Source organism: Schistocerca gregaria, chromosome 1 (genome assembly GCF_023897955.1).
Source record: "Schistocerca gregaria isolate iqSchGreg1 chromosome 1, iqSchGreg1.2, whole genome shotgun sequence".
NCBI classification, from domain to species: Eukaryota; Metazoa; Arthropoda; class Insecta; order Orthoptera; family Acrididae; genus Schistocerca; species Schistocerca gregaria.
Window position 1 is genome coordinate 572820494 of NC_064920.1, and position 531677 is coordinate 573352170.

The following is a 531677-nucleotide window of genomic DNA, read 5'->3' on the forward strand; positions in this document are numbered from 1 at the left end:
TGTTTTGAACCTCTAAGGGTGATGTTCAAAATGGCATACTAATTTTTAATTTGTATTTCACAGCCGACATGGGCAACGTAAAACTGTGTAAATATAATTCTGTATTACACCGATATTTCTGAAGTAAAAATGAATAAACAGTTTAACATCAAATAATTTGTGTCATCATGAATTCATTATTTCATACATGCTTTTCCCAAGTCATTTTATGCTATCCCATTATCTGATGGGACAAGATGACAAATCGTTTCTCTTAGCAAAGATATTTCTTTCTCTACTATTAAATTATTAGCATAAATATGCGACAAATAATATCTGTATTATGAGTTGAAACTTTGACCCTAACAAAGTAAAAATGTTTATTAATAAAATTTTAGGTATATTATAAAATTATTTCCAGGGATATGGAAACTGACAACTCATATTTAAAATTTCACCAGCAATCAAGTTGTATGTTGTCCAGTCGTTTCGACAATTCTGTTTCTGTGGTCTTTCACTTGACCTACGGCTTGTTGCCATTTTGACTCAACATCACATTCTGTACAGGAAATGTTCTCAGAAACACTTACTCCCGAGGTACATGTACCACTATGTTAGCATTGCTGACCATGTGTCTGAGTGTAATGTACCATCAGTCCATAAATATGCCCCCTATGCCTATCTAACAACTCATTTAGCTGCCTGAACAGACACACACTCTATTCAGACTGTTATGGGCGTTAGACACTGTTTTTTAAATTTAATTCCGTCGCCATTATAAAAAATATACTGATTGGGACAGCGTGATACTACTTCAAATAAATACGTTATGGTACTATCCACGCCAACGAGGCTGTTGCCCTGCTTTGATATATTCATTTCATAAACTCACTTCGCAGACAGAATTCTTGTAAGCCTTTTTTGCAGGTGCCAAAAGGCATAAGAAGAAACCTCACAGCTCGCAATACTGTTGCCAGCTTTCAACTGTGAATCGCAAACGGCTACAGGCGACTCAGTTATAGTCGTGTCGATCGGTGCTACTGCTTCTTCTAAAAAAGTTGTCATACCGCCCAAGACTTGCGGGAAGGCCGTCAAGAATGTCGATGAGGCGCAGAATGTTTCCAAGGACGACGAGAAGAGGAAGTGCAAAAAGAAGGCGAACTATGCCATCTAACTTTACAGGTTGCTGCAGCATGTGCATTCTGTTGCTGGCATCTCGTCCAGCTCGATGAGCATCATGAGGTGCTTCGTGAACGACATTTTCGAGTACATCGTAGGCGAGGCTTTGTGAGAGGCACACTACAAACGCACGGCCTCCACACCCTGAGATGTCCAGAACTGCAGTGGTGTTACTGCTGCGTGGCAAAACTGTAACCTTCTTGCAGAAGTAGCACAGTCCTGTACAGTCACGACACACTCTAAGTTGCTACCGTTTGACAGCTGGAGACGAGCGTTCCAAGTGGTGAGAAAGCAGATAGTCACATTCGTCTGAAGGATAATGCTTGCTTTTAATTGTTTTGTACTTAATTAACGGCATAGTTCTTATATTTTTGCGTTCCATGCGTTAGTAAGTACCAAGAAACATGACTTATCTTGAAATACGTGTAAAAACAGACATATCACACTGATTCAATGACATAACCTACAGTTCGTTCATGAAGAAATACCTCCAAATATTTCTAGATTTACAGCTTATTTCACTGAAAGCAAGAGAATATAAACACATATCATGCATGAGAAGCATGTATCTCTTTTGTTGTTTACTATCACATGCAGTTTCCTTAACACTTAAAACATTTTGTGGAGTCCAATGATTTGCCCTTTCTTACACTTCATTCGGCTTTCCAATGGACGAATATTTTTGTAAAGGTAGTTTATTTTGCTTCAAAAGCGATTCTTGCCGTTTGTGGCTCAGATATATCCAACAGTTGGTGAATTGGTTTTTTATGTGTTGGAATAGTTTTATTGCTTTGATGATTTACTATCACGTCTGTGTGGTTTTTCACTTGAGCTACAATTGTGGTGGCTAATTTGATACATTAAATAATATAGGAATTACATTCCATACAGGTTTCAAACGTTACACATTCACTGATGTGGCTGACAGTATAACGAACAAAACTCTGCTTTTTTGTGTGGAGATATGTCGTCTTCCTGCAAAATGTCAGGTCTTCTGGTGTTTACCAACATTTTTTTGTTCCTAAACAAAAGCGACCTTATTCAGTAAATGCCTGTACATTAGAGACATTTTCCGTTTCGTATCTTACAGAATGCTTAAGACACTAAACAGTCACAAATGTGGTGCAATTTTTTAGTTCTTGCCTATTTTTATGGCATTGCATACACTCGCTACTCTATTGTAAAAACTATGTTATAGATCAATATAAACGTTAGTATTCGCACTTATCCTATATCGTATTTAGAAGTGTCCCTTGCTGGCCGCTTGGGGCGCTGCTATCACTGTGGGTAACAAAAACGAGACGGAGTGTCGCGACTGCTATGTTAGACTATGGTAGTAGAGACGCAGAGAGAAAATCTCTGATAGCTGGTAGCGCTGTTGCCAGCTTTCAACTGCATAGTTCCAGCTGGTGCAGGCGGAAAAAGTTGTCACTTGTTGAGCTGGGATAACACAGTGGCGCTGGCATAAGAATGTATGCGACACCGCGCTACATAATTGGTTGAGGTTGAAGCGCGCAGCAGTTGTACTAAGCCCACTGCAACTGATCTTCATGGGGTGATTTACCGCCTCCTTTTAGCGTACAACAAGAGTCCAACGTACTGCAGAGATCGCCTTAACTCATTACAGCCACCCAGCTGCTGCATATTGCACAGAACCGAAAGCAAGTCTATATATTCGTGTGTCAAGGACACGTATTATATTACACGGATCATGCCGCTAGGAACCGAAGCGTTCGCCCACACATTGCTTCCAAGTGATTAAGACGTCTGCAGCTGCGCATTTCACAGCTCCTACAAAGTGATTTCGAGGAGAAAGATGGCCGAACGTAGTAAATTGATGAAAACAACACGTTACTGTATTAATCGAACAGTATGAACCGAAGCTGTGCCTTTTCGTCATCAGAAGTAAAGTTACCACAACGGGAACAAACATAAACAGCACTAAACGAAATGTACTGTACGTGCTGTGCGTTACAAGAGCGTAGGCCGCAGACAACAGTGAATGAAATTAAAACAAGGAAAAGTTATGTGTTTACAGCACTGCCGAGAAAGACATGTCACTGACACTTGGAAGAAAAGTGGTGCTGGCACTGAGGATGTCTATGAACTGAAATTATAGTTTTTTAACAGTCGTCGGTTCAGCAGTGGGATGGAATCTAAGAGTGGCTGATCAAGTGTCGGAAGGAATAATTGTTTTTCTCATCATCGTGTCTGCTTTGTTAATTTATGTTGTACAAGGTTCAATAGTACACGATCATTAACGTCGTTCATTCTCAGTTAATCTCCGAAACGAGTAATCGCACTCAAAAATAAGTTATTTCCCAAAAAATGTACCGAGTGAGGTAGCGCAGTGGTTAGCACATTAGACTTGCATTCGGGAGGACGAAGGTGTAAACCCGCGTCCGGCCATCCACATTTAGGTTTTCCGTGATTTCCCTAAATTGCTCCAGGCAAATGCCGGGATGGTTCCTTTGAAAGGGTATCGCCGATTTCCTTCCCAATCCTCGACAATATTTGAGCTTGCGCTCCGTCTCTAATGACCTCGACGTCGACGGGACGTTAAACCCAATGTTCCTTCCTTCCAACAAATGTCAAGCTTCCTGTCTTCATTCATCTGCTCATCCATTTTTTCCGCCTGTAATGACTGTTTTCTTCTTTTCGCATTGTACATTGCCACGGAATACAATGAAGCGGCCTCAGAGAAAGTAAGAACTGGTGATTTCCTTGCGCGCTTGACACTACGAAAGCTTGATCCCTGCATGCTGCAGTAATATCGTGCGCTTTGTGGTGCGTCTAATTACACGCAACGTCCTCCTAGGTAGCTGTGTGGACATCATGCCAATAGCCGCGTGGACATCATGGCAATTACTAACCGACGGGGTCCGGGTTCGATTTCTGGGCGGCTCGGAGATTTTTTTCGCGCGCGATTACTGGGTGTTGTCTTCATCTTCGTACTATCATAACTGACACGAAAATCGCCTGAATGGCGTCACATGACAAGTCCAAGCATATATAACTTCGTACCAGTGTACGGTTTGGCCCTAACGAATGTTCTGAGTAGTCGGAACACATTGTCGCATCATCCACTGTTGAGATGGCTCTAAGGGCACCAACTAAAAAAAAGAAGAAAAAAAGGCACCCAACTTTTCCCGTTCACTGTAGCATGCACTTTGTACCGTGCTTTAAGGAACGTGTAAATGAACACTTAGTGGCGCAAGGGAAAGTTTCGTTTGAGAAAGATCCGTGTACACAACCCTCACTGAACCTCTACATCAAACAGTCCCTTCCAGTTACTGGTCTGTGCCAGCTTACACGCTCTCGGTCACCAAGCTATTTATGAATAAAATAAACAAATATGTGACTTTGACTTGTAAATTATAGATTGCAGCGATCAGGCCTCTTTTTTAAATTTTATTGTGCAGATCTAGATTTCGGCTGTGCACTATTATTTTCGCTCAGTGCATGTATTGCCTATTGGTCGGGCTTCATCCACAGTTCATTCAATACTAGTAGTGGATTGAGAATGGCTAGCTTCTAGCCGAAATCTAGATCTGCACAATAAAATTTAAAAAGGACGACTGATCGCTGCAATCTACAATTTACAAGTCAATATAACAGTCGCAGAATGCAACAGCTTTCTGCATGAAAGTTAACCTGAGGAAATATGTGACTTTTGTTATCGGTATTGAGGCGATCACACGAATGATATACACTGATCACTGAAAACTGTCTTTATTTGGCACTGCCTTGTTAGGATCATACAGGGTGTCAGTGGGGAATGGCCAATATTTGGTGATGTGACAGGGACTATCATCTGAAGCAAAAACGTCTAGTAAATATGGACTCTAAAATGCATACCTTAAGAGCTATGAGCATTTCTTCTCCTTAGATACTGTGACACAACTTTCTTCCACTGCAAGCTGTTTGCTTTCCTTATTTTGATAGGCGGTAGTACGAGGCAAAATAAGAAAAAAAATCCAGTAAACATGAGCTCTAAAGCGCACTCCTTAAGAGCTATGAGTACATGTTCACGTTCTCTTCTGTGCCACAATCTCTTGTACTGAAGAAGCGCTCATAGGTCTTATGGTGTACAATTTAGAGCCCCTATTTACAGAACAGTTTGTTATTGTTTTGGTTCATACTACATCCTCCCAAAATACGGAAACCAAAGAGCTTGCAATAGAAAAGATGTGTTTTACGGTATCGAAAATGACGTAGTGCTCATAACTCTGAAGGTGTGTATTTTACAGCCAATATTTACCAGACTTTTTTTTACTTTGATCTATCGTTCCTGTCATATCCTTGAATATTGACCATTTCTCATAGGACATTCTGTATATCCTCAAATTTCACAATTCTTTTTTTTTAAGTTCACATTTTCCTGGGAGTAAAGGCATATTTCTGATTGCGTTGTGTTCGTAATTTGATTTTAACGAGTCGAGAGTTATGAGTTATAGTTCGTAGCATCCATGTGATGTGTACGTGTCGATGTATGTCTTGGCACCTTATGCCATTAGTTTTTGTTTACGATACGATATTCGAGATTAGGTTAATTAGTCAGGCTGGGGCTTTTGACTGAGTTAAAGTTTCAGTGTGAAAGAACGTTTTCAAAGTTGTATCATTAAATCAATTTCCAGACTTATGTGTTTTCATTATCTGCGTTCGTATAAGAAACGAGAAAGTAAACCGACAACTGACTGTTCAAATTACATCCTCCATTGTCCTCATCATCGTCCGAACCTAATATAAAAACTCGCAGTATTATTAAAGGAATATAATTATATACAGCAAAATAAAAAATATTGTCTACAGTTTGAGAAAGGATAAGATACTGTTGGAACAGGATAAGAGAAGAGGATTAGCGTGACATTGCCATTTTAGTGGTGGTTTCACAACATACTGTGCAAGTGTCTGGGTAAACTTTACGTAGAGCTCCCAGGCTGAAATAGCGAAGAAGGTATACAGCTGAGACCTGTTATTAGTGGTACTGATTCGTCCACCTACAGAGCAGCCAAATATCTAACCAGGTTACTGATTCCCATAGTTGGCTGCCACGAACAGTACATTAAAAATTCTTCGATGTTCATAGACAAAATGAGGCACATCACGAGTGATGAAAAAAATATTTTTGTCAGACTGAATGCATTTTCTCTGTTTACAAAATTTTCTGTGGAGAGCGCGACCAGAGTTCGGCCTGAGACAGCGAGGTGTGCACTTCACTGCCGCTGCGCGCTACGCTTTCTCGGCCGAGGAGATCTCTTGAAAAAGTTTTGTGTTGTGGGTGCCGCGAGAAGCAAATCGTCGTGTGTAGTTTTCACAACGCCAACACATTCTCGTGTTCGGCGTCCCACAGCATGGGAAAGAAGAACTCGCAGAAGAAACCTGCTGCCACGTGGGGGTCTTCGGTTGTGCGACTCACTGAGTCTGCCGACCAAGCAAGGAAGACCCGAGAAGACGAGTCGCAGCCTGTCTCCCCTTTGTACGTCAAGTGCAGAGGCGGGTGGACACCCCTGTTCTACTTGATGACGACCTGCGCCAAGAACGAGGTGGTCTACGAGTCTGTCGACACAGACTCGCTGATCTGCAAACCTGGCTGGTCGCAGGGCGATCAAGAGCGCTGTGGCCTACCACATGGTAGCCGCCCCGCCGTCGCGTGAGAAGACGCCTTCCGCTGGAAAGAAGAAGACGACCAAGGCACTCCTAAGGGGGCTGCCTTGGTACTGTGACGAGGCTGAGGGGCTGCTGCGAGCAGGGTTCGGTAATGCAACAGCAAGGCTGCACAACAGGACCAACAAGAAGAGGCCGCCACTCTATGGCGTAACCGTGCTGACGGCCGACAGCGAGGGCGACATATTCGGCTTGTGGAAGCTGCTTGGCTTCCCGGTTACGACGGAAGCTCTCCCGTCCGCCATGGACCCCCAGCCCCAGTGCTTCAGATGCGAGGGCGAGGGCCATGTCGCTAATTATTGCCTCAACATGATGCGGTGTGTCAAGTGCTCCGGCGAGCACGACAGCCGCGCCTGCGACCACGGCAGAGTAGCTTTGCCGACTTGCGCCCGGTGTGGCGGCCCCCACGTCGCCAGTTGGCGGGGCTGCCCGGCTTTTTCAAGCCACAGTCGTGACGAAGGCGGCCGCGGCCGCACCGATGCAGCGGAAGAAACGACAACGTCGGCGGGCGCACACGAGCCCGGCCCAGCAGAGGGACAGCTCAGTAGCAGCTCCCCCCCCCCCCCCCCCCCCCCCCCCCCCGCCAGGAGCGGGGACGACAGCCCAGAGGCGGACGGACGGGTTACAGCTCGCACCCTCGAGAAGAGCAGCGTTGACTTCAACACTGCCGTGGAGGAAGCCAAGACAGCCCTCAAAGCGCATGCGCCAGAGAACGGCCTGCAGCTCGCCAATGGATCTGCGGTGCAGTACGCCGGCAAGCAGAGCTGCTCCAGGAGAAACTGCGGCAGAGCTGCTCCAACAGCGAGCTGCCGCTGTTCACCACCAGCCTAATGAAGCTGTGCCAAGTCACTGACGACAGGTCACAGCAAAGGGCGTAAGTAACGCACAGGACTCCTTTATAATACGACCAATGGCACTGACATGGTATCTTCTTGCACGGTACCCGCTATTGACAACTTCCCTTGCATGACCTGTCGCAGTCAGCAAGACATCCGCTACTGCTCTTACTACCCGACCTAACTATCACAGAGGTTTCTTTCCCTTGGCACTTGCTTTGGAACTTTTTCCCTCTGCCCTTAAACCGCTACCGTTCGTTCGACTTTCGACCCAATCTATCCCCAGATGAACGCCTATTAATGGTTAACCTTAACCAGACATACGCAAACATCGCAGTACCCACATCATGCGACACCACACTTCAGTGAAAACTAACCCTCATTCAGAGATCGCAGTAGACATTTTCAGCTGGCCATCATGCCAGTGTGGGCGTGGAGGGGATCCACGTATAAAAAAAAATGTGGAGAGCACATTGAAGCTGTTGGCAGACCATTTGCCTCTTGAAACTATGAGGTTGTTCCAGTATATTTTGATGACTAACTACTTCTTGTACAGTGGCAGATTTCAGGAAATGACGGATGGAATGACGATCGGTTCTTCATTCTCTCTAGCAGTGACCAAATTCTTTATGGAGCATATCAAGGAATGCACCATAAATATGGCCCCATTTAGATCACCTTCGTTTATCTACACTACTGGCCGTTAAAATTGCTACACCAAGAAGAAATGCAGATGATAAACGGGTATTCAGTGGACAAATATATTATACTAGAACTGACATGTGATTGCATTTTCACGCAATTTGGGTGCATAGATCCTGAGAAATCATTACCCAGAACAACCACCTCTGGCCATAATAACGGCCTTGATACCCCTGGGCATTGAGTCAAACAGAGCTTGGATGGCGTGCACAGGTACAGCTGCCCATGCAGCTTCAACACAATACCACAGTTCATCAAGAGTAGTGACTGGCGTATTTTGAAGAGCCAGTTGCTCGGCCACCATTGACCAGACGTTTTTAATTGGAGAGAGATCTGGAGAATGTGCTGTTCAGGGCAGCAGTCGAACATTTTCTGTATCCAGAAAGGCCCGTGCAGGACCTGCAACATGCGGTCGTGCATTATCCTGCTGAAATGTAGGGTTTCGCAGGGATCGAATGAAGGGTAGAGCCACGGGTCGAAACACATCTGAAATGTAACGTCCACTGTTCAAAGTGCCATCAATGAGGACAAAAGGTGACCGAGACGTGTAACCAGTGGCACCCCATACCATCACGCCGGGTGATACGCTAGTATGGGGATGACGAATACACGCTTCCAATGTGCGTTCACCGCGATGTCGCCAAACACGGATGCGACCATCATGATGCTGGAAACAGAACCTGGATCCATCCGAAAAAATGACTTTTTGCCATTCGTGCACCCAGGTTCGTCGTTGAGTACACCATCGCAGGCGCTCCTGTCTGTGATGCAGCGTCAAGGGTAACGGCAGCCATGGTCTCCGATCTGATAGTCCATGCTGCTACAAACGTCGTCGAACTGTTCTTGCAGATGGTTGTTGTCTTGCAAACGTTCCCAACTGTTGACTCAGGGATCGAGACGTGGCTGCACGATCCGTTACAGGCATGCGAATAAGTTGCCTGTCATCTCGACTGCTAGTGACACGAGGCCGTTGGGATCCAGCACAGCGTTCCATATTACTCTCCTGAACCCACCGATTCGATATTCTGCTAACAGTCATCGAACTTCGACCAACGCGAGCAGCAACGCCGCGATGCGATAAACCGCTATCGCGATAGGGTGCAATCCGACCTTTAACAAAGTCGGGAACGTGATGGTACGCATTTCTCCTCCTTACACGAGGCATCACAACAGCGTTTCACCAGCAACGCCGGTCAACTGCTGCTGTTTGTGTATGAGAAATCGGTTGGAAACTTTCCTCATGTCAGCACGTTGTAGGTGTCGCCATCGGCGCCAACCTTGTTGAATGCTCTGAAAAGCTAATCATTTGCATACGACAGCATCTTCTTCCTGTCGGTTAAATTTCTCTTCAGTAGCACATCATCTTCGTGGTGTAGCAATTTTAATGGCCAGTAGTATATATTATTATGGCACGTTTATGTTCCGACAACATGGTGATGAACCTCTCGAGCAGTTTCTTGGTCGCTTGGAAAGTATGCAGTCAAACATCCTGCTCATTGCCAAGAGAGAGAGAGAGAGATAGAGATAGAGAGAGAGAAAGGAATCAAGAAAGAAAGAAAAGTAAAGTTATATTTTTAGATGTTTTGGTACTATGAAAGTTGGAACGGAGGTACGGCCACTCTGTACAGAGCAAATCGTACACTCTGTGTTATATCACATCAAGCAGAGGTTTCACCATACAACTCAGAAGAAAGCCGTTTGAGATGTATTCATATACAGAGCTACAGCTGTTTCTGACAAGAAACACGAGGGTTCCGAGATTAAACATCTGAAGTACGTACGTTTTTTGAGCGAATGACTTTTGGGGCGCAAGATATAAAGTTGCCATTGTCCAAGAAACGAGAAGGCGAAAACCATCACGTGACGATCGACCTACTGTGCTCCTTCCTTCTTGCCGATTAAGGACAATCTTGGCCTCAAGATCCACGGTATTCACAAGACTCCTACTGATGCGACCACTCTGCAGAACACCAACAGCATGTAACAAATTGGGAACATAAAAAATCAGCAGTTGCGGAGCAAAGGCTCCAAGTAACCACATGATAATGTTTCATGAAACTTAAATCTTGTCTTACGCTCCTACGTACTGAGATTATCTTACTAAAGAGGCTGCAGGAATTAAAATGTGCGAGAACAAGTTCAGATAGGACAGCAGATATAATCTGATCGGTGCGAGGAAGCGAGCTGTCTGTACTAAGAGGATATGTAGAAATACGCCACATTATTTATGCCCCTACTGGAACAGTGGCGCTAGTAGTCAGACGCTGACATAAGGATGACTTAATGATGAAGTATACCGAGCAATCACAACACGTCTATTGGCCGACCAATCATAACACGTCTATTGGCTATAAATGGTAGCCGTAACAACGGTTACGACAGTCAATTGCCCCTGACGAAGTCGACGGTGGTGATCGTCGGAAAACTGAGGTTTTACCACCATTTGACGCGGCAAGAATATTGATGCTTGCTCTCTCCACCCCACTCCCTCTCTTTCTTTCTCTACAGCCTTAATCACTTATCAATTGTACACTGTTCTGCAGTTGGTCTGAGTATTGACTAATTCGGACCATTCGTTCTAGTTACTGTAGTTTTCAGAAAGATTAGTGCAACTAAATTAAACGAAAAGTTTTGCAGTATTGAGCTACTGAGCGAAATAGCGCAGTGGTAAGCACACTGGACGACGATTCAATTTCCCGTCCTGCCCTCCAGATTTAAGTTTTCCGTAATTTTCCTGAATCGCTCCAGGCAAATGCCAAGATACTTAATTTGAAAAGGGTATGGCCCGTTCCATTCCCCATCCTTCCCTAATCCGATCTTGTGCTCCGTCTCTTTCATGACTGGGCACTCGGCGTAACGTTAAACACTAATCTTCCTTCCTACGTCTACGTCTTCCTTCCTACGTCCTACGTCTACGTTCATCATACTTCCCAAAGCACGTTAATAAAATGAAAACAAGAAGTCTCAGTAAAATATGAAAGAAACGCTGTTTTCAGTAACATATTCTGATAATAAGCGTCTCATTCATTTTTTTTTTTTTTTTTGGTAGAGAAATATGTTACACAGTAACAAAGATAAAAAAGGGTTCAAACCTATTAAGGTATGCACTTTAAAGCAAAGTTTTACTGGATGTATTTTTCTTGTTTTGACCCATACCACCTCATCCCTAAACATGGAAAGCAAAGATTCTGCAGCAGAAGAGGTCCAATGTCAGAGCTACCAGAACGATTTTCGCTTATAACTTTCGACTCAGCCGTTTCCATAGCAGGATCCCTTACCTCAAATTGATACATTTAACTTTTGCCATTATTCCCGAAAGTTTGTTGCATTATGAGCTGAGGCTCACTAAGTTAGGATAAAATTAGGTTTTCCTTACTGAGATGAGACATTACCATCAGGCTAAAACTAGGTTTTTCTTGTTTGGATTAGACATTACTGCAGTATTTGAAAGTGCAAAGCTAGTTTCAAAAAATGCTGAAATGCTTTTGATGGACTTTCCTTTGATGCAGGTGGTCAGCGACAGCAGGTGGCAGCGAGGCGGTTTACGAGCTTCTTGTGTGGTGCCATTCTGGGGTTAGGTGAGTGTTCGATTTTGCTCCATGTCCCGTGAAAAGACAAACATTGCACGTTATTGTTTCTGACGGACATCTCTTTAGTAAGGGAATCCACCAAACACCTGGAACAATTACTTCTCAGCCAGTTACTTCGAAACGTACATTTTTGAAACGGCATAATTACATGTGCTAGGAGAAATCTGCACTTAGCCAGCTAGGGCACACATCACACCACCGAGGAAATACACTCTTTAAACGATGAATGGATCATCACATTGTCACCAACGAATGGAAGATAAAGACGTAATGCACTAGCTCTGTTGTAGATATGGTCTCTTCTATTGACGATACAGGCAACTTCTTTTTATTGCGAATATCATTGTGTCATGCTTTGTCCTCTGAAGAAGAACACATTAAAAACGTTTCAGTCCGTGACAAGTTAGAGTGACGCGTAATGTCCGCACCTGATAGATACTTTTGCACTGCGTGGGTGTGTTCATTATGGTCTAACTTGATGACGTTGCAGACTTACATATCAGATTCCATAGTCCGGTATAAGTCACTGCCAACTCCTTGAAGGAACACCATCTTTAAAGCAGTGAATCACAAACTTTCGAGAAGACTGGACGTGTTGTGTCTTAAGGTCCGATATACATCATGAACTGCGTTAGGGACTACACTATTAATGTAATCAAGTAATCTAGAGAGTGCTCCTCAAATAATGACTCTTTTATTTCACAATATGTATGTCTTTTCAAATAAGTAGTCTACACTATCTCTCTTTTATCTGTTGTCGTAGGGAGTATGACTGAAAATGAGATGTGAATGACGGCTACATGAATGGTGTGGTTTTATGAAAGTAAGGGGGTTATGTCTGTTCCAGGACAGGCTGCATTACAGTCGGATCTCCACCATGTCAGAATGATGTATAACCCCTCTTCCCTCTCAGAATCCTCTAGACCAGTTTCATTGCATATAAATGGTGGGAAGTTTCAAATCAGAGACAGGCTGCTGCCCTATTGGTTGGGGATAGTGCCATAGCCTGCACTGTTGTCAGATTTTCCTAAGATGTCGATTCAGGATGGTGGAGCTATGAAGTTGGCGATCCAAGATGGTGGCACTAGCTCACTTGTCCTTGATGCTTCTGAAGGATCCCCCAGGATCTCCCACAGTCCGAATTCTCCTCCTCAACTTCCAGGTCAAGTGGATGCACAGGTCCTTGTACACACATACGACTGACACTATGATTTATTATTACGTGATACAGTAGGAGGGGTAGCAATAGTGAACCTCATTTTAAAAAATGAACCCTCCACCTCAACAGCGTAATTGTTACTTAACAAGAGTGTACTTTGTTTTTAAAAAAAAGTCTCTCACGGATACCGCAGGATTATATTTGTCATATTGTTTACGTTTTTTCAAGTAATAACTCATCTCGGACACCCCACAGATATGGTGGACATCCCCCCCTCCCCTTAATTTATCCTGTAATAAATCACAGCGTTAGGTGTAGGTATGTGTGAATGAGTGTCCTCTTCACTTTGATCTTGACGAGAGTGATCTCGTTGGGGGAGGGAGAGAGGAGGGGGGAAGGGGCTAATCCTTCAGAACCATCAAGGGCAAATTTGTCATGATGGCTCGCCATCTTAAATTATGACAGCATAGTTCCACTGCCTTGGATCACCGTCTTGGGAAATCTGACAACCATGTAGGCTGTCTCAATGTCTTCAACCAACATCTCTGATTTTAAATTTACCACCATTTATTCATACATCAGTTTGGCTAGAGGATTTTGAGAGAGGATGGGTAAGGGGCGATATGAAGGGGATTCATAAATCTTTCTGACAGGAGGAATATCTGACAACAATGCAGTCTATACCAGATTTGTCATATTCCACTTACTTAGAAATAAGGTAAAATGGCAAGCAAGCAAACTGACATTACACAGGTAATTTTTTTCTAACTAGCCAATATTGCCTACAACAAATGCCATGATGGAACATATGTACAGGAAGGAAGAGTTAGGTTTTTGAGACACCTGAATAATGACATGCAAGATGTTTGTGAACTAACACCTCAGAACAGTTTGAGCATCTATTCCTTTCCTGGGATAAAATACTTTTGGTGAGTGCACAGAGTTTCCCCAAAATATAACAGCGTAGGAGATAATAGGGTGAAAGTAAGTAAAGTAAACAAGCCGTCACGTTCCAGTGTAAGACAGAGGAGACCGTCTTTATAGCTAAGACAGTAGTATACAGTTTCTGCATGAGATATTGAACGTAATACTGGTTACGTTTCATAACAATCAACTGCCTAATGATGTTCTTGATAAAGAAATATTTCTACACAAAAACAGGAGAAGGTGTTAAACCCTGTTGGAGAAGGTAAGCACTATTCAACTTGCCCCCAGAATATAAAGCAGACAACGCCGATGGGGCAACAGTTACACTGCTATCAAAAAGCACGTGTAAGCAGTGAACCCAGAACTGAGATCTGTTAAGGGATTATCGAACGCCGTATTGCAGTACAAAAAAAAAAAAAAGGTTCAAATGGTTCTGAGCACTATGGGACTTAACATCTGTGGTCATCAGTCCCGTAGAACTTAGAACTACTTAAATCTAACTAACCTAAGGACTTCACACAACACCCAGCCATCAGGAGGCAGAGAAAATCCCTGACCCCGCCGGGAATAGAACCCGGGAACCCGGGCGTGGGAAGCGAGAACGCTACCGCACGACCACGAGATGCGAGCTATTACAGTACCGAACTTTGTGCAGTTTATATTGTTCACAGATGAGGTATCTTTCAACAGTGATGGGGATTTTTAAAAATGGTTCAAATGGCTCTGAGCACTATGGGACTTAACAGCTCTGGTCATCAGTCCCCTAGAATTTAGAACTACTTAAACCTAACTAACCTAAGGACGTCACACACATCCATGCCCGAGGCAGGATTCGAACCTGCGTCTGTAGCAGTCGCACGGTTCCGGACTGCGCGCCTAGAACCGCGAGACCACCGCGGCCGGCGATGGGGTTTTTAAGTGCAGCAATTGCTATGTCTGAAGTGATGGAACTTCATACGCTACTTTGATCTCAGATCACGAGCAGTTATCCTCTATCAAGTCGTTCGCTAAGTGTATTCAGGAGTAACTAACAGGGTACTACTTGCCAACACCCATTTTGGATATTGGGCGTAACCTGTTGTTCATTCGAGACAGGTGACACAGTTGCTGAAGACTGTACGGCTTGTTTGTCCACGAGAGGATGAGGTTTCAACATGGCGGAAAAGTTTATATATTCTTTACGATTAAAGCAATTATCTGGAACGCTGACGCAGCCCATACAACGGATATTTTTGTGTGTAATAAAAAGTGTATGTAACAATTATTCTAAAGTGATACAAACATTACGAAGAAAAACAACAATGCTATAAAAAACCTAATACTACAACACAGAAACAAGAAAATATAAAAGAACTGCTTTCTACCACTACAGAGCTTCTATTAAGCACTTGACCAGTGACCCAGTTGCTAATATTACTGTTTGACTACAGATTCTATTAGTAAAAGTGTTATATTTGTGTTCTAGTCATTCTGCACGGTACATCTTACTATAGAAGACTGTTTCCGCCACTGTTTCCGCCTTCAAACTATCCTGGTCAACAGCCATTGTCTGCTGGATACCTTGAGCATAGGGCAGCACGTCAGGAGCGTTTCCATTATGACAATCTATTCCACTATTCACCGTAGCTTGTTAGAATCCACATATTACCGTAATTACTTGCACCAACGCGATGGACAGTCTTGAAAACTGTTCCACTCAGTGGTCGACAACCTCAGCCGCCTTCTCTCACCTATACGGAATGTTGTCTTGCCGGGATAGTAGCACGTAAATGCTTCCTGAAGTCCTCCTAGGCCGTCCTGGATACTGCGGCTCCACGACCGCCCAAGATGCGCCATGTTGACACGTCCTCAGTGTTGCTTTGTGATCCAGTGCCCTTAATGCCTGACGAACATTACCAGTTACATCTTCGTAGAGTACTGAATCCTACAACGACTGCTCCGAAGTACCCACACTGCTGTAATTGCAGCTATCATTGATCTGTCTTCTTGGCTTTGACCATATACGCAGCATGTGGACTATTGTGGGTCAGGTAAAGTAATCAGCTTGTTCGATGGGTGAAGAAATCTCATTTTTAGTTCTCCCTGATATTAGCGTGAGATTAATGTTCTTTTCTCCGTGTCTGAAGTGTTCTATTGATCTTGCTACAGCTGTAATAAGCGACCTTGTGTTAACGTTTTCGTTTTGGCTTAAGTTATCAATATCCTCCGTACATCTGTTTGAATGACCTTCTTTAACCAAAACAGAAGTCAATTTTTTCTTGATTTCTAAGACTAATGGGCACATTCCTAGGGATACCAACAATGCGCCATTCAATGTCATACACTAGACTCCCGTTAATCTCAGTAGCACACTTCGTTTAACTTTTATTATTAATTAAATTAGTTTCACAACATGTAATCTTTGAGACACAACAACTGTGCACAACAACGGACGGCAATACAGGTTGGTGATATGACCAGATTCTTGTCAAGATAAGTTCAAGTTGTCTGTTACCACATCTGTACTGTCCTGCCTGCCCCCTTTATATGATAATGAAATTACGAAGTTCTTCGATAAATACTGTTAGATATCTCGTTTCTATACTTCTTGTAATCGTTACATCGTTGTTTCTATTTTCGGATTTCTATTTAGGTACCCTCTCAGCAGGAGCTACATAGTTTTTTGAAGTGCTATTAACAATTTGACGCTTCTGCATATGGTATATACACCTCCTCCATCTAGTCAATGACTTCCTACTTTAGGTTCTTGGCGGCTTTTCTCAGTTCTCCGATTTCCCAAGGCGTTTTACTTCCATTATCTGCAAGGATTTTCAGCGTTTGTAGTTACTCCATTGATATTATGATAGGGCTATCCATCTTCCTCTTCACCGCTAATTAAAATTAAACCACACTGTCATAGTCCTCGACTATAATTGTTCCATACCAAGACGTAGAAAACTGTCAACAACAGAAGATTCCAACCGTGATGAGTTGCAAGTGCTGCTGTGTTCACTGTTCTATGCTGATACGTCATCCTCCTCGCCCGTATACGTTGTTGCATTCCACCATTCGTCTCTGTTGACGTCGTCAGAAAAGACTCCGTCACTCTCCATCGTGGTCCGACATGAGATCTCCGTCGCCATGAGCGTACTTTGTGTTGCCAGTCATTAGAAATGGAGAAAGTTTCACGACAGCTCATGTAATTAAACATTCAGTTCCAGGCGTCTGCGACTATGGCCGATTGCCTCAGGCTCAAAATTGTTACATGGCTACAAACACACACACACACACACACACACACACACACACACACACACACACACACACACACACACACACACACAGAGAGAGAGAGAGAGAGAGAGAGAGAGAGAGAGAGAGAGAGAGAGAGAGAGAGAGAGAGAGAGAGATCAGCAAAAGAGAATAGATTATAACCATACTGTCCTATTAATTCATCACACGAACAGCATTACGACAGCATGTAACAGACGTCAAACTGACATGAAGAACCAGGTGTTTCAAAAAGAATAAACGTATTACAGAGTATTTTGTTTGGAAAACTATCGATCACTGCCCCACGGCCCGGTTATTGGAGGGACGAATACAGTGTCTAGTTTATGTTCATAACCTCTCGATGTCGATTGTATTATGTATGCTTCGTTACCATCACACGTTGCACAATGGTTACTCCGCGGTGGAAATCATTCTCTGTTCTCGAGTTTGCGAAGTGTAATTTCGTGATTACAGTGCGGAGACGTTTCAGGTTGAGCTACAGATTGATCCCCCAAATTCGTACGAATTCAAGTCGCTTTCCGACGTAGTCCTACAAGATCAACTCATAGTGACAGTCAGAAGTTACAACCACCTACAACAACAATTTGCAATATTTCGAGATGTCAACTGGCTATGAAGCCCTACAAATTAAAAGTAAGTTCATTTGAACTAAACATTCTAAATGTGACTAAGTCGCTACGAATGAAAATTTAGTAGCTGTAATCTGTTCATACGAATTTACTGATTTTTGTTCTCTAGCTGTTACATGTGAAATTCGCATATTGAAACTAGTACTGCAAATTTGGTAACTATTTTCTCGTTACCTGAAACTTTATTTCTCCTTAGTTGGTAACATATGAAAAACTGGTACTAACTGTAGCCTCTGCCTGCAAAGACAACACAATTTTGCATTTTATATCAACTTTAGTGAATCTAGAAAATAAATAACCATTTAAAATATTCATGAAATATTAATATCAATATTTTTCACGTATTTACATCATATATTGCAATACAGTATACAAAAATTACAAAATTAAGTATTAGTTTTTCACATGTAATACTTTAAAAGGGTTGATATTTGTAACGCAAAAGTCACAAAATTAAATGTTAGTGTTTCAAATGAAATACACTGGCGGAAAAAAATCACAGCACCACGAAAGATGATGATGATGATGTTCAGATGTGTGTGAAATCTTATGGGACTTAACTTCTAAGGTCATCAGTCCCTAAGCTTAAACACTGCTTAACCTAAATTATCCTAAGGACAAACACACACACCCATGCCAGAGGGAGGACTCGAACCTCCGCCGGGACCAGCCGCACAGTCCACGACTGCAGCGCCTTAGACCACGAGAGAGCTGTGCTACATAAACAAAAGATGACAGGTATGTTTCTACATCTGAAAGATGATGTCCATTAAAACTTCGTGCCAGTCGCATGAGAGTGACGTTAGTAGCGCCACTATGAGGATGCAAATCACGTTTGCTTTAAATACGCGCTGTAACGGTCGGGAGCTTTAGTTACCTATCAGACTGGACGTGGTGAGCTGATGTTGTTGTTATTGTGGTCTTCAGTCCTGAGACTGGTTTGATGCAGCTCTCCATGCTACTCTATGCTGTGCAAGCTGCTTCATCTTCCAGTACCTACTGCAACCTACATCCTTCTGAATCTGCTTAGTGTATTCATCTCTTGGTCTCCCTCTACGATTTTTACCCTCCACGCTGCCCTCCAATATTAAATTGGTGATCCCTTGATGCCTCAGAACATGTCCTACCAACCGATCCCTTCTTCTGGTCAAGTTGTGCCACAAACTTCTCTTCTCCCCAATCCTATTCAATACTTCCTCATTATTTATGTGATATACCCATCTAATCTTCAGCATTCTTCTGTAGCACCACATTTCGAAAGCTTCTATTCTCTTCCTGTCCAAACTATTTGTCGTCCATGTTTCACTTCCATACATGGCTAAGCTGATTTAATTCGCCTTCATTCCATTATCCTCGTTTTGCCTTTTTTGATGTTCATCTTATATCCTCCTTTCAAGACACTGTGCAATCCATTCAACTGCTCTTCCAAGTCCTTTGCTGTCTCTGACAGAATTACAATGTCATCGGCGAACCTCGAAGTTTTCATTTTTTCTCCATGGATTTTAATACCTACTCCGAATTTTTCTTTTGTTTCCTTTACTGCTTGCTCAATATACAGATTGAATAATATCGGGCAGAGGCTACAACCATCTCTTACTCCATTCCCAACCACTGCTTCCCTTTCATGTCCCTCTACTCTTATAACTGCCATCTGGTTTCTGTACAAATTGTAAATAGCCTTTCTCTCCCTGTATTTTACCCCCGCCACCTTTAGAATTTGAAAGAGAGTATTCCAGTCAACATTGTCAAAAGCTTTCTGTAAGTTTACAAATGCTAGAAACGTAAGTTTGCCTTTCCTTAATCTTTCTTCTAAGATAAGTCGTACAGCCAGTATTGCCTCACGTGTTCCAGTATTTCTACTGAATCCAAACTGATCTGCCCCGAGGTCGGCTTCTACTAGTTTTTCCATTCGTCTGTAAAGAATTCGTGTTAGTATTTTGCAGCTGTGGCTTATTAAACTGATTGTTCGGTAATTTTCACATCTGTAAATACCTGCTTTCTTTGGGATTGGAATTATTATATTCTTCTTGAAGACTGAGGATATTTCGTCTGTTTCATATATCTTGCTCACCTGGTGGTAGAGTTTTGTCAGGACTGGCTCTCCCAAGGCCGTCAGTAGTTCCAATGGAATGTTGCCAACTCCGGAGGCCTTGTGAGCTGATATTAGTCAAGAATGCCTTTAAGGGGACAAAGACGCCATTATCAGCGCCTCACTGAGTTTCAACCAGGTCTTGTAATACGGCCATAAAAAACTGGATGTTCCTTCTACGATATCGCAGAAAGACTTGGCTGGAATGTAGCTCAGTACATGACTGCTGGCAGCGGTGGTTACGAGAATGTATTGTCTGAAGAAGACCGGGCTCTGGACGGCCAATTGGCACAACAGAGAGAAAGACCAGTTTTTTCGGCATATAACTGTGGCGCATCGTACTTCTTCTATAGCACCAATCTGAGCAGCATTTGGTGTCACAGTGACACAACGAACTGTTACACATCGATTACTTCAGGATAACTCCGAGCCAGACACTCTGACCTAACCGCCACCGTTTGCGACGTCAGTGGTGTCAAGTAAGAGCTCATCGGAGAAAATAGTGGAGGTCTACTGTGTTTTCTGATGAAAGGTGGTTCTGCCTCACTGCCAGTGATGACCGTGTGTTGGGTAGAAGGAGGCCAATTGGGCCTTCAACCAACCTGTCTGCATGCTGGACGCACTGGTCCTACACCTGGAGTTATGGTCAGGGGTACGATATCGTATGATAGCAGCAGTACCTGTCTTGATTACAGCAAAACTGTACGTAAATCTGCTGAGTCGACCTGTTGTGCTGCCGTTCATTAACAGCCTTCCGCGGGGTGTTTTGTAAATGGATAACGCTCGGGCACATACCGCTGTTGTAGCCTAACACGCTATATAGAATACCGTCGTGTTACCTTTGCCTCGCCGATCACCAAATCTGTCTCAAATTTAGCACATATTGGGCATTATCGGACGACAAATCCAGTGTCAACCACAACCAGCATAACTGTCCCTGTATTACCTGTATTGACTGACCATGTGTAACAGGGATGGAACTCCGTCCCACAAACTGACTCCCAGGTCCTGCACAACACAATGCATGCACGTTTGCAATCTTGCATTCAACATTATATCGGTTACACCGATCATTAAAGTACGAGCATTTAACATTTGTAATGGTTTATCTCGCACTTACATTAGCCTCTAATCTTGCAATGTTAATCACTTAAAATTGTTACCTAGACAAATGTATTCCCAAAATTGCATTACGCTGCAATAATTAGTTTTCAATGTTGCGATTATTTTCCGTCAGTGTAGTTTCTAAAGTTGACATGTGTTTTCTCAGATACCTTGATATAGAGCCACACAAGGAAAAAATTACATATTTGCTGCGCACATTACACCTATTTTCGTGGAGCACTGTAAGTAATTGCATTTATCAAATGTCACACTCTTGTTTACTGTCATTCTGTTGAGTGTGTAGGGACAATAACCACAGTTCCTTCTCCTTTCCAGCTTTTGGCAACTTTCAGTTTTGTTGGATCATCATCTCTTTGTTCTTCACCCAAAATATTTGATATTGTTTTCCAGAGGTCATTGGTTAAGTTTGGAATCTCGAGGACAGCTGCACTATTCTTTTGCTTCATTGTGACACATGAACTATCTCTCAGCTGGTAGCTGTATATAAACAACGAGATATATGAAAAGTAAGGAGTATAACACAAAAACGTACTCGTTTCAAGTAATATCTGTCTATCATACGGAGGGAAGATATTATCATTACCCTAACATTCCTCTGTGAGACAATGTAGCTGACGATTATGGGCAAATAAAACAATACTATCGCGGAAATGAAACGTTGATGCAAAGGTCAAGTCTCGGTCCGGCACACAGTTTTAATCTGGTTCAAATGGCTCTGAGCGCTATGGGACCCAACATCTATGGTCACCAGTCCCCTAGAACTTAGAACTACTTAAACCTAACTAACCTAACGACATCACACACACCATGCCCGAGGCAGGATTCGAACCTGCGACCGTAGCAGTCGCGCGGTTCCGGACTGAGCGCCTAGAACCGCGAGACCACCGCGGCCAGGAAGTTTTTGAAACGTTGATGTCCGCACTGTAACAAGTTCAGTTCACAAACGAAGTATAACTGAAATATCAGAAAAAATTAACTAAGCACTTGGCCAAGCTAAACGTTAAGAAAATTTGAACCCGCCCATAAGATGGATGTCATTAACTACTGGCATTTTAAACTGAAAACGATTATTAACAATCTTTCTTGGCTTTAATAGTTACCGATCACTCATAAGAAGTTATTACTGGTAAATACATTACTCAATAACTTGCGTTCTGGGCGCTACAGTCTGGAACTGCGCGACCGCTACGGTCGCAGGTTCGAATCCTGCCTCGGGCATGGGTGTGTGTGTTGTCCTTAGGTTAGTTAGGTTTAAGTAGTTCTATGGGACTGATGGCCTCAGAAGTTAAGTCCTATAGTGCTCAGTGCTCCATAAACTCACCAATGAACTATTAGGCATGGCACAGAAATCAGAGATTAACTGAGCGATCAGAAATCTGCTCTGCTCTGAAACAATACCTGAAATAAATTAGGTTGCTGTGGAGCTGCTTGTGTAGAGCTCTGCTATGCAATGACTATTAAATAAGTCACGCTAACGTACAATTGGGTTTTGCATGCTAATGAAACAAATGCCCTGACTGTGCAGTGAGTGTAAAGATAGTTCTGCTAAGAATTTTTTTATTTGCCAAAAGGAAATATTGAAGTTCGAGATAAAATGAATCAAAACCAAAATTATGCTTATATTTTAACTAAGAAAATAGCAACCATTAATGAAATAAAATTTGCATGAAAATCCATGCCTCTCTTAAACAGCATTTTCGTTAACCATCACCTTGACACAACCATGGAAACAAATTACTGTTTCTCTATGTTGGCTAAATTTTCTTAAGGAATGAACATGTGATGCATTTCATATTCCTGTCTGACTGTTTGTTGAACACATGTGTGGCAATTGTCAGACAGCTCCTACGACAAATATTACCTAATCAAGAATATAGTGCTTACATAATGAATCACAATATGAATAATCTACTCTATGCATGTTACGCTAATATTAGTGATCGGAGAAAATGCAAAATAATTGACGCATATTACCTCATTTAGCATGTTCAGAAATGTAGGACAGTGTCACAAAAACCAGTCTGCACATGCTATAACTGCCACCAGTACAATGTAATGAGCTTAGCCATTTAGAAGCAAGTCATGTCATCTACTAGTAACATAAACACTGGTTGCCAAAGAAGAGACTGGCCATCGAGAAGCAAATGATGTCACCTTCTAGCAACATAAATTCCGGTTGTCAAAGAGGTCTAATCCATTCACGTACTAGGGTACAAGATCATAAAAAATACAGCCACCTGTCTTCACAAGAACACTTTCAAAATCAGTCATCTTTTCAGAAGAGTCCCAGTCATGTGTACGTCATCACAATTAGCGTATCCGTGAGTGAAGTCTGAGAAGAGCAAACGTTGACGGATGGCATTAGTCAACATCATGCGAGCCAAGCACCTGGTGTGATGAAATGGGATTCATTGGGAACGCAATACGGTTACTTCTGCTTCCCCTAGTCGATAATTTGGACAGCACGGTTACATTTCGGACGTGTTATGGCTGTTGGCTGTGCACTATCTTCGAGATCTCTATGACGTTCATCTTCCAGCAAGATAACTCCACACCGCATGCAGTCCGTGTTGTCCTGACCTTCCTCGATTCAGATGGGGTTTGGCTCTTGGCTTTACCAGTGCATTCTCCACATGTCTCATTCACTGAAAACATGTGATCATGAGCCAGTGAGAGACTGGCACACCACGTCTCGCCATCTCTTACAGCTGATGAACTCTGGTATACAACTGAAGCAGGATCGAATAATATATACGTATCTGTCACGCAAGCTGAATTAGACTAGAAGCCAATCCGGGTTAGAGCCGTTGTTTGTTGAAGAGATGTCAGCTCTGTGTACGAAATTTCGCAACCTCTTTGTATCCTCCCCTGTCTGCATATCACTTACAAATTTAACCATTAATTTACTGTCCTTCCTGTTGACTGAATTTTAGTGGCCAGCAGTGCATTTGCTTATAGAAGGGTCTTATGTTTTCCAGCACTTTTAAAAGGTAGCCGCCGTGCAGAAGGATTTCTTTTTTAGCTGTCGAGAGGATGTAAACAACTAGTACAAAATGCGAGCTGTCAGACACTGAAGAAAGATGTCTAATATCTCGCACAATTGCTAATAGAAAAATCCAAGAACTGAGACTGTAGCTACACATATCCATAATTCCCAAACATACTCTCTTTGTCAGAAAAATTTCATTACCAGTTTTTTTTATTTCTGCATTGCAATATTAAAAAGGATAAATGTTGTTTTAATGTTATCTGGTATGTGTGTGTCCTTGAAATGACCTTGGCCATGTTTCCGCGCAACTCACTAGGTGACAGGGCTATGCTTAGCAACACACTGTTTGGCTTCTTAGCACATTAGTGACGGTGGAACAATGGATGCTGATTGTGAGCAAAGAGTGAACATTAATTTCTGCGTTAAGCTCGGGAAAAGCCCTAGTGAAACGTGGACAATGATTAAGCAAGCATATTTAGGCCAGACACTTTCAAAAAGTCATGTTTTCGAGTGGAAAAAAAGGTTTCGTGAGGGCAGAGATCGAGTGCAAGACGATCTCAGAGCTGGTCCTCCATTTACAGCATATACTGATGCATACGTCGAGCGGCTAAAGCAGTCATTGAAAGAAGACAGTCATGTAATTGTGTGTGTGATATCAAAAGAATTTACTTTAAATTGTGGTGGGTATCACAAGATTTTACACGAAGACCAAGGGAAACGGAAACTTAATGCAAAACCTATCCCTCACACACTAACAGACGAACAGAAAAAGGAAAGACGAAGAATTTCAGCTAACCTACTGAAAGAGTCAGACGTGATCCCATATTACTGTCAGAGATTATTGCTGGGAAAGAAAGTTGGTCCTACCGGTATGACCCTCACACGAAGTGTCAAAGTGATGAACGGCGGAATCCTGGATCACCAGTCTTGAAAAACGACAACCTTGAGAACAAAGACAATGTTGGTCGCATTCTTTAATAGTAAAGGGTTTTTACACCGTGAGTATGTTTGTCCAGGTCAAACAATGAACCAACATCTTTACATCGAAGTCTTGAAATGCTTGCGCCAATCTATTCACCATAACCACCCTGATTTGTGGAATTCTCAGGACTGGTTCTTACTGAATGACGACCTCGTACTGCTTTATCTGTTAGCGAGTATGTGACCAGGCATTCCGTCTTTGCCATCCCAGATCCGCCATATTGGCCCGACCTCTCGCCTTGCAATTTTTTCTTGTTTCCGCGAATGTAAAGGCGACTGAAAGGAAAGCTTCATCAAGATATCATGGACATCCAGCGGGCTGTGAGAAATGACCTTACAAAATCTCAGTCGAAAATTTTCCTGCTTGCTTCTAAGACCTCTAGAAACGTTAGCAACTGTGCGTAGATAGCAAACGGGACTACTTTGATAGGAGCTAGGATGCTTACATGGTAAGTGTAACGTTTTATTTTCTTAAAAAAAAAGTCTCCTGGAACTTTTCTGACGCAGGGAGTATAACATCAGTGCACCCCATAAATATACTGAAACTAATAAAAACTTGTACATCACCTCTGCAAAGACGTCTGTCAAGAATTTTGTTATAGCGAACTTTCTACTGTAGAGAAAACTTTTCAGAATTCAATATATTTCGATATTTCTGTTCAGTAACCATTCCGGCTTGGCAGATATGGTAGTGATGAGTTTTCTGCCGAATGGGTTGCGTTTTGCCACAGGTCTGTGGTACCTGACGGTGAGCGACTTGGGCGGCGGTGGAGGAGTTGCAGGCGCGACTGCTGCTAGTGTGATGATGGGTGTCGCCGCAGCTGTCTCCAGGCAGGTAATGCCTCCTTTACAGTAGCAGCCGCTACACCCACCGCACAAGTATTTCACAAAGAAAGTGACGTTATGACAACACGTGCATTAGAGAACTGTAATTTACAGTAAATGGCGTGTTTTAAAGTCTTTGCATCAAATTAGTAGGGGTGATAGATCGCGTCATGTGAAACAAGTATTTTAGAGACATAATGTTTACTGATGCTTTGTGGCGAAGCTAGGCATCATTTTTTGTTAGTTATGCCCCTGAGAGGGGCACTGCGTTGGCACTCTAATGTGAGTATGCAATGCATGTTGCCTATAGTCAACTACTATTAAAACCCCTGGTTCAGTTCCAAAATGCGTTTCTCCACTTAGAGACACTCATTCTTAATGTTTTCTAGTTGAAAATCACTATCTCAGTTTCCTAGGGTAGGCAGCATGCAGCGCACCTAGTTAGTAGATCCTGGTAGCTAGGTGAAATCTCTCATCGTCCAAGGCTGGTGAATATTAAAGGACGCTTAGTGTCGCGGGAAAGCATCAGCAAACATTTTGTCTATAACAACAGTTGTTCCTCGTGGCGTAATCTATTATCCTCAGACCTTTCATGCAAAGGCTTTGAAACAACCTGTATATCCCACTGATCAGTTTACTCCTATGCTAATTACGATAAAACTGAAGTATGCAAAAACAACATGCTCAAAAAACATTTTGCACCACCTGCACATATGCTAATGTGTGTGGGTTTAAATTCGAAGGGAGAAAGGAAAGAATGTACAAATCGCATGAAAGTGAAAAGCAGTCTTAAGGCGAAATGGAAGCACAACAATAACCTAAGTAAATGTAATTTGTTCGAATTTGCACACCCACGAAATCAAAATCTACTGTGGGTAGCATTCAATATCGTGCTGCTTCACCCTCTGCATTATTGCATGCTTGGATCTTCCTTGGCACACTGTCCACTGCCCATTAGCAAGACCTTGCTGTTCACACCTTTCCCACTTTTCGACGGCGGCCCTCTCAATGTCACCTACTGTGTGTATCGATGTGGGGGAGGGGGGGATTCAGAGATCTGCAATGACGCATTGCGTATTTCATCTGGTCCCATTCATCTTGTATCAATTTCGTGCCAGCCAGTATCGCAGGTCAATCCATTCGGTTGATTTCTATCTCCTGGAAGGAAGTCTTAACGAGTGGGTGCGATGAACTAGTGAATTATCTTTTTGAGAAACAATCCCACTGTCGAAATGTTGACAGTAGTGTTGGACAGTAGACTGGAGAATTCTGCAGCGATATTTCGCACTCCTTAAATTATTCTCGAAAGTGAGTTGCTTGATGTATGTACATGGTACCAACTCAAAACATGATTGACCCAACTCCTTGTTGGAACCTTGGAACTGTATGCCGAGGCCTTCATTGCTACTCTGGCCGCCTCCGCACTACCTTACAATGATCACCAGGCGTCAGACAAATGCCACTGAATAGAGCCTGATCTAGGGGTTCAAATGGTTCAAATGGCTCCGAGCACTATGGGACTTAACTTCTGAGGTGAACAGTTCCCTAGAACTTAGAACTAATTAAACCTAACTAACCTAAGGACATCACACACATCCATGCCCGAGGCAGGATTCGAACCTGTGACTGTGCCGGTCGCGCGGTTCCAGACTGTAGCGCCTAGAACCGCTCGGTCACTCAGGCCGGCTCTGGAGGTTCCCTTGCTCAGTTCCTTCGCGTACCACCCTACTCAAGGAGCTTGTTTATCTGGCCCTCATTAATCCGCATTTCCGATTTACCGGGGTTACTTTTTTTTACGCGAAAATGCGCGACTTACTGTTCCTACGGTACAATATATGTACAGTTGTTATAGTGGCACTGCAGGCAGCGTCGATATGGCCGGTCCCATGCTTCCAGCTACCGTTACTAAGGTCAGTGTGGATCTGTTCCTTACAGAGTTAAGAAGCTGTACCGGTAAGGATCTTCTGTTCCGGTGTTTTGAGTATTCGTACGCGAAATGGCTTTGAAGCGAAAGAAAGTAGCTGCGTAGATAAAAGTGGAAAGTGCTAAACGGTACAGACAAAGGAGAACGGCTGAAGAACGTAGCTGCAGAATACGAGATAGAGACATAAATTGCATCAGACAGGAAAAAGAACTGTAAAGAAATTGAAGGCTTCCGCGTCAAAATGATGACTAAAAACAGTTTGCAGAACTGCAGTACAATAAAGAAGCAAGAAGTGAAATACTGCATGAATCATTGCTCGTTTGGTTCAGTAAATATCAAACATGTGATTTTTATGGTTGCATCCTCTTGGGATCAAGTTACTGAACTATCGATTCTGAACTCATGGAAACCAGTATGACCTCCTATTTGTGATTCCACCACTGAAGATTCTGAAGTTTTCAACACCTCTGAAATTCTTGAAATGTTAGCAAAAAGAAAGACAATGATGATGAAGCGGACAACGAAAGTGGCGATTGAGGGGAAGAAATAATGCCTCATGCGTGGGCATCGCCCAACTGGATAAAGTCATGATTTATCTAGAACGTTGGCTGGAAGCAACTTCGGCCAAACTGATGTTAGTGAAATGTCTACGCGATCATGCTGCCCTCAAACGCCACACAAATTTGAAACAAAAGAAACTTACTATTTTAGTAAACAATCGTAAGTTGAATACAGTAACTACAGACCTTAAGTGGCTAAAAGGTGTTTTCTGTTAGTGCATGAATTAAAGATTTTTATAGTTTATTACATATCAGAGTTTTCTGAATTTAATATGATCCTGAAATGTGGATACTTAAAAGAAAGATTAAGACTGGAGGCTTTTGAAATGCGACATGGCGGAGTATGAAAAGAATAAGTAGGACGGATAGAGTGAAAAATGAAGAGGTATCGAAACGATTGGGAGGGCATAGATAAATATTGGATGTAATAAAAAGAAGAGAAGATAATTGCACTAGGCATATATTAAGAGAGAAGGAGGGGCTTATAACACCAGTCTTAGAAGGGATGTTGAAGGAAAGAGGAGGTAAGGGAAGTAGAGATTTCAGAGCGTGGATCATGTGATGGACAGCTGCACATACAGTAACATTCAGAAGAAGCAGTGGATCTGGAAATGCAAACGCAAAGGATCTGCTAAAACAGAAAAAAACTGATGATGACGATAATGATGATGATGGTACTTTCGTATTTTCGGTGATCGGTCCCACCTAGTCCCGATAAACGATATTCTCGTGTATTGTGGAAATTTGTACTGCTGGTGGTAATGACAGCACGCAGTTCCGTTGACTCTTCTTCAGGGTACCTACGTGCCATAATACACTCCTGGAAATGGAAAAAAGAACACATTGACACCGGTGTGTCAGACCCACCATATTTGCTCCGGACACTGCGAGAGGGCTGTACAAGCAATGATCACACGCACGGCACAGCGGACACACCAGGAACCGCGGTGTTGGCCGTCGAATGGCGCTAGCTGCGCAGCATTTGTGCACCGCCGCCGTCAGTGTCAGCCAGTTTGCCGTGGCATACGGAGCTCCATCGCAGTCTTTAACACTGGTAGCATTCCGCGACAGCGTGGACGTGAACCGTATGTGCAGTTGACGGACTTTGAGCGAGGGCGTATAGTGGGCATGCGGGAGGCCGGGTGGACGCACCGCCGAATTGCTCAACACGTGGGGCGTGAGGTCTCCACAGTACATCGATGTTGTCGCCAGTGGTCGGCGGAAAGTGCACGTGCCCGTCGACCTGGGACCGGACCGCAGCGACGCACGGATGACCGCCAAGACCGTAGGATCCTACGCAGTGCCGTACGGGACCGCACCGCCACTTCCCAGCAAATTAGGGACACTGTTTCTCCTGGGGTATCGGGAGGACCATTCGCAACTGTCTCCATGAAGCTGGGCTACGGTTCCGCACACCGTTAGGCCGTCTTCCGCTCACGCCCCAACATCGTGCAGCCCGCCTCCAGTGGTGTCGCGACAGGCGTGAATGGAGGGACGAATGGAGACGTGTCGTCTTCAGCGATGAGAGTCGCTTCTGCCTTGGTGCCAATGATGGTCGTATGCGTGTTTGGCGCCGTGCAGGTGAGCGCCACAATCAGGACTGCATACGACCGAGGCACACAGGGCCAACACCCGGCATCATGGTGTGGGGAGCGATCTCCTACACTGGCCGTACACCTCTGGTGATCGTCGAGGGGACACTGAATAGTGCACGGTACATCCAAACCGTCATCGAACCCATCGTTCTACCATTCCTAGACCGGCAAGGGAACTTGCTGATCCAACAGGACAATGCACGTCCGCATGTATCCCGTGCCACCCAACGTGCTCTAGAAGGTGTAAGTCAACTACCCTGGCCAGCAAGATCTCCGGATCTGTCCCCCATTGAGCATGTTTGGGACTGGATGAAGCGTCGTCTCACGCGGTCTGCACGTCCAGCACGAACGCTGGTCCAACTGAGGCGCCAGGTGGAAATGGCATGGCAAGCCGTTCCACAGGACTACATCCAGCATCTCTACGATCGTCTCCATGGGAGAATAGCAGCCTGCATTGCTGCGAAAGGTGGATATACACTGTACTAGTGCCGACATTGTGCATGCTCTGTTGCCTGTGTCTATGTGCCTGTGGTTCTGTCAGTGTGATCATGTGATGTATCTGACCCCAGGAATGTGTTAATAAAGTTTCCCCTTCCTGGGACAATGAATTCACGGTGTTCTTATTTCAATTTCCAGGATTGTATGTTGGTGGCGGTAACTACGAGGAAGATGTTCACTTTTTCGTGCTCCACAATAGCGGTTAAATCAGAGATAGAGTATACATAGAGAATCTGTGGTAAGCTATTTAGCGCACCTCTTGGTGCCACGCTGTGCTTTGAAGCGCCATATTTTCAGAACTCATTCTGTGGTTGTTTGAAAAGCGAAATGGTACGTGTGCGAAATTGTAAGATAAGCTAGTGCCGAATTTCTTTCCGAAATAATGCCTAACAATTTCACAGAGATTAAGTGCACGCACAAAAGCAATAAAACTATGAGTATGTTATTTCGGTTGAGTACTATTTAAAAATATTACCTGTTAGTGGTTTTCTAGATTTGTGTTATACTCCAGCATAGAAAGAACTTTCACGTGTTTAATTTTACGTGAATATGTGAACTTATTATTTTTCCCAAGATTTCGTAATTTCCTTACGTACTATTACGGACGATGCTTCCTTGTTTTGACTTCCGAAAACATGACGGAGGATGGCGTGAAATGTTGAAATTACGTCCCTTTAGTGTACGCTAATTCGGCTGGCAACTTCCTGTTTTGGAAACCGTTCTACATCTACGTCATTTACATCTTACGGCGTGTGGCGAAGGGTACTTACGTACCAGTGCCACTTCCTCCTTTTTACTAGTGTGTTCCAGTCGTATGCGTGTGCTTCGCGGGGTCTACGATTGCTCGTACGCTTCCGCGTGGGTTCGTATGTCTCTGATGTTATCTTGAAGGTCTTTTCGCTAGATATACGTAGGAGGAAGCAATGTATTGGGTAACTCTAACAGTAAACATCATCACGATGCATAACGCCTGTCTTGTACCGCCTACCATTGAAGTTAGCTAAGAAGCTCCGTGATAGTACCGCGCTTACCAAATGCACCTGTAACGCAAGATGCTGCTCTTCTTTGGATTTTCTCTATTTCCTCTGGAAATCTTATCTGGTACGGATCGCAGACTGACGAGCAATATTCTGTTACTGGCCAAATGAATGTTTTGTAATCTACTTTCTTTGTTGATGGCCTATATTTCCTGAGTATTCTTCCAATAAAACTCAGTTTGGCATCTGCTTACCACGAATAATTTTATGTGGTTGTTCCACTTCGAATCGCTTCATACGGATACTCCTAGATATTATATGGAAGTAACTGCTTCCAGTGATTGTTTTACAATCTTGTGATCTCACAGTAATGCATCATACTGTCTATTTACAAGCTATATGTTTATGCTGTGAATCAACTGCCACTCCCTGCACTAAGCGTCGATCCTCTGCAAGTTTTGCATTTCGTACAATTTTCTTGCGTTGCGACTTTTCTGTATACATTTTTATCATCTGATAAATGCGTCATGGAATATCCGACATTATCTACTAGGTCATTCATATATAATATGGGAAGTAATGGTTCTAAAACATTCCCTTTGGGCACGCCCAAAGTAGTTTTGCCTTTGAAGACTACTATTTGCCTCTAAAGACTCCTCTCAGTTGAGAATGACATGCTGTGTTGTGTATCCTAGAAACTCTCCCGTCAAATCATTTAGTTGGTCTCATATTCCACACGCTGTTCTTGAATAAGTTACAATACGCGAATGGTGTAAGCCTGAAATGATCCTTGGATGTTCGCTGCCATAGTGAACAGAATACACAAGTCGTGCTGTTCCGTTCACGACAGAGGCACAGCGCGCTCTTCTGAAATACGCAGGGAATCGACGCGTTATTTTTACCTCCGTTACACACATATATGCAATCAGAGACTTCCTGTGGTTAAAAGAATTTTAATTAAGAGTGTTTCGGTAAAAAAATCATGAACTGTTAATGTCGTGAGGGTGGTAATTTACTTCTCCATTAGCAGACGCAATTGTACGCTTGTTTTTATGAATGCTTCTCGATGCTTCTTATAGGATACACAGAAAGAATTAAGAAAAATTGTTGCCCGTTCAGCTTTTCACACAGTTGTCCACAACGCCAGTCACTTTGTGTGCTAGAAATAACACTAAAATGCTATAAACACGTATTTATTCCTAAGAATAAAGTGCTGGAACATCCATACATATACAAACGTAGCACTAAGATCCCAACATATACTGAGCAATAAAATCTTCGCAGATGCTTAAAGTGCTTTGTATATTTTGCTTGCCTTTCTACAGTCACCATCACATGAAAGGAAGAAACACAAGATTAGAGTTTGAGACACGTCCATAGGTGATATCTCACCATGTTTTGCTAAAATTCCCTGAGATTTGAGAGAGACTTCCCTGGCTATTCAGCACTGAAATTAAGTACTGGAGCGTGCAATATTACGCGAAGTTTGAGTAGTTTCACCTCTGATGAACTGGGACCAGTGATGTAATCACTTCCTTAATTACCACCCTAGCAGGATAGCCTTTTCACCAAGAGTTTCGATGCTTCATATTTACTGAGGAGCCCTCTGGAGCCACTATACTGTCATTGTCCTACTAGGGAGAACTGGGGAAAACTGTTCGTTTTTTCCCAAACAATAACGTCAAAACGCTCTTTTCCTACGACCGCCGGGACGACCAGACGTGAACATAAGAGACTGCCGTTTGAAAGATACTCCGTTCAGCCAGAACATTATGACCGCCGACCTACTGTCATATAAACCCGGCCAGGCGATAACAGCGTCACCTAGCGAGGAATTGCTGCTAGTCAGACTCACGCACGGTGTATGCAGTCTCACTGAGTGTGCTGTCCTTGTGTACAATGGGGAAGGCGTGCGATCTGTCTGAGTTTGACCGAGGGCAGATCGTGATGGCTCGGACGCTTGCCACGAGCATTTCGGAAACTGCACGACTTGTCGGGGTGTTCGAGTTCTGTGATGAGTGTCTTCTACCCGTGGCGAAACCAGCGTGAAACCAAGTCCAGATGTCGTCGGGTTGGGCGGCCACCCCTCATTACAGCTGTCGTACGTAGTAAGCTGGGCAGACTGGTAAAGCAGGACAGACGGCGAACCGTGGTAGAACTAACATCAGACTTTATTGCTGGGTAGAGTACAAGTGTAAAAAACAATGGCTCTGAGCGCTATGAGACTTAACAGCGGAGGTCATCAGTCCCCTAGAACTTAGAACTAATTAAACCTAACTAACCTAAGGACATCACACACATCAATGCCCGAGGTAGAGCGTTGTATGGTCTGGCGAATCCTGCTATCTTCTTCATCATGTCAATGGGAGGGCGCGAATCCGTCATCTTCTAGGGGAACAGCTCCTTGACACCTGTGCTGCGGCACGGAGACAAGCTGGTGACGGCTTAATTATCCACTGGGAACCTCTCACAAGGGCCAAAGATCTGGAGGAAAATGGTTTCTGTCTTGAAGAACGCTGGAAAGTGGAATGGGAAGAATCAGCACCACCACAAATAAACACCTTACTGAAACCGTCGACAGACCTCCAGGCTTTGGCTTACCACGTAAAACCTCGACCATCCTCAACAGGATCAGGACGGGCCACGGTCGATGTGCGGACTCTCTACACAAATGGGGAAGAGCACCATCCCCAAAGTGCGACTGCGGCGGTGAGAAGCAGACGATCTGGCACATCATTGCAGAGTGCCCTCTGAGAGCCTACTCAGGTCAAACAACGGACTTCCTGGATGCGACTCGAAGTGCAGTTCTATATATTAAAAACCTAAATGTTAATTTGAAATTATATATATGTTGTTCATGACATAACTGTATTTAATTCTTTATGTCTTATTTTTAATGCCAAAGTTATAAAGTTATTGCAGCAGCTTATTTCTCTATAAACGTGATGTGTACTTGCCATACGCTAAATAGATAAATATCCACTGGGAAAAATTTACGTGTGCACTTTCGCAATTATGGACGACTACGGAGACAGCATGGCGCACTATTTCAGCAAGAGTCTTCCAACAGCGCGTTGAGTACACGCCACGTCGAGTTGCTATACTACCTATGGTAGTTTTACTGACAGTGAATGAACAGGCTTGCATAGCATAGAGTAGCGTTGACTGACGCATCAGAGCAGTCTTTGGACAGAAGTGTTCTTCTGTTGCAGTGTTAACTACAACACATATGAGAGAAGCTTTGTGTGGAGTTTCGGGATGGCCGAGCGGTTCCAAGCGCTATAGTCTGAAACCGTGTGACCGCTACGGTTGTAGGTTCGAATCCTGCCTCGGGCATGGATGTGTGTGATGTCCTTAGATTAGTTAGGTTTAAGTAGTTCTAAGTTCTAGGGGACTGATGACCTCAGAAGGTAAGTTCAATAGTGTTCAAAGCCATTTGAACCATTGTGTCTGGAGTCTGTGAGTCGGTTGTTATTGTTGGAGTAAATGACGGCTGTCCAAAGCTCCATACTGAGAGACCCGTCTTCGGCAGATGCGATGCGTGTGCGCGCTTTGCCTGCCTGGCGCGTGTGGGAGGGCGGGCTTGGACGTCCTGCGCGTGGCGCTGCTGTGCTGGGCCGTGGAGGGCCCGCTGCAGGGGATGGCCTACTCGGCGGGAGAGCTGGCGCGCACCTTCTCCTGCTCGGCCGCGCTCGCCTACAACCTCACCAGCACGCGCGTCCACCTCATGGTGGCGCCCTTCCAGCAGGCGCTCCTCTCCACCAAGGTCAGCGCCGCCTCCATCACTCTCTGTGTTGTGACCTCACGAAACTACTGTCATCCGATACAACTGTGGGTTCTTTGATTGTGCTGAGAGATGGCGCAGTGCAACTGCATCGTACAAAATATTATTTCACTATATTACAAGAATGAAAAAAATATTTACTTAACGTTATGCAGACCGTTTCCAAAGGGATGTGCAAAATTTATGTTGTGTTATGTCCGCACTATAACACAACAAATATTCCGCGTTAACCAAATTTATTTGACCTTCTGTCACTCAAAACAAAACTTAAGTTCTACTACACAACACTTCGCTGCCTGTAGCGCCAAGGAGAAATCAGAGTCACTAGGAGAGGATACAAGTCCAAACCACTGCAAACCAGTCGATACCGACGGGTCGCAAGTTTCCAGCCATGGAGGCCACAGTATGGTTCGGTCGTCGTGAATCCAGCAGCCAGGTAGTAACACAGTAATCGGCAAAGGTTGAAGTGGTTTAACGGGCTCAGGGAGCTCGCTTAAATCCGCAGGTCCGGCCAATCAGAGTGCTGGTAGATGGCGCCCTTATACGGTTGCTCACTCTGGTGGCAAGGGCAGCGCCGTCAGGGTAATCCGTATCCATAGTGGTGTGTACGCTGCCGCTAACCCCACGACGACGCGTTCACTTGCGCCAGTTGTTGACATCGTGTGCGGCGCCAGCGGTACTCGCTGTATGCCGCGCGTGTTGTAGCACGCCTCGCCGAGTTGACGGCTGCTGTGCGGCGGCCGATACAAACGCATCCCTTGATAAACACGAATTTCTTCTCTTGAAGTATAAAGATCACAAAGTTCTGAAATATAGTTCTTTTTAAGACATGAGTAACACATGTATACTATTATGCGATTTTGCCTGCTGGATATGAGGTCATGAACTGAGCTTAGCAATTCCATGATTTGCTGTATGGGCCTCCTTGCAGTGGCGCTTTGACGCTGGGATGGGGGTGTGGTTCCGCTAGCACCTCACATTCGGCGGTGCAGATCGCTGGAGATATCAGTAACTTCTGTGGTACTGATGCGAGTTGTCGACTTTGGTATCACACTGCGATCTTAGGACGATACCACACTCTGCATCTGGACGAGTTACTTCAGGTTGATTCATCCTATTTCATACGACCATACCGTCTACAGCAGCCTATTTCAGCTTGACATTCCCACCTCAGGTAGCCGGGCAGCTACGGGCAATGAGTGTGGAGGTTTTTTTTTGGGGGGGGGGGGGGTGATAGAAAGCTGGTGGACAGGCATGTCCCATGCATGCAACAGTCGCATTGGCTGAGTGCCTGCAGGCAGGGTTCACTCAGTGCCTCGTAAGTGCACAGAATGCATGCTAATGGGCCAGGCCACCGGGAGAGTAGCCTATACGAAGTGCACCTACCTGTGGTTGAGCTGAGGGGAATCCATTAAAATCTGCAACCTATGTGGCAGCGTTCGAATTGCCTCTTCTACGAGAATGAAGACACAAACTTAGGGTGCGTTTTAACTCATGCGTACCACTATCCATAGGTACAGATCCAAAAGGGCAAAGAGGTGTAATGGAGGTCACGATATTCTGTTTCTATACGTATTAATTCCCAAAATTTTCATCTATCAGAGAGTAAAGTAGCAATTAGCAAAGAGTCTCAAAAATCGTAAAAGTTCTAAAAAATTGCGAGTTACGGTTAACTCATGATACATTTCAGTTGCTTTTCTGAAGATTGGCTCTTTTGCATTGTTCTGAGGTATGACTGCAGAAAATACATCGATAGAAAAAAAATCTCAGCACCAATAAGGGGGTGTGCGACATAAATTAAAATTGGTAGGCATATTTCTACATCTTAAAGGTAATGTTTACTAAAATTTTGCGCCAGTTGCATAAGAGTGACGCTGCTAGTGCCACTTTAAGGACACGAATCAGGTTTGCTTCAAACACACATTGTAAGGGTCATGAGCGTTAGTTACCTTTGCGATTGGACGTGGTGAGTTGATGTTACTCTAGAATGCCTTTAAGGCGACAAAGAGGCAATTGTCAACAAGTTTGAACGACGTGGAGTAACAGGGCTACGAGAATCTCGATGTTCCTTCTGCGATTTGCAGAAAGACTTGTCAAGAATGTATCCGCTATACGTGACCGCTAGCAGTGGTGATCACCAGAATGTATGGTCTCAAGAATACCGGGCTTCAGATGGCCACTTGACACTGCCCAGAGGGAAAACCATCACGTTCGGCGTAAGACCCTGGCGCATTGTACTGCATCTGCAGCGGGAACCTGAGCAGTAGTTGGCACCACAGCGACACAACGAACTGTTACATATTAGTTGCTTCAAGGACAGCAACGAGCCAGACGCCCTGTAGCCAGCTTTCCACTGACCCCAATCCACTGCCATTTGCGACTTTCCTGGTGTCAAGCGAGGACTCATTTGAGGGCAGCTAGATGTCTGTTGTGTTTTGGCTTGTTCAAATGGCTCTGAGCACTATGGGACTTAACATCGGTGCTCATCAGTCCCCTAGAACTTAGAACTACTTAAACCTAACTAACCTAAGGACATGACACACATCCACGCCCAAGGCAGGATTCGAACCTGCGAAAAGTTGATTCTGCCTCGATGCCAGTGAAGGTCTTGTATTGGTTAGAAGAGGCCAGTTGAGGACCTGCACCCAACCCGTCTGCATGTTGGACACATTGGACATCATGATCTGTTGTCCGATTTCGCATGACAGGAGGAGCACTATCGTGGTTCTCCCACGCACCTTGACCGCAAGTTTGTCCACCAGTCTGCTGATTCGACTTCTTGTGCTGTCATTCATAAACAACATTCCAACAGATGTCTCCCATCAGGATAATGCTCGCCCACAGACTGCTGTTGTAACCCAACATGTTGTACAAAGTGTCGACTTGTTGCCTTGGCCTGCTCGATCACTAGATCTGCATCCAATCGAGCACATACGGGACATATCGGACTATAACTCCAACGTCATCCACAAAACACCATTAACCGTCCCTGTATTGACCGCTCAAGTGCAAAAGACGTTTAACTCCGTCCCATAAGCTGACATCTGGCACCTATAGTAAACAATGAATGCACGTCTGCACATTTGCATTCAACATACTTGCGGCTACATTGGTTATTAATGTAATAACAATTCACGTTTGCAATGACTTTTGCCACGCTGTTCCTATGATCTCGCAATGCCAATGACTTACATATGTTAGCTAGACAAATGTGTTCTGGAAATTTCATTCCGCTCCATTAATTATTTTTTGGTGTTGCGATTTTTTCCGCCAGCAAAAGACGTCCAGTCAGCAAAAAACGTTCATTCACAAGATGGCCATATCTGCTGCTAACAACAAATCTGCCACAGTTTATGACGCCATATGTGGAACCAACAAACCACTGGAAGTTGCGTAAGGCAAGAGCGAAGCAGACACACTCCAAAAAGAAGTAAGAAAAAAATATCAATGATATTGAATTCCTGAAAGTGGATAGAAATGCATGAAACAGCATTGCCCTTTGATTATGGTCGAAATAGAGAGGATATAAAATGTAGACTGGCAATGGCAAGGAAAGCGTTTCTGAAGAACAGAAATTTGTTAACATCGAGTATACTAGATTTAAGTGTCAGGAAGGCGTTTCTGAAAGTATTTGTATGGAGTGTAGCCATTTATGGAAGTGAAACATGGACGATAACTGGTTTGGACAAGAAGCGAATATAAGCTTTCGTAATGTGGTGCTACAGAAGAATGCTGAAGATTAGATGGGTAGATCATATAACTAATGAGGATGTACTGAATAGGATTGGGGAGAAGAGAAGTTTGTGGCACAACTTGGCTAGAAGAAGGGATCGGTTGGTAGGACATGTTCTGAGGCATCAAGGGATCACCAATTTAGTATTGGAGGGCAGCGTGGAGGGTAAAAATCATAGAGGGAGACCAAGAGATGAATACACTAAGCAGATTCAGAAGGATGTAGGTTGCAGTAGGTACTGGGAGATGAAGAAGTTTGCACAGGATAGAGTAGCATGGAGAGCTGCATCAAACCAGTCTCAGGACTGAAGACCACAACAGCAACATATGCCCGCATAGCAGTAGTCTCCATACTTCTGTTTACGATCTTAGTACTAAGTGAAACAGCATGTAAATTATGATGTTGTCAAGTCTGCGATAGTTTGTTTGTCACACAGTTCTTAAATCGACTGTATGGCATAGGTACTTCTCAAATTGTGAACAAAAGTCTTTCAAATGATGTAAACCCTCTGATAAATAAAGTGAAGCACCAAGAAGACATGGTTGAATGTCAGTGCAGCTCTGAGCACGTACCCACCATAGACGAGTATATAAATCATTAAAATTGCAGTTCTACGTCAGAGATAGAACGTGTGCCAGCGTGCATTAGTGATGTTTAGGTTTGTCATCGTTGATAGGCCTGGTAGGATATGTGATGGGCGTGAAAAGTATCAGATGTTGCGTGAAGGGCAGGCAATGGCTGCATATTCGTATGAGACGATGTTATCAGCACCTGACCCAGTTTGAAAAGTCGCCATTTAGGCAGCTGTTCGAATCGTGTTATATCCTGATTCGCGGGGCAGCGACATGTGACAGTGACCCAATGTTGGCCTCCACGGCAACATGAGGGCAGGCATACTCGTTGTCAAAGTTGACAACAAGTGGTATCGCCATACTGTACGTGAGCATATCGTACCCTCTCACGTGTGCACTTGCCATCTAAATACAAGTAATGATCTCTTTGTAACATTCTGTGTCATCTTCCACCATGGGTCGGAGACTAGCAGCAGCCGGACTGGGGAATAGCTGACCCCTGTGTAAGCTGTTGTTAACACCACTACACAAAGATCTGCGTTTGGGGTGGCACCATGACCGAGAAGCATCGTCTGCTCACGAAAGGCGCCTCTTTATGATCAACGATGAATTGCGGTTCTGCTCGACCCCAGATGACCACTTTCAGCGATATGGGGGCGACCTGGGAATAGATGTCATTCTTCCAATGTTTTGGAGAGGCACAGCAATATTACTCGTGGTATCATGGTGTGAAAAGCCAACGGTTATGACTTCAGGTCACAGCTGGTTGCAGTTAAGGGAGTATTGCAGTTTTCAACATTACATGCTGGTTCACTCATGGCACGTTATGAACTGTCTGTGTGATATTGAGGAACTTCCGTGGCTAGCAAGATCCCCAGATCTGACCCCGACAGAATATGTAGTGGGACCAGCTCCAACGTGAACTTCGTCCAAGTGCCGGCATCCAATATGTTACAACAGTTGTGGGCCAGCTTATCTCACGAGGAGATGCAACAGCTTTATAACACCCATTCTAACCGAATCAAAATGGTTCAAATGGCTCTGAGCACTATGTGACTTAACTTCGGAGGTCATCAGTCGCCTAGAACTTAGAACTAATTAAACCTAACTAACCTAAGGACATCCAACACATCCATGCCCGAGGCAGGATTCGAACCTGCGACCGTATCGGTCTCTCGGTACCAGACTGTAGCGCCCAGAACCGCACGGCCAATCCGACCGGCCTAAACGGATCAGTACACGGGTCTAGACAACAGAAGGTGCAACATCATACAGACGAGTGGGCTCATACTTACACGTTCTTTGCACATCCTACTCGGTTTTGTAATGACTAAAATAACAACACATACCCTCTCAACCCGTGAAGTTTCACGTCGTTTCCCCCTCCCCTTCTTAGTGCTTTACATTCCTTGTCAGGTACTGTATTTCTCTAAGTTACAGTTCCTTCGAAGTTTGCTAAAGCGAAATACTGAAGTGCTAATTTAAACATTGTGTTATTACTTTATTATTAATATTATTATTATACTCTTATTGTGTTATTTTACTGTCATTAATCTTAAACTCTTCGGCATTTGTGATTCGTTAAAAGTAGGGGTGTCAGTACATTATATTGGACTGGACGGGTAGCGACAAGCTGTGACCCCCTCCGGAACCGAATAATGGATCTACTCCCAGAACAAAATTTTTATTTTAAAAATACTATCCGATTTTACAAAGGTATATCTTTTATGTGCTCTCACATAGAATCTTGGGTTACATTTTATAACTTCGTTTTGTATCTACGTCTAGACGCATCATACTTCCTATTTTGTGTGTAGCAGAGGGAAAAATGATTGTCGATAAGCCCCCGTATGAACTCTTTAGTTCGCTGATTTTTCCCGTCGTGGGAATTTCGCGATGCGTCTGTGGGGGGAAGTGATATGTTGTAAGACCGTTCTTCGAACTAAGACCTCTCCGTGATGCGCAACGAAGATCTTCAGTGTCTGTCGATAGACTTCGTTGAGCATCACAGTGACACTCTCGCACCGACTAAACAATCCCTCGATGATTCGCAGTGCTCCTCGTTGGTCCTTCACTATACCTTCTGTTAATCTAAACCGGCGAGGATCCCAGACTGTTGAGCAGCACTCAGAAATTGATCGTACAAATGTTTCGCAATCCACTTCTTCCGTGGATGAAATTCCTTTTTGTAAGACTGTTTCAATGAGTTTCAATCTGGAATCTGATGTTTCTACAATGGTCATTTCACTTTAAGTCGCTCCAGATGGTTATTTGTAGATATTTTATGGTAGTTACTATTTCCAGTGTTTTGTCGCTAATAATGAATCCGAAAAACAGAGGATTAAAGAGTAAAGGATCAAAGTTTTTATTTACATTACATTCATGTTCAATGCGGCTTCCACCAGATGCGTGGCGAACAACATGGCGTAGTCAGCCTCGCCCCATTTTTTTGGCAGCCTATTTGGAGTTACCGCAATCAGTGCTGTTGGTATGCGCCGTCGCAGTTCCCCCAAAATTGTTGGAAAGGAAGGCAAATTGTTTTTCACAAACCTCACAAGAAATCACTTACTTTAAGGTCAGCTGACCTGACAAATGGTGCAATGCGAGGTCTATATGCACCTTAAGGACGATCCAGTGTTGAGGGAGCTTCTTTTTAAGATATGCTCCTACAAAAGTACACTTCTGGCCATTAAAATTGCTACACCAAGAAGATGACGTGCTACAGACGCTAAATTTAACCAAGAGGAATACGATACTGTGATATGGAAATGATTAGCTTTTCAGAGCATTCACACAAGGTTGGCGCTGGTGGCGACACCTACGTCGTGCTGACATGAGGAAAGTTTCCAACCGATTTCTTATACACAAACAGCAGTTGACCGGCGTTGCCTGGTGAAACGTTGTTGTGATGCCTTGTGTAAGGGGGAGAATTGCGTACCATCACGTTTCCGACTTTGATAAAGGTCGGATTGCAGCCTATCGCGATTGCGGTTTATCATATCGCGACATTGGTGCTTGCGTTGGTCGAGATCCAATGACTGTTAGCAGAATATGGAATCGGTGGGTTCAGGAGGGTAATACGGAATGCCGTGCTGGATCCCAACGGCCTCTTATCACTAGCAGTCGAGATGACAGGCATCTTATCCGCATGCCTGTAACGGATCGTGCAGCCACGTCTCGATCCCTGAGTCAACAGATGGGGACGTTTGCAAGACAACAACCATCTGTACGAACAGTTCGACGACGTTTGCAGCAGCATGGACTATCAGTTCGGAGACCGTGGCTGCGGTTACCCTTGACGCTGCATCACAGGTAGGAGTGCCTGCGATGGTGTACTCAACGACTAACCTGGGTGCACGAATGGCAAAACGTCATTTTTTCGGATGAATCCAGGTTCTGTTTACAGCATCATGATGGTCGCATCCGTGTTTGGCGACATCGCGGTGAACGCACATTGGAATCGTGTATTCGTCATCGTCATACTGGCGCATCACGCGGTGTGATGGTATGGAGTGCCACGTCTCGGTCACCTCTTTTTCGCATTGACGGCACTTTGAACAGTGGAGTTATATTTCAGATTTTTTACGACCCGTGGCTCTACCCTTCATTCGATCCCTGCGGAACACTATATTTCAGCAGGATAATGCACGACCGCATGTTGCAGGTCCTGTACGGGCCTTTCTGGATACAGAAAATGTTTGACTGCTGCCCTGACCCGCACATTCTCCAGATCTCTCACCAATTGAAAACGTCTGGTCAATGGTGGCCGAGCAACTGGTTCGTCACAATACGCCAGTCACTACTCTTGATGAACTGTGATATCGTGTTGAAGCTGCATGGGCAGCTATACCTGTACACGCCATCCAAGATCTGTTTGAGTCAATGCCCAGACGTATCGAGGCTTTCATTGCTGCCAGAGGCGGTTGTTCTGGGTACTGATTTCTCAGGCTCTATGCACCCAAATTGCGTGAAAATGTAATCACGTGTCCGTTCTAGTATAATATATCTGTCCAATGAATACCCGTTTATCATCTTCATTTCTTCTTGGTGTAGCAATTTTAATGGCCAGTAGTGTATTATTCGTTATTTCCCAAAATATCATTACATAAAAAGACAGTTCAATTACAGACTTAACCTACTCGAAATCTGATCAAGGCAGAGCAGCGAATTTAATGTGTCCAGGCCTTCGAAAGGCTACCCGAACTTTGTTTATTAATTATTATTTCTACCTATACTGAATTAAAATATACGCAAATTGCGATCGAAATTTGCTAATCCTCCTTTAAAAAATCAGAAAATATTGTTTGTTTACAATGTGCTGACTTGTCTGAAATGAGGACTGGAGTGTTGCAGAGCCTGTGTTGCGGCAGGTGGACACTAGCGAGGCGCGGCGCGCCCTGGGATCTGTGCGGGGCGTCGTGGAGCCACTGCGCGCAGAGCTGGAGGGCGGCGTCGTTCCTCTGGAGCACAACGACTACCTGGACGAGCTGCAGGTAACCTCACCCCTCTTTCCCAGACAGGCTATAGTGGGCAGCCAACCGCGAATTTACTTTCAAAACTTTCTCTTAAGAATTTACTTTATTTACTAGCGATTCATCAAAAATATTGACTCATTTAACCACACTATGTGAGCGAGGAAGTCGTTGCCAGGAGTAACTGATGAAATCAAAATGAAATTGCTTTTAACAAATGGGAATTTTATTCCTAAAACTTGTTAAATAAAACAGATTTAAAATTATAACCAGAAAGTACCCTCGAAATATCAAGTTACAATTTATTCAGAGGCAGAAAGAAACAAATATTTGACTGTATGAACTTTCGGGCTGAGAACCTTGCCGCTCCCTTTTGAATTCGACGCAGTCACGACCGCTCATAACAACCTCTGAAAGACTATACAGGTGCAAAACTGCAACACACCAGATTATGTTAAGTAAAAGTTTTTAACAATTCACACAAGCACACAAACTATTCTCCCCCTAGGAGGGATGGAAATGGTACAAAACACTAAAATTAAAAGATTAACTTGCCACCGAAGGTACAACTTGATTTTAACTTCTAAGAAAAGTCTTACGGTGAAACGGTGGTAACTTAATATACTAAAATGACCATTTAAATAAAAGCGCATGAAATGCAATCTTATATAAAATTGTACACGGTTGGCCAAACAAGTTCAGATGCTCTACAGTACGCATATATCGCCTCTCAAGATGATAGGCAAGTGAAAAACATATTTCAGGAATTAGGCCGTTACACTCCAAGCAATAAATTCGTTAACACACCGAATCCGAGAGACAGGACAGAGGCAGCTCCGTACGGCAGGCAGACACTAATTGCCAAACAAAAGCGGAAGAGAGACAGACGAGAAAACTGGGGACGAGAGACTGACCAAGAAGACAAGTAAAATTTAACAAGAGTAAATCACACAACATATCACCATTTCTGGAGATCTGACGTAGCACCCCCCAAATCACTCTCCCGAACCATCCGCTGCCAGCCGCTTCTACGGACGCAGGAAGGCGCGCCGATCTCCTTTCTCACGGCGTCGCAGCTCGCACCGGCCAGACTGATGTCGTGGGTTTACTCGTGTTGCTCTCGTGTCGACCGCTAAGTCACTAATACCCGCTATACGCCGCGGCCCACTGGATTCACTTGGTGATCTCACATGCGCCGACGCTCAAGACGGACAAGTAATCGCGTGTCTCAGTGCGCGACCGACCAACCGACCGATCCAACCGCCAATGACCGTTGCCCGAACAACTCGAGCAGACTGGCGGCCTAACGCGCAGACTCAGATGCATGAACTAAGCCTATACCGGACTACCACTCGCTGAGTTCTCTTACTGGCGGAGTGGAAAGACTCTCGTTTTGCCGGCTTTAAAGATTGATCCGAACGAAAGGCATACTAGCACTCCGGACGACAAACAGACACTAACTGCCTCACAAATTCGGACGAGAGACAGACTAGCAAGCTGGGGACGAGAGACTGACCCAGACTGACCGGCGAGCTCATAGCGCCCCTTAAATGCACGTGAACAGGCAACCTTCTCCTCTCTTCCACCAGAGGGAGACACCAAAGCTGCGATTTCCACAGCGGCGCCACCGCCAGAAACGGAGGGCGACTGCTTCACACTACACTCTTCAAAACAGCAATTTTTACTACGGCTCAGGCAGAAATGCAGATATTTCTATTGGCAATTGAGAATAGTGTACTGAACACATTACGTTAATATTCACTTCATTTGCTGATTAGTGATTAGAGATGTTAGGAGTAGTACGTTTTTGGGTTGATTAGTATCTCCAAGTGCATGTGGCAAGACCAAAACATTAATGCTTATTTTCCCTTGGGCACTTGGGCAGCAGGGCTGGTGTTAAAGTGTGGACAGATGGACGCAAAACGGTTAGTCTATACTGACAGGCGTAGTCCACTTAGTGGTGTCGTTATGGTCACGCAGAAAACTTCAGGTCATAAAATATGTGATGTGTATGCGGAAAGACTGTTCGACACAGAGAAAACAACGAACACACTTACTTATGTACATATTAGGATACCACATATAAAAAATATGCGCTTATACCCATCACACTCTGTATATATAATTGACTCTCGGTAATTTGATACTCGATAATTTGAAGGCTTAATAATTTGAATTTTTTTCCTAGTCCCTTGAAAAATACTCAATGAATTCAAAAACTCAATGTGTTTTGGTCCTCTCAGTAATTTGATTTTGTAGGGGTGAGCGCATTCCGCCAACACTTGATAATTTGAAATCAGGGTTCCCAGAATCTCCAGAGTCTCTTCGTCAAATGTCTAGAGGTGATAGATCATGCCATGGAGAACAACTTTTTTTAGAAACAAAATGTTCACTGACGCTTCCCAGCAGAATCTCCAGAGACTCTGCGTCAAATGTCTAAGGTTTATAGGTCATGCCATGGGGAGCAACGTTTTTTAGAAACAAAATGTTCACTAACGCTTCCCAGCGATTCTCGATTTAATATTCACCAGCCCACGAAATTTCACCGAACCACGACCTGATCTAACACTTATATGCAGAGGTGCGATCAAGAAATTTCCGTTTGAGGGCGTTGTTGCAGCGTATGCGCATATGTGCAACATAGCGTGACTCCGACATGTAGGCAGGTGATAGGTGTGGCGTTCGTGTCTTTCCGAGGTGCGTAAACCGAAAACGAGACCTATGGGGCCGTTTTTACCAAATTCGTCCTAACGGGACCAACGTGCTGTTATTCTTTTCTTGGTTGTCGAAGGACGAACGACTGTAAACATGCATCTGAGAACGTAGACTGTGTATGGGGCAGCACGTCTGTCGAAAACCACAGTTGTGGGGTGATGCGCCAAGTTCCGTGCTGGTCGCGATTCGACACAGAACGCCAGTCGATGTTGGAGAGGTCAGAATCTACTCCAATTCAAGTGGGAAACACCACCCTATAGTCTTTATCTTTCTCCATGTGATTATCACGCCTTCGGTCCTTTAACACAGGCCTAGAAGCGTCAGCGATTGCTTGAGGACTAGGATGTGCAGCAGACAGTTCGGAATTGTTCATGCAGCACAACACCGTGTTTTACAAAACGGATATCTTCAACCCGTTGCGTCGGTGGGATGATTGCCTCAATCCCTGCCTGCCTGCCTGATGGCATACCGATTCTGGACTGCAAGGCCTTCGAACGGAAACTTTTTGATCGCCCCTTACGTATTAAACCTACAAGGGAGGTAGAGGACGGAGATCCTCAATAAAATGTTTACTTTGCCGACAATACGTAATTGCATAGGAGAAGCGGAATCGTAATCCAGGCCACAGGGATGATAGCCTTAAGTCTTTTCTTCTTCGACTCACGAACGCTAGGAACATTTAATATGTAGTACACCACTGCTGTCCTCTCAGTATGAACCAATTCATACGGCAAGCTTTTATAAGATGGAAATTATAATGCCGTGAACCGAGACACTCAGCTAGCCCCAAAAATAGACAATAGAGACAGGACTCATATCTGTCTAGACACAGGAAGATAGTCGCCAGAAGCCAAGAAAGACATTAAAGTGGACTCTCGGAATTATGTATAAGGTACTCCGTGATGCACGTCTCTCTCCTGTAACGTTCTCCACTTCTTTCTGTTGAACATTTCCGTGCAACTCTCTTACTGATTAAAGAACGGTTCGTAGCCGCGTGGTCTAACGCGCTGCTTCCCGAGTGGATTAGTGTCGAGGTCCGGAGTGCTGGCCAGCCTGTGTATGGGTTTTATGGCAGTTTTCCATGTACCTCGGCGAATGTGGACTGGTTCCCCTAATTCCGCCTCAGTTACACTGTCGGCGATGGCTGTGGATACACCGTTTTCACATGCGTGTACACCATAATTATTCTGCCGCACAAACATTTGGGGTTACACTCGTCTGGTATGAGACTTTCCCGTGAGGGGGGTCCACTGGGGCCGAACCGCAAAATAACCCTGAATTCGGTGTGGGGTGGCGGTGGGGTGGGTGGACCACTGAAGCATACAGCGGGACGAAGCCTCCCCCTTCGGGCATGGATGTGTGTGATGTCCTTAGGTTAGTTAGGTTTAAGTAGTTCTAAGTTTTAGGGTACTGATGATCATAGCAGTTAAGTCACATAGTGCTCAGGGCCATTGGAACCATTTGAAGCCTCCCCGTCGTTAATACACAATACACAAAAGAAGTGTGTCTTGTTTGTCTAGCGTTCAAGTACCAGTCCGCCACACTGAATCTGCTGGGTAATTTCAGATCAGAAGCCTAGTATCAATACTATTAAGAATGCTCAATTAGAGGGTTACAAAATCCGTCCTAAAAGTTGCAAGACTGATGTTATTCATGGCCCACAAGCGACGTCAGAGCATTAACTACGGTCGCAGCTTGAACTAACTACTATAAACAAAAGACATGCATTCGACTAATCATTTGTAAGTAGGCAGTGAGAAGTAGTGGAAGCGTGTCCGTAGCGTGTCATCGTTGTTGTGTCACAAATCACAATGCAGTAATATCTCTAAATCAAGTGTTTAACACTTTCTCCAGAATGTTTTGAAGAACTGCAAAATGTTTGTGCAAAATTTGTTCTGCACACATGGACTGCCGAACAGAAACAACGACGTATAGACACCTGCCGCGACTTGACTGAAGTGAAAATATGGACATTTCTTTTTTGGAAAAAACTCTCACGAGTGGCGAGACTTGCTGTAATCAACATGAACTTATCACAAAACGACAAAGTTCTGAATGGGTCACTGATGCTTCGACAAGACCAAAGGATGTGCGAATGTGAAGCGCGAGTTGAAGAACATCCCAAAGAAGGACTTTTATGACAGTTTCATGTGGTTGTAAAAACGTTCTGTGCATTGAACTCAAATGGGGGAAACGATGCACGACACCTGAAGCATTACAACTACCACCTTAACTTTTCACTATCTTTATTAATATACTCTCCAGTCTTTCTGGGCTGAGGAGGATACTGTGTTGTATCTTGCGCATTAGACGAGTAATAATTTAGAGTTCCTCTTCGTGTAGTAAATGTCACAGAATATATTTGCCTTTTTATTCTAATAATTCGCATGTGCATATCGGAATGCAAAGGAGGCACAATTTGTGAAAATATATTACTTGTGTGATTTTCATTTTTCTGTAGCATCTTTTTCTTACCTCTGTATCGTTGAAGTAAGACGTATTTCTTCATGGTTGAGAATAATTCGTGAAATACATGAATTCTAGTTCGAAAGGATATTTGTTTCAATACATCGGCCAATTCTAGGAAACGAATAACGTGGAGACGACTTCCGATATAACAACAGAAAATTATATTTGAAGAAAGTATCTGTTAAATGCGACTGTAGGTGTTTACCTTAAGCAGGTGACAAATAACTTATGACAATCTATTTCACTGGTCTTCTCAGCATAAAAAGTGTCTTTATATCTTTTGATAATGATGAAGTCCCATACTCCGTGGCGGAGCATAGGGGAACGATCCGGGAGACCCGCACCGCTGTACTAGGCAAGGTCCTAGTGGAGGTGGTTTGCCGTTGCCTTCCCCCGACCGTAGTGGGGATGAGTGATGATGATGATGACGACGACACAACAACACCCAGTTTATATCTTTTATGAAACTAAATATGTGCCGTTGACACCTAGGATTTTCCTTAGCAGCCGTCGCTTATGGTGTTATTCGGGAGTGACACATTCAAGAAACAGTTTTGCATTCATCCTTTTCCATTCATAGCCCGTGTAACAGTTCAGTATTCGTAAGACTCTCCAGGATTAAAGAATACAGCTGCACGAAAACTACAAGGCATACAGAAAGTAGACAAACATCAATGAATACAGAATCAATCCATGTTTTTAAGGTACACTACAAGTGTTCAATATGCACACAGTTTGTAACGCACCAAAGGTAAATACGTGTACACGCTTCGTTCAAGTCGCTGACACGAATTGCCTGGTAATGCGCGATAGCGGCCAACTTCAGAAATTTGTTCATTGGGTTGTCCAGCTGCAGGCGCGCTTTAATTCGATGCGAGAGTATGGCACACCTAATGCCACTACATCACTGCGCGTATTACCAACGAAACTTGGAGAGATACTTGATCCACTGATACTTGTCACTTTTCTGTGTGTCTTGTATGTTCCTGCAATAATATTCTGAAACGTCGTAGGTGTTTGCGGATAACCCATACTTTTCGTGGAAGCACAGCTGTATTCAATGAACCACTATGGTAAACAGGTTCGTTTGCCCCCTAGTTTAGTTATGTGATAAACATTTCCATTAAAGCACATTAACTTAGTCTTCAGACACTTTCAAGCAGGCGCAGCTCGTAGTTAAAGCGAAGACGCCCCAATATGGAAATGGAAAAAAGAACACATTGACACCGGTGTGTCAGACCCACCATACTTGCTCCGGACACTGCGAGAGGGCTGTACAAGCAATGATCACACGCACGGCACAGCGGACACACCAGGAACCGCGGTGTTGGCGGTCGAATGGCGCTAGCTGCGCAGCATTTGTGCACCGACGCCGTCAATGTCAGCCAGTTTGCCGTGGCATACGGAGCTCCATCGCAGTCTTTAACACTGGTAGCATGCCGCGACAGCGTGCACGTGAACCGTATGTGCAGTTGACGGACTTTGAGCGAGGGCGTATAGTGGGCATGCGGGAGGCCGGGTGGACATACCGCCGAATTGCTCAACACGTAGGGCGTGAGGTCTCCACAGTATATCGATGTTGTCGCCAGTGGTCGGCGGAAGGTGCACGTGCCCGTCGACCTGGGACCGGACCGCAGCGACGCACGGATGCACGCCAAGACCGTAGGATCCTACGCAGTGCCGTAGGGGACCGCACCGCCACTTCCCAGCAAATTAGGGACACTGTTGCTCCTGGGGTATCGGCGAGGACCATTCGCAACCGTCTCCATGAAGCTGGGCTACGGTCCCGCACACCGTTAGGCCGTCTTCCGCTCACGCCCCAACACCGTGTAGCCCGCCTCCAGTGGTGTCGCGACAGGCGTGAATGGAGGGGCGAATGGAGACGTGTCGTCTTCAGCGATGAGAGTCGCTTCTGCCTTGGTGCCCATGATGGTCGTATGCGTGTTTGGCGCCGTGCAGGTGAGCGCCACAATTAGGACTGCATACGACCGAGGCACACAGGGCCAACACCCGGCATCATGGTGTGGGGAGCGATCTCCTACACTGACTGTACACCTCTGGTGATCGTCGAGGGGACACTGAATAGTGCACGGTATATCCAAACCGTCATCGAACCCATCGTTCTACCATTCCTAGACCGGCAAGGGAACTTGCTGTTCCAACAGGACAATGCACGTCCGCATGTATCCCGTGCCACCCAACGTGCTCTAGAAGGTGTAAGTCAACTACCCTGGCCAGCAAGATCTCCGGATCTGTCCCCCATTGAGCATGTTTGGGACTGGATGAAGCGTCGTCTCACGAGGTCTGCACATCCAGCACGAACGCTGGTCCAACTGAGGCGCCAGGTGGAAATGGCATGGCAAGCCGTTCCACAGGACTACATCCAGCATCTCTATGATCGTCTCCATAGGAGAATAGCAGCCTGCATTGCTGCGAAATCTGGATATACACTGTACTAGTGCCGACATTGTGCATGCTCTGTTGCCTGTGTCTATGTGCCTGTGGTTCCGTCAGTGTGATCATGTGATGTATCTGACCCCAGGAATGTGTCAATAAAGTTTCCCCTTCCTGGGACAATGAATTCACTGTGTTCTTATTTCAATTTCCAGGAGTGTATATATATATATATATATATATATATATATATATATATATTAGTAAAGTATTACAGTATTTAAATTATCAGACGGATTTAAAATAATTCTCACACGAATAATAACAGTCGACGTCTTTAGAACGGTTAATATCGAATAATATTTTTAACAGTTAGTAGCCTAGTATTAAGGCCAAGTCTTAAGCAGAGACTTGGTACCGTGGTTTCTGGAGAATACATCACTTATTGGCCTCCCGAAGGATATACTATCACAAACCTATAACGCCTCAAGTTTAGACTTGACAACACGAAAAACATCAAGCATGTAGCGAAGAAAATATGCACTGCATTATAGATCTCTCTCAAAGACTTGCCTTTTAGTACGATTTGTTGTGAAAAAATGACGGGAAATGTGACGTCATCATATAAATATTCTAGATTTTGTCATGGAATTAGCTTTCGGCGTCATTTAGTATTTGATTATGAAACGGAACGGAGTACAGGATGTAAGCCTGTGGCTGGAGTGTGATATTTTGGCCCACTGAAATCTGAGTTATGGTGGCAGACTGATCTGCAGCGTAGCTAGAGCTCTAGATTTGTTCAGATCATCGCAGCACTCCCCAGAATGGAAACCACGAGCTGTGCCTGCTTTGGTCTTTCATATCAGATATAAATGGCATGTGGAGCTCAGCAGTTTCCACTTCTACTATTCACTATCGAACCATTAAACCACTAGAAATACATTCCCATCACTGTAATAGTGAACCGTTCACAAACTACACTATTTCAGGGACATTCGCCCGATCCCTTCCATCCGTCCCCCCTCAACCTGAATAACGGTGATCCCTCTGATCCCTACTCGAATAAATCCCTTCCGTTACGCTCTAGAGCATTGAGCTAAAACCGTAGAGAAAGGCTATACATAAACGTTCGCTCCCTGTATTTTGCAACTGCTACGTTCGTATTTTCATAGAGTGTATTTCAATCAACATTGTCAACAACTTGCTCTAAATACACTTCCGGGGAAAAATTAGTACAGCTGAAAAACAACGCCAGTTTTGATCCGATAACGGCATATGCTAATTGGAGGAGAGTAGATGTACTGATAATCGTTTCAGCGTCGTCTGTCAACGACTACACGCAGGAAGCGGCTACAAGGGTAGCGGAGTACGTGTGGAGTGCATATGTGGGTTTTTTAGGTTAGAGAATTCCCTCCCTAGGCCCGACAAGACGTCTCCTGAGACGCGGCAAGGTAGGAGCAGGCAAAATGCAACAGGGAATAACAAGATTAATGTGCTAATAGTAAACTGTAGGAGCGTCTATAAAAATGTCCCGGAACTGCTCTCATTAATAAACGGTCACAATGCCCACATAGAACTAAGGACAGAAAGTTGGCTGAAACCAGATGTAAACAGTAATGAAATTCTAAACTCAGATTGGAATGTATCCTGCAGAGACAGGTTGGACAGTGAAGGGGGAGGCGTGTTAATAGCGATAAGAAGTGCAATAGTATCGAAGGAAATTGATGGAGATCCGAAATATGAAATAATTTGAATGAAGGTCACGGTTAAAGCAGGCTCGGACATGGTAATTGGATGTCTCTATAGGCCCACTGGCTCAGCAGCTGTTGTGGCTGAGCACCTGAAGGATAATTTGGAAAATATTTCGAGTAGTTTTCCCCACCATGTTATAGTTCTGGATGGAGATTTTAATTTGCCGGATATAGACTGGGAGACTCAGACTTTCATAACGGGTGGCAGGGACAAAGAATCCAGTGAAATTTTTTTAAAGTGCTTTTTCTGAAAACTACCTTGAGCATTAAACAGAGAACCGACTCGTGGCGATAACATATTAGACCTTTTGGTGACAAACAGACCCGAACTATTTGAAACAGTTAACGCAGAACAGGGAATCAGAGATCATAAAGCGGTTACTGCATCGATGATTTCAGCCGTAAATAGAAATATTAACAAAGGTAGGAAGATTTTTCTGTTTAGCAAAAGTGACAAAAAGCTGATTTCAGAGTACCTGACGGCTCCACACAAAAGTTTTGTTTCAAGTACAGGTAGTGTTGAGGATCAATGGAAAAAGTTCAAAACCATCGTACAATATACGTTAGATGAGTATGTGCCAAGCAAGATCGTAAGAGATGGGAAAGAGCCACCGTGGTACAACAACCGAGTTAGAAAACTGCTGCGGAAGCAAAGGGAACTTCACAGCAAACATAAACATAGCCAAAGCCTTGCAGACAAACAAAAATTACGCGAAGCGAAATGTAGTGTGAGGAGGGCTATGCGAGAGGCGTTCAATGAATTCGAAAGTAAAGTTCTAATAATCTTAAGAAATTTTGGTCTTATGTCAAAGCGGTAGGTGGATAAAAACAAAATGTCCAGACACTCTGTGACCAAAATGGTACTGAAGCAGAGGATGACAGACTAAAGGCCGAAATATTAGGTCTTTTTCCAAAGCTGTTTCACAGAGGGAGACTGAACTGTAGTTCCTTCTCTACATTGTCGCACAGATGACAAAATGGTAGATATCGAAATAGACGACAGAGGGATAGAAAAACAATTAAAATCGCTCAAAAGAGGAAAGGCCGCTGGACCTGATGGGATACCAGTTCGATTTTACACAGAGTACGCGAAGGAACTTACCCCCTTTTTGCAGCGGTGTACCGTAGGTGTCTAGAAGGGCGTAGCGTTCCAAAGGATTGGAAAAGGGCACAGGTCATCCCCGTTTTCAAGAAGGGACGTCGAACAGATATGCAGAACTATAGACCTATATCTCTAACGTCGATCAGTTGTAGAATTTCGGAATACGTATTATGTTCGAGTATAATGACTTTTCTGGAGACTAGAAATCTACTCTGTAGGAATCAGCATGGGTTTCGAAAAAGACGATCAAGTGAAACCCAGCTCGCGCTATTCGTCCACGAGACTCAGAGGGCCATAGACACGGGTTCCCAAGTAGATGCCGTGTTTCTTGACTTCCGCAAGGCGTTAGATACAGTTCCCCACAGTCGTTTAATGAACAAAGTAAGAGCATATGGACTACCAGATCAATTGTGTGATTGGATTGAAGAGTTCCTAGTTAACAGAACGCAGCATGTCATTCTCAATGGAGAGAAGTCTTCCGAAGTAAGAGTGATTTCAGGTGTGCCGCAGGGGAGTGTCATAGGACCGTTGCTGTTCACAATATGCATAAATGACCTTGTGGTTTGACATCGAAAGTTCATTGAGGCTTTTTGCAGATGATGCTGTGGTATATCGAGAGGTTGTAACAATGGAAAATTGTACTGAAATGAAGGAGGATCTGCAGCGAATTGACGCATGGTGCAGGGAACGGCAATTGAATCTCAATGTAGACAAGTGTAATGTGCTTCGAATACATTGAAAGAAAGATGCCTTACCATTTAGCTACAATATAGAATGTCAGCAACTGGAAGCAGTTAATTCCATAAATTATCTGGGAGTAGGCATTAGGAGTGATTTAAAATGGAATGACCATATAAAGTTGATCGTCGGTAAAGCAGATGCCAGACTGAGATTCATTGGGAGAATCCTAAGGAAATGCAGTCCGAAAACAAAGGAAGTAGGTTACAGTACACTTGTTCGCCCACTGCTTGAATACTACTCACCGGTGTGGTATTCGTACTAGATACGGTTGATAGAAGAGATAGAAAAGATCCAACGGAGAGCAGCGCGCTTCATTACAGGATCATTTAGTAATCGCGAAAGCGTTACGGAGATGATAGATAAACTCCAGCGTAAGACTCTGCAGGAGAGACGCTCAGTAGCTAGATACTGGCTTTTGTTGAAGTTTCGAGAACATACCTTCACCGAGGAGTCAAGCAGTATATCGCTCCCTCCTACGTATATCTCGCGAAGAGACCATGAGGATAAAATCAGAGATATTAGGGCCCACACAGAAGCATACCGACAGTCTTTCTTTCCACGAACAATACGAGACTGGAATAGAAGAGAGAACCTATAGAGGTACTCAAGGTACCCTCCGCCACACACCGTCAGGTGGCTTGCGGAGTATGGATGTAGACGTAGATGTAGATGTATATGTAGATAGTGTACTGGCATAGCTACCAGAGAGCCATCTGTACCCACCTTGTAATAGGGATTGCTCAGGGCTAGAAGGCTCAATGTGGTGCGGACGTGTGAAGAAGCTAGCAGGCAACAATGCCACGGAGATGAGCTCGTGTTTCCTACAGCCAACTGACCCAGTTTTAAAGGGGTCAAATTGTGGCCTTACGAGTGATGGCATGGTGCTTTCGGAGAATTTCCACGCAAGCTGAGTGCCTCGTCAGTTGTGCATGAAGCTGTTATAAGTGGTTGCGTGAAAAATCTTACACCGGTAGACAAGATTCTGGGCGTTCACGCAACACAGACGCCCTCTAGGATCGTCGTATTGTAAGGGCAGCAGCGGTAGATTATACAGCTACCACCACACATATAAGAGGGTTTGTGAGTCCAGACATGTCAACACGAACTGTTGTGAACGAGCGATTAGCAGTGGGACTACGGGCACGCACGACTCTAGCCAATCTTCCACTCACCCAGCAGTATCGACCTGCACAGCTCGACTGCTGTCGTCAGAGAATCGCTTGGTAGATGGAATGGTGCGTTGTGGTCTTCAGCGATGGAAGCAGATTCTGCCTTCACGCAAGTGATGGTCGCTTGCAGGTACGAAATAGACCTAGTGAGCACTGTTTTGTAGAGTGCATTCGTCCAAGAAACACTGGACAACACTCATTCAGCTTTGGTATTTCTACAGGAGACGCTAACCAGCGCCCAGTATGTGTAGAAGGTTGTTCGACCCTTTCTTTTGCCGTTATTGCCACAGGAATGCGATGTGTTGCTACAACAAGATAAAGCTCGCCCACACATTCTCCGTGAAACTCAGCGAGTTCTGCAAGATGTGCAGAAACTTCCCTGACTACCGTGAAGTCTGGACTCGTCTCCAGTCAAACACGTGTGGGATGTGATGAGAAGAGAAGTGACTCGTGCAACTCGTCAACCGACAATTCTTACAGAACTACGTGAACACGTCGAGCAGGCGTGGCATATCGTTTCCCAGGTCAGTATTAACCATTCGAACGATCAACTGGATTCCAGACTCAGCACCTGCATTGTCGCCTGTGGAGGCTACACCACAAGGGTGTTTCAACATGGGTCGATACCTGGTGCGCCAGAACCGCTTGTGCTATAGGTCCGTAAATGTGATTATTTCATGTACTCCGTAAGCAATGCTGCTACAACAGATCTTGAGTAAATTGGAAATATTTAAAAGGGTGTACTACTTTTTTCCGGCTGCGCATATCCGCTGTAGATACCACGTGCAAGAGGTAGTGATATGAGTGGGACTCGACAGTGACTAGTAGTAAGCAGCACTGTGCTTTCAGAAGAGACCGAAGCGGTCCGCGGATTCTGGGGAGAGTCCACACGACGCTGGCACCAGCGTCGAGACCAAGTATGCGGAGCGGCTGGCGGGGCGCTGCCGACAGCAGCTGGAGCGCGGCGCGGACCGCTGTCGCGGCATGTTCCAGGGCGCCTACGATCGCTGCTACCGCACCGTCTCCTGGATCGCCGCCTGGCTGCTCTGCTGGCCCATGAAGCTCACCTTCTTCTGCAACATCGCGCAGGGTAAGCAGCCCTCCGGCCACATTTCTAATATTGAGAAAACACTGAGCAACTATCGGACTCTATTGTATTCGTACTGGTACCTATGATTTTTCGGTTCCTTAATTCATTCGGTAAAAACCCAGCCCTTATAGGATCATTTTGTTGTCCATCTGTATATCCGTCTATTCAGACCCCTTTTTCTGCTGATCAAGTAGAAGCATCAAGTTGACATTTATACACTACTGGCCATTAAAATTGCTACACCAAGAAGAAATACAGATGATAAACGGGCATTCATTGAACAAATATATTATACTAGAACTGACATGTGATTACATTTTCACGCAATTTGGAAGCATAGATCCTGAGAAATCGGTACCAAGAATAACCAACTGTGGCCGTAATAACGGCCTCGATACGCCTGGGCATTGAGTCAAACAAAGCTTGGATGGCGTGTACAGGTACAGCTGCCCATGCAGCTTCAACACGATACCACAGTACATAAAGAGTAGTGACTGGCGTATTGTGACGAACCAGTTGCTCGGCCACCATTGACCAGACGTTTTCAATTGGTGAGAGATCTGGAGAATGTGCGGGTCAGGGCAGCAGTCAAACATTTTCTGTATCCAGAAAGGCCCGTACAGGACCTGCAACATGCGGTCGTGCATTATCCTGCTGAAATATAGTGTTCCGCAGGGATCGAATGAAGGGTAGAGCCACGGGTCGTAAAAAATCTGAAATATAACTCCACTGTTCAAAGTGCCGTCAATGCGAAAAAGAGGTGACCGAGACGTGGCACTCCATACCATCACACCGCGTGATGCGCCAGTATGACGATGACGAATACACGATTCCAATGTGCGTTCACCGCGATGTCGCCAAACACGGATGCGACCATCATGATGCTGTAAACAGAATCTGGATTCATCCGAAAAAATGACGTTTCGCCATTCGTGCACCCAGGTTCGTCGTTGAGTACACCATCGCAGGCGCTCCTGTCTGCGATGTAGCGTCAAGGGTAACCGCAGCCATGGTCTCCGAGCTTGATAGTCCATGCTGCTGCAAACGTCGTCGAACTGTTCGTGCAGATGGTTGTTGTCTTGCAAACGTGCCCATCTGTTGACTCAGGGATCGAGACGTGGCTGCACGATCCGTTACAGCTATGCGGATAAGATGCCTGTCATCTCGACTGCTAGTGCTACGAGGCCCTTGGGATCCAGCACGGCGTCCCGTATTACCCTCCTGAACCCACCGATTCCATATTCTTCTAACGGGTCATTGGACCTCGACCAACGCGAGCAGCAATGTCGCGATACGATAAACCGCAATCGCGATAGGCTACAATTGGACCTTTATCAAAGTCGGAAACGTGATGGTACGCATTCCTCCTTCTTACACGAGGCATCACAACAACGTTTCACCAGGCAACGCCGGTCAACTGCTGTTTGTGTATGAGAAATCGGTTGAAAACTTTCCTCGTGTCAGCACGTTGTAGGTGTCGCCACCGGCGCCAACCTTGCGTGAATGCTCTGAAAAGCTAATCATTTCCATATCACAGCATCGTCTTCCTCTTGGTTAAATTTAGCGTCTGTAGCACGTCGTCTTCTTGGTGTAGCAATTTTAATGGCCAGTAGTGTACTAAGGTCCGCAGTCCCTTGTGGGTGTAAAAACTTCTAAGCATCTAAGTCGATGCTATCGAAAGACAGGGCCATTTTCGTCCCATAATGCTTGATTCAAAAAGAAAGGCCAGATTTCAGTTGTTTATTACAGAGAAGCTATGAAAGTTAGGCCGGCCGATGTGGTCGAGCGGTTCTAGGCGCTTCAGTCCGGAACCGCGCTGCTGCTACGGTCGCAGGTTCGAATCCTGCCTCGGGCATGGGTGTGTGTGATGTCCGTATGTTAGTTAGGTTTAAGTAGTTCTAAGTCTAGGGGACTGATGACCTCAGATGTTAAGTCCTATAGTGCTTAGAGCCATTTTAACCATGAAAGTTAGAAAAACATTGCGCTTGTCACTGGATAGAGGAAGGTTCGAAGTTTCATGTTCGCACAGACACTATACCGTACACTCAAGTTGGGCACCATACGTTTCTCGAGGAACATCGAGACCGTTACCATTTCATTCCATACATTAATCAACAGTTCCCTGTTTATTGTATCGACAGCTTCAAAAATTCGATTTCTCACCTCTCGGAGAGCTGCCGTAGATATGACAAAGACTTTGTGTTTTATGTACTCCCGTAGAAAAGGTGTGAGGTGTGGTGACGTGGGAGGCCAAAAGGAATGGACAAGATATTGTTGTCCGCCTCTTCCAATCCAACGTTTTCGGATGGTGTTGTTAAGATAACGCCGCAGCTCAAGATGAAAGTGAGGCGTGGCGCCATCGCGCTTAAAAGTTAAAACATTGGAATCTTCGTGGAGGAAACAACCAGTTTCGCAGCATGTCAAGATAACACATTCCTGTCACTGTTTCCTTAGCAAAAAAAGAAAGGTCTATAAACTTTGGGAACTGAACCATCACAAAACACATTCATTTCGGTGAGTCCCTTTCATGTTCGACGGCGACGCAAGGATTTTGTGACCCCTAAATTCTTAAATTATGGAGGTTTGCTTTACCCGATAAATGAAATGTCAGTTAGTCCAAAAAGATGACTCATATCCTGGAGAACTGAAATGCAAAATTCGTACTTCTGTTATGGTTGCTGGGACGCAATTCCTGCAACAACTGCCACTTCTAAGGCTTCATATGCAGGCCTCGTTTCAGAACACGCCACACCGTTGTTTGACAAGAGTGAAGCTCCTGGCCTGTCCGTCTTATGGACTTTCGAGAGTCCCGTGTGGACGCATCTCGTACGCTCTGCATCTTCATCAGACCTGACCTTTGCATATGCGACCAACTTCCAAGAATGCTATATGCCAGTCATAAATGTGCTTGTATAGTGACAGCTTCTTGATGAATAGACGGCGAAATGCACGTTGCACTTGAACAATGACTGACTTCGTGCAAATTCCAGCACAGAAAATGATTTCTCTTGTGGTGTAGTCATCATCTTGCTACAGACAAACAATAGCGCAGCTGTGTCAACACTTTGAACCTTCCCCTATCTAGTGACACGGACAATGTGTTTGTTCTTTATAGTTTGTCTGTAATAAACAGTTGAAACCTGTTCTTTCGCTTTGAATCACTTGGTATTTTGATACTCACAACTCACTCATCCAAACTTATATATGAACTATCTATACACGGTGGTCAAAAGAGTCTGAAAATGTGGTAAGGGTGTTGCAGGGTAGGTTGTCCTGAGAAATAACTGTTAAGAAATCAAATTGGATGTTTTGCCCCGTTTCCAAGTTAATTAGCACTGAAGTTAGGCTATCAGACCGGTGCACGTTCAGATTCTAGCAGCCCACCGGAGACGGTGACGCCAAACATCTTCTTGTTTGGTTTCGTACAACCGAACAAGAGTGGAATGCAAAAATTGGACATGGAACGATTATAAGAATCTAACCCGAGCCAAAGGCTGAGCAGTTTCGTGCACTGTCATCTATGCTATGAGAACAACTGACACTAACTGCATTGTATAAACTCAGAAACGGCGCAAAATATCGGATTTTGTTCTTAACAATTATTTCTCAGCACAACCTACCCTGCAACACCCTTGCAAGCTATTCAAACTTTTACGACCACCCTGTATATACAGGATGAAGAAAGAATGCAGCATTTCACGGCTGGGATGCGATTCCTCATCCTAATTCAAGACAAAACTGTATCTAGGAAAACCTACTCCCACCAATAGCTTTAATAAAAAAAGCGATTTAAAAAGGAAGGCTCTGACAATTCTCAGTATGTTGTAACTGCATGCAGCGTGGCCAAGGAAAGGTAGCATGAACACTGAACGGATATGCAGACTCGCCGACGTTCGAGTCGCTCTCGCGCAAAACTTTTTTTTCAGTTATGGAATCAAATTGTATCCAGTTTAGATTCCACAATGCCGTATCTTGTGTATTTCTTTTTGTTGCTTTTACCTTCATCGAAAACATTAAGACACAACAAGAACTTCTTACATACGTAAACGACCATATCTTTCCGTCCATAACACACATAAAGCCAATAGAAAACAATAGCGAATATAGTAACTTCAGACGTATCCAGTGAGGTACAAAAAAACACAATAGGCAGGGTACACTAGATTGCACATTGTGCTACGCACAGTAATTCGATTCTGTACGTTTAACGTCCAGGTTTATCTTCGCACAACCGGTACGTACATGTACGAGCAGCTTTCACTTTGGAGATGTTCAAAGCGATCATCTTGCATTTATAAACACTTCGTCACTCGCTGGATCATATTTTGCTTGATCCTACACAACACACTTGCATCCACCATTGCCTAAGCGGTATGCATGCGAGGTATTAGGTCGTGTACTTCCATCGGTGGAGTACCAGAAACTTATTGCTTTTAGTGTCCCCACAAATAACGGTCTTGTGGATTAAGATCCGGAGAACGTTGAGGCCAGAACATAGGACCTCCACGACCAATCAGTTTCCTGGAGAAGCTTCATTTAAGTAGTTACACAAATTCATTCAGGAGTGAGGCGATGCACCATCCAGCCGAAACTGTAGCTGTCTCCTAACACCAAGTGGAACTTTTACAACGCCTCAGGCAAAGTATTGCAAAGAAACATACGATACAGGAGTGCATTGAACTTGTCTGGCATTACGTCAAGGCCCAAAAGCCCTCCTCCCACGATTCCAGTCCACAGGTTTATGCCAAAGCATGGCTGAAAGTCGCGTTCACGAGCGATATGTGGGTTGTGTTCCGACAAATAATGGCTCTTGTGGATGTTGAAAATACTTTCACGAGTGAAGCTAGCTTCATCAGTCCATAACACGTTATTTATAAAGTGTTATTATCTTCCAATTGGTGCGAAAGGCATTCACAAAACTTTAATTGTCGAATGCGGTCCTCTGGCCGTTGGTGTTGAGTTAACGTGTAATAATGTGGACGCACTTCTTCGTCATACAACACTTCAACAACCAGTCTTCCGAGATATTTAGAACTGTCTTAGAATATCAAGGGCACTTCTCCGAGATGACTGGGGAATGGTTTCCAGAATCGCGCCCTCTGTTTGTGGAGTACGTCTAGTCCATTGCTTGTGGACGAAGATTACCGATTTCTCGAAGGCGTTGCTCAAGGTGACGAAAAACATTCTTATTGGAATGACACCTTTGAGAATACCTGGCACCATACGCACGAGCAGCAGCAGCTGATTGGTAATCGGATGTATAGTGCACCAGAAGGATATCGACATATTCATCGTTTGTTGACTCCATCGGGAAGCCGCCCTACATGAACTTGACAGGACCAGTTACGGTAGTGCACTGCGTGGATAGTAGACGCATGCATGCAGTTTAAATGATCTCACTGCCATATGACTATTGTCATGTGACAAAGCGATGTCCTGCTTATAAACGACGAGAGCTACGGAACAGACGTCTAAAAAATAAAAACGGAACCTGACGAGGATTCGAGCCACACCTTCATTGATGGATGTGGACTTGACGTGCCGGCCGGAGTGGCCGAGCCGTTCTAGGCGCTACAGTCTGGAACCGCGTGACCGCTACGGTCGCAGGTTCGAATCCTGCCTCGGGCATGGATATCTGTGATGTCCTTAGGTTAGTAAGGTTCCTAAGTTCTAGGAGACTGGTGACCACAACAGTTAAGTCCCATAGTGCTGAGAACCATTTGAACCATTTTTTTGACTTGACGTCCCAGCAGTCTACTCAGTGAACTACGACGGCTGGTACGGTAGTGTGGGATGATATATACATGCCCCTCTACATTTCGATGCGCCGCACAACGTGACAGTGTAGCCAGATCATCTTTTTCATGCATATGTTTTCAAAATGTACCCGATCTGACTTTGCTAGATAGACTTCTGTCTTGAATCTGAATGAGGAATCGCATGCCGATCTTTAAGTGTGGCATTTTTTTTTCGTCCTGTACACACTGCCCAGTGACATTAATGTGACCATATTTTAGAAGCCTGAATAACCACCTTTTGCAGCGCAGACTTCCGCGAGACGTGGCGGAAGTTAGGCAGTCAATTTTGGTAAGGTACCGATTGGGATATGGAGCCAATCCGACTCCAGTGCAGTGGGCAGCTGCTCTAGCTTTCTCGGCCGTAAACCTATGGCGCAAACAGCCCTATCGAGGTGCTCCCACAGTTCTCGAATAGGTATGGTGGCCAGAGGAGTACGGTAAATTCATCTTGTGCTTTTCGAACTAAGCATATAAACTCTGAGCTGTGTGACATCTTGCATTGTTCTGCTGAAAGATGACATCATGCAGAGGAAAAACAAACTGCATGTTGGGGAGGACATGGTCCCAAAGGATAGATGCATACTCGTGTTGTTCCATTATGCCTACTAAAAAGACCAGATCACCCAGGAACTGGCACGAAAACATTCCCCAGGCGATAATGAACCCTCATCCGGCCTGGACCCTTTCGACGATTGTTGCAGATTGTACGCTTCCAGACGTTTCACGCCGTACACGCCAATGGGGATTTGGCCAATGGCACATAAAACTTGATTATGTGAAAAGACCACCTGTCGGCGTTCAGTGGGCGTCCAAGAGCGGTTGTCGCCACTGAACTGCATTCATCATGGGTGCATGTACCAAGTGCCTGCTGTGGAGGCCAATGTGCAGCAACATTTGCTGAATGGTCATTGAGGAAACATAGTTGGTATCCCCTTCGTTCATGTTGGCGATCAACTGCTCAGCAGTTGCATGTCTGTTCGCTCGTACACATCTCTGTAGCTGTTATTGACCACTGTCATGTGGTGGTGCACCACAATAACCTCAATGGCAGTTTTGGATAGCATCATTCTGCCATGCACGGTGTATTTTACAGCAGCAACGAGCAAACACTTTACAAACTTCGCCGTTTCGGATATGCTGCCACCCTTGGCTCGACACCTGCTGAGCATGCCCTTTTGGACATAGATAACTCGCACGGTGTGTGTATTAGAACGATGACAGCACTATTATCATCGTCTTTTCTTTTATTTATTGTAATTTCATTCCCCTACCCCATATGGGTAGACGAGGGCTGGTAGCGGCACAGTCCACAACTCTTCAGCCAGCTGGCTTTATAAAATTACAGAAGGGTGATTGCATAAAAAAGGGGGTAAAAAGTGGGACATAAAAAACACAGTAAATGGAGATAATGGGAATTAAAATATAGACTAAGATGGAGACATGCACTGGAGGACAGTTAAAAAGTCGACATAAAGTTAAAATAACACAGCTGGCAAATCAAAGTGCACTTAAAAAACATTGGAGGCAAATACAAGTTAAAAGTGGGCCACAGGATAAAAATCACAGAGCAAGACACTTAAAAAATCCACTGGAAACGATGGAGCACTCATGAAGAATAAAAAAAACCTCATAAGGACCTGCCTAGAGACTGGAGATTGGAGAGGAGGGATAAAGAGGGGAGGATGGTGCATTGGGAGGGTGGGGGCTGGGGGGTGGGTGGAAGGAAGAGGATAAAAGGGGGACAGGAGTCGCACCAAGGCGCAGGAGATGGACAGGGCGGGAGATGGAGAGGGAAGACAAGGTAGGAGGAGTGCAGAGACACTGAAAGGGAGCACAGGAGAGGGAGGAGGTGTAGGAGGGGGAAGGCCACTCAGGAGAAGGGAAGGGGAAGAGAGGGTGCCCTGAGAAGGAGGCAGTAGGAAGATGGGGTTAGAGTTGGTAGGAGTATCGGCGTCTCCCCAAACACTTTATAATACCCTCCACTGCTAGTTCTGCTACCTGCCATCTGTGTTTATGGTCTATAAATATTATCAATGTATATAGTATCGAAATATACATGTAATATACAAACGCGAAACTTTTTTGCCAGATGTCTGAAAAATTTTTGATCGATTTGCTTCAAATGTTTTGAGGAAAAAGGTCCTATGAACATGTTTCTGGAAATGTATCGTTGACGTGGTAGATGGTGCTGACGAATGAAAGTTGCTCTGACCAAGTGTCGTGTGTTCCTTGTGTGGTGCATGCTCTGTGATGGACGCAGCATACTGTATTCATGTCGGGAAGAAGCCGAGATTGCGTTTGTGTACAGCCAAGCAGATGGAAACGGTCGAGAGGCAACACGACTATACCAAAACAAGTACCCTCACAGACACTAACCACAACACACAACATTTCAAGCCCTTCTTGGGCGTTTGTGTGATCGTGGGTCCCTTCATGCAGACAAACTTGTAGGGAGGGGGCAGACTATGCATACGCCAGACTTGGAGGACCGTGTTCTACAGGATATCGATTCGATTCGTACTATAGGCTCGAGGCAAGTGGCCCGCCAACATGGTGTAAGCCAGAGTACGATTATTTATTTTTTTCTTTATTGGATTTCAATTCCACTCACCCCCCCTACCCCCCCCCCCCCTCCCGAGAGGGGAGGGCGTTCTGGCAGCAGCACTATAAGCCTCTCTGCAGCCTACAGAAAAGTTAAAAACAGGATTAGGAAATATGAGAACAATAAAAGCAGGCGATCAAATGAGGACCGTTAAAAACTAAAACATGGAGAAAAAGATGGGAGGAAAATATAAAAACAAATGGTCAGTGAAGCTGATTAAAACACATAGTAAATAGGCAGGCACAATTAAAAAACACAGAGACAGTCTGGTTTCTGTTTGCACGAGATAAAAAACACAACTAGCAACAAGATGGTGGCTGTTCGCAACACTGACAAGGGACGCACAACACTGAACACTCACTTAAAACAATACTATTGTAAGGTTCTACGGGTTGCACACAGCCGTTGGGTACTTAACACGCGCTTGCCAATCGACTGATCTGGAACGCTGACAATTTGCTTGGTTAGTACACGTGCGTCCGGAGCAGTGCGACGCAGGGAGTAAGCGACTAGCCGCTATCCACAGCGCGCCGTATTAACTAGCGTGGCCTCGGGCGCGAGTATGTCTCTTTTCTTAGCTCATCATGGAGCCACCGTAATTAGGATGTCAGACACAGTCATGATGTGTGGGCGTAGTGTGTATGTTTTATAATCAGCATTTGTTGTTAAAACTGTTTAAACTTACTTCTCAGTGTTCGCGTATTACCATACCTCAAGGACCCACTGCTTACAAATCCTGACAAACATTTTGTCTAATTATCATCAAGGGCTACAACACAAATAACCTGTTACACTATAGATCGAACACGGCGGTAAATGGGAAGGGGAGGACTCTGACTGATGAGGGGGGAGGAGGGGAAAGGAAAAAAGGGAGCTGCCAATGGAGGGAGGGGACATACACTCCTGGAAATGGAAAAAAGAACACATTGACACCGGTGTGTCAGACCCACCATACTTGCTCCGGACACTGCGAGAGGGCTGTACAAGCAATGATCACACGCACGGCACAGCGGACACACCAGGAACCGCGGTGTTGGCCGTCGAATGGCACTAGTTGTGCAGCATTTGTGCACCGCCGCCGTCAGTGTCAGCCAGTTTGCCGTGGCATACGGAGCTCCATTGCAGTGCTTAACACTGGTAGCATGCCGCGACAGCGTGGACGTGAACCGTATGTGCAGTTGACGGACTTTGAGCGAGGGCGTATAGTGGGCTTGCGGGAGGCCGGGTGGACGTACCGCCGAATTGCTCAACACGTGGGGCGTGAGGTCTCCACAGTACATCGATGTTGTCGCCAGTGGTCGGCGGAAGGTGCACGTGCCCGTCGACCTGGGACCGGACCGCAGCGACGCACGGATGCACGCCAAGACCATAGGATCCTACGCAGTGCCGTAAGGGGACCGCCCACCACTTCCCAGCAAATTAGAGACACTGTTGCTCCTGGGGTATCGGCGAGGACCATTCGCAACCGTCTCCATGAAGCTGGGCTACGGTCCCGCACACCGTTAGGCCGTCTTCCGCTCACGCCCCAACATCGTGCAGCCCGCCTCCAGTGGTGTCGCGACAGGCGTGAATGGAGGGACGAATGGAGACGTGTCGTCTTCAGCGATGAGAGTCGCTTCTGCCTTGGTGCCCATGATGGTCGTATGCGTGTTTGGCGCCGTGCAGGTGAGCGCCACAATCAGGACTGCATACGACCAAGGCACACAGGGCCAACACCCGGCATCATGGTGTGGAGAGCGATCTCCTACACTGGCCGTACACCTCTGGTGATCGTCAAGGGGACACTGAATAGTGCACGGTACATCCAAACCGTCATCGAACCCATCGTTCTACCATTCCTAGACCGGCAAGGGAACTTGCTGTTCCAACAAGACAATGCACGTCCTCATGTATCCCGTGCCACCCAACATGCTCTAGAAGGTGTAAATCAACTACCCTGGCCAGCAAGATCTCCAGATCTGTCCCCATTGAGCATGTTTGGGACTGGATGAAGCGTCATCTTACGCGGTCTGCACGTCCAGCACGAACGCTGGTCCAACTGAGGCGCCACGTGGAAATGGAATGGCAAGCCGTTCCACAGGACTAAATCCAGCATCTCTACGATCGTCTCCATGGGAGAATAGCAGCCTGCATTGCTGCGAAAGGTGGGTGTACACTGTACTAGTGCCGACATTGTGCATGCTCTGTTGCCTGTGTCTATGTGCCTGTGGTTCTGTCAGTGTGATCATGTGATGTATCTGACCCCAGGAATGTGTCAATAAAGTTTCCCCTTCCTGGGACAATGAATTCACGGTGTTCTTATTTCAATTTCCAGGAGTGTAGAAAAGGTGTGGGGGGGGGGGGGGGGGGCTTGGCAGATGCGAGGTGAGGGAAAGGCAGTGGAGAGGAGAGCAAAAGGACTTGGGGAGAGAAGGGAGGCAGGGGGAGAGTAGAGAAAAAACAGGATGGAAGGAAGGAGAGAGGGAGCCCGAGTAAAGGTCAGAGGAAGGAAGAGGGCGGTGAGGATCAGAGTTGATAGGAGGGATAAATGGAGGGAGAGAGTGCGTCATCTGGGAGGGGGGTCGATGGAAGCCACCTTGGGAAAGGAGCTGAAGAGTGTAGACGTAGAGGGAAGGGGAGGGACAACAGTGAAGGCACAGCAGAGGGCGGGGGTTGGAGAGGAGTGGAGCAACCAGGGGATGAGGGAGATCAAGTCGGCAGGAGGTGTAGAGGACATAGATATGTTCGAGGAAAAGGAGCAGATGGGGGAAAGGAATCAGGTCGTAGAGGATCTGCGTGAGGGATGGGAGGCAAGGCGGAGTGCATGGTGCTCGGGGATGTGGAGGGACTTATAGAATTTGGGGAGGGCGAATATCCAGGCACGCCTGGCGTAACTGTGGATGGGACAGATTAAGGATTTGTAGGTGTGGAGGATGGTAGAGGGGTTCAACCCCCATGTCCGGTCAGAGAGGAGTTTAATCAAGCAGCCAGAAGGAGTGAGTGGTACGACCTATGATGATTGCCTGGGTCTTGGAAGGGTTGGGACCATTGAAGGGTAGGAGCGATGGCAAGGAAGGCAGTGTCATTGGCATATTGCAGGAGGTGTACTGGAGGGGTGGGGGGTGGGGCATGTCTGCCATGTACAGGAGGTAGAGGGGAGGGGAGAGGACAGAGCCCTGGGGCACACCTGCAGAGGGGTAGAAGGTGCATGAATCAGCGTTATGGATAGTAACAATGGTGGGGTGATGGTAGAGGAAGGCGGCAATCAGATGGACATAGTTGATAGGCAGGGCATACATCTGGAGTTTAAACAGGAGACCGGGATGCCAGATATGGTCAAAGGCCTTTTTAAGGTCGAGGGAGACAAAAATGGCAGAGCAATGGGAGTTAACCTGGAGGGAGAGGAGATGAGGCATAGGAGTTAGTCACTGGCAGAGAAGGAAGGTATAAAGCCACCATTGAGTGTTGGGGAGGAGGTGATGTCAGTGGAGGTGTGATGGATGCGCTGGGTAAGGATGGATTCCAAGAGCTTGCTGAACACTGAGGTGAGACATATATTGCGATAGGAAGAAGCATCACATGGAGGCTTGTTGGGTTTGGAGAACATCAGGATATGGGAGGCTTTCCACAGGTCGGGGTAGAAGCTGGTGGCAAGGATTACGTTGTAGTGGGCGGCAAGTACTGCAAGGAAGGAGGGAGAGCAGTGTTTGAGATGGTCGTGGGTAATGCGGTCATGGCCGGGAGTGGTGTTGCGTTTAGTGCAGAGTGTGATTCTGATGTCCTGTGTAGTGACGGGAGTGTTAAGTTCAGATGGTGGTGTGTAGTCGAAGTAATGGAAGCTAGGAACAAGGAGAAGAACAGAGGTATCCGTATGGTCGATGACGTCAGGAAAGAGGGAATAATCAAATTGGGGATCATCTGGAATGGAAAAGATATTGGATATGTGGGAGGCAAAGTGGTAGACCTTACAGAGGTTATCAGGGAAGGGAGGGTCATCAAGGAGGAGAGGGTACTGTGAGGGAGGGCGGTTACCAGTAAGGTGGTGGAAAGCAGACCAATACTTGGAAGAGTTGATTGGGAGCGTGGCGTTGAGTTGTGTGCATGTCTGTCGCCAAGCACGGCGTTTCTTTGCATTAAGCATGTTGCGGATGTGTCGTTGTAATTGCCGGTGGCGGGTTAGTGTGTCCCAGTCACGAGTGTGGAGAAAAGGGCGGTAGAGGCGACGGGATTCACGAAGGAGAAGGACATGCTGTGGGGGCAGGGCTGGGCAGTGAGGGTGGATAGCTTTGGTAGGGATATGGGTGGCAACAGCCTCAGACAAGGTCTGGTGCAGGAAGGCAGCGGTGTGGAATATGTCATCAGGGGATTGGAGAATGAGGTCGTGGCGTTCGACCTGGGTGTGTGTGGAGTCCTAGTAGGCATCCCAGTTGGCAATGAGTAAACTTGGACAAAGTTTAGGAGGGATGTCAGGGCGAGGAGTGGGGCGGGGATGGCGACCATCAGAGATAGTGAGGAGAACAGGAACATGGTCACTGCCAATGAGATCAAGAACATCCGCAGTGATGCGCCCAAGGAGTTTGGGAGAGGTTATATCACGTCGGGAGTGGTGTTTGATTCAGGTCAGGTGTGATGGGAACCAGGTCTCCCTGGAGGAGTACGATTATGTATATCCTGTATGACAAACGTTACTCTCCCTATCACCTGGAAAGGTTATCAGCAGTGGTTTTCCCTCTACGAGAAGGATTTTGTCGATAGTTTTTGGACTAGGCCATCACAATTTCTCTCATCAGTCCTCTTTACAGATGAAGCAATCTTTACCAGAACTGGTATCCTCAATCTGCGTTATCGTCATCTGTGGGCTACAGAGGAACTTCGATTCGTCTGCGCCATATACCGTGGCAACAATGCATTTCCGGCTAAATGTTCTTAGGACCTCTTTTCCTCCATTTCCTTTCAGGAACCTGTCAATGCAGTTTGTCTGTTCTTTGCTGCAAAAATGTGCGTTTTTCTTTCCTTCTTCACCACCAGTCTTAACTACGATAGCGGGAATTTAAGCTATTAGACAAGTTGTTCCTCCCCTGAATATTCTTTCTGTTTACATTTTTTTTTAAATATAAAATGTATACATAGCAATGTGCCGTTTTGTTTCCTTCTTCGCAGATGGCTTTCACACCAACAGGAAATCTGTATTTCTGGTTTAACGGTTTATGATTAAAATATTGCTACTGAATCTACAGTAACCACAAAGAAGGCTCAATGTCAGAGAAGGTGAGGAAGAAGAAGAAATGGACAGAGTGGTTGGAGGAAACGGCGATAAACAGTGCAAAGGAGGAGATGGAGAGAGAAAGAGAGAGGCGGGAGGAGGAGACGGACAGAGAAAGGGTGGAGAAGGTGATGAACTGAGAGTGGGAATGGCGGAGGAGGAGATGGAGACGAGGAGACGACAGAGACTGGGGCAGAAGGAAATTATGGCGTACATCGCATTCCCATGTATGTTAGAAACGTGTGCTTTCTCTTTTCTTTCTTCTCCATTCAACCAGACGGAGCCAAAGTAACGCGTAGCCGGGTACACTAGGCAACTTGCACATTTTCGTCCCTTTCATTTATTGTTAGAGACGATACATTTGCTTTAACGCACGCTTCCTCATTTATAGACGAATAGGATACGGGATTTTTCGCACATGGGAAATTTCCGAAAACGTAATTCTGCTGAATTCCATAGTCACTCAGCTTACCTATGCAGAAAGGTGACCAAACTACAATGAGCCAGTAGATGGAGGCCTCACTGACGACTAAATGATGTCGTTCCCAGCATGCACGACTTCCTGTCCTGATGCTGCGCCTGCGCTGTTGCGCGAATATGCAGATTTAGAAATAACTTGTCGAAAGAAGCATCCTGGCAGATTAAAACTGTGTGCCCGACCGAGACTCGAACTAAGGACCTTTGCCTTTCGCGGGCAAGTGCTCTACCATCTGAGCTACCGAAGCACGACTCACGCCCGGTACTCACAGCTTTACTTCTGCTAATATCTCGTCTCCTACCTTCCAAACTTTACAGAAGCTCTCCTGCGAACCTTGCAGAACTAGCACTCCTGAAAGAAAGGATACTGCGGAGGCATGGCTTAGCCACAGCCTGGGGGATGTTTCCAGAATGAGATCTTCACTCTGCAGCGGAGTGTGCGCTGATATGAAACTTCCTGGCAGATTAAAACTGTGTGCCCGAATGAGACTCGAACTCGGAACCTTTGTCTTTCGCGAGCAAGTGCTCTACCATCTGAGTTACCGAAGCACGACTCACGTCCGGTACTCACAGCTTTACTTCTGCCAGTATCTCGTCTCCTACCTTCCAAACTTTACAGAAGCTCTCCTGCGAACCTTGCAGAACTAGCTCTCCTGAAAGAAAGGATACTGCGGAGACATGGTTTAGCCACAGCCTGGGGGATGTTTCCATAATGAGATTTTCACTCTGCAGCGGAGTGTGCGCTGATATGAAACTTCCTGGCAGATTAAAACTGTGTACCCGAATGAGACTCGAACTCGGAACCTTTGTCTTTCGCGAGCAAGTGCTCTACCATCTGAGCTACCGAAGCACGACTCGCGCCCCGCAGAAGAGCTTCTGTAAAGTTTGGAAGGTAGGAGACGAGATACTGGCAGAAGTAAAGCTGTGAGTAGCGGGCGTGAGTCGTGCTTCGGTAGCTCAGATGGTAGAGCACTTGCCCGCGAAAGGCAAAGGTCCCGAGTTCGAGTCTCGGTCGGGCACACAGTTTTAATCTGCCAGGAAGTTTTACAACAATACAGTTCTTTCTCAGGAATTACCTTGGAAGCACTGGAATACGAGGGTGGTTTGAAAATGTCTCGCAATGGAATAGAAAAAAAAGTACTTACATCACTGCCGGCGAGCGGTTCTAGGCGCTTCAGTCCGGAACCGCGCGACTGCTACGGTCACAGGTTCGAATCCTGCCGCGGGCATGGATGTGTTTGATGTCCTTAGGTTAGTTAGGTTTAAGTAGTTCTAAGTTCTTGAGGACTGATGACTTCAGATTTTAAGTCCCATAGTGCTCAAAGCCATTTGAACCGGCGCGCGCGTCGAGAGTCGCGGCACCCATCTTGCAGATAATTTTTTCATTCCTAATTCTTCAGTTAAAATGTGATATACCCTTTCAGATGACATATGGCAAGCGTGATCAATTTCACACACTTTCAATCGGCGATCCTCCATCACCATTTTGTACACTTTTGCAATGAGTTCTGGAGTAGTGACTCATCGTGGCCGACCACTGCGCAGATCTTCATCTAAGCTCTCCCGACCAGATTTTAATTCATTTGTCCTCTTGGCAACAGCTGAGTATGTAGGAGCAGAGTCCCTCAGTGTATTCTGGAAATCGGCATGAACGTCCTTTGCTTTCATACTCTTTTTTTTACGAAATACTTAATCACTGCCCGAATCTCGATCTTCGCAAATTACTATACGGGAAGAACAGAACCATGTCACCGCCACAGCTGTCTCCCAAGAGCACTGGCGTGGCACGTGTTTGCAGGCAACAGTCCAATGATTATCACATGAACAACTCGTTGCTCTAGCGCTGACCTCTCGTGGTGATTCCGAGAACTTTTCAAACTATTCTCGTAAGATTAGGCAATTTATTTGTTTTACAGCGTATTACGAAACCCTCTCTGTTACTTCAAAAAAATCTAATCGTTGCTCAACTGCACTTTTTTTAGGAATGGTAATACTAAGTCAGAGCAGGCATTTTAAGTGAGAGGGAAGTTCAAAATAATCATTGAAACAAAGTACTATTCTTGTTTTTGCAGCTTTTCGTCGAAAATGTTGCTTGTTGAAAACATAGTAGGCTGAAAACAATACTTTTGTCTAGGCGGCGTGGTCAGGTTCTTACAAGTTTGACAATTTGGACACAGCATGATCAAATATTTTCGTCATTCCTTTTAATTTCACCATGTCTTATTTCAGTACAGTTTTGCATATCGGTCTCCATCCTGACACAAGCCATTCATTTCAATATGACAACAACATAACCTCTTCATAATTACTTCTCGCGCCAAGTGCATAAGAACTACTTGCGCTGTAATAGTCCAATTACTGATGACTCGAAGAAGAACAGAAATACAAGACGTCACATTTCAGCGGCCTTATAATAAATCGATATTTTACAGAGGAAGAATTTCATACATCGTTATATTTCTTTCACAAATATTTTGAAATTATTAGAGAATGACAATGAGACGATTGAACATGATTACAATTTCGAATTAAATTTGAAGTATGAGAAAATAATTAAGTTTCCTGTAAAGTAAACCTCATGTTAATTTCATGTTTTATTTATGATTATGAAAAATATAATATTAATACGATATTACAGGGAGTGTGTTATTCCGAATTACGACGCAAAGTTCCTTCGGACATGCATGCATGTAAGAAAGAACAGACACTGCGGCGTCTACAGCCGTTATGAAACAAGACGTAAAGTTCCTTAGGACACACATGCCTTTACATCGTAATTCGGAAAACACCGGCACTGCAGTATCGTATTTATCCACCGACACCGGGAAAGCAACTTTCAAGTAAAATTTCCTCCCCCCCCCCCCCTCCCGCCACACAGGGATATATGTAATGGATGTACATGCACGAAATGTAGAGATGTGGTTGATGACAATAGGAAGTTTGAGTCTGGCCACGAGTTGCACTCGGATAGCCAAATGATAAGGCGACCGCTCGTGATAAGAAGGAAATGCTCGTTCGAGTTCCGTTCCGGTAAAAATAAAAAGCAAATATTTTCCACAACCACGATTTTTGAGCTTAAGAAAGTGCAAATAATGTGTGAGACAGGAGGGGGGGGGGGGGGCTGAGGCACGGTGGGCAAGTGATATGCCGCTTGTGTGGGAAAATGTTTTCGAAGAGGCCATGGAACGTGGGCTGCAGCAGCCCGTGAGTCTCGGTTCCGTGCATCCCTCGTGTACGTGATACAGTGTAGCATTGTTTCAGGTCCGTCCTTTTGCTATTGATATCAAATTAGAAGACTACAATAATAAAGTGGCTCAGCCGTGTACAAGCAGAGTTGGCGGCACGTGTGCAGCGCTGGGTGGAGACAGGTGCGCCGAGGCGAGCTCCGTGGTGCCTGCCGGCCTGGGAGACGGCTACAGCGCGCTGCAGCGGTCGGGCCGCGCGCTCACCTCGGGCGCTGGGGATGTCAAGGTCACCTACAGCGTGCGGGCCATCCCTGAAGAGGTGACACGATCTCTTCCATTCTATGATAACAACCTTGCTACGACATCCAACAGTCGATGTCGCTAAGCAAATTCACGTCACCGGACAAAATGCTACCCACCCTCTTAAAAAAGAGTTATGCTAAGCGCTTTGTAGCGCTGTAGTTTGTGTAGAGTTGACACCAGGTGGCCACGTGACGGACAGAAGTCAGCAGAAACGTCGGGTGAAATGCGAAGTGGTGAATAGGAAAATTTGGAAATTTGTGGTAAGTTCTTTGGGATCAAACTGCTGAAGTCATCGGTCCCTAGGCTTACACACTATTAATCTAACTTAAATTAACTTACGCTAAGGACAACACACACTGTGGTGTGCGTACTGCAAGACCTTCGCTACACACACCATCAGATTATTTGACTTGTCGCTCTAACGAACTAGGCGAGTGTCAGCAATATGTCTCGTGGTCTTATCGTGGCGTGTTTATCTTCTGCCGTTAGGTCAGACGATAGAAATGCCACTTGCACGCTTAGAGTAGCAGATTGACGGTGACCAACTTTAAACAGAACTTGATTAATTTTCACACACATTTATTAAAATAATAAAAAGCAATAAATTTACTTAACTTGGTTCTGGATACTATTTAAAATTGACAATCTGAAGTTCCTTTGGAATTGGTACGTTAATCTTATTCTCACATATCTCTGATACTTGACAAAGTGTCTATTCATATATCTTCATGGGTACAGGAATATGGTAATCTTATTAGGCGCAGACTGAAACTTGACTACAGACTGGTACAGAAAAATGTAGAACTCGTACAGACTGGTGCAGACTAATGCAGACTGGTACAGACTGGTGCAGACAAATGCAGACTGACTAATTGAAGGTCATACACTCGTTATAATACCTCGCACGTTCACCTATCGCTGCGCTAGTGTGATCAATGAGGATAAAAGGCTCTATGTTAGCAGTAATCTCATTGGCTGCGTTGTATATTAATATGCGGATCGGCGGAAGCAGAATTTGGTCCGTCTCTAAGGCAGCGCCATCTCGTAGTGTGGAGATGGACGAGCGCTGCGCCTACGCTGTTGTGCTTAGCAGGGCGCGCTCTAGTGGGAAAGTTGTGTATGCGCTGACTACGCAGAACTATGTACACAACACGCACCCATGCCTGAGGGGGGATTCGAACCTCCGATGGGGAAGCCACGCGAATCGTGACGAGAGGCCTGAGACTGTGCGGCTGCCTCTCGCCTCAGTGAATAGGACTGTGGCTTTTCACAACATTTATATCTATGTCTACATCTAAATCTACATGACTACACTACTATTCACAATTGAGAATCTGGCAGAGGATTCATCGAACCACCTTCAAATTATTTCCCTACTGCCCCGCTATCGAGCGGCGTGCGGGAAAAACGAGCGCTTTAATCTTTCCACGTGAGTTCTCATATTTTCTTGTTTTATTACAGTGATCATTTCTCCTTATGAAGACGGATGTCACCGAAATATTTTCGTATTCGGAGGAGAAATTTCACGAGAAGATCCAGCCGTAACGAAAAACCTCTTTTCTTCAATGTTTGCCACCTCATTTGTTTGCATAATAAAAGGCTTTTTGGCTGCTGTGCACCCCTATAAGTCTTGTTCACGAAGACGTCGTTGCGCTGTCGAGACAGAGGCTTCAGCTGCTCACATACTGTTTACTTCCTTAGTATTTCATGTGCAGTAGGAGTCCTGTGACATTTACTCTGTACACACATGAACTGATCCTCTCTGTATGATGTTACTGGGAGTCATACAGAGAGGATTACTGGGAGTCTAGGTGTAAACTAGTTCACATACGTAGTGGAATACTACACGTGCACCCCGGGTAACGCTAAATGAGCTAGAACAAATAGGCAGCCAGACGAGTTATTGGATTTGCTGCCTACAAACATGCAGACAAACCAAAATCAAAAAGCTTTAAAAAGTAGACCTTTCCGGGACCAACTGATTAAAAGACTTTGCCCTTCAACCCGAGTATACTATTTAAACATAGAAGATATTAGCTAAGCTAAAAGTGTGTAATTTTCTAGACTCCTTGTAGACAATGATATTGACGTAGTTCTAATCCAGGAAATACATGCTCAAACTATGGAAGACCTGCGCAGAAGAGGTAGGATCCATGGCTACGATTTTATGGGTGCTACATATCACAGTGTGTATGGTGGTGCCACCTACGTAAGGGACAATATGGAGCATGCTCGTCTCATTGCGACAGATACAGAACATGAGATCCATTATGTCTCTATGCAAGTGGAGGAGATCTTTATAAATAATATTTACAAGCCACCAAATGTGCCATGGCCACTGGATGTTCTGCCAATTACTGCCCACCCATCGATTTATGCTGGAGATTTTAATAGTCACCACAGTCAATGGAACTATGGTATTGCACTCAACGACTGGGCTAAAAATGAAATTCTATACCTTCACATCATGCCAAGGATTTGGAAACTTTCAGATCGGCCGCTTGGCGAAGAGATTACAACCTGGTCTCTGCTTTGTGTCCCGGGATTGCAGAGGGCACCCAGTGCCTGTAACCAGAGGGGTCATACCTACTTTCCCACGTAGCCAGTACAGGCCAGTAATCCTCGATATGTGGCCCTCTGCCCCAGTAGCGAGGTCTGTACCACGACCCAGATGGGATTTCCGCAGAGCTGATTGGCGGATTTTAGCTGACCACCTACATAAATATATCTGGTTTTTTTTTCACCAGAACCTAAAAACTACCCTCGATTCGCCGGGGCTGTTCTTACTGCTGCCAAGAAGTTTATCCCTCGTGGGTACAGAAAGGAATATATACCAGGCTGGAATGAATATTTTAAACAGCTTTATGAACAGTATAGCGAAACTGTCGACAGCGATATTGCAGACCATCTCCTCCAAAGACTTGACACTGGTAGAAGAGTACGATGGTGGAGATGGTAGAAAATGTAAACTTCAGACATTCAAGTAGAAAGGCATGGAGCCTTCTGCGTAAGCTTGGTGGAGCCTCCAGTAAACCTGGGCAGAAACCTGGTATTTCTGGTAAACAAATCGCTAACCATATAGTTGAAATAACCAGATCATCCCGTGACAACATAATCCTAAAATAAAACAAAAACTCACCTCTTTAAAAACTCAGTGCCCAAACAAATCCAGTTTCTCTTCACCATTTACACTGACTGAATTGGATGAGGCCTTGAAACAATCTGAACATGGTAAAGCACGTGGTCTGGACAATATACACCCCAAATTTCTGATAAACGTGGGTAATGGTGAAAAAAATGGCTGGTCTGCTTCTTCTCCAACATCCTAGATAGTAGTTCACTGCCAAACAAACTAAAGAGAACAAAAATAGTGGCAATTTTGAAACCAGGTAAACCAGCGGACCACCAGTTTCAGACCAATTTCCATTTTGAGTTGTACTTATTAACTGTTGGAGAGCCTCATCTATAACGGAATTGGCTGCTTCATCCTGGAACATATCCCAGCTAAGTAACGGGTTTCAGGCCACAGAGAAGTTGCTGCGACCAGGTACTGGCCCTAACAACTTTCATAGAGGCTGGTTTCCAAGAAAATGTGAAGACATCTGTCGCGTTCGTAGACCTAACCGCGGCAAATGACATAGTCTGGAGAGAAGGGGTGGGATACAAGTTACTAAAAACAAAAAACTAAAAACTGCAACTCTCATCAACACCATGATAAACAATAGATATTTCCGTGTTTACTTGGGAGAAAATGTGAACAAAGAGAGGAAATTAAGTACTGGTCTACCACAGGGCTCCGCCTTAGCCCTTCTATTATTCAACCTATACAGGGTGTTACAAAAAGACACGGCCAAACTTTCAGGAAACATTCCTCACACACAAATAAAGAAAAGATGTTATGTGGACATGTGTCCGGAAACGATTAATTTCCATGTTAGAGCTCATTTTAGTTTCGTCTGTATGTACTGTACTTCCTCAATTCACCGCCAGTTGGCCCGATTGAAGGAAAGTAATGTTGACTTCGGTGCTTGTGTTGACATGCGACACATTACTCTACAGTACTAGCATCAAGCACATCAGTACGTAGCATCAACAGGTTAGTGTTGATCACGAACGTGGTTTTGCAGTCAGTGCAATGTTTACAAATGCGGAGTTGGCAGATGCCCATTTGATATATGGATTAGCACGGGGCAGTAAAAAAAATGGTTCAAATGGCTCTGAGCACTATGGGACTTAACATCTGTGATCATCAGTCCCCTAGAACTTAGAACTAATTAAACCTAACGAACCTAAGGACATCACACACATCCATGCCCGAGGCAGGATTCGAACCTGCGACCGTAGCGGTCACGCGGTTCCAGACTGAAGCGCCTAGAATCGCACGGCCACACCGGCAGGCACGGGGCAATAGCCGTGGCGCGGTACGTTTGTATCGAGACGGATTTCCAGAACGAAGGTGTCCCGACAGGAAGACGTTCGAAGCAATTGATCGCCGTCTTAGGGAGCACGGAACATGACTCGCAACTGGGGAAGACGTAGAACGACGAGGACACCTGCAATGGACGAGGCAATTCTTCGTCCAGTTGACGATAACCCTAATGTCAGTGTCAAAGAAGTTGCTGCTGTACAAGGTGATGTTGACCACGTCACTGTATGGAGAGTGCTACGGGAGAACCAGTTGTTTCCGTACCATGTACAGCGTGTGCAGGCACTATCAGCAGCTGATTGGCCTCCACGGGTACACTTCTGCGAATGGTTCATGCGATAATGTGTCAATCATCATTTCAGTGCAAATGTTCTCTTTACGGATGAGGCTTCATTCCAACGTGATCAAATTGTAAATTTTCACAATCAACATGTGTGGGCTGACGAGAATCCGTACGCAATTGTGCAATCACGTCATCAACACAGATTTTCTGTGAACGTTTGGGCAGGCATTGCTGGTGATGTCTTGATTGGGCCCCGTGTTCTTCCACCTACGCTCAATGGAGCACGTTATCATGATTTCATACGGGACACTCTACCTGTGCTGCTAGAACATGTGCCTTCACAAGTACGACACAACATGTAGTTCATGCACGATGGAGCTCCTGCACATTTCAGTCGAAGTGATCGAGATTCGGTGACCGATGGATTGGTAGAGGCGGACCAATTCCATGGCCTCCACGCTCTCCTGATCTCAACCCTCTTGACTTTCATTTATGGGGGCATTTGAAATCTCTTGTCTAAGCAACCCCGGTTAGAGACACTTCGTGCTCGTATTGTGGACGGCTGTGATACAATACGCCATTCTCCAGAGCTGCATCAGCGTATCAGGGGATTCCATGCGACGGAGGGTGGATGCATGTATCCTCGCTAACGGAGGACATTTTAAACATTTCCTGTAACAAAGTGTTTGAAGTCACGCTGGTACGTTCTGTTGCTGTGTGTTTCCATTCGATGATGAATGTGATTTGAAGAGAAGTAATAAAATGAGCTCTACTGCTGCCAAGATAAAAACTCATAATAATATTATTCAAAAATTGTGTGAAATGACATGGGAAGCTTCAGCAAATACCTAGCGCACATCATCTTTTGCACTGATCTGCTCTGCAGCCGAGTATTGTGCCCCAGTGTGGCTAAATAGCTGCCACACCAACTTGACGGACGTCTAGTTGAACCACGCTATGCGTTCAATAACTGGGCAATCCGACCAACACCGATTTAGTGGCTTCCTCTACTGATCAACATCTATCCACCCGCAATCTGCCTATCCACCCGCCTTCCGCAGAAGCGTGGCCTTGCTTAGGGAATACCGCAAGCTACAGAACCTGGAATTACCCATACAGGGAAACTTACCAAGTTTACGACGAAATCGACTCCGTTCAAGAAGCCCACCATAACGGCAGGCTGAAGATCTAGATGCCAGTAATAATGTGGTGAGAGACGTGTGGAACCAAAGCTGTCTACTTATTGAAAATCCCGAAGAGCGTGAGTGGTTCCAAAAATATAATTGTGATACTGCTGCCATAGAACTCGAAAGGAAACTGTGGGTCAAATTGGACAGTGTTCTCACAGGGCATGGACGATGCGCAGACTCTCATTATAAATGAGGTGCTACAGAGTCTACGGTTTGTGACAGTGGGGCTCCGAAACAGACAATAAAGCACATGAGCGATGAATTCCTCTTGTTCTCCTACCAGGGAGTTGGAGCGACCTCATGAAACCTGTTGATATAGTTATATGGATTAGAAATCTAGATATTGACATTTAGTTAGTTTTATATGTAGTTTTTTAATTTTATTTTGTATTCATGTTATATAAGGTATTATTAATGTTACATACCTGTAATTTTAAACTGCATGTGAGCCATACGAATAAATAAATAAACTGGGAGTCTACCAGATGGCAAAACATTTGCATTGCAAACATTTGCTTGAATCACTGCAATGTATACACCACTGTAGATTTGGCTACGCCAATGTTTGTTCCTATTGTCATGTTACAACAACGTCCGCAGCTCGTGGTCGTGCGGTAGAGTTCTCGCTTCCCACGCCCGGGTTCCCGGGTTCGATTCCCGGCGGGGTCAGGGATTTTCTCTGCCTCGTGATGACTGGGTGTTGTGTGATGTCCTTAGGTTAGTTAGGTTTAAGTAGTTCTAGGAGACTGATGACCATAGATGTTAAGTCCCACAGTGCTCAGAGCCATTTGAACCATTTGTTACAACAACCTTCCTGATGGAGACTTACGATTACAGCACGATTTTCAGTTCGAGTCTGCTGCTTCCGTCCCATAATGATGTAATATGGAATGAACCGATGCACACAGTGTACTGTAAACTAATGCGAACTGATTGCTACAGAGACAGCTGAAGAAAAGAGGCATTTTCGAATGGAACCATCTTACGTAACGGCACATCAGTGTTGTTGCAACAGAGACGCTTGGTCTTTACATATTTGTGAGCTACTTGTGTTATTATGAAAGCAGGAATATGATAGAATATTCGAAACGAAAACCCTGTTTAACCATAATTTCATAGTTGTGACAGGTGACTTGCAACTTTTAACCTATAGTGTGTCCGTAATTATTTGGAACAGTGGGCGGTATCGGCGCTAGAGGGAGCTGAAAAGCAGCTATTTTTTGGCCCTTCTGGGGAAACGTCAATAACACCCATTTCCACCCACTACAACTAAAAAAAACATACATGTTATTAATTCGACTCCCACAACACGTAAAATTACATTAAATTTCCCACAAGATACGTCTGTAACATTCATTTCTCTCATAAAAAGGGAGAGTTTAGCGAAAATTGCGTAACATTTCTGTGCTACACTTTCGGTGTATTACGCTAAAAAAGGGTTATTTTGAATCATCTGAATGGGAACGTATGGTTGGTGAAAACATTAACAAGTTATGTTTGCAACGTATTAGGTACATGACATTAAATAGAAAGATCAGTATGTAATCTATATGAAGTAATGTACATGTATCATGAAATGAGTGAATGTCGAGACCAGGATTGGATAATAACTTCGAGAAGATTCTCTGTCTGGAAAAGAAAGAAGGCATTTAGTTACAGAATATGGATACAAACAGATGAGTTGTGTAATGAACTGTCGATGTATCAAGAAATTCCTGCACTGATGTCACGTGTGCATTATTTTTACTCGTTTTCATTTGTTATTGATGGTCCAGGCAATGTTTCTTGGGCACTAGAAGGTCCAGTTAAAGGGTCTTTGGCCAACAGACTGACGTACAAATTCGCAATCAAGATGCGTAAGATAACCTTGAGAGCGCTCCTGCTGTCATACAAAATCGCCATCCAGATCATAACTCCATATGTGGATTCAGTGTGTCTAGCACGCAGACACGTTGGTTCCAGGCCATCTATTGGCCTCCATCTAATCAACACACGGCCATCATTGGCACCTAGATAGAACGAGCTTTGAAACTTCCTGCCAGATTAAAACTGTGTGCCCAACCGAGACTCGAACTAGGGACCTTTGCCTTTCGCTAGCAAGTGCTCTACCATCTGAGCTACCGAAGCACGACTTACGCCCGGTCCTCAGAGCTTTACTTCTGCCAGTATCTCGTCTCCTACCTTCCAAACTTTACAGAAGCTCTCCTGCGAACCTTGCAGAACTAGCACTCCTGAAAGAAAGGATACTGCGGACGCATGGCTTAGCCACAGCCTGGGTAAAAGTAAAGCTGTGAGGACCGGGCGTGAGTCATGTTTCGGTAGCTCAGATGGTAGAGCACTTCCCGCGACAGGCAAAGGTCCCGAGTTCGAGTCTCGGTCTGGTAGACAGTTTTAAACTATCATGAAGTTTCATATCAGCGCACACTCCGCTGCAGAGTGAAAATCTCATTCTGAAAACATCCCCCAGGCTGTGGCTAAGCCATGTCTCCGCAGTATCCTTTCTTTCAGGAGTGCTAGTTCTGCAAGGTTCGCAGGAGAGCTTCTGTAAAGTTTGGAAGGTAGAAGACGAGATACTGGCAGAAGTAGAGCTGTGAGGACCTGGCGTGAGTCGTGCTTCGGTAGCTCAGATGATAGAGCACTTGCCCGTGAAAGGCAAAGGTCCCGAGTTCTAGTATCGGTCGGGCACACAGTTTTAATCTGCCAGGAAATTTCATATCAGCTCACACTCCACTGCAGAGTGAAAATCTCAAACTGGAGAACGAGCTTTCATCAGAAAACGCAACAGGCGCCCACCCTTCTCTCGCTTGACACGACTGAAGTCGCAAATGGAGGTGGTTTGGAGTCAATGGAATGCACGCTACAGGGCGTCTGACTCGGAGCTGTCCTGGAAGTAACCGATTTGAAACAGTTCGTTGTGTATCCAATGGCGACTACATCCGTTATGAAATAAATTAAATATATTCGCAGTTGGGAATGTGGATAACGATTAGCTGTATAATGGAATGACGACAATGGAAATTTGTGCCGGACCGGGATTCGAAACCGGATTTTCTGCTTATCGAGAGCGATCTCCTTACCGTTTGGCTTTGCATCGTAATTTGGAATAACACAGGCATTGCAATATCGTATTTACCCGCCGACAAAGGACAAGCGACTTTCAAGCAAAGTGTCGTCCTCTGTTCGGAAATATGCATAATGGATGTACGAGTACAGGTTGTTGACACATAGTTGACAACATATGAAAGTTGTGGTCTGGCTGTGGGTCGTGCTCGGATAGCGAAATGGCAAGGCGACTGCTAGCGAGAGTGGGAAATCCGGTTTCGAGACCCCGTTCTGCACAAATTTTCACTATCGTCATTCCATTATACAGTGGATCGTTGTTCATACCCTCAACTACGAATACATTTCATGTAGTTCGTTGCCTCACTGTTGTGCCAACTGCTGCTCGAATTGCTGCTACAGATGCAGTATGACGCGCCAGAGTCAAACACCGAACGCGATGGTCTTCCATCTCAATAGTGCCACGTGGTCGTCCGGGGCCTGATCTTCTTGCCACCGTACATTCTCGTAACAACCGCTGTCAGCATTCACGTACAGTGGCTACAATCCTGCCGAACCTTTCTGCAATATGTCGCAGAATGAAAACTGAGCTTCTCGTAGCCCTATTACACGACCTCGTTTAAACTCAGTGAGGTATTGATAATGGCATTTCTGTCACCTTAAAGGCATTTCTGATAATATCAAGTCACCATATCCAGTCTTAAAGGTAACTAACGCTCACGTTCGTTACAAAGTGTATGTAAGGCAAATCTGTTTTGCATCCTCGTCGCTGCACTATTAGTGCAACACTTATGCGACTGACGCGAAATTTGAACAAATGTCTTTCAGATGTAGAAACAGGCATACCAACTTTCGATTATGTCACGCAACTCCTTCCTGGCGTTGCGATTTTTGAGCCTTTAATTTATGTAGTCCTATGTTTGAAAACTGAAAATATCCAGTAATGTGGAATGTACATTGAGATTCAGTTTTTCCATTCATCAACCATCGACGGTGATTGGTTGATTTGGGAGGAGAGGACCAAACAGCGAGGTCATCGTTTCCCATCGATGATGCTGAGCTATGTTTGGTCACGTGACACTTCTGGGCGTCTCACCCCAGTACCTGTGGAAGATGAGAACGATACCGGAAGAGGCTTTATCAATTTGAAAAAGCTGTGTTGACAAATACTGCTTGCATTTCCGGTCCTGATGAGCTACGATGATGCGAAGAGTGAGACTCCACAACGCGTGCAGGCAACACCGACTCAAAGGAAGGCCTGGGCGCTTGTTCGTGACGTCACGTCAGATAGGCACTGCGAATGCCAGGTTTGTTGCAGGCATACTCATAATAGTGGTGTCTCCCTCTCTGACACAGGAAAATGTGAAACTATTGGCGGTAGTTGACCAACACACATGGTTCTGAGAGATTTCTGCAATCAATTAATTGTGCAATTCATTACACTTCTTAACAAATAGTGTACTCCTGAACTTAAATTACCACCTGTTTTAAGGATTGACATACAAAAACAACTTCATGGTCCAGCGGCAACAGAGTTCGTGCTTCTTTACCTTATTTGTAAGTCTGAGGAAGTTACGTTTGTACTGGGTTGCTTTTACAGGAAACTATGAACATATTGGTGCTCTTCTTTAGGTATCTTGGTTGACTGTGGGGTGAGGAGCACTGAATGTTAATGAAATATCTTGCGATTGTACACGTTGGGGGATGGGGTGGGGTACAGAAGAAGAGGTAAAAGAGAGATACTTGTTTTATCAAATAATTTTTTTTATCTTATAAAGTTTCTCCTTTCAGTTGAAAGAGGGGAATATTTATCTTTTCTAATGTGCATGTTTAAAAAAGTTTAAGCTCAGCAGTATTTTCGATGTACGAAGCTATTTTGTTTTCTCTTTAGAATTCATTTCGTTGAAAACGACTGCAATGTAGTGACTGGCAACATTTACGCATGTAAATTAGTTCACATTTCCAGTGACGATGTCAAATGAAAATAAATAAATAAATAAATAAATAAAAGAAACGAGTTATTTATAAGGGGGTTCGGGTAAGTTTCGATAGCAAAATGTATCAAGTAAATGTAGTTACTTGAATGTAAAATTTCCGAAGCTTGCAATGGGGCAAAGCATCTTCTCATATTGATCTACGTTTGTTTCGACAGGATTCAGTAATACAGAACTATGATCTTCATTTGTAGCTTTACGATAGTAAGAAAATCTTTCATCTAAATAAAACTGCAGAATCCAAAACAATACCAAACATTTTGTCCAAAAATAAGAGGTTTATAGTGATAAGCACGCCCAGGCCTGCAACAGACCTGGCGTTCGCCGTGCCTAGCTGACGTGACGTCACCAACAAGCGCCGAGGCCTTCCGTTGAGTCGGTGTTGGTGCAGGACGGAAGAACAGAAATAGAAATAGTAGTGACATCCGCTTCAGGTCCATGAATCATCATTTTTTAAGACATTTCACCTGTGATAGACTGACACCCTTTTCAGAACGAAGGTAGAAAATCGTTGTTGTACTGACACACAGGGTGAGTTACGATCGAGCAGATGCACTGTCAGCAAACGGAAAACAGAGAAAATAAATGAATGTTTAGTGTGTTACTGTGATAATACAGGACCTCAAGTGGATAAAACAAGGTGCGTGTTTTGGAAGAAGTAGCTCCAAGAGACTACAACTGAAGAAGAAAACATGGAGAATTATTATGATAATAAGAAATGGAAAAAAAGAGGTAGGAGTGCTAATATATTATGCTCAGATTAATTTATTGCCTTTTATGATATTTATGTTTCAAATGAAGTTTACATCGTAAATATTCTGTTGGTTATTGTGATATACTTAAATCTACCATTTTACCCTGGTGTTGGCGTAAAATGGCAAAAGAACAGGAAGGGAGAAACATCATACTTAGAAACACACTAAATGAAACTTTACTTTCTATGCTGAAATCCTCTTTCTAAATAGCTCCCTAAATACGAACCTTAGTTATGTATGTAGCGTCTGTTCTTCTAGGCACGTCCGAAGGAACAGACACTATTATGATCCTGTAGCCACTAAGAATCAAGACACAAATGAATTAATGACTTTAGCTGCCAGTGGGCACTGATTTGCATCAATGGCGAAAGTTGAAAGTTTGTAGCGGACCGGGATTCGAAATGGGGTCTGGTGCTTACTAGGAACATGTGCTGACCTCTTTGCCATCTGGACACAGTGGCCACCGCAGCTGCACGGACTAACCTAGCACGCCTACCGTCAGACACAAATTATCAACTTATCCACACACTGTTGATGTAGTGCCCCTCGGTAGAGTGTGGGTAAGTTGCCAATCTGAGTCTGACGAGACGCGTGCTAGGTTAGTTCGCGCATTTGCGGTGACCACTGTGACCAGATGCCACAGTGGTCAAGCATCTGCCTCGTAAGCGGGACACCCTAATTTTAATCCCGGTCCGGCACAAATTTTGAACTTCCCCATTGATGTAAATGAATGTCCACTGACAGCTATGTCATTAATTCATTTGTGTCTTGAAAATATGAACCTTCTGTTGGAAACACAAAAATATATTAATTTTAGCGAAATTTCGATAAAGATAAACAGTAAAGCTTCCTACTATCTATTCTAAGTCTAGGGTGATACTACGCAGTCTTATCGTAATGTCTCCTGGTGGTGCTTAATTTTTGGGCCAGCGTGCTTACTATCACGTCTCTCTGTGTGACAGTTCAATTTTTCTACCACACTAACACGTTTTCGTAGTACGTGTCGTTTGTGTCGTTCATACTCGAAGTGCAAACAACAAATTAAGATACTCTTGCAGTCTAAATAAATCGTTAGAAGGGTGGGGAGCTGAACTTTGCTGAAATTGTCAGGCACTATGATGACGTCGCGAGCCAGGGAGCACGGGGCATGAGTAGTGGAGTACTGTGTGGCCATCATATGGCAATGAGACAATGATGTCAGAATTCCAGGAGCGGTGAAGTTATGTCCACGATGCACATGTCTAAAAAGCAATGGTGTCAGAATTCCTGAAATGGGGTCGAGATTATCTTGTAACTCCACTGACCCTCTACTTTTAGGAGGTCAATGTGTCTCACTCAACTTTCTGCTGTTTGTCGAGCTCTACCCGTAAACTCATGGACATTGTCAGATTTATTGTTTGCATCAAACATGGTGAGCCTGTGAACGAGTATCTCAACCCACCTGGAATGATGTTTGCAGGCTCTCAGTCTGCAAGTCTGCCCATGTGGTCAGGTGCCATATGCAAACAACTGAAAAGCACACTGCGTTAAACGTAGCCTGTAATTTGTAGAATTCCGTGCCATTTTATAGACTCATAGTTTCCAACCAGTTTTATTCTCTGAAAATTAGCCGACAAAATTGGAAATTGATGTATCTAAACACATAAACATTGCAGTAAAATATATGCTGTGGGTGCCCTTAAAACACCTTAACAAGGGCCACTTCCCCGTCTACTGGATATGCCCCTGCTTTTGTGACCAATGGTGGAATGCGTGATCGGTATACTACTTACACTTTAGGAGGTTCAGTGCCGTACTCTCGACGAAAAGCACACCACACAACTATAACTGAATTGCACCTGTTCAAACCAAGAATGCAAAACCCATATCCGACATTGTGACCGAGCGGTTCTGGGCGCTTCAGTCCGGAACCGCGCTGCTGCTACGGTCGCAGGTTCGAATCCTGCCTCGAGCATGGATGTGTGTGATGTGCTTAGGTTAGTTAAGTTTAAGTAGTTCTAAGTCTAGGGGACTGATGACCACAGATGTTACACTACTGGCCACTAAAATTGCTACACCAAGAAGATGACGTGCTACAGACGCGAAATTTAACCGACAGGAAGAAGATGCTGTGATATGCAAATGATTAGCTTTTCAGAGCATTTACACAAGGTTGGCGCCGGTGGCGACACCTACAACGTGCTGACATGAGGAAAGTTTCCAACCGATTTCTCATACACAAACAGCAGTTGACCGGCGTTGCCTCGTGAAACGTTGTAATGCCTTGTGTAAGGTGGAGATATGCGTACCTTCACGTTTCCGACTTTGATAAAGGTCGGATTGCAGCCTATCGCGATTGCGGTTTATCGTATCGCGACATTGCTGCTCGCGTTGGTCGAGATCCAATGACTGATAGCAGAATATGGAATTGGTGTGTTAAGGAGGGTAATACGGAACGCCGTGCTGGATCCCAGCGGCTTCGTATCACCAGCAGTCGAGATGACAGGCATCTTATCCGCATGGCTGTAACGCATCGTGCAGCCACGTCTCGATCCCTGAGTCAACAGATGGGGACGTTGGCAAGACAGCAACCATCTGCACGAACAGTTCGACGACGTTTGCAGCAGCATGGACTATCAGCTCGGAAACCGTGGCTGCGGTTACTCTTGTCGCGAAACCCTAATTTCAGCAGGATAATGCACGACTGCATGTTGCAGGTCCTGTACAGGCCTTTCTGGATACAGAAAATGTTCGACTGCTGCCCTGGTCAGCACATTCTCCAGATCTCTCACCAATTGAAAACGTCTGGTCAATGGTGGCCGAGCAACTGGCTCGTCACAATACACCAGCCACTACTCTTGATGAACTGTGGTATCGTGATGAAGCTGCATGGGCAGCTGTACCTGTACACCCCATCCAAGCTCTGTTTGACTCAATTCCCAGGCGTATCAAGGCCGTTATTACGGCCATAGGTAGTTGTTCTGGGTACTGATTTCTCAAGACCTATGCACCTAAATTGCGTGAAAATGTAATGACATGTCAGCTCTAGTATAATATATTTGTCCGATGAATACCCGTTTATCATCTGTGTTTCCTCTTGGTGCAGCAATTTTAATGGTCAATAGTGTAAGTCCCATGCTGCTTGGAGCCAGAACCGCAAATCCCATTTTGTTGCTGTGTTTTCCCATCTCGACCTGATGGTCAGTGGGTAGTGTACGAATAGGTTAAATGCACCTAGGCAGCAACTACATTACCAACTTTCAGCTTGCTGCCACGGAAACTTATAGTTTCACTGCCTGAGTTAAAATTCACTCTCACTGTCAATATTAATTTTTTAGGTTAATTTGTCATCTCTGTAATTATCATAGACATTTCCTTAAACCGTGAGAAAATCTCCGATTCCTTAATCAAGCCTAGAAAGTTCTTGTGTCGTAACTGATAGACTCTCCCTATACCCGGTTTAATTTACCACTAGTAAGAGCATTTAGCTGCGTCGCCGGAAGCCCCGAGTATGTGAGTGACGGAAGGCGTGCGCAGGTCCGCGAGGAGGCGGCGGCGGCGGCGCGGGGGGCGGCGGACGCCGCTCAGGACGCGGCCCAGGAGGCGCGCAGGAGCCGCTCCTTCCTGCAGCAGCTGACGCACGCCGCGCGCCTCGTCGCCCGGCTGCTGCTGCTGCGCGTCCTCACCAGGTGAAGACGCTACACGGCCTTGGTGGACCTCCTTCAGGCCATTAAGGCGAAGTTCACCACTTTTCATTCGCCTTCGGATATGTCACATTCCAGTGACGCTTCTCTTCCTGCTCTGCCAAGAAAATCCTCTGATGTGTAGTCCTTGTGCCGTCCAAGTTTCAGTACACCAGATTTTAAACGATGGTTTCTTATATTTGGGCAACAGGGCAGTATTGTATTGTATGTAAACCGGGGACCTAGAAACGACGGAGAGGCTCCGTCCCCGCCGCAGCCGCAGTGGTCCACAACCCCATGACGACTACCGCAGTCCACTTCACCCCTCCACCACCCCACACCGAACCCAGGGTTATTGTTCGGTTCGGCCCCCGGTAGACCCCCCAGGGAACGTCTCACACCAGACGAGTGTAACTCCTATGTTTGCGTGGTAGAGTAATGGCGGTGTACGCGTACGTGGAGAACTTAATTACGCAGCAATCGCCGACATAGCGTAACTGAGGAGGGATAAGGGGAACCAGCCCGCATTCGCCGAGGCAGATGGAAAACCGCCTAAAAACCATCCACAGACTGGCCGGTTCACCGAACCTCGACACAGATCCACCGGGCGGATTCGTGCCGGGGACCAGGCGCTCCTTCCCGCCCGGAAAGCCGTGCGCTAGATCGCACGGCCAACCGGACAGGCTAACAGGGCAATAACTGTTTTACCACCTGACATGTTTATTTTTTCAGACAGTGCGATCAATGTGGTATGACTTTTACGATTTTGTGATGCAGTGAGGTGACAAAATTCACTGGAATCTCTCTTTGCCTAGTGTAGAGCAGCATCTCGCTGTGGCATGGCCGGCCGGCGTGGCCGAGCGGTTTTAGGCGCTACAGTCTGGAACTACACGACCGCTACGGTCGCAGGTTCGAATCCTGCCTCGGGCATGGATGGGTGTGATGTCCTTAGGTTAGTTAAGTTTTAAGTAGTTCTAGGTTCTAGGGGACTGATGACCTCAGAAGTTAAGTCCCATAGTGCTCAGAGCCATTAGAACCATTTGATGTGGCATGGGTTCAACAAGTTTTTAGAAATATTGAACGATGCTGCCTCTACATTCATCCACAATAGCGAAAGTGTAGCCAGTGTAGGATTTTGTGCACGGACTGTCCTCTCGATTATGTCCCGTATATGTTCGATAGGATTCATGTCGAGCGATCTGGGGGGAGGGTGGGGGTGCAAATCATTCGATCGAATTGTCCAAAATGTTTTTCAAACCAATCTCCACACAGCTGTGGCCCGCTGACATGGCACATTGTCATCCGTAATAATTCTATCGTTCTTTGGAAACTTGAAGTCCCTGAGTGGCTTCAAATGGTCTCTAACTAGCCGAACGTAACCAGGTTCAGATGGACCAGAAGACCCAGTCCATTCCATGCAAACAGAGCCCACACCATTATGAAGCCACCACCACCTTGCACAGTACCTTGTCACAACTTGTGTCCGTGGCTTCGTGGGTTTGCGCCACACTCGAACCTTACCATTAGCTCTGACCAACTGAAATCGCTATTCATCTGACCAGGACACAGTTTTCCAGTCGTCTGTGATCCAGTCGATATGGTCACGAGCTCAGGAGAAGAGCTGTAGGTGATGTGGTGCTGTTAGCAAAGGCACTCGCGTCGGTCGTCTGCTGCCATAGCCCATTAAAGCCAAATTACTCCACACTGCCCTAATGGATACAGTAGTCGTACATCCCACATTGAGGTCTGCAGTTATTTCACGCAGTGTTCGTCTGTTAGCACCGACAGCTTTACGCAAACGCCAGTGCTCTCTGTCGTTAAGGGAAGCGCGTCGGCCACTGCGTTGTCCTTGGTGATAGGTAATTCCTGAACTCTGGTAGCCGCGACATACTCTTGACATTGTGGATCTCGGAATATTGAATTACCTAACGATTTCCGAAATGGAATGTCCCATGCATCTAGCTCCAGCTACCATTCTGCGTTCAAAGTCTGTTAACTCCCATCGCACAGCCATAATCACTTGTACCTGATTACAAGTGACACTCCGCTAATTTACTGTCATTTTATACGATGTGCACACGATACCACCACCATCTGTATATGTGTCTATCGCTATCCCACAACTTTTCACATCTCACTGTATGTCTAACTTGTTTCGAAAACTATAAGAGGGAAGATTATATTCTGTTGTCAGGGTGACTGCCATTTTTTCTTCTTTTTATTAATTTTTTTAAAAATAGTTTAGCAGTCTCTCTTTCCTGAGTTATTTAATCATCTTCATAGGACTTAGAACTGTAGCTTTGTCTGTTGTAGTGTTGTACAATTTCGGTCTTACAAAGGGGCGACATGACAACTGTATTCTTCACTCAACTGATCCCATGCCAATGAACAAGTTTCTGCTAGGCAAGAGGTTTCATCTCCAGTTTTTTTTTAATTTTATTTTATTTTCCAAGTTCAAACATCTCTCCCTTTCTGCCAACCAGTGCTATGGATTCAGCTTAATCGACTTACGCCTCAGTTGTAGTACCTGCCCCCCTTCCCCCCCCCCCCCCCCCCCCCACCTACCCACTGATTCTGCCCTACTCCTTTGATTGCAATATGTTGGTTGTTTCAAAAATATTCATCAATGTCACAAGACTATTTCTTGTACATGAATCACACAGAAACTGGGGTAAATTGTAACATTCAAGTAGGACTGCAAAGTATTATTTTGAAAACAATCATTCGATTTTACAAAGATATAATTCTTAGATCTTATACATTCTTGGGTTACTTTTTACAGTTACGTTCATGATCAAAGTTTTCATTTAGCTTTCACAAATGTTCAATTTGCCCTCCAGTGAAAGCACAGCAGAAAATCCAAATTATAGCCAAACTCGTCTCATAATTTTGCGAACATGTCCTGAGTTAACTGCATTCACTGCTTCTGCTTTGTGACGCTGTGGAAGCAGAGGCACATAGGAGTCTATCAAAAACCAATAATTATACACTAATCGTCATCAAAACAGCTGCACCCAGATCGACCAGGCGCTACAGTCTGGAACCGCGCGACCGCTACGGTCGCAGGTTCGAATCCTGCCTCGGGCATGGATGCGTGTGATGTCATTAGGTTGGTTAGGTTTAAGTAGCTCTAAGTTCTAGGGGACTGATGATCTCAGAATTTAAGTCCCATAGTGCTCAGAACCATTTGAACCAGAGCGACCAGGCAGATTTCGATCATTGTTGGCAGGCAGTTACATGGTACACACATATGGTACACACATATGAAATGTTTAGACTTTTAACTTTGAAGGACCACCTTTTACTGCACTACACGGCCACGAAATGAACATGTTTGCATAGCGCCAGGCTCTCATGGTTGTGAATGCAAGCGTGCAGATGTAGCGCCACGGAGTTTTATAAGTATCGGATGTATTCCTGTGATATTCCATCCCACCCCGCTTGCACTTTAGTGTTCAGCTGCCACAGACTGATGGGTGTAGATGGGGTCCTCATGACACGCTCTATGCCACCCCACATGATAGGGGCGAGATCTGTCGACGCAGCTGGCAATGCCACTGTATCCATAGCTGCAAGGCACGCTCCGGATGTGGCAGCGGTATGAGGATGGCCGTAGTCCTGTTGAATTGGGGCGTGGGCGTAGTTGTCCACAAACAGCAGAATCTTCGGTTGCAAGACCTCCACCACGTACTATGCTGTTTCTCATTACACTGTCTGATCCCCTCAGTACAGATCAGAGGCCTCGAATGCAATCAACAGCACGAGACTGATAAATAATATAAGTACTTTTGGGCACTAAATTAATTATAGGCGTTGTCTTGACGTTACGCTGGTATGTTTTGCACACGAGACAGCGGCATTACATCGACGTTATGCATGTATGACGTATGTTGTGCCGGTGTTATGCCAGCGTATCCAGTTTACCAATTATACGCCAATAAAAACAATATACAGATTTGGCATCCTACCAGTTTGTCTACTCTACAAACGACTCAACTAATATCTTGCAGACTATGTTATGATGTCATTATGTTGCATTAACAAGGCATCTTATCACGCCATTTCTTCTTTTAATCTCTACCCCCAGGGGCTCAGCATTCACTTGCTGAGTACGGGCTTGGCGACCCCGGGGTCCTGAGCTGGGGACTGGTCTGCGCCGCCAGTGTCCTGTCACCGTAACCCCCGAACATGCTTCAGCGACCACCGTACGGCGCGGCGGTGAAATGTTGTGTGCTGCGGGGAATGGTAATCTTGGCTTGACCGCCTGGATTGCGAGGAAGGCCAACCTCTATAAAAACCCCTCAATCTTTCGGTGTGCTCCGCGCCTAGAAGATGCATGGCTGTTGGGGTTGAACAGTCGCAAGCGGGCAACCTCTGGGGCACCTGCCGCACCCCAGTTGTATGAGGCTTACTCAGGCACGCGGGGCTCTGTCTGAGCGGACTTTTAGTTCCCTAGCTGCTCGTGGGACCGCAATGGACCCTTCGACCTCTACATTTCCCCCTACCAGTGGCTTGGGTGGGCCGCTGGTAGGAAAACACACCCAATCGAAAAAGCGGCTACGCGCTGCGAGTCCTCCAGCGCCTGGTGTTGCTAGAGATTTAACAGAATGTAGTAACGGAGCACATGCTGATAACCAGAATGTGTTTTTGATTATTAAAAGGAAGGAGGGTAGCTTTGAGAGGGTTTCTCCCTTTTACATCCACAAGGGTCTTGATGGAATTGCAGGAACACTGAAATCTGTAAAGCGACTGCGCAATGGGACTCTGTTAGTTGAAACTTCTAGTTCCCGTCAAGTCGCTGCCCTTCGGAAAGCAAATTGTCTAGGAGAGTACGCTGTCGAGACCGAGCTCCACTCCACTTTGAATTATAGTAAGGGTGTTGTGACGTGTAGGGACTTGGTGGATATCCCCATAGACGTGCTAAAATCTGAGTGGGCTGACGAAGGAATTGTTGACGTGCAGCACATTATGAAACGAGTCAATGGGGACCTCGTCAAATCTGACTCTTTTATTCTCACATTCAGTTGCCCGAGACTCCCGGAGCATGTTAAAGCGGGGTTCTTACGTTTGCCCGTACGGCCATATTTCCCCAACCCAATGCGCTGTTTTAAATGTCAGCGCTTTGGGCATACTACGTTGGGGTGCAATGGAATAGCCACGTGTGGTAAATGTGGTCAGCCTGCCCATGACGGAGCCGATTGTTCATCGCCTGTGAAGTGCGTGAATTGCTCTGGGAGTCACCCTGTCTGGAGCCGGATCTGCCCCATCTATCTCGAAGAGCGGAAGGTACAGGAGATTAAAACATCTAAGCGCATCCCCTATGGTGAGGCCAAGAAGATCTTTAAGGCCATGCAACCTCCTGTGTTTTCAACATCTTTCGCTTCCGCTCTCAAAAAACCGGTACAACTGGCCACTGTTGCTACACAAACGGAGGTTGCTAGTGTTAGCACTAAAACCTGCGCTTGCCAGTGCCCTTGTGCTGCTGCGGTTGTTTTGCAATATGCGGCTCTCCCCGCTACATCGGACAAGGCCGTGGTTGCTGACATTGAGGTACTTCCAGCCTCCCCCCATATGGCGCCTTCTGCCCAGGCGAGTCAACCTCCAACTGTTGACAAGGCTCTGCATTCCAAGCCCCCCAAGACAAAGCCTCAGAAGATGAAGGTTCTGCCACCTGAGGAGACTAGTCAGCGTCGGTCCGATGACGAGGCCATCGTACTGTCTGACATCTCCCGTAGGTCGTCATCGGAGCTTATGGACATTGATGTCGACCGGGGGCGATCTTCTCGCCCCAGGAATAAATCTCCGGCCAGTACGGTCTCTCCTCCAAAGCACAGAGGCAGGGTGAAAGTTCAGCCACCCTGATCACTGGCTCCCATATTACAGTGGAACCTGAATGGGTTCAGGACGCATGTGGCCGAATTACAACTCCTTATACGAGAGTTCCCCTTGTGCTTATGTCTCCAAGAGACACATTTTCGGGCCACTGATTCTCCTTCTTTACGGGGCTATACCGTATATCGAAAAGATGATCTGACGGGGCAAAGGGCAAAGGGTGGTGTTGCGGTTTTTGTCCGTGACGTGCACCCCTCATCTGAGCTCCCTCTCGTCACCGACTTGCAAGCAGTTGCAGTTGACATTCTTATGGGTCGGAGGCTCACAGTCTGTTCTGTTTATTTACCACCTCCGGATGCGATAGACTCTGAGGCTCTCACGGACCTTATTAGCCAACTCCCTCGCCCATTTCTTCTTCTGGGGGACTTCAACGCTCATAATGTCTTATGGGGCTCTCCGACTACTTGCCCCAGGGGTCGCATTCTGGAAAGCGTCATGATGTCTGAAGAACTGTGCCTCCTCAACTCTGGTGCTCCCACTCATTTCTGTACTGCTTCCGGATCGTCATCGGCTATTGACCTTTCCTTTTGCTCTCCAGCACTCGCGGATTCTGCTCTGTGGGAGGCTGCAGCTGACCTCCATTCTAGTGACCACTTCCCCCTCTGGATTCGCCTCCTGGATGAGGCTGTGGCATTACCAGTGCCGTCCCGGTGGCACCTTTGCAGAGCTGACTGGACACTTTTCAGCCAACTGGCTGTTTTGGAACACCGTGCCAGCGTCCACGAATGGGTAGACCATGTTGCAGCCGTGATCTCTCATGCTGCTGAATTGTCAATCCCACGGTCATCCGGTCATCCCAAGAGGCGTCCTGTCCCTTGGTGGACCACTGAGTGCCACTCAGCCTACCGCGCCCGCCGTGCAGCACTGCGCCGCTTCAAGTGCCGTCCCTCAGCTGACAATCTTGCGGCCTTTCGGGTGGCAAGGGCCAGAGCGCGGCGAGTGATTAAAGAGAGCAAACGACGGTCATGGCAATCGTTCTTGAATTCCATCTCTCGCTCCACTAGTTCTACGAAAGTATGGGAAGCCATCAGGAGGATTTCCGGGAAACTCAGCCAGCTACCTGTCACGGCATTGCTGCATCAGGGATGTCTCCTCACGGCGCCGAGAGACATTGCCCAGACACTGGCCATGCATTTTGCGGAATCTACCGCCACTATTAACTGTGATCCAGATTTCTGCCGCTACCGCACTGCCGTCGAAAGGGGTCACTTGGACTTCCGGTCTCTAAATTCTGAACCCTATAACTGCCCCTTCACAATGTGGGAACTGGATTCTGCGCTGTCTGTGGCTCATGATACTGCGCCTGGTCATGATCAAATCCGGTACAGCATGCTGCGGCACCTGTTGCTGCCATCCAAGGAAGTTCTCCTGAACTGTTTCAATATGATATGGTTATCTGGCACGTACCCTGACTCGTGGAGGGAGGCAATTTTGATTCCCCTCCTCAAACCAGGGAAGGACCGAACGCATCCCAGTAGTTATCGGAGTATTGCCTTGACGAGCTGTGTTGGGAAGACGTTGGAACGCATGGTCAACCGCCGCCTGGTTTGGCTGCTCGAGACCAGGCAGCTCCTTAGCCCCTCTCAGTGTGGCTTTCGGAGATGTCGTTCCACTATAGACAACTTGACCCTGCTTGAGGCCTCCATCCAGCAGGCCTTTCTACGTAACCAGCATTGTTTAGGGGTCTTCTTTGACATCAATAAGGCGTATGACACTACTTGGCGCCGCCTTATCCTCAATCAACTCCATGAGTGGGGCTTTCGTGGCCGTCTCCCCATCTTCATTCGGTCCTTTCTTTCTCACCACCTCTTTCGGTATCGGGTTGGTAATGTGCTATCGGATTTGTACGTGCAGGAGAATGGTGTTCCTCAGGGCAGCGTTTTAAGTGTCACCGTCTTTGTCGTTGCTATTAACAGTATCACGTCCACTATCCGGAGTCCTGCCCAATGCTCCTTGTTTGTGGACGATTTTGCTGTTTTCTGTTCTTCCTCCAGTCTTGTCAGTGCTAGTCGGCAGTTACAGCTTACGATAAAGCGCTTAGAGGCATGGACTGCAAAGACGGGTTTTACCTTTTCTGCAGACAAATCTGTGTGTGTTCATTTTAATCGTTCTCGGCGTCTTTTTACCTCCCCTGAATTGCGTCTGAGGGACACCGTTCTTCCTTTTAGAGACACTGTGAGGTTCCTGGGCCTCACTTTTGATTCCAAGTTGTCGTGGTTGCCTCACCTTAAAGACCTCAAGGTGCGGGCCCTGAAGGCACTGAATATTTTGAAGTGTCTGAGCCATCGGTCCTGGGGAGCAGATCGGCGCGTCTGCTGCAGTTTTATAGGGCTTTCGTCCGATCGCGTCTTGACTATGCTTGCACCGTGTATGGGTCAGCAAGGCCTTCGTATCTGAAGATCCTTGACGCAGTACACCATGAGGGTATCAGGCTGGCCACTGGTGCCTTCCGTACCAGTCCCATCCCCAGCCTGTGTGCTGAGGCAGGGGAACCGCCGCTCGCCATCCGGCGGAAACTCCTCATGGTGCGACGGGTGTGTCATTTCCTTGCCTGTCCTACCTCCCCTGCGTACCCTACCGTTGCCCGACCGCCTATGGAACGTCTCTTTTCCAGTCGTCCCAGGGCAACAAAACCATTTGGGATTCGTGCCAAACATTTGCTTGAGTCCCTTGGTGTGGAGCGTGTGGCCCCCCCAACGACAAGGTTTTACTCGCCTGCCTCCCTGGTTGCTCCAGAGGCCCAGCATCCTTTTAGACTTGTCGGAGAACCGGAGGAACTGCACTCCGGCGTTTGTTTTTACCTCCTTATTTTACGATATTTTAAACCAGCATCCGGACCATGTACCTGTATTCACAGATGGCTCTAAACAGGGGGACACTGTTGGTTGTGCTGTTGTTTTCCCTGATCGAGTCGTCAAGTTACGGCTTCCTGCGGCGTTTACCATCCTCGATGCCGAATTGTTTGCAATCTTGCGGGCATTGGAGCAGATGAGATGTGTTATCAGTCTTAAGTTCCTCATCTTTTCTGACTCCCTGAGTGCCCTTCAGACCTTGCAACACTTGTACCCAGCGGATACGGTCGTCCAGAACATCCATGATGCCCTACTCCACCTGCAACGGCAGGGGAAGGAGGTTTCTTTCTGCTGGGTGCCGGGGCACGTGGGTATTAGGGGAAACGAACTGGCGGATGTGGCTGCCAAAGATGCATGTTCCCTCCCTCACGTTGTTGAATGTGCCGTCCCCCTCCATGCTGTAACCTCCCTTTTGCGTTTTCGTGTTATGCATCAATGGGAAGAGGAGTGGTTGGCAGTTTCTGACAATAAGCTGCGTCTGGTAAAGGCCACTACGCGACCATGGCGTACGTCCTACCAGTCATACAGGCGGGATGAGGTTCTCCTCACGCGCCTCCGCATTGGACACAGTCCCTTCACGCATGGTTTTTTACTCCGGCGGGAGGACCCCCCAATCTGCAGTGCTTGTGGCGTCCAGATTACTGTCCGCCACATTTTACTTGACTGTCTTTTATTCTCTGACCAGAGGGCGGTGGTTTCCTTGCCACCGGATTTGCCCTCTATTTTGCAAGACGACGCAGCGACTGTGGTTAAGGTCTTACGTTTTTGTGTCCTGTCCAATCTGTTGCCTCGGATTTTAGGGAGAAGGTTTTAATGTGCTGCTGGGTGACTGGCTCACCCAGGTTTTAGGTAAGAGGTCCGCCAGTCACGATTACCTCCTTGTTTCCCTTCGGTATCTGTTCTCTTTTCCTTGTGTTTCCTTTCCTTTTTTAGTGTGTTTCTTCTCCTCTTGTTTTGCCTCTGTATGTGCGCATATGGAACTGCGTCAGGCCTGTGTCTTTTAGCCGTTCTCCTTGTTCGGCGTCCGTCTTCGTCCCTTCATCGTTTGTGTTCCTGTTTCTATGCGTTTGGGCGCTGATGACCACGCTGTTTAGCGCCCGTAAACCTCAAACACACACACACACACTTTTAATCTCTGCTTCTCACTATGGTGCATATGGATGCTAGCGGTTCGGCAGTCATTAATGCGGAGCACTCAAACATTTAATGCAAATGCACATCGACAAGAATGGATTTATTTATGCATCTGCCAACTGTTTTTTTGGCTGGTACATCTGCATTTTTGGTCTTTCTACTAATTTCACCAATTTCCGGTTTGGCAACCTACCAAACTGACAAATTTGCCAATTTACAGATTTGGTCTCACTTGACTTACATTTTATACAGTATATGTCATGATGTTTTTATATTTATACTGACATATCTTACTGCAGTGTATGAACAGTGTATACATGGTGTATTAGTGGTAGAATTGTAGCGTAATTTTGGTGTAACTGCGGCTCTCTGACGCAAATTTATTAATTATGAAGACCGTTACCAAATTCTAGATTTGACATCCTTCCAAATTGCCCGTTAATTTTACCAGTTTGCCTGTTGTACAGCCAATACAACCTATTTGTATATTTGCTGCCACTTGACTAAGATTTTGCAGACTATGTTTTGATGTCACTATGACATTATTTTGTACTGTCAAAGTATCTTACCCCACTATTTTTTTTTTTTTTTACTCTGGTTATGACTGCAGCGGCTGATCCCCTCACTACAGAGCAGAGGTCTTCAACAGACAGCAACAGTGCGTGACTGATAAATAATGCAAGCACTTTTGAGCACTAAATTAATTATGTGTGTTGATGTGACATTACGTCAGTGAGTGTGAAATGCAAGTTGCTGACGTTACACTGCCGTGACACTTTTGTGACGCATGTGCGTAACACGTGTATGACATCGTCAGATCGTTTGGATACTTTTGGGCAAAAAAAAAAATCGTTATAACTAATACTCGAGCTCTGAGCTACAATGGAAAGAATATTGCTCTGAATTAATGGGGATTGTTCATCCTCGAAGTGCCGGCCGAAGTGGCCGAGCGGTTCTTGGCGCTACAGTCTGGAACCGCGCGACCGCTTCAGTCGCAGGTTCGAATCCTGCCTCTGGCATGGATGTGTGTGATGTCCTTAGGTTAGTTAGGTTTAAGTAGTTCTAAGGGACTGATGACCTAAGAAGTTAAGTCCCATAGTGCTCAGAGCCATTTGAACCATCCTCGAGGTACAGACAGCAACTGACTACATTCTTGCAATAGAATTAAAATTGTTTGATGGTTATGGAGCTGAACTTGGTTGCAGTTATCAGAGAGCATGATGACGTCGACGAGAAAGGGACCAAGGGGCATAGGTGGTGGGGACACTAGAGGGGGGGGGGGAGCAGATGTGGGGGTGGGGGATGGTGTGGCCTTCACATGGCAGTGAGACGATGATATAAGAATTCCAGAAACAATGATGTCATGACCTTGTTGCACGTGTCCAGAATTTCGGGAATGACATCTACGTCGGGGTCGAGATTATGTTGTATGTCTACTGACCCTCTACTTTTAGGCGGTCAATGTGTCTCAGTCAACTTTCTGTGGTTTGTCAGCTCTACCTGTGAACTCACGAAGACTGTCAGATTTATTGTCTGCAGCAGCTATGGTGAGCCTGTGAATGAGTACCTCAAATCACCTGGCATGTTGTTTTCAGGCTGTCAGTCCGCAAGTCCATCCATGTGAACAGGGGCCTAACGCAAATGACTGAAAAGTATCCTGTGTTAAACATAGGTTGTAAGTTATAGAATTCCTTGCCATTATAGAGACTCATTGTTTCCAACCTATTTTATTCTCTGAATATTAGCTGCCAGAACAGGAAATTGATGTATGTTGAAAAATAAACGCTTCCAGTAAAATTTTCGCTGCTGGCGCTCTTATGACAGCTCCCACGGGGCACTTCCCTGCCCACTGGATATGGCTCCTACCTAGGTGAGCAGTGGTGGTATACAAGAGTAGTAGAGTTCTTACACTTTAGGAGGCTCAGTGCCATACTCTCGACGAAAATCACGGTGCACAGTTGTAACTGAATTGCACATGTTGAAACTGAGAATGTGAAACTCATTTTGTTGCCATGTTTTCGCCATCTCGACTCAGTGCATGCTGGATCGTATATGAATGGGTTAACTGCGTGTAGCAGGCCCTCTCTAGCAACCACATTACCGGGAACCTTAAACTACCTCCCACGTAAACTTTTATTTTCCGTGCCTGGTCAAAATTTATCCGCAGTGTCAGTCTTCTTACTATTAGGGTAATTTGTCATCTTTGTAACTATCACAGCAGGCCGGGGTGGCCGAGCGGTTCTAGGCGCTACAGTCTGGAACCGCGCGACCGCTACGGTCGCAGGTTCGAATCCTGCCTCGGGCATGGATATATGTGATGTCCTTAGGTTAGTTAGGTTTAAGTAGTTCTACGTTCTAGGGGACTGATGACCTCAGAAGTTAAGTCCCATAGTTCTCAGAGCCATTTGAACCAAGCCAATTATCACAGAAATTTCCTAACACCTTAAGAAAATCTCCAGTCCTTTAAGCAGTACCAGAAAGTTCTTGTGAAAATACTGTGTCAAAACTCATAATCTCTCTCAACAGCTGAAACACATTTTCGTTTGGAAGCGCCACACCAAACCAAGTCTAATTTATGCGTACAATTGAGATCATCCTCACCACACTATCCATCGAGAATATCTGCCTCTCGATTCCATGACGAGTACAATTGCTTCTCAACTATGGTGGCCTCGTGCATCGCACTTAATATAAGTAAAACCAGTGACTAAATTAGAATCTGTACACAATAAGTTGCTACTATGAAAAATCACCTCATATGAAATCGGAAAAGGTTCCTTAAAAATGGTAGTAGTTCAACATTCTCGTTTATGCCCCAGAGATGTTGGCATGAATTTGCAGTGCACAGAACTACCATGAGCGTTACTTGGCTGACGTGCGCTGGGACAACTGGCGGGTGACACCCTACTTCCGGTTGGTGGACGCACGCCGGCGTGCCAAGGGGCGCCAGCCGCTGCTGCCTCTGCGGCCCGTGGAGAAGACACGCATGCACCCTCGCTCCAGTCCACAGCTTGTAAGCATGAGTACAGAACAGTTTGTTTGAACCATGACTTTGTAAGATACTGATGGACGTTGGGCCTGTACTACCTGAATAAGGAATTCTGCAGTAGTCTTTACTGAATGCTTTGTATACTCCATTTCGCTTTGTGTTGCATATTGCTGATTATTTTCTTCTTTTATTTTGGAATTAGTGAAGATACGAATCCTGGTCTACCACAGAGTTCGACTCCCACGACATCGCAAAGGATTCGAATCCATATGATATTCAAAGTCCTACATCAAATTACGAATTTCATGGATTGAGTACAAAATGTAGACAGTAATGTCAAATAATATTACGCTACAGTATGGGAGGGTGATGGTACAACATATCTACACTATAATAAATATATAAAACTAAAATGTTCCCTCATCCGTAGTCTATAAAGATATACAACAGAACTTGATAGTGGCAAACTACTGAGATGACATAATCGTGCATTAAAAATGCATCGGCTGAAACTATTATGGACAGAAACCGCTCATCTACAAATTGTTAACATTCCAGTATGAGATGGAGCTTGAATCAGTGTTTTTTTCTGGAATACACTCTAGAGTAACGCTTTTTTGCTGCTCCTGCCTTAATTTAAGCTTCTTCAGAGATGTTTCACTCATTATTAAATGATGTGCTACTCCAGTCATTATACTAAAAATTCAAAGGAACGTCAAGAAAGACTCATATCTAATGATAAGTGTAAAACTGTTGGCGACAAATTTTCAGATTTACCACACTATATAGTCAAAGATTCACTTCACTCAGAGATCATTTATCATGTATTCTGTAATCTTGCTGCTAAGGAACACTAAGGGAGATATTTTAATACACGTTTTTAACACCAGCCTCTTGCAGTGAGGGGGAGAGTCCATGACACGTGTGGATGTCAAAGGGTAGGATTTCCGATAAGATATGAAACAGGTGTTTGAAATTATAAGGAAAAAATCAGCAAATTTTTGTCGAAACCAGTTGCTTCGTGCTGAAAGCAATGAATTTCGTATCGAAATCGATTCGTATAATAGATTATTTCAAGATATCTGATAGTATTATCGCTTACTGAGAAGAAAATAAAATTGTAGCAATTTACACCGCACATGGCTCAGCAAAATTATAATAAACTACTCTGCAATTGACATTTACTTGGTTGGCACAGGATGATTCGCCGACTATTTCTCAACTATTTCACTCTTGAATAGCACATGGGCAAAAATTTAACAAAGAGTGTATTAAAATACCTAACCCGTTCTGTGTGAGTTGGTTACAACAGTAGATTTCACTCACATATGATAGTCCCACCTGCTTACAAGCTGCTGAATCCAGTCGGAAATCTCACCCAAAGCGCATCGTTTTGTTTGCTAAATGACCCAGTACAATCAAGCAAATCGTTTACTGAATACTATGTAAGTCACAAAAATGTTTTACGTTGTTATACTGATTTTCACCCCATTATACTTGCCCCCAGTATGTACAGATGCTGTTTATATACAGCCAGGTTTCTTATCATAATACAGAAATATGATTGCAGATTTCTGATCGTAAACAAAAAGTTCATTTGATCTTTGTACTAGGGTAAACAACGATATTTCCACATGGAAACTGTCTATGTTGATTCGTCAAAAAACTTCTCTTAGTTCTGCTAAAACCAATATCGAAGTAGTTCGTATATTATAGTGATCTTTCAGGCTAAAAGGACTTCCAGTGTTAAAAACTGGTTAGAATCATTGTTCATAAATATACACCACGAAATTTCCTCCATCAGTGTGCGTTTTGATGCGTAGAGTAACACTACACACACAAAAAACGCACACATGTTGCCTGTTCTAATACACATGCATGATTACCGAACGCTGATTGTGGATCGTAGTCATCAAAAGTGTCACAAATAGATTGGGTTTTTGCAGTGTATATCGCTTTATCACACAATGATTCAATGTGGCTGTGGAGCAACTATTTAAGTGATGTCGCTTTAATAAACACACATCACAATATTTCCTTCGTAAGTAATTGTTTGGGTGTTGAAAATAACAGTATGTGTACAAAAAGCAGGCAGATTACTTTCATAATACGCAAGTATGATTACAGGACTCTGATCACAAACGAAAAAAATTTAGTCTTGTGTCAAACTAAAATTGTAATATTATTTATCAAAATTCATAGTATTTCGAGTACAAAACACACGGCATTGCTGTTGTAGCTTAATTGTACTATAACAGCATAAAAACGACAGATAATTGGCACTACCGATAATACTCGTATCACGATATGTGGTTGACTGATTGTGGCATGTCTTTGAAGTAGCCACACCAATATATGTACTATGAAGCGCGAAAGAAACTGGTACAGGCACACGTATTCAAATACAGAGATATGTAAACAGGCAGAATACGGCGCTGTGGGTGGCAACGCCTATATAAGACAACAAGTGGCTGGCGCAGTTGTTATATCTGTTACTGACGCTACAATGGTAGGTTATCAAGACTGAAATGAGTTTGAACGTGGTGTTATAGTCGGCGCACGAGAGATGCGACACACTACCTTCGAGGTAGCGACGAAGTGGGGATTTTCCCGTACGACCGTTTCACGAGTATACCGTGAATGTCGCTGGGGCCGGAAAAAGAGCCTGCAGAAACGGGACCAACGGCGACTGAAGAGAATCGTTCAGCGTAACAGAAGTACTATCCCTCCGCAAATTGCTGCAGATTTCAGTGCTGGACCATTAACAAGTGTCAGAGTGCGAACCATTCAACGAAACATCATGGATATGGGGTTTCGTAGCCGAAGGCCCACTCGTATACCCTCGATGACTGCGCGACACAAAGCTTTACGTCTCGCCTGGGCACGTCAACGCCGACATTGGGCTGTTGATGACTTGCAATACGTCGACTGGTCGGACAAGTCTCGTTTCAGTTTCTGTCGAGCGGATGGACGTGTACGGGTATGGAGACAACCTCATGAATCCTTAGACTCTGCATGTCAGAGGGGGGGCTATTCAAGCTGATGGAGGCTCTGTAATGATGTGGGGCGTGTGCAGTTGGAGTTATATGGGACCCCTGATACGTCTAGATGCGACTCTGTCATGGTACACTTACGTAAGCATCCTGTCTGATCACCTGTACACATTAATTTTCATTGTGCATTCCGACGGACTTGAACAATTTCAGAAGGACAATGCGACACCCTACACGTCCAGAATTGCTACAAGGGGGCTCCAGGAACACTCTTCTGCGTTTAAATACTTCCGCTGGCCACCAAACTCCCGAGACATGAGCATTATTGACCGTATCTGGGATGCCTTGCAACGTGCTGTTCAGAAGAGATCTGCACCCTCTCGCACTCTTACGGATTTATGGACAGCTTGCAGGATTCACGGTGTCAGTTCCCTTCAGCACTACTGCAGACGTTAGTCCAGTCCATGCCAAGTCGTGTTGCGGCACTTCTGCCTGCTCGCGGAGGCCCTGCACGATATTAGGCAGGTGTACCAATCTCTTTGGTTCTTCAGTTTAGATGAAAGTGGATAACGTCGGAAGCTCCATGAGGATGGTCGCATATGATGTTGTCTTTAAGAAGACAGCAGTACGACAAGACTGTAGTGAACTGTAGGAAGACCTGCAGAGGATCGATGATTGCTCCAGGGACTGGGAGTTGACAATGAATGTAAGCAAATGTAATATAGTGTGCATAAATAGTCGCAAAAATCCAGTACTGTACAGTCATACTGTTGATGACAAATGCTTAGAAACAGTAATAATCGTAAAATACCTAGATGTAACTATTAAGAGCGGCCAAACAGTAAAATCAACACATTAAATAAAGGATAAGGGAAAGCAGATGCCAGGTTCAGATTCATTGGAGGAAACTTAGGAAAACGTAGTTCATCCTTGAAAGAAGTGGGTAACAAAATAATTGTTCAAGCCATTTTTGAGTATTTCTCACCAGTCTTGAACCCTTACCAGGTTACTTTAATGGCTGAGATAGACAAGATCCAACACAGATCGTCATATAAGTGATTATTAAGTCGGCGCAAGAATGTTATGGAAATGCTCAACAGACTCCAGTGGTCTGCATCACGAACAGGGTTACTATTGAAAATCTAAGCTAGATTAAGTTCTGGGAAGAGTTGTGCAAATTATTACTTCCTCCCAAATACGTCTGACGAAATGACCGCAATGAGAAAACCTGGGAAATTAGAGCTAATATAGAGGTTTACCAAAAGCAATTCTTTCTATGGGCCATACGTGGTGGAACAGGGAGAGGAGTTAAATGATGGAGGGACCAGAAGTACTTTCCACCATCACGTGGCATGCGGATTTTTAGTACAGTTTTCATACAGACAATAACATCATCTCGGAAAAACTTTAGAGAGCATACAATGTTATCTGTTTTAAACAGTAAAGGGAGTACAAGTACAGACTGAGTAATGACGTGGAGGTAAATCGGTCATGGTCATTTGTAAGGAACTATCAATCCTATCTGGTAAGAATTTAAGAATTCCATATCACGCTGCAATAATCTAAAAGACGACTGATAGGTATAGTGTAAGAAATCCACTGTAGTAGATTTTCTGCATCTTCTAAGTACACTCCTGGAAATGGAAAAAAGAACACATTGACACCGGTGTGTCAGACCCACCATACTTGCTCCGGACACTGCGAGAGGGCTGTACAAGCAATGATCACACGCACGGCACAGCGGACACACCAGAAACCGCGGTGTTGGCGGTCGAATGGCGCTAGCTGCGCAGCATTTGTGCACCGCCGCCGTCAATGTCAGCCAGTTTGCCTTGGCATACGGAGCTCCACCGCAGTCTTTAACACTGGTAGCATACCGCGACAGCGTGGACGTGAACCGTATGTGCAGTTGACGGACTTTGAGCGAGGGCATATAGTGGGCATGCGGGAGGCCGGGTGGACGTACCGCCGAATTGCTCAACACGTGGGGCGTGAGGTGTCCACAGTACATCGATGTTGTCACCAGTGGTCGGCGGAAGGTGCACGTGCCCGTCGACCTGGGACCGGACCGCAGCGACGCACGGATGCACGCCAAGACCGTAGGATCCTACGCAGTGCCGTTGGGGACCGCACCGCCACTTCCCAGCAAATTAGGGACACTGTTGCTCCTGGGGTATTGGCGAGGACCATTCGCAACCGTCTCCATGAAGCTGGGCTACGGTCCCGCACACCGTTAGGCCGTCTTCCGCTCACGCCCCAACATCGTGCAGCCCGCCTCCAGTGGTGTCGCGACAGGCGTGAATGGAGGGACGAATGGAGACGTGTCGTCTTCAGCGATGAGAGTCGCTTCTGCCTTGGTGCCAATGATGGTCGTATGCGTGTTTGGCGCCGTGCAGGTGAGCGCCACAATCAGGACTGCATACGACCGAGGCACACAGGGCCAACACCCGGCATCATGGTGTGGGGAGCGATCTCCTACACTGGCCGTACACCTCTGGTGATCGTCGAGGGGACACTGAATAGTGCACGGTACATCCAAACCGTCATCGAACCCATCGTTCTAACATTCCTAGACCGGCAAGGGAACTTGCTGTTCCAACAGGACAATGCACGTCCGCATGTATCCCGTGCCACCCAACGTGCTCTAGAAGGTGTAAGTCAACTACCCTGGCCAGCAAGATCTCCGGATCTGTCCCCCATTGAGCATGTTTGGGACTGGATGAAGCGTCGTCTCACGCGGTCTGCACGTCCAGCACGAACGCTGGTCCAACTGAGGCGCCAGGTGGAAATGGCAAGGCAAGCCGTTCCACAGGACTACATCCAGCATCTCTACGATCGTCTCCATGGGAGAATAGCAGCCTGCATTGCTGCGAAAGGTGGATATACACTGTACTAGTGCCGACATTGTGCATGCTCTGTTGCCTGTGTCTATGTGCCTGTGGTTCTGTCAGTGTGATCATGTGATGTATCTGACCCCAGGAATGTGTCAATAAAGTTTCCCCTTCCTGGGACAATGAATTCACGGTGTTCTTATTTCAATTTCCAGGAGTGTATTCTAGCAGTGAACACTGTTCTAGAAGGCAATCACGTTACTTCGCCCCATTTCTGTGTACGTACAGATTTTATGTACAACACGAAGCACACTAAGCGATGCTTAATTATTACTAACATAGACCAGTGAAATTATTATACAATGCACTATTGGCAAAAGGACATCCTTAATCGAATCTGTGAAAGCTGTACTATGCATCTGATTTTCGATACAACTTTTGTGTGGATAATAGTATCGTCTGGGAAAGCCGTATAGGTCACAGTAAGGTACAGCACACTACAAGCAACTAAGAAGGGGGAAGTCCACACAGGCACACTGCCAAAGCGACAGGAAGTATATGTGTATTAAACATCTAAATGTTTTCACACTCTTGAAGTAGCAGTGCGTTGTACTGCTGTCTCTTAGGAAGATGTTGTATGAAGTAATTTGCCTATGGTACTAAGCAATGTATAAGTATTACTAACTTACATGATGGATGTTGCTATACAATTAGCAATTGGCAACAGGACATACTCTTAATGGAATGAAAGAAATCTGTATTATGCATCCAATCCCATTTACTACCTCACTGCCGATGTCAGCTGGTGAATTCGACAAAAAAATTATATTATTACAGCTGAAAAATCTGTCTGCATTTGGACATACAAAAATGAGGTAAAATTGATGCTCTGTTTATGCTACTTATAATATCTAAACTTGTATGACAACTGATATAGACTGTAATGTGTTTAAATAAAGAGTAGACATAGCACCCGTTCTCTTTATGAGCAAGCTCACTATAACAAGACAGGGTGACTCACAGACTGGCATGGCGGTATACACATCACAGTGTATTACTGCCTGCATTTGGTCCACACCTCTTAGGTCCCCCAAGCTGATAGCGTGGTGGCTCACAAATACTAGCTATTCCTCAATGTTTCCACATTCCACATGCACCAGTGTATGACCTTAAATGCATCAAATGTGTGCTGAGACCACGCCTTACTGATGAATCAGGAAAATGAATTTTTAGAATGATTTTTTGGACAAAAGAAAATTCAGCATCTGTGGACTGAGCTGTTCCAAGGCCCCTGAGATGTTCCTTGGCTTATGGAGGCAAGAAAAGAGCTACTGGTATGGGGTGCTGAGTGGGATGGGGATCACTGAGTGAGATAATGCAGCTACCAGCTACCTGCCCTCGAGCAGGGAATGTCCAGTCAATGAGCAGTGTGCCCCTGGCTGCATAATACCTAATCACTTTAGTGTCCCTTGCACAGCGAGCTATAATTAAATACTGCATAGCCAGGAGGGGCAGCAGTACTTTTTAAACGTAGAACTAGGGGAGTTATCAGTTAATTTATTTAAAAACGGATCCTGCACCTCCACAGTGTAATTGTATGTAGCGCAAGTGTACTTTGTTTTAAAAAAAAACCAACACCTCCACAGTGTAACTGTTGTCTGAAAAAAGTCTCTCAACCAAATAACTGGACTAGATTCACCACCTTGTTTATCCTTGTTGAAAAAAAACTGTAGATATTAATTGTAATAATATTATATCATCTAGGATACCCACGTATGCGCTAGACAAACATTTCATTTCGTGCAAGGCACACCCAGAAAGTAAGTTTCCTTTTTTAAAAAAAGAAAACAAAAACAAGGATAACATACCTATATCAAACACTTTATTGGCAGCAGGTACAACAATGTTTGAGTTATTTTGCGACATAGTCGCAAAAGAACTGAGATACCTGTCATATCGTGGGATTAACTTTTGTATTCCTGTATCGTAGAAGTCTGCTGCCTGTGAATGGAACCAGCATGTGACACTCACCTTCAGCTCTTCGTCAGCTCTTCCTCTGGGCAGGAAGTTAATGAGCAGAATGCCCTTCCTGTCGCAGAACACTGTCCACATCACTCTCTGCACCAACACAGTCTCGTCATCATGATACTGAAGCAGAAATGTCAGTGCTGCTGCATATCGTTTCATTTGTTCTCGGGTGTCAGATTTTTCAGTACCCACCTGGCAAACAATTACTTGAACAGCAGCTGCTTAGTGACAATTTCATGCAACAAGGCTCGCCATATTTGCGGAAAATGGCTGCTGAGCTCAGCAAACGTCAAGCGACGGTTCTCCGAGATGCGCCACCGCACCAGCTCAACCAGGTGATCATTGATGAGGTGTTGCCCACTGCGCTTTTCATCGTGGACACTGTGACTACCTTTGGAAATAAACCAACACGTGCGTCTCACCATCTCTTTGCACATGATGCTCTTCGCGTAGACGTGACAGAGCTGAGGATGAATTTCGATGAGTGCTATGTTTTGTGTATTGAGGAACCTTACCACTAGACGAACCTCGGAGGCGGCGGAAGAACAATTAAAAAACGCCATTTCGGGGCACTGCTGCCGCGGTACTAGCACTAAGTGGGATCTGTCCTGCCGGCACTTGATTGTGACGTCAAAGATCTGTTGCGCATGCGCAATTTTCCCGGTTAAACACGTCTACTTTAAAGGAAACTGCATCAGGAAACTTACTTTCTGGATGCGCTTCGTATCATGTAACAATATTAATAAATCATGCGGCAGTAATAAAATACTCCTACATACATCTGGAGGGAATCAATAAATATTGATAAATATTTACATAAATAGACAAGTTATTTTTATTTCCTATGACGTAACACTGGCTTATATCCACTCTGACATCACAGGGGCAGGGGACTAATTCTTTAAGATGTCCTGGAGGGCACACTAATATTACAAATTATTTAGCCTCCGTCTTGATGATCCTTTGGCATTCTGCAGTCCTGGAACGCCATGTTTGATTTTAGCAGCCATACTGAACATCATCTTGAGTCATAAGTTATACTATTTGGGTAATACTTTGAGTCCTACATAAACACCCTCCATTCAGGCTGCCGAACGAACCGGAGGGAATAGAGAGGAGGGGAGGGAAGATAGAGATTACCTTGATGGCGACAGATGGGGAGAGGAATGATAAATCGTTGTGTTCATATGCCTATAGTCCGTTTATTGTCGTGGCCAAGTGCCTGTCATGCGCCGACAGTATATGCTGCTCCTGGTGAGTGATTGCCCCCAGATGCATGAACGTCTCTGGTGTTGTGGCATCGATATTGTTATCAGACACTGGACACTGCCACTGTGTAGATAGATGGTAAAGATTTACGATACACAGTAGACCTCAGCGGCATATGCAAAGGCACTATTGAAGGCACTGTCATCTTCAGTCAGTCGTTGCCAACGATAGAAGTGGCACAGGCCTCATCTGAGTGTAGAAAACCTGCATTTACTGGACAAACGACCGTACATATCCGTCATGAAGCACATAGAATGTGTTCAGTGGTAAGAGACGATCACTATGCAGTCCATCTGGTGACAGGAGACGAGTCTTCTTGTTCTGTACAAACTGCTTCATACCTCATTAATGTTTTGGGCCAAGAAGTTAGTTCACTATTTCACGAGAACTTAACACAGTGCACAGTATCGGTCGTAAGCTCAAGAGTCCATGTGGTGCATTCCACTGTTTCAAATGGTCAGCAGGATGGCAATCGTTTAATGAGCGTCTTTATTACAACTGACACCTGCGGACTGTAATGAGAAAATGAAGGACATATTACTCTATTTCTCTCGTATTCTGACTGGGAACTACAGAAGTCGAATGGATAATCGAGCTAGTTGTAGACCAAGATGCATCATCAATGATGACATGTTTCTGGGCAGAAGATGTAAACATTGAGCAGATTCTGGAATTAGTCAGTCACAACAGTGCTGGCAGTGCTAACCTAATAGTAATGTGTGCATCAGTTGAACACAGCATAGAAGATGCAACATGAGTTGAATATAATGCCACGACACTGTATTATTCAACCAGCCTCACTCATCTGTGACCACATATCAGTGCAGCCAACAGCTCCTACAGGCCTCCATAACAGTCCATGTTGTTAATGATAGAACGTTGGTCTACTGTTCTCAGCTTCGTTTACAATAGTCTAAATCCCAACTACGACCCTAAACATGCCTAAATTCCCTCCAGTACAATGAGAACTTCGCCCATAAATACTCCAACCTGTTCCTACTGTAAACATTAGCGCCTCCATTGCTCAATCTAAAATCCCCACCCATTCACAGCATTTGAAACTGCCTCCACCCCATACATTCCCATAAATGCAAAGCAAAACTATCACGCATTAAACTTGAATTTACAGCAGTATTCATTCCATAATCTCAATCTTTCATCTCAGTAACTGCTTGTGACCCACCCAGGCAGTCAAAGACATTATTTCTTCCTTTACAACTGTCTTTCAGAAGAGCCACTCCTTCAAATGTCCACATATCCTCCAACAGACAACTTTGACAGGCAAGTCTCCCTTCCACGTTAATGTCCAACTCACCTACTCCGAAAATGAATCTCACGTTCTCTTCAGCCTTGATTTTGGCCTGATGTTCATATAACTCTTAACTGGGGTGAATTTGCCCTCATTTACCTCTTGTTAAATTTGCCAGTGCACATTACACTATTTCCCCTTCGTGTGCAAATTTCTGTACTATTTCAGATCTGAAGATGGCTAACTATTTAGCCGAAACCACTAATCAATCATTACTAAAATACAGTATTGCGATCTGGACTATTAAAGAATTGTATGCAGAGAAATTACTAAAATTTTCATAGATCAGTTGTCTCGATCCTGACCATGTCAGGAAATAATCCAAAGAGTACCAGTCTCATCAGGCCCTTTATATTTCCATACTCTTCATTTACAGACTATATCATCGCTGCTTGATATCGTGTTTAACTTTCTACAGATAACTGAATCTCGTAGCAATTCTACGTCCAGTTTCTTGTTATCTAGCAATGAAAATCCATATCAGTATCTTTTCTTTCTCAGTGCAACCAAACTGACATAACAACTAAAAGGCAGTTGCCTCATAGTTATTGGATCAGCTGATGAACATATACTCTTACTAATGCCAGACAGGTAATTAATATAAAGCAACGTTATAAGATACACTCCTATTTTAACTAACAGCTCTTCCATTTCTCAGAATGGATGTTCATCACTTCACCATGCTCATTCGACATGTAGTAATTATTAATTTCTGTTACGCATTTAGTGTTATCTCACCTTTGTCAGGTAAATGAATTAACTTTCTAAAGTAACTCAGCCTTGGGTAGCCATAGCTCTTAGTTGAATTCTACTTAATTCAAGTAAGACACGTAGAGTGACTACTTAATCTAAGTTAAGCTAACCTCCCCTACCAAATTCTGTACCAATCCAACCATGAAGTTGAACCAAACGTAAAAGGTATAAATATTCCTAGCACAAAAGTTTTCCTTTTTCGCACTGCCACGAAACCAAAGGGGTTGCATTTTTAAGACTAGTAACAATCTTCCGCTGCCTTTCATATTATAATCCTTTAGTGTTTGCTGACTGCGTTGTGTACAGCAAAGAAAACTCGGACACTCACGTCCGTATCACACATGTATTATACAATAGAAAACAGAGAACAGAACTCAGGTAGGTTCATCTACTCTGCAAAACTTGGATTAAGCCTCAAAATCAACGTTGCACTGCTTCCATAATAAACCATCAAGTACACCTGCCTCTGCAGCAGAGTATTTCCCGAACAACCATTAATTTTCACAGCAATAGTGGCCAACTCCCCTTTGGGTGTGGGTCATCCGGTTTTTGATACACCCATCCAAATAATTACACAAATTTATATATCATTTAAGTACTGTTACAACATATCTCCATCTACATTTCTTACCGATATACTATGCTGCTGTAGTTCCGAACATCCTTACTTAGATTTTATCGTAGCCTCAGTGCTGCTATACACGTATGGATACCTCCCCACTTCTTCCTCATTTAACGTGACATCGCTAATAGCCGGCATTCATTTAGATGGATAAAAAAAGTTATACATTCATTCCTTGGTTTTGTAGAAGTGTACTATGCACCATTTTTGGTTAGATGATACTTTCTGTCGAATTTTTAGGCCCTTATGCCCACAAAGTAATTGAGTAATGCTCAAAAGAGAGTGATGTTCATTACATTTTCATCTGTATCTTATTCAATAAATGTACGACATCGTAGTGGGCGGGTCTGTTAGTAAAGCCTACGAGCATGGGGGTAGCGGCTGTCTTGTTACTGTTACACTACATGAAGTGTCATAAAGTTACAATAATGAAGCTCCACACACGTTCAGATGACAAACAGAGGCTTCGTTACTAAAGGCATAAATATGAGGGTAAAGCCTACGAGAGTGGCGATAGCGGCTGTCTTGCTACTGTCACACTACATGAAGCTTCATGAAGTTATAATAATGAAGCTCCACACACGTTCAGATAACAAACACAAGCTAAATGGCGTAAATATGGTGGTGTGCGATACATCGGGTAACCCTATGGGTAATTACAACTGGTTAGCACTTATTTGCGTGTATTGTTCTCAGGAGTGGCCGGTAAGAGAATGAGAGAGACAGTAATGGTGGTATTGCTACCGTATCATTCTCTTGCGTTTTATCACTTTAGTTATGAATATGATATTTTTGATACATTTTGACACCTTAACACAGCTGTGTGCCAGACAGATGCAGAGAGAATAGCCACTCCTGATTTCCACAAAAAAAACGTTGTAGTTACTAGTACTAAGTTCTATCATGTCTCAGTAAGAACTTTCTCACAGTGTATAGTGGAAGGAGCTGTAATTCATAGAAAACAAGATATTAGGAGAGCGAGAAACTGTTATACAGAAATCGAAATAGTAAGTGATATAAGAGCTAACTATGAGCCCTTCAATCGTCATCCCACACAGTCCATAAATAATACAGACTCTCGTGGGACAAAGGTATCTAACTTTCATTCCTGTGAGCCTGTGGCGTCGAAGAGGATACCCAAAATGCTATCCCGGGCATCTCCGTTGTAAAAAAATTAATCTGTTGTGATAACACAAAATTCCAATTAATCCTTGTATCGCCGTCACTATTTAAAATCATTGCTGTAATTTCGTTCTTCAAGTTAAAAAATAATTGGAGCACATATAGCCTCCACCCTATCACCTTTCTTCTTCCATCCGCATTCGTGTAAGGAAGTATTTCTTTCTTCCCTATAATTTTGCGAATAATAATTACAGTATTTCAGTTCATTTATACATTTATTTCGTAGTAATCTGGTAAAAGTACTTTCACTAATGATATGTTCAGAATTTGTGTCTGTTTCAGTTTTTTTATAACGTTGGGAAGTGATTTGTTTGGGGATGTGTCGATTTCGCGCCGTCTACGCGGCATTGTACATACATATACATTTTTCGTAATTAACTACAACAACTTACAGTCTTCGACATAAAACCTGACTGCCGGCCGGCCGCCGCAGAGACTAAGTCCGAGTCGTTCACTTAACGTGGCCCATAAAACTGACCTAAGTTCGGCCATCTGCACAATCTTGCAACACTGTAAGACGCGGAAGTGTTAGGAGGAACTGATGTCTACTTCCGAGATGATGTGAGGTTGTGTGAGCCCGTGGTCTGGTGGTAATCGTCGTGCATTCTGAACTTATAGTCGTGTGTTCGCGTCCAACTATATTATTATAGTTTTAATCTGTCAGGGAGTTTCATATCAGCGCACACTCCGCTGCAGAGTGAAAATCTCATTCTGGAAACATCCCCCAGGCTGTGGCTAAGCCATGTCTCCGCAATATCCTTTCTTTCCGGAGTGCTAGTTCTGCAAGTTTTGCAGGAGAGCTTCTGTAAAGTTTGGAATGTAGGAGACGAGATACAGGCAGAAGTAAAGCTGTGAGTACCGGGTGTGAGTCGTGCTTCGGTAGCTCAGATGGTAGAGCACTTGGCCGCGACAGGTAAAGGTCCCGAGTACGAGTCTCGGTCGGGCACACAGTTTTAATCTGCCAGGAAGTTTTATATTATTATTATTATTATTATTTTACAACATTTCGGCCCTCGTCTACAGTTATGAGTCTGATTGAACATCGAAGATAATTCGCTTCACATTCTGCCCACCACCAATAACAAGTACTTCCAGAAACAATTCCGCAGGGCAGCTCGTGGCTGCGTCGCGACCATAACAGCTTACGCTCGAGTTTTTCCTCGTGCTGCAGCGGCTAACGGCCACCGGCCAGAAGCCACCCGCCGCCTGAATTCCGGCACCGCCCATGTGAAAACAGCGCGACGCTGTCAGTGTATGTATCAACTGTCATTTTCGAATTTGAAGCGCAAGTTATCATCTTACATTTAAGCATTGGATTTTGCATACTTGAAAATCATGAACTACGGTTAAGCACTGTAAAATTGAATCGCAAGTGGAAATAGGTGTAACATCAGCAACACGATAGTTAGTTTTGGTATAACAGAGGAGTGAATGCAGATGAGGCAGCTAGAAAGATTTGAACTGTGTGTGGAGGGAGTGCTTTTGGGAAAAATACGCCAGAGCGTTCTGGCATGAATGATTTTATACATTAAGGAAGTCTCGACTGCTGATATATGTGATGGATTACCATTTAACCATCATGCGACATTTGCATTCAACAGGCAAAGTGCTCATTGGGCATTCCTATGCAGTACTGTTACTGGTGACGTATTATGATGCCTTTATCGTTAACTTTCTATGAAGAAATGAAAGGCTGGGCCCCACCAAAAGAGGTTAACTCGAGCAAAGAGTAGTAGAGTTATAGCTCCAAAAGTGTGTTTTGGGCTAAGAATTCTGTCTCAAGGGGTGTCTGCATCACAGCTGGAATTTGTTGCCAACAGCTGAGACACCTTTCGGTCGCAGTGTAAGAAAATCGAGCAACAAAACTACATCACTTGTGCTACTGCATGATAACGCACTCTGTTGATTTGAGAAACAAAACTATCCAGGAGATCGATAGGAAAGTGTATTGATAGGGAAGTCCTCTCTCAAGCATACTCTTAAAACTCCACCGGTTTTATGACATTGTTAGAACCAATAGGTTTCTACGTGCGTAGAATTTGTAAACTACTTCAGCATTGTCAGATTGCTTTAGATATCGTAAAAGAAAATTCTGCTGCTGATTAATTTCTCCTTGATGATTACTGCTGCGTTCAGTAAACTAATGGAAAATTCAATTAAAATATTCGCTATACTAATACAAATCAAATTCAGCTTACTACAGACACCTCACGACGGCAGTCTATCTTAATAAAGCTTTTAGTGTCTATAAGACGACTGAACCGGCCGAGCGGTTCTAGGCGCTACAGTCTGGAACCTCGCGACCTTTACAGTCACAGGTTCTAATCCTGCCTCGGGCATGGATCTGTGTGATGTCCTTAGGTTAGTTAGGTTTAAGTAGTTCTACGTTCTAGAGGACTGATGACCTCAGATGTTAAGTCCCACAGTGCTTATAGCCATTTGTAAGATGACTGAGCCTATTTTAACACGAATTAGTAGTATATTACCGACTTTTGACTTCGAAGAGTTCTGTGTTCACTTCATTTCCTGTATCATTCGTAAGTTTTATGAAAATGTGGCAGACCATAGATATCCGGCCGCGGTGGTCTAGCGGTTCTAGGCGCTCAGTCCGGAACCGTATGACTGCTACGGTCGCAGGTTCGAATCCAGCCTCAGGCATGGATGTGTGTGATGCCCTTAAGTTAGTTAGGTTTAAGTAGTTCTAAGTTATAGGGGACTGATGACCACAGATGTTAAGTCCCATAGTGCTCAAAGCCATTTAGATCATAGATAAAATTACGTATTAACATCAACATCAAAATATGTCGGCAGAAAACAAAAGTGGCTTTATGAATTTCGCAGTATTGTAAGGTTTTCGCTTCGACACTAAAGGTTACTAAAAGTAGTAACACAACTTTTTCTCGAACGTTGTCTACGATTCCCTTACTGAGTTTGTATCTGCCTGCTTGTAACTCTGTCACAAAAGAATTGAAAATCTAGCACTCAGCAAGTCTCGAAAGGCGAACAACCACAGCGCGCACTTGACAGGGAAGAACGTTATCTAGGAGCTAGCGAACAGGTGCGGTGTCTTTGGCGTACTTATTGGCTCAGTAGTCGCTATGGCAGATAAATCGCAACATAAGAGATGAGAGTAGTTGTATTTCACATGTGAAATGACTTTCGTTGAATCAAAGGCACAAAGGCATTAACTGATATCTTTATGTCACATCTCAAGAGAAAATCACTCACAATATTCAATTGAAATGACACGATAATATCAAGGGAATTATCAGGATAGTTCTGTGCCATCAAGGAACTAACTCGTTGGTCACAGAGTTGCCAAACATATTCTGCGCTGTTGCCAAGTTTCAGTTATAGTGCCAGGTAGGATACCAGCTGATGTGTTCTGTGAGTGATCTCGGAAGTGACTATAGCTGCATCTCAAAGTTGCGAGTGGCAAAGGCTGCTAGATTCTTATTATATTTCAGTGAGTATTATTCGCATTTTTGTAACTAGGTTTAGGGGCTAGAGTGCAACTACTTGTAATACACCGATGCACTGAATGCAAACTAAATGTCATAAATTAAAAACTGCGACCATTGTTTGTGTTTTACTGTCTTAATCGGACCGAAACCTTGAAAGCGTATTCACCAGACGCGATTCACAATATTGGAGCTTCTCCAGTGGTTGAATTAGCAATGTATCTTTGCTTTACAATATTGTTATTGTCCTCCCCCCATGAACCATGGAACTTGCCGTTGGTGGGGAGGCTTGCGTGCCTCAGCGACACAGATAGCCTTACCGTAGGTGCAACCACAACGTAGGGGTATCTGTTGAGAGGCCAGACAAACGTGTGGTTCCTGAAAAGGGGCAGCAGCCTTTTCAGTAGTTGCAAGGGCAACAGTCTGGATGATTGACTGATCTGGCCTTGTAACAATAACCAAAACGGCCTTGCTGTGCTGGTACTGCGAACGGCTGAAAGCAAGGAGAAACTACGGCCGTAATTTTTCGCGAGGGCATGCAGCTTTACTGTATGATTAAATGATGATGGCGTCCTCTTGGGTAAAAATATACCGGAGGTAAAATAGTCCCCCATTCGGATCTCCGGGCGGGGACTACTCAAGAGGATGTCGTTATCAGGAGAAAGAAAACTGGCGTTCTACGGATCGGAGCATGGAATGTCAGATCCCTTAATCGGGCAGGTAGGTTAGGAAATTTAGAAATGGAAATGGATAGGTTAAAGTTAGATATAGTGGGAATTAGTGAAGTTCGGTGGCAGGAGGAACAAGACTTCTGGTCAGGTAACTACAGGGTTATAAACACAAAATCAAATAGGGGTAACGCACGAGTAGGTTTAATAATGAATAGGAAAATAGGAATGCGGGTAAGCTACTACAAACAGCATAGTGAACGCATTATTGTGGCCAAGATAGATACGAAGCTCACACCTACTACAGTAGTACAAGTTTATATGCCAACTAGCTCTGTAGGTGACGAAGAAATTGAAGAAATGTATGATCAAATAAAAGAAATTATTCAGATAGTGAAGGGAGACGAAAATTTAATAGTCATGGGTGACTGGAACTCGGTAGTAGGAAAAGGGAGAGAAGGAAGCGTAATAGGTGAATATGGACTGGGGCAAAGAAATGAAAGAGGAAGCCGCCTGGTAGAATTTTGCACAGAGCACAACTTAATCATAGGTAACACTTGGTTCAAGAATCATAAAAGAAGGTTGTATACATGGAAGAAGCCTGGAGATACTAAAAGGTATCAGATAGATAATAAAATGGTAAGACAGAGATTTAGGAATCAGGTTTTAAATTGTAAGACATTTCCAGGGGCAGATGTGGACTCTGACCACAATCTATTGTTTATGAACTGTAGATTAAAACTGAAGAAACTGCAAAAAGGTGGGAATTTAAGGAGATGGAACATGGATAAACTAAAAGAACCAGAGGTTGTACAGAGTTTCAGGGAGAGCATAAGGGAGCAATTGACAGGAATGGGGGAAAGAAATACAATAGAAGAAGAATGGGTAGCTTTGAGGAATGAAGTAGTGAAGGCAGCAGAGGATCAAGTAGGTAAAAAGACGAGGGCTAGTAGAAATCCTTGGGTAACAGAAGAAATATTGAATTTAATTGATGAAAGGAGAAAATATAAAAATGCAATAAATGAAGCAGGCAAAAAGGAATACAAACGTCTCGAAAATGAGATCGACAGGAAGTGCAAAATGGCTAAGCAGGCATGGCTAGAGGACAAATGTAAGGATGTAGAGGCTTATCTCACTAGGGGTAAGATAGATACTGCCTACAGGAAAATTAAAGAGACCTTTGGAGATAAGAGAACCACTTGTATGAACATCAAGAGCTCAGATGAAAACCCAGTTCTAAGCAAAGAAGAGAAAGCAGGAAGGTGGAAGGAGTATATAGAAGGTCTATACAAGGACGATGTACTTGAGGACAATATTATGGAATTGGAAGAGGGTGTAGATGAAGATGAAATGGGAGATACGATACTGCGTGTAGAGTTTGACAGAGCACTGAAAGACTTGAGTCGAAACAATGCCCCCGGAGTAGACAACATTCCATTGGAACTCTGACGGCCTTGGGAGAGCCAGTCCTGACAAAACTCTACCACCAAGTGAGCAAGATATATGAAACAGGCGAAATACCCTCAGACTTCAAGAAGAATATAACAATTCCAATCCCAAAGAAAGCAGGTGTTGACAGATGTGAAAATTACCGAACTATCAGATTAATAAGTCACAGCTGCAAAATACTAACACGAATTCTTTACAGACGAATGGAAAAACTAATAGAAGCCGACCTCGGGGAAGATCAGTTTGGATTCTGTAGAAATGTTGGAACACGTGAGGCAATACTGACCCTACGACTTATCTTAGAAGCTAGATTATAGAAGGGCGAACCTACGTTTCTAGCATTTGTAGACTTAGAGAAAGCTTTTGGCAATGTTGACTGGAATACTCTTTTTCAAATTCTGAAGGTGGCGGGGGTAAAATACAGGGAGCGTAAGGCTATTTACAATTTGTACAGAAACCAGATGGCAGTTATAAGAGTCGAGGGACATGAAAGGGAAACAGTCGTTGGGAAGGGAGTGAGACAGGGTTGTAGTCTCTCCCCGATGTTATTCAGTCTGTATATTGAGCAAGCAGTAAAGGAAACAAAAGAAAAATTCGGAGTAGGTATTAAAATCCATGGAGAAGAAATAAAAACTTTGAGGTTCGCCGATGACATTGTAATTCTGTCAGAGACAGCAAAGGACTTGGAAGTGCAGTTGAACGGAATGGATAGTGTCTTGAAAGGAGGATATAAAATGAACATCAACAAAAGCAAAACGAGGATAATGGAATGTAGTCGAATTAAGTCGGGTGATGCTGAAGGAATTAGATTAGGAAATGAGACACTTAAAGTGGTGAAGGAGTTTTGCTACTTGGGGAGCAAAATAATTGATGATGGTCGAAGTAGGGAGGATATAAAATGTAGACTGGCAACGGCAAGGAAAGCGTTTCTGAAGAAGAGAAGTCTGTTAACATCGAGTATAGATTTAAGTGTCAGGAAGTCTTTTCTGAAAGTATTTGTATGGAGCTTAGCCATGTATGGAAGTGAAACATGGACGATAAATAGTTTGGACAGGAAGAGAATAGAAGCTTTCGAAATGTGGTGCTACAGAAGAATGCTGAAGGTTAGATGGGTATATCACATAAATAATGAGGAAGTATTGAATAGGATTGGGGAGAAGAGAAGTTTGTGGCACAACTTGACCAGAAGAAGGGATCGGTTGATAGGACATGTTCTGAGGCATCAAGGGATCACCAATTTAGTATTGGAGGGCAGCGTAGAGGGTAAAAATCGTAGAGGGAGACCAAGAGATGAATACACTAAGCAGATTCAGAAGAATGTGGGTTGCAGTGGGTACTGGGAGATGAAGCAGCTTGCACAGGATAGAGTAGCATGGAGAGCTGCATCAAACCAGTCTCAGGACTGAAGACCAGAACAACAACAACATTGTTATTGAGATCGCTGTCATTGGCACATCGGCCAGAAGACACGCATGGCCTGGCTTATTGTTGTCAGCTTTTCTGACGGATATTCTGCCTTTGCTCGAAACGTGAAGACTTAAGGTGAATTCGAAAATTCCATATGGCGAAAATTTGATGTTTCTATTTTTCCAGCTCTAACATTCAAAAAACAGTTACAATAAGCTGCAAAAAACGCCCGTGAACAAACAATTAATAATGCAGTCATAATTAGTGAAATCTGACAAATTCCATCTGTCATCTGATAATTGTGAAAAACTACTTTTTTCATCTGCACGTCACTGCAGTATGAACTCAAGGGTTTCATAGGATTCCTATGCTTAATTTCGTTGTGATCGTTTTCAATGACAGTAGGGGAGGACCAAAACCATCTGACTTGAAACATACTTTCCAGCAGGATTTGAATGTTTGGCTACATTTGCAGTAGCACGTCCAGTGAGGTATTAAGAATTTGAGCAATCACTAATTGCTATAGCATAGGCTAGGGCAGAAAGAAGCAGGTTTATAACAAAGTAAACGATGAGAGACACTGTCGCTGTCAGTTATTGAACAGGAATTGTTCAGAAAATTACGAGTATATCTAGTGAAATGAGTAGGTGTCTGCAGCTCCAGTCGGGCACTATCACATTTTCCGAATAGCACTTAAGATAAAAATATGTGTGTGTGTGTTTGTGTGTGTGTGTGTGTGTGTGTGTGTGTGTGTGTGTGTGTTTGTTCTTTCCGAAAGAACAGACACTACGAATCGAAATAGACAGTCTTGTTAATCAATTAAATATCGAAGGACAGATGTCCAGGCTGTTGTGGGCGTTAAAATATCACAACGGCGTCAGATGAAAATTTGTACCTGACCAGGTTCGAACCCGGATTTGTAGTTTCTATTCTTTCAGACATGTCAGAAAGAACAGACACCACACATATATCCATATTCAGGATGATTCAGCAGGGATAGTACAGACGAACTGCATTAAAAAATCCATATAGACGCGTCCAATTTTAATTGAGTACAGAGATACAGCTGTTAGTACGAAACCCTAACAAACTCAAAGCAAAGGCAAATGAGGACGTTCAAAGTTGATTTTCAAAAATTCCTCCACCAACTTCAATGCACATTTGACTTCTCTTGATAACACCATGAGTAGCTCTTCTGAGGTCGTCTTTGCGTTCTTTTATGAGGGTTGCATTATTCATAATCCGAACGATCAAATCGGCCCTTGGGTTTACTTTTTCTTTGTAGACTTGGCCTTTAACCATCCCCTCAGGCAAAAATCCAAAGAGACAAGGTCTGGGGACCTTGAAGGCCAAGAAAAGTGCCCGTATCTACTTATCCATCTTCAGGGAAATGTTAGGTTTGTATGATGTGTCACCTGACGACTAGAATGTGCAGGAGCCCCGTCACGCTGGAGGAACATACGCATTCTTGTAGCCAAATAAATCTCTTCCAATGACGCTGGAAGCTCATTTTCAAGGGAGTCTAGACAACTGGGTCCTGTAAGGACCAACACACGAAACAAAAATGCGTTGAATCCGGCTTTACATACGCAATAAACATTGGACATATGTTATATGGCATTTTTTCTGCAATTTGTCTATACTGCCACCTCCTACAATATTTACTATTCTTCCTAAAACATCCTGTATGATCATTCGGGTCTCGATGGGTCATCGAAAGTTTTCAGTGCTAGACGCACGTCATCATCCGAACTCTCGCGGGAATACAGTGTGGCCGCGAACGAGTGGAATAATGGACGACGACGCATGTGTGTGTGTGGGGAGGGGGGGGGGGGGGGGGGGGAGAGGTACCACGCATGTGGTATGCGGCAAAGATGGGGATTTCGCGTCTGATGGGGAGCGTGTTGTGTATATAGGTGCTACAGAGAGGCTGGCTCCTGTGTCCCGACAGTGCTCACCGTCGGAGGTTCGAGTTCTCCCTCCGGCATGGATGTGTATGTTGTCCATAGCGTAAGTTAGTTTAAGTTAGATTAAGTAGTGTGTAAGCTTAGGGACCGATGACCTGATCATCTTGGTCCCATAAGATCTTACCACAAATTTACAAAATTTTAAATCCAAAATACTGCATCTCGGTTCTTATAATAGTGCAATAGGTGCGCACTGGTTACGTGTAACTGAAGAGAGACTCCAACTCGGATTGTGGTTAAGGGCGAATCCCAAGCGCTTGGCTACGAACAATTGGGCTCGGAAACTTAGTCATCGAAACCTTGTTGAAGGACCACGACATGAGATCGTTGGACCGACTGCAGAAAGTTCCGTTTATAAATACATACATACTTAGCAAAATATATCATGTCGCAGCAGTCTTACGAAATCGCAGGTCACCGCATACAAAATACTAGCTGTAGCGTCTTAGTATGTGTGGAAACAAAATATCTGCCAAGTGTCCTTCCACACGGCGACTTTGCAGAGGCAAAAAGGACGTGGAATTAAGGACGTGCTTTTAAACTAATACATGCCACTAAGACGGGCACCACGGAACTTCTGTTTCTGTCGTTAGATCCTGGGAACATGAAGGCTCCTGCAGCACATATAGATGCCAGCCTAGATTACGTCCGAAAGTGCTACGCCGATTGGAGCTGTATAAGACTTCCACCAGCACAAACCAACAACAGAAACGTTTATGATTATATTACCAGACATCGTCTTCACAACCTAATTCCGGTAAATTAACCTATTAAAAAATGGATGAACGTCTGTAAAACTATCAACAATAAAATTCTACCAACTAGAGTCAGTGCCGTATGGTACGACGTTGTAAACGAAACCATACCCAAAGCGGAACGATTATGGAAAATCAAATTGAGACCATCTCCATACTGCGACAAATGTCGACTTGTAGAAACCGTAGCGCACATCTTCTTATGTGAAAATAGAATCAGAATTTGGAACTGGACTAGGAAGAAATTAGCACTATCAACAGAACCGCAGAAAGTCATATACCGATAGCTGAAGCTCTACAACCTGACTGGAAATGTTACCCGACCGCAAAGAATAACAGTTATTCGTGGCATCTGGGACAGTTTGTGTTTTACGTCTTCATAAAAAAAACTTCGAACTTAAAAGAGTACATGTTTTATATTGCAGAAGAACATTTTAAGCTGAAAACGAATAACAAATATAAGGAATGGATTCAAATTTTTTTTATCTATTGCTTTATGTGGGCTACAAAGAGGTGGGCAGTTTTATTGATTAGAAATAGAATACTATTCATTTACTTTTTTTATTCCTGAAATCTTCTTTTTATGTTGGCTCTAAAATCAGAACTGTTCTAATTTGGCAAAACCCTTCCGGCTCCAAAATTTCTTTCATTTGTTGAAAAATATATGGCTTCCTTACGGACCTCATATGCATCCAGTGCATAATAACTTAAATTGTGAATATATTTTTGAATGAATGTTTTTATATACTTTTCCGTCACCCTTTTCACTGTTATAAGTTATGTTCTACAAGGAACGCACGCCATTGGAGGCGGCAATCTGTAATTTATTTTACCTTAATTACTACTTCAATTTCGTTCTACAATTTAAGGCATATATGGGAACAAACATGGAATACATGGGAATAATGCAGCTACTTAGTGACAAGCATGGGGGAGGCACTGTGGCCAGGCCTCGGATTTTCGACCCCTGCCCTCTTTGCCTCCGCCTACCTGGTGGGTCAGCACGTCTGTCTAGTAAGCAGGAGGTCCAGGTTGAAGCCCAGTCGCTCACAAATTTTCATGCGCCGTTGTTGTTGTTTTTCAACGCGCTGTGACAGTGTGGACGTCGGTCCTTCGATAGTTAAGATGCAACTGTTTTTGGCGCAATAGAGGTGATTTGCGAACATTTGTTTTGCCATCAATTAACGGGAATTCAACAACATACAGCCCTTAGTCATTGCTTTGTGACGGCGCTAACCCAATCAGATTGATCAAATTGTAGTGCATATTTATTCAAATACGGAATGGTCAGTATACAAGTATTTACGAGCAGTAGAAGCAGGATTGCAGCGAACCAGTCACTTAACCAAGCGCGACATAGAGTACCTGTGTAATGAGTCATTCCAGCTGCATAGATGAGGGTAGTATTTGTTAAGCAATTCACTGCAGAATTAATGTAATTCCCGCACGATGATCTCTGTAGTCATACTGTATCATTAGCAGCTCGCGAATGGAGTACTATGTTTATTAAATCGGATTACTCAAGCTGATGCCAAATAAAGAGAAGCGACGACGCCGCAACACTGTCTTTTCTTAAGTAGGTAGTCAGGGCTAAATTATGTGCGCCACTATTAACGTTACCGTAAGAAGTATGACAACAACAACAACAACACAACTAGTGACAACCTGTGCCATTATCATCACACTGTTGTAACTCGTAGTGATTACAAGTTGCTGATGTTTGTCAAGAATAGCGGAAAGCGCCTCATGAATGTGAAGTTCCATTTGCATTGCGCCAAGGACGGAGAGAATCCTAAATAACAGAAATAGGTCACGTATTGTCTCACGTTCTTGCAGTTTGATATTAATGCAATTCCCGATGGTTTCACACTAATGGGTTCTTTTGGCTATCGGAATACTCATATGGGAATTATCAAAGTGTGATTGCTAGAACGCTCAACTACCTTAATAACATCTCTTTCTGGATTGAATACGACTCGGAAAGCGACGTTAATTTGACGTTTCCGTCCATCTCCTGACGTCTTACTGAATGAAGTCTGAAGTACACGCACAGTTGTGTTGCCTGCCGCATGGTTTCTGTGAAGTGTTATGGCAGCTGGCAGTCTTTGTTGAATACAGACATGTGCAAATATCTCACTGCTCTAGGGGAATTCGTCTTTGTTGCATTTTTTCCATGCCGTAATTCGCACAATAACATAAAGCTTATTCTGCTGAAGAATTTGATGCCCACAAGTCCTTAAATAAGAGTCTCCAAGCGGGAGCAATGCATGAAAGGGAACAGGCTGTTGGACAAAAGAGTGGACAGCTCCCTGCTTTTTGCGTTTCCGATAGCGCCTACGATAAGAATCTGGTGTCATGTTATGCTTCAGAACCCTAAACTGTTTATTCTTTTACTTTATACTAAAACAAAAGCTATGATATGAGAAGAGGAAATGACGTATCCTTCTCAGGAACTTTAGTTTTTCGTGTTTATTTTCTCTCTTCATACTAAAACAAGGACGTTGACATGAGAAAAGGAAATGAAATATACGCCTCCAAGACATAACATTTCCTTGTGTGCTACTACTGCGTACATGAAAGCCCTGCACTCAATTTTTGCATGTTGGATAAATTTTGATATCACCTCACATTCCTTTATGAGATGGTTCCTATTTTCTTGGGATTCAGCTAGGGTGGACATTTCGTCAGTGGTTAATATTCTGATGACTAATGACATGATACCCGTTGCAATTGCTCCATGGCACCACTGGACTCGCATTCGGGAGGACGACGGTTCAATCCCGCGTCCGGCCATCCTGCTTTAGGTTTTCCGTGATTTCCCTAAATCACTCCAGGCAAATGCCGGGATGGTTCCTTTGAAAAGGCACGGCCGACTTCCTTCTCCGTTCTTCCCTAATCCGATTAGGCCGATGACCTCGCTGTTTGGTCTCTTCCCCCCAAACCAACCAACAATCCATGGCACCGGAAAGTAGAGTCTCACGTTGGTTAGTGTAAGAACACGCAGGCAGTGATGTCCGCTCACTGCAGTCAGAGCCAAGCTGATTTCTTTCTGTTTATGGCGAAGCGTCTGCTGCAGTGTCCACGCTCAGCCAACACAAACAAATCGCGGCGGCATTGGGCACTGTTAATCGCTGCACTTGTCGCGAGCCTCGACAATAAGTGCGCACTGTCTCTGCTAACGATACTATGGAGTTAATACATCTTACTTACTCAACGTGATATGCAGGACGTGGGTTGGATAAAAATTCATTTTGTAACTTCCCATCGCATTAAAACACTTTACAGTCATATTTGATGCAATATTTATTGTTGGTTGTCTCTCTAATGTTAATAGTGTTGATACAGATTGTGCTTGAACACGGAAACACACACACACACACACACACACACACACACACACACACACACACACACACACACAGTCATTGATTCCAGTGAGGGTGACGGCTACTGTGTGTTGAACAACACATGCACCAATCAAGTCCTCAGTTGGCGTCGAGTGGATGAGATTTTTCAGTACTTTGCATTGCAAGAATTGTAAGGAGGAGACTGAAAGTAAATGGAGTTGTATGCTAAAGAGGTGCTACAAAGCAAAGCTTGACCGATTATCAGATAATTGTCCACATTGGTTTGTAGATGAGTATACTTTTAGTAACCAACCCACCCACCATCATTACGTAAGATTTCTCGAGGCCGTAGGGGCATTGATTTCATTAAGTCGTCGATAGTGTAGCGTGATGGTTTACTTCCCACTATACGTTTTCTATATTCATCCAAAGATCGCTTGCATTTATATGTCCACATGGCAATGACATTGTTACCTATGCCCACATAATCTCTCTGGTTTATGTTCCGTGTTCATGGAACAAACGGCAACAGCTTTATCCTCTCTTGGCCCTGAAACCAATCTCGCACTGGTCTGCTATAATGGATTCGCCTCTGCTCCTGTAAATAAACTGTTATCTCGTTACTTCATATATTTATATGTGTAGTAAGCGCATTGTATTATTATTTTCCATAGTGTTTAAGAATTCAGACCCTGTCATAGTTAAGTGATCTAGATTCAACAGTCCGATTAAGAATGTGGTTTACCCAGTCTATGATATGATGAGAGCCGTAGTCGGATATCCACATTAAGACTGACTGGCTGAGTCAATTAGAACGATCTGGTATCGAAATGAAATTACAGAAATCGGATAATTTGAACGTCTGTATTGCAACGATGCTGCGCTCGTAAAATTCGTTTGATGGAGTAACAGGTAGCAACTGTCAAAGAAAAAGTGAGAAATATGTCTACTAGCACCAATGTAACGTAATTATAACCCGTATTTATGTAATGGAAATACTGAGTCGAACAATGCACATCTATTTCAGTGGTGGGAAGATGCACCATATCGGACCTGCTGATGACAGAATCATTAGAATAATAATAATAATAATAATAATCCCATGTGGCGGATAGGGGAAAGCCTCCACCATATGAGTGGTACCCAGGAAATAAAATACTTTGGGTGAACCAAATACTAGCACAATACTGAACGGTTACTCAATCTGTTGAACCCAAAATCCAGACACGTCTGAGTGAAAATCACCACTACTCTGGTCACCGTCTGTTAGCTCAATGAGCTCGGCTGAAAATATTTGCTTCCAGTGGCTTCAACACCCTCTGGTCCTGTCCGGTCCAGGTATCACCCAGGCCAAACCAATGAAACACAAGCAAACATGAACTGTGCAAGCAAAGTCAACTTTACCCCAGGTGGTACACAACCCACCGACAGGCGGCAGCTGGATTTTCAGATTCTGGGGAGTCCAGGCTAGCACGGGAGAGAATATCGATGATCTCTGGTAAATTTCCCTACAAGTAGAAAACACGCATTTGAAAACTAAACATCATACATTGATCCAAGCACGAAAACTAAATAATCTCACATAAGAAATCGATCGACAAAAAATTCTCATCCTTGCTCTTCAAGAACCACTACTATCTGACAATGAAACCTTGCATTACGGAAACCACAGCATCTTCAATAGCAAAATACAACAAAAGGTAGCAAAAGGCGCATCAATCTTCGTCACGTCATTTCTCGAATAGAAACTGCTACGGTCGCAGGTTCGAATCCTGCATCGGGCATGGATGTGTGTGATGTCCTTAGGTTAGTTAGGTTTAAGTAGTTCTAAGTTCTAGGGGACTGATGACCACATATGTTAAGTCCCATAGTGCTCAGAGCCATTTGAACCATTTTTTCTCGAACACAGATCTATCATCAACTCTGTCAAAGAAATCACACTCATCAACAATCGACTTCTGACTATGCCCATTCAGAGCCCCAGTAAAAAATATACACTGATCAATGCACATGCCCCCACCAACATCGAAAATAAGAAAAACACAGAAAATGTCGAAAAATTCTGGAACACACTCGAAAAAACTATGAGCAAAATTCACCAAGATGACGTTAAAATACTAATGGGAGACTTCAACTCTCTATTTGGGACAGAAAAAACCTATAGAAAAATTTTACTTACACGAACGGCACACGTCTGACTGACATTTGCCAACAATTCAACCTCAAAAGGACGTCTACCCACTTTAGAAAAAGACCAGTTCCCAGGTAAGATGCTTGGCTACCAGGTACAAGCTGCTTTTGTTCGCCTTTCGAGACTCGCTGAAAGCCGGATATTTAATTATTTTGTAGCAGAGCTACAAGCAGGCAGATACAAACTCAGTAAGGGAATCTTAAGAAAACACTGGAGCAAAATTCGTCTTGCTACTTTCAGTAACCCTTAGTGTCAGAGCGAAAACCTTACGGTACTGCCAAATTCATAATGCCACTTTTGTTTTCTGCCGACATAAATGGCTCAAATGGCTCTGAGCACTTTGGGACTTAACATCTGAGGTCATCAGTCCCCTAGAACTTAGAACTACTTAAACCTAACTAACCTAAGGACATCACACACATCCATGCCCGAGACAGGATTCGAAACTGCGACCGTAGTGGTCACGCGGTTCCAGACTGAAGCACCTAGAACCGCTCGGGCACTCTAGCCGCCGCTCTGCCGACATATTTTTTGTTGTTGTGAATACATACTTTTATCTATGAACTGCCACTTTTTCATAATACTTGCGAATGATACAGGAAATGAAATAAATACAGACCTTCCTAAGTCAAAAGTCGGTAATATCCTACTAATTCGTGTTAAAGTAGGCAATATTTTAATTGAATATTTCATTAGTTTTCTGAAAGCAACAGTAATCATCAAGGAGAAATTAATCAGCAGCAGAAATTTCTTTCACGATATTTAAAACAATCTGACAGTGCTAAAGTAGTGTACAAATTCTACACGCGAAGGAACATATTGGTTCTAAAGATGTCATGAAACCAGTGTAGTTTTAATAGTATTTTCATCTAGAAATGAATTGCCTTGACGGTTGATCGATCAAGAGCGGGAAAGGTAAAATTTTACGAGTATATGACGAGAGGGACAAGTGCTTGAGAGAGGACTTCCCTATCAATACAAGTACCTGAGAGACGACTTTCGCTATCAATCTCCTAGATAGTTTTGTTTCTTAAATCAACAGACTGCGTTATCATGCAGTAGCACAGGTGATGTAGTTTTGTTGCTCGATTTTCTTACACTGCGACCGAAAGGTGTCTCAGCTGTTGGTAACAAATTCCAGCAGTGATGCACACACCCCTTGAGACAGAATTCTTAGCCCGAAACACACTTTTGGAGCTATAACTCTACTACTCTTTGCTCGAGTTAACCTCTTTTGGTGGGGCCCAGCCTTTCATTTCTTCATAGAAAGTTAACGATAAAGGCATCATAATACGTCACCAGTAACAGTACTGCATAGGAATGCCCAATGAGCACTTTGCCTGTTGAATGCAAATGTCGCATGATGGTTAAATGGTAATCCATCACATATATCAGCAGTCGAGACTTCCTTAATGTATAAAATCATTCATGCCAGAACGCTCTGGCGTATTTTTCCCAAAAGCACTCCCTCCACACACAGTTCAAATCTTTCTAGCTGCCTCATCTGCATTCACTCCTCTGTTATACAAAAATTAACTATTATGTTGCTGATGTTACACCTATTTCTGCTTGCGAATCAAATTTTACAATGCTTAACCGTAGTTCACGATTTTCAAGTATACAAAGTCCAATGCTTAACTGCACGATGATAACTAGCGCTTCAAATTCGAAAATGACAGTTGATACATATACTGACAACGTTGCGCTGCTTTCACATGGGTGGCGCCGGATTTCAGGCGGCGGGTGGCTTCTGGCCGGTGGCCGTTAGCCACTGCAGCGCGAGGAAACGCTTGAGCGTAAGCTGTTATGGTCGCGACGCAGCCACGAGCTGCCCTGCGGAATTGTTTCTGGAAGTACTTGTTATTGCTGGTGGGCAGAATGTGAAGCGAATTATCTTCGATGTTCAGTCAGACTCATAACTGTAGACGAGGGCCGAAAAGTTGTAAAAAAAATAATAATATAGTTGGACGCGAACACGCGACTATAAGTTCTTTTTTTTTTTTTGTTCGCTTTTGTTCGTTGCACCTGCTCGAGGCGGACGTCGTATGACATCCATTTATGTTCGTTGTTGATCGATTGACTCAGATTTTTTATTACAGAGGGCACGTAACCCTCTGACCGAACACGCTGAGCTACCGTGCCGGCTAAGTTCAGAATGCACGTACCAGTCTCTGTGGCGGCCGATCGGCGATCAGTTTTTATGTCTAAGACTGTACTTGAAACATTATTTGCACAATTTAATTTGAAGGAAGACTCTCCACTGATTTCGCAAATACTTTGAAGTTTGATTCTTGTAGTCGAGAAGCGCAATATTGACTTTAAATTGTCATTTTTCTAATGCTTCATATTTTTTTGTTCATTACGGAAAAAAATCCCTTCACATACATAAATTGATCCAAAGAGGCTAACTAATGTTAATGCATTATTTAGCAGCTTATAATTGTTTCTGTCGACACAGCGATTGCAGTGGTTCTGATGCACTTTGTGGTAAAACGGCAAAAAAATTACTAACAAGGGAACCTCCCAATCGCACCTCCCTCAGATTTAGTTATAAGTTGGCGCAGTGGATAGGCCTTGAAAAACTGAACACAGATCAATCGAGAAAACAGGAAGAAGTTGTGTAAACTATGAAAAAATAAGCAAAATATAGAAACTGAGTAGTCCATGTGGAAGATAGGCAACATCAAGGAGGGTATGAGGCTCCGCAGCGCCGTGGTCCCGTGGTTAGCGTGAGCAGCAGCTGCTGCCTGAGAGGTCCTTGGTTCGAGTATTCCCTCGAGTGAAAAGTTTGCTTTCTTCATTTTAGCAAAGTTATGATGTGTCCGTTCGTTCATTGACGTCTCTGTTCACTGTAATTAGGTTGGTGTCTGTGTTTTGCGACTGCACCGCAAAACCGTGCGATTACTAGACGAAAGGTCGTGCCTCTCCAATGGGAACCAAAAACATTTGATCGCAAGGTCATGGGTCAACCGATTCCTCCACAGGAAAACACGTCTGATATATTCTATACGACACTAGTGACGGCATGTGCGTCACATGACAGGAATATGTGAAACGTCCCCTTAGAAAAATTTATACAAGACTGTGCTTAAACTGACACACAATATCTTTAGCGCAACGCAATCTGACTTCCAAAAATCCCTACGAAAGAATGGCCCTGACTAGCATTAACCTATACGTTTCACAAATCACTTACCTCACAAAAATCTTCGTTACTCAAGCTACTGCAATACAGCGAGCACTACTACTGCCAGCTAACTAAAAGATTCAAACTACGGAAGTCACTAACTAATTATAGGCACAGTTAGCAAATGAAAGATTTTAATAGAGAACAAACAATGTATTTACCTTTATAGTCATAATATATATATCAGTTCATGACATCCAGTCTTACAAATTACAAAACTCCGCCATCTCTCTCCCCACGTCCACCAATGCTGGTGGCTCACCACCAACTGTGCAACGCTACGCGCTGTTAGCATCCAACTGCCGCTGCTCAACACTACAATGGCAGACAACAATGCAAACTAAACACAGACTGCGCACGACACAGCCAGTGATTTTTATACAGAGCGCTACGTGGCGGCGGCGTTACCAATAAAAAAACCTAAACAGCTTACTTACATAGCCCAATGCTCCCCACAAAAAAATTTACAAATTGTTTTGGGCAGTGGCCAATACAGATTTGAAAAATGTTTTCATAATTACAATGACAAAGAAATGAAATGCACACACTTATCGATACAATGTTGGTCAAGAGCTAAAATTTTCTCACAGTCCATAAAGACAGTCCTGATCATTCATCAAAGTAAAATTGCAGTGTTTTTCTCAAGGTCTGAGTAGTAAAAGAAATTGCACTTGGAAATAGTGGATTTCTAAGCAATCTTGAAGAAGTAGTGTTGTCCTTCCAATGGAAAGACAGTGCCGACTCTTGACATGCAGACAGGTAATGGGCCACAACAGAGCAAACCCACAGCAGAAAAAATAGTACACTAAAGACAACAACGCAGATAAGGGAAATATATATTCACATCTTAATGTCTATATAATTAAAGTGGTGCACCACAACTTATTCTATGAAATAAATTACCAAGTACTTGAAAAGAAAATTATGTATGCAGTTCCTGTGAAGGGAAATATCTTTTTGTGCACCCTCATTTTTTGGAAGTATATCACATTATTATTATATACTGGATCTGTAGACAGAAAATATTTATATTAGTACATCTATAAAATTTTATTTTAACCAATGCTGCAGTGCAGCTAGAAACTAGATATTCAACAAAATAGGCAAAGCAAGCGTGAAACGTCATTCAGAATACTAGCAAGTGATCTTTCAAAGAACACAAATTCTGGTCATATGTAAAGGCTGTTAGTGGCACCACAATTAGTGTTCAGTCCATAATGAATGAGAAAGGAACTTAAATTGAAGGGATCAAAGCAAAAGCTGAAACGTCATTCGCTAGCCATAAGGCATTTCATAATGCAGTAAACAATCCTCCAACTAGCAAGACAATAGACGTGAAATGTTTCTCATCATTTCATTTCAGTAAATATCATAAATTAATAGCTCCACAGTGTAATCATATGTTTTCAAGTTTGGGCGTGTCGTATTTGGGATGCTTTCTGCAAAAGAATGAATGTCAATAGCGAGGATAATGGCCTCGCTTTTTTTTTTTACCTGTGTCTCTGAAAGGCACACACTAATGGCTTTCTTTTTGTCAGGTGGTTGTTGCACAGCTGGGTGCCCACGACGCATTACGTGCAGGTGGTCACTTAACTGTCTTATCGAAATATTTACGACACCAGTTTCCGCTACAGTGGCAGTCTCATATAAAAATTTCACAGGTCGAGAATTTGCGTTTCAAATCTGTAGAAACAAAATCCTGTAAATATAACAGTGTACAAACAATTTTCGTCGGCAGTGTAATACATTCAAGCATTTACATACATTTCATAACTCTTAAAGTACGATTCTTGGTTTTCAACAATCTTTTTCACAAACCAGAGTCCCTAACCACTACTCATTATTACTTGCTTTATTACACATATACATATTTGTCGACACTTCTTTAATATTTAATCATAAGAAATACATAGCATAATCAAATTCCTAACATAACATCAGCTTAAACATACCTCAGCAGCATAATTCACATCGTCGTCATAATAATAACATCATAACACCTCAGTCAAATCTCAAAAACGTCATAGCTTTCAGCAATAATTTCAAAACCTAAAAAAAATTCTCTGCTCATGTCAAAAGTGTCACCTACCTCAAACGTACTTTAAAAATCATGATTCCATACCAAATACGTCATTCAAAGCTCTCATAGTATCACAATGGTTCTGGAAAAATATGAACAGTTCACAAAGTACAGAAAAGAATACAATTTCGTAAGAGTGAAGTTATCCAACTGTGTAATTACGTAAACATCTGTCACTGATGTAGTATAATAAATGTTTGTTTCTCTCAGTTAAATGATCAGATAGCTGTGTAATTTATGTGTTAGATAAATATGGTACTGATGTGTAGAGTTGTATAAGCAAATACCGTATTAGCTAGGGCTCCTTGTGCTTGCCAAACACATGGTACAAAAAGTAAGCGTGTACCCCCTGAGGATTAATGTATTTATACCCTCAGGTGTTACAGATTATAGCAATGGAATGAAATATATCAGGAAAAACCTTTGTATCATTGTAATTCAAAAATCTTTAAAAATAAATGTTTTAAGTACAAAATTAATCACTCAAATGCGTGTCCTGTAGCACTAAACTGTGCGACTTGTTGTAAGATAATCTCTGTAGAAGTGTGTAGTTATCGTCCTCCGAAAGCTAAGTTCTGCAGAAGTCAATATATGTACCTCATGATAAACAAAAGTGAAATGCTTTGCTTACAGATATCTTACTTCTAACGCTTATTGCCGTGATGAAGAAAGTACTGTTCTGTCACGTATTGTTGTGCTACGGAAAAGGCTGTCTCATTGTAGCTATACCACAAAAGTTACTACTAAAACATGTTTTACTTTCCAGAAAAATTCAGAAAAACTGTGCAGATATAAAACAGAAGCAACATTGTAAATTGTCACTCATTAGTAGCGTCGTGATAAAATCGTGTAGCTGTCACATAAACTAACCACTGTATCATCTGGTATCTCACAGAAAGTACTTTAAATCCAGACTGTATTTTCAAGTAAACCAAAATGTTGCATTAAAATCTCATTAGCAATACTGGTAAATGTTCTAAGTATGTGAGCCTTATAGTCGTTACGTAATCGTGCAACTAACAAGCAAGAATGTACACACACAATAACACTGTGATGTCTGTTCACTATAACAATGCATTCGTAATTTCTGTTTAAAAATGTTCCCCAGGTTCTAGACTGGATAGTGAACTTCAAAACATTGTTGCATGTTAACAGTTTCTAAGTCTGACAAAGCATTCTAGAAATGTGAAGTGAAATGTTTTATGGCAAAGACAAAGTTAAAAAGCAGATTATCTCTTAATAAACGGTTTTACATGTAAAATGTGGTGTAAACCTTTACTCTTCCTAGTACGCAGACTGTCAACTGAAAAGCAATTATCATGCAGTTACGTCGGTAAGGAACACTGGAATTTTGCTCAAGGTTAGCTTATGTTATTTTTCTCTGAGCCAGCCGGCGCACGCGGCTGCCTGCGGTGCGAGTCATTGTCTGTTTCTTTGTTGGCGCGTGTCGTTATTGGGATTAGGAGACCTAACTTCTACAAATTCACATTGCCGAGAGGGCCCTGTTCTGTTTGAATCCCGCCAGTTCTGATGCAATTCAGGTCTGTCGTTACGATCATATCGTCTGTCATGTCGATAATTTCTGTAATTAATTTCTTGTCGGTCATGTGGTGGAGAATTTCTCCCTGAATCGTAACTGCGCGCTGGACCGTTGCGTCTGAAGTTATTCCGTCTCCCTTGATGATAATTATTTTGGTTCCCGTATTGTCTGTTTCTCTGATTGTCTCTGTGATATTCATTACTATGGAAATACAATCTTTCTCTGTAACTATTACTCTGCCAGTGGTTGTCATACGGGTGGTGTCTGTTTTGGTCACGATTTGCGTTGTAAGAATAGCCTTGTCGTGTCCAGTTATTATTTCGTTCATCGCGGAATTGCGACGGATGTGACCTGTAGTGATTGTTTTCCTGTTTTCGCATCCCGCGACTGTCTGTGTCAATTTCTAATTCTTGTAAGAGTCCCTGAAAAGCTTCAGTGTCGTCTTTGCAACGCCCTGCCAAAATAATATTCCTTAAATGTTCCGGCAATTTCATTAAGCAAATGCGGATCAGTCCTGAAGGGCTGTATGGGTTTGAAAGATATTGATTCTTATGCAACATGTCTTCAAAATATTTGACAAGACTGGAAAATTCAGATTGTTCAAAGTGTTTCATCATCATTATGCTATGTTTTACTCGGTCTTGTGTAGCTTGAGACCAATATGCTGAGAGGAAAGCATGATAAAATTCTCCTTCACTGTGACAATCGTGAATGACCGATAGCATTCTTACAGCTGGTTCATTCTCCAAGTAGCCACACATAAATTCTAATCTGTGTTCTAATGACCAGTTGGGAGGAAAACAATGAGAGAATTGATGGAGCCACGCTTGTGGATGAATGTCGTTGCCAGAATTCTTAAATGTTTTGAATTTACGTGCAGTAATGAACAGCTTATAGTCAAAATCATCGTGTCGGCGGGTAGCATATCGGTCATTGTTACGTCGTATCGGCGGTTCCATCTCAAAATTCGGTGCACCTTGCCAATTTCTTTCATGATTTCCGAAATGCCCTGTGTTATTATTTTGTGGTTGTTCTGTATTGCTATTTCCCTCTTCCCATACTGAGGCGCGAGTGTCCTCTGAAATATGTAATTCTTGTATTACTTGAGCCAATTGATCTTGTACTTCCCGCATTTCTCTTTTGTACTGTGTGTTGATTCGATTTTGATTCTGTTTGAATTTTCTAATTTGTTCATACTCTTCAGTGTCAGTGAAGGCTACAGGTTTTGTGTCATTCAGATCATCATCTACCTTCGTAGATAAGTTAGTGAACTGATCTGAAAGTTCGGCTACTTTATCCGACAGTGAAATTATTTCCTCTGTGTGTCTTTCTGAACCAATGTTCAGAGTATCTACTGTGTCCTTTAACTTCGCTTGAGTTTTTGCAAGTTGCGTAACCGAATCGGTAGATGCAACTGAGTCAATTTTAGCTTGCAAGGTCTCATGATTTTCATGAACAATAGTTTGCAGTTCTTTTATGGCTGCTTCGTGATTCTGTAATGCATTTTCATGCCGCGAAAAAATAGGTTGGAAATGCTCACAAATTTGTGTTTTTACGTCATTACAGACTTTTTGACATTTCGATTCGATGTTATGTAACTCATTAGTTAAATCTTCACGTGTTTGTTCAAGTGTGGTGTCTAACTTTTGAAGCTTTTGTTCCATTGTGTCTAACGTTTGAAGCTTTTGCTGTGTTTGTCTCTGATTTTGTTCCATTGTGTCTAACTTTTGAAGATTCTGTCCCATTTGTTTCTGATTTTGTTCAAGCGTTGTGTCTAACTTTTGAAGATTTTGTTCCATTGTGTCTAACTTTTGAAGATTATGTTCCATTGTGTCCAACTGTTGCTGTGTTTGTCTCTGATTTTGTTCCATTGTGTCTAACTTTTGAAGCTTTTGTCCCATTTGTTGCATTAATTGTAATAACAGTGCACTGGTGTCTGAAACATGTTCCTTAGTGCTATTCGGCAATGCATTTGAACCGCCAATATTCGCAGTTTGAAAAACAGAAAATGTGTCCTGATTTATTTGAGAAAACGGTGAGGACGCAAAATATGAATCTACAGTATTTGCAAGATTGTGTCCTGTCATTTCGGAATCGTGAGGCGAGCTGTTGCCGACCGATCGATCGATAATGCTTCCCTGTTCACTAATTGTTTCACTGCCTACACCATTATTTGCAGCCCGCTCCATTTCCCTATGCGCTATTACCAAATTACTACTTTGAACGTTAGTGAATTCATTACATGGTGACGCTAACACACTGCTTTCGTCTTCACTGTCATTTCTCAGTTTACTTTGGAGCCTAGTGTTACGTTTTTCACACGCCATTATTGTCACAATTTTTCACACGACAACACAGAAAAACACAATTTGAAGAACAAAAATAAGAGAACACATTAACATAGCACTGAAAATAATATCTAGTTAATTGCAAGCGCAGCTGCGAAATACTTCGTGCAAAACTACATGCATGCCACAACTATTTTACTGTACAACAATGAAAGACTGCAACTACAAAGGAAATTCTCTCTATGATTACGCGCTAGCAATAAACAAAGGCTACACTAACTACACAAACTACAAGAAAAAATCAGAAGATTCCAGTGAGGTATCCTTGGCTAAGGGTCGACATATGAAACGTCCCCTTAGAAAAATTTATACATGACTGTGCTTAAACTGACACACAATATCTTTAGCGCAACGCAATCTGACTTCCAAAAATCCCTACGAAAGAATGGCCCTGACTAGCATTAACCTATACGTTTCACAAATCACTTACCTCACAAAAATCTTCGTTACTCAAGCTACTGCAATACAGCGAGCGCCACTACTGCCAGCTAACTAAAAGATTCAAACTACGGAAGTCACTAACTAATGATAGGCACAGTTAGCAAATGAAAGATTTTAATAGAGAACAAACAATGTATTTACCTTTATAGTCATAATATATATATCAGTTCATGACATCCAGTCTTACAAATTACAAAACTCCGCCATCTCTCTCCCCACGTCCACCACTGCTGGCGGCTCACCTCCAACTGCGCAACGCTACGCGCTGTTAGCATCCAGCTGCCGCTGCTCAACACTACAATGGCAGACAACAATGCAAACTAAACACAGACTGCGCACGGCACAGCCAGTGATTTTTATACAGAGCGCTACGTGGTGGCGGCGTTACCAATAAAAAAACCTAAACAGCTTACTTACATACGTTATCGACCCACCTAACATGTACACTTGGCGAATGGGTTAAAAGATTCTTCTACCTTACCCGATTTAGGTTTTCTTGTGGATGTGATAATCACTCCCAAAAAAGTGATGAAAACTTACGAGTTTGTTACATAAACTGCAACAAATGAATGCAACAGTTTCACAGTCGCACAGTTTTCCCTGTGCTCTGTCAAAACATATGTTTTTAACGTTTTCAAATTTTTCCGTGTGTAGACCGTAAAATCCTGCATATGTCCAAGAAAATCTGAACATGTCGTGGAATTTTGGAGAGCGAAGTTGATTATGTGTGAGTGCCTAAACTTTGATAATTGTCTGAAAATAAAAAATCAAACTTTTCGTTCGAGGGAAAACTTGAACTAAGGACCTCTCGTTCCGCAGTTGCTCACGCTAACCACGGCATTCCGGAGCTTTTACTTTCCTTGATGTTGCGTATCTTGCCCATGGACTACTTGCTAATTTTTTTCATAGTTCCACAAAACTTCTTCCTCTTTTCTCGATTGATCTGTGTTCAGTTTTTCAAGGCCTATCCACTGTGCCAACTTATAACTAAATCTGAGGGGGGTGCGTTGGTGAAGTTCCCTTGTAAGTAAGGCTAGCAATGGCTTTATCTTGTGAAAATCGGTGAAACGAGGCTTAAAGGCTGATATCAGGTTACCAACTTTTTCGTCACTATTAACATCTATATTCCGCTGTGTGTGGCGGAAGACCTTTCTGTACCACTTTCAAACCCCTTTTTCCTGTTTCAGTCGCAAATATTTCGTGGGAAGAACGATTCCCGGTAAACCTCCGTGTAGGCTGGGATCTCCCTAATTTTAACTTAATGGTATTTTCGCAAGATACACGTAAGTTGAAGTAATATATTTTTGTTGACTCTGCTAGGAGCGTACGCAGTAAACAACACCGTGACCCGGAACGCCTATCTCGCTGCGTCTGTCGCCCAGGGAAGTTGAATACCATCTTTGTGTCCACCCCACCTCCGTAGCGTAGTGGAAGCGTTACCGCCTACCACGTAGGGGGGCACGGGTTAGATTCCCGGCAGGGGACTTGGTGTTGTGTGTCATCGTCTCGGTGACTCTTTTCGCCCTTACTAAAATAACCTGTAATGAAATGTGCTGCCCTGGTTCTTCTTTATTTCCCGTTAGAATCCTATCTGGTAAGCATCCCATACTGATGAGCAAGATGCAACGTTTTATTAACTACCTCGTCTGTTGATGGAGGGTTCTCCCAGTGAAACTCAGTCTGGCATATGCCTTTCCTGCGATTAATTTTATGTGGCCAATCCATTTTAAATCGTCCTTCACGCATTGCTTGATATTTTATGGAAATTACTGCTTCCAGTGATTATTCTGCAATTGCTTATCAAATAATAAAGTGTCTTTCTATCTAAGTAAACACAGTGCGTAACATTTGTTCATGACGAGGGTGAGTCGCCATGCCCTGAAACAAGCATTGATCCTCTGCAGGTCCTGCATTTCGCTACCATTATGTGGCATTGCGACTTCTCTCTAAGCAGCATCACCATCTGTGAATAACCTCGCGGAGTTTCCGATGTTGTCCACTATGTCATTTATACATATTGTGAAAAGTAATGGATCTGTAAAGCACTTCATTTGGGTACGTTCGATGTCACATTTACGTCTGAAGTCTGCTCTCCATTGAGAATGACATGTTGTGTTCCATTTTCTATTACATAGGGCGTACTACGTACTCTTGAACTTTGCTTTAAACTTTTAATTAGGAGAATGGACATCATTGCCTGACTTCATTTGGGTTTGAAACAGATTTAACTGACATTGAAAAGATACACTTTGGCCATAAGATTGAGTAATCCATTGATTTTTTTTCCTGGAAGCCGTGCATTTAACGCAGTGATCGTCAAATTGCGATCCACGGGCTGCATTCGCCCCGAATCAAGTGTTCGTGCGGTCCGCGGTTCTCGGAATCACCACGAGAGACGCGCTAGCGCAACGAGTTGTTTACATGATATTCATTGGACTGTTGTCTGTAAACATGTGCCACGTCACTGCTCTTGGAAGAGAGCGGTGGCGATGATGTGGCTCCATTATTGTTCTCACGTAGTGATTTGCGAAAATAGAAAAAATCAAGACTCGAGCAGTGATTAACACAGAAAAAATCGAGACTCGAGCAGATTAGATTAGATTAATACTTGTTCCATAGATCATAAATACGACACTTCGTAATGATGTGGAACGTGTCAGGTTAATAAAAGATGTCTGTACAAGAAATTACATTACACAAAATATTGCATGACACTAATGATTAAGTTTTTTTTTTTTTTTTTTTTTTTTTTTTTTTTTTTTTTTTTTTTTTTTTTACATCTAAAAATTCAGCCAATGAGTAGAAGGAGTTGTCATCTAGAAATTCTTTTAATTTATTTTTAAATGTTAGTTGGCTATCTGTCAGGCTTTTGATGCTGTTTGGTAGGTGCCCAAAGACTTTTGTGGCAGCATAATTTACCCCTTTCTGTGCCAAAGTCAGATTTAACCCTGCATAGTGAAGATCATCCTTTCTCCTGGTGTTATAGGTATGCACACTGCTATTACTTTTGAATTGGGTTGGATTATTATCAACAAATTTCATAAGGGAATATATATACTGTGAGGTTACTGTGAGGATCCCTAGATCCTTAAATAGATGTCTGCAGGATGACCGTGGGTGATTAACTACTTCGTAAAATAACGTATGAAAGCAAAGGACATTCATGCCGCTTTCCAGAATACACTGAGGGACTCTGCTCCTTCATATTCAACTGTTGCCAACTGGGCAAATGAATTTAAATTTGGTCTGGAGAGCGTAGATGATGATCCATGCAGTGGTCAGCCAAGATGTGTTACTAGTCTAGAAATCATTGCAAAAGTGCACAAAATGGTCACGGAGGATCGCCAATTGTAAGTGCATGAAATTGCTCATGCTTGCCAGACGTCATCTGATAGGGTATATCACATTTTAACTGAAGAATTAGAAATGAAAAAATTATCTGCAGGATGGGTGCCACAACTCTTGACGCTGGAACAAAAACGCATGAGAATGGACATATTAGAACAATATTTGGCCCATTTTAGGAGAAACAAACAAGATTTTTCAGCATCGGTTTGTGACCACAGTTGAAACCTGGGTACACTACTATACAGAGACGAAACAACAGCCAAAGCAGTGGAAACTTGCTGATTCTCCGCCACCAAAGGAAGCAGAAAAAGATCATGCAGCGAGAAAGGTCATGGTATCAGTGTTCTGGGATGCGAAGCGGATTCTGTTTGTAGATAATCTGCCTGCTGGGCGAACAATTACTGGAGAATATTATGCTAACCTCCTGGATAAATTGCAACAAAAGATACGCGAAAAGTGGCGGAGAAAGTCATCTTCCATCAAGACAATGCGCGTCCGCACTCATGTGGCGTCGCCATGGCAAAATTACACGAACTAAGGTATGAATTATTTCCACACCCACCTTATTCGTGTGATATGGCTCCGTCAGACTTCCATCTCTTCCCGAAACTGAAAATTTTTCTTTGTGGACGAAGGTTCACTTCAAATGTAGAATTGATAGCTGAAGTTGACGATTATTTTGCAAGCCTGGAGGAAACTCTTTTTCGAGATAGGTTTCAAGGCACTGGAACATCATTGGAACAAGTGGTTTAATCTACAGGGAAAACATCGTTGGACCAAGCGGATTAACCTACATTTATTGAAAAATAAATAAGTTTCAGTAATGTAACTACTTTTTTCTATTCTGTTCCGAGAATTTTTCAAACCACTCTCGTAACATGCTTCTCGCTACTAACAGCAGATTCCAAAAATGTCGAGCATATTAACGTTGCTCAACATAACAAACAAATATACCTACAGAGACCATAATATCATACGAGGTGCTTAATTTTAAATGACGTTGGTGAATTCGGCCGTGAGTTAAGTATACTCTGCCGTCTACCTCAGGGTTAGAGTGGTATGTAGCAGGGCCACTGGGGGATTAACAGAAGTTTCTCTTCCAATGCTCACAACTCACGAGCGAGTGCAAGTCGAACCGATCAGTTGCTATGGCATAAATGTCAAACAGAAGTACTTTATAGAAATGGTCATCTTCAAATGTGATACATGTTTGTAGCGAGTAATATGAAATCAAATTTAGGCTGTTACCATGCAATGACATGAGTAAAAGAAAAATTAAATGCATAACATTTAGTAAACATTTGTGATTATGTCTCAAAGTTCAGTTACTGTTATTAATTTATAAAACATACTGCTTCATGTAGATTACTAATTAATAGTAAGATCAATAGGGGAATGTGTGGTAATGTGTCCAGGTCTGGAAAAGTGACCATTGCATATTTTTCGCCGAACAGCGTTACTGACTGCCGATAAGTGGTCGAATTAGTTTTAATATACATCGCCATAGTTGTCAGTGAGACTGACAGAGCACTCTTGTTCCGTTATTTTTTAGTAAAAACTTTTTGTTTTTGAGTCATCTGATGTAAGATACGTCATTTGTACTATTCTCGTTACTTCACTTATATGGAGAGTAAGATTTTTTACAACATCGATGTTCAAACAATGCCTTTTGGTCTGCAAATGTAGTTTCTTCTTATTAATTTCAGTCTGTTAGTACCTACTGTGGCTCATTAATGCCGGCATGGCATCCGATCGGGGAAGTGGCCACACAACTCACCAAGGTGTTTACAGAAATAATTATCTCACATTGTTTAAAATTGTCTCTGTTCTGTTATATTTAGTCCAATACAGTAGTCCGACAGAAAACAGTCTGTTGCAGCCACTTGATATTCTTTCATTGTAGGTTGTGACGTTGCCTAGAAGCTACGTGCAGAAATCAGAAAAACAAACATGTGATCCTGTTTCGATGGCACTGGCCACATTATCGGCTTAGGTATGGAAAATTGGTCACAATGTAGACCTTCAGAAAAATGCATGTGGTTCCTATACATTACTTACTTTTTCACTAAAAAATATTTGATATGATACCTTGTAATACGTAGATCTTTAAATTTGTAAGTGGTAAGCTTCTATCAATAACCATGGTTAAATGTGAAAATTGAATTTCTAATTGAGTGGCCACATTACACTTTTCCCACCTCTTCCCCCGGCCTCTGCTTTTGTGGCTCAAGGTGTCGCCCCACTATGCCATAATGTCAATATTGGCTCTTGAGCAAAAACATTTGACTAAGAAATGCTAAGTCACATAACTAGTATATATATAATTCAGAGATATTTCCGTTCGTTTCAATCAAGATAATTTTATTGTGATCAGTTGAATTTAAAAAAAAAAAAACCCTCCGGCATTTAACCTGTGGCTTAGTTATCTTATTACCAAGTAAAGAAAAAATCAGATCACCGTTTCCGCTATCATTGTCATTAAAAAAAACTTTAAAATTGTGATTGAGACCACATACTTATGACATTAATTGTTGAGACCACAAATTTCATATCATGTTCAATACTTATTTTTTCTGGGCAGAAAGTTTCCTGGTGGAATTTAATTGTATCAGATAATCACTGTGCACTCTTAAAAATGTTTTACTAACTGTACCGATCCAGAATTAGTTCCTTACCTGGAACGAGCATCGTCAGTCGTAACACCTGCTACCTTACGTGATGCAAATCAATGTTGAAACACTGTTCCAAGGGTCCAGTGAACATATCACTACCCTGGCAATGACCTCATTCCAGTCAGCTCTTCACATACTTCAAATTTGTGAGTTATCCAAGCGCAAATACTAACATTTTGGGTGTGGAGTCGATGTCCATTGACTCATCGATAACCAGTGAAAAGTAAGCAAATTTTTCTTTGGGCATGTTTTTGACTGGCCCTTTATGTTTGCCAACATTTCAGTAACGCTGCTTTACACAGTCACAAATCATTTTAGCAGCTACCACAAGACAATTTTTGACAAAATCTATGTCCAAAAACCTCCGGCAACTTTATTCTATAAGGCGAGATATTTCAAAACTTATTTTTATTGCAGTTTCTGAGCCTTTAACAGGTTTTCTGAAGATCGCTTGCTGACATGCTAATTCTCGTTCCAAGGAAGACTTTTCTGTTTACGCAGTTCTCCTTGCAGTTCAGAAAATGTTTCTATTATTATTATTATTATTATTATTTCGATATTTTAATATTCCGGTACTTGACTTATTGTCATTCGCCTTCTTGCTTCCAATACAACGTTTTTAAGCCTGAATTACAATCACTTAATTTTGAACATCCATTTAAATGTCCTTCGTTCATGATAGAACCAATCTTGTGACACAGAACACATTCTGCAGACGGCAGATGAGCCATGGGCAGTCCGTCATGTCCAGTAGTCAAGCGAAATTTGGCTACTGCTTCTCTTATGGGTCCATCAGGCACTGCCTAGTCATCCATAGGTTTTTCCAGATCATTTCCTCACATGAAAGTTTGTTGGGTTGCTGTAATTCTTCTTGAAACGTGTTGTTAATGTGTTTCACTGCAAAATACGATGTTTTAATTTTTCTACTCTGTTTAATTTTTGTGCCCTTTTTCGCTAGAAAACTCCATTGCATTCAAGCCACAGTGAGGTGGTATCCATTGAACTGCAATTGTCTTGTTCATGGACAGTTAATTACTTCTTGGTCTTCTGCCGATATTGTTGCTCTGGAATCACAAAGAAAACTGCTTGGTTGAATGTGTTTAAATATTTGTTTAGTTGACTTGGTGCAGTTCTGATGGTCGCAACCTGACTTCAAAAATTTGAGTGACTCCTTAAGTTGTTGTACCGTATTCCTTTGGGACAGCTAAAACACTTGTGCAAATAAGACAAATGATATTATTGAACGATTGAAGAAAGAAATATTTTTCGGTGCAGTAAGCCTGAAACTGCCGCTTCTCATCCTATAATCTGCGTTTCCTGCGTGCTCCTGCTTTACTCATTCCAACTGGGGCTGAATCTTCATAACAACGTCTGTGAAGAGAAAACCAAAAATATTCCTACACAAAAAACACTGTGTAAAATTTTCTTGCATTATTCTTAATGGATGATCATGAAGTAAATGCTTGAAGGTACGCAGAAATACGTAAAATTGTCGCAAAAATTCCAACGCATTAATGAGTAAGCTGAGGGAGCTCACCGATGCAAGGTGTTTACTTTGCGAGGGACATTCGATAATTAATGCATCACTTTTTTCTCAGCCAGTTTAGTTTGAAAAAAATGAGTAACTTGCTGTCGGACGTCGTGGAACATTCTGTCTTCAGTCCCTATAGTTTCATGAGGTCAGATAGGTGACAGTACTATACGAAGGCTTCAAACTCGCGTCTGTCACTGAGGTGTGTTCCAAGCAGACCAGTTGATATTGAGTTTCTTTTGGCGAAAAACCAGAGTATCGCAGATATTCATAGGCGCTTGCAGAACGTCTACAGTGACCTGGCAGTGTACAAAAGCACGGTGAGTCGTTGGGCGAGGCGTCTGTCACCATCGCATCAAGGTTGTGCAAACCTGTTCGATCTCCTGCGTGCCAGCCAGCCGCACACAGCTGTGAATTCAGTAATGTTGGACACTCTCGTTAGAGGTAACAGACGTATCACAATCAAATAACACGCTGCTCAACTGGATGTCTCTGTTGGTAGTGCTGATAGATTTGTCCACCATTTGGGATAGGCCTACTCAAAGATGTGTGCCCACTAGGATCCTCGTTGCTTAACAAAAGACCGTAGAGAGATACGAAAGAAAATCTGTACAGAGTTGCTTGTGCGTTACAAGACTAGTTTTGCCCTTTTTTTTTTTTTTTTTTTTTTTTTCTCTCGAGCATCTTTACAAGAGACGGAACATAGATTCGTCACTTCGAACCGTAAAAAAAAGGCAAACCATGGCGTAGCGCGACACCATCTCTCCCTGAAGAAAAAGTTCAAAGCCACACCCACAGCCAGTAAAGTCATGGCGGTTGTCTCATGGGATTCGGAAGGGGTTATGCTGTTTGATGTCCTCCCTCATGATGCAACAACCAACTTTGAAGCCTTCTGTGTTATCCACAGGAAATCAATGAAACGATTTCAGTGCGTTCACCACCACAAAAATGCAAATGAACCTCTCCTTCCCCATGACAATGCAATCCTCACACAACTCTGCGCACCCGACGGGAGCTTACAAAATTTCATTAGACTCTTCTTCCCCATCCACCCTACAGTCTGGATCAAACATATTTCGTCCTCCATCTGTTTGGCCTAAAGAAGGATGCATCCCATAGGAAGCAGTGCACGAATGATGGGGAGGTTGTTGATGTAGCAAGACGTTAGCTCGGCCGTCGACCATTAGAATAGTACCATTCATGCATACAGGGCCTCCCAGTACGGTGGCGTGAGGCCAACGCACTGACCGGACAATACGTTAAACACAGGGTTTTATAACCAGAAGAGTGGGGAATAATATGGTGTATTGGAACCCTGAATAAAACCAACTTGAAAAAATGTATTGCATTACTTATTGAACACCCATCATAGAATACAAGAACTACTGACAACTCAACAATGTCTTACGCTGCTGATGCTCGTGTAGCCCTTGTTGTCCTTAGTTAATAATGAGCCTTGAGAAAAGTTATTACCCTACTGGCCATTAAAATTGCAACACCAATAAGAAATGCAGATGATAAACAAGTATTCATTAGATAAATATATTATACTAAAACTGACATGTGATTACATTTTCACGCAATTTCGGTGCATAGATCCTGAGAAATCAATACCCAGAACAACCACCTCTGGCCGTAATAACGGTCTTGATACGCCTGGGAATTGAGTCAAACAGAGCTTGGATGGCTTGTATAGGTACAGCTATCCATGCAGCTTCAACACGTTACCACAGTTCATCAGAAGTAGTGACTGGCGTATTGTGACAAGCCAGTTGCTCGGCCACCATTGACCAGACGTTTTCAGTTGGTGAGAGATCTGGAGAATGTGCTGGCCAGGGCAGCAGTCGAACATTTTCTGTATTCAGAAAGGCCCGTACAGGACCTGCAACGTGCGGTCGTGCATTATCCTGCTGAAATGTAGGGTTTCGCAGGGATCGAATGAAGGGTAGAGCCACGGGTCGTAACACACCTGAAATGAAATGTCCACTGTTCAAAGTGCCGTCAATGCGAACAAGAGGTGACTGAGACTTGTAACCAATGGCACTCCATACCATCACGCTGGGTGATACGCCAGTATGGCGATGAGAAAACACGCTTCCAATGTGCGTTCACCGCGATGTCGCCAAACGTGGATGCGACCGTCATGATGCTGTAAATAGAATCTGGATTCATCCGAAAAAATGACGTTTGGCCATTCGTGCACCCAGGTTCGTCGTTGAGTACGCCATCGCAGGCGCTTCTGTCTGTGATGCAGTGTCAAGGGTAACCGCAGCCATGGTCTCCGAGCTGATAGTCCATGCTACTGCAAACGTCGTCGAACTGTTCGTGCAGATGGTTGTTGTCTTTCAAACGACCCCATCTGTTGATTCAGGGATCGAGACGTGGCTGCACGATCCATTACAGCCATGCGGATAAGATGCCTGTCTGCTAGTGATACGAGGCCGTTGGGATCCAGCACGACGTTCCGTATTACCCTCCTGAACCCACCGATTCCCAATTCTGCTAACAGTCAACCCATAACGACCAACGCGAGCAGCAATGTCGCGATACGATAAACCGCCATCGCGATAGACTACAATCCTACCTTTATCGAAGTCGGAAACGTGATGGTACGCATTTCTCCTCCATACACGAAGCATCACAACAACGTTCCACTAGGCATCGCCGGTCAACTGCTGTTTATGTATGAGAAATCGGTTGGAAACTTTCCTCATGCCAGCACGTTGTAGGTGTCGCCACAGGCGCCAAGCTTGTGTGAATGCTCTGAAAACCTAATGATTTGCATATCACAGCATCTTCTTCCTGTCGGTTAAATTTCGCGTCTGTAGCACGTCATCTTCGTGGTGTAACAATTTTAATGGCCAGTAGTGTATTACGAGTTGGTACCCCCCTGCCCCAGTGCCACCTAGACTGACGTGGCTCAAAAGAACTGAATTCTGCAAGAACCTATCAGCTACTTTCTGGAAAGGGATGAACGATACTAAAAAAAGTTTGCAAGAACGATTGAAGTGCAGACGAGCCACCATCAGATCAACGGCGGGCAGCACGCAGCCCACACGTTACTCACTGTCTGTGTTTTCCTTATGTATACTGACACTGATGTCTGAGGTTTTGATTCAGTATTTAACTCAACGAAACCTGTAATTAACGAATTTACCAAAAAATCTGATATTACGATTGTACCGAAATGCAAATCGCTTGGTATTGTTCCCACAGTAGCATTTAATTTAGACATCTTATTAATTATTCCTCAGTGTTGTCTTTGAGATTCGGTACAGTGAAATGCTTTTCAAGCTTGGCATTGTTGTTGTTGTTGTTGTGGTCTTCAGTCCTGAGACTGGTTTGATGCAGCTCTCCATGCTACTCTATCATGTACAAGCTTCTTCATCTACGAGTAACTACTGCAACCTGCAATCTTCTGAATCTGCTTACTGTATTCATCTCTTGGTCCTGCTCAACAATTTTTACCATCAACGCTTCCGTCTAATACTAAACTGGTGATCCCTTGATGCCTCAGAACGTGTCCTACCAACCAGTTCCTTCTTTTAATCAGGTTGTGCCACAAATTCCTCTTCTCCCGAATTCTATTCAGAACTTCCTCATTAGTTACGTGATCCACCCATCTATTCTTCAGCATTCTTCTCTACCACCACATTTGAAGACTTCTATTCTCTTATTGTCTAAACTATTTATCGTCCATGTTTCGCTTCCATACACTCCATGCAAATACTTCCAGGAAAGACTTCCTGACACTTAAACCTATACTTTATGTTAACAAATTTCTCTTCATCAGAAACGCTTTCCTTGTCATTGCCAGTCTACATTTTATATCCTCTCCACTTCGACCATCATCAGTTATTTTTCTCCCCAGATAGCAAAACCCATCTACTACCTTAAGTGTCTCACTTTCTAATGTAATTCCCTCAGCATCATCTGATTTAATTCGGCTACATTCCATTATCCGCGTTTTGATTTTGTTGATGTTCATCTTAAATCCTCCTTTCAAGACACTGTCCATTCTGTTCAACTGCTCTTCCAGGTCCTTTGCTGTCTCTGTCAGAATTACAGTGTCATCGGCAAACCTCAAACTTGGCGTTAGTTGTTTGTAATTCAGCTTTAGGTTATACCTTTGCTTGTTCAACTCTGCTTTTAATTTTATTTTTAACTCAGTACACATGCTCTTTGCGTTATTATTTAATTCAACAACTGTCTGTTTCGTGCCTCTTCCAGAGAATTTGCAAAATTAATACCTTCAGCTTCTACACTCCCATTTAATTCAGTTTTACTTGCATCTATCTCAGCATTAAATTGTTCTGTAAAGGTTTTGAATAGCTCTTCTACATGCTGATCCATGCTTTTAATCAGTATCGAGCCAAAGTGATTGCGACAATACATTTATTAACTAATTTTGATAACAATTTTCACACTATGTTGCCACCTTTTTTGAATAAATAATAAATTTTTGGTTATTAACACCCTTTCTTCATTACTCCACAATACACACACACACCAATAAAAACAGCTTGAAGCAAATACAATTCACCAAACAATGCTTGTGTTATATTCTTCGACATTGGTGTAATCAATGGATTCAATGATCGCTCACTTACCACACAATTATTTTTAATGCATTTTCATTGCAGTGTTGGTAATGACTTCTGCACTGCCCTAGTCTAGGCTGTTGAGCCCGTTGCTAAGCACAACAACAATATATTTCGCTGAAATTTGTCTTCGTATTTACTTAATTCTTCTCATGCCAAGTTTCTTCGCTTTTCCAGCACAGAAGTATTCTGGGTCCTGTCACTACCATAAGGAAGTGCTCCCTCGTGTAACATGTGTGTGTGCTGTGATAAAATTTTACAATCGCAATGAATTATTAATTCTGACCTTCTACCTTTTGCTTCGACGCTCAGAATAATCACGCGCATTTCTTCATCGCTGCATATTTATTTCTGCATATTCCTTCTGTTCTGGTAGCTTAAAATTTTACTCAGTTCCAGAGCTCTACTAAATGGTTAAACCATTTCTGCAGAAATACTGAACTATTGACTCTTGTTTACAACCAAGAAAGTCTTCATAGTAACTCGTGCTAATACGTGGACTCTGTATGATGTTACGCGAATGTCTGCTCTAGAGGACAGAATATTAACAACATTCAGTTTCGTCTCTTGTTCTCTTGCTGTACCGCTAATGCTGATTATCTCTGGCTGAACAAACTACTACTACTCGTTGCTCTATGGCGCATCTACAGTCCGGGGTGACACTGCGTAAAATAAACCGCTCAGATCGGCAGCTACCGTAAGGCGTGATAAATCAGCTATCGCCGAACCACCGCAGGAATACTTGTCCATCGCACCATATTACATGCACCACTGTTCCAACTTAAGCTGATCAGATTTCAATGAGAAAAAACCGGGACACCTGTGTTTATACTTTTTACTTAATTTCATTACTACACGCTTTCCTTTTTGTCAGATACCGTGATTATGAAATCAATAGTAGCACTATAACGATGCAGCAACTGAAACACTCATAAGAAGGATATATCTTCATTTTGTGAAATGGAAAGAAAAGTGTAGGTACATTACACATAAATATAATTCTTTTCTTCAGAAATAAAAGAGATTGATATACGCTGTTTATTGTTATAGCCTGGATGCGTTTTCTGCAATGTTTATAGTCACTAATTTAAACAGGTATAATTTGTTAATTCTAAAAGCTATGTAATATTTCTAATCAAAAGAAGATAAAAATGGAATATTTCATCCTTAAGATTTACCTTTGCTATATTTATCAGAAGAATGAGAAAGAAGATAATCATAAAATTCTCTTCAAGACGAACTGAAATGAATTTTTATAATAATGGTAGCTGTCTTTCATTCTTTAACGTTTCATTAATTGAACACTTCCGCTTAGGCATTTTCAACAGACACCATAGTTTCTGAGTTCCATATTCACATTTACTGTTTGCTAACAATAGTAGATGGTAACTTTGTCCTCACAGTTGATCATCTGCCAGCTTTCATTTCTAAGTGTTGTCAGTTGTTCCAAAAATCGGTAGACTTGAAGTTTTGTCACTGAGCGAGTGAAATCTTCTAACAATACACCACTCTTTCGTTTAACTCCAGACTGTTAGAGCATGCCAAACAATCTATGAATATAAAGGGCCATGTCCTGACTGACTGAATGCCATCATCGCCCAGCCCAAACCACTACGGACAGAAACCTGACTTTGGAGAAGGTGTGGTTCGTATACCATAGGCGTCATTTAAGTAAGGATTTTTCGAACTTCCTATCCTAAGGGGGTGAAATAGGGGATGAGATCTTTTATGGAAATATTTTATTATGAAAGTATTTTTAAATCTAAATCTATGAAAATTTAAATTTGGCTTCTCAGAAATAAAGAAATATGTGCTTCATTGTTTTTGGAAATTCAGCCCCTATGGGGGTAAAACGGGGTATGAAAGTTTTTATGGAAATATTTCATTGCACAAGCAGTTTTTGAAACTAAATCTATGAAACTTTGTATTTGACTTCTCTACTAGAAATAAAATATATTGATGTCACTGTTCTTGGAAATTCAATCCCTAAAGGGGAGAAATAGGGGGTGAAGTGTTTTATGAAATATTTAAGTGCGAAAGCGTTTTTAAAACTAACTCTTTGAAAATTGGTGTTTTGCTTCTCAGTTAGAGAGGAAAAAAAACATGTTTGTTTTAGAAAATTCAACCCTCAAGAGCGAGATATAGGGTCATACCGATTCACTGACTCGTCATTGCCCAGCCCACACTGCTGAGGATAGAAACTTGGAAGTTTGGAGACAATGTGGATCTTATAGAAGTAGGCGTCTTTTAAGAAGGGATTGTCCGAAATTCCACTCTTAAAGGGGTGAAATAAGGAACGAAAGACATTTGAAATCATGTCGTTATTGATAGAATTTTGACGCTAGAACTACGAAAAATAGTATGTGGTTTCACAGTCAGAAAACAAAAAATACGTGTTTCACCATTTTTGGAAATTTAACTACTAAGGGAGTGGGTAAAAAGTTTTATGGAAAATAAATAATTACTAAATAACTACTAAAGGATATTTAAGGCTACATCTATGACTACTGATATTTGACTACCCGGTTAGAAACAAAAAAAAGAAGGTTTCCAGAAATTCAATGCCTAAGGGAGTGCATTACGGGATGAAAATTTTTAAGAAAATATTCATTACATTTTAAAAATTTTAAAGCTAAATTTATGAAAATTGGCATTTCACATCTCAGTTAAACGTAAAGAAATTTTGTTATCAGATGAAAGTTGTAATGGAAATATCTTCACAAGAACGCTAAAGCCAGGATTTAAAAAAACTTTGTACTCTGGCTACCAGTATCACTTTCTGGTCAGAAGTAAATTTGGAAAAGACCATACTTACATGGCCTTAATTAGCGTGAAAAATTTTGGTGTTTGCAGTTTGTGAACATCGTTAACATTCGATTAAATAAAAACAAAACAAAATCTCTTCTGGCCATACAGCCTACACGTGAGCGAAGCAACGAGCACTAAGCGTATGTGAAGGGAAATGAACTCCAGGTACACCTTCCAGAACCATGTGGACTAAGTCATGGTGTCCCACAGGGCTCCATTTTAGGTCCCTTTCTTTTTTTGGCCTACATTAATGATTTCCCAACACACGTTAGGGATTCTGAACCAGTACTTCTTGCAGATGACACCAGTCTATTGATTGAAGGGAATAATGAAGTAAATCTTACTGCATCTACAAAAGATACTACAAAAGGAGTGTCTGAATGGTTTACCAGAAACAGGCTAATAGTTAATCCCCAAAAAACGGTACTCATGAATTTCCACACTGATCAAAATAAAAATCCGGCACAACCTGTAATATCTATAGATAAGCAAAACATTAGTGCTATCAATGAAACTAAATTTCTTGGGTTTCATATCCAGGAAAATCTTAAATGGAACACTCATATCACAGCCCTAAATTCAAAACTAGCAAAAATGAACTATGTGGTAAGAGTTCTCTGCAACAGTACTAGTGCAGAAACAGTTAGGGCTCTATACTTTGCTTGAGTACATTCAATACTGAAGTACGGTATCATTTTCTGGGGAAATGTACATCAGGCCATAACAGTTTTCATGAAACAAAAGGCAATTATAAGAATAATGAAACAAGTGAGCAGCAGGAAATCATGCAAACCTTTCGTTAAAGATCTAAAGATCCTATCCCTTCTCTGCATTTATATACTGGAAGTAGTCACACATGTCAAAAAAAGCATACTGAGAAAAGAAAACCTTTTTCCTCAAAACAAAAAGTGTCCATGATTACAGTACCAGGTCAGACAGAGACATACATGTTAATCATTGTAACACCACATTATGCCAAAAAGGTGTATATCATGCAGGAACAAAACTTTACAACAGATTACCAAGACATATAAAATCTCTTACTGTACTACAAAGCTTTAAAAAGTCTGTGACATCCTACCTTCTGAAAAACTGCTACTATTCAATCTCTCAGTATCTTATGCAAGAAAAAAGTGTAATTTGTATCTTCAATTGTAGAAATAAGTTATAAATATACAATATGTCAAAATTTGTAATTATTAAATGTCTAGATCCAATTTGTCATAAAAATTTATAAAATGTATGTTTGACATTTGAAAATCCAATAGCTAAAAAGGTTTTCTGTCCAATATCCTGTGCACAGTATATGTACTTAAAGAGATTTATATGGACAAATAAATAAATAAACATCACCTAGGAAGGCGATTCCACACATAGAGTTGTTGTTGTTGTTGCTGCTGCTGTTGTGGTCTTCAGTCCTGAGACTGGTTTGATGCAGCTCTGCATGCTACTCTATCCGTGCCAACTGGTTCCTTCTTCTTGTCAAGTTGTGCCACAAACTTCTCTTGTCCCCAATTCTGTTCAATACATTCTCATTAGCTATGTGATCTACCCATCTAATCTTCAACATTCTTCTGTAGCACCACATTTCGAAAGCTTCTATTCTCTTCTTGTCCAAACTATTTATCATCCATGTTTCACTTCCATACATGGCTACACTACTTACAAATCTTTTCAGAAACGACTTCGTGACAAATCTAAACTCGATGTTAACAAATTTCTCTTCTTCAGAAACGCTTTTCTTGCCATTGCCAGTCTACATTTTATATCCTCTCTACTTCAACCATCATCAGTTATTTTTCTCCCCAAATAGCAAAACTCCTGTACTACTTTAAGTGTCTCAATTCCTAATCTAATTCCCTCAGCATAACCTGACTTAATTCAACTACATTCAATTACCCTCATTTTGCTTTTGTTGATGATCATCTTATATCCTCCTGCAATATTCTGTCCGTTCCGTTCAACTGCTCTTCCAAGTCCTCTGCTGTCTCCGACAGAATTACAATGTCATCAGCGAACCTAAAACTTTTTATTTCTTCTCCATGGATTTTAATTCCTACTCCAAATTTTTCTTTTGTTTCGTTTACTGATAGCTCAATATACAGATTGAATAACATCAGGGAGAGACTACAACCCTGTCTCACTCCCTTCCCCACCAATGCTTCCTTTTCATGTCCCTCGACTCTTATAACTGCCATCTGGTTTCTGTACAAATTGTAAATAGCCTTTCGTTCCCTGTATTTTACCCCTGCCACCTTTAGAATTTGAAAGAGAGTATTCCAGTCAACATTGTCAAAAGCTTTCTCTAAGTCTACAAATGCTAGAGACATAGGTTTGCCTTTCCTCAATCTTTCTTCTAAGATAAGTCATAAAGTCAGTATTACCACACGTGTTCCAACATTTCTACAGAATCGAAACTGATCTTCCCCGAGGTCGGCTTCTACCATTTGTCTGTAAAGAATTCACGTAAGTATTTTGCAACTGTGACTTATTAAACTGACAGTTTGGCAATTTTCACATCAGTCAACACCTGCTTTCTTTGGGATTGACATTATTATATTCTTCTTGAAGTTGGAGGGTATTTCACCTGTCTTATACATCTTGCTCGCCAGATGGTAGAGTTTTGTCAGGACTGGCTCTCCCTTGGCCGTCAGTAGTTCTAATAGAATGTTGTCTACACCCGGGACCTTGTTTCGACTCAGGTATTTCAGTGCTCTGTCAAACTCTTCACACAGTATCATACCTCCCATTTCATCTTCATCTACATCCTCATCCATTTCCATAATATTGTCCTCAAGTACGTTGCCCTTGTATAGACCCTCTATATACTCCTGCCACCTTTCTGCTTTCCCTTCTTTGCTTAGAACTGGGTTTCCATCTGAGCTCTTGATATTCATACAAGTGGTTCTCTTTTCTCCAAAGGTCTGTTTAATTTTCCAGTAGGCAGTATCTATCTTACCCCTAGTGAGATAAGCCTCTACATCCTTACATTTGTCCTCTAGCCATCCCTGCTTAGCCATTTTACACTTCCTGTTGATCTTATTTTTGAGACGCTTGAATTCATTTTTCCTGCTTCATTTACTGCATTTTTATATTTGCTCCTTTCATCAATTAAATTCAATATTCTTTCTGTTACCCAAGCATTTCTACTAGCCCTCGTCTTTTTACCTACTTGATCCCCTGCTGCCTTCACTATTTCATTCCTCAAAGCTACCCATTCTTCTTCTACTGTATTTCTTTGCCCCATTCCTGTCAATTGCTCCCTTATGCTCTCCCTGAAACTCTGTACAACCTCTGGTCAGTTTATCCATCTCCTTAAATTCCCACCTTTTTGCAGATTCTTCCGTTTTAATCTACAGTTCATTGTGGTCAGAGTCCATATCTGCACCTGGAAATGTCTTACAATTAAAAACCTAGTTGCTAAATCTCTGTCTTACCATTATATAATCTATCTGATACCTTTTAGTATCTCCAGGATTCTTCCATGTATACAACCTTCTTTTATGATTCTTGAACCAAGTGTTAGCTATGATTAAGTTATGCTCTGTGCAAAATTCTACCAGACAGCTTCCTCTTTCATTTCTTACCCCCAATCCATATTCACCTACTATGTTTCCTTCTCTCCCTTTTCCTACGCTCCAATTCCAGTCCCCCACGACTATTAAATTTTCGTCTCCCTTCACTACCTCAATAATTTCTTTTATCTCGTTATGCATTTCATCAATTTCTTCATCATCTGCAGAGCTAGTTGGCATATAAACTTGTACTACTGAGGTAGGCATGGGCTTTGTGTCTATCTTGGCCACAATAAGGTGTTCACTATGCTGTTTGTAGTAGTTTACCCACACTCCTATTTTTTTAGTTCATTATTAAACCTATTCCTGCATTACCCCTATTTGATTTTGTGTTTATAACCCTGTATTCACCTGACCAAAAGTCTTGTTCCTCCTGCCACCGAACTTCTCTAATTCCCATTATATCTAACTTTAACCTATCCATTTCCTTTTTTTAAATTTTCTAACCTACCTGCCCAATTAAGGGATCTGAGATTCCACACTTCGATCTGTAGAACGCCAGTTTTCTTTCTCCTGATAACGATGACCTCTTGAGTAGTCCCCACCCGGAGATCCGAATGGGGGACTTTTTTACCTCCGGAATATTTTACCCTAGAGGACGTCATCATTTAACCATACAGTTAAGCTGCATGCCCTCGGAAAAAATTATGGCTGTAGTTTCCCCTTGCTTTCAGCTATGCGGAGTGGAAAGGAACTATTGGGGGATGAGAACTGCACATGCGCAGCAGGAGAGAGCGGGCAAAGCCCATATTGCCGAACTTCATTGCTGCGGATAACAGTCAGGCTCATTTGCATACGGTACATTGTATTATACTTTCAGATCTATGAAGGGAATAATAAATATTAAAACCAATTTTGATCAATCATCATTAGATAAATATTAATTCACATCATTAATTCACGTTCACCGCTTCACAGATTTATCCTACGTGATGTCGGGGGGTGAGAATCGCTGACACATCTTTGTGAAGACAAAGTACAATTTTTCTCAAAACAACATTGAAGCTGCTTGCAATAATTACTATTTATTTCAATTTGAACTGCATTATATGTAAAAATTTAATATCCAACAAAATTAACTTCAAGCACAAACCGAAATCATTATATTTGCTTGACAAGTGCTTCTGCTCAATAGAATTTTTAAAAATGTGTAAGGTGTGTGTGTGTGTGTGTGTGTGTGTGTGTGTGTGTGTGTGTGATGATAGTTAAGTGTAATCACTGCTTGTAAAAAAGAATTAGTGGTAGAAAAGACTAATGTAAAGGAGTATCGTAATAATGGTCAGTAAATGGTCATATTTTTCGTTGTTAATGGGCATTATGAGTGTAAACTAATACTTTCAATATTAGAGTGAGAGACCGCATTTATAATCTATTTAACAAGCAAACAATTAATCTTCATTTGTGAATAACTCCAGGGAATCTGACTGATAATGCCAAAAACCACTGATATCTCGAAAAATAACAGTTACTGTCATTTTAGGGCCTTATCCAGTTTGTGCCTTGAAAATGACACAGGTTTACAACATCGCGGGAGAAGCTTAACTTCTCCTTGGACAATATGTTGAACATTATAGTCTACATAATTAAAAGGATACAAATTCCTAATCAAAACAGCTAGGAAGTTCTCATTATTGTGTATGCAACTGATATGTTGACAAACACATTTTTTTTTTTTTTTTTATTAAACCACAACTCTTTAAGAAATATTCTTCCAAAGTCTACATTGTAATACCATTGTCACTTCTGTCTGAGTCTGTTTCCAAATAATCTGATATTAAATTTACAATGATAGGTTTAAGGCTTATATCCATCCTCACTTCCTTGGCAAATTCTTCTCTCTGAAGCTTTTCAGCATGTCACACAGTCTGTGCCCATGTTACAGCTGGGATGTTGTCTGTTTCCTCATTCACAAGTGGTTCACTGTATGTTATCTTGAATGTTTTGTTTTTTTCTCCCACATAACCTTAAAATCCTCTGCCCACATTAATTCAATGGGGTTACAATGACAGTGACACGTGGGTAAATGCAAAACTGTGTGATCCCATTCACATGCAAGGAAGTCAAATTTGTACATTTTGTCATTAGTCTCATTTATAAGGCACTTAATATTTTTACTTTTAAGCTGGGGAAAAATATCCGCTTTTCTGGTGTCTGTACTTGATTTTATCTTTACGAGAGTTGAATTACAGCTGGCAATGACCTACTTTGAAGCAAGGTATGACAAGAATTGTGAATCACGTTATGAAACTGATAGTGTTCATTGCCAAATGGTAATCACTGCTGTTTTCCTTGCATGTAAATACAAGTTTATTCTCAGAACCAAAACCAGAAGTAGAGTGAGCATGCATAATCATCTGAGAACCCATCCATGTGAGAACTTTAAAACTGCCAGTAACGTCACTCATTTTTCAACAGATCTTGTTGGAATGATCCTAATTGACCCATGTTTCATCAAGGTAATACACTGTTGAACTACTTCCTTTTCTTGTACCATGAATCTTTATATATAGAGTGTAGTTCATGCTGCACCTAGGTCACTTCTTTGAATTAAAAACTCTCTTCTTAACATATCTTTAACCAGCTTCTCTTAAAATTCCTTACCTTGGCAAAGCGCTTACCACTGAAGCCTGCATAACTGTAAAACGTTTTTGTTATGTCAGGCATTCATCATTCACATGAAGAACTTTAAAACATCATTGTTAAAACCATCCACTTGTGTTACAGGTTCCTCGTAATTTTGACTTTTCCATGCGACATGAAACCAACTGTTTCTACATTCTCTACAGCTCTGACAACTTTCTTTACAATTCTCTTTAAATTTTTCTCGGCCACCACCATATGGTTCTTGAGTCCATTCTTATGTTTTCCAATGTCAACAGTACGAGACCTGCTTTTAAATTCATGTTTGAAAAATTTATAAATGCGGTAAATAATCCACCTCGGCTGCTTGTGAAGCACTTCACGTTCATTGTCATCACCTGACTTCTTTTCAGATCACATTTAAACATTTACAAGATACACATTCACAGCTACTGTTGCAATAAAGAAAGAAAGGAAACAAGGAAATGGATTGTTGAAAGAATAATTCGGTTGTCGTGAAGTGCATCAACAGTGCTGCATATAGGAGGGAGATTCTCACTCTCTAGCTGTAACTCTCTGCTAACCGCTCAGAAAGAGAATGGATATTATTGGCCGTTAGTGGCAAGTGGAGGGGGATGTGCAGACCAGCTGAAAATTGGGCTGCCTTCTTACATGACGCGAACAATAGTATTCAATAAGCACTGCTAACACAAGCAGCATAGTCACATTCTTCACACAATGAACTTCACATGCTGTAATCCCGTTAGGAGAAATGTCATAAGTGATGCTCCTTTGTACCTACTTTGGTTTGGGTTCTATTTGTCTTGAGGCCCATAAAGTGGAAGGCCAGTAAATTATGGGCAGGGGTAGGTAGTACGTGCTTTTCTATTCAACGTACTTCTCTTTCTTTAGGCACGAGGTGACTTAAACCAGATACAGTAAATATTGTGAAAATGTATATTTCTATAACGTTCTGCTTCTAGAAATTTGTTGTTCTGAAATATTCAAGTAACTAAGAAATATTACTGCAAGCATTTTGTTTCTCAATAAAAAAATTGGGCAACTATGTGTCCCAAACGATTTTCTTGGGACTCCGGAAGATTTTTCTTAAAACAGGGACCATTCTGACAGAACAGGGATGTTTGGTCAGCCTATTCAAGTTAAAAAATATTTTTATAGTGACTATCATCATTTGTAGGCACTACAGTATAAACATTCGCAACACATCACTGTCAACAGTGACCTCTCCTGCAACTCATAAACACTTCTGTCAATGAGGATAGGTCAAAGGAATGCAGGGATCCCAAGAAAGATGAACAATCAGGCAATGAAAAGCGCAGGGTACTGCAATCACATGCATTCTAGTTATGCTAGGTAAGCACACATCACTCTATGTAATGAGAGGAAAAGTAACAATTATTTCCTGCAGTTTGTATTAATACATAACTAGCTTTTGTGGCTACAATTCTGCTGCTTAACTTCTCAATTATTGGCAGCTTTGAATAAGGCATGTAGCTCTCCTTCATTGCAATTTCTCCACTTTTAATACTGTGTGGATTCTTTCATATGTGTCAGGTGCTGCCTGTCTAGTTCATCAAGTAATTAATTAAATGGTGAAACTGACACAGTCTAGTTGCTAAAAAAAAAAAAAAAAAAAAACTTGTTTACTACTGCATCAAAAAAAGACAGACTGACACAATACTGACTCTTCAAAATCTGGAACAATAGTGCTCTTCAAGGCTGCTGCTGGTGGTCATTATATAAGCTACATTTTAACAATTACAATGTTAGATCATGCAGTGTTTCAATCAGACCTTTTAAAGTTTACAATAAAGTTTTCACTCACTTTACAAAATTGGTTATAACATTTGGTAGTACCATTTGTTACAATGCTTACGAAATATTTAGCAGCCGAAATAATGATCTTCATGTCCAAATTATTTGAAATACATTTCTAGAATAATATTTGAATTACTTTCATTTATAATTTTGTAAATACAGATTTGCTCTTGCTACTGACATGAATCCTGCATCATTACGATTAGGTGAATGATAATTACTATCAGTTTTCTAAGTGCTAATTTTGTGAATAATAGACTGTACTTTCACTGATATTGGTTTTGATGTATTTTCAGTTAGTGATGAGATGTCAAGATAAATTAATTATATTTAATCGTAACTAGACAAAGAATGTCGCAAGATGACTCAATTTCATAAATACAATACACCAGTAACATTACAATGCATGCTCATTCACCTATGTAACTTTGCGTAAATTTTGTTATGTAGTATCAGATTCACCAAAATGGTCTGAACCACTGCTGTCATCAAATGTCATCCTATCCTGGTACTTTACAGTATGTTACAGTTATTACCCCCAGATTGTAAGGGATATCTTTTGAAACTTGTTAATAATCATACAGGCAAACATGAAAATACTAGTTATAAAATCACCATAGAACACAGAAATGAAATTGTTGATGATCCACTTCTAATAGCTACTATACTTAATGATCATTATATTAACGTATCCCAAAATCTGATCTCAACTAAATGCAATCCAAAGAAAAAGGTGATAACTCCAATAAATGAAAGGACAGTGTACCTATATCCCGTAACACCCAAAGAAGTACAAATGAATATCAATAAACTAAAGAATAAAATGATCAGCGGATTTGATGGTGTCCATGACAAAATTATTAAGTATAGTAGCAATAATGTTATCTCTCAACTTGTGGACATAATCAATGACTCCTTTTAAACTGGTGTCTTTCCAAGTAAACTTAAAACAGTCAACAGTAATACCAATTTTTTAAAAGTGATGACAAGTTTGATATTAAAAATTTCAGACCACCATTATTATTACCTATATTTTCGAAAATAATTTAAAGGACAGTGTATGGCAGATTGCTAGACTTCCTAAGCAAAAATAAAATTCTAGTAAACGTACAGAATGATTTCAGAAAAGGCAAATCTACAAAAACGGCCCTCTTCAATTTCCTAAAACTTGTTTACAAAGCTATTGAGGACATGGAACTTATCTGTGGGTTCTTTTTAGACCTTTCCAAAGTGTTTGATCATATAAATAATAATCAACTATGGTTAAAATTATATAATTATGGTACCGGTAACCACGGTGTTTCCTATAAGTGGTTCAAGCGATATGTAATTGATAGGAAATGAAGAGTGCAAATTTCTCTAGATGGAACTGTGTATCATTCTGAATATAAAACAGTCAATTGCGTTGTGCCCCAGAGCTCAGTTTAGGGACTATTGTTATTCTTGGTTTTTATTAATGACCTATCACAACAGTTTTCAACAATTGATACTATATTATTTGCTGATGATACCAGCTTCATTATATAAGGGAAGAATGATTAAGAGATGCAGCAAAAAATAGACAAAACAGCATAAGTGGCAGAAAAATAGCTTAAAGATAACTGTTTGGTTGTCAATGACAAGAAAAGTGTGTAGATGAACTTCAACCATACAAGGAACAAAAATAGGACCAATGTAAAATTCACATTATCAGATAGCCAAATTCAGCAAAAGAATCACATAGAAATTTTTAAGATTATGGGTGGATGAGCATCTGAGAAGGGAAAGATGTATAAAGCTTAAAGATTTCTGAAATACTGAAACAGTGTTAAGTGCTTATTACACATACATGCACAGTCTACTGAAGAATGGTGTAGTATTCTGGAGATGCCTGAAAAGCAGCCTTTTAAGATTAAAAAAAAGCTGTAAGATTAATAAGTGATGTTGCTTACAGAGCATCATGTAGAGGTATCTTTAAGGAATTTAAAAATCATGATCTTACCATCTATATTTACATTTTAAAGTATCTGCTTCATTAAAAACCATCAAGTTTCAGATTTGAATGGTGAGATCCACAAATATCAATCAAGTAACAACGATGACTATCATAGAGATGTGCACAGAAAATCAATATATCAGGACATCTGTTCACAAAACAAAAATTCTTTACAGGCCATTGCCACATAACTTCAAAAAAATGTCAAACATTAATAAATTTAAAAAAAGAACTAAAACTATCTACTAATAAACAACAGCTTCTACAGCATTAATAAATACCTGGAAATTTGCTCAAATTCATAGGTCTGCTTCATAACTCTATAAACAAAAATTCATCATTATCAAACCATTCCTAGATAAAACTAAATTTCTTTTATCCATGTATGCATCTAATTATGCACCTAACTTTTGTGCCATATGCTACTATGCCTATTTAAGTAAAGGACTGGTATTTAATAGTTTTAGTATAATCAAACAAAATGTTTCACTTCCTTTTATTTTATCTGTATGTAAGTAATAATTTAATGATCTAATTAAGTAGAATAATGTTTTTGTTACAAAGATGTGTTGATACAAATAATAAGGTTCTGTACATGATGTAAATATATAATATTTTATACTGTTTAGTACTTTGTCAACTCCAATACCACAAATGTGATAATACAGGCACTAATTAAAAAATAAATAAATATATAATTGACCAAGCGGGAAAGCGCCGGTAGACAGGCACAATAAAATAACACACAAACACACACACAGAATTTCTAGCTTTCGCAACCGACGGTTGCTTCTTCAGGAAAGAGGGAAGGAGAGGGAAAGATGAAAGGATGTGGGTTTTAAGGGAGAGGGTAAGGAGTCATTCCAATCCCGGGAGCGGAAAGACTTACCTTAGGGGAAAAAAGCATAGGTATATACTCGCGCACACACACACACATATCCATCCATACATATACAGACATGGATGGATATGTGTGTGTGTGTGTGTGCGCGTGCAAGTATATACCTACGCTTTTTTCCCCTAAGGCACACACACACACACACACATATCCATCCATACATATACAGACATGGATGGATATGTGTGTGTGTGTGTGCGTGCGAGTATATACCTATGCTTTTTTCCCCTAAGGTAAGTCTTTCCACTCCTGGGATTGGAATGACTCCTTACCCTCTCCCTTAAAACCCACATCCTTTTGTCTTTCCCTCTCCTTCCCTCTTTTCTGAAGAAGCAACCGTTGGTTGCGAAAGCTAGAAATTTTGTGTGTGTGTTTGTGTGTTATTTTATTGTGCCTGTCTACCGGCGCTTTCCCGCTGGTAAGTTTGGAATTTTTGTTTTTAATATATATTTGGATAGATAGAAACATCTATTCTCTAAGTGGCAGCAGAACACACACATAAAGACTGTTATAATTAGCAAGCTTTTGGAGCCAGTGGCTGCTTTTCAGGCAGCAGGGTTAATGGGGAAAGAAGAAGGGTGAAGGAAAAGGACAGGGGAGGTCTAGGAAAAGGGATAGATTTTAGGAAAGTCACCCAGAACCATGGGTCAGGGAAGACGTACCATGTAGGATGAGAAGGAAAGACTGATTGTTCAGGACTGCATCTGATGAGATTTGAAAACCTGAGAGCTCGAAGGTGGAAGACAGGGTAATATGCAAGACAGAGATTACTACTAAAACATAAGAGTGAAAAGCTAAGTGCATTGTATATATCTGATGGTGGGAGGAGGGTGGTGAAAAGCAGACAGGAAAGACAATGAAAGATGTAGAAAACTAAAATGGACAGAAGCAAAGAGTAGTTACAGTGAAGAAATGCTGAGACAGAAGAAATAAATATAAATTAAGGCCAGTTGGGTGGCGAGAACCAAGGACATGTTGTATTGGTGGTAGGAGGGTGCATAGGGCAAGTCTTGCAATGGGGACTGTCACATGGGTAGGAGCCATAGAGTAGGGAAATGGGTGCAGAAGGAGCATAGGGTCTGACAAATGGAGAAGTATAACTTTATCTATAAAGATTTTTTTATATGGAAATCTGTCTTCATTTCTGTTTAATATTAAGAATCCTTGTATACTTTGATTCCTTCCATGTTCTACAAAACTGCAACCCATATACATTTTCAGTGAGTCTGTGTTGGCCCAACCTTTTCTGAATTTTTAACCTACTGCTTCCTTCGAGAAATTCCTGGTGTTTAGTTAGGGCAATTGTGTCCTATTAAGTGCTGATTTTAATTTTTTTTTTTTCGTCTGAGAAGAGGCAGAAAGATTCTGTAATGATGGAAGTGGCTGGAAAAAAAAAGGATAAAACATTTACTGTTGTTTTCAGTATAGTGATCATTGTGAGATGAGCTGTGTATGTTATTTTTGTATACTCATGTTTGATTCAGCTTAGTGAAAAACATTTGCACCAGAAAAACTGCTGTTACAGGTACGCCGGACATTCATGTTACTGCTTGAAGTGCTGGCCATGAGTGTGCTGGTTCTGATGGACAGGCTAATGTATGAGATCCTGTCTCTCATAAGCAGGCATGCACTTATCCACTACACACAGACAGGTATATTAATCTGTACATTCTTCATTTTGCTTCTCTTTCAGTTTTCCTCATAACCTCCCAGTCTATTTTTAAATGCAAACATTTTTCTAGATACCATATTTTTTTACAAAGCGTGACAGTTTATATGTGATGTATTATGGCAGAGAAGGGAGCCTGTGAGCACTGGAGGTAGTGCCACAGGTTACCCCTAATGTCATAATACAAAACACACATCATATTAATACAAATAAATCCACTTGATAAATGAGGTTTAAATCTTTGAAATGCATTGTGGAAATAAAGGAAACACTGACTGGTAACACTAAAGTGGTTGTTTCATTCAAAAATTATATTTTTAAAATATGTATTGGGTTTGTGCTTATATAGCTTATGTTCTAATGTCCATTAAGCAGCAAAGTTAGTAGGGTCAAATGCAATATTATGCATGACACAGATCATAACTTTGTTGATATTAACTTCCTTTCAGAAACCAGAGCATTTTTGTATAGATTAAGCGAGTAATCCACAAACAGCTAAAACCAAAGACTGTCTTTACCTTTTGCTCACAGCCCACAGTAATATGTGACAGGATTCAAATAATATATAATGAGAATTACAAACAACAGTAGAATACACACAATCAGCTCAAACTGTCTGCAGTTTTCTGTAGAAATTAACGTCTATATAAAGATGATCACATGCACGATTCGTTATGAATAGGAAAGTAGGGCAGAGAGTGAGCTCCTGTGAACAGTTCAGCAATAGGATTGCTCTTATCAGATGTGATAGAAGTATGTGCGGATGTTGAATGGATAATTCAGTACATAAAGGGAAATGAAAATCTAATAATCATGGGGGACTGGAATGTGATTGTAAGGGAAGGAATAGAAAAAAGATTTACAGGAGAATGTAGGCTTGGCAGTATGAGTGAGAGAGGAGAAATACTAAGTGAGTTCCGCAATAAATTTCAGGTTGCACTAGTGAATACTCTGTTCAAGAATGGCAAGAGAAGGAGGTATACTTAGAAAAGACCCAGAGACATGGGAAGATTCTAGGTGGGTTACATCATGGTCAGGCAGAAATTCTGAAATAAGATATTGGATTGTAAGTTGCCTTCAGTTTTTTAGACTCAGATCACAATTCAGTAATGATGTAGAATGGACTAAAGTATAAGAGAATTGTCCAGAAGAATCAATGTGGAAGGAAGTGGAACACTGAAATAGTGAAGAATTATGAGATGTATTTAAAGTTTGCTAAGGATGTGGATACTTTGAGAAGGAGTACAACAGTAATCAGTTTTGTTGAACAAAGTGGTCATCTCCAAAAAGGGCAATCACAGATGTTGGACAGGCATATACAGATACAATGAAGATTGCTGTGAAGGAACCTTGGATAACATGAGAAATACATTGTGTTACTTTAGTTCCCTCTTTTAATAGGAATGTAGGGGTAGATAGAGAGATTTGACCATGTGGGAGGTTTGACTAACCTTTGGAACAGAGAAATATGGTGCTATCTTGTGATAAATATTGAGATTACTTTTGTGTGAAATATCAAAGCTAATGGCTCTTCTTCTTCTTCTTTTTTTTTTACCAATCTCAGTATTGCTCATTTCTCTTGGAAGTCTGTAGGTAAGTCAAACTAATATTAATCAGGATCAGATTAAATGCAATTTATTTATTGGTTATTTCTCTTTAATTTTATATAATAATTTCCTAAATATTTCAAAATATTTTATTGTTTATCGGCAGTTTTATTAAGAGGTTGTGTCTGGGAGGTCTGACCCAGAATTTTAAGAGATGTTTGACCTGACAATTAGTTTTGCCTTACTGTAGTTTCAATGATATACTGTTTCATTTCTTCAGGAAAGCCTTTGTAGGGAAACCTGGTAAAAATATGAGGCAGAAGGTGTCCTGTGAGAGAATGAAAGAAACACTTATTCAGATTATTTAAAAAGGGGAAAGTATCAGAAAGGCTGCAGAAAATTTTAATTTGGACAAAACAAAACATTGAAAAGATATGTTTGGAAAGTAAGATGTGGCAAGGAAGCTACCTTTAAAGCAAAACATGTATCTAGTTGAATAGGGTGTTTTTTTTTTTTTTTTTTTTTTTTTTTTTTTTTTTTTTTTTTTTTTTTTTTTTTAATGGACAATGAATCTGGTCTGACGAATTATTTAATTTAGACCAGTAAATTAAATTATCGTTTAGCGCCAGTTCAAGATAAAAAATTTGTTTATGAATATCCTGCTGCCCCTCGCCAATACAATCACAATTTCAGCCTTCCAAACAACTGGAAAGATAATGAAGCAGCAGATTATAATTCGTTCTGTGGTTTCATGCTACAGACAAAGAAATTATCTCTGTGAACTCCACAAACTACAAGCTTAGGAAGGGCAACCATTTTTAACATAACAGCTCAGGATTTCTTTGATAATTTGAGCAAAGTTTTTGACAAATATGCCTTTGGTCCTGAAAGCTTTTGTAATGTATATGAGACCAGAGTGATCACATTTCACCAACCAGGGAAGACAATTGCGAGTAGGGAGAGAAACAAGTTTCAAAGATCACATCAGTAGAAAAATGTACCAAATTGAAATTTTTGTTCTGCAGCAGAGTGTGTGCTGATATGAAACTTTCCTGGCAGTTTAAAACTGTATGCCAGACTGAGACTTGAACTCAGGTTCTTTGACTTTGCGGACAAGTGCTCTACCAGCTGAGTTACTCAAGCATGACTCACAACCTGCCCTCAAGGCTTTAATTCTGCCAGTACATCATCTCCTACCTTACAAACTTCACAGAGGGCTCTCCTGCAAACTTTGCAGAAGTAGCACTCCTGGAAGAAAGTATATATTGTATACAAGGCTTAGCCACAGCCTGGGGGAAGTTTCCAGATGAAATTTTTACTTTGCAGCAGAATGTGCGCTGATATGAAACTAGCCTGCCAGGTTAAAATTATGTGCCAGAGCAAGACTTGAACTAAGGACCTTTGCCTTTTGCAGGCAAGTGCTCTACTGACTGAGTTACACAAGCATGACTCACGGCCCACCCTCACAGCTTTAATTCTGCCAGTACCTCATCTCCACAATATCCTTTCTTCCAGGCGTATTAGTTCTGCAAGTTTTGCAAAAGAGCTTCTGTGAAGTTTGAAAGGTAGGAGATGAAGTGCAAGTGGAAGTAAAGTTGTGAGGAAGGGTCATGATTCATGTTTGGGTAACTGAGTTTCTAGAGCAAAGTTAAAGGGCCTGAGTTTGAGTCTCAGTCTGACACATGGTTTTGATCAGCCAGCAAAATTTCATATCAGTGCACACTGTGCTGCAGAGTGAAAATCTCATTCTGGAAAGATGCCCCAGACTGTGGCTAAGTGTTGTCTCTGCAATATCCTTTCCGCCCGGAGTGCCAGTTCTGCAAGGTTTACAGGAGATCGTCTGTGAAGTTTGGATGGTAGGAGACGAGGTAATGGCAGAATTAAAGGTGTGAGGGCGAGTCATGAATCATGCTCGGGTAGCTCAGTCGGTAAAGCACTTGCCCGCTAAAGGCAAAAGTCCTGAGTTCAAATCTTGGTCCAGCATGCGGTTTTAACCTGCCAGGAAAGGGGAACATTAGTGACACTGTGTTGGACTACTAGTGCTGTTGGTACTGCCTTGCCACCCTTATTTGTGTTCCCTGGAATAAGTGAGTGATTTAATGAAGGTTGATGCTCCTCCAGGATCAGAGTTCTGCTGTTGTGACAGAGGGTGGATGATTGATGAGAAGTTTGAGAAATTTTTGATTCATTTCATCAAATTCTCCAAAACACCCCTTGTTCAACCAACATTAATTATACTTGACCCTCATGAGTCACACATCACTCCAATAGGTGTAATGTTCACCAAAGTAATGGAATAACACTACTGGCCTTGCTGCCACTTAACAGCCATAGACTGCAGCTGCTAGACAGGGCTGTATTTGGCTCTTTTAGGACTTTTTAGAATAAAGCATCTCATGGCTAAATGCGCACATATCCTGTGGAGGTAATTTTTAGACATTCAGTTCCCAGCTTAGTTGAAGTAGCATTTCCTCACACACTTACTGCAGTCAATATCCACAAAGATTATTCTGCACTGGTATTTGGCAATTTAACACCAACATTTTTAGAGAGAATGGTTTTTAGGGCCATATGTTACAGACAAACTATACATGGATGCAGGATGCAGACTCCCCTTCAATAGAAGAGGTGACAGTGGCAGAAACTTCTGTAGAGGGTCATCCCAACAGATGGTGCTTCTATACACGATCACCCAATAGCATCCACTTCTACAGAGAACCATGCAGTAGCATCCATTTCTGTGGAGAATAATGCAGTTGTGTTAACATCTTTGGAGGACCATGTAGTAGATTCTGCATCTAAAGCTTTTGTTGAACTCCAGGTAAATGTAGATGGAGTGCTGCAGAAATCTCTACTTATACTACTGAGGAAAGTACTCCACATATCTCCAGAGGCAGTCAGGTCATATCCTAAAGCACTTCCAAGAAAGAGTACTAAAGGTGGTAGTAAAAGATGTGTCAGTAGAATTCTGACTGACACACCCAAAGAGCTATTGAAGAGGAGCATGCAAAAGGGCTAAGTAAAAGAAATAAGAAAACAGTTGCAAAAACAAGAAACAATCTCTCCTAACATCTGAAGATGAGGTTTTCTAAGAGTTTCCAGACTTCACTGATCTGTCACAACAAGAATCCATCAAACTTGGGGCTATGTTCTGGTGAAATTTTGGATGAGGAAGAGTGAGGGACACTTTTATACTGGGAAAACACTATAATTTACAAACAGTGAAGAAATAAAGTCAAGTTTTTGAGAGAAGTAACACCCAAATCAAATTATTTTCATTTTCCTAAGATTAATGACACAAGTATAGTCATTGTAAGACATGCTAGAAAATTACCTAGCTCACTTGTAACTGGGGGGACACATCATCTTGCCTCTAACATAAAGTTTCCTGTCACATTTTCAGCCCTGGATAAAAATTAACTAAAAACAAATAGACTTCCAACATCTATTTTAAAATGTGGGTCATACCTCCACAGGTTCCCCTGTATTGTCTGCATTTATCGTGTATTATAGCCACTGTTAAATTTTCCTAGTTAGTGTAACCTGAGAAACATTTCAGAGAAACTGTAGTGGTTCCACCTGCTCTATTTTTCTCTTCATTTGTTGCTCTAGGTGTCGACATACTGCATTGCTATACTGGCTGAAAAATGGGGTTTGCAATTCCGATACTGACTATGGTAAATAATGTAGCTGACAGATGCACAGTTGTGTTTCAGCATACTTCAATTTCACTTTTCCACAACCTTCCATATACATATTTATATATGTATGGCCAGTGCACTATTGTTTAACCTTTCCATAAGCGTCATTAATAGTTTGCAAGCAAACCTCCACATACTGTTACAATACTTTGCTGTTGAACATCTACGGGCAGTAATACCTAACCACAAACTTCATAGTTTTTGAAGAACAATCGGGTACATATGTAGCAGACACTGTCACTGATTTTACACATGGCCTAAATGCTTAACACTTATTCCACAGTTAATTTGAAGCATTATTGTTGTTCTAACCAGCAAGGGTTACTCATCTCAAACTCATCCATGGACTGACTGTCTCGTGACCAAAAACCTGACCCTTATATATCACCACAATAATAGGTGCTGAAACTACACATTGTTCAATGTTAAATTTACAGAAATTACAATTAAAACTTAACTCATTAAAATCACTGACTACACCAAAAAATTCCGTCTTTTTAACAGTTTCTCCTACTCTACTGCAAGAGTTAGGCCAAATTATTTGTTTAAATCAGGAAATTAAGAAATATAAGTATGCAAACAATACTTTGGACAAAATTGTTAATTACTTTGGAATTAATGAAGGGCGGTTATCGTAACATGTTTCTGAATACCACCAAATATATACTTTAAGATTACTAGCATTTCCTCTTCCAAACATTTATAGTTCAAGCAGAATTTATATTTGTTTATACATCAACAATAGATACTAAATAGTAACAGTCAAAATAAATTGGAAAATCCATTACATACATAAAACTAAGCACAAAATTAGATCTGGTCTCATATTCTTTAAAACTAAGGGGCAGTCTTTCTCTATTATGAAAGTGCAGATTATCTTCACTCACATGTGTTAATGGTAATTAGTTCAAAAATGAAACAAATGAATTTAAGTAGGCAGATAGATAGATAGATAGATACATAGATAGATAGATAGGCAGCGTTCGTGCTGGATGTGCAGACGGCGTGAGACGACGCTTCATCCAGTCCCAAACATGCTCAATGGAGGACAGATCCGGAGATCTTGCTGGCCAGGGTAGTTGACTTACACCTTCTAGAGCACGTTGGGTGGCACGGGATACATGCGGACGTGCATTGTCCTGTTGGAACAGCAAGTTCCCTTGCCGGTCTAGGAATGGTAGAACAATGGGTTCGATGACGGTTTGGATGTACCGTGCACTATTCAGTGTCCCCTCGACGATCACCAGAGGTGTACGGCCAGTGTAGGAGATCGCTCCCCACACCATGATGCCGGGTGTTGGCCCTGTGTGCCTCGGTCGTATGCAGTCCTGATTGTGGCGCTCACCTGCACGGCACCAAACACGCATACGACCATCATTGGCACCAAGGCAGAAGCGACTCTCATCGCTGAAGACGACACGTCTCCATTCGTCCCTCCATTCACGCCTGTCGCGACACCACTGGAGGCGGGCTGCACGATGTTGGGGCATGAGCGGAAGACGGCCTAACAGTGTGCGGGACCGTAGCCCAGCTTCATGGAGATGGTTGCGAATGGTCCTCGCCGATACCCCAGGAGCAACAGTGTCCCTAATTTGCTGGGAAGTGGTGGTGCGATCCCCTACGGCACTGCGTAGGATCCAACGGTCTTGGCATGCATCCGTGTGTTGCTGTGGTCCGGTCCCAGGTCGACGGGCACGTGCACCTTCCGCCGACCACTGGCGACAACATCGATGTACTGTGGAGACCTCACGCCCCACGTGTTGAGCAATTCGGCGGTACGTCCACCCAGCCTCCCGCATGCCCACTATATGCCCACGCTCAAAGTCCGTCAACTGCACATACGGTTCACGTCCACACTGTCGCGGCATGCTACCAGTGTTAAAGACTGCGATGGAGCTCCATATGCCACGGCAAACTGGCTGACACTGACGGCGGCAGTGCACAAATGCTGCTCAGCTAGCGCCATTCGACCGCCAACACCGTGGTTGCTGGTGTGTCCGCTGTGCTGTGCGTGTGATCATTGCTTGTACAGCCCTCTCGCAGTGTCCGGAGCAAGTATGGTGGGTCTGACACACTGGTGTCAATGTGTTCTTTTTTCCATTTCCAGGAGTGTAGTTACCTTCATATACTGATGGCACTGAACACAAACATTTCTACCATACCACAATTAATATTAAGACCTCATATTTAAGATGGGTTTTACTGAATATTGCCTCTGTTGTTAGACCCATGAGATGATTAATTCAGATGTTAATTATCCTGCACATATGCTGACACCTTTCAATTTCTGTTTACCTTACTTCCTTGTTTGACAGAAATTCTTTAACCATGGTACCACTTTATCTTCTTCCATCTTCTTATGATTCTATTACTTATAAGTAACACAACATAATTTATATATACACCACAGATAACCCTAGAAAAACCTTTTCTAAAATAGTTCTAGACTTAAGTATTCTACTGTACAAAATTACGTGAAAGTTAAAGATAGAATGTCTGTGATTCACTTTTAAAAGTACATGTAGGATAGGAGAAGAGTTTGACTGCCTCAGGAAACATGAAAAATTAGACAGACAGCTGGGGTATTGCTACATAATGAATCCAACACAGGATGATGAACCCCCTACCTGCTATTACACAAGAAATTATTCCCAAATATTACATCAATGCTTAGATTTTGTGTCACCAACAAATTGTATTTCAACAAGTGTTCTGCCAGTTATACAGTTAATAGTATCTCTTGTTTCACACTCTTTCATAGCTTACCAGTAGCACCAATAATTTGTTTCCCAGAAACATGCATTACTTCTATACCCCCTGTGTGCCATTCAAATGAATACTACTGTCCAGTAAACACTTAACATGTACACCTTGTACACTTGCTATTATTACAGGTTGACACACTTTCTTTTTACTTACCATGTGATCTTCTTCATACAACATATCCTCCTTAACCCTTTCCCTGGATAAATATCATCCTGCTTACCAAACTGATTATCAGACACAGTCAAATGACAGATAGCATGGTCTTCTTCCTCATTACCCCTCTCAAACTCTAACTCTTCATTGGGCCTAATATTATCCTCCTTTAATCTCTCTTTACTTACAACCTGGCCATCATTATCAATTATAAATTCAAATACTTCATTCTCATCACCACTGGATTTGTCACTGCTATCATCATCATAGCTACTGTCAGAATCAGAACCCACTGTCACTTTCACTGTCCTCAAATATTTGGCTAATTAGTTGATCCTTGTTTCCAGTATTAGACCACAAAGCTAAACACCTGACAACTCTTAAAAATTTAACATCCATTTCGGCACTTTGGACATCCTGAGCAACATTAACACTCTGTTTCATCACTTAATTTTATTATAGTAAGTTCCTCCTCACCTTTTATGGGATAAACATTGCTACCCACACTATCATTCAACATCTCACTATAATTAGAAAGTATGTTGTCTTACTACTATCATTTTCATACCCTTGCCTGCAATTGCAGCACATTTATATGCAAGTGGCTCTTCATCACTACCTACTCGAGTGCAAGCCGAAACTGAAGTATTATCTAGTTTAAATGGTTTGGTGCAGAATTAAAGTCATCTCCTCCATTTTTTTACTTGGATTTCTTCTACCATTTCCGTGCCCATTCTGGCTATCCTCCACCCAACAATTCCTTGAATTTCCACTATAATTAGTCCTGTTCATTCTATTTACCTGAAATTCTCTCCCTGATTGATTATTGTCATCAAAATTCCGCCTATGATCTTCCACTGAGGGTTTCACTCTTTCCACTTTATCAACATAATTCAAGAAATCACTAATATTACCCCTAGGAGCAGGTACAAGCAATCTCTAACTTTCTGAGGCAACTTAGTTTCTAATCCCATAATTATTGATTCACTATCTAGCCCTTTGTCCAAATATTTCAGTTTGTTTATCCAAATCTGACAGAAACTTTCAGCATACCCTTCCTATAGTCAAATCTCTCTCCTACCCAAAATTCACTTAAAATTCTCTGTTGCTTCTCTTTGGACCAATATTCATCTAAAAATGCTTTCTCAAAGCTTTGCAATGAAGTACAACTATCAGCTGCTTGAGCTGACCATCCATAAGCATCCCTCTTCAAAAAACCTTTCACAAATGACATTTTCTCTTTGTCATTCCATGTTTCAGGCAAATCATTAAATTCCCTAATGAAATCCAGTGGATGCACTTTCCCATATGGTTCAAAATCATTAAATTTCTTTCAACTGACAAATGAGGGACTGTTTGGGACACTACATACCCTATTTAGTACCTCTTCCATCTTTTTCTCTATTTTAGTCAATTTTGAATCAACAGTTTTATTTACTTTTACCAGTTATTCCTCTTCCAATACTGCACACTTGGTTTTTACCTCCGTTTCAAAATAATTTTTAATTTGATCTATTTGGTTCTCAGGTTTAAGCCTGTTTTCAGCACAAAATTTCCTGGCTGCCTTGACCTCAACTTTACACTGTTTTTCAGAAGCCTTCACCCTTCTACTATACTTATTACAAAGTTCCTTTCTCTCTTCTATACATTTACTACCTATTAATATTAATTTCTCATAAGTATTCTGCTCTACTTTCTTTATCTTTTCATCACAATCTTTTCCTACTGTCTCAACCTTTGTATTTAATTCTGGGAGGCTAGAAGTAACTGCCTCAATTTCCTATTTAATTTCTTTCGTGAGTACATCTTTTAGGTTAGTCATGCCTGTTTTAATACCACTAATGTCTTCATTCATACAACTTTTCCATCCTATTCATATTAGTTTCCATGTCTTCTTTCGCACTCATATTACTTGAACAACTCATAATTTGCCTTTACATTGCTCCAAAATTTTCGTCTGCCACAGACTTTTGCCCTTGCTGACTTTCGCTACTAGTTACCTCCTCCTTACCCTAAATGATCTCATGCAATTCAGTACTGTTTTCATCCAATCCACTTGACTCAACATACACTGTAGATGACTTCAGTCACCCTGTCTTGTTCATTAAAGTCACTCATTATGTATCACTTAATACAAAACAGCTTTTGCTATGAAATTACCTTATTCTCATTCACTCTTCTTTTGCTGCTATGCTGCAGCTGTTGTGATTGTCCTCTTGGTCCATCTTCTGCAAGGCTGTGGCAAATTGTAATTCTCTCAGCGAGGCATCTTGTTTATCTCTGATCAGCTCTGTTCACCTGCATGCTGACTGACTACTCCTGTACTCAATGGCTGCTTCCATATAACCCATTTGCTGGTTGGCTGCTGCACCTTCTTCACTATGAAACCTCATTGCTGATTGGCTGTATCATCACTACATGTAAACCGCTCTTGATTTCACTTGTCAAAGTCTACAAGTCCTTGTTTATTGTTGCTACGTACAATATTCCTCACCCACAAGGGCACCACATGTAGTGGTTCCAACTGCTTTATTTACCTCTCGATGTGTTACTCTCAGTGTCGATGCATCTGTTGCTACACTGGCTGAAAAATTGTAATTTGGACACTGACTACAGTAAATAATGTAGCCGACAGATGCACAGTTGCATTTCACACTACTTTAATTTCATTTTTCACAACCCCCCCAGATACACATTTATATGTGTATGGACAGTGCACTATTGTTTAAACTTTCCATAAGCATCATTAATGGTTTTGCAGGTGAACCTCCACATACTGTTACAATACTTTACTGTTGAACATCTATGAGCAGTAAAACCTAACCACAAAGTTCACAATTTTTGAAGAACAATCAGGTACATATGGAGCAGACACTGTCACTGTTTTTACAGATGACCTTATTGTTTAACACTTATTCCACAGTTAATTTGAAGCATTGTTGTTGTTCTAACCAGCACAGGTTACTCGTCTCAAACTCATCCATGGACTGTCTCATGACCAAAAACTGGGCCCTTCTATATCATCACAATAATAGGTGCTGAAACTACACATTGTTTGAAGTAAATGTACAGAAATTACAATTAAAACTTAACTCATTAAATTAACTGACTACGTCAAAAAATTCCAGTTTTTTAACAGTGTCTTCTACTACAAAAGTTAGTCTGTATTATTTCTTTAAATCATGAAATTAACAAATATAAATGTGCAAACAATACTTTGGACTGAACTGTTAATTAATTTGGAATTAAAGAATGGCTGGTTTTGCTAACATAAGCCAAATAGATTACTAGCATTTCATCTTCCAAACATTTATAATTAGTGCAGAATTTATATTTGTTTATACATCAACAATAGAATTTAAGTCATGAAACAATTACTGATTTCACCCTATAACAAAAGATACTAACTAGTAATAGTCAAAATAAATTAGAAGATCAATTAATACATAAAACTAAGCACAAAATTAGATCTGGTGATATATTCTTTAAAACTAAGGGACAATCTTTTTCTTTTATGAAATGCAGATTATCTTCACTCATGCATGTTAATGGTAATAAGTTCAAAAATGGAAAAATGAATTTAAGTAGGCAGATGACAAACTTCGTCACACAACAGTAAAACTTTTGCTATTCTTCTGTTGCTGCACTAGATATAATGGTTTTGGCTATAAATTACTTAAGTTCCAAAGGCTTCTGGTAATATTTGTAGCATATCTAACTCATAAATTAAAAGAGAATCAACACGCTTGGTATAAACTTATTTCTGTACTGTTGTGTAAACTACAACCCTGGGCATAATACAGATCCACTGTGTTTGCTGTTCTCAGGCAAGGGATGAGTTGGTTGCTATTCACAAGCAACTATAAATTACCCTGACTACTGCAAATTGATATGTTCAGAAGGCTATCAAGAGTTGCTTACCAAATGTACTTCCAAGTGCCATCCTTTCCTGTAGATACTTTCTCCCGTATCGCAAGTACTAGCCCCATCATTACTCATCCCCTTGACCATGAGAGGTGTGTCAGTGGTGGGTATAGGCATCCTATATAGGAGAGACAGGAATCAGGGAGAACTCAGGATGTTGCACCCATCCAACTAATCAACAGGTGCTGTCTTCCACTGAAACCAAAACTGAGCCAGTGAGTCTTGCTCCATCTGTTCAGAAGGAAGCCCGCTGTGGCCTGTGTCAAGGGGCAGTGAAAGCAAAGGGGTTGGGGGTCTGCTGATCAGCAGCAGTTCAATTGTACATCAAATAATGGTAACTCTTAGGACAAAGGTAGCAAGGGATGGGAAGGATCACCAGGTGTACTCAGGGTGTATGGGTGGAGACCTCATTCAGCATATTGAAAAGGCTATTCTGGCAGTCATTGAGGGAACAGGGTAGAACCAACCAAAGATCTTGGTGCATATTGGAACATATTCCTGTCATCTGGGCTCTGAGGTCATACTTGGATCATTGCAGTGATTAGTGGAGAGAAAGTGGTTCGTGTCATTTGGGTCTGATATCATACTTGGTGAAACATGTGCAACGAAGTGCAAGAGATTGAAGAGCTCCTAAAAAACACTGAAGGCCACATAGTAATAGAAACAGCAAGCTGGTTAAAACCTGATCTTGACAGTAGTATTACCTTTAGGGGAAATTTAAGTGTATATTGAAAGGATAAGGAAATTAGTAATGGAGATGGTGCAGTTGTCACAGTACACAAGAAACTCAGGTACATTGAGATAGAAATTGAAGCTGCATGTGAGATTGTTGGGGCAAGACCCAGTATCAAGGGTGGGCATAAAATTGTAGTAGGATCCTTCTGTCAACCACCAGACACACCTCCTGCAGTAACTGAAAACTTTAGAAAGAACTCCAGTTCACTTATACGAAAGTTCCCTAATCATACTGGAGGATCGTTTAATCATTCAACAATCAAACTGGGATGATTATAGTTATGTTAGGGGTGGGCATGACAAGACATTGTGTGAAACATTACTAAATGCCTTCTCTGAAAACTACTAATAACAGAAGGTCCAAAACCCCACTCTTGATGGGAGTATATTAGATCTAATGGCAACAAACAGAGTTGACCTCTTTGAGGTCCACATCAAAACTTGTATCATTGATCATGAAACGATTTTACCAACAGTGAATACCAAAGTACAAAAAGCAACTAAAATTAACATAAATATTTATAGGTCCAACAAACTAGACATAGGAGCAGTAGTGCCATATCTTAATGAATAACTTGAAACTTTTAGCTCAGGACAGGAGCATGTAGGAGAAAGAATAGTTGACCATGGACATTTGTACCCAGTAGAACAGTTCATGGTGGGAGAGGTCCTCCATGGTACAGTCAATGTAAAGAAACTTCTAAAGCAACATGAACTGCTGCATAATAGGTATAAAAAAAAGCATAGGGTTGAAGCTGGCGAGATATGAATGAAACTCATTTGGCAATGTGAAGCCCTCAGTGATTACCATAGCAGAATATTATCAAATGATCTTTCACAGAATGCAAAGAAGTTTTTGTCATGTGTAAAGACTGTTAGCGACACAAGTGATAGCGTACAGTCATTAATTGACAAAGCAGGAATTGAAACTGAGAGTAGCAAAGCAAAAGGAGAAATAGTTAACTCTGTTTTCAAATGCTCCTTTACAAAGGAAAACTCAGGAGTTTGCCCCAATTTAGTTCCTGAACCATTGAAAACATTGGTGAGGTAGACGTTAGTGTCAGTGGCATTGGGAAATGGCTGAAATCGTCCGGGGACCAATGAAATACCTGTCAGATCCTACACCCAGTTTGCAGCTGAGTCAGCCCCTCTGTTAATTATAATCTGTCATAGAACCTTGAAAAAATCCTTGCCTAGTAGCTGGACGGAAGCAGAAGTCACATCTGTCTTCAAAATGGGTAACAGAAATGATCTACAAAACTGCTGTCTAATATCCTTGACATCCACCTGTTATAGAATCTTAGACTGTATTTGGAAATCGAACATAATGATGTGTCTCAAACTGAATGACTTCCTCTATGCCAGCTACGTTGGATTTTGAAAATGTAGATCATGTGAAATCCAACTAACACTTTCCTCACATGCCATCTTGAAAGCTGGGGATCAAGTCACTCAGGAAGATGGAGTACTTCTCAATTTCAAAAGAGCATTTCTCTCAGTATTACAACTACACTTATAATCAAAAGAACGATTGTAAGATGTATCAGACAAAATCTGTGACTGGACTGAAGATTTCTTCATAGGGAAGACACAGTGTGTTATCTTGGACGAGCAGTCATTGACAGATATAGAAGTGTGTTCGGTTCCTTGCTGTTCACATTATGTATTAATGATCTTGCAGACAACATTAATAATGTCCTCAGACTTTTCATGGATGATGCAATTATCTACAATGAAGCTGTATGAATATTCAGTCAGGCCTTCATAAGATTTCAAAGTGGTGCAAAGATTAGTAACTTGCTACAAATATTCAGAAATATGAAATTGTGTACTTCAAAATTCAGAAACATGCAAAGATTGGCAACTTGCTTTAAATGTCCATAAATGTAAAATTGTGCACTTCACAAAATGAAAAATAGTATCCCATGAATATAGTATGAGTGAGTCACAGTTGGAATCTGTAAACTCATACACATTCCTTGTCTAACACTTAGTAGGAACATGAAATGGAATGATCACATAAGCTCAGTCATGAGTAAAGCAGGTAGTGTACTTTGGTATGGCAGTTAGAATACTAGGGAAATGCAATCTGTCTACAAAGGAGATTGCTAACAAATCACTCCTGCAACACATCCTAGAATACTACGCAAGTGTGTGGGACATGTACCAAATAGGACTAGCAGGGGATATTGACCATATACAGAGAAGGGCAGCAATGAATGGTCACAGACTTATTTGATCTCCAGGAGAATGTCCCAGAGATAATTGAAGATAGACAGAAACTATTCCAAGAAAGGCTACTAATAAAGTTTCAAGACTAAGCTTTAAACGATGACTCTAGGAATATATTACGAGCCCCTAGATATCACTCCCATAGTGATTGTAACGACAAAATTAGATTAATTACGGCATGCACAGAGGCATTTAAAAATCATTCTTCCTGCTCCCTGTAGTGAATGGAATGGGAAAAAGCCCTAACAACTGGTACAGTGGGATGTACCCTTTGTCATATATTTCACAGTGGTTTACAGATTATAGAAGTAGATGTAGAAAAAGGGTGTAAGACAGGGACGAAGTCTGTTCAATCTTTACATCAGAGAAACAATGTCAGAAATCAAAGAAAGGTTCAAGAATGGGATTTAAATTCACGTTGATATGATATCAATGATAAGATTCACTGATGACATTACTATCATCAGTGAAAGTGAAGAAGAATTACAGGATCTGCTGAATAGCTGAACGTCATAGTGAGTACAGAATATGAATTGAGAGTAAACTGAAGAAACACAAAAATAATAACAAGTAGCAGAAACAAAAATAGCAAGAAGTTTACCATCAGAATTGGTGCTCACAAAGAACACAACGTTAAGGAACTCTGGCACATTGGAAGCAAAATAACCCATTATGGACAAAGCATGGAGGACATGAAAAGCAGGTAAGCAGATGCAAATGAGGCATTCCTGGTTGAGAGAAGTCACAGAATGTCCTTTTGAAGTGCAGAGTTGTGTGGTAGTGAATCATGGACAGTGGAGAAACTGGAACAGAAAAAAATTGAAGAATCTGAGATATGTTGCTACAGAAGAATGTTGAAAATTAGGTGGACTGTTAAGGTAGGGAATGAAGAGGTTCTCTGCAGAATCAGCTAAGAAAGCAACATATGGAAAACACTGACAACAAGAAGAGTCAGAGCAATAGCACATGCATTACAACATCTGTTGTAGTAGATAGAGCTGTAGAGGGTAAATGCTTTATAGAAAGACAAAGATTGGACTGCCTGCAACAAATCATTGAGGATATCGGGTGCAAGTGGCTCTTGAGATGAGGAGGTTAGTGTAGGAGAGGTGATGTTCATGGCTGGCCACATCAGACCAGTGAGAAGACTGATGGCAAAAAAGTGCCAAATGACAAAGTGTCGAAAAACATTGGATGGAGGAACATTGTAGTGTGGGGTGTATTAAAAGGAGTCAGGTTTTATTTTCTGAAAACGTTTAATTATTGACAAACATATTAATCTTCTATTAAACCTGTTTGTGAGCCATGTAGAGGAAACATTCATAGCCACCCAAAATCCCAAACCCCTTGCCTGGTTCGGCTTCCTCAACTGTACCTCCATCATCTGCTCCCATGGCCAAGACAAGACACTCTATGCTCATTCCTCCACAGTCTGAGCACTTTATCTTGTATCTGCTTGACTTGGCTCTCTTCAACCCAGTGTGCCTTCTTCCTGGACACTGACCACCACTTTCCCATGGCTACTGTCATACCTCTGTCCATATAAAGCCCATTAACCACCAAAGGTACCTAAATCTTGATAGCTGCCATCCCTTCCACCCTAAAAAGTCTCTCACATACAGTCTGTCCACGCATGGAAATTCTATCAGCAGTGCTGAGAAATTCCTTGTCTCACTGGCATATTTAAGAAGGGAGGGAGGGGGGAGCAGGGCAGGAGGTTCCAGACTTAAGCCCCCCCCCCCCCCCCTCTCAAAAGTGAAATTATATATTTTTCTTACACACCTGCACACAGTGTCATAAAATTATGGGTAGAAAACAAGGGTTAACAACACCTCTGCTTCAGTGTGTAAAGAAACAGGTTGAATGCTGCTACAATATCTCAAATACAGACTGTTTCCGAATGAATCTCCACACAACATGTGACGTTTGCTTGCTTTATTTCTTTGTTGATTCTCCTTGGTGTCGACGTACTATATGGTTATACTGGTTGAAAAATGGGGAGTGGAAGGTCTACACTGATTACTGAAAATGATGCAGCTGACAGTTGCACAATCATGTTTCGCAGTTATTTACTTTCACTGTTCACAACTCCCCAATACTACACAATTATATGGCCAGTTCACTATTGGTAAATGTTGAAAAATTTCATTAATAGTTGTAGGCAATATCAGCATACTGCTACAATAGTCTGCTGTTGAATATATATGAGCAGTAAAAACCTAATCACACAGTTCACAATTCTTGCAGAATAATATGGTATGTGTGACACTATTTTTCAAATAAATTAAACAGACATTGTCATTAATTGTTATAACACATGGCCTATTTGTGTTACACTTATTCCACTGTTAAGTTGATGCACTGTTGTTATTCTAACCAATACATGCTTCACGTCTCAAAAACATCAGCTGTGCACTGATTGTCTTGAGACCAAAAATCAGTCCTTTGTATATCCTCACAATACCAGGCACTGAAACTATACATTGTTCATTGTTTAAGTTACAGAAATTACCATTAAAACATAACTCATTCAATTAACTGAATACATTGAAAAATTCCTCCTTTTTAACAGTTCCTTCTACTGAAAAGGTTAGGCTGAATTATTTGTTTAAATAATGAAATTAACAGATATAGTTACACAAACAATACTATTGACACACATGGAAAGTATTTTGGAATTAATTAAGGGCTGGCTTTGCTAACATGTTTTCAAATAGAGCCCAATAAATACTTTAAGAATCCTAGTAGTTCTTCTTCCAAAAGTTTGAAATTAATACAGAATTTATATTTTTTATAAGTCAACAATAGAATCTAAGTCACAAAACAATTACTGATTTAATCCTATGGCAAACGAATGGTCAAAATAATTTAGGAAATTAATTACATACACAAATCTAAGCACAAAATTAGACCTGATACTATATTCCTTAAGACTGATGACCAACCTTACTCTTTTATGAAAATGCAGATTATACTCATGCACGTTAATTGTAATTAGGTAAAATGAAAATAAAATGAATTTAAGGAGGCAGATGGCAAAACAAGAGAGGAAATGAAGAGATGTTGAAATGTGTGTGAATTTCTAAGGGATCAAACCACTTAGGTCATCAGCCCCTAGACTTACACACTACTTAAACTAACTTATGCTAAGAACAACACACACACCCATTCCCGAGGGAGGACATGAACCTCCAGCGGGAGGGGCCGCGCAGTCTGCACAGGGCCACTCCACGTGGTGAAGTAAAGAGATCCCAGCTTGCTTTGTCACATTACATTCTCATTGGATTGACCAGATAGATATTACAAATAGCTAACTGGGCAATCCAGTGAACACAAGTGACCCCAGAAAGTGTATTTAACAATCTACACACAAAAGAATATTGCACAAGAAATCTCCTTATCAAAAACTACAGTATACATGTTTTTTTCAAATTTCAACTTACAAGAACTGGCCATACGACAATCCCCATACAAAGTATTTACATTTAGTGCATTGTACATTGGTACAAAAATCCACAAATTATATTTTTAATAAAATTAGGCATCTTCATCATAAGTGATAAACAAAAATTACATTCTAAGATACATATCACTTTATACAAGTCCCATCTTGCTTCACAGAATAAATGATGATGGGTTGCAAAAAGTTAAATTGCATTTTGCCTTACAGTTCTTTTTCAGACACAAAATTTCACTTTTTCAATGTTTAGTATTTTGCAGAAGCACTTTCACTCTTTTAACACATTTTCTCACCAAGTTGTCCATGCCTTCAACAAGTCCAAGTGGCAGTTAGTGAGAAAATGCACTGATATCAGTTCCCTTGGAGATGGTTCTTCTTTGACACAGTACATGAAAAAATTAGACAAAATATCCTACTTTAGTTCACTCACTTTTTCTTCTAATTATAAGGAAAAATATTTCACATTAATAAAAATAAATAAATGAAACACTCTTGGCAAATAATAGTCATTACTTCACAAATAAATACTTTACACAGTTCTCATAATATCACAATAATTAGAACTAAAATTGACTATAGTATGAAAGGTGGGGACAAGAAAAAATTTTAAAATCAAGTGCACATTATATTACAAAACATTACTTGAGGTCATAACTCTTGGTTAAACGTGAAAGATTTGTGTTTCTTTTCCATTTGCAAAATCACTAAACTGCCAGGTCCTATTTGAAATTCACACCATTTATGGCCGCATATAACCTTAATGTCCAAAATATGTACATTATTTCTAGCAAAAACTCAAGATGTGCAGTAGCATAGATTTACTAATCATTACATTTTGAAAAGAGAATAGACTCACCATTGCATAACTTAATTACAAATCAAAATTAAGGGGATGGAAGTTGTACCAAATTATTGCCCTACTTATACACTCAACTCTGAGTACTACTTTCATTCAACCAGAAAATTACATCCTCATCCTCACAAAATCACAAAATGTTACCAAATAGTTGACCTGTCAGAATATTCACATCACTCTAGCATCACAGTTATCTGTTAATCAGCAAACTTACTTTTCTTCATTCCAGTATTATCACTTTAAACTCATGATTTCTCAGAACACAAATAGAAGTTTTCATATAGCCTATAGATCCAATAATGCAGCATTATATGACTTGTAACTCACTAAAATATTGTGCTTTTTGTTAATCTCTCATTCCCAGCTGCAGTGTCATGAATTGCACAATATGCACAGTATCCAATGTTGCCTAGTTCAACAATAGATCATCAATATAATTACACCACATTTGTTTATATATACAGGTAGTTTTTGATTACTCAATCCTGTTTGTCAGCTCCATTATTTTACTTACATTTCTTACCTCACTAGCTAGTGGAGTGCATTCTCAAAAAATATCCCTACTGCAGAGACACACTCCCTATCCATTAAGATCCTAACAAGTATTCATTATTTACTTTCATTTATTTATGTATTTATTGAGTCCTTTGATCATATGCAGTACAGTGTACAGGATGATACTGGACTTATTACTAAGTTCAAAATGATACATATTTAAATAATCATTTTTCAACATGCTACAAATTTCAATAGTTGTAGTTCTTACAATGACACAATGTTAGAAATTACAGTAGCTTCAGTTCTTAACAGTTATTCTGGACCAAGTATTCCTTTACTGAGTAGAAGCAGTGGTACTGTAGACATTCTCTGAGAGATCTTTCAAAAGCACCAATATTTTGTAAGACAAAGAGTTTTCTTTACAAATGTCTGCTTGTGTCTGTGTATCTGTGGATGGATATGTGTGTGTGTGTGTGTGTGTATACCTGTCCCTAAGGTAAGTCTTTCCGCTCCCGAGATTGGAATGACTCCTTACCCTCTCCCTTAAAACCCACATCCTTTCGTCTTTCCCTCTCCTTCCCTCTTTCCTGATGAAGCAACCGTCGGTTGCGAAAGCTTGAACTTTGTGTGTATGTTTGTGTGTCTATCGACCTGCCAGCACTTTTGTTTGGTAAGTCACATCACCTTTGTTTTTAGATATATTTTTCTATGATGAGTCGCTTCCTGAACTTCTCAGTGAAGTGACCAGCAGTAGTCCCCCATCATGTTGGTGTTCATGTGGCCTTAAATGTCCTGGTGAAAATGCTCTCCTTGCTCCTCAATAACATCTCCCATACTGTCTGGGAAGTAATGGTGACTGTTCAAAAAGTGAACTTTCAGGCTCATTAAACATCCTAAAGTTTTAAACTTGTTTAACATTTTAGTTATAGTAGAAACATATCTGTGTCTTTTTCATGTCCTAAGAACTTTGTAACAACTTGCTTGAATGATACCCATGCTTCTTTCTCATTTAAGGTCATTGTGGATTCAAAGTTAACATCAAACATCAATTTCTAATGTCAATCTGACAAAGATGCCCTCTTTTAGTTTAGCTTCTGGAAGCTATTTAAAACATGGTCCATCTTGAGGTAAAGCCTTTACAAACTGTTTCATTAGGCCTAACTTTGTTTGTAGAGGTGGTAGGAGTACATTTTTTGGATCTACAAGGTTTTTGTATAGAATTTTCTTATCACCAGGTTTTAAAGACTCCCTCACAGGCCATTTGTTTCTGCATCAGTGTTGATCCCTAGCACTACTGTCCCGTTCAAACAAGAAACATGGAATTTTGGTAAAGCCACCTTGCTGACCAAGGAGCATGCATGTTACTTTTAGATTGCCACATATCATCCAACCATGAGCAGAATAGCCTGTTTTATTTAGCACTATTTCTAAGTTTTCATAGCTTTCTTTCATATGTACAGAATGTCCAACAGGCATAGATGTATACATGTTACCATTGTATAATATTATGGATGAATCAGATAACATCCTCCAGTCTTCCTTTTTGTATTCAATACTAAACTCATTCATCAGGCCGGGAATGTCTGAGCAGTACACTAAATCACCTTCTTGTTGAAAAAACTTGGAAAATTGCTGCTCTCTCTTTCTATACATGTATATGCTGGTTCCAAGTGCCTGTAAGTCCTTTTCTTTTAATCTAGAGCCAAGAAATTCAGCTTTTACTTTCATTAAGCCCAGATCCCTAACCAAATCGTTAAGCACAGTCTGAGTAAACAATTTGGGCTCTAGACTTTCTGTATTACAATGGAATTCATCATCATCTGGTTCATCTAAATCAGATTTTACATCAGAAAATACTTCTGTTGGAATAGAATTTAAATCATCTGGTGGTTCAGGAACTGGCAAATCTACACCATGCCCTACTGGTCGGATGGTGGATGGAAGTTTAGGTTAGCTTATTACCTTCTTTTTTTCGAATTATGACTAGTAATATCAACACTGCAAAAGTAGCAAGCATTGGAAAAATTTCTTGGGTCCCTCCATATCATAGGAACAGTAAATCTAAAGGCTTTTCTCTCCTTTTTGGACCATTTTCACAGATCTTCAACACACACGTAACATACCTTTTGTTTCACCCAAGATTTGTCTTGATCACTAAGTTTAGATCCAAAATATTATAGACAAACCTTTTTCACAAAGTCTGTAATGTTTCTTTGGTGTTTTTTTAATCACAAATTCGCCCCAAATACAACAAAAACAACCATGATTACACATTGTACTGAGCACATGTACAGGCAATGGGAAAGTGAGGTTAGACTGACAGTAAACGAAACATCATCTGTTAACACAAAAACAGAATCAATCTTTTTTGCCACCAAATGTTTTTCAGCAATGCTACAAATGACATCTACATTCATTAAACCTCCTTTTAAAATTATTTTAACTGTATAAAAGCTGTTAAATTCTTTAAAAAAATCTCTTAATTTAATAAATTCAAGTGTAAAATATGAAGAAATGGTGGGTGATACAGTTTTTCAAGTATCATATTTGGATTTCCCACCGTAAAAAACATAAGAACAAAGTATTTTCAGCAAAAATGTTTTTCCATCATTGGCCTGTGTTATTGATTCACTGCCTACTTCTTTGTCCAAATATTTCAGTTTGCTTATCCAAGACTGACAGGAACTGACGCTTCCTACAGTCAGATCTCTCTCCTTCCCAAAATTCACTCAAAATTCTCTGCTTTATAAAGGCTTTCTTAAAGCTATGCCACGGAGTACAACTATCAGATACCTGAGCTTCTCATCCATAAGCATCCCCTTTCAAAAAAAAATCTCTTGCAAATGACATTTTCTCTCTGTCATTCCATGTTTCACACAAAGCATTAATGTCCCTAATGAAATCCAGTGGATGCACTTCCCCATATGGTTCAAAATTATTAAATTTCTTACAACTAACAAATGAACACTACATACTCTATGCTTTAGATTTTGTACTTTTTTACCTTTTTCTCCATTGCAGCCAATTTTGAATCTACATTCTTATTTACTTTTAACAGTTTTTCCTCTACTCCTACTGCACACTTGATTTCTACCTCTGTTTCTAAATCATTTTGAATCTCATCGATTTGGTTCTCAAATTTAACCCTATTTTCAGCATAAAATTTCCTGGTTGCTTTGACTTCATTTTTACCGTGTTCCTCAGAAGCCTCCACCCTCCTACTATAGTCATTACAAAGTTTCTTTCTCCCTTCTACACATTCACTATGGTACTCATTAATGTTAATTTCTCATTAGTATACTGTACTACTTTCTGTATCTTTTGATCACAACCTCTCCATACTGCCTCAACTTTCATATTTAATTCTGAAGGATTACAGCTGACTACCTTAATCTCCTTTTTAATTTCTTTTTTCAGTTCATCCTTTAAGCTAGCCTTGCCAGTTCTAATGCTATCAGTTTCATTTGCCACCCTACTAATGTCTTCTTTTGTACTGATACTATTCATAATTTGCCTCAACATCACTTCCGATTTTCTGTCTGCCATAACTTTTGCCTTTGCTGCGATGAACACCTGCCAGGACTGCAACATGATGCCTCACATTCAACGATTATGCCAATTTCGTCAGATGTTTTCGTGCCTGCAACAACAAGTGAGGTTAGGAGTGTGCATGACTCTGGCTATCAGACACCTTTGTTCCCTCTGCATGTGTCCTCCCTTATCAATGGTGCAGTTACCTCTTAAGGATCTCCGTGCAGTGCGGGACCAATGGCGATTTCTGCAAATGCTTCGTTGGACAACCTACCACTGCCAGGACAGCGATTTGCCACACCGCAGTTCGTGCAGTACCACATGGATTCCTGCCATGTGGCCAGAACTGCTTTGTTCACAGTCAACCTGCTCAGCATCCGACCACGCCTGTGCCTGCCTCAGTTCAGCATCAGCACATGCTTTCCTGCTTCAATACCTCAACCTGCAACAGGAACAATAACTTGTTATCTGTGCCTAACCTCCGCCTCCGTCCCACTGCTATGCCTCAGTGTTTTGTGCCATGACATTCACCTCATCCGAATGCTGTTTTGAGTGGAGTGACTATGAACAGTGAACATTCACACATCGCGTCTGACATTCGACATCATTTTCTGCACTGCGCTTCTGGACAGCCCACAGCTCCGCAACCTCCCTGCAACACAGGTGGCTCTGGCTCTGATCATACATCGAGCTTTTCATGAACTAGCACGCATTTTCAAACTTTGAACTTTTTCTCACCTGTTGCCACCGCGCCAGCTCCAGTCAAGCTTCTGTTCTCAGCACATCTCGGTGCCTCATACACGTTGGTCTTCCACGACGCGTCAATCGGAACATACCCGCAACATGTTGAGCTTCCGCAACCACAATTGACACATTATGGAGCCTCACCCGCATCGGCCTTCCGCATCGTGACGGATCACGCTCAACCACAATGCATCACCTTCACTCTGCCGTCCGACCAGCCCTTGTCGCCACATCCCCTGCAGGCACACTCTCCTGGAATACTGAAGCAGCAACAGCTCGTTTCAGGCTGTGCCCTGACGAATTCAGCTCAACCTGTTCTTCTGAACATTCTACAATGCTTACCAATGCTGCCACAATTTAATCCCGACAGGGTTCAAAATTGTGCACGAAGTGTTCAACCATTACAAACTCGACGAGACAACCAGATTTCTGTGCCTTATCACCCACCTGCATGACCAGGAGGACTTGATTGCTGACCTGGTCGATGCTCCAGACTCAGCTACCTGGTACACTATAGCCAAAACGACAGTTATACTTTGATTTGTATGCTCAACTGAGACAGCAATACGGCACGTGCTCCACGTTGAGCAACTAGGCAATGACAAACCTTCCCAACTCTGGAGACAGCTATGTGCCCTGGTCAGCACCTACTACTTTCTAACACTGCTCTCCTCACCATCTGGTCAGATAAACTATCTCCTCACATACGCTTTGCTCTGGCTCAGAGATCTCCCGAACCTGTCGAGCAACGAATTACAATTGCTGACAAACTACATGATGCATCACTGCTCTATTTCGCCAGCCACTGCCTTCCTGGCACATCTCAGGTTTAGGCTCTTCATCCCGCGGACAGGGCCGCACTGTACCAACTGTTCCGCTCGCTTCGGGAAGCAGTAAACAAGCAGCTGGGACGTCACCGGCTCCGCCCATTTTCACACCCCTGCCTGCAACCGAACCTGCTGCAGCCACTAAACCTTGGCCATCGCCTCTGGCAACAAACTTTCCTCAGTAAATGCAACCGCACTACTCATACTGTTACTTCCACACATGGTTTGGTGAAGCGGCACGGAACTGCAGACCACCCTGCTGCTTCCCAAACGCCAATCATAGGTAGGTCTGGGTGCTGCCTCCTGTGTAAATGACAGTGCTCCATTCTGTCTGGGAACAACCAGATAATTATGAACGACTTTATATTAAAGACATTTCATTGAGATACTTTTTCCTAGTGGACACAGGCGCCAATGTTTCGCTGCTGCTTAAGTCCTTATTGTCGTTGAACATCCACTCTCATCATACTTCACTTCAAGCTGTGAATTCAACTAAACTGCAATGCTCAGGTTCAAACCTCCCACGTCATCTCACTCTCCTCAAACTGCAAACTTGAATGGACTTTTTTAGTGTGCGATATTGAAGAACCTATACTAGGCATTGACTTGTTGCTACATCACAAACTTTCACCAGACCTAGTTCGAAACACCGTGATTCATCACCCGACCAAGACTCACTTCCCCTGTGCTCCGTTGAGCAAACCCCCCCCCCCTCCCCCCCCCCCGTGACACATTGGTCAGGCTCATCTCATCCATACATGCTTGTCTCTGTCGATGACATTACAAGAAACAACGCACAAGTGCCTTGTCGAGCTTGAAAACGTCGCTCACCTACATATGGAAAACTTCGAGCTCTCCCTCCAGCTCCACGAAACTCAGATCCAGCTCTCCAATGCAGCAAAGGAATTACAGACACTGCAGCAAGGACAGAGCAAGGTCAGTAAGTGCACCGAATCTGCTTGTAGTCCCAGCAATTGAGCCTCCCTGTGCTTACCTCCCACTACCCCTCACAACTGTGCTATAAAGTCTGCCATAACGTGTACTGACAGTTCCTCAGGGTCACACCCTCCAAACACGGCAGCGTTTGACACTCGGCCAGACATGAATGTGCATGCACGACAAGTGTCTTGTGCTCCTGTACTGACAGCTCCTACACCTCCCCTCACGGACAGCACCTCAAACTATGCAACTTCGGCTCCTGCGTGCCACTGTGCGACCGCCAGTGACAAAACGAACAGTGCACTCGTGCCTAGTGCTTCATCTTCTACTGTGCTGCCATAGGCCACGCCCTCGGACAATGGGCTCACTAACGCTTCACGAGCTCTATCGAGCTCACCTGACCATGGTGCCACTGCTTCGGGCTGGCTGCCTTCTTGTCACGTTGACTCCAGGTACACTTCGCTGCCTTGGCTCCTGTCGGATCCACCGAGTGTCTCTGAACACCATCATGATCATGCCTCGCCTGCCCCCCCCCCCTCCCCGCCACACATTGTAAACAAACTGCCCCAACGTGCCGCCAGCAACATTTCTGTTGTCACCAACGGCATGGTTCACAAGCTTTGCCTCACGCCAGGCCGATCTCTAGTAAACCACGTCGACCTTGTCCTGAGCGCTTCTCCAACCTAAAAAATCAGATTTCTGGACTACTAAGCTTCGGTGTTATTGAACCCTCTGCCAGTAGCTGGTCTACACCCATACATATGATACCCAACAAAGATGGGTCCTGACGCATGTGCGGAGACTACCGTCGACTAAGTGCATGAACAATTATGGACACCTACCCTATACCCAACATTGACGACTTTACCAGTTCCCTCGCAGGTGTGACCACATTCTCTGTCATTGATTGTAAACAGGCCTACCACCGGACATCCATGGCACCTGAAGACATCGAGAAGACAGCAATCACCACCCCAATCGGGTTATTTCAGTTTCCATTCATGCCCTTCAGTCTGAAAAATGCAACCCAGACCTGGCAACACTTCATCAACGAAGTGCTGTTCGACCTAAAATTCTGCTTTGCATATCTTGATGACATTCTTGTGTTCAGCTTCTCCATCAAGGACAACATTCAACATGTGCACACTCTTATGAACACTCTCGCGGCAGCAGGCATCAAGACCAACCAGGACAAATTGCAGCTACACCAACTGACTGTCTCTTTTCCTAGTTTTTGGGTCTCTGCCAATGGCATTTCACTGCCCCCTGAGAAAGTACAAACAATACTAAACCCACACAGACCTGCGCCATTCAAAGACCTCCAGCGCTATCTCGGGACAGTTAATTATTATCGCCGACATCTTCCTCGGGCTGCGGAGATTCAGGCTCCACTGATGAACGCTTTGGCAGGCACCCACACTTATGTATCTGGGCCCGTTCTATGGACCCCTGCTGTGACTGACTCTTTCACCGCCCTCAAAAATCTTCTTGCAGAGGCCTGCACCATCACGCATCCTCATCCCAATTCACAGCTTTTCATCACCACAGACATGAGCGGTACTGCCATCGGTGCTGTCCTTAGCCAGACAATCGACGGCCAGACTTCACCTCTGCAGTTCTACTCGCGCAAGCTCACCAATGCACAACAGAAATATTCCAAGTTTGACAGGGAGTTGCTCGCATTGTACGAAGCAATCAAGGATTTTAAGACTGATGTTGAGGGATGCCCTTTCTATGTTTTAACAGACCACAAACCCCTGGCTGCGGCCATTACAAACCTGACAGTGGACCCACCTCCTCGCCGCTTCAGATACATGGACTTCATATCTCAGTTCACCACCAATGTCAGACACATAAAGGGTGCTGACAATATAGTTGCTAACTTCCCTTCAGGAGTAGACACCATCCAGTCACTGTTAGACCTCTCTGAACTGCCTAACCTCCAACCTGCCGACAAGGACACACAAAACCTAATTTCAGAATGTATCTCATCACTACACTTCGTCCGCACCACCTTTCCTGGCATCTCTGGTGAGATCTGGTGTGACACCAGTATGGACACGTTACGCCCCCTCATCCCAACCACACTCCGTCGAGCTATCTTCAATGCATTGCATAATTTAGGCCACCTTGGTGTTCGTGTGTCCACCTGCCTCGTAGCGGAATGCTTTATGTGGAGAAATGTCAACAAGGACTGCCAGCAATGGGCACGCTCCTGCATTGTGTGCAAATGATGCAAAGTACACAAGCACACTTCAGTCCCCCTCGGCCCCTTTTTGATCCATCCTGGGCGTTTCCAGCATATTCATATTGACGTTGTCAGCCCTCTACCCCCCTCTAATGGCTCTCGTTATGTTCTCTCGTCTATCGACCAAATAACTCACTGGGTCGAAGCCGTCCCCTTCCCCAATATTATGACAGAAACTGTTGCTCCAGCCTTCGTCGAGTCATGGGTATTGCCTTTTGGATGTCCAGCTACCATCATGATTGACCAGGACAGACAATTTGAGTCAGCCCTGTTCAATGAGATTTGTAACATTTGTGGCATCCAGCCCATCCATACCACAGCATATCACTGGCAAAGTAACGGGCTAGTCAAGCGCTGGCACTGCACTTTCAAGACGGCTATTTGATGTCATGACTCTCTATGGATGGAGGCCCTTCTCCTTGTGCTACTCAGCATTCGTGTGATTTATAAGGAAGCTGTCATAGGCACAATATCTGAGTTTGTATACAGCCAGAACATTGTTCTCCCTGGCGAACTTGTGAACCCTTCCACTTCTTTCCCTGAGTCTGACTTACATTCCTTCGTGGACCACGTCAGATGCCACTTCATCACCTCCATATCCCTGTGCCCACCAGCCATTCCCACCCGAAGGTTAATGTCCCTAAATCTCTGGACAACTGCAAGTGCATCATGCTCCGATATGACATGGTCTGTGCTCCCCTCCAACCTCCTTATACCGGCTCACACTCAGCCAACATCTATGACATCCAGATGAAAGATTCAGCTATCACAGTCTCTATCAACAGACTTAAGCCTGCTCATGTCGAGCCTTCTTCTACCCCCCCCCCCCCCCCCCCCCTTCAGGCCACGACCACGCCATTCACTGTCGTGGATCATGACGCTCCGACCACTCCCTCCAGGTCGGACTTGCACACTCAATTGAGTGACTGCCAGCTCCAATCGTCAAGCTCTCCTCTGATCTTGCCCCCTACTCTGGTCTCACGCACTCCGTCAAGTGACCACATGCTCCCTATGTCATGCATGATCATGCCCTCGCCTCCAGGCCCTTCGCCTGTCCCTTCGACCTGTCACCTGCCTCGCCCTGTCAAGGTTTCTCATGCCCCCCCACCCCATCTGGAATGTGCCCTCGCTTGAGGTGTTTGTGCCTGTTCCTCCAGACATTATCCTCGACATCTCTATAATACTACGCGATGATACACTGTTCGTTGTGTGTTTCCATTCATCTGATGCTCATGAAACAACCTCTGCCATTCCCTGCCACCTGGTGAAATATGTTCCCCTCTCACCTGACTTTGACCTGGACATGCTTTGTGTGTTCGCCACACCCACAGGAGACATCGTCGTCCTCGCTCCGTTCCACTTGCAAACCGCTGGCCTACCTGTCTCTGCACAACGAGCACACTCAGTACGACGCCTGGCATGCTTCAACGACTTCCAGGTTTGGTGGCCAAAACTTCCTTCACGTCATATCCTCAAGCAGCTCCCCGAGGATGCTGCGAAGCTGACCATGGTCCGGCTCCCTGTATTTGCTCAGCGAGGGTGACAGGATACAAATTTCAGAATATCTCAGCAGTCAGCATCAAATATTCAGTGATGAGGACGGAGATGTGGAGGACAAATGGAAAAAATTTAAAGGCATTGTTCAATATGCCCTAGACAAGTATGTTCCGAGTAAGGTTTTAAGGGATGGGAAAGATCCACCATGGTTTAATAGCCATGTTAAAAAAAGTGCTACATAAACAAAGAGCACTTCATCTCAGATTCAAGAGAAGTAAAAACCTAGCTGACAAACAAAATCTGAATGAAGCGAAAATGAGCATAAGGAGAGTAATGAGAGAAGCTGTCAATGATTTTGAAAGTAAGACATTGTCAACCGACCTGAGTAAAGACCCTAAAAGGTTTTGGTGGCATGTAAAATCAGTAAGCAGGTCAAAATCATCTACTCATTCTCTCAGCGACTACGCCAGCAGTGAAATGGAAGATAACAGAGAGAAGGCCGAAATACAAAGAAATCGGTCCTCTGAAGTTGTTTCACTGCGTAACATCGGAAAGCACTCTGGCGTACACGCCAGTATTCTTATGTGTGGAGCACTGCCAGCCTGTTACGCGCTGAGCATTTACTCATAACTAATTTTGCAGAAGATGAAATCTAATTTGGAAATTCGAATACAGTGTTTGATACTGTGGTTACATGTTAAGCCTGAAGCAATTTTGCTAAGCCCTTCACTGGCAGTTTCTGAGTGTTTTATTCTTCCCGCATTATGGAATATTACTACAGTCAAACATGTCCAACACCTACAATGGCTAGAAGTATTCAGAATGGGTAAATGCGCTGTGAGTAATTACAAGGAATTGTGAGTAATTACAAGGAATAAATACATTGCTAATAAGCCGGGCATAAGTTGGGTTTCAATGTATTTTTTTAAAATTTTTGCTATCTGTTTCTGAGTGATAGTTGGACGTTTTGCTTTTTGAGCCATGAAACACCTGTCTCCACCTGCATGAACAACAATTAAACTGTGACCGGCACTTTTGTTTGACAATACTTTTCACACTCTATCACTTTGCCAACATTTATTTACTGTATAATGCATGTGAATCCATGTTTCATCTTAGTAAACTACTGGTCGCTTTGATTCTGATGAAAATCTCGACTTTCAGCAACAATGCCCTCTCGTCCGCACAAAACAAATCGTTTGTTTTGACACCTTATAAAACGAAAATACATAGAAAGAACATTGCTTCTAAGGGTTTCCTTGCTAGCTTTGAAGCTCATTTCTGTTTGACAAAAGTTGTGCAATTTTCACGAAGTTCATATTTCTTTCTATTGTTCATAATGCCATAGAAATTGCTGCCTGATAGTACATTTATCCATATCATTGGTCACATACTTGTTATGAGCTTCTTGCTTCTTCTTCTTGGGTGCTAGTTTAACTGTAACCTCACTGTACCTCGTCACGTGACATAGTTCCTGGCACTGCTGCATCACCACTTCACCTTTCCAGGCAATAGGTATTCTTGCGTTCTCTACAATGGAAACTACAGAATTCATTTCGGTAGTTGGCTGAGGGGTTCAAGATTGGTCAGAAGTACTTTCATTGCTTTTCATAAGAACAGAAGAATTGGTGCGTCCGAATTTCTTGCAACTTGGGATGCAATAGGAAAGTGCTTTTCATATAATGTACAATTGGTATTGCACATTACTAATAAGTTAGAATTTTTCTCCTTCAAGACTGCAGAATAGGAGAATTTATTTTTCTTATGATCTGTTACTTCAAAAATTGTCAATTCGGCAAATAATCACGCATGGTCCCAATAGCTAGACTGAAAATAAAACAAAGAAAAGTGATATGGTGATGACTAATTTGTTACCCCTTAGTCCATAATCAGACATAAAAGAAGTGACACATGGAAATTATGACAGTTGTTGAGTGTCAGTTCTTTGAAATGAAAAACCGCAGTGCAGTGAGTTAATATATTTTGACTTGCATTAGCACCCATCGATTGTAATTATTGCATTATTATGTTACTCCATCTCCTTATTCTTCCTCTCTCCATTGTCTTCCATCCCACTCTTTGACTGTTTCACCTGCATCTGTAGTGAAATTCGGCCTAAAATTCAATTTCACAGGGCTCAATTCTTATGACTTCATCTCCTGAACAGTGTATCTTACAGTAATATAATTTTCTATTTATGTGCAGTGGAGTATCAGGAAATTGTCTGCAAAGTGTGTTGCAAATGAAGTTAGTGCACTGATTTCAACAGTTAGTTTCACATAATCGTTCTTTATAGGCTGGATCAAAACATGACCAACAGTAGAAAAAGACTGTCTGGCAGTGAATATAGCAAAGGCGGCCGCTGAAGGAAGATGATGATAAGAAGCAAAAGAATGCACTACAACAATATTTCAAGCCAAAGAGAGAACGACCTAGCATCGGTGAGGATGGAAAAATAGGTCCTGGAAGTACAGCAACTATTGGAGCTACTGCAGCTACATCTTTATCTTCAGGACACGGCCAGAAAGTTGACGAACACAGTGCTGCGACCACCGCATACAGAAGCAATGCTGATGGTGGGCCATCCACAACATGTTCAACAGACCTCGTCTGGACTCAAGACCTGCTTTGTGATGAAAGCTCCAAGATTGAAACATCAGGCAGAACTGAAATTAGGCGAACCAATGCGGAAAATACTGGAGGAACATCAGCTGAGATATTCACCACCGGAGAAGGGATTGAAGGCGAGCCTAAACTGGAAGACACAATTGACTCAGATCCTGGGAGATGGGCGGAAATTATTACCAACTACATTCAAACGACTTTGGTCATGCGAGGTCCTCCCGAGCACATTAAGGAAGCTGAAGTATGTCCTAAAAAGGTGGACTACCGGTGTTTCAGCCCTGTGCACTACAGCTATTCTTTGAAGATTCACCTTGCTTTGTATCTCGAAACTCACAGGAAGTCTACCGAGTATTTGAACTCACATAAAAAGTGGATCGTGTTTTCTGAGGGACTGTCTACGCCCATCATCAAAGGCTTCTGAATACTGAAAGCGAACATTTGGAAAATGTTCTTGAGTGCTTAATAGAAATAACACATTTCCTGGGTTGGCAGTGTGCCACACAGGATAATCCTTTTCTGCACTTTTCTTGGCTTCTAATTGCTAATACATTTCACTTTTCAGCTCATTCTATAATGCTTTTGAAAGAATTTTGTAAGTTTGTAATTATTATTAATAGGCTACTATTCTTTTTGAAGTTATAATTGTTGCCATTATTTTAGCTTCAATTATTAAACCCATTTAACATTAAAGACAAACCTTTATAAGTAATGAGAAGCCTGAAACACAGTATTTGTAAAGTTTGATATAAGAAACATTCCTGTCTCGAAATAATACATAGTCAGAATCCTTAATCTGCTCATTCAAAATAAAACACTAAACAAAGACATAAAAAAAACTGCCCTAAGGCGGTACCATACTTAAGTTTTCCATCCCCAGTACCTCCATGACACTATTTAATTATGAATATTGCTGTAGTTAATGATATCATGAAAAACATTTTACAAATAATAGCTAATTACGTATTAAATGTTTATTTCTGAGTAGTCAGAAATATTTTAACTCTCATGTGCTACACATACGAGGGTAATCCCAAAAGTAAGGTCTCCTATTTTTTATGGGTCCATAGATCTGTTTATTTCTACAGTGCTTTACATCAGCTTACAGCTTCAACATTTTGCTATTTTTTGACGTAATCATCATTTCTGTCGATGCATTTTTGTAGATGCTTTGGCAGTTTTTGTATGTCCATGTCATACCAGCTCACCGTCATGCTGTTCAGAAAGTTATGAAGCTCTTCTTTCACCTCGTCGTCGGAGCTGAATTGCTGGGACCATAATTCAAGCTGACAGGTACTGTGAGACTCTAAAAAAAACTCAAACGGGCAATTCAGAACCAGAGAAGAGGAATGTTGGCAAGGGCGTACACATTCTCCATGACAACGCACACCCTCACAATGTTCAGCAAACTGTTGCTCTCCTGTAACAGTTTCAGTGGAACATAATCACCCACCCACCCTATAGTCCTGACTTAGTGCCCAGTGACTATCTCCTGTACCCTAGGTTAAATGAACATTTGGCCAGAAAACAATTCAGCTCTGACGACGAGGTGAAAGAAGAGGTTTATAACTTTCTGAACAGCATGACAATGAGCTGGTAAGATATGGGCATACAAAAACTTCCACAGCATCTACAAAAATGCATCGACAGAAATGTTGATTATGTCAAAAAATAGCTAAATGTTCAAAGACTAGAACCATTGTAATTATTGTTGATTGTACTGTATTCCCTAATAACTGTGGAAGTGTTTTTATTGTTTCAGGATCTCATGACATGAGCATTGAAGTAAAAGGAACTGGCCTAATTGCCAAGATAGTGAGATCTATAGTAAAAGGTTTTAACATCAAGAAAAGAGTTAAATATTTTACTAGCAATGAAGGTCAGTAATTCTCTTTCATTGTCAGAATATTGTTTATTTTGGCACAGTTAGACCGTACATATGATAACTAGTGAATGCAAAATGCCTTTGCAGCCTGTCTTCCTGTTCCAAAGAAGCCAAACATTTATATCATATGCAAGATATATGGCACTTATTTTGCTATGTGGGTGATTATTCTAGTCAGTTCATACATCTACCGATTCCAGAGTGTAATCTGTGCATATTTTTATCCCAAGGTTAGTGCATGATATTTATGTCATTGAGATGATGTTCTTTCAGAGCCTAGGAAGAAAGTTTAATATTGTATGTCTTATTGTCAGCACAGTCATTTGTAATCAGGCACAGTAAGTGAAGCTTTATTATGAGTCTGTTTGTACAGAGTATATTTAAATATGTAATAATATGCACTTGATGGTCTACAACATTAATACACACACGGGACAAACAACTAAAACAAACACAAAAAGAAACAGTGCTGCCCTCTTAAAACAACATTAACATTGTACCACTAACCCCATCCTTCCATGTTAATTATCAGTGTTACAAAAACTAAATTACAAGCTTTAATTAAGTCCTAACAAGGCTGTACATTTTTCAGGTTTTATTCTACCTAGTGGCTTTGTCAGAGCATCAGCTTGTTCCTCATTTTTGCTTATGTGCTCTTACGCAACTTCCTTAGCAAACACTTTCTCCCTCACAAATAAAATTTTTATATCTGTATGCTTTGGTTTATGATGGACTGTGGGTTTTTGCAGAGGCTTTTTACTGATTCATTGTCTTCATAAAGTGCAAAAGCTTTTTGACTGCCAGAAAGACTATAATACAAATTACTGAGCCAACAAGCTTCACTAGTTGCCTGCTTAAGACTACATATTCTCATTCTGTTGATGACAGACACTCAGGCTTCTTAGATGCCCAAAAACACTGCAACCCACAACTTTGAAAATATAAGCATCTGTGGGCTTTCTATCTGCTCTGTCATCAGCCCAAACAAAGTCAACATAATCAATTATGGGATCAATACAGTTTTTATCCCTAGCATTTAACAGACTCAGTTTTAGGGTTCCCTTAATATAACGCAATACATGTTTTAAAGCATTCCATAAATCCAGACTACCATGATTGGTACTCAGTTAGAATACTTATTGCTACACAAATATCTGACCTGAAAGCTAATGGGCCACACATCAGTGATCCTGTTAATTTTCTACATCTTTTCTCAGTATCCTCATTTTCAGATTTTTCTGTTTTTGACTCACTGTGATCAGAGTTTTCCTCTGAATGTCACCTCTATTTGAAACTTCCACACTGCCCAATTGTCCCCTCCAGACAACTTCAAACACTGATGCATAGACTGTTCCATTGTGCCATGCCACAACTATGTCATTAATCCAAATTTGCTGTTATTCATGATATCACCAAAAAACTTTGCCACTACACTGAAAAACAACATATGCATCTGGACCCATAACCTGTAATCAGGCACAGTAAATGAAGCTCTATTATAAGCCTGTTTGTACAGGGTTTATTTAAGTATGTTATAGTTTACACACAATCATATACAACATTAAGCACACACAGGACAAACAACAAAAACAAAAAACATATGAAAAATTGAAGTTAACACAAACCAATGAGAAACAGTGATGATGCCTCAAAACAACATTAACATTGTACCATCATTACAGAAGGATTAGTAGCTCAGCTGAACAAGGATGAAGAGGAACTTGGCCATGAGTTGTATGAAGAAAACATCTTGGCAGTAGCCTCATTTTATTTTGGGGAAAAGACAGGAAACTTAAATCTGAATGGCTGAATGGAGACTTGAAATCCACTTAACCTGAATATCAGTCCACTGCATAACCACTTTGTCATTTCAAATGTCAGATAGTCAGGGACCTGACTCTTCCTCTGGTCTTGTTGGAAAAGTTTATCTTATCTTGTTCTGACAATATACATTGTTGGAAAATTGCAGCACTCACTAGAGTTGTAACAAAGACAGGAAAATTAGGGGTCAACATCTCATCAATGAAGAGATAATTAAAAATGGAACAATTTATGTGTTCGTTAGAACACTAACACAATGTAGGGATTTGCTAGGACTCAACAGGTAACTAAGCTATCAATTTCACCTCCACAGAAAACATGAGGTGATCACTGAAATTTTTTATAGTTGGGAGAAGACAGTCTGGATTGTCCACTACCTGTTGTGCTTTCCACACACTAACACAGCTTGCCAGAGGAAACACTATAAAACAGAACCCTTCAGCACATTAGATCATTCCATAGATAGGTAATCAAGATGTTGTGCTCATGTCACCAATAAACCCTCTTTTTTTGTGTTAACTTGGTTTATAAGAAAGTTGTTAATATTAGTACTCCCACGGCAATAGCTTTTCTATTAGAGGTAATAATAGTCTTTAAATTCCTCCTGTCTCTAAATTTAGATTTTTTTCTGCTAATCTCTGTCTGTAATGTCTTCATTGATGATGTTTTGCCCTCTTCAGTTATTTTTAACAGATGAAGTTTTCATGTGAAGTTTGGACATTATTAGGAATGCTGTTGTTGTAGTCATAAGTCCAAAGAGTGGTTTGATTCGGCTCTCCATACTACTATATCCTGTGCAAGCCTCTTCATCTTCAAGTAACTACTGCAATCTTCATCCCTCTGAATCTGCTTACTGTATTCATCTCTTGGTCTGCCTCTACGATTTTTACTCCCAACACTTCCCTCCAGGACTAAACTGGTGATCCCTTAATGCCTCAGAATGTGTCCTACCAACTGATCCCTTCTTCTAGTCAGGTTGTACCACAAATTTATCATCTCCCCAGTTCCATTCAGTACCTCCTCATTAGTTACATGATCTGCCCATCTAGTCTTCAGCAGTCTTCTGTAGCACCACATTTCAAATACTTCTATTTTCTTCTTGCTAAACTGTTTATCGTCCATGTTTCACTTCCATACATGGCTACACTCCTTACAAATACTTTCAGAAAGGATTTCCTAACACTTAAATTTATACTTGATGTTAACAAATTTCTCTTTTTGATAAACACTTTTCTTGCCATTGCCAGTCTACATTTTATATCCTCTCTACTTCAACCATCATCAGTTATTTTACTCCCCAAATAGCAAATCTCATCTACTACCTTAAGTGTCTCATTTCCTAAACTAATTCCCTTGGAATCATCTGATTTAATTAGACTATACTCCATTATCCTTGTTTTACTTTTGTTGAGGTTCATCTTATATCATCCTTTCCAGACATTGTCGATTCCATTCAACTACTCTTCCAAGTCCGTTTCTGTCCCTGACAGAATTAGAGTCATCAACAAACCACAAAGTTTTTATTTCTTCTCCCTGAACTTTAATTCCTCCTCCAATTTTTTTTTTTATTTTACTGCTTGCTCAGCATACAGATTGAATTACATCGGGGATAGGCTACAACCCTGTCTTACTCCCTTCTTAGCCGCTGCTTCCCTTTAGTGCCCCTGGTTTCTGTACAAGTTGTAAATAGCCTTTCACTCCCTGTATTGTACCCCTGCCACCTTTAGAATTTGAAAGAGAGTTTTCCAGTCAACATTGTCAAATGCTTTCTCTATGTCTACAAATACTGTAAATGTAGGTTTGCCTTTCCTTACCCTATCTTCTTTGAGAAATCGTATTGTCAGTATTGCCTTGCATTTGCGGCCATGGCTTGTTAAACTGATAGTTCAGAAATTTTCACACTTGTCAGCATTTTCTTTCTTTGGAATTGGAATTATTATATTATTCTTGAAGTCTGAGGGTATTTCACCTGTTTCAAACACTTGCTCACCATATGGAAGAGTTTTGTCATGTCTGACTCTACCAAGGCTATCAGTAGCTCTAATGGAATGTTGTCTTCTCCCAGGGCCTTGTTTTGACTTAAGTCTTTCAGTGCTTTGTCAGATTCTTCAAATATTGTATCTCCCATCTCATTTTCATCTACATCCTCTTTCCATTTTCATAATATTGCCCTAAAGCACATCTCCCTTGAATAGACTCTCTATATACTCCTTCCACATTTCTGCTTTCCCTTCTTTGTGTAGGACTGGTTTACCATCTGAGTTCTTGATATTTGTACATGTGGTTCTCTTTTCTCCAAAAGTCTCTTTAATTTTCCTGTAGGCAGCATCTATCTTACCCATAATGAAATATGCTTCTGCATTCTTACATTTGTCCTCTAGCCATTGCTGCTTAGCCATTTTGCACTTCCTGTTGATTTCATTTTTTAGGCGTTTGTGTTCTCTTTTACTTGCTTAATTTATTTATCTCTTGTGTTACCCAAGGACTTCTACTAGCCTTTGTCTTTTTGCCTACTTGATCCTCTGCTGCCTTCACTATTTCATCTCTCAAAGCTAACCATTCTTCTTCTATTGTTTCCTTTCCATTGTCCTTGTCAGTCATTCCCTAATGCTCCCTCTGAAACTCTCTAGAACCTCTGGTTCTTTCAGTTTATCCAAGTTCCATCTCCTTAAATTCCTGCCTTTTTGCAGTTTCTTCAGTTTTAATCTGCAGTTCATAACCAATAAATTGTGATCAGAGTCCACATGTGCTGCTGGAAATGTCTTACAATTTAAAACCCGACTCTGAAATCTCTGTCTTACCATAATATAAACAATGAAACCTTCCCTGTGTTTCCAGGTCTCTTCCATGTATACAACGTTCTTTCATGCTTCCTGAGAAAGGACCAAATTAGAAAAAGAGGAGCATAAGAAAACAAAGTAGAGGTAAATAAGAAAGGGGCTGAGGAGAGAGGAGGAAATTGGATGGCAGAATGAACAAAGATGATGGAGGAAGATAGCAGAGGATGTGAGAAAGTACTGCATGGTATGGTCAAAAGTTAGAGGAGACACTTGAAAGAGGATGCAGCAATGATGGATAGAAAGGGAAAGAGGTTAGTAACAAAGAGGCACTGAAGCTAGTGAGACAGGAGTATTTTGAACACTTGCTAAATCTGAACAGACTGGGGGAGGAGGATAATTGACTAAAGGAGGTAGAAGTAAACTTTGAGGGGAAGGGACCTGACCTGGAAGGAAATGGCCATGGCACTGGACAAGGTATAGACAAAGTAAGTGTCAAAATGGTGAAGGAAGTAGGGGAGGTTTGGAAACAGTGGCTGTATCATGTGATGAGGATGGTGTGGAATGAGAAGAAGATTCCAGAAGTTTGGGAGAAGGAAGTGAAAAAAGAAATAACAAGCAGAATGGAGGAAATGTACTATAGAGGTCTGATTTTTGTGAAGTGGGAAATGAAAGGACAGATTGGGTCCAGCAAACAAGTAGCATGAAACAGGGCAGTGCATTGTCACCTCTCCTCTTCATCATGGTCTTTGTTGAGATAATGATTGATGTGGCAGGGAAAACTGGAGAAGACAAGATGAAAGTGATGGTGTGCACATATGACTTAGTAATCTGGGAAAAAAGGGAGGAAGAGATTCAAGCACAGCTAGATGCTTGGAAAGAAATTGTGCTACAGTGTTGAATGAAGTATAATGTACACATATGTGAGAGCCTAGTTACAACTAGAAAGAAATGCACAGTCGGAACGCCTTGATCTTCCTTCCCACTACCTCCTCGAGTCTTTCATCACACCATAGTGTCTCTTATTTTTTGTCACTTGTCCTTCGACACACAACTACTGCTGTCATCTTCCATTACTTCATGATTTTCATGCTCATCACCAGTAGATGGTAATCGCTATCCAATGCCTCAAATGGTAGTACTTTTGTATCCATTATATCCATTGTCAAAATTCCACCTTCAGAATTGTAGAAGAGCATTTCACTAACCTTTGGTTAGTAAAGCCTCTTTTGGGAGTACTGAAATGGGACTTCCTTCCCAGTCTGTTCCTAATGTTTCTAATGTTAACATCCTCTGAAGAAGACATTTTAGCTTAAATTTTTAACTTTCTGGACTTTATACTTTTATGTTTACACCCAGTTCCAGTAATAAACTGCCCTTTAAAAAGTTAGTACAAATGAGTTTACTATTTCATATTAAATTTCATATTAATATGTTACCCAGTTTATATTAGCAACTATGGGGAGTAAGTCGTTTGTTAATAATTCAACTTTGCAATTTTGTGATATGAGCTGTGCAGTCATGTTGCACCACAAATTTTTGAAAATGTACTTCTCCCTATTTCTAAGAAGCTATGATATTTATTCATTATGTTTATGTGAAATGATAGCTCTACTTGAGAGCTATCCTGGACACAATACCTCATTCAAAGTAATTTGTTCATAAAAAACTAAAATGTAATTTAAATTGCAGTGCTATAAACCTCATGGAAATTGTATATGAAATTAAGTAAAGTCTTTTAAACTGCATATCAGAACATGCAGGACAATATGTACCCATTTTTTTAAAATGTAAGTAGCTGAAATCATCTATCAACTTTTAATTGTTGCTTTGTAAAACTTACATTTGGTAGTGTATTCAATTGTTTTGTTTTATATAAAAGTAAGTGGCGCATGAGCCATGCAAGCACAAGCAGAGTAAGTAAGGATGTAGTAGTCAAGGACAGTCAGGGAAACTGCATTATTGCCTTTTGGAAGTTGTTCACATGAGACTCTTCCATAGGCTCTCAGATTATAAGATGTATCTACCATCAATGTATATACAGTTCAGTTATAATACAAACCAAGAAACATGATATATATTGTTTTTTATTTAAAAATTAGTACATCAGCAATGAGGGACTCTGGACCTTCTGAAGCAACAACCCAGCAAGGATATCAAAGTTGAGTGTCTCATCAAATGGAGCAGCTAAGTTATTATGTGAACTTTAATAAACTGTACTTGAAATTTTCTAGTTTTCACTTGTTTCCATACTTGTGAATGGTGGATGTCCAAACTATTAAGTTGCTCTGATGGTATGATTGAGAATTCACTATACCACTGCCCAATTATAGACAGAACTGAAAACTGTATAGTTTATTCACACTCAGTGTCTGTAATTAAAATACTTCCCTCCTCTCATACATCAATGCTGGCATTCTAATTTCTGCCACACCACATTACTTAATACTCTCTTTCTTCGAAAACCAGGGGTTACCTATCACAAAACCATTTTTCTTGTGTAATTCCAGCAGTCTCATTCCTTCTTCACGTCTGTGTCCCCACCATACTGCTCCCAGCTACAGAGGTGGACAAAATATAATGCCACACCATATTACCTCACTTCAGTCAGCATTACATATAATCAGTACTTCAAAGATTTGCATTTCTTGCTAATGCTACATATGTTTCTTCTTGTACTTCACACAAAATAGCAAGTTTTCTACCACTTGACAGATTTTTCATAAGCTTTAATATCCCTATTTTCTTCACATCAAGGGACTGAGTTGGACAAATGGCATGTGATTATTTAAAACTTTGTTTGGCGTATGATCTCCAGTCACATTTGTATGATCATGACATTCACTTCTACAGCAGATTTGTTGAATCTGACACCTGGTACAAGAAAACCAGAATGGGAAACAACCCCAGTACTTAGGTGATCCAAATGCTCCTCTCTCTAGCTAACCTAGATAAGGTGTCAGTTTGTTTTGAGTTCCCAAACTTCAGCAGTAAAGAAATCACCACTGACACTAATGAATAACAAAATTATAGCACTTTTAAGCTGAGTGATAGGTAACTTAACATACAATAACTCAACTTCAAAATATAATTTTAGAACACATGTTACAAAAATTCAGGTATAGTTCTGGATAAATTTTTCTCATTGCCAATTATTATTTTGTACTTTTAAGGAATATACTCTAGAGTTTAACATACCAAGTTCCATTCCAATAACTGCTAGGATTTTAAACAAATATCTAAGGAGTAAAGAAGATCACTCACTGAAAAGCAGAAATGAATCCATGACAGGCATACACAGAGGTACTGCAGCCATGTTTATGTTGCACTGGAAATTGGTGCCAGAATCCGTGCAGCAGGGTGCTGGAGTGATGTTTTTCTGCAGCATGATAAGGGAAACATAAGGAAGCAACAGAGAAGAGGTTGGTGGATACTATTTCTGTAAAGGCTTGCATCCACACTGAGTGCAGGACGACATCAGAATTGCCATTACATGAAAAAAGCATAATTTTTTGTGAACAGCCTGACATATATGCATATTTAGGTTATATAGTGACTGCTAAAGCCACATTATTTCCTGCTATGCTCTGCAATACAGCTGTTGCTAGAAATCTGTGAGAAAAAGGTCTACATCCACAGATTCCAACAGGGGGCAAATACCTCCTCTAGTCCTCCCTTGCGAATATCTATGGATGCATGTCAACTTTATTCAAAAATGTGCATCCATTTGGCACTATGTAGGGGCAAGGTACATGTGAGGATGCAGGTGTTTTGAGTGTTGGGTTTTGTGTGTGTATATGTACTCTAGATTGAGAAAGGATTTACTCTGAAAGCCATACATAGAAATATTTTAAGAGAAATGTCAACATTTGGAAACACAGACCGTAACCTCACTTTTCGTAAAAATTTACTCATTTCAACTGGTAAATCACTAATCTCAGAAGATTTCAAAAGTTCCACAAAAAGCACACATTCACTAAGGATGGAAGGCTCTAAATCTGTGTCATCTCTGAGTTTTGCTGCATGTTCAGAAATATCATCAGGTGAACTGTTCTTAAGGTTACAGAAAACTGTGAAGTCCAACAGTGTTCTATAGCTTTCCTTCCTCTTCACTAATTTGGTGTACAAGCTGCCTAATGATTTTTGGACAACAAGAGACAGCGTGGTACTGAGGTGCAAGACTCACACGTCTCTGGCAGTTGACTTACGTATTGTGTGCAGCCAATTCTCTTCTCTGGGTAATCAGCTAGGTTGATCTCCCAAAAGCTTCTCCTCTGAAGACTATAGCAGATTACAGAAATTTATTAAGCTACTTCTCTATTCTTGAAATAATCTGTGCACTCGTGTAACATTTTCAGTTCATTCTTGGTATATTTTCATCTCTCAACACAAAGCAATATTTACTCTTTTTAACATAAGTAAGTAAACTCTGGCAAGCCACTGGTGTCTTTAAGCATCAGACTCAATAAAGCACAAGTTCAATATCATCATAACAATCCAATAATTTATGGACAGCACATACGCCCTACCTCATGCAGACCTAAGAAGCGAAGAAAAAATAAAAGTCGCTAGTCTCAAGTGAGTCCAATACATGAATGTGCATAGAATTCTATATTCAATTCTTCATTAGTCTTTTTTACAATCACCACAAACACTAACACATCAAAGAATACTACATAATTATTCCCTGAGTTTTCATCACGTCTTCTATGGTGCTGTTGGCAAACACCTGTCATCATCAGTGACTCGCCCTTCTTACAGTCTTCTAATAACAAACTTCTGATCTGTACACAGAAACAGGTGGATCGGTAGAAACGTTCTCACTCCTCTGCTCTCATACATAAAATATCAGGTGTTTGAGACAATTGAAGGCTGAGTATTTCTAGAATTTACACCAAAATTCTTGAGGCACTACATATCCCTCCCCTTAGCTCAAACACACAATATTTTATGCATATTCATTATGTACAATAACATCCCACAAGATAATTCTTTATTTTTTAACAGTACATCTCTGTCTACTAATAACTGTGCATATTTTACCACAATTATAAAACTTGAATCTTTCAGTTCATGTTGGAATTAGCTCTTTTCAATCTCCAAAAATTTGTGAGTACCAAATTTTTGTTTTCTATTCCTCTTCCAATCGTAAATTATAGGTGTACATAACTCATGAATACTCTACTACTTTGTTCTTACTTTGCGTTCTACTTTTCCTAAGTCTGTACTTATTCATTACTTATTGTAATCTGGAGGAACTCTGGGTAGAATAAAATGTTCCCTTCTTCTGATGCGTGTAAATCTAAAACATAAAAATGCTAGTGCTGCATAAAATTCAAACTTACCAGACTCGTCCCTTCAAATGTGTGACTTCTGTCACAATACTGCCCTTTTTCCCTTTAGGAGCAGTACCTACATCTTATATGGATTGATCATCCGTTTTGGTAGTTACGCCCCTTTCTTATTCCTATCCTCCTATGGTACTGGTCAATCCCCTTCTTGGTGCCCCTGTCCATGCCGTATAGTTCAGCCTTTCATAGGTTTGCCTATCCGCCCTTTTTCTTAAACAATAAATGTTGAGTGCACCTGCCATATCCTTCATGAGTAGGCCTCCTGGTTCATTGCCCTAGCATACATCTTTATGAAAACTATTCTTAAATATTCTCTGGTAAAATTACTGCTCTACTTTACACCTTAACTCCGCTTTCCAATACTCCTCCTAATACCCTAGAGTCCTCTTTCGCTCCTCACTCCTACTATATAGACAGATATCATGCCCACACATAGTAGATGCTATGTCTACCTGTATTTACCAACTCCCAGTAAATACTATGCATTTTCTCTAAGGACTAGTACGGCACATGTGTTGATTGTTATTCTCCTGTCGTTATATGCATGTAAATATATATTTGAGCGTCGCAAAAATTAATGATGCAGAACCGTGACATATCAACAATGTAATATGTGCATCTACTCAGTTGTACATATATCTTTATTCCCCTACATACCATGGCGGTTCTGACCACTTCAGATTTCTAATTTGTAATTCTTATGTTTGTGTTTAAATATATCTTTGTGTGTATGTAGATGTGTATTTGTGTAGCCTGATTCTTTTGCCTACTTATATGAATTAAGTTGAAGGTTATTGGAACCCACGGAAAATGAGAAGGACTTCAGTGATAGAGGTAGACGCATATCAATAGAGTGAAAGATAGACCAGTACTCAGATGAGAAGTAAGAAAGGAAAAAGTAGAAATGGTTGCTAAGATCAAAGAAGAGAAAGAAGATAGCCCCAAAGACAGGAAAACCCTTCCCACACCCGTTCCCCAAGATCCCTACTTTGGTGGTACTTGAGCGAGAAGCCAGAGGAGGTATGATGTTAGATGTCTCCTACAGAACGGACATTCTCACCTTCACCTTTGAAGCTCCCGAAGAAAAAATCGTAGCAACATCTATGGAATGGCAAATGGTGAAGAATCAGTTACACTTGTCTGTGAGGGTTGTCTGAAAGGTAGGGTGTGTGATTAGTGTTATTCATGCTTGTACTTACACTACCCACCCCTTCCAAAAGTGATACAAACTCTCTCATTTACATTATATCTCACAAAGGGTAAAAATTATGTATCATGTTATCACAATTACGTAATGATTCATATAAAATTCCACTTTCTAGCAATCTAAGATTCCTTGATTCCTCTCCAGGAATAGCTCAGGCCAGATTAAGACCTAACTATACGCTGTGCTGGGATTCGAGACCACCGCTGACTAGAGTGGAGCATGAAGGCGACTTAAATATTTAGGACAACTTCTTCCAAACTCTACACTGATTCCAGGATTTGAGACCATTAATAGTGGTATGATCACTTATTGTTATTACTACAAGAAGCAGTATGGCTTTGATATCAATGACTTGCTGTAGCCATTGTTTGTCAGCCAAGTAAAGACAGGGATGTAGAAGCAAGAGAACATTGATCAACTTATATGTTTCTCTGAAGGTGGGTAAGAGGATAGCATAAGAATTCAAAAATAGATTACAGAATAGTTTAAGATTTGAAAGGCATTTGGTGCAGGAAAAATAGTACAGAAGAAACACTGAAAACAACTAGGGATCCGACGTTCGTCACTCCGCCTATTAACACAGAACTTTAACATCCCTGGGAGAGACAGATGTGACTCTGCCTGGATCCCATGGATCTGATATTAACCTCACTTGATTACTCATGGACCAATACTGGTTCTTAAATTTTGTGTTGAGGTCTCCCCACAACAAAACAATCACCACTTTCCTTAGTAACGCAACATTAAGTAAAGTTATTCTGTGTTCTAATCTGTACTGGACAAGTTTGAATTCTTTGAACAAGTCATTCATAACCTTGTTGGTATCATTAGGTTTGGAAAAAGCAACAGTCACAACATTTCCAGAGATTATACTCTCAGCCATTTCTTGATCTATAATTAGCTCACATGGTTCCACCAAACTGCTTACATTTATCACGTCAAAGTTAACTACTTTTTCTTTGAAATTTTGTTCTACATTATTTACTCACAAACTGACAGCTCATATACTAACACCTGGAACTTTCGATTGAATAATCGATATTAATTCCTTAGGCTGGACCATGCTCTCTTCCAAAGTATTTGTTTCCTGTCTTACAGAATTAAATTTAATATTACATACATTTTCACAAGATTTTAATTTTTCACTAAATTCAGATTATACATTGTTATTATTATTATTATTATTATTATTATTATTATTATTATTATTATTATTATATTTGACATCGCATTCAGTCTCCAAAGTAACTATGCCTTCGCATCACTTACTACATTCTATGCTATGAGCATCTATTTTGACCAGCAACAAACCTATATTTGTCATTTGAATATTTAAAGTTTTATTCTGTCTCTGATTAAAGTCAGTGACCAGTTGATTTACAAGAGTATTCAAAGAACTAGTGAGTTCACTCTTTAAATCTAACTGCAGATTTTCTACCTTATTATTTAAAGAGTCAAACTCAGTGTTTAATAAAACTATATTTGCTGCTTGGCTGTTCAAGGTTTCACTTCGACCATCTAATTTTTCACTTAGAGTGGCTGAATCAGTCTTCTGGTCATCCAACTTAGCACTTTGGACATCTAATCAAGCATTTATCTCAGTATTTACTGAGTCTAACTCTAGACTTAGCCCTTTGATTAAATTTGCCACTTCAGTCCAGTCTGGTGAGTCTCTTTTCACCGTCATGAGCAAGGCTGGTCCTGAAGTTTGTTGCTGTTCTTGATCCATAATTTTATTGATCTTAGACCTAGTAATCATCTAAAAGAAAATTCACTACTGAGTACCATAACTATAATAACAGTTTATCATTCAACCTTCCCCTCAACTTTTACCAAATAATTACTGGTTTTCTCTCACCCAGTGTAGAGTGCTAGCCGCGTTGGTGAGCAAATGTGTAACCAGTGCGGGTGGACAGCACTGGTGCCAGTGGCCTTGAATGTTGGTTTCAGTGTGGCGGTGGTGATCGGACATGGAGTCAGCACCGGTGAGCAGCAGCTGGTGCAGTCGGCGTCGGTGGCTGGTTACAGCATCGGTGTCAGCACGATGTACATGTGTGAAGACTGCTTACTATTGTAGTGACCTATTTCTGACAGTCGATCACTACAAGTGTACAGTGCTTCATAAACATTCCGTGAAGTGTTAATTTACATGCAGTGATATAGTTATTCTTTGACTTAGCTTTTGTTAGTTATTCCGTGCTGTTCATATCTACACAATTCATTCATGTGTGTAGTGTTCAGTTATTGCTAAATGTATGTGGGAATAAAGGAATTGCTTTCTCCAACACCCACATTTGGTGACACGTGACGAACTACGTTAACATCCACGTCGGCTTCAGCGTTTAATGAAGTTCCGCAACGTTCATGTTTGTAACTTCTGCGCCAGCTGCATTGCGCTCGTTTCAGCATGATAATGACTGATTAGCCAGTCTCAATTCAACCTGAAGCCAGAAGTGCAATTAACAGGGTGACGATAAGACCTCCACCATTCTGGTTACATAATCCTCTATTGTGGTTTGCCCAGTTAGAGAGCCAGTTCATTCTCACACAAATATCGGCAGACGAAACTAAGTACAGCTATGTGGTTGCAGCACTTACAGAAGATCTAGCAGCAAAAGTACAAGATATCCTAGCCGCACCACTGGATACTGATCGTTATGCATCCATTAAAAACTCATTAATAATGCATTTGTTACAATCAGAGGCAAAACGGCTACAGAAGCTACTGCGCATTGAAGAACTCAGAGATTGCACTCCATCACAACTCTTAAGACGTTTGCGCACACTGGCATGTAACACTGTGACTGATAATGTGTTACAAAATATATGGTTGTCTCGGTTGCCATCAGATACTCAACAAATTCTCATGGAATGTGCAGGCGATTTAAATGCACTGGCACAAACGGCTGACAGGTTAATTGAAATGTATCCCACATCAAGTGTCTCAACATTAACGCCACAACAAGAAAATTCGCCCACAGTGACGCTAGTCTCCCTACAATCACAACTGGCACAGTTGACTGCACAGGTAGCTGCATTACAAACAACACACAACCGCCAATGGCCACACCACCAGCGGTCACGAAGTCGCAATCCATCACCATCACCATAGAACTTATGCTGGTACCACAAGACATTTGGTAATGATGCACGAAAGTGTATGCCACCTTGCAAGTGGAAACATGAGGCAGACATCGTAGCAACGATAACTTCCAGTGCAAACACTCACCGACTTTTTGTGACAGACCGTGAAACAAAACTACAGCTTCTCATTGATACAGGTGCAGAAGTGTCTGTATATCCAGCAAAGCGCCTATCACGCCGGAGCTGTGACGACTGTTATCTATACACCGCCAATGACTCCAAAATTAGAACATATGGTCGAGTAACATTATTCCTTAATTTGGGGCTACGCTGTGTGTTTGAATGGCAATTTACAGTGGCAGATATATCACATATAGCCTATTATTGGTGCAGATTTTTTGTCCTTCTACGACTTACTGCCAGATCTGTGACGTCAGCGACTAATAGATTTGACTACAAGTCTGCATACAACAGGGAAAGTCCATTGTATGACACCACTAGAGGTACGCACAGTCACAGGCAACAGACCATATATACGATTACTGAAAGGATACCCCGAGATCACACAGCAATCGCCTACTCTCCCACCAGTCAAGCATATAACCGTACGCCACATTTTGACCACGCCATGGCCGCCAACTCACGCTCAGCCTAGACGTTTAACGGCCGAAAAGCTGGAATTTTGCAGCATGCTGTCACAAGGTATCTGCAGAGTTTCTAGTAGCAGTTGGGCATCCCCAATTCACATCGTGCCTAAAAAGAAGAATGGATGACGCCCCTGTGGTGACTATCGCCAACTCAATGCAAGGACCATTCCAGACTGGTACCCAGTTCCACATATAGAAGACTTTTCTGCAAATGTTCACAGTAAGACTATATTTTCTACCATTGATCTAGTTCAAGCTTACTATCAGATCCCAATAGTTGCAGAAGACATTCCTAAAACAGCGATGACAACACCATTCGGTCTATTTGAATTCACCCGAATGCCATTCAGACTATGTAATGCCTCCCAGACCTTCCAACGTTTTATGGATGAGGTTACAAGAGATTTAGATTTTTGCTATGTGTATATAGATGATTTATTTGTGATGTCTGCATCGGAAGAGGAGCACTTACAGCATTTGGCACAAGTGTTTGACCGCCTACGCACACATGGACTAGTAATTAATCCTGCCAAGTGTGTTGTTGGTGAGAAAGAGGTCCACTTTCTAGGATATTTGGTGAATGCACAGGGTATTCAACTGCTACATAGTAAATTAGAGGCCATAAACAAAAACCCCCGCCCTGTCACAGTCAGAGAGTTACGACGATTCATTGGAGTAGTTAATTTCTAACAATGCTTCATTCGCAATCATGCGCTGATAACTGCACCATTGAATGAACTACTTAAAGGCGCACCTAAACCTAACCACAGTGTGCATTGTACTCTTGAGGCAGACACTGCGTTTCACGCTATAAAAAAAGCTATAGCAGAGGCTGCACAATTAGCACACCCGGTTGCGCATGCTCCACTCGCTCTCATGGTTGATGCTTCGTCCACTGCCATTGGTGCGTACTTCAGCAACAAATTGAGCAGTTATGGCAGCCCATTGCATTTTATAGTCATAAGTTGTCACCATCTCAGCAACATTGGGCAACATATGACCGTGAGCTGTACGCCGCTTATGCGGCAGTAAAAAATTTCAGACATGCATTAGAAGGGTGACAGTTCACGATTTACACAGATCATAAACCGCTTACCTATGCCTTTAAGGTAAAGTCAGAGAAAGCATCGCCCAGGCAGCTGCGACACTTAGATTATATCAGCCGGTTCACGACCAGTATTGTGTATGCGGAAGGGAAGCTAAATGTTCCAGCTGATGCACTTTCTCACATAGAAGCAGTGTCCACAGTAGCAGATGACATCGCACAGGTGGAAGCAGTGACAAAGGCCATTGATTACGACACCCTCGCGCATGAAAAACTATGTGATAGTGAGTTGCGTGATCTATTGCAACAAGAGAAAGGATTGAAGCTATAGCTCATGACCTTTCCTGAAGCAAGCATTGAGTTGTACTGTGACATAGCAAGAGGAAAGATACGTCCATTTGTGCCACAGCAACTCAGAACACAGGCAATTGCATCATTGCACAATCTGTCACATCCAGGAGTAAGAGCCACACTCAGATTGGTCAAACAAAAATTTGTATGGCCATGTATGCACACAGACTGTAAAACATTTGTGAAGGAATGCTTGTCGTGCCAGAGGAATAAAATCACACAGCTTGTCAGGGCACCATTAGGCACATTTCTTCCACCAAATCAGCGTTTTGACCATGTGCCTGTTGACATAATCGGCCCACTCTCGGCATCAGAAGGCTACAATTATTGCCTCACGGTGATTGACAGATTTACTAGGTGGCCTGAGGCATTTCCAATGAAGGACATCACTGCAGAAACTGTAGCTCAAACATTTTTTCATGGTTGGATTGCCCAGTTTGGAGTTCCACTGAGAATTACAACTGATCAAGGATGGCAATTTGAAGCCTACGTTTTCACAGAATTGGCTATGTTATTAGGTATGAAATGCATACGCACCACGGCATACCACCCTGCATCAAATGGCATGGTTGAGCGTCTTTATCGACAGTTAAAGGCAGCACTGAGATGTCATGCAACACCAAATTGGACAGAGACACTACCTATCGTACTTTTGTGTCTACGAACGTCATTCAAAATTGATCTGAAAGCAACAGTAGCAGAACTGGTGTATGGACAAACGTTACGCCTACCTGGAGAATTTCTGCACAGCATGGGAGATGATAAAATCACAGCCTCAGAATTTGCCACAACATTTAGAGAGCATATACGTCAATTGAGACCAACAATGCCCAGAAACCAGCTTGGAAGACACTCGTTCGTTTTTTTGGAGCTAGACAAGTGCACGCATGTATTTTTATGCAGTGATACTGTGTGTAAACCACTGCAGCCACCATATGACGGACCATATCTAATAGTCAGTAGGGATACCAATACTTTCCGCATAATGGTTAACGGTACACCCACCACAGTTGCAGTGGACCGTATCAAGCCTGCATTTCTGGACGCAACACTCGCCACAGCTATCACTAAACACAAACCAGCAAACCAGATAAGACAGGAGAAGATACAAGATGTGTTCCTGTACCCCATGAACACCACAACGCTCAGCGAACACCAATCACTGCAACACCAAGACCGACGTCGAGGACTACTGCACCACTCCCTGACGCAACCACTGGCACACGTGACGCGCCACCCGGTTTCAAGAAAGAAGTAGTTACAAGAGCTGGAGGGCTTGTGAAATTCAATCTGCAGTATTGTTAGCATTAAAGGGGGGAGTCATGTAGTGACCTATTTCTGACAATCGATCCCTACAAGTGTACAGTGCTTCATGAACATTCCGTGAAGTGTTAATTTACGTGCAGTGATATAGTTATTCTTTGACTTAGCTTTTGTTAGTTATTCCGTGCTGTTCATGTCTACAGAATTCATTCATGTGTGTAGTGTTCAGTTATTGCTAAATGTATGCGGGAATAAAGGAATTGCTTTCTCCAACACCCACATTCTCCTCACCCAATCTTCATAGAGGACAATTGAGGTCTTCTCTCCAGTTTTCTCTGCTATTATTTTCTGATGTCTTTTTCTGCATTTCACTCACAAATTTCTTCCATTGGTTTATTGGACTCAATACAATTACTAGAAACAGTCATCGTATCTTGTTAGGCCTGGTTGCTCTGGTAACGCCTAACATCTTCTTTCCATTTCTGCCTTCAAATTCTCATTTTTTTCAGTTCCTGTCACTTAGGGTGCCACATTTAATATCTTCTTATATCTGTAATATATTGCTCACATATCTGAACTTAACTGTCAACTTACTCGTTGATTAACAATGTACTATAACTGCTATGCAGAACAAAATTCTATTCTTAAACATATAAATATGATGACATGTTCCACAACCACGAGGATCTCCTCAACACGGATCTATGGAACGAAAACTAATCTAATCTAATCTAATATCTTCATCATCTCACTTGTATCTTGAGCTTTAGAAATAATTAAGTATATTGAGACATAAGAGTTGGTTTAAAAACCATATGAAAATATGAATATGTGTCTTGACTTCTCTGAGTCCAAGACATGAATGTGCATAGAAATCTATATTCAATTATTGATTAGTCTTTTTTACTATCGCCACAGACGCTAACACATCAAACAATACTACATAATTATTCCATGAGTTTTTATCACGTCTTCTGTGGTGCTGGTGACAAACACTTGTCATTGTCAGTGACTCGACCTTCTTACAGTCTTCTAATAACAGACTTCTGACATACACACAGAAACAGGTGGATCAGTAGAAACATTATCACTCTCCCGCACCCATACCTAAAATATTGGGTGTTCGAGATGGTTGAAGGCGGAGTGTTTCTAGAATTTACACCAAAATTCTTGAGGCACTATAGTTGTCAAGTATTGGAAGAAATGTTTTGACTCTAAATTTTTCCCTCACAATCAGAGAAACTTCTTCAGAGTCCGCATCTTAATCATCATGAAGTTTGCATTTTCATGAACTTTTACAGGTGCATTCATGGTCAATATCAGTCACAATCTCCATGGATTTATTTTCATAATAGTCGAACATGACACAAATAGATGTAAGAAATCCTACAAATGATTCATATAATTCATGCGCTATTTTAGTATCAATATTTACACTTTGCAATTTCAGATTTACACTATTAAATTTCTGGAGTATGCCCTTCCGAACTGTCATCACGAATACTGTTTCTAGTCTCCTGTGTTGATTCAATAAAGCTGAAGCCTCATTTCGCACATGTGGTTTTTCAAACGTATTATTGGCAATATGTGTGAGGGCATTACTAATGCCCTCCCAGTTTTCATGTAGACTTACATACGCTTCATCTCCTGCTGACCAACGTGTTTTTGATAAACTTTTTACTGTTTTGCCTCCTGTCTTCATTAAAGAAAGAAGTTTATCCCAGCACTGTGTAGAAGCAGAAAAAAAGTATAAAGGTTTTGCACTACATTGAAAAATGAACAGGTTTCCCGGCAACAGCCTGCAGCACTAGTGCTGACTAAATTCAAAGAATGTGCTGCACAAGGCACATAATGTGCATTCAGATTTCATTGTTTAATGCATGCCAGAAAACCAGTGTAGGTTCCTGACATATTGCTTGTGTTGTCACGTGACTGGCCTCTACAGTCAGTAATATAAATGGAATTTGTAGACAGGACTTTTAGTACATCCTCAGCTATGTTTTTGGACTTGTGTCCTGGGTTTGGCAAAAACAGAAGGAAACATTCAACTAGTTCACCATTCTCATTCACATATATTAATATGAAAGATAATTGATCAATGTGTGAAATGTCCGCAGTATAATCTATTACTGTTGTTGTTGTGGTCTTCAGTCCTGAGACTGGTTTGATGCAGCTCTCCATGCTAATCTATCCTGTGCAAGCTCCTTCATCTCCCAGTACCTACTGCAACCTACATCCGTATGAATCTGCTTAGTGTATGCATCTCTTGGTCTCCCTCTACGATTTTTACCCTCCAAAATGCCCTCTAATGCTAAATTGGTGATCCCTTGATGCCTCAGGATATGTCCTACCAACCAATCCATTCTTCTAGTTAAGTTGTGCCACAAACTTCTCAGCTCCCCAATCCTATTCAATACCTCGTCATTAGTTACGTGATCTACCCACCTAATCTTCAACATTCTTCTGTAGCACCACATTTCAAAAGCTTCTATTCTCTTCTTGTCCAAACTATTTATTGTCTGTGTTTCACTTCCATACACGGCTATGCTCCATACAAATACTTTCAGAAACGACTTCCTGACACTTAAATCTATACCCGATGTTAACAAATTTCTCTTCTTCAGAAACGCTTTCCTTGCTATTGCCAGTCTACATTTTATATCCTCTCTACTTTGCTCCCCAAATAGCAAAACTCCTTTACTACTTTAAGGGTCTCATTTCCTAATCTAATTCCTTCAGCATCACCCGACTTAATTCGACTATATTCCATTATCCTTGTTTTGCTTTTGTTGATGTTCATCTTATACCCTCCTTTCAAGACACTGTCCATTCCGTTCAACTGCTCTTCCAAGTCCTTTGCTGTCTCTGACAGAATTACAATGTCATCGGCGAACCTCAAAGTTTTTATTTCTTCTCCCTGGAGTTTAATACCTACTCCCAATTTTATTTTTGTTTCCTTTACTGCTTGCTCAATATATAGATTGAATAACATCTGGGAGAGGCTACAACCCTGTCTCACTCCCTTCCCAACCACTGCTTCCCTCTGATGTCCCCCCGACTCTTATAACTGCCATGTGGTTTCTTTACAAATTGTAAGTAGCCTTTCGCTCCCTGTATTTTACCCCTGCCACCTTTAGAATTTGAAAGAGAGTATTCCAGTCAACATTGTCAAAAGCTTTCTCTAAGTCTACAAATGCTAGAAACATAGGTTTGCCTTTCCTTAATCTTTCTTCTAAGATAAGTCATAAGGTCAGTATTGCCTCGCGTGTTCCGACATTTCTAAGGAATCCAAACTGATCTTCCCCGAGGTCGCCTTCTACCAGTTTTTCTATTCGTCTGTAAATAATTCGTGTTAGTATTTTGCAGCTGTGGCTTATTAAACTGATAGTTTGGTAATTTTCACATCTGTCAACACCTGCTTTCTTTGGGATTGGAATTATTATATTCTTCTTGAAGTCTGAGGGTATTTCGCCCGTCTCGTACATCTTGCTCACCAGACGGTATAGTTTTGTCAGGACTGGCTCTCTCAAGGCCGTCAGTAGTTCTAATGGGATGTCGTCTACTCCTGGGGCCTTGTTTCGACTCAGGTCTTTCAGTGCTCTGTCAAACTCTTCACGCAGTATCGTATCTCCCATCTATTACTATAGAGAAATATTTGGCCTGTTTTATTTCACTTCTGGTAATTCTTCTTTTTTGTTCAGAAAGCAGCTCTATTATTTCATCACAGATTCTTGAAAAAAGATAACTTACATGTCCCTGCCCTGGATTTCCATATCATTCAGTGTGCTCTGCAAAAAAAGGATCAAACTTGGCTATATATTCAAGAAACATCATAAATTGACCATTATGTAATGAATGGGATCTTCCAACGGGTCCATGTGGGGGAAGTCCATGGCTTGTTAGGTTATTCACTACTGCAAATACCCTTGTCAAGACACTGTACCAGCACTATTTTTCTGTCTCAACATATGACTCAATATGGTTATCTATTGTTCGAAGTGACTTTTTTCTTGTTAAGAGTGATAACTCAGAATTTTTTAGCTCAAGTGAATTCTCATGATGAGATAAAATCTGCAATACCATTAGTAGCAGTTGCGGCCTTACCTCTGAACAATTTACTTGGTGCCCAAAAAGCAACACTGGTATTACAGGAGTATACTAGAAAATCACCCAAAGTTGATTGACCATAAAAGTTTTATGGTAAAACACACTTTTGTTCAAATATCTGGTTTTATCTTCTATTGATCTTCTTGAATTAGAAAAATCACCATTACAATTTTGATTAATGCCACGTTGTATGAGAATGTCAATTGTTGATTCATTGACACACCATTCTGTAAGATCATCATTAAACTCGAAATCAGGAACAATTTGCTTTTCTCTGTTTTTAACTGTTGTTTCATCTGTATTCACTTCTTTTACAACAGCTGTAGTGCCAGAAATATCACCCATACTACTTGAACTCAAAAGTTGAACCTGCAAAATTTTTTGCAAAAAATTTATCTACTCTGCCAAGTGTTTTTAGGACATTGGCTTCTCATTCCCACCTTTCCTTCCATTATTTCTGAAATGCTGCCCCACTTAATTTTGCATGTTTGCTTTGTTTGCTGTTATTCATGTTAAGACACTTACAAAATTATCAACCAACAATCAAAACAAAAGAAAAAAATTTGTAGAGGGAAAGAAAGAAAGACTGTCTAGTTCCAGTCATACTAGACCACACATGAGCACAAAGCTTTTTACTTTAAACCCAGCACACGAGCACAAAGATTTTTCCTTTAAACACAGACCGATGAACTGATCAACTCAGATTTCTCAATGTAACTGTTCTACAAAAGAACGACAATACAGAATAATTTGATTTCATTGTCACCTGTTTCTCTGTTGTCAGTGAACAGTTGAAGCAACTGTAAAGAAAACGGGACAGTCCCTATTTTGGATTCGGTTCCCATGTCACTGGAATTTTAGCTGTGAGGCAAATTTGTTCTGAATATTCTTGGCACTGTCTTTCTGATTTAAAAAGCAAATAATGTTTGCAATTTCTTGCAGTGAAGTGTGCTGGATCGACTCTTATCCCACTTATTCTTATAACATTGTAGTCGTTTCTGTGGGCAGAGAAGAGAAACTACAAAGTTTAAGACGTCTTGTTGGCAGCTGATGTGATGTGTTGTCATCTGTGTGAACACTGCTGTTATGTCTACATGCAAATGCACCTTCTGTTCCAACATAAATTAAAAATAACCTTTCCTCAAAGAAAAAAACCTTAATTAAGAAGTTTAATATAAAATGCAGTGCCACGTACTATTCGACTGCACACAGTGGGAACTTTGATATTGTGCAGGCTGCAGCACAATAAATGAGACAAACGAAAGTTGGTTTCTTCTTCTTCTTTTTTTTTTTTTTGCTAAAAAAAGTGATTAAATAAATAAATAAATAAAATTTTTGAACTGCTGTGAAGTGTATTTCACACATTATTAGATAATCTGCTTATGTTCTTTTCATATAAACATGTATTTAAAAAGGTAAAACATTCCCAGTATCAACATGTTTTGTTATATGGGTGTCATCAAATCAAAGCTCAGATATTGAAGACCACAGAGCTTTCACATTAATTACAGTAATGGAGGGTTGACTTGATACTTCCCCGACATTTCTACAAGACATTTAAGTAGAGTTTGATTTTACATACTGAGGCCCACACATGTTACAGTAGTTAAGAAGTTGCTGATTAGTTTATCACAGCTTTTCAGGGGTCCCAGTATTTTCATAGGGCAAATATGGTAGGGTTAAGCAGAAGCCGAAAACATTCTGAGAAAAATAATGTTTCAAACATTGTATTATAGATTGCCATCCTGACAGCTTACATCAGAATATTTTGAACAATTATGAAGACGATACCACACAGATATGCAATGTTAAATTCAGTCATCAAGTAAACTCTGTATATTTCCAAGCTTGTATTGTAAAATTTTGTAATGCTTATTTAAAGTAGCAAGTTGTTTAACAATATTAAAAATTTTTGTCATTTGTAAGCACAGTTATTTTAAAATGTAAAAGGTTAAAAAGAGTTCACTGCAAAAAGTTCCACCCCTAGGTCCATGCCTAGTGAGCCTATATGTAAATCCGCCACTGCCAAATACAGAAGTTGAGAAAAGAGGAAAAAGGTATGTACATTTTCCTGGTCAAAAATGCTTACATCCCATCCAAAAGTTTGGGCCTTTTCAAATTCAATTCGGTTGCAGTGCAGTTTATTGACATTGTGTTAAAAGTCCTGTAGCCCAGTTACCATGGTTGTAAATACTAAGCCATTAAAAGGCAAATCTACTGACCAATTTGAGAGTGGTTGTGAAACATTTGTCACATTTATCTAGTTGAATGTTGGCTCTGGGTTAACTTAACCCAAAGGATCAAAAAAAGTTGCTTTCAAAAACCTATTATGTTATATGAAATACGCCAGTCAACACTAAATAATAGAAGGTATAAAAATGAAATAAATTCATTAACATGGTCAGATGTTAAGATTTTTAAGTAAACAAATTGTTATGAATGACGTCAGTTCAGAGTAAGCATTTTTTACTTTTTTTCATTCCATAAACCCAACAATGAGATGATTCTGATAATTATTTGCAGAAGATTGTCAAAATAGGTGAATACATTACAGTAAACTGGAACTGCTAATATTTACAGAACTAATACACTATCAGAACGAAACTTTGTTATGCACTTTTAATAAATTTATCAGACACAAAATATGTAATCTTTACTGTTGTGACCACATACTGTCAAAACTGAAATCTAACAGACATTTTTATTTGAGCTGATCTAACAGTCCCTGTTAAGGTATTCATTTATAGAGTAGAAGGAGTTGCCTATCAAAAAGTCTTTCAAACTCTGTTAAAGTCATGATTTATTTGAAACCAGGTTTTTAATAATTGCTAGTAATTCATTGAAAATCTGTGTTTCTGAATTTTGAACCTCTTTTAGAACCAAGGTAAATGATTTTAAGTCTTTATGTAGATTGTTCTTATTCCTAGTATTGATACTATGTAGGTTCAAATCCTGCCTCGAGCATGGATGTGTGTGATGTCCTTTGGTTAGTTAGGTTTAAGTAGTTCTAAGTTCTAGCGGACTACACCAAGAAGAAATGCAGATGATAAATGGGTATTCGTTGGACAAATATACAGGCTGATCAAAAAGTCAGTATAAATTTGAAAACTTAATAAACCACGGAATAATGTAGATGGAGAGGTAAAAATTGACACACATGCCTTGGAATGACATGGGGTTTCATTAGAACCAAAAAAAAAAAAAGTTCACAAAATGTAATGAGAGAGACAATCAGATGCGCCAGCAGTTGAGCATGTTGACATTACCTGAAAAGGTGCTTTTAGTGAAGCTGTATTATCAGAATGGGGAATGTGCCAGTTTAGCATTATGATCCTATCACCATAGTCAGGGGATTCGAATGGGTAAAGGTCCATTGACAAATGCAGCTGTGGCAAAAATGATTTCGAAGTTCGAAGCCGCAGTGTTGTTTAGCCGATAGACCCCATACTGCCCGACTGAGCACAAGGTGTAATGCTGCTGAGACAGTTTAGGAAGAAATGGAGACTGTAGTGGGCTCATTGGGTTTATTGGAATACCCTCTTTCAAATTCTGAAGGTGGCAGCGGTAAAATACTGGGAGCAAAAGGCTATTTACAATTTGTACATAAGGCAGATGGCAGTTATATGAGTTGAGGGGTATGAAAGGGAAGCAGTGGTTGGGAAGGGAGTGAGACAGGGTTGTAGCCTATCCTCGATGTTATTCAATCAGTAAATTGAGCAAGCAGTAAAGGAAACAAAAGAAAAGTTTGCCAATGACATTGTAATTCTATCAGAGACAGCAAAGGACTTGGAAGAGCAGTTGAACGGAATGGACAGTGTGTTGAAAGCAGGGTATAAGATGAGCATCAACAAAAGCAAAATGAAAATAATGGAATGTAGTTGAATTAAGTCGAGTGATGCTGAGGGAATTAGATTAGGAAATGAGACCCTTAAAGTAGTAAAGGAATTTTGCTATTTAGGGAGCAAAATAATTGATGATGGTCATAGTAGAAAGGATATATAATGTAGACTGGCAATGGCAAGGAAAGTGTTTCTGAAGAAGAAAAATTTGTTAAGATCGAGTATAGATTTAAATGTCAGGAAGTCGTTTCTGAAAGTATTTGTATGGAGTGTAGCCATGTATGGAAGTGAAACGTGGATGATAAAAAGTTTAGACAAAAAGAGAATAGAAGCTTTTGAAATTTGGTGCTACAGAAGAATGCTGAAGATTAGATGGCTAGATCACAGACCTAATGAGGAGATGTTGAATAGAATTGGGGAGAAGAGGAGCTTGTGGCACAACTTGACTAGAAGAAGGGATCGGTTGGTAGGACATGTTCTGAGACATCGAGGGATCACCAATTTAGTATTGGAGGGCAGCGCGTGGAGGGTAAAAAATCGTAGAGGGAGACAAAGAGATGAATACACCAAGCAGATTCAGAAGGATGTATGCTGCAGTAGGTACTGGGAGATGAAGAAGCTCGCACAGGATAGAGTAGCATGGAGAGCTGCATCAAACCAGTCTCAGGACTGAAGACCACAACAACAACAACAACAACAACAACAACAGCGGGTTCGTCTATGCATGGGGAAGTCAGCACTCGTGCAGTCGCATGTCACATCGGCATTCCATACACTATTGTTTGGTTGGCACTTAGGCGTATCCTCCGATGCCATCTGTACAAAATCCATCATCTTCATGAACTGTTACCTGGCGATTTAGTGAAGCAGAAGGCATTTGCGGTGTGGGCGTTTCAAAAGATGGCAGAAGATGACGATTGGTTGAGTAACATGTTGTGGACCGAAGCAGCTCATTTCATGCTCTGAGGGTCTGTAAACGCCCACAACTGCAGAATTTGGGCTACCAAAAATCCTAGAACTATTGTGGAAACACCATTGCACGCCGAGAAAGTCACAGCATGGGTTGTATTTACCACATCTACTGTTATCGGGCCTTTTTTCTCTGAGGAAATGCGTGATTCTGGTTTTGTAACTGCTACTGTGATGGGTGAGAAGAGCGCCGATATGTTACAGAATCACATCATCCCCAGCCTGGCTGATAAACACCTGCTGGAATGTACAGTGTTTATGCAGGATGGCACTCCACCCCATATTACTAGACGTGTGAAAGATCTCTTGCACGCGTCTTTTGGTGATGATCGTGTGCTCAGCCGCCACTTTTGTCATGCTGGGCCTCCTAGGTCCCCAGACCTCATTCCGTGTGATTATTGGCTTTGGGGTTACCTGAAGTCTCAAGTGTATCATGATCGACTGACATCTCTAGGGATGCTGAAAGACAACATCAGATGCCAATGCCTCACCATAACTCCGAACATGCTTTACAGTGGTGTTCACAACATTATTCCTTGACTACAGCTATTGTTGAGGAATGATGGTGGACGTATTGAGCATTTCCTGTAAAGAACATCAATTTTGCCTTGTCTTACTTTGTTATGCTAATTATTGCTATTCTGATCAGATGAAGTACCACCTGTTGGAAATTTTTTTAACTTTTGTATTTTTTTGGTCCTAATAAAACGCCATGTCATTCCAAGCATTTGTTTCAATTTGTACCTCTCAATCTACATTATTGTGTGATTTATTTAGTTTTCAAATTTATACTGACTTTTTAATCACCCGGTATTATACTAGAACTGACATGTGATTACATTTTCAGGCAATTTGGGTGCATAGATCCTGAGAAATCAGTACCCAGAACAACCACATCTGGCTGTAATAATGGTCTTGATATGCCTGGGCATTGAGTCAAACAGAGCTTGGATGGCGTGTACAGCTGCCCATGCTGATTCAACACGATACCACAGTTCATCAAGAGTAGTGACTGGCGTATTGTGACAAGCCAGTTGCTCGGCCACCATTGACCAAACGTTTTCAATTGCTGAGATATCTGGAGAATGTGCTAGCCAGGGCAGCATTCGAACATTTTCTGTATACAGAAAGGCCCGTACAAGAGCTGCAACATGCGGTCGTGCATTATCCTGCTGAAATGTAGGGTTTCGCAGGGATTGAGTGAAGGGTAGAGCCGTGGGTCATAACACATCTGAACTCGACTGCTAGTGATACGAGGCCATTGGGATCCTGCACAGCATTCCATATTACCCTCCTCAACCCACCAATTCCATATTCTGCTAACAGTCATTGGATCTTGACCAACGCAAGAAGCAATGTCATGATTTAATAAACCGCAGTCGCGATAGGCTACAATCCAACCTTTATCAAAATTGGAAATGTGATGGTACACAGTTCTCCTCCTTACCCGGCGCATCACAACAGCATTTAGGCAACGCCGGTCAACTGCTGTTTGTGTATGAGAAATCTGTTGGAAACTTTCGTCATGTCGCCATCAGTGCCAAACGTGTGTGAATGCTCTGAAAAGCTAATCATTTGCAGATCACAGCATCTTCATCCCGTCAGTTATATTTCAAGTCAGTAGCATGTCATCTTCATGGTGTAGCAATTTTAATGGTCAGTAGTGTGCAATGAAAGTAAGCAAAGTTCACAAGTTTCTTTTTATATTTACATCTTCTACTTCTGACATCATTCTCACTGCAAATAGAGATTTCTTTAGGCACTTCAGCAATTCTGTGACATGCCCTTCCCAACTGAATTTATTATCAAGCTGTAATTCCAGAAATGTAACACTGTCAACTTCTTCAATCAGTATGTCATCATATGTTATACACATGCTGGAAGGTAACTCTTGCAGGTTCTGAACTGCATATAGTTGGTCTTTTTAAAGTTTAAAGACAGTGAATTAGCTTTAAACCACTCTCAGTGAAATTTGATTAGCAGCTATTTCTAAATATGTACTTGACTTGCTACTTATTGCAGTGTTTGTATCATCTGCAAGCAAAACAAACTTAGTATCTGGCAATGTAAAAGATGAGAGGTCATTAATGAACACAAGAAAAAGATGGAACCTTGAGGAATACCACAGGTAATTAATTCCCAATCAGACGAAGACTGACTGCTTACTGCACAGTTATTTTGCAACAACACACTTTGTTTTCTGTTAGATAGACAAGACTCAAACCATCTTGCAGCATTGCCAGTGACACCATGATATTCTAATTTACTTACGAGTATGCTGTGGTTCACACAGTCAATGGCTTTGGACAGGTCACAGAAAATGCCAGTGGCTTCTAATTTATTATCTAATGAATTTATTATCTAAAGAGTAAATAGCTTTCTCTATATCAGAACCCTTAAAAAACCCAAACTGTGACTTGAACAATATATTATTTGCAGTTAGATGCTTAAGGAGACTCTTGAATGCAACCTTTTCAAATATTTTTGAAAAAGCTGGCAAAAGTGAAAATGTTTTATTGTTTGATGGTATCTATTTACCTGCTTATTTTTCTAATGATATTATGCTCATCTGAAGTGCCTAACAATCCTAGCATGCATTAGTTTCTCAAAACTGCTGGAAAGTCAGTAGTGAGACTTATGGACAGTTTGCAGTATCTGTCTTATCTCCCTTCTTACTCAAAGGTATTACAACTGTGTGTGGCTAAGTGTGTTCAGCGATGATTATGAAAAACAAGATATATGTTTCCAACAGTGCCTCATAAAAGTAATATACATCTAGAGAAAGTTTTAACTTGTGAAATTGTGAAAAACAAGAACAACAATGGTTTCAAGAATACCTCCTAAAAGAGATATATATACCTGCAGAAAGATTTATCTCCACAGATACTCAACCACCTACACAATAGGTACAAAAAAGCACTGAATGTATATACCATCTGATGATGAGTTGCTAGGCAGCTCGAAACCGGTCATGGTTAAATAAAATACATCTACATAAAAGGTGACTGGTTGCAGTAATTTCTGAAAACCTTTACAACTGTGTTGTTTAAGCATTGCTGAAGTGATGTATAGAACATGTGGCAAAGGATTTTACTTACATGGCTAAGCAGTATTTTGATAATGTGATAGCTGGCCAGAATGGCCGTGCGGTTCTAGGCGCTACCGTCTGGAGCCGAGCGACAGCCATGGTCGCAGGTTCGAATCCTGCCTCAGGCATGGATGTGTGTGATGTCCTTAGGTTAGTTAGGTTTAAGTAGTTCTAAGTTTTAGGCGACTGATGACCTCAGAAGTTAAGTCGCATAGTGCTCAGAGCCAATTGATAATGTGATAATCATGTTGTCAACTCCAGTAGGATTTTTATTTGTCAGAGATTTAGGGAATGTTTCAATTTCCAGGATAGTAACTGTAGTTACTTGGCTATGTTGTACTTTGCTACGGATGCTCACTTGCAGAAAATTCATGGCTTGATTTATGGAGCCTTGTGATCCTGTTTGTTCTGTTGCTGTTAAAACTGTTAAATGTCTCAGTAGCTGTTTTTTATCACTAACATGATGATTCTCATTTTTTGTTTAGATATTTTCACTGCAAACTGAACTTTTCCCTGTTTTCTTCTTTACAAAATTACAAATAGTTTTTAATTTAATTTAATTTTTGCCTCCAAGAACAATGCAGTATCTGTAGTAGAAATAAGTTGATAGACAAGCAGGAGTGTAAGATCTGTGCCCTTTAGGTGTCGTTACAACACACAAAGGGGGAACTACATAGGTTGAGGAGGGTGAAGAGTGCTGGGGAATGGGAACTAGCAGTTGGTAAGAAGGCAGCAAGGAGGAGGAGGTATTCAGACAGTTATACTTTGCATGTATGCAGTAGATTTGACCAACTCAGAATTGAGTGGAGAGGAGCCTTTTGTAGCTGTAGGTGTAGGAAACATGCAGCAGTCCTCAGCAGTTAGGAGGCCTAGGTCAGTCGCAAAGTCTAACAGAAAGAAGAAGGTTCTGCTGCTAGGTAGTTCACTTGGTAGAGGTGTGGGCCAGCAGTTACAGGAAGTGTTGGGGAGTGAGTACCAGGTCACCAGTATTGTGAAGCCTGGTGCAGGGTTGGCTCAGGTGACTGACAGCATAGGTGAGATATGTAGGAATTTTATGAAAGAGGATCAGGTAGTGATGGTGGGTGGGGCAGGGAATACTCTTGACAGGGATGGGGAATATCATGCAGGTGGTGACCACGTAAAGATAGCTACTCAAACTAGTGGCACTAATGTGCATTTTGTGCAGCTGTTTCAGTGCCATGATTGGCATCATCTTAATGCGGCTGTTAGGCACATTAACATGAAGCTGGAGAAGGCTTGGATAGCAGAGGGCATGGATCACGTTGCCGTGGTGCCAGTTGAGTCTATCAGTCGATCGAGTTTCACTAGGCACGGCCTGCACCTCAGTAAGTAAGGGAAAGGGAGGTTAGCAAAGCTTATAGGTGTAGTGGGTGGTGATGGGATCACCCATGGAAAATTCCTTTTTTTAGATTGAAGTCAGCTGATAGGTATACCTGCTTAAGGAAGTCCCTCTAACTAAGGGCTCAACTTCAGAGGACATCATGTTTCCAAGTAGAGAAAGGACTCTCATGGATATGATGGAGTGTCTAGCAGAATATTAAAGTACTGTGCTGCACATGATAGCCCTGTATTTAGCCATATCTGTAATTTTTCCTTTAGGAATGCTCAGTTTCCCTGAATGAGTAAAGTACTCAGTACAGTAGTAAAGCCACTTTATAAAAATGGAGAAAGGGAGAATGTAGATAATTTTAGACCTATCTTTAAGCCATCAGTGTTTGCTAAAGTTATTGAAAAGGCTGTGTATGTAAGGATAATTGATCATTTTATATTATATGACTTGCTATCAAATGAATAGTTCAGCTTTAGATAGCATTTAACAACTACAAACCCTATATTCTCTTTTCTCTGTGAGGTACTGAATGGGTTAAACAAAAGGTTTCAAAAGCTAGGTAAATGTTTTGATTTAACTAAGGCAATTGATTGTGTTGTTCACAAAATATTGCTCCAGAAGTTGGACCATTATGGAACACAAGGGATAGCTCACAATTTGTTTGCCTCTTACTTTACCTACAGACAGCAAAAGGTCGTCATTCACATTGTTGAGAATGGCTGTGATGTGTGCTCCAAGTGGGGAACAGTCAAATGGGGGGTGCCCAAGGGTTCAGTGTTGGGGCCACTCCTATTCCTTATTTATATAAATGATATTCCCTGTAGTATTACAGGTTACTCTAAAATATTTCTGTTTGCTGATGACACTAGTTTGGTAGTAAAGGATGTTGTGTGGAGCATTGGCACTGTGTCAAATAGTGCAGTTCATGACATAAGTGCATGGCCAGTAGAAAATAAACTAATACTAAGTCACAGTAAGACTCAGTTTTTACAGGTTCTAACACACAATTCAACAAAACCTGACGTTTTAATTTCACAGAAAGGGCATTTGATCAGTGAAACTGAACAATTCAGATTTCTAGGTGTTCAGATAGATAATAGACTGTTGTGGAAAGCCCATGTTCAGGATCTTGTTCAAAGACTTAATGCTGCCACTTTTACTATTCAAACATTATCTGAAGTGAGTGATTGTTTGACATGAAAATTAGTCTAGTTTGCTTATTTTCATTCACTTATATTGTATGGTATTATATTCTGGAGTAATTCTTTCCATTCTAAAAGAATATTTTTGGCTAAGAAATGGTTGGTTCAGTCAATAAGTGGTGTAAGTCCATGAACCTCTTGTTGACCCCTGTTCATGAGTCTGGGTATGTTGACATTGGCCTCTCAATATATATATTTCCTCCTGTTATTTCTTGTTAACAATATTAGCTTATTCCCAAGAATAAGCAGCTTTCACTCAGTAAATACATGGCAGACATTGGATCGGACTTCCTTGACTCCTGTGCAGAAAGATATGCAGTATACTGCTGCATCCATTTCAATAAGCTACCACAAGAACTCAAAAATCTTAGCAGCAAGCCACGCACTTTCAATTGAAACTGAAAAGTTTCCTCATGGGTCACTCCTCCTATTCTGTTGAGAAGTTCCTTGAAAAATTAAGATGATTCTTGATTTATTTCTTGATTACTTTTAATTAAATTTATTGCTTGACTTATTTTGGGTTCATAAACATTTTATTTTTATCTGCTCTTACTTTCATGTTGTAATTTCATATACTGACACATTCCATGACCTTGGTGATTTCCTCCTCAATTTGTTCCTATGGAACTTGACATGTAAATAAATAAAAATAAATTACATGTTCTCTGATGCCTGTATGGTGTTGTTAAGAATTGAATTGTATGGTTTGTAATGGCTAATCTTATTGAGATGATTTGACCTCTTGGCTGTTTCATAAAGCTTCCTTTTCATTCTACAAGAAATTTTGATACACTCAGTTATCCAAGGCCTGCAGCCTCATTTAGACAGACTTTTACTCCCTAACATTTTAAGAAATATTTCTTCATACAGGCTTGTAACCTCATTCATAAATGCATTAAATTTGGAGTTAACATCAATAGCAGCATATACATGAGAGCAGTCCACAAGCTGTAGCCGATGATTACAATAGTTTTCCATGGTGTGTCTGTTTCTAGTCCTCCTATTTTTACAAATGAAATTTATTTTTCTTTGCACATTTATTTGGTTTATGGTGCAGTAATGTTAATCATGGTCAGAGAGGCCATTTATAATATTTTTCACAGGTAAATTATTACAAGCTTCCTTTTCTACATATATTTTGTCTGTTAAATTACTACAACAGGCTCTTACACAAGACAGAGGGTCTAACACTGATACTAAGTTGCAAGACCACATCAGGTGTTCAAGGTCTGTTCTGTTTTCCTCTTCTGTTAGAAAGTTGGCATTAAAGTTACCCATTACAATTAATGTTGTAGTTATTCTAGTTAGCACCATATAGCAGGAGGGCTACTTGATAAGAAATGAGCATTTGAACATGGCAAGAAGACAAAAGTATGCATTAGAGTGCGATAGAAGACACGTATCTGACGGACCAGGACTCAAACATGGCACACAATTTTAACTTCTAATCAATGTTTTTCACTACAAATTAAATTTTGAGGTTTGCTAAAGAGAAAATAGAAAAAAGAGTATTTCCCACATTTCTCATTTGGCCTTGGTATTCTACCTCATGAATCTGATCATCTTGATTACTGATGTTAGGACTTCACTTTTTTCCTCTCTCAAGATGTATTTATTCAGAAATATGAATTTGTTTGAGTGCTAGTTGTGTAATGAAATGACTGTATATTGACATAAATGTGAGTCTGAGTGGCGTGTTGCAGCAGCACTGAGAACAGGTGAGCACAGCAAATTGTCACTGTAATAATTCAACAAGGCCTTCACAAAGTTGCAAGGCATATTAGATTGTTGAAATAGCTAACGCAGTGGTACTGAGCAGACTAGTGCAGTAAGGGGCTTGTCAGATTTCCACAATGACAGTGGCAGTGGTGTTTTAGGATAAGTGATTAGTAGTGCTGCATATGCACAACAAATGCATTGCTGATGACTGCACATACTGGACATTTTTGTAATGAAATCACTCTCAGTCTTGCAGTCCTATCAAAGCGACAGGGCTGTGCCAGACAAGGACACCACTTGGACCTCCCAGTAGAAGTCATTAATTTGAGGCTACCACAGGATAACAGTTCTGTGGACTAAGTCCTCCCCTAGACTTAGTGTCATGGTGCAGTTAGCTAGTCCAGTTCAACTCCAGCAGCATGGACTACTGCTCCCCATGTACACCAGTTGTCTACCACCATTGCAGGATGGACATCTCACCATGCTAGGTGTCCACCATCCTGCTCCAGCTGAGGTACTGCACAACATCATAGCAGGTATACCATCAGTGAGTACAAAGAGCTGATGTGGAGCCACATGGCGAATGTAAATGAGATCACCAGAACTCAGTGGAGTAACTATGTCAGCATCAAAGAGCCAACCCAGCAGAACTGAGCAGCCAGCCAGCCACTGTCCTGGTGTATCAAGAAACACAGGTATGTCAAAACAGAATTTGTTATATTTGCAGCTGCCTTTCTGTGGAGCCTCCTGGACAACCACCTTGCCTCCTCCATCTGTTGACACCTGCCTGGCTCATAGCTGTCCCAACATTGTTGGTTAGTTTGTTAGTTTCTATTCCATAGACCAGAATCATGACAAATATTATGAAGTAGAATGTGTCAACAGAACTAACACAGAATGCTTATATGCAACTAAAAATAAATGCTGACCATTTACAGATTTTTTGTGATTCAAGAATTGTTCCAAGGAGTTGTCAAGGAGAAATGTCTTTAATCTACATCTGAAAAGACTTCTGCTGTTTGCCAGACATTTTACTTCCATGGGCAGATTGTGAAAGAGTTTTACAGCTGCATATTCTTCCCCATTCAGTGCCAACTTTAGATTCATTAAAAGGCTAATAAACATCATTTTCCCTTCTAGTGTTATACTTGTGAATATCTCCATTACTCTCAAACTTAGATGGATTATTAGTAACAATTTTTTATGAGTGAATCAATTTAATATGAGACTGTGGTTAATATTCCCAACTGTTTAAAGAGATATCTGCAAGATTTACATTTGTGAACTCCACACATAATATTATTTACTTTCTTTCGCATAATTAATGTTTTTTGCCTAAATGAGGAGTTACCCCAGAATATCACCCCATAAAGTAAAAATGAATGAAAATATGCAAAATGTGTTAAATTACAGACTTTTATGCCTCCAAAGTTGGCAGTTATTCTAATGACAAAAGTCGTTGAACCCAAATGCTGTAGCAGACTTACAGTTTAACTTTTCATCAGTTTGCATGCCTAAGCACTTACAATTTTCTGCTCCGTATATTTTTTCTTGTTGCTATACAAGGTTAAGGGGACGTTGTATGTGAAATCTGTTGAAATTTTACATTTTCTGTTTTCTACTCCATAATGTACTTTGGACTTTTCTGAACATTTTGGTATATAATGTATAAAAATCAGACAATTGTGAGATCTTCAAATAATATTCTGAATGTTGACATGTGATTGTCAAATTTTGCAGCTACACAGGTGACAGTGGTAAGAGTAATGATATTATGGACAACTTCATTACTGATCTGTAAATCCTTGCACAAGTTCTTTCTGAAACTGTCTCTTGCTGTCTTTGTGGTGGTGAAGTTAAACTTTGCATGTTGTGTGGTGCCGTGTGCCTAAAAATGTATTTGTTGGCCTTATGACTCTAAAGTCTGATGCTGTAATAACTTTTAATGGTGGAAACTAGGAAAGACTTAAGGTTCTGGAGAAGTTAGGAGCAAGATTTGGACAGGACACAGCCTAAGGACTGTGGGAACTGGATGAGCTTCATGTACGTGAAGCAGAGTTAGCTGCCCAGCAAATGACAAAAGAAGCAAGAAATAAGAGGAGGAGGCAAGCACTGTGCTATTGTGACACTGAAAAAGACACAGGCATGGGCCAGGACAATTCTAATGCATAAGAGACACAGAAATGTAAGTCTGTATAAGAATTTGTAATTTAAAAAAATGTTTTAAACCTCAATATCTCTGAACTGCATTTTTTGCAATAAATGACCCGTTTTCTAAAAAAGTTATAGTGGTAGAGACATGAAATTTTCACAGCATGCCAAGTGTGAGATTCAACACATATTGAACTAGAATAATTAAAAATATCATAAGTTGTTTTGTTTTTATGTTCATTTATTTACAAAATTCTATCAAAAAATTGAGTGTTTGAAAAAAAAGAAGATAACCTGCCCTACAGTACAATTTTAGTAATAATTCTAGTTCAGTGTATCTAGAAATGTGCATTCAATAATTATGGAAAATTGTAAATTGGTGTTTTAAAACGTTTCCAAGCTAATGGGTCACAAAATTCGATAATTTAACAATGGTGGCATTGTATCTCCTACATACAATGTCCCTTTAATAGGAGGTGGAATATGTTGAATTGCAATTTATCAAAGTTTAAAGCTAGCCCATTTGTTCAAAATCTTTCAGCAATTTTCACATCATATATTACTTTCTCTACTGATGCTTCTTTGCTTTGCTTCACAAAAATGCCTGTATCATGAGTGGCTAGGATTAATTCTGCCTCCTGATTTAAATAAAATAGCAGATTGTTTACATAACACAAGGACACTAGGGGTTTGATGACTAAACACTGTACCCCTGCCATTCTAATTTCTCTCTACCCGGGTGTTGTGGTATCCCTCTTCAAGCACACTCATACAGTAGCTTGTAAGGGGATGGGGGGCTAGACCTGGGGGTATGGAGAAATTCTAATATTTTGAAAGATGAATGGCGAATTGTAAGATGCCATTAAAAAGTTCCAGTTTTGCCCCTTTTAAAAATATGTTATATTTTTTCCTTTCACTGGCCCCCAGGTATGGACGCCCTTATCCCTCTTTGTATAATTCAAACAGCCTATAGGGCAACTTCCTGTATTGTGTTTCTTAATTAAGAATTGGAAATGAAATGCAAATGAGCATTTGGTGTCAATGGCCGGGGGGCCCCTTGCGGTGCAGGTCTGGCGGCCGCCTTGGTGCAGGTCTTATTACATTCAACGCCACAGTGGGCGATCTGCGTGCCAGATGGGAATGAAATGATGATGAAGACAATACAGCACCCAGTCCCTGCGTGGAGAAAATCTCCAACCCAACCGGGAATTGAATCCAGGCCCATAGGACAGCAATCCATCACGGTGACCACTCAGCTATAGGGGCAGACAATTAAGAATTAAGCGAGGCATTTGCTGAACAGTATATTCCACAAAAACTTAACCTCTCTAATAGAGTATTGTGACTGACACAAGCAATTGTCTTTGATGAATCACAGAAGATCCCAATTGACAATATTTTATCATTTAAAGATTTTGTTATGTGCTCCATAAATGATAAATAGCTTCTCAGTATAACGGCCATTTTGGAATCCAAACTGTGATTGGCTAAGTATCCCATTACCGCACAAGTGGATGACAACTGTGGAGTACATTACAGCCCCAAAAAGTTTAGAAAATAACATAAGGACTGACACTGGGTGATTATCGACATCTGTGGAGACACCTCTTTTCACAGAGAGGCCTGAGAAAACACCTTGAGTTAATACTGCATTACATTGACTATGAATATTACATATTATAGTGCCACAACTTTTTAGTGGTTTATTGGAAATATTATCCATCCCTCTTAAACTTTTAGTTTTTAAACACATGATAATTTTACTTATGTCAGCTGGGGATGTGAGATTAATTTGCATTTCACTAAAAGTCCTGTATGTTGCTTCTTCAATGTTCTGCTTTGCTTTCTCTTCTGAACTATTTGCACCAATTTTGTTGTCCGTTTTTAAAAAGTACTTATTAAAAATATCTGATACACATAAACTGTCTTTTATGAGGGCTGTCCACAAAGTACATTAAGTTTTGGAATTAAAAATAAATAAGGTATTGGAAATTTTTTTTATTATACACAGATGAAAGCCACACTTAAATACTACTTTTCTACATAGTTGCCATTTAAATTAAGGCACTTATTGTAGTGATGGACGAGCTTGGAAATTCCTTCGTCATAAAATTCGGCCGCCTGCGCCTTCAACCACGTGGTTACCTCTTCTTGAAGCTGTGCGTCGTCATCAAAACGCTGCATAGCCAACTGCTTCATCATTGCTGGGAATAAGTGGAAGTCGCTCGGTGCCAGGTCGGGACTGTACGGTGGATGAGGAAACAACTCCCACTTAAAAGATTCAAGAATTTCACGAGTGGCATTTGCCGTGTGGGCCCGGGCGTTGTCGTGAACCAGCAAGATCTTTGAGCCCAACTTTCCCCTGCGCTTGTTTTGTGTTGCTCTTCTGAGTTTGTGCAGAGTTTGGCAATACCTTTGAGAGTTTATTGTAGTGCCTCTTTCCAGGAAATCCACAAAAATCACACCTTTTCTGTCCCAAAAGACAGTCGCCATCACCTTCCTTGCCAACATTGTCTGCATGCATTTATTGAGTTTTGGGGGGAATTTGTGTGCCCCCACTGCATTGACTACAATTTTGTCTCGCAGTTCACATGCTTAACCCATGTTTTGTCACCAGTAACGATGCCATCGAGTAATGAGTCGCCATCTTTCTGGTAAGCGCCCAAAAACGTTAATGCTGCACCCATTCGCTGATTTTTGTGAATCTCTGTCAAGATTTTTGGTATCCATCTTGCACAAAACTTGTGGTAACCAAGCTTTTCGGTAATGATTTCGTGCAACAAACTTCGTTAAATTTGTGGAAAACTCTTAGAGAGTTCCGTTATTGTGAAAGTACAGTTTTCATGGTCCGTGGCATCGACTTTTTTGACAAGTTCGGCAGTCACTATGCTGGGTCTTCCACTTCGCTCTTCATTGTGAACATTAGTTCGGCCATTTTTAAATTTTATGACCCATTGATGCACTCCACCGTCAGTGATTATGTTGTCCCCATACACTTCACAAAGCTGCTGATAGATTTCTATCGGTGTACAGTTTTTTGCAGTCAGAAACCTTATTACAGCACACACTTCACACTTCGTGGCATTTTCAATTAACGCTGACATTTCAAACTGTCACAGTAACTCAACGGAGTACAGCACGAACCTCTCACTAACACGGCAGGATGCTGACTGAGCAGCGGAATGCCATGACACCAAGATGGCCGTGCTAGCCCCACCCCTAACGGAAACAAACGAAAACATAATGTACTTTGTGGATAGCCCTCGTACAATACTCCCATTCCCTGTAACAGAAATCATGCCATTTTCTATGGCTTCTTTCCCTGTCTCTTCTTTAACGATATTCCATATTGATTTTATTTTGTAATCATACTTGTGAGTTTTGACAAAATATGCGTACTTCTAGATATTTTTACAACTTTTTCAAATATGGTACTATAGTGTCTGTAATAAGAAAGTATTTCTAGTTCATTACTTTTTCTGCTTATTTTGTTCAAGTCCGTTTTTCACTGTGAATAGACTCTGATACCTGAAGTGATCGAAGGTTTCTTTGATTAACTGTTATTATTACATTTAATTGTATTTTTAAGAAAACTACTTTCAAAACTGGATACAAACTCATTATGAAATATGTTGAATTTAGAGTTAACATTAGACTCATTAAGCACTTCACCCCATTTAACCTTTTTGAAGCTTTCTTTCAAATCTTCCACAGTTTTATCATTAATCTGCCTCACTCTTTTCTTAGAGCCATTCCTAACTGTCTCATAATTTGACTGGACATCTAACAAGCTGAAAACTCCAAGCATTTCTTTTAAAAATTTGGCATGATGTACAACAGTATGCGTAGATATGTAGTACAAAAGCTATGTTCAGTGAAAAAAAAGAGTCGATTTTGAACACAATTGTCAACTAACAGACTATATTCTTCAAATTAATGATGATGTAAATAAAATAGAAAGAAACTTCCACATGGGAAAAATATATTAAAAACAAAGATTCCAAGACTTACCAAAAGGGAAAAGCGCCGGTAGATAGGCACTATGAACAAAACACACAAACACACACACAGAATTTCGAGCTTTCGCAATCGGCAGCTGCTTCGTCAGGAAAGAGGGAAGGAAAAGGAAAGATGAAAGGATGAGGGTTTTAAGGGAGAGGGTAAGGAGTCATTCCAATTCTGGGAGCGGAAAGACTTACCTTAGGGGGAAAAAAAGGATAGGTATATACTCGCGCGCGCACACACACACACACACACACACACACACACACACACACACACACACACACACATATCCATCCATACATACACAGACACAAGCAGACATATTTAAAGGCAAAGAGTAAGGGCAGAGATGTAAGTCGAGGCGGAAGTGTGGAGGCAAAGATGTTGTTGAAAGACAGGTGAGGTATGAGTGGTGGCAACTTGAAATTAGCGGAGACTGAGGCCTGGTGGATAACGAGAAGAGAGGATATATTGAAGGGTAAGTTCCCATCTCCGGAGTTCTGATAGGTTGGTGTTGGTAGGAAGTATCCAGATAACTCGGACGGTGTAACACTGTGCTAAGGTGTGCTGGCCATGCACCAAGGCATGTTTAGCCACAGGGTGATCCTCATTACCAACAAACACTGTCTGCCTGTGTCCATTCATGCGAATGGACAGTTTGTTGCTGGTCATTCCCACATAGAAAGCGTCACAGTGTAGGCAGGTCAGTTGGTAAATCACGTGGGTGCTTTCACACGTGGCTCTGCCTTTGATCGTGTACACCTTCCGGGTTACAGGACTGGAGTAGGTGGTGGTGGGAGGGTGCATAGAACAGGTTTTACACCGGGGGCAGTTGCAAGGGTAGGAGCCAGAGGGTAGGGAAGGTGGTATGGGGATTTCATAGGGATGAACCAAGAGGTTACGAAGGTTAGGTGGACAGCAGAAAGACACTCTTGGTGGAGTGGGGAGGATTTCATGAAGGATGGATCTCATTTCGGGGCAGGATTTTAGGAAGTCGTATCCCTGCTGGAGAGCCACATTCAGAGTCTGATCCAGTCCTGGGAAGTATCCTGTCATGAACTTTAGGGGTTCTTCTGTGAGAGGTTCTGGGTTTGAGGGGATGAGGAAGTGTCTCTGGTTATCTGCTTCTGTACAGGCCTCAATCTCCGCTAATTTCAAGTTGCCGCCACTCATACCTCACCTGTCTTTCAACAACATCTTTGCCTCCACACTTCCGCCTCGACTTACATCTCTGCCCTTACTCTTTGCCTTTAAATATGTCTGCTTGTGTCTGTGTATGTATGGATGGATATGTGTGTGTGTGTGCGCGCGCGAGTATATACCTATCCTTTTTTTCCCCCTAAGGTAAGTCTTTCCGCTCCCGGGATTGGAATGACTCCTTACCCTCTCCCTTAAAACCTACATCCTTCCATCTTTCCTTTTCCTTCCCTCTTTCCTGACGAAGCAGCCGCCGGTTGCAAAAGCTCGAAATTCTGTGTGTGTGTTTGTGTGTTTTATTCATTGTGTCTATCTACCGGCGTTTTCCCGCTTGGTAAGTCTTGGAATCTCTGTTTTTAATAGACTATATTCTTCTTTATAAATCATCTGTGTCATCAATAATTTTAGACAGTTTACTACTGAGAATATTTTGTAACTTAACCAAGGCTTTTGTGGGAGGCCATGATGTCCTCATGCATCAGTTAAAATACTGTGGAATAGTTGACACCACAAATTCATCTTATCTGTGTCAAAAGAAAATTACTGAAATATCTGAAAATACCAACACACTATTCAAGGCAAATAGATTACAATGAATTTTTGACAATACTTAGTACATAAAGTTTAGTACCTCTGACACAACAGTCTATTCAAATGTAATTTCAAGGAATAGATTATGTCCAGTTTTTGGGACTTCAAACAAATAACATAAATAGAAAAACTTGCATCCTTGACGTAATGAAGTACTTTGGTTCAAGTTTATTATTATTGCCATAATTGCAGCTACAACTGACTTAAAAATGAGGATGTTAATTTATTCTATATATTTCCATTCCCTAATGAGCTTCTGAGTAATTATTAAAGTGACTTTACATAACAAATATAACAAAATGGTTCAAATGGGTCTGAGCACTATGGGACTCAACTGCTGTGGTTATTAGTCACAAATATAACATTTTCAGTCTACAGAAGAATGTGAATTATATTTTGTGTTAATTGTGGATGTATGTGCAGAGACATCTTACAAAAATATATTTTTACAACTATTTCACAGTAAATACAATAACAAACATTGTTTGCTGTCAATGGTATCTCAGTTTTCCCATGCAGTGACTATAATACTGAGACTAAAAGACCACTTCTGAAAAAGGCTTAAAAGTGTCTGTCGGCAATACAAAAGGAAGTAATATGTGCGGGTATACATATATTCAACAACCTATCATAACATAATAAATGTTTTGTGCTACTATAATGGAGTTATGTTTGGAATGCTTTAAAGAATTGTTTATTGGCTGTCTCCTCCTGCTTCTATTATCACTGTTTCCACAGTGATTCTTAGAACTAATACATCTGATTATATGTGATGTTAAAATTGTGATATTAGAATATTTCTCAATTTTAAGTTGTTATTTTGTATTGCGCTTCATTAAAAAAAAATACATCTTTGAATTCATTCCACATCTCACAGACTTTTTATCCCATGATTCAAAGAATATGAGTCATCTAATGTAGATTATAATTGTAGTACATTCTAGTAACCTAAAGGAACTTATATGTTTTGTTGAGTTGTGATTTTCATACTTTGCTGAAAATAATGTGTTGGGTGGGTACTACATATGCAATTGAAATTTTGCAATGGAATGTGTATATGACTATTTGAGAGATACTGTTAAATAAGCAATTAATAACTCAATGTATTACCACAAACTCATTCCTGTACTGCAAAAGTTTTGTTACTTCTTACAGTCTCTCTTGAGAATGTGAGTTCACAGAATAATAAGGTCTGCAGTTAGGAAAGCGACAACTTTTTTATTTCATTATTTTTGTCTTAACACAGGACCAAATACAAAATTAACCTTTTTTGAGCAGGTGTTTGGTATTTTCAGTGTGTTATCTGATGCCTAGGAAGTAGTTACGTGAAACATTTGCATGCGTTTTATGATGGTATTAACTTACCTGTAGCTGTCCTTCACACTGTGAATTAAGATCATTAATAATTGATACAGCAGTAGTTCAAGAATGGATTAATAGGGACTTAATTTATTGCTCTGAATATAGTGCTACATATATCACTGCATCAAATAGGGGTGTCCATTGTTATTCTTAAATAAAGTAATTATTAAGAAAGAGTCTGGCTTTTGTTAGCGTGTGATACTATTCAACCATTTAGTATTGTTCGCGTACACATAATGTCCTTTATAATTCATGGTAAATATACATTAAAGAGATTTAGTCTACTCAAAATTCCATAGAAAAGTCTATAATTGTACCTCAGACTTGTTCAATCATTTTAGAAATGCTATCCTTGCGGTATATTTTAATGTGTCAGAAAATACTCTAGTATTCACTGATTGGATACAAGACAGCATAGTAAAATACAGTACTCACTAAGTAATTGTAATTTATGGGGGTATTCCCTATAACCAGGTGACAGGGAATGTCCTAATAATGGAATCAAAGTGGTTAACTGCACATAAATTTTATTCATGAAGTGCAATATAATAGCATGTCCACAACTTATCGTAGCTCCGAATGCACAGAAGTATTTAGCTAGTCCACACTTGTTCCATTCCTCACTTGCCAGTGATCTTGCTTCTGAGTGATGCAGGTCACAGTCGCTATCTCTATATCTTAATCAAAATTCTATTTCAACCAGACGAGCTAGAGTTTTTTTTTTTTTTTTTTCATTTTCTTTTTGAAGACTTACTCTACCAGCAATTAATTTTACTCATGTATTTGTAACGGTGTGTCTCAGCTGAAGTCTTGCAAATCTAGTGAATACATATATAACATATTTGTATGAATGATCAGTATGTATCCTTACTTTATGTGCCATAAAGAAAAAGATATTGAATTGCTGCTTGTAGACTGCTTAGACATGTCAACTACGAAACTTATGAAACATCCACACTTCCTCCTAGGCCAGTTACTGTGTGTGTGTGTGTGTGTGTGTGTGTGTATGTGTGTGTGTGTGTGTGTGTGAAAGAAAGAGAGGGAGAGAGTAAGTTAGAGTGTTTATGTATGTATAAACGCACACACTGCTGCACTTTTCTTGTTTGAGTTAATGTTATTATTTTAGACACATCTGTTCTGTTTCTATACTTCCCAAATATTTTTTTACTAGGCACCACACAGATTATTGTTTGAGGAAGTATTAAGCAAAAATAATATAATCTAAATGCAAATATTTTTATAAGTCACTAAAATGATGTACTAGCATGTACTTTATGTTCACCAATAAATTAAAGGTATTTTCACATATTTACAGCAAGAGAAGAGGAGAATTTTGTTCCTTTACAATGAAACACTGAAGACTAGAGCTGGCATTCTACAACACATGAAAGCTACCATTAAACATCAAGCAAGAATAAAACAAATGGAGGTATGAAGGCAGATACTAAGGAATAAAATTGAATAAACTGCCCACCAATAATGTATCACAGTTTAATCCGTAACTGATGATACAACTCTGTTGTCATCTTATTGTTATAGTGGAATTCTAGGACAGAACAAAAATAATTATTGAGAAACAAACTACTATTCATTTTAAGATCTAATTGATGAATGGCAGATAGTGACATAAAAAACAAATAAATACATTCAGTCAGGAAAAATAATAAATTATGAGACTGCCAAGTACTTTCAGCAGGCAAAATCTTTGGTACTGCTGACAGACATATATAAAAGGAAAAGTAATGTACTACCTAACTCAGAAGTAATAGTTCCTTCACCGGGAAGGTGAGAGGAGTGCGTTGGGGAAGGTTAAAAATGAAGGCAGGTGACTTGAGACCCAGGATGAGTGAGGTCCACATGTAGTGAAGGCCCTTGTGTGTCACATCTGTCTTCCTAGAAGTCCAAAACACAGAAACATGTTTGTTTCTTTTATATACTGCCTACTCTGCATGAACAGTATATCTGCAGTGTGGGGATCACATACATCCATTCCCAGCATTCCATGTGAGAAGTGAGAAATTATTGCACATTCAATGTAGTATCACTTAGTTTGTAAGGTGAGCAGTGCTTTTTCCTTTCAATACGTATGTTTATCATAGTTATTATGGGGTTGCCTCATGCAAAATTTTTAAATGGTAGAATTATAAACTAATTTTTATATCATATTGTATTTCTTTAAAAAATTGCCACTGGACATTAATTGTTAATATTGTGAATATTCTTCATTTACACCATTCTAGAGACAAGTTCAGCTTTAGGAAGACTGACAGTGTAGGGAGTACCAGTTTTCTTTTGTATTTAACACTATAGTGGTGGCAGTGATCAAAATGACCCCTGCCATACTTTTTCCATCCTTGTTATATTGAATTTATTTACTGCGTTATGAAATCACATGAGTTTTCTGATTTTTTTCTCTTCTTTATAACAATCCAATTTATGAATTATTTATATTTTCTTTGACATTCCATTCAATATACCTACAGTAGTGAATAGGGTCAAATTGACCCCACTGTAATCCAACAATGAAGTGACAAAAGGCAACAGTCATGCAAAGCAGTTGCTGCTCATTTTTGCAACTTGGCACATATAAACTCCAATCTACCACTGTTTATATCATGACATTCAGGTAACAGTCTTTATCCAAGAGACACATTTTGGAACTTGTATCATCAGCATGGACTTTCTGATGAAGAAGTGTTACACCTCTTAGAGAATTCTGTAGTTGAATTGGAAATTGACTTCACTGATAAAGATGACAATTATGTACCTGAGACAAGTGAAGATGAAGACATTGTGAACTGGGAGTGATTTGTGGAAAAGGATTCATATGCTGATCTATGTCAATCATCAACTCTCTCTTCACAGCAAGTGCAGTTGGAAGCATCAACAAAGATAGTTTCTAGGGATGAAACTGTGTGGAAAATTGTCAAGTTTTCATCTTCTGGAAGAAAGTCAGCTGTGAACTCTCTGAAGGAGAGAGAAGGTCCCAATGCTTACGCTTGGCAACGAATAAACAACTCTGTCACCAGTGCTTTCTGTCTTATTTTTGACAAAGTAATGCTACTTCTCATGAATAAATACACAGTATCAAATGTTTGTAAAGTACTAAAAAGCAGTTCCTGGACTGTGTCACTTGAGGGCTGGAGAAACTGATACTCAGGGTGTCATTTGCACAAAATGTACGTCTGGATGATCTCTGAGGGGTGTTTATGAGTGGCTGTTGACTGCTGTATTTAGCTAGTGTGGCAATGTTTTGACTGCTTTGGCAACATCTATTCTACATCTATTACTCCTTGCAGCTATACCTAACCCTGCTGCCTTAACACTCCTTTATTAGACTGGTGTTGAGATTCAGCCTTCAAACTCTCGTGAATTATCTCAGGGTCCAGGTATGCTGTGTCCCATGCTTGCTAAGCACTGCACTTCTTTCTTCTGTGCAGATTTCTATAAGTTAAGTGGCTATAAAACAAAACACTGCTTCTCTACTTAAATGAAATGTAGGTTGGTTCAATTAACTCTGCATATTGTCACAAACTGATAAACGCTTCAACGTTACATGGGAACCAACTAATATTAATGTCTCAAAGACATGTTGTTAACATACTGTGAACTCTCATTAACATTCTGTCTGTGAATAGTATGTAACAACAATCACTTATATACATCATATTTGTCTTCCTTGGTGGTGGTCATCCTCCATGGTACCGGAGCTCCTTCATTCCTCCTTGCTCCAAGAAGATTACAAATGCTTTCCAGAAGGTAGACTCCTCACCTGTTGAGTAATACATTCACACAGTATGTGGCTTGATGTTTGCAGAATAATTATGATCATGGACATCTTTACTCTGAGCTCTATCTTTGATTTATTTGATACATGCCTTTCCGTGAATGGTATGGATCACTACATCTGGTCACACTGTTGGGGACCTACTTTTATCAAGGACATTTTGACAAGGGACAGGTTTCAGGAGCTTCTCAGATTTCTTCATTTTGGTGAAAAATAAACCTGAGCTGAATGCCTGGCATTCAACAAATCACTCTTGTATCTCGAATTTGGAAAGAGTTCACTGTAAACAGTATTTGTTCTTACCACCATGAAGAAAATATGACCATTGAGGAGCAACTATTACCAAGAAAAGCAGGATGCAAGTTCACTCAATTCATGTCCAACAAACCAAACAAGTATGCTCTCAAATTCTGGTTGGTTGTCAATGTAACAACAAAGTAAATACGTAATGCCTCTCAATACCTTGGCAAAGAGGACACACATAGAGAGAAGCAACAACTTTGAGAGTCCATCATCTGTGTTTCATGGAGCCATTTGTAAATCAAGGAAGAAATGTGACAGAAGACAACTTCTTTACATCTCTTCAACTTGTTAAGAAACTCAAAGAAAAGAAAACTTCATTAGTTGGTACAGTGAACAAGATCTTTTGTGAAACCCCTTATGAAGTAAGGAAGCCCAATTCTGAAATACACTTCACCATCATCCTGAATCTTAGTGGCAACACAGACTGCACCATGACTGTATACCAAGGAAAGAAGAATAAAAATGTGATTCTTCTGAGAACACTGCATGCTAAAGCAGCAATAAGCAAGGGAGGAAAAAAGGAACCTGAAGCCATAACATTCTACAGTGAAACAAAGTGTGGGGTGGATATGGTTGACCAAATGGTCTGTAATTATACCACAAAGGTTGCATGTTGGAGATGGCCAACTCATGTCTTCTACAACATCTTGAACAAGGTTGGCAATAAATGCATGGGTCATTTAAAAATAGTAAAGAAGAAGAAAATGGAAAGGAACAAGTTTATACTTCAGCTGGCAAATAAACTCAAGGGAATGATAGAGCAAGAACATAAGCAAAGGAAGAGGATACGGGACCAAAATCACCTAGAAAGTGGAGGAAGTGCCATATCAGACTGTAGAGAGACATCAAGACCATTGGCACCTGTGCAAAGTGCCACAAAGACATGTGCAGAAAATGTTCATGTAAAACAGAAATCATCCGTGCTATGTGTGTCTATCGGATTCCAGTGTCTTGAACGAAAAGTAAAACAAACCACATGTAGAACACAAGCAAGTGTATATGGACCATGTATACTAAATGTGTCTAGAAGGTTGTACAAATTTAATTATTTAGTTACATATTCCATAGATCATTTTGCGTGATAGATCATGATGATGTGGAAAGAGTCATTTTACATTCACATTGCAAATTAATTTGTACATACTGTTAAATTTTGAACATTTCTATGTTTATTTTCTTATTTTTTCTAAAGGAAAAAAAAAAGATATACAGATGTGAGTTAATAATTCCTACCCACCACTGTTACTAGGCATGTTTTTTAAGTAAGTACCATTTTGAAATTAAAACAAGAAGTGCTAAAACATCTCAGTAATTTTATTTTTACATTAAAGACTGTAGCTTAATCTACTTTTCTACATAATTTCCATCAATATTGAGGTTCTTGTCATAATGTTGTACCAGTTTTTGAATACCCTCCTCATAGAAGTCTGCCACCTGACTTGTTAACTACTCATCACCACTGTTTTGACTTCATCATCATCTTGAAGATGCTGACCGTTGAGGTGTTTCTTCAAGTGCAGGAGCAGATGGTAGTCACTGGGGGCAAGATCAGGGCTGTACGGAAGATGGTCTAGAGTTTTCCATTGAAAAGATGTGATGAGATCTTTGGTCTGATTCACCACATGCGGACAGGCATTGTCTTGCAGCAAAACAATGCCCTTGCTCAACTTGCCACATCTTTTGTTCTGAATTGAATGGCGCAGATTGTGCAATGTCTTACAATAAGCTGCTGCATTGATTGACTCATTATGAGGCAGAAATTCAACAAGCAATACTCCTTTTCCTTCCCAGAAAACTGTGCACATGATTTTCCAGGCAGAAATTGTTTGCTTAAACTGCACTTTTCTGGGTGAATCTGAATCCATTCCGTGGATTGTTGCTTTGATTCTGGTGTGAAGTAGGCCACCCATATTTCATTGCCTGTAACAATTTGGCTTAAGAAATCATCACTGTCCTTGTAGTACTGCTCAAGGAAAGTCAATGTACTGTCTAAACAGTTGGTTTTGTGCACATCCATCAACATTTTTGGTACCAAATGTGTGCACAATTTTTGGTAATTCAAGTGCTCGATCACAATGCCATACAAAACACTATGAGAAACATTAGGAAAGTCATCCCACAAGGAGAAAATCATAAAGCGTCTGTTTTCTCTCACCTTATTGTCCACTTCCTGCACCAAACTTTTATTAACGACTGAAGGATGCCCACTCCATTGTTCATAATGCACATTTGTGTGGACATCTTTAAATGCTCTCATCCACTCTCTTACCATTCCATCACTCCATAAACTGCACCGATCTCATGATGAATATCAATTGCTTTTAGGCCTTTAGCACTAAGAAATCTTATAACAGCCCGTACTTTACTGTTGGTGGGACTCACGATTATCAGAGGCATCTTAAACACTCAGTAGACAACGTAAACAAGGAAGAATCAGACTGTAATGGCGTCAGTGCGTAGATTAAGGTACAGGCTTTCATTTAAAAATAGAATTATAGAGATATCTTAGCACGACTTTTTTTTATTTCAAAATGGTACTTATTTGAAAAAAACATGCCTCATACAATAATAGTAATTCTGCTATGCAATAGAAGAAGTTGTTGAGAAACTTTCTCAGTTTGTTATCAAATTTTACTTTGCAGTCTGTCAGGCATTTTATATCACTGGGTAAGTGATCAAAACCTTTTGTTACAGCATTAAGCACCCTTTTTTGTGCTAAAGACAACCGTAATGTGGAGCAATGAATGTCATTTTTCCTTCTGGTAGTGTAATTATGTACCTCATTGTACCTTTTGAACTTTAGTGGATTGTTAACAACAAACTTCGTGAGAGATAAACATATCTACATCTTCATATACTTCTTTACTCTGTGAGGTGCATGGCAGAGGGTATGTCTCATTGTACCAATTATAAGGGTTTCTTCCTGTTCCATTCACCTATGGATTGTGAGAAGAGTGATTGTCTAATGCCTCTGTGTGCAGTAATTATTCTAATCTTATCCTCATAACCCCTGTGTAAGCAATGGATAGGAGGTTGTAATGTATCCCAAGAGTAATCATTTAAAGCCAGTTCTTGAAGCATTGTTAATAGACTTTCTTGGGATAGTTTACATCTGTCTTCAAGAGTCTACCAATTCAATTCCTTCAGTATCTCTGTGACACCCTCCCACAGATTAAACAAACCTGTGACCATTCTTGCTGCCCTTCTCTGTATACATTCAGTATCCTCCGTTCATTCATTCATTCATTCATTCATTCTCAAGCTTTGTCCCATACATCCCATCATGACAATTCCAGTTACTGGTATACGAGCGTTGTTTTTTAAGTAAGGGCCATTTTTATTTTTTAAAAAAAAGATACAACTACTTTTGTAAAAATCTTTTATTTTCTGATTCTACACACTTTTACCTATTTTTCTACATAGTTGCCTTGTTTATTTAAGCACTTGTCATACCGTACAACTAAGTTTTTAATTCCCTCTTCAAAGAATTCGGCCGCTTGCTCTGACAGCCAAGAGTTCACGGCCGCTTTCACTTCATCGTTGTCATTGAAGTGCTGCCCGCCAAGATGGTGTTTCAGGTACCGGAAAAGGTGAAAATCGCTAGGAGCAAGGTCAGGGCTGTATGGTGCATGGTCCAAAATTTCCCAGCCAAAAGAATCAATCAAATCACGAGTCTTTTGAGAGGTGTGAGGCCTAGTGTTATCATGCAGGAGCAAAACTCCTTTTGTCAGCATGCCGCGCCTTTTGTTTTGAATTGCTCTGCAGAGCTTCTTTAGAGTTGCACAGTGGGGATCTGAGTTGATTGTCATTCCTCATGGCATAAAGTCCACTAGCAAAACACCACGCCGGTCCCAGAACACAGTTGCCATAATCTTGCGCTTTGACAGCATCTGTTTGGCTTTGACCTTGACGGGTGGGGTTGTCGCTTGCTTTCAGGAGTGATATGGGATACCCGTGTTTCATCTCCAGTGACAATTTGACTCAACATGTCATCCCCTTCTTCCTCGTAATGAATCAAAAAGTGCAATGAAGTGGCAAATCTCTTCCCTTTGTGGTCCTCTGTGAGGAGTCTGGGTACCCACCGAGAACACAGTTTCTTAAAGTTTAGGTTTCCAGACACAATTTTGTGCAAAACCGATCTTGGAACTTGTGGAAATTCCAAAGAAAGAGTGGAAATTGTGAATCTTCTGTCCTCACGAATCTTTGTTTCGACTGCAGCCACCAAATCATCAGTGATCACAGAGGGCCAGCCTGAGCATTCTTCGTCATGAACGTTTTGACGGCCATTTTTAAACTCTCTAACCCATTGGCACAATTTACCTTCACTCATTGCATTCAAGCCATAAACTTCAGTTAACTGACGATGAATTTATGCAGTTGATAGGTTTCTCGCAGTCAAAAAATGTATCACTGACCGTATCTCACACTCGGCGGGCGATTCAATAATCATAAACATTATAAAGTAGCACAGCGATGCGTACACGTCAGCTACAGAGCTGCAACTTTCATCAGTGTGAACGGGAAGTGGCGCGGTGTCTTGTTGTGGCGTCCGCGCGAACTACGGGACTATACGCTCGAACGGCCCTTACTTAAAAAACAACCCTCGTATGTTAACAGGACAAAGCTACCCCATCTGGCAACTTCTGTAAAGTATTTTAAAAATGAGTTATGATTGACACAAATCTATTGAAATTCATGATTTTTGTAATTATTCCTACATTACTTTATTTAAGTATGATGGAAGAAAAACAGTGGATTTGGAAAAAAAAAACACTGTTATTCCTTCTATACTCTGCACCTGTTCTTTTTATTTAGTATTTCGAACAGAGGATTTATGTAACTTTACAGACATCAGTATTAATTGTCTACATACTGGCAAAACCAGGATTTAACTAACGAAATACTGAAGGTTGGTGGATATTACATTATTGAGTCCAAGTATTGGAGAAGGAGTGGCTAATGAGATCTTTTTTACTTAGTTTTTAAATATTCGAAGATTTTTCAGTTTCCTGCTTGCTGTCCACCAGCAACCTGTCATTGACTTTGTAGGAATATTGATCTCTGCATGAGTCTTGAATGTCTCTGGCTGGCACACAGTGTACAATATTAGAACAAAGAGAGAAGAGAAACAATGTGTTTAGTACTACTTGTTTGATGCATACATATGTAAAGTTGCTATTGTGAATAAAGTGTATGTTCCATTAACTGTGCCATGTATGATTGAAAGTAGTCCCCATTGTACTGTGATTGACTTTTCCTACACTGGTGGCCCTGCATCTGTCATGAAATGTGCACTAATTTGCTACTCTGTGTTAATGCAGTTCTCTGTATTATGTCATGACAATGTGACCATTACACAATGCACTTCACATCACACCACTTCTGGATTACAGTGCATTGATAATTTGCACCTTGTGCCTGCAGAGAATACTGGCCTAACTATGCCTCAGCAGTGGCAACCAGGCTCAGCATGAATTCCTCTCCTGTGCCAGCCTCTTTATCTCAAAGTAGCACTTGCAACCTACGTTCTCAATTATTTACTGGATGTATTCCAATCTTTGTCCTCTTCTGCAGTTTTTGCATACTACAGTTCTCTCTAGTACCGTGGAACTCATTCCCTGATGTCTTAACAGATTTCCCATAATACTGTCCCTTGTCCTTCTCAGTGTTTTCCACATATTCCTTTCCTCTCTGATTCTGTGCAGAAACTCCTCATTCCTTACCTTATCAGTTCACCTAATTTTCAACATTCGTCTGTAGCACCATATCTCAAATGCTTCAAATCTTTTCTGTTCTGGTTTTCCCACAGTCCACATTTTTTCCTCAAATTAAGGCCTATATTTGATACTAGCAGACTTCTCTTGGCCACAAATGCCCTATTTTTCCAGAGCTAGTTTGCTTTTGATGTCCTCCTTCTCCATCTACAATTGGTTATTTTACTGCCCAGGTAGTAGAATTCCTTAACTTAATCTATTTCACAATCATCAATCCTGATGTTAAGTTTCTCACTGTTCTCATTTCTGCTAGTTTTCATTACTTCCATCTTTCTTCAATTTACTGTCACTCCTTATTCTGTATTCATTATATTGTTCATTCCTTGTGTAATTCTTCTTCATTTTCTCTATGTCATCAGTGAATAATATCATTGATATCCTTACACCTTGAGTTTTAATTCCACTCCTGATCCTTTTTTTATTTCCATCATTGCCTCTTCAATGTACAGACTGAACAGTAGGAAGGAAAGACTACATCCAAGTGTTACACCCTTTTTAATCCAAGTGCCCATCTCTCCCTATAGCTTACTCCTATTTTTCTCAGAATTACGAAACTCTTGAACTGTTTTATATTGTTAAATGCTTTTTCCAGATTGACAAATCCTATGAATGTGTCTTGATTTTTCTTTAGTCTTGCTTCCATTGCCAACCTCAAGGTCAGAACTGCCTCCCTGTTGCCTTTACCTTTTCTAAAGCCAAATTGATCATAATCTAGCACATCCTCAATTTTCTTTTCCATTCTTCTGTATGTTATTCTTGTCAGCAACTTGGAGGCATGAGTGATAATTCTCACACTTTTCAGCTCTTGCAGTCTTCAGAATTGTGTGGATAACTTTTTCTGAGAATCAGATGGTATGTCGCCACACTCATACATTCTACACAGTAATGTGAATAGTCATTTTGTTGTCACTGCTCCCAGTGATTTTTGAAATTCTGATGGAATGTTATATATCATTTCTGCCTTATTTGATCTCAAGTTCTCCAATGCTCTCTTAAATTCTGGTTCTAGTACTGTATCCTCTATCTCTTCTAAATATCCTCCTGTTTCTTCTTCTATCACATCAGAGAAGTTTTCCCTTCTATGTATTCTTTCCATATACCTGCTCTCTCCTCTGCATTTAACAGTGGAATTCCCATTGCACTCTTAATGTTACCACCCTTGCTTTTAATGTCACCAAAGGTTGCTTTGACTTTTCTGTATACTGAGTCAGTCCTTTCCACAATCGTTTCTTTTTTTATTTCTTCATGTTTTTGATGGAGCCATGTCGTCTAAGTTTCCTGCACTTTCTATTTATTGCATTCCTCAGTAGTATGTATTTCTGTATTCCTGAATTTCCCTAAACATTATTGTACTTTCTTCTTTCATCAATTGACTGAAATATTTCTTCTGTTACCCATGGTTTTTCACTGTTGCCTAATTTGTGCCTACGTTTTTCTTTCCAACTTCTGTGATTGCCTGTTTTAGAGATGTCCATTCCTCTTCAGCTGTACTGCTTACTCTGCTATTCCCTATTGCTGCATCTATAGGCTTCAAGAACTTCAAGTGTGTCTCATTATCCCTTAGCGCTTCTGTATCCCACTCTTTGTGTATTCATTCTTCCTGACTAATCTCATGAGCTTCAACCTACTCACTACTACATTGTGATCTGAGTCTGTATCTACTCCTGGGTATGCCTTACAACCCAGTATCTGATTTTGGAATCTGACCATGATGTAATCTAACTGAAATCTTCCTGTATCACCTGGTCTTTTCCAAGTATACCTCCTATTGTGATTCGTGAACAGAGTATTTGCTATTGCTAGTTGAAATTTATTACAGTACTCAATTAGTCTTTCTCCTCTCTCATTCCTTGCCCCTATCCCATATTCTCCTGTAACCTTTTCTTCTGCTCCTTCCCCTACAGCTGCATTCCACTCCCCCATAACTATTAGATTTTTGTCTCCTTTTATTTACTGTATTACCCTTTCAATATCATCATATACTTTCTTTATCTGTTCATCTTCAACTTGCGACATCAGCATGTATATCTGAACTTCTGTTGTTGGTGCTGGTTTGTTGTTGATTCTGACAAGAGCAACCCTATCACTGAACTATTCACTGTAACACAGTCTTTGTCCTACCTTTCTATTCATAGCAAATTCTACTCCTGTTGTACCATTTTCTGCTGCTGTTGACATTGCCATACATTCATCTGACCAGAAATCTTTGTCTTCTTTCCATTTCGCTTCACTGACCCCTACTATATCAAGATTGAACCTATGTATTTCCTTTTTCAGATTTTATAGCTTCCCTACCACATTCAAGCTTCTGACATTCCATGCATTGACTCATAGAACATTGTCGTTTCATTAATTATTCAGTCTTTTTCTCATAGTAATCTTACCCCTGGCAGTCCCCTCCCGGAGATCGGAATAGGGTACTATTGCAGAATCTTTTGCCATTGGAGAGATCATCATGATACTTTTTCAGTTGCAGGTCACATGTCCTTTGGATACATGTTGTGTGTCTTTAATGTAGTGGTTTCCATTGCCTTCTGCATCCTAATGCCATTGATCATTGCTGATTTTTTCTGCCTTTAGGGGCAGTTTCTCACCCCAAGGACAAGAGAGTGCATTAAACCTCTGTCTGCTCCTCCAATTGTCAAGGCCATTGGCAGAATGAGGGTGACTTCTTACACCAGAAATATTTGGCTGCCAAAGCTGATTATTAATCAGAATTTAAGCAGTGGGTGGTTTTGAACTTGGGATCAAGGACATTTCAATTAGTATTCAAAGCCAGTATCCCTAGACCTCAGGTACTGTTACCAGTAGTCGAAGCCTCCTAGACATCAGGTACTGTTACCAACTGAGTTCAACTCACAATGATCACACACATCTCTAAACCTCAACAAAAACTACTTGCATGTCCTTGATGATATACTACCTGCAACTATTAAACAGTACAGGGTTGGCTCAGGTGACTGACAGCATAGGGGAGCTATGTAGGAATTTTACAAAGGAGGATCAGGTAGTGATAGTGGGTGGAGCAGGGAACAGTCTTGATGGAGACAGGGAATATGATGTAGGCGGTCACCTGGTATAGATATCTATTGAAACTGATAGCACTAATGTGCTTTTCGTGCAACTGTTTCAGCATCATGATCAGCCTCAATGTAATGCGGCTGTCAGGTGTGTTAACGTGGGGCTGGAGAGGGTGCTGATTGCCGAGGGCATGGGTCACATTTCAGTGGTGCCAGTTGGATCTATCACCAAATCAGGTTTCACTCGGCATGCCTGTACCTCAATGGGTATGGGAAGGAGAGGCTGACAAAGCTTGTAGGTGACAGTGTAGTGGGTTCTGGTGGGATCACTCATGGAAAAATTCATGTAGTAGTTGGTGTTAGAGGTGCACCTTTTTTAGATTGAAGTCAGCTGATAGGTATACCTACTTAAAGGAAGTCCCTCTAACTAAGGGCTCGCCCTTCAGAGGATTTCATGTTTCCAAGCAGAGAAGGAATTAGCATATTTCATCAAAATCTAAGAGGTATTAGGGATAAAGTTAGTGAACTGCTTACAGATGTTGACTCTGAAATTATTGGTATGTCAGAGCACCACTCAAATATTTTGCCAATTCAGGTGATTCCTTTACCAGGATACATATTAGCTGGCTGTTTTTCAAGGAATTCCTTGTGGGGTGGGGGAGTTGCTATGTATGTAAAAAACAGAATTCCATTTGAGTCCCTAGACCTATCACAGCACTGCATTGAACAGATATTTGAATGTTGTGCAGGGACAGTTGTATTTAATGAAACTAAACTTCTAATTGTCATTGTTTATAGGTCCCCTAACTCTGACTTCTGCTCAAGCTAGAGAGGGCTCTTGATTCGCTTTCTAGGAAGTACCAGAAATTAGTTATATGTGGTGATTTAAATATAAATTTTGTATACGCTGGTGCAAGAAAAAGGATGTTGGTAGATCTCCTAGTCTTATGATCTCATGCAGACTGTGTTTTTTTCCAACTGGGATACAGGGGAACAGTAGCACAGCCATAGACAATATTTTTATTCATTCTTCAGTACTCGATGGGCATTCTGTTAGTAAAAGTGTGAATGGCCTTTCAGATCACGTTGCACAAATTTTAACACTAAAAGGATTTTGTACTCAAACAAATGTCACATATAACTACAAATTATCTAGGGAAGTTAATCCAACAGCAATAGAGAGTTTTTTTAAACCCTGTCAAGGAACAAGAGTGGCAGGATGTTTATAGTGCTGATAACATAGATGATAAATATAATGCTTTCCTTAACACTTTTCTCATGCTCTCTGAGACCTGCTTTCCATTAGAATGTTCTTAACTGGGTTCTAGCAGTAGCAGGCAGCCCAGGTGGCTGACTAGTGGGATAAGGATATCATGTAGAACAAAGCGATAATTATATCAAAATGTCAGAAGTAGTCAAAATCAAGCTGCTGTAGCCCATTACAAACAGTATTGTAAGGTGCTTAATAATGTTATTAGGAAGACAAAGAGTATGTGGTATTCAAATAGAATAGCTAATTCACAGGATAAAATTAAAACTGTGTGGTCAGTTGTGAAGGAAGTGTCTGGTTAGCAGCACAAGGTTGGCAATAAAAGTCAGTTCACAGTAAAAATATTTCTGTTACTGATAAATCAGATATATGTACAGTTTTTAACAATAATTTTTTGAGCATTGCTGATGAATTAAATAAAAATTTGGCTTCTACCAGGAATCATATAACTCTTGGCAAATGCCTTCCTGAGACTGATGTCTGAAATATTCCTCTGTAATACAGACAAGGGGGAGATTGAGTCAATAATTAAATCACTGAAGACTGAGGACTCATGGTTATGATGGAGTGCCAAGCAGAATATTTAAGTATTGTGCTGCACATGTTAGCCTTGTATTTAGCCATGTTTGTAATTTTTCCTTTAAAGTACTCAGTGGTAAAGCTGCTTTATAAAAAGGGAGAAAGGGATAATGTATACAATTTTAGACTCACCAAAGATATGTGAGCTGCAACAGAAAAGCACAGATACTATGCATCAACAACACAGACCTCCATCAATGCATTAGGGAGACAGAGGCAGCACTCATATTGACACATGAACACTTACACATCATACACTCTCCGCTGCTGTTTGCAACACATGGGGTGCCACCTTCAACCCCCCTCTCCCCCCCTCCCCCCCCCAATCAACCAGGCAAAATGTGCACACAACAGTCACCTCACCATGGTGCACCCTGACAGTAGCTGACAACAGAGACAGGCAGACACCACCTTGCTAACGACATCTTTGCACTACCTGTTTCCAGCTGAGCCAGCTCGACACTCCTCCCACTCACCACAAACCTCACTGTCTGTGCTCTGCAGACCTATAGACTTATGAAAACATGATACAGGCACATTTGCAAGCAGGCATTATGTGACCTTTGGACAGCCTGTGGGCTTTGCGCATTAAGCTTGTACCTAAGAAAGACAGTTCAGTCTGACTTTGTGGAGACTGTAGGGTACATAGCATCAGAACCATACATAATAGTTACTCTGTACCTAAATACCAATGCACCCTTAAGATGTCCCAAAAACGGTGATCATCACCCCGTTTGAACTGTACGATAATCTCTTCATGCCATGCAGCCTCAAGAATGCTGCACAAACATGGCATCATTTTATTGATAGACTACTCCTTCGATTTCTGTACTGCAACACCCATCTCATCTTCTCCAGAATTCATGATGAACATTCATATCACCTAGAACAAATTCTAATTGTGCTACGATAAGGTGCTGCATCATCAACAAAAAGAAGTCAGAACTTCAACAAATGGAGGTGTTGTTCTTAGGCCATACACTCAATGTGTGTGTCCGGCATCAAACCAACAGTGGATCACTTGGATATGGCGAAAAACCTTCCACTTCCAGAAACTTTTCATGACCTGTGTCAGTTCCTTGGAATCCTTAACTTCTACCAGTGACACCCTCCTCATGCAGCTGCGAGCAGTCTCCCCTCATGAACGCCTTATCTGGCAAAGATAAACACAGAAAAAGAAAGTTGCATGGTTTCCAGAGATGACATAGCATTCTATTGGGCAAAGAACTGTCCAGCATAAGTTGTTACTTTGGCATGTGCTAACCTGAGAATGGAATTCACCCTCACAACTGATGTGAGTGACACTGTGATGGGGGCTGTGCTTCAGCAGGTGATAGATGGAGTGCCCCAACCACTTTTGTTCTTCTCGAAGAAACCATCTTCTTTACAATCTGAGCAGTCAGCATTTGACTGAGAACATCTTGTGATATATGTGACAGTCAAATGCTTCCACAAGTACATAAAGGAGGCACGTGGTGACCTTGTACACAGATCGCAAATGCCATCAGGAACTGATCTCAGGATGCCATTCTACAACACTTTAGACATTTAACCTTATTGCAGAGTATGCCATCAAAATACATTACATCCGCAATGTGAACAGTATCATTGCAGACTACATTTCAAGAATTAGTGCAATTTCTCTCCAATATCACTTTGAGTCCATGGCAGCTGAACAAACGAGTGACTTAAGCATCCTTAGTGATCATGACACAAACTTTGGCACTGAACATCAGTCTCTACCCAGGTGTCAAACAACACTGCTCTGGGACATTCCACAGAACAGGCCACAACCACTAGTGCCTCTTATGATGTGCCATGAAACTGAGTGACTAGGTAATTTGAGGCACCCTAGTGTCAAGGTGACAGTCCACCTAGTGACAGACAGATTCATATGGACCATTGTCCAACAAGATTGTTGTCACTGGGTGCAAAGATGTCTTGCATGTCAGAATAGCAAGACAGGCTGTCACACACAGCCTCATCTTGGACGCTCCCTCATGCTGAACATTTGGTTCTGACATGTGAACCTCAACTTCATCAGACCTCTGCCAGAGTCAGAAGGATTTTGATACCTCCTGTCTGTGATCAACAGGACATAATGATGGATATGTCATCACAGTCAAACCAACTGCACTTGCATTCATCAAGATGTGGATAGCCCACTTTGGCACATTCGAACTGATTACAACTGACCAGAGCTGCCAATTTGAATTGGTTCCCTTCAGTGCCCTGTTTTGCCCCTGTAGCATCGCCCACACGCAGACTACCACACATTGTCAACAAAGTAATCAACTCATTGATTAGTGGCACTGGACCACGAAGGTGGCTCTCATGTGCTAAGGTGGTTCCTGGACTGGGACACTCCCATGGGTCATGCTAGGCGTTCCCTTAGCATATGAGGATGCCCTATGGGTGTCCCTTGTCAAGGTGGTCTACAGAGAGCCACTGCACTTATGAGCAGACTTTGCCCAGCGTACAGATGACCTAAATTAGATGGACTTACCTACACTAGTGCCTCAGTAACATATGCAGAACATGCACTTCCTGCCTCCCTCAACTCATTCAAATCAAAAGTGTTTATACATCAAGACCTTGCCTCGTGTGGCTTTGTGATATTGCAGGATGATGCCGGATGACCAGCTTTGCAACCCCTTTATTCAGGCCCTTACAGGGCACTCAAGCATGGTCCATAGACTTCAAACATCCCAGTATGCAGTAAACCTATGACTGTCCCACTCACCCAACTTAAACCTGCTCCGTTACTCCAGGATAACTCCACTTCAACAAACCTGGACATCAACACTCTGATCAACAAGAACAATGACCAACACAGTTTGGCCACATCACCCTCATCCTTGGATTCAATTCAAGATGAGCAGGACATTGACAATCTTCCACCAGCACTCTTGCCACATGCCACACAATTTGAGTTGTGGTATGGCTCTGTCGGACAATCTCCACAACGTCTGGTGTAGTACCAAATGTACAGTATCAGCACATTGCATGGCACCATGAAAAATGGCCCAGTCATGTCTCACACATGCAACTGTAATGGAATGACTGGTCATGCACACCTGTGCATTCTGCCGACTACCAATCAACTCTTCCCACACTACTCCCTACTCCGAGTACAGGTCTTGTATGGGTATTGAACTCTACATGAGTTTCAAATGTCCATGGTTGGTGTGAAGAGGATGATCTTTGGATGGAGTGAGAAGAGAGAAATTCCATTCTGTACCAATATTCAATGTAGAATTATGTAAATTTACTCTTGTGAATAAAGTGATGGTGCTTTACCCATGCCTTGCATGATTGGGAGTAGTTCCTACCATACCTTAGTTAATTCTTCCTACAATTTCATACCAAAATGTAAAACTCTGTTCTGATCCCCAGATGAAATTTGGTACTTGTAAACATAAAGGTGGTTTGAAAAGTTCCCAGAATCACCATGAGAGGTCAGCACTAATGCAACGAGATGTTCACGTGATATTCATTGGACTGTTGCCTGTAAACACATGTCACATCAATGCTCTTGGAAGAGAGCTGTGGCAGAGACTGTTGTTGCTCCCACATAGCAATTTGCGAAGATGGAAAAAATCGAGTCACACAGTGATTAAGCACTTCGTAAAGAAAGGTATCAAAGCAAAGGACATTCATGCCGATTTCTGGAATACACTGGGGGACTCTGCTCCTTCATATTCAGCTGTTGCAAAGTGGACAAATGAATTTAAATTTGGTCAGAAGAGCTTAGATGATGATCTGTGCAGTGGTCGACCAAGATGTGTCACTACTCCAGAAATCATTGCAAAAGTGCAGAAAATGGTCATGGGGGGTCGCCAATTGAAAGTGTGTGAAATTGCTTGTGCTTGCCAGATTTCATCTGAAAGGGTATATCCACATCTTAACTGAAGAATTAGAAATGAAAAAATTATCTGCAAGATGGGTGCCATGACTCTTGACGCTGGATCAAAAATGCTTGAAAATGGACATATCAGAACAATGTTTGGCCTGTTTTAGGAGAAACAAACATGATTTTTTGGGCCGGTTGTGACCATAGCTGAAACTTGGGTGCACTACTATACCCCAGAGACAAGCAACAATCAAACCGAAAAAAGGCCAGGTTTAGCAAGGAAGAAAGTCATCTTCCATCAAGACAATGTGCACCCACACACATGCCGTCGCCATGGCAAAATTCCATGAACTAAGGTATGAATTGTCACCACACCCACCTCATTTACCTGATGCGACTCCATCAGACTTCCATCTCTCCCCAAAACTGAAAATTTTTCTTGGTGGATGAAGATTGACTTCAAACGAAGAATTAATAGCTGGAGATGGCAACTATTTTGCAGGCCTGGTGGAAACTCATTTTTAAGATGGGATCAAGGCAGTGGAACATCGTTGGACCATGTGCATTAATCTACAAGGAAACAACATTGAAAATAAAATAAAAATTCAGTGATGTAAGTACTTTTTTTCATTCTGAGAAATTTTAAACCAGCTTCATAGTTTGTGTCTGTTTGGAATTGCACAGTATGAATTTTTATCAAATTAGGAGTTAAGATGCTGTCTGTGAAACAGCTGTCAGCCTTTTCCATTATTCTTCTGTCCATGTCTGGTATGGGTGTGTTTGTACCTTTTATCAATATGCATGTGTTATCAGCAAACATTGTAGTTTTTGAAGGGTTCTCCAATGTGTCAGGCAAATCATTTTGATAGATCAAAAAGAGGAGTGGGACAAGCACTGAACCTTGTGGTGTACCATATTTAATGTTTCTCCACTCTAAATTTAATCTTAAACAAGTTTTATCATTTTCTAATGTGATCCTTTGTTTTCTGTTGTCAAGATATCACTCCATACATGGAAGGGGAAGACATTTAATGGTGCACAGATTTAGCTTCCTTAGCAGAATTGTATTGAAATGATGTGGGAGTTGGGACAGGTTCCATCAAACTGGACAAAAGATGTAATCACACCAATATTTAAACATGGAACAGAAAAGATTGTAACAACTACAGAGGCATCTCTTTAATCAGGGTTGTGGGTAAAATCTTGTTGAAAGGAAAGTGCGAGTATTAGTTGAGGACAAATTGGATGAAAATCAGTGTAGGTTTAGGCCTCTTGGATGTTGTCAGGACCAGACCTTTAGCTTATGGCAAATAATGGAGAAGTGTTACGAGTGGAACAGGGAACTGTATCTATGCTTTATAGATCTAGAAAAAGCATGTGAGCGGGTACCTATGAGGAAGTTATTGTCTGTTCTATAAGACTATGGAATAGGAGGCAAACTTTTGGAAGCAATTAAAGGTCTTTACATAGATAGTCAGGCAGCAGTTAGAGTTGACAGTAAATTGAGGTCATGGTTCAGAGTAGTTTCAAGGGTAAGACAAGGCTGCAACCTGTCTCCACTGTTGTCCATATTATTTATGGATCATATGTTGAAAACAATAGACTGGCTGGGTGAAATTAAGATATGTGAACACAAAAGAAGCAGTCTCACATATGCGGATAACTTAGTTGTGATGGCAGATTCGATTGAAAGTTTGCAAAGTAATATCTCAGAGCTAGATCAGAAATGTAAGGACTGTGGTATGAAGATTAGCACCTCCAAAATGAAAGTAAAGTCAGTGGGAAAGAGACATAAACAGATTGAGTGCCAAATAGGAGGAACAAAGTTAGAACAGGTGGACAGTTTCAAGTACTTAGGATGCATATTCTCACAGGATGGCAAAATAGTGAAAGAACTATGCAGTGAGCACTCAGCTATGATCTACTCTCTTCTGCAAGAAGGAAGTCAGTACCGAGACTAAGTTATCTGTGCACCATTCAATCTTTCGACCAACTTTGCTGTATGGGAGCGAAAGCTGGGTGGATTCAGGTTACCTTATCAATACGGCTGAGGTAACGGATATGAAAGTAGCTAGGATGACTGCAGGTACTATTGGATGGGAACAATGGCAGGAGGGTGTCCACAATGAGGGAATCAAAGAAAAACTAGGAATGAACTCTATAGTTACACACATGGGAGAAGTAAGGTTACCCAAGAGACTCATGGATTCAGCAGTAGAGGGTAGGAGGAGTTGGGGTAGACCAAGGAGAAGGTACCTGGATTTGGTTAAGAATGATTTTGAAGTAATAGGCTTAACATCAGAAGAGGCACCAATGTTAGCACTGGATAGGGGATCATGGAGGAATTTTATAAGGGGGACTATGCTCCAGACTGAACGCTAAAAGGCATAATCAGTCTTAAATGATGATGATGCTGAGAAGAATTTTATGATTTACATAATCAAAGGCCTTGGCAAGGCCACAGAAAATGCCATCAAGGTAATTGGTTGTGTTTAATTCTATTAAAATTGACAGTACTTTCTCAGTAGAGAAGCCTTTCCAGAAGCCAAATTGAGCTAGTGTCAACAAGCTATTCTCAGAAAGATTGTTATTTTGTTCTAAGCTACTTTCTCAAAAATGTTTGTAATTAGAGATCAGTTGCTTAGTATATTGTTGTTACTATTGCATACTCCAGTCTTTTGAAAATGCACTTTGACTCAGCAGTTGGTTACGGAGCTAACTCGATGGCGGTGCTATCAGGTCACTACAAGATTTGAGTATTTTGGCTGACATACCATCAAGATCAGTAGAGTTACTACTCTAGTAACTTAATGATTTCCATGATTTTAGGAAACCCAGCAAAATTTGTTTGGGTAAAGTCCTTGCCATCTTATACTGGTTTTCACAATCTCTGTAATGGATGAGTTGACAAAACTGATATCTGATGGTTGAGTATGCATTGCCTGTCTATGTAAGTTTAGTAGGTCTGTTTTTGATGGATCATTTTTGTCTCCATGTTTTGCAGCTGCAGTTAGGAGGATGCCACTGAATTTAGTAACCAATGATTTGAGTTTCATGTCACATCTCTCACTGCTGCTGTCATCTGGGAGTTTAATACCATTTGCCTTGCTGAGTTTATTCATTTTGTGCCAAATAATACTCCAAATTGTCTTTGCTCTGTTGTTCGTATTTTGACTTTTTATGTAGAGTACATGGTTTTTGCCGTTTTGATGGCATACTGAAGAACTTTGCAGTACTATTTGTAGTGGATCTTTAAGACTTTAGAGCTTAGTCCTTTGCAAAGTAGCTCTTCCCTTCTAGTACAAGATGTTTCCCTTGGAGATGTTAACAACCGTTTTTATTTGTGTACACTGTAAAAATCCCTGGCCATTTGCAAAGGAAAACTGGATTCATAATTATGTAAAAATATTTTTAGGAAAGAATTAATTTTTTCTAATGTGTGTCATTTGTAAACTTCATCCCATTTTTCAATATGCAAATTTCTCTGAGTAGTGTAACTGTGTCAGTGTTCACAGTTCTGTGAAATTTTCTTTTTTGGTTAAACCTGACTGATTGGAATGTTTTATTGCTGTCATTTGACCATCATAGCCAGGTAAACTATTTATTGTGGTGCTCATACCTATTTCATTAAAGACAGTTGGATTTAGAAATAAATTATCAGGTATTGTTGTCCTTCTATTTTGTAGGGGGTGATGTACTCATATCTGTCATCCATGCTCAGTTTCACTTAACGCCCAGCTGGTGCTGATGGAGTTGGCAGCTCTGTATATTAAATTTCACACACTTTGTACCCCTATATTACCTATAAATTTAATCAAGTATTCTTTCTAATATTCTGTACTACCGCAAGAAGTAATGGCGAGCAGTGTATAATGTATAAGCATACTACACATCTGCGATTAGCTGGTCCTCATTTTTAAGTGCTGTCAGGATAATGTCCAGGATTGCAAAATTGTTAAGGGTTTGTGACTGGCAAGGCTTTTCTTTTTATGTTAGGCTTGTAGTAGTAGTAGCAGTAGTAGTAGTAGTAGTAGAGTAGTAAGTAGTATAGGGTGTCCATTTATACTGTTTTTCCCAGGACAGTCCCGTTTTTTACCAAAATGTCCCACTGTCCTGAAAGTTTTTTTGGGGACTCTCAAATGTCCCATTTTTTATGATTCTGCTTGGCTAGAGTATTTTATGCTACTGGTTATTTGACTTGCTATTAACTGCACAATTATTTACGCTAGGAAGTGTGTGACGGCTTTCAGCATACCCCAAACATGTACCGAACTGTCAAAAATCTTCTCTTCTAAATCGATCCACTGAATCCGTCCTTTTGGTCCAGAGATACTCTACACCACTGATACTTGGTCTCTGGATTTCATCACCACACTGTTAATGTTTTGCACTGTGCAATCACTGTTTCATTATGCCAAAATGAAGGTGTAATTTTAACAGCAATAAAAAAAGCGAGTTTTCTTTTATCACTGGTAGTGGAGAAACTGTAGAATGTACATTGTGCAGAACAAAATTTGCTATTGGTCATGGTGGAAGGTCTGACATTGTGAATCACATTAAGATGAAGAAACATCACATGTCTGATCAAATGAAAAGAGGAAATAAATGCGTGAGTGACTACTGTGTAAACTTAAAATCAGAAACAGAAATGAATAGACAGTTAGCAGCACAAGAAGCTACATTTGCATACCACAGTGCAATGCATAACCATAGCTTTAAGTCAATGGACTGTACTACAGCAGTTGTTAAAAAAGTTTTCAATCCTAAATTCACATGTTGACACACAAAATGTAATGCAATCATTTCAAATTTTATTGCACTGTATGCAGCTCAGCAGGTTTTAACGAACTGAAAAGTGCTCAATTCATTTCTGTAATGATTGATACATCGAATCATCTGGATTTGAGGTTGGTTCCTCTCCTTATCACGTATTTTCACCCTGACAATGGAATCACGGTGAAAGTGCTCAAATTGGTTAATTTAGCTGGAGAAACTTGAGATTTACTTCAGAATTATGTGCTGGAGGTTTTAAAGAAATATGATTTTGAGGGAAAGGTGACTGCAGTCTCTGCAGACAACACTAACACTAATTTTGGTGGTAAGCAGAGGAAAGGAAAAAACAGTTTGTTCTATAAACTGCAACAGAACACAGTTGTTGGCTGTCCAGCATATGTGGTGCACAATTCCTTACAAACTGGCTCAGGTTGCCTGCCCATCAACTGCCAATTAATTGTAAACAAAATCTACTAGCATTTCCACATATATACAGTACTGGTTGAATCTCTGAAGTCATTCTGTAAGTTTACTGAAACTGAATACAAAACTGTACTTGGGCACAGCAAGACAAGGTGGCTCTCTCTGCTACCAGCATTGGAAAGAATTGTAGAGATATTTCCTGCTTTGAAATCATATTTTATTTCCCTTGATAAGTGTCCTGTTATCCTTAAACAATTCTTTGGTCATTCTGCATCTATTGTTCTTCTACATTTTCTTGTTAGCCAGCTAAAACCTTTCTCCACAACAATTAAATGTATTGAGAAACAAGAAATCACGATAGTGGAAGTTCATCAAGAAATAAACAAATTATTGGGCAAATTACAATGTACAAAATGTGAAAGATTTCTCACATCCTTTGTACATGAGACTCTAAGAAAGCTTGAAGAAGAGGGTGAAATTACTGTAGAACAATTTCATATGTATGCTGAGATCTTCTATGAGTCTTGCATTGAGTATGTTGAAGTATGGTGTTTACCATTTCTCATACCTTTTAAAGCATTTGACTGGGTTAATACTGAAAAGGAGCAGCTACAGTGGAAGAATATTCAGGACTGTTGTGTTTTTGTTAAAAGTATTGTACCAAATTTTCCTATTGATGAAGCCGAACTGTTCGATGAATTTTCATGTGCACAGAACTTCATAAAAAGTGAAGAAGGAGACAAAGAAAGTGTTAGTGCAATGTGATGTAAAATATTTGCTTATTTCAAAAGTAAAAACATTAACATGAAAAATATGATTCGTTTGATGGAGTTTTGTCTGGCAATTCCTGGGTCAAATGCTGCTGTGGAATGTGTGTTTTCATTAGTGAACTTATTGTCAAAACACACTTTAATGGTGTATCGTGTACTGACTTTTATGATACAATTTCAAACGAAAATGCACTTCTTGATTAAGTACATGAAAGTGAAAAGTACGGTGACAGTGTGGAAGAATAATTGTAAAAAGTTATATGGAATTATCTGAGTGCATGTTGTAAAGGTAAACTTGTATGTGTATTAAATTTAGTCAGTACAATACTTATGTCCCTTTTTTTTCTTCATTGTCCCAGGTTTTTCTCTAATTTATTTTTAATGTCCCCTTTTTCAATGAAAATGAAATGGACGCCCTATAGTAGTAGTAGTAGTTTATTCATCCAGCGACAATGTACATTGTATGGATTTTGTGAAAGAACATAGTATAACAAAAATAAGATAAAGGTGTACAGTTTCCTACATAACACAACGGTTCATTGTACCCATCACTATATTTTTGGGTAATTCAACTTTGATTGCTGTAATAATATAAAAGGAGAAGGATCTTTTACATGAAATACATTACAAGTAATTAATTTAACACTTTTGTTCAGAAAAATTAACATATAGTAAATGAATGTTGTTACTTGCTACAAGGTTACTGCAGATATTCATTTACACTGTAATAGTAGTTGGTCATTAAGAATTTAAATATTACTTCCTTGAATGTAGACAATGTTTTTATTTCTTTTAGCCAAGTTGGAAATTTGTTGTACAAAATAGCACTCTGAGTTTGTTTTTGTGTTAAACCCTTGTTTACTCTTTTCATGTGAATGTCATTGCACATTCTTGTATTGTACGAGTGAAGATCTGAGTTGGTTTTAAAATAATCGATGTGCATTTTTATATTAACAACGCTTTTTTTATATAGAGGCATGGTAAGTGTAGAATATTTAGGTGTTAAAATAACTGTTTGGAAGGTGTTAGCCTTTTACTGTTTGAAATTATTCTTGCAGCTCGTTTTTGTAAGGTGAAGATGGTTTTCATGTTTGTCTTATTATGACCCCAGAGGGTTAAGCCATAGGTGATAGTAGAATGTATGTAAGTAAAGTAGACAGTTCTGCTACACTCTCTACTACACACGGTACTAATTATGCGTAATGCAAAACAAGCAGGGCTTAACTTGTTAGTGAGGTAGAGAATGTGGGCTTTCAAGTCTAAATTTTCATCAATTTGCACACCTAAGAATTTTGTGGCAGCTACCCTTTCAGTTTGTTTATTTTGAATTTTGAGGTTCACATCATGTTGAAACTTTGTTTCCATATAATGTATATAATTAGTTTTTGAAATATTTAAGGTTAGCCTGTTCTGTTCAAACCTGTTTTGTATACATTCCAAAACCCTGGTTGCAGATAAATATGACCAACACATTTAATATGATCCCCACAATACACTGTGCAGCACGATTAACAGAATGCACAAATTCCATTATTGACTAAATATTCATCTCAGAAACAAAATTACAGATTCACAAACAGAGTACTAAGCATGGGTTATAGTGATCATGAGGCACAGCTGCTGTGTATAGAAATGCCAAGAAGTAGTAGCAGTACCGAACCTTTTTTTAAGATAACATTAGAATTTTTAATCTGTTACTGGCGAAGGAAAACTGGGAAAGCTCGCCACTCAGAACAATTTTGATAGCATGTACATGAGTTTTCAGAGCAACTTTCTTCACAATTTTAATGTAGCATTTTCAAAAGTAATAAAAACAGTAAAACCTAACAATAATAAGCAATAGGCATAAAAATTTCCTGTGAGAGAAACATATTTCTGCTGTACTGTTGTAAGAAATATAGAGCAACCCAAGAATTCACAGATTATTCAAAAGCCTACAAAAGAATCTATGGTAGAGTAGTCAAAGAGGCAAAAATTATGTGGAATGACAATTTGATAAGAAGCTCATCTAAGAAAATGAGATCCACGTGGAAAGTTATAAAGAAAAAAATTTGTAGTTTGGCGCCAAAGAAAAAGAATGTATCATTCACACTAGAAGGCTCAAAAGTCACAGACTCAATTTCAGTTGTGGAAAAATTCAATGAATTCTTCACTAGTTGAAGACCTCATTCAAGTACATTGTCAAGGACCAGTCCCAAGTTTCTCCAGTAAGTCAGTGATCTCAACTGCTTCTTTGTATGTTTATGAAACAAACCTCAATGAAATTATAAGTAAAATTAAATCAATAAGCAATAAAATGTCAAGTGGTCTTGATGAAATACTTGATTTCATATTAAAAGCATGTGCTCACCTCATAGCAAACCCCTTGGCAAAAATTTTCAACCTCTCTTTAAAAACTGGTGTATTTCCAGATATTTTTAAAATAGCAAAAGTTTCACCACTGCTGAAAAAAGGTTCTTCTGAAAAAATATCAAACTACTGACCCAAGTTCCTTCTCAAAAATTCTAGGTAAAACTCTTCTATGACAGTCTTTTAAGTTTCATAAATAAATATGCACCTCTTGCAGTACAACAACATGGTTTTATAAAGTCTAAATCTACACAGACAGCAATTTTTGAATTTTTAAATTTCGTTTTAAAATCCCCTCATCGACATAAATTAGCTGCAGGTATTTTTCTAGATCTATCAAAAGCCTTTGATGTCCTGGACCATAACATTCTGCTCAAAAAATTAGAAAGACGAAGAGTAAGAGGTGTAGCACTTAGCTGGTTGTGTTCATACCTAAAAAACCACAAGCAGAAAGTATAACTTCAGTGTTAATTCAACAAAATGAATAAAACAAGAAACAACTCCTTTCTTTTTAGTGAATTACAAATAAAATGTGGCGTACGACAGGCCTTAATCTTAGGTCCACTACTCTTCTTGATTTATGTGGATGACTTAGTTGAATATATGAGTCCCACAAAAACTATCCTGTTTGCCAATGACACCAGAATATTGCTCACTAGATCCAGTCCAGACATTTGGCAGTCCACAGCAGAAAGTTCTATGAAAAGACTTTCTGAGTGGTTCACAAAAAACAAAATTTAGGAGGATTACCTGGTTGGTTGCACCAATAATCACACCCATTTAGCAATAGTTCATTTATTAACCTTAACACATACAAGGATCGCAAAGAACTGATCTGAACATGGCAGAAGAGCCAAATATAATGCTTAGAGTCCAAAGATAAATGCATATCACCGTTGGTATCGATTTCATCGGTGATCGGTGCCACATAGCCACTCCCCTCCCCCCTCACTCCCCCCTCACTGCATGTCAGAATACTCTTAAGAGGCTGCGGGGGGGGGGGGGGGGGGGGGGGACTATGGCGTCAGCAGGGGTGGTCCAGTCAGCTTGACAGTGTTGTCAGGGAGCTGTGTGGGTAGATGTCAAGAAGGAAGGTTCGGCCACTGAACCTGGAAGTCGTTGAAGTGAGCTGGGCGTCGTAAAGGGCTTGCTGGTCGTGCGGCGACAGCTAGGTGGGTGGAACGGAGCGATGAGGACGATGTCTCCGGTGGGTGTGAGAAACACACAAAGGATGTCCAGGTCGACGTCGGGTGGGAAGGGAACACATTTCACCAGGTGGCAGGGAATGGCGGAGGTTGTGTCATGAGCACTGGATGAAGAGAAAGACACAACAAACAGTGTATAATCACGCAATATTATTGAGATGTCGTGGATTATGTCCGGAGGGGGGGGGGGGGGGGGAGGAACAGGCACAAACACCTCAAGTGAGGGCACATTCAAGACGGGGAAGGGGGGGGCATGAGAAACGTCAACAAGGTGAGGCAGGCGACAGTGGAGAGGTCGAAGGGACTGGCGAAGGTCCCGGCAGTGAGGGCATGATCATAGGTAAGCTCTACATGGGGAGCATGTGGTCACTCGACGGGGTGTGTGAGACTGAAGTAGAGGGTGAGGTCAGAGGAGAGGTCGACGATTGGGTCTGGAAGTCACTCGATGGAGTGTGTAAGTGGTCGGAGTGTTGTGAGCCACGACAGTAAGTGGCGTGGTCATGGCCTAAAGGGGGCGGGGCATACAAGAAGGCTCGACATAAGCAGGCTTAAGTCTATTGAGAGAGACTGTAACATTTGAATCTTTCATGTGTATGTCATAGGTGTTGACTGAGTGCTGGAGAACTCAGTACGGGCCGGTATATGGATGTTGGAAGGGAGCACGGACAGTGTCATCTCGGAGCATAACATACTCACAATTGTCCAGAGATTTCGGGACATTAAACTTAGGGCAGGAATAGCTGGCGGGCACAGGGATATGGAGATGATGAAGTGGCATCTGACACGGTCCATGAAGGAATGTAAGTCAGACTCAGGGAGAGAAGCGGAAGGGCTCACAAGGTCGCCAGGGAGAACAATGTTGTGGCTGTATACAAACTCGGCTATTGTGCCTTTGAGGTCTTCCTTATAAATCGCGCAAATGCCGAGTAGCACAAGGGGAAGGGCCTCCATCCATAGAGAGCCGTGACATCAAAGAGCAGCCTTGAAAGTGCAGTGCCAGCACTCGACTAGCCCATTATTTTGCAGGTGATATGCTGTGGTACAGATGTGCCAGATGCCGCAAATGTTACAAATCTCTTTGAACAGGCCCGACTCAAATTGTCTGCCCTGGTCAGTCATGATGATACTTGGACATCCGAAACGTGATACCCATGACTTGACGAAAGCTTGAGCAACAGTTTCCACCGTAATATTGGGGAGGCAGACAGCCTCGACCCAGCGAGTTGTTTGGTAGATAGATGAGAGAACATAATGAAAGCAGTTAGAGGGGGAGAGGGGGCCGACAATGTCAATATGAATATGCTGGAAACGCCCAGGAGGGATCGAAAAAGCGTCAAGGGGGGGGGGGTGAAGTATGTTGTGTACTTTGCAGCGTTGTCACGCAATGCAGGAGCATGCCCATTGCTGACAGTCCTTGTTAACATTTCTCCACACAAAGTGCTCCACTATGAGTCAGGTGGATGCACAAACACCGGGATGAGCTAAGTTATGCAGTGCATTGAAGACAGCTCGACGGAGCATGGTTGGGATGAGGGGGCGTAACATGCCCGTACTGTTGTTGCAACAGATCTCACCAGAAATGCCAGCGAAGGTGATGCGGATGAAGTGTAGTGAAGAAGTAGAGTCTGAAATCAGGTTTTGTTTATGCTCTTCGGCAGGTTGGAGGTTAGGCAATTCAGAGAGGTCTAACAGCGAATGGGCGGCATTGACTCGTGAAAGGAAATCAGCAACTACATTGTCAACACCCTTTATGTGTCTGACATCAGTGTTGGACTGAGATATGAAGTCTATGTATTTGAAGTGGCAAGAAGGCGGGTCAGTTGGCAGGTTTGTAATAGCTGCAGCCAAGGGTTTGTGGTCTGTTAAAACATAGAAAGGGTGTCCCTCAATGTCTGTCTAAAAATGCTTAATTGCTTCGTAGACTGCGAGCAATTCCCTGTCAAACACGGAATATTTCCGTTGTGCAATTGTGGGCTTCCACGAGATGAACTGGAGAGGCAAAGTTTGGCCATCGATTGTCTGGCTAAGGGCAGCGCAGTTGTCAGTATCGCTCACATCTGTGGTGATGAAAAGCTGGGCATTGGGATGAGGATGCGCGATGGTGCAGGTCTCGGCAAGAAGATTTTTGAGGGCAGTGGGGTCCATGGAACTGGCCAAGATCCAGAAGTGTTGGTTCCTGCCAAGGCATCCGTCAGTGGAGCCTGAATCTCCGCAGCCCGACGTAGATGTCGGTGATAATAATTAACTGTCCCCAGAAAGTGTCAGAGCTCTTTGAATGACGAAGGTCTGGGTAGGTTTAGTATTGTTTGTACTTTCTCAGGGGGCGGTGAAATACCATCGGCAGAGACCCAAAAACCAAGAAAAGTTACAGAGGGTTGATGTAGCTGCAATTTGTCCTGTTTGGTCTCGATTCCTGCTGCTGTGAAAGTGTTCATAACAGTTTGCACATATTGAATGTTGTCCCCAATGGAGGAGCTGAACACAAGAATGTCATCAAGATATGCAAAGCAGAATTTTAGGTCAAATAGCACTTCATTGATGAAGCATTGCCAGGTCTGGGTTGCATTTTTCAGACCGATGGGCATGAATCAAAACTGAAATAACCTAATCGGTGTGGTGATTGCTGTCTTCTCGATGTCATCAGGTGCCATGGGGATCTGGTGGTAGGCCCATTTGCAATCAATGACAGAGAACGTGGTCGCATCTGTGAGGGAACTGGTGAAATCGGCAATGTTGGGTATGGAGTAGGTATCCATAATTGTTCGTGTGTTTAGTCGACGGTAGTCTCCGCACATGTGCCAGGACCCGTCTATCTTGAGTGTCATATGTATGGGCATAGGCAAGCTACTGGCAGAGGGTTCAATGGCGCCAGAGCTTAATAGCTCATAAATCTGATTTTTAAGGTTGGAGAGGCGCTCGGGACAAAGTTGACGTGGTTTACTGGAGATCAGGGGACCTGGCGAGAGGTGAACAGTGCTGTTGCTGATGATGGAAATGTTGCCGGCAGCATGGGAGGTGGTTTGTTTACAATGTGTGGTGGGCGGGGCAGGCGAGGTGAGGTCGTGGTGTTCGGAGTCACTCGGTGGTTCCGACGGGAGCCAAGGCAGCAAAGTGTCCCAGGAGTCAACGCGACAAGATGGCCGCCAGTCCGAAGCAGTGGCACCGTGGTGGGGTGAGCTCGTGAGCCGTTAGTGAGTCCATTGTCTGAGGGCGTGGCCTGTGCCAGCATGGTCGTGGGTGAAATGCTTGGCGCGAGTGCACTGTTTGTGTTGTCAGTGGTGGTCGCACAGCGGTGCGCAGGATCCGAAGTTGCATAGTTTGATGTGCTGTCTGAGAGGGGGGGGGGGGGGGGGGGGCGTTAGGAGACATCAGTTCGGGAACACATGATGCTCATCATGCATGCACACTTGTGACTTGTGTCCAGCTGAGTGTCAAACGCTACTGTGTTAGGAGGGTGTGGCCCTGCGGAACTGCTAGTACACATTATGGTAATCTTGATAGCACAGTTGCTAGTGGAAGTGGGAGGTAAACAAACAGAGGCTCAATTGCTGGGATTGCAAGCAGATTCCGTGCACTTACTGACCTTGCTTTGCCCTTGCTGTAGTGTCTGTAATTCCTTTGCTGCTTTGGAGAGCTGGAGCTGTGTTTCATGGAGCCAGAGGGAGAGCTCAAAGTTTTCCTTGTGTAGGCGGGCGACGTGTTCCAGCTCGACAAGGCACTTCCGTGTGGTTTCTAGTAACATCATCGACAGAGATGAGCATGTACGGATGAGATGAGCCCAGACTGATGTGTCACGGAGGGGGGGGGGGGGGGGGGGGGTTGCTTGACGGAGCATAGTGGAAGTGGACAGATGATGAAACATGGTGTGTTTTGCACTTGGTCCGGTGAAAGTTTGTGGTGTCGCAAGAAGTCAATGCCTAGTATAGGTTTGTCAGTTTCACACACTTAAGTCCATTCGAGTTTGCAGGTTGTGGAGAGTGGTATGACGTGGGAAGTTGAACCCGAGCATTGTAGTTTAGTTCATTCATGGCTTGCAGTGAAGTATGATGAGGGCGGATGTTCGACGATGCTAAAGACGTAGGCAACAGTGAAACATCTGCACCTGTGTCCACTAGGAAAAGATATCCTGATGAAATGTCTATAATGTAAAGTTGTCCGCAATTATCCAGGCATTCCCGGTCAGAATGGAGCACTGGCGGATGCCTGTCATGTTGTGCAAAGAAGGCGACACCTGGACCTACATGCCATTGGCTTTTGGGAAGTAGCAGGGTGATCTGCAGTTACATGATGCCTCACCAAACCGTGTGTATAAGTAACAGTAGTGTGGTTGCATTCCCTGTGGAAAGTTCGTTGCCAGTGATGGTGGCCGAGGTTCGGTGACCACAGCAGGTTCAGTTGCAGGAAGGGGCGTGACTGTGGGCGGAGCTGGTGATGTCCCAGGTGCTTGTTTACTGCTTCCCGGAGCGAGCGGAACGGTCAGCACAGTACGGCCCCGGCCGCATCTGGCCGCTGGGCGATGAACCTGAACCTGAGACTTGTCAGGTAGGCAGTGGCTGGCGAAATCACTGATGCATCATGTAGCTAGTCAGCAATTGTCATTCTTTGCTCGACAGGTTCAGGAGATCTTTGAGCCAGAGCAAAGCGGATGTGAGGAGATAGTTTATGTGACCAGATAGTGAGGAGAGCTGTGTCAGAGAATAGATCGGCACTGACCAGGGCACGTAGCCATCTCCAGAGCTGGGAAGTTTTGTTGTTGCCTAGTTGCCCAACGTGGAGCACTTGCCATATTGCTGCCTTAGATGAGAGTGCAAGCCGATGTAGAACTGTCTTTTTGACTTGGGTGTACTGGGTAGATGAGTCTGGGGTGTCGACCAGGTCAGCAATCAAGTCCTCCTGGTCATGCAGGTGGATGATGAGGCACAGAAACCTGGTTGACTTGTCGAGTTTGTAATGGTTGAACACTTTGTCCACAATTTCGAACCAGGTTGTTGCTCTGTCGCCATTAAATGGCAGCAGCATTGGTAAGCATTGTAGAATGTTCAGAAGAACAGGTTGAGTTGAGTTCATTGGGGCACTGCTTGAATCGAGCTGTTGTTGCTGTAGTATTCCAGGAGAGCGTGCCTCCAGGGGATGTGGCAACAATGGCTGTTCGGGTGGCACCATGAAGGTGACACGTTGTGGTTGAGCGCGATCTGTCACAATGCAGAAAGCCGATGTGGGTGAGACACCATAATGTGTTGAATGCAGTTACAGAAGCTCAACACGTTGCGGGTGTGTTCGGATTGACATGTCGCAGAAGACTGAGATAGATGAGACATCAAGATGTGCTGAGAATGGTAGCGGAAGCTCAACTGGAGCCAGTGCCTGGGTGACAGGAGAGAAAAAGTTCAAAGTTTGAGAACACGTTTTAGTCCACGGAAAGCTCAACATATGATCAGAGCCGGGACCACCTGTGTTGCAGGGAGGCTGCGGAGGTGTGGGCTGTCCAGAAGCACAGTGTGGGAAATGATGTCGCACATGGGATGGAATGTGTGAATGTTCATTGTTCACAGTCACTCCACTCAAAATGGTGTGTGGATAAGGTGAATGTCGTGGCATAAAACACTGATACATAGCAGTGGGACGGAGGTGGAGGTCAGGCACAGATAACAAGTTATTGTTCCTGTTGCAGGCTGAGGTATCGATGTAGGAAGCCATGTGCTGATGCTGAACCAAGGCAGGCCCAGGCATGGTCAGATGCTGAGGAGGTAGACCTGTAAACGAAGCAGTTCCGGCCATGTGGCAGGTATCCGTGTGGTACTGTACGTATTGCGGCATGGCAAATCATTGTTCTGGTGGTAGTAGGTTGTCTGACGAAGCATTTGCAGAAATCGGCATTGGTCCCACACTGCACAGAGATCCATAAGAAGTGATATCCAGAGTCATGAGCACTCCTAATCTCACTTATTGTTGCAGGCTTGAAAACGTACGGCAAAATCGGCAGAATCATCAAGTGAGAGGCATCGTTTTGCAGTACTGGCAGGTGTACATCACCCGCAACACAATGCATGTCAATCACAAAATCTGGCATTAGGCGCTGGGCTCAAGTCATTGTTTGAATGCTGTGTCGATGTTATACACACGAAAATAACCGATGCGGAAGTCTCAGACACATTAAAACGGTGAAAACGGAAGACGTTACAACTCGGGGTCACCAGTGAGGAGGATTACCGGGTTGGTTGCAACAATAATCACACCCATTTAGCAATAGATCATTTATTAACCTTAACTCATACAAGGATCACAAAGAACTGTCCTGAACATGGCGGAACAACCAAAGATAATGCTTAGAGTCCAATGATGAATGCATATTGATGTTGATGTCGATTTCGTCAGCGCCCCAAACTCATTATAAATACTGAAAAATCTGTGTGTGTTGATTTTCATTTAATTCCTCCAACTTATCAAATGTCTATTCAAGCACAATTAAAAAATGATCCCCTAGAAAATGTTTCACAAAATTTTTGTGTCTATGGGTTCAGCAAGACTTAAAGTGGGACACACATATAAATAACTTCTTTAGAAAAATATCATCTGTATACTATGGCCTAACCATTTTAAAGGCTACAACAAGCAAAACAACAGTACTGCAGGCATACTATGCACAGTTCCACTCACTAGCCCAAAATGGGATTGTTTTTTGGGGATACACAACTCACAGTATAAAGGTTTTTAGAATGCAAAAAAAGAGTTCGAAGAATAATTTGTGACCTTAAAATGATGGAGTCCTGTAAATCCCATTTTACTGAGCTTGGTGTTCTAAGTGTTCCAAGTTTATTTATCTATGAAACTATCTTGTTCACTAGGGACTACCTCCTGGAAACAGGCAAACTGCCACAGAACATAAATGTAGAAAACTATAGTACCAGAGGGAAATCAAATATACATCAAAAAAATCACAGAACAACCACCTAACAGAGGAGCATAATTAACATTGATGTAATACTACACAATAAGAAACCAGAGGAAATAAAAAATGCTATTCATCCTAAATTTAAAGGTAAACTAAAGGCATTTCTAATAAAGCACTGTTTCTATTCTGTCTGAGAATTTCTGAATATGTAACAAAATTAATTGTAATAGGTATAAAAATTTGCCTACTATTTTGCTAATACTATGTATTATTGTAACTTATCTTTGACCTGTCCAATATCAATTGTACAATTTGTGTCGTATTGCTGTATGATAAAACTGGACCAATAAAAAATCAAATCAATCAAATCAAATCAGATGTTGGCAATACCCTATTTATGTCTGTTACAACAATATTTGTGTCATCAGCAAACAAAATTATGTGCGTACCACTGATTGGGATCTTGGTATCATTTATATATTATACCTGGAGCAAGCATTGACGCCACTGGGGTGGCTTGGCTAACAGTTCCACCACAACTTTACTCAAGTGGCAACTCAACAAGGCAATCTGTCCATATTGTTTTTGTATGTGAAGTAACTCACCTACATGTTTTTTATCATTTTATGTCTGTTCCCTTTTTGTCATTGTTTAGCAGTAAGGTAAATAAGGGGTGTGTTTAATGTCAATCCGCAACATGAGTACAAATTTTTGAAATTGTGTAATGACAGTAATGATGTTTATTGCACTCTGTGTAATAGAGAATTTTCTGTTCCCATAAAGGAAAGAGTGATGTTAAAGATCACCTGAAAACAGTTACTACTTCACCACCATATACAAGATTTTTTTAAAAGCTAAAGATGAGATAGCAGTGACCTGGAGAGTGCTGCTAAAGTGGCATTGACAGACATGAACACCATTTTGCAAAAAAGTCATGTCTAGTGGAAAATACTACTGGATAAGTAAAGTTAATGTTTCAGTAAACTGTTTTACCTAATTTCAGAAATAGTCCTGTGTTGTATCCAAAAGAATATGGTAATATCCCATGGGTTGACCCAAACAAAATATCATAAGTCTAATAATGTACAAACTGTTGTCACCTCAATTTATTCATGTTTTGTTCTCCTTGGACAATTATAACTTTATGTTCAGTTGTCTAGCTCAGTTAAAATGGGAAGATAACTTACTCTTGATATGGTCAAAAGCTTGTCGGTATGTTCTGCTTCAATTTACATATATCTATAAACACAATAACCACATGTATTCTTTAAGTAATGTATGTAAATTATACCTTACTTTTAGTAACTAGGTTTCACATATTTTTGCCATTGTTCATGGACATATGTAACATGCTGCCTACAAATTAATTATTTACACTCTGTCGCTTTGTTCATATAAAACTTTTACTTTTGCAGTATTACATACTGTAATACATCCTAAAATTGTTATGCTAGCACACAATAAATAAACAGTAACAATTATTGTCATCCAATAAAATAATATATATTAAAAACAGTAATTATTTTTTAAAAATTTGTAACAGGTCTCACAGTGCAATATACTCACAGTGATGCGCATTCGATATCCGAAGTACTGTTCATGGCTTCAGATCTTCCCTGCAGCTCGAAGGTATGTAAAGAATAATATTACATTTATGTGATTCTTGTCAAGTGATTTTTTACTAATGTAACTGCAATACAAAATGGATAGGGCTGCTATGTCATGTTACCATCTTGTGAACATATTCTTTTCTGTTGTGAGTTTTAATTAGAGATTCCTTTCTGGACTATGCATTATATTGACATTATACTTGGCAGATGTACAGACTGGTGTTCCAAAAACATGAAACCTATTTCCATTTAGAATAATATTTCTGTTTCAAGAGAAAGCACTTTTCATTTACACTTACTAGAATAACATTTGGAACAACCATTATCCATGAATTTGTTATTTGTCATCTCCCTTGCACTTAATTGGAGCATTGTTCCTGGAAGTTATCATGACCATTTGGTTCTGAAAGGAGTGGAAGGACTGAACCAGAAACTTCAAGGTTTTGTGACAAACTAGGCTGCAACTTCCTTGACTTGCACCATAGGGTTGAGAACTGTAGGGTCCTCCTAAATGGGTCAAGTGTCTACTACAAATCAGAGGCTGCTATTCAGGTAGCTGACTGTTTGTGGGGTGCACTCCAGGGTTTTTTAGATTGGGCAACTCTCCGTCCAATCCAGATTACAATAGCTATAGGAAACCCAGAATAAACAGTGTAAGAATGAAATAAATGCCTCCCACAGATGATAGTATTAAAATCCTAATGGTTAATTGCTGAAACATTCACAACAAAGTGCCAGAGTTTGAAGTGCTCATGAAAAGCAGTGAAGCTCACATAATACTAGATACAGAAAGGTGGTTGAAACCTGAAATTTTTTGGGGAAATTTAAGTGTGTATCAAAGGGATAGGCAAATGGGGAAATGGAGGTGGTGTATTTGTCACAGTAGACAAGAAACTCAAATCCAGCAAGATAGAAATTAAAGCTGCATGTGAGATTGTTCAGGTAAAACTCAGTATCAGGGGCAGGCATAAAATGATAACTGGATCCATCTATTATCCACTGGACTCATCTCCTGATGTAACTGAACATATTAGAGAAAACCTCAGTACACTTGTACATATTTTCCCAAATCACACCATAATCATTGGTGAGGACTTTAATCATACAACAATCAGGTGAGAACATTATAGTTTTTATTGTGGTGGGTGTGATGAGATATCCTGTGAAAGATTACTACATGCCCTCTCTCAGAACTACCTAGAACAGATAGTTAGGAACCCCTCTCATGATGGAAATATACTGGATCGAGTGGCGACAAACAGACCCGTCCTCTCTGAGGATGTCCACATCGAAACAGATATCAGTGAACATGATGTGGTTGTGGCAGCAAAGATTACCAAAGTACAGAGGATAACTAAAACAAGCAGAAAGGTATATATGTTCAGTAAACTAAACAAAAATTCAGTATTGCCATATCTCACTGAGGAACTTGAAACTTTCAACACGGGGATGAGGCATGCAGAGGAACTATGGCTCAAGTTTAGAAGAATAGTTGACCATGTACTGGACAGGTCTATACCTAGTAGAATAGTTTATAATGGTATTCAGTCACTGTAAAGAAGCTTTTAAAGAAACAGTGATTACTGCATGATAGGTGTAAAATAAAGTGTAGTGCTATATATATAGAGAGAGGTGCTGAATGAAATGTGTTTGGCTGTCAAGAGAGCAAAGCATGATGCTTTCAGTGACTACCATAATAGGATATTGTCAAATGATATTTCACAGAACCTGAAGAATCTGATCATATGTAAAGACTGTTAGTGTCCAGTTCCTAGTGAATGAGACATGAACTGAAATGGAGGGTAGCAAAGCAAAATCTGAAATGCGTAACTCCATTTTCAAATGTTTGTTCACAAAGGAGAGCCCAAGTGAATTGCCCCAATTTAATCCTTGTACCACTGCAAAAGATGAATGAAATAAGTATTAGTGTCAGTGGTGTTGAGAAATAACTGAAATCATTATAACTCAACATGGCACCAGAACCTGATGGAATCCATATCACATTCTATACTGAATATGTGGCTGAGTTAGCCCCTCTTCTAACTATAATCTATCATAGATCTGTCTGACAAAAAACAGGCCTGTTCTTGGAAAAAATCACAGGCCACTCCTGCCTATAAGAAATGTAGTAGAAGTGATCCACAAAATCACTGTCCAGTATCCTTGACATTGATTTATTGTAGAATCTTAGATCATCTTCTGAGCTCGAATCTAATGATATATCTTGAACAGAATGACCTCCTCAGTGCCTGCCAGCATGGATTCCAAAAACATGTCATGTGAAACCCAACTCACACGACATGCTGAAAGCTTTGGATCAAGGCAGTTAGTTAGAAGCAGTATTTCTTGATTTCCAAAAAGCATTTGAGTCAGTACCACATCTACACTTATCGTCAAAAGTATGATCAAATGGAGTATCAGGTGAAAGTAACTTCAGTTGTGTCCCAGGGAAGTATATTGGGATCCTTACTGTTCATGTTGTATATTAATTGCCTTGCAGACAGCACTTATAATAACCTCAAACTTTTTTTTGCAGATGACGCAGTTATTGCAGTTGTCTGTAATGAAGTGCTATCTGAAAGAAGCTGCATAAATTTTCAGTCAAATCTTGATAAGATATCAGAGTGGTGCAAAGATTGGCAATTTGCTTTAAATGTTCAGAAATGTAAAACTCTGCACTTCACAAAACGAAAAAATGTAGTATCCTATGACTATAACATCAATGAGCCACTGCTGGAAATGGCCAACACATACAAGTACGTAAGGGTAAGACTTTTCAGGGATATAAAATGAAATGATCACATAGGCTCAGTTGTGGGTAAAGCAGGTGGTAGACTTTAGTTTATTGGTAGAATACTGGGGAAGTGCAATCAGTCTACAAAGGAGATTGCTTACAAATCACTCATGACTGGTTCTAGAATATTGCTCAAATATGGGGCTCATATCAAATAGGACTAACAGGAGATATTGTACATCTGCAGAGAAGGGCGGCACAAATGGTCACAGAGCTATTTAATCCATGGGAGAGTATCACAGAGATACTGAAGAAGCTGAACTAGAAGACTCTTGAAGACAGATGTATACAGTCAGAAAGTCTATTAACAAAGCTTCAAGAACCAGCAATTAATGGTGACTCTAGAAATACACTACAATCCCCTACATATCAATCACATGGGCACCATGAGGATAAGATTAGAATAATTACGGCATGCACAGAGGCATTAAGACAATCATTTTTCCTGTGCTCCATAAGTGAATGGAACGGGAGAAACCCTAAAAACCGGTACAATGGGATATACCCTCTGCCGTGGACCTCAGGGTGGTTTGCAGAGTATAGTTGTAGGTGTAAATTGTCATTGATGTAGTTCTGTCAGAGCCTGTCCATCCTTCTCTTTATGATTTAATTATATTTTTTGTCCTCTGTATTTCCCTTGTAATTGCCACGTTCCTGCCAAATTTCTGCAATCAGGAAGTGAATTTATTCTTCCATTCCCAGCTATTCATTTCTTTTTGCTCTTATTAAACTAATCAAAGCTTTGTGAGAAACACCAGGATTTCTTAAAACAGTCACATGAAATTTCCAGGCTCTGTTCTTACTTAAAAGTATATGGCCAAGTTGTCTCCTATGGTACCCTAACATCATTTGTTTTTATTTTCAAATACTGACATTCTTCTTACTGCATTCATGTCATCTGCTTGTTTTTCTTTTTCAATTTTTCCACATTAGAATATATCAGATGTAGTTAAGAGTTTCAGTTAAATGATAACAAACCTTTGTCATGATATTGTAGAGACCAAATTGCATTCTCTGTAAACTGCGTATATATTATAAAATTGCTTAATTGCAACAGGCGCTGCATGATATGTCAACAGAAAGAGTCTAGGCCTAGGAAAGGGCCTTCCTTTATTTACTGCACAACACCAAACTGCTACACTGTACATTGCCCAGACTGCTGGAATGATGTGGGAAATGTTTGTTTTGCTTGTTACTATCTAAGTGGCTCTGCTTCCAGTTCAAACAGTGATGATGATACTCATGTTCATGGAAATGCTGAAATGGACTCTGATGACTGAAGAATATAGTTGAAGGTAAAGACCATTACAGATCATACCAATTTTATCTCCTTGTATAGCTAAATTTATTACAGCCACTGAAGTATTAATGGCAATATTCTTCTTATTACTATTACTGCTTTAGCTAAACATCTGATTACATATGTATAATTGAATGCTGTGTAATATTATAGTGATGCAATGTTGATATACAGCCAGACAGAACAGATATGATCATTCTAAGCTGCCACACATGATTCACAGGGGCATTGGTATGTTCTTAATGAGATTACTCAAGGGCTCTGCTGGTCAGTGATATTCATTTCATGCACATTTGCATTTTTTTAAGTTCTCCTTCTGATTCTTACTTATTTTCACCTCAAATCAATTTCTAGAATGTGAAGTAGTGTATCACACATATGAGCCTCACAACAGTCCACCTTGTCTCCCGTCATGATGTGCTTTTGTGACAATGTACACAACATGATCAAAGGTATTGGACAACCCCAAAAATATACATTTTTCATATTGGGTGCATTGTGCTGCCTCCTACTGCCAGGTATGCCATATCAGCGACTTCAGTAGTCATTAGACATCGTGAGAGAGCAGAACGGAGCTCTCTGCGGATCTCAGGGACTTCGAATGCAGTCAGGTGATTGGGTGTTTCTTGTGTCATATGTCTCTCTGCTAGATTTCTACACTCCTAAACATTCCTAGGTCCACTGTTTCCAATATGATAGTAAAGTGGAAATATGAAGGGACACGTACAGCACAAAAACATACAGGCTGACCTTGTTTGTTGACTGACAGTGACTGCCGACAGTTGAAGAGGGCCTTAATATGTAATAGGCAGACATTAATCCAGAGCATCACACCAAAATTTCAAACCACATCAAGATCCACTGCAAGTACTATGACAGTTAGGTGGAAGGTGAAAACTTGGATTTCATGGTCATGTGACTGCTCATACGCCACACATCATGCCGGTAAATGCCAAACGACACCTTCCTTGGTGTAAGGAGCGTAAACATTGGAATATTGAACAGTGGAAAAATGTTGTGTGGAGTGACTTATCACGGTACACAACGTGGCAATCTGATGGCAGGGTGTGGGTGTGGCGAATGTCTGGTGAACATCATCTGCCAGTGTATGTAGTACCAACAGTAAAATTCGGAGGCAATGATGTTATGGTGTGATCATGTTTTTCATGGAGGGGGCTTGCACCCCTTGTTGTTTTGCATGGCACTGTAACAACACAAGCCTGCACTGATATTTGAAGCACCTTGTTGCTTGCTACTGTCGAAGAGCTATTCTGGGATGGCGATTGCATCTTTCAACATGATCAAGCACCTGTTCATAATACACAACAATAATATCCTTATAATGCACTGGCCTGCACAGAGTCCTGACCTGAATCCTTTGGGATGTTTTGGAATGCCGACTTCATGCCAGGCCTCACCAACTGACATCGATGCCTCTCCTCAGTGCAACACTCCATGAAGAGGGTGCTGCCATCTACATCTACATCTACATGACTACTCTGCAATTCACATTTAAGTGCTTGGCAGAGGGTTCATCGAACCACAATCATACTATCTCTCTACTATTCCACTCCCGAAGAGCGAGCGGGAAAAACGAACACCTAAACCTTTCTGTTCGAGCTCTGATTTCTCTTATTTTATTTTGATGATCATTCCTACCTATGTAGGTTGGGCTCAACAAAATATTTTCGCATTTGGAAGAGAAAGTTGGTGACTGAAATTTCGTAAAAAGCTCTCGCCGCGACGAAAAGCGTCTATGCTGTAATGACTTCCATCCCAACTCATGTATCATATCTGCCACACTCTCTCCTCTATAACGCGATAATACAAAACGAGCTGCCCTTCTTTGCACCCTCTCGATGTCCTCCGTCAATCCCACCTGGTAAGGATCCCACACTGCGCAGCAATATTCTAACAGAGGACGAACGAGTGTAGTGTAAGCTGTCTCTTTAGTGGACTTGTTGCATCTTCTAAGTGTCCTGCCAATGAAACGCAACCTTTGGCTCGCCTTCCCGACAATATTATCTATGTGGTCCTTCCAACTGAAGTTGTTCGTAATTTTAACACCCAGGTACTTAGTTGAATTGACAGCCTTGAGAATTGTACTATTTATCGAGTAATCGAATTCCAACGGAGTTCTTTTGGAACCTTCCAGCACCTGAATGAATGTATGCCTGTGAGAGTGGATGCTGTCATCAAGGCTAAGGGTGGACTAACACCATATTGAATTCCAGCATTAAGGATGGAGGGTCATTTTGATGACATAGCATATGATCTAGAGGACAGATAAAAGAAGTGAAATAAATTAGAAAGAAATGTATGGAGGTCTAAAACATATGTTCTTAATGGTCTGTCCATTACCTCTTTCATGCAGTCCATGTGTTCCCTATAGGATTCAGATTCAGAGACACTACTGATGAGTGCCTAGAATGCTAAGGAGTGTTTCTGCTAGAAAGAGCAAGTAAGCAGTACTTAGCATCTCACTTAGGCAGTGAAATGCAACAATTTAATTCCAGTACAATGAACGTAGAGATTTTAAATCACACTCTGGACAAGTATGTGCGTAGGAAGTCGATTAAGAATGGAAAAGACCCACCGTAGTTTATGAACAAAATTCAGAAAACACTAAGGAAGCAAAGGCATTATACTCTCAGTTCAAAAGAGGCTGTGCAAGTGATGACAGGCAAATGTTAGTAGAGATTCATAAAACTGTGAAGAGATCTGCATGTGATGCATGCAACTACTTCCACCATTGTAGCTTAGCATAAGATCTGCCGAAGAACCCGAGGAACTTCTTGTTGTAACCTTACCCTCCCTCACATCATTTGTTTATTGTCACTCACTTCTTAATAACTACCTCATTTAAGAGAGGAGTAAGATGTACAAATAACTTTTTTACTTATCTTCTTTTTTTGTTGTTAGGTTCAGTTCATCATGTCTAGGGGTTGATTCTTGAGGCTGAAATTTTTGATATTATAGGTTGCAAATGATATGATAACTACTGATGGATTGCCTGTTTTTATCTTTATTTTTATTTTGTCACATTTTTCTATATCACACCATCTTTACAATCTCCACTTATAAATCAAAAATTACATTGTTATTGCCAAAATTAAAAACATGTCCTATCACATCAGAGGAATGCTCACTACTACCTCATTCTGCAGTACTCACAATATTCCAAAGTGTTTGCAAACTTTCTTGGCAAAAGAAGAATATTCACCAAGTTTTAACATTATTTTATAAATGAATCCAGAAATACATTTAATACATGTTGTCAGACTGCACAATTAATAATATGAATTTAACTGTGCCACATATTTTGTAATTTCAAATATTTCTAAAAAAAAATTATTTTAACGGTACTTATAGAGTTAATAGATATAGAGTGTAACAACAAAAATAAATTAAATTCTTTTTATACATTTTAGCCTGAAATATAATACATCATATACAAAATCAAATGAAATTCTTTTAGCTAAACAGCTGAGATAATATTAACCTGTTTGAAAGGAGAAAGTGTTTTTGGTACTGATAACTTCTGTTGAACAAAGGTAATGTTAGAGGAGCGTGTCCATTTACATGGTCCAATGTAAAGTCACTAAAAAGGTCTAAGGCTTTCATCCAGTCACTCATTGACCAGAGTGGTGTGACAGTTGGAGATAACAAAATGAAAACTGAAGTTTTACACTCCATGTTTCAGAAATTGTTCACACAGGAGAATTGCACAAACATACCGTTGTTTTACGTTTGCACAGAGTTTCGTATGGGTGACACAATAATAAGCATCCCTGGTGTAGAGAAACAACTGAAACAGCTGAAAATGAGCCAGAGCTGGATGGAATTCCAGTTTGGTTTCACAAACTGTACTCTATGGCAATGGCCCCTCACTTAGTTTGTGTTTGTCATGAATCTCTCACCCAGCACGAAGTCCCAAGTGGATGGGAAAAAGTGTAGGTGACTCCTATATATGATAAGGGTAAATGAACTGACCCACAAAATTATAGACCAATATGCCTAACATTCGTTTGCTGCAGAATTACAGGACTTATCTGAATTCCAGTATAATAAATTTTCTCAAGATTGAAAAGCTTATGTCCAAGGATCAGCACAGTTTTTGAAAGCATCACTCAGCTTGCCCTTTTCTCACATGACATACTGCAAATTCTACATGAAGGGCAACAGGTAGATTCCATATTCCTAGATTTCCGAAAAGCATTTGACATGGTACCCACTGCAGACTTTAAATGAAGGAATGAGCATATGGAATGTATCCCAGATATGTGAATGGCTTGAAGACTTCTTAAGTAACAGAACCCAGTATGTTTTCCTAGTTGGAGAGTGTTCATCAGAGCAGAGGGTGTCATCAGGATTGCCCCAGGGAAATATGATAGGACTGCTATTATTTTCTGTATACATAAATGATTTGCTGGACAGAATGGGCAGCAATCTGTGGTTGTATGCTGATGATACAATGGCGTAAGGAAAGGTGTCAAAGGTGACTGACTGTAAGATGATACAAGATGACTCAGATAAAATTTCTTGTTAGTGACATAATGGCAGCTGGCTCTAAATGGATAAAATATGATTTTATATGGATGAGTAGGATAAACAAACCTGTAAAGTTTGGATATAGCATTATTAGTGAGCTGCTTGACACAGTCATGTTGTTTAAATGACTGGGCATATCATTTCAGGGCAATACAAAATGGAATGAGCATATGAGGATTGTGGTAGTGAAGGCGAATGGTCAACTTTGGTTTACTGGGAGAATTTTAGGAAAGTGTGATTCATTTGTAAAGGAGACTACACAGGAGAAGCTAGTGCAACCTATTCTGGAGTAGTGCTTTAGTTTTTGGGACTGACAACCACTTGAATTAAAGGAAGTCATGAAAGCAATTCAGAGGGGGTCATTAGATTTGTTACCAGTAGGTACGAATAACACACAAGTGTTATCATGAATCTCTCACCCAGCACGAAGTCCCAAGTGGATGGGAAAAAGTATAGGTGACTCCTGTATATGATAAGGGTAAATGAACTGACCCACAAAATTATAGACCAATATGCATAACATTCGTTTGCTGCAGAATTCCAGGTCTTATTCTGAATTCCAGTGAACTCAAATCCCTGGGGGTATTTTGAGAAACACTATTAAAAAAGTTTAGAGAAATGGCTTTGGAAGCTGACTGCAGAATGATTCTACTGCCACTACTATACATTTTTCTTAAGGACCACAGAAAGATAAGATACGAGAAATTAGGTTTTGTATAGAGACACATAGACAACAGTTTTTCCTTCAATCCATCTGTGAGTAGAACAGGAAAGGAAATGACCAGTAGTGGTACGGAGTACTAACCACCATGAACCATACAGTGGCTTGTGGAGTGTGTATGTAGATGTAGATGTAGCAGATGTGGAAGATATCATCACTTGTGAGGAATACATTCACCAGACCAAGTCTATGCAGATGGACATTATCAGCCTTCAAGAGGAAATGTGCACAAATTGCACTTCTCAAGAGGTGCAGCAACACATCTCCATGCTTCTGGACATCGTTATTTCTTTGGACAACAACAAAGATGTGAAGCTCTATATGCCATTTCAACATAGTGCCTCCACACTCTAGGATTGCATTACAAACAAGCTGGCAGTTTGTTCCTTTGATAGTATAAGCTGTCACTTTCCCTTCAGAAAAATATACAATGAGAATCATTTTAATTGAAACAGGGTTCATCTATGATGAGCACAATCTTCCTCTCATTTACAATCCAATCTCTGGGTCATTTGTAAAATAATAAACTAGCTTCCATATCTGGGACTCTCATTGCCAGACTTTATTGCATACAGACCATCTTTTCTGATCTCCCAGTCCATAGTTTTTGCAAGAATTTGTTCCATAACTATTGCCTTGCATTCATTGTACAATTTTATCATGTAGCTAAGACTAAATGTCTGTCATGTTGTGCAGGAGGTACTATTGATCAACCTTGTGCTGCAGAGGCACCCAAGTATTCGGCTCATGACCTGTTCCCTGTTCCCGCACCACCACGGCAAGCTGTCTGAGCATGAAGAGAGGGAAACTGCACACACTACATTTAAATGGCAATGTAGTTGCACTCCATAAAACTTGGTTTTCAGTTTCACATTTTTCAAGAATGTCAATTATGAACAAAATATATTTTCATTATTATTTAATTATTTTTGTGAGATTGGAGACATAAAATTATTTTTATATGGTACACAAACTGTCAACATATGGATGGATATTATTGCTCTCAAGTTGCCTCATAATTGTGATTTATTTAATTTCATAATTTAAAAAATTTTTCACATACAAATGTTGATAAAAATATTGTAGCACTTTTGTAACATCTGCCTTGATAACTGAGTGGTCAGTGTGACATAATGCCATGCAAAGAGCCCCGGATTCAATTCCCAGCTGGGTCGGAGATTTACTCTGCTCAGAGACTGAGTGTTGTGTTGTCTTCATCATCATCATCTCATTCCCATTGACGCACAAGTCACTGAAGTGGCATAAACTGAAAAGATTTGCACCAGGCGACCGGTCTATCCGACAGGAGGCCCTAGCCACATGACATTTCATTTCACTTTTATAACTTCATTATGAAGACGTGAGAGCTCTATATGAGCAAAGCAATGTGGATGTCCTGGACAATTTTAATGTAACAGAATTTGTATTTAAAACAGGAATTACATTTCAGATCAATTAGTTACATATGCCACATGCAAAAAGGCATTTTCAAATGAAATGGAAGGGCTCTCGGATGTCCAGCCAGATGCGATCGTTGAAGCCCCATGATATTTCAGTGAATAACCTTCACACGATCATTAGGTGTTTCTGATGGAATAGTCTGTCTGCTCATTGTCGGTGTTATTTATGTCCATCAGTCGGGCTTCGATTCCCTGCGCCGACGGTCTGATTGTGGCTGCCAACAATCTGATTGCATGTGCCGATGCTCCAATTGCGGCCACCAACAATCCTTTTTGGGCGCCGACCCAGGTCCGCCCATCCCTGGCATGGTGCCATGTGGTGGAAGATGCTATATCCCGCAGAGTGTCCCCGGCAGCTGTTGTTCGCTTGAGGCGTGACTCCTTGATGGAGCTAAGTAAGGGTTTTCATGCCTGGCTCAGCTGAAAACCTGTGTCTCAGTTTATGAGATTGTCCATTACATGAGTTTCAATGGCCTCCTTGAAGATGCTGTCCCAGAAGAAGCTGGTAGGGACCATAATCTTGGTCTCTTCATATTTTGCATTGTGTCCAGTTTCCAAGCAGTGTTCTGTCAGTGCCGATTTGTTGGGCTGGCTTAGGCACATGCGGCATTGGCGTTCTTTGCAGTGGTCCAACTGTTCGGATTGTTTGACCGATGTAGGATTTGCTGCAGCCACATGGAATATTATATACGCCAACTTTCTTGAGGCCAAATCCTGTCACCTGATGATGGGGGGAAGATTATTCACCAAACTATTGTAGGACTTCAAAGATCGCATCCAGCTGGACACCCGAGAGCTTTGGAAACAACACATAAGCTGGGAAAGCCTCTGATCATTAAATTGTAATTCTTTCAAGGCCACAGTCAATTTTTCAGACCTTGTATTTTCTTTAATGCTAGTGAGCTTAAGGAAATGAATGCCATTTTTGTTAGAATTTGTCCCTTCCACAATGCAACATTCTATGTAAATACATCCCCAACAAATCAGAAGTTAATTATTTTCTACTTTACTGTGCCTTACTGTGGGCAGTATGCAGTCATGTCTATCGTGTCATGCATTCACACAGTGCAGTCACCATACTTAAGACGTGGTCACCACCTTCTTGAGCACCATGTGTTAACACTCCAGTGGTAGCAGGGCAGCATACTTCAAAGTACTCACAGTGGGAATGCCACAAGAAATGCAGCAGTCATACCACTGGAGTCAACAGAGCCAATCAGGATGCAGCCCATGTGGTTAAGTCGCATCCTAGTGGCCGGGGAGCGGAGTCATCTGGTGGGCCTCGTGGAGTATGGAGCAGGTCGCCTCTCAGTTGTGGCATTGTTACTGTGATAATGTTTATGAGATATGAACTGTAGCTACGAACCTGGACACGAATCATTATGTTGAGTTATGTTTCACCTTGTTTTCAGAAGCAATCTTCTAAGTTGTAATCAATTCTGACTTTCCATTTGGTAATTTGTACTTGGGACACAATGAAGTTCACTTAAAATGTGAGGTCTGAAATCCATTCCAGATGTTCTATTTTTTGTTCCAGCACTCACTTTTCAATCATAAATTCAACAATGGATGGTTTAAAAAATGATTCCAAGTATGCCCCTTTGCAACTGACAGTGGAATAATGCGTGTAACTTCAGAAATTTGCTATTCATACCACCATTTTCTTCATGTGATCCATGCCTGCATATTTAGCACAAAGTGCTTCCTGACATACAAGACAATGAATCCTGTCTACCTTTGTAATTTTTCTGCTCTTTCATTGTCACCCAAATCTTTAAATTCTTTCTCTGTAGTATTGTAATGTCATTTCATAGCAAATTTGCAGTACCTCTCAATTATGCGATTACACAATAATATTGGGAATTCTCTCCCTCTCTTCTGTCATTCCCATTGAGTTTTAAAGGCTTGTTACAATAGATTGATAAACTGCCTCTTTACACAAACAGTTGAGCTGAAGAGATTTGTACCACACTGCAATTCTAAATGAAATGTCGCGCTGTACTGAGTACTGCCAAGAAGGACTGAACAAAACTGAGACAAGCCCAGCCTCAATCTGCATGCAGCCCACACACTTGGTTTATGAACCAGCTGGCACACCATGTCCAGCCCCATTGTACTGGCTTATGATGAACAGTTCCTGTTTTTCATAACTATCATCAAAGTCTTGAAATGGCAGTTTATAGTACTCTTAATGTTGTTGAGTGTGCATTGTGTCTGACCCACTTGAAGTACATAAATATTCTACATTGAAAAACAAATTTGCTGTGTAAACTTCACTAAAAGATCACAGTTTGCTCAAATCAAAGTACAACCATGAAACTGGTATAAAGATTTCCTGCAGAAGGAAGAGAGATCTGTTGAAGTATCTAAAAAATAACAACACCATCCCCACCGCATCTGAAGAAAGATAAATCAAGCAATATGACAAAATCATTTTTAAAAAAAAGTCATAGCACTGGCAAAGTAAACAGAAAATGACAACTATGCGGTAACATCTTCAAACAAAACCAAGGCAGTGTGGAACATTATAAGGAACAAAACAAATCAAGAGCCACATATACATGAAAACACTAGCCTGATCCACAACAACACAAGAGTTACTAATCCACAAGAAATTGCAAATATCTTCAACAATTCCTATGAAAATATTGTTAAAAACCTGTTACAAAGCTTCAACAAACCCACAACCAACAGACAAAATAAAATAACAACTCCTGTAGAATCTACACTCCTGGAAATTGAAATAAGAACACCGTGAATTCATTGTCCCAGGAAGGGGAAACTTTATTGACACATTCCTGGGGTCAGATTCATCACATGATCACACTGACAGAACCACAAGCACATAGACACAGGCAACAGAGCATGCACAATGTCGGCACTAGTACAGTGTATATCCACCTTTCGCAGCAATGCAGGCTGCTATTCTCCCATGGAGACGATCGTAGAGATGCTGGATGTAGTCCTGTGGAACGGCTTGCCATGCCATTTCCACCTGGCGCCTCAGTTGGACCAGTGTTCGTGCTGGACGTGCAGACCGCATGAGACGACGCTTCATCCAGTCCCAAACATGCTCAATGGGGGACAGATCCGGAGATCTTGCTGGCCAGGGTAGTTGACTTACACCTTCTAGAGCACGTTGGGTGGCACGGGATACATGCGGACGTGCATTGTCCTGTTGGAACAGCAAGTTCCCTTGCCGGTCTAGGAATGGTAGAACGATGGGTTCGATGACGGTTTGGATGTACCGTGCACTATTCAGTGTCCCCTCGACGATCACCAGAGGTGTACGGCCAGTGTAGGAGATCGCTCCCCATACCATGATGCCGGGTGTTAGCCCTGTGTGCCTTGGTCGTATGCAGTCCTGATTGTGGCGCTCACCTGCACGGCGCCAAACACGCATACGACCATCATTGGCAGCAAGGCAGAAGCGACTCTCATCGCTGAAGACGACACGTCTCCATTCGTCCCTCCATTCACGCCTGTCGCGACACCACTGGAGGCGGGCTGCACAATGTTGGGGCGTGAGCGGAAGACGGCGTAACGGTGTGCGGGACTGTAGCCCAGCTTCATGGAGACGGTTGCGAATGGTCCTCGCCGATACCCCAGGAGCAACAGTGTCCCTAATTTTCTGGGAAGTATCGGTGCGGTCCCCTACGGCACTGCGTAGGATCCTACGGTCTTGGCGTGCATCCGTGCTTCGCTGCGGTCCGGTCCCAGGTCGACGGGCACGTGCACCTTCCGCCGACCACTGGCGACAACATCGATGTACTGTGGAGACCTCATGCCCCACGTGCTGAGCAATTCGGTGGTACATCCACCCGGCCTCCCGCATGCCCCCTATATGCCCTCGCTCAAAGTCCGTCAACTGCACATACGGTTCACGTCCACGCTGTCGCGGCATGCTACCAGTGTTAAAGACTGCGATGGAGCTCCATATGCCATGGCAAACTGGCTGACACTGACGGCGGCGGTGCACAAATGCTGCGCAGCTAGCGCCACTCGACGGCCAACACCGCGGTTCCTGGTGTGTCCGCTGTGCCGTGCGTGTGATCATTGCTTGTACAGCCCTCTCGCAGTGTCCGGAGCAACTATGGTGGGTCTGACACACCGGTGTCAATGTGTTCTTTTTTCCATTTCCAGGAGTGTATTTTCTTCTGGGAAACTACTCCTGAAGAAATTTTACTAAGTGAAAAGTACCTTAAGAATAAATTCTCATCTGGAATCGATGGCATCCCAGATTTTATCATCAAAAACTGCATAAACAAAATAGCTCTCCCACTCTCAAATTTGTACAACTCATCGTTCATGGCAGATACATTTCCAAAATGCATGAAAGTCGCTAAAGTCATTCCAGTCTTTAAGAAAGGTGAAAACCTCAACACAGAAAATTACAGACCCATATCGCTGTTACCTGTGTTTGGTAAACTGGAGAGACTTGTTCACCGATGACTCATAAATTTTCTTGATAAGAACCAGATACTATCTGATTCCCAGCACGGTTTCAGAAAAAAACAAATCCACAACAACTGCCATATATGAGTATTTACTCTCCACACTAGATGCTCTGGACAAAAAACAAAAAGCAGTTGGGATCTTCCTAGATCTGTCCAAGGCATTAGATGTCATAGACCACAAGATTCTTCTCAACAATCTGGAGTCATATGGCATCAGAGGCACCCCACTAAACTGGTTCAGCTCATACCTGACAAAAAGGAACAAAAAGTGTCAATAAAACATAACAACCAAGGACATATCGAAACATACTACTCTGTCTATTACAAGGTGTGCCCCAAGGCTCAATACTTGGACCAATGCTCTTCCTTGTGACCTACCGTCAAACATCAATGCCAGCACCAGTACACTCTTCGCAGATGATACCAGTATCCTCATAACAAGCAAAAATGAACATGAACTCCAAGAGGCCATAAATGGTGATTGCTTTGAGAAAAACAAGCTCATAGTTAACACATAGAAAACCACATACCTAAACTTCCACCTAAGATCTAATACAGAAACAAGATTTCTAGGCCTATGGATTCAGGATAATCCGAAATGGCGAACACACATCAATAAAACCAATATTAAACTAAACCAAGTGTGCTATGCCCTACGAATCCTTGCATACTGCACAAGCCCAGAAACTGTTCACACAGCCTACTATGCACAATTCCACAGTGTAATGCAGTATGGTATCATATTCTGGGGAGACTCTACACATAGCCCAAACATTCTCCTCGCCCTATAGAGAACTATAAGAATAATGAACAAGGAAAAGCCAACTGATAGCTGCAGATCTCTCTTCCAAAAGTTGCTCATCCTACCCCTTGGCAGCCTGTACATACTAGAACTATGCAAATTTGTAAAAAGTAATATTACAAAATTTAATAAAAATGTAAATGTCCAAGATTATGGTACTAGACAGAAAATGGAACTCCATGTTAAAGAAATGCGCACCTCTGCCTTTAAAAACTCTCCCTTCAACAAAGCCATTAAAATATACAATCTGCCATCAGAATTAAAAAACAGTAAGTCCCTGACTGTATTTAATAAAAAAAATTGAAATAATTCGTACTTTATCGTTGTTTCTACAGTTCAAGTGAATTTCTGCTCCACATGGGTGGAAAGAAACATGAAACAAATTGTAGAAAAGAATTTTGTAAAGAGTAAAACACTGATGCAAGTTTGTGCATCTATATCATCTGCTACTAAGCAAATAAGTGCAGAAACAAAATCCAACCAGGTACTGTTGTGTATATGTGTTAGAGGAATATAGCACTAAAATACAAATGCGTAACTGAGTATGTAATTTGTGTGTCCATAAATTTGTGTGCCCATAACTTCTCAGAAAATATGTATTTAAGCTCATGTTTGTGTAAACTTTTGGCATATTACTTCATGCCAGCAAATTATCACAATGTCCAACATCAAATGTATGTTTGTGCATCACCATGTGCATGTCATGTACAGTATTGATTCAGAGGACAATAAATAAATAAATAAAATATATTTAGCAAGAGCAGGCATTGCTTAAAAGTGATTGCTGAAATGAAGTTTTTTTGGAATGTATTGAGTGTGACATTTGGCTGTCCTGAGAAACTTACTGATGAATATTTATTATTATTTATTTATTTGTCCTCTAAATCAAAATTGTACAAGACATTTACATGGTGATGCACAAACATACATTTGATATTGGACAATACACGGTACGGTATGATGATAAGAAGTGATGTGATAAAAATTTACAGAACATGATTTTACATGCTTACTATTTGCACATACAATTTGTATGGTTGCAGATGATATAAAGACATAGGTTTTTTGCACATGTTTTACATTAGTGTCTATTTCTTTTACAAAATCATTCTTGCAGCTGACTTCACATTTCTTTCCATACATATGATCCAAAAATTCAAATTCATTGTGAGAGGAATGACGAAGCAAGAAGGTTTCCAAATTATATTTAACCAAATCAGAGATGTACTGCTTTTTTTCTGATGGCATATTGTTTTAAAGTTGAATGTCGTGGATATATAAATATGAGAGAGATACAATGTGACCCAAAAGTTCATTAACCTTTAACAATTCTATACTTCATGGAATAATGTTGGTAGAGAGGTAAAAATTGACACACATGCTTGAATTTTTATAGAAACCAAAAAAAGGGAACACAATGACCAACACATAGTGCTTCATACAAAACAGAAGCATTAATTAGCATAAAATTCATTTTTAGCAAAGACAATGTTCGTTGTAACAGTTTCTCAGCATATCAGCCTTCATTCTTCAACAATACCTGTAGTTGATGGACAATGTTGTGAACGGCACGTTACAGCATATCAGTAGGTGCAACGAGAAACTACCATCAGATATTGTGTTTTAGCATTGCTAATGAAGTTGGATGATCCTGGTAGGCTTGCAACTTCAGGTAAACCCCCTAACCAGTTATCATGCAGACTGAGGTGTGGGGACCTGGGAGGCCAAGCATGACAGAAGTGGCAGCTCAGCACATTATCTTCACCAAATGATGTGCACAGGCGATTGTCCACATGTGTAGCAATATGGGGTGGAGTGCCATCCTGCATAAAAGACATAGCATGTGCTTATTAGCCAGGCTAGGAATGATGTGACTCTATAACATATCAGCGTACCTTGCCCCTGACATGCTGATAATTTGAAAAGCAGTATCCTACATTTCTGTGAAAAAGAAGGTCCAATCATGATGAATGTGGTATATCCATGCTATGCCATGACTTTCTCATCATGTAGTGATGTTCCCTTGACAGTTCTAGGATTTTTCGTAGCCCAAATTCTGCAGTTATTGTTGTGAATTAGTGCATTTTCAAATGTTATTTGGCAAATGTTATTTGGCACTGTGTGTGTGTGAGTAAATGTACCACTTTTTGTTATGATGTCAGTTCTTGTTACTGGAAAAGTTTTCAATGTCATTTACATTGATTGCTAATCTTATTCTCTTTCTAATTGCTCTTTTCTTAGCCATTACTTAACATTTTCACTATTTTTTCCATTTTTTTAAAAAAATTGGTTATTAGTAATAATGGCAAATGATCAGTCATCAGATGGAGCAAGTGCAACAGTTGTAGATGGACAGTCTAGCCTCAATTGTGAAGAACATGTTTTTTTATCTGTGTGAATCCTATAAAATACAACGCTGATGAGTAATCCATTGATTTATTCACACAATGAGCTCTGTAAGGAACCACCTTGAAGATGGAACAAGTCAAATATACCTTATCACAGAATTGGAGATATGATAAATGGTTATGTAGATAATTTCAACAATTAACCATCATAAATAATTCATGCTTTGCATTATTTATCACACTTTCCACACTCCTGGCACAATTAAAAATACTGTGAATTAGCCTTTTTTCATAATCATCAGAAAAGCAACTAATTTTATGAAAGCTGCTTCTCTTCCTTTGTTACTATTTACCTGCTGTTGATTACAGGTGTGAAAGAATGTCTGAACATAAGCATAATGGCAGGTATTTTTAAATGTGAAGATGGCTGAAGTGAGTTTTCAACTTACAGAAGTGTTGATTCCATTTTAATTTGTTGATTGTCTGGACATCAAGCAGTTTTATGCATGAAGTTTCATCTAGAGGTCAACAATAACTATTTTTCATATACTTCCTTTTTAAGTTCAAGACTGTGAAAAGGTGTAGTTATTTTCCTGTGTTAGGCTGTTTGTTATTTGAAACAAATACTATTTCAATGGCATGTAGCTAATTTCATCCTCTAGGCATTTAGCTAATTTCATCCTTTAGGGCATCATCACGTAACATAACACAGAATTCTTCATATGCTACAATCTGTGATCATGGCATGATCCGTACAGCAATGTGGAAAGATCAAAATAAAAACAGCCTCACACAGAAATAACTTCCTTCAAGAATTTTAGGCAGTTCTAGACCAAGGAAAACAATTGTGAAATATGTGTTTATTATAAATAAAGAGTTCAACTGTTTATTATTTCCTACACTATTTTTGTATTGTTAAGTTTTCAGCCTTTTACAAGTACACATGTATGATCAGTGAAGATGTAAGGTTTTGAATACAACTTTAATGGCTGATTAAACACTAAAGCAGTTTAAAAAAAGGGACATCTCAGTATCAAATTATGAGGTGAAGTTTACAAACTTGCAGCATGTTGTTGAGTCAGCCATAGTGCCACTTTGATCAAGACTGAAGGGGCAGTTTTATTACATAGAATATCGCCTATATTTGTCACACTTATGATATGGATGGTTTGAAAATGGACACACATGTCCAACAGTAGCCACCATCAAGAAATGAAAAAAAAATACTTCTCAGTGCAATTTATGATGGAACTACAACCATTTATTTGAATTTTGAGGTAATGTACTTAATTTTTTCTCATCATGAATCTTATTTTATTCCTGTTGTGCAGTCTGATTATGTGATGTTTTTGTTTTCTGTTATAATGCTAACACTCCAGTCATGCATATATTCGTATTGGGCTGTTGTTACCACAATATCTCTGTTTTGCAAGTAAAATGTTATGATGCACTCAGTTAATACTGACCATAACACAAGAGATGTCAACAGGCTAACTTTTTCTGCCTTATTTGGTCTAAATTCCTTTGGGAAATACTTTTTAGAGAGGGTGCAGCTGGAGTGAATGGATTGGATGAGGTCAGTTTTCAGCTTTAAAGGAGTATTTATAAAAAATGAATTAAGACTTTATTAACCAGGTATTGTTGAAAAGCAGGCCTTAAAATATCTTTGAAAAATGTTGAAGGGAGAATTGGCCTTATAATTCAGTCAGACTTTGATAAAGAGTAGCGAAGTAAAAATTTGTTGATCATGTCCCATTTATCGTTCAATCTCGTAACATAAAACAATTTTATGAATGTTAGAGCACAAGGGAAAATTTCTGAAAGATAGTCCCAAATATCCACATTGGGTTGTAGCAAAATGGAAAACAAGTACAAAGAACAGTGGTGCAGCGAGCAGCACAGAGATAGCTCTGCACAAGACATTATTGCCCACCTAAATTGCGTGTATATTTACAATTGTGAGTAGTTTTCATTCCACACAAACTATTTCAGATCTGAATATGTTGGTGCCATGAGTAACCTGTAAAATTCATCAGCAAATTTACATGCTACTTCATAGAATAATATTTTATACTCATTTCTGTTGGCTCCAGCACATTGTTTTATCTATAAAAAGTATCCCTAGAAGTGTGAAGCATAATTGTCTCCATAACTCTTACAAACAACCAAGGATTAAACTACAAACATTAGGATTACTTATCTAACCATTAACAATTGGAGAAACTTGCTCTTAGCCATAACATTTAAAACAGTTTGCTTGTCACAATCATCTTTCTGGATTCTGTGTCTACCCCTACACTTACCACTCTGGTAATTGGGAAAATACATGAAAAAATCATTTATTGGAAAATCATACAGAAATGCAGTCACTAGTTGCTGATGAAACTGCACTTGTGTATCTTAACACTAGATGCTGATCCTCTTATCCAAAATGTCATAGATCCACAATCTAACAAAAAGGCAGAAAGAGAGTGTGATTAGTGTTTTTCAAATGTGAAGAATTTATAAGGCAAAAATAAGACTCTTGTTCATTGCAAAATACAACCAGAATTAGTCACAGTAATTTAATAAATATGTGATCAAAATACCAAACAATTTATTTAATATAGCAAATTGGCAAATAACATTTTTGTATAAATTCTGTAGTAGGTACAGTGTTGGCTTGTAATGGGAAGCCTAACCCCTGTGAGTTGCATGGAAGTTCTAAACATGCAGCATCAGGTAGGATTTTTGTTTAAGGATGGGGCCGCTCCACACCCACACCAACGTGGTGACCAAACCAAAAGCTCCACTGTAACCTCTGTAAACATGTTAGTTTTTGAATCAGGCATCACAGGATGCGGGCTATGATGTTATCCATGCATCTGGGTAAGATTACTCATTAACATGGTCCATCAGGAGATAGAAGTGGTCGAAAACAGTTGAAGGGTAGTGGTTGTAAGGGCAGAGGAAAAAAAGTGTCGAGGCCAGCGCCAAGGGAAAAAAACCTCTGTGACAGTAGGACGGGTGGTAAGGGCAGTAGCGGCTTGTTAGCTGCGACAGAGCATGCAAGGTGAGGTAAGGTTAATGTGAGGTATCGTGCAACGTTACCTACGTGCTGTTTATTTGTCAACTGGGTCAGTCCGACTGCTGCAGTGGGCTCGCTTGTAGTCTCCCGGCCGCCGCAGTGGCTTCCTCCCTGTAACAAAAGAATTCTGCGCAGCAACGCATGCATTGCTGTTAGGCCATCTGCTGCGCCTTGTCATCGGTGACTTCGTACAGCTTCATTATGCTTGTGCAGAACGGCTGTCGGCTACCGTTCAGTGTCCTCCTCTACTGCACAGCACAGCTCTTCTGCATTGCAGCTTCTAGGAGCTCCGCTTGTTCAGAGAGTTGTGCCAATTCAGCGTCGGAGGAGGTCAGGCCATTCGCTCGCACTTGTCCAATGAAGGCTGTCCTTTTGGCTTCTCGATCCCTTGCGGGGGCTGCTCCTGCAGCAGTCGGCGTTGCGACTGGTTCTGCTGGGGTGGCGGTTTTCTTCTTTGCACCCTTCATCTGCGGTGCTGCTGGGGCAACCACTGAGACAGGCGCGCGAACGTCCTTCTACGAGGTCGCAGGAGTGTTCGCAGGTACTGCTGCGCTGAGTTATTGGGCGAAGACTGCTCGCAGATGCCTTAAGGCCTCTTCCTTCTCTGCAGCCACGGCAGCTGCGAAGGCAGCCCTCTCTGCCACCATGACGGCTTTTAGGGCAGCAGTAGCTTCCTTCACGGTGGTGCCGAGTTCAAGATCACATTTCTTCTCGGGAGCGCGAGCTGCATCCTGACTGCTTGATCCCGAGTGGTCGGCCTTGCCTCTGGCAGGTGGAGCTGCTGCTGCGCTGTCCCTCAGCTGCGCCGGGCTGTTCTGTGCCCTACACCATTACCGACGTCGTCTTCTCTTCTTTTGCTATGTCGGTGCAGCCGCGGCCGCCTCACCACCCTCGGCACGGTTGCGGCTTGAGAAAGCCTCGCAACCACGCCAACTGGCAACGTGTGGGCCGCCACACCGGACACAAGTCGGCAGAATGTTGCTGCCGCGGTCGCAGGCGCGGCTGTCGTGATCGCTTGAGCACTTGACGCACCACGCCACGTTGCGGCAATACTTCGCAACATGGCCTTCGCCCTGGCACCTGAAGCACTGGGGCTGGGAGTCCATGGAGGTCAGGAGAGCCTCTGTCGTAACTGGGAAGCCCAGCAACTTCCTCAAGTCGAAGATGTCACTCCCACCGTCAACCGTTTGCACGGTCACGGCATAGAGCGGCGCCCACTTCCTGTTGGTCCAGTTGTGCAACCTTGCAGTTGCATTACCAAACCCGGCTCGTAGCAGCCCCTCCCGGGCTGCTGCCTCATCACAGCACCAAGGTAACCCCCTGAGGAGTGCCTTGGTCATCTTCGTCTTGGTCGCCTTCTCACGCACCGGCGTCGACAATGTGGTCAGCCACTGCGACCTTGATCACCCTGTGGTTGACCACGTTTGCAGCTCGAATGCAGATCATCGAGTCTGTATCGACAGACTCATAGACCACCTCGTTCCGAGCACAATTCGTAATGGTGTTGAACAGCACTGTCCACCCGCCATTGCACTTGACGTACAAAACGGGGACAGGCTGCAACTCGTCGTCTCGGGAGTTCCTTTCATGGTCGGCAGGCTCTGTGAGTTGCACAACCGAAGGACCCTTCATAGCAGCAGGTTTCCTCTGCGCACCCTTCATTCCCATGCTGCGAGGTGCTGAGCCCAACAATCTGCACATGTTGTAAAAACAACGCATGACAAATTGCTCTCCACGATGCCCATAGCACAGAAACCTCTTCACGAGCTCTCAACGGCCAAATGGGCATAGTGCACAATGGCAGTGATGCGCTCACCTCGCTAGCTCAGGCAGCTCCCAGCAGCTACCCATCAGGTAGGAGTGGTCATTGTGACTGCTGGTGTAACTACAGCTGAAGAGCCAATTTACCATTCTAATGACCCCACTTCTTTCTCTGGTTCTGTGGAATACAATTACTATGAAAGTATTACAGTTTTATGGGACTTCCATGACACTTCTTTCATGTAACAAACTAGTGCTGGACAGAACATGGGTTACAAAGCAACATGATAGCCAGATTTCCACCAGGTGTAAGGAAAGCCTGACATGCACATTATGTTGCGACAGGAAATTTAGTGATGCTTATTTCTTTATTTGCAGGTATTAGCTTTCCAAATGACAAGTCAAACACACAAATGTACAAACATACAGTACCATATGAAAAATTCTACAATTTAAAGAAATCATTTTGATGCAGTATCCCATATTCTAATGTTTTTCATGAAAAGAATGTGTCAAGTTGGATTGCTACCTTCCCACTTCTTTTACATTCATGGACTTACTTGGTATGCACAGCCAGTCTTCTTCTCTGGATAGCCGGCTACATCAGTCTCCATAAAACCTTCTTCTCCAAAGAATGATGCTAGTGAAAGGAAAATTGAAGACTCACTCTCTCTCTCTACTCGTGAAACAAGTAGGTACTCAAAGAATACTTTTAGTTCACTGTCGGTATATTTCAACTTCCATAAAGAACAAAATTATCATTTCTCAAATAAATATTTGACTTCTTGTAAGTCACTCATGTCGTCTCACATTAGACACTATTAAGATACATTTACAACGTAGTTGGTTTAACAACCACTTGCCACTAGCAAGTCTGTGTTAAAAGTTACTAAAAATCTTTTTCCTCAATTGTTCTTTCATCACTAACAGTAGTCACAGTTACAAAACAGCACAGAATAACACAGAAGTTCCTTGATTCTGCCATGTGCTTTCATTACAACTTTCATGGACCAACCGACAAGTACTTGTCGGTGTCATTTGACTGCTTTGTCTAAAGTCTTCTCACGATAAACTCTGGACCTGTACACACAGATAGGTGACGTACAGTAGATAGGATTATTTTCTCCCTACTCACATCTAAAATATGATGTGTTTGAGATGGTGGAAGGCCGAGTGGTTCTATAATTTACGCCAAAATTCTCGAAGCTCTGCATGTGTCCCCCCCACCCGTGTCAGATCAAACATGTAATATTTTATTATACAGTCATTATGTACAGTAATATCACACATAATAACAGTTCACATTTCAACAGTATACATTTGTTTTTCTTTTAATAATTGTGAGGACTAGATTTTTTTTCTATTTTCTGCTATCTTTCCTATCATAAACTCCAGGTGTTCATGACATATGAGTAATCAACTTCCAGTTCTCACCTTTTGTACTACCTTATGTGCATGTGTGCATATTTTCTTATGTACTCACATTCTTTCCCCTACAACACCTGGCGGTTCTCACATCGCAACAGGTTTCTAGTCTGTAATTTCAATGTTTGTGTATGAGGGTATTCTTGTGTGTGTGCGGATGTGTGTTCATGTAGAAACCATAAAGGACTTCAGCAATAGAAGTTAGTGAATATGGAAAGAGGGAAAGAATAGATAGGTCCTCAAATAAATGAGAAGTAAGAAAGAAAAAAAAAAAAAAAAAGATGTGGTTGCTAAGATCGAAGAAGAGAGAGAAGATAGCCCCAAAGACAGGAAACCCTTTCCCCAGCCCCCTTCCCCAGGATCCCTACTTCTCAGGTACTTATTGAGATGCAGGAGGAGATTTGGTGTTAAATCGTCTCCTACAGAATGGACATTCCCACCTTCACCCTTGAGGTCCTCGAAGGAAATACTTAGCAATCCTATGGAAACAGCAAATGGTGAAGACTCAGGCACACTTGTCTGTGAAGGTTGTTTGAAAGGTGTGATGTATGTTTTGTGTTAACCACGATTTTTCCGTTCTTGTAAAGCATGGTTATATCTACAATATCCACCCCTTTCAAACTTAATATGAACCCTCCCATCTACATCACATTTCATAAAAGGTAAAAAATATTTTATAAAAAATAGAAAATTTGTACATTATGGTATCACATTTGTTTAGCTAGTCACACAATATTATATTTTCTACAAACATAATATTCCATTCAGTCCACTTTATCTAAATATCACTTTTTACCTGTGATTCTGTAGATTTTTTTTTAATATGACTGTCATATCCAGTTTTCTAAGATATAAAGTTACAGGATAGTTTAAGATTTTAGGAATAGATGACAGAATAGTTTAAGATTTTAAAGGAATTTGATGCAGGAAAATTATTTTGGAAGAAACGCCGAAAACAACTAGGGAACCAACAGTCATCACTCTGCCCATTAACTCAGAATGTTAACATCCCTGGGGGACAGATGACTCTGCCTGGGTCCCATGGATCTGATATTAACTTTTATTGTGCACTGGCAAACTAGTAATTTTTTTTAAACCTCTTTTGAACATCTTCCCAAGAGGAAAAATTCTCAATATTTACCATTGTCCATTCTGAGGCCTTTCCTAGTAGATACCCCACAGCAAATTTGATGTTTTGAGAATCTTCCCAATTCTTTGGCAAAGAATTTGATTGAATCTTTTCAATATATGGGGTAGATGTACACCCCCCCCCCCGGCTTAAATATATGAAATTACCTAGATAGTCCTGAATTGGCCCCCCATTGTAGATCAGTCATTACTTCAGTAGTCAATACTATGTTAGGGGAAGTCACCTTCTTGTCTACTTTATCCTGGATAAGTTTAAATTCTTTCCACAAGTCATCTATATCCTTTTGGGTATCTGAAAGTTTGGAAGAAACAATAGGCAATACGTTCCCGGAGGTTACTCCTGCAACAGTCATCCTCTACCAGTTCCTCCAAACTATTTACATTTATGATGTCTGAGTTTGCTAGTTTCTCTTTGCAATTTCTTTCAACATTATCTGCTCATATATTAATGCCTGTAGTTTGCGGCTGGATTATTGGCATTAACTTACCTTGCTTTTCAACACTCTCTTGTAAAGTATACAATCCCTACTTTACAGCCTCGAACTTAACATTACATACATTCTCATATGATGCTAACTTTTCATTGATTTCGGATTCTACCATATTACATTTTCCCTCAATATCAAATTCTAACTTTTTTGTCAAATCCTGAAAATTATCATTCTGTTTTTGGTTTAATTCTGTAAACATTTGATTCAAATAAATGTTTAAGGAATCGGTTAGGTCATTCTTTAAATCTAATTTCAAAATTTCAACTTTACTGTTTAGGATATCAAATTCAGTCTCTAAAGCATCCATGCCTTCGCAATAGATTACTAAATTCTCTACTCTCTGCCTCAACTTTGTGCACTTAACAAACCTAGATTGGTTGCTTGACTATTCAAGGTTTCACTCTGGTTCTTTAGAACTTCCTCTGTGCATCTAATTTATCATTTACTTGAGCATTTTGAGCTTTGATTAGATTTACTAATGCAGACCAGTCTGGCCCTTCTTTACTAATTTTCATAGCTATAACTGGTTCTGAAGTTTCCCCAACTTGCTGTTCTTGATCCATAATTATACAAGCTTTAGACCTAGTGAGCATCTAAAAATCAACTTTAAGTATAATAACTACACTAATAAAGTTAATTCAACAGTTTATACAATGTTGTATTAAAGCAATAAAGTTTGGTTTTACGATCACCCAATGTATAATTTGGGCTGCGTTGATAAGTGGATGTGTAAACAGCAACTGGTGCTGGTGGCATTGGTTATTGGTTTCTGTGTAGGTGTTGGTGAGCGGATGAGGAAGTAGGTCAGTACCGGTGAACAGCAACTGGTGCCGGCAGCGTCGGATGTTGGGTTCCGTGGCTGCGTACCCACGATGTGTGAGAGCTGTATACTCCCCAGTATCTTCTTAGTTGTATCACTGTAGGCATATCTCTTCTTAATATAACACATCAAGATCTTCTCTGTGGTTTTCCACGTTGTGACTTTCTCATGTCTTCTCCCTTATTTGCATTTACAAATTCTCTCCATCGGATATTTGGGAAGAATCCAATTCCATGAAATGGTTCTCTTGTCTTGTTATGCTCAGTTGCTATGGCAACACTTGATAGCTTTTTCTCTCGTTTTCGTCTCAAAATTCCTTTTTTCCTTTGGTCCTTTCACACTGGGTGCTACATTCTAATGTTTTTGACGACAAGAATGTTTGAAGTTGGATTACAACCTTCCCACTTCTTTTACACTCGTAGACTTACTTGGTATGCAGAGCCGATCTTCTTCTCTGGACAGTCGGCTATGTCAACCTCCAAAAAAACTTCTTATCCAAAGAATGATGCTAGTGAAAGGAACATTTAAGATTCACTCTCTCTCTCTCTCTCTCTCTCTCTCCCCCCCTCTACTGATGAAATAAGTAGGTACTCAAAGACTACTTTTAGTTCACTGTTGGTATATTTCATGTTCCATAAAGAAAAAAAATTATCATTTCTCACATAAATATTCGACTTCTTGTAAGTCAGTCACGTTGTCTCACATTAGACACAGTTAAGGTACATTTACAACATAGTTGGTTTAACAACCACAGAAATCATGAACATGCCTTTCCTCTAGAAAGTCTGTGTTAAAAGTTAGTAAAAATCTTTTATCACTCAATTTTTCTTTCATCACTAACAATAGTGATGGTTACAAAAAGCACATAATAACACAGAAGTTCCTTGGTTCTGTCGTGCGCTTTCATTACGACTTCCATGGACCGACCGACAAGCACTTGTCGGTGCCGTTTGACCACCGTGTCTACAGTCTACTCACGATAAACTTTGGACCTGCACATGCAGACAGGTGACACTCAGTAGATTGGGTTCATTTCTGCCCACTCATATCTAAAATATGATGTGTTTGAGATGATGGAAGGCTGAGTGGTTCTAGAATTTATGCTGAAATTCTCAAAGCACTACAATATTACAAATCTGTATTATTGTTAACTTAATTTTCTGCAGAACCTTCTCCTGGAGCAATGTTGAATGATATGCTCTATAGTCTATTATGTTGCTCCATAATCACATTCAGGATGCTGTGAGTACTTCATCTGTATAGTATAGCCCCAGTTCTGGCATAGACTTTTTTGATACTGGTTAGATCAACAAAATCCTCCAGATCAGTTAAGACACTGGATTTTATTTAGTGGGATCTTCATAACTATTACAGTGTAAATCTTTGTTAATCTTACATCCTGTTGTTACAAGAAAAAGTGTTGAGGCTACAGCAAGGCATCGTCTTGGCACAGAGGTTTGTTGTAATTCAGGTAGATATTCTTGAGAGTGAGGGGGCATGAAACTATTACATTCTTTAATGTTGACCTGTTGCCATCTCAGACGTGGAGGAATGATATTTTCTAGTGAACTGTGTGGGTTTAGATTTCAGCATTCCAGTTACACTGCTCACTGACTTAAGTTTATCTACATCTATCTTGTTGGTGTGCCTTCTCTTGTCTATACTAGTGCATTCCCCAGGTTGTTTCTGCCAGTTTATCTATTATGTTGTTTCTGACCCTTAGTTTTTTTGTTGAGTTAGCTTCAGCCATTGGTGTATGATGCTCTGTGATACCAAATGTAACATCTTCCTTTTCTCTTTGGTTTATTTTTAATACGATTTTCACTTATGAAAGCACACTTGTGCATAAAGTTCTCATTAGATACACAGATGTCCATAGAGATTAATTAGGCTGTGTTGGTAGTTTTATCTCTGGAAGATGTCTTTGTTTACTAGTCATGCAAAATTTTGATGAGATGTTCACTTATTTGAATTAAAAGAAATTTGCCATCTCACAGCATATAAGGCTCTCATGTGTCCACATTAAAAATAAAAATGTTAGTTTATCTGTCTTCACAAGTGCCTTTAATCTCATGATTTATTTAATATCAAAGGTCAATATTAAATTTTGTAAGAATTTTCAACTCCAGTTTCCAGAGATAAGTGGCATTATGTCTAGACTGCATATGAAGTGACAAACAAACAACTATTTGGACACATAAGATATTTTTACATTTTTTTTTCCTGTCCAGATTATCAGACAACTTGGGAGGTGATAAATGTCAACCATTTGCATAAACATTTAGAGTAAACTTTGGATCTGAAGTCCCATAAACATGGAATGGGAAGCAATTGTTGAAATGATTAATATGTTGTTTTTTTCGTAGCATTAGAAATAACTGCATCAAACCAGTCTCTGAACTGAAGACCATAACAACACCATTAGAAATAAATATCTATTTCATGTAATAAAATCCCAAACATAAAAACTGAGAATATGAAGGATCTGTGGGAAGACAGATGAATTGTCTGCCAATATCAAAGAAACATTAGTCACATTAATCTCAGACATTGCTTGTCCTCACAGATCAGAAATAGAAAAGGTTAACATGATATTAGGAAAGTTTAGGAAGAACTGTAGTAAGTTACCATAATTAGAATTCTTATTAAAGAGATAATAATGTCCAGATAGTATTAGGAACAGAAAGTTGGTTGAAACCATAAGTGAATAGGAATGAAATCATGAATTCAGATTGGAATACTTATCATAAGGATTGAGCAAACAATGGAAAGTGCAGTAAGACGTAACAACAAAATGAAATGGACGGATAACTACTCACCACATAGAGATGGTGTTAAATTGCGGACAGACACAATGAAAAGACTGCTAGACATTTTAAGCTTTCTTCTTCTTAAGTAGAACACTCAAGCACATTCAGCACAACTCACACATACATGGCTACTGTCTCCAGCTCCTGTTGAGTCCCTCCAGCCAGAGACTGTAGCCATGTGTGTATGAGTTGGCTGGTTGGTTGCTTGGTTTAAAAGAGAGGTGGGAAGGGACCAAACTGTGAGGTCATCTTCCCGGTAAAATAATTACACAAGGAAAAGAAGAAAAGAAAGGAGATGTACAGCACAATAACAGGAGAAAGGAAGAACCAGAAGAATGACAGAAGGACAACCAACACTACTATGGACAAAACAGGAAAAGAAAATCATACAGAGAGAAGCAAGAAATAGGTAGAAGGGGTAAAAACAAGAGAGCAGATGACCATGGCTGGCCAACCAAAATAATGAAAAGGAAAAGCCAGCCATGCTGCTACACATTAAAACAACCACCCTAAAAGCAATACACTGGAAAACACGAAGGGGAAAAGAACATGCACTAAAACTCATATAGAATGATAAAACACACTGTCACGTATAAAACATAAAACTATATTAGCCAATCAGGCATTGTCAGCTAAAATTAATGGCAACGAGTCCAGTATCTGAAGAGTCCATCACAGGACAGCCAAAGAAAGACAGCTCACCAAGATATAGGCCACTGTCAGCTGGGCACCGTACCAACACTGGGAGGGGTCATCACAGTGCAGGCGGTAGCTGTGTGTCACCCAGGCAGAGAACCACAGAGTCCCTGAAAGAGGTCCACATGGACAACTGCCATACATTTGTAGTCTCCTTAATGGCACTTTGTGCATGCTGAGGTTATGCCATTTCATCTCCCAAAGCTGCAAACCTCGCAGCATAGTACTGAACTGAGGTCAGTTGCAGAGAGGCTGATCTCCATAAGCGGTTTCCATGTAACCTGTTTTGCAAGCCTGTTGGCAAGTTCATTGCATGGGATTCCGATGTGACCTGGGGTCCAGACAAACACCACCGAATTATCGGACTATTCCAGGGCATAGATGAACTCTTGGATGGTTGCTACCAAAGGATGACAAGGGCAGCACTGGTCGATAGCTTGTAGGCTGCTCTAGGAGTCAGTACATAGAAGAAACAACTCTCCCAGGGCATGAACGGATGTGCTCAATAGCAAGAGATATATCGACCAGCTCAGCAGTGAAAACACTGCAGCCATCAGGCAAGGAATGCTGTTCAAAATGTCCTCCAAGCACATATGCAAAGCCGACTTGACTATCAGCCATTGAGCTGTTGGTGTAAACCACTTTGTGGCCTCAGTACATATCAAGTATCAAAAGGAAGTGGCAGCAGAGAGCTGCAGGGTTAACTAAGTTCTTAGGGCCATGTGAAAGGCCTAGGTGTACACCATGGAGGTGTACGTGAATGGACTTCAAGTGTAGGTGGTAAAGGCAAGGACTCCTGTTCAGAAGAAAGGGATCAGGCACTAACTGCAATTGGAAACACTGACCTGGGCTGCTGATGGAACAGATGAACCACCATGGGTGGAAAAAGGAGAGAGTGATTCAGATGCTCAGGAGAACTACGAACGTGTGCAATATAACTGGCCAGTAGTTGTGCATGCCTAACTTGCAATGGAGGGACTTCGGCCTCCACAAGGACACTGGTCACCGGACTCGTCCTTAAAGCTCCTGTCTCTACGTGAACACCACAGTGGTGCAATGGGTCAAGTAAACATAATGCTGAGTGCGCCGCCGAACCATAAGCCAGACTCCCACACCCAAGGTGGGATTGAACAAGAGCTCTGTAGAGCTGCAGCAGCATAGAGCGATCTGCACCCCAGTTGGTGTTGCTCAGGCAGTTGAGGGCATTGAGGTGCTACCAGCACTTCCGCTAAGCTGACAAAGGTGAGGAAGCCAAGACAACCGGGTGTCGAAAACCAGACCTAAAATTCGAGATGTCTCTCATTAAGGTAAAGGCCTGGCTCTGGATGAATGGTATGATGGCGACAGAAGTGCATAACACACGACTTTGCGGCCAAAAACTGGAGACCATGGGCCACAGTCCATGACTGCCCTTTGTGGAAGGCTCCCTGTAGGCACCACTCAGTAACACCAGCACTGGTGGAGCGGTATGAAATGTAGAAGTTGTCTGAATACAGAGAAGGTGAGATGGACGCCCCTACAGCTGATGCTAGACCATTAATGGCCACTAAAAACAGAGAGACACCCGATACAGAGACATGCCATACCCCATTCTGCCAGATATTGGGGAACTAAGGGAGGCACCAACTTGGACATGGAAAGTAGCAAGCGACAGGAAATTTTGGTTATATTTGGGAGTGGGCTTCAGAGACCCTACTGGTATAATGTGGCAAGGATATGATGTTGCCAGGTCGTGTCATACATTTTTCATTAATCAAAAAAGATGGCAACCAGGTGTTGGCGTCTGGAAAAGACTGTTTGTATGGCAGACTTGAGGGACACAAGATTATCAGTGGTAGAGCAACCCTGGCAGAAGCCGCTCTGACATGGAGCCAGTAGGTCACGTGACTCCAGGAACCAACCCAACTGCCGACACACCATACGTTCAAGCAGCTTATAAACAACATTGGTGAAGCTGATGGGCCAATAGCTATCCACATAAGCGGATTTTTACTGGGTCTGAGCAACAGAATGATGGTGCTCTCCAGCCACTGCAATGGAAAGTCACCATCGCACCTGATCCAGTTGAAGATGAGATGATGTCGTTTGTAGTCAGAGGAGAGATGTTTAACCAGCTGTGTCGGGGCAATGTGCAAGGGCACTGAGGAGCTCCCACTCTGTAAATGGGGCGTTATAGGATTCACTGTGGCGTGTGTAGTGAACGAGAGGACTTTCCCTTCCAGCCAATGTTTGAGAGTGCGAAAGGCTGGGGGGGGGGGGGGGGGGGGGTAATTTGCCAATGCAGAGACTTGAGCAAAGCAAAGTGCTCGGCAATCACGTTTCCGTCGGTAGATAACGTGCTGTTTATGTTAACACCGGGAACACCTTTTGGGGTCTGGTACCCAAAAACACGTTTGATCTTTGTCCAGACTTGGGAAGGTAATGTATGGCACCCAATGGTTGAGACATATCTCTCCCAACACTCTTGCTTCCATTGTTTGATTTGGCGAACACGGGCACTGAGCCATCTAAAGGCTATGAGGTTCTCCAGGGAAATGTGCTGTTTATGTCACTGTAGAGCTTGCTGACACTCCTTAATTGTTTCAGCGACTTCTGGCGACCACCAATGGACTGCCTTTCGCCGGGGTCACCCTAAAGAATGAGGGATCGTTTTTTCTGCCACCTAAACAATTGCTGTAGCCACCTGCTCAACCACCACATCGATGTTACCATGTGGGGGAGATTCAACGGCGACAGCAGAAGTGAAACTTCCCCAGTTCGCCTTGTTTAAAGCCCATCTGGGTAGGCATCCATGGGCCTGACGCTGGGGCAGTGACAGGAAGATGGGAAAGTGGTCATTACCACGCATGTTGTCATGTGCTCTCCATTGGATAGATTCGAGCAGTTCTGGGCTACAGATTGAGAAATCAGTGCCAAGTAACTAACACGAGCCACACTGAAATGTGTGGTGGCCCCAGTATTTAAGAGGCAGAGGTCGAACAGAGACAGTAAAGTTTCGACATTTCTGCCTCGGCCAGTCAGCATGATGCCATCCCACACGGTGTTATGGGTGTTAAAAACTCCCAAAAGCAGGAAACGTTTAGGGAGTTGGTCAATCAGTGCAGTTAATACATCAGGAATACTGCACCATCTGGAGGAAGATATACATTGCAGACAGTTATTTCCTGTGTCATCATTATTCTGACAGCCACAGCTCCAAGAGGGGTTTGAGGGGGCATAGGTTCACTACAGACTGAGTTTAGGGCATAAACGGAAACTCCACCTGACACTCAATTATAGTCGCTACAGCTTATAGCCATGGAGGGGTCCGCATTTCAGGAACCAGGTTTCCTGAAGGGTAAAGCAGAAACCAGGTGTAAAACTTAACAGTTGCCGTAACTCAGCCAGGCAGTGGGAAAAAACGCTGCAATTCCACTGGAGGTTGATGCCATCGTGAGACAGGAAAAGCATGGAACATTCAGTGAGGCAGTTTACGCCTCAGGGGCACCTGCTGCCACTGACTTCTTGCCTGAGCAGCCTATATCCATTGTGTCTGAGGTTCCGGTTAGATCTAGGTCTCAACGGATACCAGAATCTCCACCTCATTTGCAGATGCAGAGCTTGCAGCTAGTGGTGGTGTGGGTGCCACCGGAATTCTCTTGGTCTTGGGGACCTTCTTTTCGGGCTTCTCCCGCTGCTTCTTGGGTTTCCCTGGCTGGGAGGACTTCATTGATTCAGTCTCCGGGACTGAGGATGAACGTGAAGCCCTATGACCAGCTGATTTTGGGCTCTTCAGCCACTGGTGGGTGTCATCTTTCCCACTAGCAGAAACCTGGGAAGGGAGTGACCCTAGGGACCCTTTCCTAGCGAGAGGAGCCAAAGAGGACTTACGCTTCTCCAGCTCAGAAGTGGGGATTGATATTCCTGATGGTTGGGGGGTGCTGATCCCAAAGTAGGTTGTGTGGGAGCAACAGGGAAGGAAGTGCGCCCAACCGTCTAGGGGGTAGGGGTAGTCTTGTGGTTCTGAGAGGTGACAGGAATGCAAGGAACTGATGGTGTGACAACTGATCTCATAGCAGCAGTGTAAAAGGTCGTCATAGCCACAGGATGTAGGCGCTCAAATTTCCTCTTAGCCTCAGTGTAGGTCAGTCGGTCCAGGGTCTTATATTCCATGATTTTCCTCTCTTTCTATAAAGTCCTGCAGTCTGGTGAGCAAGTTGAATGATGCTCTCCGCAGTTGACACAGGTGGGTGGTGGGGCACATGGAGTATTGGGAGTGATGGACATCCACAATCTCGACATGTGATGCTGGAAGTACAGTGGGAAGACATATGGCTGAACTTCACTTAAAGGATTGCGTTGGGGGAGGGATGTATGGCTTGATGTCACAGTGGTATACAATCACCTTGACCTTCTCGGACAATGTGTCACCCTTAAACGTCAAGATGAAGGCACTGGTGGCAACCTGATTATCCCTCGGACCTCAATGGACGCGCCGGATCAAATGAACACCTCACCACTCTAAATTGGCATGCAGCTCATCGCCAGATTTCAAAAGAAGGTCCTTGTGGAATATAATACCCTCGACCATATTTAAGCTCTTATGGTGGTGCTGGGAACAGAATCATCCCCCAACTTGGCACAAGTGAGTAATGCCTGTGATTGGGCAGAGAATGCTGTTTTTATCAAGACTGACCCAGAGTGCATTTTTGACAAGCCCTCCACTTCCCCAAACTTGTTCTCCAGATGATCCACAAAAAACTGAGGCTTCATGGGCATGAAAGATTCTCTTGTACTCATGATGTACTGGGGCGAATAAGCTTCACTGCTATCCTTAGCCTGGTGTTCCTCCCACGGTGTGGCCAGGAAGGGGAATGATTTGGGGTCATGTTTCTTAGCACTGAAGTTAGACTTTGCCCTTTTGGAGACTGCTGGTGACAGACCGCCAGCAGGAGATGACATACTATGCTTCATGGCGTGTCGTACACCCTGATGCCACCCATTCCGACCAGGGGCCCTCCCCACAGGCACCACCCAATCTCAGCAAGGGCCATCTGTCAGGATGGCCATTGTCGTGAGTCCTGATGCCCCAGGGAGATGGGCATCTACTCTATGGCACACTTGCGGAGTTAACGGCACAGGCATCAGCAGAACGATCCCTGTGTTGTCAGAGGGCTATCACCAACAGGGTACATTTCGGCCCCACCACAATGGATTGGCTACCATGCTGGATATCAGGAGCAAAAGAGCTAAGAAGTCCAACAGGTGGAGAATGAGCAGAAACGCAGATTTGTGTCAACGAAGGATGAGAGAGGTCTCAGCACATGATGGACATGATGCACCACATAAGGCGTCCTTCCCCAATTGGCTTGCTCTTTGGGAAAATTTGGAAAAATGGAGATCAAACCCTATGGGGGACCATCATATAAAGGCCAAAACATGTGAAACTCCTTTTAGTTGCCTCTTACAATAGGCAGGAATACTTTGGGCCAGCTGTGCATGAGTTGTGCTTGTGTGATAACATGTGTCTGTGTATATATGTTCTATTCAGAAGGAGGACTTTTTTTGTCTGATTTAGCAGTGTTTTCAATGTACCTGTCTACAGCTCAGCGACACCTCTATGTGATGAGCAGCAAGCTATCCTTTTCATATTATTGTTATTGTAGTGAAATGTTAGCTGCCAGAGATGGCAGCATATTTACTGCAGCAAAGAATCTGGTGCTATCTATTGAGCCTATCACAGATCCTGAATGTGAATTAATAATGGAGAACAATGTTCCTCACTACGAAGATCACAAAATGAGGTGAGAATAGAAGAGTTAAACTAAGTAAGTCAGATTTAAAAGATATGCTGGCCAGCCCACTGGTAACACTGAGGACATTCCATGGAAGATAAGTTTGCTAATATACCAGCATGAAACATTATTACAAGATGCTTTAGTTTCTGAACTATTAGACTGTTGTAGTAAAAAAGTGAAACAATCTGCAATTGAATGTTTTATTATTATTCTCATATCAGTAACATACATAAAAAACAGTTTACACAATTCTTGACAAAGCAGCACAGTTTATTCAGGGTGTTACAAAAAGGTATGGCCAAACTTTCAGGAAACATTCCTCACACACAAAGAAAGAAAATATGTTATGTGGACATGTGTACTGAAACGCTTACTTTCCATGTCAGAGCTCATTTTATTACTTTTCTTCAAGTCACATTAATCATGGAATGGAAACACTCAGCAACAGAACGTACCAGCGTGACTTCAAATATTTTGTTACAGGAAATGTTCAAAATGTCCTCCATTACCGAGGATACATGCATCCACCCTCCATCGCATGGAATCCCTGATGTGCTGATGCAGCCCTGGAGAATGGCGTATTGTATCACAGCCATCCACAATATGAGCATGAAGAGTCTCTACATTTGGTACCGGGGTTGCATAGACAAGAGCTTTCAACTGCCCCCATAAATGAAAGTCAAGAGGGTTGAGGTCAGGAGAGCGTCGAGGCCATGGAATTGGTCCACTCTACCAATCCATTGGTCACCGAATCTGTTGTTGAGAAGCGTACGAAAACTTCGACTGAAATGAGCAGGAGCTCCATCGTGCATGCACCACATGTTGTGTCGTACTTGTAAAGGCACATGTTCTAGCAGCACAGGTAGAGTATCCTGTATGAAATCATGATAACGTGAACCATTGAGCGTAGGTGGAAGAACATGGGGCCCAATCAAGACATCACCAACAATGCCTGCCCAAACGTTTACAGAAAATCTGTGTTGATGGCGTGATTGCACAATTGCGTGCGGATTCTCGTCAGCCCACTCATGTTGATTGTGAAAATGTACAATTTGATCACGTTGGAATGAAGCCTCATCCGTAAAGAAAACATTTGCACTGAAATGAGGATTGACACATTGTTGGATGAACAATTCGCAGAAGTGTACCCGTAGAGGGCAATCAGCTGCTTATAGTGCCTGCACACACTGTACATGGTACGGAAACAACTGGTTCTCCCGTAGCACTCTCCATACAGTGACATGGTCAACGTTACCTTGTACAGCAGCAACTTCTCTGACGCTGACATTAGGGTAATTGTCAACTGCACGAAGAATAGCCTCGTCCATTGCAGGTGTCCTCATTGTTCTAGGTCTTCCCCAGTAGCAAGTCATAGGCTGGAACGTTCCGTGCTCCCTAAGACGCCGATCAATTGCTTCGAACATCTTCCTGTTGGGACACCTTCATTCTGGAAATCTGTCTCGATACAAACATACCGCGCCATGGCTATTGCCCCATGCTAATCGATACATCAAATGGGCATCTGCCAACTCCACATTTGTAAACATTGCACTGACTGCAAAACCACGTTTGTGATGAACACTAACCTGTTGATGCTACATACTGATGTGCTTGATGCTAGTACTGGAGAGCAATGAGTCGCATGTTAACACAAGCACCATAGTCAACGTTACCTTCCTTCAATTGGGCCAACTGGCGGTGAATCGAGGAAGTACAGTACATACTGACGAAACTAAAATGAGCTCTAACATGGAAATTAAGCATTTCCGGACACATGTCCACATAACATCTCTTCTTTATTTGTGTGTGAGAAATGTTTCCTGAAAGTTTGGCCGTATCTTTTTGTAACACCCTGTATAATCTTTGACCAAAATTTGGCCGTTTCCAGTGCATTTTCCGTTGCTTGGTGAAGGTCATCTCTTGTGCAGGTGACTGGGCAAGGTTGACATCCAAGCAAATGTTGAACAGTCTGTTCTTCCTTGCAGTCACTTCGGGTTTTCTTTTATTCATTGCATCCTCATTTTGCCAGGTTAACCTGTGGTTTGCCCACTCCTGACCTCAACTTTTCAAGGACTTTCACATTGGCCAATTCTCCTCATAAACAGAGATAAAGATTCTGAAAATCTTTTCCAACCAGGAGGATGGGATGTCTCAGTCTTCCATAGTTGCAGCCTGGCTTCTTCATCAGTAGTTGTTCGTTTCTCTGAGGTTATGAAGAAACTTTTCCTTGACCTTACTCATTGGGGGTAGGTTTGTTGCCTATGCAAGGGATGTGTTTTTCCTGCTCCAGTTTCGTTCTTTGCCTGTCTGCTGCTATTTCTCTTTGAACAAGAGGTGCAAAATCCCTGCAAGGTGGCACAGCCATTCGACTCGAGTTAACTTAAAGCAGCCTGTTATAATTATGCATGTGTCGTTTAGGGTAGTATCCACCTGTTTGACATGTGTTGACTTATACTAAGCAGGACAGGCATACTGTGCAGTTGAGTGGCATAATGCCATTCCACAAGTTTGGATTTTTTCAACTTGACTGTCCCAATGTGATCTGGACAGTTTTATCAGTAGGTTGTTTCTGGTGGAGACTTTTGATTTGAAATTCATGCATTGTTTTTTGAGCATTAGAGATCTGTCAAGTGTTACTCCTAAACATTTTGGAGTATCGCAGTGTTCCAATATACACGCTGACCATTGTATCTTCAACTTGCGAGTGGTTTCCCTGTTTCTCAAATGGAAAGCACTCCCTTGTTTTTGATGGGTTTGGTTTAAGCTGGTTTATTCTGTAGTACTGTGACAAATCTTCAAGAGCACTCTTTAGTGTAACTGAGATCAAGCTCTATGAGAAGAATATAACAGCCATTCTGGATGCAGGTGCAGAAATGGGAATTGTTGTTGTTGTTGTTGTTGTTGTTGTTTTCTTCAGTCCGAAGACTGAGTTGATGCAGAGCTCTACATCTACTCTATCCAGGCAAGCCTCATCATCTCCAAATAACTACTGCAAACTACATCCTTCTGAATCTGCTTACCGTGTTCATCTCTTGGTCTCCTCGTATGAACTTTACGTCCTACACTTCCCTCCAATTGATGATTCCTCAATGTCTCAGAATGTATCCTATCAATTGATCTCTTCTTTTATTCAAATTCCACCACAAATTTCTTGTCTCCCCATTTCTGTTCAGTACCTCCTCCTAGTCACACGATCTATCCATATGATCTTCAGCATTCTTCTGTAGCACCACATTTTAAAGGCTTCTTTCTCTTCTTACCTAAGCTGCTTATTGTCCTTATGTCATTTATATACAAGGCTACATTTCATACAAATACCTTCATAAAAGAACAGAACAGAAAATATCATAGAGATACTAGTGCTAGGCAAGGGAAAAAGGGCAATGACTGCAAAATTTGTATTCCGTACTGCAGCTGACGAATGCATACTTAATGCAGAACAATGTAATACAATGACAAAGTAATACAACATGAAAATAAAAAACTAAACTTACCATACACAAACTCGTCCACAAAAAACCAAAGCTCTCCTAGAAAGATGTCAAGAAAAATCACATACACAAGAAACACAACATCACATAAAAACAGATATACATACAAATATAAAAACCCAAAAGTTCACATTAACAAAATGTGTTTAAGGAAACACTTAAATGGATAATATGTATTGGGTACATTAAGTATATTCATATAAATGGCTCTGTAGTGTCGAAATGCGTCATGTCCCCCTCTCAAAAACAGATTTCATGGCTGACCAATAAACTTCTATCGACTGGTACAACCTCCAATTGATGAAGATCTGAATTCAGTATTATGATTCATGACAAGATGCTGAAATTCCCCTATTCCCCAAATCTCTATATGAAGAAAAACCATCAAAAATAACTACAGAATTAAGATGCTGACATGCCCTATTCCCCAAATCACTGTATGATGAAAAACCATCAAAAATAACTACAGGATTAATTTCACTAACACTTTCTTCATTCAACTAGGAACAATTTTAGAAACTACAGCATCACATTGTGCACCTGAAATTATAGCCCCCCAAACCCATAACCCCAGCGAAGGTTATATCTATGAGCAATCTATGATGTCATTGGTCAAAGCCGACAGGAAAAGCATGGGTGAATTGTAAGAATGAGATATCACAGTTAAATGAACGTGTAACAAGTTTACAATTCAAAATCGGTGCCCTAAAAGAGGATATCAAAAAACTTCAAAATGGAAAAAGGGAGACGCTAATGAAACAAGTAGACTTGATCTTTTTCTAGAGATTGACGGGAGAAGATAGCACTCAGGAAGTGAAATCTAACAGTGAAACCATATTGCAACAAAACAATGTGTGTGTATCAAATGCACCAAATTATGGAATAAAGCCATCTGACAAGAATATGGTGCAAAAAACTATAAGTAAAGGAAAAGGCATGAGCACAAACATTTATAGTGTGTTAGTGAAAAATAATGGCCAAAAGCATGCAAATGAACCAAACTTGCCTCATAATAATCTACAAGTGTCACATTCTTAAATAAAACATGAACCCAATATCGTATGCAAAAACAGATTCAGTGTGCTAGCAGAAACAATGAAAGGACCAAGTGATTTAAATGTTCAACCGAAAGTTTCAAAACTGAAAACAACAAACAACAATCAATGTGTAAAACATACTCCACTACAAGAAGTTACTTGATACATTGGGTCAACCAAGGAAGTTGTAAGTCTTGCATTATTCTAGCTGGAGCAAATGATGTCAACAAAAATGAGGCAACATTTGTCTTTAAATCTTTAAAGGAAATATTGGAAAAGATCACAGACAAGAAAGCGTTTGTAACAAGCATACCTCTGAGACATGAGCTCATGAAAACATCATATGTGGACGCAGAAATTGAAGCAACTAAGTGAAAGATCGAAAAAATTTGTAAGTTTTTCAGCAACGCAACATATATTAATGCAGACAGCCAAAAAAGAGAAGACTTCACTACCCTTGGAATGCATAGAAACAAGAAAGGCAAAGAAGTACTATGCAATGCAATACTGAAACAACTGAATCAAAATCAGCCTGGCCTAATCCGACCTACATTTATAGCAGCAGCAACAGAATCGTCAGCGTCAACTGAATAACCAGATACTCCAATGATTGTAGACAATGCTGAAGAAACAATAATAGGATCTCCGACAAGTATAGCTACAGTGCCCCAAGTTAAAACTTTAAAAATTACATGTGAAACGCCAACTCACTACGCATTAGCTGTAAAAGGAAAGAACGACAACATTTTTTATGGTAAGTGGCTCCAGAGAAATGTTACATCAGTTGTGTAAAACATCTCTCTGGAAAGAAAACTTCAACAGTAAAAGTGAAGTGGGCTATTGAAGGGAAGATGTGTTAGAAACTATAAGGAACTGTAAGTCTTCACTCCTAATGCACTGGAACATAAATGGCCTAAATGCAACATGTCCTCACGATAAAACCACAAAAATTGACGAGCTGCAAATTATTCTTTCACAAGGAAGAAATATGAAAGTTATTTGAAACTTTAGGATAGCTAGCTGTTTTTGTAGGCCAAATAGTACTCGTGGAGGCTCCTATATATTGATTAAGAATTCGTTGGAATATAAAGAGACGATTATAAGAGCTTGTATTTGAAAGTTGTTGTGTAGAGCTAGAACAACAGAATATCATCATCATCTCCATATACAGAATTCCAGGTAATGATGTTAAAAGATTACAGTATTCTTAGATAAATTCCAGTTTCTCCTATATAAACTCACTAAAGAAAATAGAAAAAAATTGCAATTCCTGCTGATTTTATTGTAGATACAGCATGCAAAACTAGCATGTCAACTAAGTTTATTGACGTAATTTAAGAATATGGTTTTAGACTAAATTGCGCTGACTTCACCAGGGTAAGTGAGCGAACAGCAACATGCATAGACAACATTTTAACACATTATACATTTGAGGACATTGCCAAATTCTCTTTTAACCTAGATATCTCAGATCACTCTGCTCTGCTTATAGAACTAAACTTACAAAAAATAAATAGCAAATAAAAAATGGAAGGATATGCTTCATGAAAAGACAGTTCAGTGAAGAAAACATAAACTTGTTCTGTTATAAATTAAATGAGGTAGACTAGTAACTACAACAAGAAAACTCATATTCAGAAAATGTTGATAAGTTTTTAAACAGCTTTTTACATGTCTTCAATGAAACATTTCCACTCATAGCTTGCCCAAGAAGGGCAAACAAATAAACTAAAGTGGTTTACCAATGGCATAAAATCTATCAATAGAAAGAGAGAGCTACATGCTGAGCTGAAAAAATATAAGAGTCCTGATTTCATAAGCTATGTTAAAGTGTATAAAAAACTATTTAAGAAGGTTGCAAAAGCACCAAAGGAAATGGCAAACACTACATTCTTTAAAAATAACAAACACACAAATAAATCCAGGGCAGTATGGATAGTAGTCAAATCTGAACTTGGAATCAAACCAAGGAACCAGGAAATCTCTAAAATAAAGGTACAAGACAATATGATTGTACACCCTGCTCAGATATCAGAAAATTTTAATAAATTCTTCATAAATGTAGCAAAATCTGATGTTGATATAGACTCTTATCAAGATAATGTACACTTGTTTGGCTCAAGTCAGAGCGAGAAAGAGAGCCTAATTAAATTTAACAAAGCAACATTAAAAGGTGTAGAAAAAACTATACTAAATCTAAAAAATAAAAATTCTGTGGGATGGGATGAAATGCCTGCCAAAGTCATTAAAGCAGCTACAAATATAATGGCACACCCACCACACAAAATAATTAATTAATCTCTTGAAGAAGTGTACTTTCCATAATTTCTAAAATATGCAGAAGTCAAAGACCTATTTAAGAAAGCCTACAAAGATAATTGGGAAATTACCTTCCAATTTCTCTTCTTCCTGTGTTTTCTAAGATTTTTCAAATGATTGTTGCAATTCAAATTCAAAATTTCTGCTGAAAATACAGTGTAATCTCAAAAAATCAATTTGGATTCCAGAAAGGCAAAAGTACAATTCATGCAGTCAATGAATTTGTGACTAAATATTACCTTATGCAACGAAAGTATTGCCACAAGTCAAGTCATCCCGGAGTGGCGCTGTGAGCTACCGTTTGCATAGGATGCCACAAATTCTTCGTAATTACGCAATTTGCAAAATGGTGTCACCTGTCTCAGCTGATTAAATGGCTGTACATATTACTAAATAAGATGTTTTGGAAACATAATAAATGTAAAATATTACTTACCAAAGTGTTTCTCGTTTCTCTTGTCTCAATTACATGTTTTAAGAACCGGTCTGCAGCTTCAAACCAAGCAAGGCTGGGTATATAAATACTGTCTGTAGACACACCACTCTTAAGTGATTTCAGTACTTTTTATGTTCATTCATGTAAGCATTTCGAATGCTTCAAATTTTTAATTTTGTTGTAGCTACATCAATTCCAGTTACATATTCACACATTCTGTTTACTATTTCAATTAATGCAGCATCTCTCAAATTTCTGCCTTTGTATGATTCGCTTGTGTGGTTCCAAAGGCATTCTCATTCTTGATACATCTCCAAGAATCACATAATTGTCGCTGTTGATAACTTTTTTGGCATATTAATAGCAAACGCACAAACAAAAAGCTCTATCTGTGAACTTATATGCACTAGAAAGGTTTGAATCCAGCCACGAGGTAGCAATCGAATGACGTTATTCGATTGTGGAGAAGGCAAACTGGAGCAACAAACTAAAACCAAGTTCAGCTTTTTGTGGCATGATAAAGTTGCACTTCTTAAATGGTGCCACAGAAAACTAGGAGTTCACACTTGCAATTACAAAACAACTGCAGTTCACCATTAGCAGTGGTGATACTTTTGTTGCCTGTGTGGAACACGCTTAAAGTTAGTTCCACTTTGGACAAGTCACAAAAAGCTGCAAGAATCTTCTGTGACTCATCCAAAGCATTTGACTGCGTGAATCACTCCTTACTATTATATAAAATGAAATAATATGGAATTATGGGTTGCACCTTTCAGTGGTGTAAGTCATATTTGATGGAGAGAAAGCAAAGCGTTGTCATAACATCAAGCAAAGGGAAATACTCCACGAAGTGGAGATTCATCTCACAGGGAGAACCACAAGGCTCAATTAGTGATGCTGCTCTGTGAGTCAACAAGTAAAAGAGCGATGTAATATTCACAAAGGGTCCCAGGTGCTATAATTGCAACAAGTAAGTGCATCTAGCTAAAATCTGTCGCAGCGAGAAGAAAGAAGCCAAAAAACTTTGGCCAAGACAGCCAACTACCAGACATTTCTCACAACAGCAACTGCAGGTAAAAATACACGGATAGAATGGTACGTAGATTCAGACGCATCAGCGCACGTATCTAAATATCCTTGTAATGAAAGAAGTGTTGAAGCATTGACAGGCTCACAAGTTTTAATAGCAAATAATGAAAATTTACCTGTAAAAGGTATAGGATCTTCCTTTGTAGATGTTCTCACTGGTAACAAGAAAGCTAGAATCAAAGTAGAGGATACTCTGTATGTGCCTCAGCTAAGCACAAATCTACTGTCTGTTAGTAAAATAGTAGAAAAAGGTCATTAGATTTTATTTGACAAACAAGGTTGTCATACTTACGATGCATGCAAAAATATGGTTGCTAGTGAGTCATTAGCAAATGGAATGTACCGACTAGACCAACCATATGATCGAAATTTTGAAGCAAAATGCGTATTGCAGGCAAATATTGCAGACTTGTGGCATAAAAGACTAGGTCATCTGCATTCTGAAGCTATGGATGCACTTTGTAATGGCCTGACTAGTGGAACAATAAATACTCCCTGTGGAATTTGCTTAGAGGGAAAACAAACAAGACTTCCTTTTCCACAATCTAGCTCAAGAGCCACAGAAAATCTCGAGTGAGGTCACTCAGATTTATGTGTGCCAATGCAAACTATATCAATTAGAGGAGCCAAATACTTCCTTCCTCTAACTGATACTTATTCCTGGAAAGTATTTGTATATTTCCTCAGAAATAAACATCAAGTAGCACAACTGATATGAAACTTCAAAAATCTAGTAGAAAGGCAAAATGGAAAAACGATCTGCACTCTACACACCACTAACAGCACAGAATATGTGAATGATAATCTGATAACATTTTTCAGAAAGAAAGGAATCTGACATCAGACTACAGCGCCATATACACCAGAACAAAACGAAGTGGCTGAGTGTTACAACCCTACAATAGTAGATGCCTGCTCTTTGAAGCAAATTTGGCAAATAAATTCTGGGCAGAATCAGTCTCCACTGCAGTTTATCTAATTAACAGGTCCCCGACTAATGCACAAAAGAACAAAACCCCAGAGGAAGGTTGAACAAACAAGAAGCCAGATCTTAAACATCTTAGAATATTTAGAAGTAAGGCATATGTCCTCCCCCCATGAACCATGGACCTTGCCGTTGGTGGGGAGGCTTGCGTGCCTCAGTGGTACAGATGGCCGTAACGTAGATGCAATCGCAATGGAGGGGTATCTGTTGAGAGGCCAGATAAACGTGTGGTTCCTGAAGAGGGGCAGCAGCCTTTTCAGTAGTTGCAGGGGCAACAGTCTGGATGATTGACTGATCTGGCCTTGTAACATTAACCAAAACAGCCTTGCTGTGCTGGTACTGCGAATGGCTGAAAGCAAGGGAAAACTACAGCCGTAATCTTTCCCAAGGGCATGCAGCTTTACTGTATGATTAAATGACGCTGACAATTCTGTTGCTGCTGCTATAATTGTAGGTTGGATTAGGCTAGGCTGATTTTGACTCAGTTGTTTCAGTATTGCATTGCATAGTACTTCTTTGCCTTTCATGTTTCTATGCATTCCAAGGGTAGTGAAGTCTTCTCTTTTTTGGCTGTCTGCATTAATATATGTTGCGTTGCTGAAAAACTTACAATTTTTTTCGATCTTTCACTTAGTTGCTTCAATTTCTGCGTCCACATACGATGTGGGTAAAATATTCCGGAGGTAAAATAGTCCCACATTCGGATCTCCGGGCGGGGACTACCCAAGAGGACGTCGTTATCAGGAGAAAGAAAACTGGCGTTCTACGGATCGGAGCGTGGAATGTCAGATCCCTTAATCGGGCAGGTAGGTTAGAAAATTTAAAAAGGGAAATGGATAGGTTAAAGTTAGATATAGTGGGAATTAGTGAAGTTCGGTGGCAGGAGGAACAAGACTTTTGGTCAGGTGAATACAGGGTTATAAATACAAAATCAAATAGGGGTAATGCAGGAGTAGGTTTAATAATGAATAAAAAAAATAGGAGTGTGGGTAAGCTACTACAAACAGCATAGTGAACGCATTATTGTGGCCAAAATAGACACAAAGCCCACGTCTACTACAGTAGTACAAGTTTATATGCCAACTAGCTCTGCACATGATGAGGAAATTGAGGAAATCTATGATGAGATAAAAGAAATTATTCAGGTAGTGAAGGGAGACGAAAATTTAATAGTCATGGGTGACTGGAATTCGTCAGTAGGAAAAGGGAGAGAAGGAAACATAGTAGGTGATTATGGATTGGGGGGGGGAAGATATTAAAGAGGAAGCTGTCTGGTAGAATTTTGCACAGAGCATAACTTAATCATAGCTAATACTTGGTTCAAGAATCATAAAAGAAGGTTGTATACATGGAAGAATCCTGGAGATACTAAACGGTATCAGACAGATTATATAATGGTAAGACAGAGATTTAGGAATCAGGTTTTAAATTGTAAAACATTTCCAGGGGCAGATGTGGACTCTGACCATAATCTATTGGTTATGAAATGTAGATTAAAACTGAAGAAACTACAAAAAGGTGCTAATTTAAGGAGATGGGACCTGGATAAACTGAAAGAACCAGAGGTTGTAGAGAGTTTCATGGACACCATAAGGGAACAATTGATGGGAATGGGGGAAAGAAATACAGTAGAAGAAGAATGGGTAGCTCTGAGGGATGAAGTAGTGAAGGCAGCAGAAGATAAAGTAGGTAAAAAGACGAGGGCTAGTAGAAATACTTGGGTAACAGAAGAAATATTGAATTTAATTGATGAAAGGAGAAAATACAAAAATGCAGTAAATGAAGAAAGCAAAAAGGAATACAAACGTCTCAAAAATGAGATCGACAGGAAGTGCAAAATGGCTAAGCAGGGATGGCTAGAGGACAAATGTAAGGATGTAGAGGCTTATCTCACTAGGGGTAAGATAGATACTGCCTACAGGAAAATTAAAGAGACCTTTGGAGAAAAGAGAGCCACTTGTATGAATATCAAGAGCTCAGATGGAAACCCAGTTCTAAGCAAAGAAGGAAAGGCGGAAAGGTGGAAGGAGTATATAGAAGGTTTATACAAGGGTGATGTACTGGAAATGGAAGAGGATGCAGATGAAGACAAAATAGGAGATACAATACTGCGGGAAGAGTTTGACAGAGCACTGAAAGACCTGAGTCGAAACAAGGCCCCGGGAGTAGACAACATTCCATTAGAACTACTGACGGCCTTGAGAGAGCCAGTCATGACAAAACTCTACCATCTGGTGAGCAAGATTTATCAGACAGGCGAAATACCCTCAGACTTCAAGAAGAATATAATAATTCCAATCCCAAAGAAAGCAGGTGTTGACAGATGTGAAAATTACCGAACTATCAGTTTAATAAGTCACAGCTGCAAAATACTAATGCGAATTCTTTACAGACGAATGGAAAAACTGATAGAAGCAGACCTCGTGGAAGATCAGTTTGGATTCAGCAGAAATGTTGGAACACGTGAGGCAATACTAACCTTACGACTTATCTTAGAATAAAGATTAAGAAAAGGCAAACCTACGTCTCTAGCATTTGTAGACTTAGAGAAAGCTTTTGAGAATGTTGACTGGAATACTCTCTTTCAAATTCTAAAGGTGGCAGGGGTAAAATACAGGGAGCGTAAGGCTATTTACAATTTGTACAGAAACCAGATGGCAGTTATAAGAGTCGAGGGACATGAAAGGGAAGCAGTGGTTGGGAAGGGAGTGAGACAGGGTTGTAGCCTCTCCCCGATGTTATTCAATCTGTATATTGAGCAAGCAGGAAAGGAAACAAAAGAAAAATTTGGAATAGGTATTAAAATTCATGGAGAAGAAATAAAAACTTTGATGTTCGCCAATGACATTGTAATTCTGTCAGAGACAGCAAAGGACTTGGAAGAGCAGTTGAACGGAATGGACAGTGTCTTAAAAGGAGGATATAAGAAGAACAACAACAAAAGCAAAACGAGGATAATGGAATGTACTCAAATTAAATCAGGTGATGCTGAGGGAATTAGACACTTAAAGTAGTAAAGGAGTTTTGCTATTTAGGGAGTAAAATAACTGATGATGGCCGAAGTAGAGAGGATATAAAATGTAGACTGGCAATGGCAAGGAAAGCGTTTCTGAAGAAGAGAAATTTGTTAACATCGAGTACAGATTTAATGGTCAGGAAGTCGTTTCTGAAAGTATTTGTATGGAGTGTAGCCATGTATGGAAGTGAAACATGGACAATAACTAGTTTGGACAAGAAGAGAATAGAAGCTTTCGAAATGTGGTGCTACAGAAGAATGTTGAAGATTAGATGGGTAGATCACATAACTAATGAGGAGGTACTGAATAGGATTGGGGAGAAGAGGAGTTTATGGCACAACTTGACAAAAAGAAGGGACCGGTTGGTAGGACATGTTTTGAGGCATCAAGGGATCACAAATTTAGCATTGGAGGGCAGCGTGGGGGGTAAAAATCGTAGAGGGAGACCAAGAGATGAATACACTAAGCAGATTCAGAAGGATGTAGGTTGCAGCAAGTACTGGGAGATGAAGAAGCTTGCACAGGCTAGAGTAGCATGGAGAGCTGCATCAAACCAGTCTCAGGACTGAAGACCACAACAACAACAAGGCATATGTTCACGTTCCAAGTTCCAACAGACGAAAATGGGACAAAAAAGGGTTGAGTGTATTTTGGTAGGATACTGCAAAGATTCAGATGCATACAGCCTTTTTGACCTAAGTGTCATAGAATCATAAAAACGAGAGGTGTGATTTTTGATAAGGATACTTCGAAACAGTGTAAAGAGGTAACTGAGTCAAAGGAAAAAAGTCGACTGTTTCTCCCACTAACAGAGAAAATGCAAGGTTAGGTAACTATGACAGAATTAGAAGAAATTGAACCTGAATCTGAGATTGTAACATCAGGTAGTAGTTGTTACACTAAATTCTTTTTATTAACGTATTTAAAAAGAAGTTTTGTGTTAAATTATTAAACAACATCATATATGAACATAATGTTGTGTTTGCCTCTGGTTTTTATTTTGAGTCACAACACTCGTACTTTCACTCTTAGGTGTTTTTAGAAGCTCTTTTGGTCAAGTGACTTCTTGTGTAAAACAGTGCCTCCAGATTCAGAAATAAATCTAAGTATTTAAAAACCAAACTCACTGCTTTTTGTCAGCACCTGATCTTTATTGAGAATAAATAAGTTTCTTTTTTTCAACAAAATACAATAGGTTATGGGTCCCAGTTACGTTTTTAAAACATGTGCAAAAAGTGAAAGATGCAGTTTTCTTTTTAACTCTTATTTGAGAGTGTGTTTTTGATTTTAGAGTTGAACTGGATCTGTTAAAACATATCAAGCCGTTGAATAGTGAAACTGATTGGCCAATGTGGAAGAGAAAAATACGAGATCTAATTGACTATTATGAAGGAGCTTTATACGTAATTGATGGCAAGTCAATAAAACCTGGGCCACTGTCGGAAGGTGCTAATGATGCAGCAATAAAGGATCATAAAGTAAAGTCAGATTTTTATCATAAAGCAAACAGTTATGCCAAGTCGATGATTACAAGTGCAGTTACAAACACGGTGTATCAGAAGATCATGGACAAAGAAATGGCTGATGAAGCATGGGAGGCATTGAAACAGAATTTCGAAGCATCATCAAAGGACCACTTGTTCAAGGTTTGTTCAGATTTCTCCGCATTTAATTGAATTCAGGGAGAACACATCTCCACACACATAGGAAGTTAACAAGTGTGTGGAATGAACTGAACAATGGGCTTAAAGCAAAGGGAGAAACTGTGCTACCTGATCTGATATTGGTATGTAAAGTTTTACATATTCTACCTGCAAGCTTTGATTCCTTTAAATCCAGTTGGATGTTATTAACAAAAGATGATAAGAAAATTTTTGATGAATTAAAGAAACAATTGTGCATGTTAGAGAGAAATTTCACTAAGAATAGTGACAAAATCAAACAAGAGGCATTAGTAGTCAAATCAGGTGTACAAAACAAAATAAAAACCAACAAATTCAAAGTTAAAGGAAAATGTAATTATTGAAAAGAGCCAGGCCACTGTGTCAAATATTGTAAGAAGTGGATTGCTGATGGAAGACCACCTAAAAATACAACTCTGCAGAAAAACATGGACAAAACTGTAGTAACCAATGTAACATTTTTTAGTACTTGTGGCGAGGCTTGTTCATTAGAAGTGGATGTACGCAATTGATGGATTGATAGCGGTGCAATGAAACGTACAACAAATAGTCCTGATTACTTTGTCAGCTTTGAATCATTCAACAATCCCTGCTGTATAAAGGCTGCTGGACAGGAGTCTCTAGAAGCAACAGGAAGAGGATCAATTTGGATTCTGTCGACTGTTGGCAGCAGATGTCACGCTGAATGATGTCTAGTATGTACCAAAAATTTCAAAAACCTTATTTGTGTTTTAGCTGCCCAAGATCGTAACAAAAATAGTATATTCCAGTCAAGTTCTACATATTGCTCTTTGACAATTGGTGGTAGAGTGAGACAGTGCGGAAATCGTAAAGTTGGTGGCACGTTATACAAAGCAGAAATCAAGCCCTTAGTGCCAGAGAAGGGTGTAACTGTGAATCTTTCGGTGGAAGATATATTTGATGCACTTCAACTGTATCATGAGAGGTGGGAGTCATCAAGACAAGCGTCGTGTTAAAACCAAACTCAAAAAGAAATTTAACATTGATGTTATGGAAGGGGCAGAGATTTGTGAACCATGAGCATCGTCTACCATTTGGAACAAGAGAAAAGTCAACAAGGCCTGCTGAGTTGATATCAGCTGATCTGTGTGAACCTATTTATGTGTCGTTCCAGAAGAAACGTTACCTCATTTTGTTCAAAGAGAATTACACCAAGTTTTGCTATGGTTATTTTGCTGCAGAAAAATCAGAGTTGAGTAAAATTCTCAAAGATTTTCTCTCATGTACAAAGGCATTGGGGTACCCTGTTAAAGAGATTCTAAGTGACAATGGCAATGAGTTTGATACAAAGAGGTTAGATCTGTCTCAAGTTCAAGTGGTATAACTCAGCGATTGATTGCTTCCTATATTCCTGAGTGAAACGCTATTTGTGAGTGGGATAATAGGACAGTTGTTGAGGCGGCCAGGACACTTAAATATTCAAATCCAGACGTCACTTATCCAGAACAGATATGGGCTGAACTGGTTAACACAATTTACACCTTGAATAGGACAGGGAATTCATCTATAGAAGGTGTCAGTCCTTGTGAAAAATGAAGGAAAATGGACAAGAAAGCTGTGAAAGCACATCTCATTGGTTATGATGGCAATGAACACTTCAGGATTTGGATAAATGAAAGTAATTCAATTGTGCTGCCCATGATGTGCAATTTGAAGATAAACAGGGTTGTTGTACTGAACAAGTTACACTACCGTTTCAAGTTGTTGAAAAGCCCATTCCAGGTCCAGATTATATTAAAAATCAATCTAAGAGTGAGGAAAATACACACTGAGAAGATAGTTTGGAGCATGAAACTAGTTCAGACACAGAATCTGATGATGACATTCTGCAAACTTGCAAAGAGGAAATAGGAGTGAAGTTAAGAGATCGTTCATCATTAAAGAACCAAAATATCTCAATGATTATGCAATGATAAAAGAAGATTTCTTTGTCACAATTGAGGTTCCTGAAACCTATGAGGATGCACTTAGACATGAAGACAGCAACAAATGGAAAGAAGCAATGGACAGAGAAATGAACTCACTAATCGAAAATGAAACTGGGGAGTATGAAGACTTACCGAAGGGTGCCAAGGCAATACCACTGAAAACAAATGAAGAGGATCAGATCGAAAAACTCAAGGCTCAACTGGTTGCCAAGGGTTTCAGTCAACGAGAAGGTGTAGATTAAAGTCAAACTTATAGTCCATTTGCAAAAATGACAACGATTCAATCTATTCTGAGTGTTGCTGCAACTAAAAGAATGTATTTTGGACAGTTTGATGTGTCAACGGCCTTCCTATATGGAAAACTCAAGGAAACCATTTACATGGCAAAACCAATAGGTTATGAAGATGGTACCAACAGAGTTTTCAGGCTGAGGAAAAGCCTGTATTGTTTAAAACAGGCACCACGATGCTGGAGCAAGTGATTTAGAGAATTTTTTGTCGGTCTAGATTTCAGGGTAAGCCAAGCAGATCCACACTTGTACATTCAAAATATAAATGGCAAAGAAGTTCATGTAATTTTGTATGTTGACGCTGGGTTGGTGGCTGCCACTGATTCAAATAATTTGATCATTTTCTTTCAACAATTGAGAAAGGAGTTCAATATCACAACGGCACCTGCAAACTATCACTTAGGTCTGCAAATTGAACATGGCAAGGATGGCTGTATCAACATTCACCAGAAGGTTTATGCACAACGAATTTTAAAACGTTTCAACTTTTCAGAGTGTAAAGCAGTTTCTACCCCAATGTTGAAAGCTACAGATGTTTCACAGTCAGGGAAAGATGACACAGTAGAACAGTCTTTTCCATATAGAGAAGCAGTAGGAGCATTAATGTATCTGATGTTCAGCACAAGACCAGACCTAGCCTTCAATGTAAGTGTTCTGTCAAAATCTCTCGAGAATCCCACAATATTAAGATTAAAAGGGGTTTTTCGTTATGTATCGCGAAAGACCGAATATGGAATCACATACAAATCAAGAAAAAAGAGCACAACTCCAGAATGCTACAGTGATGCAGATTTTTGAGGCTGCTCAAAAACAGATAGATCAACATGTGGAGTAGTCATCAACTGTGCAGGAGGAGCAATATTATGGTTAAGTCAGCGACAAACCGTGGTAGCAACATCTACAACTGAAGCTGAACTAGTTGAGCAAATGAAGCTGTCAAGGAGATTATTTGGTTAACTCGTCTATTCAGAGAAACAACAAGACTACCGGTACCTGGAATTCCAGTTCTCCGAACTGACCATTCAGCAGTAGTGAAGTTGACAGAGAATCCAGAATTTTATTGTCGAACCAAACATCAAGCCATCAACCATTTCTTTAATTGTGAAAAACTTTATGAAGGAAGAATTAGAGGTCATCAAATCCCATCTGAAGAGCAGGTAGCAGACATCATGACCAAAGCTCTACCGAAGACACGTATGAAGATATTGAGTAATCAAATGGGAATGTTGTAAAACTCAGTTTTGTTTTGTTTTGTGGGTTTGCATGTTTGTTGGTTTCTATTTAACAAGGGAAAGTGTTAAAGTAAATTGTTTTTATTAACTTATTTAAAAATAAGTTTTGTGTTAAATTATTAATCAACATCATATATGAGCATAATTTTTTGTTTATCTCTTTTTTTATTTTGAGTCACAACACTAGCACTTTTACTCTTAGGTGTTTTTAGAAGCACTTTTGGTCAAGGACTTCTTTGTGTAAACAGTTCCTTTGGATTCAGACATAAATCTAAGTATTTGAAAAGCAAACTCACCGCTTTTTGTCAGCACCTGATCTTTATTGAAAATAAATAAGTTTTTTTAACAAAATACAATAGTAGTTCAATGAATGCTAGCAGCAATGACAAAACAAGCCCAGACAATCCAATTAATGATAATGAGCAACTGCACCAAATATGAAGGTCATTGAGAATTCCAAAGCCAAAGAATCTGCATTACTTTGTAACTTATCAGTCTAAACCATGGAGGTAGAATAGTCTAAACAGTCAACTGACTCCTACTTTGACATTTGAAGAAGCAATTATGTCAGACAATGCTGAAACCTGGCTGAAGGAAATACAAGACGAATCAAAATCTCACAAAGAGAACCACACGTGGAAGTCTGCTGATTTACCTTCAGATAAAAAGCCATTAAAAGCAAAATGGGATTTGAAAGAAAGAAAGACATGAAAGGTCTCATTGTATGCTATAAAGCAAGGCTAATGATAAAAGGTTGTGCTCAGAAGCAAGGCCTGGACTATGATGAAACATATACACCAGTCATAAAATATAACTCATCAAGGCATTTATTTACTATGGCTGCTAAATATGATCTTGACATTGATCACTTAGATGTTGTCACAGCTTTCTTACAAGGTGACTTAAATGAAGAGATTTATGTGATAGTTCCAGAAGTAGATCCAGTTACAAAGACAGGGAAAGATACTGGTGTAAAAAGACTGAAAAGGCAGTATATGGATTGAAGCAAGGTGGTCATTGCTGGAACTTGAAATTAGATGGCGCACTACTGAATCTAAACTTCAGAAGGTCAACAGCTGATCCTTGTGTCTATTATAAAAATCAAGGTTCAGACATTTTAATAGTTGCTGTTTATGTGGACGATATGCTCATTTTTAGTAACAACTCACCAGATGGAGATGCTTTTACAAACAAACTCAGAGAAAAATTTAAGCTGAAAGATATTGGTGGGGTTACAAACTGTTTAGGCATCTGAATTACAAGGAAATGCAAAGAAGGTTATTTGTGGATGGATCAGACATGCTATGTGGAACAAATTCTCTACAGATTTTATATAAAAGAGTGTAACCCAATATGTATACCACTGAACAGTAATCAGAAGCTCACTCATGATATGTGTTCAAAAACAGAAAAAGAGCAAGAAGCTACGAAGAACATACCCTATCATGAAGCAATAGGTAGTTTAATGTATATTCAATTAGGAACAAGGCCAAACCCAGCCTATCCGATAGGAATTGTCAGCCACTTTTGTAATAATCCAAGCATATCGCACTGCAGTCAAAAGAATCTTCAGATATCTAAAGGGTACTAAGGATATGAAACTTTTCTTTTTCTAAATCAGAGGACTGCCACATAGTAGGTTACTGTGATTCAGATTGGGCCAGAGACTCTGAAGACAGAAAGTCAACAACAGGATATCTCTTTAAATCTCAAGGAGCAATGATATCTTGGCAGTGTAAGAAACAACCAACGGTGGCCTTATCTGCAACTGAGGCAGAATATATGGCTCTGACCTCAGCATGTCAGGAGGCTTTAGGCTTCAAAGGCTATGCAATGAAATATCACCAAACCCCAAAAAAGACCCTGTCAATTTATTATGTGACAACAAGGCAGCAATTGACCTGTCTGCAGCTATAGGAGTCAAACAGATACAAGTCACCACTTCATAAGGGAAAAAATGGAATCAGCACAAATTACTGTGGAGCATATACCTTCAGACCAAATGCTGGCAGATATGATGACAAAATCTCTGATGAAGGTACGCCATCATCTGCTACTTCAAGATTTTGGACTGAGAAAGTAGTTTTTTGTTGTGTGTGTGTCTTTTTTGCAGCCTTAATTCTAGTGGGGGTGTTAGAATCTATGCCTCCCTGGTATGTGAATATCTTTAATGTTGCTATGGGCAACTATGGACACTATGATTTATTTCATTCTGTCTATTGAGCTTTATGTGTGTAATTCATGTATTAATAAATTGTTCCAATCAGAAACTGCCCATAAATTACTCTGCTAACAAATTTGAAACCTTGCTGTGTCAACTGCAGGTAGAAAAGTTATGTAAAAAGGTCATAATTTGTGCTGTCCTCAACATAAATGTAAGAGCTAATGACAGGTTTGCTGTTTCTCTAAAAGACATGTTATCTATAAATGGCTTAACATTAAACTTTAGTGAGTACACTAGAATAAGAGCATCTTCTGCAACATGTATAGATTATATAGTGACCAGCATCTATGGTGCTACAGAAAAGTTCATCTTAGAATTAGGTACATCTGATCATTCAGCCCTTTTTAACTCAATGCCAAATTTAGATAAAACTGTAGCAGTGAAAAGAGTCAGGAACTTCAGCCAACACAATATGATACATTTGTCTCAAGACTAAATGAAATGTCCTGGTTATTCACCAAGCGGTACTCAGTAAATACAAACTACAATACTTTTGTATCAAAGTCCATGGGTGTTTTCAGTGAATGTTTTCCCTTCATAACAGCACATGACTAAAACTGTAGAAAGAATTCATGGATAACTGAAGGCATCAGGATCTCTATTATTAGCATGGAAGCAAAGAATAACCACGATGCAGAGTTTGACAGCTATGTAAACAAATACAAAAGAATATTTGGTAGATTAGTTAAACAGGCAAAACAAATGGCAAACAGTAAATACAAATCAGATGTCACAAATAAATTAAAAGCTATAGGGCAGATTGTCAGAACTGAAGTTTAAGTGCTGAAAAAACAAAAAGTTTTAATCATAAATTAGAAGTAGATGAGGCAATGATTGCAAATGCCAGATATATTTGTGAAGAAATCAACAGGTATTTCATAAATTCTAACAAAATTAACAATCTCCCTCCTCCACACATAAGTCTCAATACAATGTGGCACAGATAAGTAGAAATCAAATTCACTCAGGTAGCCTGCTATGAAGTGGCTAAAATTATAAAATCCCTAAAAAAATCTCAAATCTGTGGGCTGAGATGAAGTTCCAACAAAAATAATAAAGACAAGATGTGACAATATTGCATCCCACCTACGTCACATAATAAGTGAATCGTTTGATGAGGGCTGCTTTCCGGACAGGCTGAAGTATGTGGAAGTTCCACCTATCCACAAAAAGGACAGACAACAGGAGATAGGAAGTTTTCGCCCAGTATCAACTCTACCAATTAATTCTAAAATATTTGAATGAATGCGTAGTGTGTAACTAACTACAAACATATAACAAAAAACATAACATTATTCTTAATCATCAATATGGATTTCGGAAGGGCTGAAGCACTGTGCATGCTATTAATGAACTAATCACTAAAATAAGCAAATGTCTCAATAACAAGGAGAGCATATCCGGTATTTTCTGTGACACAGTAAGGCATTTGATACAGTAACCATAAGCAGCTGCTCCTCAAATTAGCTTCTTATGGCATCAATGAAAAATGTTTAAGTTGGTTCACATCATACCTCGAAAATAGGAAACAGAGAGTAGTTATACAACACAAGGGCGACAAAGCTTGCTCTAGTTGGAAGGAAATATAATCAGGTGTACCTCAGGGGCCCATACTAGGCCCATTACTATTTCTATATTATATAAATGACATGCCAGGTAAGTTAACTTCAGATACGATACTGTTTGCAGATGACTCAACAGCAGTATTCTGCTGTAAAAACACTGAAGTATTAGTACAGAAAATGAAACAGACTCTTCAAGAACTATAAAACTGGTTACATAGTAATGCTATGAAAATAAACCTAACAAAAACACATATTGTACACTTCAGGAACAAACAAACTGTTGAATATATTAAATTATGAGGGCAGAGGACTTATAAATACAGAATCTGTTTAATTTCTGGGAGTGACCATAAACAATAACTTGTCATGGATTAATCATGTGGACTGCTTACTGAAGTGGTTAAATAGTTTTGTTTGTGCAGTGAGGATTCTAAATGAAGTAACTGACTTAGCTGTTAGGAAAAATCATGCATATTTTATATCAGTTGGAAGATGTGGCATAATTTTTGAGGAGTTGAAAAAGGAAGCCATCTCAGAGTGTTCAAGCTACAGAAAAAATTATCAGAGCTATGATTTGACAAACAAAAGACAATCATGCAAACCTTTATTTACAAACCTTGACTTACTGACAATTCCTTCCACATTTCTATTTGAAACACTTCTCTTTGAGTTAAAAAATCCACATCTTTTTAAGCAAAAATTATCCTTGCTTATGAAACAAGCACAAACAAGATTACATGTTACCTTGCCACAGACTAACATTATTTGAAAATACTCCATATTATATGGCTTTGAAGCTTAGCAATGAAAAGCATTCAAAGTTGAAGAATTGCAAGCTAGAACCCACAGGTGCAAACAATGAAAAATATTTTAAAAGCAACTGTTACTACAGGGTGGATGATTTTATAAATGAGGAAGACAAGTAGGAGATATTACATTTGTTTTGTTTTCCTGTTTTTTCTACATTAAGTTCTATGTGTATGCTTATGTTCCCTTTTAACACAGGTATATGTTCATTTTATATGTGTCCATACTTATAACCTACATAAAGTGTATAACTAAATATTTGGATTGTAAATAAAACAGAAAGAAACTTCCACATGGGAAAAATATATTAAAAATAAAGATTCCAAGACTTACCAAGCGGGAAAGCGCCGGCAGACAGGCACATGAACAAAACACACAAACACACACACAGAATTACGAGCTTTCGCAACTGGCAGTTGCTTCGTCAGGAAGGAAGGAAGGAAGGAGAGGGAAAAATGAAAGGGTGTGGGTTTTAAGGGAGAGGGTAAGGAGTCATTCCAATCCCGGGAGCGGAAAGACTTCCCTTAGGGGAAAAAAAGGACAGGTGTACACTCGCACACCCACACACATATCCATCCGCACATACACAGACACAAGCAGACATATTTAAAGGCAAAGAGTTAAGGGCAGAGATGTCAGTCGAGGCGGAAGTACAGAGGCAAAGAAGTTGTTGAAAGACAGGTGAGGTATGAGCGGCGGCAACTTGAAATTAGCGGAGGTTGAGGCCTGGCGGATATCGAGAAGAGAGGATATACTGAAGGGCGAGTTCCCATCTCCGGAGTTCGGATAGGTTGGTGTTGGTGGGAAGTGTCCAGATAACTCGGACGGTGTAACACTGTGCCAAGATGTGCTGGCCGTGCATCAAGGCATGTTTAGCCACAGGGTGATCCTCATTACCAACAAACACTGTCTGCCTGTGTCCATTCATGCGAATGGACAGTTTGTTGCTGGTCATTCCCACATAGAAAGCATCACAGTGCAGGCAGGTCAATTGGTAAATCACGTGGGTGCTTTCACATGTGGCTCTCCCTTTGATTGTGTACACCTTCCGGGTTACAGGACTGGAGTAGGTGGTGGTGGGAGGGTGCATAGGACAGGTTTTACACCGGGGGCGGTTGCAAGGGTAGGAGCCAGAGGGTAGGGGAGGTGGTTTGGGGATTTCATAGGGATGAACCAAGAGGTTACAAAGGTTAGGTGGACGGCGGAAAGACACTCTTGGTGGAGTGGGGAGGATTTCATGAAGGATGGATCTCATTTCGGGGCAGGATTTTAGGAAGTCGTATCCCTGCTGGAGAGCCACATTCAAGGTCTGATCCAGTCCTGGGAAGTATTCTGTTACAAGTGGGGCACTTTTGGGGTTCTTCTGTGAGAGGTTCTGGGTTTGAGGGGATGAGGAAGTGGCTCTGGTTATCTGCTTCTGTACCAGGTTGGGAGGGTAGTTGCGGGATGCGAAAGCTGTTTTCAGGTTGTTGGTGTAATGGTCGAGGGATTCAGGACTGGAGCAGATTCGTTTGCCACGAAGGCCTAGGCTGTAGGGAAGGGACCGTTTGATATGGAATGGGTGGCAGCTGTCATAATGGAGGTACTGTTGCTTGTTGGTGGGTTTGATGTGGACGGATGTGTGCAGCTGGCCATTGGACAGATGGAGGTCAACATCTAGGAAAGTGGCATGGGATTTGGAGTAGGACCAGGTGAATCTGATGGAACCAAAGGAGTTGAGGTTGGAGAGGAAATTCTGGAGTTGTTCTTCACTGTGAGTCCAGATCATGAAGATGTCATCAATAAATCTGTACCAAACTTTGGGTTGGCAGGCTTGGGTAACCAAGAAGGCTTCCTCTAAGCGACCCATAAATAGGTTGGCATACGAGGGGGCCATCCTGGTACCCATGGCTGTTCCCTTTAATTGTTGGTATGTCTGGCCTTCAAAAGTGAAGAAGTTGTGGGTCAGGATGAAGCTGGCTAAGGTGACGAGGAAAGAGGTTTTAGGTAGGGTGGCAGGTGATCGGCGTGAAAGGAAGTGCTCCATTGCAGCGAGGCCCTGGACGTGCGGGATATTTGTGTATAGGGAAGTGGCATCAATGGTTACCAGGATGGTTTCTGGGGGTAACAGACTGGGTACGGATTCCAGGCGTTCGAGAAAGTGGTTGGTGTCTGTAATTTACTTCCAAACCATAACCTAAAATTTTCAACGCTTTCAACATAACCGCTGCTATAAAATCCATTGTTCCAAGTTTACAAACATTTCGTGTAAACTCGTGAATACTATTTCACAGCTTCAGTTCCTTTCACCCATTACACAACCATCTCAGTTTTTTTTCTCCAACAACTTTCGTTTTATTTCCATTCCCGTTTTTCCCACAAAACCGATCATTTTCTAGCAGCTTCCCACAGGTTTACACGTTATTATTTCTTCATCAAACAATTGTTAGCCTCATTATCATAACCTGCCAGTACATAACCAGTCCTTTGAATACATTTACACACATATTCTTCGAGATTTTATTCAAAAAATTTTTTCGAATTTTATTTTTTCGCAAATCATTTTTTCGAAACTTTTTTCGAAAAATTTTTTTGTCGAAATTTTCTTGAATTTCTCGAAATTTTCTTGAATTTCCCCACCCTTTAACGTGATCTGGAGACAACATAACTACCCAACCTTTGCACCCATTGTTGTTCACCAACCTAAGTTCAGCACATGATCAACATAGCTCATCTCAAACCAACACTTTTTCGACTTTTTTCACACCTTTATCTCTCCCTATATAAATCTCTCTTTACTTTCACTTTAACCTCATATTACCCTTTCCACCTACCAATACCATGTCAACCTCACAACATCCCTACAACGACCCCATTAAATTTTATTTACATTCCCTCCGCAAACATGCCTTCACCCTAGCCAGATTACGCTCCCATATTTTATTTACTCAGGCTTGTCTGACATTTGGCATTACTCCCAAAGGCCTCACACTTAAAGTTCCCATCTCTGGCTGCAATCCTTCTTTCCATCAGTCCTTATACCAGTTCCAAACAGCACAATCCATAGCCCTCACCCGCCTAATCCTTCACCTATACATCGACTCGGCCAATGAACACACCCGTCAACTCCTATCCCAAATCAAAGTCCTCAATCTTTCCTCTCCCGCATCCACACCGGCTGTACATAGCATCCTCCTACAGGCCAACCGCAAATTAGAACAACATGCCACCCTCCACCTCAAAAAACTATCCAATCTCCTGGTTTCCCACCTCCGGAAAGGCAACTCACTCACCCTCCACAACCTTTCCAACAAACCTCAACCTCCTCTCATTGCACACAGACCCAGTCTCTCCCATCTACTCAATCTCCCACTTCCAGCTCCACTCCCCCCAACACCTCAAAATTCTAGTCAACACAATCTGGAACCACAACACCCCAATTCAGTAGTTAACCTTTCCTCCAAACCCCTCTCCCAATCCGAAACCTCTGTCCTATCCAAAGGCCTCACCTTCAGCCCCACTCCCAGGTTCAACCAAACTGCCCTTGTCAAGGATTTACTGTCCTACACTCGTAGTCTCTGCTGGAAATATCACTTTGCCACGAAGAAAAACAATCCTGATCCCACTCCTAATGATCCAACTCCCCAAGACACTATCCAAATTGAACCCTGCCTGCAACAGTTCCGTCCTCCATCACAGCGGGACCCACCTCCTCTTCCTCAAAATCACCCTCTCCAAACCTTCCAGGAATTTCTCACTTCCAGCCTTGCCTCTCAATCTTTCTTGAAAAACCTTAATCCTACTCCCAACATCACCACAGCCGAATCCCAGGCTATCCGTGATCTGAAAGCTGACCGATCCATCATCATTCTTCCGGCTGACAAGGGTTCCACGACTGTGGTACTTGATCGTCGGGAGTATGTGGCTGAGGGACTGCGTCAGCTTTCAGACAACTCTACATACAAAGTTTGCCGAAGTAATCCCATTCCTGATGTCCAGGCGGAGCTTCAAGGAATCCTCAGAACCTTAGGCCCCCTACAAAACCTTTCACCTGACTCCATCAAACTCCTCACCCCACCGTCACCTCGCACTCCTACCTTCTACCTACTTCCTAAAATTCACAAACCCAAACATCCTGGCCGCCCCATTGTAGCTGGTTACCAAGCCCCCACAGAACGTATCTCTGCCTACGTAGATCAACACCTTCAACCCATTACATGCAGTCTCCCATCCTTCATCAAAGACACCAACCACTTTCTCGAACGCCTGGAATCCGTACCCAGTCTGTTACCCCCAGAAACCATCCTGGTAACCATTGATGCCACTTCCCTATACACAAATATCCCGCACGTCCAGGGCCTCGCTGCAATGGAGCACTTCCTTTCACGCCGATCACCTGCCACCCTACCTAAAACCTCTTTCCTCGTCACCTTAGCCAGCTTCATCCTGACCCACAACTTCTTCACTTTTGAAGGCCAGACATACCAACAATTAAAGGGAACAGCCATGGGTACCAGGATGGCCCCCTCGTATGCCAACCTATTTATGGGTCGCTTAGAGGAAGCCTTCTTGGTTACCCAAGCCTGCCAACCCAAAGTTTGGTACAGATTTATTGATGACATCTTCATGATCTGGACTCACAGTGAAGAACAACTCCAGAATTTCCTCTCCAACCTCAACTCCTTTGGTTCCATCAGATTCACCTGGTCCTACTCCAAATCCCATGCCACTTTCCTAGATGTTGACCTCCATCTGTCCAATGGCCAGCTGCACACATCCGTCCACATCAAACCCACCAACAAGCAACAGTACCTCCATTATGACAGCTGCCACCCATTCCATATCAAACGGTCCCTTCCCTACAGCCTAGGCCTTCGTGGCAAACGAATCTGCTCCAGTCCTGAATCCCTCGACCATTACACCAACAACCTGAAAACAGCTTTCGCATCCCGCAACTACCCTCCCAACCTGGTACAGAAGCAGATAACCAGAGCCACTTCCTCATCCCCTCAAACCCAGAACCTCTCACAGAAGAACCCCAAAAGTGCCCCACTTGTAACAGAATACTTCCCAGGACTGGATCAGACCTTGAATGTGGCTCTCCAGCAGGGATACGACTTCCTAAAATCCTGCCCCGAAATGAGATCCATCCTTCATGAAATCCTCCCCACTCCACCAAGAGTGTCTTTCCGCCGTCCACCTAACCTTCGTAACCTCTTGGTTCATCCCTATGAAATCCCCAAACCACCTCCCCTACCCTCTGGCTCCTACCCTTGCAACCGCCCCTGGTGTAAAACCTGTCCTATGCACCCTCACACCACCACCTACTCCAGTCCTGTAACCCGGAAGGTGTACACAATCAAAGGGAGAGCCACATGTGAAAGCACCCACGTGATTTACCAACTGACCTGCCTGCACTGTGATGCTTTCTATGTGGGAATGACCAGCAACAAACTGTCCATTCGCATGAATGGACACAGGCAGACAGTGTTTGTTGGTAATGAGGATCACCCTGTGGCTAAACATGCCTTGATGCACGGCCAGCACATCTTGGCACAGTGTTACACCGTCCGAGTTATCTGGACACTTCCCACCAACACCAACCTATCCGAACTCCGGAGATGGGAACTCGCCCTTCAGTATATCCTCTCTTCTCGATATCCGCCAGGCCTCAACCTCCGCTAATTTCAAGTTGCCGCCGCTCATACCTCACCTGTCTTTCAACAACTTCTTTGCCTCTGTACTTCCGCCTCGACTGACATCTCTGCCCTTAACTCTTTGCCTTTAAATATGTCTGCTTGTGTCTGTGTATGTGCGGATGGATATGTGTGTGGGTGTGCGAGTGTACACCTGTCCTTTTTTTCCCCTAAGGGAAGTCTTTCCGCTCCCGGGATTGGAATGACTCCTTACCCTCTCCCTTAAAACCCACACCCTTTCATTTTTCCCTCTCCTTCCTTCCTTCCTTCCTGACGAAGCAACTGCCAGTTGCGAAAGCTCGTAATTCTGTGTGTGTGTTTGTGTGTTTTGTTCATGTGCCTGTCTGCCGGCGCTTTCCCGCTTGGTAAGTCTTGGAATCTTTATTTTTAATATAAATATTTGGATTTGTACATATATACTACTTTTATGAAAATATGTGCCTTTGAAGTACATCCATAATTATAAACATGACAGACAAACATGAAAAATACTTAAAAAGAATGATTTTAAACCACCGTGGAAATTTTAAGAAACAGGAAGAAATCTAACATGTAATTATCTTTTATGCTGTAATGTGCTTCTGGGAGCATCCACATGCTTTATTGTAATGTATCTTGTTTTAATATATACTTAAGTAGGCATAGATTTATTCACTGACAAGTCACCAATGTTTCAATCAAAGTATTGTATACAAACATGTCATGTGACAATAAAGATTCTATTCTATTCACTTAGGTTTGCCTTTATTTAATCTATATTCTATGAGGAATCATTGAGTCAGTATTGCCTTGCATGTTCCCACTTTTCTCCAGAATCCAAACTGATAATCCTCAAGGTTGCCTCTGACCCATTTTACCGTTCTTCCATAAAGGATTTGTGTTAGTATTTTACAACCATTATGTCGAGTGAAATGTACACACCCTACAATTATTTGTTCCTGGTAGTAAATAAATCTCAGTGTACTGTCTGATTGGTGCTTGATACACAGATGCTAAACAACATCCTAATACCAATTCAAATCAAATTTGTATTATCACGTAAGATATCTGTGTGCTAGAGACCAGAAAATTAGAAGAACAGTTGAAAAAGTTTTACAGAATCAAATACTTAACAAGGCATGTTATTGGCAAATCACACTTGAAAAAAAGCTAAAGCTAAGAGAAATATACCGTGTTCAGATAAGCAGGCAGAAGGTATCAGTTCTGGGCCATACATTGGAGACAGCTTACAACAAAAAATGCAATGTTGAACTAGACAAATGAATGTCAGCAATATTTTGCAAGCATTAAAGAAGAACTTGTGGATGTAAAAATGTTGTACCATCTAAATATGAACGAGGAATTCCGGCTTACTACTGATGCTTTCTTGATTGTATTAGGTTCTTGTTGGGGTATCACAGGATTTGCAAGTCTAGTTCTCCACCATGTGAGAGAGTTTACCATATTTTACAGACTACACTCCTGGAAATTGAAATAAGAACACGGTGAATTCATTGTCCCAGGAAGGGGAAACTTTATTGACACATTCCTGGGGTCAGATACATCACATGATCACACTGACAGCACCACACGCACATAGACACAGGCAACAGAGCATGCACAATGTCGGCACTAGTACAGTGTATATCCACCTTTCGCAACAATGCAGGCTCCTATTCTCCCATGGAGACGATCGTAGAGATGCTGGATGTAGTCCTGTGGAACGGCTTTCCATGCCATTTCCACCTAGCGCCTCAGTTGGACCAGCGTTCGTGCTGGACGTGCAGACTGTGTGAGACGACGCTTCATCCAGTCCCAAATGTGCTCAATGGGGGACAGATCCGGAGATCTTGCTGGCCAAGGTAGTTGACTTACACCTTCTAGAGCACGTTGGGTGGCACGGGATACATGCGGACGTGCATTGTCCTGTTGGAACAGCAAATTCCCTTGCCGGTCTAGGAATGGTAGAACGATGGGTTCGATGACGGTTTGGATGTACCGTGCACTATTCAGTGTCCCCTCGACGATCACCAGAAGTGTACGGCCAGTGTAGGAGATCGCTCCCCACACCATGATGCCGGGTGTTGGCCCTGTGTGCCTCGGTCGTATGCAGTCCTGATTGTGGCGCTCACCTGCACGGCGCCAAACACGCATACGACCATCATTGGCACCAAGGCAGAAGCGACTCTCATGGCTGAAGACGACACGTCTCCATTTGTCCCTCCATTCACGCCTGTTGCGACACCACTGGAGGCGGGCTGCACGATGTTGGGGCGTGAGCAGAAGACGGCCTAACGGTGTGCGGGACCATAGCCCAGCTTCATGGAAACGGTTGCGAATGCTCCTCGCCGATACCCCAGGAGCAACAGTGTCCCTAATTTGCTGGGAAGTGCTGGTGCGGTCCCCTACGGCACTGCGTAGGATCCTACGGTCTTGACGTGCATCCGTGCATCGCTGCGGTCCGGTCCCAGGTCGACGGGCACATGAGCCTTCTGCCGACCACTGGCGACAACATCGATGTACTGTGGAGACCTCACGCCCCATGTGTTGAGCAATTCGGCGGTACATCCACCCGGCCTCCCGCATGCCCACTATACGCCCTCGCTCAAAGTCCGTCAACTGCACATACGGTTCACGTCCACGCTGTCGCGGCATGCTACCAGTGTTAAAGACTGCGATGGAGCTCCGTATGCCACGGCAAACTGGCTGACACTGACGGCGGCGGTGCACAAATGCTGCGCAGCTAGCGCCATTCGACGGCCAACACCACGGTTCCTGGTGTGTCCGCTGTGCCGTGCGTGTGATCATTGCTTGTACAGCCCTCTCGCAGTGTCCGGAGCAAGTATGGTGGGTCTGACACACTGGTGTCAATGTGTTCTTTTTTCCATTTCCATGAGTGTATAATATGCAATTTTTTCTTTGGAAAATTGCCTCCAATATTCGGATATGTCTTATACTTAAATTTAATACAAAAATGTCCAGAGTTTCATTTAAAATTCCCACTAGCCTTCAATATGGCCTCTATATTCTATTCAATTGGAAACCTATCTCTATGTGGCAACATTGGATGCAACTGACAGCAGCAGTGCACTGATATGATGATCATGAGTTGCAGGGATTCACAAGCTTGCTAACACTGTTTTCTTCTTGCCCTGCCATCACAAACCCTGAACACTGTCTAGCATCTGATGCATCATTGGAGTCTACGGTGCCAATGAAGTAGATTTGAAAGTGATTTATGTTATTGGTAACAGTACAATATTTTTATAAGTAGCTAGTTTTGTAATGGAAAAAAAAATAAAAGGTATTCATATGCTACGGGGTGTCAATTGAAAGCAACAGACTAAATGTGCAAATACAGAACTGAATATAAAATGGCCAAAGCTAAAAGATGATCATTTTAAAGGTCTTTTTTGTCTGGCTTTACAATCTAATAATACAAATGATAAAAATGTTATTTTTAAAAGATTCACACAATTATAGCTTTCGGCCATTAAGGCCTTTGTCAGCAATAGACAAACATACACACACACATGCTCACGCAAACGCATCTTGCACACACATCTGCTGTACAGACAACTGAAACTACTTGTTGTGCCTACTGCAACTCGACATTTCCACTATATGGTGAGTAGCAACTTTCCTTCTCTAATATTGTTACATTCCATCCTGTATTTTCCATTGTTTGATTTTATTTTTAAAAGAAATTGCTTAAAAATTAAGATATGTCTTATATCTGTAAAATTGTTATACTGTTATTGCATTTTAATTATCAGCTAAAGTTTGGATGTTTAAAAGATTCCATTTTATTTACACAGTCAACACACAAAGGTCTATAGTGATCACAAGGCCCTGCATTTCTTATTGAGCTGCAAGTTATCGCACCTGCGTTTAGCATGCTGGTAGCTTTCTCTAAACAGATTCTATTTCAAAATAGTGTATATCTAAGGAGGGAAAAATACAATTACTTATGCATGATCAAGAATACCAGAGGAATTGCACAAAACTACAACTGATTTAGAGTCAAATACAGAAGTGAAAATTCTGCTAATGAAAGATCATTATTATAGGAAGTACTTTTCATTCACGTGTGAAAGAATGGGTAGAAAGTGAGACCAGGACTCATAAAGGCAACTACTCAAGGAAAAATTTCAGACTAATGTGGAAGGTAAACTAATACATCACTATACAATTGATTGAGATGTGTTGTTCCACCATTGTCATCGAAATAATGGGCAATTCCAAAGTAAGTGGAAGATAAATCAAGCTGATATAATCTCCACACATAGAAACAGTTTGGATTTATATAGTACATTCATAAATCAAATGAATACTGTTTCTTTCACAATATTAGGGGGCATGTGCAGACTGCACTGAGGACATATATCACTTGCCAACGGCGTAAAACTACAGATGCCATAAGGGAGAGTTGTGTTCCAGTTTCAGCAAAACCTCTGAAATTCATCACTATTGATACTTGTGGACCATTCCCTATGAGTAAAGGAGGAATCAAGTATTTAGTGGCCTTAGTTGACATTTTTACAAAACATCTGAAAATATATGCATGTAAGAGAGCAATTAGTGGGCCTATGATCAAGTAGATGTATGGAGACTACTTCACCAATATTGGCAGCCTGCTGCTACACTTCAGACACTGGCACTCAATTCATGTCCAGTGAATGGAGAACGTTTTTGATAGAAAGTAACATCTGCCACCATATTCCATTTCGAGGTTATTCCTGCAGCATGTATATGCAGAGAACCAGAATATGCACCTTTAATGCAGAAAAAAAAGTGTCAATGGTCAGCCTATACAGTACCGTTTGAGGAAACTATGAATCAGTTTTAGCAATCATCTAGCAATTGCACACCACCAGGGTTCATGCCCTGACAAACCAGTGACAATGAATGGTCAAAACCTATACTGAAATGTCTTAGGCAAGGAGGCAAACGTGCACAGAAAATTCAACAAGCTCTTGTACATTTGCAAGAGAAATCTATGCAATGACTGTAACACGAAGCATCGACATGAATTTCATGTTTGAGGTTATGGTTTAATATTGAATCACCAAAAGTCTTCCATCCTCAGCAAATGGATTTAGAAATGGGAGTCAGTTTTTAACGCCCCTTGCGTAATTATAAGCGCACAGAATTCTGGAGTGTTTCTGTTACATTGCCAGATTTGGCAAGGTCAAAGAACTCCACTGTAGTTGGTATCTAAGAAGTATTATACATAGAATGACAGCTTTTTATTCACTTGACAAATATGTTACAGGCAGACAAAGTTATTTCCAGCAAAGATGTGACAGCACTGCCAGAAAAGGTGAACAGGTTACTATGTTTAATGAATGACTGGCAGATATGCCATGCACTTTATACAGGGTGTCCCAGCTATCTTGTCCACCCAAAATATCTCTGGAACAATAACAGCTATTGGAAAATGACTTTCACCAGTATCAATGTAGCGCTGGGGCCCATGAATGTACATATTTGGAAACATTCTAAAACGAAAACATATGTGTTTTTTTTTTTAATGGACCTCCTATATTTCTCCTTCAGCAATCCATAGCATGACAAAGCACATACACAATGGCGTTGATTGCATCACAATATTCCCATTACATCCCGATATATTAAGATGCGAAGTTGACGCTTGAAACACCTGACATGTGCTGCTAGCACACATCCTGAGGCTCAGGCGTGAACCCCATACTGCCCGTAATCGCGATGTGATTGACATGCGTAATCACACTTCCATACTTATCAAGAAGTCCGAAAATAATAATACAGTCTGCTGCCATCCTGCATTAACGTCATACATTTCAGCAGGTATTTATCCCATAGGCTAGGGGTGATGCGGTTCTGTAACATATCTGTGTAGCGCAACGTTAGTCACAAAGTTAACTTCGCATATCGTTAATCCGTTACTAAAAAGGTAATGCTGTTCAACATTAAAACTTTACTTTACTGTATATCTAGCGCAAGTGACAGTTAATCATTCACTTGTAATAGTAAAATTCATGTTGATGGTTTTAGTGAAATGAGCAAGTGGACTAAAAGTTTTACCGTTGTTTAGGTAAAAATGTTTTTATTTGGGAAGTTCAGGTAGGACATAGAAGATGAATGTAAACATGTTTAACCAATTAGTTTTATTATCAAATAATTATCAATGTTATGTTTATCTAATGCGTTAAATGACAAATTGTTGCAAACAAATGTTTCTTAACATCACTGGGTAAAATGGCCCTTTGTAGAAACTTCCACTGTGATACCAGCACTACATACTAAACATAGCATTCACATCTCATGCTCAAAGTGATGCCCATTGGCTTGCACACATAGGGTCACTCTGCAGACGAAGGATGCCCTACTTTGTGCTACTGTTTCCTCTTTGATGGCTGTACAAGCATCTATAATGCATTGCTTCATATCCTCTGGTGTTGTTGGTTCATGTTGGTAAACAGCATCCTTCACTGCTCCCCAAAGAAAATAATCCAGCGGTGTAAGGTCCAGAGATCACGCAGGCCACCTAACTGGGCCACCTCGTCCAATCCACCTACCAGGGAACTTACGGTTCAGAAGTCGTCGTGTTCATAAGGTGTTATGTGCAGGGCATCCGTCATGCTGATACCACATGACCATTCTCTGGTTCAGAGGTACGGTGTCCAAGAGAACAGGAAGATTGTTTCATGTAAATCTGGAGTATTGTCTGCCATTTTGGATGCCATTTATAAAGAAAGGTCTGATAATAGTATCTCCAATAATCCCACTCCAAACATTAACTTTCCACGGACGTTGATGCTCTACCTGACGGAGCCATTTTGGATTTTCTGCGGACCAATAATGCATATTCTTCATATTGACAATTCCTTTGTTGGGGAATGATGCCTCGTTGGTAAAGAGAACATCTGCAAAAAAAAATATGGATTAGTCAGAAGTTTTGGCTGAGCCCACCGACAAAATGTTACCCTATTTCAGAAGTCATTTCCATGAAGACCCTGGTGTAAATGAACATGGTAAGGATGAAATTTATGACGTTTAAGAATACGCTGTGCACTTTATTTCGACACACCAACTTCATGTTCAATTTGATGTGTGCTGATTTGAGGCTTCACAGCTATGGTAGCGAGCACAGCAACTTCAGCACGATCATCTGTGCGTGTTCTAGGACAATGTCGAAGTCTTGGATTTAAGCTTCCCGTTTCACATAGATGAGATGTGAGATGACCAAACATCTGGTGTGAAGGCGTTGGCTTGTCAGGGAATTGTCTTCTGTACAGTAGTTCTGCTTGAACAGCATTTCGTCCACCTACAACAGCGTACAGTACAGGTATGTAGAGTAGGGTAGAAAACAGACATATTAACTTAATAATCATAATGATTTCTAACAGAACTATCAACAAACAAGCAATCTCATAAAATATTTCCCATAAACGTACATTCTCCAAAGATCAGCAGCATTTCTACCATATCTTCATGTGTGTACATTAAACTGTACAGTATAAGTTCCACAACACAATGTTTATTCACAATGTGCACTACCTCCATGCAGTCACTAGATTACTCAGATTCATGACTACACTGGCAAGCGGTGTACTGCACACCAAAGCAACAACAAATGGGATGCTCGGAGGGTGGTGGAGTACAGGAGTTTGCATGGGTCGCAAATCATAAACAAGGCGAAGCGGTAACTGTGGCAGTAGTGGGAACTACGTTGGACACTTGACTAGGTAGAGCCAGGCCCTGTGCGACAGGCACAATGGGTCATATAATGCATTAGATAAACCTTATTTTGGGTGTGCAGGATAAATAAGACAACCTGATGGGTGTACACCGATCAGTATTGGTTCATATTGTATATGTAGATACGTAAAACATGCAAGAGGGAAACCATTATGTGCTTATGAGAGTTGATGGCAGCAGACCGTATTATTTGTTTCGGACCTCTTCATAAGTATGGATGTGTGATTACACATGTCAATCACATCGCGATTACAGGCAGCATGGGGTTCACGCCTGAGCCTCAGGATGTGCCCTAGCAGCGCATGTCGAGTGTTTCAAGCGTCAACTTTGCATCTCAATATCTGGGAATGTAATGGGAAATTTGCGATGCAATCAACGCCATTGTGTATGTGCTTTGTCATGCTATGGATTGCTGAAGAAAAAATATAGGAGGTCCATATAAAAAATCATAAGTGTGTGTTAAGAAACACAAACACTTTCGTTTTAGAATGTTTCCAAAGATGTATATTCATGGGCCCCAGCCCTACATTGATACCGGTGAAAGTCGTTTTCTAATAGCTGTTATTGTTCCAGAGATATTTTGGGTGGACAAGATCGCTGGGACACCCAGTGTAGTAGAGTATAGAAATGCTACGATATGTGTATACTATGTTAAGGATATTTATATACATTGAAGTGCCAAAGATATTGGTATAGGCATGCATATTCAAATACAGAGATATGTAAACAGGCAGAATACAGCATGTAAAACAACAAGTGTCTCACACACTTCTTAGATTGGTTACTGCTGCTACAATGGCAGGTTCTCAAGACTTAAGAGAGTTTGAATGTGGTGTTATAGTTGGTGCATGAGTGATGGGCCACAGCATCTCTGAGGTAACAGTGAATTGGGGATTTTCCCATATGACCATTTCACAAGTGTATTGTGAATATCAGAAACCCAGTAAAACATCAAATTTTCAACATAGCTGCAGCCGGCAAAGGTTCTGCAAGAAGGGGACCAACAACAATGGAAGAGTCAATAAAATTCTTCTGGGTTAGAGACCGCATTGTCATTTTATAAAATTCCAACGTTTCGGCGTCTGTTGCAAGACGCCTTCCTCACCCTGAGGAAGGCGTCTTGCAACAGACGCCGAAACGTTGGAATTTTATAAATGACAATGCGGTCTCTAACCCAGAAGAATTTTATTGACATTGACAACGGCCGCGGAAGCCTACAGTTACAACAATGGAAGAGAATCATTCAACATGACAGACATGCAGCCCTTCTGCATATTACTGCACATTTCAATGCTGGGCCATCAACAGGTATCAGCATGCAAAAAATTCAATGAAACATAATCAATCTGGGCTTTCAGATCTGAATGCCCACTTGTGTACCCTTGATGACTGCATGACACAAAGCCTTAGGCCTCACCTGGGCCCATCAACACTGACATTGGACTGTTGATAACTGGAAACATGGTGTCTGGTCAGACAAATCTTTTTTTAAATTGTACTGAATCGATGGGTGAGTATGGGTATGGAGATAATCTCATTAAACCGTGGACCCTGCATATCTGAGCGGACTGTTCAAGCTGGTAGAGGCTCCGTAATGGTGTGTGGCATGTGCAGTTGGACTGATATGGGACCACTGATATGTCTAGATATGACTCTGACAGATGACACATATGTAAGCATACTCTCTGATCACCTGCATCCATTCATGTCCATTGTGTATTCTGATGGACTTGGGCAATTCCAGCAGGACAATGCAACACCCCACACATCCAGGATTGCTACACAGTGTCTCCAGGAACACTCTTCTGTGCTTAAACACTTCTGTGTCTAAACACGTGAACGTTATTGAGCATATCTGGGATGCCTTGCGATGTGCTGTTCAGAAGAGATCTCCACCTCCTCATACTCTTACAGATTTATGGACTGCCCTGCAGGATTCATGTTGTCACTTTCCTTCAACACTACTTCAGACATTAGTTGAGTCCACGCGACGTAGTGTTGCAGCACTTCTGCGTGCTTGCAGGGTCCCTACACGATATTAGTAGATGTATGTTTCTTTGGCTCTTCAGTGTATACATATTTTAATTTTTGATGTGGCTTATCTAAAACCTGAACTAGTAGTAGTTATTTACTTTTGACACTGACAAAAAGAGTGAATAAATGAATGTGATTAGATTTTGTATACAGGACATTTGCATGTAATATTTTGTGAACGCTCCATGTAAGGTTGTACCAATGATGTTTATGGCATGAATGGATCTCTTCTGATTTTTTCATCTGACTTAATACTAGGATGGTAGACTGTTTTGAAGTGATATAAACTTCATTGTTATGTTCTCCTTGCATATGTGTAGGTGTTAATATTCTACATAATTGGTTTTGCATATGTTATATGTTTGTGTTTTATGTCATTCGTTCAATATAGGTTAGGTTGCTATAAACTGAGTTGACCAGTAATTTAAGAGACTCACGACATATTTGGAATTTTAAGAAAGTTTTTAGGGCTAAGTATTCTAAACATACAGTAGCTAATGCAAATTATAAAATAACAATACACAAATACAGAATGCCAACTAAGCAGTGGATTTTGGAATGAAGTGAGGGAATAAATTTGAATCACTAACCTGTGTGTGAAACATATGAAATTACCGGCACCTGTGCAAGAAGGATAGGAGCAAAGAACATCATGTGGTAAGGCAATGTGTTGAGTTTGAGCTAAAAACGTGAAATATGGACACACTGCACCTTTTCACTTTTTAAACTTCATACTCAATTTGGATGACAATGTTAAATTGATGCTAAAACTGGTGCATTCTTGGCACAGCTGGTATACAGGAATGGAGAGAAAACATTGATTCTATATAGACTTGACTACCACTCCAACCTCAGTGTTATTGGTGTAAAATCAAAACAGAACTGTGGAAAGATAAAAGATTAGCTTTTTAAGTACCCCAATATAAAAATATATGTATGTAGCTATGTTTTTCTACCTGTGTGATCATTTAATGTAAATAATATACAATAATTTCATTTATGCATATATAACTATTTATTTTAACAAAAAGGTAAGAACAGTAAAGTACATGCTGATGCTATAAACAGTCTTGTGACAACAGAAGTAAACCTGTTTTATTCCATGAAGCCCACAGAAAAATGTCAAGTATTCATACATTTCAGATTATATGTTTCACTAATGCTTGAGCCAGCCAAAGTGGCCGAGCGGTTCTAGGTGCTACAGTCTGGAACCACGCGATCGCCACGGTCGCAGGTTCGAATCCTGCCTAGGGCATGGATGTGTGTGATGTCCTTAGGTTAGTTAGGTTTAAGTAGTTCTAAGTTCTAGGGGATTGATGACCTCATCAGTTAAGTCCCATAGTGCTCAGAGCCATTTGAACCATTTGAACTAAAGCTTGAGCGACCTCCACACAAATGATTACAGAGTACAAGAGCTCCAGCTTGCAGGAAACCATGTATACCAAGACAACATCCACCATTGTGATCATTGTATTTAATCCAGCCCCAAGTGGTACTGCTCTGCCACATGTTTTAGGCTTTTTTTCCTATGGCTAACAAGAAAATCCAGGGTGAAGAATGTCATTGGGCCACATACCAACCACCTGATTTCCACTTGAAGTCCTTGTAAGAAGACTGCTAGATGAACTTTCATAATGGCATGTAAATGTTTTTTTTTCTTTTTGTTTTTTTTCTGATTATGTCATAGAATTCTCTGTTGACTGTGCATACAATAAATGAACAACTATAATTTGAACACTTGTACCACAACCATGGTTCTGAAATGTATATTGTGGTTTTAAGAACACAGCGGTAGTGTTACCACCTGCCACACAAGGGGACTTGGGTTCGATTCCCGGCAGGGGATTAGGCATTGTGTGTCTTTCATCATCATTGACACTTAAGTTGGTGACGTGGCGTCAACTAAAAAGACTTGCAATAAGGCGGCCAAACCCTGAGGGGGATATCCCAGTCAATAAATGCCATATGATCATTTCATTTCATTCAATGTGGCACTGTGCTAAATATGATAGAAACATGGCATATGGTCATAAGCGTCATTGCTAATCTACAGCAAATAGTTAATTTTTACCAACACTGGAGGCAGAGTAATTTCTCCCTTTTGTCTTTGGTTTATTTTTAACATGTTGTTCATATATGACAGTGCACTTGCACACGATGGTATTAGGTATTCTGACATCCACAGAGATTCATTATGCTGCATTGGTAATTTTATTTCTGCAAGCCGCCATCATTCATCTGTCATTTTTTTTAAAGTTTCATTGTTTGAATAAACAGAAATTTGACATCTTGTGGCATGTAAAGCTCTAAAGTAGCATGCTGTAACTATCAGTTTTGTGTGTGTGCTGCTTCATAGTTTGCGTGTGAAGTTTGTGCACTAGAGATCACCCATCCTACTAATGCAACAGCAGTTGCGTGCAATGCCTGCAGGCTGTGACCCCTGTTGGAACTAATGTCTATGTAGGACAGAGTGCAAGGTTCTGCCAGCCACTTTTGTATTGCTAATTGTATTGTACCTGGTCTTCCACGTGTGTGTGTGTACTGTTCGTGCAATGAATTACAATGTTCTTAGGTTAGAACACTTTTTGACTGTGAGTATGGTATTCAGCTCCACGTTTTCCACCTCACTCATTAGTCTTTTCGATTTAATTTCCATCGTTGCAGTGCTTAAATCACTTCTCGAGCAACAGTATGTGCTGATAGTTGCTACTTCCAGTTTAATGACAACATTGGCACAACTTGCAGCCCCACCAACAACACATCCACTGCTATTCCCTACTTACGATGATGCAGCAAAATTTCCAGGCATTTGGTGTAACAGATGTTACTTGTGCAAGTACCCTTTTTGTCAGGGATTTCATATAGGGTATCAGTTATGGTGTCAGCTTGCCCCCTTACAAGAAGCGCCAAGTCTTTCTTTTGACCAGATGTGTGAGCATTGTAAATGCACTCACGTTATTGCTGGAATGGAGTTTTACCTCTACCAAAAGTGACCAAAGTGGTCATACAGTGGTGACCAGCAGCACTACATGGATTGGCTATCATTGTAATTTGTGACAAATAATCATAAGAAATCCTAGGCTGAGCAAAAGGTTTGTGATGCAGTCATACATTTTGCCCCTGGTAGGGAAGTTTGAGAGTGACAGTGACAGCCTCATGATCTGCTGCCTTCATGCCCAAACTGCTTCATAGAACACGAACGGACTGTGTGTCCCAAGCACTGGGCAATGTGTAGCAGGTGCTGTAAGACAGGACAAATTGCTTCCACATTGATTCTGTCTGTAAATTCTTTCGAAAACTTCAATGAGAACAAACTGAACATGGATGTGAACAGTGTGTCATGAATGTCCGGGTCTCAAATTGAGTCATACATTGAAGTGTATGTGTTTAACAAGCCATTGAGAATGCAGATGGACACGTGCAGCAGCAATGTTAGTAAATTCTCAGACTTACATGGACTTGGGTTCTCCCCTCTGACTCCACTGTCATGGAGGCAGGTGCTTTATAACAAACAACAGATTCCCATTCTTGAACAGTTTTCTGCAACTGGGACTCACAAGTCTGTGGTTCATTTATTAACATTCCTAATTGTGGACAATGCTTACACTGAAACTCTGTTTGGTTTGGACACTTGTGGACTGTTCAGATTCTCCATTGATGATGAAGTGCATTTGGTTCTGATGAAGTTTCATATCAGCAGTTAGTTGCTACTTGTGCTGAATTTTCCTGTTCATATTGTGATGAAACAGTCTTCTCACCCCCACTTTTTCTGGGCCTATCCAGTACCAGTAATTCTGTAGGATCAAGTAAAACCAGAATTAGATTGTCTTCAATCCCTTTGTGTTACCTGACCTCTTTCTATCTGTGAATGGTCAACACCACTGGTGATAGTTAAAAAAAATGCCTCTGAAGTGATTTTTAAAAATCTATTACTGCATAATCACTCATACCTATCCTTTGCAGCACCCTGAGGAGCTGTTAGCATAATTATCATAGGGGGTGGGGGCAATATTTTTCGAAGATTGACTTGGCAAATGTATATTTACAGCTGTTGCTTGAGAAGGAACCTAAACGCTTGCAAGTTATCAATACTCCATTTTTGCTTAATGAGGTCCAACATTTGCCTTTTGACATGGCATGCACACTAGCCATTTTTGAATGCTTTTAAGAGCAATTTATTGCATCAGCTCCAGATTGCAACAACTATTTAGATGACATATTAGTGTCTGGTGCCTCTACAGAAGAATATTTATGGAACCTTCACGATCTATTTTCTGTTTTACAGTCTGCAGCGTTAAAATGCGATTTGTACAAGAGACAGTTTTTTCAACCACCCATTATGTATTTGGGTTTTGAAGTGTTGTACGCTAGCAGTAAACTATTGTATGAGCATATTGATGCTGTTGCCATTTTGCCACACATGATGTACTTTGAGGAATAACAGGTATTTTTAGTCTAAACTGCATACTACCACAAATTTCTACCAGATGTTGCTACTGTGGCACAACCATTCCATGCATTATTATACAGGGTGTCCCATTTATCTTAACCACCATAAATAACTGTTTGTCCAGATGCAAATTACAAAATCTTTCAAGCAAATGTTCTATAGCCATCAGGGGGACACTAATCAGCGTGATTGCCTTCGTTGTAGGTTTGTTGTTTACAAAAATATGAACAGTGGTATGACTTTTTTAAATGGCACCTTGTATTTTTTTTATTCGGTATCATTTCCTCTCCTCAAGACCTATTCAAAAACGTATCACAGTGTACCATTCACTGAAAATAATATTATTAATTATATAACACAGCATCAACTTTGAGCCCGGGATCACAAATTCATCCACTTGCTGGAGTTGTCAGAAAACAAATGAAAACCATGTAAAAATATAACACAAAATTGACTTTAACTCTCCTGTTCCATTGCCCAGGCACAGAACATTCAAATATGCTCAATGTGGTGACCATGGACACCAGTACACTGGTGCACTCATTGAATGAAAGAATTATTTACTGCTTCCAGTATTGCCTGCAGAAGTGAATTACAAGCAAGCACAATACATTCCTACAAGTCCTCTGAAGTCATTGGAACAGCATGATAGACAACATCTTTAATGCATCCCCAAAGAAAAAAGTCCAGAGTATTTAAATCAGGAGACCTAGCAGGCCAAGTAACTGTTCCTCCTCAACCATTCCATCTGGCAGGATACCTTCAGTTCAGAACACAATGTGCACACAAGGCATTATGTGCTTGACATCCATCGTCTTGATGCCACATAAGCGTTCTGGTTCTTAGTGGCACTTCATCCAGAAGAAGAGGAAGAATTCATCTGAGGAAGTTGGCATACACTGTGCCGTTTAGACTACCATTGATGAAATAAGGACCAATAATTGTATTACCAAGCATCCCACACCAGACGTTAACTCTCCATTGACACTGATATTCCACCTGTCTAAGCCATCATGGGTTGTTGCTGAACCAATAATGCATGTTCCTTGTATTTACCTGTTCTTAGTTTGAGAAGGAACATTCATCAGTAAATAGAACATTGGAGAAGAAGTTCAGGTTGGTGACAATTAGCTGCTGTGTCCACTTACAGAACTGTACACAATTCTGGAAATCATTCCCTTGCAATTCTTGATCTAGGTGTACATGGTAAGGATGGAACCGGTGACATGTAAGAATACGATGTACACTGGTTTTAGGAATACCAGTCTCATAGCAATGGAAGTGAGAACAGTAACTTCAGCAGCTATGTCCGTGCGAGTGCTATGATGATTGCGTTGTCGTGGGTTGAAACTTCCCATTTCCTGAAGCGTCACAACAAGACAAGGAAACGTCCATCAGCAAGGTGGATTCTTGTCAGGATATCACTCTCTGAACAGTTCCACTGCCTGCATAGCATTTCGTCTACCTTCAACAACAACAACATTAAAAGAAATGTTATGTCGATGCAGTTTGTAGGAAGGACATCCTTTACTGTATGCCTACTCTATACAACAGTATCTAAAGGACTAAAGTACTGTACTAAATGTACCCGTACATAAGAAAACAGTATCGCAATTATTGTTCCACTAACTTACATTCTCCTTAGAGGAGTAGCATTTCTATCTTCTCTTCATTAGTGTACATTCTACTCACACAACTCTTCAACTGATGATGGTTGATGGAATGACGGGTGTGCATTCTACTTGTGTTTACGTTTGTCCTCTGTCAACGTCAGCATGTGGATGTGTTCCATTACTCTGAGTACTTGCATTAAGTGCTGGGAGCATCAACGTCAATGTTTGTTATGTAATTAATAACGTTGGGTTTCAGTGAATAATACGCTGTGATACTTTTTTGAATAGGTCTTCAGGAAAGGAAATGAATTACCAAATAAAAAATACAGGGTGCCATTTTAAAAACTCATACCACTGTTCATATTTTTGAACAAAACAAAGCTACAATTAAAGCAATCATGCTGATTGATGTCACCCTGATGGCTAAAGTACATTTGCTTGAAACATTTTGTGATTGGCATCTGGACAAACAGTTATTTAGGATGGTCAAGATATATGACACACGCTGTATAAAGATGCTCCTTTCCACTGGTCCCTGCCTTGTGATGGGACATTCGAGTTTTTGAAATCTAAGCTGCAGCCAGCCCATTTTTGATCAATTTTCAGCCAGGCCAGTGCCTTGTGTTAGTGATGGACGCATCCCAGTTTGGCCTTGGTGCCATCTGTGCTCACAAGTATACAGACAGTTCTGAACAGTCTATTGCATATGACTCTAAATACTTAAATTTAGGACAACAGTGTTATTCTCAAGTAGAAAAAGGGACTTTGATGATTGTGCATGCTCAAACAAAATTTCATGTTTTTCTATATGGGTCTGACCTGATCACACACCACAAACTATTGCTGTCTCTTAACCCTTCAGCATCCTAGCCATACCAAGCCACATGTTGCTTATAGAAGTGGACTCTTTTCTTGTAATGATACAATTATGAGATACATTTTCAGCCTATGGCACAAATGCGAATGCTGATGCATTATCATACTTGCCAGTGGATCCAGATCCAGAGTTTGACAAAGAGGCATTACTTTATTTTCATTTACAAGTGGAAGCTCAATATGCTGGTGATGGTTTTCCTACAACTAGCACTAAAATTGCAGGTGTAGTCACTGCAGATCCTCTTTTAAGTAAAGTTGTTTCTTTTGTGCAATATGGCTGGCAGGTCATGTTTCTGATCTTTTCATAAATTATTTTGCATTGTACAATCATTTTTCTGTTCAGGGTGGAGTGCTGCTTTTAGCTATAGAGGTCATTGCTACTCAGGTTGTAGTCCTGTTTGCCCTTCAGGACGAGGTTACGTCTTTATTACAAGTGGACTACTGGGTGTGTAATGTATGAAAGTGTTAGCTTGCAGACATGTTTTTGGGCAGGCAGTGATGGGGAAATAAAGTGAGTTATTGCAGTGTGTCCTCAATGTGTCACCTGTCAGATGGCTCTCTGTACTTCTTTGTCAGTTTGAAGATTTTTGTAAAAAAAAAGTGGTGTTGGCCATGTCATAGCTCCTCCTTTTGACCCTCAATTGAATGGGAAAGCAGTATGACTAGTATGAACATTTAATACACAAATGAAAAAATACATTTTGGATGTGTCACTGGAAGTAGCTCTTGACTGGTTCCTCAGTTCTTAGAAGTTAACCTCTGTTGTTGATAAGAGTCTGCCATAATTGTTGCATGATCATCAACCCTGGACTCTGCTACATTTGCTTCAGCCGACACCAGGCCATCCACTGGTATTGTTGCCACAACACTTCCAGCCTGGCAAAGCTGTTTGGGCTCATGGGTTTGGGCACTGACTGGAATGGGTTGCTTGTGGTAATTGAGAGATCAATGGCTGATGTCACTTTGTCGCCCTTATGGCTGAGGAATGGATGTCGCGACACATCAACCAGCTACAACCTTACATTGGCAACTGCCCAGCTTGAGTCCTTCATCTGCCTGACCTTCAGCTGTCAGGGGCCCTGGTGGGACCCTGACTCCTGTCCTACTGCAGCCGACACCTCTGCTACTGCTGCCTCCATTGCAGCCAGCATGGCCTATGCTGCTGTCTTTGCTGCAACCTCCTTCCCTGTGGACTCAGATTTGGAAATCGATGCTTCACCAGTGTCGCCCATCATACCGTACAGCCTCTCACAGGAGGGTGGGTGCTGCACCTGTCCATGCTCATGCCTCTTCCGACCCTATGCACTGGCAGCAGTGTGTCGCACAACTCAACACCCTATGTTGATCTCAGAAGAAATGGATGTGAGCACAGTGATAACTTCTTTGCAAAGGAACAGGAGTGCAATAACTACCAATTTTGTGTGTGCACTGCTTCATAGTTTGCGTGGGATGTTTGTGCTTGATTCAGGCACTACAAGCCACATGGCTTGCCAATACAGCAGTAGTTGTGTTTGCAACCCGCCAGCTGTGACCCCTGTTGGAATTAATGAATATATAGACCAGAGTGCAAGGTTCCACTTTTGTATTGCTAATTGCATTGTACCTTGCCTTCCATGTTCATGCACTGTTCAAGCAATAAATTACAGTGTTTTTGGGTTAGAACATAGCCCTAGTAAGTTATTTTAGCTGACATCATGAATGTTGTGGATCTTGTGATATAATTAAAATCAAAAGCCAAGATTAAATTTTGTAAGAATTTTCTGATCATTGTGTAAGAATTTTCAGCTCCTGTGTCCAGAGGTCAGTGGAATCGCTGCCTGACTGCAGACAGTGTGACTACATAAGATTATCATTCCCGCACCCACCTCCAGATCAACAGATGACTTGGAAGATGATACAAATTATTTTTATTAATTATTATGGTGTAATAGCTTGTTGCAAAATAAAATATTCAGCTTTCTCTATACTATATGATCATTAAAGTGGAATGCACAATTTTCTGTTTTGGTTCAATCTGGGCACAGTCACTCATACTTGAGAAATTCGTCCTTTTCCAGAATGCATTCTCCTGACTCTCAATGCTTTGTGCAGCAGACCTTGTAACTGAGTTTATCACAGGCATATAACATGGGAAAGCATTATGCAGAAGAGGAGCTGGCGCTGATCCATTTGGCAGGCCATTTTTAATCAAGAATGGCTTGCAAATAGGCTGGTTTGAGTGGGAATTCTACACAGTAGATGTATGTACAGTTGGTAATATAACTCATAAGAAACCTCTCATTGTCATTATGCTCAAATGAGAAGCTTTACTGTGTGTTACACAGCAAACACGTATGGACATGAAGTATGTTATATTTGTCTTGTGTATCTTACAAAAAATAAAAAATAAGCAGCCAGCTAGACTGAAGCTATGAACTGACAAAAAAAGTATTTACTAACTGATCTTTTTTTTTTACATCTTCAGCTTCAAATTAATAGGTTTCAATGGCATAAAGTCAAAATACTTTCCAAGCAATGTCTGTTTGATTTAGATAATGTGGGAGACTGTATTAATGATGAAGCAAAATACTTTTGAACGTGTTGTCTGAAAACTGTATTGAGCAGCTAGCTCAGCAGCCCATATGCAATGGAAATATCTTAGACCTAGTAGCTACACATAGGCCAGACCTTATCAACAATGTCAGTATAGAAATGAGGATTAGCAGTCATGATGTTATTGTAGCAACTATGATTATGAAAGTTAATAAATCAGTCAAGAAGGCTACGAGAGTGTTTCTGCTAGATAGAGGAGATTAGCAGTAATTAGCTTCTCACTTAAGCAGTGAATTGGCATCACTTAGTTTCAGTGAGATGGATGTAGAGTTTAAGCAGATTGTTAAGAAGAGTTATGTGCCTAGTAAGTGGATAAAGGATGGAGAAGACCCACCATGGTTAAATAACGAAATTTGGAGGATGATAAGGAGGCAGAGTCTGTTGCACTCTCAGTTCAAAATGGACTGCACAAATGACAACACATGGAGGTTAGTAGAGATTTGTATGTCTGTGAAAAGATCTATGCATGAAGCATGCAACAACTACCACTGTCACACCTTAGCAAAAGATATGGCACAGTACCCGAAATAAATCTGGTCATACGTAAAATCGTTAAGCTGGTCTAAGGCTTCCATTCAATCCCTTGTTGCTCAGTCTGGCGTAGCAGTTGAAGATAGCAAAACAAAAGCTAAGGTTTAAAATTTCACATTCAAGAAATCATTTGCACAGGAGAATTGTACAAACGTACCATCATTTGACCATCAGACAGACTCCCATATCGACAACATAGTAATAAGCATCCCTGGCATAGAGAAACAACTGACAGTTTTGAAAGCATATAAATCACCAGGTCCAGATGATTTCACATTGCATTGGTCCCTTATCTAGTTTGCATTTATCATGAATCTCTCGCGCAGCACAAAGTCCCAAGTGACTGGAAAGAAGCACATGTGACTCTAGTACATAAGAAGAGTAAAAGAATGGCCCCACAAAATTACAGACCAATATCCCTAACTTCTGTTTGTTGCAGAATCCTTGAACATATTCTCTGGCTGAATATCATAAACTTTCTTGAGACTGAGAAGCTTATGTGCACAAATCAGGATAGTTTTAGAAAGCATCGCTCATGTGAAGCTCAGCTTGTCATTTTCTCATGTGATACACTGTTTACTATGGATGAAGGGTAACAGGCAGATTCCATATTTCTAGATTTATGGAAAGTATTTGACATAGTGCCCCATTCAGGCTGTTAATGAAGATATGAGCATATGGAATAAGTTCACAGATATGTGAGTGGTTTGAAGACTTCTTAAATAATGGAACCCAGTGTGTTTCCCATGACAGTGAGTGTTCATCAGAGACAAGGGTATCATCAGGAGTGCCCCAGAGAAGTGTGATAGGACCACTGTTGTTCTCTCTATGTATAAATGATTGGCAGACAGTGTGGGCAGCAGTCTGTGGTTGTTTGCCGATGATACCATGGTGTACGATAGGGTGTTGAAGTTAAGGGCTGTAGGAAGATACAAGATGACTTAGACGAAATTTCCAGTTGGTGTGATGAATTGCAGCTAGCCTAAACTGTGAATAAATGTAAGTTAATGTGGATGAGTAGGAAGATCAAACCTGTAACATTAAGATACAGTATTACTTGTGTCCTGGTTGACACAGCCAATTCGTTTAAATATCTGTGCATAGCATTGCAAAGCAATATGAGATGGAATGAGCATGAGAGAACTGTGATAGGGAAGGCAAATGGTTGACTTTGGTTTATTGGAAGAATTTTAGGGAAGAGTAGTTCACCTGTAAAGGAGACCATGTATAGTACACTGCTTGAGATTGGGATCCATATCAAGGCTGACTGAAGGCAGATGTTGAAGCTTTTCATAGGTGGGATGCTAGATTTGTTACCAGTGGGTGTGAACAACATGTAAGTGTTTACGAAGATGCTTTTGGAACTCAAGTGGGAAACCCTGGAGGCAAGGAAACATTCTTTTTGAAAAACACTATTGAGAAAATTTAGAGAACCAGCATTTGAAGCTGCTGAACAATTCTACTGTTGCCAACATACACTGTGTGTAAGGACTAAGAAGATAGAAACAAGAAATTTGGCAGGTGTGAGGCATATAGACAGTCATTTTCCATTGCTCTATTTGCAAGTGGAACAGGAAAGGAAATGACTAATTTTTGTACAGGGTATGTTCCGCCATGCATTGTATGGTAGCTTGTGGAATATCTATGTAGATGAAAATTAATTATTCTCTCACGGTGCATTCAATAAAGTAACTGAAAACTGTTATTAAGCCTGCTCTGTTCTAATGCGCATTAACTGAGAATAATTTTTGCAAAACTTTGATTTTCTTTGTTATATACAAATTCATATACCTTCAAAAGAGAGGAATCAATTGTAATTGTTAAAATTTAACAAAACTCAACATATGCCATATTAAACATGTGTCAAATATTCAAAAGTTTTGTAAAACTTAACATCTATTAAAAGAGGAATTTTCCAAAACTTAACTACATGACATTCTGTTTTTCATCCATTTTAAAACAAAATTTACTGTGCTTTTCTGTTTTCTAGATACTGTCAGCATAGATTTTGATGGCCAGCAGAATCAGCCTTCCTAAAACTTTCTCCTGCAGTAAAATATCACTCACAGCATATTTTTTTATATAATTGTAGAGTAATGGAGGTAAATGGAGAAAAACAAAATACTTGCCGTAATACATGGGTAGAAATGCACGTCACATGCAGCCAATCAAATTTCTGCTGCTATAAGACATGTTTTAATAAATTTGGAGAAGAAGAAGTGGAGAATCAGAGGCTGACATTAGGAATTTTCCCAGAGTCATGCAGTTCACAAAATAAAAAATCAGTAATGTTCCTTCAGTTTTGTGAAGCATCAAAAGTTTTGATGAAACTTCTGCATCTTTTTCCAATCTGGGACACAGTTACATGCCTCCTGACAGTGTATTCAGTGTAGTTATGAAACTACTGGGAAAACTTGGGATTATCACACTGTCTTCAGAGTACCATGAAGTGTCAAATCAACGTGGCACTTGTATGGTACTTCAGAGATTCTGGCAAGTTACAAGTATGAAATCCACAAGCAAAAAAATCAATAAAAAGTTACCATTCAAAATAAGGAAGCAAGAGTCCTAATATATGATAAGTCTGGAAAAAAATATGTTGTGTGCAAAGTAAAAATCAGATATTATGGATCGCAAATCTTGCATGAACTGCAAAAAATGTCACGAACTTCAGAAAAATAGACAATGCTCCTTTAGTAAGATAGGAAAATAAAGTTCATGCTAAGAAGACTGAAGATGCAAAAAAACTACTCAATTACTTTGACACCTGTTCAGATGAAGCAAAAATATTTTGTACAGGAACTCCTCAAGGTTGCAGTAACAATGATGTTGATAACAATGAAGCTGAATATGATGATGAAGCAATTTATTAGAAGAATTATATAAATTAACTTGAAATTATTCACAAATAAATGATTATTGGTCATTTTAGAGTGTGGTGATATGGTAGCTGTTCTGTTTTGCAAAAAATAAATAAATAAATAAAAATTTAAAAAGAGTTTCAGTTTCATGTATTACTAAAGTTATTCAATAAAAGATGTTGCCTGTTGCCTGGAGGGGGAGGGGGGGAGGGAGGAGGCAATATATGTTCAGGAAGGAGTTGTGTGTATGGAAGACAGAAGGGAAAAGGGTAAGGTGAGGCACTGGAAATATTTTAGCAGAGATTTAGGTCAAGGGACTGCGAGTGCACAGGACATGCTGGAGAAACAATTCCCACCTGTGTAGTTCAGTGGTCCTATTGTGGCTGGGTACAGCTGAATGAAGCTATGCCTTTGTTGACCAGAAACTCCAAACCATTGTCCATAACCTCTCAGCCTACATTCCAGATTCAAGACACTGCTCACTTTCTTCATTGCCATTCCATAGTCCCTGACCCATTACCATCAGACTCCCTGTTGGTCACTGTGAATGAGATGTTCTTAAAACCAACTTCCCCAGTGCCCATGGTCTTGCAGCCATATAACATCTTTCCCAATATTCTATTAATAGCAAAGCCAGCACTTCTTCCCTAATCCCTCTAGTCAACCACATCCTAATCCACAATTATTTCACTTTTGAAGACCAAACCTATAAACAAAACTGTGGAACTGCCATGGGCACTTGCAAAGCACCATTCTATGCCATTTATTGGACAGGCCGTACACAGGAATCCTACCTATCCAGTCAACACCTAAAACACCTTGTTTGGTTCAGATCTGTTGATGATATTTTCATAATCTTTGCTTCTTCCTCCATAATCTTAACATCTACTCCCAAATCCATTTCATTGGATTCTTCTCAACTTAGTGAGCCACCTTCCTAGACGTTGATCTCCACCCCTCAGGTAGCTCCATAAACACGTCCATTCATATCAAGTACACCAACTGCCAACTGTACCTCCACTTTGACAGCCATCACCTGTCCAAAGTCAAAAAGACTCTCCCATACAGCCTTACACCCTAGGAAGCCACCCCTGCAGTGGAAAGCAGGAGCTGTTCAGATATACCAAAAAATTTACCAAAACTACACTCCTGGAAATGGAAAAAAGAACACATTGACACCGGTGTGTCAGACCCACCATACTTGCTCCGGACACTGCGAGAGGGCTGTACAAGCAATGATCACGCGCACGGCACAGCGGACACACCAGGAACCGCGGTGTTGGCCGTCGAATGGCGCTAGCTGCGCAGCATTTGTGCACCGCCGCCGTCAGTGTCAGCCAGTTTGCCGTGGCATACGGAGCTCCATCGCAGTCTTTAACACTGGTAGCATGCCGCGACAGCGTGGACGTGAACCGTATGTGCAGTTGACGGACTTTGAGCGAGGGCGTATAGTGGGCATGCGGGAGGCCGGGTGGACGTACCGCCGAATTGCTCAACACATGGGGCGTGAGGTCTCCACAGTACATCGATGTTGTCGCCAGTGGTGGGCGGAAGGTGCACGTGCCCGTCGACCTGGGACCGGACCGCAGCGACACACAGATGCACACCAAGACCGTAGGATCCTACACAGTGCCGTAGGGGACCGCACCGCCACTTCCCAGCAAATTAGGGACACTTTTTCTCCTGGGGTATCGGCGTGGACCATTCGCAACCGTCTCCATGAAGCTGGGCTACAGTCCCGCACACCGTTAGGCCGTCTTCCGCTCACGCCCCAACATCGTGTAGCCCGCCTCCAGTGGTGTCGCGACAGGCGTGAATGGAGGGACGAATGGAGACGTGTCGTCTTCAGCGATGAGAGTCGCTTCTGCCTTGCTGCCAATGATGGTCGTATGCGTGTTTGGCGCCGTGCAGGTGAGCGCCACAATCAGGACTGCATACGACCGAGGCACACAGGGCCAACACCTGGCATCATGGTGTGGGGAGCGATCTCCTACACTGGCCGTACACCTCTGGTGATCGTCGAGGGGACACTGAGTAGTGCACGGTACACCAAACCATCATCGAACCCATCGTTTTACCATTCCTAGACCGGCAAGGGGAGTTGCTGTTCCAACAGGACAATGCACGTCCGCATGTATCCCGTGCCACCCAATGTGCTCTAGAAGGTGTAAGTCAACTACCCTGGCCAGCAAGATCTCCGGATCTGTCCCCCATTGAGCACATTTGGGACTGGATGAAGCGTCGTCTCACGCGGTCTGCACGTCCAGCATGAACGCTGGTCCAACTGAGGTGCCAGGTGGAAATGGCATGGCAAGCCGTTCCACAAGACTACATCCAGCATCTCTACGATCGTCTCCATGGGAGAATAGCAGCCTGCATTGCTGCGAAAGGTGGATATACACTGTACTAGTGCCGACATTGTGCATGCTCTGTTGCCTGTGTCTATGTGCTTGTGTTTCTGTCAGTGTGATCATGTGATGTATCTGACCCCAGGAATGTGTCAATAAAGTTTCCCCTTCCTGGGACAATGAATTCACGGTGTTCTTATTTCAATTTCCAGGAGTGTATTACTGCCAGACAATATTCTATCCAGTCTGTTCTTAACAGGTGTCCTGTGCCATCTCCTCCTCTGACACATGTAACCCTTTTATCCCATTCAGCCTACTTAATGTCCTTACCCAACCCTACTACAATAGTGAACAAATCCAGCACCCCATGGCCCATTTGCTTGTGGCTGACCCAGGTGCAAGACCTGTCCCACACATCCACCCATCACGTCATGCTACAGTTCAGTCACAGACATCTCCTACTCAATATGAGACAGGATAGTGTGTGAGAGCAGCCATGTTATATATCAGCTATGCTGCATTGACTGTACAGCATTTTACGTGGGCATGATAAATAACCAACTGTCTACTAGCATTATTGGCCACCATAAGTCTGTTGCAAACCTCAAACTTAACCATCCAGTTACCAAACATGCTGTGCATCCCAACACTAATGACTTTAACAGCTGCTTCACTATGTGGGTCATTTGAATACACCAATTCCAGCACAAGATTCTCTGAACTACACAAATGGGAATTCTCTCTCCAGCATATCCTGCCTCTTGCAGTCGTCTCCCCCCCCCCCCCCCCCCCCCCCCCCCCCGCCCCAGGCTTAAACATCTGCTGATTTGTTTCCCACTCCATAACCTTACCTTTTCCTTGTCTCTTCAGTGCACACCACTTTTTTCCCATCCAGATCAGGTACTCCATCCCCCCTTACTTTCTTCCCTCAATGTCTCCCTCATCACTGCCACCTTACTTTCCTTTCTCCCCCTTCTCTCTAGCTCTTATATTCTCACCCTCTGAACTCATTTAAATTGCTTGTCTATTCACCACAAGAAAGGGGGCAACAGCAGCCACTGAACAGATATATTGTTTCTATTGAAATATTTACTATAATGTTAGTTAAATGTCATAATTCTATATGCCAAGACCAATACTATAACAACGCTACAGCAGGGCACAAAAGGTTCATTTCTTTGTGCACTGGATCCCTAAATGATAAGTGTCTGTATTTCTCCAATGGAAACCACACAGAATTCCAAAGATTTCCTTCTGATTTCATCAGTTCCAGCAGCAAGTAGCTCTTTTTGCAAATTTTGTACTCAGCTCTAAATATCTTCACTAAAGGGGAGAAATTTCAAAAACAACATGGATTATGTATTTCAGTTTCTTGCAGTGCTCTTATTGACAAACTCTTGTGCCTGATTTCTTTAAGAATTTTCTTTAGGAAATGAATGAAAACGACAATTGAAACTATTCAGAAAATTAAGAGCAACAAGAGGTAAACTCTGGAGTAAAGATTATTTCTAAATCATACTCCAAAAGCCACTTAATGGTGTACGGTGCGGAAGTACCACTAACTGATCCCCACTACCCTGTTTCACTCCGTCATTGGTGCTTAGGCAGAATGATTGATGGTAAACCTCTGTTTCAGCTCTAATTTTTTGAATTTGCTCATTGTGGTCATGTTGTAAGATGTATGTGGGAGGAATAATATGTTGTCTGACTACCTGGAAAGTGTTCTCTCAAAATTGTAGTAGAAAAGCTCACCATGATGCATAACATCTCTCTTGTAACATCTGTCACTGGAATTTGTCAAGCATCTCTACAATGCTCTCACATCAACTAAACAACCACATGATGAAACATGTCACCCCCCCTGGATCTTCTCCATCTTTTCTATCAGTGCTACCTGGTAAGAATCCAATATTGATGAACAATACTGAAGAATGCCTTATAAGCCACTTCCTTCATGGATGAGCTACATTTCTCTAAGTTTCTTCCTATGAATCTCAGTCTGACACCTGCTTATGGATTTTGTGTTGTAGGATTGCCGGATACAATGATGCACACTATACTACAAGTAATAAGCACTATTTTATTGGACCAAAGCACCCACAAAAGAGCCTGAAAAACAAAGATGGCATACGCAACTTGGTTGAAAGTCACTACATTAGCCCCCCTCCCCCCAGTGTGTGGAGCAAAAACACAAATATGAGGGCATACATGTAAAGGAATCTCCCACAGGGGAGGGAGACAGTGTTTAAACAGAAACAGTACATTACATTAGTAAATAAAGTCTTCAAGCCAGTGAGGGTGGTGGATGATCCTTCCCAACCAGGCAAAACCTCATACAACTGTGAAGGGATCTGGAGAGGGAGCGGTGGATTGTGAGGAGTGAGGGTAGTGAACCTGAATGCCTGTAGCAGTATGAAGGACTTTCACCACTGATGGGTCAGTACCAACAGGCAAGGGGACAGTTTGGAGAAGGTGAATGTGGGTCAAGTTGTCATTGGGGAAGCTGGCTCATTCACAGAATACAAACACTTTATCATGAATCACAACAAAAAACACGTTTGAACTGCAAATGAAATCAGTGTTGACATTAACTACCACTTCCGTAGAATCTCAAAACAAATCAGTGTTGGTAACATCATGGGTTCTGAGGCTGGCCCCCTGATATGTCACTAAATCGTAACAGCGGAGAGGGGGGGGGGGGGGGGGGGGGGCAGGCTGTAGAAGAGGGACACATTAATTACATGCATCACTCAGTAGAGTGATGTCACACACACTTGTAGCATTTTCACATGACTGCGAGTAGGTAACATCACATGTGCGGGGATGGTCGTCACTCACCCGTGGACCATCAGTAGATACCTCGTATGAGGTAGATATAGCAGGAGGTGGGGTATCAAGCAGTTCTCCTAGTAAAGGCTCGACTAGCTCTGCTAGGAGTGTGAGGGGTTCTCTGTATAGTACTTCCACCAGAGATGTGCCAAGGTCATCTTTGTATGTGCCCAAAACACTTAACATTACCCATGGTAGGGCATCAGCCTGCTCACTTCCGTGGCACATCAGTGAAGCTTTAAGCATTCGGTGCCAGTGTTTAACAAGCCCATTGCTCTCAGGATGGTATGCTGTTGTCCTAAATCATTGCATACCGCTCAGTTCACAAAATTGCCAGAAGAGGACAGATTTGAACTGGCGCCTATGGTCGGAGGTGATAGAAGCTGGGCAGCCGAAGTGCGAGATCCATCTTAAAAAAAGGGCCAACACATCAGCTGTGATAGCAGCAAGGGGAATTACCTGTACCTAGTAGGTAAACCTGTCAATGGCGGATAGTATGTAAAGAAAGGGGCCCGAGGGGGTAAGGACTCGATGATATTGATGTGTATATGTTGAAATCTTTGTTTTGTCACATCAATAGTACCTGGGGGGAGGGGGGGGAGAGGGTGGCTGGAGTGGGCCAGGGGGGGGGGGGGGGCTGCGCATGATGTCCTACTTTTGCACACTGACTAGCTACACACACTCGCACCCAACTGTGACATTGTTTTATCATCCCAGGTCAAACAGAATCTTTAGATACCAGACGTGCGGTGGCACGTATGCCAGGGTGTGTTAAGTCACGAATACTATTAAAAATGTCCCGGCAGAGAGGTGCAATAATCATCAGATGTATGAGTCCTGTTGAAATGTCACACCAGATGGTTGACAAGAACCCAGGAAGTGTCTGTAACTCTAGTTTGAGTCCTGTTTTAGCATCAGAGTGCAATGGTGAGCTCAGTACCAGTTCAAAATTTAGGGAGTTCACTGAGGTACAGTTGTGAAGATAATACCAACACACAAGATAAAAAATCAGCGATGGCATTGTCTGCCCCCCTGATGTAATGTATGTCATTTTTAAACTGGCATGTGAGGTCCATATGATGAAAACGTCTTGAGGATGAGTGCTTGCCTGGGTTGCTGAAAGCATAACCAGAGGTTTGTGGTCAGTAAATACAAGATGGCGCCCTTCGATATTGTCTTGGAAATATTTGATAGCAGTATAAACAGCAAATAGACCTTGGTCAAAGCTCAACCATTTATGTTGGGAAGCAGACAGTTTGTGGAAAAAAATCTGAGTGGCTGTACAACAGAACCCATGGATTGCTGAAGTACCGCCCCCACTGCTGTATCACTCATGACAGTAGTAAGCAAGATGGGAACATCAAGGATGGGATGAGCAAGTGTAACGGCTACCTGTAAGGCTGACTTGAGGTTATCAAATGCACATATCTGGAGTCCACTTGACCTCCCGAGACCCTTAAGTGTTCTTGCCTGCGAAAGTGTCCGTCAGTGGGGCCTCTATGTTGGCAATTTGGGGAACGTGTTTGTGGTAGTAATTTATGGTTCCTAGGAAGCAGCAGAGGCCCTAAAAGTCTTTGGGCAAAGGCACTGTTCAGGTAGGGGGGCAGATGCCACCGGCAGAAACCACGTGACCCAGAAAAGTGACACTAGTGCAGCGGAGTTGTGACCTAGCACTGTTCACTGTGACAACATTTGCTTGTAATAGTTGTAATACTGATTTTAAGTGGAGTTCATGTTCCTCCAGTCAAGAAGAGAAAATTAACAAGTCGTCCAGGTAAGCATACGCAAAGTCCAGTTTTCCAACCAACGAGTCAATAAACCATTGCCACATCTGTGTTGCATTTTGAAGCCTGAATGGCATAAACAGGTGCTCAAACAATCTGAATGGGGTGATGATGGCAGTTTTTTCTGTCCTCAGGTGGCATTGGCAGTTGGTGGTATGCTCTGTGACAGTCAGTTACACTGAAAATCTGTGCCCTGTGCAGTTGTGATGAATGGGTGATGACCAACTACTAGAAGAAGGGCAAATAGTCTTACTGTCTAAAGGTTTCTGAATAATGGGTTTCTTCCAGACTTAAACACCTAGCCGTTGCATGCACCAGTGGACCTTCTGTGGTATTGATTCTGTGAACAGTACCATTGCTGATCATAAACACTGATGGGGATGATGGACCCGCACACAATGAAAGCACACACTTGTGTGTCCCCGGCTGGCAGATCAGCAGCAGTGGCAGTGATCCAATGGTAGTCTTGTCGTGGAGCTCAGTGGAGAACACAGCGGGGTCATGAGCGCAACTTCTGTTCGGCAGTAGAAAAGTCTCACGGCGTTGGCGGCGGGTGAGAGGAGGCAGTGCAAGGGCTGGGGGCATGACTGTGTGTGCCAGCTGGGTGACCTACTTATGAGCATCCATGCTTGGCTTGTTCAGTGTCAATGCGTAAGTGAAGGGCTTCGTTGTTGTCCAGAAGCTTGTTGTTGTGTGATTTAAGAGAGAGCACATATATAGTCTACAGATGTGGGGCTGATACTGTTGTGAAATGGGGACTGATGGCCACTAGGTTGTGATACATTGCTTGAGGCAAAGACCACTATGTGGTATTAGCAGCTGACTTTGTAACTTATATAAAATGTACATGTCCCAATAACAATTTAAGGAACAAGATGTAAATGTAATTAAAATTCAATAGCTGAAGTCAATACAGCTCATCCTATAGTTAAACTGACAGGAATTTATCAAAAATAACCAGCATAAGAATCTGCTGACATTATTTAACCAAGTGATATAATTTTATGTAATAATTTATTGCACTAATACTTTAAAATGTATTGCCTACCTTAGCCACTGTCTCAAAATATTTTTATTTTTAATGCATGACTACTTAACAAATGAAATTATAAAGATCATCTCCAAAATGCCGCACTATGGGCCACAACTAAGGTTGAACTGTTGTTGTTGTTGTTGTTCAGTCTAGACACTGGTTTGATGCAGCTCCCCATGATACTCTATCCTGTGCAAGATTCTTCACCTCCAAGTAACTACTGGAACATACATCCTTCTGAATCTGCTTGGTGTATTCATCTCTTGGTCTCCCTCTATGATTTTTGCCCTCCACACTGCCCTCCAATACTAAATTGGTCCTCCAATACTAAATTGGTGATCCCTTGATGCCTGAGAACATATGTCCTACCAACGATCCCTTCTTCTAGTCAAGTGACCTACCCATCTAATCTTCAGCATTCTTCTGTAGCACCACATTTCAAAAGCTTCTATTCTTTTCTAGTCTAAAGTATTTATTGTCCATGTTTCAGTTCCATAAATGGCTACACTCCATATAAATACTTTCAGAAAGACTTCCCGACACTTAAATCTATACTCAATGTTAACAAATTTCTCTTCTTCAGAAACACTTTCCTTGCCATTGTCAATCAATATTTTATATCCTCTCTACTTCAACCATCTTCAGTTATTTTGCTTCACAAATGGCAAAACTCATTTACTACTTTAAGTGTCTCTTTTCCTAATCTAATCCCCTCAGCATCACCTGAACTAATTAGACTACATTACATTATCCTAGTTTTGCTTTTGTTGATGTTCATCTTATATCCTCCTTTCAAGACACTGTCCATTCCGTCAATTGCTCTTCTGTCTCTGACAAAATTACAAAGTCATCGGCAAACCTCAAAGTTTTTATTTCTTCTCCACAGGTATGAATTCCTACTTTTTCTTTTGTTTCCATTGCTGCTTGCTCAATATAATGATTGAATAGCATTGGGGATAGGCTACAACCCTGTCTAACACCCTTCTCAACCACTGCCCCTCTTTCATGTCCCTCGACTCTTGTAACTGCCATCTGGTTTCTGTAAAAATTGTAAATAACCTTTCGCTTCCTGTAGTTGATCCCTGCCACCTTCAGAATTTGAATGAGAGTATTCCAATAAACATCATCAAAAGCCTTCTCTAAGTCTACAAATGCTAGAAACATAGGTTTGCCTTTCGTTACTCTGTCTTCTAAGATAATTTTTAGGGTAAGTATTGCCTCACGTGTTCCAAAATTTCTACAGAACCCAAACTGATGTTCCCCAAGGTTGGCTTCTACCAGTTTTTCCATTCGTCTGTAAAGAGTTTGTGTCAGTATTTTGCAGCCATGACTTAATGTCTTATTAAACTGATAGTTCAGTAATCTTCACACCTGTCAACACCTGATTTCTTTGGGATTGGAATTATTATATTATTCTTGAAGTCTGAGGGTATTTCACCTTTCTCATACATATTGCTCACCAGATGGTAGAGTTTTGTCAGGGCTGGCTCTCCCAAGGCTATAAGTAATTCTAATGGAATGTTGTCTACTCCCAGAGCCTTCTTGAACTAATGGCAGACAATTCTTCCATCATTGTGATGGTAATGGTAAAAAAAACATATTATACAATTATTAAACTGAAAAGAATGTAAAATGTGTGACAATGTGCATGATAAAAGAATGGCATTTTAAAATATATTATTCTACATGTCTTGATAACAAACTATTGTTTAAGAAGCTTTACTCATATGCAACATTATGTACCATAATGAAGGTGGAAAGACTGTCAGGCAAGTTTTATGGTACTAGGCAACAACAATGGATTCAGTTCATTAAAATGAAAAAATGTAAAATGTGTAACAATGTGAGTCATTTAAAGAGATCATAAAAGAAAAAATAATAATGACTGCATTTATCTCTATGGCTTGTTGCATACCAAGTGCATAAATAACAGTCCAGCACTTAGTTTCTCAGAATTTGTCATAATCTTATAGATTCAACATACAATTGCTTGACATCCACTTACAGAAATCTATGTATTTGTAACTAACTTTGTACCATATTATTTCTCATGGTTGGCATTCCCATCCTTATGAGAAAAACCTCACATAATCAGGCTTCAAGCAATTTCTCAAACGCATCTTGTGAGATTTAGTCAAAATAGTTGTCCACGTGTAGGTGATAGCATTGCTCAAAGTCAAAGTTCAAATCAGTAGAAGATGGAAGAGCCTGTAACTTAATTATCTTCCTTATATTTAAGAAAATTATCATTTATTGTTCAGTCCCAGTTGCATATTTTTAATTATATGACATGTTTCAGTTACTCAGGATCACGTTTAGATCCAAAACAAAGCAAAACTAAACATGTTCTCTCTAATATTTTACAGCAAGTGGAAAAAAGAATTGTACATAAATGTAGAATTTAATTAAGTAGTTGCATCAGCAACCGATCTTGTCTGTTCATAACCTCATATCAGAGTACTGTGTTTCACAGCTGTGGTCATTGTTTTAGATTGGTGTCTTTTGGGGGTTGTGGAGAGGAAGGGAGGGGAAAATGGAGTGAGAGTGATTGGGGAAGGGGAAAGGAAACAAGATCCCATGTTTTAACAAGAGGGGTGGCCCCCGGTAGCTGAGTGGTCAGCGCGACAGACTGTCAATCCAAAGGGTCCGGGTTCGATTCGCAGCTGGGTCGGAGATTTTCTCCGCTCAGGGACTGGGTGTTGTGTTATCCTAATCATCATCATTTCATCCCCATCGACGCGCAAGTCGCCGAAGTGGCGTCAAATCGAAAGACTTGCACCAGGCAAACGGTCTACCCGTCAGGAGGCCCTTGTCACACGACATTTCATTTCACAAGAAGGGTCTTGTTAAAATTATAGAAGGTATAATTATTTAAAAATTCTTGTCAAAATACTAATAGCATAGAACCAATGGATATGTAAAATGTAAACAGCACAAAATAGTAAAGTTATGCAATGGAACAAGGGGGAGGAGGGGGGGGGGGGGGCTGAGAGCAGGAAATGGAGGGGGAGGATGAGGAGTGGCAGAGATAGTGTAGTTTTAACAAGAGAGGGCCTTATACTAAAAAGTCAGTTATTTAAAAAATCTTCTGCCAATATGCCACAAGCAGAGACCAATGTATGTGTAAAACTGTACAAGGAGATAAAATAGCAGATTATAAAAGTAGAAATGAAGCAGCTAAAACTGAATTAGTGTCTCATGATATTAAAAGTATGCAACTTGGAAACTATAAAAGCATCCGGTTTTCTGAATATATAAAAAACAAAACTGTATAAAAACTTTTGTTAAAATATTAAAAGTATAGGCCTAGTACAATGGATATATAAATAGTGAAAAACAAGAAGCTCATAAAATTATATTGGTGGAATTATATACAGGACACTGAAGGCCATGATGTGTCATTAAATACCAGGTTTTTTTTAAAAAAGACATTGGAAGTATGAAACGTAAAAAGTAAACAATAATTTATAAAAGTGAAGCTATGTGCAGCAACTAAAGTTACAGGGAACAGGGTGTAGCTTTAGTTGCTGCACATAGGTACACTTTTATAATTTACACTTTTAGTGTACAATGTTATGCTTTTATACTTTCAAAGTTGTACACATTTAATATGTTAAGACACTAATTCAGTTTTAGCTATTTTATTTCCACTACTTTATCCCCTTCCACAGTTTAACGCATCAACTGGTCGATACTTCTCACATTTTTACAATAGGTTTTTAGATAATTGACTTTTTGCAATTTTAGTATAGCACACTTTATTGTTAAATCCATAGCATCCATGCCATTAACCCTGTCAAGCCCCCCCCCCCCCTTCCCCATGCCTTCTTTCCCACTCTCAGTCCCCATTGCCCCATTTTACAATTTTATTGTTTTATGCCAGTTAAATTTTACATACCCATTGTCCTACACTACTAGCATTTTAATGAGAATTTTTATGTATCATACTTTCTATAATTTTAGCAAGACACCTCTTGTTATACTCCTTACATCCCCACAGTCCCTCTTTGCTACCTTCCCTCCACATACATCCTCACTCCTTTTCCCCTCCCCCTCTCCTCTCTCCAACAGATACCTTTCTGAAACACTGTCTGCACTTACATTTATTTATTTATTTATTTTTCCAGGAGGAGAGTGAAATATTTTGTGAACATACTGGGAACATTTAGCTATACATTGAACCTACTCATTGTAGCCTCCATCAGCTGTGACACATCTGGCCCAATGTTCTTTCCATGATGTAAATGCACTTTGGTAAAATTCTGGGGATTGACTTTTTTACACCATCACCTGACACAGGAAATAAGGTCTTTCTCACTCTCAAATGTTTCACTGTGCATGTGGGTCTTCAGATGACCAAAGAGGTAAAAATCAGATGGAGCCAATTCTGGACTGTAGGGAGGATGAGGCACAAGTTTACAACGCATTCCTGATTTTCTCCTGCGTCAATGGGGCTGTATGGTGCTTGGCATTGCCATGGTGTTGCAGCTTGTCCAATGACAAACAGTAACAGACCCAGTTAATTGTGGAGCCAGGTTCCAAATAGTCAATGAAAATGATACCACACTGATCCCAGAAGGAGGCGGCCATCACCTTTCGGCTTGCTGTTATTGAACATCTCAGTTTCTTCTTCCGAGGGGAACCTGGATGACGCCACTCCATGGATTGGGTTTTGCTCTCAGGTTTGGACAGAAACAACCATGTTTCATCCTGGGTAATGACACTGTCAAAACACTGTTTCCACTCACAGTAAAGGTCTTCATGAGACCCTCGCACACATTCTTCCTCATTGTTTTCATTTCTCTTGTCAATAATCTAGGCGCCCTAGGTGCCAAGATTTTTCTGTACCCTAGTGACAGTACCAGTGATAACAAATGACCCAATGACAAACGAATCATTTCAGCAAGCTGTCTTGTCGTAACACACCTGTCATTTTGGATGATTTGATCAATGGTCTCCTTATTCACATCACTCACTGCCATTGATGGTCTGCTGCATCATGGATTGTCCAGTCGTGAGAAATAACCTTCTTTAAACCTTGGCAACCACCACTGGATACTTCTGTGATCCACTGTGTCCTCCCCATAAACAGGGATCAAATTCCTGTGAATCGATGTGGCAGCGACATCACCGGTCTTGAAGAGGAACTCCATCACCGACGGTTGCACAAACTGACATCTACTTCACAGTTCCATTATGGCTCACATGTAAATAAAAGACAATACTGTTATATACCAACTTATAGCTAAATGTTCCAAGTCTGTTTACAAAAAATTTCATTATCCTCCTGCAAAAAATAAAAAAAATAGAGATGACTGTGCCAAACTTTTTGAACTCCCGTTGTACTTAGGTAAATTCTACATGTATGTAAACTATTTTTTTTTACTTAATGTCAAACATGATGGAACATATGTTTACTTTTACTTTGTTTTAGATTTGAAGATGACCCCGAGTGATTAAAGTATGTCATATGATTAAAAATATGCAACTGATACTGAGCACTAAATGATGTTTATCTTAAATATCTGAAAATTATTCATAACTGAGCTTCAGTTCTGACCCATAGTTATACAAATGCAAATACAGTGCACTGGTCTATTCATTCAGTGAACTTGGTGTCTGTCTGCTCTGTGTCTTTGAAACACAAGAAACAGCTCAGCCATGGAAACTCTGTCCATCCTGTCAGTAGTTTGAGATATAGCATCGTCCCAGAATATGGTTGGAAACACTGTGACAGGCAGATTACTTCCTCAAGTGACGGAGAATTGTCTTGCTGTATTCACCTGATATTTTCTTCTCATTTCCGTGAAATATTCTGAATGACTCTGACTTAAGAAATTATATAGAGTTACCAAATATATGTTTTTGAGTCCAGGAATTTGTTCAAAGCAGAAAATTTAACTAATCTCTTCTTTCACATTGCAAATAATCCAACTTAGCTACCATTGCAGAAAAGAGGGAGAAATGTTTCTTACAGTCGTCTGTGAGTTCACTGGTAAACTGTTTGCATTTCAAATTAAAACTGTTGCTTCCAGTCTCACTGGAGACAAGATTTTTACATCTTATTGTGACAGGGCTACAAGAGGGCAGATCAACAATCCATAAGGAAAACTGAAGAAAATTTCTGCCACAAAATGTTTTATGGCCACTGTGACATGAGACCTTGTACCTTTGCAAAGGGCAGGTGCTGAAAGAGAACTCCAGTCTATTCCAGCTACTAAAATTACATATTTAGTTTTGTGGTAACTCTTCTGAATTATAATCACAAAGTATTCTAACACTGACATTATCACCCACAATGTCAAACCACAACGCCAAAGCATAAGCTAGCCTCCACAGCGACTGTTGATGCTCATTCACTGACAAGCCTTGTCAGTGTTCTGAGATGACACCTTTTACACCAAATCTGCACATATGGCAAATCATAGCATGCACAGAGGAATGATCCACACTTCACAACTACCTAAACAATGTTTCTGGTTTCCACAAACTTCCTTTGTCAACCTAACTGGTCAGAAGTGGAACATGTTATTCTGCAAAATTGACATGTTACAACACAAATGCCCCCAATGAGACAAAAAGATGTCATGTAGCCCAACTTAAGTGATTACATACATCTCAAACATTAAAAAATGTCCATCAAATAACAACAGTTTTAACTTTCATTCAGTTATTATTATTATCTGCACTTAAGTTTCCTTAAGACCAAACCCTTTCTTATTTTCTCAAACAACCAAAACATGTATAAGTATATTTCATTACTAACAGTCCTTGTAATGAATATTAGGTTTCCCAGGATAAACTTGACAGTTGTCACCCACAATGTCTCTTCTTATTTATCTGCACACATTGCAAAAATCACCATCACATTTATTATTCCTTTCCTTTGTATCATATACCCTTAACTCAGCCCTTCTTGAATACACTTTCTTTTTCTGAAATTCATGAGAGCCTCTCTCTCCCCTTTGTGTTTTCACTTTAGAAAAATATTTATCACTCAATTTAGCTTGTTTAGATAAAAGACCAAGTGGCTCTTTAATCACCTTGTTTCACAGTTAACATATTTCTTTCAAAATACTGGTGTATGTCTATTTCAAACATACTGTTGTTCATTATATGCTATAGCCTAGTAAAAGACTTTTTCATTTTGCATTTTATTGCTCTATTTATATTGGATTTCCTCTTGTACTATCATCTAGTTATTTCATACGTACATTGTTTCCTTTTGGTAGATAAGAAGATGAGAGACGTTTGTGCTGTTTGATGAGGCTATATCATTATTACAGTACTCTTATTCAAAGGTAAAGGGATTTACGTAGCTTTTAATTGGTTGATCACAACACCATAAGTTTCACAAATTTATTGAGATACAAAATGTATAGGTACAGCTTTATCATAAGGAGCTACCTGTTGACATTTTACACCACTCTCTACAATTTCATATCTCAGATCCATGTTAAGTCAAACAAGTGCAGAACCATAAATGCAAAGAATTGTCATTGCTCAGATAAATCCATTAGCTTTTAACTATTTTGGAGAACACTTCAACAGTGTGGCTAACAGTCATTGTACAGCTTCCTAGCTCTGCAAAAGCTGCACTTAAACCATCTACTGTGGGCAAATAGTGTGTAAATACCTTTCCACCTTCTCATTGCAAGTTCAGACCATCCTGCCTATGGCTTCACCCAACCAAGGATTAGACCATACCTTCCCTGGCTTTGCCTATCCACCTCCTCTCCAATACCTACATAAAATTGAGTACACCCCATCTTAAGCCTTTAACAGAGTGAACAACCTCTGACCCTTATCTTTACACTCCCAGTGATGAAGTTTCTCCATAACATATCAACTCTATCCAGCTATTCCAAATATATATTAGCTGACTCTTCCTTTTTGTACCTTTCTACCTATACTACTCCTAACATATTCTTCCTTTTTGCCTAAACTCCTTCTAATACCATAAGTTAGATATATGTGGGGAGGCTTGCGTGCCTCAGCAATAGAGATCGTCATATCATAGGTGCAACCACAACGGAGGGGCATCTGTTGAGAGGCCAGACAAACGTATGGTTCCTGAAGAGGGGCAGCAGCCTTTTCAGTAGTTACAGGGGAAACAGTCTGAATGATTGACTGATCTGGCCTAGTAACACTAACCAAAACGGCCTTGCTGTGCTGGTACTGCAAACTGCTAAAAGCAAGGGGAAACTACGGCCGTAATTTTTCCCGAGGACATGCAGCTTTACTGTATGGATAAATGACGATGGCGTCCTCTTGGGTAAAATATTCCAGAGCTAAAATAGTCCCCCATTTGGATCTACAGGCGGGGACTACTCACGAGGACATCGTTGTCAGGAGAAAGAAAACTGACGTTCTACGGATTGGAGTGTGGAATGTCAGATCCCTTAATCAAGCAGGTAGGTTAGAACATTTAAAAAGGGAAATGGATAGGTTAACGTTGGATATAGTGGGAATTAGTGAAGTTCGGTGGCAGGAGGAACAAGACTTTTGGTCAGGTGAATACAGGGTTATAAATACAAAATCAAATAGTGTTAATGCAGGAGTAGGTTTAATAATGAATAAAGAAATAGGAATGCGGGTAAGCTACTACAAACAGCACAGTGAACACATTATTGTAGCCAAGATAGACAAGAAGCCCATGCCTATGACAGTAGTACAAGTCTATATGCCTACTAGCTCTGCAGATGACGAAGAAATTGAAGAAATGTATGATGAGATAAAAGAAATTATTCAGATAGTGAACGGAGACAAAAATTTAATAGTCATGGGTGACTGGAATTCGATAGTAGGAAAAGGAAGAGACGGAAACGTAGTAGGTGAATATGGATTGGGGGTAAGAAATGAAAGAGGAAGGCACCTGGTGGAATTTTGCACAGAGCACAACTTTATTTATTTATTTATTTATTTATTTAGCATCCAATAGATCACACATGTGATATAGGATTTGTCATTTGATTACACATAACATATAACAACACATACACATAATAAAATGACAAAAATATACACCTAGCAAACAAATTACATACACATAGTACATACATAGTGTACAAGAACTTATTACCCAAAAACAAAGTACGTGCTTATGATAAACAATTATAGATCATTCACTACCTCTCATACTCAAAACATATTACAGATATTTAACAGATTTTTCTTAAGTACCATAATTAGGAAATTGAAAACATAATTACATTAGTTTGAATTTTTTTTAAAAAGTAAGTACAGGTTTCAATCCACACTCTGAGGCAGCACACTGTAGTAGCATTTTTCCATCAAGTAATTTTTTACTTCACGCTTGAAATTATTTTTGCCTTTCAATTCTTTAATTTGAAATGGAAGTGCATTTAAAAGCTTTATTCCCAAATGCTAACATGTTTCTGACTTCTAGTTTTTGCTACATAGGGAATGTGCAAGTCTTTACAATGCCTTGTATTGTGATCATGGTAGCTTGAGTTGGTTTGGAGATCGCAGTTACTTTTACTAATCATTTCCAGGCATTTAAAAATATATATTGATGGTATTGTAAGTATCTTTAGTTGTTTGAATAAGGGTCTACAGTGAGTTTGTGGTAGGCTGTGTGTCATGATACGAATAGCTCTTTTTTGCATAATAAAAATGTCATTTAGTCTTGACCTGGTTTTTCCCCAAAAACTTATGCCATAGCTTGCAACTGATTGGAAATAACTAAAGTACACCGCTCTAATACATTCTTTGCTACATACCTTGGATATTATTCTTAAGGCGAAACATGCTGAGCTAAGTTTCTGAGTAAGATATACACTGTGTTCATTCCATTTTAAATCTTGGTCAATTCGCATTCCCAGAAACTTTGTGGTGCACACTTTTTCTATTTGTTTGCTATCCAGCATAAGGCACATATTTTCCCCTTGACACTTGCTTCCATACTGTATATAGTTTGTTTTGTTTGTATTTAATGTCAGCTTATTTGAATAAAACCATGACTATATGTATGAGAGCATTTTTTCTGCTGTAACACACAATGATTCTTTTATATCACTAATTATGGTACTTGTGTCATCTGCAAATAGTAGAATTTTGGCTGAGCTGTCTGGAGCCTGTATATCATTAATATAAATTAGAAATAACAATGGGCCCAGAATGCTGCCCTGTGGAACACCTATTTCAATTTGTTTCGGTTCAGATATGAGTTTAAAGTTGTGAAGATTGTTGGATGACCTCAGCTCAACAACTTGTGACCTGTTTTGCAGATAAGATTCAAACCATTTTTTAACAGTGCCCCTGATGCCTATTGCTTCAAGTTTCTCTAGTAATATTACATGGTCCACAGTATCAAAGGCTTTGGATAAATCTAGATTAATTCCAACAACCTGTTTATTTGATTCCAAATTTCTTACTATTTCTGTTGTGTAGTCCAATATGGCTGTTTCTGTACTGTGCCCTGCTCGAAAGCCATGTTGACTGTTATTTATTAGTTTAAGTTTTTCTAGATATTTTGTAACCCTGATTTTCATTAATTCCTCAAGTATTTTGGAGAAGGCTGGGAGGAGAGATATAGGTTGGAAATTTTCTGTTTTATGTCTGTCACCATTTTTGTATAGAGGTATCACTTTAGAGATTTTAAGTTTATCTGGAAATACCCCTTCACTAAGGGACAAGTTTGCTATGTGCACTATAGGTTTGACAACGTATAGAGCAATTTTCGTAATTATTGATACAGGTACATCATCCAGCCCAGAGGACATTTTGGATTTCAAGCATTTAATGCTTTTAGAACTTCATGCTCATCTGTTGGGATTGCCATCGTGCTGGTATTTACCATTGGAGTCATCACTGTTTGTTGTTGCTTAAATTTACTACTTAAAGTAAGGGGCATATTTACAAAATAATTGTTTACACAGTTTGCCATGGCATCTTTTTCTATGGGAATATTTTCATTGTTTTTAAGATTGATTTCCTGTTCTTTAGTTTGACCTCCAGTTTCTTTTTTTACCATTTTCCACATCATTCTGGACTTGTTACTAGCCTCCCTTATTACTCTATCATTACTTAATAATTTTGCTTTTGCTATTACTTTGCTGTAAGTCTTTTTATATGTCCTCACACACACAACAAACTGCGGATCATCACATGTTTTTAACTTTAAACTTAGTAATTTCATGGTTTCACTTGACTTTTTAATTCCGGGTGTAATCTAGGTCCCTTTGGATCCAGATGATCTATAACTCAAAAGCTTTTTTGGAAAACACATTTCAAAGTATGTCATAAAAGTGGAAGCAAATATATTATAAGCATCATTTGTGTTTGTTTGTGCCAAGACCTCTGACCAAACTGCATTTTTAAAATTATTTTTGAGCTGATTACAATTTTCAGTAGAGAAAAATCGTTTGTACTCATTCTTATTTTCCTCCACCTTGGGAGTTGCAGTGAGAGTAAAGGTCAGTGCATTATGATCTGATAATCCTATATTTACATTTGTAACTGCAACTTCATGTGCGACTACATTTGAGAAGATGTTATCTATTAGGCTTTCACTGGAATCTGTTGTTCTAGTGGGAGCTGATATGTGAGGGGAACATGTTGAAGCTTTTTAGTATTTCTAAAAACTTGTTTTTTACTGGACTCTGGACCAATAGATTAATATTAAAGTCACCACAAAGAATTATGGTAGAGTTCTCATTTGAGAAAATGTTGAGCATTTCTTCCAAATTCTTAAGAAAGACTTCAGTATCTCCAGATTGTGACCTGTAAATTGCTGCAACAATTATTTTCTTCTTTAAACAATATAACTGAATGGCTACTGCCTCAAAATCCTTTTCTATGATTAATGGTTTAGCCTCGTATCTTAACTTAAATTTAAGCTTGGGATTTAGATAAATGCATACACCACCACCTTTGGAATTTTGCCTACAGTACTGACTGGCAAGTTTATATTGGGTTAAGTTTATGCTGTTTAGTTCACTGCCCCTGCACCAATGTTCCATAACACATAAACAATCAATATGGTCACTATTTGCTGCCACCTCAAGTTCAAGGTACTTGTTTTTAAGACACTGAGTGTTCAGACTCATAATTCTTAGCTGATTTGAACAATCCGACTGACCTGTGACTTTACACTCTATTGATGCATTTTCTCTTACGCTGTTACAAGATTTCATAACTTGTTGTAGATTCCTCTGCTTGCAAGCATTTATCTCTTTCCCTGTTATGTGCTGTTGTTCACTGTTTTGCCCCAGCAAAAATCCTGGCTTCTCAAGGATGGCTGCCTTCTTCTGGTGTGATGACTGCTGCTGCTGTGTGCTGTTGCAGTGAATGCCAGTGATTCTGGTTGCTTGGTTATTGATGTTGGAACTACTGCTTCTGATGTTGCTGTGACTGCTACTGATTCTGGTTGGTTGGTTGGTTTTTGACGCTGTAGCTATTGCTGCTGTTGTTAGTTCTGCTGCTGCAAATGTTGGTTCAGTAGTAGGTTCCTCTGTTGATACTGTTTTTTGGGTGGTCCATTTGCATGCTGCTCCTGTTTGTGCTTGTGTTTCTGCTATTGGAGATTTATACCATCCCATTTCAGTGGCTGTCACTTTGTAATTGCATTTAATTGCTTCCCTTATGAAGTTTCCTAACCTGGCCTTGCCATTTCTGTTAAGGTGAAACCCATGTTTCATAAAACATTCTCTGTCAAGTGTGCTTGAGTCAATTAATTTCACATTGCTGAATAGCCTACGACTACTTTTAAGTTTGGCATAAATTCTGTGAATTCCCTTATTCACACATGACCATTCAGGTAAATCATGCCTGTGGGTAAAGTTCACCAGTAAAATGTTTGTATTTGACAGTACTAGCAAAAGACTCAAGAGCTGTTTATACATTTTCATAGCATTGTTTTCATAAATGTCTTTAGCTCCTGTGCAGATTACAACACTGTCCTGCTTGTCATAGTTATGTTTTACGATGTTTTTCGTCAGTTCTTTGAAACCAGCACCTGGTTTAACCATGCCTGTGACTGTCGTTGATTTACTATTTACTTGCAGTTCTTGAGAAATTCCTTAGGTGTGACTGTCTCCAAAGACGTCGACTTTTGATTCTTTCTTCTTTGTCACACACGTCGGTTTTTGTTTATTTGTATTTTCACTTTGTTGCAAAACATCGAATTTGTTTTTATCGTAAAAGGTGACAGATTTTACGGAGTTTGTTATTCTTTTAGTGGACAAGGGATTACCTTTTAGCGACACTTTTATCCACTCTGACGTTGTTTCACTATCTTGAATCACTTCACTAGCGTTTTGCATATCCTCATTGCAGGCATCACTGCTATTCGACAGAACACTGTACCTGTTTTTATCTGTAATTATAATTTCATTTGCTGCCTTTGATGCCTTTCTATCACTTCCTTTCCGCTTCTCATAACTCACCAGGTTCCCGTTTTGTGGCTTTATTGTTTTATCATTTAGAATATGGCGCAACTTATTCAGCTCACAGTTTTCATTAGTTATATGCGAAATCTCACGTCTTAGAACATCTACAACTTTTTGTAAACTTGAAATGCGTTCGTTTAGTTTTTCGATTTCACTTTTACAGTTTTCACAGGATTCCTTTTTTACAACAGAACAGTAACTTTTATTCACTCGTTCACTATGCATCACTACACTCGTCGCCATTTTGGTTCAAGAATCATAAAAGAAGGTTGTACACATGGAAGTAGCCTGGAGATACTGACAGGTTTCAGATAGATTATATAATGGTAAGACAGAGATTTAGGAACCAGGTTTTAAATTGTAAGACATTTCCAGGAGCAGATGTGGAGTCTGACCACAATCTATTGGTTATGACCTGCAGATTAAAACTGAAGAAACTGCAAAAACATGGGAATTTAAGGAGATGGGAACTGGATAAACTGTCTAAACCAGAGCTTGTAGAGAGTTTCAGGGAGGGCATAAGGGAACAATTGACAGGAAAGGGGAAAAGAAATACAGTAGAAGAAGAATGGATAGCTTGAGGGATGAAGTAGTGAAGGCAGCAGAGGATCAAGTAGGTAAAAAGATGAGGGCTAGTAGAAATCCTTGGGTGATGGTAGAAATATTGAATTTAATTGACAAAAGGAGAAAATATAAAAATGCAGTAAATGAAGCAGGCAAAAAGGAATGCAAACGTCTTAAAAATGAGATTGACAGGAAGTGCAAAATGGCTAAGCAGGCATGGCTAAAGGACAAATGTAAGGGTGTAGAGACTTATCTCACTAGGGGTAAGATAGATATTGCCTACAGGAAAATTAAAGAGACCTTTGGAGAAAAGAGAACTACTTGTATGAATATCAAAAGCTCAGATGGAAACCCAGTTCTAAGCAAAGAAGGGAAAGCAGAAAGGTGGAAGGAGTATATAGAGGGTCTATACAAGGGCGATGTACATGAGGACAATATTATGGAAATGGAAGAGGATGTAGATGAAGATGAAATGGGAGATACGATACTGCATGAAGAGTTTGACAAAGCACTGAAAGACCTGAGTCGAAACAAGGCCCCCGGAGTAGACAACATTCCATTGGAACTACTGACGGCCTTGGGAGAGCCAGTCCTGACAAAACTCTATCATCTGGTGAGCAAGGTGTATGAGACAGGCGAAATACCCTCAGACTTCAAGAAGAATATAATAATTCCAATTCCAAAGAAAGCAGGTGCTGACAGATGTGAAAATTACCGAACTATTCGTTTAATAAATCACGGCTGCAAAATACTAACGTGAATTGTATACAGACGAATGGAAAAACTGGTAGAAGCCGAACTTGGGGAAGATCGGTTTGGATTCCGTAGAAATATGGGAGTATGTGAGGCAATGCTGACCCTACGACTTATTTTAGAAGCTATATTAAGAAAATGCAAACCTATGTTTCCAGCATTTGTAGACTTAGTGAATGCTATTGACAATGTTGACTGGAATACTCTCTTTCAAATTCTGAAGGTGGCAGGGGTAAAATACAGGGAGCGAAAGGCTATTTATAATTTGTACAGAAACCAGATGGCAGTTATAGGAGTCAAGGGACATGAAAGGGAAGCATTGGTTGGGAAGGGAGTGAGACAGGGTTGTAGCCTCTCCCCGATGTTCAGTCTGTATACTGAGCAAGCAGTAAAGGAAACAAAAGAAAAATTTGGAGTAGGTATTAAAATCCATGGAGAAGAAATAAAAACTTTAAGGTTCGCCGATGTCATTGTAATTCTGTCAGAGACAGCAAAGGACTTGGAAGAACAGTTGATCTGAATGGACAGTGTCTTGAAAGGAGGATATAAGATGAACATCAACAACAGCAAAACGAGGATAATGGAATGTAGTCGAATTAAGTTGGGTGATGCTGAGGGAATTAGATTAGGAAATGAGACACTTAAAGTAGTAAAGGAGTTTTGCTATTTGGGTGGCAAAATAACTGATGATGGTAGAAGTAGAGAGGATATAAAATGTAGACTGGCAATGGCAAGGAAAGTGTTCCCGAAGAAGAGAAATTTGTTAACATCGAGTGTAGATTTAAGTGTCACAAAGTCATTCCTGAAAGTATTTGTATGGAGTGTAGCCATGTATGGAACTGAAACATGGATGATAAATAGTTTGGACAAGAAGAGAATAGAAGCTTTCGAAATGTGGTGTTACAGAAGAATGCTGAAGATTAGATGGGTAGATCACATAACTAATGAGGAGGTACTGAATAGGATTGGGGAGAAGAGGAGTTTGTGGCACAACTTGACTAGAAGAAGGGATCGGTTAGTAGGGCATGTTCTGAGACATCAAGGGATCACCACTTTAGTATTGGAGGGCAGCATGGAGGGTAAAAATCGTAGATGGAGATGAAGAGATGAATACACTAAGCAGATTCAGAAGTATGTAGGCTGCAGTACATACTGGGAGATGAAGAAGCTTGCACAGGATAGAGTAGCACGGAGAGCTGCAGCAAACCAGTCTCATGACTGAAGACCTCAACAACAACAACAACAACAACAACAACCACAACAGTGAAGATCATCCTTTCTCCTAGTGTTGAAGCCATGTACACTACTATTACTTTTGGATTAGTTTGGACTGTTAATAACAAATTTCATAAGTGAATATATATATATTGTGAGGCTACAGTGAAGATCTCTAGCTCTTTAAATAAGTGTGTGCAGGATGATCTTGGATGAGCTCCAGCAATTATTCTGATTACACTCTTTTACCCAATGATGAGTTACCCCAGAATGTGATGCCACACGAAAGCAGAGAATGAAAATAGGCATGGTAAGCTAATTTAATGAGATGTATATCGCCAAAATTTGCAGTGACCCTATTAGCATAAGGAGCTGAAATCAAACATTTCAGTAGATCTAAAGTGTGTTTTCCACTTCAACGCATCATTGCAAACACCTAGAAATTTTGAATATTCTACTTAAAACAACTACATACTTTAGTATCTATACTAGTAGTCCAGCTTTCCTTACATACACTAGATTAAATGTCTTTCATAGTTAGGGTTACAATCATTGTATATTCTGGTATACTCATTTTGACACAGATATTTGTTTTGGTTTTCAGCTGTATTGCACACAAAATCAGATGTAGCACTTATACATTCAACTTTTTCCTGTACTTTCAGTTTGTGGTTATCAGATATGGTTGGTTGGTGATAACACACACTAAGACAAAAACAACAAACATGGCAGAACACAAGTAGCGTGCCAAGAGAAGACATAGAACAAAAACAGTTCAAAGAAATAAGAGTCACAGATAAAGCACTCCATGCCAGAGATGCCACAAGTTCAAATAATTCCTGTAACATTAATCCAAACTAGTCAAAGTGTTTTGGACACTAATTATTTCCTAAATTCTTTAATCTGTTCTAATGGCTCTGTTCAGCCATACATATCTAAGATTGGATTTTTTTGTTGTTGTATCCAGATCCCACTCCAGCTACTGCCGGATCTGGGTGCTGATGAGTCCTCTCCATTTGGCTTGGTTCTCCCACCACTTTTCTTCCTCCTCTTACTGCCAGGTCACACCTCTCCTTTCCCCAGATATTCTCACTTCCATTTTCCACTGTGTTCTAGGGCACCCTCTAGGTCTTTTTTCATCCATCTTTAGTTCTTCCACAATTTTGGGAAGTCTCTGCCCATGCATCCTCTTAACATGCCCATACCATCTTAATCCTTTTTTTTCTGATTCCTTCTGTCATACTTTCTTGTTCAAGGTCCTTTCTAAAATCTACATTCCTTACTCTGTCCATTCTTCTTTCTCCCTTAACTGCTCTGAGAAATTTCCCCTACTTGCAGTCTGCTCCAGTCCCTTTCTGTCTTTGTCCATGTTTCTCCTCCATAATAACTCTTATACAAAAGGAGTTTTGTTTTTTGTGAAACCTCCTTATTCCAAATCGGGTGTTTCATTGTTTGGCAGAAAGTGACTCCCTTCTGTAACCTACTAATTTCGTTGGTTATTCTTCCATCATTAGATATTTCACTCCCTAAATAAGTGAAACTGTCTACCACTTTGAGGGGTTCTCCATTCAAAGCAATATTCCTGTTGATTCCTTTGTCTCTTCCAAATACCATTACTTCACTCTTATCTTTATTTATTTTTAATTCATACCTGTCCATTATTTCCTTCCACACATCAAGTTGTAACTGTACATCTCCCTCCTTATCACCCCATATTACCATATCATCAGCATAAATCATCTTTTTGTCTTTTTCTTTTGATGTATCTTTAACAGCCCTATTCATTCCCTCCATTACAACATTAAAAAGAGCAGGAGGTAGAATACTTCCTTGTTTAAGTCCTTATCTTATTTTGAAGTATTCAGTGTTCCCCAATGATGTTCTAATACTACAATTGTGTCCTCTGTACATTGTCTTTATTACATTAATGTATCCATCTTCTATACCTATCTTCTTCATTTCTTTCCACAGTCTTTCCCTGTTAACTGAGTCATATGCCTTTCCTATGTCTATAAAAACCATTATCTCCCTTTTGTTACACTCCTAACTTTTTCCCATAAGGTGACGGATAGAAAATATCAGGTTGATTGTGCTTCTTCCTTTCCTAAACCCATGCTGCTCTTCATTCAGCTACTTTTCACTTATTTGATTTAGTAAAATTCTTTCAAAAATCTCAGCTCTATGACTCTTAAGGGTTATTTTTCTGTAGTTTTTACAAAGTCTTTTATTGCCTTTTTTGAATATTGGAACAACGTCTCCTCTTCTCCAGTTGTCAGGTATTGTACTATTTCTCCACATACTTGACAGTACTGTATTCAACCACTGCATTCCCACTGGACCTGCTGCTCTTATCATGAGTACTTATACTTCATCAGGTCCCTCCCCTCCCCCAATTCATCTTCTTCGCAGCTATTTCCATTTCTTCCCATGTAATTTATCCTAATTCTACTTCCCAACTTCTCTCAGTTTCTCCATTATTTGTTATTTCCTCGTGTACCTGCTCCTCAGTGTTTAACTGCTTCTTGAAATGTTCTCTCCAGACTTCTTGCCGGCCGCAGTGGCCGTGCGGTTCTGGCACTGCAGTCCGGAACCACGGGACTGCTACGGTCACGGGTTCGAATCCTGCCTCGGGCATGGGTTGGTTAGGTTTAAGTAGTTCTAAGTTCTAGGGGACTTATGACCTAAGATGTTGAGTCCCATAGTGCTCAGAGCCATTTGAACCATCCAGACTTCTTTTATATTCCCAGGATCTACAATCACAGATTTTGTACACTTTCACATTCATTGATGGACAATTCCACCATCTGTTGCATCTTATAATTTACCTGTTTAAATTGTTCCCTAACATCATTCCTGACTACGTCACATTGTTTAATTATCTCTGTTAGCAGCTCCTTAGGTAACTTTAATAAGGTTACGTCTATATTCTATTAACTTTTGTGGCTACCTCCTCCCTTTGTCTTTTCATTTTCTCCTCTTTGTGCTTTTAAACCTGACAATGCTTGTCCTTGAGCTGTCTTACTATTAGACAACTCTCTTAATTTCTTTAACATTTCTGGTAAATAGACTTTCATTCTGCAGTATTAACTGGCATACAGCATTGAAAATGATCTATACATACTTAATAGCTCTTAAATAATGTTGCTGTTTTGACACTACTGTACAAAACCAGTGAAACATGTTTTTACAAATCTTCACAGAATAAATTACCAATAATACAAAATCTCAGGTCAGTGCATTACAGTTCATCTAACTCAGGTGTACAGCTAGGTGCACTGTGGTGCCAATACATCATGCATGGACTAAATGACATCCACTGTGTAGTCCCTGCATAGCCAGCTGGTGGGCCACTGCACTGCAAAGCACGGCTACCCTGTTGTTCTGGTCAGCTGCTGCATGGATGCCATCAGAGATCAGTGCTGCAACTGTAGTCATGAAACCACACTGTGGGATTGTTCCATGTCATTATGAAATTCTTCTCCATTCATATGCCAAAAGTTATTTAAGGACGCTAATATCTTTTGCTATTGACCTCATTGCTATGATTCTTTCTTCACCTCTTGATATCAGTGAACACTTCTTTGGTCTTAACCACATTAAACTTATTTCTTCTAACATATTCAAATTAATTCAGGTGACACCATTGTGTGTGACCACTTAGATTTCCCAGTCGTTGAGCTGGGTTGCTCTGGGCAATGTCCTACCTTCTTCCATAATTTTTGTGAAAATTCTCAATAATTTTTGTTATTACAATTAAACCTCTCTTCCTTTAGCATCTCTAATTTGCACTTTGAACTAGGCTGCCAATTGAAGTGTTATGTACAGATAGTTTTTGGTCTGTTCAACTTGATAGACAATCTGCCATCTTGCTGATGTGGATGCCAACTTTTACCTTACAAGTATCTAGTGGTCACCATTCTTGAAGTTATTCACTGTAATGGGGCTGCTATGCAATGCCCCTACTCTGACATAAGACTTCTTCATCTTTTACAGTGGGCTGATCCTGAAAGACAGCTCCAGTCCATTCAAGCTACTAAAATGATGTACCCAGGTTTGCAATAGCTCTTCTTGATTATGTTCGCAATATTCCTTCTACACAATTTCAGTTACAATTGCAGGTGAGACAGATCACACACAGCTTGTAGCTCACAAATAGATCATAACATGTATTGCTGTACTGATTTTACATTACAGATTGACAGTTCCCATCTATCACCTTCAGTTGTTCTGGCATTGACATCGCCACCCATGACCTCTGCTCTGTGGCTTCCAAGGCACCATCAAGCTGCAATGTCAAAGCATAAGTAGGCCTTTACAGCTGGTGAAGATACATGCCATTGTGCCTTGTTGATGTACTGAGGTGACACCTTTTACACCAAATCTGCACTTGTGCCAAACTAGAGCACACACAGTGGGATGTTCTGCACTTAACAACTTCATAAACATAATTACCAGTTTCCATGAACATCTTTCATTGACCTAAATGGTTACAGATGGAACATGTTATTCCACAGAATCAACATATTACACCACACTTGTTAATGCCTGCTTTTGTAGTAGACACAAACCACTTTGACACAAAAAGTGCATAATACCTTGTTAATTCATGATGATCTTGGCACACTCTCATTAATTTGTTGTAGGGTATTCATGACAAATTGTAATTCATGTGTAGGACAGGGCATACTTCATAAATTTTTTAATGCAACAGGTAAACATAAGAGATAAATTAATCATCAACATTTAGTCTCCCACATTACCTATATCAGTTTGGCAATGCTCGAATAGCTTTTTGACTTCACACCCATAGAAACCGATTAATTTGGAGTTGAAGAATTCATAATAGGTAAACACTTGAGTGTGCAACATCAGAAGAATAGCACAATGCTGCTGGGTGAGACCATGCAGTAGGAGCACTTAAATCAGTCTTCTTGATCATTTTTCATATATTGTGATGACAAGGTACCTCAGCTGTTGAAACAAATGCCATTTGCAATGGATATACGTGAGGAAGCACTTCATAGTATACAATACCTTCTTGTGCCACAAGATGCGCTGCATTATCGTTGTGGTCTCATGTAGACTTTTAAGATATTTTTGTTAAGGCACAATGTCTTCTCGCCAGTAAAGATGTTCGACATATATGCTCAATGACACAGCTGAAAAAATTCAAGTAAAAATTCTTATACCGCCACCCATTGATTTGAATGAGACCTCGTTGTACCCCAACAGCCTTCTACAAGAGCTTCAGTAGTCCAAATCACTATTTGGTCATTCTGATTTAGATTTACCACGATTTCTCTAAATTGTTCCTTTGAAAGGACAGATCTAGTTTACTATGCGATCCTTCTTGCCTCATTTCCAATGACCTCTTTATCAATTGGATGTTAAACCCTAATCTTCACACTTTCCATTTCTTCTTGACTTTTGAGCCTTGACAAATAATTCATGCCAAAATGATTCTTCTTGAAATCACACAAATGTTAATAGCTACATCCTTCACCTACCTCCTCCATAATCATCGAAAATGAACAAAATGTCACAAATGTTAAGACTTCTTCCATTTGGCGCACAATTTTCTACTGCTTAAACAACTCTCTTCACAATCTTCAAATGTGCAATGTTTTAAATGCTAGCACAAGAAAAATATGAGAACTTCAAATAAAAAATAATAATTGATAAATACAGCAACATTCATAGCAACACACTTAACAATAATACCACAGTTGTATATACCAACCTGTGTCTTACTGCCTAGTGGAAGACCTGTGTTCAGTTAACAGTGCTGTCAGGGATTTTTTTCCTTGGTGGGAGAACCGAAATGGGATGATGCTGGTTGAGGAGTTACTTGAGTGAGAAATAGTGGAAAGCTGATGAGGGATAGAAGAGCATTCTGCTGATCCCCCCCCCCCCCCCCCCCCCACCCATCCATACATACCATTTTCGAACGATTCCAGTGGCAAAGAATGACACAGCAACTGATTGGCATTGAAAGGTCTGTCAGGGCTTGACATGGTGCTGGTAAATTTCATAAACAGAAATGTTCTCTTACAATACTTCACGAATGTTACTGTGGAATAAGAAGATACCCAACATGATTCAAATATTTTTTACCATTGATTAGAAATTCAGTGGGATTAGTTCAATTAACAAACACTGATAACTAAATGAGAATTCCATTTTCAGTGTATAGGGGTTAGTCGGAAAGCAAGGTTCAACTTCATATAAAGCATAAACCATCATAGACTTTTTCAAAAAACTGTTTTTATTTAATTCCACACATTTCTCTAATTTTCTACATAGTTTCCATCCTGCTTCCCTGCAAAAACTCTTTACATCAGGCTGTAAAGAGTTTATAGAGATTCAGCATATCCAGAACTATTGAAGAAATGGATGACAGGAAAAATATAAAATGCGAATGAGTCATTTAACGATGTAGTTTGGAAAAGGGTACCATTGCTGTGATGACATTTAATGATGCTAATACTGGTAGACTAAAAGTCTTTGAGGATCTGGGAATGAAGACTGTTTGGAATATGCAAACCATACTGAAGGAACTGGATGAAGAGTGAGTCGAGAAAGGTGAGCTACAAGTCCAGAAAGTGTCCAGTGAGACAAGATCTTTGAAGAGGAGGAAGAAGATGCATTCAGACAATGCAGTAGATGAAGAAGAATACAGTGCTGCCACATTTTAACTGTTATTACTATTAAAATGGGAGTTTTAATTTAAATTACTTTGCAGTTGTAATTTCTGAAAAGCAAAATTTTCTCAGGAACTATAGAAGACTGACTCTTGGTTTATATACAGTTAATTTGTAATATCCTTGCGATTCTACACCACTAGAATGGTAGTGGTCACAACTCCTAAAATATATACTTCAACCAAACTAGAAGAGTAAGCACATGAAGCATGTGTAAGTAATTTGCAAAAGTTTCATTACATTATATGACATAGCTCTTGAGAAAATGGGTCATGAAATTAGCATATTTAACATTTCAGGTATAGGCCATTCATACGGTACTCCCCTAAAATATTTGTTATAATTTTGTACAAGCTTTTGTCTGCCTAGCTCATAGATATCTGCTTCCTGTGAGGGTAATCAGTCTTTAAATGCTTCTTTCACCTTGTCATCTGTTGTGAAGCAGTTACCACAAAGGAACTGCTCTGCTTTGATTCATTCTTCTACTCTTGTTATTGCTGGGGTTTATTTATTAATTCGATTTAGTCCAATGTTAGAAACTTATAATTGTGGTTGGTTTTATTATTGATTGGTTGTATAACTATGTTTATTGCTGTTTCTACTTTTAAGACAACTTGGTTTAATAATATGAATTTTGGCGAATGGTTATCAAAAACTTGCCTTTTTCCATTTATTAGCTCATCCTTTATTTAAGGCATTGTTATCCATGAGTGTGGGCTCAATAATTCATAATTTAAAGAATTCTGAGTATATTTGTCTTATTGGTTCTATTATGAATTTTATACCTTTAACTTCTGTTTGTTTAAATGTTTCTAGTTTGTCTTTGAATAGCATATCTTTTTTAGATGGATTTTATTCAAAGGATTTAATCCTTGATATGGTTTGTTCAAAATGAATTGATTGATTTATGTTTTTGTTTTTTTTTTTTTTTAACTTTTTTTCCTACAGGTTTAACTGCTTCTTATTGTTTTTGTTTATTTTGTTGTTCAATGTCGGATGATAATTTTTATTCAAGGTTCTCTTTTGATAAATGTAAATGTCATGTGACTAGGGCCTCCCGTCGGGTAGACCGTTTTCCGGGTGCAAGTCTTTCGATTTGACACCACTTCAGAGACTCGCGTGTCAATGGAGATGAAATGATGATGATTAGGACAACACAACACCCAGTCCCTGAGCAGTGAAAATCTCCCGCGCAGCATGGAATTGAACCTGGGCCCTTAGGATTGACATTCTGTAACGCTGAACACTCAGCTACTGGGATCAGACTCTCTTTTCACGATGGGGATTATTATGTCTCCTTTGGTGTAATTGATTCATTATTTGTTACTGTTTTTGGTGGTAGTCTTATCTTGATTAATTTTCCCTGCACCTTATGTAACTGCTTTACCTTATTATTTGAAATTTTTAACTATTACTGTTGTTGTTTTAGGTGCTTATTTGTGTTATCTTATTTCTAAATTTGATTGTTCCCAAAATTTATTTTCTTTACCTATATTGTCTTTTGTTAGATTTGCTGGCTATATGCTTTTTACCTTTCCTTTCAACTAAATCTGTTAGATATATACCTTTAATGTTAGGTTATTATTCATAAAAGTCTTGATTATAGTTGAGGTGAATTATTAGGTAGTCAAGACATATATAGCTTATTTATTTATTTAATTAGTTATATTCAACGTTGATATGATTCAAATTTTAAGATTTATCTTTTATTGGCTCAAAATGGCTCTGAGCACTATGGGAGTTAACATCTGAGGTCATCAGTCCCCTACAACTTAGAACTACTTAAACCTAACTAACCTAATGACGTCACCCACATCCATGCCCAAGGCAGGATTCGAACCCTGTAGCGCCTAGAACTGCTCAGCCACCCCGGAATATTTATTTTAGTAGTGTTATTTTTTCTTATACTAAATAGCTTACAATTAGAGCGTGACACTGAAGATGTTAAGGAGATATTTTTATTTTTGGGTATTAGTAAATAAAAATATTAATTTTTCAGTGAAAATGTAATGTTTTATTTAAACAATATAAATTTTAGAAATGTTAATGGAATTTAACCATTAATATAAAATGTTAGCAGCTTCCATATTGGCTTTACATTTCCTTAAATGGAACTTTATAGTTCAATTGTACTAGTAACAGTAATACACCTCTTTTTGACTTCAATTAATATAGAATAAGGGTAATTGTTTACCAACCTTGCAGGTCGAAACTGACTACAATGTTTTGCTTCTTATTCCGTTTCAGGTTGACTCATATCAATACTTTTTTAATGCAACCCAAATGTTATACTTTATTCTAGTCATTGCAGAGCTCCTTGATTTCATTCATGGTATTATCCTCCTAAAGTACTGAGACAAAGAATATTTCTGATACTGTTAAGATTATAATATCAGGTGTTTTTAGAATAATTACAATTGTTAGAATTAGTGCGATTTTTCGTGTAAGATTAGAAAAATTACAGCAGTTAGGAAAAATCAAAGAGAAAAAGGTATTTGTGCTGATCTCTTTGGATCGAATCCACATTCAAATGGTGATTTTTTTTTCCTGGTCATTAATTAGTTTCTTTGACAGAGTTGTTGCTTGTATTATGACAATTATTGGGATAATGAATCTAACTAAAACTAGGAATGTTTTTCTTGATTTATATCGATCTTTCTGATTAGAAGTCCAATGTACTATTTATACTAGACAACAATTATCTACCTCATCAATACATTGAAATGTATAGGAGTAATCATACTACATCTACGAAGTGTCAATATCACACTGCTGCTTCAAACCAAAGTGATGTCTTGGTGAGAATTGATTTATTGAATGTCAAAGTAAACATGTTGTTTCGAAAATTGTTCCAATAATTACATGAAGTCCACGGAATCCTGTTGCAACAAAGAATTTTGATCCACAGACTGTCAGAAACAGTGAAAGTTCATTCTCAGTATTGGAATGCTTAGAGCATCATGAAGTATAGTCCTAATAGGACGTAAAGATTGGTCCTTGTAATACTTATGAATGGTTAGATTCTATAAGTCTGTGGTGTGCTCATGTTACAGTTACTGCTGAAGCAAGAAGAATTGCTGTATTAAGTAATGGAATTTGTATGGGATTAAAAGGTTGAATTCTTGTTAGTGGTCATAGTATTCCTAACTCAATCCTTGGAGCCAGTCTTCTACTAAAAAAAGCTCACAAGAATGATACTAAAAATAATAATTCTGATGAAATAAATAAAATTTTTCCTCATTGTAATCCAGTAGATACAAATCTGGTGGGTAATCGTTAGTATATTCCTTCACAAACTATGTCTCGTCATCATCAGATTACTGTTAGTAAAGTAATTCCGAATCCAGTAACAAATAGATTGATGTTAAATAAGTGGAATCATTTTGATAATTCTGGTACTAGTACTATGGCTGCAATTGCTCTTGTTAGTGGTCAAGGTCTAAACCAGAGTGGGTTGTTAACACGAGTTCAGTATACTTCTCTAGAATATAAAGCTCTTAAGACAGAGAAAATGTAAGCTTGGATATAGCTGCTGCTGATTCTAGAATTAAAAGTAGTATTTGACCAAATAAATTAGCAATGAGATTAAATTTATTGCAATAGACGGCCCTGTGTTTCCTAAACAAGTTAACAATAAATGTCCAACAATCATGTTTGCTACTAGTCGTCCTGCTAATGTACCTGATTGAATAACATTTCTAATTGTTTCAATTAATACTATAAATGATGTTAGTTCAGGCAGTGTACCATGGGGTACAAAGTGTGTAAATATGTGGTTAGTATGATTGATTCATCCAAATAACATAAATCTTGATCATATAGGAAAAACAACTGCAAATGTTAATGCCAGATGTCTTGTTTTATTAAAGATGTAAGTGAATAATCCTATGAAATTATTAAGTAATATTATAATGAAAATTGACAAAGATTAATGTTGTTCCATTAAAGGATTTGGGTCCTAATAATGTTTTAAATTCATTGGGTAGGGTTAGATTTAATTTATTTCAAATAATACTTATCCAAGATGGTGTAAGCCAAAATGGTGATGGTATTAAAAAGTCCTAAAAATATTATAGTTCAGTTTAATGGTATATTAAAGCTGTTAGTAGATGGATCAAATGTTGAGAATAAATTTGCTGTCATTTTCAGGTTAGATTCTTTATTTCACTTGTTCTTTTTTCTGCTCTTTTAATGAGTTTTAGTTTAAAAGAGAAAATGTTATTTGATTAAATAAACTTAGAGTAGCTGAAAACATAATGAATAGAGAAAATCATATGAGCAGTGATATTTGAGGGATTTGGATTAATAATTCCTCATCACAAGTAGGCGTTAATTTACTATTATTTAGTTTAAGAGACCATTACTTATTTTCAGTCCTCTAATGTTTCAAGGCATACTAATTATTTAGTTGTGTTAGATTGACACTCTAATGTTATATTTTAACTAACTACTTAAATTATCTTAGATAATCACTTGATGAATAAATTTAATGAAGTTCTTTCAATTACAATTAGTGTAAATCAGTAATTTGCTCCATAAATTTCTGAGCACTGACTGAAGAGCAGTCCAGTTCAGTTTATTGTGAATGTTCCTTGGTTTAATCATCTAGGTGTGGCATCAATTTTAACTCCTCGAGCAGGTACTGCTTATGAGTATAAAAAATCTGAAGCTCTTGTTAATACTCATTATTCTGTACTTATAGGCAAAATTGAACAATTACCTACATCTAGTGGTCAAAATCCATCATTTTCTAGATCTTGTTCTGGGGTTATGTAGATGTCAAATTCTACATCTATAAAGTCTGAGTATTCATATCTTCAGTATCATTGTTGTCCAATTGTTATCATTGCACCTAGTGAATCATCAAGTAAGTATAGTAGGCATAATGAGGGTAGTGCAATAAAAATTAGAGTAATGGCTGGTAAGGCTGTTCAGGTGGTTTCAATTAAATGTCTGTGAAGTATATTTCGGCTTGTACACGCAATAAATAGTATATAGCTTAGGGCATAGCCTACAATTACTGTAATTAGTAGAATCACAATGTAATGAAACTTCACAGATTGTGAGGATATATGATGCTATTACAGTGATTACAAATCCAAGTCAAATTAATAATAAAGTTGCAGTACATGTCCCCTTACGCATATTATGTTGCACCCTGTCTAGCATGCATCAGGGTGTATAAGTGGACAAGGGAAAAAAATTCCTGGATTTCCCAGTTAAAAATAAACTTTATCCCATGTGAAAATACACTTTTCCATGTTAAGTGACAGTGCACTTTTCCTCAGAACTGTAAAACTTATCAATCCTTTTAATGGTTATGGTTTTATACACTGGCATAGAATTTCCCAGCACTTTAGAAAACTAAACTTGGGGGGAAAAAACATGTTCTGGAAATATCTCTGATATGCAGCAATATGTACGCTGCATATTTGCGTATTACGAAAGCATACATTCAAATTCCACCAAACACCACGATACTTTCTGAAGCACTGAAATCGAGATTGCAATGCGCTTTTGTAACCCAATCATATCTCAAGTCACGTGATCTCATCAGCTGATGACAGTGGATATTCAAGAGCATAGGAAATGTGATATAGTCACGTGATCTCATCAGCTGATGACAGTGGATATTCAAGAGCATAGGAAATGTGATATAGTCAGCCAATAGCATCACTGTCAAGTAGCGTGAACACACAATAGGAAAAGTTAATGTTTTACATCAATATACATAGTGCTGGTACAAGAAAAGCAAAGATTTCACATATACTACTGGTCTCTAAGATTAATAAGCTGCAAGAGAAGCTACGCTTTCACATGTTGATCTTTTCTACACATGTTACACTTTAAGATACCTCATACAAATGTGCGAGTAAAATGTTAAATAACGACATAAATGTCTAAACTTCTGGGATCGAAATTCCTCTAAATGGTCATCCTCAAAGAGTTGATTTTTAAATGAGAGTCAAATGCTCTGTGACTTAAGAAATTTATCATATATTCTTGCACATCATTCATCTTGCATAAAAGGAAATTTACTTTGGAAGTAACGCTTTTCAACCCGCCATTCACAATATTTTCCCGTGACCTGTCAGAAATAGGCATCACCGCACTAGCACAGCTATGATAACGTGGGAAGCCTGCATGTTTGTACATGTAAAACATTAAAAGATCTTACATTATGTCATAAAAGAAACAAAACATCAGAGGATACTCTAAGAGCATTGGGATTTCGTGAACTAAACTAAAATGCATAATTCGGATAGCTCCCAACTACAGAACTGCCATTTTGTTTTCATTTGGTGTGAGAGCAATAAATGAAGAGGAACCAGCAAAATCATTAAAAATAAACACGGTCACACGGAGACTACCCACCTCCCCACTACAACTCAGAGTGCTCTGTACATCAGACCCCTCCATCTATGGGATTTCCGAACTGGGGCTATACTAGGTAGTTGCACCCCCCACCCCCTCGAGCATTTGAGGTAGGATGACAATAATTTAAAAATTAGACTTTTCAAAAATATATTCGCTGGTCAGCCAGTTTGACATCTTGCCCCTCTTTTTTTAAAAAAAAAAAAAAGAAAGAAAAGCTCGCAGATAATACTGGATGGGATTATTTGTAACCAGTAAAGCAAGAAATCTTCCAAAAATTTACTCTCTTTATTGCCTAGTTGCTACTAACTTGTTGTTTTGTGTGTCACAGAATTAAATATAGGATACATAAAACCAGTAATGACAAGAGACAAGTAAGTACACATTTCTTCAATCCTTAAGCCCTAGCATTGTTTTCTCTCTCATCTTGCAACAGATTTACATGACATGCTTTCCTTTCGGCGAAAGAAATCTTATCTCACCAAAGTTCTTCAAACATAACAAGATGTCGTCATCAAATACTGAAAAAGCTTAATACATACAGTATCCAAGAATGGTGTGGTTTCTCGACCTGATTACTTGTATTTTGTCACTGTCTGCTAGATAAAATGAAATAGGCCAGTCTAATATTGCAGCAATTGTAACACACAAAATAAACAAGACTGTTTTGGCACAAATGATCATTTTTATAAAACTACAGAATATAATTCACGAAATACCGATATCAAATTCCGATTAGGCCTATTACAAGCAGAAAGCTTTATGTTAGAAAATAGTTACGTATTTCATATATACACCCCAGCTTTCCGAGCGCAGGATCAAAAAGTAGTAGTACAAAATTTTTATATTCATTTGGAATCATCATACTCTTCCACAATTGGTATGATGATCCTGTTCCTTCTCCTTCCCCATTCTAACAAACAATCTTACTATCACTATTTCTGTAACTATTCCTGCCAGTGTCGAAACTTATTCTTAAGTTAACTTCACTAATCCTGCCACAACAACTGCTTTAGTTATCCCATGTTTATTCTCCAGTTATGCATTATTATGTCTTTGTACAACACATTTTCCAGGCTACACGCAGACTAGAACTTAAGTGGCTGCTAGTCGGGGACTGTACAACTAGCCCTTACTAGTGTAGCGGCCTGGTCAAATATTTTCATCCAAAATTTCATTTTCTTGGATACACTGAGAAGATTACTTGTAATCTTTCTTACCTGTCATTCCTCTTAGTCATTTATTTCCACTCTGGTAGTCTGATTATGGATATCATTAGTAATTATAAAAACAATGATCATTCACAAACCCAGTCAACAACATAAACGAAGAGCAATTGGCAGTCACCTGTTCACCTTTATTCTGCTCTGCTCGTATAGGCCTGTCCCCTTTTGTCTGCAAGAAAGTTTATTTCTAGATGGGATGGGGATTCCCCTGACAGAATTATATATATATATAAACTTATGATTCATTCAGAAATAAACTTAGGATATGTTCAAAAACCAGCAGGGATGCATTTCAAACTCATATGAATAATTAATAGACCAAAGTGTGCTGGCATTTTGTGAAACAAGATTTTTTTCCCTCAAAAATATGAATCTAGTGTACCCCCCCCCCCCCCCGAACCGCAGACCAGGGCAGATACCCTATTTTGCTACCTCCCCCCCCCCCTCCCCCCCCCCCCCCCCCCCCAGAATCGGGCCTATTACACATGTGTGAATCTGTCAGGGAGAGCCAGTAAACATTTTATGCATAGCATCTGGCTGTTTGCTGCTACTGTTTATACAGTTAACAGCCACACTTCTGTAGCCACAAGCAGGAGAAGGTACTACTCATGCGACAACTGCGCATGCACGAGCCCACTCGCATATACTCAAACAAAGCTAATGTAAACAGTTGTGACGTCAGGCTCATCAGGTGCAATTTTTTTGTTATGAAGCACTTCAGTCTTCCTAAAGCCTTTGACTCTTTTTTTTCTGTTTTTCTTATATGAGCACTGTGTTTTGTTGTATATGGTGCATTTCCTTTGCAACTTAGGTTTTATTTTATTTTCTTTTTTTCTCTCATTCATGTTTTATTGCTGGAGTATTATTCTGCAGCATAGGGATACAGCAACATCCTTTGTTAGGATACTGGTTCCTTCCAGTCAAAATTACAACAATTTAACTGAAAACCAAAACAATGAAAAATTCCCGGAATTCTAAAAACATTCCCAGGTTTTCTCCCAGATGAAAAAATTCCTGGGTTTTTCCTGGATCTCCTGGTTCATATACACCCTGATGGATGCAGGCACTGATTATGTCGGAAAGGATGTTTTAAAACTGCAAGCTGGCCCCCAATTGCTGCGACTGGTCCTCAATATTCTGGATACTGGCACTGTGATCAAGGTGATGTCCGAGGTGGCTCCATATATTCTATCATGGACAGATCTGGGGATCTTGCTGACCACATGAGCACCTCAATATCATGCAGACTACTGATAGATATATATGCCATTTGTGGATGAGCACTGTTCTGTAGGAGACTGGACCCCAACCCTGTCACATGAGAAGTAACATGTAAACGACAGTTTATGCATGGGATATTAATTTCTTAGTCCGGCTGCTACTAGTCTATGAACAATGGTGTGGAATGACACAAACATCACAAGGAATCCTTTCTTTGTTTTCCAAATGTAGGTGCAGATATGAAGGGGTTGCAATATTCTTGTTGCACAATATGGCGATCTTTCTTTTCTGGTAATCACATGTGGTCAATCAAGAACTTGATGGCAAGTATGCCTGCCCTTACATTCCCAAGCTCTCCAAAATCAGGCCACTCTCAGAGCCAAATGCCCCACAAATATGGATATCGTGCAATTCAACCAGTTAGCCAAATGGAGACCCATAATGAGGGCTCTTGCAAACTTTTGTCAGGTACTAATAATAATGTCTCACATGAGTATGCAGCATCTTTGTGTCCTTCACTCAACATCTGGCACTGTTCAAGCCTCTCATTAATCCTCCCAGACCTGGTTATAACTCAGACACTGGCAATTCTGTTGTGGATATGTGAAGAGGGTGAAGAACCTATCTCGTGAGTGCAATTTTATACAAATTTGTAACAGCCTTAAGGTTATAAGTAAGACAAGGTGAGAACACTAGTGATACAGGGAAGTTTCATTATTTTCACCTTTGGAAAAATTAAAATCATGAGAGAGTGGGAAGGAGGGGTTTGAGGGTGCCTGGGAAGGGGGTTACTGGACAAAAAGTGTCACATTTTCCCTTCCTATCTTTTCTTAATGGTCACCTCCCTCTGTCTCCTCTCGGCTTTCTTTATTTACATTATTTACTACACTTTTCATCGCTCTTCCTCTTTACTTCTAGCTCTGTCCTTCCTATCATCTCTGAATTGAAGCTGCCCTATAGCTTACCTATATGCTATATTTGACGTCCTACCCTCACCGACATTTCATTCATCTTCGTGTCCCCATATCCTCACACCAATTCACATAGCATGTGAGTTAAAGTTCAGAAATCCAGGATCAGTATTATCTACTGTAAGTTGTTTTTGTAGGTCATACTACAAATTTCTTGTCCTGGAAGTAAGTAATGGAGAAAAATTTTGTCACCTTTTAGTTTTCTACCACACAATTCTACAATAATAACTGCAACAAAAACAATAATAATTTTAAGTGTCATGGTTAATAAAGTGGCATATCCATCTCCCCTTTACATTTAGATTTTAAATTTCATTTGTAAAGTATGTACGTTGTCTCTTTAACATGCCGCATTATAGTGTCCACATGTGCATTATATATATATATATATGTGTGTGTGCGATACACGATGTAAATTCACTGCAGTTGCTAATTCTTCCTCTATGGCCAGCATTCCGTTTTCCATAGCCATGAGTAAACACCATACTTTCAGTTTAATCGGATAACTGTCATTGAGTTCTGACTGGTAACTTTAAGCTTCTTTTACAGTTGTTTTCTGTAATTAATTTTGAAAGGAGTAATATAAGCTCATGCCTGTTAAAGCTTTTAGCTTGTTGTTGAATAGTGATAACCTGAATGTAAATATTTTGCTTCTTTATGGGCTGCAGTACTGCTTCACTCGTCTTTGCACAATTTATGTTTTCCAGTGGACAAATGTACATTCTGTGTTCATGTTGTTGGAGATAACCAATTGAAAATAGTCTGAAGGCAAATCTTGTAATAGTGGAATATAATTAAAGTACAGAAAATATCAAAAATGACTTCATTAAAAAAATTAATGAGATGGTGAAGCTGTAACAGACATAACACTACTATCATGTCCAAATTTGGTGGCTTTGCACTATCTTCAGATGAGGATTCATAAAACTGTAATACAAATGACAATTTAATAATTATACTTGAACAACGAGTAACACCACCACCACTGGATAACGCAAAATCAAGCACCAAACAATTTCACTTCAAACACATTAAATGGAAAGACCTTCAATAATTGTAAGGACTTTTCAAAAGTTTACAGATGATAACTTTCACAGCTTCAGGTAAATTTAATTAAGCAACAAGTTCCCATTGTGTCTGCAAACTGTTTGCAACAACAGCAGCAGCAGCAGCAGCAGTAGTAGTATTGATTCAGTCAGTAAAAGTAAAGTATTTTACAGTTATGTTTTATTACAATAAAAAAAGCACATGCTGCATAGCAACAGAGCTTCACTCAGATAATTGATTTTCAATTGAATGCTTTTTCTGATCCTTTAAAACTGTCAGGACAGCATTGTATTGAGTAAAATGCCAGATTAAAATGCATTTTTTAACAAATTGTGCTTTATTTACTGATAAACCTTTACAAAAGAAATACTCTTATAAAAACTTGTTGCTACAATTGCACTTTTTGCAGTAAATATATCTTCATAATTATATTGTTCTTTATGCAGTATGTTTCACTCCTCAGAATGAGGTCTTGAAGTAGAAAGGATTGAGTCTGCTAGAACTTCTATCTCATCTTCGGGCAGCCATGCCTGCAGCACAGGGCGGTTACATACAACTGGATGCTCCTGCATAAGCCACTCACAGCCATCTGGGATAATGCACCGTACTTTCAGATTAATGCAACCACTCTTTATATACTGATTAACCATCAATGTGTATATTAATTTCACATAACGGGCATCTATACAAGAAGTTAATGGACCTTCAGTCAATGACTCAGCAGTCAACGCATCCAAGTAACCTTTAGTCACTATTGGGATTACATAGTTTACCTGGGAAAAAAAAAAATTACATGTGAAAACATACTTTCACTAGAAAAAATATTTAGCAGAAAAAAGACAAGTGAGAAGAAAAGCTCTATCCTTGTGGTATTTACAATATGCAGATCACCTAAGACAGTATATTGCACAACTTCCTGACACTGTGACACAGCATCAGCAGACAGCAAAGTAATCCATGCATTGTGGTCTCTGCCCCGAAGACTGGTTTGATGCAGTTCTCCATGCTAGAAGACCCTGTTCAAGACTCCTCTCTGTATAATTACTGCAACCTGACATGCATTTGAACTTTGCTGTAGCCAAGCCTTGATTTCCCACCACTACTAAAGAGACAATTCTTTGTTTCTTCATAATCTATCCCTACAACCCACCCCTTCTCTTACTGAACTGATCCATGAATTTATTTTCTTACCAATTCAATAAAGTTAATATTTTTTGAAACATTGTCCATAAAAATGTTATCCAGTAAAGACTTTTTTAAATAAAAATCTCAAAATTTTCAATTAAGTTGCTCTTAACTAGTTTATTGATCTAGCCATCTAATCTTCAGCATTCTTCAGGAGCACCATATCTAAAAAGATTCTATTGTCTTCTTGTCTTAACTGCTTATCTATGTTTCACTTCCATAAGAGGCTACACTACACACAAATGCTTTCAGAAAAGAGTTCCTAATATTTTATGTTCAACATTTCAGGAAAATTTTCTTGCTACTAACAGTCTGCATTTTATACCCTCTTTCTTTCTCTACTTCGAACACTGTCAGTTAGTTTGCAGACGAAATAGCAAAACTCATTTATTTAATTGTCTCTTTTTCTAATCTTATTCTCTCACTACCACCTGATTTACTTCAGCTACATTCCACTACACTTGTTCTACTGATGTTGACATTTGTCATTTATCTTCTTTTCGAAATCCTATCCATTTCATTTAACTGCTCTTCCAAGTCCTTTACCATCAATTTTTTATTTCTTCACCCTGTACTTTAATTTCCTTTCCAAATTTTACCTTTGTTCCTTCACAGCTTGCTCAGTATACAGAGTGAGGACTAATATAGAACCTTTTCTAAACTTTTTCAACTACTACTTCTATTTCATGTTCTTCAATTCTTATAACTCGAGACTTATTTCCGTAATAGTTACAGATAACCTTTTGCTCATTGTATTTTATGCCTGCCATCTACCGAATGTGAAAGTCCATTCGAATCAACACTTTCAAAAGCTTTCTCTAGATCTTGCCTTTTCTCAGCCTGTCTTCTAAGATTAGTTGCTGGATAAATATTGACTAGTATGTTCCACATCCCAAACTTATCTCCCCAAGATTGGTTTCCACCAATCTTTCCATTCGTTTTGTAAAAGATTCATCTCATCTCAGTATTTTACAAATATGATTCTTAAGCTCTTAGTTTGCTAACATTCACTGTTCTCAACACCAGCTGTCTTTACATTATCCTTTAAATCGGAGCATATTTCATCTATCTTACAAGTCTTGTATACTAGGTTGAATTGTTATATCATGATTTTTCTCCCAAGGTTCTATATAATTCTTGGGAAATGGTGTCTACTCCATATGACTTTTTTGACTTATGTCTTTCAATGCTCCATCAAATTCTTCTTGCAATTTCTTATCTCCCATCCCACATTCATTTAAATTATCTTCCCTTTCCATAATATGATCTTCCAGCCAATTCCCGTTGTACAGTGCTTCTATATATTCCTTCCATCTTTCAACCGTCTCTTCTTGGTTTGAACTGACTTGCTGTCTAAGCACTTGATAATCATACATCTGCTTCTCTTTTCTCCAATATTCCTTTTTTCTTTTGTTTATTTTCCAGTAAGTGGCATCTACCTTTATAGCTTTCTCTTTTTCCTCTAGCCATTCATGGTTTGCTGTTTTGCACTTCCTGTCAATGCCAATTTTTAAGACATCTGTATTCCCTTTTACTATTTTTACTTCTCCCTTCACCAGTTACATTCCTCTGTGCCACATCCTGTGTGAATGAGCCTTGTCTCTTTTCCTAATTGTTCCTCTGCTGCCTTCAATAAACTGTCTACTAAAGGTAGCCATTCATCTTCCGTTGAATTCCTTTCCCCCTGTTTCATTCAAGTGTTGGCTAGTCCCCCCTTTGAAACTCTAAACAACCTCTGGTTCTTCCAATTTATCCAGGTCCCACCATTCCACATTTTTTTAAATTTTAATCTAAAGATTTTCACCACACTTTACAGCCAATGTCTACATCTTCCACAGAAATTTTCTGCAGTTTAAAAATCTGGTTTCAAAAACTCTGTCTCACCATTATACAAGCTATCTGAAACCTTCCACCGTCTCCAGGTCTCTCCCATGTATGAAACCACCCTGCATGGCTCTTAAACCAAGTGCTCTGTTTAAAATTTGAGCTGGTAGTTTTCCCCTTCATTCCTCTCCCCCAGCTCATATGCTCCTACAGTTCATTTTCACACTATTGAATTCCAGTCCCCATAATTATTAAATTTTTGTCTCCCTTAATGATGTGAAAAATTTATTTTCTCTTGTCACATATTTCTTCAATTTTTTCACCATCTGCTCAGCAAGTAGACAAACTTCTACTACTGTGGCATGTGTAGGTACATCCACAGATAACTACATTTTCATCACAATAATAGGAAAATTTGAGATAAATACTGCAATGGACTTTTATTTATGCCATTCACATGCACAATGTAATGCTTGTAGTAAAAGCACAGAGATTTCAGAGTGAGACCAAAAGAGGTACAAAGTTGTAAATAAATATGACATACTGTATTGGTTAACAAGCTGTTATGCACAATTCATTGAAGAAACAACTTTGCTAATTTTGAATACACTGTATGCAAACTCTGACCATTAAATTTTAATTACCTTAGCTCATGGATAATATTACAATGATGAAAATACCAAGATGTAAACAACAAACAAAAATTAGTACAGGCAACACACACACACACACACACACACACACACACACACACACACACACACACACACACACACACACACAGAGAGAGAGAGAGAGAGAGAGAGAGAGAGAGAGAGAGAGAGAGAGGCCTACACATCACTATCTCCTGAGTTTCAGCTCTTTTCCCACTTATTTTGATACACACACACAGTGAGCACTTTAATTCTGGATTAGCCCATAGACACAAAGGGAATGCAGAATAGCTAATTTGTTGTTCATTGTCTTCTCAAATAATAAACATAAGTTAATTCTGTTATGCCAGCTGTTTGAAAGTTTTTGTTACAACAAAACCATATTACATCTGGAACTGTGACTAAATTAATTACTGCTGTACAGTTTATACTTTTCTTCGATGGTCATTAAGTAGTAGAGAATCTCCACAAAAATTACTCGTGAAACTCCAATTAGAAACAACAGAAGAACATCTTCGTTGTTTGAAGACAGTTGTTATGAACAAATACAGCAAGCTACACCACACTGCAGGAATAAAGGACCTTTCTAAATTACTGCATTGTTATTCTTCATGTATAAAAATTGTATACCTGTGGAAAGAATTCTGTTATAAACAATTCAGGATTTGAAACTAGACGATTACGGTGTTCGTCTAGTATCAAAACTCCTATACGCTTTTTTCTCAGTGCTGATGCTATGCCCTTTGCGCAACTGAATCCATCTACTGAAAATGTCAGCATAACTATGGCCTTGTAACGTGTCCTCTTCGGTCGTGTCTGAAACAGGATATAGAATTTACCAAAAGCAAGAAACAATCAAATTTCAGATTCTTCTTTCTGCTGTTATGGAATATAAATGTGCACATGCTCATACCATATCTTTCACACAGTTTCCCTCTGATTTTATGACATTTCTAGTAACCATTCTCTCTGAGCAGAAAGGTCTCTCACTGATGTTTTCAGAGAAGTTGTATGTCTGCACAGTGTCAGATGTACTGAATATCTCATATTTTATTGGAAGAGGTGGTATTTGTGGTTTTCTGAAGAAACTGTGAGCGTCACTGGGAATCTTGTGAAGTTCTGAAACAAAACAATGCAATCTTTTGAATACTGTGATTAACACAATCAACTGGCAGGGAAAAAAAAGTACATTCTTTTTTCCAGCCATCCCCCCGTCCCACATTCCACTAGCCTCTTGCTGCTCCATTTAGAAACTACTTTCCAAATACAACAATATAGTAGCTACATACTAAGAAAGGAATATTCATGATCCTAAATTGTATAAAGTTTCAAGTTGCCTTGAAAGTTCCCTGGCAGAAACAGTGAATTCAAGAAAAATTAGTTTAAATATTACTTGTAAAATACTGGCTCTACCAAATGAAACTATAATAAAACAAAATAACTTATCAATTAAGAGCCGTGTATTCAGGAACAAAAGAGGCACATTCTAGAAATTTGTCTATCTTTATACGAGATGGAAAGCTTGAAGGTAACAAGATACTTTAGAAATTATAAGTGTCACTCAAAAGGTTTGGTAAGTAATGCAAATCCCTTCTTAAAAATGGGAATGATCTGTGCCTTTTTGCACTTAAGGCAAGTAATTTGTTGCTTCAGTGACCTACTGTAAAGTGCTGCGAAGAGTCTAGCTGTTTCGAATTAGCTACAAATAACCATAAAGATATTCAATTAGGACCTATAGAATTCTTCTGTTAAGCTATTTTTGGTGGCTTTCTATTCTGTGATCTGCAGCCTGCAAGCTACCTTATGGTTTGTGGCCTACGTTACTTCAAGTAGCACTATTGTTTCCCACAATTTTTTAACACTGCACAGGAGAAAAAACTTGCTAAGCCTTCATATGTGTTAGAATTTATCTAGTTTTCCCATCATGATAGTTTTGCAATGAATGTGGGAAGAATTAATGTGCTCATCTCTGTCATGCTTCTGCATCCCACATGGACAAGTAATGATCAAATGATGGTTCCGTAAGCTACTTCTTCCATATGTGAATTACATTTTCATCTCAATCTGGCCTCTGCTTTTCCAACTACTAGTTTAATGACATTACACTTAAGGTTGATTCTGATAAATATTCCAATGTTTTTTTTTTATGGTTGTGACTGTTTACAGTAACTGGTAATTGTGTACTCTAACAATAATGGGTTTATTTCTGCCTATTTACAAGGAATATATTTGTTTATGTAGAGTTTTGGGTACTAGTTCCTGTACCAAGTCTTGATTCTCTGCATGTCTTCATGCATTTTGCTACTATTTTCTGGCTTTGTAACATTCCTGTATCAACTTCAAACAGCTTTGAGCCATAAACTCACAATGCTGATCTGGTATTCTGTAAGTGTGGAACTGCATCTAACACCTTCCCAAAGTCAAGGACTACTGTCTTATCCTGGTTGCCTTCTGACTCACAGAAACAGACTGAGCTGAGTTTCAAATCATCACTTTATGCAGAATCCATGTTAATCCCTAAATTTCTGTGTGCAACATTTCTGTTTTCCAAAAAGATTCATAAACACATGCATAAAACACCTTACACAAACACATTACACATGTTCTACAATTGACTGACATCAGTGATAGTGGCCTACAGATACCTGTCCACCAATGTTTCTTGGAAATGTGAGTGATCTGCACCCTTTTGCAATTGCTTCAAATACTTTGTTGCTCCAATGACCTACAGTAAAGTGCTGCTAAGAGGAGAACTATTTGTTTCGCATAATCTACAAATAACCATACAGGTATCCCATCAGGACAAACAGCCATTCTTCTGTAGAGCTATTTTGGTTGGCTTTCTATTCAGTGATTGAGTATCTCAATAACTGGCATTTCAGCAATGATTGAAAGGAAGAACAGTAGGATTTTTTTTATCAGTGAAGCAATTTCAGAAGACTGAATTCATTATTTTGGCCTTCTCTCTCCATTTTGGTATTAATATGATCACTAAGAAACTGTTTAGATAATATTAATCCACTTATTCACTTTACAAAAGAACAAAATATCATAAGATTTTTCATCAGTATGGAAGAAAATTTTACTTTTGGGCTCACTGAATGACTCACATTGCTCTCCTTATATTCACATGGTATTTCCCCAATTTTCCCAGTTTTCAGTAACATTTACCCCTAGAACAAATGTACCAATTTGTTTTTGCTTGTTACAAGAATTGCATCAGAAAGACACAATACTCTTACATCTTACTTTCAAGTTTTGGAAAGGAGGATAACAAACGATCAACAACAAGGTAATCAGAAATGGAGCTCCAGCTCAGTAGTTTACTAAGGAATCATCACGGCATTAGTAGTGAAATCACATAAAACCTTGGATAGATGGACAATGATTTGAATACCATTTCTTCCAATGCAAGTTCATTATTTTGTATTTCCATTTTTCATGAGATTCTGATAAAGTAATGTGAACATTGTGTTACATATGTTTCATTTCTGGAGCTACTTTTCTCAAACATTTTTTAGTTTTTCCTGACACTATACTCTTTGGCAGTGTTCTGAACTACTAGTATATTATTGATCATTGTGTTACTGGGTTAGTTTACCATGTTTTAGGACCTTACAAATTTCCAACAAAGAGAAATTGCCAGTGTCCTCTTGGTGAGTAAATAACTGCTAGAGATAGCATTATCTAGCATCATAAAGCAACAGAAATCGTATGAAAACTTTTGAAAGGTACAATAATGAAAGATAAAGTCTTGCAAAATGTCATTTTTGTAAACATACAAATGAAGCTTGTTGTAAATAAAACAGAAAGAAACTTCCACATGGGAAAAATATATTAAAAATAAAGATTCCAAGACTTACCAAGCGGGAAAGCGCCGGCAGACAGGCACATGAACAAAACACACAAACACACACACAGAATTACAAGCTTTCGCAACTGGCAGTTGCTTCGTCAGGAAGGAAGGAAGGAGAGGGAAAAATGAAAGGGTGTGGGTTTTAAGGGAGAGGGTAAGGAGTCATTCCAATCCCGGGAGCGGAAAGACTTCCCTTAGGGGGAAAAAAAAAAAAAAAAAAAAAAGGACAGGTATACACTCGCACACACACACACACATATCCATCCGCACATACACAGACACAAGCAGACATATTTAAAGGCAAAGAGTTAAGGGCCCTTAACTCTTTGCCTTTAAATATGTCTGCTTGTGTCTGTGTATGTGCGGATGGATATGTGTGTGTGTGTGTGTGTGTGTGCGCGAGTGTATACCTGTCCTTTTTTTTTTTTTTTTTTTTTTCCCCCTAAGGGAAGTCTTTCCGCTCCCGGGATTGGAATGACTCCTTACCCTCTCCCTTAAAACCCACACCCTTTCATTTTTCCCTCTCCTTCCTTCCTTCCTGACGAAGCAACTGCCAGTTGCGAAAGCTTGTAATTCTGTGTGTGTGTTTGTGTGTTTTGTTCATGTGCCTGTCTGCCGGCGCTTTCCCGCTTGGTAAGTCTTGGAATCTTTATTTTTAATATAATGAAGCTTGTTGTATAGACATAGTTTAATGAATATAGTGACAAATTAAATTCCCTTGATAGTTAACAAATCTTGGCTTGTGAGAATGCGAGAAGGTACAAATTGGAATTCTGGAAGAGTCTGGACTTATAAATGAGTAAGCAACCTGTTGATGGAAGACATGTTACAATTGTATTTTTAAATTCTGATATTGATTGGCATTTTGTATGTTCAAGGTATTCCTGGGCTCAAATGAGACACTTAGCATTACTGAACATCCTATGACACTTATATAGGTAGAAATAGTTTACCTTCTGCTGTTAGCCACTTCACAGTAGGTGGTAAATTGAAATAATCAAATACTTCCATTGTGAGTATTAGTAAACAATTGACAGAAGAAGTAAGAAGCACTACATAATATGAATGGATATCTTTGAGAAATGAAATAATGAAGGCAGCAGAGAATCAAATAACAAAAAGATGAGGCTCAGCAGAAATTGTTGGGAGATACATGGGATACTGAATTTAATTTATAAAAGGATAAAATATAAAACACTGCAAATGAACTGGTCAAAAGAAAAACAGGTGTTTAAAAAATGAGACTGACAGAAAATGCAAAATGGTTAAGAAGGAATGGCTACAGGAATAATGCACGGCTGTAGAAACATGCATGGCTAGGGCAAAGATAAACACTGCCTACAGAAAAATTAGAGGGGTCTTAGGAGAAAAGTGAAGCAGCTGTATGAATGTCAAGATTCAAATGAAAAGCCAATACTAACAAACAAAGCAAGAGTTGAAACATGGAAGGAAAGCTTGTAGTGATACATCCCATTCCTTGAGTGAGAGAGATCACATCCTTAGATACATATGTCAGAGAAAAGATGTTCGTCACAGAGAGTAGTTGGTCAGTGGTGAGCACCCCACTGTTGAAAGGTGTTTTAAATCATAGGTACTGATACCAGAGCTGAAGATCCAATGACTTTATGGACCTGTGTAGCACTCAGACAACCCAACCTGCTGAGGTGGAAATAGGAGTTCTATGGAGTGGTTGGTGTGGAAGAAAGAGCTCCATGAAATGTAAGAATGCAAAATGTCAAAGACAATAAATGTATTGTGACTTAATTATCAAGTTGAATATCAGATCTGTTATGTACATAGTAGAGACAGGCAGTATTTTGAGTTGGTAGCTGTCCTCATTTATCATGTATTGAGTTGTAATTTTGAAGACAATATAGGAAGGTGAACTGAATCTCACTTCTTATTTATGTGGTAGAGTGAATGAGAATGAGAAGTTAATTTTCAGCTGCATTATCTTCAATCTATACAAAGCTGAAGTCTAAGTGAAGTTGGACAAAGAAGGCACTGGAATTCAGGGTATGGACTAGCTGGACCCTGATTAATAATACTTAACAGCTACCAGATATTTGGTAAGCAACAATCATTGTATATAAAACGCGTGTTCAGGTGGCAACTTATTTGTTTGGTGCATGAGAAGAAGTATAACAAACCACTATGCAGCCCAAGCCAATGTGAAACACCTCAAGCTATAAAAGTGCAATGAATTTGAAGACAATGTTGTAAAAGTTGAAGAGGATGCAAATAAAGATGAGATGAAGGATACGATACTGCAAGAAGAATTTGACAGAGCTCTGAAAGACTTAGAGGGAAACAAGGCCCCTAGAGTAGATGACATTCCCTCTAATCGCTGAGACTCTTGGGGGAGCCAGCCATGACAAAACTATTCCTCCTGGTATGCAAAATGCAAGTCATGATCAAAAAACATGGTGAATAGTTTTATTAGAAACAAAGCAATAAGCTTCCATGGAATTTGATTTAATCTCCTTCTAAGTACTGTCACTGGCTAACAATGTACTTATCTCAATGTTTAATCAATGACTGGAAGCATTTCTGGAAGGCGTCTTTTGGAAGGGTATTCAGAATCTCTGTCATGGCCTTCTCAATGTCAGGAATTGTGTCAAACTATTTTCCTTTAAGCAGTGCTTTAGTTTTCAGAAAATGAGTAAGGCAGTTGTGGACAGAGAGTAACCCTTTTCTGGCCAAAAACTAATGCGAGACGTGGCACAACGCACTGTCACAATACAGGAGTAAGCCACTGGCCAATTTTTCTGGCCCCCTCTCTTTGTACATGAGTTCGCAAACACTGAGTTAACATCAGGTTTAGGCTACAAACCTGTACACCCAGGCTACAAACCTGTACACTCAGTGTACATGATTTCACTATGCTCTCAATATTAGAAAGGGGGGGGGGGGGGGGGAGGAGGAAGAAAAAGAAGAAGGAAGAAAGAAAGAAAGAAAGAACACATGAGTATGACTGTGCTATTTAAATTTGACTGACATGTCTTTTTAGGGTAAAGAGGTTCACTGGTTTTCCATTGGAACTCTGGATTTTCATCTCAGCATCAAACAAATGGATGCAATTTTGATATCTAGTTACAATTTTGGGCATGAAGTCCGAACCTAAATGAAGATGATCATTCAACTCTAAGCAAATTGACACATGTTTTTTTTTCTTCTGTTCAGCACTCAAAAAGTCTGGGAACAAATTTTACACCCACTAGTCTAATTTGCAAATTATCAAGAGATGTTAAGTTCTTCAGTATGCTCTTCAACAGTTATCTACCTATCTGAACATACAATTTTTTTCACTTTTAGCTGCCTTCTGTTTGAAAAAACAATTTTTGACACTTTTTGCATATGTTCTTGTGGTTTTGAGGTTAATGGATATTCTGAACATTACTTGTCTTCTAATGATTCACTTTCACTTTTAAATCACTCATACCACTTGTAGAAAGTCTTCAGAGTTACAGCATTGGCGCCATACACCATTTTCAACATTTCATTAGTTTCTTTAGCATGTTTGTGCAACTTGAAACAGAACTTAATGGTCATGCATTGTTCATAATCCTTGATGTGTTACAGACATAGTAAACAGCACATCACTCTAGCATCTCTAGATGTTGACTGACAAGTCAGAATGAGTTCCAACTTGACGCTGCTTGGTTTGACGGATCAGGCTATTGGACAAAATACATCAAATGGTTGTAGTGTCAGCAGCTGCTGTTAAAAAATCAATCATCACATTTTTTGATCGCGTGTCGTATATATGAGACAGATCAAATACCCTTCTACTTGAAGAATATAACTGCTCCATTTCCAAAGCACATAGGTGCCAATAGGTGTGAATATTACCAAACCTTCTGTTTAATAAGTCATGGCTGCATAATACTGTTAGACATTATTTACAGAATAGAAATTCTGATGAAAGGTGACCTCAGGGAATGTCAGTTTGGGTTCAGGAGAAATGTAGGAACAAGCATGGCAATACTGAGCCTACGATTTATCTTAGAAGATAGACTGAAGAAAGGAAGACTTAAATATAATTTGTAGATTTAGAGAAAGTTTTTGTGGTGACTGGAATACACTTGTGGAATTTGGGCAGGGAAGTACAGTTGACACATTCCACACTGCTATGTATGCGGCTTGACTGTGCAGGTGCACTGGCGATTTTCAAGCAATTTTAATGAATAGGTATACAAAAACTTAGGGCCTCAAAGGTGCATTTCTAGCATCACTCGAAACTCCATACTTTAAACATCAGGAAAAATGCAAGCTTATATCAATAAAGGAGTACCAGGATTTCCAAAAACATGAGAAACTTTCATCTGGAAACAAGTTTTACATTTCCTATCATGATTTTGGGTGTTTATAATGAAAATAATTTGATTCACAGTAGGTTTGTTATTTAATATTTTATGATATAAAATGATTACCTACAGGGTGATTCATGAAGATATGCAAATATTTTAACATGTTATACAAGTAAAACTAAAGAAAAAAGTTCATATAAACTTAGGTCCACAATTGTTTAGGTATGGAGTTAGGGCTAATAAAAGAGTCTGCCTGATATTTAACACACTTCGCTAATACGAAGCCAACACAAAACTGTATGAGGTTAAAGTAAAGCACGATTTACATTTATGATGTTATTGATCTGGTGAACCTAATAAAACACGTCGCAGATGTTTATCTGCAATAGTATTCCAAAACTTTCCGAGAAGCAAAAACATAATTTTGTAAAATTTTTAATTTAGTAACTACTTGGCCCAATTTGTTTTTTTAAATGTCAGAAAATTGCACAAAGTTTTCAACAGAAGTTATAGATAATTTAATTTTCGAAAATTGATAGTAATAATGTTAACTGAAACTGTATAAATGTCAGATAATCTGCTTTTATTAATACCATAGCACATACGAATTCATGTTAAAGAGGAAACAATAAAGCTCAGTGGTAAGGAAGCTGTACAATGTACAAACAGTTTCACAATACATTGACAATAATTGTTCAAAAATGTCTCCACCGAGTTCAACGCATTTAGCTGCACATGTATGACCAGCTTTTGTTGCTTATTTCAGTTTCACAGGTTTGTTCTTAATTTTGACTATTGCATGCATTGCAACTATTGCAGAAACACATCTGGGACATTTTATTAGATTCACCAGACCAATAACAAAATAAACGGAAATTATGCTTTACTTTAACCTTTAGCAATGGCTTCATATTAGCAAAGTTGCTAAATTTCATGCAAAATCTTATTAGCCACTAACTCCACAGCTACAAATTTGCGGACCTATGTTTATATGAACTTTTCCTTTAGTTTTACTTGTAAAATAACAAAATATTTGCGTAACTTCATGAATCAACCTGTATATTTTATACGGAATTCACTGTCAATTGGTAATCTTGAAAGCAGTGAGATACACAGAGGCCTACATTGCAGTCTTTGCACCACCATCTGCTTTTTTTCTTATCCACTTGCCGGTCTCTTTGTTCCCTTTGTTGGAGAAAACTTTGCAATGATGCGTAATACTTACTATGTTGGCACTGGGGGATACTTTTACTGGAAAGTGACAACCAAAATTTCTGTCCAGGCTATTGCCATGTGTTGGTTCTAAAGATCAAAAGTCTCCTCCTGCTGCTACCAATTTCAAGCTAACTTTTCTTTATGAAGTCCACAATACAGATTTTTCTGTTTACTGACGTCTCTGAACAAAATAAAACTGTTCACGATAAACATTACAAAAACATGAAAAAAGTTTTTTCCATCACTTCACTGTTTTACATGTGAATTTGTAGTAAATGTACAGCTGATCCACATGATCTACACAAGTCTTGTTCATATTGTTGCCAGTTACAACGTCTGGTTTCATTACTGTTGTAATACCACCCTTTGAATGTACTGTAATGTCTTTGGTGGTAGCCTGATGTTTTGTGGTTAGACAGTATACATCACACTTATTTTTCCACTTTTCCACTTTGCTTCAGTTTCTTAGTTTTGAAGCTTTTCTGTTTTTCATTCCGTTTCCAACAGCTAATGTATTTTCTTCCCATAACATCTTTAGTAGAGGAAAACTAGTGTAGTAACTATCCATGTAAATACAGTGGCCTTTACCATAATATGGAGAACTGTCAGTCAGTCCTCCCTACTGATCATGTGTAAACATCACAGTTCTGGACGCAACCTGTTGCACCACCACAAAGTGTGTGAACTTTCATTCCAAATTTACTGAGTTTATTTTTCATGTATACCCTAAATTTTTGTATCTGCGTATCTGTTTGATTTGGTCTTTATGTTTCGCATAAAACCATCACTAAAAAATATCAAAAACAATCGTAAACATCAGTTCCTGTTCGCAAACAAGTGGCTCCAGATGCCGCCTGAAATACTGAAAACTGAGGCTGTGCGCTGTGCTCCTGCACCATTGCATTTGTTGCTGTACGATATGTTGATCATTGCAGCTCCTCATCTAATGGAAAACCATAATTCAAATAAGATAAAAAGAAAAAAATAGTGTGTTTTGCTCTTAATTACCGTCATCGTCACTGACGTCAATATGAGTGTCATTTTCTCCAAATAAAAAAATTCAGAACTTCACTTTCCCGGAGGCCTCTAGCTGTCACTTTCACGCAAAACTCCTACACAATTCCAAATTTACAGCTCCACACCATATGAAAATGTCATCAAAGAACCAATCGCTATACTGACAGATATTCTACTCACACAACTGATACACAGAACTCATCAACTGCTGCTGCATCTAGTGGACAAACTGCACTTATCTCACAGTAGCCAGCCATGTAGCTCATTGAAAAACACCTCTCAGCTACCGCAAAAGTTGCGCCCGTACGGGATACATGATCCGTCGCCACAGCCAAAACATGTGCACCCATAAGGTGTATGGGCATAGTGTTGGATGTGTTAAAAGAGATTAAACAAAAACTTTTGTGATGACATTTCAGTCCTAACAAAAAAGTCAAAGGTCTTGCAAGAGCAGTTGGAGAGAATGAATATAGACTTAACAAGAGCCTATATGATGAACATCGTCAAAAGTAAAAAATGGCAGTGGAATGCAGCTGAATTTAATTAGAGGATGATAAGAGCATTAAATTAGGAAACAAGACACTAAAAGTAAACCATACAGGATGAAAATTATTGAATTACTTTTTTTGGAGGGTCATCAGTCGTTTGACTAGTTTGAGATGAATTGGTTAGCACAGGAGAGGATTCCATGGCGGGCTGCATCAGAGTAGCACTTGCAACCTATGGCCACAATTATTTGCTGGATGTATTCCAATCTATGTCTTCCTCTAAAGTTTTTGCTCTCTACAGCTCCTTCTAGTACCATGGAAGTCATTCCCTCATGTCTTAGCAGATGTCGTATCATCCAGTCCCTTCTCCTTATCAGTGTTTTCCACATATTCCTTTCCTCTCCGATTCTGTGTAGAACTTTCCTCATTCCTCACCTTACCAATCCACCTAATTTTTAACATTCATCTCTAGCACCACATCTCAAATGCTTCGATTCTCTTCTGTTCCGGTTTTCCCACAGTCCATGTTACACTACCATACAATGCTGTACTCCAGATGTACATGCTCAGAAATCTCTTCATCAAATTAAGGTCGATATTTGATATTAGTAGACTTCTCTTGACCAGGAATGCCTTTTTTGCCATAGCTAGTCTGCTTTTGATGTCCTCCTTGCTCCATCCATCACTGGTTATTTTACTTACTAGGTAGCAGAATTCCGAACTTCATCGACTTTGTAACCATCAATCCTGATGTCAAGTTTCTCGCTGTTCTCATTCCTACTACCTCATTACCTTCATCTTTCTTCGATTTGTCCTCAATCCATACTGTGTACTCATTAGACTGTTCATTCCGTTCAGCAGATCATTTAATTCGTCTTCACTTTCACTCAGGATAGCAATGTCACCCGTGAATTGCATCATTGATATCCTTTCACCTTTAATTTTAATTCCACTGCTGAACCTTTCTTTTATTTCTATCATTGCTTCCTCATGTACAGACTGAATACTAGAGGTGAAAGGCTACATCCTTGTCTTCCACTCTTTTTAGTACAAAAAAAAACCCATGAGCACTTCATACTTGGTCGTCCAATCTTATTATTCCCTCCTGGCTGTTGTCCATATCGTATATGACCCATCTCTCCCTATACCTTACCCCCACTTTTTTCCGAATTTTGAACATCTTGCACCATTTTACATTGTTGAACGCTTTTCCAGGTCAACAAATCCTATGAATGTGTATTTTTCTTTTATCTTGCTTCCATAATTAACCACAATGTCAGAATTGCCTCTCGTACCTTTACTTTTCCTAAAGCCAAACTGAACACCATCTAGCAGTATATTATTCTTGTAAACAACTTTGATGCATGAACTGTTAAGCTGATTGTTCGCTATTTCTTGCACTTGTCAGTTCATGCCATCTTCGGAATTGTGTGGATGATGCTTTTCGAAAAGTCACATGGTATGTTGCCAGACTCACATTCCACACACCAATGTAAATGGTCGTTTTGTTGCCACTTCCCCCAATGATTTTAGAAATTCTGATGGAATGTTATCTATCCCTTCTGCCTTATTTGATCTTAAATCCTCCAAAGCTCTTCTACATTCGGATTCTAATACTGGATCCCCTATCTCTTCTAAATCGACTCCTGTTTCTTCTTCTATCGCATCAGCCAAATAGAGGCTTTCAATGTATTCTTTCCACCTATCTGCTCTCTCCTCAGCATTTAACAGTGGAATTCCCGTTGCACTCTTAACGTTACCACCCTTGCTTTTAATGTCACCGAAAGTTGTTTTGACTTTCCTGTATGCCGAGTCTGTCCTTCTGACAGTCATTTCCTTTTTGATGTCTTCACATTTTTCCTATAGCCATTTCATCTTAGCTTCCCTGCACTTCCTACGTATTTCATTCCTCAGTGAATTTTATTTCAGCATTCCTCAGTTTCCCGGAACATTTTTGTACTTCCTCCTTCCATCAATCAACTTTTCTGTTACCCAAGGTCAGTTACTGTCCATTCCTCTTCAACTATACTGCCTACTGAGCTATTCATCATTGCTGTATCTATAGCCTTAGAGAACTTCAAGCATATCTCGTCATTCCTTAGTACTTCTGTATCCCACTTCTTTGCATATTGATTCTTTCTGGCTAATGTCTAACTTCAGCTTACTCTTTATCACTGCTATATTGTGATCTGAGTAAACATCTGCTCCTGGGCACACCTTACAATCCAGTATCTGATTTCAGAATCTGTCTGACCATGATGTAATCTAACTGAAATCTTCCTGTATCAACTGGCCATTTCCACGTATACCTCATCCTCTTGTGATTCTTGAACAGGATCTTACTAGCTGAAAATTGTTGCAGAACTCAATTAGTCTTTCTCCTCTCTCGTTCCTTGTCCCAACCCCATATTCCCCTGTAACCTTTTCTTCTACTCCTTCCCCTACAACTGCATTCCAGTCCCCCACAACTATTAGATTTTCATCCCTGTTTACATACTGTATTACCCTTTCAACATCCTCATATACTTTATCTCTTCAACTTCAGCTTGTGATGTTGGCATGTATACCTGAATTATCATTGTCGGTGTTGGTTTGCTGTCGATTCTGATAAGAACAACCATATCTCTGAACTATTCACAGTAACACATTCTGTGCCCTACCTTCCTATTCATATCGAATCCTACTCTTGTTATATCATTTTTTGCTGCTGTTGATATAACCCTATACTAATTTGACCAGAAATCCTTGTCTTCTTTCCATTTCACTTCACTGACCCCTACTATATCTAGATTGAGCCTTTGCATTTCCCTTTTCAAATTTTATAGTTTCCCTACCATGTTCTAGTTTCTGACACTCCACACCTCAACTCTTAGAACATTAACCCTCCGTTGATTATTCAATCTTTTTCTCATGGCAATCTCCCCCTTGGATGTCCCCTCCCAGAGATCCGGATGGTGGACTATTCAAGAATCTTTTACCAATGGAAAGTTCATCATGACACTTCTTCAATTACAAGCCACGTGTTCTGTGGATACACATTACGTGTCTTTAATGCAGTGGTTTCCATTGCCTTCTGCATGCTCATACCATTGATCATTGCTGAGTCAATCGCCTTCAGGTACAGTTTCCCACCCCTAGGACAAGAGTGTCCCCTGAAACTCTGTCCACTCCTCCGCTCTCTTTGACAAGGCCACTGGCAGAATGAGGGTGACTTCTATATGAAATAAAATTGTAATACCTTCTGAACATTTTGTGTTACAATGTTCAAAGTGCACAGGTGGACGCAGGCATGATGGGAATTAATATGTGCTGTATGCTTTGGATTAGCAACGAAGCCCACTTTTATTTGGATGTATTCATCAGTAAGATAAATTGACACATCTGGGGATTGAGAATACACGTTTCATGATCAAGAAGTCTCTTCACCCTCAACGAGTGACTGTGTGGTTGCAATGCCCAGTCATGGAATAATCACTGAGATATTTCTTGATGGCACGGCGACTACCAAATGGTACATGAAAGTTTTGGTATGTGATTTCATCCCCATTATATAAAGTGACCCTGATTTAAAACATGATGTGGTTCATGCAAAATGGAGCTCGACTCCGCCAAAGCAGGATTGTGTTTGATGTCCTGGAGGAGCACTCTGGGGACCTCATTCTGACTCTGGGTACCTGGAGGCCTCTGGCATGGGCCTCGATAGGCCACCACTTTCTCAGGATCTGGAAACATGCAACTCCTTTTTTGCGGGGCTATGTTAAAGACAAGACGTACAGCAATAAATCCAAACTGTTGCTGACAAGGTGACCCTCCATACTGTAAATAACAGATTTTGATGTGCTTCAAGTATGCTGTAGAGGCACTTCCCCTGAGTACCCGGTTATCTGGTTTTTCAGCGATGGGCCTTGGTTTTTGAGAAAATCAATTTTGAAGTTCACTGCACACTTTGTATGTCCGTAACATTACAGATATTCCAAGGACGTCGGTGTAGCACAGCGGTAAAGGTTCACGGCTACTGCGCTGGAGGTATCATGTTCACACCCTGTTTGTGTATTTTTTATTTTTTTTTCAAAATCAGCCATATTTTTTAATTTTGTTTCAAAGAATATCAACAAACAGCATAAGGTACGTGAAATGGTAAAGAGATATTCAGTTATTAATTATTTCAAATATTCATTCCGTTTGTGGTTTGCAGTTGGAGTTCCAAATGTTCGTACAACAGTCACTTCTTGTATTACCTGAAATCGATCTCCGCCCATTATCGTCCCCTCTCCCATGAACACCATTAGCTGTAACGGGAACCCCAGCTCCTAGTTGCGGCCAATGAGGAAGCGAGTTGCATTTCTTTACATTAGCATCTAGCTACAGTGTCAGTTGCTCGCAAGGCTTCTCTAGTGCCGTGTGTTAGAAAAATTCTGTGAAATGGAAGAACAAAGTGTTTCTGTAGTAGTGCAGCCAGAAGAAGATTCAAACGTCAAGGAGTTGAACAAAGAATGAAAAGGAGAAATCACAAATGCCATTAAATAAGCCGAAAATCTACTCCATGATTTTAATCTCTTAACAAATACACCACCTAGCGTGATCTCTGTCAATTCTGTTTCAATTTGGTGATAAGATGTGTATCACAATACAGGATCTCTTGGCCGAAAGATAGATCATTATTGATGATGAATTGATAGATTTCAAGGAAGAAGGTGAATTGGGAGAATATGATGCGGTAAGTTTTACTTTTTTATGAATATTTTCTCTTTCTGATTAATGTAAAAAAATAATAATAATAATAAAACTCTCCACTTTGCAGTGTATGGGGATGGAGGACGATGGTAATTATGTTCGCGAAGAGTTTGCGCCAGAACCGACAGATTATGTGCCTCTATCCTATAAGGAAAAAGCAGTTGCTCTTCCAGCAGCTCATCCTAAATGTAGCTCGAAAAGTCCACAATCTCATGGAGTTTCTCGGTTGAAACATAAATTGATACTGTATCAATGAAAATTTGGTCCTAAAGTTCAAAAATGAGTAGATGAATTAACTGGGAAATACAGAAATGTAGTCATGTCCTGTACGAAATTCGGGAAGTTCACAAAACTGGTATATGAAGAATTTTTGCATTCTCTAATTCTTCCGAAAGTGTTAGAGAAAATTTTTTTTGCACATTATCTATTCATGGGGAGGGCAAACCAATTCAACTTTATACAATCATCTATTCACTGATAAAGGAAAGCAAACACCTGCACCCTAAAAGTGGTCACACCAAAGTGCACTCCTTACTGCCAGCCCTGTGATGTTTATTTTTACAGACAGGTGAAAATCTTCATGAAAATTATTCAGAACGCTCCCAACTTAATGAAAGACAATAGAGATCACTTCTAGGGAAGAGTCAATAAAATTACATTTACTAATCCAAAATCAATTCAGCACACCTAATTTTGAAAGCATGATTAGATACGCACGGTTCGCATAGAAATTAGCAGATGAAAGAGAAATCTTTTTGAACACAAAAGAATTGAGTGTCCCAGTATCGCTCATGAAGAAACCGTGTGTCTGCAAGACTGTTGCTTTTATAAAATGCGCGTGGAGCTGCAAAAATTTGTGTTTCTATTGTAAGTATCACCCACAATATAGTTCTGGCACGTCAAGCAATGTGGATGATGAAAAATGAGATTTTGTAATTTTTTATAACAAAAAATTAATAACTAAATATAGCTTTATAATTTCGCACACCTTACACTGCTTGATGATATTCTTTGAAATAAAATTGAAAAATTAGGTCGATTTTGAAAAAAAAAAAATAGTAATGTTACAGTTATACAAAGTGCGCAATGAACTTCAAAATCAATTTTCACAAAAACCAAGGCCTGTTGCTAAAAAATCACATAGCCAGGTACTCAGGGTACGTGCCTCTACAACATATTTGAAGTGCATCAAAATCTGTGATTTACAGTGTGGAGGGTCCCCTTGTGAGATGAAAACAGCCATTCAGGAGGACACCGACAGCATCAATGTTCCGACACTTCTGCTGGCCATGCGGGATTTTGCTATTCATCAGCACCACATCATTGCCAATGATGGCAGGCATATCGAACATATCATAACCTAAATCCGAAAATCAGTAGTAAGTTCTGCTATTTGGACAGCTAAATAAATGATGATGCCCAAAGTGGAGCTGATATAAAATGCAGACTGACAAAAGGAAAAAAAAAGTATTTTTGAAAAAGAAACATTTGTAAACAATAAAAATAAATTTAAAGACTGAAGTGTTTTCTGAAGGCATTCGTCTCATGTACAGAAATTAAACAGCGACAATAAACAGGTTAGATAAGAAGCGAATGGAAACTTTTGAAATGTGGCTACAGAAGAATGCTCAAGATTAGATGGATAGAATGACCTACACAACTCTACTGGGGAAAAAACAAATGTATGACATTACTAAAAGAAGTGATCAGCTGATAGGACACAACAACAACAACAACAGCAGCAGCAGCAGCAGCAGCAGCCTAGCCTTCAACGTGGCACAAGGTTTTCAATTACTGATAGCTTAGCGGACCTTCGTTGTAGAAGTTGAATTTTGCATCTTCATGAAATTTTCCATCTCGCTGTTATTCTAGAAATGCCTGTTGTGCAATGTTTTCTTCACACAAGGTAAGAGGAAGAAGTTACTGAGTGCCACATCAGGAGAATAGGGGGATGAGAGAAAATCTGACAGCCCAAAAAAGCAGCATGTGAGACTGCCCTGTGAGGAATGAGCTTGGGCATTGTTGTGGAGCAAAAGCACTCTCTTGCACAGCTTCCTGCAGCACTTTAGCTTGACATCCTATTGTGATCTGGGTAGCAGATTTGGTAGTATGCTACTGTGACAAGTTGTTCTTTATGAGCATAATCTGTTAGCACCCTATTGTGGTAGTCACCAATAACACTAATGTAACTAACATTCTCACATAACATTGTCCAACATGGCTGATCTTTCAGCTTTTTTGATGGTTGTGAATACACACATCACTTCCGTATTGTGGTGCACCATCTTTTGAGCAACAAGGCCTCCACTTCTCTAGTGATTCTTGATTCTTCACAGATACAGTCTGCCATATTGTTCTTTGTCATTCAAACTTGTTTGACCATACTGAAAGCGTCGATAGCACCTAAATGTTATGTCATATGATTGTACATTGTTTCTGTACACTTCCACCATCTCAGTATGGGTCTGTACAACATGCAAATGCAGAAAATGAATTACTACACAATACTTCACTGCATCAGTACCTTGCAACTTTTAGTTTGGCACCTCTAGCAGAGAGGTGTGGCATCAAGTTCTATGATTTCAATGTGTACCAAGCCTGTGAACATGTGCCTGCACACAAGCCAAAATTAATTATGCAATTACTTTTTAGGTGGTAATTAAGCTTTATAACTGGCCCTTGGATAGGAGTTTGTTGAAAGGTATTTACATTCGAAGATGATATGCTTCACAGTGATGTAAATTCCCACTTAGCTTAAATATTGAAATATGATGATGTAGCAGAAGAAAAGCCATAGTATAACAATAGAAACACCTCATATAAGATTTAGCCCTCCACTGCACTGCTTTGCATATGTATGTAAAGCAATGTTTCAACTCGCTTTTCACCATTGTTTTTGAAGTTTACCACTGGAAATTGCCTTGCAGATTGGCAATATTGTTTCATGGAAGTAACTGAAAAGAATCTGCCACTAAAATGCGCTAATGAGCTCATAATGCGACAAACTGTGTAGCTCCATCTAGCACACATTGCTCTCTTCTGATACTGACTCCTGGTAACTACAAGCGAGAACACATGAGTGTAAAAAAAATATGTAGTGCTTCTATAGCTTTAGAGAGCATACTGTGTTCAGTTCACCTTTTATTTCTGCTAATAAGTATGTAAGTACTACATGAATCGATTTTGTTTGTATATGTGCAATGGTGTGTAGTAATGTTCCTACACACACACACACACACACACACACACACACACACACACACACACACACACACACACACAAACTAACACACACTAACTGTGAATGGAGTCGCTCTCATATTTTTAAAATGGTTGACACTAAATGACAACTTATGAAGAATCCATGGGCCTAGAATGTCCATGTGACAAGTGAAGATAACTTAGATTTGGACAATTTGTGTGGAAATCTTACAACAGTAAATGATGTGGAATCTGTATATGGTGATAACAAGCATGAGACTCCTAGAAGGACTACAAATAATTCAAATAATGTTTTGAAGGATGATGATAGTGAACTTGTTGCTGATAAATCAGAACTACAAAATCCTGAAAACCACCCAAAGATATAGAAAAACTGACTTATTCATAAAGAAAAGCAGTTCATTTCCTACTGAACCAGATTTCCTAGCATCTGGATATGTTGAAATTCACCTCTTAAGTGAGAATCCAAGGAACCAGAACCAAAAGATCTACTCTGGCAGATATTATACCTCCTACACATATACCTATTCAAGCTAGAGACTCAGCATGTAGGAACAATTCAAAGGAATAGGATACCAAACTGTAAATTTTAAAATAAAGGAGAATGTGGGTATTCTGAGGGATATATTACTACCACTGACAAAATGGATATTTCCTCCATTTTGTATAAAGACAATAGCATTGTTTATTTTCTGTTGTTGATAATAATCCAACCCAATTCAAAAGTAATAGCAGTGTGCATACCTATAACACCAGGAGAAAGGATGATCTTCACTATGCAGGGTTAAATCTGACTTTGGCACAGAAAGGGGTAAATTATGCTGCCACAGAAGTCTTTGGGCACCTACCAAACAGCATCAAAAGCCTGACAGATAGCTAACTAACATTTAAAAATAAATTAAAAGAATTTCTAGATGACAACTCCTACTCATTGGCTGAATTTTTAGATATAAACTAAGCAAAAACCTTGATCATTAGTGTCATGCAATATTTTGTGTAATGTAATTTCTTGTACAGGCATCTTTTATTAACCTGACATGTTCCACATCATTACAAAGTGTCGTATTCATGATCTATGGAACAAGTATTAATCTAATCTAATCTAATCTAATCTACCTTTGTCGGTGAGCTGCCAAAATTGAAAGTGAAAAAGTTTGATAGAAACAAGAGAGAACACAATGGTACCATGTTCTGCTGTTTCCATTTATAAATCACAAATGGGAAATATAGATTTATTACACAGCAACTGCCAAACATGGTATTTATCATAATAAATGCATGGATTCTCTACATATGAGTACGCACTGAAAAAAGAACAGCAGACGTGCAAAGGAACCAGAAGTAATTTAGGACTTAATTGGCTCAAACTCTAGACAGACTGGTATTGGAGCAAAAAAGTGAGGTAGACCAGCTAGCACAGGTCCAGTAGAGATCAACAGGATTAAATATATAAGATCATTTTTACTACAAAGAATATAAGATTAGATCCTTTTAATCACTGGCCAGTGTGGAATGAGAAGAGAAAAACATGCAAATGTCTTAACTGCAAAGGCTATACATTTTTCATCTGTGAGAAGTGCAAAGTAAACTTATGTTTAAATAAAATCAAAAACTACTTTCCCACATAGTATAGCAGGTGAAGACAAGTGCCATCCATCCATGTTCAATACTACCATTAATTCTGTCAAAACCCATTGTTCATTTGGTGTTTAAAGCTATGTTTTTATACTTAACAAATGTTTATTAACGGTGTAATTTTCACACAGTTTTAATAAATGTAAAAAAAAAATATATTTTCCACAATTAAGTATTTTTCCACAATTAAGACGGTATTTTTTTCAACATTTTTTCTGAGACCTTTGAACAATTTCATGTAAAAAAATTATTTGGTGTTCTAAAGAAAGTGCAGAATGAAGGGTTAAATCAAGGTGTCTCCTCATAAATCTTACTCATATTCCCTCCAAATGGAAACACTACAATGTACTGTATTTACAAGGTCACCCTGCTTAAAAGATGACCCTCCTTTTTAAGAGGCTGCTTGTGAAAAATATGTTCTTTTAACATATTCTAACCAACCAAAATTACAAAATTTTACTGACCTAAGGTATATGCGTAAAAAGTTCACAACAAACATATTCTAAACTTTGCCATTTATTGATTGTCTACACTTGATAATACAGGAAGAAATAAACAGAAAGTACCTGTTTACACTAATTTTTATCTTCACTGTTTTTTTGTGTAGCCTGTCATCTCTGGTATCACTATTTTAAATAATCTTCATAATCCTAACAGAAGAGTGGCGAGACATATACCTTCATTGTCACACACATTTGGCGTTTCTTCCTAATACAGTATTTCTGTTATTGTAGTTACTGTCAGAACACAGTTCTTTTTTGAATAAATAACAGCTTTCACTTCTATACTGATGTGAGAATGTTACAATGTGTCTTGTTTGCCAAACATATTGTCTGCACACTGCTCTCTCATTAGCTGTGTAGAACTAGTAGCTAACACACCCCCTAGTGTTCCCACCGTACCTCACTATGAACGTCAACAACACTGCTACACTAAACACCAAGTACGCCACTAGTTCCCATCTAGACTTTTGCCAACTGCTGCAGGAAAATGTGCGATTGTGGAATATTTGTCCCATTTTAAAGTCAGTTCAATTCCGTGTAAAAGCTGGATTCAGGCAAACTGCAGTTTAAATGTGTTCGGCGTTCATAAAAAAAAAAAAGCCAAAATATGCACTGTAGATTGTCTTGGTTGCCAGCACAGCAAAATTTGCTACCTGCACAAAACCCACCCTCACCACACTCATCATCATAGTTCTCACTTTTCAGCCAAGCTGGTGTCATTGTTCTCCCTCCAAACAGTCTGTAGTGCTGCAACTGAGCAACAATGAAACACAGATGGCTTCTATGATGCAAGTAATATGCAACAATAGCTATTAGTATGTAAATAAAAGATCACAATCACTATTTAGTCCAATTCTCAAACTTTCGTTCGTCCTTATGATTAGTAAAGTTTGTTGGTACCATCTCCACAATGCATTTTTCTGCTCTAATTTGTCCTTGCGACAACAACTACTGTCAGTTTAATGTGATTTTCGTTTGTTAGACATTTAACTCTGGATTAATTTTCTTTCTCATTTCACATGAATGTCATCACCTTGTTCTGAGGTTGGGAACATATTTTCCTAGTATTTAAGACGTGAACAGTGACTGAGTATCTCACTGGCAAACCATTTGGTAAATCATTAGTTTCTCACAACCAAATGAAATACTAACTAGGGTTCAGAATCAAGTAATCGATTTTGAGGGAACCATTTTCATCTTTGAATGTTGCCTTTATATATAAAGCACCATAAATGTATGTATACAGTACCTACAGATCTACGAGAATTTTTATTGCAAACCTGTTCAAATAAAACAAAAGTTCGTAAGTTGATAGAACTGAATGCTATTTGCTCATGTATTTCACAAAACTGTCAATTTTTTAGCAAAGTGTTAAGATTGTTGTAGTAGCTATTTCATAGGTTCATGACTATCCCTTGCACTAGAGCAGCAAATCAGATGTCTGTATTGAACACTTTGGCACATCGGGAAATCTCAAACCTATTCAAATGTAAGTACAATTTGCTAAGTGCCATCCTTTGGAATTCTTCAAAATAAAATTGTACGAAACCCCAATGACCAAAGCTTCATCTGTAAATGTAAGATGACCCTATAATCATCCATTAAAAAATATAAAACCACTGGATCCAGCATTAGCAATAGTTTAATCTACAAGTCTAAGGTGACACTGTACTTTCCAAATTATGTATCCAAGAAAAATCTTTGCCTTACAATCAGATAAATATGGTACATATCCAAGTCCCTTACGTATGCCTCCAATAGTCACACTCACAGAACCATTCCTCACTGGTTTTCCTGTCACATGAATCAGCTCTACATATACCTCTATGATTTATAATAATTAAGATTATCAATTTTATTATTTGTAAAAACAATACCACTTAAATTCTCTGCTGTGAAACCCTATTTTTTATTTCATAAACTGATAGTTCTGGTCGGGCAACAGCACAAAATTGTACCAGAAAGAAGCACAAACTTGAGATATTTTTATAGTGCATAAGCTCTGTGTATAGTCCTTTACACACTTTTTATAAGTAAATTAAATCTGCAAAATTCTAATCCAGTATCAAGTACTTACCATTCCACCTCTCAGCTTCTGATTGTAGTAGTTTAATCAGACCTACAAAGAAAAATAATTTGTGAAACATTGCACATAGAATCATAGAACTGTTAATAAATTATCAAAAGACTGCTACTTTAGACATGAGGATAACTCCTTTATTCAGCTGCTTTTCCCACTATCTGCTGTCAAAGTATACCAACTGGTTTCATTCTCTCCACTTACTCCTCACAGACATTATTTTCTTCATATCTGTAACCTATATTAAATCTCCATTTCCTTTTGCTGTTTTTATCAACTTCTTTTTCTTCATGGGCAAATCATCAACTCCAGATGCTCAAGCATATATCTCCAGAGAAGTCTCCACCTGTTCCTGGTAGTGGGTTTTGATACGGGTGGGGGAAGAGAAGAGCATTGTCTGGTGAAGAGTGCAGGAACTAGATAGCATCAGGACAAGACTGTCAGGTGCAGTGCTGTGAGGCTGTAGGGGAGGGGGTGGAGGGTGGAGGGAATACGGAGCAGAAAAGGAGAAGAGCAGAGGAGGAGAAGAGCAGAGGAGGAGAAGAGCAGAGGAGGAGAAGAGCAGAGGAGGAGAAGAGCAGAGGAGGAGAAGAGCAGAGAAGGGGGAAAATGGTGAGTGCATTAGCAGAGAGCGGCGCACAATGAGATGACAGGACAGAGGGGCAAAAACTATTGGGTGGAGGGTGTGGGAACAGTACATTACCTTAGGTTGATGCCAGGATAATTACAGGAGCAGAGAATGTGTTGCAAGGTTAACTCCCATGTGTAGTTCAGAGAAGCTGATGGTGTTTGTCGTCGTCGTCGTCGTCCAGATGGCCAACAGTTGTTAAGCAGCCATTGAAATCTAGCATGTTATGCCACAGGATGGTCCACTTTGTTCTTGCTTACAGTTTGGCAATGGCCATTCATCCTGGTGGTCAGCCTATCTGAAGTCATGCCAATATAAAAAGCTGTGTAATTATTGCATTAGAGCTGACATATGACACGGCTGCTTTCACAGGTGGCCTGGCCTCTTGTGGCACAGGATAAGCCTGTGACAGGACTGAAACAGGAAGTGCTGCTGGGGGCGGGGGGACCAGGAAGATCTTGCACTTGGATCTCCCGCAGGGATATGATTCTGTTGACAAGGGGTTGGGAATGGGAGTGGTGTAAGGATGGACTAGGGTGTTGAGGAGGTTAGGCGGGCGATGGACCACCACTAAAAGGAGGGCAGGGACAGGCCTTGGATATGTTGTCCCTCATGGCAGGGCACGATAATAGATAACAGGTCAACAACAAAAAAATTTTGAATTTTTTTTTTTACTTTGATAGCTGATCTTTATAGATTTTTATGAGCTGAATCCAAACATAGCCTTAGTTATTTTGTATCATCCATAGGTTTCAAGCAATGTGCTTTTTATTCTAAAGTCATACGGTAAATGGGGAAATTAATGAAACACTGTTACAATATAAGCATGGTTTGTATTTACAGTAAGCTACTTAAAACAATGATTTATTATATAATAAAGGCTTCACTTGTCAGCTGGAATTGGTTTGTATTTTCTTTCTCTTTTCTCTTTGTAGCTTCCTTGTGTAGCTTTCTCTACGATTAGTCGCTTGCTGAACTTTGTGAAGTGACCAACAGTAGTCCCCAATCATGTTGGTGTTTCAGCGGCTTTGGTAGCGTGTTTCCACCATTAGTTTTGGATGGATCAATAAACAGCCTCCAGTCTTCCTATCTGTATTCAATACCAAACTCATTCATCAGACCAAGAATGTCTGAGCAGTACACTAAACAACCTTGTTGAAAAAGCTTGGAAAATTGCTGCTCTCTCTTTCAATACACATATACCCTGGTTCCAACTGCCAATAAGTTATTTTCTTTTAATCTAGAGCCAAGCAATTCAGCTTTATCTTTCGTTAAGCCCAGATCCCTAAGCTCAGTCTGAGTAAATTTTGGCTATAGACTTTCTGTGTTACACTGGAATTCATCATCGTTTGGTTCATCTAAATCAGATTTTACATCATAAAATACTTCTGTTGGAACAGAATTTAAATCATCTGGTGGTTCAGGAACTGGCAAATTTACACCATGCTCTACTGGTTGGATGGCGGTCGGAGGGTTAATGTAGTTTATCACCTTCTTGTTTTTCAAATTATGACCAGTAATATCAACACTGCAAAAGTAGCAATCATCAAAATTATTTCTTGGCTTCCTCCATATCACAGGAACAGCAAATCTAATGGTTTTCCCCCTCCTTTTTGTACCCATTTCTCAGATCTTCAACACACACATAACATACCTCATGCAGCACCCAAAATTTATGTTGATCACCAAGTTTAGATCCAAACTATGATAGATAATCCTTTTTCGCAAAGTCTGTAATGTTTCTTTGGTGTTTTTTAATCACAAATTCACCACAAATATAAGAAAAGCTGTCAGCAGAGTTTTTACAACAACAATTAGACATTGTACAGCAAGCAAGATGGCGTCGCGTGTAGATGTGGTTGTAAATTGTTCTGTAGAAATCGGAAATACATTTAATCTCTCTTGGTTCAAATGGCTCTGAGCACTATGGGACTTAACATCTTAGGTCATCAGTCCCCTAGAACTTAGAACTACTTAAACCTAACTAACCTAAGGACATCACACACATCCATGCCCGAGGCAGGATTCGAACCTGCGACCATAGCAGCCGTGCGGTTCCTGACTGAGCGCCTAGAACCGCTAGACCACCATCGGCCGACTTAATCTCTCTTGTTGCAACAAAAGTGTTGACATAGGTATCAGATTGTGTGCAGTAACACATATATGGGCTCACATTTTGAGTTTAGCGAGCGTAGGCACGATAAATGAAGCCTGTGACTGTGGCATGGAAGCATGTGACCTTCAAGAAACTGCATCTCTTGGATGCCAATGCATTTCAACAGGAACTTACTGTAGCAAAAAGATTTGCTCGCAATTTGGAGATAGTCATAAAACCTCTCACAGTGAAAATATCTAGTGACTGTACTGGGAGTGAAAATAAGAAGTGTTGCATTGTGCCGAAAATACCTTCACACGTGAAACACTACCAGCAAGTGTTTACAACAGCTGCGTCTACCAAAAACAGCTCTGAAGTGATTTCAGATGACAAATGTACCTGTACGATAATTCAAACATTGCAAAAACCAAGTTATTCTTTAGAGACTGTGAATATTCCCATGAAAGTGCTGCAAGTATAAAGAAATTATACAAAATTTAATAACAAGGATAGTATGTTTCCCCGTGGCAACATGAAGTGTTGTGACATAAGTTACAATGACAGAAAAGTGCTAGTTTTAGCTGATAGACATGGTTGAAATATTTCGAAGACACTTAGTGAAATGAACATTAACATAACATCTTTCGTAAAACCAGGTGCACCTGTGTATGAAGTAGTAGAGGACTGCAGTAAACTATCGGAGACACACACAAAAATTGTTGTTGTCTTAATAGGAGGTTCTAATGATGTGTACCATAATAATGCTAGACAGGCTGTCAGAGAAACAGTAACCCGTAAACAATTTACGAAATGTAAAGATAAGCCTCTCGACATACCAATAAGATATGACTTAATTCCTACATCATGTGTCAACAGAGAAATCGAAAACACCAATAGGAAACTACAGAAAATTGCTAAAGCATTTCCTAATGCATCTCTTCTCGAATGCCATTCCCATGAAACGGATCATTATACTAGGCATGGCACGCACTTAAACAACAAGGGAGAGTTATTTATGTGTCATCAAATGAGTAACATAACCAAGGGAAACAAGTCACAGACTGCCCTAGAAATGGGAATACAAGGACATCCAGGTGCTGAAAATGTAAAGAAGAAAAATAACTTGTCAGCTGGTGTACAAATCTAAACGAAAGGTCCATCTAAAACACTCTCCTATGCTGAAGTTGTGATCTCACCTAGAAGATTAACGTCATCTGAAGAAGAAAAAGATGTGACATCTACAGAAAAAACAGAAATTCCACATGCAACAAATGGGAAGAAATCTTCAGCAAGCAATCCAAATAAAAGGTTGCTGGGCAGAAGAAATGCTGAGCCTCTTTCACATCTCCATGATTTTTTGTGTCGGCCTGAAGAAAAAGAAGAGCCAACAGTATGTAGTGTCAAGTGTGTCCTTCCTGACTCCAGTGGATTCTCAGTCAGGTAATATCATCACTATTAGAATAAAAAAGCAAGAGGAAGGCATCTCTTTCTTCCATCAAAATATAATAGACCTCTTAAACAAAAGAGATCAACTTCTTATTAACATAAATGAAAAGGATTGTATAAATAATGCTCAGATTTTGCACTTAACTGAGCACCATGTTACTGATAAATGTGCCTTGCCATCTACAGTAAGTTATAGTTTAGTAATATACTACTGCACAAAAGTTGAGTAGCAATTTATGTTAAGGATAGTGTAGCATGCAAAGCTATAGATATTAGGAAATATTGTGTGGAACAACAATTTGAGGCATGTGCAACAGAAATAATAACTACATTCTATGTAATAATATTGTTGGCTGTCTACAGGGCACCTTCGGGTGACATAAAACCTTTTCTACATATAATTGAACCCCTGCTGTAAGGGTTACTTGCAAAATCAAAGGATATTGTAGTTTTAGGTGATTTCAATATGAACTTTATGACATAAAATAAGTAATAAACTTCCCAACAAGAAGTACATCCGAGTCCCAAACTATGATAGATAACATTTTTTTAGATGTAAGTAGACATCAGAATTATACTGTCAGGCAAGTTATAAGTGGGCTAGCAGATCATGATTGACAAATTCGCACTCTTTATTATGTTAATCTGTTCAAAAAAACAATTTCCTCAATGGAAATTCATAAGAGTAATGAACAAAGAGGCAAAAGAAACTTTCAACCATAGATTACAGCAAATGGAATGGTGTTTAGTATGTAGCCTTGATATTGTTGATACTAAATTTAACTGTTTTATAAATGAATTCTGTGCTCTTTTTGAAGAAATATTTCCAAAGAAATGGGTTAGAAACAGTGCTTCGAATTCTGTACATGGGTGTTGGATTACGAAAGGTATAAAACAGTCATGTAAACCCAAAAGGGAAACTTATGCTGCAATAAGATTATCTTAAGATGCAGAAAAATGGGAGCACTATAGATTATACTGTAAAATTTTGAAGGAACTAATACAGAAATCAAAAGCCCTTTATTATGAGAAGAAAATAGATAATTCTATTAATAAAATAAAAACAATTTGGAGCACTGCAAAAAAAGAAACAGGAAGGGATACAACAAGCAAAGAAGATGTAAACAAAATCAGATATGAAGGTACCCTAATAGATAACCCCAAAAGTGTGGCTGAGATTTTTAATAAACATATCCTGTCAGCAACTCAACAGATTGGTTCCAAGCGCAATGTTGATGAAGTCTTATCTCTTTGTCAAGTTGTATACGCAAACAATTTCAGAAATGCACCTAAATCCGGTCACTGTAGATGAAATTCAAAAAATCATCATGTCTCTAAAAAGTAAGAACTGCAGAGGTTGACAATATTTCTAGTAATTTAATGAAATATTCTTGTGTGTGGATAAGGGACATTCTCTGTCATATTTTCAATGCTTCCCTTCAAAAAGGTGGTGTTCTCAGTACACTTAACAATGCCATTGTGAAGCCCCTGTAAAAAGGGTGATAAAACTGAACTATCAACCTCTCTCTTTGCTGACAGCTTTCTCTAAAATTCTAGAGAAACCAACACGTGTAAGATTTACTGATCATCTCATGAAGAATGAAACTCTCAGAAAGAGCCAATTTGGCTCTCAAAAGGGCCGTTCAACAGAAGACTCAATCTATGAACTTGCAAATGAAGCCCTAGAAACCCTCAATGAAAAAATGCTAGCACTTTGTGTCTTCTGTGATTTGTCTAAAGAGTTTGTGTTGATCGCCAGATTCACTTGCAAAAAGCAAAATTAGTAGGAATAAGTGGTGTTGCTGGCAATTGGCTACAGCTGTATCTCCAACACAGAAAACAAAAAGTTGTCTTGAATAGTTCAGGTGGAGTATGTGGTGCTTCCTCACATTGTGAATGGAGTTCCATTACATGTGGAGTGCCTCAGGGCTCAATTCTTGGGCCACTATTATTCCTGATTTTTATAAATGATCTACCATCGTATACAAGTCTGTCGTGTAAATTTACATTATTTGCTGACGATACTACAATTTTTATGAGCAGTAGAACAGATAGTAATCTTGAGGAATCCATTAATCACATACTCTCAGATGTGGTTAATTGGTTCAAGGTGAATGGTCTCATTAAATTCCAGTAAGACTAGCTTTATTCAGTTCTGTACAAAAACAGAAAACGAGAGAGAGAGAGAGAGAGAGAGAGAGAGAGAGAGAGAGAGAGAGATAGAGATAAGTGTGACATGTGGTAATCAGCCAATAGAAAGAATGGAAACAACAAAATTTCCTTGAGTGCACATGGACAAGAAAATGAACTGGTCTTCACATATTATAGATCTCTGTAAGAGGCTTAGCTCTGCTACGTATGCTTTATGGGTTGTCACTAGATGTGTTGAACCTCACACTGCAAAAGTGGCTTACTATGGCTATTTTCACTCACTCGAATACGGCATTATTTTTTGGGGCAATCAGCCATTAGCAAGGAAAGTCTTCAATGCTTAGAAGCAAGCTTTAAGAGTTATATGTGGATTGCGCCTAGGAGACTCATGTAGAAATAGCTTTCGAAAACTTAAAATATACAAAACTACATGCCAACATATTTTTTCTTTAATGTGTTTTGTCTGTAAAAATATAGATATACAGGGCGATTCAAAAAGAAACTTTAGGAATTTAAAACTCTGCAATGACAAAAGGCAGAGCTAAGCACTATCTGTCGGCGAATTAAGGGAGCTATAAAGTTTCATTTAGTTGTACATTTGTTCGCTTGAGGCGCTGTTGACTAGGCGTAAGCGTCAGTTAATGCCAAGATGGCAACCGCTCAACAGAAAGCTTTTTGTGTTATTGAGCACGGCAGAAGTGAATCGACGACAGTTGTTCAGCGTGCATTTCGAACGAAGTATGGTGTTAAACCTCCTGATAGGTGGTGTATTAAACGTTGGTACAAACAGTTTTCAGAGAATGGGTATTTGTGCAAAGGGAAAAGTTCTGGATGGCCGAGAACGAGTGATGAAAATGTAGCACGCATCCAGCAAGCATTTGTTAGCAGTCCAGGAAAATCGACTCACAGAGCTAGCAGATAGCTGCAAATTCCACAGTCAACTCTATGGAGAGTCCTTCGAAAAAGGTTAGTTATGAAACCTTATCGTCTGAAATTGGTTCATGCACTGTCTGCAGCTAATAAGATTAAAAGAATCGATTTCTGTGATTTTATCCTTGCTAAAATGGAAACAGATGAATCTTTCGTTTCAAAGATTGTGTTTAGTGATGAAGCAACTTTCCACACTAACGGGAAAGTCAAGCGTCGCAATGTCTGTATATGGGGCACTGAGAATCCGCGGGAAACAACTCAGTATGAATGTCACTCGCCTAAGGTGAACGTTTTCTGTGCCATTTCAGCCAATAAAGTTTTTGGTCCCTTTTTCTTCGAAGGTGCTACTGTAACTGGACTACAGTATCTGGAGATGTTAGATAATTGGCTGTTCCCTCAGCTCGAACAAGAAGCACAACAATTCATATTTCAGCAGGATGGAGTGCCACCACATTGGCACTTATCTGTCCGTAACTACCTGAATGTCAACTACCCAAGGCGATGGATCGGCCACCAGGCAGCCCGTGACAGAGCACTTCATCACTGGCCTCCAAGAAGCCCTGATTTTACCCCCTGCGATTTTTTCTTATGAGGGTATGTTAAGGATATGGTGTTTCGGCCATCCCTCCCAGCCACCATTGATGATTTGAAACGAGAAATAACAGCAGCTATCCAAACTGTTACACCTGATATGCTACAGAGAGTGTGGAACGAGTTGGAGTATCGGGTTGATATTGCTTGAGTGTCTGGAGGGGGCCATATTGAACATCTCTGAACTTGTTTTTGAGTGAAAAAAAAAAACCTTTTTAAATACTCTTTGTAATGATGTATAACAGAAGGTTATATTATGTTTCTTTCATTAAATACACATTTTTAAAGTTGTGGTATTCTTTTTGAATCACCCTGTATTTCAATCAAACAGTAATTATCATGAGCATAGCACAAGGAGGATTAATGACATACACAGTGAACATAGAAATTTTAGCTTGGCGCAAAAGGGCGTCCCCTACACTGGAACAAAACTCTTCAATGTTCTTCCTCCTGAAATAAAGACCGAGATTCATAACAAGAGTAAGTTTAAGAAAGCACCAAAAATATTTCTGCTAGAGAAAGCTTTTTACAGTCTTGATGAACTTTTAAATAAATAAATTGTAAAATTTTAATATTATATAATATAATTTGACATAATGCCACTACGAATGTTATTTAACTCGAGTTCTGTATCTGTGTGTGTCTGTATCTGTTTTTCCATAGTGCTTTAACGATTCTAAGAAAATATCTATCGTCTTTTTTCTGTATTGCTGCTCAAAGAATTAGCTGTATAATTTTTTTTATATAATTATGTACTCAAATGTCTGTATATGCTATAAGATTATCACCACGTTCTTGTGAACCCAACACAGTTGGACCTATGGAACATGAAATAAAATAAATCAATCCAACAAATATGTACAGGAAGGAGGAAAGTGAGGTTAGGTTGACAATAAACAAAACACCATCTGTTAACACAAAAATAGAATCGACCTTTTTTGCCAGTAAATGTTTTTCAGCAGCACTACCAATGTCATCTACATTCATTCCACCTCCTTTTTAAATTATTTAAACTATATAAAAGCTGTTAAACTCTTTAAAAAATCACTTAATTTAACTGTAAAATATGAAGAAATGGCGGGTGATACTGTTTTTTTAAGTATCATATTTGGATTTCCCACCCTAAAAAATGTAAGAATAAGGCATTTTCAGCAAAAAAGTTTTTGCATCGTTGGCCTGTGTAATCAAAGCCATGACAAAGTCCTGGCCCAATCGATGGTGGTATGGGTGATGCAGTGGGCAGTCTTTCGTAACTGTTTCTTGGGCGTAGTGGGAGAGTTGGAGGTGTGTGTGAGGACATGGCAAGGGGAATTTGTTTGCAGACTAGGTTCAGGGTTAGTGCCTGTCTGTGAAGGCTTTGTGAAACCTTCAGCATTCTGTACAAGTATGTTCTTGTCACTGCAGATATGCTATCCCCGTGTGGTCAGTGTGGATGGGAGGGATTCCTTGGTATGGAAGAAATGGCACTTGTCAAAATGCAGTTATGTTGGTGGGTTTAGTGTAGACAGAGGTGTGGATGGAGCCATCAGAAAGGAGGTGGTCAATGCCCAAGAAGGCGGCACAGTGGGATGACGACCAGGTGGGGGATGGGAGAGGTGGTGGTGATGATCTGCAGGAATGAGGACATAGTGTCATGACCCTCAACCCAGATCATGAAGATATCAACACCTAACCAGACTGGGGGTGTGGGAGGCTAGGAAGGTTTACATTAAATGGTCCATGAACAGGTTGGATTAGGTGGGTGTTGTACACTCCTGGAAATGGAAAAAAGAACACATTGACACCGGTGTGTCAGACCCACCATACTTGCTCCGGACACTGCGAGAGGGCTGTACAAGCAATGATCACACGCACGGCACAGCGGACACACCAGGAACCGCGGTGTTGGCCGTCGAATGGCGCTAGCTGCGCAGCATTTGTGCACCGCCGCCGTCAGTGTCAGCCAGTTTGCCGTGGCATACGGAGCTCCATCGCAGTCTTTAACACTGGTAGCATGCCGCGACAGCGTGGACGTGAACCGTATGTGCAGTTGACGGACTTTGAGCGAGGGCGTATAGTGGGCATGCGGGAGGCCGGGTGGACGTACCGCCGAATTGCCCAACAAGTGGGGCGTGAGGTCTCCACCACAGTACATCGATGTTGTCGCCAATGGTCGGCGGAAGGTGCATGTGCCCGTCGACCTGGGACCGGACCGCAGCGACGCACGGATGCACGCCAAGACCGTAGGATCCTACGCAGTGCCGTAGGGGACCGCACCGCCACTTCCCAGCAAATTAGGGACACTGTTGCTCCTGGGGTATCGGCGTGGACCATTCACAACCGTCTCCATGATGCTGGGCTACGGTCCCGCACACCGTTAGGCCGTCTTCCGCTCACGCCCCAACATCGTGCAGCCCGCCTCCAGTGGTGTCGCGACAGGCGTGAATGGAAGGACGAATGGAGACGTGTCGTCTTCAGCGATGAGAGTCGCTTCTGCCTTGCTGCCAATGATGGTCGTATGCGTGTTTGGCGCCGTGCAGGTGAGCGCCACAGTCAGGACTGCATACGACCGAGGCACACAGGGCCGACACCCGGCATCATGGTGTGGGGAGCGATCTCCTACACTGGCCGTACACCTCTGGTGATCGTCGAGGGGACACTGAATAGTGCACGGTACATCCAAACCGTCATCGAACCCATCGTTCTACCATTCCTAGACCGGCAAGGGAACTTGCTGTTCCAACAGGACAATGCACGCCCGCATGTATCCCGTGCCATCCAACGTGCTCTAGAAGGTGTAAGTCAACTACCCTGGCCAGCAAGATCTCCGGATCTGTGCCCCATTGAGCATGTTTGGGACTGGATGAAGCGTCGTCTCACGCGGTCTGCACGTCCAGCACGAACGCTGGTCCAACTGAGGCGCCAGGTGGAAATGGCATGGCAAGCCGTTCCACAGGACTACATCCAGCATCTCTACGATCGTCTCCATGGGAGAATAGCAGCCTGCATTGCTGCGAAAGGTGGATATACACTGTACTAGTGCCGACATTGTGCATGCTCTGTTGCCTTTGTCTATGTGCCTGTGGTTCTGTCAGCGTGATCATGTGATGTATCTGACCCCAGGAATGTGTCAATAAAGTTTCCCCTTCCTGGGACAATGAATTCACGGTGTTCTTATTTCAATTTCCAGGAGTGTATATTTGTTTGTATACCTTTCTTTCAAAGCAGAAACAGTTGTGTGTAAGGATAAAATTATTAAAGTGTATGTGGAATGACGCAGTGGGTTTGGAGTCTGAAGGACGTTGGAAGGGATAGTGTCCAATTGTATCAAGACCATGGGCACAAGTTATTTTGATGTATAGGGACGTGGTGTCAACAGCAACAAGCAGGGATCCAGGAGGTAAAGGTAGGAGGATGATGGACAGTCAGTGAAGGAAATGGTTGTTATCTTTGACATGGAAGCTAGATTTCAGACAACTGGTAGAAGGTGATGGTCAGCCACAGCCGAAATTCTTTCGGCATGGGCACAATAACCAGCTACAGTGGGACATCCGGGATTGTTGAGTATGTGCATTATAGGAGGCATGTAGAAGGGAAAGTAAGCAGGGTGACATAGGAGTGAGGAGGTAAATGGATACAGGGGAAAGGTTCTGGGAAGAGCCTAAGGCTTTAAATAGGGATTGGTGGTTATGTTGGTCTTCCGCGATGGAACCACTCTGGCAGAGTTTGTAGGTGGAAGAGTCAGACAAATGGCAGTGGCCTTCCACCAGGAAATCACTGATTCACTTCTGCCCCACTCCAGATTGCTTTAGAGTTCAATGCAACAGCTGTATTCTGGCTGTAGTGGTCAGGTATGGCAGCCGTGTGTGTGTGTGTGTGTGTGTGTGTGTGTGTGTGTGTGTGTGTGTGTGTGTGTGTGTGTGTTCCAAAAAGAATGACCCAATTTTAACTTGTAATAATACTGAGACAAATGTCACTAGGTAACTGAAACAGTGCTAGATGTAATCGGTATGGTGTAGAGTTCCTGACCAGCCACGCATTCCTGAACAAACAGTGGAACAAATCCGACGAGTATTTGAGTGGAGCCGCCCCCAATGTTGGCAGAAATTTATGTGCTTATAAAAAGATCATTGTGCAAAGCATATGACACCTTCCACAGTCATACCTTAGTGAAAAATCTTGCCAAGAGCCTGAGAAAAATCTGGATCTATGTAAAATCTCTAAATGGGTCAAAGGCTTCTATCCAGCCAATATCAGTCTGGTATGTCAATAGAAGACAGCAAAAGGAAAGCTCACATTTTAAATTTTGCATTTAAAAAGCACCATACAGACATACCATTGTTTGACTGTCACGCAGGCTCCAATATGGAGGAGGACTTAGAAATATGTATCCCTGACATTGAGAAGCAATTCAGAGTCGAAGACAAGTAAGTCACCAAGTGCAGATAGACCCCAACTCAGTTTTAAGAAGTACTCATCAGCACTGGCCCCTTGCTTAGCTTACATTCATTGTAAATCTCTAGCGCATCACAAAGTCCCAAACTACAGGAAGAAAAGCACAGGTGATACCTGTGTGCAAGAAGGGCAAAAGAATGGACCACAAAATTACAGACTAATATCCTTAACATCAGTTTGCTGCAGAATTCTTGAGGATATTCTAAGTTCAAATATAAAGAAAAATCCTTGGGACAGAAAGGTTCTGTACACAAATCAGCAAGATTTACAAGGCATTGCTCATGCACAACTCAGCTTGCCTTTTACTCACACATCATCCTGTGAACCATGGATGAAGTGAAACAGGCAGATTACCTCATCTTGAATGATGAATGTTTATCTGACACAAGGGTATAGTGAGGGTTGCCCTAAGAAATTGTGCTATGACTGCCCTTGTTCTCTATACACATAAATGATCTGATGAGCAGGATGAGCAGCAATAAGTGACTGTCGATGACACTGCAGTGTGTGGTAAAGTGTCATCACTGAGTGACTACAGAAGATACGAGATGACTTAGAATTTCTACTTTGTGTGATGAATGGCAGCTTGCTCTAAATGGACAAGAATGTAAGCTAGCGCATGCGAGTAGGAAAAGCAATTTTTTTTAATTTGAATATAGTGTTTGTAATGTGTTGCTTAACTCAATCATCACATCAGTTAAATATCTAGGTGTAATGCGCAAAGCGATACTAAATGGAGAGAGCATGTAAGAACAGTAGTAGGGAGGCAAATAATCGAGCATGTAAGAACAGTAGAAGGGAGGCAAATAATCAACTTTGTGTTATTGGAATTATTTTAGGGAAGTGTAGCTCATCTACGAAGGAGATCATACATAGAACACTACTGTAGCCCTTCCTTGAGTACTGTTCCAAGTGCCTCGGATTCCCATCAGGTCACAATAAAGGAAGCCAACAAAGCAATTCAGAAGTGTGCAGCTACATTTCTTACCTGCAGGTTTAATCAACAAGTGAATATTATGGAGATGCTTTGTCAATGCAGATGGGAATGTGATGGAAGGAAAATGATATTCTTTCTGCAAAACACTGAGAAAACTTGGAAATTTCACAAAAATTTTCCTGCTCCCAACATACGTGTTGACAAGAGAAGAGCAATTGGGGCTAATATGGAGCCATACTGACAATTGTTTACACTATTTATGAGAGGAACAGAAAAGGGAATGACGATAGCCCAATTAAAATTACTTGATAGTTGACGCTTCACGCATTGGAACTGGTCTCCCCCAACCAGGACACTTAACATCACATTTAAACCATTTGTCATTACCAAACTGCCAAAACTGGTCAGTTCACTTCAGATTCCCTGCCTGGCTTTCTTTCTTGATCTGTTTGGATGCCAAAACCTTAGTCTTGCCCTTCTATTTTGTATTTCATCACATGCAATACCCACACCAGCACTAACCAAACACTACTAGATCCTTTCACACAAGATGCGACTCACTGTCACATATAGTGTTGTTATAATCATGGAGATTGGCTTACAGCAGATAAGCTTCCTATGACATTGCATGAAGCCGAAATATGAACGCTGTAATTCATCACTGCAACTGGGTCACCAGAGTCTAAATGTGACAACATGCAGTAGTGGACTGGTTAGCATTTAAACACGATGTGCAGTAGAACATGGGTTTGAATCTTGTCAAATGGTGTGATTTTTTTTATTTCTAAATCTAATAACAAAAATTTGATTATTATTTTTAGTCAAGTAACTGGTCAAAATGCAATTTTTTTGTATCTAATACTTAGTTGTGTCATTTTCATCATCGTAGATTTATTATTTGCTTTCATTTTTCTTCCCATGATTCTTTTTGTGCCTTTGTCTCCTATAATCAGCAACCAAGTGCCAACCAATACTGTTCATCGGTTGGTAATGCAACAGCTCATGTAGCCAGTGTGAAGATAGTTTCAGGTAACCAATGACAGTGGGAAATTACAGTTTGCTTTAGTACTGAAATTGAAAATTTTCAGTCTTGATATTCAGACTGAAATTTTTATGGCTTGATTTTGATTGTACAGGTTGGCTTTCATTGCCATAAACAAAGCAATTGTGATTTTTAGTTCTGCTGCAAATTGCGACTGCTGTTTTCTTGGATATAATGCACACCATAAGGTTGTTGGTAGGGTGAGAGACGAATTTAAATTCAGGGCTACAAAACATGTTGTCTGCCATTGTTCTGTCATTGTTCACTAAAATCAGCTGTCCACAGAGCACCTCACATTTCCGTCACATCTTACGCTCCATGTTAAACAGTAACAGCATTTCTGAAGTGACCTACCTTCTTTGTGTGCAGAGTATGCGTATGGCACATGCAGAATATAAGGGGGAAAAGGGAGAGGGGGGAGTGAATGTCACATTAAATCAGTTAATCACTGCTGTGAGGAACCCTTAAAAATATAATACATGGACTGAACTGTAAGTGCTTATAATAATAAATATGCCAATATACATACATCTGATTTCCAAGGTTTGGTAAAAGTGATATGAAATTAATGCAATAAGTATATTTATTGACTCTGTCTTCTGATTTTTATGTGCAACATTTGTGTCTTTTCAATATTATCTTGCATCTTATCAGTCCTAACAGACTGCACCTAAGATAAATGAAGACAGCTATTTTGGGTATCCACATGTACCATTAGCTACAGCCACAAAAGTGCCAGTTTATGGAAATACCCTATTAAATGTAGAAGAAATGATAATTTTCTACCAGACAGAAGTGTATTTAAGACCACTGCCTCAAAATGTACTGCTCATCTTAAAACAATCAATAATTGACAAAATTATGTAATTTGATAGATAAAAAGAACTTCGCTGCAACAGTTATGTTACCAATAGAGAAAAAGAGAAACACTAAAAATATGTTAAGAGCACTGGACCATCAGTCTAATTTCTCATGCAGATGAAGTCTTGCTGAGAGTGTTGAATAGAAGGTTATATGGCAAGCTGGACAGAGGGATTGTAGAGGAGAAGTTCGGATTTAGAAGAGGAAAAAAAAACAAGAGATGCTATTGGCCTGCTAAGAACTATAGGGGAAAGATATATGGAAAAGGGTAGAGAAATCTTTGCTGTTTTTATAGATTTAGAAAAGACTTTTGACAGAGTTCAGTGGAACAAGCTGATGGATATCTTGAAGAGGAAAAGAGTAGATCGGAAAGAGAGACGACCGATACAGAATCTATATTTACACCAGAAAGTAAGGATAAGGAATGGAAATGAAATGTCATAAGGCAGCAGCATTGGACGAGGTGTTAGACAAGGTTGTTGCCTTTCCCCACTGTTGGTTAACGTATACCTTGAAGAGATTGTTGCGAAAAGCTTAGATGGGCAAACAGGAATATGTATTGGTGGAAAGAGAATAGAATGTATAAGATTTTGCTGATGACATGGTATTAGTGGCAGAAAGTTAGCGGACATTGAATAACATGCTCAAATATCTGAATGAAGCTTGTGTGGAAAATGGGATGCAAATAAACACGGCAAAAACAAAGAGTATGGCCATCAGTACAAGATGCAGACTGTCCAATATTAAAATAGGACAATCTACCATTAGCCAAGTAAGTGAATTTAAATATCTCGGAAGCACAATAACTGAAGACTTTAGATGTTAACCAGAAGCTGAAAACTCGAATTGCAATAGCGAAGGAGGAAGAGGCTTGGCAAACGTTTTGTCTGGAGTGTGGCACTATATGCGGCAGAAACATGCACACAGACGAGAGGATGAAAAACAGCTCGAAGCATTTGAGATGTGGATATGTAGAGAATAAGATGGATGTAAAGAGTGAGTAATGAAAGAGTATTGGAAAGGGTTGGTGAGGGAAGATGTCTGCTGAAGGTTGTAAGAGAAAGGAAAAAGAACTGGTTGGGACATTCATTGAGAAGTTAGTGCTTGCTAGTAGATGCTTTGGAAGAATTGGTTTGTGGGAGAAGACTGAGAGGAAGGAGATACAAGATGATAGACAACATAAAGGGAAGAGGAAATTATGCAGACCTGAAGAGGATGGCAGAAGACCGGACAGCATGGAGAACTACTATGTGAAAACCTGCCTTTAGGCAGAACACTGATGATGATGATGGATAAAAAATCTACTCACCAAGTGGCAGTTGTAATTGCCAAGCTTTTGGAGCCAGTGGCTCCTCCTCCAGGCAGAGGGGATGAAGAGGAAGGAAGACAGGTGAAGGAAAAGGACTGGAGAGGCCTAGGAGAAGGGATAGATTTTGGGAAAGTCTCCCAGAACCGCAGGTCGGGGAGTGATTTACTGTATGGGATAAGAAGGAAAGATTGATTGTTGGGGTTTGCATCAGACGAGATTTGAAAACCTGTGAGCTTAAAGGTGAAATACAGGGTAATATGCAGAGAGAGATCACTCATCACACATAAGTTAATAAGAGTGAAAAGCTAAGTGCATTATACATAACAGAGGTGAGAGGAGGGGCAGTGAAAAATAGACAGGAAAGACAATGAAAGATTTAGAAAATTAAAACGGAGAAAGCAAAGAGTAGTTATAGCGAAGAAATGCTGAGATGGAAGAAATTAACGTAAATTAGAGACTGCAGGTCAGTTTGAATCACAGGGATAGGATCTTTTTTGACGACAGACTATTTATGTAGACCTGTCAGACAGCTGGCATTGACCTTCAGTAACATTCTCCTTTCAGTCAAGTACTACAGTGGTAGATCCTTTGTCTGTTGGGAGGATAATGATGGAGTCATCAGCTTTTAGGGAATTTAGAGCCTGGAGTTCTGTTGAAGACAGGTTAGGGTCATGTTGTAGGGACCTGAGGGAATGTTGTCAGAGGTTGTAAAGCAATGCTGAATAAGAGGAATTCTCATAAAGCTTGTAAGGGATGATTGTGAGGTAGTGGTGGTGGATCAAGTTGGGATCGTGGACTGAACTGTTCAATGTCAGGTTTGCTGTTGGAAAGGTTTTGGGATTGGGTTGCAAAGTGATATTTCCAATGGATATTACACGTGAAGCGAAGTACATCCTCCACCAAAGCAGCATGATCAAATGCAGATTTATAACTCTCCAAACACCCTCTCTTGCCATGATGAATCACATCTCACAATATATCCCTTCTTTTCGAAAACATGTCTTTACACTATAAAAACTAAAATCCCACATTCTGTTTCTAGGAACCTGTTTGTCCCTTGGAGTTACTCCAAAAGACCTAACATTGAAAGTCCCTGTTTCTGGATGCAATCCTACCCTACACCGAGCTCTTTTACATTTTCAAATACAGCAATCTCTTGCTCATACCCATATATACTGTGGTCTTTATGCCTCATCAGTTAATTTCCACTCTACCAGACTTCTCTCCTCCTACAAAATCCTGCTGTTACCTGCCCCTTCATGTTTCCTTGAATGGTATTATCTGCCAAGGCGACTTCAAACCGCAACAACATGCCAAACTTCACCTCAAAAAGCTATCCCACCTTCTCCTAAACTACCTGAACAGTGGTGTTTCCCTTCCTGTACCTCTACAGCTCCCTAAACATCCACACCATCAACCACCACTCCTCTCTTACAAAATGAGCTTGGCCAACCTCTAACATCCCACAGCCTTCACCATTGCTTCCCAGACCTGGAATAATCCATGATCCCAAGAACCAGTCAAAACAGTATAGTGTCCGTAACCTCTCATCTAAACCACTCTCCCGTCCTAAATTATCTGTATTATCTAGGGCCCCACTTTCAGCCCTAAAACTGCATCTGATCATGCTGCTTTGGTGAAGGACCTACTTTTCTTCATATGTAATATCCATTGGAAATATTACTTTGTAACCCAATCCCATAACCTTTCCAACAGCAAACCAGACACTGAACCCTGCCTTGAAAAGTTCAAACCACGATCCAAACTTATCCACCACCACTACCTCACAACCACCACCTACAAGAATTCCTCATGTCCAGCATTGCTTCACAACCCTTCTTCAGGTCCCTACAACATGACCCTAACCTGTGCTCTGCAGAACTCCAGGCTCTACATTCCTTAAAGGCTGACGACTATCATCATCCTCCCAGCAGACAAAAGATATACCACTGTAGTACTTGACTGAAAGGCGTATGTTACTGAAGGTAAATGCCAGCCGTCTGACACTTCTACATACAGCATCTGTCAACAATATCCCATCCCTGTAATTCAAACTGACCTGCAGTCCCTCCTTAAGACATCAGGCCCCTCACTAGAACTTCTCATAGCACCTAAACCATGCACCCCCACTGCTTTAGTTGATCAACACCTGCAACCCATAATACAAAGACATCAAATATTTCAACCATTTTCTAGATCATCTCAAATCCATGCCCGTCCCACTCCACCACATACCTTGCTTGTCACCAGTGATGACACCTCCCTCTATACCAACACCCCCCACGTACATGGTATCTCTGTCTGCTGCTGAACATTTTCTGTCAGCACCCACCTCATTCCAAACCTATGACATCCTTCCTACTCACCTTAATCAACTTTATACTGACCAACAACTATGCCTTTTAGAGCAGACATACAAACATATCAGGGATACAGCCATGGAAACCAGGATGGCTCCTTCCTATGCCAATCTTTCCATGGGTCGCTTGGAGGAGTGTTTCCTGGGATCCGTAAGCCTTCAGCTTCTGGTTTTCTTTAGATATATTGATGATATATTGATGATATCTTTATCATATGGACTTATGGTGAGACTGACCTGCTGAAATGTCTGGAATCTCTGAATACTTTCTTCCAATTAAATTTCACATGGTCCTATTCCAAATCCCACGTCACTTTCCTTAGTGTTGATCTCATCCTCACCAAAGGCCAGCTACATACTTCTGTCCACATTAAACCTACCAACAAACAACAGTACTTACATTTTGACACTTGCCATTCTTTCCATGTCAAACATTCCCTTCCACACATCTTAGGCATCCAAAGCAAACATATTTGTTCGGATGTAGTCTCTTTACAGCACCATTCTCACCTCATTCTTACACTAAAACAACAGATTTCCTGGGCCATCATATCCAAACCTGGTACTGCTGATCCCTAAAAAAACCACCAGCTTCGGAGCACACCAATGGTGACTCAGTATTATCCTGGTCCCGAATGTGTTAATCAGTTACTTCGACATGGCCATGACTTCCTAAAAAACGTACTGAAATGGGCTCCATTCCGTCTGAAATTTTGGCCGCCTTCACAATCTTCGCAATATGATTGTCAGACCCTATGCTCCTTCAGCGTCCATCACCCTACCCTATGGCTCCTACACCAGTGACAGTCCTTGGCGCAAGACTTGTCCTATGCACCCTCCTACCACCACCTTTAACAGCCCTGTAACTGGCAAAACAAATACTATCAAAGGGAGAGCCACCTGCGACAACGCGTCATATACCATCTAATACGCAAACATTGTTTGCCCCTTCTACATCGGCATGACTACCACCAAATTATCAATTAGAATGAACGGGAATACGCAGAGGGTGTATATTCGCAACTTGCAGTATCCTGTTACAGAACATGCTCTACAACATGACATTTGTGACCTTGGCACCTGTAGCACCAAACACGCCATTGGGATTATTCCCCCACACACCAGTTTCTCAGAATTCCACAGGTGGGAACTAGTACTACAAAATGTCCTTGGTTCTCACTACCCACCAGGTCTTAATTTAGATTAATTTCTACCGTCTCAGCATTTATTCACAATAACTACTCTTTGCTTCACTGTGTTTTAGTTTTCTACACCTTTCATTGTCTTTCCCATTATTTTTCACGATCACCCTCTCATCTCTGTTATGTACAATGGACTTTACATTTCACTCTTATTAACTCATGCATGATATTTAAGCAGTAATGTTTGTCTGCATATTGCCCTGTCTTCCACCTCTAAGCTCTCAGGTTGTCAAATCTTGTCTGATGCAGTGCCCAACGATCAGTCTTTCCTTCTCGTCCCATAGGATAGTTTCCCCTGATCCACGGTTCACAGTGACTTTCCCATAATCTACCCCTTTCCTAGACCTCTATAGTCCTTTTCCTTCACCCCTGTTCCTTCACCCCTGTTCCTTCCCCTTCAACGCTCCTGCCTGAAGAAGGAGCCTCTGGCTCCGAAAGCTTGCCAATTAAAACTGTGTTATGTGTGTGTCCTGCGGCCACTTGGTGAGTAGATTTTTCATCTATCCAATTAGTGTGTATCTAGGTAGAACCGTGTCCTTACAAGTATTGCATGGATTGTCTAAACAGAACATTCACTGTGGAACTGCTGCTGCTAGACCACTTTCAAAAAGTGTGCATCTGAACAAGATGCCAAGCTGCACAAAGCATGCTGTTCCTGTCAATAGAAACATTAATACAGTACAAGTCCACTTAATATGTGAAGAATGCCTGTATCTCTCAAGGAATTTTTTAATACTTCATTTTCTGATGGAATTGAATGAAACCTCATTGATGGTCATTGATTATTTATTTGAAGTGTTTCTGGCAGTTTTAAATGTAGAATAACCTGACATCAATTTGGCTGGGTAGTTTATCCAACACCTTTACTGAATCAATAAAAGTTGATCAAAAGTCTAAAACAAGCTTCATTTCCTTAGTTGGTTGTAAGGAATGGAATCTCAATGAGACATTTGCCCAATATTCTTACCAACTGCAAAGTACCCCATGATGGACAATCAAATCTTTTCTGAAGAAAGAAGTGACAGTTTCTTTCCAAACACCTGGTGAATCCCGCTAACTGAGATACTTAACCACATCGTACATTACTTTCGGTTCTCTTGGAAGTAACAAATCAGAAGTTATAGAACACAAAGCGTGTGAGTGTGTGTAAGTGAAGTATTCAAAGGTACTCTCCGAGTTCTGGAAAAAGAGGAAAAGCAGATGGGACCGAGTTGGGACCGTGTGGAGGATTATTGATGACAGTGAACCCAAGGCATCAGATTGATGTAGATGTTGCAACACTCGTGTGTGGTCTGGCACTGTCAGGCTGAAGGGGAGTGTGCACCATGTGTTGATGAACTACTTGAATCTGAGGCTCAATGCTATTTTTCATGTTCTGATATACTTATGTTACAAACCGCCATATCACACACTATGTTTTATTTAAAAATCTTTAAGTGTTTCCACATAAAAAAATTTGGAGGCATTACTTTTCGGCAAACCCTCATGGTTACTGATGTTGCTACTCTTCTCACAGCCCTATTTCAACTGCTTGTTGTGTGAATCAGGGTTTAATTTAGAAAGTGTCTCAAGGTGTCCATTGTTAAGTAAGATATTGACACTGTAGTGTTTGCATTTACCTTTCTCTCCAATAATGTACTCCTTCAGTTCAAGCAAAACATCATAACGTTTTATAGAATGAAGTGCTTCCAACACTTTTCCAATTGTAGCACCATCCTGGCGTGCATAGATACAAAGAATAGTATATGTTGGTCCTTCTTGCAATTTATAATCATGCCTTATGGCCTGTAATTAAGTCAGAATAGAAATTAAGCATTATTTTGTTGATACTTAGCATGTACATTACATTAGATGAATCATATTCCACAGCTTCCATACAGAGAAGTTACTGATAAGTGAAAATAAGTCAAACATATACATTTTTTGTGTGTGGAATAGAATACAATTACTTTCCTAATAAAATACAGTTGTACTGCCCTGCTATATTGATTATACTTATAACCAAATATACGAAACTGAGAAAGTATCTGTGAAAACACCCTTGAATGGAGTAAAGGAAGATGTCCAGCAAAAAGTTCTTTAAATCACTCTTTGCTTTCACAGTATTATTCAAAAGATATTCTGCTCTAGTATACATACTTTGTGTATGTTTCATACTTTTTTTTATATGAAAAGAAAGAAATTGTAATGGTGGACAAAAATTATACTGTTCCCTACTTGTGAATGGAAATGTGAAGAATAAACTAATATCTAATTTTTAAATCAAATAGTTGTAAATCACTTGTAACGCAAACTTAACTGAACTAAGATCCTCCATCAGGTCTAAGGTGCATGTTCTCAAATTCATGTTTGATTTATCAGTAGTCCCAAAAACTAAACATTATCTATTTCTAGGCTTTATTTTTCATTCAAGTAGAAGTTACAAGTTCTGGAATTCAATGGGAAGTATTGAACAGTGCATACTGTATATTCTCAATATTTGATGACAATTCACTTAAACCATTTCTACAAATTTTAAAATATTTTCTTTGTTGCTGTTATAACAAAAGGAATGATGTTATTTTTTATATACTGAGTTGCTCAGCTGAGCAACTTTGATAATTTTGCAACTGATTTTATTTTAAGCAATAACACATTCATTATTCACAAAATTGATGGCACTGAAAACTCTTTGCTTGCCTGAATTTTATCAAACTTATTCCTGGGCGCTTTTTTATAAGAAAAATGAGTTATTAAAAATGCCTCCAAATAGTCGGCTATTTTTGAGTATCTCTTAATTTACCTTTTGAGAAATTTACTCATTTACATCTAATCCATTTTTCCTGTCTCATTCTTAGACGATTGGTTGGCCAGGGGTTAAGGCACTCAAGATCAAGGTAATCAGTCTCTTGTTCCTGAGATAGTCCAACTGGGTTAGTGACACCAGCTAGAAATCTTATTGAATTGTGACAGTATGTAGGAATTGTAAATCTAAGACATCAAGAGCAATATTGATGCCCGAGATGAGAAATAATTGCATGAGACGTGAAACTATATGAGCGCATGCCACACAACAGACAAGGGACTGAAGTGTGAACTTTTCAGGGTGGCATGTACTACTTCCAAGCTTCTATGATGATGAAACTTGTTTGTGACTATTAGTAATAAGGAAATGTTGGGACATCCCACTGTGGTAGCTATTACTATGATATGTGCACATGAAAGAATGGCTTGAACCCACTGTTTCTACAATGTGAGATTGTGAGTGAGCCTCTCCAACTGCTGAATGGGGCAGCTTCTTGTTTGGCAGCAGGCTCTGAAAGTGTTTACAAGACAAGAAGAAAAAGAAAAAAGTCATGGCTACATTGAACACTGTGACCAAAGATTGCAAATTGGTTTATGTAAAATATGCTTTTTGTCTCACTTCTGCACAAGCTACTTATATACAAGCAAATTTAAGAATCTATGAATCAAGGTGACTCCAGAATGCAAGACAACCTCCCATTGTTCAATGAATTACACAAAAACATGTAAAAAATACACTAGATTCATTCCGAAAACTTACACATGGTTAACTTATTATATGTAACTGAAGAGTAGAATAAAAGTTCGGCACACAGAAAATAAAATCAATTAAAGACCTCTCTCAATCAGATACAGTTGAGACTTTGTGCTCCTCACTGGAATGATTCACAGATCTGCAGAGTCACTGCCACCATCACAGTTATCTTGCATTCCTTCCCATAGCAGATAATCTTCACCCTCATCAAATGCATTTGTTCCACAGCACTTTCTAAAGCTGTGAATAACTGATGCACTGGATGTGCATGTATAAGGAATCTCGAGCCATTCCGCAATCAGAGGTACTGAAGGCTTCTTCAACTTCCCAGTAGGGGTCAGTGTCTGACTATCCTGCAGTAGCCAATTGCTGCACAGCTTCTTCAGGTGGTCTTTTCCAGGTGTACTGGTATGAAATTGAATTGAAAAGTAAAAACATTTTATTGAAAGTACTGACCATTGCTTTCTACACATTTTGGCCACCTTTCTGGCAATTTGTGGACACCACCCCAATAGAAATTTTCGTCTTTTGAAGCAAACAAATCAGACATCCAATTTTCGACTTCTTCATAGGAATCGAAGTGTTCCTCAGCCAATGCGTGTTCCATTGATGAAAACAAATGGTAGTCGGACGGGGCCAAGTATGGTGAATATGACAAGTGGGGTAGCAGCTCCCAGCCAAGAGTTTTGATTGTGTCCTGAACCAGTTTGGCTTTGTGTACAGGTGCATAATTGCATAAAAAAATTACTTTGCCATGTCTTCTGGCCCATTCTGGTCTTTCTTCTATCAATGCATAGTTCAAATTGATCATTTGTCGTCTGAAGCGATTAGTATTCACAGTTTCCCCGGGTTTTAGAAGCCCATGATACACCACACCTTTCGGATCCCACCAAACACACAGCATTGTCTTCTTGCTGAATCCATCTGGTTTTGTAGTCTATGTTGATGGTTGTCCCGAATTAACCCATGATTTTTCCAGTTTAGGATTCTTAAAATAAATCTATTTTTCATCGCCAGTAACAATTAGTTGCGAAATTGATTTTCTTTCATGTCTTTGAATCAAAATTTGACAAATGGTTTTCTGGTTTTCCATCTGTCTTTCATTCTATTCATGTGGCACCCATTTTCCACACTTTTGGATCTTTTCCATAGCTTTCAAACGGTCAGAAATTGTTTGTTGTGCAACATTTAGCATTGCTGCCATTTGCTTCTGACTCCAAGTATCATCTTCATCCAATATTGCTTGCAATTCCGCATCTTCGAACTTTTTTGGTGGTCTTCCACATTCTTCATTTCTTACATTAAAATCATTAATTCTGAACCATTGAAACCATCTTTTGCATGTTGCTTCTGATAGAGCATGATCACCATATGCCTCAATAAGCATTCAATGTGACTCTGCAGCACTTTTTTTCAAACGAAAACAAAAAATTAATGCTTTCCGCATATCATCACTTTCTGGTACAAAATTCAACACTGTTAAAACCATGAAGACATATGATGATGTTTGTTCCATGACTTGATGTATCTAAATATCTGACAGATGTCATACCAACCAAACAAAAATTAAGGCTCATTCACAACAAATGTTCCCTATCGACACATTTGTATCTTAACGCTCATTTCATACCAGTGCACCTGGTAAATGGCTTATTCATCACACCTAACACTTGTAATTGGGAAGTCATGCCTCCTGGAATGACAACAAGATCTGTGTTTAATTTCAGATCTCTCTCTTCAGTGCTGGTTCCAGATGAAATCATCAAGGATCAAAATCTAATGATTCTTCAGAAGAGCACCTGACGACCTGCTCTAAACTGTACAGAGCCAATCTATAACTAATTCAGTTGTCATCTATGCTTTTCCATTGTAATGAAATATGATACCAGGCGGCAGCTTTTCCTTCAGCATAGTTTCATGACTGAGGATGACACAGGGTCACATCCCTGTTCCATCAGCCAGCACACACATCATCACAGCAATTTGTGATTTCTTATTGCCCTGTAGTATGAACCAATAAACTTTTGATGCCTTTCTCATCAACTTTTGTAGTGGATTGTATGTCAAAGTAAACATGAGTTTCTTCAGTGTTTTCCCAATTTGACCGAAGATAGAAGTACATTCCTTTCTCAGTCTTGCAAAGTGTTGTCGATACTTGACCAACTTCTCCACATATGATACTGGAAGATGTTGTGCGTGAGCGTGCGCGCGCACGCGCGCACGCACGCGCGCACGCACGCGCGCACGCACGCGCGCACGCACACACACACAATTCATATGCTTTATTTCGTATGACATCACAGGAAACTGCCATTCCTTCTTTACGTTTCTTGCTCACAAATGCCACTACTCCAAATATCAACATTTTTGAAACATGCACCCTGTGGGCCATTGAAAACATTCCTAGTCGACTCTGCATTTTTCAGATATCCTTTGTCCTTTATAATATCCCTTGGCCCATTCTAGTGGACAGAAACCTGTTCAACAACCTTCCTGTTATCGGTTTAAAATGAATATTGTGTGGTGGCACATTTCACCTGCGTGAGCGAAATATTTATTCCGTGACGAAGTTACTCCATGGTGAGAAGATAAATAAGAAAATCAGTATGTGAAGGGACTTTGTTACGAGACAGGATAACAAGAGGACGCGTAGGAAGTGTGTGCAATGAAACAGTCATTGTTAGCCGCCATATTGTATAATTTGTGTTTTTTGAGATTCACAAGCGATACGTAATGTTAATGTGTAGTTTAATAACGGCCATAATACTGTCTGTTGCATTTCAAAGGCAATTGCATGTATTTAATTTTGACCAAAGGATTCTGTGATTAACTATTAGGTACTACAAGCTTGTATAGGACTTTTAACATTTGGTGGTCAATGTTTGCTGTAGAGCCTGCTTCATTAACACTGTAAAAAGCATAGAGAAAGTTTTCTCTGCTAAAAGGAAATCATTGCACTCGCACACAATCATCGAATGACCAAATGCAAATGGCAGTGTTTCAATTTAAGAAAATCCTATAGAAGTTTTCTTTCTCTTACATTTAAAGAATTTTATGGGCAACTGAGTTGGCAGCTGCTTCTCCACCACTAGAGTAACTTGTCTATTCTCATGGATATTAATAAATGGTTTAAAGCCAACTCATTGACATTAAACTTTGAAACGACTCACTACATGCAATTCAGAACCTTTAAGAGGTTTCCACCCAGCATATGCATAAAGTATGAAGAAGAGCAGATAGAAGAGCTTGACAGTCTTAAATTCCTGGGATTACAACTTGATAATAAATTCAGTTGGGGGGAGCACACCACAGAACTGCAGAAACGCCTTAACAAATCTGTATTTGCAATTCAAGTGTTAGCAGACATAAGCGACAAGTGAAAAAGCTTGCATACTTTGCCTACTTTCATTCCATAATGTCATATGGTATAATATGTCCAAAAGTGTATAATACGTATTATTTGTGGAATAAACTCACGGACATCTTGTAGAAACCTCTTCAAAGAGCTGGGTAAACTAACTACTGCCTCTCAGTATATTTACTCCTTAATGAAATTTGTCCTAAATAATATATCTCTTTTCCAACAAACAGTTCAGTTCATACATACAATACCAGGAACAAAAATGATCTGCACAAGGACTTAAAAGCACTTACTTTAGTTCAAAAACGGGTCCACTACTCAGGAACACTCATCTTCAATAATTTGCCAGCAAACAAAAAAAAATTAGTTGCAAATAAAGATCAGTTTAAAAGGAGCCTGAAAGACTTACTAGTGGCCAACTTCTTCTACTCCATTGACGAATTTTTTAATAGAAACAAATGATGTGTTATACATATTTATACTATTAGTATTGTTATTTCAGCTTAAAAAAGAAAGAAAGTGACATGTTCCACATCCATGAGTATCTCCTCAACACAGATCTAAGGAACGAAAAACTAATCTAATCTACGTGCAAAAAATTACATATGTTGCGGGGGTTGTCGAAGCTGCACGGAGCAGTGTACTTCACAGATATACAGAAACACTACACACACTAGTTCAATAACAACTTTAATATTACCAGCTGTAAAAACCTCAAATTCTTCTTTTGAGCAGTAAAAATTTATAAAACCTTTTACTGTCTCCAAACACTGGCTTCTGCGACTCCATACTTCCTTGAAGCTGCACAACTGCTTGTTGCTTCTGCATAAAGAACTATCAAGATCTTGAAATTTGTGTCATCATAATGCCTGCATCCTGTTGAAAAACTCTATCCTGAACCATGTTGTTTGCATCACACTTTCCACTTTCCAACGTGGTTTAGGAAGTAGGCTCTCAAAGTCAAACAACAGATTAAAAAAAATTGCCACAGCAAAATCTTCCTGCTATCATACAATAATGCTCAAAGAGCATGGATACGTTCAACGTCAAAGTGGTAGGCATGGCAGAGAGTACAGTTACAGCATAATGGAAGATATAGATTTGATTCAGTAAAGGAAAGAAAAAGACCACATCATTTGCTCTGAATGTGGGATGACCCCTACTTTGGGCACAGAACTTCAGAAAGAACCTCATCTTGGATTCAGAGATATATGCCATGTTTAAGACGTTCTGTCAATCTGCTTAGTATATGAGATTGTGTTGATGTATAACGAAGCATGAATACAGAAAATTTGAAGTTCAGCTGTTTATGTCATTTAAGTAGCTTGGAGGACAATTGACAAGCTCTTTCAGCACCCATCCAAGCACACGGAGATGAAGTTCTATGAAGACTGTTGGAACATGGTTGGGGGGAACTGATTAGTAGGTCCCCTCCAGCAAACATCAAGAAAAGACAAACAAATCAAATCTTATTAAATGAAGGTGCTGATCTAAATTATGAGAGGGCTACAGATCACACACAGGAAATGGAAAAATGAAGCCATACCAAAAGGTCATCCAGATTCAATTCCATTAAGGTGACCCAGGTGAAGGACAGGGATTAGCAGTGCTAGAAGAAGGAATATGAAGACTTCACAGAAAATTTCATCCAAATAATCTGTAAAAAATCTCTTGTTGCCAGGGCAAAGTAATAAGTTTAACTACAACAAGATAAATAACTTTAAATAAGACTTAAAAGAAGGTAAGAAAATTCGAAAAGGAAGGGAACTTCTAGATCAAAATTCGTTGTCCAACAACTCAGGGAACACCAAAAAAATATGTCCATGTTCAAGTCAAACTACTCAAAAAACTATAAGAATATTTTGTAAAATAAAGAACCATCTTACGTCACAATCATGATTTTATTTCAATGCACGGAGCATTTTGTGCCCTAGGGGCTCATTGTCAGATGCTCTGATGGTCTACGTCAATTTTGTACTCCATGATTTTCTGCTCCTTGTGGAGTACTGTGCGGTCTGGCGAGAAGGGGGAGTGGTGCTTTCCACAGCTGACACAAGTGGGAGGAGGCACACCTGGAGTATCTGGATGCAGTGGACACCCGCAGTCTCAACATGTGGCACTGGAAGTACAGCGTGGCAAGACGTGCCCGAAATTCTGGCACTTAAAAACAGGGGGGGGGGGGGGGGGCGGGCAGGGCGGACTGGGGGTGGGAGGGGAGGGCAGGGCGGACTGGGGGGGAGGGCAGGGCGGACTGGGGGGGAGGGCAGGGCGGACTGGGGGGGGAGGGGAGGGCAGGGCGGACTGGGGGGGGAGGGGAGGGCAGGGCGGACTGGGGGGGGAGGGGAGGGCAGGGCGGACTGGGGGGGGAGGGGAGGGCAGGGCGGACTGGGGGGGAGGGGAGGGCAGGGCGGACTGGGGGGGGGAGGGGAGGGCAGGGCGGACTGGGGGGGGAGGGGAGGGGAGGGCAGGGCGGACTGGGGGGGGAGGGGAGGGGAGGGCAGGGCGGACTGGGGGGGGAGGGGAGGGGAGGGCAGGGCGGACTGGGGGGGGAGGGGAGGGCAGGGCGGACTGGGGGGGGAGGGGAGGGCAGGGCGGACTGGGGGGGGAGGGGAGGGCAGGGCGGACTGGGGGGGGAGGGCAGGGCGGACTGGGGGGGGAGGGCAGGGCGGACTGGGGGGGGAGGGCAGGGCGGACTGGGGGGGGAGGGCAGGGCGGACTGGGGGGGGAGGGCAGGGCGGACTGGGGGGGGAGGGGGAGGGAGAGCAGCACAGGAAAGGAAGTTGTACTGGAATGGCTCTGAGTCCCACACTCTTCACATATGTACTTGGAGCTTCAAACAGGCCTGACTTTACCCATGGCATTAGTATATAGACAGCGATTAGTGATCATGTCATAGTGATGATGTTTACTAAAGTTAATAAAAAAGGCTAGGGTAGCATTTTTGCTAGAAAGAACACTCAGCTGTTGGTAGTACTGAGGAATGATGACATGCATTTGAAGTTCTCTGAGCCTGTGGGTATTGTGATATTGAATACTAAAGTGGACAGTCCAGTTGAGCAGGAAGACATCTCTGAAAAAGACAATCAGAGACACTGGATAGACAAAATAGGTACAATAAAGATAACTGAAGAAACCTAGGGTAACAGAAGAAATACTGAAATTGATTGACAAAAGAAAAAGGTACAGAAATGCTCAGAAAATGCAGTAAAATAAGTCACTTAGGAATGAAACAATATGAGAGAAGGAAAGTTGCTACTCACCATATAGCGGAGATGCTGAAACGTGATAGGCATAATAAAAAGATTCACACAATCAATTTACTTAGTAATGAAATAGGAAATGCAGAAACACTTAAGGCAAAATGGCTGCATGAAAAATGTGTAAAAATCAAAAAAGCATTGGTCACTGGAAATACAGACTCAGCATACAGAACTGTAGGAAAAAACATCTGGTGAAATTAAATGCAAAGGTATCAACATTAAAAGTGCAAGGGAAATTCCATCGTTAAAACACTCAGGATAGAGTGGATAGATGGGAACAATACACTGAATGCTTTGAAGAGGGGAAGGACTTTTCTGATGACAGAAGATGAATTGGAAGTTGATATCAACAACACATGGAATCCAATATTACATCCCAAATTTGACAGAGCTTCGATAACCTTGCAATCAAATATGCCAGAAGACATAGGTAACATTACTTTGGAATTTCTGAATTCATTGGGGAAATGTGGCAACCCAATGAGTATTCAAGTTGGTTTGTAGAATCAATGAGACAGGCTTTCAGAAATATGTCACTCACACACAATTCCAAAGATAAAATGACCAGGTAAGTGTGAGAATTATCGCACAGTCAGCCTAAGAGCTCAGGCATGCACATTACTGGTGAGAATAAGAGAGAGAAGAATGGAAAATAAGATTCAGAATCTCCTAGGTGTCAATCAGTCTGGCTTTACAATAGATAAAGGCACTGGAGAGTTTCTCTGAATAATGGAAGCAACACTTAATTAAAATCATGCCCCCTTCATAGGACTTGTCGACCTGGAAAAGCATTTGATAATATAAAATGGTGCAAGATGTTCAGAATTCTTGGAAAAATGGGTGTAAGAACCAAGAAGGGACAATAACAACAGAAGACCAAGAATGATGTGCTCAGATTAAAAAGATTGTCAGACAAGGATGCAGTCTCTTTCCTCCCCCCTGACTGACAAGGAGAAGGGATACGACATCAGGAAATGACTTCCATGGTGCTAGAGGGAGCTGCAATTGGCTATTGTTGGTTTACTGTTGATTCTGATAACAATCCTATAACCGAACTGTTCACATTAAGCCACTCTGTGCCCTAATTTATTATTCATAACGAATCCTAATCCATAGGTATCAAGAGGATGGACTGGACTGATTACATGGTACACTGAAATTTTTGGACGGCCATTCTCCCCGCACTTCATGTGGGAACAGAGCAGAAGGAACCCTTATAACTGGTACAATGGGGCATATCCTCCACAACACACTTCATAGTGGTTTGCACGAATGTAGATAGTCATTAGCAGATACAAAGACATAAAACATATTTCTGCTAAGAAAACATAGCAATTTAGAATTTTACTTTTCAAATATACTCAAGTACAAAATCAGCTTAACCAGTCTGCTTCTTATTTGAAACCAATAAACTTAATGTGAGATAGTCTACCGTCATACGATAATGTTTAACCATATAAGGACTACATACAATGGAATGGAGACTTATCAAACTAAAAGCACCTAAAAACAGGGTACTTTGAGTTTACAGTGAGGAGATGGCTGTGTCATCCATACCCCCCCCCCCCCCCCCACTTCTTGGATCAGACCATTTGTAACTAATTTAAAACGTCACCAAATTGTGTAGAAACCACCAGTGTCATCCCAGTCATGTTTTTGGTAACTAAATCTGACACCTGTTTCCACAACAGTACAGTCTCACTATGTAAGTTTCATTTATTGCATCATTCACAAAATTTTAATCTGAATGACTTGATCAGTAAATTTTGTGAAAACAACTTTTTCTTCACAATTACACCTGTGATCCTAACTAGTAACATTTTTCTATTGCTTCAGCTGTTGTAAACTGCTCACCAGAATCCAGCTATTCAAAGACAAAAGTGCTAAAATTTATCAGGTGTGGTAGCTTTAGAAGAAAAACCAGTTAAGTACACAATTGGTAGTTATAACTTACCATCTACCAACTGTGGAAAGTGGTATCATAGACCCAAGACCAGAGCAAATAACAGCTACATACTTAAGATCAATTATTAATTATGAAACTGTAATATCAACATACATTCTCAAGCAAAAATTAAATAAGTAAATAAAAACAAAAATCTCTGTCTAATATTATTCCATACCATAATCAGCTTAAGACTTATTCCAAGTTCTGTGGCCAGATCCTGCCAACCAGGTGTCCGGTCATCTAATGCAAGAGAAAGTTCTCCGCAGATATTCTTTCCAGCAGGTGACAATAGCCAACCAACGTGTATAAATTCAGTAGCTGACAATAACTCCGTGAGTAATGGGCCAATAGGGGTAGGCCGCAGGATACTATTCCTTTCACATTCCAATTGTTCATTTATTGAACTGAAAAGAAAAAAACAGTCAATAAATAAAAACAAATAATCATCTCGTCTGTTTTTTTGCTCTATTCATACATCATTTGTAAAAGTATTGCAAAAATGGGAGAGGAGAAACATGACATCAAAATAGTGAATCATCAGCAGTGAACAATATCAACTCAATGATAATAAAAGGGGCATTTCTACCAAATTAAAACTTATTGGAATGTTAAGAGAGAATAGGAGAGAGGGAGATTTCAACAGTTGATAGTGGGTGACAAGTTTTCCAGCAGAATACTAAACAACAAGACATAATTAAGTATAAGGATTTTTGCAGACAAATAAGAACTGCATTCATTCAATCTGAGTTCCTAAACGAAGTGAAATTTGCCGTTGCTGAGGTTGTCTACAAAAAGTGATATTTTTCATGATGCCATGTCAACAACTACCACCTACAGGGGACAGGCAGAGTAATGAGATACTGTGCTTACTTGGGAACGATTTATTAATAAGGGATTGGACCCAAATTTGCCCATACTTCAGCTGTGATTATTCTGAGAATACTGGCATATAATGTTTGTATAGTCTCATTGGAACACTATGCCACTCTTCGATCAGAACCTCTTCTAACTCCTGCAGTGACAAGGGAGACAAATTTGTTCAGAGAGTCTGCACTCCAATACCACGCACAGGGGATTGATAATGTTCAAGTCTGGGGACCGCGATGGCCACGGAAGATGCTGCAGTTTAGTTGCATGCTCTTCATACCACAAGTGCACTGTCCTGGCTGTGTGAATCAGTGCATTATCATCATGAAATATGGCGTTATTGTTGGGGAGCAACATTTGAATCATGGGGTACACCTACTCACCTAAAATGTTCACACAATTGTTGGCTGGAGTAATGATGGGACCAGCAGAATACCATGATATGGCTGCTCACACCATCACTCTTCCACCTCCATGCTTAACCGTTGGAATCAAGCAATCAGAATTGTAGATGTCTTTCAGCATTCTCCAGATATAAACCTGGCCCAGTGTTGGAAATGACATGTTTCCACTGATCAGCCATCCAGGATTTACACTCCTAACACCATGTTTTACGTTTCTTTGCCTTGGTGGTTGTCACTAATGGGTTCGGTACAGCATCTCTCCATGAAAATTTGCTCTATGAAGTTCTCTGCATACAGTGTCAATAGATACGAGGTCTCGAAGATGACTATTGAGCTCTGTCACATTAGCCGCCATAGTTTTGTGTTGTTTTGACACAATTCGTGCTAGCGTACGACGATCTGTCATTTAGTTTTGATTTGCACTCACTATTACATTCACACGATGATGTCTTTCCATGTTTTGTGTAGGCTGTCATGACTGTTGAAACAGTTGATCTTGAAACATTCAATAAGATGACTGTCTTGGTTACTGATGCCCCAGCTAATCGGGCCCCCGAAAACTGCCTTCTTAGGAACTCTGTTAGGTCTTTCATTGCACGCCAACCTCGGCCTCTGAATGGAAACATGAAGTGTGCAACACTCAACCCATTCTGATGCCTAGCTCATACTGAACTCTCACATTCCAGCACCACACGTGCCTTACCTGCTTTGTTGACCATCATACACAACCATCTCATTACTACCACTCTTCACATTATTTTGCCTATCCCTGTAGTTCCTTTATTCACAATATTTTCTAGAAGTTTTGAGAGAATGAGGTAGCCAGACATTATTTGATTTTCCAAGAACTACTCCACTAATTCAGCTTTCTACACATTCACTAACCTGAAATAGCACAAACAACACACACTGCCAAATGCAAACAACATATTCACTGCAGCTGTGATACATCAGACCTCTAGCAACTATGAACTACCTGGTGTGCAGCTATTCAGAAGTGATAGATCAGTGCTATCTCTGTAACATTTTGATCTCTTAACAGCCAAGCCTCCCCCCATGAACCATGGACCTTGCCGTTGGTGGGGAGGCTTGCGTGCCTCAGCGATACAGATGGCCGTACCGTAGGTACAACCACAACGGAGGGGTATCTGTTGAGAGGCCAGACAAACGTGTGGTTCCTGAAGAGGGGCAGCAGCCTTTTCAGTAGTTGCAGGGGCAACAGTCTGGATGATTGACTGATCTGGCCTTGCAACATTAACCAAAACGGCCTTGCTGTGCTGGTACTGCGAACGGCTGAAAGCAAGGGGAAACTGCGGCCGTAATTTTTCCCGAGGACATGCAGCTTTACTGTATGGATAAATGATGATGGCGTCCTCTTGGGTAAAATATTCCGGAGGTAAAATAGTCCCCCATTCGGATCTCCGGGCGGGGACTACTCAGGAGGATGTCGTTATCAGGAAAAAGAAAACTGGCATTCTACGGATCGGAGCGTGGAATGTCAGATCCCTTAATCGGGCAGGTAGGTTAGAAAATTTAAAAAGGGAAATGGATAGGTTAAAGTTAGATATAGTGGGAATTAGTGAAGTTCGGTGGCAGGAGGAACAAGACTTCTGGTCAAGTGACTACAGGGTTATAAACACAAAATCAAATAGGGGTAATGCAGGAGTAGGTTTAATAATGAATAGGAAAATAGGAATGCGGGTAAGCTACTACAAACAGCATAGTGAACGCATTATTGTGGCCAAGATAGATACGAAGCCCACACCTACTACAGTAGTACAGGTTTATATGCCAACTAGCTCTGCAGATGACGAAGAAATTGAAGAAATGTATGATCAAAATAAAAGAAATTATTCAGACAGTAAAGGGTGACGAAAATTTAATAGTCATGGGTGACTGGAATTCGGTAGTAGAAAAAGGGAGAGAAGGAAACGTAGTAGGTGAATATGGATTGGGGCAAAGAAATGAAAGAGGAAGCCACCTGGTAGAATTTTGCACAGAGCACAACTTAATCATAGCTAACACTTGGTTCAAGAATCATAAAAAAAGGCTGTATACATGGAAGAAGCCTGGAGATGCTGACAGGTTTCAGATAGATTATATAATGGTAAGACAGAGATTTAGGAACCAGGTTTTAAATTGTAAGACATTTCCAGGGGCAGATGTGGACTCTGACCACAATCTATTGGTTATGACCTGTAGATTAAAACTGAAGAAACTGCAAAAATGTGGGAAATTAAGGAGATGGGACCTGGATAAACTGAAAGAACCAGAGGTTGTACAGAGTTTCAGAGAGAGCATAAGGGAACAATTGACAGGAATAGGGGAAAGAAATACAGTAGAAGAAGAATGGGTAGCTCTGAGGGATGTAGTAGTGAAGGCAGCAGAGGATAAAGTAGGTACAAAGACGAGGGCTGCTAGAAATCCTTGGGTAACAGAAGAAATATTGAATTTAATTGATGAAAGGAGAAAATATAAAAATGCAGTAAATGAAGCAAGCAAAAAGGAATACAAACGTCTCAAAAATGAGATCGACAGGAAGTGCAAAATGGCTAAACAGGGATGGCTAGAGGACAAATGTAAGGATGTAGAAGCTTATCTCACTAGGGGTAAGATAGATACTGCCTACAGGAAAATTAAAGAGACCTTTGGAGAGAAGAGAACCACGTGTATGAATATCAAGAGCTCAGATGGCAGCCCAGTTCTAAGCAAAGAAGGGAAGGCAGAAAGGTGGAAAGAGTATATAGAAGGTTTATACAAGGGCGATGTACTTGAGGACAATATTATGGAAATAGAAGAGGATGTGGATGAAGACGAAATGGGAGATACGATACTGCGTGAAGAGTTTGACAGAGCACTGAAAGACCTGAGTCGAAACAAGGCCCCCGGAGTAGACAACATTCCATTAGAACTACTGACGGCCTTGGGAGAGCCAGTCATGACAAAACTCTACCAGCTGGTGAGCAAGATGTATGAGACAGGCGAAATACCCTCAGACTTCAAGAAGAATATAATAATTCCAATCCCAAAGAAAGCAGGTGCTGACAGATGTGAAAATTACCGAACTATCAGTTTAATAAGCCACGGCTGCAAAATACTAACGCGAATTCTTTACAGACGAATGGAAAAACTGGTAGATGCAGACCTCGGGGAGGATCAGTTTGGATTCCGTCGAAATGTTGGAACACGTGAGGCAATACTGACCTTACGACTTATCTTAGAAGAAAGATTAAGAAAAGGCAAACCTACGTTTCTAGCATTTGTGGACTTAGAGAAAGCTTTTGACAATGTTGACTGGAGTACGCTCTTTCAAATTCTAAAGGTGGCAGGGGTAAAATACAGGGAGCGAAAGGCTATTTATAATTTGTACAGAAACCAGATGGCAGTAATAAGAGTCGAGGGGCATGAAAGGGAAGCAGTGGTTGGGAAAGGAGTGAGACAGGGTTGTAGCCTCTCCCCGATGTTATTCAATCTGTATATTGAGCAAGCAGTAAAGGAAACAAAAGAAAAATTTGGAGTAGGTATTAAAATTCATGGAGACGAAGTAAAAACCTTGAGGTTCGCCGATGACATTGTAATTCTGTCAGAGACGGCAAAGGACTTGGAAGAGCAGTTGAACGGAATGGACAGTGTCTTGAAAGGAGGATATAAGATGAACATTAACAAAAGCAAAACGAGGATAATGGAATGTAGTCAAATTAAATTGGGTGATGCTGAGGGAATTAGATTAGGAAATGAGACACTTAAAGTAGTAAAGGAGTTTTGCTATTTAGGAAGTAAAATAACTGATGATGGTCGAAGTAGAGAGGATATAAAATGTAGACTGGCAATGGCAAGGAAAGCGTTTCTGAAGAAGAGAAATTTGTTAACATCGAATATAGATTTATGTATCAGGAAGTCGTTTCTGAAAGTATTTGTTTGGAGTGTAGCCATGTATGGAAGTGAAACATGGACGATAACTAGTTTGGACAAGAAGAGAATGGAAGCTTTCAAAATGTGGTGCTACAGAAGAATACTGAAGATAAGGTGGATAGATCACGTAACTAATGAGGAGGTATTGAATAGGATTGGGGAGAAGAGAAGTTTGTGGCACAGCTTGACTAGAAGAAGGGATCGGTTGGTAGGACATGTTTTGAGGCATCAAGGGATCACAAATTTAGCATTGGAGGGCAGCGTGGAGGGTAAAAATCGTAGAGGGAGACCGAGAGATGAGTACACTAAGCAGATTCAGAAGGATGTAGGTTGCAGTAGGTACTGGGGGATGAAGCAGCTTGCACAGGATAGAGTAGCATGGAGAGCTGCATCAAACCAGTCTCAGGACTGAAGACAACAACAACAACAACAACAACAACAACAACAACAACAACAACAACAACAGCCAAGATTTTTAATTCAACTTCCACTGCACTAAAGACATCAAGCCAGTACAGTTAGCCTCTAAATGAAAGTGGAAGAAACTACAATGGAATTAATTGAACTTTGAGTACCAGGTTCTGATCTACAATTGCAACTGAGGCACTGAATTTTGAAAGCCTGGGATACACACTGGTAAGCTACCACATTTACAAACAGATGCTGATTAACGGAACAACATATGCCCAATAGACTTCCCTACCAAACTATCAGCAAGATTTGGTTAGTTTGTTGGTTAGCTCCTGGTTAAGGGACTAAATAGTGAGGTTATCAGTTCCTCGGTCCAAAGAAATGACATCTGGAGTTAGTGATGTCACCCGGAAATTTGATTGAATTATGAAAGTATGTAGGAGTGGTAAAACTGAGGCCTCGAACCCAATATTGATGCCACAGCTGTGGAATAATTTAAAGATACATAAAAATGTATAGGTTGGGTCAGTACATAGGTCATAGCATGTGACGGCTCCTCCAGGGCTCATATGTCGTGAGAGAAACCCCACCCATAACTGATCCCACACCAACCCACTTAGAGTCAGACACATTACAAAATATATTATGCCTCCTAGCCAGGAAATTTGTAACAGTAAAAGTGAGAACACCAAAAACATAATAGAAATCGGCTGAAGCAACTGTAGTAAAATAAATGAGTGAAATATATGATTAGTAGATAGTTGGGACCAGGCGAGTATCCTCAGGGGCATGTGAGGGGGCCATCGTTCCACACAGCCATCTTACCTATGAACCATTAAAATTGCCATGTTACAGAGCTGAACAGCATCCACTATTTATCAGAGCATTACCTGTAAAATGGGAAATACAATGCAGCAGAAAAAAGGGACTCACCCCATCTGAAAGCCATTAAGAGTAAAAGAGGGAGCTTGGCAGTTGGCAAAGGAGGTAGGGTCGAAATCCTCCAGACCTAGCATGTGGCAGGAGATCCCTACCCTCCCTGGCCCATTAGTAGTATAAAACATTTTATCTGAGAGTAAAAACCCCTTCCATAAAGAAAAATCAGGAACCAGTTCAACTGTTTATGAGTTGACCACCAATATTGGAGACAAATAACCTGCTGAACTATAGAGGGTCAAAAGGAGGGGACACTTTACCAGGATGTGAGCTACCACCTTTGAGGCTCTACAAGCACAACATATAGGGGTGGCTCATTATGTTACCTTAAATTGTAGGTTAATCTGGGGTGACCAATACACAGGCCACATAACAATAGACTCCTCCTGGGAGGAAAAGATGGAGGCGGACCATGCAGCAGGTGCCTTCTTGACAGAGCAGAGTGGGACACCCTGTGAGTACTTTCCATGAAGGTTAGTGTGAAGTTCTAGCAGAAAGTCTCATGGCACTTTCCAGTTCGTAATTCCATCAGAGAGCAGGTGTTAGTGGGTAGAAGTCCATTGCATGGAGAAATAGCTTGATATGTTGGCTGATTAGAAATTTGTCAGATGGTGATCACATAATTGAGCATGTGTTGGTACCATCTGAACTAAAGAGGGAAGCTTCTGACTTACGCAAGTATACAATCTATGGGTTAGTCAGGAAGATGCCAATGGTCAGTCTTACTGCACAATGATGGACTAAGTCTAGCACCGTCAAAGCCAAAGGTGATTCTGAGCCGCAAACCTGCAACCTTAGTCCAGTCAGGACAAGATAAAGGCCAGGTAAATCTAGAGAGCAAATAAGCAGAAAGTGTAAAGCTTTTGTGTGCAGCTAGTATTTAGTTGACAAATAGAAGGCAACCATGTCAGCACTTTATCAGAGAAGAGGTCCAAAGATCAGGACTGTGCAACCAAGTCCAAGTGCTGGATACCCAAAAAGAGTTCTAGGTCAAGAAGGACCATAATGTGATCACAGAAGTTGATGAGGTGTTTCTGCAGGAGAGAAATGGAAGCCATGGGAAAGGGGCTAAAAAGTGGCCCTTCAGATGGGGCGTTGCCACTAATGCTCAGCCAAAGCTACAAACTGAAGATTGTACCAACTCTAACCCAAAACAAGCATTGGCATAAAAGTGCACAAATAAGAATCAGTAGGGACTCTCACAAGCCCCAGTCTTGGAGTGTAAGTAAAATGTGATGGTGAAAAGCAGCACTTTAATTCTTGCTTAAGCTAAAAAAGTCTGCAATGATTAGCTGGCATTTAGAAAAAAGCCTGTCAGACTGATGTTTCCAATTTGACCAGATGGTCTGTTGAGGATCACCCTTCCCAGGAAACATACTTACAGGAGGGAAAAATGGCCTCATGATCTGAGAAACCAACATGATCATCAGAATACCATCCTTTCAAGCATTTTTTCAGAGCACAATGTCAAGGCCAATTGGGCAGTATCTGTTAATGGACATGAAAGTACGAACCAAAAGGTGATGACAAAGTAGCTATTAACATTACATCACTGCTCAAAGCCAACAACTAGTATTGAATATTCCTCTTGACCCTGAAACTACACAGAATCAATACAGATTCTGAAGACTGGAAGCCTGCTCCAGAATGACTGACTGATATAACTGGACTGCAATATTCCAACTAACAAATTTATTTAATTTGAGAAAAAAAATGAAAAGCAAAAGCACCTCCAAGTGAATGTTGTAAGATGTGCTTACTAAAGAGGTAGTCATTTGTGGGAAAGACTTGAGAATTCCATGACAAATATCTGACTAGGCCTAATGAAATCAAGGTGAAGTTGTAAACATGATGTATCTAGATCAGGAAGGGAGGCAAGTAAGTAATGGGTGCAGTTTTGATCATGTGACACGCAATAGGTACATAAAACTTTGCAGGAGCAAGGAAGGTTAGTGATAACGCACCATCAAAAATGTTATTAGAGAGAGTAAACAAGTGGACGTAATACAGTTGACCTAAGAAAAATGTAAAAAAATAACTGCAAAAAAACGAAAGCAAGCATATAATATACTAAGCATAACTGAAGATTCGAGCAACAGCCATTTTTGGTGTAACCTATAATTTAATGTGTTTGGAGGCTTAATATTCACTTAAATGTGGAATGGGCTGTGTTTTATCATATGAATTAGTGTCATGATTCGCTCTAATACATGTTAAAACCATCCATTTTATAATCTCTGAGTTACAATTATGTCATGTCAGACCATTTCACACTGCAAACATATCAGCCAAAGAATTAAATCCATTTTCTTACCTTTCGTCAATTTCCTGTAATCATAACAACTATTAGCTAACTCTCCTTAAATCCAGTAAGGCTCAGTGGCTGAATGAATGAGTGTTAAACTACAAATTCAAAGGTTTGCAATTCAATCTATGGTTGGTTCTACAATTTTTTTTTCTTTCACTCATTAAGATACGACTTGGCAAACAAATGGTAATGAGATGGGGAGCTATTAATATCAATGGGGGCTACACTGGGAAGAAGGTAGAGCTGGCAGAGGCTGCAAGTAAGATGGGGCTGGACGTTTTAGCTGTTAGTGACATTCGGGTAAGGGGTGAGAAAGAAGAGGAAGTGGGAGAATACAAGGTCTACCTGTCAGGAGTCAAAGCAGGAATAGCACAATGGGGTGTAGGGCTTTACATCAAGAAAGAAATGGAACCCAGCAGAGTGGCAATAAGGTATGTAAACGAACAACTGATGTGGATAGATTTGACAGTGTCTAGCAAGAAAATTAGGATTGTGTCAGTATATTCGCATTGTGAAGAGAGAGATCAAAATAAGACGGATATTTTTTATGAGGCACTCAGTGATGTAGTTGTTAGAGTAAAGAACAAGTACAGTGTTCTGCTCAAGAGTGATTTTAACACCAGGATTGGAAATCGAACAGAAGGGTACGAAAAGGTTATGGGTAAATTTGGAGAGGATATGGAGGCCAACAGAAACGGGAAACAACTCTTGGATTTCTGTGCCAATATGGGCTTAGTAATCACAAACTCCTTTTTTTAAACATAAGAACATTCACCAGTATACTTGGGAAGGCAGGGGAGCCAGATCTGTCATTGACTATACAATAACAGATCAGGAATTCAGGAATGCTGTGAGGGACACACATGTATTTAGAGGATTCTTTGATGACACTGATCATTACTTAATCTGCTGTGAAATAGGGATTGCGAGGCCGAAAGCTGCTGGAAAACCATTCTGGAATGTAATTAGCAGTCTTCGAAAGGGAGGTAAGAAGGAAATGACAAGTAATTTGGACAGATCAGGAAAACTGTTGGTGAAGCCTGTGGATGCCTTGGGCAGATGGAGGGAATATTTTGAAGAGTTGCTCTATGTAGGTGAAAATACGACCAGTAATGTTTCAGATTTCGAGGTAGAATGGGATAGGAATGAAGATGGAAACAGGATCACATTTGAGGAAGTGGAGAAAATGGTCAATAGACTGCAGTGCAATAAAGCAGCTGGGGTGGATGAAATTAAGTCGGAACTCATCAAATACAGTGGAATGTCAGGTCTTAAATGGCTACACAGGATAATTGAAATGGCCTGGGAGTCGGGACAGGTTCCATCAGACTGGACAAACAGTAATCACACCAATCTTTAAACATGGAAACAGGAAAGATTGTAACAACTAAAGAGGTATCTCTTTAATCAGCGTTGTGGGTAAAATCTTCTCAGGTATTGTTGAAAGAAAAGTGCGAGTATTAGTTGAGGACCAATTGGATGAAAATCAGTGTGGGTTTAGGCCTCTTAGAGGTTGTCAGGACCAGATCTTTAGCTTGCGGCAAATAATGGAGAAGTGTTATGAGTGGAACAGGGAATTGTACCTATGCTTTATAGATCTATAAAAGGCATATGACCGGGTTCCTAGGAGGAAGTTATTGTCTGTTCTAAATTAAAGGTCTTTACATGGATAGTCAGGCAGCAGTTAGAGTTGACGGTAAATTGAGTTCATGGTTCAGAGTAGTTTCAGGGGTAAGACAAGGCTGTAACCTGTCTCCATTGTTGTTCATACTATTTACGGTCATATGTTGAAACCCCCCCCCCCCCCCCATGAACCATGGACCTTGCCGTTGGTGGGGAGGCTTGCATGACTCAGCGATGTAGATAGTCGTACCGTAGGTTCAACCACAACGGAGGGGTATCTGTTGAGAGGCCAGACAAACATGTAGTTCCTGAAGAGGGGCAGCAGCCTTTTCATTAGTTGCAGGGGCAACGGTCTGGATGACTGACAGATCTGGCCTTGTAACAATAACCAAAACAGCCTTGCTGTACTGGTACTGCGAACGGCTGAAAGCAAGGGGAAAATACAGCCGTAATTTTTCCCGAGGGCATGCAGCTTTATTGTATGATTAAATGATTATGGTGCCCTCTTGAGTAAAATATTCCGGAGGTAAAGTAGTCCCCCATTCGGATCTCCGGGCGGGGACTACTCAAGAGGATGTCGTTATCAGGAGAAAGAAAACTGGCATTCTACGGATCGGAGCGTGGAATGTCAGATCCCTTAATCGGGCAGGTAGGTTAGAAAATTTAAAAAGGGAAATGCATAGGTTAAAGTTAGATATAGTGGGAATTAGTGAAGTTCGGTGGCAGGAGGAACAAGACTTCTGGTCAGGTGACTACAGGGTTATAAACACAGAATCAAATAGGGGTAATGCAGGAGTAGGTTTAATAATGAATAGGAAAATAGGAATGCGGGTAAGCTACTACAAACAGCATAGTGAGCGCATTATTGTGGCCAAGATAGATACGAAGCCCACACCTACTACAGTAGTACAAGTTTATATGCCAAATAGCTCTGCAGATGACAAAGAAATTGATGAAATGTATGATCAAATCAAAGAAATTATTCAGATAGTGAAAGTAGACGAAAATTTAATAGTCATGGGTGACTGGAATTCGGTAGTAGGAAAAGGGAGAGAAGGAAACATAGTACTTGAATATGGACTGGGGCAAAGAAATGAAAGAGGAAGCCACCTGGTAGAATTTTGCACAGAGCACAACTTAATCATAGCTAACACTTGGTTCAAGAATCATAAAAGAAGGCTGTATACATGGAAGAAGCCTGGAGATACTGACAGGTTTCAGATAGATTATAAAATGTTAAGACAGAGACTTAGGAACCAGGTTTTAAATTTTAAGACATTTCCAGGGGCAGATGTGGACTCTGACCACAATCTGTTGGTTATGAACTGTAGATTAAAACTGAAGAAACTGCAAAAAGGTGGGAATTTAAGGAGATGGAACCTGGATAAACTGACCAAACCAGAGGTTGTACAGAGTTTCAGGGAGAGCATAAGGGAACAATTGACAGGAATGGGGGAAAGAAACACAGAAGAAGAAGAATGGGTAGCTTTGAGGGATGAAATAGTGAAGGCAGCAGAGGATCAAGTAGGTAAAAAGACGAGAGCTAGTAGAAATCCTTGGATAACAGAAGAAATATTGAATTTGATTGATGAAAGGAGAAAATATAAGAATGCAGTAAATGAAGCAGGCAAAAAGGAATACAAACGTCTCAAAAATGAGATTGACAGGACATGCAAAATGGCTAAGCAGGGATGGCTAGAGGACAAATGTAAGGATGTAGAGGCTTATCTCACTAGGGGTAAGATAGATACTGCCTACAGGAAAATTAAAGAGACCTTTGGAGATAAGAGAACCACTTGTATGAACATCTAGAGCTCAGATGGAAACCCAGTTCTAAGCAAAGAAGGGAAAGCAGAAAGGTGGAAGGAGTATATAGAGGGTCTATACAAGGGCGATGTACATGAGGACAATATTATGGAAATGGAAGAGGATGTAGATGAAGATGAAATGGGAGATACGATACTGCATGAAGAGTTTGACAAAGCACTGAAAGACCTGAGTCGAAACAAGGCCCCCAGAGTAGACAACATTCCATTGGAACTACTGACGGCCTTGGGAGAGCCAGTCCTGACAAAACTCTACCATCTGGTGAGCAAGGTGTATGAGACAGGCAAAATACCCTCAGACTTCAAGAAGAATATAATAATTCCAATCCCAAAGAAAGCAGGTGCTGACAGATGTGAAAATTACCGAACTATCAGTTTAATAAGTCACAGCTGCAAAATACTAATGCAAATTCTTTACAGACGAATGGAAAAACTAGTAGAATCCGACCTCGGGGAAGATGAGTTTGGATTCTGTAGAAATGTTGAAACACATGAGGCAATACTGACCCTATGACTTTTCTTAGAAGCCAGCTTAAGGAAGCGCAAACCTATGTTTGCAGCATTTGTAGACTTAGAGAAAGCTTTTGACAATGTTGACTGGAGTACTCTTTTTCAAATTCTAAAGGTGGCAGGGGTAAAATACAGGGAGCGAAAGGCTATTTATAATTTGTACAGAAACCAGATGGCAGTGATAAGAGTCGAGGGGCATGAAAGGGAAGCAGTGGTTGGGAAGGGAGTGAGACAGGGTTGTAGCCTCTCCCCGAAGTTATTCAATCTGTATATTGAGCAATCAATAAAAGAAACAAAAGAAAAGTTCAGAGTAGGTATTAAAATCCATGGAGAAGAAATAAAAACTTTGAGGTTCACCGATGACATTGTAATTCTGTCAGAGACAGCAAAGAACTTGGAAGAGCAGTTGAACGGAATGGATAGTGTCTTGAGAGGAGGATATAAGATGAAAATCAACAAAAGCAAAACGAGGACAATGGAATGTAGTCGAATTAAGTCGGGTGATGTTGAGGGTATTAGATTAGGAAATGACACTTAAAGCAGTAAAGGAGTTTTGCTATTTGGTGAGCAAAATAACTGATGATGGTCAAAGTAGAGAGGATATAAAATGTAGACTGGCAATGGCAAGGACAGCGTTTCTGAAGAAGAGAAATTTGTTAACATCGAGTATAGATTTCAGTGTCAGGAAGTCGTTTCTCAAAGTATTTGTATGGAGTGTAGCCATGTATGGAAGTGAAACATGGACGATAAATAGTTTGGACAAGAAGAGAATAGAAGCTTTCGAAATGTGGTGCTACAGAAGAATGCTGAAGATTAGATGGGTAGATCACATAACTAATAAGGAAGTATTGAATAGGATTGGGGAGAAGAGAAGTTTGTGGCACAACTTGACCAGAAGAAGGGATCGGTTGGTAGGACATGCTCCGAGGCATCAAGGGATCACCAATTTAGTATTGGAGGGCAGCGTGGAGGGTAAAAATCGTAGAGGGAGACCAAGAGATGACTACACTACGCAGATTCAGAAGGATGTAGGTTGCAGTGGGTACTGGGAGATGAAGAGGCTTGCACAGGATAGAGTAGCATGGAGAGCTGCATCAAACCAGTCTCAGGACTGAAGACCACAACAACAACATGTTGAAAAGAATAGACTGACTGGGTGAGATTAAGATATGTGAACACAAAATAAGCAGTCTTGCAAATGCGGATGACTTAGTTGTGATGGCAGATTCAATTGAAAATTTGCAAAGTATTATTTCAGAGCTATATCAGAAATGTAAGTGCTATGGTATGAAGATTAGCATGTCCAAAACGAAAGTAATGTCAGTGGGAAAGAAATATAAACGAATAAACGAGTGCCAAATAGAAAGAACAAAGTTAGAACAGGTGGGCGGTTTCAAGTACTTAGGACGCATATTCTCACAGGATGGCCACATAGTGAAAGAACTGGAAGCGAGGTGTAGCAAAGGTAATGCAGTGAGCGCTCAGCTACGATCTACTCTCTTCTGCAAGAAGGAAGTCGGTACCAAGACTAAGTTATCTGTGCACCATTCAATCTTTCGACCAACTTTGTTGTATGAGAGCGAAAGCTGGGTGGATTTAGGTTACCTTATCAACAAGGTTGAGGCTACGGATATGAAAGTAGCTAGGACGATTGCAGGTACTAGTAGATGGGAAAAATGGTAGGAGGGTGTCCACAACGAGGAAATCAAAGAAAAACTGGAAATGAACTCTATAGATGTAGCAGTCATGGAGAACAGGATTATATGGTGGGGGTCATGGTACACGCATGGGAGAAGCAAGGTTACCCAAGAGAGACATGGGTTCAGCAGTAGAGGGTAGGAGGAATCGGGGCAGACCAAGGAGAAGGTACCTGGATTCGGTTAAGAATAATTTTGAAGGAATAGGATTAACATCAGAAGCGGCACCAATGTTAGCACTGAATAGGGGATCTTGAAGGAATTTTGTAAGGGTTCTATGCCCCAGACTGAACGCTAAAAGGCATAATCAGTCTTAAATGATGATGGTGATGACTGATCCTTTCATTTCTTTCAGTGGGTTGATAAGATGTGAATAGCCAAGCTGCACTGTTGTGTGCCATGTCTCCCGAGACAAGGTGGGGTACATCAGTTCAATGGTAGTAGAAAGTAGTATTCCATCTCCTGAAGGACCAGTGCTCAAACCATTATTTTGGTTGATGACAGGTGTACCTAATTAAAAACTAACATGGGTGTAACCTCGCATGTAAAGCAGTGGTAGAATTTAGTGCTGTTTGTCCTGCCAGTTGATGCGATGTTATCGACTTTACAGCACAACTGTAACACTAGAGTGTGATATTGCACCCCCACCCCCTGAAGTCTTGGTTGTGAGGACAGAAAGATCTGTAGCGTAACCAGAGGTTTAGGTTAGGTTGGAAAGTGATAATCTGGTTGCCGTTTGGCGAAATCCAACTAATGTGAATTCCAAATATGGGTTGCATTAATGCAACAGCCTGTACCGTAGCTTAACGTTTACATCGCGTCATGCATGAAGAACTTTTGATCGTTAAGACAAACCACATGGTAAATTCTAAAAACTTACACAGTGAACAACTCACCAATAAATAATTTGATGCATTTTTCAGCACATTTATCTCAAAAGAACTATGTAACACTTACAAAACAATAACGTACCTCTAATGAATTTGACAGAAAACATGACAGAATGTCTACTTTTCGAAAACAATGTTGCTACAGCACCAGCATCTCAATAACTATTTCGGCGCTATCAGTACAAATCCTTTCACATTACATTATAAATAAAGTATTATTACCATAACTGTTGAATTGCTTGTAACTTTGCAGGTGCGTCACGGTCGATTTCCGCTAAATCCATGTTCCATACATGTATCTCTTCACTTCTATGACACAATCGTCTTCACTTCCTCAACTGCAAAGGTACACATTAAAGATAAAAACATACGTTTTGTCAACTGCTTGACGTCCAATTAAATCAATGCGTTCCATTTACATATTCGCTGACACGAACACTCACGGAAAGAGCCGAAGCTTTGACAGTAGGTGTGAAGACTTCCTCCTTGAACCCGAACGGGAACGTGCAATTACAAATATTACAAACTAGAGTAAAAGCTGCATGCAATCAGTGATAAAAGAGGCACCAATACAAAAGAAATCTGAAAAAAAGTAAATCTTTTTAGGCATAGACAATAAAGCAAAGTGAAATCGTTCCACAATTAGGAGTGCAGGGGTTCAATACAGTTTGTGTAAATCAAGGGCGTAATTTGATTTGGCTCGAATGAGTTTATTGTAATCAGGAAATATAACGACTGCTGAGCACCTCTAGAGTCGTTTTAAACAATTGAATTTTGAGTCGCTTAGCACTGAACCATGATGTGTTGACCACGTCAGAAAAGACAGAATTTGAGTATTTCCAGAAATCCAGTGACTAGAAGCAAGAGACAAGTTGTTGTTTAATATAAGAAAACGAAAACGATTGGATCGTATCCATATCGGCTGTAAAATGCATGGGAGAGAAATGGAAGCTAGGCATCGGAAGGAACGTCAAGTGCACTCTTTGTGCGTACCTGGCGGTCTCATTCAACATGTCGAAGAGGCTATTCCGGCAGCAATTGACGGTAATGGGTGAAAAGCATTACAGGATGTGGCGCACTTGGAGCAAAAAATCCCTGTCGTCGGGATACTTGGATCATTCTACCGACTGGCAGAGAAGACTGAGTGGACCAACTTTGCTCACAGAGTTTCAACGAAGCTCATAATCTACATCATTGTCCCCTAACTCATTAGCGCCCCTCCCACCCCCTCCTCAATCCTGTTCTGAGTCGAATGGAAGGCTTGAACCAGAGACTACGAAGGTTATTTGACAAGCCAGGCCTTGACTTGATAGACTTTCGCCATAGGTTTGATAACTGTAAGGTCAAGTGTGCATCAGAGGCTGCTACCCAGATAACTGACGGTGTGTGTGTACACAAGATTTTGATTTTGAATTAGGCGACTCTCCATCTAGTCCAGATAACGACTGCTCTAGAAGACGCGAAAGTATCTGGGTAAGAGCCAAAAATTTGCCACTTCCTTTCCGCAGGCGTGAGTTTAATACTAGGGATAAACTGCAAACATGAAGCTGCCAGCAGTGAGATTTAATTGACCTTACTGGAAGTGCCTTTATCCCCACATGGTATCACTGTACTGGTAGACGTCGGAGCCATCTTGCTACATCTCTGACCTCCCTATTACCCAAGTATGCTTCCTGCAGAGTGCATCCTTCATTGGGCCAAACAGATGGAAGTCGGAAGTTGCGATATCTGGGCTCTAGGATGGATGAGGAGGAAGCGTCGAATGAAGTTCTAAGAGGTCCTCTCGGGTGCACGACTTGTGTGACACGCTGCATTGTCATCGAGACGTCGAAGTTCGTTTATATCTTTGTGGTGATGAACGAGTGTAAGTCGGTTCTTCAGTTTCCTGAGAGCAGCACAATACACTTCAGAGATGATCATTGCATCATGATGGAGGACATCAAACAGGATAACCTCTTCAGAGTCCCAGAAGACCATCACCGTTACTTCACCGTATGAACGCGACTCTTTGAACTTTTTCTTCGGAGGAGACATGGTGTGATGCCACCCCGTGGATTGCCATTTTGTCCAGTTCAAAGCGAGGAACCCATATTTCATCGCCTGTGATGATGCTCTACAAAAAATTGTCACTATCAACCTCATAATGCACAAGAAATTGCACACAGATGGTCCTCCATTGCTCTTTTTGTTCTTGTGTTAGGGGACGAGGAACCCAGCGGGCATTCACCCTTGATTATGCCTTTTCCTCTAGTGATTCTTGAACAGAGTATTTGCTGTTACTATCTGAAAATTATTGCAAAAGTCGATTAGTGTTTTTCCTCTCTTAGACCAACTGCCAAGCCCATGCTCTCCCACAAAGCTTTCTTCTACTAATTCTCCTTCAAATGCATTCCAGTCCCCCATGGTTACCAGATTACGTCTCCTTTATATACTGAATTACCCATTCAGTATCCTCAAGCACTTTATCTACGTCTTCTGCTTGCAGCATCGACATGCGTTGGTTTACTGTTGAGTCTGATAAGAACAACCACATCACTGAACTGTTCACAGTAGCTCACTGTCTGCCCTACTTTCCCATTTATAAGGAACCCTACTGCCGTTACACATTTCCTGCTACTGTTGATATTACCGTATATTCGTCTGATCAGAAATCCTTTTTTTGTTTGTTTATTTTTTCATTTCATTTCACTGACCCCTACTTCGTCTAGATTGAGCCCTTGCATTTCCCTTTTCGGAATTTGTGGCTTTCGTAAACTGCTGACATTCCATGCTCCAAACTCCCAGAATGTTGTTTCTTCATATTTCCCCTCCTAGAGATTAGAATGAGGGACTAATCTGGAATTTTCTACCAATGGAGATATCATCACGACATTTTCTCAATTACAGGCCACATGTCTTGTGAAGACACATTATGTGTCTTTAATGTAATTGTTTCCACCGACCACATTGACCACCGCTGATTATTCCGTATTTTAGGGGCAGTTTCCCACCCCATGGGCATGAGAGTGCCCTGAACCTCTGTCAGCTCATCTGTCCTCTTTGAAAAGGCTGTTGGCAGTACAAGGGTGGGTTTGTATGCCAAAAGTCTTCAGCCACCATTGCTGATAATATTTATTCAGAAGTTAAGCATCTGATGGGTTCGACTAGGGACAGAGAACGTTTTGATTACGAATGAAAGGCGTTACCCCTAAACCACAGGCACCCTCCCAGTTCCTATGTCAGTAGGTGCGCGTATCTTCTTAATTCTAAAATGGCTGTTGATGTAACAAAACAGTTGTATGACAAAACACTTTCGACAAAAGCTTTCTCCTTCGAAATTCAAATAATGCCTAACAACTGTCTGGCGCTAATCTAAAGGGGCGGATTGTCTTATATTTCTTTTCATTTGCTAAAGGAGTGTTCAATTGTCCTGTGTGGCCGCTGATCGCTACTTGTTGGTTGGAGTACGAAGTCGTCTTCATTGAAACTACTTCTAATTTAAGTGATCTAACAGAGAGTGACACTAATTGAGTACTTGTTGTACAGCAGCCTTCAATTGGTTAATTTCATATGACTACTGCAAATAAGAACCAGATTTGAGCATGAATTTCTCTCTATTGCGCTGACACAAAGTCCAGATAATCGGAATGGTGCGAGAATGTTGTTGGGAATATTAGTTATCTCTCAGTTTTTCCATAGCCAACAATGAATTGTAAGTCAGCTTCGCTGGATGTGTGCTTAGAATGTTGTGCATTGTGACATGTAAAAGCGCAGCCAATAGAAAAATTATTGGTACTTGTAATTTTTCTGTATCTCATAAACAAATGAAAACCGAAAACACAAATGAGGGAATCGAAAAATATACTAACTGCAATGAAATATCACAAGACATGGGTGATTTCAACTCATGTATCTCTATTAAAAAATCTCAGTAATTTTACTGATTGAGGGAATATAGACCTAGTCTGCACCTCTCTTGACATCAAGTGCTCTGATGAAAAGGCTAGTGGTCTCCTGGTCAGTATTTCCGACGTCAGCAGTTGTGTTTAAGAAAAGGAGAATTACGATTCACAAAAGAACAAAATTTTATTGAATCGATCGCAAACTTACATAAATTAGAGTTTCAAGAATGATGTCAATGACAGAATGAGAAAATTCCAATTGGTTGGTTGTCATTATATCAATGCTTGGTTTATTGTAAAGCTGCTAAGTTGTGTGTTCTTTCCTGGTGTGGACAATGTATGGCAGTCGTCATGGCGCTTTCATAATCTGTCTATTCAAAAATTTCAAAAAGTTAGAAAAAATTGCAAAATTGTGTATGAATTCCCGACTGGGATAAAGATGCAGTAGAAAATCAAGAAATTTTGCTATTATTATGGCAAACGAATTTAGAGTGCAGACGAGCTTCTCACTGAGAGTCGTGAAAAATTAGTAGGGGACAGTGATGTACCTTGGAACATTTTTCAGACATTTGCCTCTAGCCAGCCCTGTAACATGACTTTAATATGATTTTTTTATTCCATTCAATTAACATGTAGTATTTTTCTGAAATTACATAAATTGTTCTAGAAGAGTAAGGTTTGTCTGAATGTGAAAAACAGTCCCAAGGAACAATATTGTCATGTACCTAAGAATAAACATTCTATTCAAATTTAAACGTGTTGCAATCGAGAAAATCTTGTCAACAATATATTTAATAGTGTACTTCTTACATTGTTAATGTAATACAAAGCAATAATCAGCAAATGAAATCAAATTAAGATGGGTTATCAGAAACCACTTACAATCTAAAAACATTTTACAGCATAATCTGACAGCAGCTAATGCAATTATCCATTTTTGGGAACTGGGAAACTTTTTAAGTCATTAAAGAAACTCAGTTCATTTACCAATGTCAAGTTTTTCATGGCAAAGAGATCTTCTGTTTCAAGGTACAAGATGGTGCACGACTGAAGAAGCATGGTTTAACTGTCCACATGCTAAGTATCTAGTTTTGAAAATATACACAATTTTATTCGACGTAACACTCTGTCTCTCAAAAATTAACAATGTCCGCCTAGTAGCTTTAATATATTATTAAGCACTTCAACACAAAGAGCTTGTCGTATTTACAAATGCTGCACAAAATACAATCTCATGTCTCACAACATCAGACACTATGGAAGATGCTGTAAACTGCTTATGGCAGTTTCTAGTGTGCATTCCTTCTTGTGATTTTAAAATCCTTCACTATATTGAAACGCTGAGTAGGAAACATCATGTATTTCTAGGGGCTCTATCCTTGAGATACAACACCCCCTCCAAAAAACTTATTCCACTAAGTTTAAATCAACTGCTTCTTTTGTATAACATGATTTGGCTTAAGAGGAAACACAAATTCAAATGCTGTTTTAGACTATGTCACAGTCAGATGACAAAACATTGCATAAAATTTTGAGAGTAGTCACAAAATTGCCAATTATATTTTCCATAAAATCCTAAATGATTTAAATTGTGAAACAATCGGTTCAATTTCAAGCCATGCATTATCTTACAAGTTAAGTGTGAGCAGAAACAGAATATAGTTTCCACATAAATGAAATTGAAAATCGATGTTGAAGCCTACAGTCGTGAGTCAAAACCGCAAAATGTGGGAAATGTTGCCCATACGAAATGTTTAATAATAGGAAAACAATTAATTGAAAATATAGGGCTTATAAAGTGACCCACAGGAAATAACATACATGGCACCAACACATAAAATTTGGGTACATAAAAATATGTTGCACTGCAGGTATGCTGTTAATTTCTTTATTTTTATAACAATGACCAGGTATTAAAAGTGCTCTTTAGAAATGAATAGGAAAAAATGATGAGCAAATGACAATGTTCTCAAAATTTCTGATTCCCATGTATAAGGAAAATATTTTGCATCTACTCCCACAAAAACCTGCAGGCACCCGTAACTGCCATATTGGATTCGCCATCTTTTGCTTTCTTGTGTTATAGCTTGCTTGTCAATCTCTCTTACTATTACTTATAAATAAATATCAATTAATGATGCTTTGGCGGCAAGATTACTAATAATGTTGTTGGCTGCACATATTCTCTGTGGTCAGGATGTTACAGATGTCGAGTTCCAACCCTGAAAACTCTCTCCCTCTCTCTCATGCACTGTTTCTTCACTGGAAATAAGTTGCCTCCCATGCTACCAATGCTTTAAATCTTATAACATGAATGCTCACCCCCCCCCCCCCCCCCAATGAACCTTGCCATCAGTGGAGAGGCTTGCGTGCCCCAGTGATACAGATAGCCATACCACAGCTGCAACCACCACAGAGGGGTACCTCTTGAGAGGCTAGACAAACATGTGGTTCCTGAAGAAGGGTAACAGCCTTTTCAGTAGTTTCAGGGGCAACAGTTTGGATGATTGACTGATCTTGTCTTGTAACATCAAACACAATGGACCTTGCTGTGCTGGTACTGGAAACAGGTGAAAGCAAGGGGAAACATTGACATTCTTTCTACGGCTTTCAAACTTTTCGTCTTATAATTTAGATCAGCTACTAGTAACCTGTGGTCACTGTCCAAGTGCTCACTTGGTATGAGTTTAGTGTCCCTTACTTTTCCTCCAATTAATTTGTCCATTAATATATAGTATATAATTGTCTTAGATTTGCCATTCCAGCCATATGTAGTAATCTTATGGCTTCTTGTTTCTTGAAGAATGTATTCTTCACTAAAAGATGATTCCTTATGCACAGATTTAGCATTTCTTCACCCTCAACATTTCGTCTTCCGTATCCAGAAGGGCCCATTACCTCATCATATCCATTTCTATCCGTGTTTTGGTCTTCCAGTATTTCAAGGAATTTCGTTTTTTCTTCCTCACTGCACCCTTGCTGATGCGTGTACACTTGGGGTGTAGTAAAACTATTCTTTCCCGAATTCACACTTGTTCTAATTATCCTTTCACTTACAAAGCTCACATCTGTAACTAGGTCAATGACTTTTAAACACACAAACACCACTCCATTTTTTGCCTCTTTATTGTGACCCTGCCTGTATATTTTGTACCCACCTCTCAGCAATTTAGAGTTTTTTCCCTTGCACTTGGTCTCACTCAATCTAAGGATATGAATCTTTCTCCTCTCCATCATGTCTACAATCTCTTCAGTCTTTCATGTCAAGGTTATTACATTTAATGTTCTCACTCTCAGCTTGTTTTTGTCTTTTTGTTGGATTCTTGTTTAGTGTATCTTCTTGTGATACTTGGTTTTTATTCGGACTGTGAATAGCTGTCATTCGTTCCAGGGGTACAAAAAGTGCTGCCTACATTAGATATTTTTAATCTGAGGCTCATTCCATGAATGAAAGCAATAATAACTTTTTCTCATCTGCTGGAGTGCTAAGCCTAATGCAACTGACGATTTTCTTTCAGGGTTTACTCCCTCTGCCTTTGAAGATCCCTGTTCACCACAAGGCAGTGGTTCGACTCCTCATTTGCCCTTAGGAGAGAAAGGGTGCTTCCTCTGCCAGGTGCGCTGTACCTAAGATGTTCTTCTCTGTCGTAGCTGCCGTTAAGGGCTTCGTCATATCCATGGCAAGGATTGATAATGGTAAGGAAAAAGGAGAGGTTTAGGATAGGATAAGATAGGACACAGACTAATGATAGTTTGTGGGACACACTTTGTCTGGCTCCTCGCCTTTGTGTTCATGAAATATTTCGAAACCCGCCGTAACTATCTGCAGACGGACAAATTCAGAATTTCAGTGGTAAACTACTTTGTGCAGATCAAGAAACATACATACATATTGCACTGGCAGTTAATTCCTGTAAAAGGGATCTACATATCATGAATGGAATGATGTGGGGTATAGCAGCCACTGTTTGAAGTCTGTCGTGTGTGTGTCTATCTTCAAGCCACTGCCATGAATGTCAAATATGCACAATGTCCTAGTTACAGATCACGTTACTAAATACCACCGACCATAGACCACATATCAGCTTCCGTTCATGTTGTCCCCCCCCCCTCCCCCAAACAAAGGATCGAGTGGTGGCATTCTTTTGATCGGGAAATTCCAGACTTGCTTCCTGTATCTGTCTTTCGCAAAAGGCCACTCCCTGTTTGTTTGTGTGAAACAACATCCCGAAACATGCAGGCGGAGGTTTTCATCTCTCTTATTGTCTATTGCTGGAGACAAGGGGAGAACTGAAGCAATTTCGATATCAAAAATAGAGTGAAATAAGCCATTTGCACTAACCTATGAAATTAATTGTTTGACAATTTACAGGAGTCAAATAAATAGCTTACTATGAGCCTTCTTTGTAATGATACATATTTTCGTCGTTTGAGTATCACAGACAATCATTATGCAAATCAACTAGCGAAATTTCTATTTCAAACAGATCGTGGCACTAAATATATCCAAGGTGTTGTACGCAAAAAACGTTTATTTGTAGTGATACATATTTTCGTCGTTTGAGTATCACAATCATTATGCAAATCAAGTAGCGAAATTTCTGTTTCAAACAGATCGTGGCACTAAATATATCCAAGGTGTTGTACATAAAAAACGTTTAAATGCTACCGATCACACAAACTAGTGATCACGAGGCGCGCCTGCCCGTCAACTACAGGGTAGCCAGGAAAGAGATCCACACCTGCGAGGCCACACCTGCCAATGCAAAATGCATACATGCGCACAATACAACTATCGGAAACAATGAGTTGATCAATCGGGATTTTGACGCTGTGATTGAGGTTTTTAAAAGTTCTATAGAATTCCTAAACTGACTGGTTTTCGCAGTTACACCAGGACGAAGAAGAAGGGAGGAAAGGGTCTATTGCATGATAGGATAGTAACATAATCAACAACAACAACAAATACCTTTGCAGTGTACTGATAAGCACTAAACACGACACACTTTAACAGTAATCGAATCCATAGTAGTAATAGTCGCAATGGCTGCATATCGGAGATCGCTATCAATCGGGAATTTTTGACGTCGCGGTTGGGTTTTTCAAGCACTATAGGAATTATAAGTTGGTTCTCTCTGCTACATTTGGAAGGAGGAAGCTTACTGCATGATATGATAGAGACAACACCAAATATTACGGCTAGACAGAGCCCACTGCGATGTATTGAGAAGCATTAAACATGACACACTTAAACCGTGATCCAATACATAGCAGCAGATACTATGGCAGATGTCGGAGATCGCTGAAACATTCGTACATCACACGTGCTCTTGTCCTGAGGTCCATATGCAGCACGCCAAATCTCTCATATGCTGCCGGCACCAACGCTCAGAGGTCGGTAAAAACTACCGTCATGATTGCAGCCACAGTCGTGGACAAGCGTATATGACAGAGTGCACCACCCCCACCCATGGAAGGCATCTGTGGGTGATAGGAGTGGTATGAATTCGGATGTAATCAATACGTCCAGCACAAACACCCATCGTTTTGAATCTTCTCTCATGCAACACACGCATCCACTTCAATCATGTTCACCCAGCACACAGGTCACTTCACCAGTCCCCACTGCCATGCGTGCGATCACACAGATCGGCTCATTGTTTGTACCCATCACAGGTTGAGCTAATCCATTACTTCTGCTTGTTGACTCCTCGTGACCCTCGCTACAGCCATCTGCAGTGCAGCATGAAACAAGCAGCTGCATCTTGAACGTATACAATCATTATAACCAATTCCACCACGACATAGACTCACCAGTTTAAAAAATCCATTATACCCAGTCTGAGGCAGCGATGTTGTTGACCAAAGACCTCAAATTTCTCACGTGGAATGTAGGTATCTCCATTTTATACGAGTTATTTTCGAAGACAGAAGAAATCGATGCTTACCCATGTTCTCAGATCGCTATTTGTGAAAATCCTAGAACAGTATGGCATAGGCTACATTTTCTCTAAGTATTTTCTCTACACGAAGGAAAAAATCTTTCCTTATGTGTTACGTTATGCATCACAGGACTACAATATGAAACTCATTTTGGCTCATGACATATTGCTAAGATCTAACACTATCACAGGACGCTTAGTCATTTTCGAACTCTCTCTTAAGGTGATCAAATGGCTCACAACATACATAGTTTGTTAAAGTAACAGCACAGAGAAGTTTTAAGTGTAAGGTTTATTCTACATATCACTTTATAAATTCGGTACCATATCTGATTTCTTTACGATGGTCATCTCTCCCATTGAAAGATGTCGCTGCAAGAGGCCTCTTCTGTATCCCAGCCATCGCTTCCACTCGCCAGAAGGCACGTCATTTATATCAAATTGATAGGCTAATTAATTAAATTGATCATGACAGTCACTTTGCATGGTGAGTAATTTTTTTTCCACTAGTCAGATTACACTCAGCAGGTAGCTAAAATGGCAATCCCTAGAAGCAAGGCGATGTTCTTTTCGAGGAACGTTATTATGAACCGACATTTGAAGCTGACCACAGGATAAATCTACCGCCGGCAACATACATTTGACTTAAGGACTGCGCTATTAAGAACTTGATCACAACGACTATGTTACTGTCACCCCACATAAAAAGCTGTCTTGCTTCCACAGGCACACACAAGAGTCGTTGATAGTGCTACGTTTTCTGTAGAAATGTTCTCTGCAATTTCGAATCGAGTCTCTCCATTCAATCATATACTTGTGTTTGGTCTTATGGAGACGTCTTTTAATGGTAACAGCCACTGATGAGCAATATTTGTGCCACTCTCACAGCTCGAAACGAGTCACCTTCTTCGAACCTATCTGCTACATCAAAACTCCAGCGTGGTTTTAGACAGTCCCTCTGCATCTTGTGACTGTCCTCAATCTCCGACCCGCCATTCCTGCGCCTTTATCCATATGACCATTCCAATTTAAGTCGGAACTGAGCAGAAGTTGGAAAGCGCGATGTCTACCACGTTCTGCATGTCGTGGAGAAACACTGTGAGCTGAGTTAATGCGACAGGACCGTGTTTTGGCCAATCGGTGCAAATGAAAACATACCGTCACAGTTCAGCCGACGAAGCCCTCGCCGTGCAGGGTTGCCGTGCAGTCTGAGGCGCCTTTCCACGATTCGCGTGGCTCCCCCAGTTGGAGGTTCAACTCCACCCTCGGCATGTTTGTGTGCGTTGTCCTTAGCATAAGTTAGTTTAAGTTAGATTAAGTAGTGCATAAGCCTAGAAACCGATGACCTCAATAGTTTGGTCCCATAGTCCTTACCACAAATTTCCAATTTTCTTTCCAACGAAGCTCTCTCCTGCAACACCAGGTAGTATAAAAGACAATATGAACACTTAGGGTGGTGTTTATTACCAGGAAAATTAGGAAGACTCCACATCAAACGAACTGGAAGAAGGATGAGGATTTTGCTACTGCATTGCGATTCATCTCCAAACTTCAAACAGGTACTGCAGTCGTACTGCAGTCTGAAGGAGACCTGCGCCCCTCTGGGTGCATTCATGTCTGTTACCCATATATTCTTTCCGTCATTGTATTATCCAACAGAGATAAACTATGAACTATTAAAAACTCCTCTAACGTCATCCAACAGAGAACTCTAAAAGATGTTACCGCATGTCTCTCTTAAGATATATCGAAAACGAATACCGTCTTCATGCTGGCATTGAGCATACATGGCGATCCTGTTAAATATACAGTTACTGGTTCATTGCAGTAGGTGGCCAGTGACTGAAGTAGCTTGCACAGACTAATGTACAGTTTCGTCACCTGTAATGTAGGAGGAGCATATCCCACAGACTGTCAGTGGCAAGAGAGAGTCCCTACATTTTTGTTTGATACACTGCTTTTTCTGCTGTAACACATCCAAACACTATGTGACTACAGCTACACACACTGCCATCATTTTGTTTTTCAACCACGACTTTGAGGTGATAAACCAACAATAATATGTTTTGATCCATTGGCTCTCACAGAAAACTGGATATTGTACGGTGTAAATAGTGCTACTGCTGCTTCCTCTATACACAGGATAATTGAAATAAAAGACAAAAGCCATGTTCTTTATCGACAAAAAAATATGGAACACTTTGCGACATATTACAACAGGAAGAGTTTAGTGGTGTTGTGGGCGTCTCCAAACAGCTGTCCATGGGTAAGTGATGACCTCTATATTTAAAGTTATCTTTCACAGTGACATGGTAGTAGATCTCTAAGTGTCCTGTTTCATTGATTCCTCATATTGAAGTCATGTATATGATCGCTGTTTCGGTGCACACCTTCCTCAGAGGCTGTTGCACCACCAGACGTGATGTAAGTCACTCATTATGTGGTAATCAACAGCATACCATTGGATGGATGGGATGGAAACGACACCGACGGTGTACTGCAGTAAGCATCACAGTTGACAGTGCGAACAATTTTAGCAAATTTACTTTTTTTCGTAATTTCAACGCCGACCAATGACAAGGCAGTATGCTTCCCAATTTCTGTATCATCGCTAAGCCTCAAGTAGTTTGCGAGTACCATATACTAGACTGTGAATGTAGATAGATGGCTGTGCAGTACATCCGCTCATTGTTAATTCTCGAACATATATGCTTACCAAAGTCTACCAAACAGCGTCTTATACCGATCTACTTATTTCTAGCACTTCAGTCGTAGTGGATAATTTACGATTATGGCTGTCCATCTCCCCCTATGCTGATGGGTAACAGAGAATTCTCACATTCTTAGGATAAAGTTGGAGATTGAAAGATCTCCATGCACTGTCTTTGACAAACCGTTCCTGCAACAGTGGCACTGATTTAATTTTCAGCTGACCAGAGGTAGGAGACTGCATTTCACATCTCGTAGAGGAACAGAGGAAGCCGAGTCTGCAATTTCTGTTCAGTGAAGACTGTTCCACAACAGTCTTAGTCATGGTACCTATCCAAGTGCACAAGATCTCTCCAGACGCGTTCATGTCGAGGAGGTTAGCATCCCTTGTCAACGTATAGTAGATATTAGAGTGTTGTGATGATATAACAGAGTGCTATGGAGAAGAAACAAGTCGTTCTTGCATGGTGGAGCTCCAGATGAACGTAATTTGAAGCAATTTAAGAAAAGTTACCGGCAGTCATCTCACAGATTTCTATAAAGTGTCCTTAGCTAAAGAACGTTACGTTACCAGCTGGGATGACTGCAATATGCAACAAAAGAATGGATTTCGTTAAACCAAACCATATTGACATCCAAGTCCTGTTCATCAATCCTGCAAACAATAGTGTTGGCGAAACACAACCGCTGTTCCACTGCATTGGGGCTTAATGGCTGATGGGTTTGAATTTGTATGGGAAGAGATGCAGGTCTTCAGTGTGTGTTTGTCACAGTGTCTCCCAGTTCATTCCCGCCTGTTGTGCAGCTCGTCTGATCGATTTCCTGGGGCTAGTTTGAAACACAGAGCGTGTCTTCTCAATGTTTTCAGGCGTTTTCATGCTTTTTGGAAGACTGACATTGCTAACATTGTCGTACAAACATTACCCGTTCTCTCAAACTTGCGAATCAAATTCTTGACTGTTAGCGCTCTTGAACTGGCTGTCTTCAGCTTGAACTCGATCGCAAATTTCCTTAGAACCGCAGTTGGGCTGTTGTTGCTCGCTTAGTAGGCCTACACAAGCGCTCTACACTCACGCATGTACTGTGACATTTTCACGTGCAAGTGGACGACAACAACAAGGCATGTGTGCATGCACATAATAATTCCCATCGTTCCCTGCGGCCAACCGTGCGATTTTAGCATCCTAACGCAAACCGTTCAGGAGTTGTCACAATTTTATTTCGCGTAGTTTTGTAACGGTCACCCTGTATCTAGTCGACACACAGTTGATTCGCCAAGACACTAGAGCAGTTCTCAAATATCACACGAAGTGCAGGTGCTCCGAAAATGGTGTCTCAAAGCTCTATGCACTACATTAACAACACTTTCCTCCCTCCCTCTAATTTGTTGTAGACCAAGACGTCTTTCTCAAGATCATTGTGTTGTTGCCAAAGCAGAGTTCAATGGAGTGGCACATACGTCCTTCCAGGAGTTGATGGTCGCCACCCCTACACTTGGTACCAAAAAATTGTGGTGCATAAATCCCATGCAGAGATTACCATGCCTTTAACGATAGAACACTGCCAGATCGTTATCATGTGCCCTTATTAAGAGACTATAATTATGTATTATATGGCACAATCACTGGTATATTTAGTGTTCTACACTTTTCTAAAGCCTACACACAAATTCCTGTGGCTGAAGAAGACATACAGAAGGTGACTGGTATTGCACCATTTGCCCTTTTCGAGAGTCTGTTCAAAATGTTTGGCTTACAAAATACTGCAAGGACTTGGTAGAGGTTTATCGACTCAGTGCTACTAGGTTTGTCATATTGCTTCGCGTACCTTCACGACATCCTCGTTTTTTCAGCCACGGCAAAGGAACGCCAACACCACAGAGCTGAAATTTTTAGACGCCTAGACAAATACTGTGTTGTATTAAACACTGCCAAGTTTATTTTGGGAAACCGGAGATCACCTTTTTAGGACTGGAACATGGAATGTCAGATCCCATAACCCGGCAGGTAGGTTAGTAAATTTGAAAAGGAAAATAGATAGGTTAAAGTTAGTTATAGTGGGTATTAGTGAAGTTTGGCTGCAGGAGGAACAAGATTCCTGGTCAAGAGAATACGGGTTTATAAATACAAAATCAAATAATGATAAAGCAGGAGTAGGTTTAATAATGGATAAAAAAGTAGGAACAAGGATAAGCTACTACGAACAGCATAGTGAATGCATTATTGTAGCAAGTTCGACACAAAGCAAACAACTACCATAGCAGTAAAAATTTATATGCCAACTAGTTCCGCAGATGATGAAGAGATTGAAGGAATGGATGATGCAATAAAAGAAATTATTCAGATACTTAAGGCAGACGAAAATTTGATAGTCTTGGGGGACTGGAATTTAATAGTGGGAAAAGAAAGAGAAGGAAAAGTAGTAGGTGAATATCGGCAGGAGATAAGGAATGAAGGAGGAAGCCTCCTGGTAGAATTTTAGAATTTTGCACAGAGCATAACTTAATCATAGCTAACACTTGGTTTAAGAATCATGAAATAAGGTTATATGCATGGAAGAGGCCTGGAGACATTGGAAGGTTTCAGGTAGTTTATATAATGATAAGATAGAGATTTAGGAACCAGGTTTTAAATTTTAAGTCATTTCCAGGAGCCAATGTGGACTCTGACCACAATTTATTTGTTATGAACTGTAGACTAAAACTGAAGAAACTGTAAAAAGGCAGCAATTTAAGAAGATTCTGGTTAAAACGAAAGAACCAGAGGTTGCAGAGAGTTCCAGAGAGAGTATTAGAGAGCGATTGACAAGAACAGAGGAAAGACATACAGTAGAATAAGAATGGGTAGCTTTAAGAGATGACATAGTGAATGCAGCAGAGGATCAAGTAGGTAAAAAGACAAGGGCTAGTAAAAATCAATGGGTAAAAGAGGAGATACTGAATTGAATTGACGAAATGAGAAAATATAAAAATGCAGCAAATGAAGCAGGCAAAAAGGAATACAAACGTTTCAAAAATGAGATTGACAGCAAGTGCAAAATGATAAGCGCAATGGCTAAAAGAAAAATGTAATGATGTAGAATCATGTATCACTAGGGTTAAGACAGATACTGCCTACTGGAAAATTAAAGAGACCATTAAAGAAAGGATAATCACCTTTATTAATATCAAGAGCTCATATGGAAAACCAGTCCTAAGCAAAGGAGGGAAAGTAGAGGGTCTGTACAATGGCGATGTATTTGAGGGCAATATCAAGAAAATGGAAGAGAATGTAGATCATGATGTAATGGGAGATATGATACTGTTTGAAGAATTTGAAAGAGCACTGAAAGACCTAAGTCGAAACAAGGCTCGCGAGTAGACAACATTCCATTAGGACTGCTGATAACCTTGTCAAAACTCCTCCATCTGGTGAGCAAGATGTATGAAATAGGCGAAATACCCTCAGACTTCAAGAAGAATGAAGTGATGAAGTGATTCCAATTCCAAAAAAGCTGATGTTGAAAGGTGTGAATTTTACCTAACTATCAGTTTAATAGGCCATGGTTACAAAATACTAACATGAATTCTTTACAGACGAATGGAAATACTTATGTCAGAGACAGTAAAGGACCTGGAAAAGCAGTTGAATGGAATGGACAGTCTCTTGAAAGAAAGATAAAAGGTGAACGTTAACAAAATCAAAATGAGGATAATCAGGTGACGCTGACAGAATTAGATTAGGAGACGAGACACATCAAGTAGTAAATCAGTTCTACTCTTCTGAAGAAAAATAACTGATGATTGTCGAAGTATGGAGGATATAAAATGTAGACTGGCTGTGGCAAGGAAAGCGTTTCTGAAGAAGAGAAATTAATAACATCAAGTTTAGGTTTAAGTGTCAGGAAGTTTTTTCTGAAAGTATCTGTATGGTGTTTAGCCATGCATCAAAGTGAAACATTGATGACAGCTAGTTTAGACAATAAGAGAATAGACGCTTTCGAAATGTGGTGCAACAGAAGAATGCTGAAGATTAGATGGTAGTATCACATACCAAATGAGGAGGTACTGAATAGAATTGGGGAGAAGAGGAATGTGTGGCACAGATTGACTAGATGAAGGGATTGGTTGGTAGGACATGTTCTGAGGCATCAAGGGTTCACCAATGTAGTGTTAATGGGAAGTGCAGAGGGTAAAAATCGTGAAGGGAGACTAAGAGATAAATACACTACGCAGATTCAGAAGAATGTATGTTACAATAGTTACTTGGAGATGAAGAATCTTGAGCAGGATAGACTAGCATGGAGAGCTGCATCAAACCAGTCTCTGGACTGAAGACCTTAGCAACAACAATACCAATGCAAATAACATTGCTTTGTCCCTACCCAATGGAAATTTACATTGTCATTCAGATATGTATTGATACGTGCATATTCATATGACCTGTCAGTCGATCATGTAGTTGTATCGATGCGACTGAAGTCAGAGGTTGCACTCGTTCCAAGCACAGAAAAAGCCCTCTGCCTGTGTTCTTGGGCAATGGGCTTAGGTCCGATGAAAGGTTTTATGGAATCACTTGCAGTGCATGTGGCTGTGGCTCATCTGTCGAAGTTTGGGGATTGCTTTGATGTAGGTGTCTGTGTTCAGCAGGGTGTGTTTGAGTTGTTATTGTGTTCTACTATGATTCAAAAAGTTAACTTCATGTTGAAAATTTTTCTTGCTCTTGCTTTGAGAAGTGTGGTGGGTACTGGCTTTCATGCAGACGTTTCTTCCTGTTATCTATCATACTAGTAGGGATGGTTATATGTAAGCAACGAAACGTCCTGAGTGTGGTGCTTGCTTAACGTTATCAGCTGAGAACTTGTGTTTACAGATGGCCGGTTCCTATGCAGACAGCAAAACGCGATGGTAAACCGTGTGCGTAATAGAATTTTGATTCCTGAGTGCTGAATAGGTGGCTGTCAGTTCCAGGTATTGTAACGGACCACTTACTCTTGTTTCATCATTTTCCAGAGTAAAGTTGTGAGTTATTCTCTTGGATGACAAGCATATAAAGCTCAAACTAGAATAAATCTTAAAAGAAATAAACAGCTGTAATGCTGCTCAATGTGGTTGTAGATTTTAAACTGAAATGGAACTTAGATTCAATGGTAGATGCGGAAAGTGTACAAAATCAAATGGGTGATGGTTATTTACCAGAATCATCTGATGTAGAAACTGAAGTTTCCTAAGAAAACATAATTTCAGATAGTAGCAATAGTGAAATTGAGAAGGTGAATTCTTTTGTAGATGACATGAATGTTAATGATGAGTTAAGTAAGATGAATTCTGATGTCAGAGGTGGTGACTCTGTTACAGCCACTGCTAAAGAATCAACGAGTAGAACAAGTAAATTAGGGCATGGAACAGCATCAGCTGATACACTGCCTACACAAAATGATAATAAAAGTATGGTTGAAATATTTATGGAGTTAGTATCTGGGCAAAAAGAATTAAAAATGGGGTTAGATGAAAAGATAGAACAGAGGCAATAAGAATTTAAAAAATCCTAGAAGAAAAGATAGAACAGGAGCAAAAAGAATTAAAAAAGGATTCAAATGATTTAAAGAAAGGACAAAAATTACTTGCTGATAAAATAGAAGCAACAAACGAGGAGATAGTAAAAATTAATTGTAAGTTTAAACATTTAGAGACTAGGGTTGATTCTCATGAAACTAGAATAGAGGCTTGTGAGAAAAGAATCGAACATGAGAGAAAAGAATGGAGTCAAAAATTAGGTAGGTGTAAGCAGGAGGTTAATCGTAAGATTGATGACGAACTAGTGAAAATAGATGATCCCATTCAAGCTGAAGAAATTTCTGCATTGTCAGATAGAGATGAAGTCATTAAATTAAGTAATGATCAGAGTAAAATGTCAAAATTTACAAAAGCATCCATGAAATGCACAAACAACTCATAGACGAAATTGCAGTCCTTAACTGTAAAGTATCATAAATAGAAACTGTTTGTAATGCTGATACAAATACGATTCAAGGTCGTTTGAGAGAAATAGAATAAAAGGTAGAAAACATACTTCAACTAAGTGAAGTGAGTAAAAATATAGATAATAAGGAAGTTGTGTTAAAACAGAAACTCGAAACGTGGGTTGAATAGGAAAAACATAAGAGTGTTGCTCGTATTAATGCTTAGAAATTTCATAACTTTTATAGCGAAGGTGGTAGACATCGTGTTGGTTTCATTCGTCAGTTTGAGGACATCATACCTAACAACATAACAGAACAGCAAAAAATCAAATTTGTAGCCAGTTGTTTTGAAAGGGACAGAATATCATGGAGATCAGGAGCCAGTAACACATGTAAACCTCAGGGGGCAATAGCACTCTTTACATTGCTAGTAGCTGACACCTAACCAGTACCCGAGTTAACTAATAGTTTACTTTCTACCTTTTGACACTGTTAGTTCTTCCCAGAACTAAGATTTGTCATCTATCCTCCTTCTCTATTCAAGATAAAAACATAAAAAGAGACAAAAAGGGGTCAATTGAAACTTAAGATGTACTAATTAAATAGTTGAGCAACCAATCACAAGCTATTCTTCTGTAAACAAAAGATTAAATGCAGCATAAAGTTTGCAAAACAAATACAGAATCTAGGCTATAAGACCTAAAATCATCATACATACCCAGGCAGAATAACACCCAATAAAATACGTATAGAAACTTTTTATGTATGTTATGAAACACAGAGAAATTACATACGCATATATATATATATATATATATATATATATATATATATATATATATATATATAGAGAGAGAGAGAGAGAGAGAGAGAGAGAGAGAAAACAGTATTCTATATTTCTTGCAGCTGACACAGATGAAGAGGACGACACCAAACCAAGTAAGTGGACACAATTAGAACAATCAATACGCAGTAGTCCTGAGATGATTAGATTAAATTTTATTAGGGACAATTTGTAGGTGGTTTGTGAGAGATTACAAGTAGTGACAGGGTTTCCGCTGCAATACATATATATTTAGGCTAGGATGAAGCTAGCCACAGTTAAAATGATGATGAAAGAGGTTTGGATCGACCACAGAAGTCGACCACTCGTATAAGATGACAGGGAATAGGAAGACACTGGGCAACGTGAGAATTGGTCACATATTTAGGGATTAGTAGACGAGGTATTTCCACTGTAACATTATTACTGATTGTACCACGACACAGAAATGTTACCCACACAGCTAACGAACACAAGCCACGAATCTCACATAGGATACAGACAATAATAAATACTGAGGTACAAATACATAAAGCACATGAGAAATGATTGTTATATTCATAGTGTTTACATGTCTCAGCAGCAAAGACCGCAATAAGCTATGAGCGAATTAAAGCAACATGATTTGTTTCATCATTTTTCTCTGTTATCACGATCTAGGGTGTCTTCAGTTCTCTCAAAAGATCTGTGAATCTTGTTTGAATGCCTAGTTAAGTCATCCAATGAAATTAAAATAAAACCTGAAATATAAAATGAGGGCTATTCTTATATCATTTTGATTCTCAATACATAGACGCAATGTCGCTGTGTGTCAAGCACCAATATAAACTTGAATGGAAGTGAGTACTGATGAGTCACACTTGATGTGTAAGGACAAAATATTAACAGGTTGTGCGAGTGTGCACTGATCATTCAGTCAAGGTTAGGAAAACAAAACATTAGCCATGTGAGGAGACAATTCAAATGTGAGCCTTGTAGTCACCACAGCATTGACAAATATTTTGTAAATATTATTGAGCCCTATTCAATGCAACATTGTGTTTATTGTAAAACTATGTAACATTTATGTATGAATTTTATGTAAAGACACTTATATGATGACATGATTTAGAGTATTTCAGAGCTATGTGGTAGTAAACAACATAATATATTATATGGATGGCCTAGTACTAGCATAAGTAAAAAAAATTGTGAGTGTTTTTACGTAAAAGTGGACGACACTGCACTGATATTAGATGGAAAACGTGTGTTGTGTAAAGATGGACAGCATTGTGCTGATGCATATTTTTTTAGTTTCTATCATATATAAACATTAATAAGTGCAGTGAGTGTTTATGAGGAGATTTAATGGTCCAGGTGCCGATGTTAAATAACAAGACTACAGAAAATTTAAAGAACAGCTATGAACTGGAAATCATAAATGATATTTTGTAGTGTGAAGACGTTCATGATGTAATGTGTGCTTAGTTAAGGCTTTTTGATAGAATTAAAATGGAAAGTATGATTTTAGCATTAGTAAGTCAATGGTTTTGGTTAATTGAGGTGTTTTTTTAGGAACACCAATTACCATTTTTTAAGAATTTCAATGAATGAGGGAGTAGGAGATCTACTGATGGAGTGGAAACTTCAATTTTTTTTCAGATTTGGGGCAAAACTTTCTCATTTCCAAACTTGTTGGTTGTCTTCGAGAACAAGCAATTCTGAAAATCAAAGAACGAGGAGGATGTGTGATATTCCTGGCTGTGGCTGCCAGTATTTTATCTTTTCAGGAGCTCGCCTTGATGCAGCTTGACACACGTGAAGTAGCATATGGTACAAAAGTGGAGTGAGGTACTAACGACAGATGATACAGCATGTACGAATCCTTTGGGAGAGTCCGCCAATTGTACTGAACTTGCTTCTGATTGGTCGGCATGCAAGATTTCTAGGCGCCTAACTTCCCTTATTAATTATTTATACACTTTTCATTGTTTTTAAACCAGTTTTTTGTATGACAATCTCTCATGGTTACTCTATGAGTCTATCGTTTCTGATCATTAAATTTCATTAGTTTTGAGAAACATAAGAATAACGATATTGCAACCAAAGTGCTTCCGACACCTTCGGGTCGCTTTGGCGCACCTAGGAGACAAAGTGCTTCGGCTGTGCAAGTCATTCTGGAGGGCTGGGCATGTATCTCTGTTTCAGGCGTTCTGGAGAATCGGGCACGTATCTCTGTTTCATGCGTTGCTTAGATGTGAATATGTAATAGTCACTTAGTTCGAGTGTTCTTCAGAGCTGGACGTGTCGTACCCTATATTGGGCGTAACTTATTTGTGAATATATAATACTCACTCTGCCTAGTGTGTAACAGAGACCCAGACATGTGCTTCATATTTCTGAATTTGAATGGAAAAGTTACAATACAATTAAGAAAACTATGTTGTGTGTTGTAAAAGACAATGTAAATGTGTGAATATCTGAATAACATCCAAACAGGATACATTAATGAGAAGTGTCCGCTACCATCATTGTCAGTACTATAGATCTTGCCCTCTATAGATACGCACACTAACCTGGACAAGTGGCATCTCATAAAACGCAGAGTAACAGGTTCAAATTGACAGCATAGCAGCCTACGCCAAAGAAGATCCCACGACCGACAAGCTGTCTTCTACACTGGGGACACGACTTTAGAAGACGACAGGTTGCGGAAAGAAAGGTCAGAGACTCTTATTCAGCCTCTCCAGCTTCCAGATCTGACTTCCAATGGGATGCACAATTTATTATAAGTACATGAATAATTTGTATAACTATGTGCTTCATTAGTGCATGGAGGATGTAACCATTCATAGAGCTTCTTGAAGAATGGGCTAAAAGCAATGCCATCCAACACAAGGAACCCAGAGTGGAATCTGGCAGTCTAGCTGACAATGAAGACGTATGTATACGTTAATGCAACGTCATACTGAGAACATGACTCCTCAGTAATGAGCATTGAGTATGCCCACGCCAGCTGTCACTAATGGATGAGATGTGATGGTGAACGACAGCACCGACAGTCGATTCCTTCTAGACCAGAAGCAAGGACAATGTCACGCCTTATCGCTGAGCAACATGCTCTTCTCCTCTCCCTCCCCCCCCCCCCCCCACATACATAGAAGAGCTGGTATGAATCATTACCTCCATAATAAGTGTGTTAACACTGTATCTCTAGATGTATGGAGAAAGGGAGAAAGGTGTTGTCCTGCGTGTTGTGTGCCATCTCTAATTCAGTACAGGAAAAGGAGTTTTGAGAATAACTTTTATATTTTTTATGACTGTTATTTTTATTCAGCAAGACTACTCTAAAATTCTTTGTAAAGTTTGTCTTTTATGACTATGTCATTTATTTGTTTTAACACTAGGTAATTAAATTGTTTCTGAGTGTTATGCTATAACATATGCTTGCAAATTCATCATGATACGATTTTGCATATGTTTATATATCTGAATTGTAGTAAAATTGGGAATCTTAACTTATTACTTTTTTGATCTCTTTGTAAGCTACTAGTTTACTTGTGGATTCACTCGTGATTTTTACTTTAAAAAAATGTTTTGGTGTTCTGATTTATGATGTTTACTTATTATGTAATTGATTACTTTTCTCATTTGCTCATTTTTAATTTCAGGTAAAAGTGTTTGTTTTGAAATGATAGATGTGTGGACTTAAGTCAAATTCTGGCTAGTTTGTAAATTAACATTAAGAGGGTACCACCATATTGACAGGGAAGAGTGAACGGCTGATATTGTATCTACGTACACTCTTTCCGAAGTAAGTGTGACTACTTGTGTTCACTGAAGTGAGCTGAACTGGTATTCTTTTCCTAATACGTAAATTGTTTCAGTTGTCACCACCCTAAAATTGAACTTTATTTGGCTTGCGCATAGGTGCCTTCTGCACGTCGGACAACAAGCCAGTTTGAATGAGGGTGGGTCCCATTAGTATGAATGTGATAGCAAACATTATGTATTCACTTACAGACTGTCAGTACATCCCTTTCCAGTTGTCCTAGTCAATCTTGTTTCCAGATACCCAATGGGTAGGGAGACTCAAATTTTCCTTTAGTATGCAACACAGTGGTGTCTGCCACAGACCTTGCAAAATTTCAGACAGAAATGGGATGTAGTGAAAGATGGTGAAACTGACAGTTTGCCTACTTTCGCATTATAGATACATAGCAGATTCCTTTATTTTTATTCAATAGAGATTTGTAAGCGTTTTATTACTTGAGAATTACATTTGATTGGGCTGGCGATTTCAGTCAGATGGCAGATCAAAGTGAGCTAAAGGGCATCATTAATTTTACATAGGTTGTGAAAGGCGAAGCCGACGTCAGGTAGGACAGTATGCGCCTAAGATTATTGTGTGTACTGGACACGATGAAGGATTGCCCGTCATGAGTCGACACAATGTGGGCGGCCACAGAGGATTCGTTGAAATCCTGCACGACATGAGCACCGTTCCCACGTCCCTAAAGCGTTTATCTGCAGTGAGGGAATTGTAAAGCACAGTAAATGTCCCAGAAGCTGGACAACAATGAGCCTTGAGTGAAGAGCGCAGAGAATGCACCACTCGTCTGGCGATAGGAGAGCAATATACCAATGAACGCAATGCAGGCTCTGTGAAAACTACAGGCAGTTATGGCTCTATGCTCTTGACAGAACACGGCAGGCGAGGTGTGAGGATTGTAAGTGTGACTGAAAATTTCTCCTGCCAAAAATATCTGTAGCTGGGCCCACATACATATCTTCACCTACATATACGTGATTACTGTGCTATCCACAATAAAATACCTGGGAGAGGGTCCAATGAACCACCTCCAAGAAGTCTCTCTACCATCCTGTTCTCGAAGGGCGTGCGGCAAAAACGAGCACTTCAGTTTTTATGTGCGAACCCTGACTTCTCTAATTTTATCGTGATGGTCATTTCTCCCTATGTAGGTGGGTACCAACAGAATATTTCAGCAATCCATGGAGAAAACCCGTGATTGAAATTTCATGAGAAGACTCCGTCACAACGGAAAATGCCTTTGTTTTAATGATTGCTACTCCAGTTCACGTAGCACGTCTGTGACACTATTTTCCCTATTTCGCGATAATACAAAACGAGCTCCCCTTCTTTGTACTTTTTCGATGTCGTCCATTAGTCCCACCTGATGTGGCTCCCACACCACACAGCAATAATCCAGAGTAGGACAGGCACACTTTGTGTAAGCAGTCTCTTTAGTAGACCTGTTGCACCTTCTAAGTGTTCTGCCAATGAATCACAGTCTTCGGTTTGCTCTACCCACAACATTATCTATGTGATCCTTCCAGTTTAGGTTATTTGTAATTGTAAATCTTAAGTATTTAGTTGAACTTATAGCTTTCAGATTTGTGTGACTTATAGCGTAATCGAAATTTAGCGAATTTCTTTAAGTACTCATGTGGATAACTTCACACTTTTCTTTATTCAGGATCAATTGCCACTTTTCGCACCATACAGATATCTTATCTAAATAATTTTACAATTCGTTTTGGTATTTTGTTGACTTTACAGGACGGCAAATGACAGCATCATCTGCAAACAATCTAATACGGCTACTCAGATTGTCTCCTATGTCGTTAATATACACTCCTGGAAATTGAAATAAGAACACCGTGAATTCATTGTCCCAGGAAGGGGAAACTTTATTGACACATTCCTGGGGTCAGATACATCACATGATCACACTGACAGAACCACAGGCACATAGACACAGGCAACAGAGCATGCACAATGTCGGCACTAGTACAGTGTATATCCACCTTTCGCAGCAATGCAGGCTGCTATTCTCCCATGGAGACGATCGTAGAGATGCTGGATGTAGTCTTGTGGAACGGCTTGCCATGCCATTTCCACCTGGCGCCTCAGTTGGACCAGCGTTCGTGCTGGACGTGCAGACCGCGTGAGACGACGCTTCATCCAGTCCCAAACATGCTCAATGGGGCACAGATCCGGAGATCTTGCTGGCCAGGGTAGTTGACTTACACCTTCTAGAGCACGTTGGGTGGCACGGGATACATGCGTACGTGCATTGTCCTGTTGGAACAGCAAGTTCCCTTGCCGGTCTAGGAATGGTAGAACGATGGGTTCGATGACGGTTTGGATGTACCGTGCACTATTCTGTGTCCCCTCGACGATCACCAGAGGTGTACGGCCAGTGTAGGAGATCGCTCCCCACACCATGATGCCAGGTGTTGGCCCTGTGTGCTTCGGTCGTATGCAGTCCTGATTGTGGCGCTCACCTGAACGGCGCCAAACACGCATACGACCATCATTGGCACCAAGGCAGAAGCGACTCTCATCGCTGAAGACGACACGTCTCCATTCGTCCCTCCATTCACGCCTGTCGCGACACCACTGGAGGCGGGCTACACGATGTTGGGGCGTGAGCGGAAGACGGCCTAACGGTGTGCGGGACCGTAGCCCAGCTTCATGGAGACAGTTGCGAATGGTCCTCGCCGATACCCCAGGAGCAACAGTGTCCCTAATTTGCTGGGAAGTGGCGGTGCGGTCCCCTACGGCACTGCGTAGGACCCTACGGTCTTGGCGTGCATCCGTGCGTCGCTGCGGTCCGGTCCCAGGTCGACGGGCACGTGCACCTTCCGCCGACCACTGGCGACAACATCGATGTACTGTGGAGACCTCACGCCCCATGTGTTGAGCAATTCGGCGGTACATCCACCCGGCCTCCCGCATGCCCACTATACGCCCTCGCTCAAAGTCCGCCAACTGCACATACGGTTCACGTCCACACTGTCGCGGCATGCTACCAGTGTTAAAGACTGCAATGGAGCTCCGTATGCCACGGCAAACTGGCTGGCACTGACGGCGGCGGTGCACAAATGCTGCGCAGCTAGCGCCATTCGACGGCCAACACCGCGGTTCCTGGTGTGTCCGCTGTGCCGTGCGTGTGATCATTGCTTGTACAGCCCTCTCGCAGTGTCCGGAGCAAGTATGGTGGGTCTGACACACCGGTGTCAATGTGTTCTTTTTTCCATTTCCAGGAGTGTAGATCAGGAACAATAGAGGACCTATAACACTTCCTTGGGGAACGCCGAATATTACTTCTGTTTTACTCAATGACTTTCCGTCCGTTACTACGTACTATGACCTTTCTGACAGGAAATCACTGTGGCGATATTCCATAGGCACACAGTTTGGTTAAAAGACGATTGTGAGGAACGGTGTCGAAAGCCTTCTGGAAATCACAAAATATGGAACAATTTTGACATCCCCTGTTGATAGCACTCTTTACTTATGAGTATAAAGAGCTAGTTGTGTTTCGTAAGAACGATATTTTCTGAATCCGTGCTGAATATGTGTCAATAAATCGCTTTCTTCGAGGTACTCGTAATATTCGGACATAGTATATGTTCCAAAACTCTACTGCAAATCGAATTAGTGATATGGGCCTGTAATTTAGCGGGTTACTTCTACCTCATTTTTGGGTATTTGTGTGACTTTCGGTACGGAACTTTCTGTGAGCGAGCGGTTGTACATTTAGTTGCTAAATATGGAGCTGTTGTATCAGCATACTCTGAGAGGAACCTGACTGGTATATGGTCTGGACCAGAAGCCTTGGCTTTATTAAATGATTTAACCTGCTTTGTTACACCGAGGATATCTACTACTGTGTTTCTCATCTTGGCAGTTGTTCTTGATTGGAATTCAGGAATATTTACTTCGTCTTATTTGGTGGAGGAGTTTCTGAAAACCGTGTTTAATAACTCCTCTTTAGTGGCACTGTCGTCGGTGACTTCACCGTTGTTATGGCACAGTGGAGGTATTCATTGCGTCTTGCCACTGGTGTGCTATGTGTGACCAAAATCTCTTTGGGCTTTCTACCAAATTTCGAAATAGAATTTAGTTGTCGAAGTTATTGAAAAGCATCTCGCATTGAAGTACGTGCTACCTTTCGAGCTTCAGCAGTCTTGGAGATTTTGCCTTCTTTTAAATTTGGCACGCTTTTTTCGCTGCTTCTCCAACAGCGATCTGAGCCATAATATGCACCATGACGGATCAGTACCATCACTTATTAATTTATGTGGTATACATCTCTCAATTGCTGTCGATGCTCTTTGAAATCATTCCACAGTTTTTCTATGCTTACATGACCAGAGAGGAAGGGGTGAACACAGTCTCTTAAAAAGGCATTAAGAGAATTTTTATTAGCTTTTTAAAATAAATATACTTTGTATTTCTTTTTGATGGTTTTAGGTGTTACAGTATTCAGCCTAGCAGCAAGTGCCTTGTGGTCACTAATCCCTGTATTCGTCACGATACTCACTATTTGTTGCTAAGAGATCAAGTATGTTTTCGCAATCATTTTGGCATCGAGTGGGCTCATGAAGTAATTGCTCAAAATAATTTTCCGAGAAAGCATTCAGTAAAATTTTGGATGACATATGCCTGCAAACGGCTTTAAACATATAATTTTTCCAGCATATCGATTGTAGATTGAAGCACCGACTATAATTGTATGGTGGGGAACCCATCTGAAATGAGACTCAAGTTTTCTTTGAACTGTTCAGAAACTTTATCTTCTGAGTCAGGCGAGGGGGGAGGGGGGAAGGGGGGAGCGTCGGTAAAACGATCCTATTAATAGTTTAGTCCGACCGCCAGGTACAACCTCTACCCATACTATTTCGCAGGTACTATCCACTTCAAGGCATACTACTTCTGATAGCAATAAATACTCCACCACCAACTGTATTTAATCTATCCTTTCTGAACACTGTCAGATCGTTTTAAAGAATTTCCGCTGAACTTATTTCCAGCTTCAGCCAGCTTTTTGTACCTCTACAAAGCAGATAGGAATCTTAGGAGAGTCATAGGAAACAACATGCTAACATGTTCCTTTGAGACACCAACAGGAGAGAGTCAAAACAGATTCCTTTCCTCAGCTACAGGTCCCTGAGCGTGAACACGCTGGAATCTCATTTGTCAGCCTGGTCTGACATAGTAGTTTTGGAAAATTATTAAGACGTGGGAGAACGTTCTAGGAGAAGAGACATTTTACATTTAATGACTGCTCGTGGGAGGCCAGGATTGGCTCTCAAAGAAGGGGTTACAAGAGAAGATAGGAGGAACTAAAGACTTCGTCCACTGCTAGTGAGAGAATTTTTCCCAGTTCTGTTCGCAGAATATGATATGAGAAGAAGTCATGTCACTTTGTAACTCCATGTGGAGCATGATGTAAAGTTTGTGTTAGATAGCTTCTCGAGAGTCATAGGCATCGTCCAACACAGTGGCCGCCGAAGCAGCACTGGTGGACAACAACGACGACACTGTTAAAAAAAAAAGTGGCAAGATCTGCAATAGGGTTCAGTGTATATAGGTCGCAATCTACTCAGTAAACGTTAGAGTGTTAATGAATAGGAGGAAGGTACCCTTCTGGCACACATAATGTTACGAACTAAAATTTTGGGAATCACTGCTGTCAGATCGTGGAAGCCGATCAGTGTGCTAGTAATGTAGTAACCTACCATTAGGTTCCTTTTCTTGAACCTCCACCAAGCTAAATTACTTGTAACTGTTTCATTTTGTTCTGATAATTTGTCAGTGAACAGGGTGTTAATACATATGTTTGTGATATTTCAGTGCAGCTGCTGCACTCGTTTTGTTTGAGGATTTATAATAAACAGTAGAAATTATGGTTTGTTGGTTGATTTACAGGAGGCGACCAAACTGTGAGTCATCAGTCGCATCGGATTAGGGAAGTATGGAGAAGGAAGTTGGCCGTGCCCTTTCCCTTGCCCTAAGCGATTTGGGGAAATCACGGAAAATCTAAATCAGGAGGCCGGACGCGAATGTGAACCGTCATCTTCCCGAATGCAAGTCCAGTGTGCTAACCACTGCGTGACATTGTTCAGTGGAACTTATGGTAATTTTGCCCTTCATTACTTATGTATCTCAATTGGTCAAAAAATTAAATTACAGTGCAATTGCTCCACCACTCTTTTGAAGACTGTAGGGCCATAATTTAGCCTTAATAAAAAATCCTTTTGTAGCAAATGATAGTTGCAGTCCTCATTGGCCGTCTACATACTGATACAGATTACTTACCAAGAGGTGTAGATGGTGGGGTAGCACAAGACATGTATTTGATTAGGAGAAGAATGCATGCATATCGTAATTCTGTTCATTTCACATAGGAGTCTTGTGGTAACTTTTGGGCTGTGATGTGGTCAACTGCTAACAATAGCAGGAAAAAGTCAGAAGGTGGACGGGGAGGGAGGAAAGGGGGGGGGGGGCAGCTGGTCACTGGTAACTGTGGGCAGAGTCCCAACCCATGACTGGCGGCTTTCTCTTTTGATATCGGGTCTCAGGGGCAAGAGCGATGGATGCTCAGTATTTTTACAGTAGGTGATGGCAGTTTTCTCACAAAAGCCTCGCGTTTTGGGCAGGAATGCCCCAGTTCCGCGCCACAACTGGGCTGTTATTATGGAAATTTTGGAGTAATGGTCGCCGAGTTCCAAGAGAAAGCTGACAGAATGGCGCCACATGTAACAACCCAAACGTCACATTCCTTCAGCGCCTGTTGCCAGAAGGCTTCCCACACAAAGTCAGGTGGAGGCCTTGGTAGGCTGTTTGACTGTTACATCAGAAGACATTTGCTGTCATCGTTGAGAACTGCCGGGAAGAAATGGTTTTGTCGCGTTGGTTGGTGGAGTGTGGTAGTGGAAGTCCAAACGAATTTGTCACAAGGCCATAACAGGCGAAAGGTTTGTTACCGGCGACAATTGGCCGAGCCCTGGCACAAGTAGAGCAATTGCTCAGTGTAACCTCTTCACAATAAAATAGTATGTATAATATTCACATTTACTGTAAACTCAAAACAGAAAAACAAAAAAATTCTGTCGTTCACATTCAGTATAATCTACCAACAGGAAAATTGCGTAACCTACCAATAAAAAATGTAACTAATCTCTCAATAATAAAAAATGTGGCTCACTTATTACCTTTCAATAATTGACTGTCAATTTAAATTGGTAAATTTTGGACGTCAGCAGTGCTGCGTCATGGCCCTGAAAGATCATACTGAATAAATTGAAATTTCTTACCTCAGTCTAGTCGCCAGATAACGCATGTATATCTTCTCCTATAAGAAATTTTTCTGCCACAGCTCTGTGCAATGCAGCCCGATAGATTTGTCATCTATTAAACGAAACAACTAATTTTTCCTTTCAGTAATCGGGATGACCAAGGATTGGAGAAATTAGTAAATTCTTTAAATTGAAAATAATGGTTGTCAAAAATTACTTTTATGAGAAAGATTATTATTAAGAGATTTTTAAAACATTTATATGGGACTTGATATAACAATACCACATATACGTGAGGCTGCTTTTACCTTATACTACAATGCTCAGGCTCCACCATCACTCCATCATGACCGGCCCAGCCAACATGATACACTAGACTGCTCGCTAGCAACTACTTACTGTTACTAACACACAGTTCTACTGCAGTCAACACTGCTCTTTGGTCTGAGATTCTCTTACAGCTTACATATCGCAGGCAGCACCTGAGCAATCCATCGAAATTTCACTGCTCTAGTGCGTTAGCAACAAATTCTTTAATCATGGACCTCTTACATAACCCTCCAGTGGGGGAGGGGGGGGCTAAAATTTTGCAGCGATGATGAGTTCATTGGACTTGCTATGAGCAACAAATTTTTCTATAATCTATTTAGTTTACTAAGGCTACAGCACAGAGTATATACATTATTGATAAGTGCAGAACATATTAAGAAATTAAATAGAGTGCACATGCACTGAGTACAAAACATATTCAGAAATGACAAAGTATATATGCAATGAGTACGAAAAATATTAACAAATGACATAAAGTGCACATGCACTATATAAGTATTTACCATTTTACAAGAATTTAAACAAATTGAGAACTGAAATAAAGTGCAAATGTACTGCATAACTCTTTATATTTTACAAGAATTTAAACATTTTGAGAAATGAAATAAAGTGCACACGCACGTATAAGTCTTTAGCATTTTTACAACAAATAAACATATCAAGGAATGAAATAAAGTGCACACACTCTGTAGAAGTCTTTTGCGTATTTAGGACAACTGATCTTGTTAACAAATGAAATGAAGTGCACACGCACTGTATATGTCTGTCGTTTTACAAGAATTTAAACGCACTGTATAAGTCTTTACCATTTTATAAGAACTAGGAAAGGAATGGGAAGGATTGCATCATGGTTGTATCACAGTAGGTTGCACGTAGCTGCACTGAAAGTCCATATCTTTCTACAGAAGCACAACACCAAGTGAGACAATCTGAATTTCTCTTCCTTGAAGTACTTATTGGTGTAGCCAAGACACTGAAATGTTGTATTAATATTGTATGTTATCATTTTGGTAGTACATTAGGTACAGCAAACAGTAGGACCATAATAACATCTCCATCGTTCAAGGCGGTGGACAGCTTGGTATGTCAACACCACATTCGTGTAGAATCCATACTCTTACATCAACGTAGAGTTAGTGCAATAATCAAATATAGTGCTCTATGATCAAGAGGTTGGACAGGACATACAGATATTGCAGTAATTGCTGGTGATTGGGTCAGATGGTTCAAATGGCTCTGAGCACTAATGGACGCAACTGCTGTGGTCATTAGTCCCCTAGAACTTAGAACTACTTAAAGCTAACTAACCTAAGGACATCACACACATCCATTCCCGAGGCAGGATTCGAACCTGCAACCGTAGCAGTTGCACGGTTCCGGACTGCGTGCCTAGAACCGCGAGACCACCGCGGCCGGCTGGGTCAGATGGTCAAGGACACATTACATCTTATGCTAATCATGATTCAGAATTACACAAGTGTATCAACCGATTTGAATAACTACTGGCATTCATTGGCTATTTACACAGCATTTAAGTAGTATGTATGGAGTATTACAGAACATTATTCATAGCCGGCCACGGTGGTCTCGCGGTTCTAGGCGCGCAGTCCGGAACTGTGCGACTGCTACGGTCGCAGGTTCGAATCCTGCCTCGGGCATGGATGTGTGTGATGTCGTTAGGTTAGTTAGGTTTAAGTAGTTCTAAGTTCTAGGGGACTAATGACCACAGCAGTTGAGTCCCATAGTGCTCAGAGCCATTTGAACCATTATTCATAAGTCATCTCAATACAGTAATTATTGGCACTCATTGGCCAGTTACAAAGCATTGTTTTATGCATTATTCAGAAGTCATCATTCAAAATAAATTAATTATTGGCATAGCATTTATGCATAAATCATTCATTATAATAATCTTTGGAATACCATTTATGCAGGATCACAAAATATCATTCTAACTCATCTCATTACAGTAATTATTGGCATCATGTCATATCATTATAGTAATCATTAGCATCATAAGACATCTCATTACAGTAATCAGTGGCATTCATTGTCCACTTACAAAGCATTTTTTTGCGTCATTCAGAAGTCATCATTCAAAACAAGAGTTAATTATTGGCATAGCATTTATGAACAAGTCATCATATTACAGTAATCATTGGTATAGCATTTATGCAGTGTTACAAAACATCATTCATAATACACCTCATTACAGTAATCACTGGCATAGCATTTATGCATTGTTACAAAACATCATTCAGTATTATTCAGAACTCATCATTCAAGTGACATAGGACATATTTAAAATGTAACACACTGTAACTATTACTCAAGGTCTGTAGTACAATAATACATAGACATAATGGAATCAATACATCAGAGAAATTTGCATTATATTTAGGACTAGAAATATATCTTAAACTGGTAGCATTATTTGGTTGTATACTGGTAATAGCTGGGACTGCTAATAATTTTTTTTTGCTAGCAATGCATTGCGTTGGGATCCATAATTAATTGCTGGGGCATGAAGATATTTGCTTTTGACTTATTGCTGGAAATAAGGATTATCAATTTCATTCGTCATGAGTCAGCTGTAGCAAGGTTATGAAACAAGTACAGTATATGTGATCACATTCATAAATGATAGACACAACTGGGTAAAACAGTGCAAGTACTAGAACAGGTTCAATAAGTAACAGGTTTAGTAAGTTTCATGAAAAGCTTCTCCTGAAAAAAATACAAAGTGGATTATTGAGCTGAAAGAAGAAATGCATGTTATGCTGAAAAGTAGTGAACTTCAAATTAACAGGTAATGAAATGTGCACTTAATATGTACATACTCTAGCTGTCTTTCCTAAAACATTCAGTCATAATACTATGCGACATAAGACATACTGTCAAAAAGAACTGCAACAAATACTTAAATAACAACATAGCATTTCTTAACTAACAGTAAATATATAAACTTCATCACTATCATCACCTGCAACGAAAAATTTCATTATTTAAATTAGCATGTTCTTCATATAACTATTCATCATCATTTATTATCATCTGCAAAAAATAGACACTTCATTATTCATATTCATATTACCATTTACTTCATACAACTATTTAAAAGTATAGATTTTCTTATTTCTAGCATATTTCATGACTAAAATTAACATGTGTAGTTCTGTCTGAGAACTTGCTCAATCGCCTCGTATTCAGAAGAAAAATAATTAGTTAAGACTGCTATTATACAGTGCATATAGTATATTCTTGTTAATGCTTGTTAATTCTGATCCATTCACTCTTCATGACAAGGTATTGCATTTTCTTTCGTTCATTCCAGAGGTGAAATTTCAAATTTCATAGTAAACCACTGTGGTTGTATAATTTATTTCTTTTACATGGTATTGCTTTCTGAAAATGATGAAAAGGGATTAATATCTTGCATTTAAATCATATACCCATTAAATAAAAACTTGTTTCTAGTGATATGACTAAGCATGCAGTATAGCATGACAGAAAACATATTAGGTCAAAAACATAGACAGTTCTCAAGTGCGTAAAATGTAAACACAGTATCATAATGTAGTAGCAAAAAATGTAGAATAGTCAAGATGTTGATATATTATAAGGCAAAATGTCAGTGTCAACTCGTGTTTGTTACATCTTAAACATTTCATAGTGCATACAGACAAAAATTCTACTTTCGATAGGAAAAAAATCATACATACACAACAAATCAAAAATGTGCATGGTCTGATATATAACGACAAGAAAAGCGACCTGCTAACCTTACCTTGCCGGGCACTTGCCAGGAAAAAATATGATAATCATCAGTAAGTGTTCATATAAATATCTGCAAATGACATTACAGTGCGACAAATCATAAAGTATGTTCATTCAATAAAGGGTTTAATATTGGAAATATGGTGATTGCCTTTGCTTTTTCTGGTTCTCAAAATTTCAACATGTACCACATTGGGGCGAGGAATGCTGCGAATTCTGTATGGACCTGCGTATAGAAGCTAAAATTTACTGCATCTATTCTTTCCTCTGTTGGATAAATGATGTGTGCTTACTAATATCTTCTGTCCAATGTGAAAGTCACGGTGTTTACAAACCTGTTTCTGCTGTCGTCTCCGGCGCTCTGCGGCACGTTTGATGTTGTTGGGCGGAATGTCAATTATTTCATGGTGACGTAGTCGACGAGATGTGGAAAAAGATACTAATTCTTTAATTTTGTTAGGCGGTTCAACATTTTTCAACATAACAGTCGGAGATAGCATAGTAGATTCATTTGGTATGGAGTTAATTACATTCTGGAATGAGAGTATGTCTGTTTCCCAATCAATATGTTTTTATGGCAGTATATTCTACATAGTTTACCAATTTCTTTCATTAGTCGTTCACAAGGGTTCGAAGAAGCGTGACACTTGGATATATAGATAGGAGAAATGTTTCTAGCTCGTCACTTACGTGTCCATAACGCAGATCGAAACTGTGGTCCATTGTCGGAAATTACTTTCAATACGTGCCCTACATGCAACAAAAAATGTTTTACAAATGCATTCGAAACAGATTTAGCAGTAGCTTTGCGTAACAGGGGTGAAGGTAACAAATTTCGAAGTGAGTTCAACAGCGACAAAGATATAGCAAAAACCTCTGTTAGTTCTGGGAATCGGACCAAAAATGCCTACAGCGGCCATGTGTCACAATTTAATGGGTACAATAGGATGTAACGGAGGAATATGTGAAGTCGTGCCTGGTTTAGTTTTCTGGCAGATTTTACATGACGCTAAAACTCGTCGAATACGTTTCTCCATGTTCGCAAAATAACAGTTCTGTCTCAGTATAAGAAAAAATTTTCTGGCTCCGTAATGTGCGTAACTTAAATGAGTATACTAAATTAATTTGTTAACAAGTTCGTCAGGAATGCATAGTAACCAATTGTTGCTGTCAGGGTGAGAGCGGCGAAACAGAATGTTATTGCGTACAGTGTAATGGTTTCTGATGGTAACATTATTCCTATCTTGCCAAAGGTGTTTAATTTCTTTCCACACGTTGTCTTTTCTCTGCTCTTGTGCTGTGTCTCGTAATGATGCCGAAATAAAATTTTCGAATGCAACTTGTTGAATATACATGACGCTAAAATTTGCTTGGCAGAAGTTGGTTGCGATGTTTTGCTGATTGTTGCTGAGAGAACGGGATAGTGCGTCTGCTACAACATTTTATGTACCGCGAATGTGAACAATTGTAAAATTAAATTCCTGTAAATAAAGTTTCCACCTGCTAAACCTATCATGTGTAAATTTAGCGGAAAGTAAAAATTGTATAGCTCTATGATCTGTGTAAACGGTCGTATGTCTTCCATAAACAAAATGCCTAAATCTCGTAAATGCCCATACAACACACAATGTTTCAAGTTCTGTAACAGAATAATTGCGTTCAGCAGGTGACAGAATGCGACTTGTAAAGGCGATGTTTTTAATTACTGTAGTACCATCTGCTTCAATTTCCTGAAAAATGTGTACGCCTAAAGCGGTGTTAGATCTATCGGTGGCAATGGAAAAATTTCTAGTAAGATCTGGGTGTGATAAAAGAGGTGCATTCAACAAGGCACGTTTCAAATTCAGAATGTGCTTGGCTATCCCAGGACCAAATAGCGTTTTTACCCGTCAATTGGCATAATCTAGGGGTGTCTAAAGCAGAGTAATGAATAAATTTACGGAAAAAGTTAATTAATCTCAGAAAGCTCCGTAATTGTTTCTCTGTCGTGGGAACAGTAATGTCACGTAAAGCTTGAAGTTTTTCCGGGTCAGGCGCTATGCCTTCTGCTGAAATTACATGTCCAAGAAATTTTATAGAAGTTTTGCCAAAGTGTGATTTGCTATGATTAACTGTCAGTCCTTGTGCACGAAAAGTTTGCAACAGTTGTTCCAGAATCAAATTGTGTTCAGACCAGTTAGCTTCTGCAATAAGGATGTCGTCCACATATGTTGTGATTCGGTCTTTTTTTTTTTAAGTTCTGTCGGAAGTATAGTATTCAAACCGCGAATAAATGCTGCTGAAGAAATTGTTAAACCGAACGGTAATTTGCAAAATTGATAACAGTCACCAAAACACAGAAACGCTGTGTACTTTCTGCAGTTCGGATGGAGCTAAATTTGCCAAAACCCCGATTTCAAATCTAATGTGGAATAAACAGCAGTACCATGAAATTTCTGTAGAAGTCCTTCTAGTGTCTGTGGGCGATCTGTTTCATTAATAATAATGTTGTTGACATGACGCGAATCAAGTACGAGTCGAAGTGATCCATCCTTTTTCTTAACAATGTGGAGCGGGTTTATGTACTGACTGACTGCCGGTTCAATAATACCTTGGTCAAGCATAGCTTGCAATTCTTTCTTAACTTGTTCTCTGTGAATGTACGGAATGGGATAATGTTTGGCTTTAAACGTGTCGTGCTGTTTAACTTGAAATTCATACATGAAATCAGACATAGTACCAGGGATGTTGTCAAAAACTGGAGCTTGCTGTAAAAGAATATTACTTAGTTGAGTACGTTCGACGTTTGTATTTGCACTGCTTTGTTTTACTTTTATCAGAAATCATTTGCATAACGTCATAGTCGGCTTCGTCTGGTGTATCATAGTTGAGTACGAACGTATGTGTGAACAATGTAGAATGACAGTCCGTGTTACGAGATGTAGAAATGACCTCTGTTCGATTAAATTGCCTGTTCATCTGCAAATAAAGCGTGCTGAAATTATAATGCCAGTTGTACATTCTCATCCTTTAACATCAAACAGGAATTTAGGAAGTCAATAATTGCGTCGTGTTGTACAAAAAAATTCGTATCTAAATAACGTCTGTTGTCAATAAGGGAACAATCCAAAAATTTGAGTGGAACCTATGACCTGCAATACAAAATGATAAGTGTGTCTGTAACTTTACATCTATTCCTTTACTAGATACTGCTCCTTTTACTTTACATTTTCCTAATGGTAACGTAGGATAGGTGTTCACTTTGTTACATTCGTTGAAAGTTTCTTCATTTATGACTGACATAGGTGAACCAGAATCGATTACTGCAGAAAATGTGGATGATACAATCTTTACTTCAGTGACAGGATGGAAAATGGTTTTTTGAATAACAGGTTTTTCATGCAAAAGAGTGTCTCGGATGTCCTCAAAAGTAATAACATGTTCGTGAACAACATTCTGCGTGTCAAAAGTATGGCTTACGTTGCTGGAAGATGCAACCTGTACTGTATCTAGTCAAATTCTTTCTGACGTGCTGTAATTTGCGGGAGGATGCTGTGGCATCTCGACTATCTGTAGTGTTCTGTTATTTCATCCTGACGTATTGGGTTCGGGATGATACCGACTGTCTGGTTCATTCATGATTATCTGTTGTTGTGGTTGATTATACTGCTGGTAAGATCGGCTGATATCAAACGTACGCTGAAAACTGTGCTCTTTACTTTTACGTCTGTCATAATAATCGTTGCTATACGGCGCATTACGATAGGAGCTGAAGTGGTGCTTTTTTTTTTGCACGTAGTGATTTCCTTGTTGCTGTGCGTTACTATTTGGTAGAGCCGACGCTATAGTGTAGGCGGTGAAACATCAAATCTTGGTTGACCTTGCAGACTACATTGTCGGTTAGGTATGCTAACAGGCTGGTTTTGTTGTTGTGGGGAAAACCCTCTATTGTTGTCAGAATGTGTTTGCTATTGCTGATATTTATGACGATACTGATAATTAAAATTTTGTCTGTTATTAAAATTACGCTGGTAGTTCTTGTTATTTCGGGAGTGCCTAATGAAAACTGTCACTTTCAGGTAAAACTTGTCATATCAGGTTTTCTTTACTCATTCCTAATCCTAGATAGATCGATAGTTGCAGAGCATTTTTGATAGATATAAAGGATAGTAGAAGAGAATGCAACAGTGCAGGAAATAAAAGATGAAATAGCACTACTACGGCTCGGGGCCCTGTGCACGCTACGGCACATATTCATCGAAGTATCATGAGTCCCCTGAGGTCCCTTACGCGTGGAAAATAAATTTCAGTTACAGGCAATGCCGGTGAAATTTCGAAAGCAAATTGTATCTTGTCCAAAACGTGAACCTGTGTTCTGTCATTATTAAATACATTAAATTTTCTTACGGGTAGAAAGTGCTTGTAATCAAAATTATCGTCTCTGTATGTCTGAGCAGGTTCAGGATTGTATGATAATCTGTTTGTCTGTGACTGTTCGGAATCTAAGTCACGTACACTCTGTAAATTACACTGGCTGTGTGAATGTGACAAATGTTCAAAATGTGGCGTATGCTGTGACGTGTTAGAGGCTGAAACATTTTTCATTTCTGTCACTTCTTGCTGTAAAGACGACACTTTTCTACGCAATGTATTATTGGACGAACTAATCTCACTGATTGTCTGCTGTAAATTTTGGAATTCGGGTGTCTGACTGAACGAAATTGGTGATTTATCGTCTCATTTGGTGTCATTACTATTTTCGATAACATCAATACGACTGGCCAATTCAACAAATTTTTCAGTCAATGCTTTAACCTGATCATCATTTTTAGTATGACAAGCATTAATTTGTTTTTGTATTTTACGTGTGGTTTTGTTCAATTACTTAACGTCTGCTTTGATGGCATTGGGATCCTGTATTAGTTCCAACTTTTTAAATCTGTTGGTCATGGTCTGAAAGTCTAATGTGTGTGTATCTGTTTTTGTTTTAAGATCGGAGATTTCATCATGCAATTCGGTGTTCAACTGTTTGATTTCGTCTGATACTGTAGCAATGTTGTTGTCTATGTATGTTTTTGCTTTCTTAAATAACTTACGCTTATCTTCCTGTCTCTGTGCCGTAATTGTTTCCATGACTTGTTTCTTTACTTCATTCTGTTCTTGTACAAATTTACGGTAACGCGTTTCACTGTTTTGTAGGTGGTGATTAAAACGTTCGTCAAGTTGGCTATTCTGTTGGTCAAATTTCGTGTCTACTTTCGCATCCAGTGTGCGTGAAAGTTCTGATGACATTAATTTAAACTCGTCGCGTAACTGTGTTGCGTTTTCAGAACATTGTTTAGCGACTGCACTAATTTCATCTCTAAGTAATTTGTTTGTGGCTGCATGTGTATTACTTAATTCTTGTGCAACGGATCTAATTTCTTCACTACTATTCCTAGCACAAGCCTTAATTTCCTCACGTAATTGTTCTTTAGTATCATGACATTGCACGGCAACGGCTGCAATCTGTTCATTAATCTGTTTAAAGTTCTCATTAATTTGTTTGATCGACCTGTCGTGTTTTTTTTCATTTGACCGTTTGAAACTTTCATTAAGTTGTTTGTTCGATTCATTAAGTCGTTTGAAATTGTCGTCTTGTTCTTTCTTCGACTGTTTGAGATTTTCATTAAGTTGTTAGTTAGTAATTGTTGACTTGTTTTTCATTGAATTGTAGCAATAATGCTACAACTAGATCCAAGCCAAAATTACCGACTCTATTCTCTGTACTGTGTGATGGCGTATCTGAATTTGTCACGTTTTGTGAAACCATTTGGTCATTGTCTGATTCACGAAAAGATTTCCTAACTGGATGTGCACTGTGGGTCACTATCTTGGAATCAAATAAATCTGACGTATTTTGACTACATTGTTCATCTTCGTGAAAAAAATGTATCTGTTCACTTTGTAAATTTTGCAAATCAGGTGTGTTAAACTGGGCAGCGTTCATTGTAATGGAACGTGCCGCGTCATCAACTTTCGTTAAATTAACAGAGGACACAATTGAATTTGTTTGCTCATCATTAGCATTAAAATCATTACTAGTGATCGGCACGCACTGATTATCTGTAATTAGAGGATTATCACTATTAAACTGACTGTCCCTAGTATGATCGGTCAAATTATTCGAGTCAGCTTTTTCACTCATTGCACATCGCGATGTACTGTTAGCAGTTTTTCGCGGCACTTTCACAAATCAAAGTTAAGCACAAAATGAAACAAAGACAAAGCAAAAATGGAACAAATACAATTACAACAAAGAGCAATAAATTGCCGATGACTGTGAAAGGAAGAGTGACAAGTTAGTAATTGCGTTGCGTCAGATGCAAACTACATTTAAAATTAAGTAAATTATAGCAGATATATAACTGACTGCTTCTCAGAAATTCACAAAAATACGATCCTGCCCCGTTGTCGACAAGTGTAACCTCCCCACAAAACCTATTCCGTAACATCCCAATAGTAAAAACAATAATTATTTATATCATTCACATTTAGTGTAAGCTTCCAAAAGATTTATTCCGTAACCTCCCAACAGCAAAAAGTAATATAAATAATATTTTGATTTAGAGTAACTACCCAACAGTGAAAATATGTATAGCATTGACATTTAGCGTAACCTACCACTAATACAATGTGACAAACCTCTCGATAAAATTGTCGCTCACTTATAACCTTTCAATAATGACTGTGAATTTAAACTGGTAAATTTAGCCCGTCAGCAGTGCTGCGTCATGGCCCTGAAAGATCATACTGAATAAATTGAAAATTCTTACCTCAGTCTAGTCGCCGGATAACGCATATATATCTGTTCCTATAAGAAATTTTTCTGCCACAGCTCTGTGCAATACAGCCCGATAGATTTGTCATGTATTAAACGAAACAACTAATTTTTCCTTTCAGTAATCGGGATGACCAAGGATTGGAGAAATTAGTAAATTCTTTAAATTGAAAATAATGGTTGTCAAAAATTACTTTTATGAGAAAGATTATTATTAAGAGATTTTTAAAACATTTACATGGGACTTGATATAGCAATACTACATACACGTGAGGCTGCTTTTACCTTATACTACAATGCTCAGGCTCCACCATCACTCCATCATGACCGGCCCAGCCAACATGATACACTAGACTGCTCGCTAGCAACTACTTACTGTTACTAACACACAGTTCTACTGCAGTCAACACTGCTCTTTGGTCTGAGATTCTCTTACAGCTTACATATCGCAGGCAGCACCTGAGCAATCCATCGAAATTTCACTGCTCTAGTGCGCTAGCAACAAATTCTTTAATCATGGACCTCTTACAGTCATGGTGGAGGCCTTGATAGGCTGCTTGACTGTTACATCAGAACACATTTGCAGTCATCGTTGGGAACTGCCGGGAAGAAATGGTTTTGTCCCCTTGGTTGCTGGAGTGTGGTAGTGGAAGTCTAGACGAATTTGTCGCAAGGCCATAACCGGCGAAAGGTTTGTTACCGGCGACAATTGGCCGAGCCCTGGCACAAGTATAGCAATTTCTCTCTGCGTACGGGGGGTTGTGGGGGGGGGGGGGGGGAGAGAATTGGTTCCTGACCACCACAGGCGTCGGTTGCATATATTGCTGACCTTGCTGCAGATTAATTCCAAACACAGTTCCACTTGTCTGGCATCCTAGGCAAAAATTTTCTTTTGCGCTTGCTCTTCGATTGGGTTATAAGGCGGAGCCCATCTCCATGCAGTGGAGCCGACCACAAGTAGCACCCATCATCACCACGCTGTCTTTGGCACTAATGTCGTTAATATACGCAGCCCCAGCCGGCAGGGTTGCGGTTGATTTTTCAGATGCAAATATTCGAATTTAGGTTATTTAGCAGTGGCATCATAGAACCAATTTTCATTTTTAGGTGATAGCGTAGTACTGCATCGGATTACCCACGTGTTCATTGATGTTATACATTTCACCTGTTCTCTTCGCTCCCCCTTCTCATAGTAGAGAACCACACTAGATTCCACGCTGTGTCATTTGTACTAGGTTCTTACCAATACCTCCATCAATTGAGAATAACTTACCTGTTTCATTTACTTTAATATACATGATTGTTCCTCTTTTTTTTTTCAGGAGAACTTGAGCAATTTACTTTGTGGATAAGTCATAAGCGAGGCTAGCCACCCTCTGTAGGCTTTATATCAGGGCCATAATAAGTCTGTGTTACACACCTTGTGCAAATTCAATATAACCTCACTTGGCTGTGATTTGCGTAACATTATGATTTTGCCCCTACCTTGTTTATCAGTTAAGGTTCCCATGATAGCAAACACAGGGCTAGTTTCCACTCTGGCGACCCTACAGATCACTCAGGTACAATTTAGTTTCTTTTTCTATCGCTCATAAATTAACTGAATGTTTTTTAATCTGTAGTAAATTTAAGTGAGCAGCTTCCATTTGCTAATCCTTACGTTTTCTTGATCTTTTATTTAGCTTATTACCTTTCATGGTGACTCAAGATTTTGTGGTTTCTGCACCACATTTATGATGATTCTCGTAAATCAGCAATTATTGTATTATAATATGACAGATGTCAGTTGTAGAATACTAGACACTCATTTTTGTGGTAATCTACTTGTCAATGTGCATCATCCTCTACTCACTCTGAACTAGGTTGCTTCCCACCATTATGTATTTTATTACATTGTATTGTTCTAGTTTTATGATGTTTATGTCTGGGGTTTGACACTTGCTCTACACACGTTTTTCGAACGAATGATCATAATTGAGCGTTAAGTCAACTTTAACTGATTATACACTGAACATTTGTTGTTCTGGAACACATGTTTGTGTGTGGTACTTTCATTAGTTGGAGGTACAATGGGACTGTGTGTTGGTCTCCATTCTTTCTTCTTTGTGGGCACCTGTGGTGTTTTCTTACTGGCGCAATTAGATGTTTTGATTATTTAAATTTGTTATTTGTGTGTGTTAATTGTAAGGACTTTGTCCAATGTGGCTCACTCGCTTCGAATATCTTGAACAGCAGCCTAGAGTCCAATTCTACAGATGTGTGTGATAAATTGAGTGAATAAGTGTGCTTTTGTCTGTCATAAGTGTGATGAATGGATAGAAGGTTGGCAATTATTAACCTCTGCTTCTCTATGGAACCCTTTGATTCCTGCAAGCATGTTGTGAAAGATTCGAGTTAGCTGAGATTTTTTCTTGGTGTTATGCCACACAATCCCCATTTCTCAAGTGAGGTACACATGCTGCACAAAAATCTAAGGTAAGTAGTGCGGTAATGCAAGATGGCAGGCCATCTGGAATCTTCGTGAACTTACTAAGGGCTAGCAGAACAGCCAGTCTTGCATTTCTAAAATCTGAATTTGCTTACATACAAATTAATGTCATTTCACTACTGTTTTACACTGTCATGAAAAGTAGATAAGTTCTGGCACAAGATGGAACGGTGACAGTCTTAATATGGGGCAGAAGAGAATTTGGGGAGATTATTCCTGGCTGTCGCAGGAATCAATTTCATACTTTGCCGCCCTTGCTAGAGGGTAATGTCATTCGCAGTGTCACTTTGTACGGTGGCAAAATAAATAGTCAGATTCGCACCTTACATGCGACCTTTACAAATAGCAATGAGATGGTGAAGATGACACCTAACGTAAATCGACAGTTATAAGAACATTTGCCTATCAATATGTAATCAAAAAGGGATGACAGTCAATCGACGGTAATTAACACACCATTCCTATGCAATGCATGCATTTGAGCGGAAGGTAGAACAGGGAACGCGAGTCGAGTCGCTTTTAGTTTTGAAAAGCCAGCTTCACAACGGCGTAGCGAAGCTGCGCTGCAGGGTTACACTGGCAACCCCTTAAAGGGGAGGCAAGAAAGAGGACAGCGACCCCAGGCCAGGCGATTCAAGCTGGAGGGGCGCCTGTAGCGAGGGCAAGGCAAAAGAGCAGGGAAGAAGCTTTAGAAAACTGCGTTTCGAAATTCCAACAGGATACAAACAAAAGCAAGTGATTCATTTTCGTCCAGTGAGTGCGACACATGGAAGGTCAGTGTACTTTAGGGGCCTAGAATTGGCACAAAATGTTCGATTGGCGGAAACTCACTATGAAGGAGAAAACTACAAGAGTTTCGACGCAGTTTGGTAGAAGGGTCGTTGAAATTGGTAGAGGGTGTTTCTACAAAATAAGAGGAACGCTCCAATTGGTCGAAAAAAGCCATGACGTGAAAAAGGAACCCAAGTGGGGAGGCAGTTCTGCCATGAGTAGGACAAGAGAAAAGTTTTGTGGGAGGACTCTTCTCTGAACTGACGCAGAGAAGAAATTGGTGTGGACACTGCGTTCACAGCAGCTGCACTCCAGTTAAAATTAGCTGTAGCAACGTTTAATTCCAACTGTGGAGAAACGAACCAGCCAAATTATTTAATTGTTCTTACGAGAACTGGGAGGACACTATAATATACATACTGCTCCAACCATGTAAGTGTATATCACCACTTAATAAGACTAGGACAGAGTACATGTTTTCTCGCATAACGAGAAACATAGGGAAAGTTTCTGCTGGAAAGTTCAGCAAAGGCCAGATTAGTTTTGTAGGAATTTCAGTGGGAGAGAGTGGCCTTGCAGACAGCAGCACGTCGCAGCTTAAGGTAAATATCGCGTGCAGAGGCATGAACTTTGTTGGTTCACCAGCTTGCATCCACTGTAAACTTGAGCAGCCTTGGGTAATCTTGCACTCTGGTTTGTCAATTGACTAACCATCCACCGTAGACTTGATTGTCATCCTAAATAGTACCGAACTTTGATCCGGAATAGTTGGATTTTCGTAGTTCTGAGCAACATCATAACGTATATGTAGGAGCAATTCTGTAAAGAAACGTCCAATTAAACTTTCATATTATTGTGCTTAAGATTAATGTAAAGGCAACTTCAAATTAAACTTTCATAATATTGTGCTTTGTATTAATGTAAAGAAACTTCCAATTAAACTTTCATAATATTGTGTTTAAGATGAATGTTCCTTCAGAGAGTTAATATTTAACATTGTTGTATATAAACTTATTTCACTTTTTGATGTTGGCGAGATGTGTTATCCATTGCACTGTTTTTGTGTTAGCGAGTTGAAAACTGTGTGGTGAAAAATATTGCGACATTAAGTTGTCGATTCACCTCATGCAGTTGTTCTCAGTTAAAGAATAAGCAAGCAAAAACGAACCGCCGCAATCTTACGACCTTTCCGGTCATCTGAACAAACATTTTTTTTTTGTTCTCGCGCTTCAATTGGTCTCCAAGGCAGAGCCCATCTCCATGCAGCGGAGCCATCATCACAATGCCACCTTGCACTGCACTGTCAATAATATATGCAGCTCTGGCCTGCAGGGCTGCGGTTGATTTTTCAGCCCTAAAAATTCGAATCTAGGTTCTCAACTTGATTGACTAATTAATTAATTCGATCAGTTAATTAACTCTCCTCCTTTGGGAAACCCTCCAGCCCTCTCCCTTCCCTCCTCTGCCTGGAAATTGGTAGTTGATTGGCCATTTGGTGAGAAATCGATTGCAGTGTATAGAATATTGTTTAAACAATATAGACTATGTGTGGAATATTGTTTAGTTATTTATGGGCTACAAAGCGATGTATAGAATATAGTTTAGGTATTTATTTAAAGAATTTGCTGGGAAATCGATTGCAGTATATGGAATATTGTTCAAACAATTTCTGATAGACAAGGCAATCTGTGGAATATTGTTTATTTAAACACCTTCTGGGATATAAGGCAGGCTTTGGAATATAGTTTATTTATTTAGTTAAAGAATTTAAGGGGAAATTGACTGCACTGTATGGGCTACGGTTTATATAGACTATTTGTGGGTGACAAGGCAGTGTGGAATATTTAAACAATTGCAGTGATTTTTTATTCTGATCGCTCATGGAAATGGCGAACTGACTTAGTTTAAATTTGCTTCTGGAGTCAGGGATGTTAAGGCTCTTATTTTTTAATTTACTCACTTTTCAAAGCACATTGGTG

The 531677-nt window shown here is 40.6% G+C and overlaps 3 protein-coding genes across 3 annotated transcripts; 1 reads left to right on the top strand and 2 right to left on the bottom strand.

Moving 5' to 3' along the window:
- Positions 1–25810: 25810 nt before the first annotated feature.
- On the top strand, positions 25811–286638 carry LOC126361248 (protein sneaky). The gene is made up of 13 exons (XM_050007779.1): positions 25811–25960; positions 35037–35270; positions 43964–44086; positions 57256–57496; positions 74968–75177; positions 90266–90479; positions 103193–103364; positions 168521–168647; positions 202707–202823; positions 202917–203059; positions 247272–247385; positions 282498–282583; positions 286416–286638. Exons 1-13 carry the CDS (start codon positions 25811–25813, stop codon positions 286636–286638), a joined length of 2154 nt encoding a protein of 717 aa, XP_049863736.1.
- A 124619-nt stretch (positions 286639–411257) lies between these two features.
- LOC126356542 (uncharacterized) lies at positions 411258–486343 on the bottom strand. Its single transcript, XM_050007379.1, has 9 exons — positions 486141–486343; positions 485591–485729; positions 485370–485485; positions 469939–470167; positions 459276–459441; positions 437669–437710; positions 415525–415730; positions 415242–415427; positions 411258–411722 (listed from the first exon to the last, which is right to left on the bottom strand). Exons 3-9 carry the CDS (start codon positions 485429–485431, stop codon positions 411402–411404), a joined length of 1212 nt encoding a protein of 403 aa, XP_049863336.1. The 5' UTR covers positions 485432–485485; positions 485591–485729; positions 486141–486343; the 3' UTR covers positions 411258–411401.
- Positions 486344–491752: 5409 nt separating this feature from the next.
- LOC126361404 (uncharacterized) lies at positions 491753–492265 on the bottom strand. The gene has a single exon (XM_050007791.1). It carries the CDS (start codon positions 492263–492265, stop codon positions 491753–491755), a length of 513 nt encoding a protein of 170 aa, XP_049863748.1.
- Between the last annotated feature and the right edge of the window lie 39412 nt (positions 492266–531677).

What these genes read in the sequence shown, in the direction of transcription:
- LOC126361248 (XM_050007779.1), top strand. Translation starts at nt 25,811, where the DNA reads ATGGTAGTGATGAGTTTTCTGCCGAATGGGTTGCGTTTTGCCACAGGT. An exon ending in CTTCTGCAACATCGCGCAGG is followed by an intron (nt 57,497 to 74,967) that starts GTAAGCAGCCCT and finishes GCACGTGTGCAG; the next exon opens with CGCTGGGTGGAGACAGGTGC. An exon ending in CAAGAATAAAACAAATGGAG is followed by an intron (nt 247,386 to 282,497) that starts GTATGAAGGCAG and finishes AATTTGTAACAG; the next exon opens with GTCTCACAGTGCAATATACT.
- LOC126356542 (XM_050007379.1), bottom strand. Translation starts at nt 485,431, where the DNA reads ATGGATTTAGCGGAAATCGACCGTGACGCACCTGCAAAGTTACAAGCA. An exon ending in TAAGTCTTAAGCTGATTATG is followed by an intron (nt 459,442 to 469,938) that starts GTATGGAATAAT and finishes ACTTAATTACAG; the next exon opens with GCCATAAGGCATGATTATAA. An exon ending in AGAAGCTGAGAGGTGGAATG is followed by an intron (nt 415,731 to 437,668) that starts GTAAGTACTTGA and finishes GTTTTGTTTCAG; the next exon opens with AACTTCACAAGATTCCCAGT.
- LOC126361404 (XM_050007791.1), bottom strand. Translation starts at nt 492,265, where the DNA reads ATGATGGAGAGGAGAAAGATTCATATCCTTAGATTGAGTGAGACCAAG.